Source organism: Myotis yumanensis, unplaced genomic scaffold, assembly GCF_028538775.1.
Source record: "Myotis yumanensis isolate MYYU_CA2020_CCGP unplaced genomic scaffold, mMyoYum1.0.hap1 SCAF_20, whole genome shotgun sequence".
NCBI lineage: Eukaryota > Metazoa > Chordata > Mammalia > Chiroptera > Vespertilionidae > Myotis > Myotis yumanensis.
This window is the reverse complement of record NW_027223771.1, coordinates 6342688-6840692: the sequence shown is the minus strand read 5'-3', so window position 1 is coordinate 6840692 and position 498005 is coordinate 6342688. Positions and strand designations below refer to the sequence as shown.

Here is a 498005-nt window from a genome sequence, read left to right as displayed (position 1 = left end):
GGGCTTGGGTTCCAAGTCACGGCCACAGCGTGAGGGCCCCAGTGAAGTGAGTCGCAGTCCTGTCGCTGGTGGGCCGTCTTGCCTTCAATTTGTAAAAAGACAAAACCCCACAGCATCTGTAAAATACAACAAAGCGAAGCACCATCAGACGAGGTAGGCCTTGTACCGCCGGGCCTCACTTATGTGTCTAACCCAGAAAAGCAACACAAATGAACGAACAAAATGGAGACAGTCTCATAGGTACAGTGGACACTCAGAGGGCTGCCCGGGGGGGTGAATATGGGGAAGCGGGGAAGGAGAGGTACAAACTTCCAGTTAGAAGGTCAGTCATGGGGCTGTGCCCGGTCGGTGTGGCTCAGTGGTTGAGCATCAGCCTAGGAACCAGGAGGTGAGGGTTCGATTCCCGGTCAGGGCACAGGCCTGGGTTGCAGGCTCGAACCCAGTAGGGGGCGTGCAGGAGGCAGCCGATCCATGATCCTCTCTCCTCATTGATGTTTCTCTCTCTCCCTCCCTCTCCCTTCCTCTCTGAAATCAATAAAAAATATATTTTAAAAATTATCACACGGGCCAGGCTCTTGGGCCATTCTCAAAGCCTGCCCTGGTTCCGATGCTGGGAGAGAGGGGGGGAAAGGCGTCGCCCAAGCCAGCAAAGAAAAGACGAGATCAAAAAAGATCTGTTTGAAGATGGTACATACACGAGCCCCAGGGCATTTCAAATATTGATACTTCTCTACATATTTCATCTGTATGAGGTCTTGAGACGCTGTGCACGGAATGTGATGCTAACCTATGGGGCTCCGTGCTAAGACCAGCAAAGCCATCGAAGAAACAGAGAGGCGAGGGGTGGAGGGAGCATATGGAAACGACAAAATAATCCAGCGCCTGAGGCAGCCCACGGGACTGAACTCAGAGAATGACGGGTTCGAGGGGGGCCCTGGACAGCCTGCGTCTTGGTTTCACAGAGAGAACGCTGAGACGTAGGGCTGTTCCCCGGCGTGTCCGCGTTGCCCGGAACTGCGAATCTTTGGGGCTAGAACGTTGGCGCTTTCAAGTGAGATGAGCAAACAGTGGTTTGCCAAAATGACAATATTTTCTTAATTGGTTTCAGAGAGGAAGGGAGAGGGAGAGAGAGAGAGAGAGAAACATCAATGATGAGAGAGAATCCTGGATCGGCTGCCTCCTGCACGCCCCATACTGGGGATGGAGCCCGCAACCCGGGGCATGTGCCCTTGACTGGAATTGAACCCGGGACCCTTCAGTCCGCAGGCCGATGCTCTATCCACTGAGCCAAACCAGCCAGGGCCACATCCCTTTTTTACATTTTGAAACGTGAGATGACAAATGTTTGCAATGATGCGAGAAAGGGAGTGTAACCCGCACGTCACACCCTCCACCTTTAAGGACGTGTCTGGGCTTCCTGCAGGCATCTGTCTACACAGCCAGATCCTGGGGGTACCCTCCCGCTCTCCTGTTCCCCCAGGTCCCTGGGGCGGGGAGTGGGGGAGTGTATGAGGAGCAGCTGCTACAACATCAGCCTCAAAAAAGCCAAAAGCCCTGGCCCAGCTGGTTTCTTTACGTCCTTCCACCACGTTTTTCTGATTCTGAAACGCATCTCACACACGTGTCGTTCTCATGTCTGCGGCTCCGTAACAGCTCAGGGACCGCACTGGCAATGGTGTCAGGTCACTACTGTCCACGCGTGAATGCACAGCCCCTCCCAGCGGACGGGCTCCCCGTTCAAGGGGATGAGAAACACAGCCCCTAGCAAGCACGGCTGAGCAAGCAGGGCAGGTGCCTGGGGGACACAGGTGTCAGCCTCAGGGGCCGCAGGTGTGCAAACCTCCCACCTGCAGACCTGAGACTCTGCCTCCGTTTCCAGGAAGCTGCCCTGGGGGGTCACTGCCAAGGTCGAGGCGACCAGGTGGAGGCCTTCGCACAGCCCAAGGCATGATGGGAGGATTGCATGGGGGAACTCAGCTCTGACTCTCAGAGGCAGCACCATCTGGGTAAACAAATTCTGGCCCTGGCTGGTGTGGCTCATTGGATAGAGCATCAGCCTGCGGACTGAAGGGTCCTGGGTTCGATTCCTGGTCAGGGCACATGCCCGGGTTGTGGGCTCGATCCTCAGTACAGCGCGTGCAGGAGGCAGTTGATTAATGGTTCTCATCATTGATGTTTCTCTCTCGCTCTCCTCCTCTGTGAAATCAATCCTACATCATAAAAGGCTAATATGCAAATCAACCGAATGGCAGACTGACTGGTCGCTATGAGGCGCACTGACCACCAGGGGGCAGACGCTCAATGCAGGAGCTTCCCCCGGTGGCCAGTGCTCTCACAGGGGGAGCGACGCTCAGCCAGAAGCTCTGAGCCGGGCTCCTGGCTGGCGAGCGCAGTGGCAGCGGCAGCGGCGTTGGTGGCGGGAGCCTCTCCCCGCTCCACAGCAGCACTAAGGATGTCCAACATCCCCTGAGGGCTCCCGGACTGTGAGAGAGCCAGGCTGGGCTGAGGACACCCTGCCCCCCACCTCGAGTGCATGAATTTCGTGCACCGGGCCTCTAGTAAAAATATATTTAAAAAATAATAATAAAAATAAATTCCGTCGGAGCCTGGGAGATGTTTCTGAAGCTCAGATTCAGGGGCATCCCCGGAAACAATCCTGTCAACCACGAACCCCCCTCGCTGAGCAGTTCCTCGTGGTATCTGGCATTCATCCGTCACCCTGTAATTATCCTATTAATCCAAATTAATCCTTATCTCGGGCTTCCCATCCACAGTGTGAAGGGAACAATCACTGGGGTGCTGAGAGGGAGGGCATGTGGTGAGCGCAGACATTGTGGGTTTTGGCAGCAAGAAAGAAACACCGATTTGAGACGTGTATCGGAACGAAGCTGCGTGAGTGCTGTCTGGGAGGTGTGATGAACGACAGTTCCTGCAAGTCTCAGAAGCGTGGACCAAAAAGGGGCCACGTGCCAACCCCACACGCTCAGGGGAGGCCTGCGTGGCGGTGTTGCAAACTCAGAGACCTAGAGTCACCCCAAAGGATGGTCTGGAATTAAAACTTGAACTAAAAGCAGTTTATGGCGGGTAGGCTCGTTCTAGGCCGGCGTCTTCCCTGACCAAGGCCGGTCCTGACCCGAACTGAGCCTGTATCCTCTTTGTGCATCTAGACCAGGGGTGGGCAAACTTTTTGACTCGAGGGCCACAATGGGTTCTTAAACTGGACCGGAGGCCGGAACAAAAGCATGGATGGAGTGTTTGTGTGAACTAATATAAATTCAAAGTAAACATCATTACATAAAAGGGTACGGTCTTTTTTATTTTTTATTTTTATTCATTTCAAACGGTCCGGATCCAGCCCGCGGGCCGTAGTTTGCCCACGGCTGATCTAGGATAACACACCTGTGAAATGTCCGGGTAACCTGTAACTTCCCTTTTTCCGGACCCCTCGGGGCACAACCAAATGCGCCCACACCGGGATGGAGACCACAATGCCCTCCTCGTTGTTATGGTAACTGTTGACTGTGATCGATCCGGCACCCACCCAGGTAAAAGATGTGTGTCTGTCATTTTAATTCCTATCCAATCCCAGAGCTTTCCCCGCTTTGATAGAAAGAGCCACAGAAAAATGGCAAACAGTGGTAACCCCTATTTCAGATGAGAATGAAATGAAAGCGATGCATTTACTCACGGCCATGTCAACGGGCAACGTCTTTTAAAGCTGGACGTGCTTTTAAATTATAACAATGCTCCATTTTATTTTAAAAATATATATATTTTTATTGCTTTCAGAAAAGAAGGGAAAGGGGGAGAGAGAGAGAGAGAAACACCCATGATGAGAATCATGGACCGGCTGCCTCCTGCACGCGCCCTACTGGGGATCGAGCCCACAACCCGGGCATGAGCCCTGACCGGGATTCAAACCTGTGACCTCCTGGCTCCTAGATCGACGCTCAACCCCTGAGCCACGTCGGCCGGGCTCACTTGCTCATTCACTATGGAAGCTGGCCCTGGCGACGGAAGATGCTATTTTCGAGACGTTCATTCCAGCGTCACTCAAAATAGTGGAGAAGTTTAACACAGCCTGCATGTCCAACAAGCTCCTTAAGGCCAGGAACATCCATTTACCTGCGACATCATGAAGCCGCTCGGAGCCATAATTAAGACTGCGGAGCAATAAGGACACCGGCCCGCACGGGGACAGGAGGGAGGCGGGGCATCACGTCGCGTCTACTCGCGCTCACACGTGTGAAATATTTATGGAGAGAAGACGCGGAAAATGAATAATTAAGCCGTTATGGGACGGAGAAGCGGTGGATTTTTCCCTTTTTATTTTCCTTCCATTATTGATACGGTACAGCTGTATGTGCCGCGACTACTTTAAAAGACTGGCCAGGCTTTCTCTTATTCAGAAGGAAAACGACAGCTCCCGGGCGTCAAACATGCACACAGGGTCCTGTTGTAAACCCGCTCTCACCGCCTCTGACAATTAAAGAAGAATCTAGCCCTCGCTTTTCAGCGTGCAGTACTATTAAGAAAAAAATTTTTTAAATATTTTTTTTATTGATCTCACAGAGGAAGGGAGAGGGAGCGAGAGAAACATGCATGATGAGAGAGAACCATGGACCGGCTGCCTCCTGCACGCCCCCTACTGGGGATGGAGCCCACAACCCGGGCATGAGCCCTGACTGGGAATCGAACCTCGAACTCCTGGTTCATAGGTCGACGCTCAACCCCTGAGCCACGTGGGCCGGGCCCTTAGAAACCTGAGGCCAAGCCGGGTCTTGCTCTCGGAAACCTGTGGGTGCTGAGCCTCAGGCCGCGGGCGGGCTGCAGGGCACAGATGCAGGCCTCTCGGGCGGGTACGCCCCTGTGTCCCCCGACTCTCTCTTCCCCACAAAGCCATGGACTTTCCACCGCAGATGGGGGAGCAAGTTGGCTCCTGTTTTTGGTTCTTCACAGTCCTTTGCGGATAGCCTGAGGGTTACGCCCCCCCCCCCCCCAGTCCTTTGTGGCTTAGGATTCTGAAGATAAAAAGCTTCTGTCTTCCAACTCCCAAAGCATCCCCTTTCAAAGTCCATCTTCAGACTCAAAAGCCTAGAACCGACTTTTATTTTCTGGTCTCTGCTGCCACAACCCAGCAGAGGCGCCTTTGGAGGCTGTTTTCAACCAAGAAGAGCCTGGAGCTTAAAATCAATGAGCTGGGATGAAGACACGCCTTAAAAAGGAATCACCCGCCCGGCCGGCGTGGCTCCGTGGCTGAGCGTCGACCTGTGAACCTGGAGGTCACAGTTCGGTTCCCAGTCAGGGCACAGGCCCGGGTGTGGGCTCCATCCCCAGTGGGGGGCGTGCAGGAGGCGGCCGATCAGTGATTCCCTCTCCTCATTGATGTTTCTCTCTCCCTCTCCCATCCTCCCTTCTTCTCAGGGTGTCTCCTAATCTCACTGAAGGGTGTCACTGGGGCAAAAACTCTCTCAGACCTCAAATCTATGCCTGTTTCCTCATTAAAATTTTTTTTTCTCACTTCATTTCCAAATTATATAACTATTTTTCTTGCATCCAATGCAACAGAGCAGAATGTTCTTACATTTATATATATATATATATATATATATATATATATATATATATATAGCCAATGGACACAGACACTAGGGGGGTGAGGGCATGTGCTGGGGGTGGGAGTGGCCAGGGAGAGGTCAATGGGGGAAAAGGAGACATACATAATACTTTAATCAATAAAGAATTTTTTAAAAAATTGCTCTTTAGAGAGAGGAAGAGAGGGACAAAAGTGGGAGGAGGGGGAGGGAGGGAGAGAGATAGAAACATCAATGATGAGAGAGAATCATGGATCGATCGGCTGCCTCCTGCACGCCCCCCACTGGGGATCAAGCCCACAACCCGGGCATATGGCCCTGATAGGGAATCGAACCGTGACCTCCCGGTTCATAGATCGGTGCTTAACCCCTGAGCCAACCAGGCCGAGCTAACATCTTTCTAAACGTTCCTTCTGCTTATTGCCTGCAATCCTTGATGCACGTTTTATTTTGCTGGTTCTTGCACGGGGAGCACCCAGCATCTGATCTGTGAAGGGTCTGCGCCCTCTATTTTTCTGACGCTCCTGTGCCGTTTATTTTTGTCTTCCATTGAACTCTGGTATGAATACTGTGCTTCCTGATTTATGTTTTATTTTGTGATTTTCTTGGTGCGACCGTAGTCCGTCTTTTCACTCTCCGTCCCTCTGTGTCCGTTTCCGATCTGTCTCATCTCTACCGCACGCAGTTAGGTTTTATTTTTCCACATAATCCGAGTCCCTTTCTTTTAATGGGCGAGTTTATCCCACTGACATTTGTGGCCGTAGCATTTGTGGTTTTGAGTTCTGTCACTTATGTGACTCTATTTGTTCTGTACGTACGCTTCTTCTGGTATCTGTTACTTGCTCTATATTTTACTTTGTATGTTTTTTATTTCAGTGGTTTTTTTTTAAAAAACATATTTTTATTGACTTCAGAGAGGAAGGGCGAGGGAGAGATAGAAACATCCATGATGAGAGAGGATCATGGATCGGTTGCCTCCTGCACGCCCCCCACTGGGGATCAAGCCTGCAACCCGGGCCTGTGCCCTGACCCGAATCGAACCGTGACCTCCTGGTTCATAGGTTGACGCTCAGCCACGGAGCCACGCAGGCCGGCTGGCGAGAAAGGGGACTTTTGAAGAAAGAGCGAAAGGACCAGAGACCTCATAGGAGGCCTAGCTCCGCAGGGTCTTCTAGGATCGAGACCTCCCGTAGCGGGGAGCCTGGGGGCCCCCGAAACAGCAGAGCGAGCCCGGCCACCATCCCTGGTGCCATGGTGTGTGAAGTGCCCCCCAGGGCCAGGATCCCCCAGAAGCGACATCCACAGGATACTCTAACGGCACGGCCCCCTCCAGAGTGAACGGCCTGTGCGTGTTACAGAGCGCAGAGCACCGTTCCATCTCCGCGGCGCCCGGCAGATATGTCTAAAGAGCAGGGAAACCGGCCGATTTGGAAAGGCTTACAACGGAACATTTCCACACCAGCTCCCATCGCCCCCGCCCCTCCAGGGTGCACTGTGTGAAGCCGGGGTGTGTACACGGGGTTCCGGGTGCCCCACGGGGACGGGCCCCGCCTGGGGTGAAAGGGCTGCATAAATGCTGCGGGTGAGGGGACCCCCCGGCCCCCAGTCGCTGTGCTGGAGCGCGGCCGAGGGGTCTCTGCGTGGCGGCCCCCTCAGTCGGTGCCACTTAGAGGAAGCTGACTTGGGGCAGGGCTGTCATTATTGTCAGGTTCTTCTAGTCCCGCCAGATCCTCTACTGCAAAGTGCTTTTCTTCCGGGACCGAAAAAAGCAAAATAATGAGCCTGTATTTTGATTTCCGGGGAGGCCACCCTCATTTGCATTCACTTACTGCTCAGATTCCCCGCGTCCTGTAATTTGCACAACACTCACTCCCAGCCCAGGCATATGATCAAGGCAGAGATGTGAGTCCCCAAAGCCTGGGCACTGCAGCACGCCTGGGCATGGAACAAATATGTGCACCGTAACACACCTGGGTACTGCAGCATGCCTGGGCACCGTAACATGCCTGGGCACGGAACACAAATGTGCACTGTAATACTCCTGGGTACTGCAGCATGCCTGGGCACGGGACATGTATGTGCACCGTAACACGCCTGGGTACTGCAACACGCCTGGGCACCATAACACGCCTGGGCATGGAACACACTTTTGCACTGTAACATGCCTGAGTACTGCAGCATGCCAGGGCACCGTAACATGCCTGGGCACAGAACACACATGCGCATTGTAACAATTCTGGGTGCTGCAGCATGCCAGGGCACCGTAACACGCTGCGTACTGTAACATGCCTGGGCTGTGCTTGTCAGCTCAGGGGCCTTCAGCCCCACGTGCACACAGATGTGCTGGGTCCCTGTGGGCTAAAGCCCTGAAGGGCCGTCTGCCAAGGGACGCGCTCTCTGCCGGGGGAATCCTTGGGGCCTCTGACCCGCCAGGTTTTTATTTTTCCTTTTGTGAAGGTTACTAACACTGACTTACATTTGTACACACTATTTGATGGAGAGTCTCTGTGTCCCAGACCCAATCAGAGTGTGATAAGAAGGGACTTGGCTACAAGATGATATTTCTCGTCTCTGTCTGACCCCAAGCCCCGGGTTCCCAGGCCTGCAGCCGCCCCCTCTGGGAACCGTCAGGGAAATCTCGGAGATGTTTCTCGCCTACCAGCTGCTATTGTGCCTCATGCTTTCTTTTTCTTTCCTTTTGTTTGTTAATCCTCACCTGAGGGTTTTTTTTCCATTGTTTTTTAGAGAGAGCAGAATGGAGGGAGGGAGGGGAGAAGGGAGGGAGGGAGGGAGAGAGAGAGAGAGAGAAACGTCGATGTGAGAGAGGCACAGGGACTGGCTGCCTCCCACATGCACCATCACCGGGGCCAGGGATCAAGCCTGCAACCCAGGTACATGCCCTGTTAATGGAAACAGTTACTGAATTTCCCCGGGACAAACAGAATGGAGGGAGGAGGGGAGAGGAAATAAGAACAAAGAACTGGCCCTCGCTGGCTTGGCTCAGTGCATAGAACATCAGCCTGTAGACTCAAGGGTCCCGAGTTCGATTCCCGGTCAAGGGCACATGCCCAGGTTGCAGGCTCCATCCCCAGGAGGGGGCGTGCAGGAGGCAGCCGATCTGTCTCATCACTGATGTTTCTCTCTCTCTCCTTCTCTGAAATCAATAAAAACATTTTTTAAAAAATAAATAAAACTAGCAAGAGCTGTAGTTATTTCTGCATCCACGTGACCAGGCACAGAAGATGCTCCGTGTGCACGAGGGACGCTGTATGAGCCACAGCGCTTGGGGGCTGAACTGGAAGATGCCCCCACGTCACTGCTCTCACCTGTGCAATGCCAGAGCCTTCGAGCTTCTAATACGGACACAAGGCACGTAGGAAAGCGGATGTGGTACGGGGGACAGGAGTCCTTGTTCAGCCTCTCCCCGCAACGCCCCGAGCTTGGCAGTACCACCGGGACCCTACCTCGTCTGCCTGAAACGTCCCGGAGTGAGGGCACAGGGGTATCGGGGTGCTCTCTGCACCCCACTGGCCCAGCCTCTGTCGCGGGCTCTAGAACCACATACCCGCCAACCCGAAGGCTTCCTCAGAGGCCATCGCAACGACGCGCTGGCTCTAACGCTGCAGAGAAACCGTTGACGGCCCCAGGACAGTGTCAGGCGTGTGATTTAGGCCCAATTACACCCTGTTTCTTTCCGAGGACAGCCAAGCGCTCGGGGACGGGACCGCGGTCACTCCCGCCCGCCCGCCTCCGGGAAGTCAGTCACCGAGATCCGGCCCTGCTCCTGCAGACACACCTCCTGCCTCCAAAGAGCCGGGAGGTGCCCCCCTAAATCCCGCCATGGAATGAGACGGGGGGACCGGGACGAGAAGACACGGTCTCCCTTTCCCGTGAGCACGCGATCCGGGCGCTGTGCGTGGAGATGAGCAAGACACGCTCACGCCCGCGGTCAAGCAGATTTCAAGTGAAGTGACTAAAACAAGGTTTTCTCCACAGAATCCCGGGCTAATCATGACTCCTATTGCAAGTGACGGCCGCCAGCCAGGCAGCCTGTTAAACATGATCACGAGGGAGATGGTGAGACGAGTGTCTGGTATTTATTATTGCTTATTATGGTTTGGACAGAGTGGAGGCATTTCTTATATAGACAGACAACAAACTCTATGAGATAGATTCTCTTTTTCTTTTTTAAAAAAATAAATATATATTTTTTAATTTCAGAGAGGAAGGGAGAGGGAGAGAGGAGCATCAAGGATGAGAGAGAATCATGGATCGGCTGCCTCCTGCATGCCCCCTGCTGGGGATTGAGCCCGCAACCCGGGCATGTGCCCTGACCGGGAATCGAACCACGACCTCCTGGTTCATAGGTCGACGCTCAACCACTGAGCCGCGCCGGCCGGGCTGGAAACCTTTTTAATGTGGTGAAAAGGTTCAAGCCGTCTCTAAACAGCAGCACTTCCTGATATGGTTGCAAATAAAGCAGACGAAGTGGGCAGAGAGCGCCATGCCCACCCAAGACCCAGGCCGCCAATCACACCCACGGAAAGTCCACGGGGCAGGAGCCAAGACGGAGGCAGCCGGCTCAGTCTCCTCCGGCCGCCCCCTCCTGCCGAACCTCTCAGACGACACAGCCTGCGTATTTACATCGGAAAGGCCTTTTTAAAAAATGATTATTTAATAAAATGGGGATGAAGTAAGCAAACAACTGCGGAGAAGTCACGTTCAATCTCCAAGAGTTCCCCGAGAGACGCCGTGTGGAGGGAAGCCACTGCAATTACTTGGAAATTCGTTGTCAGGAACAGTAAACTCATTCAGGCTGAGCTACCGGAGGGTCCCCGACAGGGTGGTGGAGGAGGAGGGAGTGCTGGTCAGAAAGCCAGCCCTGCAGGGACTGGGGCTGAAGACTAAACATTTCCAACCCAAGGAAAATACCCAGCCATTCCCTCCCAGGTCAGACTCTCCCAGCATCACGGTGCTGGGCTGCCCTGGCCGGTGCGGCTCAGTGGATAGAGCGTCGGCCTGCAGACCGAAGGGTCCCGGGTTCGATTCCGGTCAAGGGCACGTGGTGGGGTTGCAGGCTTGATCCCCAGTGGGGAGCATGCAGGAGGCAGCCGATCGATGATTCTCTCTCATCACGGATGTTTCTCTCTCTCTCTCTCCCTTCCTCTCTGAAATCAATAGAAATACATTATATATATAATTTAAAAAGTGCCGGGCTGGAGGGAGATGTGAGAGGCCCCCCAGGGCACGGGGCTCCCCGAAGGTCGGAATATTTCAGCCACACTGAGCCGGTGGCGGCCGACGTGTTTTGATTTCAGGCTTCACTTTCTACGTAGCTTCTCGCTCCCCATCTGGCTTGCTCCCCTGCTCCCAATGCCAACGGGGATGTTCTTTTTGTTGACCAACCACGCTGAGCATGTCAGGACGGTATGGAAAAGGGGCTCCTCCCCACTCTACCACCAACACCGCAGGGAGGACTGACAGAATAGGGCCTCAGCTCGGAGTCAGCACGCAGTCCCTAGCTTCTCTCTTTTTAAAAAAATTAAGTCTTTATTGTTTGAAAGAATTACATGTGTCCCCCTTCCTCCCCCCCCCTCATGACCTCTTCTATCCCCCCCCAGGCCCTCACCACCCTGCTGTCCACGTCCCTGGGTTATGCACAGATGCGTACAAGTTCTTTGGTTGATCTCTTCCCTCCCAAACCTTCCCTCTGAGGTTGGACTGTTCCATGCTTCTATGCCTCTGGATCTGTTTTGCTCATCAGTTTATAGAGGGAACTCATACAACTTAACAAAAGGAAGACAAACAACCCAATTAAGAAAAAATGGGCAAAGGACCTAAATAGATGCTTCTCCGAAGAGGACATACAGAAGGCCAAGAGGTTTATGAAAACACGCTCAAAGTCACTAGTCATCCGAGAGATGCAGATCAAAACGACAATGAGGTATCATCTCACACCTGTCAGAATGGCTATCATCAACAAATCAACCAAGACAAGTGCTGGCGAGGATGTGGGGAAAAGGGAACACTCATGCACTGCTGGTGGGAATGCAGACTGGGGCAGCTGCTGTGGAGAACAGGATGGAGTTTCCTCAAAAAATTAAAGATGGAACTCCAATTTGACCCCGTGATCCCACTTCTAGGAATACATCCAAGAAACCAGAAACACCAATCAGAAGGGATATATGCACCCCTATGTTCACAGCAGCACAATTCACCATAGCGAAGATCTGGAAACAGCCTAAGTGCCCATCAGTAGATGAATGGATTAGAAAACTGTGGTACATCTACACGATGGAATACTATGCAGCAATGAAAAAGAGAACTCTTATCATTTGCAACAGCATGGAGGGACCTGGAGAGCATTATGCTGAGCGAAACAAGCCAGTCGGAGAAAGACAAGTATCACGTGATCTCACTCACGTGTGGAATCTAATGGTTCCCTCGCTTGTCAATGCCCCTCCTGCCCTCCCCCCCCCCCGCCCCCCCGCCCCGTGCATCACTGGCACCCACCTCCTTCTCCCAGGTGCGGGCAAACGATTTCCTATGAGGCCAGCCACTGTCTTACTCAAGTGGTATCTCCACCCTCTAACCCACTGACCATCTACATACAGTCACCGAGGTTAAATACACACGACTATGCACTGTTCACAGGTACGGCTATTTTATCCAAATGGGAAGAAAGCACCCCAGAAAAATCGTCGATATGGAAATGAGGAAAACCAACAACTTAGCTTTATGTTACCACATTCTCACTGGATTTTTTTTTTCCTTGATTGAGCTGGATACTGATGCTGCCACAGGTACACACACACACACACACACACACACGCACAGGCAGACACTAACATGATAAAGGTCCCCTTGATTTAAAGCAGCATCCCTGAGCCCATTCTCCTCCTCGGCCTTTGTCTTCCTCAACAGAACGATCTCTATTAAAAATTAGAGAGAGTCGCCTCGGTTGGGTCTTTTATAAACCTCCACAGAAGACAATTAAGTCCGCTATTGTTTTGGGTGTGTTTCCCTTTTACTTTATTTTATTTTTTTCAGCTTCATGTTGAGATAGCGCTATGGAAAGTAAATGGAATATGTACCGGCGTGTCCTCATCTGGACGACTTGGATGACTCTTTTATAGATTTTCCTGGAAAGTAATTAAAATCCAATTAATTGGAAAAAATAGACACAATGGGTATCCCGACGACCATCTCTCCAACGGAAGCATATTTTATCGCCTGACACGAGTGGCTAAGCCCGGGTTGCAAGTTTAAATTCTGAGCTCCTACACAGCTATCTCTGAAAATACACTCTTGAGTCCGGCTGGTGTGGCTCAGTGGTTGAGCGTCGACCTATGAACCAGGAGGTCACGGTTCGATTCCCCATCAGGGCACATGCCCGGGTTGCAGGCTCGATCCCCAGTAGGGGGCGTGCAGGAGGCAGCCGGTCCATGATTCTCTCTCATCACTGCTGTTTCCATCTCTCTCTCTCCCTTCTCTCCGAAATCAATACAAATATATAGAAAAAAGAAACCTGTCATGGGCAGCTGATAACCAAATATTCTTCTCATCCCTTCCATTCTCTTCTCCGATGAAGGCAGCACAGATGTGGCTGCAGATTCCACAGACGTCGTTCAGAGCGAGACACGAAGACACTGCCGTCCACACGAGGCCGTTTAATACAGAAACACGCCTCACAGTCCAAGTAGAAGATGAGGACCGTGAGGGCCAGGGTGTGACTCAGCATCCAGGGGGAGTGATTTGCCAAGTCAGCGTTCCTGTTTGCTCCTGTGATGAGTTAAACATACACATCGAACCGTGCCGATGCTTTTTCTTCTTAAATATATTTTATTGATTGTTTACAGAGAGGAAGGGAGAGGGATAGAGAGTTAGAAACATCGATGAGAGAGAAACATCGATCAGCTGCCTCCTGCACACCCCCCACTGGGGATGTGCCCGCAACCCAGGTACATGCCCTTGACCGGAATCGAACCCGGGACCCTTCAGTCCGCAGGCTGACGCTCTATCCGCTAAGCCACACCGGTCAGGGCTGAAGCCACTTTTAAAACAAGCATCGCGGGTATCAGGGGTCTGGCTCCTCACACACGGGGTGAGTGGCTTTCTCTGTGTCATTTAATAACCGAGTGCTGGGACCCCCGGAGAAGAGGAGAAAAATCGAGCCAGTAGATCAATCATAAAATCATAGACTCCAGGCCTGGAGGAGAGAGTTGATCAACCGATCCATCCACCCCGATGGTGGGCCTGCCGTCTGAAAGCCAAAGTCCACAGTCAGGAGGGAATCCACGCTCCATCCACTGAAACGGAGAATTAATTTATCCTTCGGCGATTGTTCTACAGAAACAAATGCTGCAGCTGCCTCCTCGGGGGCAGGGGGGAGGGAAGGAGATGGGGGAGAAAGAATTAAAAACCCACAGACCGTAGGGCGCCAGGGGAGCCGGCAGTGCGATGAGACCCCATACAAGTCACGCGCGTTCGGAAGAGGCTAGTGGATCAGGGACCGGGTTCATTGAAGACGCGCAATTGAACACATAACAAATTAAAAACGGCCGGCCGAACGAAACCGGCGATGCGACGCCACCTTCCTTCCTTTCTTTTAAGGTTTGTTCTCAACGGCAGCTTCACAGAGACGGTAAATCAGGATTTCATAGAAAACCATGCTTCGTAAGGGTATTTTCTGTACTGGACATTTTTTTTGGGGGGGGGGGGGGCGTTAATCCTCACCTGAGGATAGTCTTCCATTGATTTTCAGAGAGAGCAGAAGGGAGAGGGAGAGACAGAGAGAAACATCGACGTGAGAGAGACACGCCGATGGGTTGCCTTCTGCACGCGCCCTGACCAGGGCCCGGGAACCTGCAACCCAGGCACGTGCCCTCGACCGGAATTGAACCCGCGACCCTTCAGTCCGCGGGCCGATGCTCTACCCACTGAACAACATCGGCCAGGGCGGTACTTGACTTTCTAAAGTAAAGCTGAAAGGTGAGTATACACCACAGTATTGAGAGGGAATAAAAGAAATATTCAGTGTTTACACGTTCTGGGGCTTTTTTTAAAAAAATAATATTGCCCTGGCCGGTTTGGCTCAGTGGATAGAGCGTCAGCCTGCGGACTCAAGGGTTGCGGGTTCGATTCTGGCCAAGGGCATGTACCTGGGTTGTGGGCACATCCCCAGTAGGGAGTTTGCAGGAGGCAGCTGATCGATGTTTCTCATTGATGTTTCTAACTCTCTATCCCTCTCCCTTTCTCTCTGTAAAAAATCAATAAAATATATTTTAAAAAAATAATATTACACTCAAAGTCCCCTCATTCTGGCTTATGTCAAATTCAAAAAATTCCCACGTGTGGTTAACCCTGGAGGTGTTTTTATGACCAGGGGACACGGTGTGAGTGCAATGCAAGGGCTCCTGTTGTGTGATATTTTTAGCTTGTGTATGTACCTCTTCTCTCTTCCTGGCATGGATGAAATACTTCGTAAATAAATTAAAAAAACAACAACCCAGGTTCCTTAGCCATGGCCTGGGAGAGGATAGTAGTCCCGTGTACAGCTGACAGGTATGAATACACCAACTATATTAAAAATTCCCGCCCGTCAGTGAGGAGAGAGAAGCAACCCAGTAGGCAATCGGGCGAGACGTGTGAGCGGGCAACGCCTACGGGAGGGACGGTGAACGTCAGTGTGCATCCAAAGGGGAGCCCCGCACGCTCACAGCCACGGAAATGCAAGTGAAAACCACGGCGAGGCACCGTGACCACAGCCCGAGATCCCTTATCTCATCAGAATCCCTCCTGACGGGGAAGACAAGTCTAAACCAGAACGACCAAACCGGGGAGCCACCTGCACGCGGGGCTGGAGACGGGGCGCAGTCTGCTGTGGAGACGGACCCTCAGGTGCGCTAGGCCAGCGGTCGGCAAACCGCCGCTCGAGAGCCACATGCGGCTCTTTGGCCCCTTGAGTGTGGCTCTTCCACAAAATACCACGGGCGGGCGCACACGTACAGTTCGAAGTTGACTTAAAACTTTAAAGTTTATGAAGTTAATTGTAGGGAACGTGTGGAGTGAAAGAAGATGTAGAGTCGAGGATGGAGAAAGGTATGTGGAGATGGTTTGGACATACAGAGAGGAGGAACGAAAGGAGACAGACGAAACAAGTACACAAGACGCGTGTGGACGGGAGAGTTGGAAGGGGTCGACCTCAGCGAACGTACCTCCATCAGATTGAGGACGTTTTTAGCAAAGGCCAGCTCAGGAGTGCCCTAATTAAGTTAATAACAATGTACCTACCTATAGAGTTTCAGTTTAAAAAACCTGGCTCTCAAAAGACATTTCGATCGTTGTACTGTTGATATTTGGCTCTGTTGACTAATGAGTTTGCCGACCACTGCGCTAGGCTATGTACGCGTATTCCCGTCAGCAATGTCCCCAACAGCCAAAATCGGGAAAGCGAAGGGGTAGGGAACCTTTGTTGCTGCCAACGGCCGTTTGCATGTTTATGGCATCACCCCTCAGGCCACACAAACGTACCAAGTTAGAAATCAGCCTGCTCCCTGTGGCCGAACATGTCACGGACGCACCCCGAGGCCTGGGCAGGGCCTTGACCGGGAATGGAACCGTGACCTCCTGGTTCCTAGGTCGACGCTCAACCACTGAGCCACGCCGGCCCAGAACTCAGCCTCTTTTAGCCTCACCGCCTCCCGCCATGGAGCGTACGGGCTGGATAAGACGCATGCGAACTCCCTCCTGGCTCCATCGTCCTATAATTCCACAGTTACTTTCATTTTGTCCTTCAGAATACCAAACACAACCATAACTAGGCATTTAATAAACATCGTTAGATAGCATCGCATATGATTTTTTTTTTTTACTGCTTGTATGTCTCCCCCCGAACCATTCCCGGTGTTTAAAGCGCTCGGCTAAAGATCCCGCAAATTGTACATTTCATTTCGTTTATCTATTTAGGCAACTGAGATGCCTTCGGGGTTATGGTTATAAATGATGATATTGGCTTGTTTTTTAAGAAGCAGATAATGCCGGGAAAATGTGTCCTGATGGAATTCAAAGTGTTTCCACCCAAAGTCTCCCCCCCGCCCCAGACCCCTCCCCACCACCAACCACACACACATACTTGGAAGTTTCAAAAAATGTGTAAAATAAAAAAAAACAAGTTAGCATGGAGAGACCACAACAAACATATAACATAAGAGCAAAACACTCTTCATGGGGCTGCTTTTTCTTCAATGAAAGAATGCAACACCCCCCTGCTATCTGATAATTATAAAATTAAAACAATCTCCTAAAACAGTGCCCCCCACACAACGTCCTCTTTCTGTCACTGGCCATGTCCAGCCCTCCTGCCCCCGCCCTTCTCGGGCTAACCCCTTATTCTTTTATTTTTAAATATATTTTTATTGATATCAGAGAGGAAGGAAGAGGGGGAGAGAGAGAGAGAGAAACATCAATGATGAGAGAGAATCACTGATCGGCTGCCTCCTGCACACCCCACACTGGGGATCGAGCCTGCAACCCAGGCATGTGCCCTGACCGGGAATCGAACCATGACCTCCTGGTTCGCAGGTTGACGCCCAACCACTGAGCCGCCATGGCCAGGCCACAGTAAAACCTTGTATGAGACAACTAGAGGCCCGGTGCACGAAATTTGTGCACGGGTAGAGTGCCTAGGCCTGGCTGGTGATCAGGGCTGACCTGGCTGCCCCCTGGGAGCCCTCCTTTGTTCTGTGCCGCCCCCTGGTGGTCAGCGCACGTCATAGTGAGCGCTCGAACTCCCGAGGGGACACTTTGCATATTAGCCTTTCATACAGATCTAAGAGAAGACAATGTTGACAAACAAGCGGGAATTGTTGGTGCTCAGTATGAATGGTGTGATAAGAAGCCACAGCCCAGGCAGAGAAATGACGGACACAAGTGAGGCATCAAACCCCCACTGAGGACATCACGGGCAATTAGGAGATCGTGAACGGACACGGTTCACTGCGTAATCAACGCTCGCAGGGGTCGCAGATGGGAGAACAGAGAGACGAGGCGTTACAGGAGAAGATCTGTTCAGATCTGGGGCCATCTGAACGGGGGCCCTGAAGGGAGGGATGGAGAAGGATAGGTGAGCAGGTGACACCACGCTGGATAGGCTTAGCAGATGATAAACCGGCCCCCCGTCCTAGACAGCTGGCCGTGGGGCCGGCTGTGTGGGGAGATGAGCCCTGAGAGGCGGCTGGGCTGGGCTTACTCACGGCGGCCCGTGAATGTCGAGCTCATGCATCATGTGGACAAGGAGACCGGCCCATCCATGTGCATCGCTCCCAAACCCGCATCGTCCTGCAGGTCTCGTATCCCCTGCCCCTATTCATCATGTTTGCAGAGGCTCCTGCTGTGAGAGGGAGACGGGGGGATGAGAGATGAGCGATGGCCATGTCACCTCATCACGGACTCTGGGCTCCCACGAACGCATCGCTCTGGCCACCGTCCCGCAGGCCTGATGCCATGGCTCCGCCCGGCTGTGGTACCCTGGGTGGCAATGCCTTCTCGTTCTCTGCCCTTTTTTGTGTGTGTGTTTTAAATCCTCACCCGAGGATATTTTCCCACTGTTTTTCTTTAAATGTATTTTATTTATTTTTACAGAGAGGAAGGGAGAGGGATAGAGAGTTAGAAACATTGATGAGAGAGAAACATCGATCAGCTGCCTCCTGCACACTCCCTACTGGGGATGTGACCGCAACCCAGGTACATGCTCTTGACCGGAATCGAACCTGGGACCCTTCGGTCCGCAGGCCGATGCTCTATCCACTGAGCCAAACCGGTCAGGGCCCCAGTGGTTTTTAGAGAGAGTGGAAGGGAGAAGGAGAGAGAAACATCGATGCGAGAGACACACATGGATGGGTTGGCCCCTGCACGCACCCGGACCAGGGCCGGGGAACCTGCAACCAAGGCACGTGCCCTTGACCGGAATCGAACCCGGGACCCTTCAGCCCGCAGGCCGGCGCGCTGCCCACTGACCCACACCGGCCGGGGCCATTTTCCGCAGCTTACTTTTTTCCGTGTGCAGGCCGAGCTGCCCCCGTGAAACCGACGACGACGCCTCTTTCTCGTCATCCAGCTCTTCTCCCGCAGCTCCGATAACCAGAGGATTAATATTCCTCCCAAGTCCCTCAACTCTTTCCTCTCCATTTCAGCGTCCGCCTTTGAAATCCTTCGCTCGGCTAATGGCGCTATTGAAATTTCTTCGCCGAACCCGTTTCTCACTCCGGGGGTTTCCGATGTGGGATCTCTTTATTTCGTTTTGCGTAATGAATGGAAATAGATTTAGATTTCCTACTTGACGACGGTTGATATTCCGTGTCACTTGGAGGCAGCATTCGGAGTGTTGGCGTGTAAAATGGCAACTATTTAAACGCTGTCAGTCTTTTGCCTCCTGTTGAGTGTTTCGTTTTCATGAAAACCCCTGGGTTTTGTTTCTCCTGTGATGCCTTGTGTTATCTGAACGATACTCTTTCACTGTGATTTTAATGGGTGCACGCCCAGGTTAAGTCTATTACTGCGTGTATTTAAAGGCACTCCAAAATAAAATACGAGAGTTAAAATCATGTTTATTAGCCTTTTTTTTTTTTTTTCTGGCTCATTTCTGATTCTGAACTAGCTGCCTTCCTGTGGATGTATTCTCACCTCCCACCTCAGACAAAATAAGTCCCATTTTCAGCCAAAGGAAGATAGAAAAATTAAAAGAATATGAAATTATCTCAGTTTTCCCTTTGTGAGTGAGCATTTTCGAATAAGCTCACAGGCAGTGATTACTGGTTTATGAAGTCACTTTTCTGTGCAGGCCTGAGTACTTCACAGCACAGTCATTATTATTTTTTAATCCTCGCTCTAAGATACTTTTCCATTGATTTTTAAAAAATACATTTAAATTTTTTTTTTTTTATTGATTTCAGAGAGGAAGAGAGAGGGAGAGAGAGAGAAACATCAATGATGAGAGAGAATCATGGATCGGCTGCCTCCTGCACGCCTCCTACTGGGGATCAAGCCCACAGCAACCCGGGCACGTGCCTTTGACCGGAACCGAACCTGGGACCCTTCAGTACACAGGCCAACACTCTATCCACTGAGCCAAAACGGCTCGGGCTCCACTGACTTTTTTAGAGAGAGTGGAAGGGAGGGAGGGAGTGAGAGAGAAACATTGATGTGAGAGAGACCCACGGATTAGTTGCCTCCAGCACAGGCCCTGACCAGGGCCGGGGTTCAAACCTGCAACCCCCAGTGCCAGGCGGTCAGGCTGGCCCAGCGCCCATCAAACCCACGGCCTTCTGTGCAGGGGCCAATGCTCTCGGAAATCAATAAAAACATATATTTTTAAAAAGTCATGTTGATTGAAATCCCGAGTGTGAGGAAAGAGGTCGCCGGTTTCAAGCTGAGCGACGAGGTCGATGAGGGCAGCTGGCCCGCGGCCCAGGCAGAGGCCCAGGGACAGGAGGGAGACTGTGGGAGAACTCCCCCTTTGAACAAGCAACAAAGACAAGGTGACCAGTGGGCTGGTCAGCCCTGCGCAGAGATGATGAGCCTGGGAAGGCCCCGCCCCTGCTGCCTCTCATTCGTCCTCTCCTGGCTGCACCCCACGCCCCTTTGCAAGGTCATTTTCAACCCTAGAGCCCAGCCAACCACAGCCCCTAATTGCAGATAAAATGGATAAAGGTTCTTCCTCACTGTGTACCCCAAGTTTTCTGGCTCAACTCACCCTCCCACCCCCCATGTTTGTGTCTTGCTGCTCAGGGTGCCCCTCTTTCTTATTATGTATTTCCAGCCCCGATTTCGGAAGCTTTCGTTCCGAGGGGCACTGGCACAGGACCCACTGGATCGGTCCGGGCTCTGAGAAGCTGATTGTGCAGGCCTGGCCCCCGGCCCTCGGGGGACAGAGCGCCAGTGTGAGCCGCCTCACGCCGGCCGGCCGGCCAGCCCTGGGCCTGGTGGCGTTCCTCACGGGCTGGCCAGCACGCACGGCGCCCACGGAGATCAGAAATAGCAGCAGCCTCACATTTCATCCGGCCCGGAGAAATGAAGGCCATCCACGAAGATCCCAGGACCAGAGGGACCCGTAATTGCTCGGCGGATGCCCTTCCCTGTGGACGGGAAGCGGCTCAGGGAACACACACATCATCTCCCACATGTCACGCGGGGTCCCCGGCTCCGTGGCCAGTCGTATGTTTTTCTTTCCAGGTTCCGAATTGCACTTACGCACGAGAAACACACACAAAAGCCTTGAACATCACAGAGCTCTTCTCTTGGTACCCACACACCCTTTGTTTTCTGTAAGAAATACAAGAACAGCCCTGGCCGGTGTGGCTCCGTGGATAGAGCGTCGGCCTGCGGACTGAAGGGACCCGGGTTTGATTCAGTTCAAGGGCACATGCCCGGGGTTGTGGGCTCGATCCCCAGTGTGGGGCGTGCAGGAGGCAGCCGATCCCTGATTCTTTCTAATCACTGATGTGTCTATCTCTCTGTCTCCCTTCCTCTCTGAAATAATTTCTTTTTCAAAAAGAAAGAAATATAAGATTTTTTTTTTTTGCAGAGAGTCGAGCTCAACGAGCTGGTGAGCTGGTGACTCCGCGGCCTGGCCGGTCAGCGTAGCAGAAGGGACGCGCTTCAGGGCCCAGGACAACGGTCCCTTTGACTGGGAACCGCCGAGCCAGCATCGCGAGTGTGCAAAGAACAAACAAGGCCCGAGCCCACCCCCAGTTGCGCTCCACTCTGCTGGACCCACGTCAATGCATTTCCGCTCCTCTGGGCAGCAGGGAGGGCTGCTTAATTACAGACGCCCGGGGTGCATGCTAATGGGGACGGGGCAGTCCGGGACCTGGAACCAAGGCCCTTTTCTGACCTCTACAGGCCGTTTGGAGGGAAAAAAAAGAAAAGAAAAAAAAAGAAGGCGCTTCTGGAAAATTACAGAGCAGGGGGGCACTGCCGAGCAGACGGGAGGGCTGAGGGAGAGGGATGCTTCCCGGATGCCTGCTTGCTGCTCCGAGTGTGCGGGCACGGGCGCGCCCTACTTTCCTGCCGCTCCACCATCTACGTTTAATAGGTTACTGCGGCAACGGGCGGGAGGTCATCCTCAGGAGGCTTTAGGAGCGGAAATGAAGATCTCCATCCTGCAGCACGTAGCGCATAAAACCCCACCGTGTTCTGGGCACAGGGCTGGGCCCTCAGGATACAGAGTGAACAAAAGCGTTTTGTTCTCCAAGAACGGACAGTCTGATGGTGGTGGGGGTGGGGGGTGGGGAGTGGGACAATGTCCCCAGGCAATGCCATGCAACAAAACCTAACCTCCGGCAGGGTTTTCTACAAGATGCTGTGGAGACTCGGGGTCAAATCCCGGAAGACTGCCTGGAGGAGGACGCCTTTCCTCACACAGACCATGGAAGGAGGCACCGCGGTGGAGGCGAGGGAGCACAAGAGCGGCGATGGCACCTGGCTTGCCTTGGCAACAACTCTCCGCGCGAGCCTGAGACCCGAGCGTCAGGCTCTTGGCCAATGTGCTCGCGGCTCCGAGTCTTTCAGGAGAGCCCCAGAGGAAGCCGTGGCGCAGGCTGGCATTCCTGGGCGCTGAACGCCAGGCTGGCCCAGTGCCCGTGCAGACGTGAGCCCTCGGTCCAGAGCGCCTCGATGCAGGCTGCCCCCTCGAGAAGCTCTTACACGCTCGGTCCCTCTGGCCTCAGCACTTTATGTAAACACCTGCACAGAGCAGGCAAGGACCGGGCCACCCTGCTCCCGGGAAGGCTCACCTCCCGGATGCGCTCTCACCGAAACCAATTTCCCTTCTGCACCTCCCGCCCACGGCCGGTGGGGAAGGGGGCGATTTAAGGGAACTGTGTGGGCTTGCAGTCACACCCTGGGTGCCCAGGTTGGAGCCCGGGAAGAAGACACACTTGGGAGCTCTTTGCACGTGTCAAGGTGCAGAGACAGGGAGCAAGGTAAGAGCAGGCCCGTGCACCCGAGAGCTCTGCGTTCATGGGCCGGCGGGATGGGACTGTACACACACATGGAACATGCCACAGCGGGGAGGTACCGACCGTGCAACAGGGCACGGAGGAGAGGCGAGGTGACCAGGGAGGCGACCAGGGAAGGTTTGACGGAAGAAAGGCGATATGTGAACTGGGTCTTGGTGCCCCCAGGTGACGCTATGGGAGACCCTATCGGAGACAGGAAAACATGGGAGGCTCGAAAAATCAAAGAGGCTGTTGAGGTAGCTGTGTGGCTCGGCAATGGTGTGCGTGTGTGTGCACACGTATGTGTGTGCACCGTGTATGTACACATGTATGTGCACATGTAAGTGTATGTGTGTGTGTTGCTTCATCCGATCGACGTCGATCTTTCCCATTTCAACTCCTGCCACACTCCTCTCTCCACATACAAACACATCTCTTAAACCCGCCCCACGAAACATTTTATACCAAGCTCTAACCCCACCACAGGGCCTTTGCACAAACTCTCCCTAGTTCTTAGCATGGTTTGTTCTTTTAAAATATATTTTTATTGATTTCAGAGAGGAAGGGAGAGGGAGAGAGGGAGAGAGAGACATCAATGATGAGAGAGACTCACGGATCGGCTGCCTCCTGCACGCCCGCTACTGGGAATCGAACCCGCAACCTGAGCATGTGCCCTGACTGAGAATTGAGATGTAACCTTCTGGTTCATTGGTAGGCGCTCAACCACTGAGCCACACCAGCCGGGCTTGCTTTTCTTTTTACCAGAAATCTCCTGCGTGTCCTTCAAGAATCGCCTTAACTTATCATTTCCTATTGGTCAGCTTCCCCTACCCCCCCCCCGCATTACGTTAGGTGACCCCGTATTCTCTCTCTCTGTCTAGCTCCATCATGGCAGGTGCGGCTATATTACAATAAAACGGGTTTTTTGTTTTGTTCGTCTCTCTGTCTGAACTGTGAGCGACTTGAGGACAGAGTGGGTCTCTTCTCTCTGCGACCGCAGAGCGTAGCGAAGGGCCAGGCACGTGCAGGTGCATCACATCAATGCGTTACGTCGATGAATCAGGAAACCGTCCGCGTTCCTGCTGCTCCTGGACACGCCCCCCCGGACAGCCACCCGCCCGGGTCACTTCCTCTCAGAAACACACTCGATGACGAGAAGGCGACACCACAGACGGCTGGGAGCAGAGACGCACGCTGGCGACCTCGAGTCCGCACGACGTCTCTCCCTCCCAGAGCGCACGTTTCCACCAGATTACCTTCTCGACCTCATGCACCGGTGAAACACCGGCCGTGGTGCGCTCTTCGCGCTGTGAGAGCAGAAACCCTGCAGGCGGGACAGGCGGCGGGACGCCGTCAGCGTGGCCTGGAACCGTCCCGTCACTTCCCTCACAGCTGTGTGTGTGTCGCGGAGGAAGTCGGAATGCCGTCCCACGGAGGACGGATGTGGGATTTCCGGACCAGAGCAGAGCCCTGTGGGGAAAGCGCTGGACGCAGAAGGTGCTGTCGAGAGGGGCAGCAGGCGTGACGACTGCACGCACGCCGGGCTCCTGGGTTGCGTGTCCGCGTGAGGACGGCACGTGGCTCTGTGAACTGTGCGTGGAGAAGGGCGTCATGACAAAGTACCACCGGCCTCTGCGCTTCGTGCAACGGGGCTAAATCTAGAAACGGGGCTGCGGGGCTCACAGGGGCTGGCTTTGGCTCCCCTATTGTGTGCGTGTCCGACAGCGAAGGAATCACACAGCTGCTCGTCCAGTGGTTGCAGTCACGGAGCTCGCCATGAACCTGGGGGCTATGGGCTGTCTCTTCTTCCCAGTCCCGGCCCTTCTTCCTCCTCCTCCTCCTCCTCCTCCTGCTCCTCCTCCTCCTCCTCATCTTGGTCCTGGAGGGAGGCCCACTCCCGGATCTGCTGGTCCAGCTCAGAGCAGCTCCCCTCCTGGTCGGAGCTGCTGTCGGGCCCGTAGTCGATCTCCTCCAAGCACGGGGGCTCGTCATCCAGTTCCACGGTGCTGCCGCCGCCGCCGCTGCATCTGCGCGGGTCCCCGGGCCACATGGACGAGAAAGGAAGGACGAGAAGGAAGGGAAGGAAAGGGGAAGGAGACGTACAGAGGGGAGGAGGCACAGAGACGGGGAAAGGGAGAGAGGAAGAGGAAAGAGAAGTTACCCAGAGGAAGGAACACGTAGAAAGGAGTCAGACAGAAGCAAAGAGTGGGCCTCGTCTCCTCTGGGCGGGGAACCCCGGCGTCCCCGTGCCCGGAACGGGCAGCGTTCAGAGCACCCGGGTGTCGCCCGCTCCCTGGGGACAGAGGGAGGAAACCACACAGAACCGAAGCCGCCTCCCTCCTGAGCCGGCGGACTCTGCGGTCACGAGGTTCCCAGGCTCAGGACGTGGACAAGGTCTTCAGGGTCCTCTGGGCTCGACGTGAGCGACCAGAGGTGGATGCGATGGCTCGTCCGGGATTGGCGTGTTCACTCCCAGGACACGGAGGGACTGGAACGGGGGCGGGCAGGGCTCAAAACCCGCCCACCTCACATTCCGAACGCATGAGTCGTACGGCATAGCTCCCCTTCCTCACCATGAACGGTTTATTGGGATGAGAACATGAGTCCAGGTTGAAATGCATAAACCAGAGAGCAAGTAGGGAAATAGCATCTGGACTATGTTTATGTCTCTTCCCCCCTCCCCCCACCCCATCTCTCCTGTCAGTTTATTCACAACCTAGAGGCTGGGTGCATGAAATTCACGCACGGGTAGGGTCCCTAGGCCTGGCTGGTGATCACGACCAATCGGGGCCTCCCTTCCCTGGCTGCCGGCTGGGGCCTTCCTTCATTCCTCACTGCCCCCTGGTGGTCAGCGCACGTCATAGCAAGCGATCGGTCTCCCGGTCAAACTCCCGCGGGGACAATTTGCATATTAGGCTTTTATATACATAGATGGGACACCCAGCGAGAGATCTAAGGGGGCGACAGAAACAGAAAACAAATATTGGCCGTACAACGTGGACGAAGGGAATTTCCTCCCAGGACCTGCTGTTATTTCCTTCATTTGCACGAGGCACCTCCTTTCCCGAGGACTTTCTCGTCGCTCCCTACTTAGGACTTAACCAATGAGGGTTCACCGCGTGCTGGGCTCCTACGCCGTGATGTGCAGAAGGCAAGCGCTTCATCAACCGGACAGAGCTGCTCAGCCACCTGCCGCGCCATAAACAACGTAAACGGGTAACCACGGCGTGGTCGCACATCCGCTGGGAAAGTGAACCAGGGGCCGTGTCTTCACTACCCACTGACGGGCGGGAGCTGCCTGCATGCCTCCCGGGCGCCTGGTGCCCTAAACTGTCGGTCCTGGGGGATGCTTGTGCCTGAACAGAGAGGAGGGGGACAGTGCGAAGCTCGCCTCCACGGCACCTACTTGAGCGCCGTCCTATGAACCAGGAGGTCACAGTTCGATTCCCAGTCAGGGCACATGCCCGGGTTGCAGGCTCGATCCCCAGTGTGGGGCGTGCAGGAGGCAGCCGATCCATGATTCTCTCTCATCATTGATATTTCTGTCTCTCCTTTCCTCTCTGAAATCAATAAAAATATATATTTTTTAAAATGTCTACTCTCCCCATTGCTATTTTTCAACATAGAACTGGAAGTTCTAGCCAGCATAACAAGACAGGGAGAGAATATAAAAGACATGTAGATAGGAAAGCAAAAGATAAAATGGTCTCTATTGAAGAACGCACAAGAACAACAATAAAAATTTAAAAAAAAAACCTCTAGAACTATAAGAGAGCTCAGTGAGATCACAGGTTATAAGATTAACTAGAAACATCAATTGTACCTGTAACAGTAGCATGTTAAAATCAGTAAACATTTATAATCAGTAAAAAAAAAAAAAAAAGAGAGAGAGAGATACTTAGGTGTCAATAGAACAAAACAGGTACCGCACTTATATGCTAAAAAATACATCTAAAATCTGTGGATAAGAATCAAAGAAAGTTTAAGTAAGTGGAGAAACATCACTGGCCTAGAGGAGTCAACACTGTAAAGATGTCAATTCCCCCCAAATGGCTATACACACATTTTACACAATTAAGTTCCAAAAAGATTTGTGTGGATCCAGACAAGATGACCCTACAATGCATATGGAAACGGCGGAAGAACTAAAATCACCTAAAATAGTTTTGGGAATGAGGACAGAGTGGGAGGACTCACTCTAGTCCATTTCAAGATGGATTATAACGCTACAATCAGCAAAACGGCCCGCTGCTGGCCGGGGTGTAGACAGGTAGATCGATAACAGGAAACAGAGGACCCAGGAACTGATCCACGCGAGCAAAACCAACTGGTTTTGTGACAAAAGTACAGACGCAACGCAACCGCTAGGGAAGTTGGGGGGGAAGTGAAGAGAGGGGACAAACATACTCCTCAGGGCACCAGTTATCACGTGAGCACAGTAGGACCGCAGGCTCGGTTTCCATGGCGCCAACAGCTGGTTCACATGAAATGTCTTCATGTGAAGGAGGATGGAAGAAAGCGAACACACCGAGATTCCCCAGCCTTCTATCGGCCAGCACAGCAGCGTGGAGAAGATAAATACCACATTGCCAAGCAAACAAGACTTGTTTGTTGGTATTCGGCCCATTCTCACCCATCCATTCATTCATCCATTCATTCATTATTCATTCAAATTATTTAGTTATCAACTAGTTAGTCAGCACCTAAGATCAAAGATAAAAAAATAAGAGCACATGTTTAAAGCTGAGCAAGGCGACTGAAAATTATGGGAACCATAATCACAGGTAAGCAACAAGAATTAGGACAGAATTTACTAAAAAGGGGGGGTGGGGAGAAAAGGGGACGGACATACAAAAATAATAATAATAAACTGCTGGTATCAAGTGTCTCCGGTGAGGGGTCGGGGTTGCCAAGGGTCCTGCCACCACCCAGCCCATCACCTTATTTCCTTTGAGCAAAACTGCGCGCAAGTCTAGCAAAACGCAGTCAAACGGCCCTATCGCTCCTGCCCACCCCGCCTGTCTGGACGGAAAAGTGTGCGTCCTCCTCTTTAGAATCTTCCGAGAGCAGTAGCAGGCCCCTCGCCTTTCCGTCCTTTGTTCCAGCGAGGTCCTTCGCGCTGCGTCTGACAGGTGACGTATTTTTGCCGAATAGCAATGCCCGAGGTAATAGCAATTCTATGCGTGTTGGCCTCTACTGGTTTGAAGACGGACTTACGCCCAGAGCAGTGAGGACTCTCTGACAGGCAGTCATCTTATTACCTGTTTATTCATCCCAGGGAATCCCTCCCCATCCTCATAAAGAAACGTACTCTGCCCGGTGGTGTGGCTCTGTGGTTGAGCATCGACCTATCAACCAGGAGGTCACGGTTCGATTCCCGGTCAGGGCACATGTCCAGGTTGTGGGCTCCATCCCCAGTAGGGGGCGTGCAGGAGGCAGCCTATCCATGATTCTCTCTCATCATTGATGTTTCTCTCTCTCCCTTCCTCTCCTTTCCTCTCTGAAATCAATAAAAATGTTTAAAAAAAAATAAGTAATACTATGCAGAAATCAAACTATGCTTCCATCAACAGGGTGACTCTTAATACTCAACTGTGGGAAATGCATCGGGAAAACACTGGAAATTGGTTTCGTGTCTTCCTGTTCACCTGACTGCGCTGACATCCTGCAGACACACATTCAGAGGTCACCTTCCCCGAGTTTGCTCTGTGCAATGGGCACGTTACTAGCTTTGTTCTTGAAACGATGGGAAGGAGAACTAATGTCATTGCACAGAACGTGGCCTATGAACACTCGTGAATTTTTACCCCCCTGGCCTCCCCACAGCGTTGGGAACGAGGCTTGACAACACCGTGATCCCGGCCAGTTCATCCTCCTCCTCCTCAGAGACAAACCCCTAGGCCCGGCTCTCTAACAGTCTCTCAGCAAAGCCCTCGCAGCGCCTCCGAGCCAGCCAGTACAGCGATTTGCAGCTTTATGATGTGATAAATAGAATTTCTTTGTGTTGATTTTTTTTCATTTGCATATTTATTGAGATATGACGATCTCAATTAGTTCTGCTTTTTTTGTTTTGTTTGTTTTCTTGGTTGGGGAATGACGGCGTCCCACAGAGTAAAATAATTCTGCATGCTAACGGGCTGAACAAAACCCAGCCTGTGGCATACCTGGGCGTCGGTGCCGACTGAAATGCAGCGTTAGCCCGGCCGGTGTGGCTCAGTGGTTGAACATTGACCTGTGAACCAGGAGGTCACGGTTCGATTCCCGGTCGGGGCACACGCCTGGGTTGCGGGCTCGATCCCCAGTGTGGGGCGTGCAGGAGGCAGCCGATCCATGATTCTCTCATCATTGATGTTTCTATCTCTCTCTTTACCTCTCCCTTCCTCTCTGAAATCAATACAAATGTATTTAAAAAAATAAAAGGAGTGACAGATGCAAAATCCCAGCATCAAGGGAGGGGGTGGTGTGGACAGCGAGTGGCTGAATCTTCCGGGGCGTCGGGGGCATCATGTGTGTGGTCAGTGACTGATGGACGGGAAGCTGGGGGCGGGCAGAAGCTGAGGGACCAGGGACAGGAAACCAGGCTGTGTTTTATTCCGTGTTCATCAGGAGGACGCCGGCGCGCCCTCCGTCCCATTATCATTCGGCATAATTATTTAAAATTAACTTGTTGGAGATCCGCTGTTTAATTTAGAAGAGATAATTGGAACGATGTATTGGGTAATAATATTTGACATCATTAATGGGGGTATAATTATCCGTGCTATTTAAAAAATTAGTGCAATACCAATATTTTCTCACAAAATGAAGCAAAAGTTATTAACTACAGAGCGACTTGCCTGCATCCGTTCTGGAATGTACATGCCTGGTGCTAATCCCTCCAATTGAAAAAAAATCTATTTATGATTTTTCTCATGGCCCGGCTGGGTGGCTCAGTGGATGAGCTTCAACCTATGAACCAGGAGGTCACAGTTTGATTCCTGGTCAGGGCACATGCCCGAGTTGTGGGCTCAAATCCCGTTAGGGGGCGTGCAGGAGGCAGCTGATCAATGATTCTCCCTCATCATTGATGTTTCTCTCTCTCTCTCTCCCACTCCCTTCCTCTCTGAAATCAATTTAAAATAAATAAATAAATAAATATATATATATATATATATATAAATACACATATAAATAAATAAATAAAAGGCTAATATGCAAAGTGTCCCCACAGGAGTTCGACCGGGAGACCGGGAGTTTTATCGCTTGCTATGTCGTATGCTGACCATCACGGGGTGGTGCGGAATGACGGAGGGCCCTGGCCAGCAGCTGGAAGGCCCTGATTGGCTCTGATTGCCGGCCATGCCTAGGGACCCTACTGTGCACGAATTTTGTGCACCGAGCCTCTAGTACACAAATACTATAAAGCTTTCATGATACCTCCTCCTCCCACAGCATCCCAAGAATCCCACGTGCAGCAGTAACAGGTTGGGGGGGACACAGAGGATTCCCCACCAGCAGATAACCACCCAACGTGACTAAAGGGGGTGTGGCCGCTGCCCGAGTCCCCTCACTGCACCCAGAGCTGCCTCTGACACACCCCGAAACCACACAGCCAGAGCCACAGGAACAGCAGCTTCCAGATGGTCCCTGGCTGACCGAGCAACACCCTTTCTCTGCGGCCTCCTCAGAGAAGTGCTTTCTGGAACCCAGAGCCAACGGAAATGGGTGGTTTATGGCGGGGACCGCATAGTCACCAGATCCCAGCACCCTGACTGGGAATCGAACCGTGACCTCCTGGTTCATAGGTCGACGTGTGACCTCGAAGCCACTCCGGCCGGGCCCACCTCTCAACATCCCGAGTGCAAATGCTGGCCCGAGTCAGACCATTGTTACAGGAGCCCCCAGTGTTTATGGCAGATAAAACCCCGCGACAGAGCGGCCGGGGTGTTTCAGGAGCCAAGGGGCCATGTGGCTTCTTTCTCGGCCACTCACCCGGCGGATGGTCCATATGAACTGCCTGGTGGAGGAGGAGGAGGACGAGAAGGTATCATGGATCTTGGCCTCGATCCTGCAGCCCCGGACTCCCTCACCCCCACCCCCTTCTCCAAGGCCGCCCCCTCCCCGAGTCCCATCCTAACCTCGACCTTCAATCCAGCCTCTACACACAGACACCAGGAAGTGGAAGGAAAGCCAGGGCTCAATATCCTAGGCCAGTGGTCGGCAAACTCATTAGTCAACAGAGCCAAATGTCAACAGTACGATGATTGAAATTTCTTTTGAGAGCCAAATTTTTTAAACTTACACTATATAGGTAGGTACATTGTTATTAACTTCATTAGGGTCCTCCTAAGGCTTAGGAAGAGCCACACTCAAGGGGCCAAAGAGCCGCAGTTTGTCGACCACGGTCCTAGGAGATCTTCAATTTCTTTCTCAGAGAAAACAGATCGGCGTGTCAGCGCTGTGCCAATGTTGCATCTCTAACATCGCCGGGGGAGCCCCAGGCCAGTAAGCGTCAATACAGCAAGCTCCCCGAACAGATGCAAGGCAGACGCTGAATGCTACGAGGCTCCGTGCTAATCCCAACCACAAACGCATGCCCTATTCTTCTGGCGTCTTCGATGTTAAAAAATTAAAAACCACCACCAAAGCACCAAAAAAAACCCAACAAAGATAAAAACAAAAAATCGCCAGTGAAGTTGTGGCAAAGACCAGGCTGTGTACCTGACTGAGGGAAGTTGCTACATGTACCAACCACTCTCTGGGCACAGGGATGGGGTTTGGCTCTGGGTTTGTCCCAAGTAGCAGGAACGTTTGTAAGACCTACATCTTTTTAAAAATTATTTAATGCTAGAGGCCCGGTGCACGAATTCGTGCACCAGTGGGTCCCTTGGCCTGGCTTGCGGGATCAGGCCGAAACTGGCTCTCCGACATCCCTGGAGGGGTCCCGGATTGGATGTGGGAGGTTGGCCAGCCGGGGAGGGCTCCAGGGCATGTCTGGCCCGTCTCACTCAGTCCCGATGGGCCAGACCCCGGCAGCAAGCTCACCTACCTGTTGGAGTGCCTTCCCCCTGGTGGTCAGTGTAAGTCATAGTGACTGGCCAACCAGTCGACTGTCTGCCCCCTGGTGGTCAGTGCACGTCATAGCGAGTGGTTGAGTGGCCTTAGCATATCATTAGCATATTTCACTTTGATTGGTTGAACGGTCGACCAGCCGACTGGACACTTAGCAGAATAGGCTTTTATTATATAGGATATTTGTATTGATTTCAGAGAGGAAGGAAGAGGGAGAGAGAGAGAGAAACATCAATGATGAGAGAGAAGCATCGATCGGCTGCCTCCTGCACGCCCCCCACCGAGAACCAAGCCCCCAACCCGGGCATGTGCCCTTGACCGGAATCAAACCCAGGACCCTTCAGTCTGTAGGCCAGCGCTCTATCCACTGGGCCGAACCGGCTAGGGCCATTTTACAGTTCTGATCATGCCGGAGGCAAAATAAAAAAAAATAACAGGACCCAGAGAAAGAAAAACGGGACATTTTTAAAACTATCGGAGCTTTTTCACGCATCTTTTAAAAGCCCCGGATAAAAGTAGATTCTTAAAATTTTTATTCTCCTGATGAATAGCTTCTGATGCTCCATGCTAACGAACCAGATGACTAGCTCCTTTTTAGGTTTTATGAGCATTTTGTTCAGAAATCGACTCATCTTGGCTCAGCAGGGGGAGAAGGGAGACCGGTGGGCCTCTGCTCCCCCACTGCACCCGCCCTGCGCCCGGGAGGAAGAGCCAAAGATAAGGGTTTTTCTCTGTCGTCTTCAACAGGGAAAATTAATTGCTCCTGCAAAGATGAAAAGTTGATGTTTGAATAAAAACCCGGTGCAAAATCCTGTGTGTGTTTTTTTTTCTTCTTCTTCTGTTCCCAGCTGCGGGGACCTGGGGTCTGGCAGGAAAAGGGAGCGTATGAAATAGAGTCACAGAGACAAACACCAGATCCCTTCCCAATTAGGAAGCAAGCGGGCCGTCTGGTAGACCCTGTGGCTAGAGCCAGACGGCAGGCAGAGGGGAAGCGAGCGGAGTCGGATGACGTTTGCAAGTTTGAGAACGAGCACCTCCGCATCCCTTGCGTGTGTTTGCATACAGCCAGGTCTGCCTGTTCAACGGCAAAGGGACTGCTGAAAATCCAGCTCACCAGGCGTGCTGGTCACACGGGGACGGATGTGTAACCGGCCTAGGATTCACGTCTGTGATTCCGGCCGGCGTGGCTCAGTGCGTGAGCACCGACCTGTTTTTCCTTTGATGTTGAGACAGTGGAAGGGAGAGGGAGAGAGACGGCGAGAGAGAAACATCGATGTGAGAGAGAGACACCTGGATTGGTTGCCTCCTGTACGTGCTGGGACCGGGGCCGGGGATCCAGCCTGCCACCGAGGTACGAGGTACGTGCCCTTGACCGGAATCGAACTAGACCTCCCCTTTCTCTTCCGCACGTGGAGACAACGTTGGTTTTGTTTTATCTCCCTGTAGTCAGGGGGTCATTTTAGAAGAGACCCCAGGCACCGGGAATTGCCTGTGCTGTGAGGGAGAGAGCAGATCACAGCTTCTAAACATACCTCCTCCCTCAGAAAACTCAGACAGGGAACCTTGGACCGCAGGGAGCCAGGGTCAGAAAAGGAGGGGCGGGGGGGAGGACAAGGCCCTGAGCCCGAGCTGCCTGGGGAAGGTGGTCGGCCTGCCCGAGGTCCACCCCTCTGTGGCGGTGCCAGGCCGGAAGCCCATTGGCGTTGATGAGCAAACAGACCTGGGGCCTGGAAGAGGGTCCATTTCAAGGAGCCATTGATCCATGGAGGCGGGACCTGTGTCACACCCTCCCTCGTCTTGGGCTCCTGGGTTATGGAGTCGGCCAGGAGGGACGAGTTCTATTTGCAACTAGAGGCCCGGTGCACTGGCGGGGGGCGAGGAGGGGTGTCCCTCAGGCCAGCCTGCGCCCTCTTGAAGTCTGGACCCCTTGGGGGATGCCTGACTGCCGGCTTAGGTCCACGAGGCCGGCAGTTGGACATCCCCTGCAGGGTCCTTAGCGCTGCCGCGGAGGTGGGAGAGGCTCCTGTCACCGCTGCTGCGCTCGCCAGCCATGGGCCCGGCTTCTGGCTGAGCGGTGCTTCCCCTGTGGGAGTGCACTGACCACCAGGGGGCAGCTCCTGTGTTGAGCGTCTGCTCCCTGGTGGTCACTGAATGTCATAGCAACTGGTCATTCTGCCATTCAGCCGATTTGCATATTAGCCTTTTATTATATAGGAGGATAAGTCCCCCTAGCTCATCACACCCTCCCGCCATGAGCTGCGGAGAGAGAGATGCGATGGATGGCTCTGCAGCTTCTGAGAGGGGGTCCCAGGGGAGGGAGGATGCCTGCCCTAATGGAGCACCACCTCCCCTCCCCTCGGCAGCCGGCACAGAGGAGGACACAGACTTTGCCAGCACAGGAAGACAGCGGGGCCTTGACAAGGTTAGGATTCAATCAAGGTTTTTTGCTCTAATGACACGGCACTTAAATAAATCCAGCCTGGTACGTAATTGCCGTGCAATTAAACGTGTATTTATACCAGCCCGGCCGTCCCCGTGCAGCTGTCTCTCTTCCTGCTCCTCTCCGTGGCTGGGACACGTGAATCCTCAGATCCGAGGGGTGCTGGGGAGGGGGGAGCCCCGCTTCTCTCGAGGGGGTGCCCGGTCCCAGGGGTGCGGCAGGAGTTGTGGGGACAGGAGGGACGAGACCGCCGCGGCGCCTGGCCCCCTGGTTGGGCTCAGCAAACAAGTGTCTGAAGAGCCGATCATTCAGCCGAGAAACCTGGGACGTGACACAGAGAGACACACGGTGGCTGTAATTCCAACCTGACAGTGAGAGCGTTAAATGTGAGGGGACCACGCAGCCCCAGCAAACAGCAGCGGTTGTCAGACCGGATTTAAACCCCACAACGCGGCTGTATTCTCTCCACAGGAGCCACATCGCAGACTCAGAGACAAACGAGGTGATGCTGACGAGACGGAAGGCGAGGTACCATGCAAACATTCCCACCAGGGAGCCGGAGCGACTGTATTCCCAGCAAAGGCAGCGTTTAAGAAAAGATACGTTACGAGAAACCGTGAGGGCTATTAAGTAATGAAGAAATGACCGCCCTGACCGGTTTGGCTCAGTGGATAGAGCGTCGGCCTGAGGACTGAAAGGTCCCAGGTTTGATTCTGGTCAAGGGCATGTACCTTGGTTGCGGGCACATCCCCAGTTGGGGGTGTGCAGGAGGCAGCTGCCTAGTGAGGTCATTCAGAAGAATGGAGAGGGAGTGCACCCCCTCTCGAATCAGAGATGCCGAGGGGCACTTGCACACTGGCAAAGGCCGCCCCCTGACGGAAATGCTGGCGGCACCAGCCATTATGAAACCAGGACCGAGTGTACTCAAAACATTAAATCTGGGGCTGCCACCTGACCCAGCGATCCCACTTCTAGGAATAGATCCTAAGAACCCCGAAGCACCCGTCAGAAAGAATGCGTGTGCCCCAATGTTCCCAGCAGCGCAATTTACAATAGTTAAGATCTGGACACAGCCCAGTGCCCATCAGCAGACAAGTGGATAAAAAAGCTGTGGTACGTCTACACTATGGAATACTACTCAGCAGTGAACAAGGAGAAGCTCTTACCCTTTGAGACAGCGTGGCGGGACCCAGAGAGCATCACGCTACGTGAAATAAGCCAGTAGGGGAACAAGTGTCCTATGATCTCACGCATACGTGGCACCTCAGTAACAAAATAAACTGATGAGCGGAGGGGATCCGAGGCATCTCAGAGGGAGGGCGGGGGACAAGGGTGGGTGGGAGGCAAGAGATCAACCAAGGACCTTGTATGCATATATGCATAACCCTGGACGCAGATAGTGGGGTGATGAGGGCCTGGGATGGGGGGCTAGAGAGGGCCCATGGGGGGAAAAACAGGGACATATGTAGTGCTTTCAACAATAAAGATTTAAAAATAAATAAATGCCGGCTGCACCAATCCCTAGGCCTCCCAGCAGAGGGAATTCTGTGCCGCCTGCTGGGAGAAGAAACATACGTACGTTCCCACAGGATACTTGCAGAATGGGAAGAATTAAGGAAAGAACACATGAGTGCGTTTGGACCCAGTACGGACTGGAAGGAGCCAGATCATCTGCTCACCAGCATGAAGCCCGACTCCTTAGCTACCTGCCGCCTTCGAACATTTCCCTCAAAACGCGCCTCCGCGGCCCTCCGCCAGCTGCGAGGTTGCCCGCTCCCCGAAACACCCAGTCCGGTATTCCCGCACCATCTCCGCCCGCCGGTTCCTGATTCGGAAAGATCAAGCCTCCTCGTCGCATGGAAATGCTGGCAAGGGGAAGACCAGCCCCTGGCGAGGCCGGGCTCTGCTGGCCCTGGAGCTCTGGCCGAGGTGTCTGCAATATCATGGAGCAGGTTTCAAAGGTTTGATTCGTTAGAGAGCAAGCGAGGTTTCAGGGGCAGCCGGAGTCCAGAGCGGGGTTCTGAGGCGATTCCTGCACCGCCACGTCAGTCAAAGCCTTCCACCCCCCACGAGCGGGAACACAGGGGGGCAGGTGAGTCACGCTGCCTTCACTATTGACGGCCGAGGTCCCCGGCCCGTGCTGACCAGACCCTGGTATTCCTGCACCATCGGTGAGAGCGAGCCAGCCAGCAACGCGGTGGCCTTTATAGAACAGGCAGGCTATGTTTTTTATTTTTCTTCTGATGTATCCCGTCTCAGATTCTTCCACGAACCCACCTTCTACCCAACCATCCTTCTGGTGCACGGATTCGAGCATGGGGGGAGTCCCTCAGCCCAGCCTGCACCCTCTCGCGTGAGCTCATCTGTGCCTGGCTGGTCCCCAGTCCTCTCTCCCCAGTGTTGAGTATCTGAGCCATTACAGCATGACGGCGTCATGACCATTTGCATATTAGCTCTTTATTATATGGTACTACAGGCCCAGTGCACGAATTCGTGCACCTTGAAAGGACATTAATTAGAAGAAACATTTTGATATCGCTATTCGCCCTTTCTCTCTAAAAGAAGTGTCAGAGATGAAATGAAATTAGTAAAACGTATATGAAAATAATATATAAATTGATTAATAAACAATAACAATAACAGACGAGACAGATCGAAACACACGTGGGCGATTGGCACCAGCGAATCAGCGTTTATTTTTAAATTGCCAGCCAGCGCGAATCATATGTACCAGCCAGTCGGTAGGTGGGTCGGATGGATGTACGGTTGGTCACTTTTATAGATATAGATATACAGAGATAGAGATAGAGATATATAGATATAATTGACTTCAGAGAGGAAGGGAGAGGGGGAGAGAGAGAGAGAGAGAGATCATTGATGAGAGAGAATCATGGATCGGCTGCCTCCTGCATGCCCCCTCCTGGGGATCGAGCCCGCAACCCGGGCACAGCCATCCTTCTTCTCGTCTTTACTGAGTGTCTAACAGGAGCCAGGCTCTGTCCATTGATCTGTTTTACTTTATAGACGAGAAAATGGAGTCTCTCAATAATTTAAGAACTTGTTCGAGTCCCATAGCTAGTAAGCGGTGGAGCTGGTACTTAAGCCTCATTTGTCTCCCCCTAGAGCCCAAATCCTGACACGTATGCTGAAAAATACCAAGTGTCAGAGACTGGTAGACTAAAGTAAATGTTAAAATAATAAATTAGGGAGCGTGCAGCAGGCATTCAATCCAGGATTCTCTGTCATCATTGATGTTTCTCTCTCTCTCTCTCTCCCCTCTTCCTTCCTCTCTGAAATCAATAAAAATATATATATATATTTTTTTAAAACAGCCTGCTCTATTTGGTCAAACATTTCGTTAACTCGCCCCTAATGCCGTGACAGGGCCAGGCCAAATGATTTCTCGAGCTTCGTATGGCCGATGGGCCGGACGTTCCCACCCCTGCTCTGAACGGCAGCGGGATGTCCTCTGCCAGCGATGTTATCTTCTGACCCTCAGGAGCCCTCCCTCGGCTGGATCCTACACTCACCAGCCTTCTAATCGTAGTTTAGGTTCTCATGTAGCTCCTTGTATAGGAAGAGAATGTGCTGACCCCAGAGAGAAATTCATGCTGGTCTCCTTGGCTGTTACGGCTCTCATACTGCTCTGATGAGCTGACATTCTGACTCCTTTAGGAGCTAAAACCTTGGGAATGTGGGGTCCGTCGGCCCTGTGGGAGGCAGCCCCGAACCCTGAGTTCCCACCACGGACCGCAGTGAACTCTAGGCTGATGCCGGTACCGCCACGGACATGCTTACGGGGCAAGGCCTCTTTCTTAGCCTAAAAACGGCAGCGGCGGAAAGATGAATGGGTTGAAAAGACCTAGTGTCATTCAGCTCTTTTACGTTTTTTTTTTTTTTTTTTTTTTTAAAGAAATCCATCTACAGAGAAGCTACGGAGACGAATCAGGCTTTTACCTTGCGACCTCTCTGCCGCCTTTGATGTGAGAAGTTCGTGTACGCCATACCGTGCCAGAGGTTGTGATTTGTCCTTTTATACGAAGCCCACCTTGTTCTGAGTAGGAAAGGAATGTAATGTGTTCCAGAGGGGGAAATATATGTAACGGTAAGAATTTTTCCCTTTTTTTTTAAAGTAGAACAGGGAACTTAGGGCGACGCTGGACCATCAGCAAAAAAGAAGAAAAGAAAAAAAATCCCACGGGGCAAGGTAAGATCGTATGGAAATGCCTTGAGATAAAGCCAATTCAATTAGTTTCTGCAGCATAAACTGTCAGGACCCCAAAATGAGGTGAAATAATGAACTGATTAAAACCTGTAATTGCAGCTCGACGGAGGGAACCATTCATCCTGGGGATGGCAGCGTGCCCTGCAAGGCAGACTGCAGAGGGAGGAGACGCTGGTGAAGGGAGGAGCCGGCTGATGTGACTGGGAGAACCACAGGGGTCGGTGTCTCTCTCTCTCTCTTTCAATGTTTTCACTGATTTTTAGAGAGGAAGAGAGAGAAACATCCATGAGAGAGGAGCATCATCCGTCGGCTGCCTCCTGCACGCCCCCGACCGGCGATCGAGCCTATAATCCCGGCATGTGCCCCGACCAGGAACCGAACCGTGGCCTCTTGGTTTCCGGGTCAACGCTCAGAGCCATGGAGCCGGATCTCTGACTAAGAGGATGCGAAGCCAGCCCCAAAGCAGAGCCTGGGCTCCGGCCAGGAACCTTCCGATTCCTGGCCCAGCACCGGGACGTGGGTTTCTCTCTCACGCTCGGGGCCAAGCCCACGGGGAGGCTCTGCTTCTCGTTGGATCGCTGTCACATGGCCTGGATTTCCCCCAAAGCAAACAGGAGCCGAGGCCCTCAGTCCTCCCCTGATGCTTTGCAGGTCTTGTTCTCATGCTGTTTCTATCTCTGAACACATATTGCTTTGTATCAAGAGGCAATTTTTTTTTTCCAATAAGGAACAGATAGTAAAAATCTTTCGCTTGCCCTGGCCGGCATGGCTCAATGGTTGAGCATCGACCTAGGAACCAGGAGGTCACGGTTCGATTCCCAATCAGGGCACGTGCCCGGGTTGCGGGCTCGATCCCCAGTGGGGGGCGTGTGGGAGGCAGCCGGTCCATGATTCTCTCTCCTCATTGATGTTTCTCTCTCTCTCTCCCCCTCTCCCTTCCTCTCTGGAATCAATAAAGATATATTTTTAAAAGAATGTGGGCTTTGGCGGGGTGAGGGAGGTCACATGATGTCCACTCTCTGCTGTTGTATCCCCCAAAACCGCCACAGGAAACAGAGAAGCCAATGCGAGTGCCTGTGCCCCAGTGCAGCTCTCCTTACCACCGTCGGCGCTGAATCAAACTTAGCCTCGAGCCCATTTGCTGAGTCTTGCTCTCTGTACACAGTAGGAATGACGATAACCCGTAGAGCAAGCTAGGAAATGAAATAAGTGGCCAGCGTGCCGTAACCGCCCTCATTTCTGAAGGCCCATGGGAGTTGGTTGTTTTGTTGTGCCTGTCTGTGTGTTTGTTTGTTTTTGTGCTAAATGACATTTTCTTCCGGTAGCTAAGGAAACTTTGGGAGGAGCCTACAATAAAAGCTACACCGGCCGGGCAGTCGTCTATTTCTTTTTTAAATATATTTTTATTGATTTCAGAGAAGATGGGAGAGGGAGAGAGGGAGAGGGAGAGAGAGAGAGAGAGAGAGAGAGAGAGAGAGAGAGAAAGAAACATCAATGATGAGAGAGAATCATTGATCGGCTGCCTCCTGCATGCCCCCTACTGGGGATCGAGCCCGCAATCCTGGCATGTGCCCTGACCGGGATTCGAACCTGGGACCCTTCAGTCCGCAGGCTGATGCTCTATCCACTGACCCACACCAGCCAGGGCTATTCCCTGTCCCTACTGTAGGGCCAAGAGCTGGAGTTGAAGAGTAAGGACACTCGTCTAAGACGCTTCCCCTCCTCCCCGGCTCCTCCCCGGCTTCGGTGCCGAGAGAAATGGGGACTCTTCAGGATTCTGGGGAATGGGGCTCATTAATCACAGCAGCACGGGAGGCCAGGGGGACCCTGGGTCATCTGGCCCGGCCAGGACTGTAATATTCCGCACAGCATAGTTCCCAGTGTATCATCCTGTCACTCTTTAAATTTTCTCCGTAATGAGGCCTTTCGGAGGGGCTGATGAATAGGGTTTAAGGAAAGACTGCAAGAGCAGAGCTGTATGACAGGGAGGGGAGAGAGAGAGGGAGAGAGAGGGGGAGAGAGAGAGAGAGAGAGAGAGGCAGCTCCTGCCTTGAGGCGGGAAGGTGCAGGGGTCACCCCGACAGGCTAGGGGGGCAGGCAAGAGACCCTTCAGCCGTCTTGGAGCTGAATGGCAGATGGGGAGACCCCTCCTGGCTCAACAGGAACCCCTGGAGTCCAGTGTCCAGGAGATGGTACTGCAGGTGGTGTGTGCTTCTCTCGCTCTCTCCCTCTGAAAACCTCCTTAGTCGTAAGGAAAAGACAACTGGTGGGGGGGGGGGTTGTTTGTTTGTTTTTTGCAAGGCCTTCCACTTTGGAACTCACTGGAGACACACCCAGCCAGCAGGGCTGCCAAATCTCTCGCTTCAAGAGGGAGTGAACCCAGGGCTGAATGTGTGTGGTGTGTTAATGGGCTAATGCGGTGAATGAGCTAAAAACAAGCAAACAAACAAAAAAACCAACCAAAGATACCCCCAAACCTGGAACTTAATGTTTCCATTCCAAGTCAGCACCCAGCATGAGTGCGACAAATGAGCTCGTTTCAGAATAAGGCTATTAAGAATTGGGACAGACACGAGTCACCGTTTGACAGGAGACAGGAATGCTAGTTACGGAATGGCTCAGAGAATGTGTATCGGGGAGGCGGTGGCTTGTAAAGGCCTTCACCTTTGACGTGTTGAGGACAGGACTGTTCTAGACAGAGAGAGGGAAACATTGATGAGACAGAAACATCAACCGGCTGCCTCCTGCACGGCCCCTACTGGGGATCGAGCCCACAACCCGGGCCTGTGCCCTTGGCCGGGAACCGAACCGGCCACCTCTTGGTTCATGGGTCGATGCCCAACCACTGGGCCACACCGGCCGGGCAGTAGTGTACTTCTTGGTCAAACTCTCACAGCCTCCTGTGTTGTCTAGGGAAGATCTTAGGAGCCAAACCTTCCAAGGAACCAGTCTACAAGAAACGTGAGAAGAACAACACGAATTCTTTCGCCGCACGCCCACGACACGAAGAACCATTGTGCTTCTGTGAAAAGGGTCTTACGTTGAATCGTGACTTTATCGCTTCCTAACGAGTGACCTCGGGCGAGTTAATTATTTTTCCTAATCTTTGCATGTACGAGGATGAAATGACACAATGTATGGAGCAAGCCTGTGTGTGTGTGTGTGTGTGTGTGTGTGTGTGAATTCACACATAATTTTCTTTTTGAATAGAGAGAAGGATTCATTAAAGGAACCAAAAGAGTGGCCCTTTGTTCTCCTCATTAGTATCTCACACTGAGTCTGTGTCTGGCCCAGTGGGAGGTGATCAATATTCACGGAGTAAGTTATTGAATGCATGATCCAGAGACAAAGAGAAAAACACATCTGTGATTACTGATGGTAACGGATCAAGACAAGTAGCACTGAAGTCAAGAAGGATGAAGAAAAGGAGAGACGCTAGAATTCAGATGACAGTGGAGAGATGAGAGAGAGAGAGAGAGAGAGAGAGAGAGAGAAACATCAAGGATGAGAGAGAATCATTGATCAGCTGCCTCCTACACGCCCCCCACTGGGGATGGAGCCCACAACCCAGGCACGTGCCCTGACCGAGAATCAAACTGTGACCTCCTGGTTCATAGGTTGACGCTCAACCACTGAGCCACCATGGCTGGGCCTGAAGTTGTTTTTTTAAATAACAATGAACACGAGACATGCCTAAAGCATGGTGAAGGTCAGGGCCCCAGGGCCTCTAAGGGGCATTACACGGGAAACTTCTAGATTTGGGAATTTTTTTTTGGGGGGGGGGGTCTGAAGATAATCGCGAACCAAGAAGACACATCCATTTCACACTAAATGGCCCTCCGCTGGAGAAATCTGCTTTAGAAAAGTTCCCCAGCACTAATCTTCAGTTGGCATTTCCCGTGTCTCACCCCTTAAACTATCACCTTCTATAACCCAACTCAGAATCTGCTGCTTCTGAAAAAAACGTTACTGCCTTCAATCAGATAATTCCGTTCTTTCTCTCTGGCCAGTTTCTCTCTCTCTTCTTTCCCTTACATCCATGTGTCCCTTTGTGAGTCACCTTTCTTTTACTTATTTTTTTTTTGCAATCAGCCACGTTAACTGCAGAGCAAATATTTTCAAGTGGGGTAGACGGCATGCCCAAAATATTTTCAAACAAACTTGCCAGGTGGTAGTTGCTAACATATGGCTCTGCTTAAACCTGGCACAGCTTGCCAAATTCTATTTCTAAATTATGTCTCACTTGTTTTATTTGGCTGGGTTTTTTTTTTAATCTTTATTGTTGAAAGTATTACAGATGTCCCCCTTTTCCCCCATTGACCCATTGTAGCGTCCCCCACCCCCCACCCCAGGCCTTCACCACCCTATTGTCTGTGTCCATGGGTTAAGCATATATGCATACGAGTTCTTTGGTTAATCTCTTTCCACCCACTCCTCCTCCCCAGTCTTCCTTAAGAGGGCCTAAGCCGGCAGGCAGACATCCCCTGAGGGGTCCTTAACGCTGCCAGGGAGGCAGAAGAGGCTCCCGCCTCTGCTGCTGCACTCGCCAGCCGTGAGCCGGGCTTGTGGCTGAGCCACACTCCCCCTGTGGGAGCGTACAGACCACCAGGGGGCAGCTCCTGCGTTGAGCATCTGCCCCCTGGTGGTCAGTGCACGTCATAGCGACCCACTGTTCTGCTGTTAGGTCGATTTGCATATTAGGGTTTTATTATATAGGATTAATTTTATTGTCCAAAGTCAGCAAAAAAAAAAAAAAAAAAAAGAAGTGAAGGTCAAAGTGCTTATTCCATTTCCCCATCTGCCTGGAGCCTACAGACCCTCTCTTACAAGAACCCTAGAACTTAGCTCACTTGATCAGGACATCAGAAGCCTTTAAAAAGATGGATGAGCTATTCTAAAACAACGGAGGGTATTAAAAAGCCACTGTTGGTGGAAAGAGGGGGTTTGTACGAGCTATCCCAATATAAAGAGAACAGAATGTGCCCGGCTGGCGTGGCTCAGTGATTGAGCGTCGACCTATGAAGCAGGAGGCCACGGTTCGATTCCTGGTCAGAACACATGCCCAGGTTGCAGGCTTGATCCCCTATTGGGCGGGGGCGGGGGGGGGGGGAGGGCGCAAAAGTAGCCAATCAATGATGTTTCTATCTTTCTATCCCTCTCCCTTCCTCTGTCTCTAAAAAAAATCAATGAAAACATATTTTTTCATTAAAAAAATAAAAGCTGAAGAAAACAGAAGAGAGGACCAGAGCTCTGTGTTAGAACTTGTAGGAAAGGGTGCATGTGCACCGGAATGGATTAACAAGAAGAAGGCAGCAGTGGGGACATGATGGGGGAATGGGGATACAATTAAAATAACAACTTCATTTAGTGGAAGAACTTCCTTTAAAAACGGAAAAGCACAGCACTTTGGAACGAGTGAAGCAATTTCATGGGTACGGAATCCCTGGAGATCCAGCTGTTTGCTCGGCCTTTGAACTAATTAGGCGTGTCATGGGAGAGAGAGCGAGCATCGCTCACCAGCGACAAACAAGCGCCAAGTGGCCTGTGTGTGGTTACAGTGAGCTGAAACTAATTTCCCTTCCATCAAAAGCTGACACAGAAAGTACTTAGCTTTGGGGGCTGTTAGCAAATTTAGTCAAGTTATCTCCACTGTCTTTTTTTATTTTTTTAATGTTTTATTGATTTCAGAGAGCAAGGGAAAGGGAGAGAGAGAAACATCCATGATGAGATAGAATCATGGATTGGCTGCCTCCTGCACACCCCCTAGTGGGATCGAGCCCACAACCTGGGCATGTGCCCTGACCAGGAATCGAACCGCGACCTCCTGGTTTATAGGGCGAGGCTCAACCTCTGAGTCACACCGGCCAGGCTGAAATGAGGAATTTTTAAAATTAGTGAGAGGGGTTTAAAAAGAAATAATTGGAAGGATGTTCTCTGTTCGCAGGATGGAAGATTTTACCCTGTGACGTTGCAAATTCTCCCTCCAGAATGTACTCTTTGTGTAACTTTTCAAGCGAATTCCACATTTTTATATGCAAACACTCTCTCGCAATCCAGGACCCCTCGGGGGATGATGAAGAGCCAGTTTCAGCCCAATCCCCGCAGGCCAGGCCGAGGGACCCCACCAGTGCACGAATCCATGCACCAGGCCTCTAGTATGGATATAAGATCTTTGGTTAATCTCTTCCCGCCCTCCTCCCTCCCCCTTTCCCTCTGAGATTCATCAGTCTGTTCCATGTTTCCATGCCTGTGGTTTCCGCTCCTGCATTGAGCGTCTGCCCCCTGGTCATAGCTACCGGACGGTTGGCTGGTCACTTAGGCTTTTATATATACAGATGCCGATGTCCAAGAGTCGGCAAGGTTATCTTGAAGAAGAGAAAGAGAACTGAAGGACATCCCCAACAAGACCGCAAGGCCTATTAGAAAGCTGTAATGAGAAAGAGTGATATTGATCTAATGAAAGAAAGATAGATGGGGGTGGGGGGGGGGGGGGAAGTGTCCAGAACTGGTTTTGAACATACATGGTCATCTTATCTACGACCAAGGTGACACTCCAGTGTCGTAAGGGCAAGGGCGGGCTCTTCAAGAAGTGGTACCATGTCAATTAAATACCCAAATGGGAACATGAACCTTGGCCCTATATCCGACCTTAGACAGGACATCACTAGACATCAGTCACAGACCTCGATGTGCAAGGCGAGATGATAAAGTTTTATGAAGAATACATAATAGCTTCCTGACCTTGGAGTAGCTCTAGCCATAAAGGCAAAAAAAACGACAGGTCATGTTCCGCAAGATTAAGAATAGTGAAGATTCATCAAAATATAACTGGTGAGCCCTGACTGGTTTGGCTCAGTGGATAGAGCGTCGGCCTGCAGACTGAAGGGTCCCAGGTTCGATTCCGGTCAAGGGCATGTACCTTGGTTGTGGGCACATCCCCAGTAGGGGGTGTGCAAGAGGCAGCTGATCGATGTTTCTCTCTCATCGATGTTTCTGACTCTCTATCCCTTTCCCTTCCTCTCTGTAAAAAAGTCAATAAAATATATATATATATATATATGTGTGTGTGTGTGTGTGTGTGTGTGTATATATATATATATATATATATATGTGGTGAGCAAGTGAGAAGTGGAGTGTGTGTTATTCCGCAAAGCACACTTCCCCAAATCAATCAGAAAAACACAACTAACTCAATAGAACCATAAACAAAAAGTTGAGTAGCCTCTTCATTAATGAGGACACTAAAATATCAAATGAAACATAAAAAATGGCCCTAGATGGTTTAGCTCAGTGGATACAGCATCGGCCTGCAGACTGAAAGGTCCCAGGTTCGATTCTGGTCACAGGCACATGCCCGGGTTGCGGGCTCGATCCTCAGTAGGGGGCGTGCAGGAGGCAGCTGATCCATGATTCCCTCTCATCATTGATGTTTCTATCTTTCCCTCTCCCTTCCTCTGTGAAATCAATAAAAATATGTATTTTTTTTAAATAGAAAAATGAAAAGCTTGGACCATGTTCCTGCACTGTACCTGCTCTATGTCCCAACCACCCTGTCATGACCCTCCAACGTTGCTTCCATATCCTATTGAAACCATCCCTTAGGGCTCTCCCCCTGCCGGATGAAGAGGTCAGACAGAGTTCAAGTTCGTGGGAGGAGAGTGAATCCGGTCTGGGGACCCTGTCGGGCTGTCAGAATCCATCATCTCAGGTGAGGGAAGCAGAGACACAGACGGAGCCCCGGGAGGAAGCCCATCTTCTCTGGCTACTGCGTGCACACGTGCCCTTGGTTACGGTTGCTAGGCAAAGCCTTCTGGGATGGAGCCACCTGCCCCCAGGAAGAGGCAAATATATCTGAATGTGGGTCACTGGGTCCCGCCAACACCCACATCTCCCCGAGAATAGGTTTCAGGGACTGTGTGTCCCTCCCTCTCAGACGCAAGCTATTCCTTTTCCCTGTTCAATAGGCCCCCATCTGTCAGAGGCTCTGTGGGGGAGCTGGTACATTTCATTCTGAAACCCCCATGGAGCCCGGCCGGCATGGCTCAGTGGTTGAGCACCGACCTATGAACCAAGAGGTCCCTGGTTCGATTCCCAGGCAGGGCACATATCCGGGTTGCAGGCTTGATCCCCGGTGGGAGGCGTGCAGGAGGCAGCCCATCAATGTTTCTCTCATTGATGTTTCTATCTCTCTACCCCTCTCTTTTCCCCTCTCTCTAAAATTAATTAAAAAATATATATATTTTTTAAAAAGAAACCCCCATGAAGATAAGCAGTGGAGGAGAGATTCTTTTTATTTTTTTTTAATTTTTTTTTATTGATTTCAGAGAGGAAGGAAGAGGGGGAGAGAGAGAGAGAGAAACATCCATGATGAGAGAGAATCATGGATCGGCTGCCTCCTGCACGCCCCACTCTGGGGATCAAGCCCACAACCTGAGCATGTGCCCTGACTGGGAATCGAACCGTGGCCTCCCAATACATAGGTCAATGCTCAACCACTGAGCCACACCAGCCGGACTACCCACTCACTTCTTACCCATGGAACATACCTGTCCTTGCTTCCTTTCTTTATTGACCCACCTCCTGACACGTGACAATAATCCTGGCCAACAAAGGTGAGACTTGTGTTAGGTATTCACCTCCATCAACAAAACATGGAACATCACAGGCTTAGAAGCAAAACGCGGATAGAGAACCAGGGACCACAGTCTCTAAAGCCTCTATAGACCTCCTAGAAATGGTCTGTGAATTCCAGCCTATGTTCCAATCCTCTGAATATATATATACGCTTATTGTTTTCATTAAAATGAGCATGCTTTATGTCCTTGTTATGTTTCTCATTATTGCGGCACAAATGATCAGCATCACCAACACGTTCTGCTGTTATTTATTGAGAGTCGGACATGCCCAGCCACTCTGTGAGTCGAACAGCTCTGAGGTGATGTATCCTGACAATCTGCCGGGAATCCAGAACATTATTTTCTTTTGGAAAAATATTTGGGAGGTTGCCCGAGTGAGCCACACCCTACGTGTCCGTAGACATAAAACAGACAAATCTCACGGTCAATAAATATCCGTAGTATCATCATCGCTGTTGTTACCGTCAACGAGACGCAGGCAAGGGAGGGTGATGCAAGACAGAAATGCGCCACGCCCCCGCAAATTCCCACGTGGCGGGATCCGCCGTGGCCGCCATTTCTGCTGCTCAGCCTAGCTCTTCACTTACACGCGATCATGTGGCCCTGGAATTGACGTGAATATATACTCCCCCTGTTTTTAGCACTGTGGTGGTGTTGTTTTATTAAAATATGTTTTTATTGATTTCAGAGAGGAAGGAAGTGAGAGATAGAAACATCAATGATGGGAGAATCATGGATCGGCTGCCTCCTGCACGCCCCCTACTGGGCATCGAGCCCACAAAACAGCATGTGCCCTGACCGGGAATCAAACCATGACCTCCTGGTTCGTAGGTCGACGCTCAACCCACTGAGCCACGCCATCCGGGCCAACCTTTCTTTTAAGGGCGATCAGCAGTCCATTCCGTCAACAAGCCAGTTCCCTTTCACTGAACTTGTCCTTGACTCCCCTGTGGACCCTTCAGAATCTGCACTGGTGGCTTCCCTCTCTGGGGTGGGGGTGCAAACATGGGGAGACCCAATTAATTTCCCAAAGCTGGACCTCCTCCCCTACGCACTCCACCTCTGTCCGCAGGCTCCCGGTCCATCACGTGGGTGTGATCATGAAGAAAAGGCAGCCCCGCCTTACACACTCATCACACCTAGGCGGAGTCCGGGTTATTTATTTACAGAGGGAAGGAGAGACAAGCGGCAGAGCATTTGGCCGGCGTCTGGCTGGCAGCCTCATGGATCACTTTCTTCTTTTTATAAATATATGTATTTTTATTAATTTCAGAGAGGAAGGGAGAGGGACAGAGAGACAGAAGTATCCATGATGAGAGAGAATCATGGGTCGGCTGCCTCCTGCACGCCCCCTAGTGGGGATCAAGCCCACAACCCGGGCATGTGCCCTTGATCGGAATCGAACCCGGGACCCTCCAGTCTGCAGGCCGATGCTCTATCCACTGAGCCAAACCAACTAGGGCCGTGGTCGGCAAACTGCGGCTCCCGAGCCACATGCGGCTCTTTGGCCCCTTGAGTGTGGCTCTTCCACAAAATACCACGCGCAGGCGCACGTACAGTGTGATTGGAACTTCGTGGCCCATGCGCAGAAGTCGGTTTTTGGCCTGGGCGAGTCTATTTTGAAGAAGTACTATTGATATTTGGCTCTGTTGACTAATGAGTTTGCTGACCACTGAGCTAGGGCGTTAGGTGGGTCCATTTACATTCACGAGAGCCGGGGGCTGGGGGGGAGGGGGGAGCAGCAGAACGTCCTCCCATCCTTCCCCCAGACCCGTGGTTTCTCTCTGCGTTTAGCAAGTCACCGAGAAAGACTAACGCTCCAGCGATCGGGGAATGACAGATGGGCCGGGAAGGGAGCGAGGGTGCTTGGCGAGCTCATGATTTCTGACGAGCGATGACGAGGCCCCGCTCCCCCGTCGCTCAGCACCTCCTGTTCCCCGCGGCTGATGAATGGAAGACGCACGCTCACGGGCCGTTCCCGCCAGGAGAGGCGAGTCAGCCCTGCTTCTCATGTTCTTCCAAGTCCCAGAACAAAGAAATGATAACAATGGGAAGAACCACCCGGGACCTCCTTCTCTTAAGACTCAAACGACAGACGGGCACACCACAGAGACCACTCCCCGAGGTGGAGGGGCATCGGCGGGGTGAAGCGGACGAGGGCAAAGGTCATTACTCCACGCAAGTCAAGTTCTCTCCCGTCCCAGACACAGCAGGTTCCCACCGTCCCTATAAACTGCTACTGTTCGAGTCCGTCTAAAAACAACCCGCACTGAATCTCGGAGGGAAGGCCGGGAGGGTGGGTGGGTGGGAAGGAATCAATCAAGGTCCTTGTATGCATATATGCACGGCCCATGGCCACAGACGATGGGGCGGTGGGGGCCTTGGACGGGGGGCGGGCAGTGAGAGCTGGAGGGGGTCGATGCGGGGCAAAGGGAGAGACATTGTAAAATCCAGAGCACCCACTCAAACTTTCCGCGGATGCCCACGGAGCACCCGCTCACGTGCCAGGAGATGACAACGGAGCCCCAAAGCAGGCTCGGCCTCCATCGTGAGTGAGAGAGAGAAGCAATCACACTAAATGCAGATAAGGATGACCTCTGGTCAGGTTGTGAGCTCGATCCCCAGCAGGGGGCGTGTGGGAGGCAGCCAGTCAATGTTGATGCTTCTCTCTCGTCAATGTTTCTATCCCTCTCTCCCTCTTCTTTCTTCTCTAAAAACCAATAAAAACATTTTTTTTAATAGAAACTACAGCCCTAGCCATTGGGCTCAGTGGATAGAGCGTCGGCCTGCGGACTGAAGGGTCCCGGGTTTGATTCCGGGCAAGGGCATGTACCTTGGTTACGGGCTCCCCAACCCTGGTCAGGGTGTGTGTGCAGGAGGCAACCAATCAATGTGTCTCTCTCACATGGATGTTTCTCTCTGTATCTCCCTCTCCCTTCCACTCTCTCTAAATATCATGGGAAAAATATATTCAGGTGAGGATTAATAACACACACACACACACAAAGTAGAAACTACAAGTCAGAGAAACATCATGGGTCAGATAAAAGGTCCACGGGGAGAAAAAAAAAAAAGCCTGCAGGACGAGGAGGACACAGCCAAGAAAGACAACTTTCAGGAATGGAGAAAAACAACCCCCCCCCCCCCCCCGCCCCCAAAAAATAAACGGTGTGGCGAGACAAGACCATTTGTCACTTAAACCGAACCTGTCCATTTTTCGTTTCTGTTTCCCACGAGTATCCGGACCCGGGCGAACACTGGACAAAGCACTTAGCTCCAAGGGCCTCGGTTTTCTCCGCCGTGAGGTCAGAGTTCATAAATCCCGCCCAACAGGGCCAGGGAGGCTGTCAAAAGGAACGGCGAGGAAAGCAAGTACCTGCCCGTGGAGCCGTGGCTCGGGGAAAATCGAGCCACTCTTTCAGCTCGTGGCAGGACCTCCGAGCTGATAGCCGAGGAAGTGGTCCATTTCTCAGCCTACGGCGGGATTAAAGGGCGAGAAGGTGGAGGGACGGCTGAGATTCGGCGAGGACAGCGGCATAGGCTTACAAGAGAAATATGCCCACCCGGGGGGCGATGGGGTCGGGGGACGAGCTTTCTCTCTGCAGTTGCAGAAGCCAGCATCTAAGGTCAGTCACGAATGGACTTGCCTAGGCACCCGGAAACGATGTGAATTTATAAATGCAGGGCAGCCCTAGCTGGTGCGGCTCAGTGGATAGGGCGCGGGCCTGCAGACCGAAGAATCCGGGTTCGATTCGGGTCAAGGGCACGGAACTCGGTTGCAGGCTCCTCCCCGGCCCGGGCCCTGGTCAGGACACGTGCAGGAGGCAACCAATGGATGTGCTTCTCTCACATCGATGTTTCTCTCTGTCTTTCCCTCTCTCTTCCACTCTCTCTAAAAATCAATGGAAAAATATCCTCGGGGGAGGTTTAAAAAATGAATGAATGAGTGAGTGAATGAATGAATGAACGCAGGGCAAATTTTATCCTGTTAATAGGGATCGATACATTCTCTGCCTAATGTACCATTTTGACACCCCAAGATAGGACATTCTCTGAGTGGCTGCTGTGGCATCAATAATTAAGGCAGAATGAGTGGAGGAGGGAGGGGGGGGGAAGAAGTGCTAATTGGATTCCAATTTGGTCCACTCACCCTGGACCAAACGACAGAGGCACTATTTCGTAGCTAACAATTTATACGTCTTCATCCTGTCCCCTCTCACCCAGGCCCCTCTGGCAACCATCAGTCTGTGCTCTGCGTCCGAGAGTCTGTTTCAATTCTGCTTTGTTCATTTATTTTGCTCTTTATGTTGTATATTATGTTTTAAATACTTTTTTATTGGTTTCAGAGATGAAGGGAGAGAGAGATAGCAACAGCCATGACAAGAGAGAATCATGGATTGGCTGCCTCCTGCACGCCCCCACACTGGGGATGGAGCCCGCAGCCCCAGGCATGTGCCCTGACGGGGAATCGAACCATGACCTCCTGGTTCCTAGGTCAACGCTCAACCACTGAGCCACGCTGGCCGGCCAGAGATCTGACTTTCATCTCAGATTAGTTCTGGGACTCAGAGAAAGTTGGGGGGGGGGGGGGAGGAGGATCTATTCTAACCCCTCCCCCTGTGGGGGTGACTGTCTCCCATCTTGCCTCCGTGGGAATGTTGGTCTGTAAGGAGAGGTGCCTGCGCCCTTTGCATCTGGGATTGGTGGTCTTGTTCTCCTCTGTTACTGCCCCGGCTCCCTGAACGGCCTCTTGATTTATTCCCTTTTTATCAGAAAACCGTATCTGCTCATTATCTAGGAAGGTCACGGGAAGCGAGATATGTCGTCCAGCTTCAACAGCAGATCAGTTGGCCTTTTTTCTTTCTTTCTTTTTTTCATCTCTCTCTTGGCGCAGCAGGAGCCCTGGGAGAACGGGGGAGGCCGAGGAGAACAGGACGGGCGGATTTATTCCTGAGCGGGGTGCAGAGGTCTAGGACCTGGCGGAATAGATATAACTATACAAGGCGGGCTCATCGGCAGCACCCTCCCTCGGCATCTGTTCCCACTTGTATTTCCAAAGCGAATGATTCCTGTCCATAGAGGTGCTGCCTTCACTAAGGTGTCTGGCTGGTGACCAGGACTCACCGGCAATATCGGTGGGTTTAAACCGAGGCTTGAGTTTCCCATTCTATTCATTTCCCAGCAGGGATCCAGGCTCAGCTAACATTTTTTAAAATATATTTCTATTGATTTCAGAGAGGAAGGAGAAGGAGAAGGAGAGGGAGAGGGAGAGGGAGAGGGAGAGGGAGAGAAACATCAATGATGAGAGAGAATCATGGATTGGCTGCCTCCGGCACAGCCCCTACTGGGGATCGAGCCCACAACCCGAGCATGTGCCCCAATTGGGAATCAAACCCTGACCTCCTGGTCCATAGGTCAATGCTCAACCACTGAGTCACACCAGCCAAGCTCAGGTAACATTTTCAAGAAAAAAAAAAAAATATATATATATATACACACACACACACACACACACACACACACACACACACACACACACAATAAAGCACTGCTATAAAAATTACTTTACAATAAAATTCTACGTATTTAACTTCCAAATCACGTTTCCTTACCTACACATATTTTTTTTTTCTCCTAACCCAAGGGTATTTTCCCATTTGATTTTTAGAGAGAGTGGAAGAGAGTGGGAGCTAAGGGGTGCAAGTCAAAGTTCTCCTTAACAAAATCCTTTGGGGAATCCTCAAAATGCATCCATTCAGCCCTAGCTGGTGTTGCCCAGTGGGTAGAGCATCAGCCTGTGGGACTGAAGGGTCCCAGGTTGGATTCTGATCAAGGGCACATGCCCAGGTTGTGAGCTCGATCCCCAGTAGGGGCTGTGCAGGAGGCAGCCGATCAATGATTCTCTCATCATTGACGTTTCTTTCTCTCCCTCTCCCTGCCTCTCTGAAATCAATAAAAGTATGTATTTGTAAAAAATGCATCCATTCACTCAACGAATAATGACTGAGTCCTGCTGTAGGCACCATTTAGGACGAGGCGATGCAGTTCAAAACACAACTTAAAAGTCTCTGAGGACACGGTACATGCGGTCACCCCCGCAGCACCCATGGAATATGTCCGTATAACAAGCATCGGAGAGCGCGGCTCTTGAGTCTGGCTCCCTCGTTCTGTGCGGAACAAAGCTACCTGCAGGCCCCTGACTGCTTCCGAGGCAGGATTTAATTTGGGGACTGACAGACCACAGCGGAGAGAGCAGCGGGGAGCGTTGAATCTGCATAAGGAGACCGGTATTTACCGGGATCCTATCTGTCAGAGGAACTAGGGGAGGGAGTGCAGAGAAGGGACTATTCATCGCTCAGGGCACCCAAGGCAGGGTCCTGCTCCCAATCTGGGACCATCAGGGCCAATCCCTAGGGAAGCAGAGCATGAAGCGTGACCCGCAGGGACAGGACTGGACAGGCCGGGGCCACTGGCAGGACAGGCAGGAGATGAGGGGTCAGGGCTTCCTCGCCCTTCCCTGCGCCCCATAACTGGATCTCATGACACTCCAAGCCCACAAACAACAACCCAAGAAAATTTCATTAGCCCTAGCCAGTTCTGCTCAGTAGTTAGAGTGTCGGCCTGCAGACGGCAGGGTCTCAGGTTCGATTCTGGTCAAGGGCACATACTCGGGTTGTGGGCTCGATCTCCAGTGTGGGGCGTGCAGGAGGCAGCCGATCCATGATTCTCTCTCATCATTGATGTCTCTGTCTCTCTCTCCCTCTCCCTTCCTCTCTGAAATCAATAAAAATATCTGTAATAATAAAAGGGTAATATGCTAATTAGACCAGATGTCATTCTGGGCATCCTTCCTGACGAAGCCAGGGTCCCAGGCATCTTCTGGCGGCCTGGGGGAAGCCAGCCCAGGTCCCAGGTCCCGGGTCCCAGAGGGAAGCCAGTAAGGCAGCTGGGGGAAGGAAGGCCTACTCTTGCACAAATTTTCATGCATCGGGCCTCTAGTATTTTAATAAAAACAAAAACCTAAGATGATTTTGAGCCTACTTGAATGATAGGATCCCCAATCTCATTCTGTCCATGGGATCGACAGAATCAAAGAAAGCAACCGAGTGCATGACACCAGCCACACGTTTACACACAGACCCTGCTGGGTGGGTGGGCAAGCTGTGGTGATGAGCATACTGACCAATTCAGTTTACACGGCAGAAGCTCCGATAGTCCGCTAATAAAGTTAGCTCTGAGCTCTGAGCTCTGACATCTGGAAGGTCTCGGGTCATCCAAGTATGGAAAACCAGACCGTTTTTGTCTTTATACTTCACTAGAGGCCCGGTGTACAAAATTAGTGCACAGGGGGCGGGGGTCCCCTCAGCCCAGCCTGCACCCTCTCCAATCCAGGACCAGGCCTAAATCGGCAGTCGGACATCCCTCTCACAATCCTAGACCACTGGCTCCTCATCGCTCATCTGCCTGCCGGCCTGATCGCCCATCACTGCCTCTGCGTGCCGGCCTGATCGCCCCCAACTGCTGCGCCATCCTGGTCGCCCAACGCAGCCTGCTGTTCAGCCGTTTGGTCGTCCCTCACTAACCCCCCTGCCAGCCTGGTCATAGGCAGCCATCTTGGGGCGTGAGGGTTAATTTGCATATTATCTCTTTATTAGTTAGGATAACGAAGAGGCAATACGACCCATCTTTTTTCACCATCAGACGACGGGCTAGGCCAGTGATGGCAAACCTATGACACGCGTGTCAGAGGCGACACGCGAACTCATTTTTCTTTGGTTGATTTTTCTTTGTTAAATGGCATTTAAATAGATAAAATAAATATCAACAATATAAGTCTTTGTTTTACTATGATTGCAAATATCAAAAAATTTCTCTATATGTGACACGGCACCAGAGTTAAGTTAGGGTTTTTCAACATGCTGGCGCGCCGAGCTCAAAAGGTTCGCCATCGCTGGCCTAGGCTATAGTGAAACACACCAAGGGGGCTTCTCTCTTCTAAGTGACTAAGGATCTGGCCGGGGCGCTTTTATTCTCTAAAAAAAAAAAAAATACAACAACAAGCAAACAAACAGCAAGTACCTTTTTAGAGCGAGGCTATTTTTAGAGCGATAAACCTCCCGCAGCAGCAAACAGGAGTGGATATGTGAGGCTTTAAAGGTGAAAGGGTTTATTTAAGAGTGCTATCAGAACTGGCCAGCTGCAAAGGCGGGCAGGACCAGGAACCCATAAGCCTTTTCCATCAGAGCTGGGCTCCATTATTCAACAGGGCTCCCTGCTGGGGGCGGGGGAAGGAGGGTCTTTATAAACTTAATGTCACTGAACCTTTGGAACACCCAGCCCTCTCTGACCCAGTGGGGGTAAAAAAATCCCATTATTATTTGACAAATTGTCTTTTCTTTTCTTTTTTCTTTTTTTAAATATATTTTATTGATTTTTCACAGAGAGGAAGGGAGAGGGACAGAGAGCTAGAAACATTGATGAGAGAGAAACATCGATCAGCTGCCTCCTGCACACTCCCCACTGTGCCCACAACCAAGGCACATGCCCTTGACCGGAATCAAACCTGGGACTCCTGAGTCCGCAGGCCGACGCTCTATCTACTGAGCCAAACCGGCTAGGGCCTTTTCTTTTCTTTTCTTTAAATGTATTTTAATTGATTTCAGAGAGGAAGGGAGAGGGAGAGAGAGAGAAACATCCATGATGAGAGAGAATCGTGGATCGGCTGCCTCCTGCACGCCCGCTATTGGGGATCGAGCCTGCAACCCAGGGCATGTGCCCGTGACCGGAATCGAACCCTGTCCTCCTGGTTCATAGGTCAATGCTCAACCAGTGAACCACGCCTGCCGGGCAATGCATATTATCTACATGTATATGAAGCATTTGGAATGGAGCGTAGTAGAGAATGACACAGATGTGAAAATAGCGTTGTTTCCTATCTAACTGCCCTGCCTCCCTTCCCGGCACGGCTGCTGTCTTATCTGAATGGGGGGAGAAAAAGCTGGATCATGCAACTTGGGGCATAATTTCTCCCTCACAGCCTGGCAGTCTGGCTTGCGGGTTACTGCTCCTCTATTCTCAAATGCTTACAGATATTTCTCTCGTTATATGTGTCCCATCACGTACCAACTATTGATGTTAGCTTTCCCGGCAGCTCATTCCCATTAACTTATTTCTCTCTCCCTTCTTTGGAGACCACGGGGAAACGGCCGCCTATTTCTATTATTGTTTATGGTTTCTTTCATTAGGTAGTTAGCCTGGAAGCCAACGCTTTGAAGGGTCTCAGATGCAGGGACACTCATTATATTTATTCAGAAACGCTTGGACAGTTGGGCTCTTTACTATTTTGGTGGATTTATCTTTGTTTTTTTGTTGATTCTTTCCTCCCCCCGCCCCCATCTACGCTTACTTCACTTGCTTTTCTGTTCAAAAGATGGATTGCCCGGCCGGTGTGGCTCAGTGGTTGAGCATCAACCTATGAACCAGGAGGTCGAGGTTCGATTCCTGGTCAGGGCACATGCCAGGGTTACAGGCTTGATCCGCAGTAGGGGGCGTGCAGGAGGCAGCTAATCAATGGATGTTTCTCTCTCCCTCTCCCTTCCTCTCTGAAATCAATTATGTATACCAGAGGCCTGGTGCATGAAATTCATGCACGGGTAGGATCTCTGGGACTGGCCGGCGATCAGGGCCAATCAGGGCCTTCCTTCATTCCACCCCGCCCGCTGGTGGTCAGAGCAAGCGATCGAACTTCCCGGTCGAACTCCCGAAGGGACACTTTGCCTATTAGCCATATATATATATTAAAGGTGAATTTACAGAATAGAATTTACAAAGAAAAACAGTTTTCATTTCCTGGCCTCCTGCCTCCTGTGGTCCCACGGTTCCCACCCCTTCCCTCACCATGAACCCCACCTCCCACTGTTGTTGTCCCCTCCCAGCTCTAACTAGCAAACCCTCCCTCATCTTTTCCCCTCGTCTTCGCTGGGTCCGGGTGCGGCCTGTTCTCCGGGCCGCCCTTCACGCAGCTGCACTGCTCGGCCGCCTCTGCGCGGCCCAGGCTGGGTGCCCGCTATCCGCCTGACCTGGGGGACGGGTCCGTAGCAAACAGGCCTCTGCGATCCATCTCCCTTGCTCGTTGAAACCAACAGAAACATTTTAAAACAAATAAATACAAAATAAAAGGTTCTTTCATCTCCACAACCTCCTGGCACTGTGCTGGGCACCGGGGATACCAGTGTGACGCTTATAATCCTAATAACCCATGCAGTCCAGAGTAAGAGTGGGGTTACGTTTCTCGAAAGGCGCTTCAATGCGCATCGCAGCGTAAAAACCAGCGTCACCTAGGGGTGCATATATAGGGTGTCCCAAAATTCACGCAAGAAGTAATTTTGATAGAAAACACAGGTTTATAATGAAAAATTGCAAATTTTTTATTGATTCATAAAGTATACAGTCTAGGGTTATGTATGGAATAGCACTTCGGGTAAATGGCCTCCACGGCTTTGCTGGCACAGATGCAAAGCCATGGTCTTCATTGGTCTTCATGGTCCCTGCTCCTGGGCCATCATTGGTACTTGGTCATGCTTATCAAATTGAAGGGATTGAAACCAAAGGGCAACAGATATTAGAATCTGATTCAATCAACCAAGTAAAATTAGGCTTTTATTTTTTGTTGTTGTTGTTGTTGTTAATGTCACGCAAAATTCAAATCTTGCGTGAATTTTGGGACACCCTATACTTTACAGATGAGGAGGCCCCGTGCCTAAGCGGCCGACGCAATGCTACCTAACTCACCCTTTCCTCTCCTCCCGACGGCCCCTCCCACTTGCCCCCAACATTCCTCAAGAGAAACCCTATCCATGTGCCCGCCTGAATTTTCTCCATTGTCCTTCCCCAAGCTCGTTCATAATTAATGATGCAGCTATACTTAGCCTCCCTCTCCCCTCCCTCCCTAAGAAGGAGGAAAAGGGGACATCGAAGGGCACAGAGAAGATTCTGTGGAGAAGAGAGGGAAGTGTGGGGTCTAGTCCTACACGTGTAAATAAGAGAAAAAGCCCTGCCCAGCGTGGCTCAGTGGTTAGAGCGTCCGCCTGCACACCGAAGGGTCCCCGGGTTCGATTCCGGTCAAGGGCACATACTTAGGTTGTCGGTTTGAAGGTTTGACCCCGGCCCCAGTCAGGGCACTTGTAGGAGGCAACCGATTGGGGTGTCTCTCTCACATCGATCTTTCTCTCTCTAACTCTCTCTCTTTCTCTTCCCCTGTCTGCCTCTCCCCTCTCTCTTCCCCTCTCCCCTAACCCTTCCACTCTCTCTGAAAATCAATGGAAAAAAATATCGGGTGAGCATAATAAACGAATGAATGAATGGATGGATGGATGGATGAATGAATGAATGAAAAGAATCAGGTGAGCATAATAAACGAATGAATGAATGAATGAATGGATGGATGGATGGATAGATGGATGGATGAATAAATAAATAAGAGAAAGACGCTGCATCCTCAACATGCCCAGGTTGCTGGCTTGATCCCCAATAGGGGTCGTGCAGGAGGCAGCCAATCCATGATCCTCTCTCATCATTGGTGTTTCTAGCTCTCTCTCTCCCTCTTCTTCCCTCTTCTAAGTCAATAAAAAAAATATTTTTAAAAAAGGAAGTTATTTGGGTGCCTATGATGAACTAGCAACTGTGACTGGACTAGTGACTCTCAGGGCTTGAAGCAGCCATGAACAAACTACACATAAACTTTATTCTCCTAGGACAGTGACGGCGAACCTTTGGAGCTCAGCGTGTCAGCATTTTGAAAAACCCTAACTTAACTCTGGTGCCGTGTCACATATAGAAATTTTTTGATATTTGCAACCATAGTAAGACAAAGATTTATATTTTTGATATTTATTTTATATATTTAAATGCCATTTACCAAAGAAAAATCAACCAAAAAAATGAGCTCGCGTGTCACCTCTGACATGCGTGTCATAGGTTCACCATCACTGTCCCAGACCTGCCTGGGTTCCCGGGGGAGGAGCCAGGGGGTACAGGCACGCAAGGGGAGCAAAGAAGGGCCTCGAAGCTTTGCACAGAGAACTGCTAACGAGAGAGAGAGCCGGGCGGGCACTCGAGGCTCCCCCCGCCCCCCCGACCTCCCAGGCCACTCCAGCCGAGTGCTGCCGAAGTCATTTCCTAAAAGGCTTTCATTGATCTTGTGGGAGCTTTCATCTTCAGATTTTTGCAAAGCTGTCAAGTTTCTCGAGTTTCTTGTTTTCCAAAGAACTAAGCCGGGTTTTGCTGTGATCTCTCAAACAGGTGTTTACAGAGAGGAAGAGATGAGGTACATCTGTAAGGTACCAAGGGCTGGAGGATGGACGGAGCAGAACTCGGACCTCATGCTGCGCCGAGTCTCGATGGATCTTGAAAACTGTCCCCTCCCTGATCTTTCCAGAGTCCCCTGTGATGGAGCGGAGTCAGGCTGTCACAAGGGGTTTAGAATTAGGCGGGAAATATCACATGGAAGCTGCTATATGTCAAGCCCTGAGCGGCACTCCTTAAAAACAGCCGGCGTGGCTCAGTGGTTGAGCGTCGACCTAGGAACCGGGAGGTCCCGGTTTGATTCCCAGTCAGGGCACGTGCCTCAGTTGCTAGCTCAATCCCCAGTGTGGGGCGTGCAGGAGGCAGCCGATCCATGATTCTCTCTCATCACTGATGTCTCTCTCTCTCTCTCCCTCTCCCTTCTTCTCTGAAATCAATAAAATATATATCTTAAAAAACAAACAAACACCTAATTTGCTCTTCTCAACAGCCTTGGAAGGGAAAGACGATGGTCTTTATGTTACAGATGAGAAAACAGACGTTCATAAAGGCTGTGACTGGCCTGAAAGCCGGTAATGGGCAGTGCCCATGCTCGACCCCCAAATCTGCCTGCCTCGACAGCCCCCCACTTCTGGCGTTCTGAGCTCTCCCTGCTGGTCCAAGAGCTGCTGTGTCTTTCTAGATCCTCACCCCAGCACCCCCTGTCTACGGGCCACATGACGATTTACTCACAGACCTACCTGAAACTGATCCATAGGCTTCACCCTGATAAGGAACCTGACCAGCCCCCGTCGGAATGAATTTACCCGTTTCCCCTTCTACCTAAGCCAATAGCAATTCAACTTTTAAAAGTAATCAAAGGTGTTTGACAGGAGTTGTTTTGGCAAATCTACGCCCTGTCAGGGCAATTACTCTCCACTCTTCCGGCTGTAACGCTGAGCGGAGTTTAAAGGTATCGGCTCAAATTATCCTTCCTGTCGGAAATGAAAGAACTACCCTGGACCACAGCCATCCAATTCTTTATTTCAAAATAATAACAACAACAACAACGGGATGTTATTTTCTGTTTTATGACCACTCATTATGTCTTTTGATTCACTCCTAAAAATGGTTGACCTCGGTGTTACGAAGAGAAAGGAAGGGTTCTCTAGGTGGGAGCCTCGCATCCCAATAGACATCACCCAGGTGTGTTGCCTACCTGGACCCTTTGCAAAGCTTCATCAAACGCATCCGTGGGCTTGGCTGTCTCCTATTTTCTAAGTGGAGCAAATACATTGCTTCCTGCAGGGAAGACGACTTCGATGGAAAGTGATGAGGCAACATTTCTATTCACTCACACCTTTGCTAGAGGGCATCTTCCCCAATGTTGTGGGGTTTTTTTCCCTCTTTGCCCCCATTCAAAGCCAGGCTAGGGATCTGGCTGTGTTTTAGAATAGCTGTTCATACTGCTCATCTTTTTCTTTTTTTAAAAAAAATATTTTTATTGATTTCAAAGCGGAAGAGAGGGGGAGAGAAAGAGAAAGAGAGAGAGAGAGAGAGAGAGACACACACACATCAATGAGAGAGAATCACTGATCAGCTGCCTCCTGCACACCCCACACAGGGGATCGAGCCCGCAACCCGGGCATGTATTCTGACTGGGAACCGGACTGTGACCTCCTGGCTCATAGGTCAACACTCAGCCACTGAGCCACGCCGGCCGGGCAAGACTGCTCATCTTTGACGCAGAGCGAAGTTGGGGCAGCAATAGACATAATTTATTCTATTGTGTGAAGGAAGAACAAGGGGGATACAATGAGGGGAAGTAGATGGAGGAGACACTCAAGCCCAGCTCTGTTCACAGGCCTATGGCTTTCACCCCGCCGTGCTGTCTTCCTATGCGTTAAAAGTGGACTCCATTCAGGATCCTCTATCAGCTTTAGTAGGGAGCAAAGATGAGACTGTACTGGATCTATTTCAGTTATTTTGAGCGCACAGAAGTGACACCATTATGCATTCAATACATTGATCCACCATCTGAGTGTCTTTGGAGCACGGGACCCGGCTATAGACACACTAAAGAGGAAGACTATGTTCCTACTCAATGCCAGTTCAAGCTTTACAAAGCCTAGGTCATAGTAAGTAATCAATAACTACTTCTTTTTTTTTTTTTAAGTGCACCCTTCATAGGCAGAACAACAAACCCAAAGCCCACACCCCCCAACACCTTTTTTTAAAAAAATATATATTGTATTTATTCATGAGAGGAAGGGAGAAGGAGAGAGAGAAACATCAATAATGAGAGAGAATCATTGATCGGCTGCCTCCTGCACGCCCCACACTGGGGATGGAGCCCGCCACCTGGGCAAGTGCCCTGACAGGGGATCGAACCGTGACCTCCTGGTTCATAGGTCGACGCTCAACCACTGAGCCATGCCGACCGGGTGAGTAAGTACGAATCTTAGTAGGTTTGTTTGTTGCTTGGTTAGATATTTAAACCTTGCATTAGAAACTCCTCATAAACATAGGATACTATGGAAGAATACACAACCAAATAGTAAAACAGTAACACGTATTGCAAAACACATACACACATGCACACGCACACTCACGTACAAGCTGGAAGAGTTCCAAGCAGGGAATCAATATAGATTAAGGAACTTATTTATATGCACACATGCATCACCCATGCACACAGACAATAGTGTGGGGAAGGTCTGGGGACACGGGAGTGATGTGGATGGGGTCAAGACGGGGGGAAAGGGGACATCTGTACTCCTTACAATGAAGATAAATTAGCAAAAAGAAAAGTCAAGTAATTAAGTCCATATCTCTAATGTTTCCTCACAAATTAGTGCCAAGTACCTGGGTTTCATCACGGCGCCTTGAAATGCACATTCCACGGAATCTGCTCGTTCTGCGGAACCCTCAAGGACAGGTTATGATGAAGTGTTCCAGAACATTCTGGAACAATCCGCGAGCTGGGTTGGCACGCCAGGTTGGGAGGCAGCCAGTGTGTTAACTGCCTGTGGGGACTGCATGTTAACGCTGTCAGACCCTTTACTTCGGAATAAATGATGAGCTTTAAGTAACCGTGATTAATAGTGTGTTACAGTAAGTTTTCACAGAACAAACTTAAGGCTTTCCTAAACAGCATGCTATCTAGGCGATGAGCATGGGGTGGGGAAAGGGTTATCGGTGATTATCTCAACGTTTGCTCAGTGGTTAGAGCATCTGCCAACAGACTGAAGGGTCCTGGGTTCAATTCCGGTTTTGGGCACGTACCTCAGTTGCAGGCTCACTCAGCCCTCGGCCCAGATCAGGGGGCGTGCGGGAGGCAACCAATCTATGTGTCTCTCTCACATCGATGTTTCTCTCTCTCTGTCTCTGCCCCTCCCTTCCATTCTATCTAAAAAAAAAAAATCAATGGGGAAATATATCCTCAGGTGAGTACTATAATCAAACTCAAAATGTATTTATTCACCCTAACCGGTTGGGCTCAAGGGTCCCAGGTTCGATTCTGGTCAAGGGCATGTACCTTGATTGCGGGCACATACCCAGTAAGGGGCGTGCAGGAGGCAGCTGATCAATGTTTCTCTCTCATCGATGTTTCTAACTCTCTATCCCTCTCCTTTCCTCTCTGTAAAAAATCAATAAAATATATATATATATATATATTTAAAAAATGTATTTATTCTGACTTCTCCAATCCCCCAAATTAGCAACCCAGGTCTAAGAACTTGAATGCTGCCTCTAAGATTATTGGATAAGTAGAGGGTTTTTTTCCCCAGCTATATTTTCCCTCACGAATTCATTTCATAATCCTATGCAATTTTGTAAAAATATCTCAATATTTTTTTCAAAATATTTTGCCATTTCTTTAGCATGACAATAAAAAGTGGGTTTAGGTAAAAACAGTATTTTGCGCTTGATCCGTGATGGACGCTATATAATTACATGAAATTAACTTATCAGCGCCTCCATGAATATTCATAAACCGTATAGACACAGCTTACTTCTTCCATTTATTAACTGGCATGAGTTATTTAATATTTAATTTCGGATTGAAATGAAACCATGAAATTAAACACGGCTCCTCAGATCTGGCGTGTGGGGAATTACCGCGTTTCATGCGTAGGAAACGGTGTGTTTATTTTTAAGTCTGTTTCCCAAAGACGAGGTAAGAGGGGTGGTTTCCGCGTTCCCTTTGCAAGCCCTTCTGCACACATAGCACATCTCTCGTGAGGGTGCTATTTATTCCCCCCACAAGGAAATCACATTGGATACACTCGCCCCTAAATTTTCTCTCTTTCACGCTGGTTTTCAAAGCACAAGAGACACCTCCATGTGCTATATGAGAATTCCGATCGGATGAGCGCCTCTTCACGGGCCGGTAAGAATGGGCACATCTGGGTTCCTCGTACTTCCTGTCCTTACCCTGCTCAGCGCGGGGGGTATGAGAATAAATGAAACAACCTATGACTTAGATACAACGATTTAAAGCTGTGCAATGCTTATATGCCCATAGCCACAAGCAGAGCTCAACGGAGTGGCTGGGTCATTGAATTCACACCCAGTGATAAGCATGTTTTTTTTTCTCTTTTTAAAATATGTAAAAAAATATGTATACATATATATGTGTGTGTGTGTGTATATATATATATGTGTGTGTGTATATATATATATATATATATATACACACACACACACACACACACTAGAGGCCCGATGCAAGAAATTCATGCAAGGGGCTCGGTCCTCGCAGCTGCAATTTCGTCCAGAAGGTTGTCTGGAAGGACATCCGGAAGATCGTTCGGCTGTCCGGTCTAATTAGCATATTACGCTTTTATTATTATAGACATATTTTATTTTAGAGAGAAAGGGAGAGGGAGAGAGAAACATCAAGTATGAGAGAGAATCACGGATCAGCTGCCTCCTGCACACCCCCTACTGGGGATGGAGCCCTTGAACAGACTCAAACCCGGGACCCTTCAGTCTGCAGGTCGACGCTCTATCCACTGAGCCACACCAGCCAGGGCGATAAGCATGTTTAATAGTCGTGCTGTCGACATTACGGGAAGCTTGGCAGGCACAGAACACTCTCACATGGATAATCTAGTTTGATTTCCATAATAACTCTATGAGTTTGGAACCATCTGCTATGCCCAGTCAACAAGTCAGGGAACATAAGCTTGTCGAGTACTAGCCATTGAGTGCTTACTGCTCTAAGATCTTTAAATATATCTTCTCCTTGATTCCTGAGAACCACTTTATGAAAGAGGTACTATTACTGTGCCCCTGCTATGGATGAGAAAACTGAGACTTAGCCTGGCCTGGGTGCCCCAGTGGTTGAGGGTTGACCTCTGAACCGGGAGGTCACGATTCGATTCCCGGTCATGGCACATGCCTGGGGTTGTAGGCTGGGTCCCCAGTAGGGGGCGTGCAGGAGGCAGCCGATCCATGATTCTCTCTCACTGTTGATGTTTCCATCTCTCTCTCTCTCCCTCTCGCTTCCTCTCTTGAAATCAATAAAAACATATTTACAAAAAGAAAGACAATAAAGGCAGAAGAGAGTTTAAACGTCAAGGAGGCGATGGACCACTACACCCAAGGCAGGGAGGATGTAAAAGGAGAAGATGCGTCGTTCCGCTGTTGGGTCAATTTGCATATTAGGCTTTTATTCTATAGGATAGGATCAGCTAGGACAGATAACAAAGCTAGTAGAATAAAAGAAGGAATAGGCCGCATGTCTTACACACATAAGTATCCCTCACAGTGTGTCATCTCTGTCACAAAACAGACACAGTCTCAGATGATGAGAACAAATGATGGCGGCCCGATGGGAGGGGGTGGAGGAGGGGGGAGAAAGGGGAAGAGATTAAGAAGTCCAAATTGCCAGTGATAAAAACAGCCAGGGGGATGTAAAGTACAGCACAGGGACTATAGTCAATAATATGGTAATAGCCATGGAGGGTGCCAGGTGGGCACTAGAGGGACCGGGGTGATTGCATCCTGCAGTATATAAAAGTCTAATCGCCGTGGCGTACGCAGAAAACTAATATACGATCGTATGGTGACTGTAATTGAAAAATAAATTTTAAAAATTAAAAATAAAAAAGAAAGCAGCTTCCACAGGAGGGGTGGTGGAGTGAGTTAAGGGATTTATGGTAAAGGAGGAAGCGCAGTTCACCGTCGTTTTGCAAAGGGAGGAGAGGGACATAAATGGTGCTGAAAGGTGTATGTTTGTGCATCTATCCACTGAGTATATAGTGAGCACCTGTGCCTAGACCTGTGCAAGGGACTGCGTGAACCGTACTGAACAAAGCAAAAGGGTAAACCCCGTCTCCCGAGACCTCCCTTCCAGTGGGTTTGATAAATGTAAATGCTTTTATTACTCGATGAGGGATAATTATGTGTGTAAGACATACGGCCTATTCCTCCTTTTGTCCGACTAGCTTTGTATCTGCCCTAGCTTATCCTATCCTCCTATATAATAAAAGCCTAATATGCAAATTGACCAAACAGCAGAATGACCGGTGGAACGACCGGTCGCTATGATGCGCACTGACCACCGGGGGGCAGATGCTCAACACAGGAGGAGCTCCCAGCCTGTACACATGCCCAGATTGCAGGCTTGATCCCCAGTAGGGGGCATGCAGCAGGCAGCTAATCCATGATTCTCTCTCGTCGTTGATGTTTCTCTCTCTTTCCCTCTCCCTTCCTCTCTGAAATCAATATATAAGTACATATATACACATATATACTGCATATGTATATGTGTGTGTGTGTGTGTGTGTATATATGTATATGTATATATATATATATGTATATATATATATGAAAAGAACAAAACAAACTTAGAATGTATTGATTGCTGCCCTCAAAATAAAGACCTGCTCAAAGAATGATGGGGGCATTTCAAAGGGATATGAGAGCCCGTACAAAGGAACGTCCACTGTCCAAATTCAGGACAATCTGAGCATCAGAATAAACAATGACAGTAATGTACGATAACTCACTGGAAAACACAATAGTCAATGAATCCACAGAAATGTAAGTTAAGACATTAATTAAGAAGGAACACCTCTTCCTTAGGAGGCGATGCCACTCATGACTATCAAAGGAATAATGGAATTGGGAAAACGACCATTTGGCTTCTACCATAACGAGGAATATTTCAGGCAAAAAAAAAAAAAAAAATCCTCCATGGATGCTAAACCTGACGGGTGGAAACAGAACACACGGAGTCTCAGGGCAGCTTCCCACAAGACGGGAATTAAAGAAGGGAAGGAGCCCCTTTATACTGGAGACGTGTGTCTGACGCTGCTCTGACCGAGGGATCCAAGTGCAGCATCACCCACGGTGGGACGATGACGTGTCTCGTGTGCCCCCCGATACAAAGCACAGAGAAAGACGCATCGCTTGCGTGTTGTTCTTGCCAAGAGCACACGCCCCACCGTGAATCACGAGGAGACGTCCAGCAAACCCCCGTTTGAGAAAACAGCCCCCAAAATAGCTGTCTCGCGGAGATCTTTACAACAATCGGAAGGTCACGGGCCGTAAACGCAGATCGATGAACGATTCTAGAGGAAAGGACACTCCAGGGGTTTGACAACTAAAGGAGCTTAGTATTCCGAACTGGATCCCTTACTCAATATATTTCCTGTTCCCGTTTGCTCTAACGGACGTGGCTGACACCGTTCAGCATTTTAAAATTAGATCCGTGGGTTATTTTTGCTGTGTCAGTGACCATTGATTTTTTGTAATTACGCTGTGGTTTTTTGTACAGGAACAGCCTTGTTTTTTGTGTTTTTTTTTTTTTGGAAATGGACACGGAGATATTAAGGATAAGGTTGCATTATTTCTGCAACTTATTCTCTGGTAACTCAGAAAAAAAAAATAGGGTGTGGGGGTGTGCGTGTGTGTATGAGAGGGAGAGAGGGAGAAAGCAAATGGTGTCAAAATATTAATAGTTGAGGAGTCACAATGAAAGCATATAAATATTTTTGCAGCGTTTTTGGGCCACATTCATATAATTTTTATCAGAGTATATTGTTATAACTGTTCCAAATTACTATTCGTTACTAGTACTCACTTATTAGTGTGCCAAATGTATAAATTAAACTTGGTGCCGCCCTAGCTGGTTTGGCTCAGTGGATGGAGCATCAGCCTGCGGACCAAAGGGTCTCGGGTTCGATTCCAGTCAAGGGCACCTACCTGGGTTGCAGGCTCCTCCCCAGCCTGGGCCCTGGTCAGGGCACATGCAGGAGGCAACCAATCGATGTGTTTCTCTCACATTGATGTTACTCTCTGTCTTTCCCTCTCTCTTCCACTCTCTCAAAAAATCAATGGAAAAATATCCTCGAGTGAGGATTAACAAAACAGAGAACAACAACAACAAAAAGCTTTGTGCCAAATTTACAAATTAAACTTTATCATAGTTATGTATGCGTAGGAAAAAAAACACATAGTATATATAGAATTGTGTACTATCTGTGGTTTCAGGCATCCACTAGGGGGATCTTGGAACGAAGCTCCCTTTAGATAACAGGGAACTATTGTTTTAAGGACTAGAGACCCGGTGCATGAAAATTCACGCACGGGGGGGGGGGGGGGGGGGGCAGTGTCGGGGTCCTCAGCCCAGCCTGTGCCCTCTCGCAGTCCGGGAGCCCTCAGGGGATGTCCGACTAAAGGCTTAGGCCGGCCTAAGCCGTCAGTCGGACATCCTTAGCGCTGCCGTGGAGGTGGGAGAGGCTCGCCAGCTGTGAGCCTGGCTTCTGGCCGAGCAGCGTTCTCCCGTGGGAGTGCACTGACCACCAGGGGGCAGCTCCTGCGTTGAGCATCTGCCCCTGGTGGTCAGTGCGCGTCATAGCGACTGGTCATTCCCCTGTTCGGTTGATTTGCATATTAGCTTCTTATTATACAGGAGGATGAGCAATGAAGTTCCTTAATATTTTCTGCAATCGCCTCAGACAAAAGGGAGGGCGGGGAGGAGGAGAATAGGAGCAAATGGGTTTTAATATAGTAAAAACTCTATGATGATGGCCCTGCCGGAGGGATTTCATGTCTGTGATCCAATTGGCTTTCCTAGGTTTTTTTTTTACTTCGGTAGATGGCAGACTGTCTGCAACCACCTTCCTTTGCTGCTTGCTCCTGGCACCTGCCCCTCTCCCTGGCATCAAACATCTGGGCGCATTTGACAAGGCTTTTGCCGTCATCTGCCAGACGGCGCACACGTGTGTCTTTCCAGGGTCCCATTTTCTGCAGCGAGTAATTGGCCGACACAGCGAAACAAAGTGTCATTTTATTTTACATAATGGCTCTGTGTAAAAGGACGCGCTAATTCGGCGCCGAAAAATAATAATCACGGGCTGGGGGGGCGCGGGGGGGGGGGGGGACCGCACGTGCGAGGAGGGAGCGTCCAGGGAAATCTTCGCTCGCACACCAGCTCGCTCTTGCCCCCCTGCAGCTTGCCGGGGGACACCAGCACCCCCTGTAATTAGGCTTGTTGTTCTGCTTGCAAACTTGAGCTGAAAGAGTCATTCTGCCTCGTAAGGAGCCGCCGGTACCTCCGGGAACCCACCACACAACAGCATTATTTAGAAAATGTTTTGCTCCCATATCGCACAATCTATCTCTGTTCTCCCTTTTGTCTCCACTTCTTGTTAATAGAGAGAACTGTCGCCGGGGACGGGGGGGGAGGGGGGGGCATGCTGGCTTCAACTGCATACGGATGACTGTGTACAATGTGAAATAAATGTCTACTAAAAAAAAGAAAGCTACAGCAATATGAAATGATTTTCCCTGAATAATAATACGATTTTGAACAAGAAAAAACAAACAGAAAGCCTAGGTAAATAGATTGGGCAAGATGATCCTATTGCCAGCAGTTTCATTTTATTAATGAGGTTGCTAAAAAAAAACCTCCCTACAGGAGCCTAACAATTCAGCACCCAGGCCCCTGGACAGCGCCCTCTCAGCAAGAAATCTACACAAAACCACCCAGTTGAATGGAAATTGAGGAACAAAGAATGATTTTCTGTGGTAACTCCATAAACCAAAGATTCTTTACATCCTACCACTAGCTACTTTTTTCCGGCTTGAAAAACAAAAAAAAACAAAAACAAAAACAAAAAAAAAACAAGCACAAAAAACATTTTCTTCGTTGTTCCCTAATGGTGCAAGATAGAATTTCAAACAAATCCATGCCAAATAGCCACTTTTTAACCCAACCTTCAAGCCAACCAGCTGTGGGTGACACATATCAATAAAGAATTGAAGAAAGAATTCAGGGTTTCTTCTCTTTGAAAAGGTGAATGGACTAAATCCCACCCCTAAATAAAAGAAATGAAAACGAAGGGTTTTCTTTATTATTATGATACATTTTAACTTATACCTCGGGGTTGTTATGGATCCTAAACATGCTGTCATCCAAGGAGAAATTCATATTTCTTTTTGAAAAGTGTATTTTTATTGATTTCAGAGAAGAAGGGAGAGGGAGAGAAATCATTGATAGACTGCCTCCTGCATGCCCCCTACTGGGGATCAAGCCTGCAACCCGGGCATGTGCCCTTGACCAGAATCAAACCCTGACCTCCTGGTCTATAGGTTGATGCTCAACCACTGAGCTGAACTGGCTAGGGCCCTAGTTTCATTTTTTAGTACCATCCATTCTTTCAATTTGTAAATCTAGTTTAGCATCATTATGTGTCATAGCTTCACATCATACAGAAAAAATAATAACCATTACCTAAAGCTAAGGGCTTCATTTTTTTAATGCATAAAAACTGCAGAGCAGGACAAGACTTAAGGTAAAGCCAAGAATATAAACCCCTACTCAGGTCAGGCTGGTGTGGCTCAATGGTTGAGCATTGGCCTATGAACCAGAAGGTCATGGTTCGATTCCCAATTAGGGCACATTCCCAGGTTGCAGGCTCGATCCCCAGTAGGGGGCGTGCAGGAGGCAGCAGATCAACGATTCTCAATGATGTTTCCATCTCTCTCTCCCTCTCCCTTCCTCTCTGAAATCAATAAAAAAAATTAAAAAAATAAAATTAATCCCCACTCAGGTTGGAAAAATAACCATCACTTAGCATACCTCGAATGTATTCCTTCAGCTGATCACAGTTGCATTGAATTATACTATTATTCAGCTCCTGGGTCTCCACATTTTCCCATAAACATAAAATGAAAGGGTTGGCAAAGATTTATGCGTTCATTTATTTTTTGCGTACCTCCTGTGGCAGCAAGCATTGTCCTAGGTGCTAGGAATATATATAGGTTTAAACAAGGCAGATCAAGTTCCTTCTCTCATGGATTGTACATTCTAACTGGGGATGGGGGGGGGGGGGGGAGACAGATGATACTAAATTAAAAGTGCCATAGTAGTAAGACTACGATTGCTACTTTAGGCAAGGTGGCCATAAAGTCTGCTGAACCGGTGAAATTGAAGCTGAGATTCTGACATTTAAACCGAGGCTCGAATGTCAGGAGGAGCCAGCGATGCCACAATGTGTAGGAAATGCAGACACTGCAGAAGGGATAGCGAAAAAAAAGTTAAGTCAGGACTGATGTACTTCAAGCTGTTTAAGTCAGGACTGATGCACTGTGGGCTGTTTATTTAAATTATGACTGATGCATTGTGGGCTGTTTATTCAAGTCAGGACTGATGCATTGTGGGCTGTTTATTCAAGTCAGGACTGATGCATTATGGGCTGTTTATTCAAGTCAGGACTGATGCATTGTGGGCTGTTAAGTTAGGACTGATGCATTGTGGGCTGTTTATTTAAGACAGGACTGATGCATGTTGGGCTGTTTACTTAAATTAGGACTGATGCATTTCAGGCTGTTTAAGTCAGGACTGATGCATTGTGGGCTGTTTAGTTAAGTCAGGACTGATGCATTGTGGGCTGTTTAGTTAAGTTAGGACTGATGCATTTCAGGCTGTTTATTCAAGTCAGGACTGATGCATTGTGGGCTGTTTATTCAAGTCAGGACTGATGCATTGTGGGCTGTTTATTCAAGTTAGGACTGATGCATTGTGGGCTGTTTAAGTCAGGACTGATGCATTGTGGGCTGTTCATTTAAGTTAGGACTGATGCATTTCAGGCTGTTAGAGAAACAGACTATCTACTGGAAGAACAGCTAAACAATTTCGTCTATGTTTCTTTGAACTACTGGCTAGTAACTACACACAAAATAGAATAAAATCAGATGAGAGCACGGGAAAACCTCAGAATCATTACACTGAGGGAGAAAAAGCCAGAGGGAGGGCAGAAAAGGAATGCATACTATGCGATTCCATTTATATAAATTTCTAAAAACAGAGACTAATATGTAGGGAAAGAAGGGGAATTAATGATTGCCTAGGTGAGCGATGGATCACAAAGGGATTCGAGGATATTTGAGTGGGGGGGGAATGACAGGAACCATTGCAATTTGGATTGTGGCGGCAGTTTCATGAGTGTATGAGTATACGCCGAAATCTGTCAAATTCCATATGTTAAGGATGGGCTGGTTCTTGTACATAAATCACACCTTAACAAAACTGCAAGAACATCAGATTTGTTTTTCATGGGCAATCTTCGGTGGTTTCTCCTATACATTTCCCTTGGCGATCTAACCACTGAGCAACGCTGGCCGGGCAAGGACACTGATTTATGTACTAGCAGATCACATTTCACGGCCTACGTTGCCCCCTTTGTATCGGCAACTGCTCTACAGGATCCCTATTTCTCAGGCTGATTTACAATGCACTTTTTAAGCCTGGTTTTGGATTCAGTGACCTGTATTTGAATCACAGATTAGCCATACAGCAATGACTCACGCCGCTTTTATCAAACCCGCAGCGGGCGACGTCTCCGTGGCCTCATCCTTCACACAACAATTAATAATGACTTCTCGGGGCTCGCTTTATTTAAGAGGATGTGTGTCAAATCCTCCTATACCTCCGGGCACGCGGCATTCCCATTATCATTACTCTACCTTTTCTCGTTGTTTATTCTGTCACCCAGTGGCACAGCACAGGGGAGCTCGCAAGCCACATAACACAATGACAAATACCAAAGCCATCATCAACATATTAGCGCTAATAGACTTTCCGTTCTCGCGGCACTGAAACAATATTGGCGCCCGCTAAATGATCTCGTCTCCAATCCGGGCGCCTCTCGCCAATAACAGAATCGGCACGTCGGTGACGACCGATCACATGTCCGAAGACATTTTTCTTTTCTTGCTAGGACGCACTCGAGGTCTGAGGTGGACAGACTTGTCTAAAGGAGTCTGAGGGACCAAGTATTGGTGTTTCACAGCCCCTTTCCCCTGAGGCATCCGCCTCTAGGAACACAAAACAGTACATATTGGGATTCCCAATACGGGTATTCAAGGTCCCTCTTAAAGGATCCTCTCGTACCAGACTCTGCTTCCGACGTTGGGGTAGTTGGTTTGACCTCCTTCCCGCCATGTTGTTCCCCCTGCAATCGGCAACATCCACTTCTGATCACATCCCCCTTGCTTTTCTCTGTCTGTTGTTTATATTTTTAAGTATTTTTTATTGATGTCAGAGAGGAAGGGAGAGGGAGAGAGAGATTGAAACATCAATGACGAGAGAGAATCATGGATCGGCTGCCTCCTGCACGCCCCCTACTGGGGATGGAGCCCGCACCCGGGCATGTGCCCTGACCGGAATTCGAACCATGACCTCCTGCTTCATAGGTCGATGCTCAACCACTGAGCCACGCCGGCTGGGCTCCCTCTGTTTTTCTGTTACCTGCACTGTTAGTTAAGCTTCTGTTCCCTCATTATCTACTCAGCAGGCATTGAGAAAACCTTTCATTTTCATTCAATCAAACAGGAGCTTTGTACCACTTGGCATAAGTCAACGGCCAAGCCTTTTATGTCTTGAATTCAGGGTTGCAACCTTAATCCCCACGTTGGAATGGGAGGACGTAGCCTTGAGAATAAACATGGGGTATCAGAGCTGAAAGGAATCTAAGGGTCCCTATTTTTAAAGCTAAGAAATCTGCTCAGCCAGCGTGGCTCAGTGGTTGAGCGTTGACCTAGGAACCAGGAGGTCAGGGTGTAATTCGAGGTCAGGGTGTAATTCCCGGTCAGGGCACATGCCCGGGTTTTGGACTCGATCCCCAGTAAGGGGGGCATGCAGGAGGCAGCCAATCAATGATTCTCATCATCGATGTTTCTATCTCTCTCTCCCTTTCCCTTCCTCTCTGAAATCTTTATTGTTCAATGTATTATATAAGTCGCCTTTTTTCCCTGTTGAAGAATATATTTTTCAATCAACAAAGCCTTCCTGTTAAAATGTATGCAAGTCAACAGAAAACACAGTGATAATTTTAAAGTACTTGTTGGGGGGGCAATCGCAAAATGTCAACCAGGCTTTTTTTTTTTTTTTTTTTTTTTTTTTTTACCTTTTTCAAAATGAAAGGAAAACTTATTCAGACAAACAAAACCTGAGAGATTTCATCACTAGCAGATTGAAAATCAAGAAATGTATTTTAAAAAGCTCTTCAGATGGAGGAAAAATTATATCAGATAAGAATTCAAATGTACATAAATGAATAACTGGTGTCAGAAGTTCTTTTTTAAGTTTTTTTAAAAAGAAGAATCAAGAGGGAAAAAAAGTACTCCTCTAAAAATTAATGAAAAGCCATTAATTAACTTAAAGCATGCATGCCAGGCAGACTTCTTAAATAAAACATCCTGTTTGGGAGGACTTCAAAGGTTTTTACCCGCCTTCCACTTTTAGAATTAACAACAACCCAACACCAGGGCTGCAAAAGGCTGCCATGAATCTAGACCAGGGGTGGGCAAACTTTCTGACTCGAGGGCCACAATGGGTTCTTAAACTGGACCGGAGGGCCGGAACAAAAGCATGGATGGAGTGTTTGTGTGAACTAATATAAATTCAACGTAAACATCATTATATAAAAGGGTACGGTCTTTTTTTTTTTTTTTAGTTTTATTCATTTCAAACGGGCCGGATCGGGCCCGAGAGCCGTAGTTTGCCCACGGCTGATCTAGAGAGTAGGGAGAGGACTGAATTCCTTTCCCGGGGGCTGGAGCCTATGCTATGTCCAGGTACTTATAGATTACTAGAGGCCCGGTGCATGAAATTATTGCACTCGGGGGGTCCCTCAGCCCGGCCTGTGCCCTCTCACAGTCCGGGAGCCGATGGGCCTAAGCCATCAGTCAGACATCCTTAGCGCTGCCACGGAGATGGGAGAGGCTCCCACCACCACCGCTGCGCTTGTTAGCTGTGAGCCCAGCTTCTGGCTGAGCGGCCCTCCCCCTGTGGGAGCACACTGACCACCAGGGGGCAGCTTCTGCATTGAGCGTCTGCCCCCTGGTGGTCAGTGCACGTCATAGCGACCGGTCGTTCCTCCGTTGGGTTGATTTGCATATTAGCCTTTTATTATATAGGAGGATCGACAGGAGAGCAGCCATTCAATCGGTGGCGCTGGAGGCAGAGGCAGAAGATCCCCAGTGTTGGCGGGCAATGGGTGCATCACGGAGCTCCACCCAGCAAGCCACTTCAACTCCCTGGGCTCCCGGGGAACGGCTGGTGAACTAGGAATTGCTGTCGGTTCCCTTTCAAGGTAACATTTTGGAAACAGCACGTGCAATTCGAAGAAAATGCACCTTCTGTCCTCGCTGGTTTGGCTCAGTAGATAGAGCATCGGCCTGCGGACTGAAAGGTCGCATGCCTGGGTTGCGGGCTCGATCCCCAGTCAGGGGCGTGCAGGAGGCAGACAACCCATGATTCTCTCTCATCATTGATGTTTCTCTCTCTCTCTGCCTCTCCCCTCCTCTCTGAAATCAATAATTATATATATAAAAAGAAAATTCACTTTGGCTCCTCTCCGTCGGCAACGTCTTTCATCTCGTGTGTGTGAATTCTCGTCTCTAAGGGTTCGGATACATTCACCCCGTGGTGATGTGCATGCAACCTATGATGCTATACATTGATCTTCCCTTAGCAGCATTAAAACAATCGAGGGATATTTCTGGATTTTAAAACGAATACACAAACACACTCAGACATGTCTTCACCCCGATGCCTACCTCAAGGAATTCTCCAGAGAAAGAAGCGAGTAAGATTCGTTTGGGATTATACACTGACTGGCCCCCATCTCTGCCCCTGTGACCGCATATTGCTAAAGTCCCAATCAGCATGTGTATGGCATTAATGATTCTGCTTCTGTTTTCATTCATTCACAGAAAGGCTGAATGTCATAAAAGATAAGAACCTGACCTTAGAGTTAGAATGGGGTTCAAGAGCCAGCCGTCTCCTACAAGAATCCTGACGCTTGGCAAACGTCTTGACCTCCATTAAACTTAATCCCCTTGTTTGTAAAAGGCGACGCTAAAAATAGCATCCCCTTAGCAGCATTGTTTATACGATTAAGTGAGATAACACTCATAAAATCCCTAGCACAGCATATGGTGTATGGGGAAGCTCTAAGGAATGTTTCTATTATTATAATCTTACTAGAGGCCTGGTGCATGGGTTTGTGTACCGGTGGGGTGCCTCGACCTGGCCTGCGGGGATTGGGCTGAAACCGGCTCTCCAACATCCCCCGAGGAGCCTCGGATTGCGAGAAGGTGGTTCTCGGGTGACGCACCCCGGAATCGGGCTCCCTCCTCTCTGGTTCCGGGTGCGTCCCCCGAGAACCACAGCTGCCAAGTCACCGCAGCTCGGCAGCTCCTGCGTTGAGCGTCTGCCCCCTGGTGGTCAGTGCGCCTCATAGCTACCGGCCAATCGGCCGGTCAGCTGGTCGCGTAGGCTTTTATATATATACTAGAGGCCTGGTGCACGAAATTCGTGCACAGGTAGGGTCCCTAGGCCTGGCCAGCGATCAGGGACAATCAGGGCCTTCCAGCTGCCGGCAGGGGCCTCCCTTTGTTCCGTGCTGTCCCCTGGTGGTCAGAGCACATCATAGCAAGCGATTGGTCTCCCGGTGGAACTCCCGTGGGGACAATTTGCATATTAGGCTTTTATATAGATAGACTAGAGGCCCGGTGCACAAAAATTTGTGCACTCGGGGGGGCGGGGGAGAGTCCCCCAGCCCGGCCTGTGCCCTCTCACAGTCTGGGACCCCTCGGGAGATAACGACCTGCTGGCTTAGGCCTGCTCCCGGGTGGCAGAGGGTACGCCCAATCCCTAGGTGCAGCCCCTGTTCAGGCTCAGAGCAGGGCCGACTGGGGAGTTGGGGCGCCGCCCCGTCATGCACATAGCAGGGCGGATCGGGAGGTTGCGATGCCACCTTCAGTCACGCTCAGGGTAGGGCCGATTGGGGGGTTGGGGCACCGCCCCCTGTCATACTAAAGGCAGGGTCGATGGGGAGGTTGCGGCGCCACCCCCTGTCACACACAGAGCAGGGCCGATCAGGGGGTTGGGGCGCTGCCCAGGTCACTCACAGAGCAGGGCCCATCAGGGGGGTTGGGGCTCCGTACCCTGTCACACACAGAGCAGGGTCGATCAGGGGGTTGGGGAGCTCCCCCTTGTCAGGCACAGAGCAGGGCCCATCAGGGGGTTGAGGAGCTCCCCGTCACTCACAGAGTAGGGCCGATAGGGGAGCTGGGGCACCGCCCCGTCACACACAGAGCAGGGCAGATCAGGGGGTTGGGGCGTTGCACCCTGTCACACTCAGGGCAGGGCCAATGGGGAGGTTATGGCTCTACCCTGTCACACACAGAGCAAGGCCCGTGGAGGGGGATTGGGGCGCCACCCTCTATCACCCACAGAGCAGGGCCAATTAGGGGGTTGGGGTGCCGCCACTGTCACACTCAGGGCAGGGCCGATGGAGAGGTTATGGCTCTACCCTGTCACACACAGAGCAGGGCCGATCAGGGGGTTGGTGCGCCGCACCCTGTCAAACACAGAGCCGCAGGGCAATCAGGGGATTGGGGAGCTCCCCCCTAACAGGCACAGAGCAGGGCTGATCAGGGGGTTGGGGCGCTGCCCCCTGTCACGCTGATTCCGGTGCCGGGAGGCATATTACCCTTTTACTATATAGGACAGAGGCCTGGTGCATGGGTAGGGGCTGGCTGGTTTGCCCTGAAGGGTGTCCTGGATCAGGATGGGGGTCCCCACTGGGGTGCCTGGCCAGTCTGGGTGAGGGGCTGAGGGCTGTTTTCCAGAAGCGGGTGACTGAAGCTCCCAACCGCTCCTTTTTTTCTTTTTTCTTTTTTTATTCTGGGCCAGCTTTAGCTCTGAGGCCTCGCTGCTGAAAACATGGATACAATGTTGCGGTCCGGCTTGCTGAAGCCTGACTGAATGAAAGCCAGTTTCTGGGGTTTTGTTTAGCTTCTTATTTGCAACATAGTACATAGTTGCTTAGAGTTGCAGCTGAGAGGCCGGCAGCGGCAGGCGGGGAACGTTGGAGTTCGCTGTCACTGGAGCAAGCAAGCCTCCCTGCTCACTTCAGTGCATGGCTGCCAGCCGCCATCTTGGCTGACAGTTAATTTGCATAAGGATATGCTGATTAGCCAATGGGAAGGGTAGCGGTCGTACGCCAATTACCATGTTTCTCTTTTATTAGTGTAGATAGATAGACCTGTATATGAACATGCTCTTTATTTTCATGGTTTCATGGTAGTCCAGAAAATTAATCAACAATGTTCTTTCTTTTTTATTACTGCTAGGAATTTGGGTTGTTTGAACTTATTTGGAGATACATGCCTCGTTGCTATAAATACCTACATATTAAATATTGTTTTTCTGCTCAGTTTATGTTCTTGAGGGATAGTCCAGCTGGAAGCGCAGGATGAAATAGGAGTTTTTTTATGGACCTTCTTGCAAGTTGCCAAATTCCCCTCCAGAGAAAAGTAAACCCATTTACAGAGAGCCGTGTGACATTATTAAACTCTTTCCTCACAGACACACTAGTTATGGGTTTTCATTATTTTTTACCCAGTTATTGTAGAAAAATCAGCATAAAATCAGACCCAAAACACTCAAATTTGCCTTTCTGTAATGACTACCAATTCAACTGGGTATATATAGGAAAACTCTATACCATCTTCACAATTTTTCTGAGAACTTAAAACTGCTCTAAAAAATAAAGTCCATTAAGAGGGGAAAAAAAAGTGTTTAGAAGGAAGTGACAAAGAACGCCTATAATTGTGATTAAAAGGATTGTATATACTTTTTTTTAGAGGGAGAGAGAGAGAAACACCCATGTGTGAGTGTATATCAATCGGCGGTCTCCTGCACGCCCCCCACTGGGAATCGAGCCTGCCTTCCGGGCAACCTTTTGGTACACAGTACAACACCCAACCAACTGAGCTGTACTGGCCAAGGAAAAACCATATACTTTTTTAATCGTGTATTTTTTTAAATACATATATATATATTTTTATTGATTTCAGAGAGGAAGGGAGAGGGAGAGCGCGAGATAGAAACATCAACGATGAGAGAGAATTACTGATTGGCTGCCTCCTGCACGCACCCTACTGAGGATGGAGCAGCAATCTGGGCATGTGCCCTGGTCGGGAATCGAACTGTCACCTCCTGGTTCATAGGCCGACACTCAACCACTGAGCCACACTAGCCGGGCTCATGTATCTTTTCAATTGTTGAAATTATAATTATGTTTTCTGAAGTCTAAGAAAGATGTTCATTGTCTTGTGTTGCCTTTACAGGACTAAATTCACTTATCCGGATGCTAAGGGAAGCCCTGGTTCCTCGGGGATGCCAGTGTGGGAGAAAAAGCAAGAGACTGAGCTATCGCCAAGGTTTCTCTTCCTCTTCACGGAGGGACACACGGAGATTGGGAAGCTCAGCTGAGAAGACCAAGAGGCAACGAAGGGACACAAACCCAGACGGACGAGGCTGACTCGGCGAAACCCTTCAATGACTCTGCAAAACACCTGTCTCACTGGTCACCAGGCGCCCACCTCCCGAAGAAAGCGCAGAATCCCAGCAGACCCTCTGCAGTGCTGTCAGGGGGTAAGACGGAGGGAGGAAGAGGCAAAAGAGGAACGGAAAGTAGCAACAGGTGGCCTCGGACCCATGTGTCCTGTTTCAGCTCCAGCTGACACTCCATTGCCGGTCGTGGGGGAGGGCACGCGAGACAGGGAGCCCAGGTTCTCAGGATGACCCCCACCGCAGCCACTGGGTCGGGCGCCTGACACGGAACCCGTTTGACACGAACTAGAAAAGGCGCCTCTTTGATGGATGTCCTCTTGTTCCAGTTTACAGGCAACTAATTCCCGCCGCATCGGATCCAACGGGCGGGAACGATCAATTCAGAAAAAGCGAGCGACGCTGGGGCTGCTCAATCTTCCCTCTCCGAGAGCCACCGTGGAGAGGAGAGGGGAGGGAAAGGGAAGAGAGAGAGGGGAAATGCGGGCATGCCTGCACCCACGAGAGCTCCGCAAAGCAAATTCGAGATGGACAAGTCGAAAGACACATCCTGGCAGGTGGAGGATCTCGCTGTCAGAGGGAGAGACGGACACACCAAGAGATGCTGCCAGGCTGGTATAGCTCAGTGGTTGAGCATCGACCTCTGAACCAAGAGGCCTCACCGGTTCGATTCCCGGTCAGGGCACATGCCCAGGTTGTGGGCTCGATCGCCAGTAGGGGGCGTGCAGGAGGCAGCGGATATCAATGATTCTCTCTCACTGATCTCTCTCATTGATGTTTCTATTTCTCTATCCCTCTCCCTTCCTCACTCTCTAAAAAATCAATACAAATATATTTAAAAACAACCACCACCATGAGATGCCAAACAGGCCCAAGACTCCGGGCGCTGGGGGTGTGGGAGGGACCAAGGACGGCGGGAGGAAGTGGTTGGGGTGTCAAAACCAAAGAAACCGGCCGCAGCCACTCCAGGGAGCGGGGTCTGCGTTTACTTAAGTTGCCGTGGTCTACGATCTTCAACACAACGTGACGGGCGCGTCCATGAGTGCACGTGGGTAATTAAGTGTCAGGGAAGCGAGCACCCCCAGAAGCAGTACAAATCGATGCCGCCAGACCGTGCCAGGCTCCACCGACCAGCGATGGGGTGAGAAGCAGCCGGGAATAGCATCCGAACAGCCGCAGGAGGAAAATGAGTGAAAATGAGCTGGAAATCAGACAGACGCGAAGCAGGCGGCGAGATTTTCCCATCATTCATCGGAGGCACTTCCTCCCCCAGCAACTCCACGGCTGCATCCATCATCCCCTCGCTCCGAAGGTGGCCAAGGTCTGAGCCCGGCGTTCCCGGCATCTCCTGGTCCTTTCTTTCCTCTCGTGGGCCTTTAGCATCCCCGCCTCCCCCTGGGTCTGCTTTGGTCAAGTCTGAAATATGTGTCTACCCTGAAGACCATCAGAAGGGCTTCTTTGGATAATGGCTCTCCCCGTCTTGACCCGCTCATGATCGCCACAGCCCTCAGAGACCCGCCTCTCCCAGCCACGGCTCAGCCGGGCTCCCCGGGCCAACGCGTTAATCACCTTTACATGGTCTGAGAAGCGACGTTGCTATTTAAGAAGATGAAAACATTTCTTGCCCCCAAGTGCCTAGATATTGGCAATCATATTGTCCCCCTACCATTTTTTTTTTTAAATTTCAGAGAGGAAGGGAGAGGGAGAGAGAGAGCTAGAAACATCAATGAAGAGAGAGAATCATGGATTGGCTGCTTCACGCACACCCTCTTCTGGGGATTGAGCCCATAATCCAGGCATGTGCCCTTGCCCGGAATCGAACCCGGGACCCTTCAGTCCCCAGGCCAACGCTCTATCCACTGAGCCCAACCGGCTAGGGCTCTCCATATTTTTTTTTTTGCCAAGTAATAGATGACTACAAATAATACCCATACATACATAAACATAACTGACATATCTATCTATCTATCTATCTATCTATCTATCTATATAAACCAGTGTCCATGATGACCAGGACGACCAAACGACCAGTCGCCAATGAGGTTCATTGAGCACCTCTAGGTCCCTCCCCCTCGGCCCGCAGGCTCCGATCGCAGCAAGGCGGGCGGCGGGTGGGTGGGCGGGGATGTGAGCAGCTGCGGGCTACCGCAAGATTTCACGCGCTACGCCTCTAGTATAGACATACGCCGCATCTTCTCACCGTCAGCACAATGTGTTCACAATGCACATTTACAGACACAAATAGCCAATAAAATACAAATGCGTCTGCATCGGATGTGTGCGCACACGCGGCATTCTCCCCGTGTTTTCGGCAGGAAGTGAGGACGCTGGGGTGGTGGCTGAAGTGAAGAACCCGCGTCCTTACCTTCATCTGGCGGCTCCTCCAGATTTGTTCTCTGTCAGAGACCCCTACGTCCGCTGGACTCACTTTCTGAGACCTGCCCCCGCCCCGTGGAAACACAGAGGTACCCGTCCCGCCGGGCCCCTGCGAGCATCCTACCTGTGCAGCTGCTGGTCCAGAGCCCCGTCCTGGGCGTTCAGCAGGGATGCAGCGTGGGTCAGGAGCTGCCGGCTGCAGCTGGCGGACTTGAGTTCCAACAGGAGGAGGCCCAAGCAGAACATGGCTCCCATCTCCTCCAGCTCCCGGGTCCCAAACTGCAGACCCTGCAGGGAGAGAGAGGCTGACAGTGAGCAGGCTGAGCGAGGACCCTCGGAGACGGGGAGGGAGGTCTCCTGAACGCCCGCCTGCCCGCCCGCCAGCCACGGGGATTGGGAGTGAACGGTATTTCTCGGGCACAGTTCCGTGGGTTTTGCCGTGTGCTTTGCAGACGGACGGATGAATCTCGAGCTGCGTTGCCAGGACACCCGGGGTTGCATAAAAGTACCCCAAAGGCAGAAGAGTGGGTAAGGACGCAAAAGTCATCTCCCCCCACTGAGGTCAAGGCAGTAGAGTTTAAAAACAGTTCACTGCCCAGCTGGCATGGCTCAGTGGTTAGAGCATCAACCTATGAACCAGGAGGCCATGGTTTGATTCCCAGTCAGGGCACATGCCCAGGTTGCAGGCTCAACCCCCATCCAGTAGGGGGCGAGCAGGAGGCAATCAATCGATGATTCTCATCGCTGCTGTTTCTACCTCTCTCTTCCTCTCAGAAATCAATAGAAATATATTTAAAAATAAAAAAAAAGAGGAGTTCACTGCTGCCCTGGCCAGCGTAGGTCAGTGTAGAGCATCAGCCCACGTGCCAAAGGGTCGCAGGTTTGATTCCTGGTCAAGGGCACGTACCTGGGTTGCAGGTTCGATTCTCAGTCCCCAGGTTAGGGCACATGTGGGAGGCAACCAATCAATGTATCTCTCTCATATCTGTCTCTCTCTCTCTCTCTCTTATTCTCCCTTCCTTCCTCTCTTTCTAAAAATCAATGGAAAAAATATCCTTTGGTGAGGATTAAAAGAAAAAAAAGATTTCACTGCTGAAACCAAAGTTTGTGAAGAAATACCCTTTTTTATTCTTCCAAACAGTTACCAACCAGGGGAGAAAAATGAGGGAGGATCCTTCAGTCCCAGAGCTGCCACTTAATGTCTTGCCTTGGAGGGGAAGTCATCTGACCTGTCAGCACCTCCATGTTCCCATCTGTATAATGGGAATAATAATGAAAATCATAGTAATACTCCCTATCTCATGGAACTGCTGAGGTCATTCGGGGAGCTTACAATATATAATAAATTCAGATTATACCTTGGCCCATAGCACATTATCCAAGTCTTTACCACATCATCCAAGTGGCCATTATTATCACCAATAATAGCAAATGCTTATATAAAAGCAACGGCCAAAATAATACTTGAGACACACAGTCCTTCTTACAACCACGGCCAAAACTATGGCCTGCTCTCACGACTGTCATTTGTCATTACTTGACAAGTTTCAAACAACTCAATAAGAAAAAAATGAGCCATAAATATTAGGAAAATAAATCACATGATCATTATTTGAGGGCTGATTATGGACTAAAACCAAAGAAATGAGGCGAAACAGAAACTCTATTAGATATAAGGCAAGAGCTGAGTAAGTAGACAAGTTACAAATTAAATATCCCCCAAAATCAATTTTCTTTCTATAAACCTGCAAAGTAAATTATTAAGGATAATAAAAATTCCATTCACAGGAGCAGCACAGCTATACAGTATCTAGGAATGGAATTTAATAGTAAATACCCCAAAGGCTGTATGATGAACCCCTGGAGTTTACCAACGGATAACAAGGGAAATTTAAATAAATGAAGAAATGGGTTGAATTCTGAGAAAGCAAGGCCCAGCCCCATGTAATATCTATTCTCCTTATGTTAATCTATCAAAGCACAGGAAATCAAAATGCCACTGGGCAATTTCAGAATTGGCAAAGGAATTCCACTTTAAAAGACCCCATGGCAACCATAACCAGTAATATTATCAGAATAAAGAGTAAAAAAAAAAAAAAAATGGCCCAGCCAGCATGGCTCAGTGGTTGAGCACCGACCTATGAACAAGGAGGTCATGGTTCAATTACCAGTCAGGGCACATGCCCAGGTTGTGGGCTCGATCCCAAGTGGGGGCGTGCAGGAGGCATCCAATCCATGATTCTCTTTCACCACTGATGTTTCTTTCTTTCCCTCTCTCTCCCTTCCTCTCTGAAATCTATAAAAATAAATATATATTTTTAATCCTCACCTGAGGATATGTTTCCATTGATTTTATAGAGAGAGTGGAAGAGAGAGGGAAAGACAGAGAGAAACATCGATGTGAGAGAAACACGTCAATTGTTTGCCTCCTGCATTCACCCCGATCAGGGCCCTGGCCGGGGAGGAGCCTGCAAGCGAGGTACATGCCCTTGATTGGAATCGAACCTGGGACCCTTTAGTCTGCAGGCTGATGCTCTACTCACTAAGCCAAACTGGCTGGGGCAAAAATATGTATTTTTTTAATAAAAATAAAATGTTTAAGTACTTGGAGTTCATTCAAATTCCAGAAATTAGTCTTAAGAGATTGGGAATAAATGAGGCAGGGAATTCATTTAAAAATCGTGCCTTCCTTCTGCCCTTCGACCTCCTCCCCACCCACATCTGCTTCCTGTGTGGTCGATACGGCCAAGCAGTATATGCCCCGTTTGCACAAAACCCGTCGCCGACCCTGCGTGACGCTGGGGCTACATCCCCACCCCACCTCCCCCAGATCTAGTCACTGAACAGAGCTCTCCTCTTCCTCTGGAATGAGCCTGCAGGCCGACCTCAGGACTCGCAGCTCTTCAGCCACAGAAGTTCAGACTAGAAGGAGCCTGTGATATGCAAATAGACACCTTCATCTCCATGCAAAGGCAAGGCTTCCCTTAGTCCAGGGTTGGTAGTGAACCTGCTGCCACTCGCATGAGGCGGGGGCTTTGAGAGGGAGGTGTGAAGTGGTCCCTTCTTCTGACTCCAGCGTGTCAAACTCCAAGGCCAACACGGGCCCAATAAACAAGGTTTAGGTGTATGTGGGCCGCAAGAAAACAGAAGCTTCCGTTTTCACAGGAACGTAGGTTTATGTCGATAGAGACATGCTGAATGCAAAGGGCCGAGATAAATGAGTCCAAGTTAACATAAAACAATAAAACATTTTAATAAAAATTAATCGTTTTTCTCGGAGATGAACATAGAAGACACTGAGTAACTACACAGATGAATAAGCGTCACACAAATAAACCTATTTTTCTTGTTCTCCGAAAGCGAAATATTTCCTGTTTCACACACCCAACAGGTCAATCCAAGACGAATGATGTGGCCATCGGCTGCTAAAACATTCACTGCTGGTATTCGTGGAGAGAAATGGTGCGCTTGTGTGTAAGGCATATAAGCGAAATGAATGCAGCACGATGATAGTCATCAGTCATTAGCGAACGTTATAGTTCGTTATTAATAACTAGAGGCCCGGTGCACAAAAATCTGTGCCCTTGGGTGGGTCCCTCAGCCTGGCCTGTGCCCTCTCGCAGTCTGAGACCCCTCAGGGGATGACCACCTGCTGGCTTAGGTCTGTTCCCCAGGGGATCGGGCCTAAGCTGGCAGACAGACATCCCTCTTGCAGCCCGGCAGCCCTCGGGGGATGTCCACTTGCCAGCGGGGAGCAGGCCTAAGCTGCAGTCGGATATCCTTAGCGCTGCTGAGGAGGCAGGAGAGGCTCCCACCACCACCGCTGTGCTGACAGCCGTCAGCCTGGCTTGTGGCTGAGCAGAGCTCCCCCTGTGGGAGCGCACTGACCACCAGGGGGCAGCTCCTGCATTGAGCGTCTGCCCCCTGGTGGTCAGTGTGTGTCATAGTGACCAGTCATTCCCAGTCGTTCTGCTGTTAGGGTCCATTTGCATATTACCCTTTTATTATATAGGATTATGTATAACTGGATATTGTCAAAATTAAGTCACGAAATTTTTATTAAAACGTTTCTTACATACAATTATATTGGCTGGGCCACAAACATATTCATCGTGGGCCGCATGTGGCCCATGGGCCGCGAGTTTGACATGCTTGTTCTAACTCCTATGTTGCAATGTTGAGGGCCTCCTGGGTTAGACCTAATCAAAGGTCAGGAGGAGGAGAGGCCCAGTCTCGCGGGGTGGGGGCAGTTGCCCTCCAGGGTGGGGGGAGGAGGGGTGTATAATTGTGATTCTTGAGACTCACTTCTCACTCTCTTCTGTAATGCCTGCTCACACCAGCGCTTTGTAAGGATTCTGAGAATGTTTCCAGGGACGATACCAAAGGAACAGATTTCTTGTTGCTATGTCTTTACTAGACCTTAAGGTGTCAGATGCTAACCTCAAAAGAAAAATAGAGTCCACTAGCAAGGCTCAATCAGCATCTACCTATGGACCAATGATGAGAGACAATCATCGATCGGCTGCAACCCGCCTTCTACTGGGGATCAAGCCAGCAACCCGGGCACGTGCCCTTGACCGGGAATCGAACCGTGGCCTCCTGGTTCATAGGTTGACGCTCAACCACTGAGCCACGCGGACGGGGCCAGGACAGAGCATTTATTTCTGCTAGAAACTATTCCCTACGGATCTGAAAAAGTCACCTGCATTTAGCAATGACACCAAGTCTTTCTCTGGCATTTTTATATCCTCCTCTTAGTCCCTTTCCCAGCCCATGGGCTAATGGATTTCCACTCCCAACATCACCCCTAATCGATATGTGTATACACACAGACACATACACACACAGAGCAGTGTCTGCATCTTGTAGCTTTCCACACGCCCCCAACGTCTGCCCGAGGCTGGGTATAAATAAATCGACAGCCTGGTTTCCCACTCGGGCCATGAGAGAACGCCGCTTTCGAATACTAATCAGAAGCACCAGCAAAGTGAGGACAGGCCGTGTCAGGGAGCAGTAGAAACCCCGTGCTTACTGGGGCCAGAAAACCAATTAGCCAGAAGCAATTCGGTTGGCCTTTGGGGCGTGTGCAACCAGCTGTATCCTAGCTCAGCGTCTCCTTCTCCGATACGACTGGGGGACCAGAGACAGGGGCTACTTAGGCTGCAGGAATGTAATGGAGAAAGGAGCATATTAGCCAAAGAAATGAAACCGATAGCTCAGCCGGCGTGGCTCAGTGGTTGAGCGTTGACCTATGAACCAGGAGGTCACGGTTTGATTCCCAGCCAGGGCACATGTCCGGGTTGCAGGCTCAATCCCCATCCAGTAGGGGGCGTGCAGGAGGCAGCTGATCCATGATTCTCTCATCGTGCATGTTTCTATTTCTCTAACCTACCTCTCTGAAATCAATAAAAATATGTGTTTTTTAAAAAGGAAAGGAAATGAAACTGATAAATGAGAGGGATGAGGGTGTGAGAAGCAATCCTTGGTGTGAAAGGAACCAGGTGATTGTCCAAAGAAATAGAAGTCAGAGAACCAACGTGGCTGAGGTAGGAGAAAGAACTGGGGGGACAGATTTAAACAAACAAAGACAAACAGAATGTCATAAGGAAGGGAGGGGAGAAGCCAAAAGTCTAGGACATAAAAACTATTCTTAGTTGCCCGGATGGCATGGCTCAGGGGCTGAGTGTCAACCTATGAACCAGGAGGTCTCCGTTTGATTCCCCACCAGGGCACACGCCCGGGTTGTGGGCTCCATCCCCAGTAGGGGGCGTGCGGGAGGCAGCCGATCCTTGATTCTCTCTCATCATGGATGTTTCTCTCTCCCCCTCGCCCTTCCTCTCTTAAATCAATAAAAATATATTTTAAAAAGGGAAAAAAAAAAAAAAAAAGATGTTACACTCCCACCCGAGCAAAACCAGATTGAGAAGAGATTCCATAGCGGCAACCTGTGGGTGCCTGCGGCCATCGGGAACCCCTATCTGATTTGATGGTTACAGACGTCTTCAGTCCAGGGAAGGATGTGTCTGATCTCTGTTTCCCGGTGACTGGCTGGCTGGCCGGCCTGGCAGGACCAGGTAGGTCATCAGGACAGCCTTCCCCTGAAGGGCACTGGGAGGTCAATGACCACAGCCCTCCTCCAAAAGAACGTCAGTGACCCCTAGAGGACGGGCTTGAAATAACAAGAGGTGCTGACAAGCCTTCCTGGCCCCTGCCATCTGCTATCTCTTAGGAACACAAGTTGAGTCCTAATGTAAAAGTTTTTTAAAAACCCACTGCGGTGCACTCTATACAGCTTTGCTCAGGGTCCAGGACTCATGAATATCATCTCTATTTCTTTTTTTTAAACAATTTTTTAAATATATTTTATTGATTTTTTACAGAGAAGAAGGGAGAGGGATAGAGAATCAGAAACATCGATGAGAGAGATCGACCAGCTGCCTCCTGCACGCCCCCCAGTGGGGACGTGCCCGCAACCAAGGCACATGCCCTTGACCGGAATCGAACCTGGGACCCCTGAGTCCGCAGGCCGATGCTCTATCCACTGAGCCAAACCAGTTCGGCTCTATTTCTTTTTTATTGAATTCAGAGAGGAAGGGAGAGGGAGAGACAGAAACATCAATGATGAGATTTAGAGAGAATCATGGATCGGCTGCCTCCTGCATGTCCCCTACTGGGGATGGAGCCTGCAACCCAGGCATGTGCCCTGACTGGGAATCGAACTGTAACCTCCTGATCCATAGCTCAATGCTCAACCACTGAGCCACACCGGCCGTAACTATTTCTTTACAAGATGGATGCATTGCATACAAGTCCATGGACCAAGAGCCATAGACCACTACTGGATCCAGCTGACAGAATGTTTCCATGTGTTTGTTTTTTGGGCCCATGCAGTATTTTTCTAAACGAAATGACTTACCCATGTCATAAAAGTTAGAACTGTTGGCATTCTAAATAAGTACCATAGAAATATTTTTAAATATTTGTTATTGATTTCAGAGAGGAAGAGAGAGATAAAAACATCAATGATGAGAATCATGGATCGGCTGCCTCCTGCATGCCCCCTACTGGGCATGTGTCCTGACCGGGGAATCGAACCTTGACCTCCTGGTTCATAATAGGTCGACGCTCAACCACTGAGCCACACTGGCTGGGCTCTGGCCTCCTCCACGTGTAAGACTATCTCGGGCAAAGACACTGTTCGCAGCATCGCGTGTACGGCTGAATTGGAGACCACCAGGGCCCACAAAGGTGCTTCTGTAATTTCTCAACGGTGAACCCAAAGAATCCTGGGCCTCACCACCGAACCCACCGAAATCGGAACCCCGAGGCTGAGGTCTGTCTGATGAGATGCATTTTTTTAGCACGATGATTTCACGCCCATTAAAATCTGAGACCGACATAATGGCGCTGTGTGTTGGAGGGACACAGGATATAGAGGAGACGAAATCCTGAAAACACTCGAGTGAGTAATATTCGAACCTCCTTCGCAGCAGCAAGCCAATTTGGAGATCTGAACCCAGAAGTGGTAGGGGATTTACAAATAACTGCAAGGTTGTTTGTTTGTTTTTTCTCCCTCTCAAGAATCACTGCTCTGCCAATGAACTGTGAAGCCAATAAAATCCCCGACTTAGACTTTCCGGGATTTGGCCTTGGCAGAGAGCAGCAGGGTGAGTGAGACTAGCCTTAAGCTACAGAAAATCATCCGAGACCCACATGTATATTCAGAATCCGTAGGTCTGAGCGACCAGGGTGCTCGAGCAGGAAGAATCTAGATCAGTGATGGCGAACCTTTTGAGCTCGGCGTGTCAGCATTTTGAAAAACCCTAACTTCACTCTGGTGCCGGGTCACCTATAGAAATTTTTTGATATTTGCAACCATAGCAAAACAAAGACTTATATTTTTGATATTCATTTTATGTATTTAAATGCCATTTACCAAAGAAAAATCAACCAAAAAGATGAGTTCTCGTGTCACCTCTGGCACGCATGTCACAGGTTCACCATCACTGATCTAGACAGTGTGCTGATGCCATACTGCCGGCCAATTTGTGATTCGACATTAGTTATTGGAGCGCGACAAATCTAAATCATGCCGGTATCTCACCTCAGAGTTTTTAAATTCAGGTGTTTTTTTCTGTGCCTTTTTAATTTTTAAAAAAATATATTTTTATTGATTTCAGAGAGGAAGAGACAGAGAGAGAAGCATCATTGATGAGAGAGAATCATGGATCGGCTGCCTCCTGCACGCCCCACACTGGGGATGGAGCCTGCAACCTGGGCAAGTGCCCCGACCAGGAATCGAACCCTGACCTCCTGGTTCATAGTTCGATGCCCAACCACTGAGCCACACTGGCCGGGCATAAACCCATTTTTTTTAAATTATGAATTCGTTTGCCTCTTGTATGTAAATATACGCAAGTAACTGTGACTGACTGCCACATCGGAAGCAGGGAGCAGTGTGTGGGATCGGAGGCGGAGTGAGGGAGTTGTAGAACGTGTGGTTGGTGTCGGATGATTGGTCCAAATGGGGAGAAGCCGCACACCTGGTGTCAGGAAGGGATGGATCCCATGTGTTTCCTTTCAGAAAGGCAAGGAAGGGTTTTTTGAAAATAAGACACCACAAGCCCTAACCAGTTTGGCTCAGTGGATAGAGCATCGGCCTGCACACTCAAGGGTCCTGGGTTCGATTCTGGTCAAGGGCATGTACCTTGGTTGGGGGCACATCCCCAGTAGAGAATGTGCAAGAGGCAGCTGATGGTTGTTTCTCTCTCATCAACATTTCTTTTTTTTTTTAATATATTTTATTGATTTTTTACAGAGAGGAAGGAAGAGGAATAGAGAGTTAGAAACATCGATGAGAGAGTAACATTGATCAGCTGCCTCCTGCACACCCCCTACTGGGGATGTGCCCGCAACCAAGGTACATGCCCTTGACCGGAATTGAACCTGGGACCCTTGAGTCTGCAGGCCGACGCTCTATCCACTGAGCCAAACCAGTTACAGCTCATCAACATTTCTAACTCTCTATTCCTCTCTGTAAAAAATCAATAAAATATATTCTTTAAAAAAAAAAGAAAGAAAATAAGACACCACAAGAACAGATCATAAAGGCAAAGACTGATCAACCGGCCTAGGTCCAAATAGGAACCTTGGTTTATCAATCACAGTACATCCCACGGAGAGTGAGTGAAAAGTCCAGCCACATTCTGATTTCAGATAGAAGAACGTATTGGCGCTACTTACAACGACCAAAGGAGTAGAGTAAAAATAGAAAGAGCACCGGTGGTTCCATTAGAAATTCATACTTTTTAAAAACCCAGAAAAATGAGCCAAGAATGTGAACACGTCTCAGGAAAAACACAAACAAACAGAAAAGCCACAAACACACACAGCAATAACCCCTAGCCCGGTGAAATGCACTTGACCTCAATTAGCAATTAGCAACATTGCAATGAAAATCACGCTGAGATCGATTTCACCTTGTAAGAAGTCAGAGATCCTAAGTATTGTCGAAGAAATGAAGCGAGACATTTCTCCCAATGCTGGAAGGGGGGAAGCGAGGATAACTATTTTGGGAAACAGTGTGGGGTTTATTCAGCAAAACCGAACATATTCATACCCTAGAACTCCACAACCTGAGTATAGATGCCTCCATATACACTCTTCAGAGACATTTCTGCCAATATATACCCGGAGACAGGCATGAACAAGAATAGTTAAAGCAAGCCCCCTAGCCGGTTTGGCTCAGTGGATAGAGTGTCGGCCTGCGGACTGAAGGGTCCCGGGTTCGAGCCCGGTCAAGGGCATGTGCCCCGGTAGCAGGCTCCCGGCCCTGGTCGGGGCCTATGCAGGAGGCAACCAATCGATGTGTCTCTTTCACATCACTGTTTTCTCTCTGTCTTTCCCTCTCTCTTCCACTCTTTCTAAAAATCAATGGAAAAATATCCCCAGGGAAGGATTAAAAAACAGTAATAATATTGAAAGCAATATCGTCCATAAGCGTAAAACCATAAAAACCCCAAAACAACCCAAGTAGGCACTGAGGATATAAGGCAGCGATGGTGAACCTTTTGAGCTCGGCGTGTCAGCATTTTGAAAAACCCCAACTTAACTCTGGTGCCGTGTCACATATAGAAATTTTTTGATATTTGCAACCATAGTAAAACAGAGATTTATACTTTTGATATTTATCTTATATATTTAAATGCCATTGAACAAAGAAAAATCAACCAAAAAAACGAGTTAGCGTGTCACCTCTGACACGCGTGTCATAGGTTCGCCATCACTGATATAAGGGATGGACACACGGTGGCACCGGGACCTGACATACCTGGTGGCGGGGGGGGGGGGGGGGGGGGGGGGGGGGGCGGTCTCAGCAGTTTTCTTGGCTTCTCCTCGTGGCTGCAAAGGGGCTGCCACAGCTCCAGCCATCACACCTGTTCTCCGGTCCAGGCTGGTCCCTGAATCTGGGTAAACTGGCCCTTTATAATCCGGACACGGCCTGGGGTCTCTCAGTTACATTCCCAGGGGCCTGGCTGACGTCCTGCAGACGCTCCACGCTTCCCAGCCCAACGCCGTCCAGTGAAACATTTTCTGTCCATGTCTCCCCCCCACACATTCCACGTCTTTTCCATCTTACTCCGTCCTCCTCACGCTCCGTGGCCGTAACCCTTGCAGTGTGAGGTGCCCCAGCAAAACTAGCACGAATTTCCCCCCCCAGCCGATGTGGCTCAGTGGCTAGAGCGTCGGCCTGCGGACTGGAGGGTCCAGGCCCTGCTCCGGGCACATGCAGGGCATCGATATTTCTCTCTGTCTTTCCCTCTCCCTTCCGCTCTCTTTAAAATATCAATGGAAAAATATCCTCGGGTGAAGATTAAAATACAAAGCAAAACACAAACCAGCACCAATTTCTTTCTCCTTCTTCACAATCTCACGGAGGGAAGGCTCGCTCTCCCCGGAGGTCCCGGCCACAGCGGCACACCGGGCGCTTTCGCCTTTTCATTTCCAGGCAGCACGCCCGGCGTCTCTCAGGCGTATCTGAATCGCCGGCGCCCCCGTTCTCACACTTTGGGGCCCTTATGAAGGGAAGTAAGGGCTCAGGGACGAAAACCACCGCGATACAATACCGAGATCCGTAGCCGACCAGGCATCTAAGATGGCGGCAGAGCGTCTAAGGCCTCGGGCCCGGAGGCGTGAGCAGCGTGGAGACGCCCGAGAAACGCGCAGTCACGTCTCAGCTCCCGCGAGATTTCACCCCACAGTGGGCGAGGCAGGTGATTCAACTCACGAACCCTCCGCGTCATGCGGGGCGTCCCAGAAAAATGTATACACACTTTGAATGACTCCGAAGTCGGTGTTTATGTTTATTTGTTCAGTTTTTTAAAAATATTTTTTTATTGATTCCAGAGAGGAAGGGAAAGGGAGAGAGAGAGAAACATCAGTGATGAGAGAGAATCATGGATCGGCTGCCTCCTGCACGCCCCACAGTGGGGATGGAGCCCACAACCCGGGCGTGTGCCCTGGACCGGGAATCGAACTGTGACCTCCTGGTTCCTAGGTCGATGCTCAACCACTGAGCCACACCAGCCAGGGCTAAAGTTGGTGTTTATTCACTTGCAGTTCGTTTTCAAAGTTCGGAAGGAATCTACGGAAATGAATACATTTGTTGTGTCGACACCTTTTTTTCAACCGGATGACCGTTCTGGGGTCCAGGCACTGCTAACACGAAGCAGTGGCATCACGAACCTCAAGAATAATTTCGTTAGGTATCTGAGTGCCCTCCATTCGTGGATTGTTCTGGTTTGTGTGTGTGTGTGTGTGTGTGTGTGTGTTTTCAAAAATATGTTTTTATTGATTTTTTAGAGAAAGAGGAAGGGCGAGGGATAGAGAAATAGAAACATCAATGAGAGAGAAATATCATGGATCGGCTGCCTCCTGCTCCCCCTACAGGGATCGAGCCCACAACCCCGGCATGTGCCCTGACCGGGAATTGAACTGGTGGCTTTTTAAATTGTTTTTTGTTAATCCTCACTCGAGGTTATTTTTCCATTGATTTCTAGAGAGACTGGAAGGAAGGGGGAGAGACACAGAGAAAGAAACATCGATGTGAGAGAGACATGTCGACTGGTTGCCTCCTGTACGCGCCCAACCAAAGCTGAGATGGAGCCTACCACCTCGGTACGTGCCCTTGACCGGAATCGAACCCGGGACCCTTCAGTCCGCAGGCCGATGCTATAACCACTGAGCCACGCCGGCCCAGCCAGGCCGGTTCTCTTGGTCAGTGCTTGGCCCGCAGTCTCGCCAACAGCCAGGACCGACCAGGACAGCATAACGGTGTCAATGATCCGGTTTCCTAAGGCCTGAGGCACACGCACATCCAAACAAGTCCCAGTCATGTTCCCTCTACACCAGCGGTTCTCAACCTGTGGGCCGCGACCCCTTTGGCGGTCGAACGACCCTTTCCCAGGGGTTGCCTAATACATCCTGCATATCAGATATTTACATGACAATTCATCACAGCAGCAACATTACAGTTATGAAGTAGCAACGAAAATAGTTTTATGGTTGGGGGGTCACCACAACACGAGGAACTGTATGAAAGGGTCGCGGCATTAGGAAGGTTGAGAACCACTGCTCCACACGGAGGTAGCCAGACAGACATACAGTGGGGCCTTGACTTACGAGTTTAATTCGTTCCGTGACGGAGCTCGTATGTCAAATTACTCGTATGTCAAATCAACAGTGAACGAGTGAGACACGTGGTGCTGAGCTGATGTTGTGGCGTTCACTGTGACGTTCGCTGGGCCAACTAGCGGTGGGGTATCTGAAGCTGGCTGGTAACCCGAATTTTAGCTCCTCAAAGCAAAACATCGGCCAAGAGACGGCTCGTATCTCGAAAAACTCATTAGTCCAGACACTCGTAAGTCAAGGCCCCACTGTACAGATACCTCCCGTCCCCTGGGACCCTCATCCTGACCACATTGAAGAAGAATCCATAGGAGGGGAACCTTTTGGTCTCTCCAAAGCACCAAACTGGAAAGTTAAAAGACGCCGGATGCCATTGGCAGGTGACAATAATGTGTCTGCAATTGCCAACAAGCTTTGCTTTGATTGCTACGCCCTCTCTCCCTGCCTTTATTAACGGGAGGCCGACGCATCCGCCTAATGAGAGTCACAACAGAGCGTGATGGCCAGGCGCCCCGTGCTAATGGCTCTTCTTTATCTGCTTTGTTCTCTCTCTCGTCCTTTTTTCCCCTTTTAGCAATGAATTGATTAGGGCCTGACATGAGGAAAATGCAGCATCTGTCAACTCCCTATAAATACAGACGAGGGTAATTTTTTTTTGTGTGTGTGTGTTTTTCTTCCCCTGTTTCTCTGGCATTTGTTGCAATGCCCGGTGGATGGATTCAGAAAGGAGCTGAGAAGTCAGGACGACAAAAACGAGGGAACACAAACATAAAAAATTAACCCTTTGTCCCCTGGGCGTGTCGGATGGCTACCTCGCCGCAGCCTCATCTCCGTTTTTTATTGGAGGCGAATTGTGAATGGATGCATGACTCTGAGGGAGTGGTGTGGTTGGGATGCCACAGTTAAGTGGGCACAAGCGAGGTGATGAAGCACGCTTTCGGGGGGTGGGGGGGGGGTCACACGCCATGTCCTGCTCGTACAGACAGACACACCGACGTGCGAGACTCACGCCGGCTCTGAAATCACCTGCTATCTCACAAAGTAAAGCCACTGCTCTCCTCTCTGCTACCTTCTCAAGCTCCAATCGGTCTCTGTCTTATTCAACACCTTTAAGTTCAGCAAATACGTGGTTGAGCGCCAACCTATGAACCTGGAGGTCAGGGTTCGGTTCCCGGTCAAGGGCACATGCCCGGGTTGCAGGACCAATTCTCAGTAGAGGGCGTGCAGGAGGCAGCCGATCCATGATTCCCTCTCATCACTGGTGTTTCTATCTCTCTCTCCCTCTCCCTTCCTCTCTCTGAAATCAATAAAAATATATTTTTTTAATTTTTTATTGATTTTTTTTGGGGGGAGAGAAAGAGAGAAACATCGATTTGTTGTTCCAGTTATGTATGCATTCATTGGTTGATGCTTGTATGTGCCCTGATTGAACTGGTAACCTTAGGGCAGTGGTTCTCAACCTTCCTAATGCCTCGACCCTTTAATACAGTTCCTCATGTTGTGGTGACCCCCAATTTCATTGTTACAAATTGAGCATAATTAAAGCATAGTGATTCATCACAAAAACAATACGTAATTATATATGTGTTTTCCGATGGTCTTAGGCGACCCCCAAAGGGGTAGCGACCCACAGGTTGAGAACCGCTGTCCTAGAGGGAGCCAACCCTTGATTCTGGTTGTTTCATGAACTGTGAGAGAATACGTTTCTGTGGTCTTAAGCCCACGCAGCCTGGGGTCATTTACAGCCCACTTAGCTAACACAGAACTCTTCCGTGGTAAGTGGCAGAGCAGGGAACAGAACCTGGGTCCGTTGATGAGTCATCCCACTCTCTCCCACTTGGCTTCCCCAAGTTATACAGCCGGGAGGCCGCCCTGGCTCGGCACGTGGTAACAGCACAGAACGCTGTCAGAAGCAGAGCCCCAGGACCAACCGCAATCGGCAAGCCGGGCTGTTACCTTTGGCCACAGGATCGCGCCTCCTCGTGCCCAGTGCGCCCAAGGGGACCTCACACCAAGCGGGCTCGAGGGTGACTCCAAATGGAAAGAGTTGGAAATGCCAGGGAAGAAGAAAGAAAGAAAAAGAAAAGAAAGACACACGCAGAGAAACTTGGTAGCAGCAGCAATGAGATCAAAAAATAATAAAGAGACCCGTCGCTGGAGGAGGAGAACAGCGGCTGCCTTTGAAGAGAAAGATTCTGAGCGCAGAGCAAACTTGAAAAGGAGTCGCCCTAAGAGCTGTGGGGGCAGCAAGTCGGATTTAGACCTGGTCACGCCAGACTGTGGGGGGGCTGGGGGGAGAGGGGCTGGGGGGGAGGAGGGGGCAGGGGGGAGGGGGGCGGAAAAAAAGAGCCTGTATCCCTCCGAAGGTCACTTTCAGAGGTGGGAAACACTTCTACCAGGCTCTCATGAGAAGAGAGATGATTTCCAAGCACTTCCAGCCGGAAGAGGGAAATGAATACAGGAGAGCAAGGCAGGAGACGAGGAGGAAAAGGCTAAAAGATAGGGAGGCATGTTGAGAATGGACTGATATCTGGGGACACATTCAAGCACCAAATATGTACAGCTGGCCCAAGCTGGTCTGGTTCAGTGGATAGGGCATTGGCCTGGGAACCGAAGGGTCCTGGGTTCGATTCCCGGTCAAGGGCACGTGCCCGAGTTGCGGGCTCCATCTCCAGTGGGGGGCGTGCAGGAGGCAGCTGGTCCATGATTCCCAACTGGGCAAGTTCCCTGACTGGGAATCGAACCCGTGACCTCCTGGTTCATAGGTCGATGCTCAACCACTGAGCCACACCGGCCGGACCAATACGAACTTTTAAACACATCCTGCAAAATTAAAGCCAGGCCTCAACCAGGGACTAGCAAATCTTAACGTCAATGGCAATTTGTATATTCTGACTGATGCTAGGCAGGGACCAGGGGCATGGAATGTTTGAAAAGGCAACATGATGTGAAATAGAAAGTCCGCCGGCGTCCAATCCCCAGTTTGTGCCATCAGCTCCAAAACGCTTTTCCCCAGCGTAGAAGCGAATGCTCTGTGTTTGCGCTGTGTCAAAGGATGCTTCTTAGCTGCCACAAACCCGCAGGGAAAAAAACAACACAAGATTTAATATGAAAGAGACGTAAGAAATCAAAAGGCAAATCATGCTGATTTCAGAGAAAACTTAAAGGGAAAAATCGGAGGTCCTTTTTTTGGCTCTTTCAGTGGGTCGCCAACAAGACGCAAATCCTACCGCGTGCCATTGGTCACGACGCGGACTTTCCTTTGCAAGGAGAAGCTCGCGGCTCTGAGCTTAAAGCACATCAGCTTGATTTTTTAAAAAATATATTTTATTGATGTTTTTACAGAGGGGAAGGGAGAGGGATAGAGAGTTAGAAACATCGATCAGCTGCCTCCTGCACACTCCCCACTGGGGTTGTGCCCGCAACCAAAGCACATGACCCTGACTGGAATCGAACCCGGGACCCTTGAGTCCGCAGGCCGACGCTCTATCCACTGAGCCAAACCGGTTAGGGCGTCAGCTTGCTTTCTTGCACGCAATGCTGTTCGCTGTCTTCGGCCTCCAAATCTGTTCTTCGACATAAATGTGTTATCCATTTGTTCCCAGTTTTGACTGATTGGTATACAAGGTGGGAAAGAGCCACCGTTGCAATTTATCATGGGGCTGAAACCAGCTCTCCAACATCCCCTGAGGGGTCCCGGATTGCGAGAGGGCGCAGGCCAGGCCAAGGGACCCCACTGGTGCACGATCGGGGCCAGGGAGGAACATGGGAGGTTGGCCAGCCAGGGAGGGACTGTGGGAGGGCTCCAGGGCATGTCCGGCCCATCTCCCTCAGTCCTGATCAGCTGGACCCCAGCAGCAAGCTAACCTACCAGTCGGAGCATCTGCCCCCTGGTGATCAGTCCATGTCATAGCGACTGGTTGACTGGTCAACTGTCTGCCCCCAGGTGGTCAGTGCATGTCATAGCAAGCAGTTGAGCAGCCTAAGCATATCATTAGCATATTATGCTTTGATTGGTTGAACGGATGACCAGACACTTAGCATATTAGGCTTTTATTATATAGGATAGGACGAGTGGGTCTCCATAAGTCACCTCACGATCGGATTCCTGGGAGAGAGGCTGCTGTGTTTCACATCGGCCCCTCGTTTATGAGAATGGTCAGGGCAGTGTTCCAAAGAGAGGGGGGCATGCCCGTAGAAATAAACACCGCAAAAGACGCATCCCTAGCTCGGGCAAAGGTTGCTAAGGATACAACCTGTGCCCCAGAGGGAATATACGTCACCCCTCTCGTGGATGGGAATAGTGACATATACTCACGCTGCTCTCCAGTTCTCGTGAGCGAGTCACTATGGCACCTGGGTCGTTGCTAACTCTGTTTTTGTACTTGGTTCAAACAGGCAAAGTAGAAGAGGCTGTACTTTCTGTTAAGGCTACTGAGACCTACGGGGTTGACCCCAAGCCTCTGGGATTTGTATTCTTGGCAATCGGGGTACCTGCATCCAAACATCTTATAGAAAATATTAGAGGCCCGCTGCATGAAGATTCATGCAAAAATGGGCCTTCCTTCCCCTGGCTGCTGGCACCGCCCTGGCTCCTGCTGGAGCCACCTTTCTTCTGCCTTCCCACGCTGCTCAGAGGCCCCGAGTGGCTGGGGTGGTGCGGAACACCTGCGTCATCACCATGGCAATGATGCAAGCGTTCCGCCCTGTCCCTGGCTGCTCGGTGCCTGCGTATGCAAATTAACTCACCATCTTTGTTGGGTTAATTTGCATACTCACTCCTGATTGGCTGGCGGGTGTCGCGAAGGTATGGTCAATTTGCATCTTTCTCTTTTATTAGTGTAAATATATTTTTAAAAGATTTTATTGATTTCAGAGAGAGGAAGGTAGAGAGGGAGAGAGAAAGAGAAACATCGATGCAAGAGAGAATCATGGATCTGCTGCCTCCTGCACGCCTTCTACTGGGGATGAAGCTCATAACCTGGGCATGTGCCCCAAGTGGGAATCAAACCATGACCTCCCGGTTCATGGGTTGATGCTCAACCACACCGCTGGGCTTACAGGAACAATTCATTGTTGGTTGGTCACACGGGTAATAACATTGGTCTGTGGCGGGTCATCCAGAGTTTTAAATGCCCAGCCAGTGTGGCTCAGTGGACGATGGCTGTGCCAGTATGTAAGTAAGAGCCCTAAATATTTCTTCATACACCTTGTACTTGAGCGATCTCTTTTTTCTCTCAACCAAACGCACGCAGCGCTCGCCAATTATTGGCATTAAGTTCCTCTTTTGATATTTTGCCCGGGATTACATTTTGCTAAGATCTTTTTTAGACACAAATTGGCCATGTAACATAATCACTGCTTGTCCCGGCTGCGGGCCACCTGAAAATTCCATCAACAGGAGCCCACGTGGCATAATTAAGGAGCACGGATTCAGTGCCCGGATTCTAATTAGAACACGGCTTAAAATCTAATCCCACCACAGACCGGTTATGTAGCATTTGGAATGCCCCTTACATTTTTTCCCATGTTGCTTTTTTTTTAAATTAATATATGTTTGTTGATTTCAGAGAGGAAGAGAGAGAGAGAGAAACATCAATGATGAGAGAGAATCATTCATGGGCTGCCTCCTGCACGCCCCCTCCTGGGAATCGAGCCCGCAACCCAGGCATGTGCCCTGACCGGGAATCAAACCCGTGACCTCCTGGTTCATAGGCCGATGCTCGACCACGGAGCCCATCCCGGCCTGGGCCCATCTTGCTTTTCACATCAGTAGCTGGGTATAACAGTAACTTAGGGAGATGACAGTGAAGGTGAGGAGTAAGTCGTGTTTTGTGTCAGACGCTATACTAAATGCTTTATATAGACATATGCTCAGGAAGGTACACTCATCATCCTCATCCCCTTTCTGATGACTACACTAAAGTTTAAAAATAATAAATAACTTACCCAAAACACCGTCGATAAATGACGGAACTAGCTTACAGAAATGCTAAAGGCTGCCCAGCTGGTGTGGCTCAGTGCTTGAGCATCAACCCATTCACCAGGAGGTCACAGTTTGATTCCCGGTCAGGGCACAGGCCCAGGTTGTGGGCTTGATCCCCAGTAGGGGGCGTGCAGGAGGCAGCCAATCCATGTTTCTCTCCCATCATTGATGTTTCTCTCTCTCTCCTTCTCTCTTCCTCTCTAAAATCAATAAGAAAGAAAGAATGAAGAACGAATTTGATCCAATAGATGGACTTTGCTACGTGTTTTGAGTTTTCGATATAATAGCCCCCATCCCAAACTTCAGCTTAAAACAAAGGAGAGCCGCCTAATCAACAGGTTATCTAACTAATAACATGATTATACATTTATAGGAACATATCCAATGTCGCCTCCTAACCACAGGGTTCAAAGTCTTCTGAGAAGAGTCTCTTCTAATTTACATTCAGGGAGCGTGGACATAGAGAAGGAATTGCTGCTTTGCTTTAAAAATAGAAACCTGGGCGGCTGCTCCATCGGAGTGCAGCCATGGCAGAGAATGTTAACACACCGACTGGAGCCCGGCCGGCATAGCTCAGGGGTTGAGCGTCGACCAACTTATGGACCAGGAGGTCACTGGTTCGATTCCCGATCAGGGCACATGCCCGGGTTGTGGGCTTGATCCCCAGTAGGGGGCGTGCAGGAGGCAGCCTATCCATGATTCTCATCGATGTTTCTATCTCTCTCTCCCTTCCTCTTTGAAATCAATAAAAATATATTTTTACAAAAAAACATTGGCTGGAGGAACGGAAGCATCGCCCACTCCTCACTGTCAAGGAAGGGACTGGGGCCTGTAGTGTGGGGTCCACTCCATTTCAAAGAGAGAGAACAAGCCCTGGCTGGTTTTGCTCAGTGGATAGCGCGTCAGCCTGCAGACTGAAGGGTCCCAGGTTCGATTCTGGCCAAGGGCATGTGCCTTGGTTGCGGGCACATCCCCAGTGGGGAGTGTGCAGGAGGCAGCTGATCGATGTTTCTCTCTCATCGATGTTCCTGACTCTCTATCCCTCTCCCTTCCTCTCTGTAAAAAATCAATAAAATATATTTTTAAAAAATAGAGTCATACTGATGTCAGAGAGGAAGGGAGAGGGAGGGAGAGAGAGAAACATCAGTGATGAGAGAGAGCCCTGACCGGTTTGGCTCAGTGGGTAGAGCACTGGCCTGCAGACTGAAGGGTCCCAGGTTCAATTCCGGTCAAGGGCATGTACCTGGGTTGGGAGCACATCCCCAGTAGGGAGTGTGCAGGAGGCAGCTGATCGATGTTCCTAACTCTTTATCCCTCTCCCTTCCTCTCTGTAAAAAAATCAATAAAAAATATTTTTTTAAAAAAATGATGAGAGAGAATCATGGGTCGGCTGCCTCCTGCACGCCCTCACTGGGCATGTGCCCCGACCAGGAATCGAACCGTGACCTCCCGGTTCACGGATCGATGCTCAACCACTGAACCACGCCACAGCCGGGCATGGCGTTGTCTTTTAAACAAGTAACTGGCCCCCTTCCATCAAGAGGCAGTCGGTGAGAGAGACACAAGTCTATGTCCTGAACATCTTAGAAACGTAATATTCCAGGCTGCTTTCCCCCCAATCCTGTGGGTGTTAAATACCAAGAGCGTCAACAGATCCCTGACCACGTGCCCTCCAAGGACACTCAGATCTGCCTTTGCCATGGGAACCAGCTGGAGGCACAGAGGCAAGCCGCTTGAGGCCCCGCCAGGACACTGAAGGGTGAGGTCTTTTGACACCCAGTCCCACGCCCCTCCAACGACCTCCTCCTTCTTCTCCTGCATCCCCCTGGATGTGGGTAAGGACAGACTCATTCCGTGGACCACTTCAGCCGGATAATTCATTCATCAAATAGCAAAGCCTTTCGAGCCACTGGTCAGACTCACCGGCCGTGGCACCGAAGGAATGGCTCCAGGCGGGCGGATCTGTAGCTCCGTGTCCAACACGCTCGTTGGCAGGTGCAGAGTGAGATCATGTTCCTCACCTGTCACTCCCCGGGCCCCCCCGGAAAGCTCACAGATTTCTATAAGCACGGGCGTGTGTCGGTGCCAAGGGTCTCCGGGGCTGTCCCAGGAAGGGAGTGGGAGCCGACGCCCTGAGCTTTGATGCTGGCGACTCCCAGGTCTTCTCGGGGTTGAATGGAAGTCAGCAAGGAGCCCTCTGTCCATCTGCCCAGCACGTTCCAGAAAGGTCTATCCTGCCACGACGTTCCCTTATTTATGCTCCTCTCGTGGGGCGGTGGGGAGGGCGGCAGGAACACCCTGCCTCCAGCTGCTCATGCAGCTGATAGAGCTGCAGGGAGAAGCGAAGGATACCAGCCCTTTCCCTCCACACTAGCGCCTGAGTCCCACAGCCACTCGCATCGGGGAGCCGCACGGCCGTGCCCGCACCCCCGGGTGCCCTGGTGCCGGCAAGATGACAGACGGAGCCGCTGACGGAGATAAACACGGGTGATAGAGAAACACAGCGCGTAATTTCATCGGCAACGTCTACGCAAAGACCTACGCCCTCGCCTTGAGGACGCACAGGGCGCGTGTCAGTCTACTCGACTCGTTGTAAAATGTTCCCACGCCCGTAGCAGGACGGGGCCGCGGCTCTGTAAGAGCTGGGGGTGCGTGTCCAGGGGGGCTCCCTGCCGCTGGCTGGCCAGGGCAGAGGACTGACAAGCGAGATCAGCACGGACAGCTTCCGGGATCGATGCAGGCTGTGCTGCCCACGAGAGCAGTCACACTGAGCTAGTTCTGCAAAATCAGGGAGCGGGGCCAGAGAGCCTCCCTGCCCCCCCCAGATCCCCGTTAGAGTGCACCACTGTGGGGCAGAAAGCATGGGCACCCCGCGGCCTCACCTACCTGGTAGGGACCCTGGTTGCAGCCGCAGTAGCTACTCTCCATGGTATAGCTCCTGGCCACCCCCATCTCTCTCCACACCACCACCCGGGCGGTGGAGGCGCGAGATTTCTCCACCAGGAAACTGCAGCTGCTCATGGTGAAGGCGGGGGCGAGCTGGTCCAGGATTCTGGGAAGAGTCTACAGTAAAAAAAAATATATATATATATATATTAATAATAATAAATAAATGGCGATGAGCTGCAGGTGATTGGGGGTAGGAATCGTAAAACCTGATGTCTCAACATCTTTTTCGCATCTCAATATGCCAAACACAGAATGTATGCTGCTACGAATTCTGTATCAACCCTGAGAAATGGACCTTATTTTTTTTTTAATTGATGTCAGAAAGAGAGAGAGAAACATCCATGATGAGAGAGAATCATGGATCAGCTGCCTCCTGCACACCCCCTGCGGGGAGCCCACAAGCTGGGCAGGTGCCCTTGACCGGAATTGAACCTGGGACCCTTCTGTTCGCAGGCCGATGCTCTATCCACGGAGCCACACCAGCCAGGGCTGGACACCATTTTTAAAGTCATTTTAAAGATGAGGCGATGGAGGCTTCGAGGTTCTTCCTTCTTTTCTTCATCTAACTAAAGGGGATCACGTCTGCTAACTATTTCCAGAAGCCAAACATGGGTGCATTGATTCTCTACTGTTGGTACATTTTTGTTGTATAGATTTCATTTGAACTTTTTTTTTTCTTTCTATCAAGATAGGCCACTTCAGCTCTAGCCGGTTTGGCTCAGTGGATAGAGCATCGGCCTGCAGACGGAAGGGTCCCGGGTTCGATTCCAGTCAAGAGCACATGCCGGGGTTGCGGGCTCGATCCCCAGTGTGGGGCGTGCAAGAGGCAATGAATCCATGATTCTCTCTCAACCCTGATGCTTCTAGCTCTCTCTCTCTCTCTCTCTCTCTCGCTCACTCTCGCTCTCCCTTCCTCTCTGAAATCAATAAAAATATATTTTTTAAAAAAGGAAAGACAGGCCACTTCAAACCTACCCTGTAGCTGACATCTTCCGAGACAGCGGGTGTGCCCACAGCGGACTCCGCCTGCCACAGGGTCTCCTTGATGCTGCAGCCGTAGACAAATACGTTCTTCTTCTGGGAGTGGCCGTGAAAGTCACAGAAGACCTACAACGGCCAAGCGGAGGAAGCGGTAAACCCAGGGCACGTCTACTGGTGTCTTAAACGTTTAACGTGTCAACTTTTCTCTGGTCGATACTGTTTAGGTAGCAGGACCAGGCACATTAACATCACCGGTGACATCCGTAAGGGTTGTACTGGTCACGTCCTTGGGGGAACAGTTAGATTGGAAGGGGTTTAGCATTGAAGAGGGTATGATGGAATACACTTGTGGTGGGAGAGGACACAGGGTTAAAATGAGAAGAGGGAATAGGAACAAAAGCTTTTTAAAAAAAACGATGACATCCCTGATCGGTTTGGCTCAGTGGATAGAGCGTCAGCCTGCGGACTGAAGGGTCCCAGGTTCGATTCCGGTCAAGGGCATGTACCTTGGTTGCGGGCACATCCCCGGTGGGAGGTGTGCAGGAGGCAGCTGATCAATGTTTCTCTCTCATCGATGTTTCTAACTCTCTATCCCTCTCCCTTCCTCTCTGCGAAAAATCAATAAAATATATATTTTTAAAAAATTATGAGAGCCCGGCCAGTGTGGCTCAGTGGTTGAGTGTCGACCTATGAACCAGGAGGTCACGGTTGGATTCCTGGTCAGGGCACATGCCCGGGTTGCAGGCTCCATCCCCAGTAGGGGGCGTGCAGGAGGCAGCTGATCCATGATTCTCTCTCATCACTGATGTTTCTCGCCCTCTATCTGAAATCAATAAAATAAAAAAAAAACCACACACCACACCACACACACACACACACACACACACACACACACAAATTGTTTGAGGAATAATTCTCCACCAACCTTCCTCTCTTACCCCTAAGTTCCTCTCCATGAATTGAACACCTACCATTCACAGCAAAAGTGTGCAAACAAATCAAGACTGTTTCTTAGCAACAGATTTCTCCCGGAAGCTGGAAGCTATGCCTATACGCTGACAGGTGCTCCTTTAAGGCTGAACTCAAACGGAAAAAAAGAGTTTTTTTTGTGTGTGTGTTTTTCCCCATCCTCACCGACGCTGAGAGCCGAGGTAAATGACAAATGACAGGCCTATTTGCCCGCGGGAGAGACCGCCGCTCTGCCCTGGCAGTTGTAGCCGCCTCTGGAGGGGGAAACGTTCTTCTACGCGGGGATCAGATGACAGTCTCTGAAATAAGTGCTTGTTAATTATAACAAACATGTGTTCCCCTGCATGGAAGGGGGCAATTACAAGACAAATTACCAAGTTATTTCTGGGGAGAAAGTTTTTTTTCTTTCCTACTGGAAGGTGGAACACATATTTCCTTTCTGTGAAATTCTGTGCCAGGGACACCGAACGTGAGCAGTCCAATACCCACAGGTGAACCGATGATCTTAGGTGGCTCATTCATCAACTGGTTCAACAAATATTTTTTTTAAATATACTTTTTATTGACTTCAGAGAGGAAAGGGGAGGGAGAGAGAGAGAGAGAGAGAAAGAGAGAGAGAGAAACATCAATGATGAGAGAGAATCATGGATCGGCTGCCTCCTGCATGCCCCCTACTGGGGATTGAGCCCGCAACCCGGGCACGTGCCCTGACGGAGAATCGAACGTTGACCTTCTGGTTCATAGGTCGATGCTCACTCAAGGAGCCATGCTGGCTGGGCAGTTCAACAAGTATTTATTGTATCCCTGTTTTGTGGCAGAAAAAAATTAAAATTGGAATATAACATATTTCTGCCCTTGATACTACTGGCAACAATAGTAGGTGTATCGGTTAATAATGAGGATTTTTTTCACTAGATGGAGTTACACATATGTTGATATATATGCGATTTGATATGTATGCTGTTTTGTTGTATTGACAACAAGCTTCAAAACTTCATATGTCAAATTTGCTGAAGGTGTTAACATCATAGATATTTTTACCCTTAAAAATGTCGAATCCCGTGCCAAAAAAAAGAGCATTTGCGGGAAGTTTTAATTCATTACTTTATTTTGAAGAAAAGTGCTGCTGAAAGTTATCGTATACTTCCGGAAGCTTAAGGTAAACATGCTCCATCTCAAGATACTTGTGAACGCTGGTTTAAATGCTTTAAAAGTGAGGATTTTGATGTGAAAGACAAAGAACGTCCAGGTCAACCAAAAAAGTTTGAAGACCAACAATTGCAAGCATTACTGGATGAAGATGCGAGTCAAACTCAAAAACAACTTGCAGAAAGATTAAACGTTGCTCAGCAAACAATTTCTGACCATTTACAAGCAATGGGAACGATTTTAAAGGAAGGAAAATGGGTGCCCCATCAACCGACCGAAAGACAAATAGAAAACCGAAAAGTCATCCGTAAAATGTTGCTTCAATGGCACGAGAGAAAGTCCTTTTTGCATCGAATTGTGACTGGCGATGAAACGTGGATTTATTTTGAGAATCCCAAGTGCACGAAATCATGGGTTGATCCAGGTCAACCATCAACATCAACTGCAAGGCCAAATCCCTTCGGAAAGAAGACAATGCTCTGCGTTTGGTGGGATCAGGAAGGTGTGGTGTATCATGAGCTTCCAAAAACAGGCAAAACCGTCAATACTGATCGCTACCGACAAGAAATGATCAATTTGAACCAGGCTTTGATCGTAAAACGGCCAGAATGGGCCAGAAGACACGACAAAGTAATTTTGCTTCATGATGACGCACCATCACACACTTCAGAACCAGTTAAAGACACGTTAAAAGATCCTGCCTGGGAAGTATTAAGCATAAAAATATCTGTGATGTTAACACCTTCAGCAAATTTGGCATATGAAGTTTTGAAGCTTGCTGTCAATACAACAAAACAGCATATATATCAACATATATGTAACTCTGTCTACTGGAAAAAATCCACATTAGTAACCGGTACACCTAGTACTCTATGGAAGATTGATGATACTTTCTTGACTGTGCTAAAAACTTCATATAGATGATCTCATAAAGAAGTGGGTGCTGCACGCATCCCCATTGAGTAGCTGAGAAAAACTGAATTTCAGCCCTAACCGGTTTGGCTCAGTGGATAGAGCATCAGCCTTCGGACTCAAGGGTCCCAGGTTCAATTCCAGTCAAGGGCATGTACTTTGGTTGCAGGCACATCCCCAGTAGGGAGTGTGCAGAAGGCAGCTGATCGATGTTTCTCTCTCATGGATGTTTCTAACTCTCTATCCCTCTCCCTTTCTCTCTGTAAAAAATCAATAAAATATATTTTTTTAAAAAACTGAATTTCAGCTCTAACCGGTTTGGTTCAATGGATAGAGTGTCGGCCTGTGGATTGAAGGGTCCCAGGTTCGATTCCGGTCAAGGGCATGTACCTTGGTTGCAGGCACATCCCCAGTAGCGGGTGTGCAGGAGGCAGCTGATTGATGTTTCTCTCTCATCGATGTTTCTAACTCTCTATCCCTCTCCCTTCCTCTCTGTAAAAAGTCAATAAAATATATATAAAAAATTAAAAAAACAAAACAAAACTGAATTTCAGACCAAATCAACCCCTTGCGCTGCTATTAAGGATGTACACGAATATCTGAACCCCCGTTTGCTCGCATCCGGAATCCATGTTTTCAAACGTCTGTCATTTCTCTATTGCCCTGAGCGGTGCGGCTGGGATTGGTCCCCCAAGTCGAGGAATAACGGATTTGCAGCAAGCGGAGAGTGGAGGTGGAGAAAAGCACAGGTTCTCGGGGAACAAATGAGAGCGGGTCGCCCAGGCCCAAGAGCCCCATTCACAGCGCACTCCACGTGAATGGCAGCTGGAAGGCGTGGGGTGCAGGAGGGAGTGGGGGCCCTGGCGCTCCCCAGGGGTGGCTATCCTAGCCGAGTGCTTCCGCGTGAGAGCTCTCCACGCTCCTGGAAAACGAGGCAGAGGCCGCTCTGGCTCTGAGGACCTGCAGCCCTGCAGAACAAGGCAATAAAGTGGGAGGAACACGGCCCTGGCTGGTGTGGCTCAGTGGGTAGAGCATCCGCCCACGGACTGAAGGGTCCCAGGTTTGCAGTGGTTCTCAGCCTTGGCTGCACATTAGAATCACCTGGGAATCTTTTTTTTTAAATCCTGATTTCTGGGCCCCATCCTCCGGAAATTCTGTTTCTTTGTAATGGGGTGAGGCCACAACACGAGTAACAAAGAAACAGAATTTCCGGAGGATGAGGCCCAGAAATCAGGATTTTAAAGAAAGATTCCCAGGTGATTCTAATGTGCAGCCAAGGTTGAGAACCACTGCGGGTTCGATTCCCGGTCAAGGGCACATGCCCGGGTTGCAGGCTCCACCCCCCAGTGTGGGGGGCCTGCAGGAGGCAGCCGATCGATGATGTTTCTCTCTCATCGATGTTTTGCTCTCTCTCTCTCTCTCTCCCTCTCCCTTCTTCTCTCTCTAAAAATCACTAAAAACATATTTCTTAAAAAAAAAAAAAAAAAAAAAGGATGTTTGCTGAGGGAGTAAGGAAGTTAATTCTATAAGCATCGGAGACTAAGTAGATTCAGGGGCTCCAGGTGAGGTCCAACACCGGAATTTCCGGATTAAGCGAATAAACAATATGATTGTGGTTTCCCCCCAAGGCGCGGAGCACAGGAAGCTCGGATTGAAAACCTCCGTTTCACTTCTGTTGTCCTTCAGCTGGCGAGGTGAGGTTTGGCCCCTCCTCTCCCCCGGGCCACCCTGCTTCCCCTGTGTCCGTGTCTTTCTTGGCGAACGCTTACAAAGGCGTGGATTGGACTGCCATTCTGAAATGGGGCTCTAACACATCCCCCCTCCCCCATCCTTCCCGGGGAATTCTTGTCGGAGCCAAATCCAAGGTTAATTTCATTCGTGCAAACGTGAGCTCCATCCCTTCCCGCTCAGCCCAGGCTGGGCACAGCCCTGTTGCTATGGTCTCCACATGCCTGCCCCTTTCTTCCCCACCCCCACTCCTGGGTCTCATTCCCGTTCCCCTGTGAGCTAACGGGACCCCTTGTTCAAGAGGTTCCCCCCTCCTTCCCACACACACCTCCCCTGGCTGTGCCTATCCACAGCCGCTCAACCCCACAGCTTGAAGCGGCTGCTTTCCCCACCCCTGACATCTGGGTCTAGTTCCTGCTGCTGGGCTGAAAGCATCTGCATTATTTATGCCACCGCCACAGGAAAATGAGGGCGGCCAGGCTGGAGCTGGGACGCGGCGAATTCCAGGCAGCAGCCACCAGGCCTCCAATTAAACCAAGCGAGGCTCCCCAAGGCCCTGCAGACCCCTGCAGACGCGGCCAGCGCACCCACATGCAGTCAAGGCTGAAGGCCCGGCTGGTGTGGCTCAGTGGTTGAGCGTGGACCTATGAACCAGGAGGTCAGGGTTCGATTCTAGGACAGGGCACAGGCCTGGAGTTTCGAGCTCCATCCGTCCCCAGTAAGGAGGTGTGCAGGAGGCAGCCGATCCATGATTCTCTCTCATCATTGGTGTTTCTCTCTCTCTCTCTCCCTCTTCCTCTCCCTCTCTCTTGATGGATGGATGGATGGATGGAGGGGTGGGTGGGTGGATGGTTGGATGAAAGAATATGTGACAAATGCCATATTGTTCATAAACTGAATGACTTGTCTGGCCGTTGGCAACCCCATCAGTATCAATGTCCTGCTTTCTCTCACTGTCGCACATTCCCATCGGTCCTGGGAGTTCCTGTGATATTACCCACCAAGGGGGAAACGCCTGGGTACCATCTAGACCAGGTGGAACCCCAGGTACCGGGCTTCCCAACGCTTCAGGAATATTTGCATCAGCCAGAGGCACCGTGCGTCCGCAGCCAGGCAGCCCTAGAGCCAGCTTTTTTGCTTGTTTGTTTTGTTAATCCTCACCCGAGGATATTTTTTATTATTATATATTTTTATTGATTTCAGAGAGGAAGGGAAAGGGAGAGAGGAAATAGAAACATCAATGAGGAGGAGAGAGAATCACAGATCGGCTGCCTCCTGCACGCCCCCTCCTGGGGATCCAGCAGCAACCCGGGTATGTGCCCTTGGCCTGAATCGAACCTGGGACCCTTCGGTCTGCAAGCCGGCGCTCTTTCCACTGAGCCACACCGGCCAGGGCTCAGCGTTGACGCAGTGGGAATCTTCCAGGCACTGAGTGAGCGGCGGTGTGCGGCCGGCCGTCCTGGGGAAGCAGTTAAATACAGCCTCGCAGGTAACTGGGAGGTGACGCTGAGCCCAGCGGAGAACAATGCGAGAGCAGCACCGAGCATCCGGCTGTGTCTCACCACATCTCAGATGGTCCCGGGAGGCAGCCCGCCGGCGGCCGTCATGTTGACAGTTAATTAACGTGTACTTTATGTTTATAAATGAGACTTCCGCCTGCCGCGCTTTACAGCAAACGGTCCGCTCTTCCGTGAGAGGCTGTCGGAGCAGAGAGGGCCCTGTCAGCGATGAGCGGAGTGTGTGTGTCTAACTGGATGTCAGGTGGGAGCCTCCTTCCCTGGAAACCTCTCTCCTGTCCCAGCGGCCGAGGCTGCCTACCCCCGAGCACACCTGTCCCAGGCCTCGGCCCTGGACTTGCTTCTGGAGGGGAGACAGCCTGGACCACATGTCTCCTCGGTCGGGAGGGGGAGGGCGACATGAAATATTGCACAATTTGACTAGGATGGAATGGAACAAGGGTTCTTTATATATATAATATATATAATATATATATTTTTTTACTGATTTCAGAGAGGAAGGGAGAAGGAGAGAGCTAGAGAAACATCAATGATGAGAGAGAATCATGGATCGGCTGCCACCTGCACGCCCCCTAGTGGGGATCGAGCCTGCAACCCGGGCAAGTGCCCTGACTAGGAATTGAATCGAACAGTGACCTCTTGGTTCATAGGTGGATGCTCAACCACTGAGCCATGCTGGTCAGGCTCCTATTTTTTTTAAAATCCTCACCCAAGGATATTTTTCCCATTGATTTCTAGAGAGAGTGGAATGGAGGGAGGAGGGCGGAGAGAGAGAGAGAGAGAGAGAGAGATCTATTGGCTGCCTCCTGCACATGTCCCTACCGGGTTAAGAGAACCTGCAACCAAGGTACGTGCCCTTGACCGGGAATTGAACCCACGACTCTTCGGTTCACCAGCTGACGTTCTAACCACTGAGCCCCGGCCAGGGCTGAACAAGGATTCCTAAGGGGGAAAGAGATGCCTTGCTCTCTTTGCAACACAAAACTCAACCAATGGATGCATAACGAAGTGGGACACCAAACTGATGTCTATGTCTCTCTCTCTCTCGAATTAATCAATACATGTTAAAAAAATTAAAAAGTGAGAAAAGAGAAGGAGCATTGGTACACAGACACAGGAAGCAGCAGCAATAAAGCGTTCTTTCCTGGATCCTTCAGCGAGGTCGTGGTCTGCTGACACCTTTAATTCCGGACTTCTAGCCTCTGGAAACGCCAGAGAGTATATTTCTGTTGTTCTAAGCGGTGCATTGTCCTGGCAGCCCTAGGAGATGACTTCGGCCCCTATTCCAGCTTGGCATGCACACTTCTTTGGCTTGTGTCTGGTTTTCTGGCCTTAACACAGGGAGTGGGGAACCTTTTTTTCGGCCAAGGGCCATTTATTTAAATATATGTTTCTATTGATTTCAGAGAGAGGAAGAGAGACAGAGAGAAACATCAACGATGAGAGAGAATACCTGATCGGCTGCCTCCTGCACGCCCCCTACTGGGGATCGAGCCCCTAACCAGGGCATGTGCTCTGACCAGAATGGAACCAGCGGTCTCCTGGTCCCTAGGCTGGCACTCAACCACTGAGCCACACCGGCCGGGCCATTTGGGTATTTCTAACATCATTCACAGGCCGCACACATTTATCAACTGAAACACTAGCCTGCTGTGTTTGGTCCACATTCAATTAACTGGCCCCCAGACCAAATGCTTTCTCGGGCCTTACCCGGCCCGCGGGCCGGACATCCCCCACCCCTGCCTTCACAGAAAGCAGTCGGCCTCCCGGGAGGCGGAGGACTCACCACGGGGCTGCGGCCGGTGCTGTGCAGGTAGTAGAGCAGGCCCTTGGCGTGGTAGATGGTTGGCTGGAGCTGGGCGCTGGGCGCCAGCCACTGCCGGTTCAAGTCCTCCCCCCGCAGGGAGCATCTGTGACTGCGGGGACAAATAAAGACGCATTTAGGAGAAAATCACTTGAGAAAATTACCGTCAACAAGGCCGGCAATTAAACCGAGGAAGTCAGCTTTCCTCGGGCTCCTGCCCAGTTGCTATCCATCCATTGTAGAAGTCCTTCGATTTCCGGAAGTGTCCTGATTACGCTCACGGCCCACAAAAGGCCCGGACACCCTGTTTAACTGGGTATTGGGTCATCACATTTTTAAAAAATATATTTTTATTGATGTCAGAGAGGAAGGGATGGGGAGGGGAGAGAGAGAGAAACATCCATTTTGAGAGAGAATCATAGATCGGCTGCCTCCTGCATGCCCCCTATTGGGCATCAGGCCCACAACCCGGGCATGTGCCCTGACTGGGAATCGAACCTGGACCCATCAGTCCACAGGTGACACTCTAGCCACAAAGCCAAAGCAGCTAAGGCCAAAGTATTTTGTTTATTTTTAAATATATTTTTCATTGATTGCAGAGAGGAAGGGAGAGGGAGAGAGAGACAAGTAACATCGATGATGAGAGAGAATCATGGATCGGCTGCCTCCTGCACACCCCACACTGGGGATGGAGCCTGCAACCCAGACATGTGCCCTGACTGGGAATCATGGGCTCAACCACTGAGCCATGTTGGCCGGGTTATCAAAGTTTTTTGTTGTTGTTGTTCATCCTCATCCCAGGCTACTTTTCCATTGATTTTTAGAGAGGCTGGAAGGGAGGGGGAAGAGAGAGAAAGAGAGAGAAACATTGATGTGAGAGAGACACACCAACTGGCTGCCTCCTGCACACGACCCAACCACGGCCAGGGATGGAGTTTGCAATTGAGATACGTGCCCTTGACCGGAATCGAACCCGGGACCCTTCCATCTGGGGGCCAATGCTCGATCCGCTGAGCCAAACGGGCTAGGGCGGGTTATCAAACGTTTAAAACAAAGTTCAGGACCTGCAGTTCCCCCCTCTGTACACCCACAGAGAACGCACGCATTTTGAGAATTTCTCTTGACTCTGAGAGCTTCCGTTCTACAAATACGTTGAGCTCCATCGATTCTGCTGGGCGGCTTAGAAATGATGTTTCCGGCAGGGCCCCCATCTCTGCCGGGGGGATATGACTGCACCCCCGTGGAGACACCGAAGCTTAAAAATGGCCCAAGATGGTATCGCCAGGAACTAAGCATTACACCCGACCCAGCCTGTCTGCCGCTGCAAAGCCACGAGGCCTCTTTCTCCGGTCACGTGGCTTCCTCCCCATCCTTGTAGGTGACGGAGCAAGCTTGACATCTACCGGGACAGCCACAGTCTCTCTTCCGAAGACATCGTCACGGAATATTTGCGCTGGAAATGAGCTCGAGAGCGTACCCTCCCCTCTGCTGGGAGATGGAGGTGGGCACGGTGGAAAGTGGCGAGTTTTTTTTACAAAGGCAACGCCCCTGGCTGGGGACAGCGATGACTGCAGTGCAGATGGAAGGAAACCGAGATGCTAAGCTGCAGGTAAGGACATCCTACCAGCCCATGGTCACCAGCAGGTACAGCCCACGCTCAGGGGCGGCTCCGGACAGTCCTGCTAAGTAAGGTGCCATGTGCTCAGTAGGTCGGGCGAGGAGGGTGGCCCCTACTGGAAGGGGCAGGATCCCATCTGCATCTTCTAGTCCTGCCCCGCCCCCTCCCCCCACCCCCTGCTGCTCTTGTCCTTCCACACCCCACCCCCATCCGATGGCTCACAGCTCCCTCTGAGCAGCCCTGTCTGGGGTCCTGGCATCAGGACTCCCCTCAGCTCCATGCCTTCCCGCCTGTTCAACCTTGAGGAGGTTAGCGCTGCAGAGAAACTTCCCCTGACCCCCCGGCCATGACATTCTGCTCCTCTTTGTTGCAATAGCATCCAGAGATTCCCTTCGTCGGAATTCTCATAAAATCATTTTAAATGGGTTTATCTATGTATCTACCTATCCTTTTATTATCTATCTATTCATCCATCTATCCATCCATCCATCATCCATCTGTTCATCCATCCATCTACCCACCCATCTATCCATCATCCATCTATCCATCCATCATCTATCCATTCATCCATTCATCCATCCATCCATCATTCATCCATCCATCCATCCATCCATCATCCATCTATTCATCCATCCATCCATCATCCATCCATCCATCCATCCATCCACCTATCCTTCCATCCATCTATTTATCCACCCAATTATCCACCCATCATCCATCTATTCATCCATCCATCTACCCACCCATCCATCCACCTACCCTTCCATCTACCCAACTATCCATCCATCCATCATCTATCCACCTATCTTTCCATCCACCCAACTATCCCTCCATCCACCCATCCATCCATCCATCCATCCATCCATCCATCCCAAAGATTGAAAAGCAATAACCAATACAAATTGCTGATTGGATTCTGGGCTGTTAAACAGTGCAAAGGAGAGGATGGGATCTAAGATGATCTAAGTACACTACCTTCTGCTCCTCTGGGTTGCGATAGCACCCAGAGCTTCCCTTAATCGGAGAAAACGACTTGGAGAGAAACTGGGCCATTGTGAGACCGAGGGGAGCTGCTAGTTTGGGGTAAATTTTGTTGGTTGCGCAGGGGCGGCGGCAGCCCTGTGGTACCCCGGGGTCGTGGGATTTGGGACGCTCGGGGTTCCACGCATGGCCATGGTTACGGGAGCATCTCCGTGTGAGCACATGGCGCCCGCCATTCCTCTGTCTCTGCAACGACAGACAATGACAACAGGTGCTGCGCCCACCTGGAGCGTTTCCCTGTAAAGCGAGTTTACGTGCGTCCAACCTCCAGATGCATTTGGCACGTTGTGTTAATAACGCGGAGACGCACGCCGCCAAAGGCACTGCCACGCCTCTTCCCCGGGGCTTGCTCAGGCATCTGAGGGCGAGACGCGCCCCATCTTATTATCTGCTGAAGCGACAGCTGTTCCCTCCACGTGGGGGGGGGGGGGGACCAGCAGATGGACAGCTCTGACTAGCTGGCAAGACACGCAGTGCCTCTAACTTCTGAAAAGGGAGTCATCCTTCGAATAGTTTGAAGTCCTGCTTTGCTTATAAAAAAAAAAATAATAAAGATAAGCATTGGTATTTTTTTTCCCCACTGAAAATTGCAAAGGTACATGGGGTGGGGAAGGGTTGAGGGGGGCGTGAGGGGACCACTTCCTTTTGATTTTCATAGGTGTTCTCATTGGATGTAACTAGTCATCATTAAAAATAAAATGAAAAAAGCCCGGCTAGCGTCGCTCATAGGTTGAGTGTTAACCAGTGGACCAGGAGGTCAGGGTTCGATTCCCGGCCAGGGCACATGCCTGGGTTGCGGGCTTGATCCCCAGTAGGGGGCGTGCAGGAGGCAGCCGATCCATGATTCTCTCTCATCACGGATGTTTCTATCTCTCTCTCCCACTCCCTTTCTCTCTCCCTCTAAAATCAATACAAACATATTTTTTAAAAAAACAACAACAACATACAGATGGGTAGGAAACACCGTCAACAATGAAAGAACTACACGAACCGAAAGTAATACTGTTATTGTATCATCACTCGCAGGTTCCATCTGCTCCCAGTGCCGGCGTCGAAACCCAGTCATCAATCAATTCCTGGAACAGACCTGGAGGGAAGGCTGGGCTCTCGGCGCACATCTGGTTCCAGTTGCTCGCCCACGAGTGAGAAATAGTCCTGCCACAACCGAAAGCCCTCCCGCTAATTCTGACTGTGCATCCGCCCACGTTACCAAAGCGGCCAGCGCGAGGCCACCTCTTCGCACCGTGATGGGTGCCGTCGGACGCTCACACGCAGAAGCAAGCGCCTTCAAACAGAATCCCACCGCCTTCAGAGCTCGGATCTGAGACCGGCCAACCAGATACCACAAACACGCAAAGGAGATAATAACAGGGATCCGGGAGCAATTAATTCTGAATTGGGGGTCAATTAAGAAGAGGAAAGCATCGCAGCCATTTATAATGATGAGTTAATGCGCCGCGTCTCCCTGGGATTTTTCTAATTATGAAATGGAGGACTCAATCTCCCGCTAATAGAATTTCCAATGCCCGTAAGATCTTAATGGGAAGGATTTCGGTATAAGCACCGAAGATTGAATGTCGGCGCTGCTCATCTGTGATCGCTCCAGAAACTCCCTGCAAAATGACGGCAAAGACTTTTTAAAATACTTCCAGATCTTCTATCTTCTTTTCCCTTTTTTTGTTAGTCCACACCCAGCCATATTTTTTCCATTGATTTTTAGAGCCAGTGGAAGGGAGAGGGAGAGACAGAGAGAAGCATCGATGTGAGAGAGACACATCGATGGGCTGCCACCTTCACGCGCCCCGACCAAAGCTGGGGAATCTGCAGCTGAGGTACGTGCCCTTGACTGGAATCGAACCTGGGACCCTTCAGTCCCAGGGCCAACGCTCTATCCACTGAACCAAACCGGCCAGAGCCACGTATAAATCTTCACATAGAGGAAACAGAAGAGGAGATGACAATGGACAAGGAATATCTAAATACTGAGAGATTGAAAGCAGATGGCCCAGTAGTATGGGATTTAACACATCAGCACCCTTCAAATTTATAGGCCGGAGGAAGCAAGTCAATTTACAAGAGGGAAAGACTTGAAATTGGGTGCACCAGACATCTCCGGCTATCAGGCATGCATCATTTTTCAACCAGTATTGGCTGCAAAAGGAATCAGGTTCTCAGATCCCACCCCCCAGGCTATCGGGCTGAGCAATCTTCCATCCCCGTCTCAAATGATTGACCTATGTAAGCCCCACCCACAGGGACAGTAGGCATAGCTGAACAGGAGGACATACTACAGTGGAAAAAAAAGGAATGTTTTTGAAAACTATTACACAGCCCTGGCTGGTTTGGCTCAGTGGATAGAGCGTCGGCCTGCGGACTGAAGGGTCCCGGGTTCGATTCCGGTCAAAGGCAGGCACCTTGGTTGCAGGCACATCCCCAGTGGGGGGTGTGCAGGAGGCAGCTGATGGATGTTTCTCACTCTCTATCCCTCTCCCTACCTCTCTGTGAAAAATCAATAAAATATATATTTTTTAAAAAGTTGAAGGGAGGAAACGAGGGGGTGGGCTTTGAACCATGCATTTGACGTTGCGGGCTGTGCTGGATCGGGGGTGGGGGGCTGCGTCTGTGACCCCGACAGATCGCATTCGTTCCTGGCTTCCCCTTATCAGCATGTCCTCCTCCAACGCCAACGGATGCGTCTCCCTGGCCGACTCCTCGGCGGGATGGACACGTCTGCTGCTGGGTCAGCTTCTTGCTGAGAAGTGAGCCTAATTTGCAGGCTGGAAATAGACTCCCCGCTTTTGGCAGCCGTGTTGGGGCGAGGAGAAAGGGGAGTGCTTTTTTTGGGGGGCTGGCGGGGGGCGGCGGATGCCTGATTGCTGGGTGACTCAGCACAGAACTCCTGTCTCTGGGTGCCGTCCCAGCTGCAGGCTCCTGGCTGCAATTAGGAGCCTGTGCGTCTAGTAGTCATTTCCCCATTTGTATACATTTAGGAGCGTAAGTGGCTGCCGGAGCAGGCGGCAGCTGGCGCACTGTCAGCGCCCAGCTGTTGTTTAAGCAGAGGCACCGCAGCTAAAACCGGGGGGGGGGGGGGGGGGGGGGCCAACGGGACCGGAAGCCGCGCTGCGGGCCGAATACAGAAGTTCAGGATTAGTTAACCACGTTTCGTGCTTGCGGCCAGATGCAAACTGCTCAGTTAGAAGGAAGCAGAGGAGGGGAACTTGAGGCCCATCCAGACACGCTCAGGAACCCTTGCTTTTTCGAAAGAAAAATATATTTTGCCTGAGCCGGTGTGGCTCAGTGGATAGAGCGTGGGCCTGCGGACTGCAGGGTCCCAGGTTAGATTCTGGCCCAGGGCACATGCCTGGGTTGTGGGCTCCATCCCCAGTTGGGGGCGTGCAGGAGGCAGCCGATCCATGATTCTCTCTTGTCATTGATGCTTCTATCTCTCTCTCTCCCTCTCTCTTCCTCTGTGAAGTCAATTAAATACATACACTGAGTGGCCAGATTATTATGACCACCCCATCAGTACAATGAAGTGAATTAATTATGCAAATAATAATAATAATACAACCTGGAGAGTATTTGCTTAGGAAGTTTTCAATAGTCAGTATTTTTGGAAGTGTCAATGAAGTACTGATGGGGTGGTCATAATAATAATCTGGCCACTCAGTGTATATTTATATTTTTAAAAATATATATATTTTAAAAATATATATATATATATATATTTAACAATACATTTCTTTATTGATTTTCAGAGAGGAAGGGAGAGAGAGAGAGAAACACCAATGACAAGAGAGAATCACTGACCGGCTGCCTCCTGCACACCCCACACTGGGGACCGAGCCCACAACCCGGGCATGCGCCCCAGTCTGGAATCGAACCGGGACCTCCTGGTTCATGGGTTGATGCTCAACCACTGAGCCACACTGGCCGATCAAGGCGGTTCTTCATGTGAGGTTCATGGTCCCTCCATGCTGGTTAACGGCCTGCAGGGTTGTTTGTTTTTTTGTACAAGAATGTGTGTGGATACGCATCTTTCTAGGGTAAAGTCATTGATTCCATGAGCTACTCGAAGAGATCCATGAAGCCAAAGAAATTAGGGAGCACGGGTCTGAAACCTGGCCATGTGAAAAATAACACATGTCTCTTAGCTCCACATCGTCATAGATTTTGAAAACGACACTCAGGTTGGCGAGCTGTTTACGCAGCCCTGCCTGACAAGGAACATCAATTATTAAAGAGCAAAATCTCTGACATCAGCACAGTTACTGAGGGGAGAACGTACCATTCTAATTGTTGCCCCAAGACATACTCTTAAGCTTTGATTTGACATGGAAAGTTACATTTTCCCACAAAATAGCAAATTATCAACCTTCTTTGGCAAAGCCGTGCAGGAGCGACATGTGAAGCAGACAAGTCAAAGAGCTACACAGACATGACATGAGAATAGATGATTCTGTAAAGAGTAGAGGATGGAAAACTTAACCGAGCGTAATAGAGAACAGGAAAAAAAAATACCCTGAATATTAAATTAAGACGTCAAAAATAAGATTTTTTTTTTCAGCGACTGTAGACTATGGGACTAAGAATTATTCACATTTTTTGAGTTTTAATGGTTCAAATACAGTAATAGCTACGCGTACAATAACTGAGTGCTTCGTATGTTCCTGGCACCATCGCTAGCCACTTAGACGGATGTCATTTTGTATTTTAATCCTCAAAGGAGGATATGTTTATTGATTTGAGAGAGAGGGAGGGAGAGGGAGAGAAACACTGATGTGAGAGAAACATCAAACCTCCCATATGCACCCCAACCAGGGAGACAGAACCCGTAACCTGGGTATGTGCTCCCACTGGGAATCGAACCCGCAACCTCTTCTGGTGCACGGGACTCTCCAACCAAGTGAGCCACCCGGCCAGGGCTGCATGGATTTCCTTTTTTAATTCTCACTTGGAGGAAACGGAGGTACAGATTAAAGTTTAATGCACCTGCCCAGAGCTACCCAGTTAGGAAGTAGAGTTTCTACCCAGCTTTCTGACCTCAGAGCCTGTGGTTGCTCAACCAGCGTCACATTCGTACCAGGCCTACACCAAAAACAGCAGCCTGAACCCAGGAACAACCTAAATGATACCAGACAGGAGCAGGGCGAGCATCCTCGGTAGGGGTGGGGAACGTCCGGCCCACGGGTCGAATAAGGCCTGAGAAATCATCTGGCCCAAAGCAGTAGGGGTGAGTTAATGAAATGTTTGACCAAAGAGGGCAGGCTACTTTGTTTTTAAAAAGCATTCTTTTTTAAAAAATATATATATTTATTGACTTCAGAGAGGAAGGGAGAGGGAGATAGAAACATCCATGATGAGAGAGAATCATGGATCGGCTGCCTCCTGCATGCTCCCTGCTGGGCATCGAGCCTGCCCGGGCACGTGCCCTGACCAGGAATCAAACCGTGACCTCCTGGTTCACAGGTCGGCGCTCAATGGCTGAGCTACGCCGGCCGGGCAGTTTGAGTTTCTTATACACACCGAGAGTCACCGGATGAAACAGGAGAGGGGCTGGCCGAGCAGTTCATTCAGAACAGATTATGGGAAATTATTATTTTTTTTTATCCGATGCAGAGTTAATCCGTCGGAGGGATTAGACAGTCGTTGTGCACTGGACTGGCACCTGTGGCCGGCTGCACTCTGGAGATGAAACACGGCTCGGCCCATCCATCTCGGTGAGTCTGGGCAGGAGCCGATAATAATAACAGTAATTAATAACCCTGCGTGTTCTCATGCCCCCTTTAACGGGGATCTCAGACTCTTCTTACAAACACAAATTCATTAAGCCTCAAACCACCCCTGGGCATTCCGGAAGGGCCGGAAGGTTCGCGCTGTTATTATTTTATATTCATGTTGCGTCTTTGCTCCAAGGAGCACAACAGGATTATAAATACGTTATGAACAAAGTAGGGGAGTGGGCCTAAGCCGTCAGTCGGGCATCCCCCAAGGGCTCCTGGACTGCGAGAGGGCACAGGCCGAGATGAGGGTCCCCGCCCGCCCCCCCCCCCCGCAACCACGAGTGCATAAATTTCATGCACCGGGCCTCTAGTATATACTATCTAAAGAAAAAGAAATTCCAGACAGCAGAGCCATTGTATCAACAAATTAAGGCAGGGAAGGAGCTTATGGGAAGATTTCAAGCAACAGATGCTGCAACAGTTAGGTCACTGGGAGACCACTGCCCCTCGAGCACAGAGGAGAAATAAGCAAACACAGAGAGTGAAGGAACCCAAGGGTACCCATGGGAATGTCAGCGATCAAGAGAGATGAAAATTGCCCTAACCGGTGTGGCACAGTGGATAGAGCATCGGCCTGCAGGCTCAAGGGTCCCAGGTTCGATTCCGGTCAAGGGCATGTACCTTGTTGTGGGCACATCCCCAGTGGGGGGTGTGCAGGAGGCAGCTGGTCGATGTTTCTCTCTCATCGATGTTTCTCACTCTCTATCCCTCTCCCTTCCTCTCTGTAAAAAATCAATAAAATATATTTTTAAAAAAACAAAACACACACACAAAAGCGGGAGGTCAGAGTTCCTTTTAGACAGAGGGTGCGGCAGCTGAAGGATTCGGATGATAAGAGACTGTAAACTTGAATTTGCTGTTCCCCTGAGTCATGCATTCATTGGTTGCTTCTTGTATGCGCCCTGTAGCATATTGGGATGATGTTCTAAACAACTGAGCTACTCAGCCAGGGCCTTGGATTTACTTACTTATTATTTATAGATTTCAGAGAGGAAGGGAGAGAGAGAGAGAGAAACATCAGTGATGAGAGAGAATCATGGCTCGGCTGCCTCCTGCACGCGCCGCACTGGGGAATGGAGCCTGCAACCCGGGTATGTGCTCTGACTGGGAATCGAACCGTGACCTCCTGGTTCACAGGTCAAGTCTTCACCCCTGAGCCACACCGATCAGGCTTGGGTTTATTTTGAATGGGCAGAATTCTCAGGGACAAGGCTGAAGGCATCTCCACGTGGACAGGCGCCGGGCTCTAAAGATTTCCGGATCCTTTTTCTGTGCACTTATAGGAGGACTTGGCTGAGGTTTCCCCTGTAGACGCAGAAATCGCAAAAGGCCTTTGGCACAGAGTGAAGGAAGCAAGCAAAGGGCACATGGGTGGGTGGGAGGGACCAAGGGAAAATACGGGAAAGTGAAAAGTAGCCAACTATTCTTTTTTAAAAAAATATATTTATTTTATTGATTTTTTACAGAGAGGAAGGGAGAGGGATAGAGAGTGAGAAACATCGATGAGAGAGAAACATCGACCAGCTGCCTCCTGCACACCCTCCACTGGGGATGTGCCCGCAACCAAGGTACATGCCCTTGGCCCGAATCGAACCTGGGACCCTTCAGTCCGCAGGCCGACACTCTATCCACTGAGCCAAACCGGTCAGGGCAGTAGCCAACTCTTCTAAAAAAGGCAAGTTGCACCTGTCGGCTTCCAACGTGGGTGGAAAGAGAGGCTCCAGAAAAAAAAAAAAAATTTAAATTATTTAGTTGTCTATTCACAAAAACAATACTCTGTCCGAGAAAAAGATACTAGAGCCCAGCTGGTGTGGCTCAGTGGTTGAGCATCGACCTATGAACCAGGAGGTCAGGGTTCGATTCCCCATCAGGGCACATGCCCGGGTTGCAGGCTCAATCCCCAGTAGGGGGCGTGCAGAAGGCAGCCGATCCACAATTCTCTCTCATCACTGATGTCTCTCTCTCTCTCTCACCCTCTCCCTTCCTCTCTGAAATCAATAAAAATATATTTTTTTAAAAAAAAAGGAAACCACACTAGACAAAAAACCGCGTTCTATCGTGTGACACCGGGAAGGTCTCCCTCCTGCCGTTTCGGGTTTTGCTCGGGCGCCGGGGCCCGGCTGCAGCTGCCGGGGCCTCTTCATAAACTTGCTAAGAACATAAACACGGAAATCGGTTATTTTAGGGTCAGGCGCTGGAAAAGATCCTCATAAAATAAATTGACCGGCTTCCCACAGATGAGAAAACGCGTCAACCGGACGGCGCTCAGCTGGTAATTGCGGCCGTAAATCCAGGCCATCCTGGCAACATGTCACACCGGCTGCTCTCTGGGATAAAACGCCTTCTATCAAGCTCCCCAAATATTATTAGGAGAGGTGAGGGATAGCTGGGGGGCGGGGGGGCAGGGGGGGAGCCAGTGCACAGGCCTCCTCCCCGTCCCTCTCCGTCTCCTCCGGGAGCGATGCCGGGCGCGTTGCGTGTTGTATTATTAATACCCCCCGTGCCTGCCACGGATCGGGAGGCTGCAGAACACGCATCTATATTTAATGGAGGTGTCTGTCTGCTTCTGTGAGGAGGGCGGTGTGGATGGCTACGGGGAATCGCTCCCGGTAACCAACAGTGCTGCACACGGCCGTCCTGGGTGGTCCATTCCCTCTCATGTCTTCCCTGGCCTTCGGCCCACACTCACTCGTTTCCCAAATCGGAACTGAGTGCCTAGGCTTAGGGACAGAGCAGCAGGCAAGACCAAATCCTCGCCCCACCCCACCCCCGAAAGACCCTATGGAGAGGAGAGACACGCGAGAGGCACGTCAGAAGGTGCCAGGAGTGACAGAAACAGTGAGGAAGAGGAAGGCTCCGTGGTTGGGCGTCGACCTATGAACCAGGAGGTCACGGTTCGACTCCCCATCAGGGCACATGCCCGGGTTGCAGGCTCCATCCCCAGTGGGGGGCATGCAGGAGGCAGCCGGTCCATGATTCTCTCTCCTCATTGATGTTTCTAGCGCCCTCTCCCTCCCTCTCCCTTCCTCTCTGAAATCAATCCTATATAATAAAAGGCTAATATGCAAATAGACTGAATGGCGTAACGACGGGTCGCTATGATGCGCACTGACCACCAGGGGGCGGATGCTCAATGCAGAGCTGCCCCCTGGTGGTCAGTGCACTCCCACATGGGGAACGCCGCTCAACCAGAAGTCGGGCTCACGGCTGGCGAGCGCAGGGAAGGTGGCTGGAGTCTCTCCCACTTCAGTGGCAGTTGGACGGCCCCCGAGGGCCCCTGGACCGCAAAGGGGCCCAGGCTGGGCTGAGGAACTCCCCTGAGTGCACGCATTTCGTGCACTGGGCCTCTAGTAAAACTATATATATTTTTTTAAAAAGAAATGGATGTCAGAGCTCCTGATATTCCCCTGCATGTCCTTACACAGAGCTGGGCCGGGGCAGGGACTCCACAGGCCTGCTCAGGCATCAAGGGTTCGGTTGATGGTCATTTTGGATTCTCCGCCTCTTTGGAAGGGACGCAGAGCAGGGTTTCCTAACGTCGGCCAGTCTGCGTCAGGCCGGGCCGTTTGGGTTCTGGGTGATTTAAAACCCAACTCCTTTCGGATCGAACAGCCCGGCGGATGTTCCTGACGTCCGCGGACATAAATTTCAAGTCAGTCAAGCCCCATCGAGAAGCGCAATCGATGCGTCGAGTTTCTCGCTGTCTCTCCCCCGATTCCCACGGCGTCAGCTGCATTTGCAGGTGGTCCCCCCCCGCCCCCCCACCCAGCGCTCCAGGCTTTCCCTGCCCAGAGCAAGCAAACGGGGCAAATCCAGGATGTGCGTGTCCACCTGCTGCCCTGCCCCGGAGGAAAAGGGGAATTATAGGTCTTTTATATTTTTATTGATTTCAGAGAGGAAGGGAGAGGGAGAGGGAGAGATGGAAACATCAATGATGAGAGAGAATCATGGAACAGCTGCCTCCTGCACACCCCCCACTGGGGACTGAGCCAGCAACCTGGGCATGTGCCCTTGGCTAGAATCGAAGCTGGGACCCTTCAGTCCATTGCAGCGGTTCTCAACCTGTGGGTCGTGACCCCTTTGGCGGCCGAGCGACCCTTTCACAGGGGTCGCCTAAGACCATCCTGCAGATCAGATATTTACATGACGATTCATCACAGTAGCAACATGACAGTTATGAAGTAGCAACGAAAATAATGTTATGGTTGGGAGTCACAACATGAGGAACTGTATTTAAAGGGCCAGAAGGTTGAGAACCACTGGTCCATAGGCTGACCCTCTATCCCCTGAGCCAAACCAGCTAGGGAGGTCAGAATTCCAGGTCTTATCATTCACACGCTCCCAGGGGCCTGAAGGGTGTAAGGGCCGGGCTATCTCACCTAATGCCCGCGCGGGCGGTGTGGAAATGCTGCGATGGACGGATAAAGACACAGAGAGCACCGGGGGCCCCCAGAAGGAGAACCCTGAAGTGTAAGTCGCACTCCACATGTCCACTCTACTGACGGTTAGAATCCATGGATAAACGTTTATTTTTTTAACTATATTTTTTATTGATGTCAGAGAGGAAGGGAGGGGGGAGAGAGAGAGAGAGATAGAAACATTGAGAGAGAATCATGGACCGGCTGTCTCCTGCACGCCCCACACTGGGGATCGAGCCCGCGAGCCGGACATGTGCCCTGACCGGGAATCGAACCGCGACCTCCTGGTTCCTAGGTCGATGCTCAACCACTGAGCCACGGGCCCTGCACCCCGTTACCCCCCTTAGGTTAGCAGGTCGTTCTCCTGCCTTCTCGCAGGTCCGGCTTCCTCTTCATCCCCCACCTGTCAGACCCACCAGGCCTGGGCTTCTCTCTCTCCGTCTCTCTGTCCCTTGGAGCCTAGTGTTCTGAGGAGGCGGGCGTGATGGATAACCCATACTCATTGACAGACTGTTCATTTATCACACCGCGGCCCCGATCCCGCCAACGGGGGCCCGTTCCATCTGTCACTGTCGGCCTGTGCACAGGCCCAGCGCATCGAGAACGGGTCCCCTGCAGCGGGCTGTGGTGCCCGAGTCCCGGATGGGCGGAGGGGCTGGGGGGGCAGGCTCCCTTCCTTTCCGCCTTATTGGTTTGTCTCAACTGGTAAATGAAGGAATGAACTTGTCGGGGGCCAGGCGGAGGGGGCGATGGACCAGGGAACTGTGTTCCAGGTTGGGAGACAGAGAGGAGGCGGGTCCGGCGTGGTGGCAGGAGAGGCGGGCGGCACTGTATTGTCACACTCCCTGGAGGCCAGCATCCACCACGCCCGACAGTGGGGCGGGGGCAGCGGGGAAAACCTAGAAATGTACATGGACTTGGAGCGTCCCGGGAGGGAGAGGGAGAAGCTCATTGCATCAGCCCAGGTTTCTCTGCCCAAGCCCAGCCGAGGGCGGCTCCCGCTGGGGCCGACTGACCCACAAGGGGTTTGAGGCCTTTCCTGCGAGAAGCCCTTCCTCCCAGAGGCGTGTCTAGGGCCACCCGTCACACCTGTGTCAGCGCCGAGGGCTGCGACCCGTTCACACGCGTTACGGATCTCAGTCTGTCCAGGCCCCCGTCCGTCCACTCATCAGGGGGTCAGGTCACCCAGAGCCATGGGCTTCAACTCAGGGCCACCCATGTGACGTCCTCGACCCCCACCCGCACCCCCAGGCTTTGGATTCAACCCACGCCCACTCCCGTGGGAAGCGGCGAGGTTGAGGCCCACGGGAATAACAACACTCGAGGACAGTCCCAGACTTGCTCACATCGTGGCCCGCACAGGCAAAGGAAACATGTCCTCTTCCTTTCCTCACCCCCATCCCACTGTATAAGGTATCTCTTTTTTTTTTAATAAATTATATATATATATTTTATTTCAGAGAGGAAGAGAAAGGGAGAGAGAGATAGAAACATCAACGATGAGAGAGAATCATGGATCGGCTGCCTCCTGCATGCCCCCTACTGGGGATTGAGCCCGAAACCTGGGCATGTGCCCTTGACGGGGAATCGAACCCGGGGCCCTCCCGACCGCAGGCCGACGCTCTATCCACTGATCCACACCGGCCAGGGCTGGATAAGGAATATCTTACATGTTCAATGTGGGGCATCTCAATTCCCTGGTGTAGAGGGTTGTTTAGGGGTTTAGAAGATGATGTTTACAAAGTTAGCCACTTTTCAGTAGGACCAAATCATATATATATCACGTGCTTTTTAACATCCCCCCACCCCCAACCCTGTTGGACAATTCCCTTATTTTATTTTTTAATTGATGAAATTATCTGGCGTACTGCCGGCCCCATAGTTGATGCTCAATATATGCTAGCGATATTTATTTTATTATTATTATTACTAGAGGCCCAGTGCACAAATTGTGCGCGGGTAGGGTCCCTAGTGGCTGCCAGCTGCCGACTGGGGCCTCCCTTCCCCTGGCTGCCTGCCGCCACCACCAGCCGGGCAGGGGCAGGGCGGGCTCGGGGGAGGGGCCTCGGGTGGTTGGCAGGCCGGCCCCACCCCCTGGTCGAACTCCCGGTCGAGGGGACAATTTGCATATTAGGCTATTATTATATAGGATTTTTTTGCCATTGATTTCAGAGAGAGTAGAAGAGAGAGAAAGACGGAGAGAAACATCGATGTGAGAGAAACACATCAATTGGTTGCCTCCTGCACTTGCCCTGGCCAGGGCCTGCGTCGGGGAGGAGCCTGCAACCGAGGTACATGCCCTTGGTCGGAATCGAACCCGGGACCCTCGGGCCCACAGGCCGACGCTCTATCCATCCACTGAGCCACACTGGCCAGGGCCCCTTCTTATTTTGTTTTAAATTACTCTATGCCTCCCCTTCTGAAAAGAGCATTAAATTTCCTAACCCGAAATGCCTCCAATCCCAAGGAATGGTTTTCCAAACATTATTTGTTCGTTTACAGTCATTATTATGCAGCCTGCAAAACAGTGTTTCCATCCAATAAAAATATAGTAAGGCGGCACAGAAATCACAGGCAAATGATGGCGGAAAATTAGTCAATAAAATTTTATTATGCCAGTCCTTAATGTTTTTATTAATGTTGAGGAACTAAAAATTAATTCCTTCCCAGAGCAGGATTTACTGCTGAAACGCTGCGCGCGAGAGAAAGCTGGTTAGGGCACCTGCTGGAGGCCCCTTCCCTATCTTATTGGCTGTTCTCAACTGGGCTGTGTGCATTCGCGTAAGTATCCTCCCTAAGTAAGGGGAGTATGCTCCTGTTTATACGACCACTCCACCATGCTGCGGAGAGAAGGGCTTCGCTCATGTCGTGATGCCCGCAGAAGGTATGTAGGAGGTAGAGCCATATCGTAACAGTATCAGCTTATCGCTGCCTGCTCCTGGCTTTAAAAGCTATAGATGTCTTTACTTTCCTCAGCATTGCTTTTTTTTTTTTTTACCCTGATTCATAGACCTATAGGTAAGGGTAGTGAAATCTGGCTAAACTGAAATGTATTTATTCACTTACGTATTCACCCATTCATTCATTCTTTCCACGGATAATGCGGTAGATACTAAGCCCTGAAGAATCGAAGATGATTCTCGGAGTTTACTGTCTTCTCGGAAAGAATCAAAATCTGCCATAAATGGTGGTCAATACCGAGCCATCAGAAATGGGGCCACCCACGGAGTTCGGCTCAAAAGATGCCACTCTAGTGAGGGCTCCCAGGGAAAGTGTATGAGGGGAGAACTGGAATTATATTGTGGCCAGAGTTTTCACGTTTGTGACCCATGGATAATTATTAAAATACATAATTAGTTCCAACACTTAAATATTGGTAAATTACACATACTTTATGTTTTTAATTTCCAACTACTCTTTTTAAAAAAAAATATTTGATTGAGTGATTTTAGGGAAAGAGAGCGAGAAACATGGATTTGTTGTTCCACTTACTTATGCATGCAATGGTTGCTTCTTGTGTGTGCTCTGACCGGAGGTCGAACCCGAAACCCTGGCGTATTGGAACAACACTCTAGCCAACCAAGCTAGCCGGCCAGGGCCACATACTTGATTTTTTAAATTTCCAACTATTCTTTATATATATATTATTGATTTCAGAGAGGAAGGGAGAAGTAGAGAGAGCGAGAGAAACATCCATGATGAGAGAGAATCATGGATCGGCTGCCTCCTGCACACCCCCTACTGGGGATCGAGCCCGCAACCCGGGCCTGTGTCCCGACCTTCTGGTTCTTGGGTCGATGCTCAATCACTGAGCCACACTGGCCGAGCGAATGGGACATATTTTTGAAAACTATCTGCTGTTTATCTGAAACTCACGTTTAACTAGGTGCCCCGTATTTTCACTTGCTAAATCGGGTAACCACGGATGGTTTAGGGGAGCGGCAGCAGAGGGAGGCATGAGAAGGTCATTATTGATTAGGTGAACGGTATCAAAAGGCAGAGAAAGGACACAGCACGTTCCTGAGCCGGGGAGCTTGTAATCTGCGCCACACGTGTGACGGGGGAATCTTGGGAGATGAGATGCAAGTCAGAACGTGGCTATTCGGAGCGTTTTGTACCAGATCCTTTGGAAGACGGTTCGCCTCGATTAGCTCACATTTTTTTCTCACGACTCAGCTGTTTTATAGCGTAGGTCAAAGCGCCAAGATCCTTAGCATTCCATACGTGGCCGAGATAGTCATGATCAATGTTTCTCATTTACCCTCTCGGAACGTAGGCTAATTCCCACACTCAGCGTCCTCCAATTGAGCTAATTTATAAAACAATGGGACACTGTCATCCATTCCCTTCCCCGCTCTGCAGATAGTAAGTGGGGAAAGGCTCATTTCAGAATGGTTTTTAAAAGTATATTTTTATTGATTTCAGAGAGGAAGAGAGAGAAAGATAGAAGCATCCATGATGAAAGAGAATCATGGATCGGCTGCCTCCTGCACACCCCCTACTGGGGATCCAGCCCACAACCTGGGCATGTGCCCTTGACCGGGAATCGAACCGTGACCTCCTGGTTCATAGGTCAATGCTCAACCACTGAGCCATACTGGGCGGGCTTCAGGGTGGTTTTGATAGAAAATCACTATTCAGTTTGAAGTCATTCGATGCAAAAAAAAAAAAAAAAATAGCACATACATAATAAAACAAACAAACTTGTTAAGACCCCTCTGCTATTTCAAGATTTATCAAAGCAGGTTTGCTTTCCCTTGGCAGAGTTATAAAGTTTTAGAAAAATGAGAAGTCCTAACTTCGGTGATTCTTTATTCTTTATTCCCCAGAAGCAGGAGGAACTCAGGTACTCTCTCTGGAAACTATTCATACATTCCTTCCCGGGTTGATTCATTACAAATAATTAACTTTGGCTCGGCTGGTGTGGCTCAGTGGCTGAGCATCGACCTATGAACCAGGAGGTCACAGTTCAATTCCCAGTCGATTCTCTCTCATCATGCCTGGGTTGCAGGCTGGATCCCCAGTGGGGGGCGTGCAGGAGGCCGCCGATAAATGATTCCCTCTCATTGTTGATGTTTCTCTCTCCCCATCTCCCCTCCTCTCTCTGTAAAAATCAATAAAAGAAAATAATCCTATATAATAAAAGCCTAATATGCCAAGTGTCCGGTCATTTGTTCAACCAATCAAAGCGTAATATGCTAATGATATGCTAAGGCCCCTCAACCACTCGCTATGATGTGCACTGACCACCAGGGGGCAGACAGCCGACTGGTTGACCAGTCACTATGATGTGCACTGACCACCAGGGGCAGACGCTCTGACCAGTAGGTTAGCTTGCTGCTGGGGTCCTGCCAATTGGGACTGAGCCAGGTGGGCCAGACACACCCTGGAGCCCTTCCTTGGTCCCTCCCCGGCTGGCCAACCTCCTGTGTCCCTCCCCAGGCCCGATCGTGCACTGGTGGAGTCCCTCAGGCCTGGCCTGTGCCCTCTCGAAATCCGGGCTGAGGGAGCTCACACACCCCTCCCCCCGCCAGTGACTGAATTTTGTGCACTGGGCCTCTAGTTTTTTTAAATTTACCATTGGACATATACTTTAATTTATACCCTTCAGTAATTGTCGGAGCTGTGTGAGCAAAACAAATCCAAAACAATAGGACATATAACCGCCGAAACCAGTTTGGCTCAGTGGATAGAGCGTCGGCCTGGGGACTGAGGGGTCCCGGGTTCGATTCCGGTCAAGGGCATGTACCTGGGTTTCGGGCACATCCCCAGTGGGAGATGTGCAGGAGGCAGCTGATCGATGTTTCTTTCTCATCAATGTTTCTGGCTCTCTATCTCTCTCCCTTCCTCTCTGTAGAAAATCAATAAAATATATTTTAAAAAAATAGGACATATAACCCCTGAGGTAATGGATTTCGTTCTTCTGTATCAATTATAGCTGAAGGAAGCCATGCCCACTGAATTGAGCTTTGCATCCACCTTGTAGGAGCCCAGTAACACATCGGGTATTCATTGTCGCCGCGGAAACAATATAGCTCCTTCCCCTGATCCATTCTGACTTTCTCCAGTGCCAGCGACTTTGGCAGCGGGTGGAACGGTAGTGGAGCAGGGACCTACTAATGGATCCTATTTAAGAACATTTGATGAAAATGTTGCCTGGCCCATGACCGATTTTATTCTTCGTGCTTAAATGTTAGTTAGTCGATTTGAATGTTAATGAGCCATCCTGACAAGCAGCGTCTCCTTTTACGATCCCTTTTTAAAATGTATCCAGGGGCTAATCTGCAATGGGTGCCTCCCATCGATATAATAAGTAAATAAATTAGCACCCGTTCAATTAAATCCAAAAGCAAACGGCATTGTGGGGCCTTTCCCGGGCTCCCGCTGCATTTTGGGTATTTGTCTCTCGGCATCTCCTCTCCTCACCTCATCAGTTTCTTGATCTAACCAACGTACTCTCCAGCAGAAGAGCAAGGTTGGATATTATCGAATTCGGCGTAAAGCAAGGGGACTGTTTTTCACTTGTTAGATGCGTGCCGTCAGCTCACTGGGCACTTAGAATAAAAGGTCAAAGGAAATACGACTCATAAAACCCTGCTTAGGTGAACGGCAGGTTGCCAGGTGGTGATTAACCCAGGTGATTAGTACAGTCATCAGGAAAGGTTAATTTGGTCAAGTCACTACCTCCATTCCACTCTGTTTAAATGCTGAAATGGCGAGGTAAGCTAATGATCCAAGAGTTTCACCAACAATAAAATGATGCCTTGATGAACAAAATAGATCCGGAGGCACAGAAGCATGGAGCAGGCTGGAATCCCAGAGGGGAGGCAGGGGAAGGTGGGTGGGTGAGTGGGAAGAGATCAACCAAAGACCTTGTACACGTAGGTCAGTGGTTCTCAACCTTCCTAATGCTGCGACCCTTTAATACAGTTCCTTATGTTGTGGTGACCCCCAATTTCATTGTTACAAATTGAACATAATTAAAGCATAGTGATTAATCACAAAAACAATATGTAATTGTATGTGTGTTTTCCGATGGTCTTCGGCGACCCCTGTGAAAGGGTAGTTCGACCCCCAAAGGGGTCTCGGGCCACAGGTTGAGAACCACTGGTATAGATGCATAACCCAGGGACGCAGACAATAGGGTAGTGAGGGCCTGAGGTGGGGGGCGGGGGAGGGCTGGAAAATGGGGGGAAATAGGGGACATATGTAATATTTTCAATAATAAAGATTTTTGGGTTTTTTTGTTAATCCTCACCGAAAGGTATTTTTCCATTGATTTTTAGGGAGAGTGGAAGAGAGAGGGAAAGACAGACAGAAACATCGATGTGAGAGAAACACATCGATGGGTTACCTCCTGCACATGCCCTGACCAGGGCCTGGGCCAGGGAGGAGCCTGCAACCAGGGTATGTGCCTTTGACTGGAATCAAACCCGGGACCCTTTGGTCCGCAAACCAATGCTCCATCCACTGAGCCAAACCGGCTAGGGCTCAACAATAAAGATATTTTAAAAATAAAATTAAAAAAATAAAAAGATAGTTTGAGCATGCAGGCAGGTCTTCTCTTAAAAAATATATTTTTACTGATTTCCGAGAGGAAGGGAGAGGGAGAGAGAGATAGAAACATCAATGATGAGAATCATTGATCAGCTGCCTCCAGCACGCCCTCTCCCTCTCCCTTCCTCTCTGAAATCGATAAAAAAATACATATATTTTTTAAAACCATGGATGAGCTCTCTAGGGCTGTCTCTCACAGTGGACTGTAGATTTTTTAGGACACATTCCATCTCTGCTTCACTAAGACTTAAAAAAGCATTTGGCAGAAAATATATGTATTTCTTCTATCACCGAGTCCTGCCTTGGGGTGCTGAGCAAACCCCGTGTTCAGAAAATCCTCCATCTCACAACTCAAATAATGGCTTGCATCTTGAATGTATCCTTCCCACGGACAACAGCATGGAGATGATGCTTTGCTTTGCGGTGTCTTGATGTTGGCGAGCACACGAGACTTGGTGTCCGCCCCGGCATCTTGGAAATTCAAAGACTGGAGAAGTCAAGAGGCTGAAACAGGTGGATTTCATTGTCTCCATCTCCCAGAAGAGCGGCCTCCAAGCTCGGTTATGGAAGGCCAGGGCGTGGCCAGAACGCCCGGCCACGATGGGCAAGGGTGAAGAATACGCATCCAAATTATAGGGCCCTGAGTACCCGGGACAGGAGACTATTTTTTTTTTGGCCAAAGCTAAAAGAGCATCAAACACGCCAAGCATTTGTTCATCACGAACCTACAGACCCCTCGGGACACCATCCTTGGGACTTGGCCCCAGTAATCCAAAGCTACCAATCTTGAGTATACATAACAGGAGGGGTGAGGATGGGTGGGGAGTGCCTGTTGATAACTCTGAAATGGGGAAGAGTCCTCCAAATGGAGAACTGGGTGGAGGCCAGAGGTTGGGGTGATCAACTTCTGAGTAGGGCGGGGGGGGGGGCCAGTAAAAAATCAGATAAACAAAAGAAGGGTACAGGATTTAACAGCCCTTCCCCCAAGCCTCCACCTAGGTGGGAGAGGCTTCTTTTTCCAGGGCCGGGGAAATCCCCAGAAGGACGCCTTTCTTCGTCCTATTCCTCTACCCGGTGAAAAAAGTAATGGGTGCTGGTTCTGGGAACTTGGACTCAGGATCCCCTATTCCCCATTATTAGTGCTGTGTGCTGTCACATGGATTTGTCTCCGTTTCCCTGCTGGGTGTGGGTCTGCATGTCTTGGCGTTAACACGCAGCCACGCGCCCAGGCAACACTCGGGATGTCTGATTCCACAGAACGATGTGTGTGTGCGGCGAGGAATTCATTTGCCTGACAGACGGTGACAGATAGAGACACAGTTCAAGGTGGTCGTCACCCACGACGGGGAGAACGGAGCCGGAAATTATAGGCCCCTGAGTACCCGGGACAGGAGACCTTTTCTGTCGATTCCTGGGAGATGAATTGAAGTGATGATCCCGGCAGCGTTGGCTCAACACGTGGCTGTGGTCCTAGCTGTCAGATTTACGCGGCCAGTCCGCTGGGCCAGGGCTATAATTTCCAGGGTGATAGTGCGGCTGACACTCTATTATGCTCAACGCGTTTTTAAAAAACTCTCTTTCAAAGAAAAATCACCGCTTTCTGATTCTTTCCTGTTAGTCATGCCTGTGCTGCAAAGGTGAGGTTTTATATTTTCATTTTTTTAAAAATACGTTTCTATTGATTTCAGAGAGGAAAGGAGAGGAAGAGAGAGAGAGAATCATTGACAGGCTGCCTCCTGCACACCCCACTCTGGGGATCGAGCCCCAACCTGAGCAGGTGCCCTGACCAGGAATCGAACCGTGACCTCCTGGTTCATAGGTTGATGCTTAACCACTGAGCCACACTGGCTGGGCTCAATTATTTTATTTTATTTCAGTGAGAGCTGAGAACATGAGTCTCCAAATGGGCCCAAATTAGTTCATCTCAAGGCGAGAAAGGACTTCATACAGCCCTTTGCTTTTAGAAAAGGGCCTTTGCCCCGCCAGCGTGGCTCAGCGGTTAAGCATGAACCTATGAACCAGGAAGTCAGGGTTCGGTTCAATCCCCAGTGTGGGGCGTGCAGGAGGCAGCCGATCCATGATTCCCTCTCATCACTGATGTTTCTATCTCTCTCTCCTTCTCCCTTCCTCTCTGAAATCAATAAAAAAATAAAACACAAGGTATATCTACTACAGGATCGTATCTCGGAACAGGACAGTAAGACACAGATGATTTCTAACTGCAGCGGTGAAAGAATTTTGGTGTGTACAGAAAACAGATGAGAAGGGAAACGGAGAATTTTGATTTGCTTGGCTTCCGACGTCCCCTGGAGAATTCCTCTCTCACATATTTCCCCGTATTCTGGGCACCTAACTTGCTGGGACAGACACGGCTCCCCGAGCCAAGAACTGTCGCTGGCTCCCAACAAGGCCAGGAGTCCCCTCTTTGTCCTTCTCTTCATTTATCGGCTTCCTACCCAACGCTCTCCTTGATCAACGTTCCAGGTGTCCAAGAGTTTTCCGTGGATTTGCATAAAATTCTACCTCCCCGTTGGCTCAGTCTCAGATCCCTCCCTTGCAATGAGCTTATTTAAGACCTTTGAATAAGCCATTGGTTGGCTCCAAGCAGCACACTCCCCCTGAATCCCAGTTCCGTCTTCTCCAAACCAGAACGTGGGGCTCCCTGGAGGATTTTAGGATTCCTCCTCTTTTGTGTGTTGACGTCTCTGGACAAGGTCAAGAAGAAGAGAGGAGGAGCGAGAAGGTCTTTGTCTTTAGGCCTTGCCGACTGCGATGACGGCATGTGGCACATTCGGGTCTGAGAAGAGTTTGGGAGCCTGGGTTTCGATTACGGGGGGGGGGGAAGCCACAGCTGGGAAGCAAGTCGGTCAGTTGCAGACACTGCCAACGCCAAAGTTAATGTCTAGTCCAGCGTTTCTCAACCTGTGGGTCGAGACCCCTTTGGCGGTCGAACGACCCTTTCACAGGGGTCGCCTGAGACCATCCTGCATATCAGATATTTACATGACGATTCATCACAGTAGCAACATGACAGTGATGAAGTAGCAACGAAAATAATTTTATGGTTGGGGGTCACCACAACATGAGGAACTGTATTTAAAGGGCCGGAAGGTTGAGAACCGCTGGTAATCGCTGTGACTCTGTTCATCCCATGTAGGGGGCCGCATACGGTATCACTCACACTTTTCACAACAAACGGGTCTGCTACTGAATAATGGCTCTGGGAAGCCAGGTAGAAGCTGGGATCGTACCATGGAAACTGGTAGAAATTGTCAAAATCATATAGATGGTCACTCTTGTGAAATGCTAGTAGGTGTGTTTTCAAAACCATGCATAGCCCGACCGGCGTGGCTCAGCGGTTGAGCGTGGACCTATGAACCAGGAGGTCACGGTTCGATTCCCTGTCAGGGCACATGCCTGGGTTGCGGGCTCGATCCCCAGTGTGGGTGTGCAGGAGGCAGCCGATCCATGATTCTCTCTCATCATTGATGTTTCTCTCTCTCTCCCTCTCCCTTCCTCTCTGAAATCAATATATAAATATATATATATATTTTAAAGGCCATGCACAAAATTTGCAGAGCATTTTTTAGGCATCCTTAATTCAGACAGAAAGAAATAAAACAACATAAAAAGACGCTAAATGGCGGTGTAAAGCTGGAAATGTCACTTAGGACTCTAGAGATGTCCTCACTTCGCACTCCTAGAAATATTGCCTAATTAATGACACCTGGTACGTACCAAAACATCGTATGAAAGGCACTCCTATCCATCCCCGGGCGATGTCTGTTTCTTGCTCAGGGACATTTCACAAAGGTCTAGTGCATTTGTCATCGCCCTTATAAAATGAAACCTTTTTTATCAGTTCACTCCGAGAGCTGGTCCTCTTTTTCCTCTTCCCGTGTGAAATATTCCTGCCCTGGCTGGTGTGGCTCAGTGGATAGAGCGTTGGCCTGTGGACCTAAGGGTCCTGGGTTCAATTCCTGTCAAGGGCACATACTTGGTTACAGGCTCTCCCCACCCCTGCCCAGGCATTAGGGGTGAGTTAATTAGATGTCTGAGCAAATAGAGCAGACTATACTATACGTATTTTAAGCTGATAATGTTGCATGGCCCGTGAATGATGTTATAAATATCCCATGGGCCAGCCAGCATGGCTGAATGATTGCAGGAGGTTGCAGTTCAATTCCCGATCAGGTCGCATGCCCAGGTTGCGGGCTCGATTCCCAGTGGGGCATGTGCAGGAGGCAGCCGATCAATGATTCTCTCTCATCATTGGCCTCTCTCTGTCTCTCTCTCTCTCCCTCTCTCTGCCTCTCCCTTCCTCTCTGAAATCAATAAAAATATATTTAATATATATATATATCTCCAATGGCCCTTGACAGCAAAGAGGTTCCCCACTCCCACTCTTGAAACCAAGGATGTTTCCCTTCAATGGCTAGGATGCCATCGAGAAACATGGAGCTCAGGACAGAAAGCCGGACTAAATGCTGAGTTCCCCCCAGATCCCACGGCCCCACGGCCAAGTCGCAGAAATGCATTAGCCTATAGCGCCCACGGCCTTCCTCTGCGGGCTCATCCAGGAGGGAGGAAACGTTGGTCCAAGAGAACGTGCACCCAGCAGCTGGGAGAGCCAATCACCTCTTCCCCTCCTCTCTGCTGGGAGCCGGGCAACGCCGTGGACAAGTGGCACCCACTCTCCACGCTCCTGTCTTCATCTGCGCCATGAAATACTGCCTTGAACCAAGTCACCCTGAGCACCCTCCCCCGGATACATAATCTACGTAATGCCATGCCATGCATTTCAATGATCTGCCCGCGGAAAATAGAGTTGTTTTCCAGCGGATATTTATCACGTGGCGTGCTTCAGACGCCCAGCCTGGCGGTGGCCAAATCCACTGAGTTAGAACATTCCAATAACTCAGTGTCAGGATGGCCAGATTAATGGCTTGCTGTTGAATTACATTTTCCGAAAAAGAAAAAAAAAAGAAGCCGTCCCCACATTAGATCAGATGGGTTTCAATGGCCTTGATTACAGTTGAAGAGAGTCCTGCTGTCTCCATCTCCAGAATTACAGCTACAAATGAGAGGCGTTAATGAGCTGCTGGCTCCTGGAAGGAGGCCCAGCCGCGTTAGGACGCAGGGACGTCCGAATCCTTCGCCCTGACATTGAGGAGTACAGCCCGGCCTTCGGACGGTTACATAGCACTTAGAAAAGGACCTTAGCCCTAACCGGGTTGGCTCAGTGGATAGAGCGTCAGCCTGCGGACTCAAGAGTCCCAGGTTCGATTCCGGTCAAGGGCATGTACCTTGGTTGCGGGCACGTCCCCAGTAGAGAGTGTGCAGGAGGCAGCTGATGGATGTTTCTCGCTCATCGATGTTTCTAACTCTCTATCCCTCTCCCTTCCTCTCTGTAAAAAAATCAATAAAATGTATTTTTTTAAAAAAGAAAGGACCTTAGCTTAGCCAGCATCAAATCTCCTGACATCATGTTAGGATTATCTGGGCTTATACATCAAAACAATATGACAGCGCTCCCCCCACCCGGCCAGTACAGCTCAGTAGTTGAGCGTTGACCTATGAACGAGGAGGTCACGATTCTATTCCAGGTCAAGGGCACATGACCGGGGTTGTGGGCTCAATCCCCAGAGTGGGGCATGCAGGAAGCAGCCGATTGATGAGTCTCTTTCATCACTGATGTTTCTCTCTTTCTCCCTCTCCTTTCTGCTCTGAGATCAATAAAAATATATTTTAAAAATTTAAAACATCTAAAAAAAAATTACCACATGATGGGACTAGACACAGACCACAGATGACTTAACTCAGAGAAGTGACTCGAATAGCAAAAGGACTTGGTAAGACGGCTATATGATGAGCAAAATAACAGTCATCCTATATAATAAGAGAAGAAGATGCTAATTATCCCTTACGCCGTAACGTCACGACCAATCTACAAGTGGTGGAGAGCTACGGGAGGGGGGGCAGTGGGTGGAGAGCTACATGAGCCGGGGAGAGCTGCCAGTGGAGGTAAGCAGCAGCAAGCTACTTGCGCAGGGATTCGTGAGCAGGGCTACTAGTCATTAATAAAGAAAGCCAACTGTTTCCCACTCCCATCAGAGACCCCACAAGAGCAAATGAATATAAACCAATGTCAGACAGAATCAGACGGCAAAAGGGAAAAACACTCGAACGCTAAGACTCGGTGGCTACCAGCCTGTTTTCCCAAGGACTGCGCTGTGACCTGTCTGTGGAGGCTCCCAAGTGACGGGGTAACCCCCCATCTGCTCTGTGGTTCAGGGGGAGATTATCTGCCGTCAGAGGAAAGGATACCAAGTCCTCCTTTGCAGTTTCCAAGTCTGATGATGGCATGAAGCAGCATGCTCAGTGCCGCTGTTCCCGGCATCAGGGCTGCCGACAGGGAAATTTCTCAAGGGATTCCGTGGGCCAAATTTCCCCTTTAAAAGACCCAAAGCATAAGGCAGCCTAGGGGTGGGTGTGCTCAAAGAGCTATAACAGCCCTCTCTAATTAGACACCATCTCCTCAGCGAGGCATCAACAGAGCAGCGAGGCCGCTGCCGGTAAATTAAATTTTAAAAATCCTCCTGCAATCACTCCCCTGATGTACCCCCTTCCTTAAGCTCCACTCTCGGTTATTTTTTTTATTTATTGTGATTACTTCAGTAATAAGATTTGTTTGCTTGTTGTTATAGATGTTGCTGTGCCGAGGAACAAACAAACAAAAAAATAATAATAGCCAAAAAGAGTTATGTTTCTTATTTATCTCCTTGGCCGTTATTGGGCCACGGGGAGGGGTGGGGAGCAGGGAGAAGCTGTAAATAGAAGAGAAAGTGTATCCTGCAGAGTGAAGATGTATAGGAGCAAGCAGGAAGCAGGGCAGGGAGGGAATACGGCTAATAACTCAAAAGAGCTCAATGACGCCGAGAGATAAGTAAGGAAAAGGCGGCCTGGAAGTTGGGACGGGGAAGGTGGATCCACATCCTGTTTCTAAACTCTGCCCAGCTGAGCAGGAGGGTCCAGAAATAGAGAACATAAGAGTCCCAGGCAATTCCTCAGGGCCCAGCCTGGAGGCACAGTTCCTTCTGGTTCCTGGAGGGGCGCACTTTCCAAAGAACCCTAGCTTCTGTGGGTGATGCAGGCCAGGCACACCAGGGAGGCAGTCCCTAGGCTGGGAAGACAAACTCTACCAACCACAGGAACTGCTCATTACAGACTCTCCCCTGCTTCCCCCCCACCCCAGTCCCCAAAATGCCCTTGGTGACACCCTAAAGCTGGTTATAGGCTGGCTTCTGTTCATTCCAATGGGACAACGAAATCCTTTGAAACAGTACACGTGAGTGAGGAGGGACAAAGGCATCAGCTGAACTCCTGCAGTTCCAAGTTTTCTCTCCCGCAGTATATTTTATATAATCTTTTCAATCCTATACCCACTCCATAATTTTTAAATCACAGTCCCGAGGGCAACCAAAGCTTTAGTAAGATCGGCATAGATAGAAGTACTCTCATGTGGTATGTAAGGTAAGCTGTATTTTAGTTATATGATAATACTAGAGGCCCCGTGCACGAAATTCGTGCACTCGGGGTGTGGGTATGGGGGGTCCTCAGCCCGGATTGTGAGAGGGCGCAGGCCAGGCCAAGGGACCCCACAGGTGCATGATCGGAGTCAGGGAGGGATGCGGGAGGTTGGCCAGCTGAGGAGGGACCACGGGAGGGCTCCAGGGCATGTCCAGCCCATCTCGTTCAGTCCCCATCAGCTGGACCCCAGCAGCAGGCTAACCTACCAGTCAGAGCATCTGCCCCCTGGTGGTCAGTGCACGTCATAGCGAGCGGTTGAGCAGTCTTAGCATATCATTAGCATATTACGCTTTGATTGGTTGAATGGCCAACCTGATGACCGGACACTTAGCATATTAGGCTTTTATTATATAGGATGTCGCAAATATAATGCTATATAATAAAGGAGCCTTCCTGACCTTCGAGTGTGTCCCTCCCTCTGTAGAATTTCTATACCGCTGCCACACCTTACCCTGGATTTCTTTGTGAAACTGAGAAGCAGAAGCAGGAAGGAGACAGTCAGGCCTGCGTGGCTTGCACAAAGAACCACTGAATTCCCCCAGAAAGCATTGCGAGGAACCCCTACGTTTACACTTTCTCACACTGCGGAGCAGTTTCAAAGTACAAGAGTCCTGGGTCAGGAGACTCGTCGGCAGAGGTGCAGTGGTTAGGGCTCACCAGCCCCTTCGTATGTTGCAAAAAAAAAGACAAAAACAAAACCCAGAAGTGGAGAGGGTGAGTCCCTTGTCCAAAGCCGCACAGCCGGAGAGAGGCTCATTCAGACCAAAGCTCGGATCTTCTGCTCGCCTGGCGCGAGATCCTCGGGTGGAAAACAAAAGCGTTGGGCAGAGCGGGGAACAGTGCGTCTTGAGAAAGGCAGCCAGGCCTTGTTACGGCACCGATAGCAACGGGCAGGCTCCCTCTCTGTGTCACAAACGGAGAGCCAATAACAACAACAAAAAACAAAAAGAAAATACAAAAAAACACGTCTAGAAGGACATGTAAGGGTCTATTGAAAGGAAGTGTTAGGAGTGAGGACACTGAAAAGAGAGATGTCTAGCCTGGCTGGTGTGGCTCAGTGGCTGAGCATCAACCTATGAACCAGGAGGTCACGGTTCGATTCCCGGTCAGGGCACATGCCCGGGTTGCGGGCTCCATCCCCCAGCAGGGGGCGTGTAGGAGGCAGCCGACCCATGATCCTCTCTCATCATGGAGGTTTCTCTCTCTCTCCCCTTCTCCCTTCCTCTCTGAAATCAATAAAGATATATATATATTTTTTAAAAAGAACCAACCAATGAATGCATAAATAGATGGAACAATATGCCCAGCTGGTGTGGCTCAGTGGTTGAGCATCAACCTATGAACCAGGAGGTCACGGTTCGATTCCCGGTCAGGGCACAAGCCCATGTTGTGGGCTCCATCCCCCAGCAGGGGGCGCGCAGGAGGCACCTGACTCGTAATCCTTTCTCATCATGGATATCTCTCTCTCTCCCTCTCCCTTCCTCTCTGAAATCAATAAAACTATTTTTTAAAGAGATGTCGAAGGGGAAACTGAGAAAGAATAGACACCGGTCTCCGGAAGGCATGGAGAGACCAGATACCAGACGTCTCACGGCCAATGAGAGAACAAAGCATTTAACCAAACGACAGCCATTTCCCCCGAGAGCCTCAGCCTCCACTTGATCAATGATCCTGCAACATTGAATCGGTTTTAATTTAATGCTTCTGGGAAGGATGTGTCTGTGGGGGGCAAAGGGAGAGGGGAGGGGGGGGACAAGTCCAGCCACTGCAGGCACAGTGAGTTGGCAAGAGCTAGGATTAGCGTTTGGCAGCATTCATCCTCGCCGCTGTTTATGACGGCATAAATTAGGTTTATGCTGATGGAATTAATCACCCTAAATTTAGGAATAATAAATAGCCATGTTTATGCGGAGTGGCGATGTCGGAGGGAGGCGAATGGAGCAGGCGAGCACCCGACGCTCAGTGTGTGCGGTTGTGGCAGCAACGGCCGGAGAGCAAGGAAGCCCTTGGGGTCGAGCTCCCAGAAGTCCTGGCTGAGCCCCGGACATGGTTTAACACTATGCTAACGATTTAGCAGCAAGACCTGAGGAGTTCCCAGAGCCAGTAAGTTTCCTTTAAAATATATATATATATATATATATTCTTATCGATTTCAGAGAGGAAGGGAGAGAGGGAGAGACACATCAATGATAAGAGAGAATCATGGATCGGCTGCCTCCTGCACGCCCCCCACTGGGGATCGAGCCTGCAACCCGGGCATGTGCCCTGACCGGGAATCGAACCGTGACCTCCAGGTTCATAGGTCGATGCCCAACCCCTGAGCCACGCCGGCCGGGCAGCTGAGACTTTTAAGCCCTTTAGTTGTGAGATGTTACCCACTCCTGGGAGTCTCAGACCTTCGGGCAGTGGTTCTCAGCCTTGGCTGCCCATGAGAATCACCTGGGAATCTTTTTAAAATCCTGATTTCTGGGCCGCATCCTCAGGAAATTCTGTTTCTTTGTGATGGGGTGGGGCCACAACATGAGTAACAGAGAAACAGAATTTCCGGAGGATGAGGCCCAGGAATCAGGATTTTAGAAAGATTCCCAGGTGATTCTCATGGGCAGCCAAGGTGGAGAACCACTGCCTTTGGGTGATGATGTTGCCGTTCCCTGTGCGTTCTCCTCTCTGTAACAGAACGCTAGGATTTCCAAGTCCCTCTCGGCCAAAATGGTTTGGGTGACCCGAGGGACCTGCGCGGTTCCTGGACGCTGTGTGATGAAAGATGCTCTCTACGTAAATAGGGTCATTTTAATCATAATCAACAGCGGCAGTGATGACGAACGGCCTTGTCACTGAGAAGAAGCTGGCCTGCCGTGCATGGGGGAGCCTGAGGCATGTGGCCGAGCCAGGAGGAAGTTCAGTGACTGAGGCCACATCAGTCCGGCCAGTGTGGCTCAGTGGTTGAGTGTCGCTCTAGGAACCAGGCGGTCACGGTTCGATTCCTGGTCAGGGCACATGCGGGGGTTGTGGGCTCGATCCCCAATAGGGGGCGTGCAGGAGGCAGTCAATCCATGATCCTCTCTCATCATGGATGTTTCTCTCTCTCTCTCTCTCTCTCGCTCTCCCTTCCTCTCTGAAATCGATAAAAATATATTTAAAAAAATAAAATGTGGACCCTCTTCCATCAGGCCTCAGAGGCACTGGGGTCATTGCCCCCGCCGCCCGCTCTGAAGGCAGGTGACGCCCTGACAGGAGACGCGCTACCCTCGTCCCTCCTCCAGCTGTTTCTCAGTCACTTCACTCCCAACCACTCCACAGCCATTGTTCACCACTTCAGCCACCCCGCTTAGATAAGGCGACACCCTTCCAGAGCTGCATCCAAACTGCCATCGAATGCAACTGACAATCAAGACTTCTCTGCAGTAAACCTTAAGGACGTCAAGGAAAGCATTGGCTGATCCGTGCGGAAACTACAGGTGAGTCCAGACTCTGCCACTCACCCACCATGCACCTGGGCAAGTCACTGGATTACCCTGGACTCCGGTTTTCTCCCTTTTAATAGAAAAGTGTGGAACGGAATGATGTCTAAGGACCCCTTCGGCATGAACTGCCTATGGAGCAATATACCTTTCTCTTTAAAAAAGCTCTGAGACGGCCCGGCCGGTGTGGCTCAGTGGTTGAGCATCAACCTAGGAACCAGGAGGTCTCGTTTCGATTCCCGGTCAGGGCACCTGCCTGCCCAGGTTGCAGGCTTCATCCCTCCAGCAGTAGGGGGCGTGCAGAAGGCAGCCAGTCCATGATTCTCTCTCATCATTGACGTGTCTATCTCTCTCCCTCTCTCCCTTCCTCTCTGAAATCAATAAAAATATATTTTATAATAAAAAAACTATGAGACTGCATCAGTGAAGAATAGATCGTGTTTTGTACCAAGCATCAAAAGCCCAGGAGAAGGTATGCCTGCCAGGCCTCCTCCGATCACGCCCCCCACCGGGTGAACCCACAAATGTGTTACTATGGCAACATCAACGCGAGGGCGGTGGGGCCAGCGCCCCACGTACTTGCCATTGACGACCCCATCGGGGTTGAGCATGGGGATGATCTTGAAGATGAAGTTTTCCCTCAGGAGCCGGGCCCCGGGGTCACCGCTGACCAGGAACTCCAAGGCTCCCTTCATCACCCAGCTGGCGTTGCTTTCTCCCGGGTGGACGCGGGCCGTGATCACCTGGTACGGACGCTGCCCTGTCGGAAAGAAACAGACAAAGGCAAACTAAACCTCAGTGCGCTTCCCACTTCCATCAAGACGTCCCCACCGGCCCCCTGGAGGTTACACGGGACCATCGTGACGTCCGAACCAGGTACATTGTCCCTAACGCACATCTGACCCGCATTTATCCATTTTCCGCCTGCTTCTAGGGGCGGCGAGACTCGGGAGAGGATGTAAGTCAAAGCTCAAGGCTGTTATGAAAAACGTAAATATTTTTGCCTGTCCAGCACATGGCTCAGGGGTTGAGCGTCGACCTATGAACCAGGAGGTCAGGGTTCTATTCCCTATCAGGGCACATGCCCAGGTTGTGGGCTCAGTCCCCAGTAGGGGGTGTGCAGGAGGCAGCTGATCCATGATTCTCTCTCATCATGGTGTTTCTTTCTTTTTTTAAAAAAAAAATATTTTATTGATTTTAGAGGGAGGAAGGGAGAGAGATAAAGAGTTAGAAACATCGATGAGAGAGAAACATCGATCAACTGCCTCCTGCACATCTCCTACTGGGGATGTGCCCTCAACCAAGGTACATGCCCTTGACCGGAATCGAACCTGGGACCTTTCAGTCCGCAGGCCGACGCTCTATCCACTGAGCCAAACCGGTTACGGCTCATCATGATATTTCTATCTCCCTCTCCCTCTCCCTTCCTCTCTGACATCAATAAAAATGTATTAAAAGCAAAGCAAAGCAAAACAAAGAAAGACAAAAAAATGTAAATACTTTGAGGCATGAGAAGAAGCTAAGAAACAGATTTAGAAAGACCACCAAAAAAAGAACTCTCCACGGTGGATGTCACGGATACGGGAAGGATTCTTCTCTTCGTCGCTACCAGCTGCAACACACAGAAAAATGACTTGAGTTCTCTATGTTACCTTCTGTAAAATGGGGACAATCATACTGACCTCCTGTGGTTGTTATACAAACAGAAGGATGGCCCTGGCTGGTTTTACTAGGTGGTGAGAGCGTCAGCCTGTGGACTGAAGGGTTGTGGGTTCGATTCCCGGTCAAGGGCATGTACCTCGATTGCAGGCTCGATCCCCAGTAGGTGCCCATGTGGGAGGCAACCAATTGATGTGTCTCTCTCATATCAATGTTTCTGTTTCTCTCTCTCTCTCTCTCTCTCTCTCTCTCTCTCTCTCCTCCCTTCCACTCTCTCTGAAATAAAATAAAAATCAATGGAAAAAATACTCTCAGGTGAGGATAAAAAAAAGGAAAACAGAAAGGTGTAAGTGGCATATTCTTACCATTCCCTACATGTCAGTTCCCTGCCTTGCCAATTACAAAGTCTGTGGGTGAGATGATGCTTGTCATTCTTCAGTAGAAATAAGAGTCACATGCAGAACGTGTATTGGGAATTTTTGCCTGCTGGACACAGAGCCCCGTCCTCAAGAGATTTGACAAAAGAATGAAGCACCTCAATCTTAGGCTCATAATAGTTTCTTCAATTTGCAAAGAGAATCATTGACACTTTAAAAAAAAAATACTAGAGGCCCAGTGCACAAAAATTTGTGCACTCGGGGTGGGGGAGGGGAGTCCCTCAACCTGGCCTGTGCCTTCTCGAAGTTTGGGACCCCTCGGGGGGATGTCCACCTGCTTGCTTAGGCCCACTCCTCGGGGTATCGGGACTAAGCTGGCAGTCAGACATCCCTCTGGCAGCCTGGGAGCCCTCGAGGGATGTCCACTTGCCAGCGAGGAAGGGAGAGGGATAGAGAGATAGAAACATCAATGATGAGAGAGAATCATTGATTGGCTGCCTCCTGCACACGCCCTCAACTGGGGACCAAACCTGCAACCCGGGCGTGTGCCCTTGACCGGGAATCAAACCTGGGACCCTTCGGTCAGCAGGCCGACGCTCTGTCCACTGAGCCAAACCAGCCAGGGCTCATTGACACTTTTACCTCTGTCTCCCTCTCTCTGAAATCAACTTTGAAAAACAAACAAACAAATAAACCCAGTATGATTTTTTCAATTAAAAAAAAAAGAGTCTATGATGGTTTTTCATCAGAAAAAAAACACATGCCAAAGAGCATGCTCCTGAGAAATAATCCGACATCCTTGCTCAGAACACCTTTGTTGAATCAGAGGCAGGATGGCCCCACTGCAGTAGACAACAACCTTACAGGCCACGTCTCCAGAGTTCAGGTTCCTGCCCATCATTTTCTTTCTTTTAAAAACAAACCAACAAAAATTATTGACTTCAGAGAGAAAGAGAGAGGGGGAGAGAGAGAGAGAGAGAGAAACATCAATGAGGAGAGAGAATCATGGATCGGTTGCCTCCTGCACGCCCCCCACCGGGGACTGAGCCCACAACCCGGGCCTGTGCCCTTGGTCGGGATCGAACCTGGGACCCTTCAGTCCGCATGCCAGTGCTCTATCCACTGAGCCACACCAGCCAGGGCCCTGCCCCACCACTTCCTACCCGAGATGAGCGACACACCCTTCTCAAGAAACTGAGCATTGGGTTGGGTGTTCTTCACGTAAGACTCGTGATTTGCTAACTGAACTTACTAAGTCGGCACAGCGGGGGTAGGGCCTGGGGGAGAAAGGCACAGTGGATGTTAACTGAAGGCCAGCTCCCCAAGCTCCGCCGTTTGCTCACAATCCCTTTTCCGCCTTCCGGAGCGAGCGGCATTGGCACGCCAACAAAAGGGCTGCGGAGAATAAAGAGGCCTGATGAGCCTGTGCCGATCAGTAGCCTATTTTCAGTCCTATAATTCCACAGCCCGCCTTGTGGGTTTTGAACTGGGTTCATTTACAGCCCATTGAGCGACACTGGGAAGTACTCCCCGCCCGACAAGAAGAAATATAAAAAAGAAAAAATAGCTTAAGCTGCTGTAAATTCTCAACGCTGCAGGCCACTCTCCTTTTTAGACCATTGCCCGCACCCCCCCCCCCCCCAATGCGTTAGTCAATAAGCTCAAGGCTGCCCTTACAGATCGGCGTCAACCATAACTTTCCTTTGGAGGGTCAGGCGGGTCTTCTGCTATGTTGTAAAGCGCCCCACCACCTAGCACAGCGGTTCTCAACCTGTGGGTCGCGACCCCTTTGGCGGTCGAACGACCCTTTCACAGGGGTCGCCTAAGACCATCCTGCAGATCAGATATTTACATGACGATTCATCACAGTAGCAACATGACAGTGATGAAGGAGCCACGAAAATAATGTTATGGTTGGGTCACAACAGGAGGAACTGTATTGAAAGGGCCAGAAGGTTGAGAACCGCTGGCCTGGCAGGCTGCTCTGAGCCTCCTGAAGGCGTGAATGAAGAGAGCCGTGGGTTCTCGGGAAGATATAAGCAGCATTCGAGCCACGTCTCGTCGAGTTTCCTCTCCTCCTCTGTGTGATTTAGGAGGATTTTGCGGGCATAGTGCTGAGTTAAACTTACGGGACCATTTGGCTGTAGCAGCCAACAGTACCCCAGAGAACCCCTAAGAGACAACAGCTGTAAATAGTATGCAACACACACAACATGTGTTTTATCCCGTGTAATGGCCAGTTTCGGTTTTCATAAGTCATCTCTGGTGAGGGTAGGAGAAAGGAGCGTCAGGGGTCGGCGTTATTTTTCCTCCGCCATGGGTGAAACAGGTCCCAGAGGCCACCAAGATCTATGGAGAAGTCATGGTTTCGCAATATTCTAATTCCTTTTTAAAAAAATATGTATATATTTTTATTGATTTCAGAGAGGAAGGGAGAGGGAGAGAGAGATAGAAACATCAATGATGAAAGAGAGCCTCCTGCACGCCCCCCACTGGGGATGGAGCCCACAGCCCAGGCATGTGCCCTGACCGGGAATCGAACCGCGACCTCCCGGCTTATTGGTTGATGCTCAACCACTGAGCCACACCGGTTAGGCCTATTTTTTTTTTTTTTTGAAACATTCTAATCCTTAAAGCTTCGTATTAGACGTATGTTTGTGGAAATGAGATCAGTTAAAAGCGGTTAGAAACGAGCAGAGGACGGCAGAATGCCTGGGAGAGAGGGATTCACGATCACGGCCAATGAAACAGAGTAAGAACTGAAGACACGGTGCGATCACACACCATCGTGTACCAACTATATAAACATCCATTCATTTGCTCCTTCTTTCTTTCAACAATATGTATCATTAGCTCCCACTGGCACTTGGCAAGGCCTGGGGATTCCAAGAGAAGTAATGGGCTCGCCCTGGGGGAATTAACAGCCCGCTGGTGAGAAGACAGGCACACAGACAATCATGACCCAATGAGATCAGGGACATCTGTCAGCCCGTCCTCAAAGCACAGTGGAGCGCTCATTAGGCCGTTATTGATAATGATGCCAATCGCTGGCAACGGCTTCAATGTGCGTCCCCGGGAACCTAGTTAAGGAAATGATACAGAACAGAGGATGCTATGCAGTCATTAAACATGGCACATAAGCTGGTGGTTGAGCATCGACCTATGAGCCAGGAGGTCACGGTTCGATCCCCAGTCAGGACACGTGCCCAGGTTGTGGCCTTGATCCCCAGTAGGGGGGCATGCAGGAGGCAGCCGATGAATGATTCTCTTTCGTTATAGACTAGAGGCCCGGTGCACGAATTTGTGCACCAGTGGGGTCCCTCGGCCTGGCCTGCGGGATCAGGCCCAAACCGGCTCTCTGACATCCCCCGAGGGGTCCCGGATTGCGAGAGGGTGCAGGCCAGGCTGAGGAACCTCACTGGTGCACGATCGGGGCTGGGGAGGGATGCGGATCCGATCGGCCGGACCCCAGAGGCAAGCTAACCTACCAGTCAGAGCATCTGCCCCCTGGTGGTCAGTGCATGTCATAGCAACTGGTCAACCGGTCAACTGTCTGCCCTCTGGTGGTCAGTGCATGTCATAGCGAGCTGTTGAGCAGCCTTAGCATATCATTAGCTTATTACGCTTTGATTGGTTGAACAGCGGACCGGACGACCGGACACTTAGCATAGTAGGCTTTTATTATATAGGATGTTTCCATCTCTCTCTCCCTCTTCCTTTCTCTCTCTCTAAAAAATCAATAAATACTTTTTTTTTTTTAATGGCACATAGTTCTCTTTCTGTTGACATGAGAAGATAGCTGGGACATAATGATGAGTGGAGTGGGGGAGGCAAGAGAGTTGCATGCTGGGAGGATCCCAATTTGTGTGCAGTTATAACGTTTCCTTAAAGACATGGAAACACAGAGACGCACCTGTGCCTGGAGGTTATTTAGGGCCTCCTGCTCCCCATGGAGAATGCTTGCCAATTCATAAAATAATAACCATATGTCAGTTTCCATAACGGCAAATATTTTCAAGTAGTGGTACACCGCAGAAGACAAAGAGGAAAACAGGCCCGTGGCAATATGGAATCAATACCAAAAATGACTAAGGAGATATGCTACATATTTAAGTAGTTAAGTCATCAGAAGTTTTGTATGTATTTTACACTTTCTTTTTTTAAGAAAAAAATATGTATTTTTATTGATTTTAGAGAGGAAGAGAGAAAGAGAAACATCAATGATGAGAGAGAATCATGGATCGCCTGCCTCCTGCACGCCCCCTACTGGAGATTGAGCTCACTACCCGGGCATGTGCCCTGACTAGGAATCGAACCGTGACCTCCTGGTTCCTAGGTTGACGCTCAACCACTGAGCCACACCAGTGGGACTATTTTAAACTTTCGACTTATCTCAGTTTGGAGTCATCACTTCTATCTGTTCAACAGCCTCCTGTGGTTCCTGACTAGTACACTGAACACCTTGGCCCTAGACCAGTGATGGCGAACCTATGAACTCATTTTTTTGGTTGATTTTTCTTTGTTAAATGGCATTTAAATATATAAAATAAATATCAAAAATATAGGTCTTTGTTTTACTATGGTTGCAAATATCAAAAAACTTCTACATGTGACACGGCACCAGTGTTAAGTTAGGGTTTTTCAAAATTCGGACACGCCGAGCTCAAAAGGTTCGCCATCACTGCCCTAGACTGTCTATCAACTCTCTAACTCAAACCCTTTATCACACTTCATGGTAAACGTTTATTATAATCCAATGGAATATCGTTAAGATATGGAGGAAATGAATGAAAAAAATAAGGTCACCCCCCCAAAAAAAACAAAAGAAAACAAAAAAATCCCACACCCGAAGCATTCTAACTGATTGCCTTCTTTCTCACAGAGCAATCCCATTTTGAAATATCACAAACTCCTGTTTTCTTTGCAAAGGGCAACCTCGCCTTCTTATCCCGTACGCGCCCGTCTGTCTCTCTCTCTCTCCAGTGTGAGAAAGTGGGTTTGAGTCATAGGCCCCAATGAAAAAGAAAGATCAGGAAATCTATTCCCGGGCCATCTCCAGATCACCCGGAGGAAGCGGCGCGACGGAGGCTGAGCCGACAGTTTTAGCCTCGGCCTAAATACAAACACATCCATCTGCATCTCCTCATCGGCAGCGCCCAACGGTACGGAGCTTTTCCTGGAGGTTCTGTGACGGGAAGAGACGGCGGGAGCAAAGCAGAACACATCTGGGCGGTCATGACACATAACGTCGACGGCACGGTCACGTTGTTCCTGCTTGGACTGGGGTTGAAAAACTCCCGACACCGAAGTGACAGCCACTCCGGAGACGCAGGTAATTGCGTCAGGAAAATTGCCAAGAGATGCCGTTGCTCCCTCCATGCTGTCCCCTCCCCACCCCCCACCCCCACCCCCTGGCCTAGAATCTGTCGGTGGGTCCCAGTGAGGGATGTTTGCCGCTCTGCCTGGGATCAGCTGGGTCTCTCTGGGACCCAGGGCACTGGATCCTTTGGCCCCAACTTCCTGGAAGAATTCATGCTCCCCAGAGGGAAGCCTTAGCTCATTTCCTCCAGCTCTGGGAGGTCTCAGGATGGTGCTGGCACCTGCAGACCAACCGGGGGCGGGGCCAAGCCACTTCCTGCTGCTTCTGAAAGGAAGTCTTCTCCTTTGTTCATGAGATGCCACCTGTGAGTGGGGTCATGAGATACCTGTCTTTCTCTGGCTGGCTGATTTCACGTAGCATCGGGTCCCTCCATGCTGCTGAAATGGTAGGAGAGCCTTGGGCGGCCGTACAAAGTTGTTTTGCAATGTTTGATGGAAAGACCTTAACAAAAAAAAAACGGTGTCCTGCCCTGGCTGGTTTGGCTCAGTGGATAGAGCGTCGGCCTGCGGACTGAAGGGTCCTAGGTTCGATTCCGGTCAAGGGCATGTGCCTTGGTTGCGGGCACATCCCCAGTGGGGGGTGTGCAGGAGGCAGCTGATCGATGTTTCTCTCTCATCGATGTTTCTAACTCTTTATCCCTCTCCCTTCCTCTCTGTAAAAAACCAATAAAATATTAAAAAAAATTATTCTTTAAAAAAAAAAAAAAACGGTATCCTATTCCAGGATCCATGAGTTCCTGAATCATGGTTTGTAAATAATTTGTCTAATACCAGAAGGCCAAGGAAAGTCTACGGTGACTTCACCCAATAAGATTTCTGTGCAAAAAGTCAGGTAACCCAATGACCTATATCTTGTCCGTGAAAACCAGGCTTCCAAATTTGCTTCTATGAGAAAGCTCGCCCCATTTTATTAAAATGTGTGTAATTGCAATTTTGTTTAATGTTTACTTTCTGTCGTTTGTTTTTTTTAAAAAAAATACATTTTTATTGATTTCAGAGAGGAAGGGAGAGAAAGAGAGAGAGAGAGAAACATCAATGATGAGAGAGAATTATTGATCGGCTGCCTCCGGCAAACCCCACATTGGAATTGAACCCGGGACCCTTCAGTCCACAGGCCGATGCTCTATCCACTGAGCCAAACCAGCTAGGGCTGTCTTTCCTTTCTTTAGCATTTGGGTGATTGTTTGGCAGTTTGCTCTATGGCCATTGTTGGCCTTAAACTGCACTAGTCACAAGCATGGTATTTATCTTGTATTGAAAAGAAACCAGTTTTTTGGGGTTTTTTAAAAATATATTTTATTGATTTTTCACAGAGAGAAAGGGAGAGGGACAGAGAGTTAGAAACATTGTTGAGAGAGAAACATCGATCAGCTGCCTCCTGCACACTCCCCACTGGGGATGTGCCCGCAACCAAGGTACATGCCCTTGCGGGAATCGAACCTGGGACCCTTGAGTCTGCAGGCCGACGCTCTATCCACTGAGCCAAACCGGTTAGGGCCCAAACCAGTTTTGATAATAAAAAAAATTTAATTTAATTTAAAAAAATGGTAGGAGTTCTTTCTTTTTTGATAGCTGCGTAGTATTCCCTGGTGTAAATCTACCACAGCTTTTTACTGCTCAACTTCCGATGGGCCCTTGGGCTGTTTCCAAGTCCTAGCCACGCTACGCGACTTTAAAGCGCTGTTGGCGTGGCCCAGTGGTTGAACGTCGACCTATGAACCAGGCGGTCACGGTTCAGATTCCCGGTCAGGGCACAGGCCCGGGTTGCGGGCTCCATGCCCAGTAGGGGGCGTGCGGGAGGCAGCGGATCCAGGATTCTCTCTCATCACTGATGTTTCTATCTCTCGCTCGCTCTCCCTTCCTGTCTGAAATCAGTAAAATTATTAAAAAGAAAAAAAGCAGGAAGGAGAAAATATATATTAAAAAGAAATTAAGGCTGAGCAGCTGGTTGGTAGTAAGAGAGGGAAGGCGGGAGCGAGGGAGAGAAATGAGAGGAAGAAAGAGAAAGGGGCGCTGTCCTGGTGGCTCAGCTGTTAGAGCATCGTCCCAAACACCAAGGCTGTGGGCTTCATCCTGGGTCAGGGCACTTACAAGACTCAACCAATGAATGCACAAACAAGTAGAACCACAAATCTCTCTCTCTCTCTCATAAGGAAGGAAAGAAGGAAGGAAGGAAGGAAGGAAGGAAGGAAGGAAGGAAGGAAGGAAGGAAGGAAAGAGGGAGGGAAGGAGGAAGGAAGGAAGGAAGGAAGGAAGGAAGGAAGGAAGGAAGGAAGGAAGGAAGGAAGGAAGGAAAGAAGGAAGGAAGGAAGGAAAGAGGGAGGGAAGGAGGAAGGAAGGAAGGAAGGGGAGAGAGAAGGGGATTATGATTGCGGCTGTTCCCAGAAATGATCCCTGCCGGTTTCCACTTCCCTAACCGACAAGGATACTGCGGATGCCCTGTTGCTTGGCAACAGGCCTTGTCTATGGAAGCCATTTACATGTATTCACCTTCTGAATGAGGCAGGTTCACAGATGACTGGGCAGCAAGAAAGCGGCCGGTCAGGCCGAGCGCTCCCAGGACGTGGGGATCGCAGAGAGTGGGGAGTGGGTCTGGCCGCCGGAGAGCCCAACGGAGAGCCAGAGAGCCGGAGAGCCTTGGCGGCACAGATGCCTGAAAGTGAGAAGATGAGGTCCGCACACAGAGCCTGCAGCTGCGTCCACACCAGGCTGCCACGGGGATCAAAGACTCAACATCTGCCCCTCTCGTCTCAGAGCGTCCTTCGGCCTCCTGAAACCCACCGCGGGACCTGTGACGGGAGCCGGTGCCCGTGGCCCGCACACCTGCCCGGAAGCAGGGCCCCTCACGGGCCCTCACACACAGCCGGTCTCTGCATCCCGTTAGGTCTGATCTACCGAACCGAATCGCTACCTCCTCCCCTAGGAGCGGTCCCTTGGGCCACTTCACGACCGACATTCCCTTTCGCCGACACCACCTTCCACTCGCTAAGACCATGATCCTTGCCCTCCGGACCTGTCCAGGATCCGGACGCGCCCGGAGAATTCTCTGCCCAGAAAAGGCCCGCCTGGAGTCCTTTAAAACCCCTGACTCCCCACCCCTGGGTGCTGGCGCTATTTTGGGGGCTCAGCCCATAGGCCTCCAGATGACCTAATACTAGCACATCAGTAATTATTCATCCCTTCTGGTCTCATGGGTTCCCCCTACGGTGGCCCTAACAGGTCCTGCCACTGCCCTGTGTGGCTGGAGGAGGTGGCCGGGAGTCCTTTCAGCCACCTGAGCTGGACATGGGCGGGTCTCACCAGGTCACCCCCATCCCAGGGTTACCCCACATGGGGGGTTACGGAGTCCTTTCTGCCTCCAAAATACCTTTCTGTGTGTTTTCCATTCTCTCCATCCCTACTCATTCCCTCCGCCCCCACTGCTCTTGGGATAAAATTAAGACTTATCAGGCCAGGCCAGCATGGCTCAGTGGTTGAGCGTCGACCTATGAACCAGGAGGTCACGGTTCGATTCCCAGTCAGGGCACATGCTGGGGTTGTGGGCTCCATCCCCAGTAGGGGACGTGCAGGAGGCAGCCGGTCCATGATTCTCCCGCATTGCTGATGTTTCTATCTCTCTCTTTCCCTTCCTCTCTTGAAATCAATAAAAAAATATATTTTTTAAAAAAGAAACCTGAAAGCATGTAGACAATGACTCCGAACTACGAAAAGCATCTATTAACTTGACATAAATGTATTCCAAAAAATGGACTATAATGTCAACTTCATTAATTGTTAAATCTAGTATTCATAAAAATTTTAGTACCTTTGAAAGAAATATGTAGGTTATATTTTTGTGCACTTTGCAGGAATACCCAATTACAGACAATGATGACTAAGGGGTCACAGCCAACTGTAAATGAAGGGTCACCCATAGCCAAATCATTGCAAAAGCAAACACACAATTATTTCAAATTAGGTTAAAAAAAAAAAAAACCTTAATGTGGGACTTGAGTGTATTTTATTATGATTAATACTAGAGGCCCGGTGCACGAATTCATGCACTGGTGGGGGACATGGCCTGTGGGATCAGCCCGTTGTAGGAGTGCACCAACCACCAGGGGGCAGCTCCTCCGTTGAGCATCTGCCCCCTGGTGGTCAGTGTGTGTCACAGCGACTGGTCGACCAGTAGTTCTGGTCGTATTGCCGTTCGGTCGCTGGGTTTTTATATATATAGATGATATCGGATGGGGCCTCCAACCAGGGAAGTGCCTCAGGCCTAACGTGGTTTTCAAATGGCCCCTAATATGTATATTTAATCCAATTTTGTTTCCACTGGAACCAGGGCATCTGCACAGTGACTGGTATGCACAAGCATGCATGTTCACGTGCTCAAATGCCTGTACACACACGCTTGTACACACACGCCTGTACACGCACATTTGCAACCACACACGCCTGTACACGCACGTGTGCCCGCCGTATAAAGACTATCCCGTGAGAATCCTGGGTCACCCGTTTTTCCGAGCAGCATCGAGATGGGAAGCTCCCCCCAAAGCTAGTTCATACAAGCCAAACGACACCCCGCTAGCGCCGGGTTTGAAACAGTCCTCCCAGCCGGGGCCAAGGGACTGTGTCAGAGGCGGGCCTTGCAGCCTGCATGTCAATGGGTGTTTTAAAAATCATTTTGCAAAGTATAAGGTATGCATTCATTGCTCAATACATGTAACTAAGTTGTATAATTTTTAATTAAGGAGGATTGTATTAGTCTTCAGGCCATAGTAAATTGAATGAATGGACAAATAAATTATTGGCATGGCCACATCTAGCTTGAATGAGAACCATTCAAATTTGACTTTAAAAGCTCTTATCTAGCCCAACTGGCATGGCTCAGTGGTTGAGCATCGACCTATGAACCCAGACATCATGGTTCGATTCCCGGTCAGGGCACATGCCCGGGTTGCGGGCTCCATCCCCAGTAGAAGGCGTGCAGGAGGCAGCCGATCCATGATTCTCTCTTATCATGGAGGTTTCTCTCTCTCTCTCCATCTCCCTTCCTCTCTGACATCAATAAAAATATATATATTTTTTTAAATCACCATTCTACCTCATTATGTTGTGAGAATGAAAGGAGATGACACAGGAGCTTGAGCTGAGCCGACACATAGTAAGTGCTCAGGAAATAACTCGTCAGCTTCTGCGAAGCCAGACTACCTCCCGAAGGCCCCAGTGGGAAGCTCACAGGGCTCGGAACACAGGCAAAACCCAGCACCGGGCTGCCTCGGGGTCACCACTTCCTCTGCCCTAAAGAGTCTCCAGGAGACAGAATCACCCCCCCCCCCCCCGCCCCCTCCAAAAAATGAGGCAGGAGGAGGAGGCTGATGGGAAGGGAACCCATTTTCCCTGACACAGAGATATGTGTCATGGTAATCAGCATTGACGGGAAAAGGAAATCAGGGGGATTTATGTGACAGTTTAATAGGGTTTTGTGAAATACGATATTCTTTTAAAGTTTGCCTGAGCGAGGTAGACAGCACATGGGGGGGCGGGGGGAGCGGCAGCTGTGAAAAGATGCAGATGCTGGATTTGAAACTCAGAAAGTTGTCCCTCTGTGTCTTGGCTGCACTGTGTAGAGTGTTACCTATTTTTTAAAATATATTTTGTATTGATTTCAGAGAGCAAGGGAGAGGGAGAGAGAGAGAGAGAGAAACATCCATGATGAGAGAGAATCATGGATCGGCTGCCTCCGGCACGCCCCCTACTGGGGATGGAGCCCACAACCCGGACATGTGCCCTGACCGGGAATCGAACCGTGACCTCCTGGTTCCTAGGTTGATGCTCAACCATGGAGCCACGTGGGCCAGGCCAGCGTGTGATGTATTTATACTGAACATACATATGTGCACACCGAGGTGTGAGTCCGTTTGGATGCAAAGTCTACCCTGAGGCAAAGTGAAGCATGAAGCATGAGGAATGCAATGCCTGGATAGTACATGAAAATTTGGAATCTCTATCCAGAAATAACAATCTATTTTTTTTTTTCTCACAAAGCATCCACCTGCCAGCGTATCTAAGGAGGATGTGGGCGGAAAGTTGGGCGCCAAATCACCCATCACCCACCAAATCCTGGAGTCTGGCCCCCTGGAACCAGTGAGCATGGCCACCCCTGCTGGACAGAAGCGGTACTAACCCATGCCACGGACAGCTCATCAATGCGATTAACATGCCATCAGAGAAGCCTTTGGACCCTGATAAGGAATAATGAAAATAGAAAGCGGGGAATTTGGGGCTCGTCAGCCCCGAACAGGAGAAGCTGTGCCCTCACTCCAGGGGCCCGGTGCAGTCATTGAGACCAAAACGCTGCTAGAGAGAAGGCCAGTCCATCAGGCTGTGAGAACCAGAGGCCCAGTGCACAAAAATTGTGCACTGGAGGGGTCCCTCAGCCTGGCCTGTGCCCTCTCACCGTCCAGGGGATGTCCGCCTGCTGGCTTAGGCCCTCTCACAGTCCGGGATTCCCTCACTCCTTACCACCATGAGCCCAGCTTCTGGCTGAGCGGCGCTCCGCCTGTGTGAGCACACTGACCACCAGGAGGCAGCTCCTGCATTGAGCATCTGCCCCCTGGTGGTCAGTGAGCGTCATAGCGACCAGTCGTTCTGCCGTTTGGTCGATTTTCATATTAGGGTTTTATTATATAGGATGCCCAGCTCCCTGGGCCCCGAATCTGTGCTGACACAGCCGCCTTCCGAGTTCTTTGCGGACTTTGCCCGAATTGATGGGGTGTAATCTATTCTGCTCTCCTTTCTTCTCCTATTAGTTTCAAAATTATAGATTTTTATGTCTGTGTGTTTAGTGGCGATCTTTATACTATAAATCTCCTGAACACCGTGCAACACTGTTCATGATGTATTCCTCCCTCCCAAACAGGACAGGAATTCTGGCATACGTCGAGGACCCATTAAATCCTGCTCTCCCTTCCCCTCCCTACCCCCACCTCCCCCCGTTCTGTTATGGTTGTCTAGACTTTATCTTAGAGGGCAATAAATTGTTGTTTCTAGGTGTGGGTTTACCTTTATTCCTCCTGCTTGGTATTCAGAATGCACTTTTTTTTTTTGGCCAAAGCAATATCCAGACTTAATGCAATGCACATCAAAATTCCAATGGCATATTTTTAAAGACATAGAACAAATAAACCATCAGATTTGTATGGGACCCACTTTCAAATGACTCAAGTCTTTCTTCTCTTCTGCAAAAATTCTCAGCTATTATGTCCTCAAATATTGTTTCTCCACCCCTCTTTTCATTCTCTCCTGGAAGTCCTGTTAGGAATGTTTGTCAAACACCACAGGAGTCCGGCCGGGGTGGCTCAGTGGTTGAGCATCGACCTATGGACCAGAAGGTCACGGTTCCATTCCTGGTCAGGGCACATGCCTGGGTTGCAGGCTCCATCCCCAGTAGGAGGTGTGCAGGAGGCAGCCGATCCATGATTCTCTCTCATCACTAATGTTTCTCTCTCTCTCTCTCCCTCTCCCTTCCTCTCTGAAATCAATAAAAAAAAAATTAAAAAACAACAACACCGTATGAGTGTTTGTTAAATAAGTACCGATTTATCCCACTCTAAGCCTTAACCGAGTTTGAAGGAGGTAACTGGAAAGGCCAGTTCTCAGATATAACCTCAGTCTTCTCCGATCCTCCTCAACTTATGAAATGGGCCGGATGAAAGACAGCGGGGGAGGCGTGCGCCCCTGCCATGGTCGGATACGTGTCCCACCAGAGATAAAACCTGAAAGCAACACGTTGAATCAACAGTCCGAGCCATCTGATGGCCGAGACACTCGCCTCCAGGCTCAGGGACACAAAGGGATGAAAAAGCATGAAGTGACTTCCTTTCAAACTGCGCGCGGAACCCACCCTCCGCTTTCATTCAAGCTTCTCTGGGGGAAGAAAAAAGGGTCGTCGTTATGTTTTTGAAAATCATGAAAAGGCACCGCTTTTCCGTGATCACGGGGATAAAAATATCAATGTTTGTCAGGATCCCATGAAGCACCGACGGCTCCTGATGGGGAAAATTAAATTTCTGGCCCCCACTTGATTCAATGCTTACCACTCCTTTACTCCCAGAAATGTTCTGTCACAAAACATTGAAAAATGCACTCACAACACACCAAACAAACCCAAAGGGCTCTTGGGAGGCAGAACGGACAAACAACGGGTGTGGCGGAGAGCAGAGGAAAGGACTGAGTGAGAGAACGTGATAAAGAAAAAGAGAGTCGGAGATAAGTAGAGTCTCAGGCAGTCCCACAGAGGGAAACAGGTGTGGAGCAAGCATGTCAAACTTGCGGCCCTCACAGCCCACAAGGAATATTTTGGGGGCCCAGCCAATATAACGGTATGTAAGAAACGTTTCAATAACAATTTCGTAACTTAATTTTTACAATATCACGTTATACATAATCCTCCTATATAATAAAAGGCTAATATGCAAATTGTCCCCTCAACTGAGAGCTCGACCGGGGGGCATGGCCGGCCAGCCAACTGCTCACGGCCCCTCCCACAGGCCAGCCCCGCCCCTGATCGCCCCACCTCCACCCCAGCCTGAGAGAGAATCATGGATCGGCTGCCTCCTGCATGCCCCACACTGGGAATCGAGCCTGCAACCCAAGCATGTGCCCTGTGCGCGAATCCCACCGCGATGGCTCTCACCCTGGCTTTTCACTTCCCAGAGCTGATGACAGTCACTCGGTGAGAAGAAGAAGACAGGTCAAAGGAAGGATGAAGTCTCGGGGAAAATGACTTTTTTTAAGGTTCAGTGGCACAACCATGGCAGCTGACAGAGCCACCGAACCCCTCACTGCCCTGGCAGGTGGAGAGATCGGCTCGATCTCATTTCGCAAAGCGATGCCAAGGAAATGCCCAGCAGGGGGTACGAGTCTCAAAGGCCTCGGATTCGTCGCAGGCGAGACTCGCTGATTTCAGAGCCAAAGGGTCAGTGGGAGAACTGAAATATGCAAAGATTTCTAGATGCAAGCGAGAGCAGACACAGAACCTTTTTACAGAAACTATACCTGCTCCCTCTCTAGGATGTTGTGAATTTATTTAACTCCGGGTCTAAAAAGAAGAAAAAATAGCCCTAGGCTGGTTTGGCTCAGTGGATAGAGCGCAGGCCTGCTGACCGAAGGGTCCCGGGCTCGATTCCGATCGAGGGCACGTACCTCGGTTGCAGGCTCCACTCCCAGCCCCGGATGGGGTGCGTGCGGGAGGCAACCAATCGGTGTGTCTCTCTCACATCGATGTTTCTCTCTCTGTGTCTCTCCCCCTCCCTTCCACTCTCTCTAAAAATCAATGGAAAAATATCCTCGGGTGAGGATTAACCAAAAATAAATAAACAAACAAGTACATAAATAAAAGGAAGAATAAATATCTCACTTGCCCATCCCGAACCCTCATAGCGGGAGCTTGAAGGAGTCCGTTTCTTGCCACACCGGAGAAACAGGCATAAACCGTGCTCTGTTCCCAGGAACCCGGTACAAAGCACTTGCCAGGGACTCACTCATCCCGGGAAAACACGCCCAATCACGTGGACTCGGCCCAGTGGATGGGGGTGGAAAGATAAAGCCAGCAAGGCCCTAGCCCAGTGGTTCTCAACCTTCTGGCCCTTTAAATACAGTTCCTCATGTTGTGACCCAACCATAAAATTATTTTCGTGGCTACTTCATAACTGTCATGTTGCTACTGTGATGAATCGTCATGTAAATATCTGATATGCAGGATGGTCTTAGGCGACCCCTGTGGAAGGGTCGTTCGATCGCCAAAGGGGTCACGACCCACAGGTTGAGAACCGCTGCCCTAGTCGGTTTGGCTCAATGGGTAGAGCGTCAACTCCGGTCCAGGGAATGTACCTGGGTTGCAGGCTCCATGCCGGCCCTGGTTGGGGTGCACGTGGGAGGCAACCGATCGATGTGTCTCTCACTGTCCCTCTCTCTGTCTCTCCCCCTCCCTCCCACTCTCTCCAAAAATCAATGGGAAAACCACCTTGGGTGAGAACGAACAACAGAAAGATCAATCCAGCAATGACTTCCGGGTGCCAATCCTGCAGACCCAAGGCGCCTGCCCGCGGAGGCCTCCCAGCACCCACCCGGTTCTCCTTCTAAACGTGTGGTCCCACGGGTGCTGGGGAATGGGCTCCATGAAACATTCATCCCCCAGTCAGCAGAGCGCGTCGCCGCCGGCGTTCACACAGGGCTGGTTACAAGAGCTTCAGCCGTCTGACTCTGCCCCGCCCCAGCACGTCCCTCGTTAGTGATCAATTACCAGCCAGGCCCGCCCTCCAGAGTCATTAATATAGGCCTTGTCCTGTCACACCCGTAATTGGGCACCGCATGTCCGATAACCCGTCCGCGGCTGTTATTAATAAAGCCCTCGGAGCGCCCCCAGGATCCACGCTGTGTCAGCCACACGCCGCACGGGGTCGTTTTTCACCGCCTTCCAACGAGGCCGCCAATAGATCAACACAAACCGGCCCGGGCGTGCTCGGACCCCGAGGCGCGGCGTCTGGTGGCATCATTAGCACCGATGCTCAGAGCTTCCCAAACAGCGTTGCTTGCACAAGCGTCTCCCATGGACAGGAGGAGGGGGAGGGGGGCGAGCATAACTGAAGCACCTGCCTCGATCCAGGTCCGTTGGACTCAGAGCCCTCGCTTGTGGCCACTGGACTCTACCACCTCCTATTGGACGTGGGATGGCATGACCACGGCCATCTCAGAGGATGCACAGCCCAGCTCGCGTGCTGCACACCACCAGTGGGCTTGATTCACACACACCACGACGTGTGTCCTTACGTGTGCCTCGCAGGTCCGGCCACCGGGCACCGAGCCATGAGCTTGATGCTGGCAGAGGTTCGGGACTCGCATCCCAAAGGCGGCTTTGAATAGAGGGTCCCTGGCCCGGCCGGTGTGGCTCAGGGGTTGAATGTCAACCTAGGAACCAGGAGGTCATGGTTTGATTCCTGGTCAGGGCACATGCCCAGGTTGCGGGCTCCATCCCCATTGTGGGGCGTGCAGGAGGCAGCCAGCTGATCCATGATTCTCATCATTGATGTTTCTCTCCCTTCCCTCTCCCTCTTCCCCTCTCCCTCTCCCTTCCTCTCTGAAATCAATACAAATATATTTTTAAAAAGGGTGTTCCTACCCGTCTCACCACTCTATCCCAGTGACAATAGCAGAGATGCTAGGGGCCAAGATACCATCTACTTTTGTGTCCGCAACTCCCTGGCACAGGAGCTGTGCCCCCCCTCCCACACGATGCCCATCGACACACATTAACATAGATCTCATTCGACGCCCACGGTCCTCCGGTTAATTTACACAGAGCCAAGCCGACCTTTGCCAACGGGCCCCACGGCACGGGGAGAGGGAGGGAGATTTACAGCCGGGAACCCAAACGCGGCTGCCCTGTGAAATACGGGCTTTTTCACGGCTCTGTTGGAACTTCGCATCAGCCACGGAGGAGCGGTTCCGTGATTATTCACCAGCGGGGGAAGGAAAAGGCGGTCAGGGGGCCCTCGGGGGCCGTATGTCACCGCTCGGCCACGCGTTCCCATCGTGATGGAAAGCCTCACCTCCTGGCCACTGCGAGGCCTGCCGGCCACACTCAGAAAAAGACAGGCTTCTCTGAGGGGGGAGAAGCGGGAGACCCCACGGGCGCGGAGAAGGTCCATACAGATTTCCCCAGTGGATTCCTGGGAGAAGGAAGAGCTCGCCAACGCTCCCTCCCTCTGGTCATCTTCGGTTAAATCCATCCAGACCCCGTGAACCAATGCTTTTCTGAGCTCAGATAGGACTTCGATGGGGCCTGGGTCTGTCCACCATGCAGCAGAAGCAAGATTGACTTCTGGCCCTAGCAGTGTGGCTCAGTGGATAGAGCGTCGGCCCGAGGACAGAAGGGTCCCGGGTTTGATTCCACTCAAGGCCATGTACCTTGCTGGGTTGTAGGCTCCTCCCCGGCCCCGGCCCTGGTCGGGGTGCATGCAGGAGGCAACCAATTGATGTGTTTCTCTCACATCGATGTTTCTCTCTGTCTTTCCCTCACTCTTCCACTCTCCTTAAAAATCAATGGAAAAGTATCCTTGGATAAGGATTTAAAGAAAGGATTTCTGCAGAGACCAGGGCCTGACAACGGGCAGAGTCCGGCCTGCTGTTCCTATCGTGGTACCAAACGCGGGTCGACCTCTGAACCAGGAGGTCTCGGTTCGATTCCCGGTCAGGGCACAGGCCCGGGTTGTAGGCTCGGTCCTCAGTGTGGGGCGTGCAAGAGGCAGCCGATCCATGATTCTCTCTCATCATTGATGTTTCTCTCTCTCTCTCTCCGTCTCCCGTCCTCTCTGAAATCAACAAAAATATATATTTTTTTAAAAAAGCAAAAGCGGGGGTCGGAGCTGGAGCCTGTCCAGAGAAGCCAGCCACCTCTTTCCACGCAGAAGCCGGACGTGGGGGAGTGACTGCACCGCCCGATGCCGAGGACACACACGGGCAACAGTTGTTATTCCTGACGGCCGCCTGGTGCCAGGCAGCCTACAGAGCGGCGAAGAGTGTTCATTTAGCTCCAAATGCAGTTTATTTGCTGAACTGGTTTTCAGGTTGATTCTCTCCTGTTTCACGCTCCCTAACACGGTTACGTGCTGTTCTAGTTGAATCGGCGAAACCTCAGGGGCGGCTCTCTCGACTTACAGAGAGGGATGATCAGCAACTCAGAACAGACTCTGAAAACAGGGAAACGTGCCCCGCAACCCCCACCCCCCACTGCCCCACACGGGCAGCATGTAGCTGAGGAGGGAGCAGACGGAGCAGGAGTCTCAGGTGTGAGGACCAGCGGGGCACCTGTGCTGTGTGCGAACGGCTCCTTCGCCGATTTCTGGTGGGGCCTGAGCTTCTGGACATCTGGGTGGAGCCCTGGAGAGCAGGTGCAGGCTGGTTTGTTCTTTCTTCCTTTCTTTCTTTCTTTCTTTCTTTCTTTCTTTCTTTCTTTCTTTCTTTCTTTCTTTCTTTCTTCTCTCTTTCTCTCTCTCCTTCCTTCCTTTCTTCCTTCCTTCCTTCCTTTCTCTCAATCCTCACCTAAGGATATTTTTTCCATTGCTTTTTTGTTTGTTTGTTTGTTTAGAGAGAGTGGAAGGGATAAAGGAGGAGGAGGAGAGGAAGGGAGGGGGAGAGAGAGAGAGAGAGAGAGAGAAACATCAATGTGAGAGAGACACATCGACTGGTTACCTTCCAAACACGCCCCAATCAGGGCCAAGGATCAAACCTGCAACCGAGATAAGTGCCCTTGACCGGGAATCAAACCCATGACCCTTCCATCTGTGGGCTGATGCTCCAACCATTGAGCCAAATTGGCCAGGGATAGACTTCTTTCCTTCTTTCTTTCTTTCTTTTTTAAATTGATTTGAGAGAGAGAGAAAGAGGAAGGGAGAGGGAGAGAGAGATAGAAACATCAATGATGAGAGAGAATCGTCGATTGGCTGCCTCTTGCATGCTCCCCAAACAGGGATCGAGCCTGCAACCTGGGCATGTGCCCCTGACGGGAATCGAGCCCGGGACCCTTCAGTCCGCAGGCCGACGCTCTATCCACTGAGCCACCCCGGCCAGGGCAGTGCTTCCCATCTTCACACAAGAGAGCAACTAGCCCAAACAGGCGCTCTTATCGTTGTTCTTCAACTAGCAAGTGAAGGACTGAGTGAGGCATGCTACGATTCTACTGCTGCTCGTAACACGTGAAACCTCCCCGTGTAGAAACGATGACACCATCTTCTCTGTGCACGCCACCACCCATTACCTGGGGTGCTACGAGGCACGCCGGCGCGACACGCAGGTTAATACCTAGCAAACTGCATCCCGTCCAAAAAGGCAGGACGCGGCAGACGGCACAGGGAGAGAAGAAATATCATTCAGAGAGGTCAGGACCAAATCCATTCCATTTGCAAAACACCGCGCAAAGCCGAGCCCCAATGGTCCGCGACCTCGGTCGGGGAGAAGGGAGCGTTTCGGGGGTCACACGAAAAGGCAGGCAGGGGCACTGGCTTTCTGGAGATTAATTTTACACCTGGGTGAGGAGCGCCCCTATTACACTCCGAGGCTCCGGCACGGATAGCTCAGAGTTCAGGCAGAGTGGTCCACGGGCAGTGATCTAAGTTGCAATGCCCTTCCCTCCAGCCAGGCTAGCCTCAGAACTGTTTGCCCATCAAGTGACTCCCTTTGCAGACAGTGGATGAAACTTTACCCTGTGGGGTTTTGGGTTTTTTTTAATATATATATTTTTTTATTTCAGAGAGGAAGGGAGAGGGAGAGAGAGATAGAAACATCCATGACGAGAATCATCTATCGGCTGCCTCCTGCACACCCCATGTTGGGGATCGAGCCTGCAACCCGGGCATGTGTCCTGACATGGAATCAAACCGTGATCTCCTAGTTCAGAGGTCGATGCTTAACTATTGAGACACACCAGTTGGGCCAGGAGATGAGTCTTAATCTAATTCAAGGCTCGATTCCCAATCAAGGCACATGCCCAGGTTGTGGGCTCCATCCCCAGTAGGGGGCATGCAGGAGGCAGCCGATCCATGATTCGCTCTCATCATTGATGTTTCTCTCTCTCTCTCCCTCTGCCTGAAATCAATAAAAATTGTTTTAAATAATAATAATTGGTGGGGGAGGTAGAAGAGGGTAGAGAGGAGATAAATGGTGATGGAAAGAGACTTTACTTGGGGGGGGGTGAACATACAATACAATACACAGATGGTGTATTATAGAATTATATACCTGGAACCTATATAATTGTGTTAACCAATGTCACCCCAATAAATTCAATGAAATAGATAAATTTTTAAAAAATCATTGCATTAAAAGAGAAATCGGAAAACCAAAAGACAGACACTGAACCAATAAAGGAATTGAATCAATAGGTTAAAAACTTCTCACAAGAAAGCTCCAGACGCAGAGCCATCTACAGGCAAATTTCCCCCAAGAAAGAGGTCATTGTGATGTTACACAAACTCGCACAGAGAATAGAGACAAACAAACAAAAGTAAGTATGTCCTCAACTTATTTTAAGGGACAAACAGCGCCAATACCCAAATCAAAGGCAGCAAAAGAGGGGAAAATTACAAGCTTCTCATAACCAGGTACCTATATGCAAATGTTACAGAAAGTAAAATCAAATTTAGTCAAGCACTGTATAAAAAAAGATAATAGATTATGACAAATGAGTTTACACCAGGACTGCGAGTTTAGTTTTATATTAGAAAATCAATTAATGTGATTCATCTCAATACCATACTGAAGGACGAAAAGTATCTGATAATCATAATAGATGGGGAGAGAAGCATCCAATATAACTCCACATCCATTCATATTAAAAAATGTTTAGCAAATGAGGAATAGAAAGGCACTTCCTTAACTTCAGAAATGAAACACACACACACACACACACACACACACACACGCACGCACCTTCAGGAAATGTCATTCTTAGTAGTGAAATGTTGAAAGCATTTCTTTAAGATCAACAGCAACACAAAGATGCCCAGCTGGTGTGCTCAATGGTTGAGCATCCACCCATGAACCAAGAGGTCTCCGGTTCAATTCCTGGTCAGGGCACGTGCCCATATTTTGGGCTCAATCCCCAGTGCGGGGTGTGCAGGAGGCAGCTGATGGATGTGTCTCTCTCATCATGAATGTTTCTATCTTTCTCCCTCTCCCTCCCTCTCTCCCTTCCCTGCCGGGGTTCTTGTTCTAGCATGAAGAAAGAAAGGTTCAGGAATCTGGAGAAAGGCTGTGTGTAACTTAAAGAGTCCGGAGACGAAGCATAATTTTGAAAGGCATTTGGGGGTCAGAGGAGCTTAGCTAAAAGGAACTCAGATCCCCTCATCTCAGGACCCCATGCTTTTTATTAACACAAATTGTCCTGAGGCGAGGCGGAGATATACACTTCAAAGGGTCAGGGTTTCCTATACAGAGTCCATGGTCAGATTGGGGAGAATTCGCCTACGGCTGTTCAGGTGTTTGGCCAGTAGGAGGCAATAACATGTAGATTAAGACGCCCTGAGCTGTCTGGCAGCAAACAATCATCCCTTTTCAGGTTTGGGGAAATGCCATCAGCCATTCCCAGCAGGTGACAACCTATGTGACTCAGCCCTTGTTGAGTCCCCAAGTCCCATCAGCCTTTGGATGAAACTCTTGCAATTACGACATGCTGGAACTGGCTTCTGGCACTTTCCTTCTGTAATCATTAAAAATATATGGCTGTTGTTGTTTTTTTTAAAGAAAGAAACCACCGTCAGAAAGCAAGGCTGTAAAGGGGAAACTGATCATTTAGAAACCACCACCTCCCGGCCATACCCCGACTCACAAGGAACATAAACTGTGTCCCACGGAGCCTGGCTGTACCTTGCAAATCATATAAGCTCCAAGTCCTGTAACACCAGCTTATCCAGACCCATCTATTCCAAGAAAAAAGCACGGACAAACGACCTCACACAGTCTCTGCAGGAACTCATATGCAGTCGAGATGCAATCACTGACTACACATTCCAACAGCACCGCTTAGGGTTCTGACCAAGCCCTGCCCACACTATCTCCGGCCCACTCCGGCCTCCAAGGCCTATGAATGCCCTCCCGTAACTCCCCTGTGGACATGCCCAGTGACTCTCCATTTGTGAAGTGGCTGCAAGTTCATAAATCTCACGTTGCTTGCCTATAGGTCTGGCTCTAGTGGTCTTTGGCCCCCAAGGTTTTGCCAATAGCTACATGCATCTGTGTGGATGAGTCACTCTTAAAAGACGCCCAACTCCAGTAATTCAAAAAAGGCACAGAGGCAGATAAGTTTTCTATTTTTATGAAACATATGTTTGGCTCCGTGGATAGAGCGTCAGCCTTAGTGGAAAGGTCCCAGGTTCGATTCTGGTCAAGGACGCATTCCCGGGTTGTGGGCTCGATCCCCAGTAGGGCGCGTGCAGGAGGCAGCCGATCCATGATTCTCTCTCTTCATTGATGTTTCTATCTCTCTCTCCCTCTCCCTTCCTCTCTGAAATCAATGAAAATATATTTAAACAACAACATATGTTTGTGATTAAACTAGAAAGAAAAGCAGAGAAATAATTAACACAAAATTCTAAAGGGAAGAGAAGAAATGAGCCTTGGAATAAACACTCAGGGGGTGGGGTAGGTACTGACAACGTTTCCTTTTAACGGGTGGTGGGCAAACAGGTGTTTACGGCATTCATTTATCCTCTGCTTATGCACATGATGAATTGTATTGTACATAGAATATGGCTCATGACCTTTAAAAACTAGCTTTTCCAATGAGGAGACGGGGGCTGCTGTTGGTTAAATGGTCTGCCCAAGCTAGCACAGCGAATTGGACCATAAAGCTCTGGATGACAGACTCGATCGCTGCTGTATTCCCAATACCCAGAATGGAGTAGTCTGTGAAGCAGATCCACAACAAGTGTTTCTGGAATAAATGGAGAAGCTGGGACCCACGTATGTGGTACCACCTTATTTTTCCCCCACTCAAGACACCATAATGCATGAACCGGTAAGTCCCAGGAAGAAGGCTGGGGCCAATAATGTCACCAAGGGCCTTTCCAGTTAAATGAGGTGCTTATCTACCTATATAAAAGCCTAATATGCAAACTGTCCCCTCGGGAGTTCGACCGGGGAAAGGGAGTTCGTTCGCTCGCTATGACGTGTGCTGACCACCAGGGGAGCAGGCTGAGTGAAGGAAGGCCCCAGCCGGCAGCCGGCAGCTGGGGAAGGGAGGCCCTGGCCGGCAACTACAAGGCCCCAATTGGCCCTGATCGCTGGCCAGGACTAGGGACCGTACCTGCACATGAATTTTGTTCACCGGGCCTCTAGTATTCTATAAACCTCCGTGTCGAGAATCTCTAGGGCCCAATCCGGCCCAGACTCTAATTTTTACAAATAAGGTTTTATTGAAACACAACCACGGTGGTTTGTGTGCGTGCGTTGGCCGTCGCTGTTTCTGCGTTCCAATGCCACCAGAGTTGAGTGGTTGAAGCCTCACAGGTGTCTTTTCTTGGAATAACTTCTTGGCATGAGATCAGTGGAAAGGGAAGGTTGTCCCAGCGTCCATTCATGATTGGCTAATACATTTCCTGGATGTAGGAAGTTCCAAAGAGTTGTTCCTCTCCCAGGGTCAACGTTCACATGGCCAATTTGGTTTTCCTCTGGACAAGTGACAGGGAGAGCACCCATCTCTTTCTCTCTCTCTTTTTAATATCTATATATATAAATGCCTAAGCAACCAGTTGAATGGTCGACCAGTTGCTATGACGTGCACTGACCACCAGGGGGCAGACGCTCAATGCAGGAGCTGCCCCCTGGTGGTCAGTGCGCTCCCACAGCCAACCTTCCGAGGCCCCTCCCCCAGCTGACTGGCCCCAATGTCCCTGATCGGGACTGGGTGAGACAGCCCTGATCGGCATTGATCACCGGCCAGGCTGAGGGACCCTACCCCCTATGCATGAATTCGTGCACTGGGCCTCTAGTGGATAGATATTTTTATTTATTTCAGAGAGGGAGAGATAGAAACATCAATGATGAGAAAGAATCATCTATCAGCTGCCTCCTGCACGCCCCCCACTGGGGATCGAGCCTGCAACCTGGGCATGTCCCCTGACCGGGAATCGAACCGTGACCTCCTGGTTCATAGGCTGATGCTCAACCACTGAGCCACGCAGGCCGGGCCCATCTCTTTCAAGTGAGACCCTCCTCCCTGCTGGTCAGGGCAGGTCTTGCTCAATAAGCAGAATCCACCAGCTCATGACACTAACATCACCCACCTCATCCAGTCAGGCTCAACCTGAGGCATCATACCCCCCAACTCTGCCTTTCCGTTCCCACCCCCTTTTATTTTATGTTTCAAACATGTCTATTGATTTTTAGAGGGAGAGAGGGAGGGAGAGAGAGAGAGAGAGAGAGAAACATCGAGGAGAGAAAAATCATCCATCAGCTGCCTCGTGCACGCCCCCTGCTGGGCATCCAGCCCACAACCCGGGCATGTGCCCTGACCGGGAACCGAACCTGGGACCTCCTGGTTCATGGGTCGACACTCAATCGCTGAGCCACACCGGCTGGGCCGTACCCCCTTTCATTAAACAATACAGGATTGAGAAAGCCTAGCTCATCCTGATGGGCTCTGAACTAAAGATAATCATCCTTCATTAAAAAAAAAAAAAAACATCAGTTTTATCTCTAAAGTTACTCCAAGAAGAATGCTTGAGTGCTGTGTAATTAACATGTGGCAGCAGGTGCTGGTGAACAAAGCAGGCACAAGTATAATAACTTGAAGTCAATAATTCATAAACAATTATGTATTATTAATCAATGTATTGGGGCCCGAACAGCAGCTAATGAGATTAAGCTGATTGCCACACGGAACTGCTGGATGCACATCGATTTAATCTGAGCGCTTAATTAAAGTGTGCACGTTGCCCCGAAATCATTACATCACAGCTTGCCTCAAAGGAGGACAGTTCCCCTTTGGCCTCACTTCCTCGTGAATTAGGAATGTTGTTGATTGAAAAAAATACTAAGATAAGGGTTCTGGCTCTTCATGACAATGTATGAAATGACACCAGATGGTCTGGCAACACTTCTTTCTTTTTAAAATATATTTTTATTGATTTCAGAGAGGAAGGGAGAGGGAGAGGGAGGGAGAGATCGAAACATCACTGATGAGAGAGAATCGTGGATCGGCTGCCTCCTGCACGCCCCCTACTGGGGATCAAGCCCACTACCCGGGCATGTGTCCTGACCGGGAATCGAACCGTGACCTCCTGGCTCATAGGTTGACGCTCAACCACTGAGCCACACAGGCCGGGCCTTAGTTGGATTCTTAATGCAGAAACGCCAGAATACCTCTGCACTAGAAAAGTAAGCATGTTCTTTCAGCAGCACTAGTGTCCATTGTAAACAGACAATGGCAGACACGCCGCTTCTGGTTTGTGGGCTTTCAAACCCACATCCCTGATGTTCACCCCTGATGATAAACACACACACATAGACTCTCCTCCTCCGTCCTAATGGAAAGACGCGGCGCGTGAAGTGGGGAGGTCAAGGAGCCAGAACTTCCATTTCTTAGCGGAATAACGGACTGATACTCCAAGCGTTCCTCCAAATGCGACAGCCAGCGTGCGGGAACGAACCATTTTTTCAGAAACCGTTTTGGAGGCGTCGCTGATTTGGGCTGCAGACAAGATGCCTACAACGAAGAAAGACGGAAGGTGGCTTGGGAGGTAAGCAAGCAGCAAAGCCTACTCCTCTCCCGTCTGGTCTCAGCCAAACCTTGGAGACCCTGGGCTTTGGATTTGAAGGCAGCGGGAGACGCGGGGCAGTGAGGGGTGGGCGTCCAGTAGGAGATGCCGGCATAAAGCTGAGACCCCAAAGGCCTTCACGCTCAGGGCGCAGAAAGCGAAAGCAGGAACCACGTTTTATCTCCACTCCTCCCCGAGGATGCGTGACTACAAGCGCGTTCTCACACAAGGCGGGAACTCGTTTCTGGAACTTAATTCGTCCCGGAAGTGTGTTCGAATCATTTCTTTCCCATCGGTTGGTTGGTTAGAGCATCATCCTGACACACCAAGGTTGTGGGTTCGAACTCCGGCCAGGGCACATACAAGAGCAACCAATGGCCCAGCCGGCTCAGTGGTTGAGCGTCGACCTATGAACCAGGAGGTCACCGTTCGATTCCCAGTCGGGGCACATGCCCGGGTTGCGGGCTCGATCCCCAGTAGGGGGCGTGCAGGAGGCAGCCGATCCATGATTCTCTCTCATCATGGATGTTTCTCTCCCTCTCTCTTCCTCTCAGAAATAAAAAATAAAAAAAATTTTTTTAAAAAGACTCACACAGTTTGGGGACAAATCTGAGCTCTAGTCCTCCCTAGTCTTAGAACTTCCTCAGGGCCTCAATTTTATCACCTAAAAATGGAGATGATAAACGTGCTTCTCTACTTCTTTACCTCACAGAGCGGCTGCGGGGAGCTATTAATCATTCGTAAACACTCTGTAAACAGTTAATTACCTTAGAAGATATACATTATTATATCTCATGAACACACCTATAGGGGAAAACACTCTAGAATTGATTCTGATGAGACAGCGTGCACGTTTTCTGCGACCGTGACCACACGCAGCCAACATTCAGTATCCCCGCTAATTGAGAAAGTTACTCGGGCAACGCGAAATGTGTTTCTTTCCTTCTGAAACAGATTCTCTCTTAGAGCCTACTGGATTTACCATTCTGCATAGCCCGAGCCCTTTCGTGAACTGCAAACGAACGTTTCCAAAACGGAACTCACTCTTCCTCCACAGCAGTCTTACCCTCTCACCTACCCACCCCTTTGTTGGCATTAACATGGGCGCCCATCACCCAAAGTCCAACTAGTTCAGCTCCTGGCCCGTGATCCTTGCTCCCCATCAACCACCAGGACCTCTCACTTCTAACGTAGACGGATCTCTTGAATTTGCACCCTTCCCTCCCATGACCATACCCTTGTCTTCCCAGGAACCTCATCATCCACATAGGTGACTAATAAAGGGTGTCCCAAAATTCACGCAAGAAGTAATTTTGATAGAAAATAAAGGTTTATAATTAAAAATTGTACATTTTTGATTGATTCATAAAGTATACAGTATAGGGTTATGTATGGAATAGCACAGCGGGTAAACGGCCTCCACGGCTTTGCTGGCACAGACGCAAAGACATGGTCTTCATTGGTCTTCACTGTCCCTGCTCCTGGGCCATCATTGGTACTTGGTAATGCTAATCGAATTGAAGGGGTTGAAATCAAAGGGCAACAGATATTAGAATCTGATTCAATAAACCAAGTAAAATTAGGCTTTTATTTTGTTGTTGTTGTTGTTGTTAATGCTCACGCAAAATTCAAATCTTGCATGAATTTTGGGACACCTTTTAGTTGCTATTAATTTCTTAAACACTCAGGAGGAGCCCAGCCAGCGTGGCTCAGTGGTTGAGAGTCGATCTATGACCCAGGAGGTCACGGTTCGATTCCCGGTCAGGGCACATGCCCGGGTTGCAGGCCCGGTCCCCAGCAGGGGGCGTGTGGGAGGCAGCCAATCAATGATGAAACATCTCATCATGGATGTTTCCATCTCTCTCTCCCTCTCCTTTCCTCTCTGCAATCAATACAAACATATTGAAAATAAGTAAAATTAAAAAAATCACGTGATCGGGTATAAGCAAAGCTCCTCAACGACAGGCTTCCACATCCTCCTCACCCCCTCCGACCGACCCTGGAAGGAGGAAGGATTCTAGATCTTTCTTTCCCTGGAGTGACGGGCCAAAAGGGGGAAGCGGGAAGGAGCTAGTCACCAATGTATATGTCATCGAGTTTTCAGGGTTCACGTTGAGGTGGGATGATTGGAAAACTCTACTTATGTAGGTGAAGGCTGCTCACACGAGAAAAGACGGGGAAAACCAAGTCTAAGGTGGTTTGGATGTGTCTTATCGTTTTAACATCCCCTTTTTTATGTCTTCGCAAGACAGAGTCAAGCCCGGCCGACGTGGCTCAGTGGTTGAGCATCGACCTATGAAACCGGTCAGGGCACAGGCCCGGGTTGCGGGCTCGATCCCCAGTAGGGGGTGTGCAGGAGGCGGCCGATCCATGATTCTCTCTCATCACTGATGTTTCTATCTCTCTCTCCCTCTCCCTTCCTCTCTGAAATCAATAAAAATATATTTTTTTAAAAAAGAAAGATTCAAGTCACTCTTCAAATAGTTTTTGCATTTGGGACTGAGGTTTCTTTGAGAGCAAGGTGTCACTATAGGACAGTGATGGCGAACCTTTTGAGCTCGGCGTGTCAGCATTTTGAAAAACCCTAACTTAACTCTGGTGCCGTGTCACATAAAGAAATGTTTCGATATTTGCAACCATAGTAAAACAAAGACTTATATTTGTGATATTTATTTTATATATTTAAATGCCATTTAACAAAGAAAAATCAACCAAAAAAGTGAGTTCGCGCGTCACCTCTGACACGCGTGTCATAGGTTCGCCATCACGGCTATAGGACCACAGGCCTATGGGATTGTGCAGCTCACCCGTAAGGGCCCGGGTCCCCTGATGCTACCAGGCAGGCGAACGCCGTGGTCCCTGTACTCCCATGACCTCTGTCCGCCCCACCCCCGTCCCGTTCTGTGCTGGTACAACGTGCTGAATTACAATGACCTGTTCGCATGACCTTCACACGCCCACGCCCTGCAGACTCGGAGTGTCTCCATGACAAAGGATTCGGTGTTTATTTCTATATTCCTAATACCCGCTGCGCTTCCTACCCTTGGCTACCTTGAGAGACGGAATTCCCCAGGTACAAAAAAGGGGCGCAGTTCAGTTTCTGTAATTCTAACTCCTTTTATTAAAAATCTCCACCGAGAGAAGTCTCTATGCCCTTGCAGTTCATTTCTTTTGTTCCAATATTTGTCAGAAGCAGCGCTTTACAGGGGGAAAAAAAGGGTGGGTGGGGGAGCGAGCGTAACTGAACCAGGAGACAAGAAGTATGAGGTCCAGAGGCACCTGGGTCATCTACCAGTCAGGTGACGTAGGTCGGCTCAGCAGCAACGGAGAAATCAGACCTTGATAGTTTTTATGGCTGTTTAAGCTGCATGATGCAGTGACAACCTTAGCAATACTTGGCGCCACATTCCTGGGGGGAAAGGGCAAAAACAAAACAAAAAAACCCACAGAAACGTGCCCTAGCCAGTGTGGCTCAGTGGGTAGAGTGTCAGCCCATGGACTGAAGGGTCCCGGGTTCCAGTCCAGTGAAGGGCATGTACCCCGGTTGCAGGCTCCATCCCAGGCCCTGGTCTGGGTGTGTGCAGAGGCAACCAATGGATGTGTCTCTCTCTCACATCGATGTTTCTCTCTCTGTCTCTCCCCCTTCCTTCCACTCTCTCTAAAAATCAATGGAAAAATATCCTCTGGTGAGGATTAAAAAACAAACACACACACTCACACAGCCCTGGCCGGTTTGGCTCAGTGAATAGAGCGTTGGCCTGCGGACTGAAGGGTCCCGGGTTCGAGTCCGCTCAAGGGCACATGCCTGGGTTGGTGGCTCGATCCCCCGGTGGGGGGCGTGCAGGAGGCAGCCGATCCATGATTCTCTCTCTTCATGGATGTTTCTATCTCTCTCTCCCTCTCCTTTCTTCTCTGAAATCAATAAAAATATATTTAAAAAAATAAAAATAAAAAATATTAAAAACAACAACAAAAAACACAGAAAAAAAACAGAAATTTGGATTCTTCCCGTGCGTTTGTCCTTGGGGAGCTGCTCTCAATCCCAGCTCTCTCCCATGGGATGCACTGCTCATCTCACCTGCACAGGTGTCTCCGACGGAGACCCAGACTCGAGAGGAGGCAAGATGATACTCGAAGAAGCCGAAAGGGGGGTTCTGTAACTGCTTCGTTTTCCACTCTGCGCCCCTTTAAAACCACTTCCGAGTGACAACTCCCGACCCCAGGCAGGTGCCAGCGCTGTGCACCCCCAGGGACTCCGTGTAAAATCTTTTTCTCTGAGAGCAGCTATTGTCTTCCCAGGAAAGGCTTTTAGCATAATGGCAGGCGGAACAGAGCACTGCTTTTGTGAGAATATTTTTTTAAGAAACGAAAGAAAAGGAGAAAGGGATTCTTCAACCAACCAGGAAAGGCGGCCTCAAGCTCCCCCCATCTCGGCCCCCCTGGGAAGAGCAGTGTGTGGGGCCCAGGAGACGGGAGGGGGGGAGGGAGGCAGGCGGGAGGAGGTAGGGGGAAGGTCAGCTCCCCTCCTGAGAATAGAAAGGTAATGTTCTCCTCTTTTAGGGGATGATCAACGCAGGCTGGAGGTGCCTCCCTTCCCAAAATAGGAGCTCCGCCCCCTCCCACCCACCTTGGATGTTTCTTGCCTTCTCCCCAGTGAGTCACTTAGTGACTATGGTACTTGGCGAATGAGTTCCTAATAAGAGAATGACATTCTCCCTCAGAAAAATTTCCACCTACCAGGTCCCCCTGTCAGTTTTCCCCCAGTCTTCTCTTTTGTCTCCCACACCTTTTTTTTTTTTTTTTTAATTTATTTCAGAGAGAGGAAGGGAGAAGGAGAGAGAGATAGACACATCCATGATGAGAGAGAATCATGGATCGGTTGCCTCCTGCATGCTCCCCACTGGGGATCGAGCCTGGAACCGGGGCACGTGCCCTGACCAGGAATCGAACCGTGACCTCCTGGTTCCTAGGTCGACGCTCAACCACTGAGCCACGCCGGCCGGGCTCTCAAACCCTTCTGCATTGCAAAGCACTCGTCATTCTGCTTGGTCTTTCTTGCCTATGGAAGGTGGGAAACTAACTGTACAAACCAACTTTACAAGCTGGCTGGTTCCAGGTACACCCCACTTGTACACTGTATGTGTGTGTGTGTGTGTGTGTGAGAGAGAGAGAGAGAGAGAGAGAGAGAGAGAGAGAGAGAGAGAGAAAGGCACATGTGTGCCCTTTGCTTTGGTCTTATGGTTCCTGTCCAGGGCCTCCTCCACACCCTCAGCCTCTCAGATCCAAATGCCATTCCGGTTGGTTATCCAGGGGATGAGGGGATGCCGCAGCCAGGGCTCTGGGACTCCACCCGCTTCCTCTCCTAACCTGGCTGACCTTGAGCTTAGACAGCAGTCAGCACAGTGAGGGAAGCCCCTGATCACAGGCTGGAAAATTGGTGATGGATCTATGCAGGCAAGTTCAACCCTCTTCCCACCCACCCCCCTCCCCTGCCTTCCCTCTGAGGTTCAAAAGTCCGTTCCATGCACATACTTTCAACAATAAAGATACAATCCCTCCATCAATCAATCAATCAATCAATGATAAAGGCCGGAAAACAGGATGCAGAGTCCCGATTGTGTCTTAGGACAGGAAGTGATGTCACTAGCAAACTGCTCTCCATGCCAACCAGCCATTCCAGCCCCCCACCACCCCCCCGCCTTTATTTTTTCTGCAATTTATTTTTTCTCCCTTTCACAACAGAGCGACATTAGTATTTATCCCCAAAATGTAGACACACCTTTTTCTGGCAGCTCAACGGATGTCTCTTTCGGTTCAGATTTAACCCCTTGGAATGAATAGTCATGCAAAGTGTGTCTGCTTGTTTAGGGGACACCCTGTATTTGTGGCCACTTGTCTTACGGAGCAAGCGAACCCAGTCTCCTTCGATCCAGAGCAATTCTTGGGTCGTGCCAGGAAGGGCTGGAGCTGGTATTGCTGTAGAGATGGGCCAGTCCCCAAACGTTTATGGAGCTTTGGTTCTCCAAGGGACAGATGCGTGGCTGAGACTCTGAGACCCTCACCCCGACCACCACCCCGATCTTCAAAGGAGAGGGCCCCCCTGTCACTCACGGAACTGCTCCAGGTGGGCCGGGCTGGCCGACGCGGGCATGGCCGTGACGGTCACCAGCGGGCAGGCGTTGCCTCCCAGCGTCCGACAGAGAGCCTGCTGCCGGAAGTACACCGTCTTGGGGTCGACGCTTTTTCCCAGGAGGTCCAGGTGAGTCTGGGGCGGAAACAGAACAGGAGCGTGTACGGTTCACATTTGGGGTCCATGATGCCCATCGCAGAAAACAGCAACACAGCTTACACTTGTGTGAGCCCTGATCGTCTAGACCAGGGGTCCTCAAACTGCGGGCCCACGGGCCACGTGCAAATACAAATACTGTATTTGTTCCCGTTTTGTTTTTTTACTTCAAAGTAAGATATGTGCGGTGTACATCGGAATTTGTTCATGGCTTTTTTTTAAACTATAGTCCGGCCCTCCAACGGTCTGAGGGACAGTGAACTGGCCCCCTGTTTAAAAAGTTTGGGGACCCCTGGTCTAGACGTTACTGTGGGACCCTGATGTTGGGTGTGAAGTGATTGCAGAGGGGGCTCTTCCCACTGCCCAGGAGATGGTCAATGGGGCTGAGTGTGGGGCAACATTCCCGCACAGCCCTGAGGTACCGAGTGTCTGATTTCCACGGCACAGAAGGCGAGAGGACAGGGTACACGGCATCATTGACTGCCCGCCTCCTGCACGCCCCACACTGGGGATCGAGCCCGCAACCAGGCATGTGCCCCTGACTGGGGATCAAACCGGCAACCTCTTGGTTCATAGGTCAACACTCAATCTTTGAGCCACACAAGCCAGGTGATTGAGGCTATCTTTAAGAAGTGAGTGTGTGTGTGTGTGTGTGTGTGTGTGTGTGTGTAAAGGTAAATTCATAGATGCACATCTGTGTATACACAAAAACTCATTCTTGGGTCATACGTCCTTCTGCAACGCCAGGTGCCAGAGGGAATGAAGAATTACCCAGAACTTGAAAGTAGAAGAAAGGCTCAACCTCCAGTAAACGTATAATCAGCCAAGTTTCTGCTCACAAGCAAACGGAGCATATATGCTCAGATATGCAAGAACTTATAAAATAGATCACGCCCGGCCGGCGTGGCTCAGCGGTTGAGCGTCGACAAACCAGGAGGTCCCGGTTCGATTCCCGGTCCGGGCACATGCCCAAGATGCAGGCTCAATGCGCAGTAGGGGGCATGCAGGAGGCAGTCGATCGATACTTCTCTCTCATCATTGATGTTTCTCTCTCTCTCTCCCTCTCCCTTCCTCTCTGAAATCAATAAAAATATTTTTTTAAAAAAAGAAGAAAGGGAGAGAGGGAGGGAGGGAGGAAGGAATGGAAAAAAGCAAAGAAGCATAGAAAATAGGCTAAAATCGAAATGACAGAAGTGACACCAAAATTTGCTCTAAGTCTAAATAGGTTAAACAGCCTTATTACATGACAAAATTCTTCAGATGCGATTTGATGAGTCCCGCTGTATGTTGTCTATAAGAGATGCTTTTGAAGAGAGGAGAAGAAAGAAAAACCATGACGTATATGAAAACATGCCTAAATTATCTATTTCGTTTGCCTCTCCTAAAATATTTTAAGAGAGAAATATGGAAACGCAAAGGCTAAGCAAACATAAGTGACAGCAGGCACGGCCACGGAAATATGCAGCGGAGCCATATTCAAGAACAAGTCCCATTAAATGGGACTTAAAAGTCTTATTTTGACAAAGGGCACAATCTGCAATGAACATATAAAACTCATAAATCTGAAGAATCAAATAACATCGGATTGAAATATGCAACGTGAGAATGGCAGGAGGAGAAACATTGTACCTGGAATGCGGGACGCCAAGACGGTACTTCCGTCTTCAATAAATCAAATACGCAAAAAATAATGATATAGTGCACTGGAGCAATATTATTTTTATAGATATATGTCAAGCTTTTTCTTGACAGAGAACAACCTTTTATTTTTTTCCTCAAGCATCCATGGAACTGTGACAAAATTTAACCATATCCAGGGCTATAAACATTCAATAAATTTTCTTTTATTTTAATATATTTTTATGGCCCTAACTGGTTTGGCTCAGTGGATAGAGCATCGGCCTGCAGACTGAAGTGTCCCAGGTTCAATTCCAGTCAGGGGCATGTACCTGGTTGTGGGCACATCCCCGGTGGGAGATGTGCAGGAGGCAGCTGATCGATGTTTCTCTCTCATTGATGTTTCTAACTATCCCTCTCCCTTCCTCTCTGTAAAAAATCAGTAAAATATATTTTAAAAATATATGTAAATATATATTTTTATGGATTTCAGAGAGGATGGGAGAGGGAGAGGGACAGAAACATCCATGATGAGAGAGATTCATGGATTGGCTGCCTCCTGCACGCCCCCTACTGGGGATCAAGCCTGCAACCCAGGCATGTGCCCTTGACCGGAATCAAACCCAGGACCCTTCAGTCCGCAGGCCGACACTCTATCCACTGAGCCAAACCAGCCAGGGCAAAAATTCAATAAATGTTCAACAACAAAAAAGAGCAGAAATTGTCCAAACTACGTTTTCTGATCACACAAAAATGAAGTTAGACTTCAGTGAAAATGGTCTTAAAGTCGGCGCCAATAATAGGAAAACACCCTCCTAAGAGCAGCGCACTGAGGAAATCCATGTATTAGAGAGAAAATCAATATTAAATCGGTGCAATTAAAGGGCCGATGGGAGACGCGGACATCTGGTAGGTAACACAGGACGGGCGCGGAAATGTCTCCGTCAGCATGTCCGCCACAGGTCAGGCATCTCCGCCGAGAAAAATGTGTGCACTTTAGTGAAGAGAATGAAGATCGCCCTGGAGTTTAAACGACGCTCCCTGTGACCATAAACAAGTTATTTTAACCTCTTTCAAAAAATACCTGGTGACAGCTGCTGCCAATACTATTATTAAAACTCTGCCTCGCAATTACTATCAAGATTCCAGGCCCCCAGCCTGGCCGGCGTGGCTCAGTGGTTGAGCGTTGATCTAGGTCACCGGTTCGATTCCCGGTCAGGGCACATGCCCGGGTTACAGGCTCCATCCCCAGTAGGGGGCGTGCAGGAGGCAGCTGATCCATGATTCTCTCTCATCATGGATATTTCTCTCTCTCTCTCCCTCTCCCTTCCTCTCTAAAATCAATAAAAATATATATTTTAAAAAATGGCTTTGTATTGCCCTCCTAAAAGTCATGTTTAAGTGTAGCCACCGGGCAGGCCCAAGGAGGGGTGTCTAACGGGATATTGTCGGGATCATTGACGAGGGAAGCAGGGCGCCCTAATGTGTGCGCCAACCACCAACCCAACCACCAACCATAACCACAGCCCTGCAGCAGCCACAGGGTGGGGGTCTTTTTTCTTTTTTTTTAAAATATATTTTATTGATTTTTTTACAGAAAGGAAGGGAGAGCAATAGAGAGTTAAAAACATCGATGAGAGAGAAACATCGATCAGCTGCCTCCTGCACACCCCCTACTGGGGATGTGCCCACAACCAAGGTACATGCCCTTGGCCGGAATCGAACCTGGGACCCTTCAGTCCACAGGCCGACGCTCTATCCACTGAGCCAAACCGGTCAGGGCAAGGGGTGGGGTTCTTTATAAAAACAGGAATGAGGTCAAGGCAATTATGGAATCCCCCCATCCTCCCGACACACACCCACACAGGAAAGTCCACCTCTCCAAGAAAGGAAAGATATCTGGCCGAGGACTTCGCAGCAGTCTCACGGATGCCCCTCCACAGGAGGTCCCTGGCCTCCTTCTTTATCAGCTACTCCCTGCAAACTTCCATCAAAGACTGCACTTGACCTCAGCGGGCGACCCTACCGGTAAAGTGAGAAGCAGCCCGCACTCGGAAATCGCTTCTTATTGTGATCCCAGCCATCGCTCGCCATCCCCCTCACTCGGAAGAAAGCCGCCCCTAAGGGGACGCCGGCCTATTTTATTCTGTGGACTGCCCTGTTCTCGCTGTCCCTTGAATACGCCCATCAGGGAGTCAATCCCAGAAGAGCAAACGACACCTTTCAACTAAACAAAGGCGACCAAACAGGCTGTGGGCAGGTTCTGCCTGAGGAGCATCCTCAAACTGCCCACCAGCCAACGTCGCTCCCCTAGGTCAGTGGTCGGCAAACTCATTAGTCAACAGAGCCAATATCAACAGTACGACGATTGAAATTTCTTTTGAGAACCAAATTTTTTAAACTTAAACTATATCGGTAGGTACATTGTTATTAACTTCAGTAGGGTGCTCCTAAGGCTTAGGAAGAGCCACACTCAAGGGGCCAAAGAGCCGCGTGTGGCTCGAGAGCCGCAGTTTGCCGACCACAGCCCTATGTTAACGGGACTCGCTTTCAGACTGGAGAGAAATAATTAGTCTCCGGGTCTCTACTCACAGATCCGCCGGTTAGAAAGAAACGATGATTTTCATCGGCTTTTCCCATGGAAAATAAATGAAGTTATATCGCTGATGATTGGGAAAAGAGAGTAAAGAAAAAATAATGACCATCAGCCACCCTAAGACAACCGTCACTAGCCGTTGTAGCTATTTCTTTGGGGTGCTTTCGTTGGGTTTTTTTTTTTTTTTTGCATTATTAGTTTCATTATAAATTACGGAATGGGTATCTTCCAATCAGGCCAACGTAGAAAATAATCACACGCCATCATATAAAAAGAGAATAGCCCGGCCTGCGTGGCTCAGTGATTACGCGTTGATCTGTGAACCAAGAGGTCACGGTTCGATTCCCGGTCAGGGCACATGCTGGGGTTGAGGGCTCGATCCCCAGCAGGAGGCAGCTGATCCATGATTCTCTCTCATCATTGATGTTTCTATCTCTCTCTTCCTCTCCCTTCCTCTCTCTGAAATCAATAAAAAACACATTTAAAAAAGAGAGAGAATATATGGCAGCAGTTCTCAACCTGTGGGTCGTGACCCCTTTGGGGGTCGAACGACCCTTTCACAGGGGTCGCCGAAGACCATCGGAAAACACATATATAATTACATATTGTTTTGGTGATGAATCACTATGCTTTAATGATGTTCCATTTGTAACAATGAAATTGGGGGTCACCACAACATGAGGAACTGTATTAAAGGGTCTCGGCATTAGGAAGGTTGAGAACCACTGATATATGGTCTAATGGTCACCGTCTACCCTTGGCAAACACTTTCCATGTATCAAGTTATTTCATCATTACAACAACCCACAGAGTAACTGCTTTTATAGTTCCCATTTCACAGATGAGAAAACTGAGGCACCGAGCAGTTAAACAGCTTGCCCGTGGCTGCACGGCAAAAAAAACCCCACTTTTTTCTTTGTGCTCAAGACCCTGGATTTCGGGGGCCTTTGGGGCCAATGACGTCACCCTTCACGCACCTCTGGGCCCCTTCAGAACGGCCTCTCACGCTCCCCTCCTCAGCGCCTGGACCCTGGGCTGGTGCCTGTCCTTCGTCCTGGCCCCTCCAAGGACGAGTCTCTGTCTATTGATCCCCTGACAGCACTGACTGATGACTTGCTCGTCGCCTCTTTGTTCTACGACACGGAAGTCCATTTCTCCCGTCTGACACCGTGTTGAACTCTTCATTTCACTCTGAGCCCTTTACTAGCGCGTGTGCGGATGGCATTCTGATTCCGTCTTCTCTCTCCTTTTCCCTCTCCCTCCCTCCCTCCCTCTCCTTCCCCGCGTACACTAGCGTAAGCTCAATTCATCTCTAAGGGTAATTAATGGCGGGAGCCTGGACCATGGTAGAGCTGTATGTCTGGTGAAAAAAAATGTATTCTACCCTTTCAGAGCCTGAGGCTCTTCCATCGTGTGGATCCCACTTGGGATCACTTTTCTTGTTTCTTGCCAACTCCTCTGGTTATAAGTGCTCCGTGAGATCGAGTTTTCTTAGCCTCTAAATGGCCCGTCAGAAACTTTCAGGGTCCTATCTTCTTTAAATAAACAAATATATATATATAAAGATATATATATGTATATACATACATACACACACACATATACATATATATATATAATTTCAGAGGAGAAGGGAGAGGGAGAGAGAGATAGAAACATCAATGATGAGAATCACGGATTGGCTGCCTCCTGCACGCCCCCTCCTGGGGATCGAGCCTACAACTGGCATGTGCCCTAAACAGGAATCTAACCGTAACCTCCTGGTTCCTAGGTTGACACTCAACCACTGAGCCACGCTGGCCGGGCTGTGGTCTTATTTTCAAATAATACCTCTGGCTTCCAAGGGGTAATCCATAACATAATCCAAACACTTAAACAAGTTTTGCTAACAACGCTTTAAACAATCACTGCAATTATCGACGGCTTGATATGGATGGCTACAATAGAACTCCTTTTGCTTGCTTCATAATTATAACAATATTGTATTTCTTTCTTTTCGCTTTAATACTCTAATTTGGATAATTATCCAACAGAGATCCTGGCAACCATCTGGAAGATTTCAGAGAGGAAGGGAGAGGGAGAGAGAGAGAGAGAAGCATCAATGAGGAGAGAGAATCATGGACCGGCTGCCTCCTGCACACCCCACAATGGGGATGGAGCCCGCAACCCAGGCATGTGCCCTGACCGGGAATCGAACCATGACCTCCTGGTTCATATGCCAACGCTCAACCACTGTGTCTCTCACCTCAGTGTTTCTCTCTCTCCCCTCCTCCCTCCCTTCTACTCTGTCTGAAAATCAATTGAAAAAAATATCCTCAGGTGAGGATTAAAAAAAAAATGCCAGGGTTCAGGAACTCAACCATCAGAGATTATAAAACCCTACAACTTGATGACTACATCACCTATCAAAGTGGACTGCGTGCCGAGCCTGTGTGGTTCAGTGGTTGAGCGTGACCTATGAACCAGGAGGTCACGGTTTGATTCCCGGTCAGGGCACATGCCTGGGTTGCGGGCTCCATCCCCAGTGTGGGGTGTGCAGGAGGCAGCCGATCCATGACCCTCTCTCCTCATTGATGTTTCTCTCTCTCTCTCCCTCTCCCTTCCTCTCTGAAATCGATAAAAACGTATGTGTTTTTTTAAAGTGGCTTGTACCGGTCTGGCCCCGCCCAGACGTCCTAAACTTCTCCTACATGTTAGGACACAGCGACAGACGTCAAAGACCCAGGCTGGGCCCCCTGCTCGGCCACTCGCTGGATGTGGGCTTCCTCCGCCTCCCTTTCTGCATCTATAAATGACGGGCGTGAGTGCGACAACTCCCCAGACCCCTTTGCATTCTAACATGTGATGCCAGCGGCCACTGAGAATCTCCGCAGCAGCCAAGGCAGTCTAGCCAGTGAGCAGAACGGCGTCAAAGGCAAACACGGGCACTGCAGGAGTCTCGGCCCCGGGGACACCTGGGCGCGCAGGTTCCAGGTGAGACGGGAAGAAAGGCAGGGGAGGGGGCGTGTGACGGCTGCCTCTCTCCGGGCCCGACGGGCAACAAGCATGTTTTATAACAAAGACAGCTCGTTCCAGCCTCGCTCGGGGTGTGCGTGTCTTGGATGAGCGTCTTGAGCTCCTACGGGGGATCCACAGATAATACTAGCTGTGTATCTCGCAATCTGGGAAACAGCAAAAATCTCTCTCCAGGCAGCAGGGCAGATGGGGAGAAGGGAGGGCCGGCTTCCCCGAAGCAGCGAGCCATGTGGCTCCAGCGAAGCCTTTCTCGGTGGAGAGAAAAAAAAAAAAAATCCCCATTTATACACGAGCGTCTTTGCCGGGGGAAGGCAAAGATGTTCTCGGTTACTATCTTCTCTATCTCCTTGGCGCAGACGTGGCGCGAACACACTCATCCTTCAGGCTAAGCGATACCTGCGCTCACAGATGCACATATTATTATAAATATGCTAATAACGCTTTGCATGAACACAGAGGACGAACAAGCTCTGCGGAGATGCGTTCGCTCGTTAATCCTCAGGGTGCCCGGGAGATCGCTAGGGGCGAGGGACGGGGTGCCAGCTTTCTCAGATGCCAGGCGACCGCAGGGTGTACGCAGTTTGCTCAAGTCTGTCCGACGGACCATCTGCAGGGCCTGAGAGGACGCAGGATGCTAACTAACCTCAGGTCTGGACTGGCCCACACCGCACCCCTCTCATAAACACAGCAGAGCCCGGCTGGTGTGGCTCAGTGGGTTGAGCATTGTCCCATGCACCATGGAGGTCGCTGGTTCGATCCCCAGTTGGGGCACAGGCCCCAGTTGCAGGCTCCATCCCCAGTAGGGGGTGTGCAGGAGGCGGCCGACCTATCTTTCTCTAACATCGATGTTTCTATCGTCTCTCCCTCTTTCTAAAACATCGATAAAGACATATTTATAAGACACAAACATCAGAGACCTCACTGCAGTCATCCGGCATTTTGTTCATCTCCTCGTCTTCTCCACCCTGATCCTTCTAACGCCGGCACCGCGGCCGTGGGAACCCCCAGGAAAGCTACGAGGCTGCTGTCAGAGGCTCGGGGCGTTCCCAAGCTTTATCTTCCTGCTTCCCTCCTCCCCAGAGTCCACAGGCTGCCAATCTGCATCCCAGCTCACCGCACGCTTCCACCCCATTTCAATTCCATCACCTCACTTGTCTCACCACCTCACTTTATTTTTACAAAAAAAAAATGTTTTTATTGATTTCAGAGAGGAAACAAGAGGGAGGAAAAGAGAAGCATCAATGATGAGAGAGAATAATGGATCGGCTGCCTCCTGCACGCCCCCCACTGGGGACCGAGCCCACAACCCAGGCATGTGCGCTGATGGGGAATCGAACCGAGACCTCCTGGTTCATAGGTCGACGCTCAACCACTGAGCCACGCCAGATGAGGTCAGCACCTTGTGTTTTAACATGAGGTCTTCTGAGAGCTAAGCCCTAGACAGCGGTCAGCAAACTGCGGCTCGGCAAAGCACAGTTTGCGAGCCACATGCGGCTCTTTGGCCCCTTGAGTGTGGCTCTTCCACAAAATACCGGCTCTTCCATAAAATACCGACTTCTGCGCATGGGCCACGAAGTTTCAATCGCACTGTACGTGCACGCCCACACGTGGTATTTTGTGGAAGAGCCACACTCAAGGGGCCAAAGAGCCGCATGTGGCTCTCGAGCCTCGGTTTGCCGACCACAGCCCTAGGGCACACCGCACCTCCTACACGCAACCTGACAGTGAGCAGCTCGGCATGTCACTCAGGCCGTCAGAATGTCGCTGGCCACGCCCGCAGCCTCCTGCTCTGTCCAAGAGATGGGACCCAAATACTAGTAAATCCACTAAGTCAGTGACCACAGACCCTGGCGCCCTGGGGCTCGGGGGCGCCTGAATGTTTCCGGGACCATCTCAGAGAGCCCCCTCGGTCTCGAGGGGTCATGCCGTAAAGAGGACGTTACCATGAGGGCCGTGTAGGTGTAGGGATAGTGGTAGGCCAGGTAGCAGACGTCGCCATGGTGCGGGAAGGTGACGGAGAAGGTGAGGGTGTAATAGCACTTCCTGGACGTGCCCCCGGTGACAGCCATGCTCTCGCGATAGTGATTTCTAAAAGAGAAAGGAGAAGAGAGGAAGGTGAGGGAGGCGGGAAGGAAACAGGCATTCGGGGTTCTAGGCCGCCAATATGGCCACTCGAACGCTGAGAGATGGCACGACTGAGCCATCAGCAATGTCTAGGCTGGTCCATCGGGCCGAGGTGGCTCAGTGTTTGAGCGTCGACCTGCGAACCAAGAGGTCAGAGTTTGATTCCCGGTCAGGGCGCATGCCCGGGTTGCGGGCTCGATCCCCAGTAGGGGGCATGCAGGAGGCAGATGATCCATGATTCTCTCTCATCATTGATGTTTCTCTCTCTCTCTCCCCCTCTCCCTTCCTCTCTGAAATCAATAAAAATATATTGAGGGGGGGGAAAAGTCTATGCTGGTCCGTCTGTCTCCTCATGGTGGCGTACATGTCATGGGACTTTTTCTGATGTGTCTGAAAATGAGTCTATAGAGTCCCTGAGACAAAAGACGTGAGTAATTGGGTTACTTGGGGTTCTACTGCCCACATCCACTTTTTTTTTTTTTTTTACCCAAATTTGGGGTTTCCCAACCTCTGCCTCTCCCCAGATCACCCAGAATGCAGTTGTTCTCCTCCCTCCCACCTGCCCCGGGGGGCTCATGAGCAATCACTACTCTGTATTGCAGCGGTTCTCAACCTGTGGGTCGCGACCCCTTTGGCGGTCGAACGACCCTTTCACAGGGGTCGCCTGAGACCATCCTGCATATCAGATATTTACATGACGATTCATCACAGTAGCAACATGGCAGTGATGAAGTAGCCACGAGCATAATGTTATGGTTGGGGGTCACCACATGAGGAACGGCATTTAAAGGGCCAGAAGGTTGAGAACCACTGCGAGTGTATTGAGTTCCAACTCGAAACGTAACAGGGCGTCTGATCACTGCAACAGCCCATCATGCAGATGCAGAAACAAAGGCTCGGAACAATAGATCTGCCGGAGGCCGAAAAGCCAGCCCGCGGTCCGTGCAGGACTCGAACCCAGATCTGCCTGTCTGCCAGGACTCTGTTCCCTCCTCTCCACACCACCCTCCTCCCAAAGGGACACACATCTGTCACCCCCAACGCGGCCCGGCTTCTCCTAGCTCGAGACCGCACGGTTTCTTTTGTCAAGGATGAAGAAGCTATTTGGAGACTTCAGAGAATGGCATCCAAGCCCATGGCCCCCAGAAGTGCATTTCCAAACAACAGGCTGCACCATCACGCAAAACGCGCCCAGACGCCCATGAGGAGGTGACCGTCTTCCAAGTCCTACACCAGGTAGAGTAGAGGCAGGGGTGAAGCAAACAAGCCTTCCACAGTGGATCAACCCAAGGACAATGCTGCGTAAAAAGGGAGAGATGGACTGTGCACCCCCAGGCATCCTCTGTTAGGGAGAGCTGTTCTATTTGGTGGTTGAATGGCAATACACACATGGACCCTGGGCTTCGATTGATCGCATTTCTGGGAATATGTTAACATAAGGTGGTGAATCGTTGTAAAACAAAGGACGCTATGAAGTAGCAACCTTATCCATTCATCTCCGTGGCATTCACGGCTGGGAAATGAAAAATGGATTACATTATGCATTGATGGTTTCCATGTCAGCCCTCTGTTCCTCTTTGATCACAGAACAATGGTCTTGTTAATGAGCCTAAAAGCTATTAACAGTAACGTTGGCTTTCTCGGGGCTTAGGCCAAAGTGAATTTTTTAAAAAAATATAACTATCAATGATGAGAGAGAATCATTGATTGACTGCCTCCTGCACGCCCCCCACTGGGGATCGAGCCCGAAACCCAAGCATGTGCCCTTGACCGGAATCGAACCTGGCACCCTTCAGTCCGCAGGCCGATGCTCTATCCACCGAGCCAAAACGGCCAGGGCCCAAGGTGAATTTTGGATGTGTGGCTTCTTCCCTCCCCTGTTGGCAGACTTTTTTAAAAGTATATTTTTATTGATTTCAAAGAAGAAGGGAGAGAGAAAGATAGAGAGAGAGAGAGATCAACGATGAAAGAGAATCACTGATTGGCTGCCTCCTGCATGCTCCCTACTGGGAATCAAGCCCGCAACCCAGGCATGTGCCCTGACTGGGATTCGAACCATGACCTACCAGTTCATAGGCCAGTGCTCAACCACTGAGTCACACCAGTCAAGCTGACTATAGTTTTTAAGGGGCCTCTTGTCATCCGAGAAAAAGATAAGACTTAATTTATCCAAGAAAATAAGTACTAGCCTACCATATTTATTAAAAAAAAAAAAAAAAAACACTAGCAATGAACTGATAATTATATATTTTCTACCTGTTCCAACAACTGCTATCCTTTTTTTCCATGTGAACTGGTATTTTATTTCCCCCTCCCGATGCACACATAAGCAACTGATGGGTCTGGGATTCTTTTATCAAGAGCTATGGATAATATCAGCTTCATGACAATTTAACAGGATGCATCATTGAAAGTGGTGAGTAGTCAAGGGTTGAAGATGAATTTTGAAGGCCCTTTCTCTTTTATTTAAAAATAAAATCATCTGACTCTGCATATTTGTCATATATTCACTCTCATCCACTTTGCAAAACTGAAGGACAGGATGAACAAGAATAGACCAGAAAGACAAGTATCACCGGATCTCACCCATATGTGGAATCTAAAGAACAAAACAAGCTGATGAACAGAACAGATCCAGAGGCACAGAAGCGTGGAACACGGGCTGACGAATCTCAGAGGGAAGGCGGGGGTGGGTGGGTGAGAAGAGTTCAGCCAAAGAATGTGTGTGCATATATGCATAACCCCGGGACACAGACCACAGTATGGAGAAGGCCTGAGACGGGGGGGGCGAGGGGGGGGTGGATGCCGGGGGGGTGGATGCGTGGATGCGGGCTAGAACAGGTCAAGGGGGACAAAAGGGGGACATCTGTAATTCTTTCAATAATAAAGATTTTTTTTTTTTTTTTTTTACAAAAGAATAGGCCAGAATTTCTCAGGCTTTTTTGCTCACGAAAAACCAACAGGAAAGAGGAAAAGAATGACAGCCTGATGCACTAATCACAGGTGGGGTCTGTACAACTTCAATAGCCAACCAGGTCTCCAGGTGCTAATGTGCCTGCAAACAGACAGACCACCTTCAGCAAATCAAAAGCTACTGCTTCCGATCTCCTGCGGGCACCATTTCACATGCTTCTGAAGGGCGGGTCAATTGCCACAGGGACAAGTATGGCAGACGGGCACCTATGGCCGAGGTGTGTAAGAGCAACATGGAAAAGCAGGCAATGGAGCGAGAAAGAAAGAGCGGAGAAAAGAAACTAACAAATATTCGGACTCACTTGTAATAGCAGATTTCATAGCCCGTCCGCTTCCAGGTGGGTCTCCCGAGAAGGGCCTCCTTCACAGAATACATGGTGGGCTGCATCCCTACACAGAATAGAGGCCGGGTTAGTCTCCGGCCGCAAGGGAGCTATAGTCGGCTGTCTGATGGCCCTTCAAGCATACCCAGGTCTGAATTCTGCAACCTGTGAATGTCACCTTCCATCGCAAGAGAGGCTTTGCAGACATGATTAAAGGCTCTTGAGCCCAGCAGGCGTGGCTCAGTGGTTGAGCGCTGACCTATAGACCAGGAGGTCACAGTTTGATACCCGGTCAAGGGCACATGCCCAGGTTGTGGGCTTGATCCCCAGTGTGGGGCATGCAGGAGGCAGCTGATCAATGATTCTCTCTCATCATTGACATTTCTATCTTTCTCTCCCTCTCTCTTCCTCTCTGAAATCAATAAAAATATTTTTTTAAATAAAAAAAGTTCAAGGCAGGGCAGGAGAGGCAGGAAGTAGAGGAGTACCATGGGTGGTATGAACATCCCACGGCAGACTTCGGCTTTCCCTGCCATAGGAGCGGTTTGCCATGCACTGGCCACCATCTTGCCACACCTGACAACCAAAATGTGTCAACTCAGCCCTGGCCAGTTTGGCTCAGTGGAGAGAGCATCGACCTGTGGACTGAAGGATCCTGGGTTCGATTCCGGTCAAGGGCACGTACCTCCATTGCAGGTTCCTCCCAGTCCTGGTTGGAGGCAGGCGGGAGGCCACCAATAGATGTGTCTCTCTCACATCGATGTTTCCCTCTGTCTCTCCCTCTCCCTTCCACTCTCTCCAAAAGTCAGTGGAAAAAAATATCCTCGGGTGAGGATTAAAAAATAAAAATATGTGTCAAATCAACTTCAAATGCTTCGGGAACCCAGCGGGACTCTGGTAAGGATCCAAACGCTCTCAAGATGACACCATCTCCGTGTTACCCAGAAAGCCCCCGGCCCCCACCAGCTCCTACCGTAGTTAAACTGGCTGTTGGGCTTCTCGTAGTTGATGATGTTGAAGCGGTACGGGGTGGCGGCCCTCATGCCGCGCACCCTGAAGTTGAACCACTGCTGGTACTGGGTGCAGTTGATGTCAGTGTTGATCAGCAAGTCGTACTCAAACCTGCCGAGGTGGGAGCAAGGGTGGAGGGTTAGACGTCTGTAAGGGAACCTCCCACACTCCCACACTGAGGATCGGCACCTCTCGGGTTCCCGCGGGCAGATCGAAGACCCGGGGTGAGTGGCGGGTGAGTGACACTTAGCAGCCGCATCTCACAATATCGGACGCGGGCTGTGGACATGCCCGGCCGGAGGGGCACAGGGTCTTGGTATCGGAAGCGTCTGTTACACGTCCAGTGATTAAACCGCAACCAAGTGTCTAGCGAGCTGGAAAAACGCAAGTGCGCTAAGGGCGCGGAGAAATGTCAATCCCGGCTGGTTGGAGAGCCTGTGACTATTTAAAGCGAGACATTGCCACATGGAAAATGAAAATAGTGTCCCAACTTCCAGTGCTGTTCGTAAAGATTCATTAATATGGTGCATGGCCCAGTTGAGGTGGTTCAGTGGTTAAGCACTAACCTATGAACCAATCAGGAGGTCACAGTTTGATTCCCAGTCAGGACACAGGCCCGGGTTGCAGGCTCGATCCCCAGTGGGGGGTGTGCAGGAGGCAGCCGGTCAATGATTCTCATCATTGATGTTTCTATCTCTCCCTCCCTCTCCCTTCCTCTCTGAAATCAATAAAAATATTTTTGTCAAAAAAGAACTGACTCTTGGAATTCACTTGTGGTGGTTGCCAATTTGCATGGTGTAAACACCACCACCACCACCACCACGGCTGATGGCAAGCTGCCAATCAATGAGAGGTCACTAAAAGCAGAGGGAAGAGATGGTCATACCTGCTCTCTTGAGCTGCCCGGGGCCACCCCGTTGCAGCTTTCTTTTATTTATTTTATTTTATTTTTTTTATTAATCCTCACCAGAAGATTTTTATTTTTTTCCATTGATGTTTTTAGAGAGAATGGAAGGGACGACAGAGAAGATAAAGAGAGAGAAGCATCGATGTGAAAGAGACACATCGACTGGTTGCCTCCCACACGTGTCCCGACCAGGGCAGGGGATTGAGCCTGCAACCAAGGTGCGTGCCCTTGCCTGGGAATCCAACCCAAGACCCTTCGGTCCTCTGGCCAGCGCTCTAACCACTGAGCACACCAGTCAGGGCCCGTGGCCGCTTCCTTTACTTACTCACGCACTTGGATGGCTTTGCGCAGGTTTCCCGACTCGAACTTGGAGGAGAACCACAGGCAGTTGGTAGCCGTGCCTTGCCTGTAAGGAAGGAGGCAACGTGGGCATGGGCGTTACTGCTGTGCTCAGATACGGAGTGACATGTCTGAGAGGTGAGCTCTCTCTTCTAGACTTTAAAGCCACATGCTCGCCCTGCTGAGGGTAGGAGCAGGGAGGCCTTGCGACCAGGAAGCACGCTCCTGTCTCATGGTGCTGACAGAACTCTCCATGCTGCACCCACCTCCCTCCCTTCCACGGACGGTCATGTCCACCTACCAAGGCTCGTCTAAACTGAAGACGACTTTGTCTATCACGTCGCTGGGCTGAAGGAGCCTCCGGATGTCCTCGAATATCTTGACCCTGCAAAGGAAAATTAGAAACGTTTTAAAGGTTGACCCTCACTCCTTACCCCACTCGTCCAATGATCATCCTGGGAGTCATCAGAAACATAGGAAAGTTGCCCTGCGGGTGTGGCTCCATGGTTGAGCGTTGACTCGGGAACTAGAAGGTTGCTGGTTCGATTCCCGGTCAGGGCCCATGCCCAGGTTGTGGGCTCAATCCCCAGTAGGGGGTGTGCAGGAGCAGCCAGTCGATAAAGTTCCTCTCTCATCGATGTTTCTATCTCTCTATCCCTCTCTCTTCCTCTCTCTCTCTCTCCAAAAGTCAATAAAAACAGCCCTAGCTAGTTAGGTTCAGTGGATAGAGCGTCAGCCTGCAGACTCAAGGGTCCTGGGTTTGGTTCTAGTCAAGGGCACGTGCCCAGGTTGCAGGCTCCATCCCCAGTAGGGTGTGTGCAGGAGGCAGCCGATCGATGATTCTCTCTCATCATTGATGTTTCTATCTCTCTCTCCCTCTCCCTTCCTCTCTGATATCAATAAAAATATATGTTTTAAACCAAAAAAAAGAAGAGAAAAAACACAGCTCTTGAGTCAGGACCACCCTCACCTTTGGATCCCACGCTTGCGTTCCAGCAGGGGCTCTGGGGAGTGGGATGGGCAGTGGCCCCAGAGGTCAGGGAACGCCGGTGTCTTGAAGTCAGCCACGGACTTGGTGCCTCTGGCTTTGGCCAGATAGACAAAGGGGTCGTGGAAGGGGACGTGCTGGGGGTGTGTCTGCAGAAGCTCATGGATTCCGTCCGCAGTACCCCCAGGGGGAGTGGAGCTGGGAAGGGAGGCGCCTGTCCTTGCGCAGGAGGTCATGTCCATGTCCCAAGCATCCTCTTGGAGGAGCGTCTCAAGGTCAAGGACTTCCTTTCCGGAAGGACCCACCCCAAGCCCGTTGGGCTGGGCCTGTGGGTGCGGGTTCGTTCCAGGTCCGTTTTTGGAAACGGGGTGCACGGGGGACCTCCCCCTCTTGGCCTTGCTCAGGAGGGACATCTCGGGGGCAGCTTCCCTCTCCCGTCCCCGGGAGCTCTGGTCCTCATCCAGGCAACGCTGCTTCAGGGAGGCGTCGGTTGGAATGTGGAGGTGGTTGGCGTCAGGGTGGACGTCATCTCCGGGTGTGGGCTCCAGGTCCTTCGGGGGTAAAGCAGACGAGAACGTGGCAGTGTTTCCTCCCAGGGAGACAAGACGACCCCTCCCTGTCCTCACTCTCTGGGCACAGAGCTCAGCGTAAACACTGTGGATCAAGGGGGTTTCTCCAAGGCATGCCACAGAAAGACTACGTTTCAAGAGTCAAAGACATGGCCCTGGCCCGTCTGGCTCAGTGGATAGAGCATCGGCCTGTGGGCTGAAGGGTCCCGGTTCAATTCCCCTCAAGGGCGTGTACCTCGGTTGCAGGCTCGATCCCCGGCCTTGGTTGGCGCTCTTGTAGGAGGCAGCCGATCGATGTGTCCCTCTCACATCAATGTTTCTCTCTCTGTCTCTCCCCCTCCCTCCCTTCCACTCTCTCTAAAAATCAATGGGAAAATATCCAAAAGGTGAGAATTAAAAAGAGAGAGAGAGAGAGAGAAAGATTCAAACAAATGACATAATCAAAGAAACTCTCGTTTGCAGGGGCTTTGGGTGGGGCTAGTATCATCCTAAGAAGGACAGGGATGCCTCTCCCACACCCCCAATACGTTTGTCCGTCTGGTTAAAGAACCTCACTTTTAGGGTCTTCCCGGCACCCCAAGGAAGTGCCTTTTTTTAATATATATATTTTATTGATTTTTTACAGAGAGGAAGGGAGAGGGATAGAGAGTTAGAAACACCGATAAGAGAGAAACATCGATCAGCTGCCTCCTGCACATCTCCCCACTGGGGATGTGCCCGCAACCAAGGTACATGCCCTTGACCGGAATCGAACCCGGGACCCTTGAGTCCGCAGGCTGATGCTCTATCCACTGAGCCAAACCGGTCAGGGCGCAAGGAAGCGCCTTTTGGTTAAGGATCATCCCGATGGTTTGCAGAAAGTGTAAACAATCCTTTACACGGAACTCCAATGTCCTCCCTGAAATTTCTTCCTGCGGATCCCTTCTCTGCTTTCTGGAGTGTAGTCAACGGTACGAACTCCCTCCGACACGGGACTGGCTTGTACCGTTAGATAGAGCCGAGTTCATGATTTATGGAGAGTCGTCAGCAAGTAGCCAAGATCAAAAGGCAGGCCCTGACCGGTTTGGCTCAGTGGATGGAGCGTCGGCCTGCGGACTGAAGGGTCCCAGGTTCGATTCCGGTCAAGGGCATGTACCTGGTTGCGGGCACATCCCCAGTGGGGGGTGTGCAGGAGGAAGCTGATCGATGTTTCTCTCTCATCGATGTTTCTAACTCTCTATCCCTCTCCCTTCCTCTCTGTAAAAAAATCAATAAAACATATTTAAAAAAAAAAAAAAAAAAGACCAAAAGGCAGGTCTGAACTACTGGTGGCAGCAACAGCCCCTGGATTCACATGACCAGGCGTGAGGCTCACAATTTGCTTCTACCAACAAGCAGCCCTGGCATCCGGCTGGGCCCCTTCCCTCGGAAAGCCGCCCACCCGCTCCCCGTCTGACAAGGGAACGAGGAGATCAGCCGGAATCGAACCGAGACCTCATGGTTCGTGGTCGACGCTCAGCCCCTGAGCCACACCGTTCGGGCCTTTCTCACATTCTCGTTCCACCTCCTGCTTCTCTCGCAGAAGCACATGGCCAGGGTGAGCCATGCGCCCACTCCATCTGCAGGCCCCGGTGTGGCCCCGGGTTCTGCAGAGGCCCACCGTGGAATCACGCATCCCGGCGGGGGGGCGGGGAATGGGGGGCGTGCGCAGAACCGCGACGTAAGTCCCACCTCAAAGCTGCAGGAGAGCTCAAGGCACATGGCCTCGTACTGCCTCAGCTCCTCTTCGGGCCGGTCAAGTCCAGGTTTGGAGCTCAGCTTGTTGACGTCTGTTTCCAAGTCATCGTCCTGCAGGGGGAACATTCAAGACACGTGTCACCACCGAGAAAGCCACCCGGAGACAAACCCTTCACAGCCCTGGGACACGGTGTCCTTGCCTCCGGATTACAGTGCGGGCCGACGCAAAGGACAGTTTAATGGGTTGGGTTGTTTTTTAGAAACAAAAAAAGGAGCCCGGCCAGCGTGGCTCCGTGGTTGAGCGTTGACCTATGAGCCAGGAGGTCACAGTTCAATTCCCAGTCAGGACACATGCCTGGGTTGTGAGCTCGATCCCCAGTCGGGGGCGTGCAGGAGGCAGCTGATCCATGATTCTCTCTCATCATGGATGTTTCTACCTCTCTCTCCTTTCCTCTCAGAAATCAATAAAAAAAATTTTTTTTAAATATTTATATTCTTGATCCAGGGGAGTCGGGAACAGGGGAGGAAAAAAATGCAATATTCCACCATCTCCCACAATTTTCCTCCAAACCTCAAATTAAAAGAAAAAAGACAGATCCTGTGCGGGAGACTTAGTGGTATTTTCCGATGGGTACACACCAGGCCCACACACTGCAGCCTGGTTTTGGGGCTCCCAGCTCTATCTCTCAGGCCCTGCTGGCCTCCACCATCTCTGAGGCAGCCTCAGCCGGGGCCCAGGTTGGCACCCACAGCAACACAGCCGGGCAAGCGCTGGGAAGTGGGGTCGGAGTGAAGAGAGGCTCGGGCCACAGCTGGTCCTTGCCCGTCAGATACACGAGTGGCTGCCACTCTCCATTAGACGGCCAGTCCTCCGGGAGCGGGCATGAGGGGAGGGGAAGGTGGCATTGATGGATGGCTGCGGCAGCACGGCATTATTCAAATAATGCGGCGCGGACTCCGAGTCCCGCACTGCCGAGCTACAGCAAAGAACCAATTTTCCACCGATGACTTCAGAAATGATTCTATTCATCAGCAAGACCCGGAGAACACCGGAGTGTCAATGGCAGCCTTCACCTGCGAACCTGGCTAAGAGGGGGTCCTTATAGGTCAGCTACTGTCATCAGCAAGGTGAGTGATCGCTATATAGAGAACTTGGAAAGCCTCCTTCTCTCTAAAGAGAGAGGTAGGCAGGCCAATAGGTAAGAAAAAAGAAAGGGAGCAAGGGGGGTGGATAGATGGATGGATGGATAGATGCATGGACAGATGCATAGATAGATAGATGATAGATAGATAGATAGATAGATAGATAGATAGATGATAGATGCATAGATATATGCATTAATAGATAGATAGATGCATAGATAGATAGATAGATAGATAGATGATAGACAGATAGATGCATAGATAGGTAGATAGAAGTATAGATGAATGGGATGGATGGACATATGCATAGATAGATGATAGATAGATAGATAGATAGATAGATGATAGATGCATAGATAGATAGATAGATAGATAGATAGATAGATAGATAGATAGAGGTATGGATGGATGGATGAATGGATGGATAGATAGATGCATAGATATATGGATGGATGAATGGATAGATAGATAGATAGATAGATAGACAGATAGATGATAGATAGAGGCATAGATGGATGGATAGATGAGTAGATAGGTGCATAGATAGATAGTTAGAAAGAAAGATAGATGCATCGATAGATAGATGGATGGGTAAGTAGATAGATGCATAGATAGATAGATAATTTTTAAATCCAGGTTTTATATCCAGGAATGTCTTAAAAGGTAGCATTTACTTCTCAGTCTTATTTTGAGGATGACAAAATTAAGGAACTATCCCTTGAAGGGCTTGTCCAAGTTAAAGCCTACCAACACAAACGAAGACAGAATTACAAACCTAGATAACGTTACCATTACTATAGAACGGTGGTTCTCTACTCAGGGGTGATTTTGCCCCACAAGGGACATTGGGTCCTTCCTGGTGGGGAGGGAGGGGGGAAGGGGGGGATGGGGCGGGGGGGGGGGGCAGGTGCCATCTAGTGGGTGGAGGCCAGGGATGCTGCTAAACATCAGACACTGCCTAGGAACAGCCCCCTCAACAAAGAACTGTCCAGTCACATGCCAATAGCACCACAATTTAGAGACACTTTCCTAATCTGGCCAACGTGGCTCAGTGGTTGAGCATCAACCTAGGAACCAGGAGGTCTGGGTTTGATTCCCTGTCAGGGCACATGACCCGGTTGCGGGCTCCATCCCCAGTAGGGGGCGTGCAGGAGGCAGCCGATCCATTATTCTCACTCATCATGGATGTTTCTATCTCTCTTTCCCTTTCCCTTCTTCTCTGAAATCAATAACAATATTTAAAATTTAAAAAAAAAAAAAGAACAGCAGCTGTCATTTATTAAGCAAAACAATCTGCCAGGCACCGGGCAGAAAGACAAAAGTAAGTCCTTAAAATTCACACTGGTATTAGCTGACGACCGGCAGTGATATCTTCCCTGGTCCGCCGTGAACATGGGGATCGCTAGAAGCAAGGGCTGGTGTACCTACTTCCTCTTTCGCATCTTCAGAATCGGAGTCTCTGTCCTCTTCTTCGTCACCATCATCTTCAAAGTCCTCTGGGTGGGGAAAGGGAGGGGAAGTGGGTGAGGCTCGCCCTTTGTCTCGGGTTCGGATCAGCATGTCTTCCCCTGACAGATCAGGAGCTCACGATGGGGTGCACCCTACCCCCATGCACCCCAAGGCTCACTCAAGGCCTGTGAGACCGTGAGCAGTGTCGGGTGTCTACACTGCTGTCCCACTCATTTTATTCTGCACTCATTTTTCAGAATAAAATGACACAGGCATACCATCTGGCTTCCCCCACCCAACTTAGAAGAATGTATGCAACTCCTTGCCAAAGGTTAGAGGTCACCTCCAGGCAAATTGTGCTGCAGTGTGATCGGCTCCCTAATTTTGATATGAAGGAGCTTATTTGAAACACAAGTCCACAGACACAGCCAGTGGAAAAGTATCGATTCCAGCCCGGCGGCCAGCGTGGCTCAGTGGTTGAGTGTCGACCTCTGAACCAGGAGGTCACAGTTGGATTCCTGGTCAGGGCACATGCCCGGGTTGCAGGCTCGACCCCCAGTAGGGGGCGTGCAGGAAGCAGCCGATAAATGATTCTCTCTCATCATTGATGTTCCCATCTTTTCTCTCCCTCTCCCTTCTTCGCTGAAATCGATACAAATATATTTGAAAAATAAATAAAAACTCGCTGTAAAGCTCACAAACACCCACTTACTTTACCTTCGGCGAGAACGCGTGGGGGTTCCGACGGGAGGTGGCCGGGGGCGGGGAAGGCGTAGGCACTGCTGGCCGTGACCAAGGGAAGGGGGCTCTTGGGGTAGCATTGCCTCAGGACCTGAAGCGCGACGGACGTGACGGGTTCCAGGCTCCTGTCCTCCAGGGAGCTCTGCACAAAGGGAAGATCGCGTCATTTCCTCCAGCGTCTGTGGCGTCCCTTCGCCACGACAGGACTCCAGGTCATGGGTGACAGGTAGGCGGCCCGGGCAGTAAACACCCTCAGCGCACAGGACATCTGCTGTGAACACGGCGGTGCAGAATCGTGTCTGGCACGGACTCGGCTTTGGTCTAGGCCAGTGGTTGGCAAATTGCGGCTCGAGAGCCACATGCGGCTCTTTGGCCCCTTGAGTGTGGCTCTTCCTCAAAATACCGACTTCTGAGCACGGGCCACGAAGTTTCAATCGCACTGTACGTGCGCGCCCGCACGTGGTATTTTGTGGAAGAGCCACACTCAAGGGGCCAAAGAGCCGCATGCGGCTCGAGAGCTGCGGTTTGTCGACCACGGGTCTAGTGTGCACGACCTGAAATTGCATTTCTCTTTCACGGCTCCCGTGCCGTTGGGATGAATTTAGTCTGAGTTCGGACTGAAACGCCTTTTGGGGAATACTGCCCCTTGAGAGAGACACTGTCCGGGCTGGCTGGGCAGGGGTAGGGGGGGTGTGGAGGGGGGGCGTCTCCTTCAGCCACTCAGGTGTCACTGGGAATGAGAGAGTGGGGAGCTGAGTGGATGGAAGGCCTATGCTCCTCTCTCAGCTGTTAGCCAGAGAGAAATGTATGAAGGAGAAGGGTAGGATAGAACAGGAAACAGGAGGAAAAGACTAAGTGAATCCCACGCACATAAATGAGATAACAGGCCGCCTCTCACAGCCGACAGTGTGGCCCCTTCTTGGGACCCACCCACAGCAAAGAAAAAGTGGGTTTTGCAGATGTGACATTTTAAAAAATATATATTTTTATTGATTTTTTACAGACACGAAGGGAGAGGGATAGAGAGTTAGAAACATCGATGAGAGAGAAACATCGATCAGCTGCCTCCTGCACACCCACCACTGGGGATGTCCCTGCAACCAAGGTACATGCCCTTGACCGGAATCGAACCTGGGACCCTTCAGTCCACAGGCCGACGCTCTATCCACTGAGCCACATCGGTCAGGGCCAAATGTGACCTTTTGATATGGAGGGAACATGACAAGACCCTTCTTTTCAGACACTGTGACAAACGTGAAGACAAGTTTACTAAACCGAGAGAGAGAGTTGGGAGGAGTTTGGTTATCTCTTTGGCCAAAAAGAAAAAAGAAATGGCCGTTTTCTTCAGCCTCTTAGTAAATGTTTTATCTACTAACTTGGCCCACAAAGCTGACCAGGGTGAGCCTCCCGCTGGACATTCCTAAGGGGTTTCTGAGGCCATCAGGTCGCGGGAGTAGATAGTGGAGGATGCTGAGAGCCCGCCACAGGGTGGAGTGACCGAGTAGGCCAGGGGTGGGGAACCTTTTTTCTGCCAAGGGCCATGTGGATATTTATAACATCATCTGCGGGCCACACAGAATGATCAACTTATAAATTAGCCTGCTCTGTTTGGTCCAACGTCTCATTAACTCACCCCTGATGCCTTGGCAGGGCCAGACCTAATGATTCTGCGTGCCTTACACGGCCCGCGGGCCGGACGTTCCCCGCCCCTGGTTATAGTGAGGTCGCATTACGGTATCTTCAGCCCCGCGTTACAGGTCGCTCCACATGAAAGAAGGTAATGCAAAAAACATTTAACAAAAATTAAGCCACAAATTCAAGCTACCCAAATGACTCTGAAATATGACTCTAAAAGTAAGCCAGCTCTCAAACCGGAAATGCCTTGCTGTAATCAAGACTGCTATCTCCCCTCCTGTGTGCTCAAGGGGTACCGTTCAGGTGTCCGGAACCAACAACAGGAACAGCCTCTGTGGAAAACGAATTCGTTGAGGCTCTTTCACCTCTGGGACTTGCCAGGGGATTTCAAGTGCTCAGTGGGAAGTATGAGTATTTGGAAGAAGAGAGAACTGACCAGGGAGGAGGAAGAGAGGGGAGGGAGACAGCTGATCACAAGTAACATGTTGAGCTTCCATCTTAGGCGGCAGACAGCCAATCTGCTATCACCCCTTTCTCCAAACTCATAACCATCTCAAAGCGTTTCAGGGCCTCCGCAGAAAGGCAAAGAACAATATGATAAACAAAGGCTGTGGGAAGGACTCAAAAATAGTTCTTTCTCAGTCACTCTTGTGCCCAGTGGGTTTGTGGTTACGTCACAAACACAGATAAAAACAGTTCAGGACACTGGTTTTCAAAGTGTGAGGCCCAGACCAACAGGCTCAGCATCACTTAGGAACCTGTTAGGGATGCAAATTCCCAGGCTCCGCCCCCAACCTATAGAATCGGTAACTCTGAGGAAGGGGCCCTGGCAGCCCTCCAGGGACTCTGCTGTGCGCGCACCTTGGAGAGCCGCTGGTGTAGTGGACAGAAGTGGACCTCGGGTGAGACCCCTGGTTTCAACTGCAGTGGTGAGCTATGAAGCCAGCCTAGGCCATTGTAAGTGCTCAATACAATTACAATACATTGTAAATGCTGCTGCACCATTAGCAGCAGCATCATCACCATCAGCATCATAACCACCACCATCACCACCATCATCACAACCACCATCACCATCATCACCATCAGCATCATAACCACCATCACCATCAGCATCATAACCACCACCAACATCAGCATCACCATCATCACCACCACCATCATCACCACCATCACCATCATCATCACCATCACCATCACCATCATCATCATAACTACCACCACCAGCAGCAACAGCAACATCAGCATCATAACCACCATCACCATCATCACCATCAGCATCATAACCACCATCACCATCATCACCATCAGCATCATAACCACCACCATCACCATCATCATCACCATCACCACCATCAGCATCATAACCACCATCACCATCATCATCACCATCAGCATCATAACCACCATCACCATCATCACCATCAGCATCATAACCACCACCATCACCATCATCATCACCATCACCATCAGCATCATAACCACCATCACCATCAGCATCATAACCACCATCACCATCAGCATCATAACCACCACCACCATCAGCATCATAACCACCACCACCACCATCACCATCAGCATCATAACCACCACCATCACCATCAGCATCATAACCACCACCACCACCATCACCATCAGCATCATAACCACCACCAACATCAGCATCACCATCATCACCACCATCACCATCATCATCACCATCACCATCATCATCATAACTACCACCACCAGCAGCAACAGCAACATCAGCATCATAACCACCATCACCACCATTAGCAGCAGCAGCATCATAACCACCATCACCACCATCACCATCAGCATCATAACCACCATCACCACCATCACCATCAGCATCATAACCACCACCATCAGCATCACCATCAGCATCATAACCACCATCACCATCATCATCATCACCACCACCATCATCACCCTCACCATCATAACGATCTCTGACGCAGAGGGGACTCCCGCGCTGGTTACCTGTGTGCTACTGAAGAGGATCTCCATGCCCTGCACTGCCAGGAAGGCCTCCCTGCCAGACTGGAGGGTGGCAATGTGCTTGAGGCAGAGCAGAAGTGCCCGGCGGATCGGCAGGTAGCTGTTGGCCGTGTCGTGGCTGTGCCAGTCCTGATGCAGCCGGAGCAAGCTGGCGACGTAGCCCCTGTTCACAGCCCTGCGGCTGTTAGACTCTGAAACCAACGGGAAAAGGCGATGTCAGTCATGGGCTCCCCTGGGGGCACCGGAGACACTTGTTAATGACAAAGGGAATAGTCATAACTGTCCAGCGGAGAACACTGGCCGGTGCCACCGCATCAAGCGATGAATGTGCATCACCAAGCCCTGGCCAGGTGGCTCAGTGGGTCAGAGCATCATCCTGATACACCAAGGTTATGGGTTCAATCCCCAGTCAGCGCACATACAAGGATCAGCCAATGAATGCATGAATAAGTGGAACACCTCTCTCTCTCTTTCTCTCTCTCTCCCTCTCTCTCTCTATTAAAAGAGAGAGAGACAATACATGCTTCTAGCCAAGTGTTTAGGAAAGATCCCCTGAGCTGAATCAGATAAGCATGAATTTCAGACCCTTCCCTCAGACCACATAAGTGCACAGGAGTGAAAACATAACCTGAAAATTCAGTGCTTTATCCCAGAAGGGTTTTAATAAATCTTTCTCAGTATCTCTCTCTCTCTCTCTCTCTCTCTCTCTCTCTCTCTCTCTCTCCTGTTTGTTTGTCAAATTCTAAATGGTCAGGCCTGACGAAGCCCCTCTGAGATTTTTGACCATTTCTTCAGTTGGTTTTCCTTTTTAATTTTTTTTTAACGCTTTTCGACATTTCATTCAGCCAGGACCCTGCCCTGAGAGAGATGAGCTTTATTCACTTGTCATCTGTTCGGGGAAGGTTTCAATCGCCTTCATTCCTTCCTGAATGAATTATTCTACTGCATCAGAAACCTCTCTCTCCTGGGCCCGTGCCGGCCACAATGCGCTCCGAGCTCTTTGCCGCCTACATGAGGCCCAGCCTGCCCGGTAGGTAGCTGACGTTTAAAAGAAAACGGAAGATTAAGTGGGAGGTATTAAAGCAGCGGTTCTCAACCTGTGGGTCGCGACCCCTTTGGCGGTCCAAAGACCCTTTCACAGGGGTCGCCTAAGACCATCCTGCATATCAGATATTTACATGACGATTCATCACAGTAGCAACATGACAGTTATGAAGTAGCAACGAAAATAATGTTATGGTTGGGTCACAACATGAGGAACTGTATTGAAAGGGCCAGAAGGTTGAGAACCACTGTATTAAAGGGAAGAATCGCCCGCTGAGAAGATGCCAGATTGGCTAAAACAGTGCCTGGAGGTGCCACGTGGGAGATGAAGGACTTTTGTTTTTATCTGTGTAAGGGTGCGTTCTATCCTAATGACCTTCATACTTTTTGGAGGGATGAGGGGGATAATGGGGAGGAAAAAATCTTTAAGTATCTGAGAGAGAAAAAAAAAAACCCTTATCAAATCCCAGTGACTTTATTCATGATTTCCTGTTAATCCTCAGTAAGCGGTCATGTTTACTAACATCGGAAATAGCCATCCCTCCTCCCACCTCCCCATCACCTCACATCAGTCGATCTTTCTCTGGGAATAGCTTGGGGAGTTTTGCTAAAACCCATACTTATCTAAAACCTGGCAAGAGGACCTGCATCGCACGGAGGGAGAGCGAATATAAATAGAGAAGATGCAAAGGGTGGATGAAATGAGGGTCACTGGGGTCAGCAACGTGGAGGACTCTAGAACATTTGGGAGGAACACACGGCTTCTCTGAGGGAGCCCAAAGAGCGAGGGAAATGGGAGGTTCCCGACACTGTTTGGGGTGAGCTGGAAGATTGGGGGTGGACCAGGGCAGGTCCCGAAACCCTCCTCAAAACAGACCAGGGGTACTTTGGTTTGCTTACGTAAATAGCTTCCTGCTAAAATTTTCTAAAGGGGAGGGGGAATCCTACTTCTTAATATTTTTTTAATATATTTTTTTAATTGATGACAGAGAGGAAGGCAGAGGGAGAGATAGAATCATCAATGATGAGAGAGAATCATGGATCGGCTGCCTCCTGCACGCCCCCTATTGGGGATCGAGCCTGCAGACTGGGCATGTGCCCTGACCGGGGATCGAGCCATGACCTTCTGGTTCATAGGTCGACGCTCAACCACTGAGCCACGCCGCTGGGCCACGGTCTATAATTAAACATCACGCTCCGTAGTCACCAAGGGTGCTCTAACACACATTTTCTCCCCCACTCCCCACCCTCCTGCCCGCTTCCTCCAGGAAACAGTTCATGAGGCATATTATGGAAGGGGAGGAGGATGCTTGTAGATGGTGGGAAGGCCGACGGGCGTGTCAGTGCTGCCTTTGACCTTGGCCGTGAAGGTCAGGAAGATGCAGGTTATCCCAAAGGTGCGAGGGAGCTGGGGAAAGGTAACTGCAAGACTTGGGGCTGTTTATCTGAGGCAGCCCCCCCAAAAACTGCTGCTGGAAACCTCCCCTCCCCCTCCCACTCCCCCCGCCCTCCCCAAGTCCTTTCTAATCCTGCTAACCTCCCAGGGAGCACAACCAATTCCAGAGGCCCCTCCAGCCCCTGGCTCCACACACCCGCCTCCTCCCAACTCCCTTAAATAATGGCTGAGCCAATGCCTCCGAGACCGTCATCTGCTAATTTACTTCAAGACGGGCTAGCGGCTCACGCTGGGAAGCGCAGATAGTGTGGAATGGCAAATGCGGGCAAAATTAGATTAAAATAACCTCCTGATAAACAAATGACTCGCCTCCAATAAATATTGGACTAGTGTGGCCCAGATAACTAAAAGAACAGCGCCACCACCTGGCAGCGAGAGGAACTGCAAGGCCCGTACCAGTCAGCCCACCCAGCCATGGGGTCCGACAGAGGGGGTGGGGATGGGAAGCAAGGGGGATGTGTCGTATTGTTTTAGCTCACACTTTAAAAAATATTTTATGGCCCGGCCGGCGTGGCTCAGTGGTTGAGCGTCCACCTATGAAACCAGGAGGTCACAGTTGGATTCCTGGTCAGGGCACATGCCCGGGTTGCGGGCTCCATCCCCAGTAGGGGGCGTGCAGGAGGCAGCCCATCCATGATTCTCTCTCATCACTGATGTTTCCATCTCTCTCTCCCTTCCTCTTTGAAATCAATAAAAATATATTTTAAATAGAGAGAACGAGCCCTAACCGGTTTGGCTCAGTGGATAGAGCGTCGGCCTGGGGACTGAAGGGTCCCGGGTTCGATTCTGGTCAAGGGCATGTACCTTGGTTGTGGGCACATCCCCAGTAGGGAATGTGCAGGAGGCAGCTGATCGATGTTTCTCTCTCATCGATGTTTCTAACTCTCTATCCCTTTCCCTTCCTCTCTGTAAAAAAAAAAGAGAGAGAGAGAGAGAGAGAGAACAAAAAAAACTAAATGACAGATGCTCCGGCCCCCCCAAATCCTTCTAATACTTAGAAAGTATTTATTTAGCTTCCTCTCAGCTTTGGGTCTTATCTTCTTTAAGCTAAAGAACAAACAAACAGAACCAAACCCTAACCCTCCTTCATCTCTTCCAGGTACACACAGGGCTCGGGCCCCAGGGCCTGGCGGGTAAACTCCGAGGCCCACACACTGTGTGCGCGGCCTCGGCTTCCCGAGCCTCAGTCCTCTCACCTGTAAAATGGGGTGGTCACCCAGCCTCCCTCACAGACCGGATGCCGGTGCCGTGGCTGACGCCCGAGGAGCCCAATAAACAGCAGACACGGCGCTGTCACGTCCGCCCCACCCGGTGATGGATGGAGCCTGCGATTCCGCATTTGCACAAAGTCGACCGCGTCTCGTCTGCCTGCCAAGCTTCCCATTAGCTCTCTTGCATCGCTGTCTCCCTCCGCTCTCCTGTCTCCCTTCCTCGACTAACCTACTTTCCTATTCCCAGCACTCCGCCAACCCCCGCCCCCCCCCCCCCCACACACACACACACACACACGCCCCTACTTCTGCAAACTTCCAGGCGCCTCTAAAACTGCTGTGGACGGAAAGACCCACGTGCCAACCTGGCGAGCTCGGGGGAGGCCTGGGTGGCGGCCTTTGCAAACTCACAGACCTCAAGTCACCACGGAGGACGGTCTGAACTTAAAACTGTAACTGAAAGCAGTGCATGGTGGGTAGTCATGTCCCAGGCCGGTATCTTCCCTGGCAAAGGTCCATCTTTACCTTAACGGAGCCTCTTGTCTCTTTGCCTCTACGGTGACATATCCTTGGAATGTCAAAGGGATTTTCCCTTTTTTCCGGACCCCTCAAAGCACAGGCCCTTTGAAGACCCCCAGCCTTTGCACACCCACAGGCCTTTGCAGACCCCCAGCCTTTGCACACCCACAGGCCTTTGCAAATCTCCAGCCCACTTACCTATAAACTGCCTATTTGGCATAACCCTTCTGCCGACTTCCCATGCAGTCTTTGTCCTTCTACCCACTATCAACAGCTGGCTTATGGTGGGGGGCAGAGCAGATGTTTGTGGGTGCCCTGCTGCTCCCCTACGCTGCCGGCAGGACTGGAATCAACACTCACGTAGGATTCCACCCTGACTCTGCTGAATGGGCTCAATGGGTGAGAGGCAGCCGGGACCCATGGACTGTCCGGTTACAGAAGCGCTGTGTGTTGCGTGGCTTTCTCTGGGCTCAGGGCCGACAGAGATGGATGTTTTGGGGGAGGGGGGAGGTGCTTGTATTTTTATTTATTTATAAGTTTTATTAAAGTTCACTCCTTACCCACAGGCCCTGAGCTCCCTACAGAGAAACAAATATTACAATCGCAGCAGCTGGTTTCCAAGCTGCCAAATTAAAATAGATGAAGAGGTGAGGAGGGGGAGATAAAACCGCTCCGCCAGGCGGCTTCACTCCCGAGTGCAGGGCACCGTCTATCACTCCGCACACGTGGAGCCGGCTCCCAGCACCATCAGACTCGGGCCCCCCCCGACGAGAAAAACAATCCTCAAATTATTCAGACGCCATCACGACCCCGAGCTACTCTTTGAGGTGACTCGAGTAACTAAGAAGAGACCCAACCTCTTCCTATCGATTTGTTATCGGCATCTACACTGTCCGAGCAATTCTGACCCCCCGCCCCACCTGCCCAAGAACACACACCCGGATTGGGAACCAAACACAAGAATCCTGCTTATGCCTGGCCACCGGTGTGGCTCCCTGGTTGAGCGTCGACCTATGAACCAGGAGGTCTCGGTTCGATTCCCCGTCAGGGCACATGTCCTAGTTGCGGGCTCCATCCCCAGTAGGGGGCATGCAGGAGGCAGCCGATCACGTGTTCTCTCTCATCATTGATGTTTCTCTCTCTCTCTCCCTCGCTCTTCCTCTTAGAAACCAATCCTATATAATAAAAGGCTAATATGCAAATAGACCAAACGACAGAACGACCAGTGGCTATGATGCTCACTGACCACCAGGGGGCAGATGCTCAATGCAGGAGCTGGCCCCTGGTGGTCAGTGTGCTTCCACAGGGGGGAGCACTGCTCAGCCTGAAGCCGGGATCATGGCTGGTGAGCGCAGCCGGGGTGGTGGGAGCCTCTCCTGCCTCCGCAGCAGCGCTAAGGATGTCCTAGTGACGGCTTAGGTCTATGGAGAATGGGCGCAGGCTGGGCTGAGAAAACCTCCCCTCCCTGAGTGCACAAATTTCGTGCACCGGGCCTCTAGTAAAAATATGATAATTTTTTAAAAAGAATCCTGCTTCTCCCTCACTGTCAGAACCTTTTCTTCTCCAGGACAATCCCACTGGGACTGGAGTTTGTTCCAACAATCCTCATGGGCAGCTAAGAAATCTGCAGGTCCCCACAGACAATGCTCTCCCTTTAGAACCAACCGCCTTACTGGCATTACATACAGGCACACCCCAGGGGAGGGAGGTCAGCTCTCTCCGCAGCCGTGAGCTTGCGCACCCCGAAGACCCCCAGGAATGGCCCTGTTGCCCTCTAGGGGGGAAACGAGCCACCACGCAGACAGAAGGGCACCTTGCCCTGAACTCGAAGGGGGAGAGGGAGAGCCCCCTTGCAGGGGAGGTGCTTACTGGATTTCAGCAAGGCCGCCAGAACCTCCGCGGCTGCCCTGGGGAGAGAGAGAGAAAGGGGAGACGTCAGTGCTCAGACCACAGAATCCCACAGCCCACACTCGTGGCTGCCTCCTACCGGCCTCTCGATGAACCAGGGGGCAGGCATCCTGCCGACGCTACCGCCGGCCACTGCAGAGGCCAAAACGCAGAGATGGCCCTGAGCAGCCTGTCCATCTCACAGACGGGTCGCAGGAGTCCCCTCCCCCTCTTGCCTCCCACCTTCCCCCGAGGCCCCCACACGGAGCGCCTCCTTTTCCTGCGGCTCCTTCCCCACCAGGACTCTCCATTTATCCTGGAGTCCAGGGGACTCTGAAGGATGAGGGGGGGAGGGGGCACCCCGAGGCAGAGCGAGTGCAGTGAGCACTTTTTTCTTCTAAGTATATATTTTTTATTGGTTTCAGAGAGGAAGAGAGAAAGAGAGAGAGAGAGAGAGAGAGAGAGAGAGAGAGAGAAACATCAATGATGAGAGAGAATCGTGGATCAGCTGCCTCCTGCATGCCCCACACTGGGGATGGAGCCCACAACCCGGGCATGTGCCCTGGCTGGGAATCGAACCGTGACCTCCTGGTTCCTAGCTCGACGCTCAACCACTGAGCCACACCAGCCGGGCCACTTTTTGAAACATGCCCGGCCCCGGACACACTCCACTGTTTCTGAAACTCCCACAGGTTGGGAAGCGAGGCTGGTTCCTTAGGGTGGAAGATGGTTATGGGGTGATTTTCCTTCCGAACAGTTTTCGCAGTCTCTGCAGCAACGACAGGCGTGTAGACTACAAATGCCTCTGGCCCGTGTTTCAGGGACCTTTCTGTCTGCCCACCCCCACCTCCAACCCCCGCCCCCACCCCAGATTCTGAAGATTGCAGAGCAGGTCAAAGAGGCTGGATGAGCCCGGCCAGCGTGGCTCAGTGGTTGAGCTTCGACCTATGAACCAGGAGGTCAGAGCACGTGCCTGGGGTTGTGGGCTCGATCCCCAGTAGGGGGCGTGCAGGAGGCAGCCGATCCACGATTCTCTCTCATCACTGATGTTTCTAATTCTCTCTCCCTCTCCCTTCTTCTCTTCGAAATTAATAATAGATAAATAGATAGATAGATAGATAGATAGATATGTTTTTTTATTGTTTTTTTAAATGTGAGGCAAGGACAGTCTAGGTGAGTCTCCTTTCGTAACCACCTCTCCCATGGGGAAGGAAGCCCGGCCTCTCTACTCTCAGCTTGTCTGAGGGAAGGTGGGTCAGGCTAAAAATATTTTTTTTTTAAAAAAAGAAAACATTCCTCTACTTAGAGATGCAGAGATGAAGAAGAGAGACGATTTGGAAAATGTCGTAGTATCCTCCACAGAGTCTCCCAATATCCCACGTGGTCTTTGCTGACCCATAGACAAGTCCACAGTAGTTCGAAGACACCTGTAGACTGGGCTATGCCAATGTCTTATGCCAGCCAAGTAGATCGCGATGGTAATATTAGATATGCATGTTTTAATCATGTGTAAGTATTCATACGCGAGCTGCATAATGGAGAATATACTTTAATCTACTTTTCATTATTTATCGTAGTATCACTGCACGTATTATACCATTATTACGTGCCATGCACTTTTAATATAAAAGTTTGATTAAGAAGACTACTTTTTCCCCCCCTAATTTAAAGAATCCATGATTCCGCGAGGCAACACCATATGGCAGTTAATGAGAAAATTGGTGGCTATTACTCTAGGAAAATAATATAATGGAGCTAAAATGTGCTATAAAAAAAAAAACACACCTTTAAACATCAAAGCAAGAAAATGATCTCAGCTTCCCGGGTCTGAAATGTGGGTAATTTTTAAATCACTCTTGTCAAAAAAAAATAAAAAAAAAAATACACCATCGGTGACATAAACGAGGTGCTAAAGACGAAGTGGACCTGGGAAAGATAGTCTTTTTTATAATATTTTGAAATCAAGAGAGAGAGGGAGTTCATTAAAAAAAAAAACAAGAAACTTCAGTCTCCGATCCATCCATGTAATGACACCGGCTCTCTTTCTTCTCCTTTGCTTATGCGTACCGTCGCCTAAAATAAACCCAAGCCCCGGGGAGGCTTTTAAAAATAAAGACGTGAAAAAGGAAATGGTTTGACAAGCTTCCCGAAACCCTGCGTCTGGACCTTCCGGCCACCGAGTCCACAAAGGGAGACGCACGGCATTTGCATGGGAAACGGGTTTTATGGAATAATCCCTCCGCGGGAAGCCAAGCCGGGCCCCAGGGGAGGTCATCTCTGCTCCGTGATAAACACAGCCACATCCTGGCTCTTGCCAAGAGAGCGGTTCTGCAAACTCCCAAGGATGCTGGAATCGCGAGGTTTATTTGAACACCCTCACTGACAGGATTAGATGGGTTTAAAGGTCAGAGGACTTTGCTAGGGCGGGCTTCCTACATTTAATAGAGTGTTTGTTGATAAACAAAATTAGAATCTTTTTTTTTTAGTTATATTTTTATTGATTTCAGAGAGGAAGGGAGAGGGAGAGAGAAAAAAAAAAACCATCAATGATGAGAGAGAATCATGGATCGGCTGCCTCCTGCAAGCCCTCTACTGGGGATTGAGCCTGAAACCCGGGCATGTGCCCTTGACCGGGAATGGAACCTGTGACTTCCTGGTTCATAGGTCGATGCTCAACCACTGAGCTATGCTGGCAGGGCTTAAAATTAGAATTAAAGAACACAAATGATGAGAAATAATTTTCCTGGTCAACATGAGACAAATGTTTAAGACTTTCCTAGGGAGGCGATAATCTTTTATGTAGCCAAACCTTCCGCCTCTGCATTCATTAGACAGGTGTGCTGGATTCATCACTTGGAGGAGAAAACGAAATAAGTTAGCTGTTGAGTAACGTCACAATTTCCATAACACGTATCATGCACAAAAGAACCATGAGCTTGGTCCCCTAAGCAGTGGTCGGCAAACTCATTAGTCCACAGAGCCAAATATCAACAGTACCACGATTGAAATTTCTTTTGAGAGCCAAATTTTTTAAACTTAAACTATATAGGTAGGTACATTGTTATTAACTGCATTAGGGTACTCCTAAGGCTTAGGAAGAGCCACACTCAAGGGGCCAAAGAGCCGCGTGTGGCTCTCGAGCCGCAGTTTGCCGACCATGGCCCTAAAGAATGGGAAGTTAGCCCAGCCAGTGTGGCTCAGTGGTTGAGCTTCGATCTATGAACCAGGAGGTCACGGGTTGGATTCCCAGTCAGGGCACCTGCCAGGGCAGTGGGCTGGATCTCCAGTGTGGGGCGTGCAGGAGGCAGCCTGTCAATGATTCTCTCCCATCATTGATGTTTCTATCTCTCCCTCTCCCTTCCACCCTGAAATCAATAAAAAAACACATATATATATTTTTTTTTTTTATAAAACCACCAGGACAGAAACCATATCTACTTCCAATCACCACCCAGCCCCAAAGCCGGCTCAGCACCCAGCCTCGGGTACGTAGGATGGAAGAATGAAGCCGTCAGTGAAGGCGACATTTAAAGACGCTCGTAGATCAAGCGGGGAAGTGAATCACTCATGCTTAGTGACTATAATAAAGAATAAATTTATTCCCACCGTAAAATAACGTCTACACGTGGAAGGGAATATGTCAAAGGCAGTGTATTTGTATCAGGTTCGGCAGAAAGGCCTAAGTGACAAATTACAGAAACACAGACAGCGTTCTTTATATACGTCTATTGCCTAGGGCCCTGCGGGCTTTTTTCTTTCGAGCCTTATTTTGACGGGGTGGGAACCGTGATGAAAAACAAAATCTCATCCACCCAACAACGCACTATCCGATGAACTCATTCCAGCCTTTGCCAGCAACTCTCATCAGAATGAATATTCATTAAATACTGCGTGGGCGAGCACGTATCCCCATCAAACAAAATTCAGGAAGGCAACATTTGGGTTCTCCAAACACCGGGGGGAAAAAAGAAGATAATAAACTGAATTTCCTAAAAAGCTTATTTTCTTTGTGTTCCTCTATAACTATGCAGTCATCTCATGATAACACTATACCTTAAGAGATATACCTTAATATCTTAAGAGATGGACGCCAGCCCGGCTGGTGTTGCTCAGGGGTTGAGCGTCGACCTATAAACCAGGAGGTCACGGTTTGATTCTCGGTCAGGGCACATGCCCGGGGTTCTGGGCTCCATCCCCAGTAGGGGGCGTGCAGGAGGCAGCCCATCCATGATTCTCTCTCATCACTGATGTTTCTATCTCTCTCTCTCCATCTCCCTTCCTCTCTGAAATTAGTACAAATATACTGTATATTTGTATATATGTGTGTATATATGTGTGTATATACCCGAGAGAGAGAGAGCGAGAGAGAGAGAGAGGAGAGAGAGAATAAAAAAAGAAATAGCCCTAACTGGTTTGGCTCAGTGAATAGAGCGTCGGCCTGCGGACTCAAGTGTCCCAGGTTCGATTCCGGTCAAGGGCATGTACCTTGGTTGCGGGCACACACCCAGTAGTGGGTGTGCAGGAGGCAGCTGATCGATGTTTCTCTCTCATCGATGTCTCTAACTCTCTATCCCTCTCCCTTCCTCTCTGTAAAAAAATCAATAAAATATATTTCTTTTAAAAAAGAAAAAGAAATAGATGCCAGTGTGTGGGTGAGGCCATTGGAAGCTGTCATACCCGAGGCTACCAACAGAGGGCGGTGGGCTGCCCCTGTGCTCAGGGTGAGTGGGCTGTGGCCATCTGGAACTGCCTTCTCCTTTCCCTGCCTCGCAGGCTCTTCATCTTGTTTCCGAAACACTGCTCTCCCCCACTGCTGCCGCCTGCCCGTTGCCCACACTCCCTCCTAGCCTTTACGCTTATAACTCTGCCGCTGCATTATTGCACTTCATAACGGCGCCCTGTAATTGGGGGGCCTATTGGCACCTGGGGAGGGAGTCGTCTGGCCGGGACCTGCGCCATGAAATGGGACTGTGTTAGGTGTGACGGTGATGACTGTGCTTAGGGTGAGCCATTTCCACAGACAGATCGCCCGGGCCTCGGGGAACACGGCGGCCGGGGGCTGCCTCTCTCCACTCCCGAGCCCTCCCTGGCTCGAGTAAAACCGTCCACCGCACATGTTTTATTTATTTATTCGAGTCGTTGAATCGTTGCTGCTTTTAGATATTGAGCGGAGGAAGGCCATCGTACGGCAGCGCGGTGTGGGGAACGGACTTGGACAGTCTGAGCGGGAGAACGGAATCTCACTTCAGCTCCCACCTGCTGCTTGTGCACATTTCGGGAAATCCCCCCTTTCAGACCCAAAGTCTCCATCTATCGCGTCAACGTATCGGAAGGGGTGCCTCCTACTTTCCCTTCTGCATAAAACACTTAAAGATTCTAGGGAAATTAAAGGACTACTGCGGCCCTGGCCGGTGTGGCTCCGTGGATAAGAGCATCAGCCCTCGGACTGAAGGGTCCTGGGTTTGGTTCCGGTCAAGGGCACGTACCTCGGTTGCGGGCTGGATCCCTGACCCTGGTCGGGCCACGTGCGGGAGGCAACCAATCCATGTGTCTCTCTCACATGGATGTTTCTCCCTCTCTCTCTATCTCTTCCCCATCCTTCCACCCTCTAAGAATCCATGGGGAAATAGCCTTGGATGAGGATTAACAACAACAACATAACGGCGCCCTGTAATTGGGGGGCCTTCCTGGTAACTCCGTAAGGCATCTGGGGAGGGAGTCGTCTGGCCGGAACCTAACAAAGAAAAATAAATCTCCTGCCATTCACAGAGTATAAAATTGTTTTACCCTTTCAAACGTAGTGGAGGAGTATTAAAATAGCCAAACTGGGAGACAGGAATGAGAATATCCCAGTACCACCCATCTCAAAATTTACCCTTATTAATAGCCAGCTGGGGGTCAAGCCCACAACCAGGCAATGTGCCCTGACCGGGAGCCAATCTGTGACCTCCTGGTTCATAGGTCAATGCTCAACCCACTGAGCCACGCCGGCCGGGCACTGGACTCCCTCTTCGCTGTAGATTGCATGTGGAAATCTATCGCCCATTTTATGGTCATCTTTGTTAATGGTGTGGAGTAGAAGCTGAAATTCATCTTGGGATATCCAGTTTTTCAATGGCCATATCTTGAACAGACTGTTTTTTTTCTCCATGGAATTTGCCTGTGCCAATAATCCATTGTCCCTACATGGGTGAGTTTATTTCTCACCTGTCTCTTCTCTTTTATTAATCTATTTGTCAGTCTTGACATCAGTATCACACTGTCTTGATTACTGTAGCTTTATCATAAATCTTGAAATATGGTATTGTTAGTCCTCCAATTTCCCCACCCCCAAAAAACTGCATTTGCTAGTCTAGGTCTTTTGCATTTCCATATGAATTTTAGAATCAATCTGTCGATTTCTACCAAAAAAAAAAAATCCCCACAACTTTGACTGGAAAATGCATTCAATAGATAAATCAATTTAAGGAAAACTGAAATCTTAACAATATCATGTCTTCTGAGCTATGAGCTCTATCTACTTCTCCAGGTCTTCATAAATATGTTTCAGCAATGTTTTGTAGTTTGCGGTATTTGCATATACAGATCTTTTGCATATTTTGTCAGATTTATCCCTATTTCAGAACTGTTGACGCCATTATAAATTGTATTTTGAAAAACATATTTTTGAATGGTTTGTGGCCCGATGTAGAAATAAAACTTATTTTCGTCTGTCGATTTTGCATCCTGGGACTTCGGTGAATACAATGAATACCTAGTTCTTGTAGCTTTTGTCTGTGTGTGGATTCCATCAGAATGTCTCCGTAGACAATCGTATCAGCTGCAAATAAAGTCTGGCTTTTTCCTGACCCACCGGAATGTCTCCTGCCTTCTTGCCTATTTGCCCTGACTACCGTCTCCAAGACAAGCTTGAACAGAAGTAGCAGGAGTGAGCATTCTGCCTTTCAGCATGAAATGTGATGTTACCTGATGGTTTTCACGGGGATGATCTAGGGAGGAAGTCTCTAGCCCTCATTTGTTGAATTTTATCAGGAAATGATACTGAATTTTTGTCAAAAAGCTTTTCCTGTGTCTACTGAGATAATCCATATGTTGGGGTGGGGTTTTTTTTCTTAGTTTTTTATATATATAATAAATTATATGCAATGATTTCTGCATGTTAAACTAATCGTGCGTTCCTGCGATAAGTCCCAATTGGTCTTGATATGAATTTTCTAAAATTGGGTTGAAGATATTCGCATCTCCGTAAGAGATGTTAGCTGGTAGTGTTCACTTTTTTGTTTAGTCTGTTATCAGGGTAAGAAGTTAGTATTTCCTCTTCTTTCATTTTCTGAAACACTTCGTATGGACTTGTTAATATTTATTCTTTTAAAAATATATTTTTTTTTTATTGAGTTCGGAGAGGGAGGGAGAGGGAGAGAGAGATAGAAACACCAATGATGAGAGAGAATCATGGATCGGCTGGCTCCTGCACGCCCCCTACCGGGAATCAGACCATGATCTTCTGGTTCATAGGTTGACGCTCAACCATTGAGCCATGCCAGCTGGGCAACTAATATTTATTCTTTAAATGTTTGGTCCAGATCACCACGGAAGCCATCTGAACCTGGACTTTTCTCTGTGGGGGATGATTTTCACTATGTATTCAATTAATACATGTAGGGCTATTCTGGTTATCAATTTATTCTTTTTTTAAAAAATATATATTTTATTGATTTTTTTACAGAGAGGAAGGTAGAGGGATAGAGAGTTGGAAACATCAGATGAGAGAGAAACATCGATCAGCTGCCTCCTGCATACCCCGCACTGGGGATGTGCCCGCAACCAAGGTACATGCCCTTGACTGGAATCAAACCTGGGACCTTTCAGTCCACAGGCCGACGCTCTATCCACTGAGCCAACCCGGTTAGGGCATCAGTTTATTCTTGAATGAGCTTTGGTCGTTTATGTCTGTCAAGGAATTTTTTCCCACTTCATCTAAGTTGTCAAACTTATTGGCATAAAGTTGTTTGTAATATTCTCTTATTATCCTTTTCATATCTGTGGCGCTTGTAGCAATTCTCTCTCTCATTTCTCATCCTGATCATTTGTGTCATTTTTCCTAATCAGCCTGGATAGGGATTTTATCAATTTTATTGATCTCAAAGAATCAGCTTTTGATTAAACTAATTTTTCTCCATTGTTTTTCTTTCACTGTTTCACTGATTACTGTCCTAATTTTTCTTATTTCCTTTCACTTACTTTGGTGTGTTTTTTAAGAAATATATATTTTTACTAATTTCAGAGAGGAAGGGAAAGGGAGAGCTAGAAACATTGATCATGAGAGAGAACTATTGATTGACTGCCTCCTGCACGCCCCCTCACTGGGGACAGAGCCCGCAATCTGGTCATGTGCCCTTGACCGGAATCGAACCTGGGACCCTTCAGTTCCCAAGCTGACGTTCTACTCACTGAGCCAAACTGGCTAGGGCTACTTTAGGTTTTGATCTTCTTTTTTCAAATATGAAATTCGAGAGCATTCATTAGCTATCTTCCCGCCTTCCTTCTAACATCTAGTTTACAACTATAGTTTATAAACTGCCCCCAAGTCTGTGGCACCCCAGAGGTTTTAATACACTGTGTTTCATTTTCATTCGTCCCAAAATGTTTTCTATTTTCTCTTTTGATTTCGTCCTCAGCGCATGGTTTCTTTGGAAGTGTGTTCCTTCGTTTCCAAAATGTGGGGGATCTTCACGAGATCCGTCTCTTACCGACCTCTAATTTAATTTCGTTGTAGTCAGAGAACAGACTTTATGTCACCTTAATGCTTATAAATTTACTTTAACTGGTTTCATGGCCTATGATATTGTCTGCCTCTGTGAATATTTCATGCGCACTTGAGGAGAATGTAGAGTCTGCGGCTTCTCTCTACTTATTCTATCAATTATTGAGAGGGGATTAAAATCTTCAACCCCAATCCGAAGGTATCTCCCTCTTCCCTAGGTTATATCAGCTTTACTTTATTTTGAATCTCTGTTATCAGGTACCTAACCTGGAATCCCATACTTTTTTAAAAAAATATGTTTTTATAGATTTCAGAGAGAGGAAGGGTGAGGGAGAGAGAGAAAAAAAAAACATCAATGATGAGAAAGAATCAAGGATCGGCTGCCTCCTGCACACCCCCTACTGGGGATTGAGTCCAAAACCAGGGCATGTGCCCCACCAGGGATCGAACCTGCAGCCCAGGGATGTGCCCTGACTGGGAATCGAACCCACAACCTTTGGGCATAAGGGATGACGCTCCAACCAACTGAGCCACCGGGCCAGGGCTCCTGGCTGCCGTTAAGATGTGGTTCTTCACCCCTGGTTTTGAGCAATGGGTTGATGATTTGTCTAAGAGTCACAGTCTTCATGTTTCTTGTGGTTTATTGGGCTCCTTGGATCACTGCCTTTACAATTTGCATCATATTTAGGATATTGAAGCCATTATTTCTTCGTCTCTGTTTTCTGTCCCCGCCCCTCTCTCTTCTCACCAGGAACCCTGATTACTTAAATATCATCAGGCGGCTTGAATTTTGTCCCATGATTCATTGCTGCTCTTCTCCTGTCTTTTTTTTTTTTTTTCTCTTTCTCTCTCTCTTTTTCCTTAATTTTCTTTTTTCTCTGTGCTTCATTTTGGAAACTTTCTGTTGCTGTGTCTTCGAGCTGCCCCATCTTCTCTTCTGCCACATCTAATTTGCCTTCATCCAATCCTTTGCCTTGACACCGCCGACGTCCAATTTGGGTCCTTTTTAATATCTTCCGTTTCTTAAACGTTGACCCTACGGAATAGAGTTAGGATAACTTTTTTCATATTTTTGCCTGGTCACTGTAACATCTGTTCCAGTTCTGGGTTGTTTCCGATTCAGTGATTTATCTCCTCATGCTGGGCAGCATTTTCCTGTTTCTCTGCCTGCCTGATCATTTTGTACTGGGTTCTTAGATAGCGTGACTTTCGACCTGGTTGAGTGCTCCGTAGTTTTGTCTTCCTATAAATATTCTGAAGCTCAATTCTGGGAGGCAGTTACATTTCTTGGAAACAGGTTCATCCTTCCAGGTCTTGCTTTTTTTTTTTTTTAATGTTTTTATTGATTTCAGAGAGGGAGGGAGAGGGAGAGAGAGGGAGAGAGAAACATCAACGATGAGAGAGAATCATTTATCGGCTGCCTCCTGCACGCCCTCTACAGGGGATCTAGCCTGCAACCCGGGCATGTGCCCTGACCGGGAATCAATCCGTGACCTCCTGGTTCATAAGTCGATGCTCAACCACTGAGCCACACCAGCTGAATGTTTTGTGTTATTTTTACCTGTAGCTCAAAAAATTTTTTTTTTCAGGTGGGAAGATAAATCTGACCTCCCTTCTAAGCAGAAGTGGTGTGTATATTTTTATATAGTTGAGATCACACTGAATTTTTAACCTTACTTTTTCTATTCACTATTTAATCGTAAGCTATTACCCCTGGCAAGCATCATCCCTAATCTATTTTTGTGTGTTGCGACATAATATTACTAGTATAATGTATAGATATATCACTTTTACTCTACACTCCCTGTTATCGAATTTTTCCCCAGTTATAACATTTCCAATTATAAATAAAACTACGATTGGAATATTTTTGTGCATAAATCTTCATCCACCTTTTCTCAACGATTCTTTTAGACAGATTTCAAGAAGTGGCAAAATTGGGTTAAGGAACAAGAAGTTTTTTGTGTTTTTTTTTAAATCTTGATGTACATCATCTCATTGCTTTCATGAAGGATTTATCCATCTACAATCTTAGCAGCATATGTGAGTGCACATTTTATTGAATCCTCACCAACAATAAATATCTCCATTTTTCAAAATCTTTGCAAGTCTGATTTGCGAAACTGGCGTCTTGATCTAAATTGTGTTCCTCTGACTGTGGGCAAATTGAATATTTTTATGAGTGTATCATTTTCCCTGTGTCCTATTCGGGAATCATACCTTCCTGCTCCTTTGTTGTCTGCGAAGGTAGAATGCTCCAGATCAGCTGTGGGACCTCCTGCCCTTGCTCCTCTGCCATGCACGCCAGCCATGGAGACGCCCACTACGTTTCATGCCCTCTTTGTTTTATATTTGTTTCTGCCTCTGCCTGAAAGGTCCCCCTTTATTTATTGTGTGTGTGTGTGTGTGTGTGTGTGTGTGTGCGTGTGTTGTTTTTATTGATTTGAGAGAGAGGAAGGAAGAAGGAAGGGGAGAAGTGGAGATAGAAACATCCATGATGAGAGAGAATCATGGAGCGGCTGCCTCCTGCGCGCCCCCTACTGGGGATCAAGCGCATAACCCGGGCATGTGCCCTGAACGGGAATCGAACCGTGACCTCCGGGTTCGTGGGTCGATGCTCAACCACTGAGCCACGCCGGCCGGGCTCAAACAGCGTCTGGAAATGAGGACAGGCTCTGGCGGGGTTTGACCTCTATTGGCTTCAGTGACCTCCTCTTCGGATGAAGAATCTGGACCACCCGATCCCCGCGTGAACTGCCAACTTCAGACCCTATGGCTCAAGTTATCTCGGCCTGGCCCTAATCCAGGAGAGATCGCTGGCTGCCCAGGCAGATGAAACGGACTGAAGCCAGCCAGGCCTCCTTGCCAAGGTCTAATACATGTAGGAAACTATTCATTCCACCGCTGGCCGCAAGCGTGGAGTCAGGTGGCGAACGCACTCATCACTGTCAGTAAGCTGAGCCCGTGCGGTGCACCCTCCCGACATCAGCACTTGGGAGGAGGCTGGGCCGGAATGTTTTTGTTCCTGCTCCAAGGCGTTTGCATCCAAGGGATCCGGGGCGCGAGGAATCTGAACCCCCCGGCGTGAGCCCGGGCCCCGGAGCCCACGGAGTCCCATTACACTGAACAGAGAGGAGTGGAGTCACGGCGCCGAGCACGGGGGTGAGCCGGGAACATGAACGCCCAGGGAGACATTTGGGTCGCTGCTTTGAGAAAACATGGGCGTCTTTGTCTCCGTGGCAACGCAGCTGAGTCCTTCCGTCGCCCGTGATGGCAGGGAACCCGTTCACTTTGGTTGAGGGTCTCTGTTCATCTCTCAGCGACTAGGAGCAGAGCAGGGAGCAGGGAGCAGGGAGCAGGGAGGGTGGGATGGTCGGAGCAAGCCCCGAAGGCCTCGCCTGGGGAGAGCATTGCGATTTGGAGGGGAGGGAGAGCGGGCGCAGGACATTGCTTGTGGCTCATGAACAGCTGCACGTGGGCAAAGCTCAGGCGCCAGCCTTGCCCGGCACCGGACTGTGTAAGGAGGAGGTCACCTAACACTGTTCTGAGCCGTTGGGACAGACAACAGGAGACCAAGCTGAAGAACTTGCTGATACCCGGGACCCAACCCGCCCATCTCCTCCTGCTGCCAAGGTGGTTCGACCCCGTGGGTGGAGCTCACAGACTCCAACTTCATAGCCCCATGGCAACCCAGGCCCCCGGAACCCCTGAGTCACAACAGCATAAATCCCGGCCCGAGTGCCCGGCTGGCACGGCCCCGTGGTTGAGCGTCAACCTATGAACCAGGAGGTTCAATTCCAGATCAGGGCACATGCCCAGGTTGTGGGCTCAATCCCCAGTAGGGGGCGTGCAGGAGGCAGCCGATCCATGCTTCTCTCTCATTGATGTTTCTCTCTCTCTCCCCCTCCCTTCCTCTCTGAAATCAATAAAAGTATATTGAAGAAGAAGAAGAAGGAGGAGGAAAAGTAGAAGAAGAGGAGGAGGAGGAGGAGGGGGAGGAGGAGGAGGAGGAAGTCAATAAGGATGGAATGGAGACAGGGACCCGTTCTTGATTGCCTTGAAGTCAAGGAAGGGCGGTAGTCAAAGGGGATGATCATGCGGAAGCCTGTGCCAGCCAACGCGAGTATCTGAGAGCAAGGCCACCGTGCCAGCCCGGTGGGTGTCTGGGGTGTGAGGGAGGCCTGGGCCAGCCGCCTCCCCTGGGAGCGAGCGCTGGCCCCCGGCCACCCGGGGTTCACCCAGTGACATGGCTCCGCGTGCCCCTTCTCCCTGGAAGGTGCATGTGCGCGGTGCGGGCCTCTGTCATAAATCTCGCCCTGAGTACCATGTGGACACAGGGCTTCGGCGGGGGACAGCTGCGCGGCTAATTTTAGGTCTGATTAGGGAAGTGGGGCAGGCTTAATCTCCAGGGCAGGGAGGAAACAGTGACACGCCACTGGGCATCTGTTCCCACGAAGCGTCCCAGAATAGCTCTCCCCTGGCCACCGGCGCTGGGAGGATGGGACTCAGGAGGGCTATTCGCGTCCCCTGACATGGTACTTCATCCCCTTCCCACCCACCGGTCCGGGCACCCAAGGGGAGCCCCGGAGAACTCACTGGGTGCATCTTAGTGACCCTCAGGAGATGAGTCCATGGGAGAAGGGGAGCCCCAGCCCTAACATCCCATCTCCACATTCCCCTCGGGCTCTGTTGGAAGCAGTCGGCCAAGGAGCCAACGGAATTTGTACGAATAAATGAACGGTATTTTACGCACATCAACGCTTACAACATCCTTACACCGTCTTTCTTTTTTTAAAAAAATATATATTTGTATTGATTTCAGAGAGGAAGGGAGAGGGAGGGAGAGATAGAAACATCAATAATGAGAGAGAATTATGGGTCACCTGCCTCTTGCACGCTCCCCACTGGGGATTGAGCACACAACCCGGGCCTGTGCCCTGAGCGGGAATCAAACCGTGACCTCCTGGTTCCTAGGTTGATGCTCAACCACTGAGCCACACTGGCCAGGCTTACACCTTACTGCTTAGTGCCCACAACCAACCTAGGACTTGCTAGTCATACTTTGAGGACCACCTAGCAAGAGGGCTATCATACAAATCTTCTGGTTTCAACACTTCTCGGTTCTTATCTTGGGGTGGAAAACAAGAAAATTCAAAGGCAGAGGGCAAAGAAGGAACTCTTATCCTTTGAGACACATGGAGGGACCTGGAGAGTATCATGCTGAGTGAAATAAGCCAGTCCGAGACAGACAAGTCTCACATGATCTCACTCCTATGTGGAGTCTAATGAACAAAATAAACTGATGAACAAAATACTGGTAGATCCAGGCACGCAGACCTATGGAACAGACTGAGGAATCTCAGAGGGAAGGTGGCAGTGGGTGGGTGGGTGGGTGGGTGGGTGGAAGAGGTCAACCAGAGAACCTGTATGCACATGTGCATAACCCGGGGACACAGACAATAGTGTGGTGAAGGCCTGAGGTGGGGGGAGGGAAGAGGTGGGCTCGAAGGGGTCAATGGCGGGAGGCGGGGGAAGGGGACATGTGTAATACTTACAACGATAAAGATTTTTTAAAAAAAGGCAGAGGGCACACATTGATTTACCCTCTGAGAGGAAAGAGCCATTCCATTGAGCAGAAAGACTCCCCCGTCATTAAGCACATCATTCCATGAGTACGAGCCATGTAGACGGTACCCCAAATTCAAACAAACTTAACAGCGTATGACTGTCTTCCATATGGTGGTTTAGGAATAAAACGCTGGAAACGGGCTGCGAAAGACACCCCGGCGGTGGTATAAGAGCGAAGGCTCGCGTCTCAGACAGGGTTTAAGACCCCAGCACTTTCTGCTTAAATCCCAGCGCGTTACTTAACCTCTTTCCGCTTCCGTTTCTTCATTCCCGGTGAATGTGGGGACAGCCATGGCACCTGCTGCTCTCACAGGGTGGGAACTCAAAGGAGAGGATGCCTGCCGAGAGCTCAGCACGGGGCCGGGCACAGGAGGAAGGTCACAGCCGAGCCGGCTCCAAGGTATTGGGCCGTGAGAAGTCTCCGTTCCATGGAGGTTTGGTTTTAATTTGTCATATGGCTCCTGATGGGGAACCTACCTCCGCCCCAACTGTAGGCCACCGCTGATCCGTTCTCTGTCACTGTAAACTAACTTTGCCAGCTCCGGGACCTCACATGAACAGAATCATAAAATATAGGTGCTGCCCGGTCAGCATGGCTCACTGGTTGAGCATCGATCTGAGAACCAGGAGGTCACGGTTCAATTCCCGGTCGGGGCACATGCCCAGGTGGTGGGCTCCATCCCCACTAGGGGGCGTGCAGGAGGCAGCCGGTCCATGATTCTCTCTCATCATGGATGTTTCTCTCTTTCTCTCCTTTCTCCCTTCCTCTCTCTGAAAGCAATAAAACTAAATAAATGCATAAAATCTTTAAAAACCAGACATATGCAAATCATTCGTATCCACATGGACACAGATGGAAATAAAAGTCACGGAAGTTCACCGCCGGTTGATGCTGTGACCGAGTTTGTGACTCTGAAGTTTTGTTCAATGACCATGACTTGGTGGAATTCTGTGGAAACTCACTTTGCAAGACATTTGCACTTTCGAGGGGAGGGATCTGCAGTGAGGTTCAGAGAACAATGACTCCCAACAAAAGACAGCCTCCAGACACAAGCAGTCCCCCGGCCAAACCAGCGTCAGAACGGGGCATACCACCTACCCGTCTCGGATGTTCCGAATGTGTGTGGGCGTGACGAAGGCTCTGAGAATTCTCACGGTGAAGAAACCGTCCACCCTTCGTTTCACCCAGTACTTCTCAATACAGTGGGGCCTTGACTTACCAGTGTCCCGACTAACGAGTTTTTTGAGATACCAGCTGTCTCTCGGCCGATTTTTTGCATTGAGTTGATAGAGTAATTTGAGTTAACGAGCTCCTTAACCAGCTCGGTCTCAGAACGAATTAAACTCGTAAGCCAAGGCCCCACTGTACATTTGATGAGGAATTTGTTTTTTTGGGGTGTTTTTGTTTTCTTGATAATCCTCACCCAATGATATTTTTCCATTGAATTTTAGAGAGAGGGAAAGACAGAGCCCTGGCCGGCTTGGCTCAGTGGATAGAGCGTCGGCCTGCAGACCGAAGGGTCCCAGGTTCGATTCCGGCCAAGGGCACATGCCGGGGTTGCGGGCTCGGTCCCGAGTGGGGGGCGCGCTGGAGGCAGCCGATCAATGATTCTCTCTCATCATTGATGTTTCTATCTCTCTCTCCTTCTTCCCTCCTCTCTGAAACCAATAAAGAAATATTTTTTTTTTTAAAAAAAGACAGAGAGAAACATCAATGTGAGAGAAACTCATCAATTGGTTGCTTCCTATACACACCCTGAACAGGGCCCGGGGCTGGGGAGGAGCCTGCAACCGAGGTACGTGCCCTTGACCAGAATCGAACCCGGGACCCTTTGGTCCACAGGCTGACGCTCTATCCACTGAGCCACACCGGCTAGGGCTTGGGTTTTGTGTTCTGTTCTGAGATATGACTGTATTTCACTGTAGGAAATGCCAGTGCCGAGAGCTGCCGGTGACAATGGATGATAATGGTCTCGCTGTGGTGACCCCAGGAGACAAGTATCGGGTGGGAACACGGGCCCGAGATGGATGCTGGGCTGCGGAGCGGATCGTGGCCGGGCACGGAAGGGCTGCATTGCCAAAGGACCCCATGGATCTTGGGAATTGCCTGGGCCTTTTCTAATATTCTTTCAAGGTCCTCGCTGAGTCACGGCCGTGAATGATGGAGCGTGATGGCTCCAAATATCCCTAACGCCTTCATGTCTGACCGTCTCCCTTTTTAAGCTGCTGATTCACTCCCCTCCGGCGCGCAGGGCCAGACAGAATGGCAGAGTGTCATTTTCCGATCGTAAAAAAAAAAAAAAAATCTGAAAACCAGCCCACAGCCATGATGGACGACTCGGAGGCACAGATTTCCTATCGGAAAGTTACCTGGCTGACTCCTCAGAGAGCCCCGGGAACGGCACCTTTCCCTGCCGTTTGCGGACTGTCTTTTAAGGATTATACTCACCACCGTAGAGTTGCCTGCGAGTGAAGAGAAGACCTAAAGCCCGGCTGGTGTGGCTCAGTGGTTGAGCATCAACCTAGGAATCACGGTTCGATTCCCGGTCAGGGCACATGCACGGGTTGCGGGCTCGATCCCCAGTGTGGGGCGTGCAGGAGGCAGCCGATCCATGATTCTCTCTCATCATTGATTGTTTCTATCTCTCTCTCCCTCTCCCTTCCTCTCTGAAATCAATAAAAATATATTTAAACAATAAACAAATAAATAATACAAAGAACAACGGAAGTCTTCGGGCAGAAGAAATCGGCTTTGAAGTCGGAGAGACCTGGGTACAAACCCCAACTCTGCCTTTCGCAGCGTTGAGACTGCAGCTACAGCTCTTGGCACATTTTCACTTCCTCGTGTGAAAATGAGGATCATAATATACCCACTCAGGGTTGTTGTGAGGGTTAGAGGAGATGACATATCCTGTGTGTGGGAGTGGGGGGGGGGGGGGTGGCAACTTGTGACAAAGTCAAGTCATTGTACCGTATCCACAACGGGGGAACCCCTCACTCGGCAGAGCCGGAAGCACCATGAGAAGGTACATGAGGCCATCGCTGTCCCTGCTTCTATTCCAGACAAACAAGTCCTAACCAAAGCCCTCGGTACCTGATGATCCGGGTACGCTTCCTGGTGTACAGGGGGATGACCTTGAATAGCAGTTCCATGGCTCCATTGATTCCCAGCATGGCTCCCGTGGTGACTGCAAAAGACAAAGGTGCAGTTGGTATTGAACTGTAAGAACCAAGCATTGGCCCCGCCGGCCGGCGTGGCTCCGTGGTTGAGCGTCTACCGATAAACCAGGAGGTCAGGGTTCGATTCCCCATCAGGGCACATGCCCGGGTTGCAGACTCCATCCCTAGTAGGGGGCCTGCAGGAGGCAGCCGATCAATGATTCTCTCTCATCATGGATGTTTCTATCTCTCTCTCCCCCTCCCTTCCTCTCTGAAATCAATAAAAAAGGTATTAAAAACACACACACACACACACATACAAATAAAAAAAGCAATCTCCTGGCACATAAGTCCGCAAAAGGCTAGGATTAAGTAGAGCTGAGGAGGAGAGGGTGCTGAGAGCATAAATTCTAACATGGAAGACGGGAGATTTGGGAGAGCATAACAGTAAGAAATCTTCAACCGACTTCTTCCCAACTGGAGCCTGGCCCAAGGTCAGATCTCTGACGGCTCTATAAATATCCCTCCCCCTCGTCCCCCCGCCACACACCCCGTCCAGCTCAGCGCTGCCAAAGGGCTCTCTGGCTGCCACCAGCCCTTCTGGTCCCAGCCCATTCCTTCTGCAGGGAGGAGCTGGTGAGAAAGCTGCCGGAACAAGCAACCGCGGCGAGCCATTCACCGAAGAGAGAGCAAAACATGGGCGTGTGAACTCTGCTTGCCCGCCTTCGGAGAAGGCAACACGTAGAGCCTGGTCAGATCATTTTTAAAGTGGTTTATGACGCCGTTTGTGGGTACAGGGCATGCAGTCTTAAAACAGGAGGCAAGAGGCCACCTCCCCACACCCACTAGCGAATCCCAGCAGTTTTCAGAGCTCCCTGCTGAAGGAAGTCTTATATGTAAGCATGAGATGTTTCCAACGGTCACTGGCAAGGTGCACATGGGGGTGGCACACCTTCTGGCTACTCCTCCGTGAGAGCTCTCCTCTAACCAAAGCTTCATCTCTTTGTTTCCCTTTTCCTTTATTAGAGACTAGAGGCCTCGTACACAAAATCCGTGCACAGGGTAAGGGGGAGGGAGAGGAGGAGGGGGAGGGGAGGGGGGGCTGCCTGCCAGGCCTGCACCCTCTCCAATCTGGGATCCCTCTCCCAATCCGGGTCTACTGGCTCCTAACCACTCTGCCTGCCTGATCTCCCCTAACTGCTCTCCCCTGCCAGCCTGATCGCCCCTAAGTGCTCCCCTGCTGGCCTGATCGCCCCTAACCACCTCTGCCTCGGCCCCCACCACCGTGGCTTTGTCCGGAAGAACGACCGGAAGATGTCCAGTCGACCCAGTCTAATTAGCATATTACCCTTTTATCAGTATAGATGGGTGTGCACAGTTCCTATCAGCCCTTCCCAAATAATCTCTGATTCTCTGCTCAACAAATATGAGTGTGCCCGGCTGGCCGGCATGGCTCAGGGGTTGAACCTCGACCTATGAGCCAGGAGGTCACAGTTCGATTCCCATCAAGGGCAATGGAGAGACACAGGCATTGGTTGCCTCCCGTACAAACGCCCGACCATGGCCAGGATCGAACCTGCAACCCAGGTGCGTGCCTGGGTGTCCCAGCCCAGGTCTGGAAGCTCCCCACAACTCCCCAAAATGCCACAGGGGAGTCGCTCACCGCTCGAGGCGAACACGCGCAGGGCCCAGAGACAGTGGAGGAGGTTCAGGCTGTGGGACAGGTTCTTCCTGGCGAGAAGCAACGTGACGTCAAGTGCTTCCAATTCCAGGGCCTTCTGTCCAAACTTCTTATCTGCGAACACAAGTCAACCCCTCTTAGTTGGGTTGCACATTCCTCCTGAAGGTTGCACGGTGGGTGTGAGGGCGAGGAAGGCGAAGGTGACGATGGGAAGAAGCTAACCGTAGCCGGGGAGCCTCCTCAGATCTGTGGGAAAATGCTGCTGAGTGTGTCCCCACTAGAACCAGATGGCTCAGAAAAGCAAATTCAGGGCTGCACCCAGCGTCTTGCTCCTAAATACTTTCAAGTACATTCCTTTGGGTTTTTTTGTTTGTTTGTTTTGGTAATACTCATCTGAGGATATTTTTCTATTGATTTTTATTTTTTAATATATATATTTTTATTGATTTCAGGGAGGAAGGGAGAGAGAGAGAGAGAGAGAGAGAGAGAGAGAGAGAGAGAAACATCAATGATGAGAGAGAATCATTGATCGGCTGCCTCCTGCACGCCCCCTACTGGGGATGGAGCCTGCAACCCGGGCATGTGCCCTTGACTGGAATTAAACCCGGGACCATTCAGTCCGCAGGCTGACGCTCTATCCACTGAACCAAACCAACGAGGGCTTTTCCATTGATTTTTAGAGAGAGTGGAAGAGAGAGGGAAAGACAGAGAGAAACATCGATGTGAGAGAAACACATTGATGGGTTGCCTCCTGCACACTCCCGACCAGGGCCCGGGCTGGGGAGGAGCCTGCAACTGAGGTACGTGCCCTTGACCAGAATCAAACCCGGGACCCTTTGGTCTGCAGGCCGACGCTCTATTCACTGAGCCAAACCAGCTCGGGCTCAAGTGCACTTCTTTGAAGAAAGACATTTTCCCCCATATAGTCACACCACCATGATTCCAAATCTAACCAAATCAGCAAGGAATGGATAATTTAGACCCATTTGCTTTGCTTCTTTCTTCTGACCTCTTCGATGGGGCTGATCCTGCCATCACCACCCAGGTGTCTGGGACCTCCCTCCGGGCTCCTCCCTGCACGTTCCCACGAGAGCTCCCCCAGTTCCTCTCATCACCACAGACTCGTCATCCGCAGGCCCGGGGCTGTGGGTACCTCGCAGGCCAACCTTGGCCAGCAGTCGGAGGAGGGGCAGGAGGATGCCGTAGTCCGGGGATGCGGTCCTTGCCGTGTCCACCAGGGTCTGCAGGAGGGCTTCGCTGCCCCCCTTGCTGATCATGTATCGGATCCGCCTGTCCGTGCCTACGGCGGAAGCAGAGGAGAGCTGAGCCATCGGGAAAATCACTCTTGTTTCCACAAAGCAAGCAATAGAGAAAGGACTGGTCCATTTCTCCCCAGAAACCAAAACTGTGTACTTCTTGAATCACCTTGAGTTAAAGTTATGCAATTAGGTAAGGGGCTGGGCTGGGGGAAGGGGTATGAATTGTAGAAATAATAGAAGAAATAAGTACCTAGGTGTATCACCTTTCGCAGCTGTAAAAACCTGAGCCCACCCCTAGCCAGTTTGGCTCAGTGGATAGAGCGTCGGCCTGCGGACTGAAGGGTCCCGGGTTTGATTCTGGTGAAGGGCACATGCCCGGGTTGCTGGCTCAATCCCCAGCAGGGGACGTGCAGGAGGCAGCCAATCAATGATTCTCTCTCATCATTGATATTTCTCTCTCTCTCCCTTCCTCTCTGAAATCAATAGAAATTTTTTTTTTTAATTGAGCCTAGCCCAGCTGGCATGGCTTAGTGGTTGAGTGTCAACCTATGAACCAGGAGGCCACAGTTCGATTCCCAGTCTGGGCACATGCCCAGGTATGGCGTGTGCAGGAGGCAGCTGATCTATGATTCTCTCTCATCGCTGATGTTTCTTTCTCTCTCTCTCTCTCTCTCTCTCTCTCTCTCTCTCTCTCTCTCCCTCTCCCTTCTTCTCTGAAATCAATAAAGATATCTTTAAAAACAAAAACAAAAAAACCTCCGGGTGAATGGATCTTTCCTCCAGAGACTGGAGCCTGAGTCTCTGCGGCGGGGCCGGGAGTTCATTTGGGTCTGGTCTGTGTGGTGTTGGTTTTTCTTCCTCACGCAGTGCGGCTGGCACACACAGACATGAAAACTGAGGGGATGTTGCAGCGTCCAAAAAGCTGTGTGTGCCAGGACTCGCCACGCGGAGATGAGCTGACGGAGCCATGGCCCCCGTGAACCCGGCTGATGCCAATGCAGTCAATGCCGTCATCTTATCTCTGGACATCTCGGGGCTTACCACGCCGCTAGGTCCAGCTCTGGCCTCGGATTCCCGTCCCCAGGGACCTGGGTTAGGCAGCTGCCAAGACCCGGCTCTAAAATGGGCCACATGCCCGGCCGGCGTGGCTCAGCGGTTGAGCATCGACCTGTGAACCAAGAGGTCACGGTTCGATCCCCGGGCAGGGCACATGCAAGGGTTGCGGGCTCAGTCCCCAGTAGGGAGCATGTAGGAGGCAGCCAAACCATGATTATCTCTCATCATGGATGCTTCTCTCTCTCTCTCTCTCTCCCTTCCTCTCTCAAATCAATAAAAATATTTTTTAAATAGCTGGGCTGGATGGTTCAGTGGTTGAGCATCGACCCAGGAACCAAGAGGTCAGAGGTTTGATTCCCAGTCAGGCCACATGCCCGTGGTGGGGGCTCCACCCCCAGTAGGGGGCGTGCAGGAGGCAGCCAACAGATGATGGTTCTCATCATTGATGTTCCTACCTATCCCTCTCCCTTCCGATCTCTCTAAAAATCAATAAAATGTATATATATTAAAAATAACAATAATAAATAAATAAAATGGGCCACAATGAGGGGACCAGAGGGAGGAGAGAGGTCAAACAGCTGAGGGCAGGTCTCTCTGAAGAGCTGCAGACACCCGGAGGTCCTTGGCCTCATCGATGAGCTACCCTAGCATCACCACTGGGCGTCGAAATCCTGCTAAGTTCGGGTCCCCATAGGGTGAGTGACAAGACAGAAGAGCCCATGTCCCCCCAGCCCAGGTGTCCCCAGGACCTAAGCACCTCAGTGGGGATTCTGTCTCACAGAGAAACGTGAGCTGGAGCAAAACCCCGAGCCCCTCAGATTCCCGGGCGACGCCACGGCCCCAGGGATGCCCGGCGCCCACCAGGCCAGGGATGGCCACGCGGCCCACTCACCGACGGAGAGCAGGTCCCCGAGGACCTGGAGGATGCTCAGGATGGACGCCCGGTCGGAGGAGCTCTGCAACGAGAACACAAGCGCCTTTTACTCCAAACGCAGGAGGTGGGAGGCCGTGTGGCCGGGCTGCACGTGGAGAGGGCGGGGCTGTGGGCTTCCTTCCCCTGAGAAAGACTTTCTGCCTTAAACAGTGCCCAGCCCGGCCGGCATGGCTCAGTGGCTGAGCGTCGACCTGTGAACCAGGAGGTCACTGTTTGATTCCCGGTCAGGGCACAAGCCTGGGTTGTGGGCTCATCCCAGTAGAGGGCGTGCAGGAGGCAGCCGATAAATGATTCTGTCTCATCATTGATGTTTCTCTCTCTCTCTCCCTCTCCCTCCTCTTTGAAATCAATAAAAATATATTTTGTAAAAGGCCTAAAGGGGGGCTCCCTAAATCATGACAATGAGGGGGCTCCCATGGGGCTCTGCCTCCCTATGTCCCCTTCAGAACCCCACCTGGAGGACCCGTTTTGGAGCAGTAAAATGGACAAAAGAGTAAGCACTGATGACCTAACCGGTGTGGCTCAGTGGATAGAGCGTGGGCCTGTGGACTGAAAGGTCCCAGTTTCGATTCTGGTCAAGGGCATGTACCTTGGTTGCAGGCACATCCCCAGTAGGAGGTGTGCAGGAGGCAGCTGATCGATGTTTCTCTCTCATCGATATTTCTAACTCTCTATCCCTCTCCCTTCCTCTCTGTAAAAAATCAATAAAATATATTTTTTAGAAAAAAGAGTGAGCACTGAGCCTGGCCAGTGTGGCTCAGTGGTTGAGTGTCTTCGACCTATAAACCAGGAGGTCACAGTTCAATTCCCGGTCAGGGCACATGCCCGCGTTGCAGGCTGGATCCCCAGTAGTGGGTGTGCAGGAGGCACCCGATCCATGATTCTCTCTCCTCACTGATATTTCTATCTCTCTCTCCCTTTCCCTTCCTCTCTGATATCAATACAAATATATATATTAAAAAATGGGCATCGAGCCCACAATCCGGGCATGTGCCCTGACCAGGAATCAAACCTGAGACCCTTCAGTCCACAGGCCGATGCTCTATCCACTGAGCCAAACAGCTAGGGCAGGACTTTGGCCCTTTGAAAGTGGACCCAAAGATGGTTCATAAGAGAAAAGAGAGTCCAGGGAATGGTGTCCCTAATCCACACTGATGTTTCAGGGTCCATCTCCAGCACCCCCCTACCCCCTCAAAAAAAATTGCATTTCTTCTGAGAAGAGGGAAGGGGTTAAATGATAAAAGCAAGGCTGTGCAACGTTGGGTGACATAAGATGCCAGATTCGTTAGCTAATGAGTATAATGTATTAGCTCATTATGAAATATGAGCCATAAAAGGGAAAATAGGGTAGGAAACGGACAGATGAGAGAAAGAGGAAAGGGGGAAACGACTAAAGTAGAAACTGATTAAAAAGAAGAAAAAGACCCAGATTTCATTTCCTTTCATTGAATTATTCATGCAGTCGTCTCGCAAACGTTCAGTGGAAACCATCCGTTACAGTCGTCAGGCCAGGCTGTCAAGACACAAGTTGCCTGGGAATCGGTGACCTCCTGGCTCATAGGTCAACGCTCAACCACTGAGCCACGCCGGCCGGCCAAGTGCTGGCGACATTCTTAACCAACCGATGACCAGCTCTGTGGAGCCACCAACCTGTGGACTTCCAGGTGAGTGAAATAGCACATATCCTCACGTATGAAAGCAACTTTTATTTGGATGGTTTGTTATGGAATTTCGACGTGATGGAGAAAGAAGAAAATTGCACACCTCCATGTGCCCTCTTGCCCAGCACTATGGGTGGTTGTTCTATTTTTTTTAAAATATATTTGTATTGCTTTCCGAGAGGAAGGGAGAGGGAGAGGGAGACAGACACATCCATGATGAGAGAAAATCATCTATCGGCTGCCTCCTGCACGCCCCCTTCTGGGGACTGAACCCGCAACCCGGGCAGGTGCCCTTGACCAGGAATCCAACCGTGACCTCCTGGTTCATAGGTGGATGCTCGGCCACTGAGCCACGCCAGCCGGGCACAAGCACGATGGCTTCAATAAACAGGAAAGAAATTGGTTTCAGAAACGATAGCACCAGCCCACCAAGAGAACCCTGCCCTCCCGCAGGAACTGGGAGACAATATCGTCATATAGATGCTGAGCTGAGAATGATCTCAGCTCTGAGCCAGGATGGATCAGCACAAGACTGTTTTTCTTTCCGTGGAAATCATGGCTATCCGTAGAGGGGAAAAAAAAAAAAAGGCCCCACGAACTCTCCACTGGCATTAATTTACGGGCCGCTAACTTCACTGATAAATATCTTACACCATTTAGGCGCGCCACACCGCGCCTCGATCTCACCCACAGCAATAATAAATGAGCGATTCAAGAAGGCGGATGCGACGGGTCTCGGTGTTCCTTTAACGATCCTGTTAAAGGAATCATTGAGTAAATCCCCCGATGAAGACTTTCTCATTAAAAAAAAAAAGGCTCTGCCAAGTTTACAGGGAGAGGCAGGGAGTCGGAAGAACAAACAGTGTCTTTCACAGTCTGAGGGTGGGAGGGGCGAGTTTGCACTGCGATTTGCTCCAATTCTGGTTCGAATGTGTTGCTCCCTTGCTTGGCAATGTTCGTCTGCTGTGGGCTTCCTCCTCCTGACTCATCATGTGTCAGTAAGACTCTACCCATCACTCAGCCCTTGGAGGCTCATCTCCAGCCACAGCCCACACCCCAGGGCTGCGCACAGCGGCCACCTAGGAACAGTCACCGCGGCCCACGCTCACCATGGGTACCGGTGCCTTCAAAGCTTTGCTCATGTTGCTACCATGGCAGGAGTAGGACTCCACCTCCCTTTTCCTCCCCATGAAACCGACTTCTATTTTTTTTTAAATATATATATTTTTTTCTTGATTTCAGAGAGGGAGAGAGAGATACAAACAACCATGATGAGAGAGAATCATGGGTAGGCTGCCTCCTGCACGCCCCCTACTGGGGATGGAGCCCGCAACCCGGGCATGTGCCCCGACCGGGAATAGAACCGTGACCTCCTGCTTCATAGGCCAACGCTCAACCACTGAGCCACGCCAGCTGGGCATGAAATTCTAATTCTTGGTCCCTAAAGAGTACGTCAGAATCTCTCCCAAATGCATGAGCCAAGAGCACAGGACACGGCTCATAGCCCTAGAAAACCACATTGCCAGGCGGCTTGAACACTCACTGGAGACAGTCCCTGGTTAAACAAGGGACATTATTCAATTTGAAGTTGGCAATGAATGAGGGAAGGGAGCGCCGATCAGAAAGCTCCCATCACTAAAAATGGTCCCAACGCCAAGCAGGGTGACCAGCGATTCTCCGAGTTCACCTAAGAGGGTCCAGGGAGCCCTAACCAGTTTGGCTCAGTGGATAGAGCATCGGCCTGCGGACTGAAAGGTCCCAGGTTCGATTCCGGTCAAGGGCATGTACCTTGGTTGTGGGCACATCCCCCGCATGGGGTGTGCAGGAGGCAGCTGATCAATGTTGCTCTCTCATCGATGTTTCTAACTCTATCCCTCTCCCTTCCTCTCTGCAAAAAATCAATAAAATATATATTTATATTTATATTTATATTTATATTTATATTTATATTTAAAAGGGTCTAAGGAGAAGCGGTGTCCTTACAAATTGAGTTCGGGTACAAGGAACAACTTCCTGTCAAGGTTGAAATGAGTTCAAGAGAAAGAGGTGTTTTAAGAAGTTGGAAGGAGACATCTGTCCATGAAACAACAAAATGAGATTTGTTTCCATCTGATGGGGGTTGGCGTGGAGATAGTGCGGCTTATAAAAGAAGAAGTTTGCCATCGTGGCGCCAACTGGGTGCTAGGTCCCATGGCCGTGCCTAGGAAAAGCTGAATAATCTGAAAATAGGTCTGAGCCTGGCCGGCGTGGCTCAGGGGTTGAGCATCCACTTATGAACCAGGAGGTCACGGTTCAATTCCCGGTCAGGGCTCAAGCCCAGGTTGCTGGCTCCATCCCCAGTAGAATGCGTGCAGGAGGCAGCCGATCCATGATATTCTCTCTCTCTCTCTCTTTCTCTATTCCTCTCCCTTCCTCAATAAAAAAAATTTTTTTAATAAATAAAAATTTTTTAAAAGAAGTAATACTTCTTAACTCCCAAGGTTAGGCCATAAAAAGCTATGCAGTTCCTGCCTAACTGGCTGGGATCCCGATTTGGAGACTGGAGCCACTTACAGTGGTCGGCAAACTCATTAGTCAACAGAGCCAAATATCAGCAGTACTTCTTCAAAATAGACTCCCACAGGCCGAAAAACGACTTCTGCGCATGGGCCACGAAGTTTCAATCGCACTGTACGTGCGCGCCCGCACGTGGTATTTTGTGGAAGAGCCGCACTCAAGGGGCCAAAGAGCCGCATGTGGCTCGCGAGCCACAGTTTGCCGACCACAGCACTAGGAGAATGCTGAGGCCCCAAGGCAGCCATGGACCACATGGGAAGACTCGGACGGCACTCAGCCCCACCTAAGCTCTCAACTCCATTGGGATCCCTCCGCCGCAGCCAACTTCCAGTGCAACCCCATGAGAGATGCCAAGCAAGACACATCCTGCCAAGTCCTTTCCAGGTTATGGGAAAAGTCAAACAGCTGTCGTAAGCCACTGAGACTGGGATCATTTGTTACACAGCGATGGTGACTGAGGCACAAACCAATCTCAGAAGCAGACGGATACAAAGCATCAGAACTTAAGATTCCCAAAAACTGAATGTGAAATGCATGGCGGTGAAAAACAAAAAAAAAAAAACAAAAAAACACCGAGGATCTAGACCAACAACCATTTACACGGCAAAATATCATAAAGATTGTATTGAGTTTCCCCCTTATTGATTTTTGCAGAGGGCAACATGATGCAGAGCGGACAAAACATCAGACTTGGAGGCAGTAAACCTCGTTCTAACCAAATTTCTTCATTATGACTTTCGATAAATCATTTAACCTCTCTGGCCCCTACTTGCTTTCCTCGGGCTTCCACTAGAGAAATAAACAGCAAGGATTTCTCTGGCCACTTCCAGCTTCAGAACCCCGGGCCATCTGATGATGTCAGTCTGGAGTCAACAGAAGATCCTCATGCTAAGAGTTTAACTTACTTTCTTTTTCTTTCTTTCTTTCTTTCTTTCTTTCTTTCTTTCTTTCTTTTTCTTTCTTTCTTTCTTTCTTTCTTTCTCTCTCTCTCTCTCTCTCTCTCTCTCTCTCTCTCTCTTTCTTTTAATATTTTTATTGATTTCAGAGAGGAAGGGAGAGGGAGAAACATCAATGATGAGAGGGAATGATGGATCAGCTGCCTCCTGAACACCCCCCATTGGGGAGTCAGCCCTAATCACGGGCATGGATCTTGACCGGGAATCAAACTGTGACCTCCTGGTTCGTAGGTCAATATTCTCAACTACTGACCTACACCGGCCGGGCTAAGAGGTCAACTTTCTGACGTTGGTATTGTAGGCCGGAGGCAGCTGCGTAGTGGGTCGGACTCTGAAAATGAGTGACCGGAGAGAAAGCAGAAGCATCGGTTCATCTGCTGGAAGCATGCCCGTGTGTCTCCGAGGACAGGGGTGCCCTTGGCGACCACAAGGCGGGATGAAGCTCTCCTGAAGGCAGCGGGCCCATAAGAGGGGTCAGTGGTGACTTCTGTAGGATGATTCCTGCCCTCCCCCACCACGTGCCCTCTCCTGACCTGTGGTGACTTAAGACAGCTGTTCTGCTGCCCTGGGGGGGAGCTCGGTCGGTTAGAGGGTCATCCCCATGCACCAAAGTTGGGGGTTTGATTCCCGATCAGGGCACATACAAGAAGCAAGCAGTGAATGCATAAATGAGTGGACCAACAAACCAATGTTTCTCTCTTTCTCTTTCTCTTCTCTCCCTTTCCCTCTCCCTCTCTCAAATCTAATAATAATTATAATGACAGCTGCTCTGCCATTAAAACACACACACACACACACACACACACACACACACACAACACAACTCTAGAGCATTTCCCAGGAAGGAGTAATTCTTTCCCTTTCAGTTCACAGACGTTGGCCATGGCCTCTGGGTCATGAAGCTACTATCCTATCTTCCAACTTAACAGATGTCTATTCATGTCCGTCTGCCCAGTCTCTCTCCAAAGCCCCACTCTGCTATCTTCTCAGAAGGATCTACCCGTGACCTACACAGACTCTACCATCTATTTCTGTACGTCCCGGACGCCTCTTTGGAAATGTGAACACCCCATCCTGGAGCCCTAAGGACCCACAGATGTCCCCGGAGAACTCTACCAGGGTCACTGTGCCTCCTCGAAGTACAACCCTCCTGGTTGTTGATCGTTTCACACCAGGCAGTTCGAGCTCCCAGACTCCATTTCATGAAGTAGAGGGAGCAGGGGAGAGAAGGTTCGATGAAGTTCATTTTTAACACTAAACCCATGACATTTTATCTTTTGTGTAGTTCACGCTCAAGAAACCAGAAGATTCCAGGGGAAGAAAAAATCAATGTTAGCAGGCGGGGTTATAAAACGGATGAGAGTTGAGAGGTTATATAAATGGGAAAGGTAATAGAAAAAAAGGGCTTCAGAGAGTGGAGGTGGCATTAGCAATGTGGATCAAGGCTTCGAGGGTCAGAGATTATAATGGGGACCCTGGGACGAAAAATAGCCTATTACAAGATTCGGCGACCAAGCCCTGAAGGTTTGGCAGTTTGCCAGTTAAGTCACAGTTTTAATAGTGCAGAAAAGTGTCCACAGTTGTGTCGGCTCACATACCCCATAAAGAGGACAGCGGGCAACCCTCTCCTCTGATTGCCACGGCTCACGTCCAAGAGCTAAGGCGATACTCAATACACCCTTCGTTCAATGCCCCGACTTAAGACACACAAATTTGTTTCTATTCTCCTCTTTGGGACGCATGTTAATGTTGAGTGATCAAGGCAATGTCATGGTGACGGACGTGGCTCTTGACTGGCATCCGAGAGACACAGCTGGCACACCAATACTCAGAGATCCGGTGGCACCTCCCTGCTCGGTGACGAGGGAGGAAATGGAAATTACTGGTCGAACATCAATGAGAAGGACAGTCGTGGGAGTCATGACTTCCCTTACAAGCAGCAACTTGACCGGATGTTCATTTATCTGTCCTTTTAGCCATCCATTCCATCAGTTATTGAAATTATTTATGACTCATCGATACATAAAGCCATGAATAAGGAAGACCCAAAGGATGCCACCAGTCTGGAAGTTCCTAATCCAACTGCTAAACAAGCCAAGGATAGCACAACCATCCTCGTTGGCAAGGATAAACAAGCCAACGAGAACACCAGCTGTATGTCCACGTACCAAGGACAATAATAAGAATTGTGTCGGGCTGTTATACAGTGACAGGTTATGTCAATCAAGTCCAAGCTGAATTTAATATATGAGGATGGTTAATGGGAAATCGGGGAGAGGGAAAATATAATCCTGAAAACCATCATGAAGAAAATAAAGTTCAGCCCGGTCAGTGTGGCTCAGTGGTTGAGCGTCGACCCATAAACCAGGAAGTCACCTTTCGATTCCCAGTGGGGCACGTGCCTGGGTCGCAGGCTCCAACCCCAGTAGGGGACGTGCAAGAGCCAGAAAACAGGATTCTCTCCCATCATTGATGTTTCTATCTCTCCCTCCCTCTCCCTTCCTTTCTCTGAGAACCACTGATCTACAGTCTCTTCCGTCCTGTCCGTGATCACCTGGCCCATTCCTTCGCTTGGAACAGGACTTCCTCCAGCTCTCAATCTGTCAGTGCCTCCCGCGACCGTGGCAGGAAACGGACAGTATCATGTTGCTCTGGTGACCGTCGCCTTCAGCAGCAGATCCTGGCTGCCGAGAGGTGACGTGGGAGGAGCACGGGGACAGATCCTTGGAGGGAGAGCTCCCGTTCGGACACAGCTTCGTGCGATAGCTGGGCCTGGCGGGCCGTCCTCGCCAGGACGCCTCTTGCAAAGGAGACTGCTGTTCGGGTGGACATGGTCTCTGGCTTTCTCTTCCCCCTCACGTCTGGCCTGGTGTGAAAGTCCCTCTGCCCCTTTCCGAGAAGCCCAAGTTCTCTCCTGCGTAACTAATTGAGTGCTGATCGCACCATGACTGCCTTGGGCATCCGTAGACACACGGTGGGAAGGATCATCTCATCTGTCAGCTCGGAGTGTAAGGAAGCCGAGGAGTGTTCAAAGGGGACCGGCCGGAGGCCGCCTTGAGCTCTGCCCTCGCTGGTTACGACCGGGCCAGGGAACACGGGGTCGCTTGGCTCCCCGGACGGCAGGCACTTTCAGCAACACAGGTTCCCCTGGGAACCTCGGAGAATTCGCCTAACAGATCCGAAGTTTTTCGGACTTTAGAGGTTTTCTAATCCTACTATTGTCAAATGCATTCGAGCAAGGAAGTTTCTAATACAGCGGTTCTCAACCTGTGGGTCGTGACCCCTTTGGGGGTCGAAGGACCCTTTCATAGGGGTTGCCTAAGACCATCGGAAAACACATATATAATTACATATTGTTTTTGTGATTAATCACTATGCTTTATGTTCAATTTGTAACAATGAAATTGGGGGTCAACACAATATGAGGAACTGTATTAAAGGGTCGTGGCATTAGGAAGGTTGAGAACCACTGCTAATAATTTTTTTTTTTTTTCTAAGCCATCCAGGACAGGGAACTCATCACCGCCCAAAGGGGCACACCACTGTTTGAAACTCTAATTTTAAAGTCTCCCTGGTCAGTTTGACTCAGTGGTTGGACCGTCGGCCCAAAGACTGAAGGGCCCTGGGTTCGATTCTGGTCAAGAGCACGTTCCTCCGTTGCAGGCTCAATCCCCGGCCCTGGTTGGGGCACATGTGGGAGGCAACCAATCGATGTGTCTCTCTCACATCCATGTTTCTCTCTCTCTCCATCTCCTCCCTCCCTTCTATTCTATCTTAAAAAAAAAAATCAATGGAAAAAATATCCTCAAGTGAGAATAAAAAAAGGAAGCTTGTGTTAAGGATTGGCTATTTCTTTTGTTTTTGTTTTTTTCAGAGAGGAAGGGAGAAGGAAGGAGGGAGGGAGAGAGAAACATCAATGATGAGACAGCATCATGGATCAGCTGCCTCCTGGGGATGGAGCCCGAAACCCGGGCGTGTGCTCTGATGGGGAATCGAACCTCTACACACAACCACTGAGCCGCGCCGGCTGAGCAAGGCGTGGCTATTTCTTTGTGACTTACATACTGACATATTGCCTAATCTTAAAAAAATAATCGACGCTGAGTTCATGACAGATTGAGAAGCTCATGGCGGGTGACAAGTACACAGTTGCTTTCTAGCTCCGCCCGAGTGAGGAGAGACCTGCTTCGTCCTCTGTGCCCTGTTTTCCCGCCCTGCGAACAGAATCCAAGCATCAAACTCCACGTCCACCCCCATCACCTCCCAAATGCGCAGGCCTCCAGGGAAACACTGGCATTTGACAGAAAGCCGGCCCGGGGGCTCTTGATTGTGTCGCGTGTATTTTTAACCTCTGCACCTGCTCTCCAGCCCTGATATGCGCAGGCCCCCCTGGAGCAAGCGAATAAAGGATATTTAAAATGCATCTCCTCGCTGCCTTTGTTTCGGGAGCGTAATTACAGTGTTGTCACAGGCGCCTGATTTGCTGAGGGCCAACAGAGGCGGCGGAGTTCGAGCCAAGGCAGCCTTTGTCAGCGTCAACATGGGGCAGATACGCCCTGAGAACACGTGTTTTGCTTTGTTTTGTTTTGTTTTGTTGTCTCTGAAATCCAAGCTGCGAGATGGAGCCTTTATACTTGTCTCTCATTTCCCTGCCCCCCCCCCACAACCCCCCCCCCCCCCCCCCGGCTGCCAGTCTTCAGCCCAGGGAGAAGCAAAGGGGGAAAGGCGAGGTGAACTGGGGGTCCCTAGCACCTCGAAGGAGAACTGCTCCCACAGGGCCGGATGCACCCGTGGAAGTGGGGCTGAGCCCGGGAAAAGGTGAGAACGTCTCCTGAGAGTCCCTGAGGGTGAATCTGAGAAGAAAGGTTATATGGACACACCCTAGACGGGGGTCCCGATGTCAGTGAGACAAGGAAGTCAGAGATGGCTTCTATTTTTTATTTTCTTAAATATGTTTTTATGGATTTCAGAGAGGAAGGGCAAAGGAAGAGAGGGATCGAAACATCCACGATGAGAGAGAATCGTGGATCGGCTGCCTCCTGCACGCCCCCCTACTGGGGATGGAGCCCGCAACCCGGGCATGTGCCCTGAGTGGGAATCAAACGGTGACCTCCTGGTTCATAGGTCGATGCTCAACCACTGAGCCAAACCGGCCGGGCTATGACAACTTTTTAATCTACAGATTCTCAAACCCCCTCAGATCTACTAAATCAGACGTCCCTAGGGTTGGATTTCAGACATATGATTTTTTAAAATATATTTTTATTGATTTCAGAGAGGAAGGAAGAGGTAGAGAAAGATAGAAACATCCATGATGAGAGAGAATCATGGATCGGCTGCCTCCTGCAAGTCCCCCACTGGGGATCGAGCCCACAACCCGGGCATGTGCCCTTGACCGGAATGGAACCTGGGACCTTTCAGTTCGCAGGCCGACGCTCTATCCACTGAGCCAAACCGGCTCACCCAGGCTTCTTCATCAGAGAAAGGACAAAAGGCGATGGTCAGCTTTCAGTTATCCATCGCCAGATCTGTTCTTACTCAATACAATCACCCAGGGAAAGCCTTCAGCAAGGTTGTGATGATGACAATTGATAGATAAATCATTAGGCAAATGGCCCGAGGAACACAAAAACCTCTCAGAAAGCATTCCTGAGGACAGATGAGAAAGATGACAGGCCCGGCTGGCGTGGCTCCGTGGCTGAGCATCGACCAGGAGGTCACGGCTCGATTCCAGGTCAGGGCACATGCCCGGCTTGAGGGCTCGATCCCCAGTGTGGGTCGTGCAGGAGGCAGCCGATCCATGATTCTCTCTCATCATTGATGTTTCTGGCTCTCTGGCTCTCTCTCCCTTCCTCTCTGAAATCAATTAAAATATGTTAAAAAAAAAAAAAAAAAAAAAAAAAGATGATTGGTTCCAACAAAGTTGGGAAAAATCCAAACAGACAACCCTTGGGTTTTAGCACTAGGAAGAACCAACTCAGGTTCGAATCCGGCGTTAACACTTGCTAGCTGTGTGAGCAAGATATTGTCACCGCTCTGAGCCTCATTTTTCTTGTTGATCAATTTGCTTCTTTTGTTCTGCTTTGTTTTAGCTGGAACGCACTGGAATGATGCCCACGGACACAGAGATGAGATGAAGCTTAAATTAAATAACAGAGCAAATGCAAATAACCCAGCACAACGACGCTCAATAAATTCTCTCTGCCCTGCCTACTTTAGTGGCATAGTAAATTCCATTATTGTTCCCAGTTATTTACCTCCCTTCTTGTAAGAGGATTTTAGGCCAAAAAATAAATAATAATAATAATAACGTCATGAACTGATTTAAATGTCAACCTGATTACGATACGGAGAATGGATTTTAAGAGCCGTCCAAGTAAGAGATGATTGTGGCTGAACTAGACTGTGGGGAGGAGAGAGCAGCGGGCAGACGGGGGATGTGTTCTGAATGCACAGCCTGGAGAGTTTATTGACTCGATCCGAGAAATCAAATGATCAAGGAAAAGCAACCGGTGGGTATCGACGCCATTAACTGGGAAGAAATATGAGAATTAGTTGTGTTTTTTTTTTTTAAATCAAGAGCTCACAGTAATTGGAATGCCTGTAAGATATTCAAGTGAAGATGTCAAATTTCCAGAGACGTGTCGGTTACATAACTGTGCCTTTTGAGAGAGAGATGGGGTGCTACTCGTGATGATAACCGGATAACACGTATAAGTGGGGGCTGTTCCAGAACGCTGGGGTGTCTGTTCATCTGCATGTAAGTGTCTGGAGCTTCATGGTGTGGGCGAAAAGGGGCCGCGTGCTAACCTGATGAACTCAGGGGAGGCCTTCGGGGAGGCCTTGCAAACTCAGAGACCTAAAGTTACCACCAAGGATGGTCTGAGATTAACCTTTTTTTCATTGAGAAGCAGTCCATGGTGTGTAGTCCTGTCCTAGGCCGGTGACCAACGCTGATCTTTAGCTGAGCCTATATTGTCTATGTGCATCTAAGATAACACACCTTCGGAATGTCAGGGTAACTTGTAACTTCCCTTTTTCCGGACCCCTCAGGGCACAACCAATGCACCAGAGACACAAACCCCCTCATTGTTGTCGAGCTAACGGCTGACTGTTCACTGCCCTGCACCCACCTACGTGAAAGAAGCATTTTGTGTTTTACCCAATCCCAGGCATTTCCTGCCTTTGCTTTGTCCTGCCTCCCTCGTCTGTCCCCCAGGGATTTCATGTCACCCATGTACATCTCTTCCTTGGATGGTAAGGTACAAACAAGGTGCAGAAAACGCCGTTCTCCGGGGCATTCTCTCACTACGTTGAGTTTCTGCTTCCAGACAGCTGTCGACAGTTGGGCTCAAATAAACTCACGCACACAAAAAAATTCTTTACAGGTTCGAATTCTTTACAGGTTACGTTAACAGTGGGAAGGTGGGGACTAGAGAGAGACACAGGTGGAGGCAGCCCTGACGAACGGCTGGTAGGTGACGGAGGAAGCCACGCGGGGGAGAGCGGACTGAGAACAGGGGAGAGAGAGGAAGCGAGACAGAGCCACGAGCCTGCCCGTATGGAGAAGTCAGGCAGGAAATGAGGAGAAGCCGTGGTCCTCGCCCCAGGGCACCGGATGCCGGGGGTGACGGAGTGGCATCTGGGCCTGAGAGTAAGTCACTCTGGGCATCGCTGCCTCGGGCCCTAACAGAACCGCAACCGAGGCCCTCGAGGTTCTTCGCCTCCAAGGACAGCGATCCCAACGACTCTTCTCATGTGATCTTCGAAGCCACAGACGGCAGAAGAATTCTTTTTTTTCTTTAAGGAAAAAAATGAAACTGCCAATAGAGGAAAGACCTAGCAGGAAGTGGGTATCAGTGCTCTGTCTATACTCTAGCGCGGCCTAGTGGGCGTCCCTGCTAAAATTCCATCTTTGCCATTTCAATCCACCACTGGTGGCCTTGCCGGGCTCATCTGGACCATGAGATGGGCGGTAAAATGCATATCACAGTCAATTATAATCTACACTAATAAAAGGGCAATATGCTAATCAGACCAGACGTCCTTCTGGGCGTCATTCCGGACGTCCTTCTGGACGTAGCCGGGGCCGGAGGGAAGCAGCTGGGGTCCCGGGCACCTGCCAGCGACCGGAGGAGGGAAGCCCGGGTCCCGGGTGCTGGAGGGGAGCCGGTGCTGGCAGCCGGGGGAAGGAAGGCCTACTCTTGCACGAATTTTCGTGCATTGGGCCTCTAGTTTAAAAATAACTTACTTTAAAAAGTCAAAAAGCCCGGCCAGTGTGGCTCTGTGGTTGAACCAGGAGATCACGGTTCGATTCCCGGTCAGGGCACATGCCCGGGTTGCGGGCTCGATCCCCAGTGTGGGGCGTGCAGGAGGCAGGCGATCCATGATTCTCTCTCATCGTGGATGCTTCCATCTCTCTCTCCCTCTTCCTTCCTCTCTGAAATCAATAAAAATATCTATTTTTAAAAGATATGAACTGTCGTGGGCACCACGCTCAGCAAGGTCACAGTTATCTTCCCAGGCACATCCCAGTACGGGGAGTCCCCAAGGCTGCAGGGTGAGCAGCTGCAATAAGATTCAGGTGCAAGAAGCTGACCGTGACTTCAGTGAAAAGAACAGGCTCTCCCTTGACCCCTCCACCTTCTATATTTCAGCCGTCAAGGTCACGGAACAGACATCTCATTGCGGAAGTAAGAATACGCAACACCGTGCTCAAGTCCCGGCAATGGGCTACGTTCCTATTGCTCCAGGCATCACGGGAACACCCAGAGAGCGTCCCCGCAGACTGAGCAACTCAGAGGACCGAGGCCACTCCCCACAGGGGCAGTTGTGATAGGGGCAGAAACAGAATATCGGGGACCAGCTAGAGTTGTAAGAAATATGAGTCATTTCCCTAGCCGGTTTGGCTCAGCGAAGGGTCCCAGATTCGATTCTGGTCAAGGGCACATGCCTGGGTTGCAGGCTCGGCCCAAGGTGCAGGAGGCAGCCGATCAATGATTCCCTCTCATCATTGATATCTCTCTCTCTCTCTCCTTCACCCTCCCTCTCTGAAATCAATAAAAATATATATTTTTTTTTAAAAAAGAAATATCAATCATGTCTCTGTGAACCGTGACTGTGCTGCTCTGATTAAAAAGGCACCTTCTGACCTGGCTGGGAGCTGCACACGGCCCTGGAGCTCCCCTGGAAACGCAGCCTGTCCTCCCCACTGGGAGCTGCCTGTGATCATGGAAGGATGAACAGCTTTACTGCGGAAACCAGAGCGCCAGCCCTTTGAGGACCCCCAGCCTTTGCACACCCACAGGCCTTTGCAGACCCCCAGCCTTTGCATACCCACAGGCCTTTGCAGACACCCAGCCTTTGCACACCCACAGGCCTTTGCAAACCCCCAGCCTTTGCACACCCACAGGCCTTTGAGGACCCCCAGCCTTTGCACACCCACAGGCCTTTGCAGATCCCCAGCCTCTGCACACCCACAGGCCTTTGCAGACCCCCAGCCTTTGCACACCCACAGGCCAGGCCTTTGCAGATCCCCAGCCTCTGCACACCCACAGGCCTTTGCAGACCCCCAGCCTTTGCACACCCACAGGCCTTTGCAGACCCCCAGCCTTTGCACACCCACAGGCCTTTGCAGACCCCCAGCCTTTGCATACCCACAGGCCTTGGCAAATCTCCAGCCCACTCACCTGTAAACTGCCCATTTGGCTTCACCCTTTGGCCAACTTCCCATGTAATCTTTGTCCTTCCACCCACCATCAGCAGCTGGCTTATGGTGGGGGTCAGAGCAGATGTTTGTGGGTGCCCTGCGGCTCCCCCACGGTGCTGGCAGGATTGGAATCAACGCTCATGTAGGATTCCACCCTGTCTCTGTTGAATGGTCTCAAGGAGTGACCGGCAGCCGGGACCCACTGACTGCCCATATGCCATGTCCAATATGGCACCTCTGGGCGCTAAGCCCCTGCCAAGGCAAAGTAGGAACATACCAGCCGGCTACCTCCATCTCTGCCCCACCGAGCCCCAGGCTGAAGAGACAGGACCAACTGTCAAACAGCCAGCTTCAGATTTCAAATGGAACCCCGTCACAATATCCCAAATGGAAAAACGGCATACGTGTTACATACAGAGAGCTCTTGAATAAGACTGTTCAACAAGATTGGAGACAGTATTGGATTCCCATTCCGGCCAGGTTTGTAACTAATTTCCATTTGTCAAGCCTCAGTGACGAGCGAATATAGCCCTTGAAATGTCAGCGGCTGACGCACACTTTTTTATTTCAAGTGTCGTTTAGTGACACGTGCAGAATGCCCTTAATTGATTTTGAGCGCTACGATAATTCTCAGCATTTTCGAAGAATCAATATGACAGACGGTACCTCAAGCGCAAATATTAACAGCCTTTCCTTTTTGGATATGCAGAAGGAGAAGCGATATAAAGTTGGGTCACTTTTTTAAAATTTATCTACTACTTTTCTTTACCTAGGCATTTTCTTTTTTTGAATATATTTTTTTATTGATTTCAGAGAGGAAGGGAGAGGGAGAGAGAGAGAGATAGAAACATCAATGATGAGAGAGAATTATGGATCGGCTGCCTCCTGCACGCCCCACACTGGGGATCGAGCCCGCAACCCAGGCATGTGCCCTGACCGGGAATCGAACCGTGACCTCCTGTTTCCTAGGTCGACGCTCAACCTCTGAGCCATGTGGCCTGGCATCATCTTAGCCTCTTGCTCAGCCCAGAATTTGAGCTGTCCTTTGGAGAATTTTTTTTTTCCTTTAGGACATTTAACGTATATATTCTGATATAGACCAATGCATATGAGGATGTGCAATGTATATTTTATGATTAAATGATGAAAGTCCAGGAGAAAATGGGATTTGCTCTGAGCCTCTTCCTAATTTAGCTACTGTGCATCGTTATAGGAGCGGCTTGGGTTAACGCGAGTCCTAAGGGGGGTGGGGTACAGAAGCCCACGGGGTTGAAATTTAGGGCACGGAGCTGTGCTGGGCGGTGGGAACCAGAGAAAAGAGATGTTAACACCCACTGGGGTTTTCTCTTTTGGAGGGGGAAGGGCGGGGAGAGAGAATTCATTACCGACATTTATTGGAGACGCAGCCTTCTCTCCAAATCCCTCAGGGAACGTTTCATCAGATACCCCAAGTGTGAAAACTGAGCCTGCCTTTCATCTGAAACCCGAGGCCAAGGCTGATCCCCATGGCCATCTGGCCTCCGAGCCGAGCAGAATGGCCCGCAGGCCGCAAGGAGAACCTTGTTCAAAGCCTCCATATCTGTCCTTATATTCTTTTTTTTTAAATAAATATATATATATACATGTATATATTCTTTTTAATTTCAGAAATGAAAGGAGAGGGGAAGAGAGACAGAGAGAAAAACATCCATGATGAGAGAGAATCATGGATCGGCTGCCTCCTGCACGCCCCCTACTGGGAATCAAGCCCGCAACCCCGGGCATGTGCCCTGACCGGGAATCGAACCCCAACCTCCTGGTTCATAGGTCGACGCTCAACCACTGAGCCACACCGGCCGGGCTTCCCACACTTTTCTGACTTGGGCAAGATCACTGGGCGCCCTCCTGCCTCTGGCAACCACGCCTTCCCCTGCTGACACCTGACCCACTTTCTCAGGCCTTCCCTGGACCTCCAGCCAGGAGGAATTCGGGCTTCCAAAAACCATCAAATTTTTTTTGCATGTTTACCTTGACCGTCATCACGTGCAGACTTGCTCCACAAATACTTTTCATCCTCCTCCCCTGTCACGCTAACATCGTGTTTCCATGACGCCAGGCACTGTGTGTCAATACAATCACGACTGGCCTTCAGGCACACACACGGTACTGACCTTTCCACATGCATTTTCTCTATACACGCAGAATAAGCCCGTGAACAGGTATTCTAATTCTCATTTCAAGATGAAAAACATCCCAGTAAAGAAAAGTTCAAGAGTCTGTCCTGAATCCCATACATGGTGAGGGGCTGAGTCAAAATTCAAAGAACTTGCTCATCTTTTTATGTCTTTAGACACTTTTTTAAATTGTACTGATTTCTTTTTTTAATATATATTTTAGTGATTTCAGAGAGGAAGGGAGAAAGAGAGAGAGAGAGAGAGAGAGAGAGAAACATCAATGATGAGAGACAATCATGGATTGGCTGCCTCCTGCACGCCCCCTACTGGGGATGGAGCCCGCAACCCGGGCATGTGCCCTGGACTGGAATCGAACCCAGGACGCCAACACTCTATCCACTGAGCCAAACCGGCTAGGGCTAAATTGTATTGATCTTAGAGAGAGGAAGGGGGAGGGAGAGAGAAACACTGATCAATTTCCTCACGCATGTGCCCCAACCAGGGACCGAACCCACAACCTAGGTATGTGCCCTACCGGGAATCGAACTGGTGACCCTTCACTGCACATGATGACGCTCAACCACCTGGGCCACGCCAGCTGGGCAGGCCTTGCTCTTCTGGACATACCATCCCACCCAACAGTCTTGTCCCCCCACCAGCTTTCTGATGACCTACAGCTCAATGCTACCTCCAGACAGGAAGCCACATCCCGCAGCCTCGCTCACGATCCATCACAGATGACTGAGAGAAGGCGCTCGCTCTGCTCATGTTGGCAAAGACACACACACCTGGGATTCAACTGGAGCAGCTCTAACGTCAAACCCCAGAGCACCCACACAAACCGCAAAAACGTGCCCGTATTGCAGCTCCAGGGCTGCCCACGCTGACCGACCCATTGCACACGTTTCATGCTTCAATAAGGAGCTGCACTGGTGTGCGGGGGATGCCGCTGGGGGAGGGCTCGGGGTGCGGGAGCCGGCGTGGCGCCCACGTGCTGCTACCCTGGCTGCCCCGCGTCGTCCCCCATGAGCGTGGGGCACGGGGTGGGGTGGGGGGGATGAGAACGCGACGGAACGAGAGGCCTTCCTTTTTATCCAAGCGCGTTGGCGTCCGCTCAGGATAGAAGCCGGGCGGACTGATGAAAAGCGTAGGCCAGTGTCCCCAGTCTTGCCACCGTGTCCTCGACGGGGGAAAACCAGAAAACTGCGGTCATTTGAACAGCGTGTAGAGCTCACAAGCACTTCTGTTTTGTTTGTTTGTGTTTAATACATATTTTTACTGATTTCAGAGAGGAAGGGAGAGGGAGAGACAGATGGAAACATCAATGATGAGAGAGAATCATGGGTCGGCTGCCTCTTGCACGCCCCTTAGTAAGGATCAAGCCTGCAACCCATGTGCCCTTGACTGGAGTCGAACCCAGGACCCTTCAGTCCACGGGCAGGCCCTTCTAGTTCCCAGATGACCTAAAAAAAGTCATAATTCTTTACCCCTTTCGGCCTCGTGTGTGCCTCCTTGGGCGACCCTAACACCAACCACAGTCTTCCCCAGAAGCAACACCAAGCCTTCTCTCTCCTTGATGTACAAGGAATGAGGGTCTGGCTTGAATCAGCAAGACCCTTGGGATCGCCCGTTGAAAGCAGTTCAGCTAACTTCTCAGAAACTCCAGGGCCCTCCTCGACCACGGGGGTTAGGGAAGAGCCTGAAATCCATCACGAGATACGACTGCGTGGAATATCTGCGCTGGGTCCTCTTTCTTTATGTTTTTAAGATATTCATATTGATTTCAGAGAGGAAGGGAGAGGGAGAGAGAGAGAGAAACGTCAATGATGAGAGAGAATCATGCATCGGCTGCCTCCTGCATGCCCCCTACTGGGGATGGAGCCTGCAGTGCAGGCATGTGCCCTGATCAGGAATCGAACCGTGACCTCCTGGTTCATAGGTTGACACTCAACCACTGGGCCACGCTGGCTGGGCTGGTCCTCTTTTTTTTAAAGTATAGTGGAACTGCCCTGGCTGGTTTGGCTCAGTGGATAGAGCGTCGGCCTGTGGACTGAAGGGTCTCGGGTTCGATTCTGGTCAAGGGTACGTACATCCCTGGGTTGCGGGCTCGATCCCCAGTAGGAGGTGTGCAGGAGGCAGCCGCTCAATGATTCTCTCTCATCATTGATGTTTCTATATCTCCCTCTCCTTTCCTCTCTGAAATCAATAAAAATATATTTAAAATAATAAAATATATGAAATATAATGGAACCTCAGTTCTCGAACTTAATTCGTTCCAGAAGACTGTTCGAAAACTGAATCATTTTTTCCCATTACAAATAACGTCAATGGAATTAATTCGTTCCAGACCCCCCAAATGATCCCCTCCTTTAACCTTTCTTATATACGTACGGTGCATGTCTAATGTACTACTTAATCTAGAAATGAACACTTCAAAAACAAAAGGGACCTGAAATGGAAATGAAAACTTAACCAAAAAGGGAAGGAAATGTACAATGAAAAATAAAAATGTAATAACAAATAATAAGCAACAAAAGCAAAAACAAAGAAAAATAGCAAACACACACGCAGGAAAATATTCACAGCCCAGTTTCCTGAGATGTTAACAGCGGTAAACTGATTCATACTCAGGATTCTCCCCTTTGTCGCCTGAGAGCCGCGTGAGGGATCCTACAGGTGTCGGCATGAAAGCGCTGTCGGGCGGAGGAGCGAACTGTTGGAGACGGAGACACTCGTTAGAGAACTGAGGTTGGACTGTATGTCGGAGTTCTGATTGGTTCCGCCAAGACAGAAGGGGGACTCGTGGGGACAGTTTTGGGGGCTGGCTCAAGGCTAGGCCAGGAACCCACATAATTCTACACCCGGATTCTGACCAACTCGAGCGCACAGGGAAAGCTCGGTCCCATTATTTTAATGTTCTGGTTAATTGCGGACTTAGTAGGGTATATGGAACATAATTAAATCTTCCTTTGATTGAGAATCCTGCAAGGGCCTGGAGCGATCATTGTAAATATCAATTATAAACCCCCCACTGGTGGGAATTCAGGGGGTTGTGACTTCCGAGCCAGCGGAAAATTTATTCTGAGGTTCGCTCCCACCCCCGACGCTCCCAGCCCAGACGTGTCCTTGCCTTTTATGCATCGAATAGAATGAGTCAAAGACACAACGTCAAGGGATCTTGGAATTGTTTGGTGCTGGTCCCAGTTCCCCAGTTAGGTGGTTACCTAACCTTGGGAGTGGGGGGGGGGGGGGGGGTGGTGGCTATTTTGTTTCTGAGACTCGGTTTCCTTATCTGTACACTGGAAGGTTGGATTTATTCATTCTTTAACTTTTTAGAGTTACAGCTCTCGTTAAGAATCGGAGGAGCCCAGCCAGAGTGGCTCAGTGATTGAGCATCAACCTATGAACCAGGAGGTCACAGTTTGATTCCCAGTCGGGGTACATGCCCGGGTTGCAGGCTCCATCCCCAATGGGGTGTATGCAGGAGGCAGCTGATCAGTGATTCTCTCTCATCATTGATGTTTCTCTCTCCCTCTCTCCCCCTTCCTCTCTGAAATCAATAAAAATATATTTTTTAAATAATAAAAAATAAAAACAATCAGAGGAAAACTAAGACCGTTTTTACAGCGGAAGTACACAACGTTTACAGTCCACATCAGGGAGGAGGTACCTCGGCCCATCCTCTGTGACCCCCCCACCACAGCCTTCAGATTTCCACGACCCCTGGGCCCTCCCAGCCCAGGCATTCTCTGCATCTGGTTAAGCTCACGCCTCTGCCCACGTTTGGAAAGCAGTGGATCTTGGCCTTAGCGGCACATGGAGACCACCCAGGGCGTCTTCTAACCGTCAATGGCAAAGATGCTCCCAGACCAATTAGATCTGATTTTGGAGGGGCGGGGGGAGTGGGGGCGAGTCCCCAGGTGATTCTAGGGTGCAACCAAGTTTGCTTCAGGACAAGAGTTCTCAAACCGAGGCGTGAACAGAACCTGTAGGGAGGCCGACGCCCAGACCCTGGCCCATGGAGATTCTTTTTTTGTTTTGTTTTTAATTTTTATTGATTTCAGAGAGGAAGAGAGAGGGAGAGAGAGAGACAGAAACATCCATGATGAGTGAGAATCATCGACCGGCTGCCTCCCGCACGCCCCACATTGGGGATCGAGCCCGAAACCCGGGCATGTGCCCCGACCAACCGGGAATCGAACCGTGACCTCCTGGTTCATAGTCAACGTTCAACCCGAGTCACGCCGACCGGGCCCCCGGGCGATCCTGATTCCTTGCGGCCGACCCACCTGGGCCGGTGCAGCGTTAGCAAAGCTCCCCGGGCAACTCTAAGGCAGACACTCGGTGGGAACCCAGAGCACGTTCAGCAGAAGCCCGGAGGAGTGGCTTCCCGAACCCCTGGCCTCCTGGGCCGGGCCTCCCCGCTCGCTGGGCTGAGGGGCACCATCAACACGTCCTCATGTGCCAGGCGGGCCTTTTCCCCCGCTTTCGTCTCCCCCGCAAACCCGATCTTGCCGCCTGAGCCTCTAATCCCACCAGGTTCAACGGCTTCAGCAGAGCCCTCAGCAAGTGTCCCCGTGCTAAATATTTAACCCCCAGAGCATCCCTCAGGTCCGCCTCAAGGTGAGAGCCTCGGCTGACTCCCCGGCTACGATCACCGCCGGTGAGCAAACCAACCGAGCCTGGGCACCGGAAGGGCCAGCCGGAGGGGCCCGGAGACACAGCCCGCCAGGTGGCCCGCCTGCAGCCCCTTGGCCCCTTCCTACCTGAAGCGTGTGCAGCAGCACCTGCAGCCCACTGCCCTCTGGTGCGGCCATGCCCTCCCGGGTGCGGGGCGGCGCTGCCTGCGGCCGGCCGGGTCTGGGCTGGAGAGGCAGCAGCAGCGGCCAGGCTGACCTCGCTGCCCGCCTCGTGGGACGCTGGCTGCACGGAGACTTCCACTCGCAGGCTCCTGTGTGCAACCCTAGACCTCGGCTCGGGCGCACATGCCCCCCGACTCCCACGGTGGGGATTAGGTGAGCCCCGGGCTGGGGAGGGCCGAGCATGTGGGCGCAGGGGGTGGAGAGGGCACCGGCCGGTGTGAGTCACTCTCCCACCTCCAGGCCCATGCGGGAGCCGCCCTGGATGGCTGACAGGCATTCCCAGCTGACCAGCTCAGGCTCCCTGCGGAGGCTCGGCCCTCCCCGCCTGTCCCCTTCCTTTATTTTGGTTTGTTGCCGGCTCCCGGGTAACAAGAGAACCGAGAGCGCTTGCACAACTGGGGCGGGCTGGGCACAGTGGCCCGGCCGGCCCGGGGCCCCCTGAGGTCCCAGGCTGCGGGACAGGAGCCCTGGCCGAGGAGGAAAACAACAGCCCCGGACACTATCCACCGACTGGGCCCCTTACATAAGCTTTTCACTTGCCCAGTCACCCTGGGGTCGGCGTTCGGTGATTGCCACCGCATCCCACCCCGTGTTACAATGGAGAAAACCCAGCCGCAGAGATGGGACGCCTGGCCCGGCCGGCGTGGTTGAGCCTCAACCTGTGAACGAACCAGGAGGTCTGGGTTCGATTTCCGGTCAAGGGCATGTGTACCTCGGTTTCAGGCTCCTCCCCGGCCCAGGCCCTGGTCCGGGCTCGTGCAGGAGGCGAGCAATTGATGGGTTTCTCTCACATCATTGTTTCTCTCTGTCTCTCCCTCTCTCTTCCACTTGCTCTAAAAGATCAACGGGAAAATATCCTCAGGTGAGGACTAACAACATCAAAATACAAAAATAAGTAAATGGGTGATAGTAGCTTAAGTGCCCTTTCCCATCAGTATTTGAATTTTTGCAAGAAATAAGCACAGACCTGCACAGTTAGGGGGACTCACTCCGCAGCTAGGACAAAGCCAGCACCCAGAGAGAGGTGATTAATAAATTAACACTGATGTGGATGCGATTTCCTTTTTTTAATATATTTGTATTGATTTCAGAGAGGAAGGGAGAGGGAGAGAGAGACAGAAACATCAATGATGAGAGAGAGATCATTGACTGGCTGCCTCCTGCACGCCCCCTACTGGGGATCCAGCCCGCACCCCGGGCCTGCGTCCTTGACCAGGAATCAAACCTGGGACCCTTCAGGCCGTAGGCTGATGTTTTACCCACTGAGCCACACCGGCCGGGGCTGGAGGGAGTCTTCTCACAGCCTTCAGAGAGCCCAGCCCCCTGGCTCGTTCCTGTTCAACATTTTCATCAATGACTTGGCTCAAAATAAAGGCTGCGTGCTTCTCCGATTTTTTCTGACAACGCCTGTTTGAGAAAGAGAGAGATCTGTCAGGTGACATAGGTGGGATCCAAAAAGATTTCAGCAGCCTTGAGTGACGGACCAGATCCTACAAGAGGAGAGGTCGCCGATCCAAGTGGACACGCCTTCCCCTGGGCCCTCCACACCTTCCAATATCAAAGGGGCTGTGGGGGAGCCACGGCTCACAGGTGTTGACCATGAAGAAGTCTTGGGGGTCAGGCAGAGGTGAGCGCCATATGAGTGTCAAAGTGTCTTTCAATCGGATGTCATCTCCTTTAAAAGGGCAATGTTTGCCCGGCAGGCGTGGCTCAGAGGTTGAGCGTCGAGCTATGAACCAGGAAGTCACGGTTCGATTCCCAATCAGGGCACACACCCAGGTTGCGGCCTCGATCCCCAGTAGGGGGCGTGCGGGAGGCAGCCGATCCATGGTTCTCACTCATCATGGATGTTTCTGTCTCTCTCTCCCTCTCCCTTCCTCTCTCTGGAATCAATAAAAACATATTAACAAAAATATATCACTCACCTCTTCTTCGTGACCTAGGGTGCTACTGCTCTTGCTGCTGATCCTGATCCTAACCAGGTATTAGCCATAAGCACCCACTGTGTGCCAGGTACCGCGCTTGCCCTACTGTGTGCCGGCCACTGCACTGACTTCATCTCGCAGTGAACCACGTCTGCCTTTGGAAGCCGAAGCATCACTCTGTCTGAGGGCAGGATTCCCTACTGCCTTTTCTGTGTCTCCAAATCCCACGCGTGTATAACACAGTGCTGATGATGATCGTACGTGGGAGTCAGTGGTTATGTGAGCAGCTTGACCATCAGGCTCTACGTCCTTCAAGGGCCCGAGGAGCCTGCGATGTGCCTAACACCCAGCACAGTGCCCGGCACATAGTAGTTGGCAGAAAACCCCGGGTTCCCGTGGCCTCTGTGAAAGCGGAGAGCCCACCCCCGGGCCAGCGACACGCCAGTCCTCCCAGCCCTGTCGGCAAGCGGCAGCTCAAAGGTCGCTATATCCTTGGCACCGCGCAGGACGAGGGCCAAGTCTCCGCTCAGCATCTCCATGGGGCTTTGTTGCCATGGACACCTGACAACGTTCTGAAGAGACGGCCAAGACCAGCCCCGCCCTCCCTCAGTGCCCGGTCCCATCCGCGGCCCGACCTGGAGTGCTGACAGGTGTGGGATGTCCGTCAGGCCTGCGGCTTCTGGGCCCCAACGCTGCAGTATCAGGTCACAGACAAACTGGAACGGAGGGCTGCTAAGGTCAGGCTTCCCAGGACGGGGCGGTGGAGGGGAGAAATAGAAATATCCGCCATTGAGGCAACCAGTCTGGACACTCCGCCGGCATCAATGAAGGCTGGGGACACACCGCGCCAGGACTACGAGAAGCGGGTGCCGGGCCGGACGGGGGCACGGCTTCGCTGGGGAGGGGCGCTGAGCGCGAGGCCACGCTCCAACTGGTAGCCCATTCATTCAGACCTCCGTGTTGGGAACACGGTTCATCGCGGTTCCGCGGGGTGGAGCAGGCGCCACGCCACGCACAGAAGCGACCAGCAAAGGCTCTGGACTCAGCAGCTTACACTCACCGCCACATGCTGCCCTTCTCAACAAGTTACATAAATTCTCTGGCCCCCGGTTCCCCGTCACTGCAACGCGGACGGTAACTGACACAACGGGTTGTTTTCACTGAAGTGATTCATGCGTGTCAAATGTGTAGCCTAGCCCCAGCCGCTGTGGTTCGGGGGTCGAGCACCCACCCATGAACCAGGAGGTCAGGGTTCGGTTCCCGGTCAAGGGCACACGCCCGGGTTGCGGGCTCGATCCCCAGTCGGAGGTGTGCAGGAGGCAGCCGATCGGTGATTCTGTCTCATCACTGATGTTGGGATTTTTTTAAAATATATTTTTATTGATTTCAGAGAGGAAGGAAGAGGGAGAGAGAGTCAGAAACATCAATGATCAGAACTATCAATTGGCTGCCTCCAGCACGCCCCCCACTTGGGGCCGAGCCAGCAACCCTGGGCTTGTGTCCCTGACCGGAATCGAACCCAGGACCCCTCAGTCCGCAAGCCGACGTTCCATCCACTGAGCCAAACCGGCCAGGGCATCACTGATGTTTTTATCTCTCTCTCCCTCTTCCTTCCTCTCTGAAATATATATAGATAGATAGATAGACAGATAGATAGATAGATAGATAGATATAGATAGATATATTTTTTTTTTTTAAGAAAGAAAGTGGCAAAAATTATGAGCTGTGCTTCTCTCGATTCCATGACATTAGATGGCTCCACGCTGCAGAAACTCATGGCTTAATGAGGGAAGTGGCCACGTTCGAAAAGCCACGTGACCAGGAACTGTGGGTGGCCCCCAGAGGACAGCCAGCAAGAAGCCAGCTCCCTGTGTCACACGGCCGCAGGCCTGACTCAGGCCCCAGGAGGGTGAACCTAAAGCCACCGGACAAAGCCACGGCCAGGCACAGACCACCAGCCCAGCCTGTCTCCGTCTGTCCTGGCTTCCCCTCCCCTCCCATCCAAGCCCCATGTCCTCCTTCCCTGTAGGAATCCCCGGGAAGCCCGTCACGTGACTGCACGTCATTCACCCGGGAAAATAAGGAGGCTCGGAGAAGAGAGAAATGGCACCATCGGATCTGCCCGGTGGGAACCAATCCTCATCACCAGTGGTTCTCAACCTTCTGGCCCTTTAAATACGGTTCCTCCTGTTGTGACCCAACCATAAAATTATTTTCGTGGCTACTTCCTAACTGTCATGTTGCTACTGTTATGAATCGTAATGTAAATATCTGATATGCAGGATGGTCTCAGGCGACCCCTGTGAAAGGGTCGTTGGACCGCCAAAGGGGTCGCGACCCACGGGTTGAGAACCGCTGCTCATCACAGTGATTTACGTGCACCGGAGCTCAGATTTGCATAGCGTTCCATGTTCAGGATGAACTTGCGTGCCTTCCCATTTGATGCCAGCCTTAATTCTTCACGGAGCTCGCGCCTCCGTGGTTCTCTCCCCGTGCCCCCCACCGCCCCCAGTAACAAAGCCTTAACACAAAAATTAAAAGACCCGCCACGTCCAATGGATTTCTGCAAATTCACACACTTTGGAGAAGGGGCGACAGGTGCACTTGGCATGCTCTCTGAACAGGGACACAGCTGCTGCAAAGATCCATGCTCACACAGAGGCTTCTTGGAATAGGAAATGGGATTTTAGCCCCGGCCAGTGTGGCTCAGTGGTTGAGCGTCAACCCAGGAACCAGGAGGTCACGGTCCGATTCCAGGTCAGGGCACATGCCCGGGTTGGGGGCTCGATCCCCAGTAGGGGGCGTGCAGGAGGCAGCCCATTCATGATTCTGTCTCATCGTTGATGTTTTCGTCTCTCTCTCTCTCCTCCTCCCTTCCTCTCTGAAATCATAAAAATATTGTTAAAAAAAATTTTAAAAATGCGATTTTAATGGTAAGTTCCGCAGAACCCAGGGCAAGAGTTTGCGTAACGCCTATAAGCCTGTAACCCCTGCCGGGACCTGCCAAATGGCCACTTTGGAGTCTGTCCGTTCCCAGCAGCAGAAGGGTTTTAAGATGGAAAGAAAACTTGCCAGTGGGATTAGGCCACACCTGTCCAGGAGGCGTGGAGGGCCAAGACCTGGGTGGGTATGTGCTGTCGCCTGGCCCCATCAAACCTACCAGGACGGCTTTATGTAAGGACCGAGAGTGGCACCCTGGAACGCGGTCAGGAAAAACAGGTTTTATGAGCTGGGCTAGCACACTGTGTCTCCAGGGGATGAGTCCATCGCTGAGAAACGACGTTAAGAGCCAATTAAAGGAGCTATTTTGTCTTTTGTTTTGGGTCCTGTGTGTGTGTGTGTGTGTGTGTGTGTGGTTGTTAATCCTCACCTGAGGATATTTTTCCATTGATTTTTTAGAAAGAGTGGGAGAGGGAGAAACACACAGAGAGAAATATCGATGTGAGAGAAAGACATCGATTGGTTGCCTCTTGCACGCGCCTTAACCCCAATGGTGCCTCTCTCAATCATGGTGGGAAGGGAGATGGTCTAACTTATACCCTAGCCGGTGTGGTTCAGTGGATAGAGCGTCGGCCCGTGGACTGAAGGGTCCCAGGTTCAATTCTGGTCAAAGGCATGTGCCTCAGGTGCAGGCTTGATCCCCTGCCCCGGTCAGGTGTGTGCAAGAGGCAACCAATCAATCGATGTGTCTCCCTCACATCGATGTTTCTCTCTCTATCTCTCTCTGTCTCCTCTCCCCCTCCCTTCCACTCTCTTTAAAAATCAATGAGATGTAGTCCCATTTGTTTATTTTCTCTTCAGTTTCCATTGCTCTAGGACAGTGATGGCGAACCTATGACACACGTGTCAGAGGTGACACGCGAACTCATTTTTTTGGTTGATTTTTCTTTGTTAAATGGCATTTAAATATATAAAATAAATATCAAAAATATAAATCTTTGTTTTACTATGGTTGCAAATATCAAAAAATTTTTTATAGGTGACACGGCACCAGAGTTAAGTTAGGGTTTTTCAAAATGCTGACACGCCTAGCTCAAAAGGTTCGCCATCACTGGCCTAGGAGCTGTATCGGTGAAGATATTGCTTCGGCATATGTCTGAGATTTGCTGCCTGTGGATTCCTCTAATAATTTTATGGGTTCCCGTCGTATGTTGAAGTCCTTTATCCTTATTGAGTTTATTTTTGTGTATGGTGTATGTTGGGGGTCTAGTTTCATTTTTTCGAAGGCCAAGAGACATGTGAAAACACGCTCAAAGTCACTAGTCATCCGAGGGATGCAAATCAAAACTACAATGAGGTACCACCTCACACCTGTCAGAATGGCTATCATCAACAAATCCACAAAAGACAAGTGCTAGAGAGGATGTGGGAAAAAAGGAACACTCGTGCACTGCTGGTGGGAATGCAGACTGGTGCAGCCACTATGGAAGACAGTATGGAGTTTCCTCAAAAAACTAAAAATGGAACTCCCATTTGACCCCGTGATCCCACTTCTAGGAATATAACCCAAGAAACTAGAAACACCAATCAGTAAGGACATATGCACCCCTATGTTCATAGCAGCACAATTCACCATAGCTAAGATCTGGAAACAGCCTAAGTGCCCATCAGCAGATAAGTGGATTAGAAAACTGTGGTACGTCTATACAATGGAATACTACGCTGCTGTAAAAAGAAGGAACTCTTACCATTTGCAACATCATGAATGGACCTGGAGAGCATTATGCTAAATCAGCATTTCTCAACCTGTGGGTAGCGACCCCTTTGGGGGTCGAATGACCCTTTCACAGGGGTCGCCTAAGACCATCGGAAAACACATATATAATTACATATTGTTTTTGTGATTCATCACTATGCATTAATTATGTTCAATTTCTAACAGTGAAATCGGGTGTCACTACAACATGAGAAACTGTATTAAAGGGTCGCAGCATTAGGAAGGTTGAGAACCACTGTGCTAAGTGAAATAAGCCAATCAGAGAAAGATAAATATCACATGATCTCATTTGTGGGATATAATGATCAATGTAAACTGGTGAACAAAAACAGATCCAGAGACAGAGAAGCATCGATCAGACCGTCAAACCTCAGAGGGAAGGTAGGGGAGGGCGGGGGTAAGGGGGAGAGATCAACCAAAGGACTTGTATGCGTGCATATAAGCCTAACCAATGGACGCAGACACCAGGGGGGTGAGGGCATGAGTTGGGGGTGGGGAGAGGGGGCAATGGGGGGATAAGGACACATATGTAATACCTTAGTCAATAAAGAAAAAAATAAATCAATGGGAAAATATCCTTGGGTGAGGGCTCACAACAACAACAAAAACACTCTCCTCTTGTCTCCACCCCCCACCGTCACCCCCTCCCACACCCACTCTCGGCCTGAATTACGTTGTCAAGAGACGGTCAGAGGCTCCGTGCAGCACTGGCTTCAATAAAACATCATCGCCGATTTAATTAAAACAGTTGCTCTGTGAGACGCGAAGCCTTCTGAACAGCCAGCAGAGACACGGAAGAGCCTTCATTCATTTCGTAGCTTCTGAGACAAATTGGGCTGCCCTTTTTTTTTTTTTTTTTTTTAATAGGGAGATTCTAAGTGAGGCTTTGAAATGAATCCTCGGGCCATTCAGAGGCCCAGATTCAACCCGTGAATGAGGTGCCGTTCTCATTGGCCGCCTGTCCAGGACCAAAGAGGAGGCTCTGTGAGCCCCAAGCGGACTCCAAGATGAATAATTCATGGCCCTTCTCCTGGCGCCCCTCCTGTGCATCGGCTTCCTTAGCCCTACATTTGAAAGGAAACCAGGGCTGGGCCCTGTGGCCGCACCCCAGGCTCCACGCCCTCTCTTTCTTATTTTTTAAAATATATTTTATTGATTTCAGAGAGGAAGGGAGAGGGAGAGAGAGATAGGAACATCAATGATGAGAGAGAATCATGGATCGGCTGCCTCCTGCACGCCCCACACTGGGGATCGAGCCACAACCCGGGCATGTGCCCTGACCGGGAATGGAACCATGACCTCCTTGTTCATAGGTTGATGCTCAACCACTGAGCCACACCAGCCGGGCCACGTCCTCTCTCGATCTAGTCCAAAGGACTTGCCCTAAAGGACCCGCAGCCTTTGGGGGGTGGCTAGACCCTGGCTCCCCACCATCGGGGGGTATGGGGGGAGGGTGAGCAAGACCCCTACAGGGCTGAGTTGGGAAAAGAAAATGCAATCAGGAGAGCAGACGGGCAGGTGTACTCCTTGTCACATTGAAACGGGACCTATAAGGGCACCCCTAAGGGCAAGAGAAAGCCAGGCCTCCCTCTCCTGCCCCCCTGACACCTCCTTCTGTAACCGCCAGCGCAGGTCTTGAGGGCGAACAGACACCATCCTATTAATGCAGGAGAATCATGATGCACTGCATCCTCAGAGAAGACATTAATGAGGGGATGACACATTTTTAATTAAATGCCTTATGTCAATTATGAATCCATTCCTCCTGGAAAGATGGTGCATATTCTAAACGTGAGACCAGGCGGTGTATGCGTGCATGCACACACGTGCACACACTCACATGCACACACTCATGTGCACACACTCACATGCACACACATGCACACACTCACATGGGCACACACACACTCTCCCATTCCTCAGTGCCAACTGCCTTTCCTCACAGCTGGGTGCCTGTCTCAGAGTCCACAGTGACCATGGCCTGGGTCCCGGGCCACTGGTGTTTCTCTCCCTCTCACTTCCTCTCTGAAATCAGTAAAAATATATATTAAAAAAATATATTAAAATATTTTTTATTGATTTCAGAGAGGAAGGGACAGGGAGATAGAAATATCCATGCTGAGAGAGAATCATGGATTGGCTGCCTGCTGCACGCCCCCTACTGGGTACCAAGCCCAGGACTCCGGCATGTGACCTTGACCGGGAATCGAACTGGGGACCCTTCAGTCTGCAGGCTGACGCTCTATCTATCCACTGCGCCAAATCGGCTAAGCAGTGGTCGGCAAACTGCGGCTCGCGAGCCACATGCGACTCTTTGGCCCCTTGAGTGTGGCTCTTCCACAAAATACCACGTGCGGGCGCACACGTACAGTGCAATTGAAACTTCGTGGCCCATGCGCAGAAGTTGGTATTTTGTGGAAGAGCCACACTCAAGGGGCCAAAGAGCCCCATGTGGCTCGCGAGCCGCAGTTTGCCGACCACTTGGCTAGAGCACCAGTTTTCAATGATCCACACCAGGGCGGAGAAGAGACTGGGCAGAGCTGAAGAGGAGAACAAACTCAAGATCATACATAAAAACCCATCTACAAATAACAGTCCAGGAGGATCATCTGTGTCTGGGTAATTGAGCTATGACCGTACTCGAGGCGTTCGTTCCACACACTGCGAATGTGTAAGCCCGGACTCCGGTTTATTCACTCACTGCTAGAAACGGATGCCCTGTCGTGCGGCCCGGACGTTCCCATCCATCTGACGGCACCGGCATGTGCTCCACCAGCGGCGGCCACCGGGGGACGTCAGATGACCGAAAGGCTGCTTGCTGAGCGTGGAATCTCTACCAGAGGAGCTTGCTGTTGCGTTGAAATTCAGCAGAAGAAGGTACTGAGCTTCATGTGTCAGGGATCGTGCTGTGGAAAGGGTACACGGAGCTGGGATGCCCAACTCGGAAGGGTTTGGAGCCAAATGGAGAAGTGCGGTTAGCTGCTAATTTTTTTAAAATATATTTTTATTGATTTCAGAGAGGAAGGAAGAGGGAGAGAAACATCAATGATGAGAGAGAATCCTGCAGGCCCCCTACTGGGGATCGAGCCCATAACTTGGGCATTGCCCTGACCAGGAATTGAACCGTGACCTCCTGGTTCCTAGGTCGATGCTCAACCACTGAGCCACGCCAGCCAGGCATTAGCTGCTAATTTAAAGTGATCGACGTTAGAGCAGAGATATTAGACACAAGGGCGGGTGTCAGAGGCCTGGGTAAGCTTCACCTTTCTGCTGGACCTTAAGAATTAATAAGAGTTTGCTAAGTAGGGGTGGGAGGGTGGGAGAGTGTACAGTGCGGTGAGTTTCAGGCAAAAGAAAGTGTGTGCAAAGACACAAGGGGAGCCCAGCCGGTGTGGCTCAGTGGTTGAGCGTCAATCTATGAACCAGGAGTTCACGGTTCGATTCCCGGTCAGGGCACTTGCCCAGGTTGCGGGTTTGATCCCAGTAAGGGGTGCGCACCCAAACACACTCGTGACTACCTTACTAGTGGTTTTCATAGTGTTTGCTGTTTTCTGCATTCCTATCATTGATCTGTTGGTCTACTTATTTATTATGCACCCTCTGCCACATATAAGGAAAGCTTCGTGGTGTGAGAACGAACATGTAGAATAGTGTCTGAGAAATAGAAGGAGCTGAGAAGATATGTGCTGGGGGAATGAATGAGTAAATGAATGAATGAATGAATGAATGAACAACTGGATGGATGGATGAGTGAGTGAATGAAAGAATGAGTGAACAAATGGATGGATGGATGGATGGATGGATGGATGGATGGATGAGTGAACAATTGGATGGATGGATGGATGGATGAGTGAATGAAGGAATGAGTGAACATATAGATGAATGGATGGATGGATGAGTGAGTGAGTGAGTGAATGAAGGAATGAGTGAACAAATGGATTGATGGATGGATGGATGAGTGAGTGAATGAATGAATGAACAATTGGATGGATGGATGGATGAGTGAATGAATGAATGGATGGATGGATGGATGAGTGAGTGAGTGAATGAAGGAATGAGTGAATAATTGGATGGATGAATGAATGGATGGATGGATGGATGAGTGAAGGAATGAGTGAACAAATGGATGAATAGATGGATGGATGGATGGATGGATGGATGGATGGATGGATGGATGAGTGAATGAAGAAATGAGTGAACAAATGGATGGATGAATGAATGAATGAACGAACATTTGGATGGATGGATAGATGAATGAGTGAAGGAATGATTGAACAAATGGATGGATGAATGAGTGAGTGAATGAATGGATGTAGTTAACACCCTGCCAGTGTTTACTGAACACACTGAAGCAAGCTCTACACTCCAGGCTTAGCAGCAAACCCAGGTTTAAGGAACAGCCTCTGCCATGTGTGATCGCTCATGTGACAGATGTGAAACGCTTCCACCCTGTGATCCAATTAGCGTCGCTCTGAAAGGGCATTATTCTTGGATGAGATTACGCCATCTGTCCCGAGCGCTTTCCTGATTCAGGATCAGATAAGCGCCCGCCCCCATTTGGCAGGTCTCACCAAGTGGCTGCATCCTCCCTCTCGGCCAGGCTCCGGTCATGTGTGGGCGGTACTGTGACATGTCAAGTGAAATACGAGCTTCAGTGAAAAACACATAAAGCAGAGCGACAATAGGGGCCAGGGACGAAGACTGCACTCTGAAAATTCTCAGAGCCTAACCAGGATGGGGCGTGGATATGTGAAGTCTAAAAAAAAACGTGGAGAAATGATGCCCAGTGGGAAACTGTATCAAACTAGTTTTATCTCCCCAAAGGCGTTGCTGGGGGCTCTGACACAGACAACCAGACACACCTGTGTGTTGCGGGGGCCTTCGCATAACACAGAACCAGGTCAAAAGGGTTTCAGCAGCCTGACCAGTGTGGCTCAGTGGTTGAGCATAGACCTATGAACCAGGAGGTCACAGTTCGATTCCCCATCAGGGCACACGCCCGAGTTGCAGACTCACATGATCCCCAGTAGGAGGTGTGCAAGAGGCAGCCGGTCAATGATTCTCTCTCATCACTGATGTTTCTGTCTCTCCCTCTCCCTTCCTCACTGCAATCAATCAATGTATTTTTTTAATTACCTTGGGCATTTTAGCACCTCCCTCCACCTCCAACACTACGCCTTGTGTGTAAGAAACCCGTTGAGCCCGGCCGGCGTGGCTCAGTGGTTGAGCTTCAACCTATGAACCAGGAGGTCACAGTTTGATTCCAGGTCAGGGCACATGCCCGGGTTGTAGGATCGATCCTCAGTGTGGGACATGCAGGAGGACCCTTCAGTCCACAGGCCAGTGCTCTATCCACTGAGCCAAACCGGTAAGATATATTTCCTTTTTTTATATATATATATTTTATTGATTTTTTACAGAGAGGAAGGGAGAGAGATAGAGAGTTAGAAACATCGATCAGCTGCCTCCTGCACATCCCCTACTGGGGATGTGCCTGCAACCCAGGTACATGCCCTTGACTGGAATTGAACCCGGGACCCTTCAGTCCGCAGGCCGACGCTCTATCCACTGAGCCAAACCGGTTACGGCAAGATATATTTCCTTTAAAAAAATTTTTTAAACCTTGTGAACAGAAGGCCTCCTTCTTAACCCCTCCCACTTCCTTCTTGCCTACAGTGAGGACCTGAGGCTGGGAGGGGAGGCAGCCACTTTTTGCAACCATGAGGCTAGCACGGCGCTGAGGCCTTCACACTGAAGGTGCTGAAACGGAAGAGCTAGAAAGAGCCTGGGCTCCTGGTGCCCTGGGGCCCGGGGAGCTCTGTGCTGCCCTGGACTCCCTGACCCAAGTGTCCTCATGGCACGCACTGACGAGGGCCTGTCCACTGAAGTCACCGTCGCAGGGCCTGCTGGGTTTTGGAGTTTATCACATGCCTATTTTTTAATATACATTTTAATTTATTTCAGAGAGGAAGGGAGAGGGAGAGAGCGAGAGAAACATCAATGATCAGAGAGAATCATGGATCAGCTGCCTCCTGCACACCCCCTACTGGGGATCAAGTCTGCAACCCAGGCATGTGCCCTGACCGGGAATCGAACCGTGACCTCCTGGTTCCTAGGATGACGCTCAATCACTGAGCATCCACCTCCCTATTCTGTGTCCTCCCCCAGCACTTAGCCAACTCTGTCCGCAAAGCAGGAAGTCTCTGCGTGTCTGATCTGAGGTAAGGCGTCTTCCTGTCTGGCTCCAGCTCTGAGCCAGGTCCCTATCAGGAAAGGGAGGAGCAAGCACTCGGATCCCTGTGACGGAAGGGAGCCGCCTCTTCCGGGCAATCATCATCAGAACTTCACGTCTATGTTTTCCCGGCTGCAAGTCAGTTATTTACATATTAAAGTGGTTATTAGAGGAGAGAAGTCAACGATGCGGATTTGACATTCAGATGCCAGCTTCTCCATAAATAAGGTCAGCGGTGATGAGGGCACGTGAGTCCCCGATTAGAATCGCTTCAGGTCTAAATGACGCCAACGCGAGGCATCTGCCAGCCCCATCGGCATCGTCAACAAAGACACCGATGGGCGTCGACCTCGTCCCACGGCTCTCCCGTGGCCATGTCTCAGCTCTCCACTCCCCGGACATGAGCCAGCCCTGTCCACCTGGGAAGAGCTGTGGTCAGTCGGTGGACACTACAGCCAAGTTCTGGCAACATAATCCCCCCACCTCCCTTAGCCAATAACTTCTTAGCATCCTTCTTCTTTACATGGGGCCCGTGTCCACAGAACATGCATTCTAAAAATAAAAAAAATAAAAATCCATTGTATCCAATGATTCACGAAAAAGATAATGATGGTATGTTGTACCCGATGATAATTTTAAGCATTATTTGGTAGTAAAACCAACATGAATACAAAATGCAAACTTCACATCAATGGCTTTCAAATAAACATAAAAATGTTCTGAGAAATGTCATGCTTGAAAAAAAAACAAAAAACAGCATTGGGTTCTTACCAGTGGGTGGTACCTTGATGGACAAGTCTCAGAAACACTGACTTAAGGGAAATACTTCCATGGCCAGGGCTGCCAGGGACGAATTCTATGCAAATAGGGGGAGGAGGAACTCTATGCAAATCAGGGGAAGGGGGAATTCTATGCAAATCAGGGGAGGAGGAATTCTATGCAAATTAGGGGAGGAGGAATTCTATGCAAATTAGGGAAGGAGAATTCTATGCAAATTAGGTGAGGAGGAATTCTATGCAAATCAGGGTAGGCAGAAAGACTCATTCTACATCAGTGGTTCTCAACCTTCTGGCCCTTTAAATACAGTTCTGCATGTTGTGACCCAACAATAAAATTATTTTCGCTGCTACTTCATAACTGTAATGTTGCTACTGTTATGAATCATAATGTAAATATCTGATATGCAGGATGGTCTTAGGCGACCCCTGTGAAAGGGTCTTTGGACCGCCAAAGGGGTCGCGACCCACAGGTTGAGAACCACTGTTCTAGATAATGCCAGGTTCACTCCCAATAAAGTCCTCCCCCTTCCCAGGGAATTCAGATGCCTTCCTTTTGCACAACCGGCATGGGCTCCAGAGTCAACACAATTTTACTTATTTACTTTTTAATATATCTTTATTGATTTCAGAGAGGAAAGAAGAGAGACAGAAACATCAATGATGTGAAAGAATCATGGATCGGCTGCCTCCTGCACGCCCCCTACTGGAAATAGAGCCCACAACCCGGGCATGTGCCCTGACTGGGAATCGAACAGTGACCTCCTGGTTCATGGGTCGATGCTCAACCACTGAGCCACATCCGCTGGGCAACACAATTTTTTTATTGTCCCACTAAACCCTGGAGTAATCCTGGTCTCTTCCTCATGGCAGGTCCTGATTTTAATTCTGATTAATTAAACTTTAGCTCTGTTCCATAGTGTGGACAACGAGGCCAATATTCAGGTGCCCTCTCTGAAGCATGGCCTCCCACCCTCGGAAGCCATGGGCACCGTGAGTGGGCAGCACCGTGAGTCTGTCCCGTGAGACCAGACGGGCCTGGCCGTCCCTTTGCCCTGCCCCTTCCATCAGGAGAAGGAAATTCTGCGTGACCCAGGACGACGTCTAACAGAGCAAAACAGTCTTTCCGGTCAAGATTCCTAAGATCTCTCTAAAAGACAGGCGGTGGCCCACGTGCCAAAAGGATACGACCTGGATCCACAGGCTTTATTCCTTTGCCAAAATTGCAGGTCAGCAACTCACGTTCAGACTCTTCAGCCTCACACGTGGGCCCAAGGCTCAGAGAGAAGCAGGGATGACCCCCGATTGCACATGTACCTCTCACGCCCTGCTGACGTCTGACAAATCCTCCGGGCCCTCACATCACATGGATCTTCTCTGTAGATTGTCTCTCTCCTTCTCTTTCTCTCTCTCCCTCCACCCTCATACCTTTGCTCTGAAATGCCCTCAACACCCTCACCGGTTTGGCTCAGTGGATAGAGCGTCAGCCCTCGGACAGAAGGGTCCTGGGTTCGATTCCGATCAAGGGCAGGTACTGCAGTTGCAGGCTTGATCCCCGGCCCTGGTCGGGGCCCCGTGCGGGAGGCAACCAATGGATGTGTCTCTCTCACATCGATGTTTCTCCCTCTCTCTCTCTCTCCCCCTCCCTTCCACTGTCTCTAAGAATCATGGGGTGAGGATTAACAAAATATAGCTATACTTCGTTACCAGTTTTCAAACATGGAGCAAGCCCTTCAGTACATCACTTGTGTATTTTCTACACGTAGGAGTGTATGAATATGTGATGAATTTTATAAGGCACTAGAGGTCCGGTGCACGAATTCATGCACCAGTGGGGTGCCTCGGCCTGGCCTGCGGGATCGGGCCAAAAACAGCTCTCCGACATCACCCGAGGGGCCCCGGATTACGAGAGGGCACAGGCCAGGCGGAGGGACCCCACCGGTGCATGATCGGGGCTGGGGAGGGACACGGGAGGTTGGTCAGCTGGGGAAAGACTGCAGGAGGGATCCAAGGCATGTCCGACCCGTCTCGCTCAGTCCCGATCGGCTGGACCCCAACAGCAAGTTAACCTTCCGGTAGGAGCACCTGCTCCCTGGTGGTCAGTGCACGTCATAGCGAGCAGTTGAGCGGCCTTCGCATAGCATTAGCATATTACGCTTTGATTGGTTGAACGACCAAACAGATGACCAGACACTTAGCATATCAGGCTTTTATTCTGTAGGATGTGCAAAAAAATAAAAATTTTAAAGGAAGAGGTGAGAGAGATCTAATTCCTAGTTCCACTATTTCCCCCTGCTTTCCAGTGGATGGTGTCACAAACACCGCTGTCAGGGCAGCCTGCAGGTCCCGTCCTCTGAGACTTGCTATTTCATCTTCCTTTAAAGCTGGGCCACCTCTGATAGGCCAGTAAGCTCCACGCCAGTGGCCATCGGAAGCCAGGAAGTCTTTTTTTACTTTTTTGGCCTCCTCTGTCTGATCCCATCCTTCCCTCCTCCGAGGACCCTCCCGGGCTGACCCCACCCTGGCCCTGCAGCCCCGGGAAAGATGCTTGCCGGCAGCCTCTCCCACCAAAGTCAGACCACGTCCTCCCGTTGCCATGGAGACAAGACAATCAGCGGTTGTTTTCTCCCACAGGCAACCCTGTAAACAGTAACAAAACAGCCTTGCCGGGAACGTGGCCGGTCCGTGAAGGGCACCGCCTGCCCTTCACGGACAGGTGGGAATCAGGGACCATTCGTTCCTCTCATCTCACATTAATGATGTGTGGATTCGGCTCAGTGATCCGGACGCCCTCGCAGAGCAGGCGGACTTGTTCACTGACAGTCCTGGCCTGGCCACGAGGGAATTTGAAACGGGGTAGCCTCCCACAGTTCCGGCGCCCACGTGAAAACTGCCCGCCCTGTGCCCTAGCTGGTGCGGCTCAGTGGATCGAGCGTTGGCCTGCAGACCAAGGGGTCCCGGGTTCGATTCCGGTCAAGGGCACTATCTCAGTTGCAGGCTCCTCCCCAGCCCGGACCCTGGTCAGGGCGCGTGCAGGAGGCAACCAATCCATGTGTCTCTCTCACATCGATGTTTCTCTCTCTCTCTCACTCCCGCTCCCTTCCTCTCTGAAATCAATAAAAAGAGGGGATGGTGTGCTGTCAGACAGGCGTCTCCTCCGTCGGGCCCAGGTGCGAGGCAGAGCTGGGAACACTGAGAGCAGGGCCGGCTCTCGGGGAGAGAGAATTGTGCACGCTGCCTAGGTCAGTGGTCGACAAACTCATTAGTCAACAGAGCCAAATATCAACAGTACAACGATTGAAATTGCTTTTGAGAGCCAGATTTTTTAAACTTAAACTATATAGGTAGGTACACTGTTATTCACTTAATTAGGGTCCTCCTAAGCTGGCCTTTGCTAAAAACGTCCTCAATCTGATGGAGGTACGTGCGTGCCCACACGTGGTATTTTGTGGAAGAGCCACACTCAAGGGGCCAAAGAGCCACATGTGGCTCTCGAGCCTCCGTTTGCCGACCACTGGCCTAGATGGCTATTGGTGCAGCCGCCTGAGCTGAGAATAGAAGTGAGGCTCCAGGTGGGAAAGGGGATGGGGGCGGGGGGCGGGGGGGGGGAGATAGGAGCATGAACCCCAGGCCCAGCTCACTCAGGGGCCTCCGGGGGGCAGCAGGTTCTAGGGAAGGTGGCTAAGGGTTGTGGGCAGGGGAGCAGCCAGGGCCACAGGCACATGCACCTGAGCACCTGCTGCCGAGGACAAACGCCCCTCGCAAGGCCAGAGGACAGGAAGGAAGCGGGAAGCCCACGGCCGATGAGGCACAGTGGGCTCCAGGCACCTGGGGTGTCTCGGTCCCTCTGCTTCCTGCTCCGGGACTGGCTCATTTGATAAACTCATCAAGACACACTGGGGCTGGCTGTATTTCCTGAAGCCCTCGTGGCTGCACACATAGGATGCCTCCTCTCGCATCCATTTGACACGGCAGTATTCATAGCTGTTAATTGTTTAATTTGCTCATTCTCCCCGGGAGGGGGCGGCAAGTGCATTTTAACTGGCCCTGCAGACACCCCGAGAGGAACGCGCGTCGAGGAGAAGTCCCTCCGAGGCTGTGTGACGGGATGACGGACGGAGAACGGCTGTTTGGGCTGGAGGGCTCCTCTGGACCATTCAGATCTCATGACAAAGGGAATCACCGGCGTTTCATCCCCGGTCGGCCTGCCCCACGATGAGAGCGAGGACCACTTTGAGGGAACAAAAGCCATTCGGAGCGGAGCCGGCCGGGGCCTGCTGTCGGCTCCACAAAGGGCACAGTGTGCTTGGGGTCTGTCCATCAGACACATGCCCCCGGCGCAGTGTAGCTGCCACAGGGTGTCAGGTCGGCAGAGAAACAATTGCTGGGTCCCTAGATCATCAACGCTCGACGCGAGGCATGGCGAGAGTCCCTTTCTTCCCCGGCGACGAAACTGCGAGCGCTTCTCCAGCCCCACACACAAAAGGGACGATCAACTGCCGTTCAAGGACAAAGACGCTTTCTGTTATGTTGCCACAGATGATGAAGAGGTCAGCCTGTCTCGTCCACCCTCCGAGGAAAAGCCAGTCTGGTGCCATTTACCATTCCGTGGGGCTCGCCAACTCTCCTAGTGCCTGGCTTCTTCCTTTTCTTTTTTTAAAGATATATTTTTATTGACATCAGAGAGGGGGAGGGGGAGGGGGAGGGAGAGGGAGAGGGAGAGGAACATTAATGATGAGAGAGAATCACACCCCCTACTGGGGATTGAGCCTGCAACCCAGGCGTGTGCCCAGACTGGGAATCGAACCCAGACCTCCTGGTTCATAGGTGGTCGCTCAACCCCTGAGCCAGGCCAGGCCCGGCGCGCCCGGCTCCTTTTAAGTATGCAAGGTACAGAAACCCCACGCGCCTCCCGATTGCCCTGGTGCAATTATTGTATTGATTTGATGTGGCATTCGCTCCACGTTGAAGGTGGCTGATGGCTTTTAATTTGCAATTAAATCAAACGATGCCGCTTTGCTAAGAATGCTGGCACTTGTCTGTATTCTGCAGCGAGCGACGCGACGGGAGACAACTTTTATTTAGGATCGTAACACACGCAGGGTGGGGGGAGCTTGACGTTCCAAGCAGCTCCATGTCTTGCCCAGCTCTTCAGCCTAGTCTTTAAAAGAATCAAATTCCATATTCATCCGTTGTAAAAGGGGTCCAAGTAATGATGGGTGCTTTATGGCGATGATCTAATCAAGTCAAGGAGCAAGCGGCATTAGAAGGAGGTTACGGAATGAATGTGTGCGCTCCACACGCGCCCCCCCCCCCCCGCCTCCGCCCCAATTTCTATGTTGATGCTCTAACCCCCAAGGGGATGGTATTTGGGAGGTAATCAGGATTAGATGAGGTCATGAGGGTGGGTCCTCGTGAGGGGACTAGGGTCCATACAAGAAGAGAGGAAGAGGTCTACACATACACACACACACACACACACACACACACACACACACACAGAAAAGGCCAGGGGAGCACACAGCAAGAAGGCAGCCGCCTACAAACCAGGAACAGAGTCCTCCCGAGAACTAATCTGCTAGCACCTTGATCTTGGACTTCCCAGCCTCCGAGACCGTGAGAAAACAAATGCGTGTTGTCTGAGCACGGTAGGAAGCAGGCCCCTGTGATCCATCTTCAACAAAGTCAACTTCAGTTGAAGAAAATTAACAACATGCTGCCAGTCGGTCACTGAATTTTCCCAGGGCCAACAGGATGCAGGGAGGAGGGGAAAGGGTATAAGAACAGAGAACTATGCCTGTGACCAGCATCACATATTCCAGGAAGATCCGCCCCCCACGACTAGACAAAGGGAGGTGGAGACAACTAGAAAAGGCCTCAGCCCATTTTTTTAAATAACCCAACAGGAGACAATAGAACCTAGGTGATGTGTGGGGGGGAAAACTGTTAACCCCATAGTACTCAACCAATGAGGAACCAGGGGGACGGACTCTCGCACACTAGGGGTGAATAGGCTGTGATCATTGCTCTGGGCGTGCCTGCTCAACCAGACACCCCATCTTGCAAGACCGCATTAAAGGTCTTATTTTCGCCATACGTTGTGTCTGTGAGTCCATTATTTGAATTCGGACAGGGCGTCTTTCTCACAAGCACCCAGTGCATTTGGGTTTTTTTATTGTTGTTTTGTGGTTTGTTTTTTAAATATATTTTTTATTGATTTCAGAGAGGAAGGGAGAGGGAAAGAGAGATAGAGACATCAATGATGAGAGAGAACCATGGATCGGCTGCCTCCTGCACGCCCCCTACTGGGGATCAAGCCTGCAAGTGCCCTGACCGGGAATCGAACCGTGACCTCCTGGTTCATAGGTCGACGCTCAACCACTGAGCCATGCTGTCGGCCCCCCAGTGCCTCTGTTACAGCAGCCCCCACTCTCTATGCCAGATAATAGCCGGAAGAGCAGCAAGAATGATTGGGGATTCTGTCACCTCTTTCTTTCGGGATGACCTCCACGCACTATTTCTACAAAGCTCTGGACACTTTGGGATCAGCGGGGTTTTGCTGTCTTGTCCCATGCAAACGCCAGAGTCAGAGGCCTGCAGATGCCATTTCTAGCTGTGGTGGGTGGGAGGGAAGTACTGTCCGTCACCTGGAAGCTCCTCCCTCTACTCCTCCATCAGCCAATGGCATGGCGTCCTCCACACAGCCCAGCTGGGGGATGGAAAAACAAGAGCGGCCCTGGCCGGTTTGGCTCAGTGGATAGAGCGTCAGCCTGCAGACTGAAGGGTCCCAGGGTTGATTCCTGTCCAGGGCACGTACCTGGGTGGCGGGCTCCTCCCCAGCCTGGGCCCTGGTCAGTGTGCGTACAGAAGGCAACCCATCGAGATGTGTTTCTCTCCCATCGATGCTTCTCTCTGTCTCTCCCTCTCTCTTCCACTCTCTCTAAAAAAATCAATGGAAAAATATCCTCGGGTAAGGATTTTAAAAAGAGAGAGAGAGAGAGAGAGAGAGAGAGAGAGAGAGAGAGAGAGAAGTGTGCAGGCGGAACCGAGCAGAGAGCGTTGTTACAAGCATGAGGCGGGCTGTGGGAGCAAAAGACTCCGAACCTTCAAAAATCAACCCGGCTTCCCTCGAAACGAGGCCTCGGGAGGCCTCCTGGAGAACGGTGCGTGTTGTTTTTATTTAGCGAGGGTCCTTTGCAAGCCTTCGTCTGCTGAGCCTCCTCTTGGCTGGATGGCTTCTTCTTGCAGGAACATAAAGCCACACGCAATCTCAGATGGGCTGTTTGGGGCCTCCTTCTCTGCCGCTAAGCACTTGTTTGTGTAAACCTGCGCGCCCAGAGGCACCCAGGTGTTTACGCGGGGCCGCCGATTTCCACGCTTCCACACTGTGAGCTCGTGGCGGGGGTGGGTAGGAAGGCAATGGGGGGAGAGAGGAGGGGTGGCCCCGGGAGCTCGGAGCTGGTCGGGGGAAGCGGGAGGAGGACCGTGCAATTAGAAGCAAGCTCGTTAGCCGACTCCGGGGAGGCGGTGCAGCTGCCGGCATCGCTTTGTCTCTGCCTCGTCGGTGTGATGGTCCACGGCTACGGGGACGCCGCTTACAACGCTCTGCGGGGCGTTCGTCGTCACACAGGAAATGCTGGTTTCCCACGGCCCTGCACATTCCGCACAGAAATACCAGCTGGATTTGGCTGAGCAGACTGTGGCGTGCCGAGGCTGCTGGCTCCACACACACGCGAGACGTGGGCTGTTTGGACTTCTCTGTCCCGTCTGGCTGTTCTCCAGAACCAGCACCAGGGGGAAGGCCGGGGGGAGGGGGAGGGGGCCAGTGAGGCCGGGAGCTCCTGCTGCCCACGGCCCCGCAGAGACCGGGTTCGTTTCCTGGGGCTGTGCCCCCTCCAGAGGCTCGGGGAAGACTGTTCTGTGCCTCTTCCGGCGTCTGGTGGCTCCAGGTGTGCTTGGCTTGTGGCGGCATCCCTCCAAGCGCTGCATCTCCATCTTCACGTGGCTTCCCTCCTGGTCCGTGTGCCCCTCTGTCTCTTGTAAGGACACTTGTCCCTGGAGGTAGGGCCCGCCTGGATGATCCGGGGTGACCTCATCTTGAGATCCTTAACTCAATGACATCTACCAAGACCTTTTTTTTTTTTTTTTCAAATAAGGTCACAGGCACAGGTCCCGGGCATTAAAACATGGACGTATCTTTGGGGCGAGTGACCATCTTTAGACCAGAATGGAGAGCATCCTTTCCAGCCCAGGGATCAAGAGGCAGCTGCTGGGCTCACGTGTGGTGATGTCATCGGCCCTATGATGTCATCGGTCCTGTGACGTCACTGGTCCCGTGATGTCCTTGGTCCCGAGTTGCAGCACCAACTGTTGAATCACCCACGTCAAGTAAGGAACCCTCTGCGGCCAGTTGGAAAGGGTGGCACTGTCAGCTCCTCTCTCCATCCTCCCCCTACCCAAGCCCCATCTCTCCAACCGCAGGTGCCGACGGATCAAAAAGAAGCAGTGTCCCTTTAAGTTCCCGAGGCCCCAAAATCTTGAAAAATCTCTCTTTAATTGTACGGTAGCCATTAAGGGCTTTGTCAGAGAAGGATGACAGGCGTAATCACCCGGGAGCAGGCTTCTAGGTAATTTATACGTAGTCAATGCAAACCTCATTCCTGAGTGACCTGTTCGGTGCCCACGGAGCCTGCAATAATCATGTATTTACCCTCTACCCCGAAATTAGACCGGGGCCGACTGTGTAATTACCCAGCCCCTGCACGGCAATCGCCATGTCATTAAATGCTCCGTGGCTCCCATGTTATTAAGCGGCATTGACACGATATTCGTTCCACGGAGCCTCACCCTGTTATCACGGAATTAAACTCCCCACCCAGAAATTACAGCCGTTCCCGGGAAGTTCTGCTCGTGGCTCGGACGGCCTTGGAGTCGGCAGAAACACCCGGCGCCACGTGCCTCCGAGGGAACCAGGAGGTGGTCAGACCTGGGCACCTACAGCATCCTCCTGGGTACGGGCCTCTCGCCATGATGGGGGGGCGGGGGCTGACACTCTGACAGACAGAACACCTGAATTAATCTGAAAAGCAATCGTGTTCATTTTTAATCCTGGGATACATATCCTCATGTGAACGGGGGAGTTAAATTTCTTCTATGGGGACAGAGGGTTACGTTTTTCTGAGTTTCCTTTCTTCGGCCGCTGCACCCGCACACTCCCTTTCACCTCCACCTTCTCCAAGAACACGCTCTGGAGGAGTGGTAGGACCTCCTGCTCTTTCTCTCCTGGTGTGGTACCTGCCCGGGGCACAGCATGCTGGGAGGGCTTGAAGCCCTAAGCGATTTCAGCCTGTGAGACAGTCACTGAATCATTAGTATAAGCAGAGCAGCCCCGTAAGTTCCATGAGGACAGCATCTCTCTCTGTTTACTGCCTTATCAGCAGACCATCCCTGGCACATAGTAGGTGCTCAATAACTATTAGTTGGGTTTAGCTCGGCCTAGCGTGGCTCAGTGGTTGAACATCGACCTATGAACCAGGAGGTCCCGCGTCGATTCCAGGTCAAGGACACATGCTGGGGTTGCGGGCTCGATCCCTAGCAGGGGACGTGCAGGAGGCAGCCGATGGATGACTCTCTCTCATCATTGATGTTTCTCTCTCTCTCCCTCTCCCTTCCTCTCTGAAATCAATAAAAATGTATTTTTTTAAAAAGAAACCTGACAGGAATGACTAGAGGAGCTACTGAGAGATGAGGAAGTCGGGTCAACAAGAAACGGCCTGGGCTTGAGGGTCACATGGCCCGCAGCGATGGTAGGTGGTCACAAGTACAAATCCCTGTCCCTGTCATCGGGGCGTCTCTGTCAGATTCCAGTATGAAAGGTCCTTTGTCCGGACCTTGCCCTGGGGGGACGGATAGAGGGGTGAGGCCGGCCTGCTCCTCCTCTCACTGCCCACCCCCCACACACGGTCCCGTCAAACGGACGTCTCATCAGGCCTGCCTCCGCTAAGGCCAGGGAGGCCTGATTCAAGGAGAGGAAATTGATCATGTCCAAATGACTTCTAAGGAAACCCTGCCAGGGAGGGAATGGGAGAGGCTCGTCAATACTGCGTAAGGGCTGTCACGACAGCCACACATTCTACTGACTCTCCTGCAGGAACTGTACGGGCAATATCCTAGCACTGGTGCCCAGCCAGCATGGCTCAGTGGTTAAGCGACGACCTATGAACCAGGAGGTCACGGTTCAATTCCCACTCAGGGCACATGCCCAGGTTGCCGGCTCGATCCCCAGTGTGGGGCATGCAGGAGGCAGCCGATCCATGATTCTCTGTCATCATTGATGTTTCTCTCCTTCTCCCTTCCTCGCTAAAATAAATAAAATATATATATATTTTTAAATATATCCTAGTGCTACCAAACAAGGGTGGTGATTGAGCAGTTAACTATTCGTCCCACTTTCCCACAATAGAGACACTAGACCACCCATGATAACTGGTGATGTTCACACTGACCAAACCACCTACCCACCCAGATATTTGTTTGTTCAGCGTACCTTCTCTGAGCACGCCATCTTCAGAGCGGTACATTCCACGCTGTGAGATATGCAATGAAGTACTAGTATATGGCATTTAGGCAAAATTTCTTTTTAAAAATTTTATTGGGCCTGGCTGGTGTGGCTCAGTGGGTATAGCGTCGGTCTGAGGACTGAAGGGTCCTGGGTTTGATTCCGGTCAAGGGCACATGCCCAGGTTTCAGGCTTGATCCCCCCAGTGTGGGGCGTGCAGGAGGCAGCTGTTCAATGATTCTCTCTCATCCTTGATGTTTCCATCTCTCTCTTGTTCTCCCTTCCTCTCTGAAATCAATAAAAATATATTTTAAAAAAGAAAAAATCAGGAGGCTGTTTTGGGGTTTTTTTTTCTAAACATAATCATCATCACGCTCCTAAAAATGAACAGCTGGCGACAAAACTGTCGAGGAGAATTTAGAAGCGAAACAGAAGCCACAACGTGAAAATGCACCCCGACTTACACACAGATTGTGGGTGCCAGACCAAGCCGCTGGGTGCAGCCTACACTCCCGGGAGCAGGAACCAGGCTCCCTGGGAAAATGTGTGTGTCTGGTATTTGATCCTTTTTTTTTTTCCCAGCAAGCATCCCTCTCTCTCCTACCCGTTACCACCTCTCCTATCCTTGACCCCACTCATCCTGAATGACACCCCCAAAAATCCAACAGGAAGCCTAGCTCTTCTGTAAGCTTCCGAGAACGTGCTTAACCTCTTGTTTTAGCAATGATAAGCGCTAGCAGATATAAAAATATCCCAGGAAAGGGTTCAATTAGAATCGTGTGCTTTAGCAACTCAAAGTCTTTCTCCCCAATGCCCGGTTCTCTCTCAGAGCGAGCCCTTTGAAGATTATCCTTCCATTTCTCTCAGTAATAGTATTATTTTTTGGTGACCTTCCGGCTTTTCCTGCCTCTTGCCCCTAAAACGTTCCATCTATTTTACGAGCCTGGCGATTCGTGAGGATTAAAGAGGGGAGATTTTAACAAATATGAGCGGCCTGGCCCAGATGGATGTGAAGTCCAGAATCCCGGGGAGGGTTTTCTGCGGATGACCACCAGCGATGATGCAGACAGCCACTGACCTCGGCTTTGCCCCAAATCATCTTGGTCACTTGCTGTTCAATAGGAAGAGGGGGCCTGACCGGCGTGGCTCAGCGGTGGAGCGTCGACCTATGAACCGGGAGGTCACGGTTCCATTCCCGGTGGGGGCACATGCCCGGGTTGCGGCTCGATCCCCAGTAGGGGGGCGTGCAGGAGGCAGCTGATCAATAATTCCCTTTCTTATCGTTGATGTTTCTCTCTCTCTCCCTCCCTCTTCCTTCCTCTCTGAAATCAATAAAAATATATTTTTTTAAAAAAGAATTAAGATTTCTATCCTGGGCTGGTGGTTAGAGCATCAGCCCGAGCACCTTAGAGTCACAGGTTCGATCCCAGTCAAGGGCATGTTACCTGGGTTGCAGGATGGACCCCTGGCCCTGGTCAGAGTGTGTGTAGGAGGCAACCAATCCATGTGTCTCTCTCACATTGATGCCTCTCTCTCTCTCTCTCTCTCTCTCTCTCTCTCTCTCTCTTCCCCTACCTCTCTACCTTCCATTCTCTCTTTTAAAAAAAATCTCCTTGAGTTAGGATTTACATATATAGGTGCTTTCCCTGGTGGGGACCGAGATGCAGGACACAGCAAACCGGGACCCTGGGATTCGGTGAAATGAAAGGCCGGTGCTGATTAGAAGGCGGGGAAACTACGAAGCCAGGAAGAGGACAAGAGGGCGGGGACCCTTCCCAGGTGGTACCCTATTTCCCTCTCCATTCAAACCTGCTGGGTCCGCAAGACCGCCCTCCCTCAACCGACGCTGAAGGGGACACTCAGAGGTCAAGGACAGGCCAAGGTCAGGAAAGCCCCAGAGCTGGGCTGCGCCCCAGGGAGGCCTCACTGGACAGCGACCGTGGCCTTGTCTCCCATCTGTCTGAGCTGTGACCCGCACCCCAACTTCACTCTGCCGGGATACCCTCTCACGTGTGTCTGCCTGTGATTTTTTTGCTGCAGTGGCTGCAACTACGGATGCCTCCTGAGCCGGAGAGAAAAGGGGCGGATGCTGCAGAACCACAGGGATGCAAGGTCACAGAGGGACAGGTGAGGGAGGGCAGCTTCCCCGGAGGAGAGCTCCGTCCGCCCCTCCCAACGCGAGGGCCCTGTCACCAGCTCCTGCCAATCAAACCGTGGGGATGGGGAAAAGCATCCAGCATCCTCCCGGCATGGCAAGAAGATGCTGTCTCCGGGCCGTAAATACTGCATAAGCGCTTGGCGAACGGGGCCGTTTTGTCACCACTGCCTTCCTTCTATACATCATCACCCGTTCTGACCGTGGGGAGCAAACTGCATGAGACATCGGCGCGGCCCACAGCCGGCCGTGGCCTCTCTCGCACTGTGCGTGTCTCGGAAGATTTGGCAAGTGACCATGGAGAGACCAGGGCAGATGTTTATCATCGTCTGCTCACACACATGCCAGTCCGGCCTGCCTGCCAACCTGTGCCCAAGTGCAACTGAACAGGCTTTACTTGAGGGGGAGAGAGAGAGACAGAGAGAGAGAGAGAGACAGAGAGAGAAAGAGAGAGAAATATCAACGACACGAGAGAATCATGGATCGGCTGCCTCCTGCACGCCCCCTGCTGGGGATCGAGCCTGCAACCCAGGCCTGTGCCCTGACCGGGAATGGAACTGTGACCTTCTGGTTCATAAGCTGGTCTATTTTTTTTTCTTTTTTAATCCTCACCTAAGGCTACTTTTTTGATTGATTTCTAGAGAGAGTGGGAGGGAGGGAGGGAGGAGGGGGGGTAGAGAGAGGAACAGTGAGGCGAGAGAGACACATTGACTGGTTGCCTCCCGCACGTACCCCTACTGGGGCGGGGAAACCTACAACCCAGGTATGTGCCCTTGACTGGGAATTGAACCTACAGCCCTTTGGTCCACAGGCCAACACACTAACCACTGAGCCGAATGGGCCAGAAGAACCTATTAGACCAGCGGTTCTCAACCTGTGGGTCGCGACCATCGGAAAACACATATAGCATATCAGATACTTACGTGACGATTCATAACAGTAGCAACATGACAGTGATGAAGTAGCAACGAAAATAATTTTATGGTTGGGGGGTCACCACAACATGAGGAACTGTGTTAAAGGGCCGTGGCATCAGGAAGGTTGAGAACCACTGTTTATACTAACTGGAAGGAAGAACTACAAATAAGAATGTATAATGCTGCCCTAACCGGTGTGGCTCAGTGGATAGAGCGTCGGCCTGCGGACTGAAAGGTCCCAGGTTCGATTCCGGTCAAGGGCATGTACCTTGGTTGCAGGCACATCCCCAGTAGCAGGTGTGCAGGAGGCAGCTGATCGATGTTTCTCTCTCATCGATGTTTCTAACTCTCTATCCCTCTCCGTTCCTCTCTGTAAAAAATCAATACAATTTTTTTTTTAAAGAATGTATAATGCTGTTCGGGTTTTTTGCGTGTGTTTTTCCCCCCACAAATTTATGTTTGTTTTGTCATGAAATGCATGTGTAATACTGTAACTGCATTTAAAGTGAAAGAGTAGTTACTGTTCGAGGAAGCAATAAAACAGGCTATTACGTCCAAATCACGCTCCCATGTTCATAAACATATAGGCAGCCCAAACGACGCTTCACATTAGGCTCGGGCATTAATATGAAATAGAGCCACCATTTACTGACAAACAGAAAATGCTTTATTCTTTCAGATATTATTGTTACAACCCCTCTCCCCCATTTAAAAAAAAAAAAAATACGAGTGCATTTTGAGTCCTAATGGGCTTTTCGAAGGGTCTAAGCCGGCGGTAAGATTCCCAAAGGGGGAAATGATGCTGAAAAATTGCAATTCACCTTTTCTGGTGGAGAACTGACTTTTTGCGCAGCTGGAAACTCGCCCTGCCCGGTGCCTGGGGCTCAGGCACATAAATGCTCATCTCTCTCCCTGGGAAAGGAGAGGCGCGTGAATTTACCACCCGCCCCCTGGCCCAGCGGCTAAGGAGTCATTCAATCAGCAAACGGGTGTTGCCTCGCTCCGATGTCTCAGACCCTTCCGGAAGCCTGTGGGCTTAGTCGGGGACCCAGCGGTCGCCGCCAACATGTGGAGACCAGTCTTGCAGTTTGCAAAGTTCAAAGAACACAACGCCCTTGCGGCCCAAGCTCATCTCTGAATCTCAGTGGCCTCGATGGAAAAGGACAGTATTAAAAGGGGGGGGGGAGGGGAGGGGAGGGGAGGAGAGGGGAGAAAGGAAAAGAAAAGAGAAAAGAAGAGAAAAGAAAAGAGAAGAGAAGAGCAGGACAATATTATTTTCCAGCCGAACAGTTTTTGGGGTTTGGGTTTTGTTTTGTTTTTCTTCAAAAACACTTGTAAACCCCTAGCCGGTTTGGCTCAGTGGATAGAGCATTGGCCTGCAGACCGAAGGGTCCCGGGTTCGATTCCGGTCAAGGGCACGTACCTCGGTTGCAGGCTCCTCCCTGCCCGGGGCCCTGGTCAGGGCATGTGCAGGAGGCAACCAATCGATGTGTCTCTCTCACATGGATTTCTCTCTGTCTTTCCCTCTCTCTTCCACTCTCCCTAAAAATCAAGGGAAAAATAGACTCAGGGGAGGATTAAAAATAATGATGATAACAATCCTATACAATAAAAGCCTAATGTGCAAATCGACCAAACGGCGGAACAACTAGCAGAACAACTGGTCGCTATGACACGCACTGACCACCAGGACGCAGATGCTCAATGCAGGAGCTGCCCCCAGCCCACAGGCCGACCAAGGCAGGTGCGGGGGGGGCGGGGGGGAGGGCTCCCCAATCGCCCTGCCAGTTGCCCCACAGATTGGCCCTGATCGCCGGCCAGGCCTGGGGACCCTACCGGTGCATGAATTTCGTGCACTGGGCCTCTAGTAATCACAATAATAAACAAAGACATTTCCCTAATTATTCCCAGTCTCCACCAACCCCTATTGTCTCTTACCAGGGCGGCTTATGACTGTCGGTGCCTGTATACATTTGAGTCTTCACCCATCCCCCAAGACTGTTTAAAAAAAAAAAGTACAACAAGCAAAACCACATGTGTTGGACGACCGCTCTGCACGGGGCCGTATTTCTCGCGCTGTCCCACACACTTGCTGTTATTCTCCAGTGAACCGTGACGGCGCCCAGCACCCAGCCAGGCAAGGCAGCGGCCCCTCCAACGTCTATTCTCTTCCCATTCGCTAATGTCACCGCGTCTCTCCCGAGACCGTGTCTTCGCCCACTTTCCCAGCCTGCCTCTCTGGCAGGGATTCGGTCTCTCCCCCCGCCCCCCGACCCCATTCTCCCGACAGCCCCTCTGCTTTGTCTTGAAGCCCAGTGCATCGTGGGAAGCATTCAAGGTCAACACAGCATCCTGATGGGCAGGGCACCCGCCAGCCTCAGCCCAGTCCTGCCCTGTATGACCGGGGAGGGGCGGGGGGGAGAGGGAGGGCTGGGGGCTGGAGACAGGAACAAGCAGTCATGTCTGCTGTATTGAACTAGAGTCAAACTTTTATTTTTTAATATATCTCTATTGATTTCAGAGAGGAAGGGAGAGGGAGAGAGAGATAGAAACATCCATGATGAGAGAGAGCTGTTGACCGGCTGCCTCCTGCACGCCCCCTACTTGGGATCGAGGCCGCAACCCGGGCATGTGCCCTGACCAGGAATCAAACCTGGGACCCTGCAGTCCACAGGACGATGCTCTAGCCACTAGGGCTACAGTCAAACCTTTAACCGCTTCTGATGCTGCTGAGTTCTTGGAACCACTTGAATGAGCCAGGCTTTAGGTTTCCTCATTCTTGGCCAAGAAAGCTTCCTCAGGCAGCTCCTGAGGGCGGGCGGGGGCTCTGAACGGCTGGGCGGGCGTTCCCCTTAGAATCCAGGCGCCCCACTCCTGGGCCATGAGTGACACCCACGCTTTTCTCCTGTCGCACCGGCCTCGCTCTCACTTCTGACCAAAGAACCCCATTCCTTTCCTGTGATGCGCATCCCAAAATGACATCAGTCTCTGAAGTTCAAAGAGCTGGATCAATGCACTGCAGACTTCAATCGGCTGCGTGATCCGTCGCACCTGACCACAGCTCGGCCATTCCCCCGCCCCCCCTCCGTTCCAAAGGCCGGTGGCAATTCCCCAGGCCGCTTCGCAAAACACACACAGAAGCCAGCCCGCAGGTGTGGCTCAGTGGCTGAGCGTCGACCTATGAACCAGGAGGTCACCATTCGATTCCCGGTCAAGGCACAGGCCCGGGTTGTGGGCTCCATCCCCAGTAGGGAGTGTGCAGGAGGCAGCTGATCCATGATTCTCTCTCATCATTGACGTTTCTCTCTCTCTCTCGCTCTCTCTCTCTCTCTCTCTCTCTCTCTCTGAAATCAACAAGAATATATTTTAAAAAAAGAAAGAAAAAGGAAAAATAACACACAGAAGCCTGAATCGCCACCCATACACGGCGTCCATCCTTCCTAGCAACGCTACGGGCCTTCCGTGAGCTGGAAATGAGACGGTCCTACCCTCTCTCCGCCCGGTATTTTATTCAAATACGTTGAACCTGCTCAGATGTTCTATTAAACTCCGATCTTTTCCAGAATAATCTACATTTAATTCTTCCTCCCACCCATCTACGGCAAATATCCCTCCTGGCAGCCTTTCAGGGCGGCGATATGAATTGCAAACTCTTTCAGGTTCTGTGGAAGTATTAAGGGCGTCACGCATCGCACCGTCAGCAGAGGCATCTTTTATTCCGTTCCATTTCCCCCGACGCCTTTCACAGAATGTCACAGCCACAAAAAACCAGGAGCAGTGACGGGCCTCCGCCAGCCACCTTTCCTTCAGCAGCGAAAACGCCATGAACCGTCGCAGATAAAAAAAAAAAATATCTCCATCGAACTAATTGTCTCCCTCTCTCCCAATTCGAGAGGCACGCTCAACACCATTCTTTCGGACACAATGCCGTTTATTTCACCTGAGGGGGCTGTGCTGTGTGCTCGGAAGAGATGGCGTTTAATAAAAGGGAATCAAAACCCAGGTTAGTTCATTAACGGATGCGCCAGAGGATGAGACGAGGAATCGATACGCTGCGAGATCACGGAGAGCACAGGAGAGATGCCACGCCGGCCGAGACCAGGTCGCACGGGCCAGCATTTTCTCCGCCAGTGAAACAAAAGGTGATTTCTTTGTTTGTTTCAAAAGCACGAGAGAATAAAACCTTGGTTCGCTGGAATGGTCAGGAAATGAGCTGTTTGCCAGAGAGCTGAAGGTCAGTGCTTTAAGGAGCGAAACTTCTTCTTTAGCCCTGGCCGGTGTGGCTCAGTGGCTAGAGCAGTGATGGCGAGCCTTTTGAGCTCGGCGTGTCAGCATTTTGAAAAACCTCTAACTTCACTCTGGTGCCGTGTCACATAGAGAAATTTTTTGATCTTTGCAACCCTAGTAAAACAAAGACTTATATTTTTTATATTTATTTTATATATGTAAATGCCATTTAACAAAGAAAAATCAACCAAAAAAATGAGTTCGCGTGTCACTTCTGACACTCATGTCAAAGGTTCGCCATCACTGGGCTAGAGCGTTGGCCTGCGGACTAAAGGGTCCCAGGTTCAATTCCGGCCAAGGGCACATGCCCTGGTTGCAGGCTCCATCCCCCGCCAGTGCAGGAGGCAGCCAATCAATGATTCTCTCTCATCATGGATGTTTCTATCTCTCTCTCCCTTTCCCTTCCTCTCTGAAATCTATAAAAATGTATAAGAACTTTTTTTGTAAACCTCACCTGAGGATATTTTCCCATTGATTTTTAGAGAAAGTGAAAGGAAGAGGGACACAGAGAGAAACATCGACGTGAGAGAGACACATCCATTGGTTGCCTTCGAGTCTGCAACCGAGGTACATGCCCTTGACTGGAATCGAACCCGGGACCCTTCAGTCCACGGGCCGATGCTCTTTGCACTGATCCAAACCGGCTAGGGCTAAAAACATATTTTTTTTAATTACCCCAGATTGTGCTGGATATGCCTGAGGGTGACCCCTGCCCTACGTTCTCCATGACTCCCAGGCGGGCTCTGGAAGACTGAGTCCCAGGCAGTAACAGGATGCTGGAGGGCTTCCCACGGTGCCATTTCCAATGATGGAGTGTTCACCTTCCCCGCCTCTCTCACCCTCAGTGAGAACTGCCTAAGGCGTTCACCGCGTGGAACTTATCCAATCGCAGGGCTCCGACCACGTTCTGCTCTTGCAGAAAGAGACCAACGCCAAGGTCACCTCATTCACAGTCAAGGTCACTTCCGGATGGAATGGGGACGTCCCGTGTGAACTGATCCGATCTGGGGATGCTGACAGAACCTTATCTATTGGAGATACCGGGGCATTCACAAGTGAATTACCTGATGTTTGGAATAGCCTTTCTAGCACTTCAGCCAAAAAAGGGTGTGTGTGTGTGTGTGTGTGTGTGTGTGTGTGTAAGGGGAATAAATAAAAATACCAGAATATGAATAAGTGCTGACGCTGGGGAAGGAGACCTAGGGGTTTCCTATATTATTCTCTTTACATTTTTTTTTTTTTTCGTTTGTTTGAATATATTGTTACTGATTTCAGAGAGTAAGGGAGAGGGAGAGAGAGAGAGAGAGAGAAACATCAGTGATGAGAGAGAAGCATCAATCAGCTGCCTCCTGCACGCCCCACACTAGGGATTGAACCTGCAACCCAGGCAGGTGCCCTGACCGGGAATCGAACTGTGACCTCCTGGTTCCTAGGTCGACGCTCAACCACTGAACCCGCCGGCCGGCCAGCCCTCTTTACCTTTTGTAAGTTTGAAATTTTTCCAAAGGAGGTTGCTACGTGTTTGTGTTTAGAATGCCACGAAAGCACCATGCTGCCTGGGGAGTAAGTCTCACTAAAACTCCGTCGAGCCAGCCGCCTCCTGCACTTCCTGAGCGCCTACTGTGCGCCCAGCCAGGCAGCGGCGAGGCCGAGCCTTCCTAACGGGTAGCCTTTGCCACCTAAATGCGTGAAAGTCCCTCGAACCGATTTCACAAAAGCAGGGCGATAATGAGTCTCCTCTGGAGCCTGCACAACGGCCGAGACAATTCAACGTGTCGTCTTGACCTTTGATCAAATCCCCAGAATTTTTAATTAATGGATAGAAACATATTAAGGCAGCTTCAGCTATGATTAATGGAGATTTATACAATGGAACCGCTCACGCAACTCAATCTGCTTTGGCCTCTCCGTTCCTTTGGTCTTTGAAATGTGTTAAGGACAGCTAAGGCTATTTTCAGAACCCGAGTTACTTTCGAATGAAAAGTGTCCGTTCTTGAATACTGTGAATCTCGCCAAAAAAAAAAAAAAAAAAGGCACGTCACTGAGAATGAGGAGATAGGAGCTCATACCCCAGACTCCAGGGATGAAACGCGTGACTCAGGACAGTCCCTTATCGGCTGAGTCCTGGGCTCTGCGCGGGAGGGAATAATACGGCTAATTGTAACGCTCACACATTTTATACGGGTGACACAAAATTACGCCTACCCCCATATGACAGGGACTCTGCAAAAATACACAAGATGTGTGGGAAGCCATGTTTTGTTTTTGCTTTTTATGTTATTCTAGTTGTTCACGTGACTCCCGGGCAGAAGTCACTCCCTGGAGGATGCATAGCTCCATTCCCTCTGTCCTCACACCTTGACCGCTTTCAGAAGGCTCTGCCCAGACCCACGGGACGAGGCCCCGAGATGCTGTTTGCCCCCCGAGGGGCTCGGCCTCCCCTAGAGGCAGCACGGGAAGAAATGGGTCCCCAGGAAGAGCATCCTGTTTTCCAGGAAAAGGGTGGCTTTAGGGCTGGGAATGGGATCGCGTCCAAGGAGAGATTTCTGTCCATGAGGAAACTGGAAATACTCAAACAGGAGGAGTCGGAGAAGGCACCTGGAGCGGCCACTGTGGAGAACAGTACGGCGTTTCCTCAGAAAAACAATTAAAACTGGAACTTCCATTTGACCCAGTCGTCCCGCTTCTAGGAATATATCCCAAGAAACCAGAGACACCACTCAGAAAGGATGTATGTACCCAGTCAGGGAAACGTAACTATCGCATGATCCCACTCATTTGTGGGATCTAATGAACAACATAAACCGATGAACAAACATAGAACCAGAGTCATAGAAGCATCGAACAGACTGCCCAACCTATGAGGGAAGGCAGGGGTGGGGGGGTAAGAGATCAACCAGAGGACTTGTATGCACGCATATGAGCATGACCCATGGACACAGACAGTAGGGGGGTGAGGGCATGTGCTGGGGGGTGGGGGCGGCCGGGGAGAGGTGAAGGGGGAAAAAGGAGACTCCTGTAATCCTTTAAACCAGTGGTCGGCAAACTCATTAGACAACAGAGCCAAACATCAACAGTACAACGATCGAAATGTCTTTTGAGAGCCAATTTTTTTAAACTGAAACTATATAGGTAGCTACATTGTTATTAACTTAATTAGGGTGCTCCTGAGCTGGCCTTTGCTAAAAACGTCCTCAGTCTGATGGAGGTACGTTCGCTGAGGTCGACCCCTTCCAACTCTCCCATCCACACTCGTCTTGTGTACTTGTTTCGTCTATCTCCTTTCCGAAAACCGACTTCTGCGCATGGGCCACGAAGTTTCAATAGCACTGTACGTGCGCGCCCGCATGTGGTATTTTGTGGAAGAGCCACACTCAAGGGGCCAAAGAGCCGCATGTGGCTCTCGAGCCGCGGTTTGCCAACCACTGCTGTAAACAATAAAGAATTTAAGAAGAAGAAGAAGGAGAAGGAAGAAGAGGAGGAGGAGGAGGAGGAGGAGGAGGAGGAGGAGGAGGGGGAGGAGGAGGAGGGGGAGGAGGAGGAGGGGAGGAAGGCGGCGGCGCTGCCATCATGAATATTATTTTGTGGATAAGAGCAACCTGGGCTAAACCTATTAAAAATTCACAAGCTCCATTGATGCAATGACCATATCATCCCAATGAAACCGACCACCGAATATTCTTCGGGAAGCAAGAAGACAGAATATCTGGATTCAGGGAGGTCTGGGGAGGCAAGGGGAGCTGGACATGGCTGAGCACATGACCCTAACCTTCCATAGAGGGCAATTTCCAGGCATAAGCATTCCTGGTCCTTTCCCCCGGCCCTCGAAGGAACACATCAGATCCCACCTCTCACCGTCTGCAGAGGAGGAAGCCACGTGTACTTACCCCCGGAATCATGTGACTTGGAGCTCGAAAACGGTCTTGCCTCCTTCTCCTTTATTCATTTTCCTGCCAAAGCAGATTTTCCGGACGCTCTGGAACTTGAGTCTGAATCACGGAGTCTGAGACGCCGCCCGGTGATGAGAGGGAGAGTCACACGCCGATTGGAAAGCTCCGGGGATGGTCCCACCCCATCGGCAATAGACCGTGTCCGCGTTAAAAGACGACGACCGCTTGGCTGGCCTCAGGGACAGCTGAGATAAACAGGAAAACACTTTTTAATGCGGGAGGAGGTGTCTCTTACAAAACGCCTCCTAAATCCCTACAACTTAAGGTGTGCACTTAATATATATATCCTATATAATAAAAGCCTAATGTGCAATCAACCGAACAGCAGAACAACCGGCAGAACGACCGGTCGCTATGATGTGCACTGACCACCAGGGGGCAGATGCTCAACGCAGGAGCTGCCCACAGCCCACAGGCCCCAGGCCAGCCAAGGCGGGTGCCAGCGGGGGGGCCCCCCCAATTGTCCCACCGGTCACCCCACAGAGGCAGGCAACCGGCATCGATGGCAGGGCCGGCAAGCGGGCAGTGCCAGGCCGGCCAAGGCGGGTGGCAGTGGGGACCCCCTGATCGCTCCGCCAGTCACCCCACATATCGGCCCTGATCGCCAGCCAGGCCTAGGGACCCTACCCGGGCATGAATTTCATGCACCGGGCCTCTAGTATATATATATTGATTGATTGATTTCAGGCAAGAAGGAAGAGGGAGAGAGAAACAGAAACATCAATGATGACAGAGAATCATTGATCGGCTGCCTCCTGCATGCCCCACACTGGGGATCAAGCCCGCAACCCAGGCATGTGCCCTGACAGGGAATCAAACCATGACCTCCTGGTTCATAAGTCAATGCTCAAACACTGAGCCACACTGGCTGGACTGATGTCCTTTTCATTCCAATCCTACAAATAATCTCAGATGAGGCATAAGTTAATTCCCGTTCCTCCTTCCTTCTTCCCAGCATTTCTACCTTTTCAGCTCCTCCTTACTTATTATTATTTATTATTTTTTGTTAATTCCCACTTGAGGATATTTTTCCATTGATCTTTAGAGTGGAAGGGAGGGAGAGAGAGAGCAGAGAGAAAGAGAAACATCGATGTGAGAGAGACGCATCAATTGGTTGCCTCCCACACACGCCCCAACCAGGGCCGGGGAGTGAGCCTGCAACTGGGGTATGTGCCCTTGACCGGAATCGAACCCGGGGCCCTTCAGTCCGAGGACCGAAGCTCTATCCACTGAGCCACACCAGCTGGGAAGCTCCTTGTTTTCTTATTATTTTTAAATATATTTTTATTGATGTCAGAGAGGAAGGAAGAGGGAGGGAGGGATAGAAACATCCATGATGAGAGAGAATCATGGATCAACTGCCTCCTGCACGCCCCCTATTGGGAATCGAGCCTGCAACCCGGGCATGTGCCCTTGACCAGAATCGAACCCGGGACCCTTCAGGCTGCAGGCCGACGCTCTATCCACTGAGCCACGCCGGCCAGGGCAGCACCTGCTACTTTCAACCACCTCCCGGATCCCCACGCCCCTCGCCAGAGCGGCTGCGGGTCCCGTTGGGGAGGATGGGAACCGGGAGGGCATGAGCAGGGCCGGTTCAAGGGCAAAGGAGCAGCTGGCACTCCCTGCTGCCCCCCCCCACCTCTCCCCACCAGCCTGGGGAGGGCAGCGCGGGCCCTGGGGAAGGAGGGGGCTGGCAGGCTAGCCACAGCTCCGCAGCCGCCGCCAGAGTTGAGCCTGACAAGGCTTAACTGTCCCGAGCACGGTGATGGGGAGGAACAGGTGTCCCCACAGCTGAACGGGCAGCTCCGCTCCCACCGGAGGGCGCAGGGTGGGGCCGACTGAACAGGGAATGGCCAGGACTGAGGCACAGCCAGGCCCTTGCAGAGCAGCTGGGAGCAACAGCCTGGGGTGGGAGGTTCCTGTTCCTAAGGGAATAGACAGACCTGACCCTCAGCCAATCGGAGGCCAATGGCAATGCTACTCCCAGGCGGTCCTTACATGACCAGCCTCAGCATCAGCACAGTCCCGGGCCCCACCCACACCTGCATCAGAACCTGCATTTTTAAAAATACATTCTTATTGCTTTCAGAGAGGAAGGGAGAGGGAGAGGGAGAGAGAAACATCAGTGATGAGAGAGAGTCATGGATCGGCTGCCTCCTGCACGCCCCCTCCTGGGGATCCAGCCCGCAATCCGGGCATGTGCCCTGATGGGGAAGCGAACCGTGACCTCCTGGTTCCTAGGTCGACGTTCAACCACTGAGCCACACCGGCTGGGCCAGAACCTGCGTTTAACGAGATTTCCAGATGACCCCGTGCACGTTCAAGTTTGAGAAGCGGGGGCCGAGGACAGCAGTTCTCGAAGTGTGGTGTCCAGACCAGCAGCAGCTGAGAATTTGTTAGAAATGCCCATTGTCAGGCCTTATTCACAGGCCTTGGGGATGGGGCTCAGCTAACCATTATCAAGCCATCCATGTAGAACCGATGCACATTAAAGTTTGAGCAGCATTGCCTGGCCAGAGTGGCTCAGTGGTTAAGTGTCAACCCATGAACCAGGAGGTCACAGTTTGATTCCCAGTCAGGGCACATGCCCAGGTTTCGGGCTCCATCCCCAGTAGGGGGCGTGCAGGAGGCAGCCCATCAAGGATTCTCTTTCATCATGGATGTCTCTCTCTCTCTCTCTCTCTCTCTCTCCCTTCCTTCCTCTCTGAAATCAATAAAAACATATTTTAAGAAAAGAAGAACTATCCAACCAAGCCCCAGCCTACTCAACTTACATCAACCAAGCCCCAGACAATATGAACAATAATAAATGATTGAGGCTATTTTAAGCTCCGGAGTTTGGGGGTGGTTTGTTACGCAGCATTATTGCAGCACTCGCTAGCCAATACACTTATATGTACACACACACACACACGCACACACAGACACACGCATAAAGCATCTTCCAGAGGCCTGAGTATATAGTAGATACTCTACAAATAGTAATGCCATTCCCTCTCTCTCCTACATTCCAAGTATGTGCTGGGACTACAGAGGCAAATAAACCTCAGATCCTCCAAAATCCTCTCGGTTGTGGAATAAGAACAAGATCAGTTCCAGTCCTAGGTCTGTCACAGAAAATTCACGAAAGGGATGGGAAGGGAAAGCAATGAAGAGTCTCCCCCCAGAATATGATCAACTAGAGATTCTCCCAACACAGAGATTTCCACTACTTTCTTTTATTTATTTTTTACTTTTTAATCAAATGATAGTTGACACACAACATTATATTTCGGGTCTATAACAAAGTGATTTTTTTAAAATATATTTTTATTGATTTCAGAGAGAAAGGAAGAGAGAGAGAGAGAGAGAGAGAGAGAGAGAGAAACATCAATGATGAGAGAGAATCATTGATTGGCTGCCTCCTGCACACCCCCCACCGGGGCATGTGCCCTTGACCAGAATCGAACCCTGGGACCCTTCAGTCCACAGGCCGACACTCTATCCACTGAGCAACACTGGCTAGGTCTACAAAGTGATTTTTATACCTCAGAATCATTAAAAAAAACGACTACCATACAAACCATCCATTCCACTACTTCCTGAGACCTCACCCCTCAGATACTTTCACCCATCGAGAAAGAAGGATGGGGAGAGGTGAGGAGGGGCTTTCAGAGCTGGGCCTGCGCTCGGCCTGACACGAAATTTCTGTTCAACCCGCCCGGTTTGGGTGGCGAAGTGAGAGGAAGTTGCGGATCCTGCTACCGTGAGCTCGGGGCAGAAAGGGCCCTTCAAGAGAGATGAAAGCTCTCGTTCCCTTTATCAGGGTTGAAGGAAGTCGTCCAAAAGTGGACCTACTTTTCCGCAGACAAGTGTGCTCTCCGCAGCTGCCGGCAGATGAAAGGGAGCGTTCTCGAGAGGGACTCTGTCTACACGGGAGAATGAAACCCACCAGCAGGCACAGCACGCAGATGTGAGGGATTTTTTAAAATATATATATATATATTATTTTACTGATTTCAGAGAGGAAGGGAAAGGGGGAGAGAGAGATAAAAACATCAACGATGAGAGAGAATCATGGATCGGCTGCCTCCTGCACGCCTCACACTAAAAATTGAGCCTGAAACCCAGGCACGTGCCCTGACCGGGAATCGAACCGTGACCTCCTGGTTCCTAGGACGACGCTCAACCACTGAGCCACACTGGTCGGGCCAGACTTCCTCCTGGCTCAGACTGAGACGGCCAGGGACCAGCGGCTGAGCCACGCCGGCCGGGCGGATGTTGAGGGTTTTATCACCGGGTGTGTAGTGCCTGTCACTGGCATGTCCGCCCGCTATGGGGACGGCCCAATGAACTCCACGTCCCTAAATCTCTGCTGTCAGGGGAGCCGCAGATAAGGTTCTATTCTGTGCCCCTTTCAAATGACCATTCGAGGTGAGCGGCCTGGGCCTCCGGGGGAATGATCGGTTTTTTGCTTGTCAGCTCAGAGGAAGCGTCTGTGTGATGCCACTTGGCAGCCGAGGCGGCTGGCGGACAGGGAGGCTCCGAGCTGTGAAGCTTGGAGATTTGAATTTTGCGTGAGCATTAACAACAACAACGAAAATAAATAAAAGCCTAATTTTACTTGGTTGATTGAATCAGATTCTAATAACTGTTGCCCTTTGATTTCAATCCCTTCAATTTGATAAGCATGACCAAGTACCAGTGATGGCCCAGGAGCAGGGACAATGAAGACCAATGAAGACCACGGCTTTGCGTCTGTGCCAGCAAAGCCGTGGAGGCCATTTACCCGATGTGCTATTCCATCCATAACCCTATGCTGTATACTTTATGAATCAATAAAAAATTTACAATTTTTAATTATAAACCTGTGTTTTCTAACAAAATTACTTCTTGCGTGAATTTGGGGACACCCTATACTAGGAACGGCAAAGCACTCACCTAGGTGAGCTCACCTAAACCTTATAGCTCATGTCACCTGAGTGCATGAGAGCAGCAGAAACAGCAGCGGTTCGATTGCTTTTGATCTACAAAAACTGCAAGTTCGAGAAACGTGTTGGTATTTTTGGTCAGGCACAGTGAAATTCAAGCTTCTTTAAAAAATATGTTTTTACTGATTTCAGAGAGGAAGGGAGAGGGAGAGAGAGAGAGAAACATCAATGATGAGAGGGAATCATGGATCAGCTGCCTCTTGCACGCCCCCTACTGGGGATGGAGCCTGCAAACCGGGCATATGCCCTTGACCGGAAATCAGACTGTGACCTCCTGGTTCATAGGTGGACGCTCAACCACTGAGCCACACCAGCTGGGCAGCAGTCTGTTGTCATCGCCGGCATTGTCACACGAGGGGGTGGGAGTGGCTCACCTTGCTAACAGGTATGGAGTGGTACCTGACTGTGGTTTTAATTTACTTACATTTTCCTCATAACTGCTAATACTGAGCATCTTTTCATATGCTTTACTTTCAATCCATGGATCTTCCTTGGTAAAGTGTCTGCTCTGGTATTTTGCCCCATTTTTTTTTTTTCAAACTGAGTTATTTGCCTTCTTATTGAATTACTAGAAGCCCAGTGCACAAATTCGTGCATGGGTGGGGTCTGGCCGGCCCCTGATCGAACTCCTGGTCGAATTCCCAGTTGAGGGGACAATTTGCATATTAGCCTTTTATTATATAGGATGGTTAACATCTGGACACCAGTCCTTCATCAGGTAGGTATGCACTTTGTAAATATTTTTTTCCATGACCATCTTGTCTCTTCATTTGCTTAAGCAGCGTCTCTTGAAGAGCTTTTGAAGGCTTTTAACTTTTGATAAAGTTCAATGTATCTTTTTTTTCTTTTTCGGAGTTCCTGCTCTTTGTGTCCTCTATGACACATCTTTGCCTAACCCAAGGTCACAAAGGTTTTCTCCTGTGTTACTTTGGCGAAGTTTTACAGTGTTCGCTTTTACATGTATGACTATGATGGGTTAATGTTTGCAGAGGGTTCAGGTCTGGCTCCAGGTTTATTTTAGTTTATGTTATGTTATATTTTATATTTCTTTTATTATGTTATTTCACTTTGCATAGAGATGTCCAATGTTCCAGCACCGTGTGTGGGAAAGACCAGCCTTTCTCTATTGAACGGCCTTGACATCTTTGTCGAAACCAATTGACCATGTGCGTGTGGCGTGCTTCTGGCCTCTGTTCTATCCCATCGATCTTGTGGCTGCTCTTTTTCCAATATCGCATGGGCCTTCATTACGTGGCTTTGTGTTTGTTTCCTTTCAAAATTGCTTCTGGCTATTCCAGTCCCTTTGCTTTTTTTCATATACATTTTATTTTTTAAAAGATTATTCTTTTATTGATTGCAGAGAGGAAGGGAGAGGAACAGAGAGATAGAAACATCAATGACGAAGAGAGAATCAGGGATCGGCACGCCCCCTACTGGGGATCGAGTCCACAACCGGGGCAAGTGTCCCGATGGGGAATGGAACCGTGACCTCCTGGCTCATAGGTGGACACTCCATCACGGAGCCACGCCAGCCGGGCAGATTCCAGCTTCAATAACAACATGCCGTGTCCTGCTGACAAGTCTGCTCAAGCTTCTGCTGTGGCTTCCAGATTAGCACCCCCAATTCCCCCTGGGAAGGAAGCCCAGCTCAGAGCCCTCTTAGCTGGGGCTCCTCACCCCGCGGTACCCGCTCCTGACCTCGCCATCGCTTCCCTGGTGCCTGCGCCCACCTGCTGGGCTGATCCTCTATCTCTACCCGCTTCACAAACCCAGCCCAGCTCCCTCTCCCCCACGGGGGAGCCCCGGACCCGGCAGCTGGGAGACAGACGAGGATTTGGAACCAGACAGAACTCTGCTTGCAACCCAGGACCTGCATTCCGGGCCAAGCCGGTCCATTTCCCGAGTCTCGTGTTCCTGGTTCATAGAATGCCCGGCAGCGCTGCCAGGAAACCTCCAGGGAAATAAGGCATCATGAGCACCCTGTGTCCTCTAACCTCGCCCCCTACACTCGCCTGCTCCCATTCCCCTCCCCAGCCCACACCACCTGTAAGGCATCCAGACCCCAGCTGAACCCATGTGTGTGTGTGTCTGTGTGTGTGTGTGTGTGTCCCAGCCAGCTGTGTGGAAAGGACCTTAGCGACACTCAGCCACAGAAAATGCAGAACCCCGCCCCCCCATGGCGAGAGCCCTCCCCGCCAGCCCCCTGAGCTCACGTGATTGAAGAGAAAGGGGCGTTTACTTTCCATGACCCAGAACACAAGCCCCTTTGCACGTAGAGAAGGGACCTCAAGCTTGATATCTGACTCTACAGGACCGTCCTCCTCACTTTTCACGGTGAGAGAGAGCCTGTCTCCGACATGGACAGTTCTGGAGGGACAGGGGGCGGGACTCCACTTTGCAGATTTTTTTTTTTTCTAATTAGGAAATTCACAAGCCGCAGGGACAGTGCGTGTGTGGTGCCTTAGTGGCTGCTGCCACCTAGTGGATCTCCGAGTCACAGCAGGCGCCGGAGCTGACATTCAGGGTCACCGTATGCAAATGAGCTGCCCTCCTCCACCTGCCGCTAAGGTGGGGCTGTGAAAGGTCTAAGCCAGCGGTTCTCAACCTGTGGGTCGCGACCCCTTTGGGGGTCGAACGGCCCTTTCACAGGGGTCGCCTAAGACCATCGGAAAACACATATATAATTACATATTGGGTTTTTTTGTGTTTTTTTAAAAATACATTTTTAACAGAGAGGAAGGGAGGGGGACAGAGAGTCAGAAACATCGATGAGAGAGAAACATCGATCAGCTGCCTCCTGCACGCCCCTACTGGGGATGTGCCCGCAACCAAGGTACATGCCCTTGACCAGAATCGTATCCGGGACCCTTCAGTCCCCAGGCCGACGCTCTATCCACTAAGCCAAACTGATCAGGGCTAATTACATATTGTTTTTGTGATTAATCACTATGCTTTAATTATGCTCACTTTGTAACCATGAAAATACATCCTGCATATCAGATATTTACATGACGATTCATAACAGTAGCAAAATGACAGTGATGAAGTAGCAACGAAAATAATTTTATGGTTGGGGGTCACCACAACATGAGGAACTGTATTAAAGGGTCGCGGCATTAGGAAGGTTGAGAACCACTGGTTTAAGTGCTTAAGCGCTTTTTAAAAATATTTTTTTTCCATGTTGATTTCAGAGAGGAAGAGAGAGGGATACAGATAGAAATATCAATGATGAGAGAGAATCATGGATCAGCTGCCTCCTGCACGCCCCACCCTGCGGGGAAAGATGTGAGCCTGTCTCACCCTTGGGGTTCAGACATGTACAGATCCTTTGCTGGGCTAGGGGTCCCCCGAGGTAAGGCCTGACCTCGGGCTCCAGGAAAAAGTCAGCCCAAAAGCACAGGAGACCTGGCTGAGAGCCAGGCAGCTGGAGTGGGCAGCCCGGGTGCAAGGAGTCATACTGTCCCACTGCACCCTTGTGACTCAGTCTCGGGAGAGGACTCGGTTCCCAGGAAAACCCGGGCTCCCTCTCCACCTGCCAGTGCACACGTTGGCAGGAAGGAGGGCTGGACAGCAGCCCGGGGAGGGGGGTGGCCCAGAGGTCCCCACAGTCCCCCAGGGGCTCTGTGTGCTGAAGCCCGGGACATGCCCATCACATGTGTGTTCGCTCCTGTACCCTGATGGGGGGAAGGACTGTCACCTTCACCCGCACCGATGAGAAAACCTGATCATCAGGAAGACGGCCCGTTTCCCCGGGCCACTAATTTAATTATGTTTTTTAATATATATTATTATTGATTACAGAGAGGAAGGGAGAGGGAGAGAGAGAAAAACATCCATGATGAGAGAGGATCATGGATTGGCTGCCTCCTGCACGCCCCCTACTGGGGATTGAGCCCGCAACCCGGGCATGTGCCCTGACCGGGAATCGAACCCGGGACCGTTCAGTCCGCAGGCCGATGCTCTATCCACTGAGCAACACCAGCTAGGGCCCAGAGGCACTAATTTAATTAGTGGCAAAGCCCAGGTCCACGCCTGTGGCTCCATTTCTCCCCAGAACTAGCATTTAGGGGTGGATACTAACCCAGAAAATAACTCACACCATTAGAATCCTAATCAGGCCCAGCCTGTGTGGCTCAGTGGTTGAGCGCCAACCCATGAACCAGGAGGTGGCCAGTTCGATTCCCAGTCAGCACACATGCCCGGGTTCCCGGCTCCATGCCCACTAGGAGGCGTGCGGGGGGCAGCCGATCCATGATTCCCTCCCATCATTGATGTTTCTGTCTCTCTAGCCCTCTCCCTTCCTCTCGCTGAAAAAAATAAAAATTTAAAAAGTTTTAGGGTCAGCTCGAATATGCAAACTTTCCAAGGATGTGGAAGGAAGTGTCAAATGCCCACTTATAAATATTTCATTTTTTCACTTAAGCGCCGAATGTTCCGCATGCTCCACAGTGACATGCCTCGAATTTTTTTTTTTTTTTGCATCATGTATTATTAATATAAGTCTGAAACGGGAGCCATCGCTCCGTCGTGGCCCCGAATCCACCTGCCAATCACAGTGGCCTGTGCAGCCACTTGCACTTGGGTGTCTTTCTTAGGTCCCGGCTTTCTCACCGAGGGCAGAGGTCTACGTGCAAAAAATGCCAAACACTTAGATTCGTCGAATCAGCCAATTTTTTCTGAATTTCATTTTTTTTTTAAATCTTACAGAATCAGGAATGTGGAAGAAAATTATGCATCAACATTACATATTATTAGAGCTGCCATGACAGCGTTGGGGCATTTTAAAATTTCAACAGTCTTGTGTCTTGAGAACTGCTCTTCTTTTTAATCACCCCGTTATTTGGAAAGAATAAAATTCAGGATTTGTGATCCCTCGTGACTGTGGGGAAGGTTTGTTTTTCCTCTCGGGTGTTGCATTTTTTTGGTGGCAGCACAGACGTACCTGCCTACACTCTAGGCCAGAGAAGTCTGTGTGTTCTAATATGTTGCCAAACAAGCTCAAGTAAACTGAGCTGTAGTGAGAACACCGTGGAATAAATACTGCTTAGCAGTAACCAAGGGACAAGCTATTGGTACAGGCAGCATAAACCTCCAGGGAGTTACGCTGCGGGAACAAAGTCAACCCACAAGGTGACATACTGGCCCTGATGTTTCCATTTCTCTCTCCCTCTCCCTTCCTCTCTGAAATCTACAAAAATATTTTTTAAAAAGGTGACATACTGTGTGATTCCATTTATAGAAAATTTTTAAAAAATATATTTTATTGATTTTTTTACAGAGAGGAAGGGAGAGGGATAGAGAGTTAGAAACATCGATGAGAGAGAAACATCGATCAGCTGCCTCCTGCACACCCCCTATTGGGGATGTTCCCGCAACCAAGGCACATGCCCTTGACAGGAATCGAACCCGGGACCCTCCAGTCAGCAGGCTGACACTCTATCCACTGAGCCAAACCGGTTAGGGCCATAGAAGATTTTTGAAATGACAAAATTGTAGGGATAGAGAACAGATTTGTGGTTGACGTGGGGTGGGTTCAGGAACAGGTGGGGAGGGAAGGGCAGGTGTGGCTATACAAGGGACCACGGGAAGGACCTTGTGATGGAAATGTCCGTGTCTTTACAGCATCAAGGCCCATGTCCTGGCTGTGATATTGTACTTGAGAGATGTTAACAACCGGGGAAGATGGGTAAAGAGGACATGAGCTCGCTCTCTGTTATCTGTTATGTCTTTCTAGAAACCCAGTGCACAGATTCGTGTACCAGTGGAGTCCCTCAGCCTAGCCTGTACCCTCTCACAATCCGGGACCCCTCAGGGGATGTCAGAGAGCCGGTTTTGCCCCAATCCAGACAGGAGGGAGCCCAATCCCCTCAGGCCCCATCCAGACAAGAGCGTCTGTCCCCTGGTGGTCAGTGCACGTCATAGCGACCGGTCGACAGGTCATTCGGTTGCTTAGACTTTTACATATATAGATAACTGCATGTGAACCTACAACAACCTCAAAATAAAACTTTAAGAAACAGCCCATGACAAATGTCGGAAACGTTGTGGGGAAAAGGGGAACCCTTGTTCACTGCTGGTGGGAATGTAGAGCAGTACAACCACAATGGAAAGCAGTCTGGTGATTTCTCAAAAAAATTAAAAATGGACCCAGCAATTGATCTCCTGGGCATATACCCGAAAAACTCGGGTTGTGGGCTCAATCCCTAGTGTGGGCCGTGCAGGAGGCAGCCAATCAATGATTCTCTCTCATCATTGATGTTTCTCTCTCTCTCCCTCTCCCTTCCTCTCTAAAAGCAATAAAAATATATTTTTAAAAAAAGAAAGAAAAGAAACAGTTGTGGAGACCTTGTGGATGCTTACAATTGTTGAACAAGCTGAGGTCATGAACAGTCTTTTTTTTTTTTTTTAATCCTCACCTGAGGATATTTTCCCACTGATTTTTAGAGAGCGTGGAAGAGAGGGAAGACAGAGAGAAATCTCCATGTGAGAGAAACACATCCATCAGTTGCCTCCAGGGCGCCCCAATGAGGGTCGGGGCCGGGGGAGGAGCCTGCAACCGATGTACCTGCCCTTGACCGGAATCGAACCAGGACCCTTCAGCCGGCGCTCTAACCACTGAGCAACACCAGCCAGAGCAAAATGGAAAATATTTTGAAATAGCCCTGGCAGGGTTTAAAGCCCAACGGAGGCGGTGGCCTCGGCGGGGCCGGATCTGCCTCCTGCTTCCACAGTGTTTGGAGGGAACAGGCCGGGGGGGGCCCCCCTCTTCCAGCCTCGCCCGCCCTCCACCGTCTTTTCCAGTCGCCACCTTCCGGAGCCCCCTCAGCCGTCCTCGGCCTCCGAGACCAGCCAGCGCCGTCTTTGGCCTTTTTTCTTTTTCTACCTTAACTCCTTATTGCCGAACGACCACGAGCTCCCAAACGCGTCAGAATTATTCCCGGAGGTGGCGGCCCCGTCACCGCCTGGTGGCCTGTCCCTGCGGCCTCGCACACCTACCTCTGTCGGGGCTTCTGTTTCCATGGCGACCAGGTGCCCAGTGACAACGTGGCCCTGAAGGACGAGGCCACCTCTCCCTGGAAGCGGCCGTGGAGAACCCCGAGGCCCGAGCGTCTCCTAAAGTTGCAAACCCCGTGCGGTGGCCGCAGTCTTTCCAGGACGAGCTGCCGCCTCCCCAGGGGAGGGGGGGGACACTGGGGACCCCATGGGGCCCCCTGGCCTTGGCGAGGACCCTGACCCGGGCCCTGGTGGAGCGGCAGACCCTGGTGCCGCCCGCAGACCCGCGTCCCTGTGACTTCCGGCAGAACCACTTCCGGGTCAGGGGTGAGCCTCATCCGGACGATGGGCAGCACCTGGCTCGCCCCAGGCGGGGCCGGCGACTGGTCCTAGCCCAGTGGTTCTCAACCTTCTGGCCCTTTAAATACAGTTCCTTATGTGGTGACCCCACCATAAAATTATTTTCGTTGATGCTTCATAACTGTAATGTTGCTACTGTGATGAATCGTCATGTAAATATCTGATATGCAGGATGGTCTCAGGCGACCCCTGTGAAAGGGTCGTTCGACCGCCAAAGGGGTCGCGACCCACAGGTTGAGAACCGCTGCCCTAGCCATTCTTTTAACCTCCCTGGAGCCCACTCCCATGCATTGGCCCAAAGAGTAAAGCTTTAGGCAGAAAAAAATTAATGAAAAAATATCCTCACGTGAGGATAAAAAAAGAAAAATACTAGGAAATGTCCAGAAGAGCTCTTCAGGTAAAATGCCAAAGATTAACATATTCTTGTAAAAATATTGCTCAGGTCCTTCTCATTCTTTTCTCTTGCCTCTCTCTCTCCATGAAAATGAAGAATGATTTGCCCAAAAATGGGAGATATCTGCAATACTAACAATAAATAAATATATATATATATATTTTAAAATATTGTATTGATTTTTTACAGAGAGGAAGGGAGAGAAACATCGGATAAGAGAGAAACATGGATCAGCTGCCTCCTGCACGCTCCCTACTGGGGATCGAGCCCACAACCCGGGCATGTGCCCTTGACCGGAATCGAACCCGGGACCCTTCCGTCCGCAGGCCGACGCTCTAGCCATTGAGCCACACCGGCCAGGGCTGCAAACGCATTTATACAGAGAGCCTGGGACACCCACGTCCAAGAGGGAGCGATGGTAGCAGGTGTGTGGACGTACAGTACCACGGAGAACTGCGTGTCTGGGCCTGTGTGACATTTTCCACCGTCACACCCGGGGAACACCCCCTGGGGCTGAGCTCTTGCACAAATGCAAAGGCAACCTCAGCTCACCCCAGGCTCCCAGCATGCCTCGCTTCCCAGCCGCAGGCCTTAGAGGGCGTTTGGGGTCCAAGCGCCAGGCGAAGGGAGTGGGGTTACAGGGATTTCTCCGCCTTCGCGCCCCTTACCGCCTCGCGCAGTGGGAGAGTGGTTCCTGGATCCTCTCACCTCGTTGACAGCCGCGCCTCCACAGTTCCTGCTGCAGCGCTGACTTTTCTGAACATTCAGAAACTCACACAGACACACATGCAAGCCTCCCATCCATTTGTAAACTTGTTACCATGGAGACGGGCCCTGGGTCCGACAAATGTGGATCCACAGTGCCACCTAGTGGGGGGCCGAGTTGTACAGGAGGCTAAGGCCGGGGTGGGCAACCCCTGGCACGCGTGCCAAACATGGCACACCAGTAACTTTTGCTGGCACGCGAAACCCTCTCTTATAATCTTCCCTTTACAATTGTGAATCTTTGTTCTCAGGGATGAATTTTGTTAAGTCTCGTAATAGGAGTAGCCTGACGGATGAAAGTCGTAGCGAGTGCATATCTCTGAAGGTCACGAAATATAAACCTGATGTAAAATCTCTGTCATCAGCGATGCAGCAGCAAAAGTCCCACTGATAATATCAAACGGAGCCATAAAGTTTTCTGTCACTATCAGTGTACATGTGTACATTAAAAAATAAATGTATTTTTCATCATCGTCTACTGTGTTTTTGTCGCTCGGATGAATTTTATTATTTCTTCAAGGTTCTTCACATACGTACACCTTAAGAGATATCAAGTAGGCGTAACCTGTTCTCAAAAGATGAGGGTTGGCACGCAGAGGAATTTTGAGTCAGAGATTTTGCTGGTTTTGGCACGCACCCACAAAAAGGTTGCCCACCCCTGTGCTAAGGCAATTTGGAGAGCCGGGAGGTGGGCAAGCAGAGGGGGCTGTTTCTGGATTATGTCTATTCTCCGGGGCTGCAGACATCAGCCCCAGCTCCTCTGAACTCTGCTTCCTGCAAATGGTGGGAAGGAAAGCCAGGTGACTGGATCGGAGTTGGCCAGTGTAGGGTTTTCTCTCCGTGTTTGAAGACCCTGTAGGGGTGAGACCATATACAGTATATATTCAATGCACTGGAAATGTGCAGTGGTTCTTCATGGAAGTGATCCGAGCGAGGAAAAGAAAGCAGGGTGATATGAAGGAGGTAGGTCAGTCCCTGAAACTCCCTCCCCACCACCCCAACCCGGGAGGAGTCTTGGGCTGCAGCCTATTTTACTACCTGGAGCTCACAGCAAAGCCTAGGCCAGGGGTGGGCAACCTTTTTGTGGGTGCATGCCAAAACCAGCAAAATCTCTGACTCAGAATTCCTCTGCGTGCCAACCCTCATCTTTTGAGAACATGTTACGCCTACTTGATATCTCTTAAGGTGTACGTATGTGAAGAACCTTGAAGAAATAATAAAGTTCATTCGAGCGACAAAAACACAGTAGACGATGATGAAAAATACATTCACTTTTTAATGTATACATGTACACTGAGAGTCCGACAGAAAACTTTATGACTCCGTTTGATATTATCAGTGGGACTTTTGCTGCTGCATCGCTGATGACAGAGATTTTACATCAGGTTTATATTTGGTGACCTTCAGAGATATGCACGCGCTACGACTTTCATCCGTCAGGCTACTCCTATTATGAGACTTAACAAAATTCATCCCTGAGAACAAAGATTCACAATTGTAAATGGGAGATTATAAGAGAGGGTTTCCCGTGCCAGCAAAAGTTACTGGTGTTCCATGTTTGGCACGCGTGCCAGGGGTTGCCCACCCCTGGCCTGCCCTGGCCTAGGCCACCAATTCAGCAAGACCACCCTAAACACTGACCTCGTGCTCAATCCAGAGTGAAAATAACGAATACCATTCTGGCTCGGCCATCAAGGCAGGATTTGGGCCAGAGAGGGATACGCCAGCAGCCTAGGCTGACAAGCGGGTCAGCTGTGGTGACCAGGTGGTGACAGGGCGCCAGGCAGGTATCCAGCCTTGCAGTAAAGCCCCTGAGGCTTGAGAATATGCGACCTGTGGCCACCAGAGGGCGCGCCTGCGCCTTCCTGAGCTCAAAGGGGTTCCCCGTTCCTCCCACCGCACCCCCTCCCTGGACGGGGTCCTGGGACCCACAGCCTCTGCCATTACCTGCAGACAAGACAATTACCTGCAGACAAGACGACCAGGGAGTCAGCGCCTACTGTCTGGCCCGGCCAAGATTGAGATGAAGAATAGGAGGGGGGAGGCAGGGAGGGAGGGAGGACCAGGCTTGGCTAAATGCTTTCCCATCACTCATGTCACGTTTTACTTATGATTCAGTCCGCAAATAGAACAGGAGGTGAAGCACAGAGGATATTCGTTTCATTCCTGGCAGAGACTGTCCAGTTGGGACCACCCTTTCGTTCCCTCTGCGGAAAGGGGGTGGGTCCCATGCCCCACCCCCATCCCCACCCTTACCCAACCCCACAGTCCGGGCGCATTTCTGCACGTGGACTCTCCACCTAGGGGAGCACCTTAGGGTCCTGCCCCACCCCCACCCCTGAGTGCATTCAGAGAGGAAGGGAGAGGGAGAGAGAGATAGGAGCATCGGTGATGAGAGAGAATCATGGATCGGCTGCCTCCTGCACACCCCACACTGGGGATCAAGCCCGCAACCCGGGCATGTGCCCTGACCAGAAATCGAACCGTGACCTCCTGGTTTATAGGTGGATGCTCAACCACGGAGCCACGCTGGCCAGGCAGGGTTCATTTTCTGATCGCCCTGACAGTGTCGTCACTGTAGCACATGCATTTACAAGTGTACCCTCTGATGCCCGCCCCCCATCACACACACACACACACACACACCACCCCCCCGCCTTTGAGCCTCAGGGGTAGCACACTATGCCCACTCCTCTGCATCTTCCACAGACGGCCATTAACCGTTACTGCACATCGTGTCTTCCTCCTGGTTTCTGGGAAAAAAGGGAGTGGGACGGGTCCCCGGCCAACTTTTCTAAAAGAAGGCATTTGTTCTGTGACGTTCTCTTATCTGTCTTCCTGCAGCTCGTTCCCACCCCCTCAGCCGCCTCCTCCACAGCTGGCACTGCCCCTGTGTCTGCATGTGCCCGGCTCCATGGGCCCAGGCAGCCGGACCCCAGCCCTTCCCACGCCACTGCGTGCACGGTACGGGGCAGCTGCACGAATATGCTTTCTATGTCAAATAACGGGCTAGCCCCATGAGTGTGGCTTAATGGTTGAGTGATGGCCCGTGAACCAGGAGGTCACGGTTCGATTCCCGGTCAGGGCACATGGCTGGGTTGCGGGCTCGGTCACTCATCATTGATGTTTCTACCTCTCTCTCCCTCTCCCTTCTTCTCTGAAATCAATAAAAGTAATTTTTTTTTAATCCTCACCCGAGGATATTTTTCCATTGATTTTTAGAGAGAGTGGAAGAGACAAAGAGAAATATTGATGTGAGGGAAACATATCGGTTGGTTGCCTCCTGCACGTGCCCAGATCTGGTCCCGGACCTGGGGAGGAGCCTGCAATTGAGGTACGTGCCCTTGACAGGAATTGAACCCGGGACCCTTCGGTCCCTAGGCCACCGCTCTATCCACTGAGCCAAACCAGCTAGGGCAATAAAAATACATTTTTTTAAAAATAAAATAAAGGGCTAGTATATTTTACGTGGTTGCGGACAGGGTTTTCGTGGGCACCGCTAGAATGGAGACTGCTGAGTGGCTAAGCTGAGTGGGGTAGGAGCAACAAGGTCAGAGGGTTCCTGCCTCACACGGTGCCCACACTGCCACCAGGTGCAGGCAGGACACCCTCTCGCCTCCTGTAGACTCTGTCCCTGCCAGCCCAGCCCTGCCCTGCTCCTCTGTGCACCCAGGGCTGACTCAGTGACTCACCACTGACCTTGATCCCCAGCTGCACCCCCAGGATGGCAACCACCACCGGGCCCAGCCCCATGGGCACTGCAGCTGACGAAACCATAGAGATCTGCCACAGCCCTGCCCTGGCAGCCCCACCTGACCAGGGGTGCTATCTTTTAGACGCTTAATAAAAAGTGGAAGACCAGCCCGGCCAGTGTGGCCCAGGCATTGAGCCCCACCGGCCAGGCTGCGAGTAGCCTGTTTAAACAAAGCTCATGCAGTTGGGAGGGATACACCTGCTCTCCTACTCGTAGTCCTTCCTCCTGTCTGAAAAGTGGATGTGAGAGTCGCTGCGCCAGCAGCCATCTTGGGCCATGAGGCCACCTTGCAAATGGAAACCAAGCATTAAGGATGGCAGAATGGAAATAGAGGAGCTCGTGTTCTTGAGAATTCTAGAGTTGCCAGCCAGTCATGGGTTACTTTTTTAATATGTTTTATTGATTTTTTACAGAGAGGAAGGGAGAGGGATAGAGTTAGAAACATCGATGAGAGAGAAACATCCATCAGCTGCCTCCCGCACACTCCCCACTGGGGATGTGCCTGCAACCAAGGCACATGCCCTTGACCGGAATCGAACCTGGGACCCTTGAGTCTGCAGGCCGACGCTCTATCCACTGAGCCAAACCGGTTAGGGCGGGGTTACTTAATTTTAAATGCATTTTGTATGAGCAAGAAATAAACTGCTATCTCACACACACACACACACACACTAGAGGCCTGATGAACGAAATTCATGCAAGGGGCTCAGCCCCCCACCGCCGCACCATCGTCCAGAAAATTGTCCAGAAGCACGCCTGGTCTAATTAGCATATTACGCTTTTATTATTATAGATATTTCAGAGAGGAAGGGAGAGGGAAAGAGAGATAAAAACATCAATGATGAGAGGGAATCATGGGTCAGCTGCCTCCTGCACGCCCCCTCCTGGGAATTGAGCCCTCAACCCCGGGCATGTGCCCTGACCAGGAATCGAACCATGACCTGGTTCATAGGTAGATGCTCAAGCCCTGAGCTACACGGGCCAGGCTGTGTTATTTCTTTAATGGACCAATTATTTTGATACTGCCTTTTCCCCACTGAGGGCACCTTAAGAGCACCCCTTGGCCAGCTCTTACCTCTGGCCAAGACGGCTCTGAAATATCAGAACTCTCGCGTTTTAAAAGTCTCCAGTTCTGGGCCAAAGGGAGACAAATCTATACGGAGCGCTTCCGAGGTGCCAGGCGCATCACATAAGTTCTCTTATCTAATCTTTACAATAAGCCTGTCGAGACAGGTTCTAGAATTCTCCCTTTACCGGTAAGAATCGGACACGCAAAAACCAGAGCAATCCTCCCGTTTTACTCAGCATGTGCGGGTTCAAACCCAAATCTCAGGCTGCTTGCCTCTACACCAGTGGCTCTCAACCTTCCTAACGCCGCGACCCTTTCATACAGTTCCTCATGTTGTGGTGACCCCCAATTTCATTGTTACAAATTGAACATAATGAAAGCATAGTGATTAATCACAAAAACAATATGTAATTATATATGTGTTTTCGGATGATCTTAGGTGACCCCTGTGAAAGGATCGTTCGACCCCCAAAGGGGTCGCGACCCACAGGTTGAGAACCGCTGCTAAAGGCTCTGACTCCCCATGGGGTGGGGGTGCTGGCGCCATTTTGGGGCTCAGCCCACTGGGCTCGAGGACCTAATAAATCCATAACCACGTGTGTTCCTCCCTCGGCGGCCCTAACGCTTGTCCATTCACAGCAGGAGGGAGGAAAGAGAGGACAGTCACTGTGCACTTACTTGCGGCAGGAGTTTGTCTCCATTAATCCTGAAAATAAGCCCAGGAGGACTTTTCCTCTGCCCGCCACCCAGGTGGGCGCGTGCCCTGACCCGGAATCAAACCGGGATGGGACGGGAAACGGAAACCGTGACTTCCTGGTTCATAGGTCAACGCTCAACCACCGAGCCACATGCTAACGGCCGGTCATTGGTGCCAAGTCAATGCCAACAGGCACCCCCAATTGGGGTGCACAGGAAGGCATTTTATGTATTTTTTAAAATATATTTTATTGATTTTTTTTTACAGAGTGGAAGGGAGAGGGATAGAGCTAGAAACATCAATCAGCTGCCTCCTGCACACCCCCTACAGGGGACGTGCCTGCAAGTCAGCTACCTGCCCTTGACCGGAATCGAACCTGGGACCCTTCAGTCCCCAGGCCGATGCTCTATCCACTGAGCCACACCGGTTAGGGCAGGAAAACATTTTATTCAGGGCCTACAGCTCCATTGTGACACAGCACCTGTGAAGAAGCATGGCCGGGAGTCGGTCCTGGTGCAAGGTGGGAATCTTGCAGGGCAAGGAAGCCCTCAGGTCAGGCAGTGCAGCTGGGGGGCGGCCCTCTCCTCACGGCACCCCGAGTAGGCAGCGGGCAGCGGGCAGTGGCTGGGCTTTGCCAAGCTGGCTCTCTCCAGCTCTGGCCCAGCAGAGAAGCATTAGCCTTTAGCAGATTGGGAAAGTGAACTATGTCAACCTCAGGGAGCTGACTTATATACCCAGAAGTCTCCGCCCCCGATCCCTCATTGGTCCGTCGTCATGCAAATGCGGACTCCTAAGACCCACAGTTTGGCCCAAAAAGTACTGTCCGGATTGGTCTGAATGGAGCTGCTCTGATTGGTTGGGGCAGAGGCTAGTGGGCGGGGGAATCCGGCTGTGCAGGTCTCATTGGATGGGGACGTTGTCAGTCATACTGGTTGAAACAGGATTTCAGGAATTCCTTCATCAGGGATGGTTCAGGCATTGGAAACACAGAGCAGGTAGGCAGTTGTTCAATGCAGTGAGCAGGCAGCTTGCATGGGCGGCCCTTGCTTAGGACAGGCAGCTAAACTGTTTTAATAATTCTTTATTGTTGAAAGTATTACATATGTCCCTTTTTTGTCCCCATTGACCCCCCCCCCCCCAGCCCGCCTCCCCTCCCTGCCTCCCCCCTAGGCCCTCACCACCCTATTGTCTGTGGCCCTGGGCCATGTATATATGCCCTTTAAATACAGTTCCTCATGTTGTGACCCAACCATAAAATTATTTTCGTGGCTACTTCATAACTGTCATGTTGCTACTGTGATGAATCCTCATGTAAATATCTGATATGCAGGATGGACTTAGGCGACCCCTGTGAAAGGGTCGTTCGACCGCCAAAGGGGTCGCGACCCACAGGTTGAGAACCGCTGATATATGCAAACAAGGTTCTTGGTTGATTACTTCCCACCCACCCTCCCTCCCTCACCTTTTATTATTATTATTTTTATTTTATTTAATTTTTTTTCTCCCTCCCCCCGCCTTTTAAATTTGGACCCAGTTAGCCACTAGGACCCCTTCTTGGTGTAGGTATCTTCTTTCTCCGGGTCAACACGTCTTACAGATGTGTCTACAGGACACCCAGCCACCTGACGCGGTGGAATGAGAGTCGAACCCCCGAAGGTAAGGAGAAATGACAGACCAGTCCATGCCACCAAGACTAGCACCTCTCGCAGGCGTCCCATAAATGTGTGTGGAATGAATTAATGAATAGATGAATGAATGAATGAATATTTAAAGAAAGGTCTACTGATAGAAGGAACTTAAACATGAAACAGGTAGTGTCAGGGGCAGAAATAGCATAGTGGGGACTAGCTTTTAGTTATAAGAAATATGAATCGTGCTCTGTTAACCCTGATTTCTTTGTTCTGATGAAAGAAAGCATTTTCTAACCTGGGAGTTGTATGCCCCAGGGACCTGGGAGTCACCCTTGGAATGTGGTCCTATTATCGTGGAAAGATGAACAACATTGTTGCCCCAAACCATGCAGGCCCAGCCCCCAGCCCACACTGCTTGTAAGCTGTAACTGTTATACCAATTTTTATTCCTTTTGCCTACTTTCCCATGCCTGTAATACCCATTTTGCATAACCATTCTTTTCTTTTTTTAACCTACTTCTCCATGTAATCTTTGTTCTATCCAATATAAGCAGATGTATTGGGGTGGGGGCGGGGGGAGGAGCAGATGTTGGTGGATGACCTGCTGCTCTCCCATGCCGCCTGCATTATTGGAATAAACGCTCATATAGGATTCAGTCCTACCCTTGCTTAATTGGCTCAAGTAGCGACAGGCAGCCCGGACCCATAGGTTGTCCAGTTTCAGTAGGAGCACTTCAGTACCCTGAGAAACACTTATTCCAAATACAGGCAGAGTTTAGTTTAGCGGCTGCAGAAAAACCCCAAACACTAAAAACAAGCCCAGAGTAAAATAAAAAAAATAAAAATGTTTCCTCAACGCTTTCAAAGAACTGAAAGTGGGGCTCCCATAGACCCCATAGACCCGGTGCAGGAGGGGCATCTGCAAGCCATAAAGCTCCCTCCTTCTGAACCGCCCCCCTCCCCCCAACAGCACCACTGGGTTTTGTTCCCAAACTTCCTCCGCGCCTATCCCTTTAAGAATCTGGTCGAAGTCCTTTTCCTCTCCCTGCCCCGCCCCCTCACGGTACCGGTTAGGAGCGCCCACCCCCTTACCCTCCTAGGGACCAAATGATAGGTTCGGCCGCCGTCCGTCACAGAGGCGCCTCCTCTGATTGGCTGCTGCGCTGCGGGCCGGGAGGCGGGGCGGGAAGGCCGGAGAAACTAGTTTGTTGGCGGCGCCAGGGCTGCACCGGAGCGGCGGAGGCTCGGGCGCGGAGCGAGCCGGGGGAGGGGAGCCGAGCGGCGGCGGGGGCGGCTCGGAAGCGCGGGGTCTCTGATCGCGGCGACGGGCCGGGGCGGAGCGGGCGGCGGCGGCGGCGGCGCCCCGAGCGGTGAGTACCTGAGCGGGCTGCGGGCCGGGGGAGCCGTGACCCGGCGCCGGCGTTGGCACTGGTCCCCACCCCGCCCCCGCCGGGTCCTGCGCGGCCCTCGGGAGAGGTCCGGGTGGGTGAGTGCGCCTCCGCGGGACCGGGTTCCGGAGGCGCACGGGGCAGCACCGCGGGGTCCGGAGGGGAGTCGGGGACAATGGCGGGGGAGGGGACGGGCCTGCCGCCGGGTCCCCGAAGCCGCCCCTCCCTCCCTCTCGCCTGCGGTGCCTGGGGACCCGGCGGGCGCGGGGCTGTCTTTGCCGAGAGCTCTGCGCCGGCGAATGAATTGCTTTGCAAATGGATGTGGCGACGCCTTCCCCCGGGGAGTGGTTGATTCATTGAGTCCGCGGACTCTCTTTTGGAAACATTGCTGTCGATCCTGGAAAGAGGAGGCTGCGAGCGGCCGGGCCGGGCCCCCCGCACTCCGGACCCCGAGGGCCGGGGGGCTGCCTGCGTGGGCCCGAGCGGGGCAGAGAGAGGGTCTAAGCAGCGCAGTGCCCGCCGCCCCAGGCACCCCCTTGTCTCTGTTTGCGGAGTCCTGGAGCTGCAGAGGCACCCCCTTGCTCCCCGGGTGGCATTCCCCCCCCCCCCGCAGGCCTCCTCCTCCAGCCGACTGTCTCCCCGTGCGCCCCTCTCTCCCGCATCCCCCATCTTACCCTGACCGCAGGACCCCTCGCCTTGGGCACGGTCCCCCCCTCTTCCCTGTGAACCCATAGTTACTGGAGTAGCTTTTCCTTTGGGAGACTCGGCCCCAGGGGCACCAGGCCCTTCTGTGCTGCTGCTGCTGCTGCAGATCCTCCAAATTTCATTTCCATTCTCTCTGAGCAAAGAAAAACCTTATTGGGGGAAGTGATCAAAGTGTCCGGCCAGGTGGGAGCGGACCCGGGCTGAAGGTCTAGTCTGGGTGTTCTGGGGTGCCGCTGGGTTGCCCTGAGGCAGGGTGGGTGGAAGGCCCCCTGAGTGTCGGCCTCCCTGGTGAGTCTGGACAGAAGGCAGGGGTCTGGGGCTTTTAGGGTTCACTCTGGGACAGGATGGGAAGTTGTCAGTGGCCCTGGGGGGAGGGGCAGGGAACCCCCTTTTCTTATTATGGGCGAGACTCCGGTGACTGACTTGGCTCAGGTCCTCGGGGACCGCGAGCGTCAGTCCCCCATTCTTAGGTGGGACTGATGCTCAATGGGCCCAGGTGTGCTTTTAGGTGTCCTTAGGGCAGCGGTTCTCAACCTGTGGGCCGCGACCCCTTTGGCGGTCGAACGACCCTTTCACAGGGGTCGCCTGAGACCATCCTGCATATCAGATATTTACATGACGATTCATTAACAGTAGCAACATGACAGTGATGAAGTAGCCACGAAAATAATTTTATGGTTGGGTCACAACATGAGGAACTGTATTTAAAGGGCCAGAAGGTTGAGAACCACTGCCTTAGGGGATGTTGGGGAAGGCCAGCATTTGGGGACTGGGAAGGGGGAGGACACAAGGTCCCTTCAATCGGGGGCAGGTTTGGTGCCCTAAGTGAGACCAGGCAGGCGTCCTGGGTCCCCAAGCTGTGCCTGTGGGGGTCCGAGGAGTCAGCCTTCTCTCAGGCCGGGCAGCTCCGTCTGGAGTAATTCCGTGCGTTGGGAAGTGACTCCAGGGAGGCCGTGGGTAGGAAGGTGGAGAGAAATGGTAGAAACCTGCCCCCCGGGGGTGTGGGCTGCAGCCGGATCTGTGTGTAGTGCAGAGAGAGGGGCTGCGGGCGCCGTGCACACTCCACGCGCCCCTTAATAGCGCCCGGAACCTGTGGGAACCGGGTGTGGGGAGAGGAGAGCAGGAAGAACGGGAGACGGCCTGGGCCTGGGGGTGTGTGGTCTGCAGTGAGAGGCTGGGTTTTTTTCCCATTTGTCACTGTGATGCTTGAGGGAGCATTGCCTCGTGGGTGGTTTGTTCATTCCTTTATATGAGTTGATTGTGTGAAGGGTCTTTGTTGGGACCCTGCCCTCGGGGAGCTGCTAGGAGAGGCTGTGCTGGCCGTGGACTCTCGTTCCTGGGAGTCCCCAGGGAGATGGCTTCTGGAGGCAGCCCTTCTGCTCAGGGGGCCCTAGGAGAACCCACTCCAGCAGCCCCTGAGACCAGCGCACTGCCTGAGCCCTTAGCCCAGTGGTTCTCAACCTTCCCAATGCTGCGACCCTTTCATACAGTTCCTCATGTTGTGGTGACCCCCAACCATAAAATTATTTTCGTGGCTACTTCATAACTGTCATTTTGCTACTGTTATAAATCGTCATGTAAATATCTGATATGCAGGATGTATTTTCATGGTTACAAATTGAACATAATTAAAGCATAGTGATTAATCACAAAAACAATATGCAATTATATATGTGTTTTTCCGATGGTCTTAGGCGACCCCTGTGAAAGGGTCATTCGACCCCCAAAGGGGTCCCGCGACCCACAGGTTGAGAACCGCTGCCTTAGTCCCTCTGGACCAACCTGCAGGGTGGGTGTGGCCTGGCCAGGGACTGGGCAGGCTGTGGCCAGACACAAGCGATTCCATTGGCTGACTGAGATGCTGGTTTTCATCCAGGTGGGAAATTTCATAATCGAGGTGCCTCAGCCAGGGCTGCTGAAGCATTTTCCCAGCCAGAAGACACTGGGCCGGGGCAGGGGGGCAGGGGGAAGGTGCGCACCCCCAGCTTTCACTCCCAGCATCTCAGCAGGACTCTCCCCTTATGAATCTGGGTCTGTCAGCCCAGGGTCCACAGCAGGTTCCAGCCCTTTCCTGGACCCCAGGCCCCTGAGCAGCACTGCCCCGTCCTCATCCAAAGGTAGCTAAAGCCAGTACCTGTCCTTTCAGGCGCTCACTTGGCCAGACCGACTCCAGGTCCTGCAGCGGTTAGGAGCTGGGAGCCGGTGCTGTGGGGATGGGGGGGTGGAGGAGGGCTCAGGGATGGAAGGGCTCTGTCCAGTCTCCTCTGCGCAAGGTCAGGGGGAAGGGCTTAGGCCGGGGAGCTGGGCGTGGGTTCCGACGTGCCTGTGCGTCTCCTGGGGCCTCAGCCACCTCCACCCACGGCCACGCTGGTGCCAACAGACGGTCCTTTCTCACTGAGAAACCTTTCCTTCCCGCCTGTCAGCGCCTTTCTGATGAAAAGGGGTGGGCGTTTGTGGCTCACTGACCTGTTCGTAAAGGTGCCCGCTCTGGTCTCAGAAACCCAGTCCAGTTGGAAAATGTCACCGTCTTTCCTGCAGACACATAAAAACCTTCCAGCCAGCCGTCCCCTCCTCCCCACAACGGTGTCCTGCACCCCTGGGTGTGGTTCAATGTCACAGGCCCAGGGCCAGCACCGTGAGCCCACAGTTGGAACCCTCACGCCTGGGACCTGTGGGCAGAAAGAGCACTTCAGTGGGGGAGGGGGAGAGGAGGGGGGTTCTGGGAGTCCTTCTCTGCCCCTACCCGGCTGTATGACTTCACGTAGGTCCCCTTACCTTTGGAAGCCTCGATTTGCCCTTCTGTAGAATGGGTGGATGCTCTTCTGTACAGTGCGTCTCTTGACAGCAAATGTATCGCGGTAAAATCTCAAAAGTCTTTGCAACCTCTGGTGTTTCCGAGTTTATGAGGCTTGAATTATTGGCTTAACCCTTGTGGGCAGGAAAAGCTTGAGAAACAGCTGACCGAGTGCAGAGGAGCTGACTTAGAAGTCAGGAGTCCGCAGTTCTAGTTCCAGGGCTGCCTCTGGTGTGCTGTGGGGCTTTGGGCTAGTCGGCGTCCCTCTTTGGGCCCTATTTTTCCTCCCCTGTGGAACGAGAAGCCTGCAGCGGGCTAAGCTCCCAGTTTCTTTTCCTTTCTCGGTGAGTAAATCGCTTCTGCCAGATACACGTGAAGGGCCGCAGGCGGTGGGTGTGCCCGTGGGCGCGGGGCTGGTGAAGCCAGAGGACTGGGCCAAGGCAGCGCCAAGCTGGGCGCAAAGGCAGGTGGCTTGTGGGTGACGCGTTTCCCAAGGTCGCTGGGGCTGATCCTGTGTCGGGAGCTGGGCAGCGATGTGGGAGCGCTTAGGGGAGCCCCCTCCCGCCCCCCAGGACAGATGGGACCTGGCCTGTATGGCTTCTCCGGGGCATGGAGCCCAGGGCCACCTCTGAGAAGAGAGATGGACAAAGAGCTCCCGAGAGCAGGAGGGATGAAGGGAGCCCCAGATACAGATGTCCCTGCAAGACCAGTTGGATGGCTCCTCCCACGAGGAGGGGGGCTGAGCAGGTTCTGGGAGAATGTCTGCTGCCGCATGAGCTGAAGCACCTGGCCATGGTGTCTCCCCACCCACCCCCGCCCCAGGAAGACACCGTGATCGGCAGAGCAAGGTGCTGGCCTAGGATGGGAACCCACAGCCTGTCACCCTCCACCTGCTCCTGGGGGTCCCCACGGGGAAGCGGACCACCGATCAGTCCAGGCTGCATGGAATTCCTTTCCTCGTTACGATGGAAGCTTTGCTCCTCTTAGGCCCAGCTGCTGCCTGGTTTGCAGCGGGCCAGGCCGGATGTGTCTGGGCAGGCGCGAGGGCCAAAGGCTGTCTTTCCAGCAAGTCTCGGGGCTTGTGAGACGCTGGTCCGAAGGCCACCCCTGCCCCAGCGGTGATGTTGGGCTTGCACAGTGCAGCGGTGGGAGCAGGTTGCTCCCGTCTCCTGGTCCAGGATCCCCGCCTGGAAAGTGCAGATGGTCATCGGCCCGGAGGCGGTGGCGGGGTGAGCGGAGCAGACACAGAACAGTGCCCGTCCACAGGGAGCGCTCGGTAACGACAGGCTGCTTCAGTGGTACTGTCACCACCACTCACCCTGGGCCTTATTTTCCCTTGTTTGCAAAGGACAGAAACGGGCCATGTGCTCGGGTTGTACTGCTGGTCCTCTTGGGGCTGGGTGAAGTCATGTGACTGGTGTTGGCCAATTAGATGGGAGCAGGAGCCCCGTGTGTCCTTCCAGGCCTCGCACTGAATTGTCTGTGCCACCCACACTTTCCACGTTGCGCTCTCTCTCTTCTCTTTGGCCTGGTGGCTGCTCTGTCACCTGGGTCCCCGGGACTGACAGTGATGAGACAGGTGCCCCCCCACACACACACACCCCCACTGGAACTACGATGCGTGTAGTATGAGCAAGAAATCAATCTCTGTCCTCTAAAGCCACCGAGATTTGGGGGTGTTTGTTGCTGCAGCAGAACCTAACCCACCCTGATTAAAACGGTCAGAACCCCCTCAGGCTCGGTTGGGCGGATTGACGGATTGAATCTTCCACGTGAGAAGCCCTGCGCACTGTAGGTCCACGCTGGTCACGTTCTGATTTGGCTCCCTTCCCGACCGCAATTCCTTAACCGATTCTTTGCAAGTGTTGCTACATCCTTCACTGGGCGTTCACAGACGTTGGCCCCTTACCTCCTGCCCGCGCCTTCTCTGGGGGAGCCCAGCACCGGGCGACCTTCCTCCGGGAGCGGTGCGTCCGCAGCATCTATCCACTTGCAGCGCCAGCTCCGGCTCCCCAGCCCCCGGAGGCTGCCACCAGCCCGGGACTGGCGATCAATCATGGAAGCTCAAGTGGCTGCCCTTGGTCAAGTGTGCTTAACGTGCAGGTGCATTAAGTGAAAAGGCTGGAGCACGAGGACGGCGCGGAAGCAGTCGCCCGCCCCTCTGGGTCTGCTGGGACCGCCTGTCCCCTCCCAGGCAGATGGGTGGGCTGCGTCTAGGGCAGTGATGGCGAACCTATGACACGCGTGTCAGAGGCGACACGCGAACTCATTTTTTTGGTTGATTTTTCTTGGTTAAATGGCATTTAAATCTATAAAATAAATATCAAAAATATAAGTCTTGGTTTTACTATGGTTGCAAAGTTCAAAACATTTCTATATGTGACACGGCACCAGAGTTCAGTTAGGGTTTTTCAAAATGCTGACACGCCGAGCTCCAAAGGTTCACCATCACTGGTGTAGGGTAAGGTCAGGGCTCCCTGCCCGCCGGGGACTCGGGGTGTGTGTGGCACATTTGAGAGGGCAGCTGGGAACCAGGTTGTCTCGCTGTAAGCTCAGGGTGTGGAGGTAGGGATTCTGCCCTGGGGGTGAGCTCAGAGGCAGGCTGGCCGCCCACCCCTTCTCCCCTTCCTGGGGAGCTGATACGGGGACATCCTGGGACCGCCTGAGGAGGAAGGGCAGTGATTGCCAAGCGGCGTATGAAGCAACATCCTCACCCTGCCTGAGCCTGGCTGTGCTCTGGGCCGGCCGCCACAGCCAGCCCGTCCCCTGCGGGAGAGATGGGGCTGGGGTGAGGCAAGGATGCAAGGGAGGGGTGAGGCCCAAGGCTGGGGCGGGGCCGGGTGGCCACCAGCAGACTAACCGTGAAAGCGTGCGTTATATAATTCTCGGGACAGTCCTGCAGCCTTGAAACCTTTCACACACACACAAAGAAAAGCTGGAAAACAAAATCAAAATAAATCCACAACAAACATACGAACAGTTCTAATCCATTGCATTTTAAATGCAAACCAGGGCACGTACATTTTTGACTATATATACCTTTTTTTTTTTCGTAAAGAGGGGGGCCGGTGGAAGGCAGGAACAGCTAGAGAAAGGGCCCATTGTCTGGTAGCTGCCTCATATCTGGAATGATCTGTGGCCCTGATTCAGTTACAGTGGTCATACCAATTTTCCTTTCAATTAACGATTAGATTGGTGTGCTTAATAGGCTGCTTCATTTGTTTTCCACTTGGAAATGGGATGGATGGCTACGCCTGCACCCCGAGGGCTCCCTGAGGTCCGCGCAGACACGGGGGCGGGGCGGGCATCTGAGCCAGCGCGGCGCTTGTGGTGTGTCTGCCCACAGTCCCAGCCTGGGGTGGCTGTTGCCCCGGGCAGCCTTGCATGTGTGTGAGATGTGACTAGTGCCTAAGTCCTTGTCATTACAGTGCCAGGAGTGACCCAGATCCAGCCGGCTGGACAAAAAAAACCCCCAAAAAACCTCTAGTGCAGCGGTTCTCAACCTGGGGGTCGCGACCCCTTTGGGGGTCGAATGACCCTTTCACAGGGGTCGCCTAAGACCATCGGAAAACACATATATAATTACATATTGTTTTGTGATTAATCACTATGCTTTAATTATGTTCAATTTGTAACAATGAAAATACATCCTGCATATCAGATATTTACGTGACGATTCATAACAGTAGCAAAATGACAGTTACGAAGTAGCCAGGAAAATAATTTTATGGTTGGGGGTCACCACAACACGAGGAACTGTATTAAAGGGTCGCGGCATTAGGAAGGTTGAGAATCACTGCTCTAGTGTTTTTTTTTCCTGATTATTAAAATACTATCCAGTCACGAACAGATCAAACCGCTTAAAAATGGCCAGTGAAAATCCGCCTTATTCCAAATGGAGGTTAGGGCTGGGGCAGGGGTCGGGAATGTCTGCTGGGCTCCTCAGCGACATTGGTAATGACAGCAACACGACTAACGCAGCTGGTGGGGTAGGCATGCTAGGCCCCGGCCGCTCTGAATGCTCACCGCTTCCTGTCTCGTTTAATTCTCACAACAACCCTGTCTTCATAGGATTGTCGTCATCATCCCTTTATGGTTGGAAAAGATAAAGAACAGACCAGGGAGGCACGTTAACTTTCCCAAGGTCTCACAGTAATGGCTGAGCTGTCCTCAGGGGACCTGAGCCTAACCACTGGCTTTGACGAACTTCGACCTTTCCTCCTGGCGGCTTTGGCGCAGTCCTGTCAGTGCTGCTGGGGCAGGGTACAGCCTCCAGATGCTGGCTGCCTCCCCCTCCTGGCCTCTCGCCCGTCTTGTTTGCGTGCTTACATTTGTGTTGTGCATGCGTGTTGCACAGCCCACAGTTGAGAGCATGCATGCCATGTTGGCTTTTTTTTAAAATATATTTTATTGATTTTTTACAGAGAGGAAGGGAGAGAGATAGAGAGTTAGAAGCATCGATGAGAGAGAAACATCGATCAGCTGCCTCCTGCACATCCCCCACTGGGGATGTGCCCGCAACCCAGGTACATGCCCTTGACCGGAATCGAACCTGGGACCTTTCAGTCCGCAGGCCGACGCTCTATCCACTGAGCCAAACCGGTTTCGGCTGCCATGTTGGCTTTTGCCTTCTTAGCCCTCAGCATAGCCTGCCGGTGCTCAATCAGGACTCGTCTCGGTTTTTGGATGGGTGGCCTGTGACCCTGGTAGTCTCTGGGGTCGTGTGCCTGGAGGACCCCAGTTCTGACTGCTGGCTAGGGGTCTGTCTGCGGTGGCCGGAACGTCCAAGGTGAATTCCTCACTCCGACGTCTGGAACATCCACAGGGCGACTTGCGCCTCCTCACAGTATGGCTGCCGGCTTCCTCCGCTTTGAGGGCTGGCTTCCCCTGAGGAGCATTGGGAGAGGAATGGAAGCTGCCAATCTCTGAAGGCCTGGGCCCACAAACAACCTCGGTCACCACGCAGCCCAGAACCTGCTCGGGGACACGGGGCTGTCACAGGATTTGTCCATCCTCAGTCCACCCACCGGCCTGTGATGGTGCCCTGCCTGTGCCCCGTCTCCCTGGCCTTTCTCTTCCCTGAAGGGCCACCCTCGTTCCCACCCAGCCTTTGCACTTGCTGGCGCTCCATCTGGAACCTTCCTTACACCCTTCACATCCTGGCTCGTTTCAGTTCACACGTCCCCTCTTCCGAGGGGCCTGCCCGAGCCCACTGGCTTCTTGCCGCGCTCCGTGGCTCGCTGCTGTTGAATTTTCCTCAAACTTCCAGGAAGTGGAAATGTCCTGTCCACTGGTTGTTGCCTCATGTGCCGGCCACCCCGAGCCCGGCCCCATGGAGGCAGGAACCTGGCTCTGTCCATCCCTGCGCCCATGCACCTGGCACCTGGGAGTTGTTTGGGAAACTGAGGTTGAGTGAGTGACTAGGAACCTCCTTACCTGCAACTTACCAGGGGGCCTGGGCCTTTCGCACTGCCTCTGGCCTCTGGTGAAGAGCCATGAGCTGACACCCTCATTATGAGGCCCGCGGACTCCTGGCTGGCCGAGGGGGCGGGGAGGGCCAGCGCTGCAGCCGGACGGGGGGCAGGCGACCCCGGAAGCTGCCGTGCCCGCCCTGTGTGCACTTTTCTCTCAGAATCCGGGCCTTTACTTTTGGGGAGTTTTTTCTGCAGGTCTTGCCCCTCAGCTACTGTGTTTCCTTGTGCACGCAGTTAACCTCAAGGATGGTGAGCAGTGAGCTGGAGACATTGTTACTTGGTGGCCCGGCGCCTCCCTGCAGGGGAGGGTGGCGGTGGGAGGAGGTGCTCCCTGAGGTCCTGCATTCAGGGCCTCTAAACAGGCTGACAGTTGCCATCTGGGGCCCGCAGCGTCGTGCAGTTACATGCTGTGCCTTAACCCATGGAAGCCAGGACGACGCTCATGTCCACTGGGAGTGTCCCCCAAAGTGCCCCCAGCCTGACGCACGGGCCAGAGGCCCCTCGTGACGGGGTGGATGGAGTCACTGGGGGAAAGGCCACATTTTGCAAAGTGTGTGACGACTGAGTGACAGAAGCCAGAGGATTTAGCAATCACAGCACGATTCGGGAAAAGGTGTTGCAGGGTCCGGAATTCAGATTGGGCAATGCAGCCCGGGGGGTGGGGAGCATCCTGCGGGTCAGGCCGGGCCAGGGCAGCCTCTGGGTTCCATGACACCGGTCCCAGGGCCAGGCTCGGAGGTCGTGCCCTGTAAGTAATTGCCAGTGAGTCCTGGCCGGTGTGGCTCAGTGGTTGAGCATCAACCTATGAACCAAGGAGGTCACAGTTCACTTCCGGGTCAGGGCACATGCCCAGGTTGTAGGCTCAGTCCCCATTGTGGGGCGTGCAGGAGGCAGCCAGTCCATGATTCTCATTATTGATGTTTCTCTCTCTCCCACTCACGTCCTCTCTCTGAAATGAGTAAAAATGTATATTTGAGAAAAAAAAATCTTGTTCGTAGCCACTCGCCGTGGGCTGCGCCTGTGAGGAGAGTTTGGGGTTTGTGGCTCTGGGAGGGAGCTGAAGGGACAGCCGCTGGGGCCCTGGAGCTGAGTCCCTTTCCCACCTCTGGACTCCCTCTTGCGCCACCGGGGTTGCTTGCACCGTTCCGACGAGTCAGCGATCTGGGCCAGGGTTTAGAGGTCTGAGTGGTGAGGTTTTGGGGTGGGGGCCTTCCCCTCACTTTTCTGTGAACCTGACTGGCCCCCTCCCCGTCATGGGAGACCCGCTAGCACCACCTTCTGGGCTCCCAGCGGCCCCGCCCGCCCCACTCCTGGCGACTCCGCCCTGCTGAGGTCTGGGCAGAATCCAGGGCAGACTGGGTTGTGTGGCTCTGGGCGGTGGCTGCTCGTCCTGCCTTCCCCAAGCCTGGCTGGCACCTCGCCTTCTCGGGATCCACGAGCCCCGTCCTCCCGGCTCCCGCAGCCCCACCCGGCTGAGCTCGGGCTCCTTGGGCAGAGCTGGGACACCGCGTTGGCGTTGCGTGGCTCTAGGACAGGGGCACACAGCCAAATTGTGTTCTGTTGGTCTGTCTGGGGCTGATAAACTCCGCTGACCTCACCCTGACAGCCCCACCCCACCACAGAGTTGTTGGGGCACCCAGAGGGTGGCAGCTGGACTTGGTTTACCAGGGACGTTTGCCGAGTGGCCTCAGACCCAGCGCCGGTGCCGAGTTTGAACCTGGATCCGTCGGGTGAACGCCTACTTGCTCCTACCTGGTGACTGAGAGCCGGTCTCATGTGACCTGAGCAGTGCCAGAGAGTGACTGAGCCTCACAGTGGAGGCAGGCAGAGGCGGATCTCGGGGGGCCTTGGGACTCGTGTTGGCCTGCCCCTGGCCCCCGGGGCCGGGCTTCCAGCCTGCAGCCAAGGTAGATGCCCTTGACGGGGAATTGAATCCGGGACCCTTCAGTCCTCGCGCTGACGCTCTATCCACTGAGCCAAACCGGCCAGGGCTATTTGCTTGTTTTTTGTAGCCACGGGAGGCACAGCTTGGACCCGCCCGGGGATGGCTCGTAATCAGGGCAAAGACCTTTGGTTCCAGAGTGGATCCAAACTCAGGGGAGCAAAACCAGTTTTCTAAGGGCGGGTGAAGCCAGCTGTGCCACCGTGTGGCCCTCGAGATGTAGTCAGTTGACATGAGGGACAGAGCTGAGCAGAGAGGAGGTGTGGGGGCAGGCCAGGCCACAGGAGAGTCAAGGTCTGTGCTTCCACCCGCAAGACACTGCATCAAGAATGGCCCCTCTTGCCCTAGCTGGTGTGGCTCAGTGGATAGAGCATCTGCCTGCGGCCTGAAGGGTCCCGGGTTCGATTCCGGTCAAGGGCACATGCCTGGGTTGCAGGCTCGATCCCCAATATGGGGGTAGTGCAGGAGGCAGCCGATCAGTGATTCTCTCTCATCACTGATGCTTCTATCTCTCTCTCTCTCTCTCTCCCGTCCGCTCTGAAATCAGTAATAAAAGAAAAAGAACGGCCGCCCTCACCTTGTCCCTGTCCCCGCAGGTTGGCTCAGCATGTCGGTCAGCGTCCACGAGACCCGCAAGTCGCGGAGCAGCACGGGCTCCATGAACATCACGCTCTTCCACAAGGCGTCGCACCCCGACTGCGTGCTGGCCCACCTCAACACGCTGCGCAAGCACTGCATGTTCACCGATGTCACGCTCTGGGCCGGCGACCGCGCCTTCCCCTGCCACCGCGCCGTGCTGGCCGCCTCCAGCCGCTACTTCGAGGCCATGTTCAGCCACGGGCTGCGGGAGAGCCGGGACGACACGGTCAACTTCCAGGACAACCTGCACCCCGAGGTGCTGGAGCTGCTGCTGGACTTCGCCTACTCGTCGCGCATCGTCCTCAACGAGGAGAACGCCGAGTCGCTGCTGGAGGCGGGCGACATGCTGCAGTTCCACGACGTGCGCGACGCGGCCGCCGAGTTCCTGGAGAAGAACCTGTTCCCCTCCAACTGCCTGGGCATGATGCTGCTGTCGGACGCCCACCAGTGCCGCCGGCTGCACGAGCTGGCCTGGCGCATGTGCCTGGCGCACTTCGAGACGGTGCGGCAGAGCGAGGACTTCAACAGCCTCTCCAAGGACAAGCTGCTGGACCTCATCTCCAGCGACGAGCTGGAGGCGGAGGACGAGCGGGCGGTGCTCGAGGCCGTCCTGCAGTGGGTGCGGCACGACCTCGAGGGGCGCAGCGCCCACCTGCCCGAGCTGCTCCGGGGCGTGCGGCTGGCCCTGCTGCCCTCCGACTGCCTGAAGGAGGCCGTGGCCCGCGAGGCCCCGCTCCTGGCGGGCGAGCACACGCAGGGCATGTTCGACGAGGCGCTGCGCTGCAAGGCCCGGATCCTGCAGAACGACGGGGTGGTGACCAGCCCCTGCGCCCGGCCGCGCAAGGCGGGCCACACGCTGCTCATCCTGGGCGGCCAGACCTTCATGTGCGACAAGGTCTACCAGGTGGACCACAAGGCCAAGGAGATCATCCCCAAGGCCGACCTGCCCAGCCCCCGGAAGGAGTTCAGCGCCTCGGCCATCGGCTGCAAGGTCTACGTGACGGGGGGCAGGGGCTCCGAGAACGGGGTGTCCAAGGACGTGTGGGTGTACGACACGGTCCACGAAGAGTGGTCCAAGGCGGCCCCCATGCTGATCGCCCGCTTCGGCCACGGCTCGGCCGAGCTGGAGAACTGCCTGTACGTGGTGGGCGGACACACGTCCCTGGCGGGCGTCTTCCCCGCCTCCCCGTCCGTGTCCCTGAAGCAGGTGGAGAAGTACGACCCCGGGGCTAACAAGTGGAGCATGGTGTCCCCGCTGCGGGACGGCGTGAGCAACGCGGCGGTGGTGAGCGCCAAGCTGAAGCTCTTCGTGTTCGGGGGGACCAGCATCCACCGGGACATGGTGTCCAAAGTCCAGTGCTACGACCCCGCGGAGAACCGGTGGACCATCAAGGCGGAGTGCCCCCAGCCCTGGCGGTACACGGCCGCCGCCGTGCTGGGCAGCCAGATCTTCATCATGGGCGGCGACACGGAGTTCACGGCCGCCTCCGCCTACCGCTTCGACTGCGAGACCAACCAGTGGACGCGGATCGGGGACATGACCGCCAAGCGCATGTCCTGCCACGCCCTGGCCTCGGGCAACAAGCTGTACGTGGTGGGCGGCTACTTCGGGACGCAGCGGTGTAAGACCCTGGACTGCTACGACCCCACGGCGGACACGTGGAGCTGCATCACCACCGTGCCCTACTCGCTCATCCCCACGGCCTTCGTCAGCACCTGGAAGCACCTGCCTGCCTGAGGGGCCCCTGCGAGCCAGGTGAGCCCCGGCTCGGGCCTGTCCGGCTCTGGGACGGGCAGCAGGTGACGGGGGGTGGAGGGGGGGTTCTGGGACCCTTTTTCAGAGCCAGCGCCTCCCTTGCAGCTGACCTCGAGCAAAGCAGGTGACCTCTCTGCCAGATGGGGTACAGCCTTAGGCGGGGGGGTTCCCAGACATGGCTGCCTATCCGAACCGCCAGGCTCTGCTGACAGTTCTGCACGGAGTCTAGGCCACTCTGCCAAGTCCGAGGGCACACTCTCTGAGCGACAGCGTCCTCGCTTCTGACTCCAGCTGCGGTCTAGGGGCTTCCCAGAAGGCACTGAGGCTGTCTGTTCACGGTTATGTCTTATTACAGGGAAAGGGTATAGATTAAGATCAGCCACGGCCACAGGTGCACAGGGGCGGGGCGGTCAGAGCGCACAGCATCCATGAAGCATCGCGTCCTCTCCCTGTGGAGTCAGGACTGTGCCTGTCCTGGCCTCAGAGAGACGATGCGCAGAGCACACCGCCAGCCGGGCCCTCCCTCACGCCCAGCCCTTAGGCAGGATCACTGGATCGCCGCGTGGTTCCAAGGTCCCAGGTCAGCTGGTGCAGCAGGACCAGAGCCCCAGCCTAAGTCACATGATGGCCCCACTCCCGCCCTCGGCCAACACATGCTCTCAGGGGTGACACAGGTCACCTCCCAGACCCAGGGCAAAGGCCAGGCCTCTGTTTGGACAAGGCCACGTGCTGGGCCGCACAGAAGGCCACACCCCAGGGCCTCTCCATCCCGGGTCCCGTGAGAAAGAGCGGGGAGATGCGGGGGTTGGAGCGGGTTTGCCGGGAACCAGCCTGCCGTGCGCAGGGCTCACCTCCCTCTTCCCCGTCGGAGTTGGTGTGAGGCTTCCTCGGGCGGGTGTCCACGTGGGCGCCATTCCCACGCCTCGTCTCTGTTGCTCCGCAGGCTCTGCGTGTCTCCCCACCTCACGGCTGCAGCCCCGTCGCAGGGGCCCGTCTGCCTGCCACAGGGGAAGCTCAGCCGCCCCGGCCAGCGCTCCGAGCGGCCGCCCACCGGCTCTGGGAGCTGCTCTAAGTTTTAGACGAGAGAAGACGCCGTCTCCAGTGCCGGGGTGTCGGCCTGAGGCTTTTCCCGCTTTGCAGGGGTTTTGGGGGAGAGGGTCCCCCAGAGGGGCGTGCGCACACCAGGGCTCCCTCCGCCTCCGGGGGGAGGAGGCATTTGCAGGACTTGGAGGTCACCTGTTTCCGCAAGTCCTGGGCGGGCCCAGGGGCCAGGCATGAAGAGCCCTGGATGGGGCAGCACCGCCTGCAGCCTGTGACTCACGTCCCTGTCCCTGCTGTGATGTCACCCACAGGGGACGTCCCAGGTCTCGGGGGACGGCCAGCAGGACTGAGGGCAGGAGCTACCTAGGAGAGAACCGAGGACACGTTGTATAAGGGGCAGAAGCCTGTGGGGTGACCTCAGTGGCATCCAGGAGGCTTGAGTGGTGGACGACCCCGGGCAGCTGGGTTCATGACGAAATCTCATGGCCCCTCCCCAGAGCGGGGCTTGCCCTCGTGACCTTGCCACCTCCCGGTCAGGATGGCCATGGCCCATCACACGGCAGCACCCAGGACCTTGGGTACCACATGCCGCTGGACAGGGGGTGCCTCCCTCCTCAGAGCACATCACAAGCACCAGCAATGCCCCCGGCTCCTGATGGGGACCCCGGGGGACTCCAGGGACCACCCCACCCCACCCCCGGACATCCCCCGGCGCTGGACGCATCTCAGTGCGGAGGTCAGCCACGAGGTCACTGCTCCCGACCCCGCTGGCCCCTGGCATCCTGGCCTTCCAGCTGGTAACTGGGTCTGACCCCTCTGCCCCCGGGCTCACAAAGCAAGCTCCGTCCCGAGAGAACTGCCAGACATCTGTTCGTGGTTTTTCACCTTCCAAGTGGCTGGTCCCTCCTCAGTGTATCCCAGCCCAGCCCGCCCCTCCCGCCCTCCATGCAGGCACTAACGTTTGGACCTTGAAGTGGGGTTCACTCACTGATGCACCCCAGCTGCCACTCGGGAACGTCTGAGAGCAGAAGGTGCACCTCCAGTTCAGATGCTGCTGCTCCCTCTCGGCCCCCCTGCAGCCATGGGGCCCCACCCCAGGAGATGGCTCTGCTGGGAACCTGGGGAGCCCTGGCCAGGGGGGGTCTGGGTGGGAAGCAGCCTGCCGGGTCTGCAGGCCCTGCCCTGTCGGCTGCTGGGCTGAGCTAAGCACACGTCTCACAGCACAAAGTACCTCCGGTGCCCTCCCTGGCGGGACCCTCTCCGTTTCTAAGTTAATAAATAAATTGAGAACATTCTTGTTTGTTTGGGCTCTCGGGCCCGTCTTGGGGGACACAGTCATGGGCTGACGTCGTTGGTCACCCCACCAGGCAGGGCTCGGGGGCTGCCCCTCCTGTTAATGGGGGGCTCAGTCCATGCAGGCACCCAGATATCAGGGCTCCCCTTGATGTAGGTTGTTGGGCAGTTGTTTCCATTGGTTCCGACACTGTTCCCCGTTCTCCTGAGAGTCACCGTCTCCTGGAAAAGCCCTGTCGCGAGCGCTCACTTGAGAAATTCCATTCGTCTCCACGCTCCTGCGTATGCTCCTGCGTATGCGCTCGGGGCTCCCAGTGGACACTCATTTGTGTGAAAATAACAAGCGCATTAAGGCGGGCGCGTTACTCCCAGTCGTTACCGCGCAGGCCCGCGCCCTGTCTGAGCTGTGCCCTGGGGTCCAGTGGAGGCCTCTGCAGCCGTGTGTGGTCCCGTCAGCTGAGCTCCAGGGGCGCAGTGCAGGGTGGGGACCCATGGGCGACAGGCCGGCTGGGCTCCGGCCCCAGCTTTCCTTGTACAGGGCTGGCTTCCCTTTGCAAGGTCCCTCTTCTCAGGTACTTAGAGGTTCCCAGACTCCCTTCAACAATGTCCATTTCCTTTGCCCTTTCATATTGCAAGCTTCCAACTAATTTGTGTGTTAGGTTCTAGCCCGGCTGGCGTGGCTCAGTGGTTGAGCGTCGACCTATGAACCAGGAGGTCAGGGTTCAATTCCCATTCAGGGCACAGGCCAGGCTTGTGGGCTCGATCCCCATTGGGGGGCGTGCAGGAGGCAGCCGATAGATGTCTCTCATCACTGATGTTTCCTATCTCTCCCTCTCCCTTTTTCTGAAGTCAGTAAGAAAATACTTTAATTTTTTTTTTTTTTTTTTACAAAAGGAAGATTCTAGAAAGAAAAGGCCTTCCAAATTTTTGTGGGGAGTCGAAGGAAACCCCATTAGAATGTTTCCCTTTTAGCCCCGGCCGCCGGGAGACTCAGAGCGGCCGAGTTTCAGCGCAGAAGCTGTGCTTTTCCCTCTTGGCACCGTGCCGCCTCCTCCCATGCCTGGGCTGTCACGCCCCGAGCCACCTGGGGGCCTGGTTTACTGCCATCAGAGGACCCAGCCTCTGTCCACAGTCTGAGCAGCACCCCCTGGGCCCACCCCCAAGCTCCTCGCCGCAGCCGGGCCCCTGTGGGTGCCGGGAGCGTGTGTCAGGTGGCTGGCCCTGGGCCCCTCCTGTGGACACACACGAGGCCAGGCTGGGGAGAACGACTTTGTTCAGGCAACTGCCCGGCTCCAACTCTGAAGCTGGGGGTGGGGTGGGAAGCTCGGGGACCCTCAGAGGGAAGGGGCAGCTAGGGAGGTCTCAGCTGCTCTGTTCCCAGGAGCCAGTTCCAGTCACTCCCCTCCCCCCAGTCAGCGCTCCCCTCCTGGGACCCTCTCCCCAGGCCCCTCCAGATACGGTTTCCCAGGGAGAAGGCAAGGTCCACAAAGGCGCCAGGAGGGAGGCACAGCCCTCAGTTCTGTGGGGACTGTCCAGCAGAGCAGAGCACCATTAGCATATGAAAGGAGGCTTGGGGACTGGCCAGGCTGTGACTAGGATACCAGACCGGGCTGGAGACTTGTAGGGGTGGGGGTGGGGGTGGGGGTGGGAAGGGCCCAGCCCACATTTCCTGAACTGGGTGCAGAGCAGCTCCTGCCCAGCCCAGCCCCCTCTCCCACTGCGCCTCCTCACAGGACACCCCGGGGGGGGGGGGTGGGGGGGAGACAGTGCCCACGGGGCTGGCCTCACCATCCTTAAGTGACCCTGACCCGCAAGCTCCCAAGAACAGGAACTGTGGGGAGGGAGGCCTCTGGGAGGGACTTCTCCCTGACCAGGCGACATCCAGGCTACTAGGGGGTGAGGGGCCAGGTCCCCCTGACATTTCCCTGTCTTATTTCTGAGGCCCTGCAGCTCAGCCGACCTCGATTCTGCTTCCGAGGAAAAGACAAGACCTGCGCACTGCGTTTCCCCCGTCCCCTGCAAGCTCTTTTCTGGCCTCTTGGCTTCCTTTCATTTCTGACTCAGATTCCCGTCCTGGGCATTCGTTACCAACTTCCTGTCCGGGCACAGCCGTTGCTGCAACCCAATCTGAGGCGGTTTGTACACCTCGGACGCTCCCTCGGGCACGGGACCCGCGGACAGAAAAACGCCACGTCTGTGTCAGCAGCTCGGCAGCCAGCTCTGCGCTGTGGCCCCGGCTCCGGGCCCAGCAGGGTCCCTGGCGAATGGCGGTCAGGATTCTTGCAGCCCTGAGCGCGCTGTGCGTCTGTTCGGGAAGGAAGGATGGGACCTCCGGATGCTTCTTGCCTCCCGGACAGAGCCCGTCCCCGGCTCAAACCCAAGGACCACGGGAGGCCTGTCCCCCTCAGGAGGGTAGGGGGAGAGGGAAAGAGAAACATCAGTGATGAGAATCATTGATCAGCTGCCTCCTGCACGCCCCCTACTGGGGATGGAGCCTGCAACCCAGGCTTGTGGGAATTGAGCTGTGACCTCCTGGTCATAGGTCGACGACGCTCAAGCACTGAGCCACGCGGGCTGGGCATAGAGGACTCTTAAGACATGGGTGCCCTTGCACGTTCACTGGGAAAGGGAAGGTGCTTGGCACTCTGGCAGGAGTGTCTTCTTCCCATTGTTGCGAGAGGAGCTTGTAAGTGGCAAAGCCGAGATCCCAGGCGGCTTTGCACGGCACCACAAGGCACAGTGCCCAGGGTCCAGGGGGCTCGGGGGCCTTTTGCAGGAACGGCAGCCCGGCTCCCACCGGCGGCTCAGCACAGCCCCTCCGCTGTGGTGGGTGGCAGCGGCTTCTCCGTGGAGCCCGCCTTCTGTGATCAAGTCCAGCCAATCCCTGTGGGGCTCGAGGCAAGTAAGATTTTTCTTCCTGAATCAGGTTTTGACAGTTGCCCTGTTTGGAGAGTGGGATGGGGTACAGAAAACTTGCAAAGAAAGGGTTAGCATCTTTTTACATAGGAGTCTATGGCAAAGGGCATTTTCCACTGCACTGATTTAACTGGACAGAGTTCTGGCACTTGGCACCCCGGGGTTCGGGGTCCCGGCTATAGCAAGAGTGGGAGTCCCCAAGAAGCCACCAGTGCTCCAGGCTCTCCTGGTTCCTGTCCCCAAATTCGGAAATAGGTTCCGCTGGGAGGAAGGCTCTCCTTGGAGTTGGGGAGGGGGTCCCCCTTTACCAGGAACCCAGAGTTATCTCCAGCAAGCCCAGACCCGGACGGACAGCCACACACCAGCCGCAGTCGAGATGTAAAGAACATTTATTTTTTTGGAAGGGTTGAGGGGGACTTTACAGAAATCTGAAGCCAATAACTAGACAGGAAGATAAATAAAATACAAAGCCAGTATGTTGTGGCAAAATTCCAGAAAACACACTGAAAAAAAATCTTTACAGTTTAAAACTGTTTACTTTATACATAATTACAAATGCATATACAGCACGTGGGTTTCACCCCTTACTTAGTGGGATTCAGCACAGAAATGTTCACACAGGGGAAACACGCATGAGCAGACGCAGGTGTGCGCCGTCACCTCCTGCCTGTCCCGGCGGCCCCCGCGCCCCCACGGGGTGCGTGACACACAGGAAGCCACAGGCTGAGCCGTGACCACAGGGCGGGGCCCTGTCGGTGCTCTCGCTGCCCTTCCTGTCGGGCGGCTGCAAAAGGCAGAGGTGACAAGGGGGGTGCACGGGGGCCGATCCTCCGTTGGCCGCAGGAGGCCCGGCACAGGCCGGCTCCGGCTGGGTGTCGGCAGCGGCTCAGCAGGGTCTGCGGCAGGAGAGCCTGGCCCACTTGCGTTTGCCCATCTTTGAACCGCACGAGATGGAGAGGTCATTCGAGGCCTGTCTTCTTTGCATAAATTCAGTTAGAGGAGGACATGGGAAGCAGCAGCCTGTGTGTGTTTTTCCTATTATGGCCGCATTACAATACTTGACATCCTAACACCTGGCCGGCAGGTGGTCCCTCCCAAGGCTCTGGTTAAGGAGGAATGTCACGCTGCGTTGGAAGAAAGGAAGCAGCAAGGCCAAGCATGCTGTGCCCCTCCCCCGTCTCTTCAGGCCAACGAGCGCCAGGGCCCAGCTGGGACCCGGCCAGTCAGGACCACAGCCGTGTTGTCCAACTGTCCCGCTGCAGGGGCAAGGCACACCCACCCTGCCAACCACCGTCCCTGCAGGCTCCCCATTCCAAGCGCACCCCAGCGTGTGGAGGGGGTCCATGCCCTGTGGCAGTGTCCCCTCCAAACCACCCTCTTTGTGGCCCTGGAGCCCCCTCCCAGGACTCGGCTGTCCACTGGCACAACTGCCACCATCGACACGAGAGTAAATGCGGCTCCAAGGTCCACACTCAACCCCTCGGGAGAAAGACCCGCTGGGGAGAAAGAACTCAGAGACGGAGGATGAAGGAGGAGCGACTTCTGTGAGGAGCAACTTCTGGACCACGGTCTGGCCTCTAAGGTTATGTACGGTCCCAGCTTTTAAGGCAGAGCCCATTCTGTTAAACCCTATGCGCTCTATTCCCGCCCCAAAAAGGCCCCACAAAGCCCCAGGGCCTCACACTATGCTCACTGCTGCTAATGCCGGGCTTGGGAAGGTAACAGATAAGGGAGCAAGTGAGCGAAGGGACAGGTTCCAGTGGTATTGCCCTGAGACTTAAGAGGAAAAAAGGTAAGATTCGTACCTTTTCCAAAAAAATCTTGACACAGATTTCTTGCCCACATACAGCTTAGGGGGTAGGATGGAACGTTGGCAAAGGTTGAACTGTGGCCATTTGCGTGTTTTTAACCTTCTGCGTTTTCCACGAAGGAAACAGTTGACATAGTTGTCACAAAAGCGAAGCCAGCTGGCGACAGCATGGAAAGTGCACAGGTCACCCAGGTAGGATGACAATTACCGAGATGATAGCATGGAGAGAAGGTACCCCTCCTTCCAGGAAACTCATTAGATTCTAGAGACCTGGGGACTCTGGAAGGTGTCTCCCTCGTCCCCCCAAAACTTAAACACAATGTTGGGTACCTGATCTCGAGGCTGATAGAGAAGCTGGGGGCCCCGAGGACTTGAACCTGAGTCACCCGAGAAGTCAACCCCTTCTCCCAGGAAAGAAACCCAGGCGGGGCTTAGACTCAGCGACTGAGCCGTCCTCAAGGTCATAAGCACAAACACAGCAGCAAAAATCCCCAAGTTCAACCTCAGAGGGAGGGGGCGGGACGGGGGAGTGAGTCTCAAACCGAAGCCAAGCTGTGCAGCCACACACACTCCCTGTCCACCGGCCTCTGAGCGCAGCCTGATAGCCAATCACATCATCCCGGGCACAGGCGGCCGGGCGCACACGGACCCAGTGCTTCCTTCCAGCAGAGCGACACGAAGCCCCGGGGGGAACCCCAGCAGGCGACAAGGACAGACAGCTGAGCTCCGGGAGGGCCAGGCGGGCACGGCTGTGACGCGGAGCTGGGGGGACGGGCTGCTTGCTGTTTAGGGTCTTCGGTGGTGGGCGGAGGGGTGGGTGGGTACATGGTTACAAGAGAAAAGGAGAAATCGGTTGGTTTTATTCCTCAAGTCTATTGCTGGAGGGTAAGAAACTCAATGACAGAACCAGGCAAGGGTCCCTCCTCGGCGGCAAGAAGACACCCCTTCCTTGGTCAAAGGATGCGCTGGGGCTGGGGTGGGGCAGGGAAGGGACCCTTCCCCACCCTGATGTCTTGCGGGCCTTCAAGGCACTTGCAGACACTGAGGAGTGAGCAGCCAGCGCCGTTCCCCCTCCACAGTGATCAGAGTTGAATAACCGTTGGGACAGTATGTTCGCCCTTCACACACACAGACACGGACACACACACACAATAAATAAAACAAAACTAGCTAACAATTTTAAACCAGACCTCTTTCAAATAAACTGAAAGATAAATATCTCCATCTGCAAGGCCAGCTTGCAATTCATCAAGCACCAAGTTACAGATTTTTTGTTTTTTAAAAAGGATGGTCACGGCTCCCGAGGGGCAGAAGGCAGGAGTGGGAGCCGCGTTAGAGCACGGTCCCCGGGGTCCCTCCCGGCAGCCACAGCAGGGCAGGTGCGGCCTCGCAGGGGAGCCACGCCCATGAACCCCAGCACCGCCCAGCTGGTGACAAGCTGAAAGCAAATACAGACCCAACGCAGAAGGCAAAAAGGAGAGAAGACAGAGGACAGGAAACAGGCCGCCTCTGAGGCATCTTCAAGGGGCAGAGTGCAATAACCAACAGGCCTTTAGGTTTTTAGAAAACTTTTTAAGAAGTTAAGTTTTGCCAAGCCTCCAGACAGAGTGAGAGCCCTGCCGAGCCACGGCCGTCTCTCCTGTGCTGGTGGAGACAGACCACTGTTTCACACCTTCACTGAGCTACTTCCCAGCTGGAGGTCCTAGCCTGGGGCGGGGACAAGCTCCTGCAGGAGAAGCGGGTCCCTATTGGTGGAGCTGAGGGGCCGCTGTCTCCCACGTGAGCGCCAGGCAGGACCAGCTTCCCCGGGAGCCATCGTGGCCCTCAGGAACATTGCCAGGAGGCTGTGGCCACTTCTGAGTGGTCAGTGACAACCAAAAAGTGTCACCCTGCAGGGGTCGTGGTGAGGAGACCCCTCTGCTTCATCACGCCCAGAACATGTGGGCAAACACCTTGGAAAGCCAGGGTGGAATTTCTTCCGAATTGATCAATGAAATCGGACCCTTGTTTTGGTGGCTGGAACACCAGAATCGAGGAGGTGCCGATCGGATGCTTTTGAAACACACCAGGTCTTTTCTCACTGGTTTCCACACGTGTCCGTCATCCCTTCTACAGTGAAATGAGATACATGCAAACAGGAGTGCGGAGTGGGGGGTGGGAAACCGCCTTGGGGCCCAGCGGCGAGAGCCAAGCCTGCACGCGCCTGCGCAGTGCTCACAGACAGACTGCGTGATCCTGCCCGCCCCACGCGCATACGCAGACGGTCACTGGGTATGCACGCACAGCAAGTCCACTCTACCTGCTGTTGCAGTTTCAGAGGCGGTCCCCCAAATAAAAGGCAGCCAGCATTTCACACCTCATCTGGAACATTCTTTCAGCTTTTAGGAATTCCTGACATGGCCCAAACCACCGCCTGGACTTCTGGGGACACTACTTTCAGTGTAACACCCTCACCCGGGCCGGCCCCCACCCCGTCGCCAGGGCGGGAAGTCCGGGCCTCCTCACCCACCAACGCATGGGACCCTGTCCCTCAGGTCCCGGCCCCGCAGTGCGGAGGAGCGATGCTTGAAGAGTGTGGTGTCCACGCAGGAGAGCGGGCACGCAGGGACAGCAGGCGGCGGGCTGGTGCCACGGCCAGCGGGGGAGGGGGGTCAGCAGAAGATCTCCTCACTCTCTGCGGGCACTTCTGATGCAGGGCCGTCTGGAAAAGGGGACACAGAAGGAAAAAGAAATTCAGAAAAAATCGAACTCCCCCTTTTCCTCCCCAAACACAAGGCTCCTAAGCTGCAGGCAGATGAGGGGCTGGGGGGCTCACTCCTGCTCGCCGCCCTCACTCCTGCCAGGAGCCGACGTGATACTGAAGTGCACACTGAGTAGAGATACTATTATCAGTCCCTGGATGAGGCCAGGGAAGGCGGGAGGCTAGAGTGCTCCCGGTAGGTGGGCTCATTCCTGAGCTAGATGGACACCTGAGGTACGCCTGCCCTCTGCACGCATGTGCCGCCTCCTGCAGGCATGTGCCGCCCTCTGCAGGCATTGCCGCCTCCTGCAGGCATGTGCCGCCCTCTGCACGCATGTGCCGCCTCCTGCAGGCATGTGCCGCCCTCTGCAGGCATGTGCCGCCCTCTGCAGGTATGTGCCGCCCTCTGCAGGCATTGCCGCCTCCTGCAGGCATGTGCCGCCCTCTGCACGCATGTGCCGCCCTCTGCACGCATGTGCCGCCCTCTGCAGGCATGTGCTGCCCTCTGCACGCATGTGCCGCCTCCTGCAGGCATGTGCTGCCCCCTGCAGGCATGTGCCGCCCCCTGCAGGCATGTGCCGCCCTCTGCACACATGTGCCGCCTCCTGCAGGCACTTGCCGCACCGAGCGCCCCAGGAGGCTCCCTGAACTGGTGTCTCCGCTCGTTGCGGGCGGCGCAAGGGGGTTTGGTGAGAAGTAGAACAGTTTGGCTTTTACACACCCCACGGTCCCTCTCACTAACCTGTCCCGCTACTAACATCTCCCCCTCCTCGGGCTCCAAGATAACCCGGCCACGGGGAGACAGTGTGCGACTCACCCCCAGACGGAGAGCGGCCTTTGTTCTTCTTCTTTTTCTCCTTCTTGTCCTTTGGCTTTGCCAATCCAAACAGGCGGGTGGAGGAGGAGGTGGGCGCCGGGGTCTGGCTGGGGCCCTCCGGCGCTCTGCTGGGCTGGCTGGCAGAACTCAGTATGTGAAAAGGCCCCTTGTCTTTGTGTGTCCGAGCAATGCTGTTCCGTTTTGGGGACACGGAGAGTTCTGAGTCCAAGGACCCTGACTTGGCTATCGAAGGCGCGGGCGGCAGGGGGGACTCCTCGGGGTTGGGGAGGAAGGAGGGGATCCTCAGCAGCTTGGTGTGTGGATGGGAGACCTGCACACGTGTGAGAGAAGGGGTGTGCTCAGAGGCTGCGGCACCCGGGGCCACTCGGGAGGCTGGCCAGGCTGCGACCCCTGCCCCGGACTCCACAGCCCTCAACATGAAAAGGCTCAGGACTCCTTTACGGCAGGATCTAAGCAAGTGCTGAAAATGTCACCTTTGACACCATTACTATTTTTACTACATGCACTTAACGCCTGCATCATAAAGAATTAATAGGACCTTGGGCGAGGTCCCTCCCACTCCCTGAAGAAAGAGGGGAGCTGCAACCCTGAAGGCTGATGTACACAGGGATGTGGGGGTTACTTGGGGCTAAGAGATTCTAGAAGCCTGTTCAAGGTATAAGTAGAGCAGCTGGAGAGTGGTGTTTACACCAGGAGTCTATTCTGGTCAAAGGCCAAACCGACATAAAGCGAGATGAGGGCCGTCAGCCCCACCCGCGCTCTCTGTGCCCATGGAGCCCGAGGACTGGAAGGAACCCTCCTGCATCACAAACATACACACATACACACAGGATGACGACTCTGCAGGGAGCAGAACCGCCCCTTCTAGAAGCTTTCAGCTGAATTCTCTTTCATGGTCCAAGGTCAATCGATCCATCAAATGGCAACAGGACTGTATCTACCAGGCGATCTGTGCCCGCCCAGGCTTCCGCCTGCCCCAGCGTCTGTGCTCCAGGATCGCATGGGGCCCTGCAGGAGCTCAGTGCTGCGGAGGGAAAGCCTGCTTCCCCGAGTAGCAGCTACAGCCCAAGAGGGCCTCTACCAGCACCTCAGCACCAACACCCTCTCCGCACAGAGCAGCTGCTTCCCACCCAGGGGTGGGCTCTCCCTGTGACTGACACCCCTGAACCCACCTCCCCGTCCTTTCAGGGCCATTGACTGCCACCTGGTGCTCACAGGCAGGGCAGGTCCCTGAGCCTTGGCACGTTTCCCCACAAGGGCTACCGGTTCCTTTGGGGGGGGCCGTTCTGATCTCTTTCTTGTTGTTAATCCTCACCTGAGGACATGTTTCCCATTGATTTTCAGAGAGTGGAAGGAAGGAGGTAGAGGAGAGAGAGAAGGAGAGGGAGAGAGGGAGAGAGAGAAAGAACAACATTGATGTGCGAGAGATGGAATCCGCAACCCAGGTAGGTGCCTCTGACCGGGAATTGAACCTGAGACCCTTCAATCCACAGGCTGGTGCTCTGACCACTGATCCACACCGGCCAGGGCCATTCTGATTTCTTACACGGGACAGAGCAGAGGGGCTGCTCCAGAGTCCCAGCTGGCTGGCCACCACCATCTCAGGCTCGCTGAGGAAGTGACCGTTACCTTCCTGATCAAGTCCCCAGCATTGCCATTCCCCACATCAACCTCTCGGGGATGGAAACAGGAGAGAAGACTCCCTTCTCCCTCCCCCTTCCTCTGAAAAGAGAGTCTACAGAATCGGCCTTTCTCTCTCGCGTCCCTTCTCCTGGTGCTGAGCACAGAGGTTCCACTGACCGCAACCCCTTCTGCTGCGGCCCCCATACCTGACAGACGGCCCCATACCTGACAGACGGCCCCATACCTGACAGACGGCCCCCATACCTGACAGACGGCCCCCATACCTGACAGACGGCCCCCATACCTGACAGACGGCCCCATACCTGACAGACGGCCCCCATACCTGACAGACGGCCCCATACCTGACAGACGTCGCGCTCCAGCTGCCTCTGGCTGAGCCGCTCCGTGTCCCGCTTCAGCTGCTCCTGCTCCCGCTCGAGCTGCTTCTGGGCCGTGCGCAGCCGCTCCAGGTCGTACTGGTAGGCGCCCCTCTTCTGCAGCAGCGCCTCCCGGTCCCGCTCCAGGTCCTGCTGGCCCCGCTGCACCTCCTCCTCGCGCTGGGCCAGCCGGGCCTCCCGCTCCTGCAGCGCCCGCTCCCGGGCCTCCCACTCGCGCTCCCGCCGCCGCCGCTCCTCCAGGTGCTGCGCCTGCTGCCTCTGCAGGTCGGCCAGGTCCTGGCGCTGCCGCTCCAGGCTGCGCTGCTTCTCCTGCTCCACCAGGGAGCTGGGCCGGGACGAGCTGCGGGCGAGCGCCCTCTCGCTCAGCAGCAGCTTCTGGTCCTCGATGTAGCTGTCCTGCTGCAGCACCACCCCCTGCGGGGCACCAGGAGGGACCGGTGAGCCTCTGGCTGGGACCGCGCTTCCTGCCCCTCCTGTCCTGGGCCCAGGGGCACCAGGCACTAGACTGAGGGCCCCGTTTACCCATAAGTAACCTCCGAACTACAACACCCAGGCCACCAACACCCCCTCCGCACTGTTCTTCTGGAGAGAAACGCGGGAAGGGGCGGGAGAGGAGGCTCATACCTGCAAGGTGCTAAGGAGCTGGTGGAGGTGGACGATGCTCTGGACGACCTGCTGCACAGGGGACACAACGGAGACCTCCCGTCAGGACGGAGCCCAGGCCCCGCCCCCGCCGGCCATCTGACCGACAAGCTCCCTGCGCGCACAGGCACTTGCCTTCCAACCAAAGGCTTTCAAACTGAAAGCACCGAAGAGAATAAGCGGGTACAAGCAGTCAAGAAAAACATGACACAAAGAACGGTGGTAGGCGGGACCTCAGAACACAGTAAAATGTATTATAAAGCGCCGGGTATTTAAAACGAGTGCCACCCAAACGACACACCTACCAGTCTCACAGGACAGAAAGCACAAAGCCAATTGTAAGAATTTAGCAGATGGTACAAGGAGCATTTATGGGGAAGAAATCACAATGAATTATTCTGAGAAAATTAGCTAGATCTTTGGAAAAAATTAAGTTTGAACCCTGGCTCACACAAAAAACATTCTAATAGATTAAAACAGGGGTCCTCAAACTTTTTAAACAGGGGGCCAGTTCACTGTCCCTCAGACATCCCACACATGCGCACTGCGGGCCCCGGACGAGTCGGCTGCTAAGCAGCACAGGCAGCGGCGGCAAAAACACCCGGCGGGCCGGATAAATGTTTTTGGCGGGCCGCATGTGGCCCTCGGGCCGTAGTTTGAGGACGCCTGGATTAAAATGTCAAGTGTGAAAGAGCCATAACAGAGCTCTAAGAAAGCAGGCAACACTTCGGCACAAAGCCGCGTGACGCCGGTGGCCAGCATGACAGCCCGCTGCGTAGTGTGCAGAGCACAGCCCGGAGCCAGCCTGTTCACACAGGAAAACAAGCGGGAGTGTTCCTAATGGAGCAGTTACCAGCAAGTCACCCTCTCCAACAGCTCGCCACGTCCTTACCTCGTTGTTTCTTTTCAGCATAAACGCCAGGTTGGTATTTCCACCCTAGGAAACAAAAACCACAGTTTCAAAGCATGAAGCTCCCGGGGCAGGAAGCACACCCAGTGTGCATCTGGGTCACACTGCGCGCCCCTCTGTTCTGTTCTACCTCCGCCTCTCATGCGGGGAAATGAAGGTTCCCCGCTGAGCTGCTACTCGAGCCTTGTCAAGAGTTCATGTTGGTTTGGGCCTTTTACACAAACCTCTTGACAAAACTGGTCCTGCAGGGCCAGGCCGAGCTCTGAATGTAAACACGAAGCTCTAAGCCGAGAGGCCACGCGGCCCGTGAGATGGGGACTCCTAATAGTACCGTGTGCTTAAACATGCGCTTTCCTCTTCAGATCAAGTGGGAAACAAAAACAGTAAGTCAGGAATCCAAAACGAGATCAAAGTGGACGAATTCCAAAGCCTATGAAATCAGAGCGCAGTGCCCAGGAGGTCAAGGTGCATTTTGGGAAAACATGCCTTTTTCAGACCGCTGTCCGATTCCGTGCGCCGCAGATCCTGGCCATCGTCTCCCTCCTCCTTGTCTCCTCCTAAACACACAAACAGGCGTGTCCTTTCAGCTGTGCAACAGATTAGCCAGGAAAGAATACAACACACACGGCTTAGGGATGCGGTATTTCTGAGCCCCACTAAGGACAAAGACTGGGAGGCCACCTGGAGGCAGCCAAGCGATTCCTAATCGTTCTACTGATGCCGAAGAACCAGAAGCAAATGGAAGGACGAGTGTTGTTCTGCCTCTGGCTGCAGCTTAGCTGAGACCCGGAACCCCTTTGTTATGCGACATGAACCTGACCCTGAGACAGCTCCCTGAGTGTATGGCAGCAGGTCCTTAGGAGACTCGCGCTGAACCATTACGGATGACTGAGACAGACGACCATTTCTAGTTCTGTGTTAGTCCAAGATGGCCTCTGAAAGCACCAGCTCACTCACTCACCTTTGGAAGCGTTCATCTGATGGCTGTCGAATCCCCCGAAGGTCTCTGCTCTCCGGGGCAAGGAGACGGGGCCAACTGTGCCTTCCTGGCCCACAGGGCTGCTCACCGCCGGCCCGAGGGGGCCTCCCAGGCTTCCACTCACCAAACCCTGAAGGATCTCCACTGAGAAAAGGAAACATGCAAACCCTACGTTAAAAAGCTCAGATTTTTCCAAAATAAATTGTGTGGAAAAGGATGGTGGGAGGGGCTGGAAATTAAATTTTACACATAAAAAACAGGAGCAAGACTAAACAGTGGGGTCTACACAGAGGACTTGCCATAGAACCATAAAGAAATGGAAGTGGTCACTGTGAGTCCCAGCACCTGCTCTTTCTGGAGGGCGGGAGCCAGCTTTGATGGGGACGGGACACATGGGAGGGCTCCTAGGGTGTCTGGCCACAGTTTACTTCTTGGCCTGGGGAGTGGCTACAAGATGCTCACCTGGCCCTGGCCGTGTGGCTCAGTGGGTTGGAGCACTGTCCCATACGCCAAGGGGTTGTGGGTTCGATTCCCAGTCAGGGCACACAGCCAGGTTGCAGGTTCAATTCCAGGTTGGGAAGCATACGGGAGGCAACTGATCGATGTTGCCCTCCCTCCCTCTCTCTTTCTCTCTCTCCCTCCCTCCTTTCCCCTGTCTCTAAAATCAAATTTTTTAAAAAAGGTGTTCACCTGGTAACTCACTAAAGTGAAATGTTTGTTTGGGGTTGTTTTCTGTATTTGCGCTGTTTAACAATAAAAAGTAACAGTGTATACACCACACTGGGGAAAGAAGGGGCAGCACTGAACGGAGATTACCCTCATTTATTGCACTTTTCATTAAAGGTCCTCCCTTGAGCGCCTCCTCTGTGTTGGAGCGGAAGAGGATTCGAGGGCTGAGGGTTGGGGAGTATTCCTCCGACAAGGGGGTGCTGCACTCCATCATGTCCCGGAAGATCACCTCCTTCTCTTCCAGTAGGAGCAGGATCTGCTGGTCCTTTTGCTGAAGTTGTTCTGAGGTGGATGGAGAAAAGGACTGGTGGTTTGATCCCTTGGTATGATGCGGTGACTAAGACACTAGCGCCACCTTGTGGCATCTTATGGGACAGCAGAGAACAGAGCTTTCCCCCTTTAATTTTCTTCCTGGAGACTGTGTCAGGTTTTCCTTCTGTAATTTCTATCTAGTAACCTCCCCTCGTCCTTCTAGGCAAACACTGGGATTTCTGACATCACAAGCCAGCGCTCTTTTCTGGCTTTTGCCCATCACTACATCGACTCGCTCCAGGGTCATAAGGAGGTCTTCTATGTCATCCTTTCCAGCACGGAGATCCCGCCCTCCTGTGAGGCCCTCACTGGTTCTCTTCCTAAAATCCTCCCTCAGGTACAGACCTGTCACCTGCAGTGGAATATCTGGGGTCACCTTGGCTCCATCCTGGGCTGCTGTCTAGCCTTACACACCTCCCTCCTGGGGTCTTCTTCACTCCCATGCCTTCAATTACTGCTGGTGCTAATACCCCAGCACCGCCAAAGGGGGATGAGCACTCAGCTCCGCTGTCAGGAGACAGGGAGCAAAATCCTGGCCCTGCCGTGAACGGTACGTGGGCCCTGGTTGGCACAGCCTTTGGCGCCTCAGCTTTCTCATCTGCATAATGGGCACGAGATTCCAAGTCTCACAGGGATATTGACAAGACCACACAAAACAGTAGGGACTTCGTAGTGGTCAAGCATAATCAACAGGCACCTTTCTCCCCAAACCATCTCAGAACTAACTGGTGAACGTACGGCACAGCAGCCAGAATAACATAAAACCAGACTGACTGGAAAGTTCTCTTCCTCAAGTTCCTTTCCCTCTTGTTTTAATCTTAGATGTGACCTTGATTTTTGCAAAATCCTCTGTGGCAAAGGGTCCCCGAAGACGGATACTGAGACAAGAGAATCAAGATCCCTAGGATGGAGGGTGGGACACAGTCTTACATCTGCTTTGTACCAGGACTGTGACAGCTCAGACTTGGTTTCTCTTTTGTGAAAAGCTCTTGATCCCCCCGTTTTGGAGTGTCTGCAGGGCAGCTCTGGAACCCAGACCCTGGGAGGACACCACAGACAGGGTCTCAGGCCACTTCCCACAGCTTTACCTTTTAATTCCCGGGCTTTGGTGTCCAACATTTTCTTTTCTTCCTCATTCTCACTAGGAATTCCTTCATCTTCATCTCTGTTCCTAACACAACCAAAATAAAACGGAAGGAAAGATCCCTGAGACATGGATTACCCTGGGACTGCCGGGCGATTAGGAAAGCGCGAGGCGGGGGGCCCGGTGGGCGTGCCGGCTTACAGGGTGTTGATTGTGTCCTGGATGATCTGGATCCAGCTGTTGCGCTCCTCTTTGGAGCTGGCGTGGACTTCCACCATCTCCGGGTCCTTCATGCCCATGCTGATGAGGAATAACCCCTTCTCCTCGTGCGCCACCTCCCTCACAATCAGCTTCTTCAAGGAGATCACTGTGGATTTCTGGTCCTAGAAGAAGGGGGGGAGGGGCAGATGTAAGAAATGTGACAATAGTCTAACAATAAGGGACAACTTCAATCTCAGGTGAGACCGGATGCCTTTTTATTTGTTGGTTGTTGTTTTTTAATTCATTTTTATTGATTTCAGAGAGGAAAGGGTGGGGGGAGAGAGAGAAACATCCATCATGAGAGAGAATCAATGATCAGCTGCCTCCTGCACACTCCCCACTGGGGATGGAGCCAACAACCCGGGCATGTGCCCTGACCTGGAACGAACCATGACCTCCTGGTTCGTAGGTTGATGCTCAACCACTGAGCCACACCAGCCAGGCAAGATGCCTTTTTAAAGCACATGGTTAGCCCTGACCAGTTTGGCTCAGTGACTAGAGCGTCGGCCTGTGGACTGAAGAGTCCCAGGTTCGATTCCGGTCAAGGGCATGTACCTTGGTTGCGGGCACATCCCCAGTAGGGGGTGTGCAGGAGGCAGCTGATCGATGTTTCTCTCTCATTGATGTTTCTAACTCTCTATCCCTCTCCCTTCCTCTCTGTAAAAAAAACAAAAAAATATATTTAAAAAATAAATAAATAAAGCACATTGTTAAACAATGGTATATGTAGGATAAAGAGAAATATCTCATTATTTCACTTACATTTTATCAAACAGAAAAAAGTTCCACAAAGGAAATGACAATTTATGGCTATGAAGGTTTGAGTCATGTTTTCTACATGATGAATCCTCACAGAATCTGGCTAGCAATATTATAAATTAGCATGATTTATGGGGCACAATGGGTGAGAAATACTCTAGTGATCAAATGTCCAAGGCTCTCAAAAAGGATTGTAAAGAAACAGAAAAAAAAAAAATTTGGGGGGGGGGGGGGGGATAGGGGAATCTGGGAGAGGGACAGAAAATTGTTATATAAGAAATTATCCAGACAAATTTGTCCTGAGCTGACTGATTTTGAGAGCAGGGAGACCAACAACACAATGTTTCATTTATGCTCAATTTACCCTTAACTGTCCTGAACACTGTTATTAATTACAAACAGAAGAGACGAACAATTGGGCTTACCAATGACGCAAAGACGTACTTCTGGTCTTTTTCTTGAAGGAAAACTAAAATGTCAGTCAGCAGAACTGCTTGGACCTCTGCAGGGTGTGGGGAGAGAAGAGAACAATGGCTGTTGAACAGGGTAGCTCTGCACAGCATTTTCATGAGTAATTCGCAGCACACCCAGAGCCAGGCAGGGCCAGGCTGCACGGCCTCCCATTGCGCCATGACCCGGATCTGGTCACTAGACTTTCAGGGGCATTTCAAAATGGGGTTTTTATCACCAGTGCCCCGTCTCGGAAAAGTTTAAGTATTTAGTTCTGAAAAGATCCATCTCATGAGGAAAGATCTGAAGAATAAAATACTCGAGGAATATAATTGGAGAGTAGGACTTGGACAGATGTTAGACAGCAACATATTCCACAAAATACTCCCGGTCGCAGGACTTCCCACCTTCCGATTAGAGCGATGGGAAAGGCGTGGGATAGCAGGCAGGAACGCTGCCAGAAGGTGACGTGGAAAACTCTCTAAGTGTAAGAACAGAAGGCTACACACCGCCCTCTGATTCCACAGGCAGGTGTGAGCACGTGGCGTTGTGTCAAGTCTACCTCAGCCTCTCCATGCCACGAAACAGCCTTCTCTGCTTCTCAACGCACATGAACATCTCTAGTTGGATCTAGGAATCAGAAGGCCACAGCCTGGCCGGCGTGGCTCAGTGGCTGAGCATCAACCAATGAACCAGGAGGTCGAGGTTCGATTCCCGGTCAGGGCACATGCCCAGGTTGCAGGCTCCATCCCCAGTAGGGGGCGTGCAGGAGGCAGCCGATCAATTGTTCTCTCATCATTCATGTTTCTATCTTTCTCTCCCTCTTCCTTCCTCTCTGGAATATAGATATATTTAAAAGGCCACAAACTCTCGATGTAATCCTGTAGGAGCACAGATGACACCTTGCATCGCTGCCTGAAGGATAAAGTTGGACATCTCTGCAGTGAGCCTCCTGCGGCATCCTCTCTGGAAAGGGGGACCACGACTCCGTGGGAAGAACGGCACTGACACGTGCAGCCCTCCTGCCGCTTCTGCCACAGCGAGACCCCCCTCCGGGTCACCACTGCAAAGCCAGGAAGAAAACAAGCGAGGATGTCTCCCTTCCAGGGAGGGCGAGTTTTCAGGCTGGATGACAGTCATTTTCCATGCACTGCCTTTTTTTGTTTTTAAGTTTACTTTTAAGTAATTCAGGTGCCTGCCAAAAAAAAAGCTCTAAAACACAAGTTTCACCCTCAGTGGATCCTGAGGTTTACACGCTCGGTGTCAGGGGCCCGGAGAAACCCCCCTCTTCAAAGGGCACCCACACAGGACTGGCTGTTCCTGGCACGAGTTCACTTGGGGTGAGAATGACTCAACACCCACTTCTATCTGCGCTGGCGGCCTTTCAGGTCAGAAAACCTATTGCTCCGCCGCGGGCTGGACCACAACTTCATTCCAACATCTGGGACCTGTTAGTTTTTGTTAGGGGAGTGGATAAACGGCTTTGTAAAGGAAAGAATACGGAGCCAGTTCCAGGCAGCGGCAGCTCTGGAAAAGTCAGGCCTCACAGAGGAGGGAGGGGAGGTGTTTCTGACCAGCCAGCAGCTCAGAGACAGCGGGAGAGAGCAGTGCGGACGGCCCTGAGCCAGGCCTGTGGCCTGTTGCCCTTCTCCTGTAGGGACATACACCGTCCTTAACACCTGCGTGTTAATCTGACCCCTTGCTTTGGTCCGCAGGCTGATGCTCTATCCTCTGAACCAAGGGCTACATTTGGTGTGTTTACATGATTTTAGAAGCTCTCCCAAACCAGACCTTTTGGACGCAAGATTAAGAACAATTACATGATGGTTGTTCCTGCAGGATGTTTGGATATGGGCTCCCTCGGAAAAACCTGGTGGTGAGTTTCTAACGAAAATACTTGGATTCTGCCCGCTGTCCTCTGGCACCTGCTCAGAGCGAGAGAGAAAACGCGACCCGCACCTTTCAACCTGCCCGCAGCGTTCTTCAGAAACACACTCCCGTCCCGCACCAGCTTCTTCCGCTTCAAGTCCTCCTTGGCAAACATCTGACCGCTCTTCATCCTCATGATCGACTTGCTGTCTGTCTTCGTGTAAATCTCATTCAGACGTACTTTCTTCTCGTAACTCGCCACTTTGCTGTCCACGGCGCCAATCACCTCCTTCACGAGGCTCAGGGACTGAGCCAGGTCTTGCTGCTCCACCTCGTTGTCTGAGAAGGAAAGGAGAATGGTTTCCCATGGAGCCTTGCAGACAAGGGCAGGAGGGGGGGCCCTGCCCTCCTCCCCCAGCCTTCTCCTGTGGGCACGCTGTCGGAGCAATGCCAGTCTGTCTACGGTCATGTGCTTATCCCGCTCTTGGGGACAAGTTTAAATCTAAGTAAAGCTAGACATTTGCAATAATATAGGAAACATACAATTATATGCTACGTTCGCAAGTAGAAGGAGGCAAACCTTTTTAGGGAGGAAGAGGAGCAACAAGTTTCTTATTGTCTGTTTCACCTCATCTTTCATGTAATGGCGTATGAGCAGGATTAGCCATGAGTGCGTGAGATGGAGCGGCCATCCCAGCGCTGACGGGAGGAATCGGGGGGAACTATCGCCCGTCCAGTGTCAGGGAGAAGTTATTCAGATCATTGGACTCTTTCCCTCAAACTATGAAAGTTTACTTAGGAAGTCACGGAGGTAGAAGTGAGCCGCAGAAGACACGGGCTCAAGGAAACAAGTTACAGAGGCAACAGAAGGGCGCTTGGAACTTGGGGGTGAGGGTCCAGGGGGAGGGATATGAGCCTTGGGAGGAGAAAGAGGAAGGAAAGGTGCCCGCATGCTCCAGAGAGAGACACAGACAGACAGACAGACGGACAGACAGACGGAGGAAAGGGAGGGAGGATGCGCCCCGGTCACTGAACGCCTGATGGAATCATTTCTCACTATGATCCACTCTCAGTCTGCTGACATCATGTTCAAGTGTTTGCTTGTTAACCCTCACCTGAGAATATTTTCCCACTGAATTTTAGGGAGTGGAAGGGAGGGGGAGAGACAGAGAGAGAAACATCGATGTGAGAGAGACACACTGATTGGTTGCCTCCACATGCATCCTACCAGGGTCAGGGATTGAGCCTGCAACTGAGGTACATGCCCTTGACCAGAATCGAACCTGGGACGCTTCAGTCCATGGGCCAACCCTCTAGCCCCGGAGCCACACTGGCCAGGGCGAATGTTTCACGTTTTTACTAAAACACCGCGGTTTTGAAGATGAAAACCCAGGATCCCTTTAGGCCCGTAAAGCAGGAGCGCTCACCCTTGGTGCACTGCAGGATCCTCTGGAACAGCACCGGGTACTTGGTGATGCGCTGCGTGACCAGCAATATGCACTCGGGGATGCCCAGCCGCCTCACCACCGCGCTGCTCATCTTCTTCTGCAAGGGAACGAGAGCGTGAGGACCCGCCCAGCGGAGGCGCTGCTCACCCTGTGCGAGAGGGCGCTCGGGACCACGATGGGTGCTCCTGCTGCACGGCACTACCTTCACGAAGGCCTGGAAACGCTTGTCCTTGGTGTACAGGTCTTTGAAGTAGTTCACCGACTGGTTGTGCTGCCCACAGAACTTGCCGTACGTCTTCTTCAGGCGCTCAGCGTTCTCCCCGGAAAACTGCACAGGAGAGAGCGGAAGTCAGGCCATAACTCAGGCGCTAAATCTGTAGCAACATTTTGTACACAGCTTTGTGTTTGTAGAACCCAAGATACTTCCTCATAAACTGCCCCGAAGGATTAAAATGGTGCAGCAGCTTTGGCAAACAGTCTGGCAGTTCCTCCAAAAGTTCAATAACCCAGCAAGCTCACTCCTGGACATAAACCATGTGCCCAGCCCGGCTGGTGTGGCTCCTGAGCACTGCCCCAGGCACCAAGAGGTCCCCGGGCTCGACTGCCGGTCAGGGCACAGGCCCGGATGGCGGGCCTGATCCCCAGGAGGAGGCATGCAGGAGGCAGCTGAGAGATGTGTTTCTCTCATCCATGTGTCTATCTCTTCCTCTCCCTTCCTCTCTATCTAAAAATCAATAAAAACATGTATTTAAAAAATGTGTCCACACAAAAACTTACATACCTATGTTCATCATTCATTATTCAAATAGCCTCAAAGCGGAAATAACCCATCAAAGGATAAATGTATACATAAATTGTGATATACATGAGTATTACTCAGCCACAAACGGAAAAGAAATACTGACTTCATACATGCTACAATACTGATGAACCTTGAAAGCATTATTCTAAATGAAAAGAGCCAATCATAGTCTAGTTGGCGTGGCTCAGTGGTTGAGTATTGACCTATGGACCAGGAGGTCATGGTTCAATTCTGTCAGGGCACAAGCCCTGGTTGTGGGCTCCATGCCTGGTAGGGGGCGTGCAGGAGGCAGCCAATCCATGATTCTCTCTCATCACTGATGTTTCTACCTCTCTCTCCCTCTCCCTGCCTCTCTCTGAAACCAATGAAAAAAATTTTTTTTGAGAGAACAGAATTAGAAGAGAAAAGCTACTGTCCTGGTTTACAGAAAAGGAAACTGAGGCTCGGAGAGAGAAGCAATTTGCCTGAGCACACAAAGGTAACGGACGCTACAGCCGAGATGCGAGTGCCCGGCTGCTGAGCCCCAAGCCTCCCTCCCCCTCACCTGATTCACAAGCACATCGCCCATCCTCCTGATGAGGAAGTTCCTCTCGCTCTTATCCACCAGGGACTCCTTCTTCCGCTCCAGGATCCTCTGGAAGAACTGGCTGTGGATGCTGATCAGCTCGTCCAGACAGGGGAACAGCTTCTCCACCATCTGCTGCTCGAAGAGCAGCTCGGTCATCATGCCCCGGCTGTACACGTCGCTCATGATCTTGAGCGTGCGGATGTGGTGCAGCTCCGTCTGCATCAGCTCTGCCGGGACAACGCTCAGTGGTCAGGGCCGCTGCAGGGCCCTCCTCCCAGCGCCCCCGCTGCTGCCAGCAGCCCACGGAGTCTCGGGCTACTCAGAGCCACTTTAAGTGTTAAACCTGGGTCAGCAGCTGCCTTCCCTACAGCGTTTTCCTCCTCTTCCTCCCGCTCCCCTGGGCCCCGCCGCAGGTGCTGGGGCCTCATCACCCTGGCGGTTTCCCAATCAGTCTTCACTGGAATTGAAACCTTTCATAATGTACCGTGTTCCTATTTCCTAGAAACAGGAAATAGTGACTCGTCCCTAGTGCGGTGGAGGCAGTAAACTGCCACAGAGACTTCTTGTTCGGCCTGTGGCATAAATAAGCACTCACAGTAAATAAAATGGCCAATACAATTAGAGAAAGCAATTGTAAAGACGAAAAGGGATAGAAAGAAGTAAGATCATGTCTCTATACCTCAAAGTTGTAAAGGAAAATCTTTGAGATGCTACACAGATGAACACTGACTCTCCACAGCCCGGGGAATGGCCCACAGCACCCTCTGGACCCCACGCACATGCAGGGCCAGCAGAGCAAGGGCAGGGTCTCACCATAGATCACCTCCTGCCGCTTCACCGCATCCTTCTTCTGCTGCTTCAGAAACTTGCTGTCCACCACGCGGCTCCAGGACTCCGCCTCCAGCTGCTTGGACTCACTCTCGAAGTCGCCCATCAGCTGTCCTTCATTCATGTCTGTACCTACTCCTCAAAACAGCAACGAGCCAGCATCACAACCCTGTCTGGGACCCTGTCTCTCGGAAGCCCGCGTGGACTTCCCTGGGTGTGACCACTTCCTAGGACTCGGACACTCCGCACGAATCCGGGGGTGTTCACAGAACCACCTTCCAGTAGAGAAGGGACTCACTGCCGGTTGGGGAGCGACATGCTCTCGCCAAGGCTTTGCTAGAGTGGTGAGCACCACACACATCAAATGCCATGAAGACACAATTCCTACAAGTAGGAATTGGATGGGACCTGGGAACTCTGCTTGTTTAAGACAGTAGGCTTACACTGAGCCAAGAGAGCTAGAACTTAAAGTCTGGGGGCGGGGCGGAGAGAAAGTGTTTGTATAGAATATGACTGTATTAAAAGCAAGGACATCTTTCAATGGACAACTGTCTAACAAGTGGGCAGGTGTGATTACCAATTAATCACAAAGCACTGGATGTTTAGACAACTATAGACAACTTAGACCAGGGGTCCTCAAACTACGGCCCACGGGCCACATGCAAATACAAATATTGTATTTGTTCCCGTTTTGGTTTTTTACTTTAAAATAAGATATGTGCAGTGTGCATAGCAATTTGTTCATCTTTTTTTTTTTTAACTATAGCCCAGCCCTCCAACAGTCTGAGGGACAGTGAACTGGCCCCCTGTTTAAAAAGTTTGAGGACCTCTGACTTAGACAATCTTCACAGGAGTAAGAAGAGGCAGGCACAGATTCCACCCACGCCTCTATTCTGGGTGAGGCAGCGGCACGGTCGCTACAGAAAACGAAGTGTAGGCTACAACTTCCTCTTACCCTCGTCAGTAAGGGATTCTGTGGACTCGTTGACCTTGACGATTTTATTCAGCGAGTCTGTGGAGTGCGACAGGAACTTCCAGGTGTTCGATATGTTCTCGTCGTTGCCAACTCTGGGGACAAAGAGCAGCGCGTCACACACGGGGATGAGCCACGGTTTGCGTTGTCCACTGAGGACCTGGACGATCAGCGACAGCTGCCCACGGACCACATGGCCCAGACACAGGCTTATGCTGGGAACCCAGGAGCAAGAACTACTCGTCGAAGTTAAAGCACTTAGCGTCACTGCAAACCTGAACTATGAGCCTTGGGTTTTATTAAAATGATAGATAAGGAGAATGCTCTGCCCCCAAACTGTACACGCATTATAGAAGGAACTTCTCTGTCTGACACCGTCTAACCACTGCATTTCCCTCCTGTCCCCCAATTACAGGCTGAGCACTTATAATAAACTGGATTCTTTATAAATTTTTAAATATTCTTTATTAAATTTATTGGGTGACATTGGTTATTCTTGTGCTCTCTTGACCCCAACTCACCAGCCAGCACAGTAGGCACCCAATAAATGTTTGTGATATGTATGACAAGGGATTGGCACTGACAATTCAGAATGAAATCACCCTTTTTCCTATTCCTACTTCCTATTTTGATTAGAAACCACCCTTTCAGAACTCAGGGTTTTAGGAGCGGGGTAATGATATACAAAAGCATAGGACAACCTGGCCCGATGAGGGTGTTTAAAGGGGATCCTTGTGACAAATTGTAGCCACAGCAGGGAGTGATCAAATGTAATCCTCATTCTCATCGGAGTCACTCCGTGTACTCCAAACCCAACATCGAGATCTTTTTGTCAAATGATATGACTATGCCAATGTCACTGTGCTATCCTTGAACCCCCACTCACCCAGCGATGTTCTGTATGGAGACACTTTTGGACAGCGACATGCTCTGCTGGGACCGTCTATTGGGGAACAGGGGGGCGGCAGTGGTTTCATCAGCCAGGAGGACTGCGGACCGAGGGCGCTCCTTGGGCTGCGAGGCTGTGAAGGGAGAGAAGACACCAGCTGAGCGTCACCGCTCCACGCCCACCAGGACTGGCTCATCTGACAAAGGCCACAGAAGCGCACTGCTCTACAGCCGACTTGCCCTGGGAGTGTGAACGGGTGGAAAACTCCAGGGAGGACAATTTGGCAATTTCTATTAAAACTGTATATGCCTATACACTTTGATCTAGTAATTCTATTCCAGGATATGTTTATTCCATAAGATATACTTGTTTGTGTTTGAAATGACACATATCCAAAGTTATTCAATGCAACATTATTGATAAAACAAAAGAAAAGACCAATTAATACATTATGGCCTGGCTGGTGTGGCTCAGGGGTTGAGCATCAACTCAGGAACAAGGAGGTCGTTGGTTGGATTCCCGGTCAGGGCTCGCCTGGGTTGTGGGCTTGATCTCCAGTGGGGGCTGTGCAGGAGGCAGCCGGTCGATGATTTTCTCTCATCACTAATGTCTCTCTCTCTCTCTCTCTCTCTCTCTCTCTCTCTCTCTTCCTCTCTGAAATCAATAAATATATGTTTATTTTTTTTTAAAAAACACACAGATCACTGGGCTAATCCTCTGGAATTTCTGACTCAGGAGGTCTGGGTAGGGTCCAAGAATCTGCACTTCTAATTAATCCAGAAACTACACTTGAAAAACCCTGCCTGAGGGGTAAGTCGCACACAGGCTCCCATTAGGATGGCATTCATTACTATGTTATTTTTATGGGTGTAGTTGGAAACAACTCAGATACATGTCTTGGGGGGAACTGGTAACTAAAACGGCGTGCATGTTTATAAGAGAGCACCGTGCAGCAGTCTTAACAACAGCTTACATGTTATCTCAGAAGGGTAGCGAGTGGGGGGAAAGCAGAATGGATATTTTCAGAGATCTCCATATGTCTAAAGACATGACGGATTAGAAGACGCACATTGGACACACTACAGTCGGCACCCAGGAAGGTGAGGAACGAGAAAGGAGATGAAGAATGAAAATGGGAACTGTAATACTACTGTATGTCAACTGTAATTGAAAAGTAAAAAATTATTAATAAAAAAGGGAACTATATTAAGTAAAACCGAAGTGAAGCCTTGTGCAGACTGGTGAACACACAGTCTGATGTGAACGGAGAGTAGGATTTCCGTTGTTCTGTGGGCCACTTGAAGCCTTTGAAAAAGAAAGAGCGCTTCCCAGTTTATCAAGATGTTTAATAAGCAAGATCGCTTCTGACTCATGCAATTGTGAGGCACTAAACGCAAATATAACTGTCAACTCACTGAACAGGAATTGCAAGGTGCACAGGAGTCACTGGCTTAAACAGCCAGGATCTCGGTGCCGCCTTTTCAAAATCCTCATCCAAGGATATGTTTTTGATTTTTTGGACAGAGAGGAAGGGAGATAAATATCGATGTGAGAAAGAAACATCGACCAGCTGCCTCCCGCACGCACCCCGACCAGGGATTGAACTCGCAACCTTCTGGTGTACGGGATGATGCTCCAACCAACCGAGCCACCGGCCGGGGCATGGTGCTGCCTTTGAAGCTACTACACTAACTAGAAACCTTCTAAGAGAGACTGATAACATGTTAAGCTTTTGGTCAATAAACCTGCAGCCTTCTCTAACTTAACACAAAATAGATACTCACATCTTCATCGGTAGCCAATGAGCAGACATAAGCATGTTTAGGTCTTGAACGAGAGTCAGGAAGAACCGTGAGAGGCGGGCTGGGCTACTTACGCTTGTTCCTCATGATGACTGTGGGCAGGGATGACGTGTCGTGCGCCTGCAGGCTCCCTTTCGGCTGCTGAAAAGAGAGAAAGTCACACGTGGAGGTGGCATTTACTCTTCACCTTCTGTCACGTGTCAAGAAGCCAAAGTAGAAAGACGGCTAGTATCTCCCCCTTCCCCGCTGTGTCCTTGGCGATGTCCTCAGCACCCTAGTCCCAGCCAGTCCCCTGCTGGCTTCCCCCAAGCCCGCCACTCGCTCTGATTCCACAAAGGCTGCTCCTTTCTGCCTGGAAAGAGCCGCCTTCCCAGGATGGCATTCTTCTACCTCACGGCCACCTGAGAATCCCCTCTGTGGCGAATGACCCATCAGCGCTTTCCTCTCACCCACAGCAGCCATGGGCACCCCCTCGGGATCCCGCTACGTGAGATCCGGGGTACAAATCTGAAATCTTCACACGGGCTCACTGCTTCCGCAGGTGCGGTCCTCAGACCAGCAGCATCAGCTAGGGACTCACTAGAAACGCACCTCCCCGGCCCAACCCGGAATCTGAATCTCTGAAGGTGGGCCCAGTCGACTGACTTCTAACAAGCCCCCGAGGCGAGTCTGCTGTACGTTCGAGTCTGGGGCCAGGGCGCTGGATAAACGTGCCTGGTTATCGATGAATCACACGGCACCCCGAGCAAGTGTGCAGACGTAGCTGGAGAGGCTGTGGGTGACTACACACAGCGGGCACCTAAAGGCTATGCCCCCAAACCACGCTCTTCTCCTCCGGGCCGCCTGAGAAGCAGTGCACATCACCACACGCTGTGACCAGCACGCATGCTCAGGCGGGGACCGTCCCCATGCCCCGTGAGAAAGGGGCTGCCAGACACGCATCTAACCCTAACACCCCCGCCCGAGCACGGCAGAGCCCCCGACCCCCGCCTGCTGCCTCAGGGTCCTGCCTGAGGAAGCCGTAAGTGAACAGCAGAGTAGGTCTGCAGACGTAGCTAAGAAGAACATCACTCCAAAAGCGACACAAGAGAACCTCAGAGAAATGCGTATCTAACGTGAACAAGTTCTGAAAACACTGCATTTTCCAAAAGCCACAAATTGCCAAGTATGTTCACTGGAAAGAGAATAAATTACTTAAGAGGAAAAAATTTATTTGGGGGGTTATTTTGGTCTCGAAGTTGGGACCAAATGACGAAAAGAAAGAAAACCCACAACACCTCAACTCTCCCAGCTCTGAGACTGGGCTGGTTCAGGCAGAAGTGTCTTACCTTCATTTTGACCTTCGCACAGGAGGCCAGACTTTCTCGACAGCCTTTGTGGACGAAAGCACTGCAATCTGAAAAGGAAGCAAGAAAACCCGCAAGGTGACATTCACACAGGAGCCGATCCCAGGTTCTGACTTGGGCCCAGCAGCCCGGAGCGCCCGTGTGCAGCGCTCACACGGGGGACGGAGTGGCGGAGCGCAGACTGCGGGCCTTCTCCCAGGCGGGCGTGTGATGTCACCCGGAGGAGGAGAGAAGCAAGAGCAGATGTGGTTTCTGATTAACAAAGACTCCAAGTCTGGGATCTCAGGCAGGAAGCTGAAAGGCTCCCAGCACTAAAACGAAGAGTGCCTGCCTCAATATGTCACCGAGTCACGAGGAAATGCATAAATAAAGCCCCCGTCAGAGGGGCTGGGAACGTGCGTGACTATGTCAGAGGCAGCGTGCGAAGCTGAAAACCCGCGTCTGTCCTTTTACCTGGAACCCACCCTGAGTCAAGAGCCACAGAAGACGGGTGAGGAAAGCCCCGAAGCCCTGACTCAGGAAGAAGAGGGGCCTCCCTGACCGATGGAGCAGGCACCAGTTTGCCAAGGACACAATTTCATTTCCACTCTTTTGCTTGTTTGTTTGCTTTTTAATCCTCAGTGGAGGATACTCTGTCCACTGATTTGAGAGTGGAAGGGAGGGGGAGGGGGGGAAGAGAGGAGAGAAACATGGATGTGAGAGAGCCACATCAATCAGCTGCCTGCCGGGCTGGGCAACCCGCAACCCAGGTTCGTGCCCTTGACCGGAGTCAAACCTGGAACTCTTCGGACCAGGGCCGGTGCTCTAACCACTGAACCGCCGGCCAGGGCATCTCAATTCTTACTTGTCACTCTCTTGGCCTAACAGGGCCACTGACATAAAATCCCAGCCCTCTGTGCCTCAGAGGGGTCATCAGTGCTCACTGCTGCCATGACGTCAGAGACCAGAACTGTGCCAGAGGCCAGAGGTGAAGTCAAAACAAATAAAACATCCCTCTGTGGGGACAACTGCCTCTCCAGGGAACAGGCTCCCTGAGAATAGGAACCAGATGTCATCCACTAAGCAACGCTTCACACAGATTCAGGAACTACACAGCTCCTACCCATCTCAACTCCCTAACTACGGGCCGAGATGTTCTCTTAGCTGGTACATATGGATGGGACGGGGGTGGGGTGGGGGGAGGGGGTGTGGCTGATGATGGGGAGGGGATGATACTAGGACGGGGACTGCCAGAATCCCAGACCCAAAGGCCTTCTCGCATTCCTTCCTCTACAGTGGCTCCTCGCGCCTACTTGGCCCACGTTTCTCTGTCATCGCTTCATGGATGTTTCCATCTCTGTATCCCTCTCCCTTCCTCTCTCTCTAAAAACAAATGAAGGGGGGGAATTAAACAAACAAAAACTGACCAACTAGCACACTGTGAGCAGGCCTTGCAGCCCAGCTGCATGTGTCCTTCCTCCCGATGAGGCCCATCGTCCTGCGGAGAATGACGTCACCTGCTGAGGGCGTGGTGCTAACACTTACACAGACTTCAGCAACACTCATGTTTGAGATTTAAAAAGACAACTTCAGCTGGTGAATCATAAGAGCAGAAATAATGTTTACAATGTGCTTCCAGTAAACAACTTTTCACACAGAGTCCCTTTTCGGGACCTGTCCCCACACCCACACCCAGATGGAACGCTAATAGGCTCTATGGTCTGGTCACGTCTTAATGATAAACACTCCGCATGGACATCTGCTTCACACACTCAAGTGCCGACTGGACAGCCGCTCGGCTTGTTTCCACGCTGGGCTGGGCTCCGCACAGCGCGGGGTCAGGGGTGTGCGTGGGTGACTTAGGAACCTCGGCCCCACTCGCATCAGCCAAAGTCATGAGCTAAAACCTTATTCTCTGTTTTGGAAAACAGACATTTACCGAGAACACAGGAATCAGAGACAAATCGATCACCTTTTCAAGCTCTGTGCCACCAACTATACCACGCTGCTAGGGAAGGCAAAGGATGATCTGGCCTCTTACGTATTGTTAAAGGCGATTTCCTAACAGCAGTAAGCAATACGCCTTCATTGTTCAAAATTCTTGCAAGAGGTCTTGGCACAGAGGCTGATGGGAACAGAGCCCACCTCTAATTAGACGCCTCTCAAGTTAAAAGCGCAAACAACCCCGACTTCCATTTCTGTGCCGCACGAAGGGAATCGGCATCAAACGCAAGAAAAGGAAAGCCCACTGGGAGCGGCCATCGTATCTGCTGCTGCTGCTTTTCCTCTTTAACCGCTGCCATCAACCAACTCCAGTCTTCGGTGCACATTATACACGGTATATGCCTTCTCTTTCAGCAGACAAAGAAAACAACCCATTAGTGAGAGCATCTTGAGAAGATCAGCTTTAGGACGATGAAGAGGAGGGACCAGGCCAAACGGAACTGGAGTTCCAGAACCCATGAACATTCCAGGACTGCCCCTGAGGGAGGGTTCGCCCTCTCCACTTCCACGCAGTCAGAGCTCTGAAGGAAGGGGCTTCTCAGGCTTCAGGCCACTGGTCATCAGGACACATGCTAAAAAGTCCTGATTATTCTGGGGAAAACTCTGATGCTTCCTAAGGTCACAGGTTAAGTAAGGAGTTGTTTGTCCGGCCGGTTTGGCTCAATGGTTCATGATCGATCCATGAACCCCCTGCGGAGGTCACGGTTCGATTCCTGGTCAGGGCACGGGCCTGGTTGAGGGCTCAATCGCCAGTAGGAGGCGTGCAGGAGGCGGCTGATTGATAATGATTCTCTCTCATCATTGATGTTTCTAGCTCTTTCTCTCTCTCCCTCTCTGAAGTCAAAAACATTTATTTTTTTAAAGAAGATTTAGTTTACTTAAGGACAGAAAGGTGCAACTTATTCCTATTACTTCAAACCTAACCACCAAGCAAACTAAAGCAATGCAAACAACACAAACCACTTAAATATGAGCGACTGAGAAATACGTGCTCCACAGTCCTTTCTGCTCCGTCTTGTGAACCACCTGTGGGGCGTGGGAGACGCTGCCCGGCCTGGATGGACAAAGCTCAGATACAAAAAGGCCTGTGAGACGTTCTCGGTAGCTGGTGTAATAACCACAGGGCTGAGGTACCGAACAAGAGGAAAGCCACAAAAAAAGAGCCAAATCATCCTAGCCGAAGGCCTCCTGTCACAGCAGTTTTCATAAGAACACGAAGACAAGAATCAAACAGATGCCAGCGAGATGAAGGAGATGGCCTGAAATATGCAGAAACATTTTTTTTTCTGGCTTATTGTGGCTACGGATCATCAAGTTCAGATATCTAAGACTTCAATCTGTATTCTTACATTGGTATTGTTATTTTGTTGTTGATCCTTACCTAAGGGTATTTTTTCCATTGATTTTTAGAGCGAGTGGAAGGGAAGGGGAGAGACAGAGAGAGAGAAATATCGATTTGAGAGAGACACACTGATCAGTTGCCTCCCACACACACCCCAACCAGGGCCGGGGACTGAACCTGCAACCAAGGTACAAGCCCTTGACCGGAATTGAACCTGAGCCCCTTCAGTCGGTAGCTGATGCACTAACCACTGAGCAACCAGCCATGGCTTATATTGGTATTTTTAAGAGACAATAAATAACATTCAGTTAAGTAGAAGAAAAACAAAATGAAAATGCTCCCTCTCTGATCAATAATTGACTCTATTAGGCTCTGCTTTCAAATCTTCCTTTTCCCTAAACAATGAACTTCTTTAATCAATTATACGTATTTTACTCTACATGTTAGAAAACGCCTGTGTAGAGACCTGTCTTTCAAACCCAAAGTGAAACCCAACCATCACACGTCCTAAACTCTTATATTTCCTACTTAGATTGCAGCTGGTCTACTTGTTTATTTTTTTAATCAAGAGCAACAGCCTACCACAAAAGTACTCAGAAGCTGCTAACACAACAGAAAATGAATCAACAATCATCTCAATATCATTTTACATCTGTTTAAAGCAAACAAAAACAGAACCGCTGGCCAAATCCAAAAACCCAAACATAACAGATTCCTCTGCAGGGCTCCACCAAGCACTCCAACCACGTCACTTGTGGCCGCTGGGGAGGGCGCTGGCTGCTCAAAGGCTCGACACAACTGGAGAAACGAGACTCTCCCTCCTTCCCCGTCAAGGTGACCTGACCCTAAATCGCGAGCTGAATTTTGATTTAGGATCAAAAACTAAGTCAAAATAAAAAATAAAAAAACTGCAACAATGAAACACGAACAGAAATGCCAGGTTTCTCCTAAATTAAATCGCTTTGAGGCCCTGACAAGGGGCTCGGTTGGCGCTTCCGCTGCTGCCCCCGCCCCAGAGTTGGCCCCGGAAGGCCTATGCGGGAGGCTCTGCCCCTGGCTGTTCCTGTGTCTGTGACCATGACCATTTCCACCCAAGTCCACTTACGGGACTCAGCTTCTGATCCAGTGGAGTCAAGAGATGTTGACTTGCTTGGAAACATTCTATCCACTTGAACCTATTAGCATCTGCATGCGAGAGGGTATCTTTATTTAAAACATATTTTTATTGATTTCAGAGAGGAAGGGAGAAGTAGAGAGAGAAACATCAAGGAAGAGAGAGAATCATGGATCGGCTGCCTCCTGCATGCCCCCCACTGAGGATCGAGCCCACAACCTGGACATGTGCCCGGACGAGAAATCGAACCCTGAAAGTGACTCAAGACATTTGGAAGAAGGTGCCAATCAATACCGGCCATCACAACACCATTGTGATGCGCTATGTGGCCGAGCTTCTAAACCACAAGTCAGTACTGGCTGAGCCGCTGCTCGAAGTCTGAGGCTCAGGGTCCGAAAAGAGAGTTCTGCTAAAGCAAAGGAAGCTCAGGGCGCAAGGGCGGCAAGTGACCGACTGGAAGCTACAGCTCCTGAGACGCCTGGGAAGATCCTGAACACGAGGGGATGGAGCGAAGGAAAAAAGACTGAGTCCCCGAGTTACTCAGATTTTCCACTTCCTGCCCAGATAAGAGATGGCGCTTCCGACACACACTGCTCCCTGCAGGCTGTTCCTCGGGAAGCTGGGAGAACCCGCCAGGACTTTATCACTTTTGTTCTTTGGGAACATGACTACTCAGTGCACCTTTCCTCTCAAGCCTCGATTCTCCCCTCATCCTTTTGTAAGGGACAGGCTGAGCACACTGTCATACAGAAACCTTACTGCCACCACCAACTACCCCTGGAAATGAGCGCTAAGCTACAGTGAGGCCAGGAGTGCCTCAGTTGGGGGGTGGGGGGGTATGCAAATTTAAAATGTATTTTTGAACCTTAGGTGCACACCGGCCCTACCAAACTGTTCCTTTCTGCTGTCTGGTTCTTTTCATTTCATACAGCCAACCAAGAAATCGGGTCTCGCCCGGCCAGTGTGGCTCAGTGGTTGAGCGTCGACCCAGGAACCAAGAGGTCACCAGTCTGATTCCTGGTCAGGGCACATGTCCAGGTTGTGGGCTTGATCCCCAGTTGGGGGCGGGGAGAGGCATGCAGGAAGCAGCCGACTGATGTTTCTCATCAATGTTTCTATCTCTCTTTCACTTTCTCTTCCTCTCTCTCTAAAAAAAATCAATTAAAATAATTTTTTAAAAAAATAAATAAATTGCACAGTAAGACAAATAGGGCTGCAGACAACATTTGGGGTATAATATATCCACAGAAGTAATGTTACAAGAATGTGAGGGATAGAGCCAGCCTTAAAAAGTCACAACCTCTGTAGCACAGATAAGCTAAGCTGTGGGCTGTGTGTTAACTGTTCTGTTCAGGAAAAAAGAGATGGGAATTATTATCGCAGTAACTTTGAATCTGCTCAAATGAACTTTACGAAAGTTCCCATTTCAATAAGGCAACTATTTTCAGTAACAAATCACTTGGGACACAAATGACCCAAAACAGGAGAATGTCATGACGTCACAGCCTGAGAAGTGCTTTTGGGAGTCTGACAGTCACTCTTCAGTCTGAACTGTTTACAGGGATGACATGATGCTGATCGCCCCAGCCCTCCGGGTGACAGGCTGGGCTCGGGGCAGCTGGGTCTCCAGAGTGGTCCCCTCTGACCACAGCAGCCTCCTTGATTCACCTGGGTGTGTGCTACCAACATTACTTTCTGTCTGGGAAATATTTTTAGACGCAGTGCCTTGGAGCAGGGTCCGAGAATGACTACATGTAGGTGAAAGCTGGCCCATGACCTACTTTCGTGTGTCCGTGAGCTACCGAGGGTTTTCATATTTTTAAATGGTTGAAAAAATAAAAAAGATGAATATGTCCTGACACATGAAAATTACATAAAATTCAACTGCACTGTCCATAAATGAAGTTTACTGGAACCCAGTCATGCTCATTGGTTTAGGCATTGTCCACGGCTGATAATGCATTAAAACCACACAGTGCAGTAGGGGTTGCCAACAAGTCTAAGATATTTGCTATCTGGTCCTTCACAGAAGCAGTCAGCCAATCTCCATCTCAGAGCAGCATCTATCAAAAGCAGGAACCACCCAGTCGGCGTGGCACAGTGGTTGAGCGACGACCTATGAACCAGGAGGTCACAGTTTGATTCCTGGTCAGGGCACATGCCCAGGTTGTGGGCTCCATCCCCAGTCGGGGGCGTGCAGGGCGGAGCCGGTCAATATTTCTCATCATTGATATTTCTATCTCTCTCTCCCTCTCCCTTCCTCTCTGAAACCAATAAAAATATGCTTAAAAAAAAAAAAAAAGAAGAAAAGAAAAGCAGGAACCAGCTCAGGGAACAGACTGGGGTTCCAGGTGGTTTTCAGCAGGGGCGACAGGTCACAGGGAGCACCCCCGCACAGAGCCAGTCTCCCTTGGCCGTCTGCACACCGTGATGCTGGCAGGCTGCTGATGCGCACAGCAGGCACCAGAAGGAAAGGGAGCACGCTGACCTGACCGGGGACGACTGGTGGCTTCTAGGCTGGTGCCCGTGCGACTGTGCTGGGGCTTGGGGACAACAGGACAGAAAGTCTGAAACTGGAGCTCTCTGGAAAAACAGACAGGCTCTATGTTCTACACCCAGAACGTACTTCTTCATGGTGTTTAAAGAAGGGTATACAAAGGGCTACTTCTCCATACAGAGGAGGAAGAGATAGGGGAAGCGTGGCCAGGAAACGAGAAAGGAGGTCCGTGAGCGAGGACAGGAGGAAGCGCGTCTCGTACTTGCACAAGTGTAGGCGTCCTTGCTGGTGAAGGCCTTCGCACACTGGCTGCAGCTGATGGGCCCCACGACGGGAATGGCACTGAACGCGTGGCCGTTGAGGAGCTTTTTGTCCTTCTCCTTCTCTTTAGAATCCTTCTCCTTCTCCTTGACTTTATCTTTCTCTTTCTCCTTTTCCTGCCGAAGAAAAGAATCAATGGTTCACTGAACACTGGAAGGCCTTCCCTTCCCCTGAGCCACCAGGATGCCATGTGGTCAGCAGTGGTGGGCGAATGCTTGGAACAAAAGTCAGGCACACTGTCCTGGACAACTTATGTTTTACTTTATTTTTACATTTTGTTAATCCTCACCTGAGGATATTTTCCCCATGGCTTCTTCAGGAAGAATAGATGGGAGGGAGGGAGTAAGGGAGAGAGGGAGAGAGGGAGAGAGGGAGAGAGGGAGAGAGGGAGGGAGGGAGGGAGGGAGGGAGGGAGGGAGGGAGAGAGGGAGGGAGGGAGGGAGGGAGGGAGGGAGGGATGGAGGGAGGGAGGGAAGAACATCAATTGTGAGAGAGACACATGGATTGGCCACCTCCCACACGCACCCCGACTGGGGGGCAGGGAGCTAAACTGCAACCAGGTATCTGCCAGAAACCCAGGTATGGGCCTTGACCGGGAACTGAACCTGTGACCCTTCGGTGTGCAGGCTCACGCTCTAACCATTGACCAAAACCGGCCAGGGCAACCATTTTTTAAAAATTAACTTGTAAAATAACACAGGAAGTCTGGTCAGGCTAAGCAGCTCTGTCGCTGGCTCACTCAGTGCTTGTTTGCACCGACAAACACCATGCCCAAGGCCCAGCACCGGAAAGAGGCCTCCAGCTCTAGGGAAGGTGTGAGGCGTCTGGAGTGGCCCAGAACCCTCCTCAGGACACCAAAGCACAGCAGCGAGCAATGTGGGGCAGAGGACGGCGGGAATTCGGGAGCAGCCTGAGGGAAAGGACGATGATGGAGGGGCACAAACGTTACCGAGGTGCCTCTCCGACTTCCTACACCGATCACAACCACAAGTGAGGGCACGTCTCTGAGCTGCCTCCCTCACTCCAGCCAGAAGTATCACACCCACATCTACACGGTCTGTTTTTACTCATTGGAATTCCACGGTTCACAGATGTTCACGTGGGCCCAATTTTCAAACTGGGGGAGGAGGAACTTAATGTTGACAACGTAAAGGTTGTTTAGGAGCACGGTCAGCGCATTCAGCTGGCTCATCAATAGCAACGGAGAAGTTTCCTTTCAAACCCACTGGACCGTGAACTACGAGCCGCACAGTAGGAAGAACGCACTTCGTGGTTCTCACAATCACTACCTGTGGGGCACCCATTTTCCAGGGAATGCAATTCTGTTGCTGCAATCTAAAAAAATTCCTGGGAAATGAGCACCCAAAGCCAGTGATAATGACCACCACCGAATGCCTCACCTTCTGAATCAACGCCTTCCACACACGCTATCTCATCTGATGCAGCAGCTCTGAAGTAGGCAGGGTGGGCACTGTGCTTCCCATTTTACTACTGAGAAGATCAAGATCAGTAACAGCTACATTTCTGAATAGCTCCCATGTGCCATGCACTGTCAAAAGCAATTTACATGCATTTTCTCACAACCACCCAAGGAGTCAGTAAAGACTAGTTACCACAGAGAGACGGTGAATGCCGCACTTGAGGCCACACTAGTAACTGCCCAGCTGGGATTACGATGCAGACCTGGCCGACCCTACAGCTCAGCTCCCTTCATGTCATTCCCCTGCCAGGAGCCGGAGAGGTTTGTTGACGCACAAAAGGTCACACGGCAAACGATGAGCAGAACCCAGGCCTCCCGGCCTCCTGCTCAGAACCGAGATGGTGACTGTCTGCTAAGTCTTCGGTGCAGGCAAAGTCCTTTTTAGCAGAACACACAATAGAAACCTAAGCACTGAATTGCTACACTTTAAACTATAAAAAATAACAAGAGAGGAAGGGAGAGAAACTACTGTACTTCACTTTACAAAACAGGAAACTGTTATGAGGGGAAATTAGTAACCGCTAAAGTACATAAAGCTCTAATAAAAGTCAATAGCAAAAATTAAGTTTATCAAGTAATTTCTTTCTTTGAACTTAATTTTGTTGAAGGCTTTTCCATACACACACACACACACACACAATGTTCATCTGAAAAGCACCTGACTTTATGCTCCAGAAAGCTATGCATGCTCCAAGAGTAAAACAAATCTATGGCAACTTATTCCCGCAAACCTTGCAATGACTTTCAAGTCTGAATATATAACAAATAACATCCCCATCCTTACAACAACCCAAAGCCGTCCTTCCAAGGATAAAACAAAACAAAACAAAACAACACACTCCACTGTCTCTGTGTTTATTAAAGTCAGTGCTTCAGAGAAGCCAGGCTCTTACCTCCCCATGTTTTGATCCTATGAACCTCACTGTTATCTGGGGTACTTCATAAAACCGACCCCATTTTACCGACATGACTGACCCCCATGCCAGGAAAGATGCTCTCACAGAAGGAGGGGCTCATGCCAGCAGGGTCGAGCCCAGCAGCTTCGCGCTGCCATTAGAGAAACCTTCAGAGGAAGCCAAGACTGGTTGAGAAAGGGAGGGTGGGAGGGAGGGTGGGAGGAGGGAGGGTGAGGCAGTGGCTTCCTTAACACAAGCTTAACTATTTGAATGCTGCCCGTAAGCCAACTACCCTAGTGATGAAGGACACAGGAAATGAACAAAACTAATTCCCCAAAATGCAGTGTGTGTGGATGGTGCTGAAGCTGCAGGATGAGAACTCTGACAAGGATTGAGCCAACGTTTTAACACTAGAAGCTAAGCATGCCTTGCCCTGGCCAGTGGTTACAGCGTCAGCCGTGGCCTGAAGGGTCCTGGGTTTGATTTCGGTCAAGGGCACGTATCTTGGTTGCAGAGTAGATCCCCGCCCTGGTCGGGGCATGTGGGGGAGGCAACCAATGGATGTGTCTCTCTCACATCAATGTTTCTCTCTCTCTGTCTCTCTGTCTCCCCCTCTCCCTTCCACTCTCTCTAAAAATCAATGGAAAAATATCCTCAGGGAAGGATTAACAACAAAAAAATTAGAAACAAATGCCTCATTTTATAAAAAGCATTAGACAAACAATTGAATTTTTTAAAAAAATCAGAGAACACTCTGGACAACTGTGAAACAGGCTGGGATTATGCAACCTGTCGCGTTGCAGATCTCAAAGAAGGTATCGGCGAGATTAGGAATCTGTGTGAAACACTGCTGACCGTGTCCTAGTTGTCTGCAGAGGACAGCTGTGCGGCAGGCAGGTCTGAAGAGGGCCACCCTCTCTCCTGTGAAGGGGAACATGATGCGGGTATGCACACTGGTGTCTGAACGCTCTGTAGCAAGCAACTCACTTAGGAGGAAACAGTCCTCTCTGTCAAAGGCACTAGGAGACAAAAGCAGAAACTGCCAGTCTTCCTGTTGTGCTTCCTGTTTAGGCTCCCCGCCTTTCAAAAACACAACCAATACATTTATCTATACCTCATGCCACCTACTGATAGCTCTTAAAGGGACATGTGAAGATCAGTCTCAATTTCTCAAATCCTACATGTATGTAGCTACAGGCAAACTGTATTATCCAGAAGAGGAACCGTCAGCCACTCAGTGGCTGGCTTTGGGCTCCTCTGAATATTATATAACAACTGTTTATTACCATATATTTAAAATTAACATAATGACTGTAATATATTTCAGTTAATAACTTCAAATTACTTTTGTATGTCTATATATGGTCCTTAATTATAAGGAAAGTAGAAATTTCCAAATCATTTCCAGAGACTTTATGAAGAATTAGAGGTGGTGATTTGATATAACCCTCAGAAAATGCTAAAATTTTCCCTTTAAAAGTAGGAATGCCTATATTGTACATCAATACAAACAGATGAGATGAGCTCTAATAATATCTCTTTAAAAAATAATTTAAAAGTAAAAATGTGTCATTTTCATAAAAATAGCATTTCTAGTGTTTTAGCATTATGGAAAAGTCACATTATTCAATAACTACGAAAAGCAGTAGAGTTCGTGTCATCACACTAAGAAATTATTCACTTATTTTTGTGTTATCATTTAGAGCAGCAATGTTCAACCTTTTCCATCTCATGGCAAACATAAACTAATCACTAAAATTCGGTGGCACTCCACTCACACTGGACGCCTATTGTTGTGTTGGCTGTTGTCACATTTTTAATTGACAATCTAAGGGAAAAGAGGTCAGAGCCTCTGCCTAAATACTCAGGAATTGCTTGTTTTAACACTGTCACACACTGGTTTAGAGAATAAATACTTCTGCATAATAACGCTCTACTGTTAGTGCAATGACATATAAAAACAGGGTATTAATGTAACTTAAAAATGTTGCTCTGGTCTGTGTGGCTCAGTGGCTGAGTACTGACCTATGAACCAGAAGATCACGGTTCAATTCCTGCTCAGGGCACATGCACGGATTGTGGGCTGAGGATCCCCAATAGGGGCCAGGCAGGAGGCAGCCGATCAATGATTCTCATCATTGATGTTTCTATCTCTCTCCAAATCCCTTCCTCTCTGAAATCAATAAAAAATATATTTTAAAGTTGTATTGCTTCAGTATTTCTTACTATCACTTGGTACATTGACAAAAGCTAAAATGTTCTACTGGAGGTTCTAAAACAATCCTATTTAAAGTCAGCTAGTAACAATTACAAAAGGTGACTCTTAAACCTCTTAATATATTTGGCCACCGGGGGTACTCTAAACATCTGAGACTATGAAATAGATTGCAATCAAGGTTACAGACTTGCAATTTTTCGAGGTTTCCATGGCTAGAGATGCACTAGCCCCCAGAGATCCAATCTTGGAGCCGAGAGAGAAAGAGGAACCATCTCATTGCAAAAGAGTGTTGTCATTTTGACAAGAGGTCAGCAGATACGATTTCTGCCAGTGATGACAGACTTCCCTCTCACACCAATTACCTCCTTTCCCCCTGCCCTTCTCTTCATCCTCCCACCAGTAAACTCTAGTCCTCTGAGATTATTAAGAGAGTTAAAAAAAAAAAAAAAAAAAAAAAAAGACACAGTTCAGTGACAGATTTTGTTTAAGGGTGAGCCTGAAACCTAGAGGACTACTTGCTGGAAGTCGACCACACAAGGTTCTGCCTTAATATCATCTGGTTCTTTGTGCTTCATTCTGTGAAATAGGGAGGCTGGGGCTTTTTTTAAAGGTCAGGTTCCAGTTTCTTAGTTGTCTTTTTAAAAAAAAAGTATTTTTATTGGTTTCAGCGAGGAAGGGAGAAGGCAAGAGAGGTAGAAACATTGAAGATGAGAGAGAATCATTGATCGCTGCCTCTCGCACCCCCCTCACCGGGGATGGAACCCACGACCCGGGCATGTGCTCTAACCGGAAATAGAACTGGTGACCCCCTGGTTCATGGGTCAAGGCTCAGCCACAGACCCACGCTGGCTGGACCAATGGCACTTACTTTGCTCTTCTTACTGCTGGACATTTTATTCTTGATGTAGCTGAAAGTGCGGCTGACTTTTGTCCCACTCTTCACTTCGAAGTCTTTCTTGGAGGGGCTCTGCGGTAGGAAACTGTAGTTCTCTTCTGTTATACTAAATAAAAACAAAAAGATTGATTTTGAAAAAAAAACAAAAAAACGACAGAAGTTATTTTTTTTTAATTAAAACAGCTTCTCCATCCTTCTTCATGAGCATTCTGGTCAGGTGTTCGTGTAGCTACGCGTCAGTTGCCTTATATACTCACATGGAGATGGGAGGCAGAGTAAGAGGCAGACGGGGCTGCTGAGCATTTGATACAATAAGGTCGGAGGACAGCCTCCACAATGCCCATGTTCTGTTGCCAAAGGCACTGTATCATCTCACATTATCACAAGAAGGGGGAGTCCAGGACAGAAAGAGACTTTGAGAAAGACCACATTCATACAACTTTTATTACAATATATTGTTATAACTATACTATTTTTATTATTGTTCTCATCTCTTACTGTGCCTAATTTATTAACTAAACTTTATCATTCGTATGTATATATAGAAAAAAATACAGTATACATAGTGTTTGGTACTATCGCTGTTTCAGGCAGCCACTGGGGGATTTTGGAATGTAGCCTCTAAGGAAAAAGGGGACAGACTACTGTACACACACACACACACGCCCCAAAATGGTGTTAGATTTATGAAGTAAAAATCCCCGTAAGTGAAGAGCACACAAGTTCATCAAGTCAAACAGAAGTGTTTCTCATGTGAATAAATGCAAGCCCTTTGTCATTAGAATAGTGTAAAGAATAAAAGTGGGAAAAGTACTGAAGAGCCCTAACCGGTTTGTCTCAGCGTCAGCCTGAGGACTCAAGGGTCCCAGGTTCGATTCCGGTCAAGGGCGTGTACCTTGGTTGTGGGCACATCCCCAGTAGGAGGTGTACAGGAGGCAGCTGATTGATGTTTCTAACTCTCTATCCCTCTCCCTTCCTCTCTGTAAGAAATCAATAAAATATGTTTTTTTAAAAAAGTACTGAAGACATTATTTAAAAAGGATACAGTCTTCATTACAAACCACTTCTAACCACCGTTCCAAATTTCTCTCTCAAAAAAGTAAGAACCCAATGAACTCAATTAACTTAATTAAATGCCACAACATTTTGGATTCTCTGCGTTTCCCCTTGGGAAAAGGAGTAACAAATAAATGGAAAGTACCTCTCCGTCAGATTAGCGCTGGTGTTGTGGAAAGACCGGGAACCTAGAACACAAAAACGGCAGAGAAATAGTGAGAACCAAAGGCTTGTACCCAAAAGAGAGAAAATGTCTAAAATGTTTACAATGACACAGATGAAGCAGAGACAGCATCTGAAAGCCAGTGTGTGGTGCCTTCTCCTCCTAAGGGTTTGGTAGAAAGAAAATGAAACTTGAAACCCTCAAATTAGAACTATGATAGGGAGTGAATTTCCCAGGACAAATGTTTAATCCAGGATTCAAGTAATAGAACAAATCCCAAATTAAGAATGTTTTTCTAATGTTCAAACATACATAAAACATGTTTAATTCTTGTTCTTATCAAATTCAGTTCCTATTGGCTGGCCATCATTCATAGATGATGTCACAGGAAGAATACAAAATAGGAAATTAAATGTCATATTCAATGTGCTGTTTACTTTGCATTCAGACACTTCTATACTAAAAACCTAGCTAATGTGTGTGATATTTTCCTGCGCGTTCCTGGGAATGGGTGAGCGAGCAGGAAGCGGCATCCGAGCTGGCGTAGGAGGCCTTGGCCGTGCGTGTCTCTAACTTGGGCTGAGATCTCAGGATTTCGTTTCCTCGTCTGGGGAAGGAGGGGATGACACAGATGTTGAGGTCCTCTCCAGGCTGGTGCTTGATAAACTGAGTAGTGCAGGCCCATCCTCCTCCTTCCACAACGCCCGGACCAGACACTGAAGGGTCATTAAGACGAAGGCTGAGCCAGGCCGGGGCTCCCCTGCTGCTGCTTTTATCCTGGGCCCTCCCCCGTTTCCCTGTCCCCAGCTTTAATAAACGCCCTCTCAAAACAAAGAAAACAAAAAAAACTAAGGCTGCATTAGACAGCAGGGCAGTAAGTAGAACAAACAGAGGGCACACCGTTATTATTAACCCCAAAACTCCCAAACTGTCCTAGATTCTGAACAGAAATGCAAAATTGTAGTTATTACTAAGTACATAGCCAACAGGCGGGAACACTGCATAAGAAACTTAAACTCCGCATCTTCTAATGTGTGCCTTCTAGTTTTCCGTTTACCTCAGGGGTCCTCAAACTATGGCCCGCGGGCCACATGCAAATACAAATATTGTATTTGTTCCCGTTTTGTTTTTTTACTTCAAAATAAGATATGTGCAGTGTGCATAGGAATTTATTCATATTTTTTTTTTAAACTATAGTCCGGCCCTCCAACGGTCTGAGGGACAGTGAACTGGCCCCCTGTTTAAAAAGTTTGAGGACCTCTGGTTTACCTGTTTGGCGATCTTCTATTTCACTTAGGATGCATGGTTACCAAGAAACCCATAAGAGTGAGATCTGGGGCCTGCCCCTCAGTTCTGCCTGGTCTAGGTGTGAAATCAGCAGCATTTTAACCTTAGGCCTTAATACACTTACACAAAACAAACACCCCTCCCTGCAAAGGTTGGCTGACATCAGTGGCGTTAGAACTTTCTCCACCCACAGGAGCCCTGAAGGCTATATGCAGCATTAACTCTCTTGTGCACTTAAGCAACTACCTAGTAAGTCACCACACGAGTCATTTTAACAAACTGAAAAGAAAAGCCATAAAAATACCAGCCAGCACAGAGACTAGCCAGAAATAGGCTCCCAGCAGATTTCTGTCGAATAAATTAAAAAACTGTACCAATAGTATGTAATTGAACACTGGGAGGCTCTGACTCCTGTAAGAGCTTTCAACCTTCCCAATGCTGAAAACTTTTTTCACTCATTTACTATGATCTTTTAGAGCTGGTTCTAAAAACAGACCTTGATCTCAATGGCTCTGAGTATGAAATAACCAACGTTATTTCCATCAGATAATTAATGACAAAAGCAAAGCAATCTCTATTAAATTAATTTGTTAGTAAGTTTGTGAACACAGCATATTCACTGTCTGCCTTGGGAAATTCACAGTGTACCTTACAGCATCTGAAACCTGCTTAAACCAGTTTCTTCCATTTATCTGGCCATGAAACAACCCTTCCGTGCCTCCCCGCCCCCAATGCTCACTGGTGTTTCTGAGTTTAAGGAATACGTTTGGAGGAATGCTGTATTCTTGACTCAAAGGTTTCTTCAAGCTCCTACACCTTTATGAGCCCATCATCGCTTTCACCATCACAATTTTCTACTAGTGGCAGAAGAAACCCTACTGGGGCCTGTTTTATCCGCCATGCTGACCTACTTCCCACACTATTATGAATACATTGAGATGAAACAGCCTTGTCAGGTTTTTAAACTGGGTAACGTCAAATAAGAACATATTGATCTGAAACCTACAGTGTAGGAAAAGGACTGGGGGGGGGGGGGGGGGGGGGCGGGGGGGGAGTTCCAAGGAAAGAAAATAGGAGGAAAAGGCAAGAAGAAAAAAGTTCAACAGGAGCTCTTAGATACCCCGAGTGGACATGTAGATATGTGTCCCGTGAGACAAAATCAGTGAAACAAGGAAAAAGGACAAGTGCGTGATCGAGCGGAAAGTTCTGTGAGGTCAGCACCACAGAAGGTACGAGGCGGGATGGGAATTCCCGCCTGTGCCTCTGGAGGCACCTGTGTCCTGGGCCGGTATCTCATGCCCCGGAACCGGGCCACTGGATTAGTCAGTGTAGGGCGTGTACAGAGGACAAGATGGTTTTATCCGAATTAATGTCAAAGCAAAGCGTGAAGACAAATGTTTAGGAAAGGCGGCATGCAGGGGGGGAAAGCCCCCGCCAGCTTCTTAGGACAGAGCCCCGAGCATTCCCAGTGCTGGTCAGAGCCTGGAGAGCAGCCGCCGGACAGCAAAGTGGCTACTTACTCTGCAGCTCCTCCTCCTCATCACTGGAATGGGAAGAGCCGAGAGAAAAGAGAGTTTTAGACTTAAGGAGGAGCGGAGAGATGCTGACGGAGAAGGAGATCCGCCGTGCGGGCTGCGGCTGCGGCTGCGCTGAGAAGTGGTTAACGGGAGACGTTAGAACAGGCCTCGGTGACAGCAGGACGAGGGAACAGGCACCTCCAACCCACGCGGAACAGAATAACGTCACTGGCCTGTATGGCTCCTGTCTAGGTAAGCGATGCAACTTATTCCCATGTGCATCTATTTCTGAATACGCAGAACTCAAAGGCAGCTTAAAAAAATCCCTAAAACAAGTATGTACTCATTAGATTATGAAAACAAGAAGTAAACTGTTTTGAATGGTCATAACTTATGGCTGGAGTTTCTCTTCCATTCAAAGAAAAGCATCAGGACTCCGATGCTCTGCCCGCCTCTTCACCAACACGCTCTTCAGTGAGGTCTCTATGAAGCATTTCATTCAATGAACTAATCAATTTAATCAACCTAAGTCACTGCACTGCCCTCAGATAAGAAGCCCAAATCCCTCAGCCCTGCTTCCCACATACTAATTCACTTAGCAAATTCCTACTTTTGTTGTGGTCTGAACTTTGATATTGCTAAACGCAAATTAAAGAGTGTATGTATGTATGTAATATAAAATATATAATACATACATGCACTTAACTATGCATATATTCCACACTTGTTATTGAACTGAAAGACCAATAGAAAAAACTCTATTTGCCTGACTAAACGTTTGCCTGACATATCTATACCTGTTATCTTTTCCTTACAGTGTTCTAAGAAAGTAAATGCAAAACCATCAATTCTCATCCCACTGTACACAGTCAGAAAAAGAGAAAGTGAGCAGAGGAAGTACAGGTAAAAACCCTTATCAGCCCTGACTGGTTTGGCTCAGTGGAAAGAGCATTGGCCTGCGGACTCAAGGGTCCCAGGTTCAATTCCGGCCAAGGGCATGTACCTTGGTTGCGGGCACATACCCAGTAGGGGGTGTGCAGGAGGCAGCTGATCGATGTTTCTAACTCTCTATCCCTCTCCCTTCCTCTCTGTAAAAAATCAATAAAACATATTTTTTTAAAAAAACCCTCATCAGTCTAACTTTCTGGAGATGCACCCTGACCTCTAGCCACCTCATTGGTGATCTCGTTAGATCTGGTGCCTATTACGTATGCAAGCGGCACAGTTCAGCTCTTAGGGCTGACTTCGCTTTCATAGTCTAATGCAAACTGTTCAATTACAAGCCCGTGTTCCCATCAAGGGACATATCAGCACTCAGCCAGCTCCCACACGTGGAGTGAAGAAGGCACACGGATGACGTGAAGGACGAGCACAACCGGTCTGTTCTCTGTGATAACCATGCAAAACGCAGGGGGAATGAAACCCCATCAGAGAAGCCTGTGAAGTGAAAACATCTCGGGGGACACCTCTCCTTTCAACATTCCCGCCACGAATGCGCTCAGTTCTTCCAGGGATACAACCGATCAAGCAGTTCCTCTACCCTTTGCCGGCATCTGCTGGATGCGAGCCATGAAAAGCTTAAAAACCGGCCTGGCCGGTGTGGTTGGGCGTCAACCTATGAACCAGGAGGTCAAAGTTCGATTCCTGGTCAGGGCACATGCCCAGGTTGCAGGCTCGATCCCCAACCAGTAGGGGGTGTGCAGGAGGCAGCTGATCAACGATTCTATCTCATCATTGATGTTTCTATCTATCCCTCTCCCTTCCTTTATGAAATCAATAAAATTTTTAAAAAACAAATACAGAATTATTCTGTACAGCAAAAATGAAGTTAATTCTTAAGTTCTATCCGGAAACTATGTAAGTCTCCACCCAGTCCTGATGCAAGCAGGAGAAATGCTACACACATTTCCTGGAGCGGGTTCGCTGAGGGCCGCCCTGCCGGCACTTTCCCACACCACACAGGCAGGGCCAGGGCTTCTCTGACCCTCTGGAAGGAGTCGGCAAGTCATCACGTTCATCCATCAACGCGGCGAGTCGAGGACCTGAGTTAGGAAGCTTTCCCACCCAGTGTTCCCGAGTGAGCTGCCGCCCGTCTAGTTTTCCGCCCAGAAAATGAGACAGAAATACTTTAGTCACCGCCTTTACTCAGTACTTTCCTCTACATCACTGGATTTTTGCAACGGATCCCGGCTTAGAAGTAAGGCTGAGTCTGTCTGTTTTTCTAACCTAACAAATGATACATGACATTTCAGATGGCAGCTCCGGGAATGTGCACTTTCAGAAATGCCCAAATGTCCAAGACCGGTAGAAGCAGCCAATTTCTTTGAAGGAAGAAGACAGAGCAAAGGTAAAAGCTGGAAAGTAGTGACAGAGGCTGATTGTAGGAAGTATTTTGCTCCCAGACAAGGGTGTTCATTAGACGAAGCCATTTAAAGAACGCGAGGGACAGTGTCCTAGTTTCTTTAACATTCTCAAAACTCTGGTCCGAGAAAGATGGACCAGGCTGCTAAGAACTTTAAACCTACAATTAAGCCTTATCACATTATATCTGAAAATATGTGGAAAAAAACTTTAAGGTCTCACACTGACTATTCGTAACACCGAAAAGTGAGTTTCTCAAAGAACAAGGTGCCTTTCTGTGGCCAATCCCTGGATCCCATGCAAATATGTCTTTGAGCATCTTCCCATGGCAAACGCCCTGTGCAGCATCTCTGCTAACTTTTGGGGACTCTCAGTGAAGAATTCTTTGTACTGTTTTTTCAACTCATTTTAGAGCCTACAATTATTTCAAAACAGTTTTTAAAAAGCGTGTCTGGTTTAGGCCCCCAAATATAATAAATTTACAGTATTCAGGAGATATTTAGGTAGTAAGAGGAAGAAGATCACAAAACTGAAATCTACCTTTTCTGTTTAAATCAGTGGTTCTCAACCTTCCTAATGCCGCGACCCTTTCATACAGTTCCTCATGTGGTGGTGACCCCCAACCATAAAATTATTTTCGTTGCTACTTCATCACTGTCATGTTGCTACTGTTATGAATCGTCATGTAAATATCTGATATGCAGGATGTATTTTCATTGTTCGCGACCCACAGGTTGAGAACCGCTGGTTTAAATGATGAGCCATTCATGCAGAGGAAGAGGCAAGCAAATTTTGGAAGGTAATGTTAGAGGGAGTAAAAGTGAAAAAAAAAAAAAAAAAAAAAAAGACAGAAAAAGGGTTAAATATAGTTAATTTTTTTTTTTAAGGAGCATACTCACTGTCGAACCCAGGGTGGCTGATGGTCATTAAGGAGACGGACTTTGTCAAAGTGGAAGAAACGGCTGACGTGCAGTAGTTGAACCCCTGTTGTTTAGATCGGTGACAGGCCTGCAAACAGAAAGTGGAGAGCGGTTCTAAGTGCTGCTCTCATGTTCCAGATGAGCACAGACTTCACCTCCCAGCCCGAGCCAGGGAAGGCAGGCAGCACCAGGCAGCAGCGCGGGCTCTGCAGTCAGACCCCACTCAGCAACTGCTCAACTGCACACAAGTGACTCATCTTTTCTGAGCCTTCCTTTCTTATCTGTAACCTGGGGGCAATCAGAGTATCCATCCCTTACAGTGGCAATAATACCATAGTAACGTTTCAAACTGAGTGAGGGTTTGGTTTAATTGACACCTGCTGAATGCATAATCAGGTAAAAAAATTTCACTAGAAATATCAAACAAGCTGTAGTTCTTATTCTTTGAAAACCTAAATGTCTCTTACAGAAGTACAGTAATAATATTCTGATCTTAAAGAGTTGGAAACAATTTTTAAAAAAAAGAGTTGGCAACAGCTGGACGCTGTGGCTTAGTGGTTGAGCATTGACCTATGAACCAGGAGGTCACGATCAGATTCCTTGTCAGGGCACATGCCCGCCCAGGTTGCAGGCTCGATCCCCAGTAGGAGGGGCATGTGGGAGGCAGCCGGTCAATGATTCTCTCTCATCACTGATGTTTCTCTCTCTCCCTCTCTGAAATCAATAAAAATGGTTTTTAAAGTATATATCTTTTTAGAAGAGTTGGAAACAGAGATGCAAGAAAAAGAGTTTCAAGATCACAAGCAAAGCAACCCTGTATCTGGCAAGAAGCCTAAATCTCCTCACTTCCTCTTCGCAGCTCAGACTGCTTCTCTACGTGAGGGTGACTGAAATGGGATCACTGAACTCCCTCAGCAAACTCATTGCGGCTTCAAGGCCATTTGATCCCACCAACTGCAGAGGTTCCTGCAGCAGCAGCTCTGAAACAGCATGCGTCAGTGTCCCCAGCACACTTCTGTTGTTTGGGGAGCTCGTTCTATCGGGTAATAAACCCTTCCCTTCACAGCAGGCTGAAAGCCGCCTCCTTCTGACTTGCGAGTTGAAGGGAAGCAATGAAACCCCGTTACTAGCGTTCACTCCACTGGAGGACACTGAGGACTTCTGATTATTTAGAGCTGTTTCCTGTGTAACCATGGAGTCAGAGGCACCGTTGCTATGTTTCCAATACAACTGTGAGGTCTGAAACATGACCTCAGGGAAAGGCAGAGACTTTTAACAGGAAGTGGCTGCAGACAACTTGTCCACATGAGATACAAGAGCTTGAATACCAGCTCCGAAGTTGCACACAAGATAAAAACTGTAAGTTATAGCAGAGGTGCAGGAAGGCGAGGCGACAACCCTTGAGGCCTTCAATTTGCTTTTCATTAGGCCTGAATTCCCTCAGGCCTGCACGTGACCACAGGGACACACTGATTACTAAGGTAACCCCCCTGGTGCAGGATTTATTGGGCCACATCATTGCTATGTAGTAGGAAGCAATAAAAATTAAATTTCTATACAAAACCTCAGTTGCCTATTCACGGTACAGGCTGTTTAACATTTTTGTTTGCTTGTTTAATTAGAAATGTTTCGGGGGTGGGGGAGGTAGAAGAGGGTATTGGGAGGATAAACAGTGATGGAGGGAGGATTGACATGGGGTGGTGAACACACATACAATATACAAAAGATGTATTGTAGAATTACACACCTGAAACCTATATAATTTTATTAATTGTCACCCCAATAAATACAATAAAAAAGAAATGTTTCACTAGGTTTCACTTAAACCTCCATTCGCCTATCCAAAGCCAGGTGTGTAGCTTTTTTGTTTGCTTCTTTAGAAATGTTTTCACTTGGGTGTGTGTCCTGGAGGCTGCTCAGAAATCAATTCAAAGTCTCCTCTGCCCAAGAGGCTGGGAGAGCGCTGGGAGCAGCACAGGTGACAGCAAAGCACATAATTCACATTCTCAACCCCAAACCGCCCCCTCCCCGAGGGGTTGTCAGAAATGGTGCGGATAAGGAAGGGCTTAAGGTGAGCACTTAGAAAAGGACACTTGATTTGGAAGACAAGGAAATCATGATCTTCAAGACAAGGATGTTCAAGAGAGTCACCCTGAGAGACAGTAAGAGCTGATCAGGGCTGAGACTAAGAAGGCAGGCGGGTAGATGGTCTCTCAAGAACGTTGGCAGCGACAGGGAGGAGAGCGAGAACAGTCCTTTCTTAGACAATGTGATGAGATAAGACATTTCTTCCAGGAAGGAGCTGCTTGTGATATGCTTTTGAGAACTGGGAGATTCGTTAATGCTGTGTAACACCTTCTGAGACTCATTTTACTCCTGGCGTGGTAAAATAAGTTCTCGGAAAAGAAGGGAAATCTCAGCTTAATATCCTGGGTAGGCTCCTAATTTTTTAAAAAGTTGCTTTGCCCTAGCCGGTTTGGCTCAGTGGATAGAGCGTCAGCCCTGGGACCAAAGGGGCCTGAGTTCGATTCTGATCAAGGGCATGTGCCTTGGTTGAGGGCAACAACCCTGTCCCTGAGCGCCCCGGTCGGGGCACGTGCAAAAGGCAACCAATTGATGTGTCTCTCTCACACAGATGTTTCTCTCTCTGTCTCTCCCCCTCCCTTCCACACTCTCTAAAAAAATCAATGGGAAAATATCCTCAGGTGAGGATTCATGGGGGAAAAAAAAAGTTGCTTTGATGGTGTATTTAAATCTATGCAGATTAATGATACTCTTTAATTAGTATTAAGTGCTAAAATCTGGCTTTGAACTAGATTCAGGGTAAGTCATCATAGCTGCTAGCCTCACATTAACATGGCTATTGCCTTCTTTGTTCCTAATGTGAAGATATAGTTAGGAAAATAAAATGAAGGTTTTCCAAATTAGCAACATGTCCGGGTGTCAGCCTTACCTGATGACCAAACATCCGATGTTCTCTCTGGCCCGATTCCAGATCCTCTTCTGAAAGGGACACCAGAGAGTCACCCCGTTCCTCACCCCCGAACGGGTGCCTGAGCTCTTTGGCGTTTGCAGAATTTCCTTCCAGAGATGAGGATGGCGTGTTTCCGACCCCAGCGCCTCCTGCCAAGCCTTCTAGGCTGAAACTGAACAGAGCACAGGAGTTCATTCCCCCATTTCCAAGTCTCAGAAAGAAAGGGGGTCCAAAGCCCCGTGAGCGGTATCTCTCTCGTATGTTATTTCCATGCCACATGTCAAGGCTGCTACCAGGGCACAGCACAGATGCGCACCGCCTCCCTTTCCCTCACAGGCCATGGGATGCTGAGAGAGAACACTGCACACAGACTTTCTTACCTCATTCAACTGTTCAAATATTGGACCATCTAGGGCAGTGATGGCGAACCTTTTGAGCTCGGTGTGTCAGCATTTTGAAAAACCCTAACTTAACTCTGGTGCCGTGTCACATATAGAAATTTTTTGGTATTTGCATACATAGTAAAACAAAGACTTATATTTTTGATATTTATTTTATACATTTAAATGCCATTTAACGAAGAAAAATCAACCAAAAAAATGAGTTCGCGTGTCACCTCTGACACACGTGTCATAGGTTCGCCATCACTGATCTAGGGTCATTTTCTCAGATTTTTTTTCAATAGATCATATTGACAGACTATACTGATGTTTTATTTATGTGTTTTCCCTTGATCTTTGCCGAACTCTAACGCTGCTAATGCCAAATAATCGGATGGCACACAGAATATGAGCGAAAGGAACTGTAGAAGGCACACGGGAGACTCAGATGTGCCCCCGAGTCCACTAAGGAGACCTTCGTAACTGTACATTCAACTCGTCTGGCTGAGCTTCATAGCTTCACAGGTAGGCATCCACCCCCAGGAAACCCAAGTGCCACTTATAAGCGTTCTCATCTGTGAGCGCCTGGTCGCACAAATGCTCCACAGGTCCCTGCCACTGTTAGTTGTAGACAGGCACACAGGGCACCTTAAGGAACAAAAGCTGAAAGCCACTGAGTCTGAGAGTCCTAATTTTTTGTCCTGATAATGACTGGGGCGGGGGGCGGGGGGTGAGGGGTATCTCTGCGTTAAAGAAGTTTGTGGTTTGCAGGGTAAGAAGCACTTCCTATGAGCAGGTGGCTGCAGAGAGAGGTCCTTGGGTTTCTAGCCAGAGCGGCTCACATCTGTTACAGCTACAGAGGAAGCTGCTTTCCAATAAGTAGCTGAATTGTATTGGAAGGGAGACTGGAGCTATTTAGTTCTTTCTGCTCAGGCTGTACAGTTAATTGCTACAAATAATTCACAAATGCCAGTCCAGAAAGGCTTACATTTGCTTTTTTGTTTCACAAGTTACTTACTATGAATTGAAACCATATGCCTCTATTTTCTCTAGTGGGTAAATTAAACAATGAGTTTTGTTTTCCTGATTTCAATCTGACAATAGAAATCATGACTAATGCCGAGTACGAGTCATGTCTCTCGTAAAAGCCATTTTTTAATACCAGGAATAAGAAGACAGGCTAATGAAGAAGAAATTTAGTTTTCTATTGTGAGTGACTTGTAAAGCCTGAGAAAACCAGATCTATGCTTCCCACAAAACTCAACCCTGAAAATGTTTTAGAAATTAAATCTGGCTACTCAGTGAAGAGAACATGAACCTCGGAGTCTGAATTTGGGATCTAAAGCGATGGGTGGGACTTGGTGTCAGAAGGGGGAAGGCCTAGGGTCTGGGAATGAGGGAAGACCAAAACACAGAGAGACGTGGGCGAGCACACCATGGAGCCAAGTCTACAGAAAACACCAAATCACAGCCTCTGGGCACAAACGGGATGCGCAGGGCACACCAGCCGACTTCTGTGCTGCACCCCTCAACCGGATTAGCGATGCCGAGAGCCAGGCCAGGGGACGGTGCGCGCACAGACAAAGCAGGCCGCATGTGCGATCCAGCCAGGGAAGCCAGTCCAAGCCAAGCCCACGCGCCACACTGTCCCCCGTGACGCTGCACACGCAACGATACCATACCTTCGGTAATTAAAGTCGGCACTCAGGGCAGCAGAGCACTGCACACCAGAGGGACACCAGCTCATACTGGGGATGACATCAGAGACAGAGATGGAAACGGAGGGAGAAAAGAGGACACAGGAATGGGGTGATGGGTTTAAAAAGAAAGGACAGTTAGAGACAGATGGATTTATCTGAACGTCAAAAAATTAGAAGTGCAACATTGTTTTAGAAAAAGGCTAGAACAAAACCCACGGAATCTAAACACTGTTCTATTGATGTCCCTCTACATGATGTCTTGGGAGTGACTATGTGACGCTTTACAGGATGACAAATCCAACCGGAAACGCAATTACTTCTGGGGAAGCCTGAACACACAGCCCACCCTACTGGCCTCCTGCCATGGAGGGGTTTCAGCCTCCATTACTGGGGACGGTCTCTCGGATACCCCCACACTCCCTCACCGCGGCATCTCCAGGCCTTGAGTAAAAGGAACAGTGACAGACTACACTGTGGTGGCAGCTCACTGAGTCATCAGTTTTTTTCATGTGTTTCCAGTAAGGATCCATTTAAACCAGACAATTCATAAATCTTGCATAATAAGGACACCCAGTCAAGACTCACATCCATCTTCAAACCCTACTCTAGGGGCTCTTTATGCTAAAGATGAAGTGTGTAACAATGGTCACATTTCCTCGAATTTTAATGATAATAAAGGGATTCTTTTTTTTTAAAATATATTTTTATTGATTTCAGAGAGGAAGGGAGAGGGAGGGAGAGATAGAAACATTAATGATGAGAGAGAATTACTGATCGGCTGCCTCCTGCACGTCCCACACTAGGGACCAAGCCTGCAAGCCGGGCATGTGCCTTGACTGGGAATCAAACCGGTGACCTCTTGGTTCCTGGGTTGATGCTCAACTGCTGAGCCATACCCAGCTGGGCATGAAGGTATTCTTTTAAAGGGGTTATATCAGACTCAGGAATTTGTCTTCTGAATTTTCATACAAAAATTTAAAAATCCATTTGTTCATCTACTTCCTTGATTATCTCAGCACTGATGTTTATTCTCAAGCAGCAGGGACAGAAAATCTGGGGCTGAAAAGGCTAAATATAACCAGCTAGAAAATAATCAATTCAAAATATCAGTTACTCTGTAAAGGGAACTGCATCAACAGGTCAGGATCTTTTATTAACAAAAGCTGTCATTTAAAAATAAACTGCTATCGCCCTGCCAGTGTGGCTCAGTGGCTGAGCGTGGACCCATGAACCAGGAGGTCACGGAGCCATTCCCGGTCAGGGCACATGTCCAGGCTGTGGGCTCCATCCCCAGTAGGGGGCGTGCAGGAGGCACTGCTAATCAGTGATTCTCATTTTTGAGGTTTCTATCTCTCTCCCTTTCCTCTCTGAAATCAATAAAAAAATATTAAATAAAAATAAACTGCTATCATTTGGGCTTAAAGTTCTCTGTGACATGCCTTTGTTTTCACAAGAGGGACAGCAGTAAAACTACTCAGCTCCCTCCTGAACCTTGGAAATGGGAAGACCCACAGACACCAAAAGCCCCTCATATCTTGATAGAGCAGACCCTTCTCAGTGGTTTTGTTCTCTACGGTTTCAGTGACCAGGGTCTAAAAATATTAAATGGAAAATTCCAGAAATAAACAAATAATGAGCTTTAAAGCACGTGTCTGTCTGAGCAGGGTGACGAAATGTCTCCCCACCCCACTCTGCCCACCCGGAGCTGCAGCATCCCTTGTGCAGCTTCCCCGCTGTTCTCGTTCCCCGCTGCTTAGTCAACTCAACAGCCGCCTCGGCTAGCAGCCTGACTGTCTAGGTATCTCAGCGCTGTGTCCAAGTTACCCCGACTTACTAATAATGGCCTCAAAGCCAGTCACATCACTTCTATGACAAGACATTGCTATAACTGTTCTCTGTTATTAGTTGTTCATCTCTTACTAAAGTTATAAATTAAACTTTATCATAGGTACATATAGAAAAAACAGTATATCTATAGGGCTCGGTACTATCCACTGGGGTCTTGGTGCATATCCCCGGTGGATAAGGGAGCACCTACTAACTTTCTTTGGTTGACAAATGGGGGTTTTTGAGAGAGGAGAGGAGAGGAGAGGAGGAAAATATAAGAGCTACCCCTATGGCCCTTGTAAAGTAAAAATCTTTAATATTACTATAATTTTTAAATACTTTCCATTGTAAAACACTCTAAATCAGATTATATTAACAGTATAAAGGTCGAGGTGCGGAAGCGGAAAGTAGACATACACAGCTGAGGCACAGCTCCAGCCTGGAGAGCAAGATCAGACTGACTGATAACTCACTGGTGTGAGGAGAAGGGAGCCTCCACGCAGTGTTCAAGCAAACACGAGACTCAGATTCTTTACAATTGTTAACTGTAAATCTCCAAACTGTTCATAAAGAGGCATCTTACATCTAAATATCCAACTTATTAATGACACAATGTGGTTAACCAGTAACTGAGCATACATTCCCAAATTATCAATTACATGTATAATTTTATTGCATAGAAATAACCTTCTTCTACAGACTTAAACATTCCTTTCCTCTCAGAAATGGTACGTGAGAGACTGGGATGAAATGTAAGATGAAGAGGACGGAGAGCCACAGGCAGACAGACAGCAGGACATGCTTTCCCAAGAGCCCAGAAGCTGCAGATGGTCCTACGGCAGCAGGAACACAGCCCTTCCCGCAGCAGCAAACACCTTCCACAAAGAAGGGTATTTCTGAGAGCATCTAATGTCCCCGATTCCTCGGGGGGGGGGGGGGGGGGGTACATTTACTGGTTCTTGGGCTTTGTTTTCAAATTAGAAAGTCCTAGATTAAAAATAATCCCCATTCTTCTCCCCCATCTTCTTTTAAAATATATTTTTTTATTGTTGATATTATAGATATCTCTTTTAATACTTGTTGGAATGTTCCACTTTTACTAGTTAAGGTTTAATACAAAACTTACAAGTATGCCTCGGCCTCTTCCTACAGAATATGACTGAGGGTGAAGCTGTCACCCAGTGGCCGGAACGGCTGGAACTATTTGCTAACTTGGACGGCACCCAGCTACTTGCCATCTTCCCGGGTCTTCAAGTGCATGGTTTCAATGAGTTCCGATTAAAGGACTCCCATGGGGAGCCTGACGTGACTTATGACCCGTTCCTCTGAAGAAAACCTTCACCAGAGTCATGGTTATCTGAGATTCATGAGAATATTTGTATTTGAGCTCAATTTTGCACTTAACTCTGGAGTTAGAGGGAGCAGCCACTTGAAAGACACAGTGGGAAAGAGCACTATTTGCCTGCTTCCCCACAAACACCGTCAGCTAGTGTTAACAATCCCTCTTTATGCCCGGCTGGCAGGGCGCAGTGGTTGAGTGTTGACCCATGAAGCAGGAAAAGTCACAGAGCGATTCCCGGTCAGGGCATATGCCTGGGTTGTGTGCTCAATTCCCAATCGGGGGCATGTAGGAAGCAGCCAATCAATGATTCTCTCTCATCATTGATGTTTCTCTCTCTCTCCCTTCCCTCTCTGAAATAAATAAAAATTTTTAAAAAATGTGTTGAAAATATTCTAGGGCCTTAATTTAATTCTTTTAAACTTTGTATTAAGCAGGTATTTCTGGTTCTCCCCCCGCCCCGTTTTTTGGAAAGAGAAAAACTCCTCCCTCTGGTCCATTGGAGAGGCACCGCGTCAACATGTCTTCAAACTGTTCTGGAGAAAGTTGGGGAGAACCTATTATCACAACTTCAGATTCAAGAAGCTATTTCATAGGGAATGGGCATCAGCAATCAAGTTCCTGTATCTTATCTGCCTGAAGCAGATGTGACACTATTGGAAAACAGCTGCTGAATCTTGGAATAAGCAGAATAACGAGAGGCTGGTTAGTAAATGCTGAGGCAACATGGTTAGTCCAACGAGTGAATGAACTCTGTACCTTCTCCTATGAATGGGAGGTCTCCTGACAACATCGCCAAGAACGCGCATTGAACTGGAAATGAATGGTGGGAGAGGTCAGTGTGAGGTGGAACAAAATGGATACAGACACATGGAACACACAGACATCACACCAGGAGAGATACAACCCCAGAGAGAAACAGCAGGGAGTCGGGGGTGAAGGGATGTGGAATGAGACAAATATCAGACCCCAAGGGGCCAGGCCACTTCCGTGGAGGCCTAGCTTGGCTCCCTCCTTGCTCCAAGGAATTAATCAGATGACAGGGAATGAGGTTTACTCAATTATAAAAGTAAAAGGATCGGGACGAACAAAGGCCATTCAAAACTTACAAAGGGTTTTCTTAACACTTAAAATTTCAGGCTTCACTGTATGCAGGAATACTATGAGCATTAGTCCAACTAATTAAAAGTGAAACCCCATCCCATTATCTCCAGAGGTCCTGGGACAGTGATGCTGGGTAGTCCTTAATGCAAAGCTCAAATAGGAGATTCTTATTAAAGGCTGAAAATACAAATAATTTAGGTGATAGGTTCTTCTCTTAGTTCAACCAAAGGATCACTATGTAATCCTGGGCAAATCATTGAATCTGAGCTTCAATTTCCTCACCGGAGCTAAATGATCCATACAGTCCCATCCAGCTCAAACCAAGGCCATGGCAAAGGGATCCACAGGGGTTATAAAGAAAAATGATTTCTATATAAAGCAAACACTCATTTCTTGACACTTATCATCTAAGACGAGGACATGTGGCTGTAAGAATCTTTCCCTACACCCTTAAGTTTTCTATTGGTGTAAATGCTTTAAAGAAAAGAAAAAAGGTACAGCATGAATACAGCTGAAAAGAAAAGCTTTTAGAAAATGCTTTTTATGTAATTTAGGTGCTCAATCTCTCACCAACGATAACCCCAAAGCAGAAACTCCTCAAAAACAAGCACACAGAGACTACCAGGCAGCCGGCACCTCACCTCCGGTGGCTCATTTCTCCATCGCTGGCCGCATTCTTGCCAGGACCCCAGCTGTGCCTCCGGAAAGGGGACAGAGAGCGCAGGGAGCTCCTCAGCACAGAGCAGTTGGCAGGCACTTCGGTGATGCTGTCCATCTCCTCCTCCTCCATCTCACCTGAGCCGGCAGGCTCGCTCTCACTCTCTCGCCCCTCCGCGCCCACCCCGGGGCTGTAGAAGCCGTCGAGGGACTGCTGCTCTCTGGACCGGTGCAGAGCTGGCATCTGGGGGAGGGACACATCGCTGCCATGCGAAGAGTGTCGGTCCAGGGAGGCAGTGTCGTCGGTGGAGGAACTGGATCCGGTGATGTCACAGACCGACTGCTCTTCCTCGGGCTGGAACGGGGAGGAAGCGAATGTGGTTGAAGAGCAGAACCAAGAAGACGGCCTATTATCCCTATCGAGCCAGTGGCATCATGGTGGGCTGGATGGGCAAGATCGCATGGGCTCCAAGAGAGGTTTCTTTTTTAAAGCGTGATCACAGCTGGATTAAATAGCCTCCAGTAAAGGTAGGGTCCAGGGCCTATGCTCTTTCTGCCCTCTAGGGGTGCTAGACTAGAAGCCCATCAATTGTCCCTTTCTAACACAGGTCAGTTCCTTCAGTCAATACCCCCAACTGAAATGAAGGGAGCCCTATGTCTCTGGGGTTCTGCTGAATCAAACGCTAAATTGATATCCTATTAGGTTCAATTCTCACAAGCCTTACCTAAAAACAAGGTTGTGTGCTTGGCTACAGGGATGATGTGCTGAGGTTAACATTCCAAAAGCAACCCTGTGATTGTTTTTAGTGGCCTTTTGAAAAAATGTCAGGTTATGAGCCCACCTAAAACCTTCCATAAGTGCCCAAATTCTGGCCACAAATTCTTAAATATAAGAGATCTATGCCCGGTCGGCGTGGCTCAGCAGTTAAGCATTGATCTAGGAGCCAGGAGGTCACTGGGTTCGATTGCCGGTCAGGGCACGTGCCTGGGTTGCAGACTCGATCCCCAATAGGGGGTGTGCAGGAGGCAGCTGTTTCTCTTTTGTTGATGTTTCTATCTCTCTCTCCCACTCCCTTCCTCTCTAAAAATCAAATAAGATACAGGAACTTGATTGCTGATGCCCAAAATCAATATATATATATATATATATATATTTTTTTTTTTAAAGAAATAAATTTATTCTTTTTTCTCACTTCACTGAGAATTGGCTGAGTATTATCAGGCCGAAGTGTACATAAAATAATCCATAAAGTGATGGGGCGGGGGCCGGGGTGGGAGAATAAACATGAAGCTCATAACACTCACCAAAAAGTCATAATATTTCGCAGGAGGCAGACTGAATGGGATTATTAAGTTTGTGACAAACACGGAAGGCTGTTAAAGGGACCTCTGTGAGACCAGAGGCCCACTGATGGCTGCAGGAAGTGACCTAATGCACACTCATGGTTCGCATTAAAGATGTTGCAATGGCTCCCCCACAGATTGTATTTCAGAGGAAGGACATGAAGAGGGCTGGGGCCGGGAAGGAACTCGGGGCGGCCTGCTGTTGCGCAGCACACATTCGATGGCCACCGAGAAAGACTTTTAAGTAGCGGATGGGCCGTCTGCCACTGCTGTGCGTCTATGTGAATCAGTGGCTATTAAAGCAGGTGTTGGGAGATTGAAAGCAAAATCACAGAAAATAAATAAATTTTAGAGTCAGGTCTAGGAACACGTCTCAATTCTGTTGCCAGCAGAGTAATTCTGAGTAAACTTTACCCACCAGAGCCTCTATTTCCTGAGGACTCTGAGGATAAAACCACCCACCATACAGCATTGCTGGGATCATGAAATGAGATCACACATTTAAAAAAATTCAGTGTCGAGCGAATAGTAAGTACTCTGTAAATATTAGCCCGCCTCTCTCCTTCTGTCCATATGTAAAGCCTTGGTCTTAATAATGCCAGAGAAAACATTACAAAACCTCTCTTGGCCCTGACCAGTTTGGCTCAGTGGATAGAGCGTCAGCCTGCGGACTGAAAGGTCCCAGGTTCGATTCCGGTCAAGGGCATGTACCTTGGTTGCGGGCACATCCCCAGTAGGAGATGTGCGGGAGGCAGCTGATTGATGTTTCTCTCCCATCGATGTTTCTAACTCTCTATCCCTCTCCCTTCCTCTCTGAAAAAAATCAGTAAAATATATTTCAAAAAAAATATTAAAAAAAACAACAAACAACAAACAAAAAACCTCTCTTGGGCACATCCTGGGAGAGGAACCACTAAGAGGAAGAGGCCACTGGACATCCTGGAGCGGGCAGGGCCAGGTGGAAAGAGCACCGGCCTCCTGCTTTCCTGAGGGCTCGGGTGTGAAACCAGGGAAGACCATTCGGGGAGTAAAAATTGTATCGCAGGGTCTGCGTGGCTCAGTGGTTGAGCGTCAACCTAGGAACCAGGAGGTCACAGATGAATTCCCGGTCAAGGCGCGTGCCTGGGCTGTGGGCTTCATCCCCAGTGTGGAGCCTGTAGGAGGCAGCTGATCAATGACTCTCTCTCATCATTGTTATTTCTAGTTCCCCCTCTCCCTTCCTCTCCGATATCAATAAAAAAATATGTATTTTTAAAAACTGTACCTATCTGGTCACCCTGAAAAAAAACAATTGCTAAATCTAGCACTGGTATGAAACACTGGTATGAACAATCTTATAAATGCTTCTGGCAGTTTGAAAAGCAGGTAAAACATACAAAATGCTAATTCTGCGTAGCTAGGAAAATCACTCAGTTTAGGGAGCAGAAATAACTACCATTCTGTAGAGATGGTTACATCCAGGGAAGGTGTCATGCACTAGGAGGCCGCAAGCATTTCTAAGTGAAGACTTTCCCATTTTTATCAGGTTTTTTACTACACACAGAAACGTTTAACAAAACACGTGCGTATCCATGACACCATTCAGGGATTATCGATGATTCAAACTTAAAGCTGGAACGCAGAGATATTATCTAATCTATTTATCTCAGACAAAAGCAATTTATTTTCAAAGATCAGCATCTCTAGAATGGCATTCAGCAGAGTGTGTGTGTGTGTGTGAGTGTGTGTGTGTGTGTGTGAGTGTGTGTGTGTGTATGTGTGTGTGTATGTGTGTGTGTGTGAGTGTGTGTGTGTGTGAGTGTGTGTGTGAGTGTGTGTGTGTGTGAGTGTGTGTGTGTGTGTGTGTGTGTGTGAGTGTGTGTGTGTTGGGGGGTAGGGGGCTGCGGCAGGAGATTGGTGGTACAGGTGGAGGAGACTTTTGAAGTCCTTATAATGAAAACCTCAAAATTACAGTGAAAATTACCCAAATTCTGGTGGGGTTTTTTTTGTTTGTTTGTTTGTTTTTAAATGCTATTGGTTTCCCTCTTCCTAAATAACTCCAGAAAAGGACAGACCTTCCCAAGAATGTGGAATTTTTACTTGACACTCTCTTGAGCCAACCAGTCCACTCTGAGCAACCACGACAGGAATCCTGAAGCTCCACAAATCTTCGCAAGCCCCTGGAGGAGATGCGGCGTGCGAGGGAAAGGAGCTAGGAGGAGAGGTCAGGGAAGGCCAAAGGGACACACAGGGCCGCTTGGACAGCATGAGAGTGTCTGAAGATCATTCATGAGGTTTGAATACGTTGTGGGCCAGAACCCCAGAACGTTAAAGCCTCCATTCTTTTTCTTTTTTTTAAATTTCAGAGAGGAAGAGAGAGAAACATCAATGATGAGAGAGAATCGTGGCTGGCCGCCTCCTGCGCGCCCCCTACTGGGGGATCGAGCCCACAACACAGGCATTTGCCCTGACCGGAATGGAACTGTGACCTCCTGGTTCATAGGTTGACGCTCCAGCACTGAGCCATGCTGGCCGGGCAAGTCTCCATGCTTGTACCCTAACTTTGCAGCAGCACCGTCACGCAGGCCTGGAGAATGTATCTACCCACTGACGCAACTGCTCCCTTCACTGCCCCAAAGTCACCATGAACCTTCACACAGGGGCCTTCACAGCGGCCTCGCCTGCCCCTCACCCCCTCGCTACTGAGACAACCTCCTGTGGGGCACACAGCTGGGTGCCAGTGCTGACCCTGCTGCGGGAAAGGCCTCTAGTTTTCTTAGGAAACAAAGCAGAACTCAATGCAACCAGGTGCAAAAAAAAAAAAAAAAAGGAAACCACCTCCACCCTCTTAGAGGGCCTCAAATTATAAGAAAAACGCGAGGTGATTCATGTGGCTGGGTTGGGCTTTTCAGAGAGAAAACTTGGGCTCCCTAGCAGAGATCTAGAAAGTTCCAATTAAGCCACTTGACATCACCCAGCTCCACAGTGAGCTTCAGGCCTAAGCACATTAATGAGAAATGACTCTGTGGTTAGTTTATACACATGACATCATGCAGTCTGAGCCCGGTCCTTCCTCCCACCGACAAGTGCTCATTGTCATCTGATTTCGTTCACTTCCAGTTCCTGCCATGATGCTGAAGAAAATAAAGGGGCCAAGGCCTTGTTCGAAGCCCCTGGGGACCTGGAGCTCCCTGCTCTGAGGGACCCCGACACTGCTCCAGCAGAGAACCCACTCAGCGAGCCACAGGCGGTACCTTGGAGAAGACAATGCTGTCCACGTCTTCACTGGGCGAGTGGAAGAGGTCGGAGTCACTCCCGGATTCTCTTTTAAGTTCACCTTCTGTGGGGGCACACTCCCGGCCCAGCCCGACACCCAGGAAGTTCTCACATTCTGAAAAAGAGACTATATTCAATCAATACATTAAAAAAGTTCGTTTCTCTTCATTCCAGCAGTCAGACCGGGGGAGCAGGGCTTCGCTGTAACGGGGCTGCCAGGCAATGGGCTGAGCCTCATACAGTAACAAGAGTATCGTTTCACCCAGCCAGTGTGGCCCAGTGGTTCAGCATCAACTATGAACCAGGTCACAGTTCAATTCCTGGTCAGGGTACATGCGTGGGTTGCAGGCTCGATCCCCAGTAGGGGTTGTGCAAGAGGCAGCCGATCAAGGATTCTCTCTCATCACTGATGTTTCTCTCTCTCCCTCTCCCTTTGTCTTTGAAATCAATAAAAAAACAAAAATCACGGGTCTCCTGGAGTGCTCCGCCACACACACACACACACACACACACACACACACACAGCTCAGAGAGTATGATACTTTGGGTGGAGCTGGTGGGTGTGAGCTTTCCACTCCTTCCCCTTTCCACACGTGGAAAAATCAGAAACCCCGTCCCGTGGCTGAGGGAAAATGGGGGGCTGGCCAGGAAGAGAAAGGGCTGTCCCAGCCACTGTGCTGAGCCCAGCAGTCCAGCTGGCAGCCTCACAGAGCGCGTCCCCGCTCCGGGCTGGAAAACACCAGCCCCAGACATTCTCATGGAAAAGCCACAGGAGGACCCAGGGCAGTCCTCGCAGCAAGTCCTCCCCCAGGAGAGCCCGCACCACGGGGACCACTGACCCAGACGGAGGAGGTCGCTGTGGGAGATGCTGGTGCCTGCTGAGCCAGGGAGGGGGGCAGAACAGGGGAACCAGGAGAAAGGATAGGAAAGGGCTTGAAGCCGTTATGAAACCCCACATTTGGGGGGAGGAGGGTTAAAGGCAAGCTAACCCACACCCCAGCTCACGTGTGTTGGTAAGTTTTCAAAATGAATAAAATCTTTCCTTTCTTCCTACGTGTCCCCTTCCTAATGAATAAGATAGAGCAGCGCATGAAGTTGGAAGAAAAATGGGCACTAGCCTTAGAGTTAGACTGACGTGGCTTCAATCTCGGTCTGATCCCAGGCATAAGTCACTTAACCCCCTCAGTCTCCATTTCCACAGCAGTGAAATGGGAAGATGGGGAGCTCCCTGAAGTAGCTGTAGCGACAGTTAGAAATGATTTATACACACAGCCATCGGAGCTCTGCCCCTCGCACACAACAGGCGTGTGATCAGCTCGCTAATGAAGTCAGGGCTTTATTGACCTGTAACGTGTGGCTCAAGGAGCATTCAGTCAGGAGGCCTTGAGGCGGGCCAGACCGTTTTATAACCCTTACACAAATGTCAACAACTTCTGTGTCCTGAGCCATTAGCTTTTTCACAGCGAGCAAAACGTGTACTCTTAACGATGCTATCTAGTCATCTGGGTATAAAATTATATGTATGCAAACAAATTATAGTCGGGGTAGGGTAGCGTAGGAACATACCAGCAGCACTCACTGGGCTCAGCATAGTGCTTTCCTGCATTTATTTACCCAGAATTTTAAAATATACAAAGTAGTTTTAAAGGATACTCTCATTTGGTTTAACCCTACTGCTGCCCTGACCTGTGTTCATAAAGCCAAAGAAGGAAACCTGCCTAGAATTCACCAAAAAAACTATGCCTGAAAGCAAAAAGCCTCACGTCTTAAGTTCAGAAGCATAAACCAGATGTTGGATTTTGTTAAACTGAAGTTTAAAAACACCAAAGGGGGATGTTTGGGGTTGGAGGGGGGCAGGGAGGGGTCAACAAAATTCAAGATCATTTCTTTAAACAAGTAAATGAAACTACCGCACATGGAGAAATTCCTATGAATATTCAAACTGTGAGGCAACCTCATTCACCTTCACAGGACAGACAGTTCATTGCTTGGATGGTTGGGAATAATTACACTTTTAGAAAAAGCCCCAGACAGCTTATGGGAAAAAGTAAGGGGAAACTTTTTTAAAAAAAATATATTTTATTGATTTTTTACAGAGAGGAAGGGAGAGGGATAGAGAGTTAGAAACATCGATGGGAGAGAAACATCGACCAGCTGCCTCCTGCACACTCCCTACTGGGGATGTGCCCACAACCAAGGTACATGCCCTTGACCGGAATCGAACCCAGGACCCTTGAGTCCGCAGGCCGACGCTCTATCCACTGAGCCAAACCGGTCAGGGCGCCTGTTAATATCCTTTAAGCGCTTTTTCCGCGTGGGACAAAAGTAGAGAAAAACACTCTGCATGTCTGTTTCCAACTCTTCCTTTGGAGTGAAGTGAGTTGAGAATCAGTAGGAAAACCCTCTGGAAATAAAGGATTTAAAGTTTGTCTTTAAAAGTTGTTTTTGTGTGTGTTTTTAAATACATTTTTATGGACTTCAGAGAGAGGAAGAGAGGGACAGAAAAGAAACATCAATGATGACAGAGAATCACTGGTTGGCTGCCTCCTGCACTCCCCACACTGGGGATCGAGCCCACAATCCCGGCATGTGCCCTTAATCGGAATCGAACCGTGACCTCCTGGTTCATGGGTTGAGGCTCAACCACTGAGCCATGCAGGCCGGGCTGAAGTTCGCCTTTAAATGTAAGACTACTGCAGTACAACCACAGCCAAATGGTTTCCAGAAAGGCCTTAAATGATGCCTCGGTAGTTTTTAAAGCAGGTTATTAAAATCTGGAAATGTAAACAGAAGTTCTGGGGGGGGATGTAGACTTAAGAGGCCAGAATGTAATTAGCCAGGGTTCATGGCAGCTGCAGGGACAGGCAATGGCTACAGCTGCCCACCATGGCATTCGGGAGACACCCAGTAAGAAAAGCTGGTGATGCTCGGGAGGTCAGAGACAATGGCGCACAGAGACATGCGGGAACACGCCTTCGTCCCCGTGAATTACTGGCTAAACCTGGGTAAACAGTCGGGACTCCTCACTAACCACAGCCACGTGCTGTTATTACCAAGCAAGGTCTTAGGAGCATGACACCCTCACCTGTTGTTACTGAGACCTCCCGACCACTTAGGGAAAGACTCAGTTCCTGACAGTACATACTTCCAAAGTCTATGGTTCTTAATGGTCGGCTGCACAGGGGAGCAATCAAAGGAGCGCTGAAAGAGTTTGATGGCCAGGCCACACCCCCCAGAGCAAGTAAATCAGAATCTCTGGGGGTAGGACCCAGCCATCCGTGTATCTTAACGCTCCCAAGATACTTTTTTTTTCTTTCATTCTGGAATGTGAAGCTGTTTTTAATTACAGTTGACATAAAATATTATATTCGTTCCACGTGTTCAACACAGTGATCTGATATTTATATTCCTGACAAAGTGATCACACCATGAGAACTCTAGCAACCACCTGTCGCGGTACAAAGTTATTGTGGTGCCACTGACCGTATTCCCTATGCTGTCCATTACATCCCATGACGTACTTACGTTACAACTGTAAGGCTGCACCTCTTGATCTCCTTCACCTTTTTGCCCAGGCCCCCATCGCTCAACCCTGCCAAGATACTTTCAATGTGTAGCTAAGATTGAGAGCCACAGATTTAGTCCTTCACAATACAGATTTATAGTTTTACTGGATTAAGGAATTGTATTATGTTATTGGGTAGCATGCTAAAGAAGAACAGATCTCCAAATCGAACGACCTGGTGTTGGAGTGAAACCGTGGCTCTAGAACATGTGCATTTTGGACAGTGGTGTTCAAGAGAGTTGGAAGGGGAACCCCTGCTTACCTGGGCTCTGCGGGGGAGCCAGGAGGGAGGCTGCATCAGCGCACGGCTCAATCGTGCACCAGCTTTCCCGGTTTATCTGGAGGAGAGAAGAGAGACTGAGTTTCAGACAGTGAAGCCATGGGGGATGCTCTTCCAGCAGCTGCAAGTGCACATACTGCTCCATCACTCCCATCTTTTTCTTTGAAACTTTACTGCAAAGTGGGTAAAATTATTTTAAGAAAAGATACCTTTTCACAATACACACAAGGCAATCAGTAATTAATGTTCTGGAGAGATTTTTGATAAAACTTAGGCATATAAGAGTCATTTCTATTAAATTGAACATAATCTTTAAATGACCATTAGAGATTTTAACACACCTCTCTCCGTAATTGCTAAAACAAGTAGACAAAATCCGTAAGGATACAGAAAACTTGAAAGACATTATCAACCAATTTGATCTAACAAACATAGAGAGCACTTCCTGCAACAATAACAGGACACATTCTTTTGGAGTGTGCATGGGAGATAGACCGTATTTCGCAGAAATCAATGCGGTAGAAGAGAGAGAAACAATAAAATAAATAAAAATCAAAAGGTGATTTCCTTGAAAAGATCAATGATACTGCTAAAACGCTAGCTAGGACGAGCAAGAACAGGGATTACAAATTATCAATATCAGAAATTAAAGGGGGACATTATCACAGAACCTCTAGACATTGAAAAGATAACAAAGAAATACTATGGACGACTTTACTGCGTATCATTGTAACCCAGATTAGAGATCTTGTCCTTAGATGTGTTTGAGGCGCATAAAAAGCCCAAAGGTGTAGAAACAGGAACGAGGAATGGCTCTGAGTACATATATGTAGCACATCTGCTGTCATGTTAGTCTCCTTTCCAAACGGTGACCTCTGAGACGGGGTTTGTACATGAACAGATAAGCCAGCTCCTTGTACTGTCAACACCCGTCTCAGCCGGCTCGAGACGAGGCTTGGCAAAAGGTTCTGACGGCCAAATCAGGACTAGGAGACACGAGAGAAAGAAACCATAGTGCTGAGACTACTAATAACCTGAGTTTTAAGAGAAAAACAAAGATGATGATGATGATGCCCTCTATCCAGATTTGCCCTGATGGAATCTGTCTGCCATGAGGCAAATACAGGACTGAATGGCAACAGACTGAATGGGCCGAGGAAGGAACAGTTCGAGATTATTCCCAAATGTTTGAGCAAGTAGCTCGAAATGAGGAAAACAGAAACTTGGCCATTAGATATCCGTATCTTCTGGAGGGTAAGTTACCAAAAACAGAGTTTCTGGCTCTGACCATGTTCATGACTCTTTAAATAAAAAAAAGTCTTTTGTTCATATCGTCTCCGTGACAGAAAGATCATGGCCACTGCAGGTATTCACATCCACAGTTCTGGTAAGTTCTTGCGCATGTGCCCAGGGGTAAGAGAAGGTACTTCAGAAGAAAGGCCAGCCCCTCACCGGACCCGCCCACACGCTGTTTTTCATGCCCTGGGACCCCTTGCGATTCCATAAATCACACCCACGTTGCGTTCCCATCAGGCTGAAAATAGAGCTGTACATATTTCCAGCGCAGAGGGAGCTGGCTTTTGTTTTTGGCAGCGTGTCTGCTACTGTTTATATCCGAACATCCTAATAATACAGCCCACGGTTACACCCAGCCTTCCCAGCCGCTGCCCGTATTTACTTCCTCTGCATCTGTCTCAGGAGATCCAGCCAGAGTTCCAACTCTGAACAAAAGGAAGCAGAACCCACCATCCGGACACGGGAGCCAACCCTTGAGTCAGTCTTTTCAGGCAATCAGACTGTCACTGAGCAGATGCTGTGGCCATCTTTAAGCCTCAGCCTCCGTACCTTTCATTGAAGGCAATGAGGAAATCTCTTAAAGCAAGCCAACTTTTCAAGCATGTATATTTCTCTGGAAAGTAACACTGTCCTTAAAGACAAACTACTCCTTTGGCTTTAGCTCTGAGGTGGAGTGGCCTGCCCAAACATCATGAATAGGGCGGAGGGGGTCCTCTGGAAACACTTCCATTCAGTGCACACACAACATGGTTGCGCATCTTTTAACCAGCCATCTGAAACTCTGAATTACCGCCTACAAAGTATTCATGACCAGCTACAAAGTATGCTCATCAAACACACGAGAAACCAGGAACCTAAAATTATAGTAAAACAGAAATGGCCCCCGGACTACCTCAGGATAGATCGCCAGTGAATCCTAGAGTCTGACCCTCTTCTGTCCTGGCAGATGGTAGTTCTGCCCAGTTTCTGATCCTTGCTACCCTCTTGTTTAAGAACGGCCTCAGGAATGCTTACCATGTCAGCTATGGAACGGTGTTGGGCGAAAGCTCCTGTCATTCACCAACTTGGGGGGTCAACGCTAGCTTACTAAAGAAAGTGGAGGAAAATAGGCATGTAGATACCAAGAGGATTCTGTTAACAATGAAAATTATTACATATCCCAGTTTGAGCATGTGACTTAGCATTGCCAACCATTTATCCTAAGGGCCAAAAGTCACAGGCATTAGGAGAGAGTAACCAAGGGATGGTCACATAGTGAGGAAGAGGAACGTGTATGTGGACTTGGATGGGGGGCCGTGGAGGGTGGTGACAAGGAATACTATCAACTTATGTGTTATTATTTAGTGGGGGGGGGGGGGGGGGGGAGGGACTCAGAAAGGAAGTAAGATTTGGGATGCTGGGGTTGATGGTGAGAACAAGAGCTATCTGAAGATAAAGACCAATGTACGTAGCCTCAGGGGAATCTAAGGCCTGATGCAGAAGAACTACCCTGAAACTATACAGACCTGACAAAGGGAAGAGAGACCAGGGTGCAGAATAAGCCAATATGCAGGGGACGTAAGACAGGATGGGAATTCTGAAGGTAATCTACAGTGACTGTTAGGATGCCTATGGGAGGGACTGGAGCTGTAAATGTGTAACACCAAAATGATGGGTTCAAAATCTCAATTTTATGATTACTGTCATACTTCATCTCTGTGATGGTTACCTTATCAGTACACTGAATACCGTTTATAGAAAATGATGCTTATGAATCCACACTTACAAGTCTTAAAAGATTAACTCACTCAATTAGCAAATACCTAGTATTTTTATTGTTGTTGTTAATCCTCCCCGAAGGGTATTTTCCCCATTGCTTTTCAGAGAGAGTGAAAGGAGGGAGGGAGGGGAGAGAGACACATCGATTGGTTGTCTCCTGCATACGCCCCACTTGGGAGTGAGGGTGGGGATGGAACCTGCAACCCAGGTGCATGCCCTTGACCAGGAATGAAACTCTTTCATGTGAGGGCCGACGCTCTAACCACTGAACCACGCCAGCCAGGGCCTTACCAAGTATTTAATCCGAACCAGGGACACTGCTCTGAGTGCTTAGAAATGTCTAGTGAACATATGAAAAAACTTCCAGCTCCTTAGTATGAAAAGCAACTTCCACAGATAAAAGTAGATTGGAAACATACACATGATCACTTGAGGTCTGAAGTATACCCAATACCATTATCTTTTTTAAAAATATATTGTTATGGATTTCAATGAGGAAGGGAGAGGGAGAGAGAGAGAGAAACATCAATGATGAGAGAGGATCGTGGATCGGCTGCCTCCTGCACTCCCCACACTGTGGATTGAGCCCGAAACCCAGGCATGTGCCCTTGACTGGGAATTGAACCTGGGACCTTTCAGTCCGCAGGCCGATGCTCTATCCACTCAGCCAAGCCAGCTAGGGCCCCAATACCATTATTTAAAACAAACAAACACTGATTAAAGATACTGAAATTCAAAACGGAAAGCACTTCTGAATATTTTAAAAGAATTATAGGGAAAATCTGCTACAACTTGTGTGACAAACTGCAAGTATAAGAGATGGTGCACCTGCCCAAAGTGTTTACAGAAGGCAATGGCCTGGGAAAGAAGTGATGGTTTAGCTTCTAGGACTTCTCCCAACATGAAAGGTCTCGGACAGAAAAAACATGCATTTTTACATATAAATAACAACTGATATATACATAGTCATGTGATAAAAGAACTGGTCGCCTCAAAGAAAAGGTCTAGGATAGCAAGAACATGGACTTTGAAAGCAATCGGATCTGGGGCTGCATCCTACCAGCTATTGTGTATGAGCCATGAGACCTTCAGAAAATGACTGACTATCGGAATCTGTTTTTCCGTACGTAAAATGAGACTAGGAATGTGAAAAGTAAATGCCCGTATCTCCCATCCACCCCCTTCTTCCCACTGTGACCACGAAAGCATTTTATCGGGCCTGGACTCCCACAATGGCGGCCTCGCTGATGCCCACAGTCAGAATGACCCTGTGTAAACATACGCTGAGAAGTGCTATAGCCAAACAAAGCAAATTCCTCACCAGGGCGGTCAAGACCTCGCTTTTCCAGGTCCCCACTGCGCCTCCAGCTGCCCTGTGCTCCCCACTTACCCAGGTGCTCCTGTCACATGGCCCAGCCATTCCCTCCCACTTTGGGGACTGGACTTGCTGTTTGCTCTTTCTAAAACCCCTTCCCCTTGGTGTAACAGGCATGTTCTTATCCTGGAGGGATTCGTTTTTGTTTTGTTTGTCTTTTTAATGACATCACCTGAGAAGGATCTTTATCTAAAATAGGGCTTGCCCGGCTGGCATGGCTCAATGGTTGAGCATCGACCTATGAACAAGGAGGTCATGGTTCGATTCCCGGTCAGGGCACATGCTTGGGGTGTGGGCTCGATCCCCAGTGTGGGGCGTGCAGGAGGCAGCCAATACATGATTCTCATCATTGATGTTTCTATCTCTCTCGCCTTCTCCCTTCCTCTCTGAAATCAATGCAAACATTTAAAAAAATAAAGCTGTAAAATCGCATCTATGAGGCCAGTAAGCCTGTGATTTTGCTCCACATAAAGGTTTTCATGCCCAGTTCAAGCACAGAGCTCCTCACATTTTAGCCTTTTTTAAATGCATGGCATTCCGATGAGACTGAGATCTTCTCTCTCCCCTTCCTCTTGTCCTTTTCCCTCCCCCCTCCGACTCCACATGTAAAATCATGGAGAGTCAAGCATATAAAGGTCCTAAACACTAGGCTCTCCCCAGTGTCTGAGGACAAAAGTTTTAAAGCACGAGTATGATTTCGTAAAGGAAATCACATTTCAGAGAAACTAAAATGAATATTATCTTGGAGCAACTTCAAAATGCCCAGTGACCAACTGCTCCCAGGCTAGGCCTGGCAGGTCAAACCACCGCCTGGGAGCGATGACAGAGGGACAATGACACCATCGCACGCCTGTCCCAGCCCCTTGTCCAATGTGGTATTTCACTGGCTCCCGTGTCCATTCTTCTGGGCCCATTATTGGCCTCAATGGACCAATGAAAAGAATGAGGGTGCCTCAATCAATAAACTGAATTGATAAATCGATAACATAGCTCCACGATTTCCTTGACCAGGGCAATGCGTTACACTTTGCCTGGCTGCCCAGCTCCGTACTCACTCAAGGTTAGGAACTGAGGTTCCTTTCGGCATCTCTGAACCACTTGGGAGGCTTCCAATTTCCCCTGCTTTTGTCAGAAAACTGCTAAACTTCCAATAAGCACGCCATCAGTCATCCAATATTCCCAGACTCCCAACTTCTGACTGGAGGAGTCCTTACTAATTTTAGATCCCAGGATGCCTTCTGTGAGCAATTAGCCCTGCAGAGGCTCCGCCCCCATCCTGCTTAGACACCTCACACTGAGCAAACAAACACGGCTATCAACAGTCTGGGGCCGGACCGAAAAGCAGTCAAGCCAAGCCAACAGGACCACGTCGCCACTTAGTAAATACGTTGATTGGAGAACCTTCCAGAGTGGTGAGCGAAGAGATGGCAGAAACAACAGAAAAGGCTCCAACAAAAGACAGAGCGACTCAGAGACAGAGGCAGACGGAGAAAGATGCCCAGGAGGATGGGGGCGGGGTGGGCGGTGAGGGGGCAGGGATGACAGGGACGGAGGGACAGACAGACATTGCAGGAAAGAGCAACTCTAAAGAGGAATCTCTCCCTTGGACATTTTCAAGAATAGGAGGTTCTCCTATTTAAACAGTAAGTGGCTCACAGCTGATTCTCAAGCCCCACTGGTTTTGTTCAGATAGTCCTTTATTTTACTCATCCTCGCCCAAGGACATTTTTCCCATCGATTTTTTTTTATTTTTAGAAAGAGTGGAAGGGAGGGGGAGAGACACACACAGAGAAACATTGACGTGAAAGAGACGACACATCGATTGGTTATCTCCTACACTCACTGGGGGCTTACCCTGCAACTGAGGTACACGCCTTTGACCGGAATTAAACCTGGGACCCTTCAAGTCCGCAGGCCGACGTAAACCAGCTCATCTGGGACCAGATATTCCTTTAAGAACCCTAAAATCGCCAACCCGATCCCCCCAGCCGCAATGCTCACACATACTCCTCAGCCCTTCTCCCTGCAGGTGGCCAGGGGCGCAGCTATGGGATTCCAGGGGAAAGAGCCTGAGAGGTGGCCTTACCTTCAGCAACACCACGTCCACAGTCCTGTCTACCTTGGAGATGTCACACAGGCTGTAGCGCCGCTTGTGCCGCTCGTACATTCTGACCGAGTGCAGGAGGGAGGAACAATGCCGATGTGCCGGGGTCACTGGGGGGACCAGCGCACCTCGCCAGTCCCGAGTTCCAAACTCCTCCCGGTGAGCTGCAGGGGACCGGGCCTCCCAGAAGCGCTCTACGCAAAACCCTCCACGGGCCAAAAAGGAATCAAAAAGAACCCAGCGGAATCCACTTCCCTGAACTGACCCGGAACTTTCTGACAACTTCGGAGCGCCGGGATAATGAGTTTATAATTCATAATAAAAACAATGCATGCCGCCTGGTGCTATACTTTATGCAGATCTTGGCTGCGAGAGAAGCACACGCTGTTTCCATCACTGGTGATAACTCCAGTAGAAAAATTAAGAATGAACTGGCTGAGCATAATGGCCGGCGCACGTGGGGGAGAAACCAGAGCAGGCAATACAAATCCAGTACGTACTCGGTCAGGAAAAGAGAAAAAAAGGGAAGACAACGCTATTGCAAAGGGATGGCATAAAACAAATTCCCATTCAACTGTTCTTGCTTAACAAAAAAAAAAGAGAAGGAAAATCAAATTTTCTTTATGGAAGAAAAAAGCACAAGCCTGGAGATCCGTCTGAAGCAAAAGCCTTTCAGGTCCGCGTCTGCTCCCAGGCAGCAGGGCTGGGTTCTGATTTAAGTTGAAAATATGTAATGACAGCAGCAGAGAAAAGGCCCCTCCCCCTGCCCCCTCCCTCTCTTTAGGGCGCTGGCCCTGCCCGAGCCCAGCCGGTCCTCCCTTCTCCTCACTCACAGGGACGTCAAGACTTGCCCTTTCAGCTCCGCACCAACAGCCTCGGAGGCTTGAAAACCTAATTGCAGTGGTGGGAGCATGATTCACCCGTGAAAGAAGGAGAGAAAAACAAGGCTTCCTTTTCCAGCGCCTCCTCCTCCTCCTCCAACTGTCCCTGTGAGCAAGCTCTGTGGGTCCAGATGCTTCGATGTCAGGCAGGAGTAATGGAGGGAGGGGTGTGTCACCCTGAACACCACCAGCATATGCAACGCGCTTCTCTCTCCCTCCAAGTACAGAGAATTGAAGCGACCCAAGGCACACACTGTAGCTCCTTGCCAAACGCAAACCAGTGATTTAACGTGAGAAAAATGTGAGCCAAATATTTCAGGGTTGTTTCTCGAGGATCCAGAAGTGGCCACAAAGGTGTCCGACAAGGTTTAAACATCATCAAGAGCTCAGCTTTTTACTTTTTTATTTTGAGGGGGTTGGTGAATGGGAGGGGCTTTAAAGAGAATACAGAGGAAGGCAGGAAAATGAATGGGGACGTGTGTCAACGCTTTTTGTGACTAAGGAAGTCACCTGGCTGGGACTGCTCTGCCTTCGAAGCGTCCATTCACATGCAGGGAGTCCTGTGCCGGCAGCCCTGTGCACGGCTGCTACCCATTTGCCTGTTTTTTACTATCTGAGACCTCGTGAGCCCCACCCTTTGGAACATTCTCCGGGGCCAGACCTCCTCCAGAATTCGCTCTCTCACTCCAGACATTCCCTCACTGAGGTTGAAAATGATTTGGGAGAGAAAGGAGGAAGGGAGGAGGCACTGGGGGAAGTAAAGGGAGAAAGACTGAAGAAAGAAAGAAGAAATAGGAAGATTTGTCTCCCGGGGCATTAGCCTGATTTTCCTCAACTGGCCAGGTATCCTAGCTGGACCTGGAGGGTGTGAATGAGGGGGTTCAAGTGCCACAGCAGCAAGGAAGGAAAGAGACTTAATACCATGGGGATGGCAAACAGAGCTGGAGAGGGGTTTTTCAGGAACTGTATGTACAAGGGGAAGAGACGTCTGATGAGTCACCATTTCCCCAGGCCAGGCATTCACTTGTTAACTAGCTCAAAGGATAGGAGGCAGCCAGTCGGGCTATAATGCCAGCATTCTCCATCTATATGCTAACTCACAGCTGCAGCTATAACCACTCAGAGCCCCGACTCCCCAGCCCTCACTGCTCCGGGAGGGATCCCCCAGCCTCACTGCCAGCCCTCACGGCTTCGACCCTCCAGCCCTCACTGCTCCGGGAGAGCAGACAGCCTCCCTCCCCACGTGCCCCAGGGGGCCTTGGCTCCGTGACATTCCCAACATGTACAGTGAGACGGGGGCGCTGCTCATCACAGTGATGATGGGGACCAGCAGAAACAAGATGATTAGGGAAAGATTAAAAGTTGTAAGTAAAAGTCTTGCTCAGGCTTATTACCGAAAGGGCGGGGACCTGGTCAGCAATTTACAAATACTTTGAAACCATGTGATCTAAGGCACCAACGGAAAGATCCTTTAGGCTTCAGTGTATGAAAAATTGAATAATGTATTACCTTTTCGGTACGAGCTTTCACCAAGCTGTAATTTAGCACTCTTTCCCTTCCCCATATGCACACAGAGCTGCCTCCCCTCTGTCCTCAATATGGTTTATTCCTCTCTGCCGCTCCCTCTTCTGTTTTAATTAGATTCAAATGTTTCCTGCTTCCAAGGTTCCCAGGCATCTCTCTAGGGACCAGATGCTTTAATCACAATAAAGCCTTTCTACGCCCAGCCTCCCCTATTGACATAAATGTACATAATCTATACTGATTTAACAGCTATTTTGTGCCGTGCAGTGAAGGCAAACAAAATAAATAACAAGGTTTGTCCTCAAGAAGTTTATATAATTAGAGAGGAATCTGCTTCAAAATAATATAATTATCTGAAATGGCCCAGATTACTGTTTTGAGACATATAGATGAACCTTTTCAATTTCTGACTGTCTGCTGGCTTTGTGCTACCCGCTGCGAATGGAGATTTCTTACTTTTTCTGGACACATAAATGTATTTCAACGATTTGGAATCGTCTTTACGTATTCTGTTCCTTCTTGGAGCAGAAATGCCCTGGGTGGGGAAGAGTCTGTTTTTCTCTCCCCTCTGGATCGGATCAGCACTCCCCAACAGGAGACAGACTCCGTAGTCCTGTGCTTTTGCTGCTGATGTGACAATTCCAAGTTTTTATCAAAAACATCTGGACCCACTGAACAGTTATTCTGTTAGAATTTTGAAACGCCGCAACCAATCAGTTCAAATCCAAACTAGAGCTGAGAGTTACAAATTTTCATTTTGAGAATGTCCCCTCTTTCCTTTAATTTTGGGAACTTGTAATTATGTAATAATGTATGTATTATTTACAATAGTAGTTATTTACAAGATTAATGATACCTCCTTCTCTCTGTGTCCTTCTATCCGCACCAAGGGTTTCCAAATTCCTCAACAGAAGAACCAGTGCTTTTAGTCTGTTCAGACCACAGGCCCGACATGTGGTCTTAAAATTCCAGAAAATGAAGAATAACAGTATTTTATGCATTATAATTTATAGCATTTCTGTTCAAGAATTAATTTTTCTCCTGGTTTGTTCAATGACAAGATCTAACCCCCTACTCGAATTATTTAACCTTCTTACAGGGCACCTCTATTTGGCTCCTTTTGTTCCAGTTGGGACAGAGCCCTGCCCGGGTCCCACAGTCGGTTCTGCGTTAGGGCGCCACCTAGTGGGTGTGCTGAGAATCCAAACAGAACGCTCAAGGCGAGTAAAAGGAACAGCAGCATATGACTGGGCCCTGGTTAAGTGACTCACCAGTGACTCATTTAGTCTGCAGGAACACCAGGTAGGAGGGTGGAAACCAAGGGTTCTTTCCATTCTGGGGTGTGCCATTATCTCCCAGAGCGACCTGGGACAATTACGCTGACTCTCTGGGCTTAGGTTTTCAAAACTGAACACTGAGAGCGTATGGACACTGTAGCATACCTGACATTCCTTCTTGATCTGATACCATCAGTCTGAGACTAAAAAGTATTTATCACCTGACATATAGCTAGCTCATAGGAACGGAGAAATCTGCTCAAAACCTGTTGTAGAAAACATGCAGTATATTCTTGCACAATTACATCTGCCACCTCCACTTTTCACATGAAATGGGAAGGAAGGAGAGGTCTACCACAGTTGACAATTTTCATCCATCTATGATTTCATTAACTTAAACATGTGAGTCATTCAGAGTTGCACATCTGTTGGCCAAATTGACTAGAATACAGGTGAAACATTAGCCTCCACTTGAGCAACTCCAGGCTGCTTAGAATAACAGTCTGCGTAAAATATGATGTTTGGAACTTGACAGGAGAAAGGGGAACATTATTTACAATGACTGCAAAGGCACCGTTTCCATCTCGGGTTTCCTTTTTAATCTCAGGGTAGAGGTTCAAGCACTACTGGTCCTGGCATTTCTTTGACCAGGTTTGGAGGCCCAAGGTTAAGAAAGTGAAAGGAGAAGAGGAAGGCCTTTACGGTGAGCAACCAGCCACTCTTTTCAAATCAGTCTAGACAGCAGCAAGCCACTCCACTGCTTTAACCCTCTAGGGCAGTGGTTCTCAACCTTCCTAATGCCGCGACCCTTTAATACAGTTCCTCATGTTGTGGTGACCCCCAACCATAAAATTATTTTCGTTGCTACTTCATAACTGTAATGTTGCTACTGTTAAGAATCGTAATGTAAATATCTGATATACAGGATGTATTTAGGCGACCCTTGTGAAAGGGTTGTTCGACCCCCAAAGGGGTCATGACCCACAGGTTGAGAACCGCTGCTCTAGGGCTTTGCAAGAAGAAACCTTAAGACAATTTAGCTGGGAGCTAACAATGGCAAAAAGAAATTAAGATGGGAGAATATAAGAAAAGACAAAGCTTTAAAAAGGTCTCTTTGCAAACTTGTGCTCCTTACAGGAGATGTTACTGTCTACAGACAGGAGAAGTCACACTCAGTCTAAGTCAGCTGTACCAGGGCACACAGCTCATAAAACGAGTTTGCATTAAATTGAGTTCTGTAAATCTTTCTTTCCACCAAATGTCTTTTTAAAAAATACATTTTTATTGATTTCAGAGAGGAAGGGAGAGGGAGAGAGAATTACTGATCGGCTGCCTCCTGCACGCCCCCTACTGGAGATCGAACCCGCAACCCAGACATGTGCCCTGACTGGGAATTGAACTGTGACCTCCTGGTTCATAGGTCGAAGCTCAACCACTGAGCCACGCCGGCTGGGCATGGAGCAGTAGTTCTTTAAAAAGGTCAACATGGACCAGGAACGCAGATGGAAGAGTCAGTCTTGGGAAAAGAAGAAAAAAGCCTCTTCATTTGAGGCAAAGGGAAAGAAGTAATAAAAGACAGATATTTATAGATTTTTTTCCTGGCCAATCCCCAAGTGCCTAATTTGGACGGAACTTCTAGTGTCCTGAACAATCCCCACCAGAGGCTGAAATGCCAGTGACCATTGGGATAAAGAGCACTGAGCTGAACTCTGGGAGAAAAGCCCAGCAGCATGACAGCCTCTGTGGCCTTTTCTCACCTCTCCCTGGACCTCCTCTCCTGCAGCTGCACAAGTCAGATGGCTGTGCTCAGACTGGATCCCTCACCTGGCTGCCTCCATGCCCGGGCCCCAGCCCCGAGCACTCCTGTCACACGTGAAGCATCCACTGGTCATCACAGTTAGCTGGGTATCTGTCATACAAGGCTCTTGAGCAAGATAGCTCCTATTTCTTTGGATTTCCTTCAGGTTCTTGGCTTTCGCATTCAACAAATGGTTCCTGTTTGAATGAATAAACAGCCATCGCTGTCTGAAAAGACGACATTCTCAGGACTAGGTCTAACTAGTGCCGGCAATCTAGGTTCAGAGCTCCTTCATCCGTCAATTTCAATAACCCTGGGGTTCTTGGATACAGAGGTACTCACTGGAGGAAAGGGGCATCTCTACTCCGCTCACCACAAACAAGTGACGTGAGCACTTTGGGCCTTATCAATAAATGGGACGTGTCAGCCCTGGCCAGTTTACTCAGTGGATAGAGCACCAGCCCGCAGGCTAAAGGGTCGCAGGTTTGATTCTGGTCTACAGCACGTTCCTCAGTTGTGGGAGGCAACCAATCGATGTGTCTCATCATCGGTGTTTCTCTCTCTCTCTCTCTCTCTCTCTCTCTCTGTCTGTCTTCCCCCTCCCTTCCATTCTCTCTAAAAATCAATGGAAAAATATCCTTGGGTGAGGATTAACAACAACAAAAAACAACAACACAGACACACACACATACACATACATATACATACTCTGCACAAAATGGTGCATTACTAGAGACCAAGTTTCATGGGAGCATTTTGGTAATTTATTCAGATGTGTGTGTGCTGGGTCAGGTGACTGGCAGCACTGACTGGTGGTGAGCTATGTAAGGACAGGGCAATGGACAAATCAGGTAACCCAAGGAGACAGTTTAAGGAACAGATAAGATCATCAAGTATTATCAGGGCCAACCCTTGAGCTTCCAACACTGAGCAGGACACACGTGTCCCTCCGACTTGCCCGCTACAAGACAAGCAGTAACATCTCTCCTCCGCTTCCCCTAGGAGGATGCTATAAGAATAAGCATCAGTTATTTAATACTGCCTATTGCTACCACCTTTGTTTCATACAAGTATAGTTTTCTGGGTCTGAATTCAAGAGAGAACATCACTGATGAGAAAGAATCATTGATCAGCTGCCTCCTGCATGCCCCACATTGGGGATTGAGCCTGCAACTCAGGCTAGTGCCCTGACTGGGAATTGAACCTTGACCTCCTGGGCTGATATGAGTGATTCTTTAATGCAAGTTACTGTACTACTAGTAGGATTAGTGTCCACTGATGCACACCTTCATGAAGTAACAGTCAGTGCTAGCCATAATGACATTTCTGAGACATCAAGAGAAGGCAAAATGTTGTTTAGTGTTTAATAAGCCAGCCAAGTGCATAGATATTTCAGAAATATCTACAGTACAGATATCCAAATCAAAGCTCCAGCTCCAGCTACCTGAAACCCTGCCACTTCAAAAGATTCACTTGTTCAAGGTTCCATGGAGAGGAAATGCTCTACTCTAATTATATGACGGTCTTCCTCCTGGGGCAGGTAATGTGGGGACTCACAAGCCACAATCCTCAGGAATGGAAGTTAAAAACACCTTATGGAGGACTCCACACACATTTCCTCTCCCTGGCAAAGTCGAGTTCTCTCTCAGCTCAGCTACTCCTGTGATCATCAGAATACATATGCTTTGCAGTGGTAGGGAATAATGCATCCCTTTTAAAGGGTTGCCTTGTTAAACTGTAAAAATCAATGGCATGCATTTGTGAAATATTTTAATTACTATCTATCTATATATATATATAAAAGGCTAATATTCTAAGTGTCTGTCCGTCTGGGTAATGATGTCACGTACCTAACACCCGACTTCCTCTCCCTAGCGACTAGCCTCCTTGCAGTTTCTTCAGCCCAGGAACACGACTTGCTTTATAGCCAGGTGGGAACATTTTACATTGTAACCAAATAAATGTCTGTGAAGCGTTTTCCCGTGCCTCATCTCATTTGATCCTCGCAGAAGTCCTGGAGTAGATAGACAGGAGACTCGATGGAATCCTATTTTCTTCTCATTAGCCGGAAAACAGAGATTTAGAAAGCTTAGAAACTTGACCCAACTGAAAAGAAGAAATGGTGGACCTTGAAAATGACTTCAGGTTTTCTCACTGCGCAGAATATAGTCAAACAAAGCTGCAGTTATATATTTTACTCTTTGTTCTCCCTGTGTGATCTATAATAATAATCTGCTTTGTGTTGATATTTACTGCTCTGATGCTGACAATGACCTGAAAGAGAAGTTGGGGTGCTTCACTGGGCTGGAAAAAGTTTAGCTAAATCAGAAAGCAGGTCTAATTAAGCAAGTTTATCTATATATATAAAGCTCTCGCTGCCGCCAATCGCACGTGTGTGTTTCGATCTGTCATTGTCAATCATGGATTTGGTTGACACCTCTATTACAGAGAAAGGACGAAGAGCGATATTAAAATATTTTCTAATTAAACTCCTTGCAATGTGCATGAATTCGTGCACCAGGCCACTAGTTTGCTTAGAAAATGACCTTCCTAAAGGTATATTCATTTTGTGAAAATAAATGCCAATATTTAAAGTCCTGTCTTTTACATTAAAAATGGCCCAGCAGTGCCTCCACTTAGCAGCAACTGTTTAAATTTCCTGAATAGTTATGTATACCTAAAAGCAAGAGGTTTGCTTGTAAAAACATTCGACAACTTCCACTTTTTAACTTACATACAGATTTGTGTAATCATCTTCCTCCATTACACTAAATTAGTTAGTTATATGATCAAATCCTTTTCAGAGGAACAGAACCAACTAGCCCTTTCTTCTTTTATTAGAATTAAAAGCTCATTTCATATCCCCTCTTCCTTTCTCTATGCTCGGCAATGGATGACAAATTAGAGAAACAACTGCCAGAAGAATTAGACAGCGTGGCTCGACCACAGCTGCTGCTGCCGTGCTTTCACAGCTCGGTCAGGTCCCTTGCAGGCGCTGTGAAGAGACTTACGTTTAGTGACCCTTCTGCCTTCTCCCCCTGCACCCCCCCGACCACCACCACATTAAAGCTCTCCATCTTCCCTTTCCTTGGTGGTACCTCCCTCCTTCCTGCTCCCAGCTCTCACTACCTAGAGCTTTAAGGAGGGAGGATCGAGGCCACTTTTCACATCAGTCAAGTTCAGGGCACCTTCATGTTTATCCACTAACATAATAAACTGGTATTAGATAACCCCTAGAGGGAGTCTAAGCTTTAAAAAAACAACACGATTTGTTCAGAGATCATATTCTTAAAAGGGCAGGCAATACTTTGTTTTCTGTTTAACCCCCACCTCCTTCCTGGAGAGCCGTGCCAAGAAACAGACACATGGCAGTACAGACACTGCTCGGTCAGGAATAAAACAGAGACAAGGAAACTCGGCATTATTAAGCATGGAGGAGCTTACCACCCCCTTCCTCTCTTCCAGGGACAGTGAGCGGCTACAGACACTCTACCTATGACCCTACGCAGATGCCCATCACCTGAATTCACCATGGACAGGCATCTCCTAAGAACCTCCACTGCAGTGGGGTGGCCAATGACAAACTGTTTCTCCAAGTCTATAGGACAGTCTATTGACTTAAACAGCAGACCTAAGAGCACTGCCCACATTATAGTTGATACCAGTGGTTCTCAACCTTCTGGCCCTTTAAATACAGTTCCTCATGTTGTGACCCAACCATACAATTATTTTCGTTGCTACTTCATAACTGTCATGTTGCTACTGTTATGAATCGTCACATAAATATCTGATATGCAGGATGGTCTTAGTCAGGGGCGGGCAAACTTTTTGACTCGAGGGCCACAATGGGTTCTTAAACTGGACCGGAGGCCGGAACAAAAGCATGGATGGAGTGTTTGTGTGAACTAATATAAATTCAAAGTAAACATCATTACATAAAAGGGTACGGTCTTTTTTTTTTTTTTAGTTTTATTCATTTCAAACGGGCCGTAGTTTGCCCACGGCTGATCTTAGGCGACCCCTGTGAAAGGGTCGTTCGACCGCCAAAGTGGTCACGACCCACAGGTTGAGAACCGCTGGTCTATACCAATCTTCAAACAGTATTTCTTCTCACAGCTTTAGGAACTCCTTTGAATAGATTTAGGTGCAATAGCAATTGCATTAGAGTAACAGGTCAAGAAAGCCAGGATTTAAGTCCTTTTCCTGAGACAAGAAGGAACAAACAGTCTCAGACAAGGAGAAAAACAATCCGCCGAGAGCCTGACGTGAAGCAGACCAGCACCAGGCTCAGCGCTAACGAGGGAGGAGGGCACGGCTGTTTTCCTCCTTCAGATCATCCCATTAGGGACACCTAATAGCTCCTGGGAAGGAACACAGCCCATTGTGTTGGGAGTGCGATGGTGACAGGAACAGGAGGTGCTCCATGGCAACACAATCATGACACATGCATCACTTTCTGGAACTGGAATAAAAAGACCGACTTCCTATTTCAAGGCCAGCAATGCTATCAACAGGGAAAAATCCCTTGAGTGAAACATTTAGTATTCCACTTAATGCCTCATGGTACAATGCCACCACAAGCAAACAGCAGAAAGAACACTGGTGTGGGCAGGCCTAACCCACAGATAACGCCTCTCCGGGTCCCATGACCCGGTGTCACTCCCGGTTCACTACTTGCTCTCTCTCAACAGGTCTCCTTTAGGGGTACATCTTACTCGTTTGACCCTTCATGGCATTCCCAATTTCTATTACAATGTTCAACACACAAACCGGTGTGTGTGTGAAAAGTAAAGGCTCAATTTACTTTTGGAAATGCACAATAGTAACTCCCGTAAGAAGGGAATCCATTTTAACAGCACAATTTATTTAGGAATCTTTGTTGTAAGTGTTTAAAGTAAGGAACTCATGCATGAATATATGTGTGCCATCTGCCCTGCTGACAAGTCAGTCTATAGCTCCCACAATCTCTGGCCTCACAGGGTAGATTAAGAGAAAAATTCCGAGCCTCTTAGAATGAATGTCCTGATGCCCACAAAGTGGAGGTTACACATTTATGGAGTCTGCGATTCTTGTCATGCACCCTCCTCCAGACAACCCAGGCCCTGAACCAATCTCAAGAGGCCTGTGGCTGAGGCACCCTCAGAGTAAACATAAATTAACATGGTAACATACATGAGTAGCACTATGGCCTGATAGGATTGGTAAACTCACTTTTGCCACACTCTGCATAGAGAGACACACACCCAGAAATATTATTCAGCCACAAAAAAAGGATGAAATCTTGCCACTTGCAACAACATGGATGGGCCTCAATGACATTATGCTAAGTGAAATAAGTCAGACAGAGAAGGACAAATACTGCATGACCTCTCATGTGTGGAATGAATCTACCTACCTACCTAACTCACAGATACAGAGAACAGATTGGTGGTTGCAAGAGGTGGAGCTGGGAGGGGAGATGATGGGTGAACTGTTTCTGTTTTGTTTAAATAAAAGGAATTTTTTAAAAATGAATAGTGCAAAAATATGGATGAAAAAAGTGGTAAGAGGAACCAAGAAATGACCAGTTTTGGGGGAACCAAGATGGAGGCAAAGATATACATCAGTACTCACATTATGAGGGTGCCAGAAGAAGAACCTATTTGAAGAAATAATGACAAAACTTCCCTTACCTGATGAAAGGAATAGATTTACAAGTCTAGGAAGCACAGAGAGTCCCAAACAAGAGGAACCCAAAGAGGCCCGCACCAAGACACATCATAATTAAAATGCCAAGGATTAAAGACAGAGAGAATCTTAAAAGCAGCAAGAGAAAAGCAGTTAGTTACTTACAAGGGAGCACCCAAATAGCAAAGACCTACAACCAAGATTTCTCTACCCAGCAAAGCTCTCATTTGGACTTGGAAGTCAAATAAAGAAGCTTCACAGACAAGAATACGCTAAAGGAGTTCATCACCACTAAACCAGTATTACATGAAATGTTAAAGGGTATTCTTTAAGAAGAGGAAGAAGAAGAAGAAAGATAAAAAATAGGAACCATAAAATGGCAATAAAAACATGTTTATCAACAACTGAATCTAAAAATAGAATCAGAGGCATGGAAACATAGGGAAGGGGGTGTGAAGAGATTAAGATCTGATATGCATACTAGAGGCCCGATGCAGGAAATTCGTGCAAGGGGGTCAGCCCTCGAAGCCCCAGCTTCGTCCAGAAGGTTGTCCAGAAGGACGTCCAGGAGGTCATTTGGCTGTCTGGTCTAATTAGCATATTATGCTTTTATTATTATAAATATGCATTATCTATGGACATAGATAATAGTGTGGTAAAGGCCTGGGTGGGGCAGGAACTGGGTGGAGAAGGACAATGAGGGGGGAAAAAGGGAGACATATGTAATACTCTCAACAATAAAGATTTAAATAATAAAAAAAAAAGGAGTGGTGAGCATTAAATGTGGTTCTTTTGTCCCAAAAGGAGGAAAAAAGGTACATATACGCCTCCAAAAATGGACCTATGACCTGAAATTAAGCAGTTCTATGAAAGAAAAAAGGAGATTTATTTTTAAACTCCAGGAGGAGGGAAAAACCTCCTTGGAAAATGTTCCCTAAAAAGTGCTTAGTTAAGAATTTGGCTGTTAAAGAAAGGATGATTTGAAAAGTCCCACATGACTGTCCATTTGGTCCAACACATGAGCTATACACCCCAATATTTATTAATTTATTGCAATCATTCCACACCGATCAAGATTTAAGATCTGCAAGGAACTTTAGAGAGCACCTAACCACTATCAAAAGAGAAAATAGAGACGGGAGAAATGAAATAGCTCAAGGTCACTTAAAAATATATAGCCAGGTCAGTACATTTCACCCTCACATTTATTACCTACAGATATATTTACACTGAGGTTACAGTTTTTCCACTTGTGGCTTTACGATCTGGGGTTCCTCTCTATAGCACTTGTTTTGCAACTATCTACTGTAGGAGAGTATGTGCAGAAATTTCCTGGAAACTCCATTTCAGAGGAGACATTAAAAAAAGAGTAGCTCCAAAAACTGTATGAAAAAGCTGAGGAGTAAGTTTCCCTGTGGTTGAAACTAACTCTAGCTTTGGACCCAAAAGGGCTAATTAGGGGCCGTCTACTGGCAACGGCTAGAGGCCAATTTGTCTTTTCCTAGGTGACACATCCACCACAAAACTACACATACAAATACGATAGCAGGGACAGCTTTTAAGGGGCTTTTTAAAAATTGGAAATTGTTAAGTAAGGGTAGGATATGTGAGCCATTTTGAGCAGCAGCGTTGGGGCTGTCAGGTTCCCTACCAACCGCCTGAGAGCTGCCATGCTGTCCTCTGGCTGTGCATTGAGGGCTGCGAGGAGCCACACAAAACAAAGCTTTTATCCAGACTCTTGGACGAGGGATGGAAATGCAAGCTCGCCCCCTTGAGACAAGAGGAAGAAAGCATGGTGTTCCATTGAAAATAACAGAAGCGTAGAGAGAACTAAGGAGAAGACATTAACCAGAATCTGTCCAACCATACACTCATCACAGCCTTGAAGAGACAAATATTAATGCTGTTGTAACAATAATTACGAGTGAAAATCCAGTTACTTTGATGTTTGGCTGTGAAGCTGTAAAAAAGGGGGAGCAGGGTTCTGATTTAAAATGCTGTCTTGATTGAAGAGCAGGCTTTCTTAAATGAAGAGTAGACTTTCCCAGGAACCCAATACTCACTCAACATATGGGATTTTAGAGTTGTGCTTGAACACATTTGCTCCTGAGTACTTGGCTGCTGGGACCACGGGCATCCTGACAAGATCCACTGGCTACTGAACTAACTGCTCCAAATGGCTAATAAGCTTATGCGATGAGCATTTGGAAAAGGAATTATTACAGAGATACCTCAATGAACTCATACCCCAGGGAGGCAAGCTCCTTCTGATGAACTTGGCCACATACTGCAGAGAGATTCACAGGAGACGTGGAGCATGCCGGTCTGCAGCAGGGGGAGTTGGGGGGGCCGGGGGGGAGCAGGAGTCAGAATTCTTTTCCGGCCACCATGGAGCACATCTCAAGGTGAGTGACCCACGAAGGCTTCTATTCTGGACGCAAGGATTCAATGTCATCTCTATACCTAGTCATCTCATTCTTTTGAAAATAAAAGGCAGATCTGGAAAATCTTAATTTCTGCACCAAAAACAAACTCTTTGGACAAACACCATCTTGGCGGTATTTTGCTGAAGCTGAACAGATTATAGTAAGAACATGAGACTTGTTTAAGAATGAGTCAGCTTTGGTCCCGAAATGGCGAATGGAATTTCTCCAACTCTCACTGAAAGCATGGGAGGCTAATGGAATGGGACCGTGGTCGGCAAACCGCGGCTCGTGAGCCACATGCGACTCTTTGGCCCCTTGAGTGTGGGTCTTCCACAAAATACCGCCACACTCAAGGGGCCAAAGAGCCGCATGTGTCTCGCAAGCTGCGGTTTGCCGAGCCGCAAGTTTGCCAACCACTGCCCTAGACCTTGGTGCGGGTAAGCCTCAGTCAGGGGGCACTTGTTGAAAATGCTGAAACCCACCCACGTGAACTGGAGTCCCCAGAAGTGGCCCCTCAGGATGGCTCTCCGTGAAACCACGGTACGTCTAGTGGGAACAGCACTCACACAGCAGTGAGTCTAGTCTACAGAGGTAACTAGAGAAATGAGGCGGGCCACTTAACCATGCCGAATCCATGGAACTTCAGATAATCGTTCAGGTTCATTAACATTCTAAATGTCTCAGAGGTCAAGCAAGCTCCCAGCCTCCCACCTTAAATTAGGGTCTGATGCTTTTCTTGCAGCTTTTATAAGAATGTTCAAGAAGCAGACACTGAGTCTCGATGGTTCTAGGAACCACCATACGCCACTGGCCACTGAAATGAGTGAAAAGAACACTGGAACCTGCAGTTATGACACTGGCTGATGCTAAGCTGTGCTCACTGGTGCCAGGCTCTCAGCGCCTGATATACATGAACTCACTGAGGGGAAACGGAACAGAACACAGGCAATCTGAGAATCTTGAGACCAGTGAAGTGTGTAAGAGGGGATCATGTTGAATATTCAATTGTAACTTAATATTACAGCGTTGGCAATGCTTAATAACAAGCCACAACCCTATTGTGTGTGACTCAACAACCTGGCCTCCTCAACTGCGGGCTCCACGTCCGAACAACTTCCAACCCAGTGAAGAAACATCTGTTAGGATCATCTATAGTCTATGGGGAAACCTGTAGCAGTAAACACATAAATGTGTTTTCTCTGAGAAAATAAGCAAGCACTCATCCTGCTATTGCCTAATTCCTTCATGAATCATGATTTTCAGCATTATTAACCTCTAAATTAAGAGCTCATTTATAGCACAACATGCAAGTAGGTTAAGGAATGGAAAAGTCGCTCCTCAGGTTGTATGACAGGTATCAGACGACTGAACTAAAGCAAACAGGAACCCAACTGGACTTCTCTGTAAATCCTTGGTAGTGCCACACTCAACAGAGGTTCCTGTCCACTGACAAGAAATATGTCTAGAGAAGGTTACCAAACAGGAAGACTTCTAAAAGAATTTAAAATAGAGTCTTTATTGACGTATGCTAGAAAATGGCCATCAATGCACCAGCAGAGCGTAAGGTACACAAATTCTTCCTGTTTTACCTTGAGAAGAGGATGATTCAGTGAAACAATGATTCGATGAAGCAATGACTGGCCTATTCCCAAGGCCAACACAGGGACTGGGCATGTGTCAGAAAGATCGGATTAAATAATATTAAACAAACGCCACTCCACCCTCAACTACAGTAACCCTTTCAGACCTCGAACAGATTCCAGAGGTTAAAGCAGTGATTCCCTAAGTGGGCGCTACCGCCCCCTGGGGGCGCTGCAGGGATCCAGGGGGGGCGGTGATGGCCACAGGTGCTTTTGTTTTAACTTTTTTTGTATTACCTTTCTATTCTGAGTTCAATAAATAGTTTCATAATTTCAAACTTCAATGTTTCTAATTGACACCTTTCTTTACTATATTTTACGAAAAAGGTAGAAACATTAATACATATATCTTTGTTTAATTGCTATTAAAATTTTAAAAAAATTAATTTCCAGGGGGCGCTGAGTAATATTTTTTCTGGAAAGGGGGCGGTAGGCCAAATAAGTTTGGGAACCACTGGGTTAAAGCAAGAGGAGAAACAGATGAGGACACCGAGCTGCGGAGAAGCTAAGGCACACACCAGTTCGAGAGGCACGGACGGGACTCTGCCTTCCTGCTGGCTGATAGCAACTAGAGCGCTGACCACGAAACCAATGAAACAACAGAGAAAACAAGCCTAGTGGCTTTCTTTTCATCCACTGATGCGCAACATTCTCTAGGCCAGGGGCCCACTGCCTGCTTTTGGTACGGCCTATGACAAAACCTAAAAGTGGATTTTACATTGTTACATGACTCAAAAATATTATCCAAAAAAGAGGATTTTGTAACACATGAACATTACATGAAATTCAACTTTTAGTGTCTATAAAGTTTTTTCTGTTTTTTTGTAACCCTCACTCGAGGATATTTTTCCATTGATTTTTAGAGAGAGTGGAAGGGAGGGGAAGAGACAGAAAGAAATATAAATATGAGAAAGACATACGGATTAGTTGCCCTCACATGCTCCCCCTACCAGGGCCAGGGATTGAGCCTGCAACTGAGGGATGTGGCCTTGACCAGAACTGAACCTGAGCCCTCCAGTCTGCGGGCCAATGTTCTATCCACTGAGCCAAACTGGCTAGTGCTAAATAAAGTTTTAGTGGAACACACACTCCTGTTCACAAAGTTGACTAGTTGTAAGAGACACGATGTCCCAAAAAGCCTAAAATATCTACTGTCTGTCCTTTTCAAAGAGTTTTACAGACTTCTGTTTCCTAGTAAAAACACACACAGTGACTATGGCACATGAGGAGTTACCTGGGGAAAAGAGAACATGGAACACAGGGGAACACTAAAGCGTGTGTCCACGCTGCAGCCTTTCAATTCACAGCAAAGAGGCAAGTGTGACAGAGTGCCAGGGAGGAGAGGCAAGTGACCAGGCTTCACATCATTGCAATGCTGTGCACACAAAAAATCTCCACTCTTTAGACCTGACGATCTTCAAGAACTAAGAAGATGCTTAACATGTTTTCTCCAACTACATAAAGTGCCAACATACACAAAGCATGAGGCAGAGGTCTCCCCCATCAACAAATTACATGGTTCTTACCTACGGCTGCTCCTTAGAATATACCCACGGGGGAAGAGTCAAGAGGATACGTGTGCAGTGTTGTGTGAATCCTAGATTATAAATCAAACTCCACGCTCTCATTCTAGCTCAGACTGATCTTGAGCTAGCCATGTGACTCTGAACCTCTAATTCTTTTATCTATGAAACTAGAGGCCCGATGCACGAAATTCATACATGGGTAGGGTCCCTAGGCCTGGCCGGCAATCAGGGCCAATTTGTGGGGCAACCGGCAGGGTGAATGGGGGGCCTCCCCCGCTGGCACCTGCCTTGGCCGGCCGGCCCCGCCCACTCGCCGGCCAGCCCCACCCCCCACCGCCTCCCTCTGCGGGAGAGGGATGTGGGGGGTGGTAGGGGGGGACCCCCTGCTGACACCCGCCTTGGCTGGCCTGGGGCCTGTGGGCAGCTCCTGCGTTGAGCATCTGCCCCCTGGTGGTCAGTGCACATCATAGTGACCGGTCGTTTTGCCATTTGGTTGATCTGCATATTAGGCTTTTATTATATAGGATGAGGCACACTGAGCAACCAGAGGAATATTATCTCTCTCAACGCCTAAAACTAGAAGAAAAAGAAAACAGGAAAGAGATGAGGGAGTTTTCTATTTTTAAAAATGTTTTGTCTTCTTTATAATGGACAAGATACCACCACAATGGAGATAGCTCTCATGGGAAAGCAGGCATCGGGCTGTGCTCAGTGACACTAACCACTGCCCTGTTAAGGTGGAGGACTGAGAAACAGGCATTTGAATTCGAGGATATGAGTTTGTTCCTTCTCTTTTTGTAGGGGCTTCTGGAAACAAAGACACATGTGCCCGACCCATGCAGGGTGTGTTCTCTTTTCTTTCCCCAGAGGCAAAAGCAACACTGAGCCACCCAGGCATTAGTCATGAGTATTATCTGCACTAAGGAGGGGTCAGAACGGTCAGCACCTCCCTCCCAATGCGCTCCAATAAAACCAGGCTTGTTTATCACCCTTCAGACACTTGGAACAGTTTGGGAGGGTACAGTGCTGTTTATACCAGTGGAACTTTAAGAAGATATACCACTTAGCCCTCTGAAGAACCAAACCAGTGCACAATCTGGTCTAGACAAGGAGGACTGATGTCCTGAGAGGCAATATAACTGAGTGCGGTAACTTGATTTTCAGCTTCCGAAAGGTTTTTGCTTTTCTTAAACCAGCGTGGAATTTCAAATTGAAAGCAATGTTTCTCTCTACAAGTTAAAGTTCCTTGTTTTTAAAATTCATAGCTTTAAAGAAGAAGAAAAGTCATTTCAAGAACCTGAAGGAAAGCATTTTAAAACTTACTGAATATTAAATACAGAACTGCCATATAATCCAGGAAATTCACTAATAGGTATATGAAAACGTATGTCCACACAAACTTGTCTGCAAGGATGCATAGCAGTATTACTCACAATGGCCAAAAAAACAATCCAAATGTACAACAAAATGCGGCATATCTACAGAATGGACTATTACCAATAAAAAGAAATGAAATATTGATTGATGTTACATGGATGAACCCTGAAACACCATGCTCAGTGAAAGACCCACATACTGTATAATTCCATGTATATGCAATTCCAGAATGGACAAATCCATAGACAGAGAGAGGATCAGTGACCACCAGGAGATGGGGAAGAATGGGTGGACTGCTAATAAAAGTGGGGTTTAAAAAAAAAGTGGGGTTTCTTCTGTGGGTTAACCATACTGTCCTAAAATTAGATAGTGGTGACAGTTGCAAGACTCTGTAAAGCTATTAAAAACTACTAAACTGTGCATTTTACTTGAATGAGTATGATTTCATACTATGAGAACTACATCGCAATAAAGCTGTTATGAAAAAAGATAACATCTCGCCCTAGTTATTTTGGCTCCGTGGTTAGAGAGTCAGCCCAAGGACTGAAGGTGTTCGATTCCGGTTAAGGGCATGCACCTCGGTTGCAGGCTCGATCCCCAGCCCAGAGTTGGTGCATGCGTGGGGGGCAACCAATCGATGTGTCTCTCTCACATCAATGTTTCTCTCTTTCTCCCCCTCCCTCCTTCCCTTCCACTCTCTATAAAAAGAAAATCAATTGAAAAAATATCCTCGGTGAGGATTAACAAAAAGAAATAACATCTCAATAGAGCTATTATGAAAAAAAACCTACTAACCATTTTTTTCATCACTAAAAATGACATACTTCATATTGCAGACAGATAATATTGAGCTCTAAGTAAAAATCTCATTTTTGCTGCTATCAGTTTCTACATAAAGAAAAGGAGCCATAGCCGGTTTGGCTCAGTGGATGGAGCGTCGGCCTGCAGACTCAAGGGTCCCAGGTTTGATTCCGGTCAAGGGCATGTACCTGGGTTGCGGGCACATCCCCAGTGGGAGGTGTGCAGGAGGCAGCTGATCGATGTTTCTCTCTCATCAATGTTTCTGACTCTCTATCCCTCTCCCTTCCTCTCTGTAAAAATCAATAAAATATTAAAAAAAAAAAAAAAGGAAAGAGTCAGGTTTAAAAGGGCTAGCATCCCTTCGGTAATTCTCATTTGGTGACCCATTAAAGTTGACGACAAACTGAAAGGTCTTGGGCTCACAGGGAAAATAAAATCTTTTCCATTCCCATCTCCAAGGGATCCACTCGGAAAGGCCCATTACACAACTCTGCCCTGTGGCCATTTAGGAAAGCTTAACTGCACAGCCACGGTTACATGTCATGGAACGAGAGAAAGGAAAAAACACTCCCCAAAACAAAAAAACAAGGCTGTAAATCAGACCCGCCAGGCCACGCTAGACACAGTTTGTGCTGGTGAAGATCGAGGCCACTCACCGTCTGCGTCTTCAGGCCTTGTCTCGTCCCCGAAGGCGCAGCCGTGTCACCTCCAGACGCCTCTTCAGGAACGGAACTCTGCCTGGGATTCCTCAGAAAATCCACCTCATCGTCAGCCTTGGTGTCTGGCATTTCTGAAGAGAACACGAGGGTTACAAAGTGCATTTGGAACATTGATTCCTGCGCCTTACTATTGACACAACATGCTCCGGGTTTCATGTGTTTTTGTGTGTTTTTGTGTTTTTGCTTTGGGGCTACATGGAAAAGTATTCTTTTACTTTCAGGAGTTGGTGTCATTTCTGACCCTATGCTGAGCTATTCCTTTATTACATGGCTGCATGGTTTTCTCTGGCTTTCGTATGGGTTTGTAGGTAAGGGAAGGTCCAATTCAATGTTTATTGAACTTCCAGTTTCACCACTGACTTTTCATGACAAACCTGAGTGTGGTGCTGACTTACATATGCTCCAAGGTACCAGATTAACAGCTGAAGCTAGGCGGTCCATCTCCACCATCATCCAAGAGGCAAGAGATGCTTGCATATGTACAGGACAAAAAAGAAAGCACGGAGGTAAAGCCTTTGAGAAGAGTCTTTCTTTTAAAAATACTACATACAGCCTGACCAGAATGGCTCAGTGGTTGAGTGTCGACCTATGAATCAGGAGGTCATGGTTTGATTCCCGGTCAGGGCACATGCCCAGGTTGCAGGCTCGATCCCCAGTGTGGGGGCATGCAGGAGGCAGCCGATGCATGATTCTCTCTCATCTACTTATCTCTCCCTTCCCCTTCCTCTCTGAAATCAATAAAAATATATTTTAAAAATAAAAAACACTACATTCACTCATTTACCCAGAACTGCAAATGGTAACACTAACTGTTCTAGTAAGTTATTGTTTTTACTTTGTTTCTTCCCAAACCAAGACATAATCACAAACTAGCAATTCCTTTTTTAAGAAAAAGTTTTCCTTTTTTCAGAAAAAGTCTTCTCTAGAATTATGCTCAACGCAGACCAAACAACAGTGGTTACCTGGTCACCCTACGGGTAAGCAAACACAGGAAGGACGTGCTAAGATGTCTGAAGCAAATTTAGGCTTTGGCACTTCTTTGAAGGGGACTGATGACCGAACAGTCCAAATTCACCTTGATAATCCAAACACAAATGCAACGGTCATCTCAATTTCACCTGGAAAACTTCCTGCGGTTGTTATTAATCTAGTCATGCCACTGCTCTGGCACAGAGAACTGCTCCCTACACCAAAGGGCAGAGAGGCTTCTTTCACCGAAGAACAGACTATATTAAATCCAGTGGCCTGGTGCACGGATCCATGCACATTGAAAGGAGATTAATTAGAAGAAATATTTTAATATTGCTATTCGCCCTTTCTAATACACGTGTCAGAGATGAAAGAAAATTAGTAAAATGTATATGAAAATAATATATAAATTGATCAATAAACAATAACATGATATAACAACAAAGACATGATATAAAAGCAACAAAAACATCATATAAAAACAATGACTGATAAAATGATTGAACTCATTCTATTATCTCCCTGTACACCACATTAAGAGTAAAAACACTTTCAGAGCGCTTGACTAATTTCCCTTGTGTAACTTTAACGTCACACGCTCTTTGAACTCGAGAGAAAGCAACATATAACTGACCATGTCAGAAAACGGGTTCAGGTAGGAATATTTCTACTCTGTCTAGAGTTTGTCCTTGTGACTTATCAATAGTCATCGCAAATGCTGGCATCACAGGAAACTGTCTTCAAATTAATTTAAATGAGAGGCCAGTGTCAGACGGGGATAAATCAATTCTTGGAATCAGAACAACCTCTCCTTCCACAGATCCTGTTAATATTTCAGCTTCAATTATGTTAGGTCGGTATCTTTTGATAATAAATCTAGTACCATTACAAAGACCCCATTTACTATTAAGATTCTCATTAGCAGGATGATTGCACCTTTCAATTTCAATTTATGGCACAGCATTCCCAAAGGAGTAATACCATTAAGAAATTCGATGGGAGCTTTATATGTATTGCGAATGTGCGAGTCAATGTTTATTTTTAAATTGCCAGTGTGCGTCATGTACCGGATGGTCGGACGGTCGGACAGACATACAGTTGGTCACTTAGCCTTTTATATATATAGATTTTGTCCTAAAAGGACACTGTGACATGCACAAGGATCTACTTTAGATTTAGGAAAGTTACATTTCTATAAACAAACCTTTATAAATCTCTTCTTTCTTTGCCCCTATAATTACATAATCTTACTAGCAATTTAAAAACAGGCAAGGAAATCCAAAGAACCAAACTCAGTCCTATATTTCAAAAATGTGATTAAATTAAAAAATCTAACTAAGCCATGCCCTTAGAAGAATTTCAAGGTGAACCAGAGTAGATTTTTTACTGTTGTTGAGTTTTATTTTATTTATTTGGGGGGATGTGATTTTTGGCATGACCTTGCTATCCTATGCCCATCAACTGATAATACGGATTTTTGGCAAGCATTGGCCAGTCGCAACGGTAAACAGTGATTACTGACACTTGACTGGCCTGGCTTACTCGTGTACAACCAGGTTCCCACAGCCCTGAGACCAATGCTCTTGGGGGAAGGGCTCACCCTCTCTTTCTACCCAGAAGCTGTGTGTTTTCCCCATTTCAATTTCTATTTGGCTTCATCCACAGCAGCAAATAACAAAACAGAAGCCAGGGCCCTGGGGCTCCTCCCAAATCAGCAGGTAAACTCATGTCCCTGCACTCATGAAACAGGCTGGTTATGCTCATGAATGGAACATGAACTTCCTAGAAAAAAAACCCTTTGCTCTGAGATCACACTCGGGGCTTTTTTTCCAGGGCAATGTGACCAGGGGCTTTCCCCAATCCGGGCTATTTTTCTGAAGAAAGCACAGATTTTTATCACTGGCCACTTCTCTCTGTAATTTGAGACCATGAGCACCGAGCACATATGACTCCTCTTGGTAACTGAACAAGTAACTCGCCCACACAGATCAACCAACAACCCCAAACCCAGAGATACCGTTGAACTGGCATTCATCGCATTTTCCTTCCTAAAACTTGAAGATCTTTTCTATATTCAGGTGCTGATAAATATCAAGGTCTGAAATTCTCCCTGGTTTCTACCTTTCTGAGGGCACTGCAGACACAAAGCTCCTATAGTTCACGGTGCCTTGTGTTAAGTATCTCTGAGCCAGAAAGAGGAATCATTCCAGCGCATGTGGCCCAAGGCGCTGCACCCAAGGGAAAGGAACCCGGCCAGGCGTCAGCTTACAGCCGCTCCCCTTCTTCCCAAATGTCAACCTGCCGCGCCCCCAAAATAGACTTGTTTTTGTGCCTTATTTTAAAGAGTAGAGACCTCCTCACTGAAATTCTGAGAGAGCAGCCAACAAGTTTCTCCCACTAACGTTACAAAACATCAATAAAACTAACATCCTAAAGTCACCAAAAAATACTACTGAACGTTTCTTAAATACCTCAGCTGAATTTAAAAAAAAAAAAAGGTTATAAATGATTAACAATGCTTCTTCGGGGAAATGACAATTGTGTTTGCACTGCTCTATTTCCTAAGCAACGCCTTTTCGTGTTCTGTTTGTTCATTTCTCTACACACCCCACCCCCACACGCTTAACTCGTACTGCACTTAAAGGGATTTTCAAAAATGAAGAAAAAACATCAAAAACACAGTCAGACAACAAAAACAAAACAGGCTAGGTCTTACCTACAACAGCCTGGGGCCAAACATGGAGACAGGTCCTCTGTCTATACCTGCTGACAGGTGGTGGTATCAAAGCGAATCGAACTGACCTTGACAGGTTTCGGGAGTTTCAGCTCCGGCCAACTCCCAGGGAGAAGTTTTATTCAGAGAGCTGGTCTGCCCTGCGCAGTGGGGGTGCTCTGCTCTGTGGACATGGAGCAGGCGGCTGTGTGAGCAATCAGCTCGCTGCAGCTGCTTCACCAAGATAAGCAGACACCACGTCTGCCCTATGACAGCAGCTCAGCAGACTGGGCTGGGGCGGAAATCCTGCATCCTATGCCTGCACCGTGCAGCGGCCTGCATTCCCAGACTGCTGCCCAAAAGCCACAGGCCATGGGACGGGAGGTCTGGTCCTAGAGCAGGAAGAGGAGGGGGTGCGCCCCCGCCCCCCACGGATGACCTAATACCACCATGTGGGATGTGAGGCCATCGGCTTAGGCCGACACTTACAGCTAGTTATTCATGAAACCACTCTGACTCTCAATTTGTTCAGAACACAGACGAGGATGGGGGAAGGAGTTTCAGGCATGTAAATGAAACACTCTATTTCAGCACCATCTTGGATGGCTCTAGAGAAAAGGCCTAAGCCATGTGAATACACGCACCTGCTAAATTCCTTTATCATTTCAGAGCAGCGGGGACCTAGCAGACATGGAGTTCCAGGTTAATAGGACCATACCGCCCACCCGACCCCAGTGTGACAGACAGAGCACCTACAGACTCAGGCAATCGAGCCAGGGGTCTACAATACAGGAAGCAAAGTCTGTTCGGCACTGGGGGCGAGGGGGGGCGGCGGGCGGGCGCGGGCAGGGGCGTGCCTCTGCTGGGGGTGGTGACTATTCCCTTAGCAGCCTGCCCAATGAATGCAAGACCTCTAACCAGCAAGGACACCTATATTCCTACCTGCACATCACACAGACGCTCAGGGAGCTTGTCTCTCAAGTTAACTTCACATCTGCTTTGCTCACCTGTTGCTGGCTCAGGTCCTGGAACCGGTGGAATGATCTTCTCCGGCTCCTCCCTTCCAGCAGAGCATCCGGCAGGGCTCCGGGGTGTTTCTTCACAAGTACTGCCCGCTGCTGGGGTCTCCCCAGGCAGGAGGGCGTGCACTTTCCCGGCAGAAGCGCTCCCCAGCTGGCCAGCCCCTGGTCCTGCCTCCGCAGGACTGGATGGTGGCAGGTGACTGATGTCGCCCTCTGTGAGCAGGGCTCCTGAGGCCCTGACATGCTCGATGACGGCATCCACTATACGACTCGCAGCCTCCTCGATGGAGTCTGCAGTCTCAGGCAGGTGCCCGGCCTCGGCAGACACAGCGTGAGGGTCAGGGGGAGCACCCTTGTCCCTGCCGGGGGCCTTGTCATCACTGGCGGAGAGCCCTGCCTCTGCGGGGAGCTCCTTGGCAGTGGGCTGCAGGGGGGCGGAGCGTGTGTCATTCATCTGTGCCCCCTCGGAGGCATCCCTGCGACAGCTGAGGTGGGCTCCCTCCGGCTCCCCTTTCTCCGAAACAGCAGGCACCGTCTCTGGGGCTGCAGCAGCCTGGAGGTCAGTCCCACCTTTGTCTGGTAAGGCTCCTGGCAAAACCTGGATCCCGTTCTCCTGGCGCAGCAAGACTTCCGGAACGGGCGGGTCCTGGGCACTGTGTGACAACGCCGTTCCCCTGGCTTCCGCAGTTCCTTGTAGCGCGTTACCCACTGCCACATCCAATGCCATGTTTCCACTCGCCTCGCAAGCAGCGGTCTCTCCCTGGGCTTGAGCGTCTGTCACTCCATCCACAGCAAAAGGTCCATTGCAATTAGGAGCCCGAGATGCATCTGGGGACAGACCCGGCAGCAGAGGTGAGCTGCTCTGCTCCGCACCCACGGCTTCCTGGCCCGCGTCTGTGGCCAGACCTGCTCCCGGTGGCACCGGGCTCTGGGCGGCCCCACCTTCAGTCAGCAGTGAGGCTGGTGGGGCCACTTCCTGGTTGTGTTTAGTTTCTGCATTCAGACAGGCCGAGGGTGTGCCCCGGGAACCACCGTGTTCAAGTGCTTTGTCCCGGGCACAGGCAGCTGTGCCAGGTTCTCCCTGGACCCCAGGTGACTCCTGTCGCGGAGGGTCTGTTCCCTGCTCTTCCCGCAGCGCCCCTGAAGGAGGCGTGTCCTCCTTAGTGGAGGAGCAAATCACTGCTTTAAATCTGTCACCTTGTCCCTGAGCCGCAGAGTTTTCTGGAACCACCGGGCTGTTTCCTTCTTCAGTCAAACTGGAATCAGAGGCCAAGGGGGCCTCAGCCACATGTAGCCGGGAAGAGTCGGTGCCCTCCTCCATGGTCCTAACTTCAGGGGCTGCTGGGAGGCAGGGGTCCTCCTGCTCCCCCCCAAATCCTCCAGGACTGGCGTTCCCCATGCTGGGCTGAGGATCCAGGGCAGTGGGGGGTGTGGGCAGGCCTGCTGCACAGTCTTCTAGTGGCTGCTTATCTGGATCACTCCAATCTCCGCCATCTCTACAGTCTGTAGCGGTATGTGGCTGGGGAGTTGCTGTTCCCTTTTCGTTCTGGGAGGGGACAAGAGAAAGTGCGTCATCTTTCGTTACTGATTCACTGCCTGGACTGCCTGCCGGAGAGAAAGTCCTGCCTGATGTCACCGCCTGGTCTGGCACTGGCTCTCGCTCTGCTTTGGGGAAAACAGCGTGTGGAGGCAGCTCCACTCCAAGCGCGTTTGTGAGAGGTGTTTGTGAGTTCACACCTCCTGTTTGGCCCTCTTTATCCAAAACTTCAAGGGGACAAAAACCCACATCTTCCTGGGTGTCTCCTACAGGGACAGGGGTGACGGGCTCAGCCTGTGGGCCTTCCGGGCAGACGGCAGTGGGCGGAGGCTGTGCGTGGGGCGGGCCTGTGGCGGGGCCTCCAGGCTGGGTGACTGTGTCATCACGATGCTCTGCACCCAGCGCACCACTAGACGTCACTGTGCTCTGTCCACCGGCAGGGGCAGCTCGAGGTTGGTCATCTCCAGGTGGAGAGCAGATGGGTGGCTTGTCGTTCTGGCTCTGAAGATGAGGTGAATTCGTTTCTGCTTTCTCCTTTGGCAAAGCATCTTTCTGTGGCCGGGGGAAGGGTAGATCAGCGGACAACACCGCCCCACCCGTGTGTGCTAAGGGAGCGTCCATCTTGCCATTTGCAGCAGCTGGAACGCTGGCAGGGCTCTGATCACCAGCACTCGCGTCACAACGTCTGGAAGTTTCTGTTTCGGCAGTTTTCTCAATAGGGGCTCCTCCATTACTCAGTACAAGTACCGACTCAGCAGGCGTCTCACCGTCCAGGGAGCTGGTGGCAGACACGCAGTTTGGAACCATGGCTTTATCCACAGGCTGCCTTGTGTCTTTGACGTGAGAGGCTCCAGCTGCACCGACATGAGAGTTCTCCAGTCTTTCCTTTGTTCTTTCCCCGGCTTCGAGCTCCTTCTTCTGGGTGGTGGCATCTGGGTTCCTGAGACCACGTTCCGCTCCCTCTGCGGTCTCTGGGACACCAGCATCTCCTGTTGACCTGCCTTCCTGTTCACCTGCAGGGAAATGCGGGGCTGGGCCTGACTCCATGAGTGTGACTCCCGGCAGGGCAGCACCCCCACTGCTCAGAGACCCCTGGGCTGTGGCGGCTGTGGCCGATTTTACTTGAGTTTCTTCACTTCCGGTTTCACAGGGTGGAAGGCCTTCTGTCCCCTTCTCCCCACAATCAGACATGCTCTGAAGGCAGCTTTGGGGATTAGACCGAGTCTCAGAGTCCACGGTAGGCTCCGCCTCTTCCTCTTTTCTCTCCACGTCTTTATTTTTCTTCCTACAGGAACAATCTGTGTTCTCTTCCTTGCCCGCGCTGGAGAAATCAGAGGGACGTGCCACCTGCGCGGCCGGGATCCCGGGGCCGCGTGGAGAGCTCTCCGCACCGGCAGGAGGAGAGGAAGGCTGCGGGCTGTCCGTGGACCCTGATGCGCAGGGAAGGAACGAGCCATCTGCATCTTGGGCAGTGAGCAGACCTGAAGGATCCTGGGCTGTCACCATTAAGGGCATAAGATTGTCCATCTGCTTGAGGTTTGTTTTCTAAAAGGAAATGAAAGAAATTTTTTAAAAACTGTTCATGGGAAAAGATGTCACTGACACCCATCAACAAAAACCCAGTTGGAGAAAACTGACTACCATTCCAGCTCTTCTGAGGCTACACAATGAGCTGATCTAAATAAAGACAGAGAAGTTTCTCCTGTTCCTGGTATCACTTTTCTCCCTTATAGCTCCATAGCCGCTGGAGTGATAAAAATAAACAATAATATAAAAGGTGAGCCCAGGCAGTGTGACTCAGTGGTTGAGCATCCACCTATGAACCAGGAGGTCCTGGTTCAATTCCCAGTCAGGGCACTTTCCTGGGTTTCAGGCTCGATTCCCAGTGGGGGGCCTGCAGGAGGCAGCCGATCAATGATTCTCTCTTATCACGGATGATATCCCAGTGATTCAGGATTTCACTAATTGTTCCATCCCCCTCAGGAGAGGCCACAAATGGGTTAAATAAAACTACAGGATTGCTCCCTAAGGATGTCATTTTGATCAAGATAAAAAGAAAGCTGGTTTCTCTCTCTCCCTTCCTCTCTGAAATCAATAAAAATAAAATAAATACGTAAACAAAGGCTTCTGTGCTATGCTCCTTAGCATAATCTAAATTAACTTGCTTCCAGTTCCTGTTGAAAGCATAACAGTTTCCTAAAAATTAAGAACGCAGTTCATTAAATAACAGACAAACATTACAGAACAGAGACTGGCAGAAACAAGTGGCATTTCTTGAAAAAACATTAGATGCTCCTAACACATGCATCCTCGGACAGTTTCTGTGTCTCATGTTCTTTATCAAGGATTCCCATACCTTGAGGTAGCTTTAACACCTGCAAACTGACAGTTTCAGCTGGACTCTGATTCACCCAGAAAGAAAAGCCCGCAGGAAAGCCTGACTTCCTGCCAGTCATTCACAGGAAAATAATATGATACCTGTTCATATTGGGAAAGGCAGAGGCAAGCTCCACATCCAACTCTCCAATGCAGTGCGTCGGCCTGCTGGCCTCAGAAGTAATGCCTGCTCCCCAAGAAGCTTCTGGCACTGAGCTGACCCTAGATGACCTTAAATGAAATTATTGCCAAGCTTTTTCCAAATCAAATCATCTCTGAAATAAACTGGGTGGAAAAATGATCTAAACTTAGCCTTTCAGATGTTATGGCCGGAGAGCGGTACCCACATGACGTTCGTATTATCCATAATCAAAGCTATCAGGGAGTCTGTAATGTTTTTATGTCTGGCAACAACTTCATCTTGGAGGCCTTGAGTGGATTATAAAATCTTTTATTTTTTTTTTAGTGATCTTTGTACCATACAACTATCGATTCAAATACAGCAGCACTATCATCCCTCATTTAAAAAGTTGTGAAAAGGCTTTTTTCTGAGAAAATCTGGTTCTTGTTCTTTAGCAACAATAGCAGAAGCTACTTTGCCCATTTAGTTTTATAAAGTTAAACCAACAAATTTATAAAGACAAACAGACAAATTTCCTTTCATGCCAGGAAAATTTAGTTCTGGTTGTTACATATTTCTATATCTGCAATGTGTCTGCGTATCTTTCATTACTACAAAATCCAATAAAAAATTCTCTCAGCCTCCTACTGCTACAAACCCAATGCTAGTTCACATCTATAAGCAGAAACACTGAATATTGCTAAAACACTGAATATTGCTTTATTTACAGGTTTCGCAATCTTTAAGGGAAGCGTTTTTGTTTTAAATATAGCCAAGGTTCACTGGGGGAAGGAGTGAGGGCACAGAGGCCTTAGAATGGAAATTTCTGCCTTACCATTAGCTGCTGTTGGATGTTCATAAGTTTAAAAATGTGCCCAGTGCAACTGTCTGCAGGAAGTGGGGGTTCATGGTGTGCCTGGGACTCTGAGGTTAGTGTGTAGACATCCAGCTCCCGGTGATGCCTCACAGAACAGTCTCCACAGGGTATTTCATAGGACAAACTGCTCCAGGAGTCCGGTTCTCCAGCATTCTCCCTGTAAGCAAGCAACCTATGGTTAATGCAGCTCCGTCCCGCCTCCCGGGCACAGGTTGGACCCTAAATCTCACACAGTATTGCCACTCTGACTGCTTTTTTAAAAAATTGATTTCTGAGAGGAAGAAGGGGGGGGGGGGGGGTGGGAGAAACATCAATGATGAGAGAGAATCATCGATTGGCTGCCTCCTGCACGCCCCACATTGGGGATCGAGCCCGCAACCCGGGCATGTGCCCTGACCGGGAATTGAACTGTGACCTTCTGGTTCATAGGTCAACACTCAACTACTGAGCCACGCTGGCCGAGCCCTGACTGCTCTTTGAGGCTCTGCAGGAGAAATCTGGTTTGGACAGTTCCCCAGTGATTCGGGATATCACTAATTGTTCCATCCTCCTCATGAGGCCACAAATGGGTTAAATAAAAACTACAGGATTCCTCCCTAAGGATGTCATTTTGATCAAAATAAAAAGAAATCTGGGTTCTTAAAATAGTTAATGTTATGCTAACAACCCAATAATGAGGAAATGTAAGGAGGATGACTCTAGCCTGGTTTTCAACAGAAGCCAGGCTTGTTAAACATTTCTCTTAAAACTGGCTACACCATAGACGGTTATACTGGGTATGGAAGAGCCTATCACCCCACCCATGCAATGCAAGGGCACTCCAACTGTTGTTAACGGTAGGAGGAGGAAGCACATTCAAAATTCTTAAGTAGTCCACATAGAGAAAACTACTACAATGCCGTATCATGTTCTCCTTGTCAATACTGTGATCAAATCCTATTTTGAATGAAACCTTGGTTATACGAATTTCGAGTTCAAGCTTTTTTTATTAAAAGACAGAGCTTTGCTCAACTCATATGATTACAAATATACCTACCTCCTGTACAAATAAAGCCGACAAAGGTACAGGGATGTGGAAAAGCATTTCTCAGCTAGACCTCAAAGCACGAAACATCATCGATCAGCTGCCTCCTACACCTCCCCTAGTGGGGATCAAGCCAGCAATCTGGGCATGTTCCGTGACCAAAGAATCAAACTGATGACCTCTTGGTTCCTGGGTCGACACTCAACCACTGAGCCACCACTGAGGCTGGGCTGTAAATTTAACTTTGAAGTTTGATTTTATAATGTCACTAACTCTGTTTAATTGTCTGACAGACATTACTGGCATATCTGCTTACTGAGATTAGCGCATAGAGACATCTATAGATATAAAAGCCTAAGTGACCAAACAACCGGTTGCTATGATGCGCACTGACCACCAGGGGGCAGACACTCAACGCAGGAGCTGCCCCCTGGTGCTCAATATACTCCCACAGCAAACCTCCTACGGCCGGCCAACCTCCCATGGTCCCTCCCCCCAGCTGGCTGGCCCCGATCGCAGGCCAGGTGGAGGGACCCCACCTGTGCACGAATTTGTGCACTGGGCCACTGGGCCTCTAGTTCTCCAATAAGAAAAAAGGCTTTGATAGCATAACTTGCTCCACTTACCATCACTCAGGAGGCTCTTTGTTAAGGCAGAAACAAAAAGTGATAGAGTCCCTTCCCAGCAAAATTAGTTCCCTACTAACCCTGCCACTAATACGTAAACCTTGGGAAATTCCCTTCTGCAACAATCACCTATTGACCATCTACCTCTCCCATGATCTCCTGCCAGAGGAATGTGCTTCTGTTGCTATAATTACTTCCAAGAGCTGACCCTCCAGGCTCCCAGTTCACTGTCCCTGTGGCCCTTTCTTGCTTCCTAGCACGTCTAGAGACCAAAGACTATCCATTGCAATTCTTCTCCCACTGCAATTCTTCCATGAACTCAGACACTCCTCCAACCGATCTTGTCGGCAGGTCTGGGTAGACCCCCGCATTCAGCAAGTACTCACATGCCAGGCACTATTCTAGGTGCTGGTCATATAAACCAAAACCCGTGTCCTGCGGGAGCTTATGCCCGTAGCAAGTGGGACAAGAGCATTCAGATAAATAAAACCCCTAGGACTCTGGAAGACAGCAAGAGCCAAGTGAAAAATAAAGCAGGTCTGAGGGTTGCGATTTTAAATATGGCGGGTCAGGGAAGTCCTTGCTGAGGTAACACTGAGGCCAGTACATTTTCTGCTGTGTTCAGTACTGTGTACACCTTTCCTGGGCCCACTAATACAATCTGGCAGAGCTCTATGTATAAGAATATTCACTGCAACTTTAAGTGTAATAGTCCTGAAAGTTAGAAGCAACCTAGCCAAGTCAGTAATGAGAGGGCAGTTTGTTAAATGAAAGAACAGATCTACAGACTATTACGTAGCCATTAAAACATAAAGCCAGTGCATGAAAGGCCAGACTTTCCACTTCCACAGTGATACCTAGACTATAGTAGTTTCAAACTTGACCACATTCAAATAATATAAACTGCAAGTCTGACATAATATGTATGAGAAGCTCATCAGGTATGTGAGTTAGGTTTTGTTATCATAAATTTTACAGGATCCAGAGCAAGTTTTCAACTGTAGAAAACCACAATAAAGAGGCCATTCCACAGACACTGGGGTTACAGCATCCAAACTGAGTATCCACATCTGGTTCCGAAAGAGAAGATTTATGTAAGTGGTACAATAACATCCAATAAGCCCAGAGTGAACGCCAGCCAACTTCCCAGTGTCCTGACTGCTGTGCAACAATCAACAGCCAACCAGCCTCTGCTTCTTACCTTGTCCAGCATGGTGTACCTCACAAGAAAGTTCAAATTTGATGTTAACATACTGTAAAACCCTGTCAAACCAACTGCAGAAAAAAACCAAAACATGTTTTCTAGTACTAACAGCATTAGTCATTCAGGGGAGAAGTTCAAAGATACATCTGTTGAGGTACAACAACAAAGTCAGATCGAATGTCAGAGAATAGACGACGCAGATCAACAAGGTGTCAGTCTGTACTCACTTGTGGCTGCCCACACACCACGAGTATCGCAAGCCCATTCTACTTGGGTCCGTGCCGCATACTGCAGCTTTAAGGGTGGAGAGCCGCGGCCAGGTCGGCCCTGCCCAAAGGCGTGTTTTGCTGTCTCCCTCTGACAGGAAGTGCAGCACCTAGTTCCTTATTTGCGGGCCACTGCAGTATCTTTCACGAAACCACATCACCATCACAGTGCCAAACCTCAAGGAGTGCTACCAACTCCACCACCACGCCACTGAAATGGAGCAGGAGAAGCTAAATTGTGAGGGGGGTTGGAGAGGAGGGAATCAGTGACACCCCAAAATGAACAGGCGGCTACTCACGATCTTAGGTGTTTGTGGGGAACTCACTGCTAGGCTAGTTGTGGATTCATGCACATGCAAATTCACTAGAAATTTTAGCACTGATGGTTTCTCTCTTCCCCCTTTTTTGGGGGGGAAGGGGGATGGGGCAGTTACTTCCATTTCTCTGAAGCTCAATGCCCTCATCTGTAAAGTGAGAATACCAAGTTTATTGTGAGATCAGATGCATGTAAAGGGTTGGCCTAGTGCATGGCCCTCCCAAAGTGCTCAACAAACTGTGACTACGTGGTATTGGCTGCTGTAGTTCTAATGAACAGAAAAGAAAGAAGTTTCTGAGTATGAAACATTAAAAATTTAAAAAGCACAGGAGTCTGGGAGGCAGCTCTCAGGCAACTACACAGGTGTCATCCTAAACTATTTACTCCCGAAAATCTGAGGGGAAAATGGGGCTTTCATTCCCTAGTGTTTCAAGGGATAGCATTATAGCTGTGGGGTGGCACTGACCTGGGAAAAGTATGTCAGAAACTGATGGTGGCGCAGCCATGCCACATTCATTTATGGCTGGGGGTCACCTTATTGCCAATGAATATTCCTTCCTGGGTCTCCAAATAAAGGGACATGCTACGTTCCTAAGAACTTTACAAGCACACTCCCCTTTAATCTTCTGTTGTTGTTAATCCTCACCCAAGGATATTTTTCCCATTGACTTTTCTTATTTTTAAAAAGATTAATTTTGGGGGTGGGGGCAGCCAGGGAGTGGTCAATGGGGGGAAAAGGAGACTTATGTAATACTTGAAACAATGAAGAATTTAAATTTTTTTAAAAAAGAGTAATTTTTACTCCTCTTAATTAAAAATGCAGGTAAAATTTTCAAGTCACTATGACTTCAAGGAAACTTCAAAATTGAACAACCACCACCACCACCAATGTGTGATGGTTCCTAAAGGTTTGTGCTTTTCAGAGGATGGAAGGTGCCAACTGATCCTTCATTTGCTCACAGGCAAATGTCAAGTCCTATCACAGGTTCATGTTTCCTTCCACTAAGGTCTATCGCGAAGTCAGAAATATTTTCAAAACCACATGCTGTTGCCATGGAGAACGTGTTCTCATTGGCTAAGATGTGTAACCTCACAGCTCTTTGAAGAAAACCTCTGAGGCCGAAACATTCATAGGCTGGGCCATTTGCCTGCGTACAGCAGGGAGGGAAGGGAAGTGGACCGAAGGAAAACAAGGCTATGGAACGGCTTTGTTGCTAAAGCCTACTTCCCACACCAACCCATGTTCTCAGAAAGTCCAGACAGTGTGACAAAGTCCATGGGGAGTTACAGCCTCGTTCCAATTCCTGCTCCATTACTCGCCAGCTACGGCGGTCATCTGGTGAAGTGCGGATAAAATGCCACCCCCTAGGGCAGTGATGGCGAACCTATGACAAGGGTGTCAGAGGTGCCACGCGAACTCTTTTTTTTTTGGTTGATTTTTCTTTGTTAAGTGGCATTTAAATATATAAAATAAATATCAAAAATATAAGTCTTTGTTTTACTATGGTTGCAAATATCAAAAAATTTTTCTATGTGACACGGCACCAGAGTTAAGTTAGGGTTTTTCAAAATGCTGACACACTGAGCTCAGAAGGTTCGCCATCACTACCCTAGGGGTTGGGGAGAGGATAAAATATATGAGAATTTATGCAAAATGCCGAGCAGATGGCAACTGGTGCTCCTGTTACATAAATACAAGCGTTATCCTCAGAAAGTGCCTTTTGTCATTTCCCAGCATGCTGCCAGATAGAAAAAACCTGAAATTATTATTTGAATGGCTTTGGAAAAACACACACACACACATACACACACACACACCAAAAGAAACTATGAAATGTCAAAACTCTTAAAAGGCTTCAGTGGAAAATTTACCAAAAAAGTCATTGAAAACCAGATCTATGAATCAGCGGCATCAGTTTGGTTAAAAGACTGACAATGTCACCCAACACGACTGCTCATAAAGTTCTATCAATAAAGCTTAAAAAGAACAGGCTTGTGAATCATGGCAACTGTTGCCTACGTAGCCTTGGGCAAGGTATGTGGCCTCTCTGGGTCTCTCTCCTCATCTGTGGAGCACAGCACTGACTGTACTAATCTGACCACACTTTCGACGTCTGCTGAGAAATTTTAATGAGAATACTTGGAAAGCACCAATGTAGCAGATACTCACTATTTAATAAATGTCACTGCCCTTCCCCCACTTTCTAGTTTCCACCCAGTTCCAGCACCATATCTTTACCAAGAGACAGAGACCCGATCATATGGTGAGAAAGGAGGGCAGGAAGATGGATGGATGAATACAACGAATGGACAGATGGGTGTGAGTCAGGCTAGATGAATGTAAAGCATATTGTAAAAACCCTGGCTATTATGTGGAAGGTACATTTGTACATTTACTTCATTCTTTCCTCCCCTAAGGAAAAGCAAAGGCTCCAAACTGGTCATGCACCCGATGGACTACGAAGGACCCACTTGTCGAGTCCTTGCAGGGACCATAAGGAGGCAAGCCCTATGTTAACAGAACATCTTGCTCAACTGCACTCGGCTCCATTGTGAAATATGTACACTTGAGTAGCTGCTCTACCCTCTGACCTGAACCCAGGTTTCAAGTGCAAATGTGTCCAAAGAAGGACCTGAGAAACGAGAGACACTAACTCTCTGAGAGGGGCCAGCATTGCCCCCCACAGGAGACCATGACTCACGGCCTAGGGTCTGCCAGGCTGGGTCTGCGCTCTGTGCACACGTGTCATCCCAAACTGGGCAGACCACTGGCCTTTGATCCTGGGCCTGGTTCTGTTACTTGTAGCCTTAGGAGTTTGGGAACTCACTTCATCTCTCTGGCCTCAGTTTCCTCAATTACAAAACAGGGGTAACACCTACTCTACTCACTCATTCAATTGTCACAGGAATGAAATACAAAAAGACTGGCTAAATGTAACCAACAATACGTTGAAACCCATCTGATGGGTAACAGAAACGTCAAACTATGGTACTGAGACCCCTGTTCCCCTCAGGCAAGGAGAGGCTAGGACTGAATGGAGAACGTAGAGCCTTTTCCTCATCACGTGCCAGCCATACTCTATCCCTGGGGCCTCTTCCTGCATCTGTCATATTTCTGTAGAGGGAATGATACGGGCCTCAGAACTCCACAGATGTGCATGTAACAGCAGCTTGACCACTTTTCTATGAAGCATTGAGCTCATCACTTTAGTTCTCTGAGCCTTCATATTTCATCAGTAAAATACATATAATGCCTACATAAGAAAGGGTGTCATAAGGGTGAAAGGAAATATTAGCTATAACATATCAACAATGCACTGCAGGCATTCAATAAATAAAGAGTTGTTGAACTGATACTGAAAATGAGACGGTTATGAGGACAAACATTTTGGCACTCGCTCTTTGGACAAATGAAATATCTCGCCATTTTTATGTCAATACTCCACAGTTAAAATCCTTACGAGAAATATTCCTTTTGGAATGGTGGCCGCATTGTAAATGATTCCTTAACGACCTAGAGTTCCCTGTGCCATCAACCCAGAGTCATCGAGACATCACAGCCTGTGTCAGAGAGCCAAACTAATTCTTTTAAAGTGATATCTATTACACCTGGGAATAATTTCAAACTCTTATCAAGTAGGGACATCCAAATGCTGCCTGGAAATATTTCAAGATTTTGGAAAATTTTCCTTAATGGATGAAAAACTGATACAGACCTAGAGGAAAAGGAGGAAAATTAAGAAAAGGGCAATAAGGGAGAATATTTTTGTCAGTCACTCTGCTATGCACTCTCCATGCATTCTTTTGTTGCTGTTAATCCTCACTCGAGGATATTTTTCCATTGATTTTTAGAGAGAGTGGAAAGGAGGGGGAGAGACAGAGAAACGTTGATGTGAGAGAGACACATCAATTGGTTGCCTCCCGCACGCACCCTGACCAGGGCCAGGAACTGAGCCTGCAACTGAGGTACGTACCCTTGACCGGAATCGAACCTGGGACCCCTTAGTCTGTGGGCCAACACTCTATCCACTGAGCCAAACCGGCTAGGGCTCTCCAAGCATTCTTTCATTTATTTCTCAAAGCAACCCACTCTTCCTTGAAATTCTAGCAGAGTCTACTAATACCACAGTAAGACTGGGGGATTGAGTAAAAATCACCCCACAAGCTTTTTAAATGGCTAATTATGACCCTGCACTTTTTCTAGGTGACAGAACCGACGCCTAGAGGAAGAGCCAGCAGAATCCCAGGTCGGGCTGGACCTGCAGCAGCGCTCACGCTCTCCTCATGCGGGCCTCTGTGCAGGTTTCCGAATCTGGCTTCCCCTTTCTTTCCCTTTCTTATTGTGGGATGAGTGGTCTTCACACAGTAACAGGGGAGGCACCATGAAGGAAGCCAAACCTCTTCTCCAAGAACACACTCTAGTTTCCTTTAAGCTGTGCTGCAACAGGTCTTGTGACACCCTCACCAGCATATAATGCAGCTGTTGTAATCGCTTCATTTCCCCATTTGGATGGCAATCCTTAACCAACCCTGCTTCCCAGCAAAAACTCCGGGCCCTGAGATCACAGTTAGGGGAACTGCACTGGAATCGCCTAACAGTTATAGTAAGTCACTGGTTTCAACTACTGGAACGAGGCCTGTCTTCTGGAGGCCGTGAGGCAAGAGCACAGGGAATCCAATCACTGGCCAGATGGGAAGTACGGGGGAATGGAGCCTATCGCTTCTGGAATACTGTCGTAGGGGAGCTCAAGTAGCCACCGCTCATTTGAGATGAAGGGCGCCCCTCCTACCGTCACTGTATCTGCGGCACCCATTACAAAGCTTCCTGCAAAGAACCTTCTGTCTGGCTGGACTGGGAAAGCTATAAGCGTAGCACCTGAAGCAGAAACAAGCAAAAGAGCTATTGATATGACAGTAAGTAGCATTACATTCAGAGATCTCTTCTGGGCCATTGTACACTGTCCCACACTCACAGCTAAAAATAGTCGACTATGAACTGCAACTGAATGAAGTGTGCCGTGAGCAAAACATCTGAGAATTAGGGAATACTGACTTAATTTACAAGGAGCCCTCAATTGCTAAAGACCATAGATCCAAGGTTCATTCTTCAGTTACGGAGCAGAAAGATGATAATGATCATAACACAATAAAAATATATTCAATAAAAACTGTACTTGAGATTTCTGCGTTTTATAAATATTCCAATGGAAACATGTTGCCTGCTATAATGCATTTATTTTCGAGTATTTTAACTAATAGCTTTTCTTCAGAAAACTATCTGAAGAGTCGGACTGTATGACAACCGAATCCACACACACACACGCTATTCTACAGCGATTTCCAAGACAACTCGGTTGCTTTTTACTGCCATTCATACGAATAGACGATTGCTCTGATTTTATTCACAGAAATTACATTCAAACCTAACCTCCATGGTTCAGTACATTTCCCGCATGCAGTTATATTAAAGTATTCACTTCTAATGAACTCTTACAAATGTTGAAGATATACCACAAAAAAGGTATGGCACAGGGAAACTTCTTCCTCCTGAAGTAAACAGGGATCGACTAGACACCTGGCAATAGAATGCTACCCCCACAGACAAGACTTATAACAAAAGGCGAGAGCAGTGCAGGCAGGAGGCAAAGGGGAGAGAAATGGTGGTGTGACTTACGTGTGTCACTCACAGTGAGGCAGGAGCAGGCTGACAAAGCCTCCAGCAGAAGGCAAGGCACGGAGCAAACACACCGAGATGCCAAGTGGGTGGTACAATCATGAGCCAGGGGTGGGGTTGGTGGGGAGGGGAGGGGAGGGGAGAGAGAGGGAGAACGAGCACTTACTCAGTCAGGAGCTTGTGCAACTTGTGATAACCCCGCTGCAAGGCCAAGCTGGCAGGTGTCGCTCCTTCCTGGTTGTGGATGCTGAGCGCTCCTCGGCCACCTGGCTTCTGCAACAGGAACCACGTCAGCCGCAGCAGGCCCAGCCGCACGGCAAAATGCATCAATGTCTCCCGGGGGCCGCCATCTGCAGAGGGGGGAAGATGTGAAGAAGCGAGGGGAGAAGGTGAAAAACAAAAAAGCAAACCAACAAAAAGGCAAGGTGGGTGAACACCACGACCTCCAAGTACCTAAGGTCCTAAAGTTAAGGCCACAACGTACAACATGAACAATTCTGTAGTGGCCGAGGAAAAACAGCTCTCAAGGGAAAACAAAATAAAGTTAGAAAAGAACAGTGAGGAGCAAAATCTCCAATAGGAGACAGTTCCATAAGAGGATCAAGCCTTCTCTACATTCCAATTTAATACACCTGTTCTATGAACTGATATATGAGCTAATTTATAAAGGTGGCTCCACACACATTCTTTTCCTTACCAAAAAAAAAAGTGGGTGGCCCAGCAGGTGTGGCTCAGTGGTTGAGAGTCCACATATGAAGCAGGAAGTCATGGTTCAATTCCTGGTCAGGGTACGTGCCCGGGTTGTGGGCTCGGATCCCCAGTAGGGGCGTGCAGGAGGCAGCCGATCCATGATTCTCTGTCATCATTGATATTTTTTTTCTCTCCCCCCCTCTCCCTTCCTCTCTGAAATCAATAAAAATATACATATTCTTTAAAAAGTGGGTGTTGGTCACAACATGGGATCCAGCAGGAAGAGTTAGTGATTTTGTTCCTTTTGCATCCGTTTAAACGCCAGTTTAAACCTACAATTTAGGATTAATCTCTGTTCTTTCCTCTCTGTACCTATATATTTTTCCTCTGATGTTCCTTTGTATTTTTCCTCTCTTCTGAGAGTTACTCAACTGTGTTTTCAGACCACTAACTGCATTTCCTCTGATGTCAATGGGGTCCTTTGTCCCCGTCTGAATTGAATTATGCCATGGGATGCTGGATGTCCTCGCATCATGTCAGCCAACTCCCTGTCCGTCTTTGCCCTCATTGTGATGGCTTTTCTGCAGATGTAATTAAAGCCCCTAATCAGTTCATTTAATAAGGAAGATATCCTGGAGAAGTCGGGCGGGCCTGAGGCAGTTGGAAGGCTTCGAAGGCAGGGCTGAATTTCTCCAGGAGAGAGAACCCGCCTGTGGGAGCCGATGTCTGGGAGCTGGCGGTGCCTAAGCTCCAGAGCTCCCTCCTGCTCCATCTCCCCTTCCCACTGTCTGAGGACCACACTCTGGCTCACACTGGTGACTCTGAGCTTGCCTGCCCATGACCTTCTATTCTTGCTCGACAAATCTGGGACGTGCTTAGCGAGTCCCCACAATCACGCAAGCTATTCCCGATAATAAATTTTTTTAAAATATATTTTTATCTCAGAGAGGAAGGAAGAGGGACAGACAATCATGGATCAGCTGCCTCCTGCATGCCCCCTACTGGGGATCGAGCCCACAACCCCGGCATGTGCCCTGACCGGGAATCTAACCATGACCTCCTGGTTCATAGGTCGATGCTCAACCTCTGAGACATACCGGCTGGGCTCCCAGTAATAAATCTTAATACATACTTGTTCCCCCAATGGTTCTGATTCTCTGGCTGAAACCTGACTGACATACTCATTAAACCTATTTTTCTCCTTGCTGCTTCCTTCTCTAATTTCATTATAAGCCTGCCTTCTTCGATCTTTTAAAGGACAAATGGAAAATCTCTTCTAAATTTCTCTTTCATTTCTTAAAGAAAATTACACTCAGAGAGCCTTCCATCTGAACACTCGTGATATGTTCCCATTTCCTTTATGCTGTAATGTTCTTTTGTAGGCCATATGTTGGCTGGTTGGTTTTCCTGGTTAACCATCAATTGGAAAAATCCCTATGTTGCCCCAGCTCTGGCCCACAGAGCAGGTATAGGAAATGCCTAGGTCCCCCTTGCTATCTACTCATATGCTGGAAGCACCTCCCATACATACGTGCCCAGATGTGCAGAGAAAGCTGATGTGCCCGGAGAGCAATTCAGCTATGAAATGCTAGGTGGCTGCATCTTCTTCAAATTGCAGATTTTCTAACTAAGCAAAGCGCTGCAGGTTCTGTGAACAATATAGCAACCAAAGCCTATGTGTACTTTTCTTACCCCATCGATCCACCCAGAGGCCCGGCTACAGTAACTTCCGAATCTCTATCTATGAGACGCCAATACCCACATTCTTTCTACTATTCTGAACTGCCTCTCAAATACACCTGAAGCTCGTATGACGCAGGAAATCTACACCCCGTGGGGAAGGAGAACAAAAGGCCGGTGTGAGATGTGGGCTCTTGGAAAAATGACACTTGTAATCTGGCGACAGAATCAAGGTTTGACAGGCAACAACGCCTGGTGGAGCTGAGGTCCTGCCATTACTAGAAACTGCTTGTCTTGGGAGTCAAGACAGCAGTAATCCTCTGTGAAGAGAAAAATCCCTCAGCCGTCTTTTCATATTTCATTATTTTCTTTTGTAGTAGCTGTGACAGCTGAAAAATACATAAATACTAGCGAGTGCAGCTAAGGAGAAATTTCCATGAAAACCTATGGAACAAGTTTGAAACAGGCAGCAAATGATTATGGTTGAGGTTCTATTAACCAACATCAGACACACAGAACTGAGAACGCACAGGCTGTTTTCAGCAAAATCTTTCTTCAGCCTGTCTCCTCCTCCTCTCCACCCAAATTTCTCTCTGTGGGAGGATGCCCACCTCCCGCGACGGTTAGCTTTCCTTTTCACCTAGTCCCAGAATACCAGGACTGATTAAGAATGGGATGTCCCCGGCATGTTCTCCTCCTTACTCTTCAATAGGCCCACCCTCCGACCTGAGAGGTATGCTGATTGCTACTGTACCAGGTTCTTTCAGGGGGAAAAAAAGCATCTTAATTCATCATTTTCACTCACCACCAAGGTGTTAAAAAGCTAAAACAACTAGCCCAGTCGGTGTGGCTCAGCAGTTGAGCATTGACCCAGGAACCAACAGGTCACTGGTTCAATTCTTGGTTAGGGTAGATGCCCGGGTTGTGGCCTCCATCCCCAGTAGGGGGCGTGCAGGAGGCAACAAATCAATGATTCTCTCTCATCATTTGTTTTTATTTCTCTCCCTCTCTTCCCTTCTGAAATCAATAAAAACATACTCTAAAAAGAGAAAAGAAAAGCCCTAGCGGATTTAGCTCAGTGGATAGAGCATCTGCCTGAGACGGAAGGGTCCTGGGTTCAATTCCAATCAAGGGCATGTACCTGGGTTGCAGGCTCCATCCCCACCAATCGCGGGGCTCATGCCAACCAATCGCTGTCTCTCTCTCACATTGATGTTTCTCTTTTTGTCTCTTCCCTTCCCTTTCACTCTCTCTAAGAATCAATAGAAAATATCCTTGGGTGAGATTAACTAACTAAATACATACATACATACATATATGCAATTTAAAAAAAAAGCTAAAACAACTGATACTTGGTAACTCACAGGGAAGGTACCCTTACCCCATTATCCACCCTCCCCCCAGATGAATGCTTACTGGCATTTAAGGGAGAACTAAGGCTAAAAGAACAGTGTAGAGGCTGCTTTAGGCAACTAGAGATTAAAGAACACTTAGAAGAATTCAAATGGACAAACCCCCTCTTGCTCATGTTTAAAGTGAGGATTAACTTTAGAAATAAGTTAAAGCAAAACAGAAACAGTCTCATTATGCTGTTCTTTCCTTTTATAAGACATGTTCCTTTCCCTCATCAGAGCTCAAAGTTTGTCTCTAAGAGGCTACTGCATATTGGCCCTGGTGTGTTCAAAATGCACAGCTCTGCTCACTAGCACACATGATCCAAATTATTTTCCTCCACTTTATACGTGAAGAAATTGAGAAACAGATTAGCATTCTGCACAAACCCCTGCAGTGAAGCCAGGAGATGATAAACAAACTGACTCCACTGCCTATGTTCTTTCCCGTTTACAATATGAAAGCTAAACCAGAAGTTCTTAATTTCACGTTCATTCCTGCGGTTCAAGGCAGCAATGAATCCCTGAAATTATATGTAAATTTCTGCAGGCCTCTATGTATTTTTTTCCGTAGGAGAAATCTGAGCTATTTTAAAAGGAGTCACTGACCTGAAAAAAAAAAAAGTAAAAGCTCTGCATCCGAATAATTAGTATGAGGATTAAGCACAAATCTTACATGATTCCTTTGTACAAGCATTAAGCTGGAATACCAGTAAATACCCTCACCTTTAATAGCAAGTAGCCCTGTTATGTAACAAGTGCCCTCTTTCCTGTTTCATTATGCCAGGCACCAAACTCACTTGGTACCTTCTTTCTTTAAACAACTTTTTAAAAGTATTAGAGGTACAACTCGACGTGAACAGAATGTTCCTCTACATTCATCCCGGGACAGCAAGCAAGCCCCTCTCAACTGAAGCTACTCTGCCCTTAAAATACTCAGTCTTTGTAGATTCTAATCCACAACTCATTGGACAGTTAAAACTGCAGAATTCAAATCTAGCCCTTGAAACCAGATTCCTGCTCCCAGTTGTTGACTCAAAGGCAGGAATATATCAAGACCTTTCCATGCATTTCACCTTGCAAAGTATACCCCTAACTTGTTCATTTTCATTTGTTCTTTAATTATTTTTAATGTATGTAAAAATTCACTTTTGTGCAGTCTCATGATTTGGAACACATGCATGGATTCTTATAACCACCACTGCCAAAATGCAGAACCATTCCAACACCCATAGAATTCCCTCAGATACCCCTCTGCTGTCAGACGCTCTCCCCTCCTAGACTTGGCAACCACCAATCGAGTTTCTGTGCCTATAATTTTGCCTTTTCCAGAATCTCTCATAAATGAAATCAGACAGTAAACACCCTTTGGACACTGACTTTCTTACTTAGCACAATGCATTTCAAATGCATCCAAGTTGTTGCAAATGGCAATAGTTCTTATTGCTGAGTAATATTCAACTGTGGATGTACCACGGCTTGTTTATATATTCGCCGAGTGAGAGAGATCTGGGTTACTTCCAGTTTTTGGTGATTATAAATAACTTGCCATAGGCATATCTGTGTGAAGATTTTTTGAGTGAATGGAAGATTTCTGTTCTCTAGGAAGAATAGGCAGAAGTGGAATTGCTGGGTCATACAGTAAATGCACATGTGACATTATAAGAAACTGCCAAACCATCTCCTAGAGCGGTGATAGCACTCTGCACTCCCACAGAGTGGAAGGGAAGATGAGGACAGAGCGAGAGAAACACTGACATGAGAGAGCAAGCACATCAATTAGTCGCCTCCCGCATGTACCCCTAACCAGGGCCAGGGATCGAGCCTGCAACCGAGATACATGCCCTTGACCTGAATCGAACATGGACCCCTCAGTCCGCAGGCCTATGCTCTATCCACTGAGCGAAACCGGCTAGGGCTGCCACTTGGTATGTTTAACCTTAGCTTTCCTCATAGGTGTGTAATGGTACCTTACTGTGATTTTAATGCGTTTTCCTAAGTGTTCACATTTGCTTTAACCTGTGCTAGCACTACTTGAGCAATTATACAACAGAAGCTTAAGAAGTACACGGAAAGTCCACAAAAATATTAAAGCTGGTCAGTTCCCGATTAAAGACAAGGAAGCTAAGGCTCAGAGAGGGGAACTGAGACGCCTAAAGCTTCAGAGCTGTGTTTTTTCTAGTACAGCTGACCTTTGAACAACAAGGGGGTCGGGGCACCGCGTATGGAGTCAAAAATCAGCATATAACTAAGCCAGCCTTCTGCGCAGGTGGATTCCCACCCGTAGACTGAAAACACGCATATAAGAGCGTCTGCGCAGCTGAACCCATGTTGCTCAGGGTGAAATGGATTTCTCGTTAATATGGTAACATGAACAAACTATCCAACTCCCATGCCTTCTTTAAAGAAACAAAGAAACAAAACCATAAAGACACCATAAGCTCCACAAGTAACTACTGCACCCCATCTTGACAGAGACTCATGAATGGCAACCCGAATAAGCAGTCCCAGGCCAGCGCAGACACAGTGGGGCTGTGGGCGTTTGGCCCCAACATTAGGTGTCTGGCAAGGCGCTCATGCCCTGCCCAAGGGCAAACACTCTGATCTCCAGGTCTTGGCATTGCAGAGGGTTCTTGGACACGGTATAAGCAAGGAAAAGGCAGGAAAGGTGATTTCTTCCTGATTTGATTGTAGAGTCTACACTTGCCTTTGTGTTCTACCTGGACTGCCTTGTCATGTCCACAGTAAGCCCCTGAGGGTAGGGGGCGGCATTTCTGCGGCTGATCACAGGCTTAACTGTTAAATTCAGTGAATACGAGAGAGGCAAAGCTGGCAAGTACCCCTCACCAATCGGCGTGTATTTGATGGGTCTGCGGGAGCAGGAACTGAGCATGCCCCTGGCTCAGCCTCCTCTGGGCAGCCCTCCTCAGGATCTGCTACCTGCAGAGGGGGTGACTTCGGGTCTGCTCTCCCTAAACAACACGGTCACCAAAGCTGGGTGGACACTGAAGGGCAGTCCTGTGACTGTCCAGCTCTGAGAGATAAAGTAGAAAGGACAGCAAATCCTTCGGGCAGGAGGTCTGATGTCAGTCTTCCAGTCCAGCTTTATCAGTAACAGAAAAACATTTCCACCTCTCGCTGTGTACCTGCTAACTCTTTCAACTGGATTTGAACGTGGGAGGGAAAGAGGAGGTTATTTATTGGAGCCCAGGTTTAGGCTGTTTCATTGAAATTTATATATAAAACCATGGCATGTAGTAGATGGCATCGGCCACAAGAACAACTATGTGGGAAAACCCCTATCTGACTAAGAGGAACATCAGTGTGGGGGTTTCTTTATTGTTGTTTTGTGCGTCTGCCCATGGACTGAAGGATCTCAGGTTCGATTCCTTACGATTGCAGGTTCCCCAGCCCTGGTGGGGGCAGTGCAGGAGGCAACCAATCGACGTGTCTCTCTCATTGATGTTTCTCTCTCTCTCCCCCTCCTCCCTCCCTTTCACTCTCTCTGGAAATCAATGGGAAAAATATCCTCCGGTGAGAATTAAAACAAAACAAACAAACAAACCAAAAGACCCTGTAAGTATTCCAAACTCAGCGTCTTTGTGGGTCATTTAAGTTCTTACCACGCAAAGTCTGATTGGTCCCCAACACATTCCACTCCGCCGGCAGCTTCAGGTGTCGGAAAGCGAGGGCCACCTTCTCATCAAGGGAATTCACGTCTGTAGACGGGGGTCCTGACCGATCAAGAAAGCGGGTGAAGTTCAGCGCCTGCTGGTTCCCAGCGCTGGTGGCCAGGAACTGGGCTGCATCATACGCCTCGTCCTGGACGAACTCAAAGTCTTCTTCCGCCACCACAAACACGGGGAGGCCCTCTTTGGAAGCACATAGCAGCACCTTCACTGTCTCACAGCAGTCGTGACCTTGAGAAAATACACGGAACAGGAAGACAGTACAGTGTTAGCCGCCTCCTGCTGAAAGGACACGCATGGCCTCACTGCCCTTCTCCCATGATATACAGGTTCCCTGCCTAGAAGCCCCTCCTTCCCCTGAACCCTGACAGCAATCTTCCAAACTTCTTAAAACTCCATTTCCAGCTCTATTGTTTGCAAGTATGAAGTAGTCCCTTACCAAACAGCAGACAACTGTATCTCAGCTGTCACCATACGTACAGCATAGTGTCTGAGTATTTCAATATATACCGAACTGCGGCTGTTCAATTTGAACAAACTTAAAAAAAGAAAAAAAATGAAAGCTCGCCCAACTGGCATGACTCCGTGGTTGAGCATCAACCTATGAAACAGGAGGTCATGGTTTAATTCCCAGTAAGGGCACATGCCTGGGGTGTGGGCTCGATCCCCAGTAGGGGGTGTGCCAGAGGCAGCTGATCAAAGATTCATCATTGATGTTTCTATCTCTCTCTCTCCCTTCCTCTATGAAATCAATCTATATATATATAAGGCTAATATGCAAAGTGTCCCCTCGGGAGTTTGATCGGGAGAGACCGGGAATTCAATTGCTCACTATGATGTGCACTGACCACCAGGGGGTGGCACGGAACGAGGGAAGGCCTTGGCTGGCTGCCAGCAGCCAGGGAAGGAAGGCCTCGGCCAGAAGCCAGAAAACCCCAATCGGCCCTGATCGCTGGGCAGGCCTAGGGACCCTACCCGTGCACAAATTTTGTGCACTGGGCCTCTAATAAAAAATAGATTTTTTAAAAATATATCTTTCTGATCAGAACAAAATAAAGGAGAGGGAACTGACATTGTTGCTTTGCCTGATTAACCTAAGTACATCCATGGCTCCCCTGAGTCCACTCCCACGCAGGGACTGCTTTTCCACGGGGCGGGAGGCCCAGTGAAACCCTCTATGTGGCCCATGACCCTGGCTTTCCATGCCATGGGCACAGGCGAACAGAGGTTTCAGACCTGGACAGAACAAACTAAGCTTTCGGTTGTCTTTGCAAGAGAAAACAGCAATTTTTTTCCCACGTTTCCAGTGAGAATAAGAAAAGTGATTTTCCACATACTTTTCCCCCAGGGACCTCCTTAAGCCCTTTACCCTGTAACAAAAGAAGTCTCTCACTGCTGTGTGATTTCAGAATGGTAATCAGTATTTACTAACCAAGCACCTACTACATACCAGGCATTTTCTCTACACAGCGAATTCAGGAGCTATGTATTTATCAGGTGTTGTCCTCATCTTATGGATGAGAGAACTGAGACCTCAAGGTTACACACATTAAGAAGCAGAACCCATTATTCAAATTCAAGTCTGACGCCAAAGGACATGGCCTAATATACATGATGATGCGAGAGTTCTGTACCACATTGTTTATAACCAGAGGAGGAAGAATGATAGCTTTGCCCCTGCCTGAAAGGCGCCCAATACTTGGAATGAGAAGCCAGTGTAACTATTAGGCCAAAATAACAGGTTCATGAACCTCTAAGATCAGTCTCCCTACAGACACACAACTCTACCAGACACTCCCACTGCCTTCGGAGTTGAATTCTTCCTATGAAGGTTTTAAGAAACTAAGGGACCTCTGTGTGTGTGCATGTGTGGACACCCATGTATGCATTTCAGCTCAATATGTACTTTGAACTTATGCAATAAAATGAGGGGGAAAACACCTGAATCTTTCTTTGAAGGGCAGCCAACCTAATTACATATGACAACCATGTCAGCAGAAACAAGTCGACTGAGTCAGGGAGTAGGCTTGGTGTTTTCCTGGCAGAAAGTGAGTATATCTTTTCAACTGTTGTAACATCTAACAATAGCTGGACAGCCACCAAGCCCCAGGAACTGTGATTAGAAGGTAAAGATGAGTAAGAAGGTAAGTCTCAGCCCTTCAGAGGTTTCCGGTCTACAAACAGGAATCAAACAAGCTGCAGATAACTGCGAAGTCACAATGGAATGGGTTCTGTAAGAAACATACAAGCTCGGCAGGCGTGGCTCAGCGGGTGAGCCACAGTTCGATTCCAGGTCAGGACACATGGCCAGGCTGTGAGCTCCATCCCCAGTGGGGGGCCTGCAGGAGGCAGCAAATCGATGATTCTCATCATTGATGTCTCTATCTCTCCCCCTCCCTTCCTTTCTGAAATCAATAAAAATATAGTTAAAAAATAAAATGAACAGTCCTGATTCTTTCTTACCAGTCTCCTTCCCCACACTTGTGCAAAGGTGAGAAACCTGAAACCTTGAACCAGAAAGGGAGTCGCAATGCCACCAAAATTAATAGCATTTACGGCACTGCAATGTCACCTTCTGGATATACCCAGAGTTCAGACCATATTCCAGTTCTTCAACTTCTTCTCTCTCTCTCTCTCTCTCTCTCTCTCTCTCTCTCTCTCTCTCTCTCTCTCTCTCACACACACACACACACACACACACACACACACAGCAATGGCAATGGGGAAGCAATGCCACCTGACTCCTGACTAGAGAGTACAGAAGCAGCGTATCTGCGCAGAAATCTAGCTGGAATTGCTAAAATGACTGTTTACGTTGCTAGGATGGGTGGGGACAAACGAGGGGAGAGAAACAGAAGAAGGTGAGGGTATGAGGTATGTGTGCAAGCCAAGTGCTCAGCAGTGTAGGCAATAATGTCTCTTTTGCTGCTTTAGCAGAAGAATTTGTTTACAAAGTGGCTGGGTGAACTACTGGCAGCTCTCTTTGCAGAAAGTGAAAATAAAACTGTATATTAGAGGGAGAATGTCAGGAAAGGCCATGAGAGGGATATGTAAGAGAAGCCATCTGATTGTCAGCCCAGTATTTCCCCTTCAGACATGAACTCACAATCTAGAGGAGAAACTATGAATCATCTTAGGCGAACAGTGCCATAAATCTGGAATTTGTTTGATATGATTATAGGCCTGCTTCTTTTTCAAAAGAAAAACTGAGGATTCAAAGAGGACTGGAGAACGGACGGTTTCCTGGATTAGTCTTCGCTAAACGGAGTAAATTGGAAGAGTTACTACTGATGAAGAGTAAACTGCCTCACCCTGCCGTCTGAATCCAACCACACGAGGCTGGCCGGGCGCCTCTCTCACATTAATGTTTCCTATTAGGCTCAAGTGCTTCTTAAGATTATTTTTTAATCCTTCTACCCTCTCAGATGAAGCATCCAGAGAAAAAAATCAACACTTTCAAAACAAGGTGATATGGGTCTATAATACAATAAACGAAAATCACTGCATATGCACACAGAAGACCTCTGGCTGCCATAAATTAGCTCTGGAGCCATGACTTCTGCATGGGCCATTCATGTCCTGAGGGCCTTCGTGCACACAGAAGTGCAAGGTGTCTACATCTGCACTGCATAGCCAATTCAATGAGATATCCAATTCCAAAATAGCCAATCCAATGCGATCATCGCCATTTAACTTCTTTTTATGTGAAACAGAAGCTGCAATGGAGAGAAGAGTAGCAAGGTTCCAGCCAATTCCGTGGTGTTTTCCTTCCACTCAATTCTCTAGTCACGAAGGAAACTAAAAATCACGGGTCTTTTTAAAAAGGGAAGTTCTGAGAAACTGGCTGTTCGCCCAGGGGATTCGGAGGGAAAGAAGAGAGCTAAGCTGTTAAAGAAACATGACCTACATGGCCTTCTGAAGTTATCCCACAGGCAGGTCCCGCTCATTTACAATAGAATATAGTCAATTATGGGGCAGGAGAGGGCTGTTCCTAACTGGATGAAATAAACGGAAGGGGTCCTAAAGCAGCAGCTGTAGAGTCAGAAAATATTAGCTTTGAATCTCGCCCTCCATGGCAGACAGTCTGGGTTTTCCTGAAAAAGTCATTCAACCATGAAGCCCGTTTGCTTGTGCACAAAGGTATGCTATCACCAGACATAACACAGGTACCTACAACTGTTATTATTCGTTACTAAATGCTCCTGCTCCAGAAAACAGCCCTAAGAGTCTGCAAAGAGCTCTGGAAATGGCCCGTGAAGCTTCTGAGCTGAATGTTGCCTTTGGCAGAAGTGAAAAAATTAAGGGAAGGGGAAGAATGCAGAATAAACAAAAACACGAGAAACAAAATTTAACTGCTGACGGTCCTCTGCAAAGCATCTAACCTAAACCTTTTTTTAGCCTGCAGGTCAGGAGGTGTGTGCTCCTGAGGGTGGAAGAGCTTTTCCATGGTCTCTTATCACTCCATGAAGCAGCCGTCGCCATGGAAACGAAATATTGCCACAGATAAACAAACAGCTGCAGCGTGGCCCAAGAATGACTTCATTTCCTGTTCAGCTAAAAGCGGCACACATCCCATCCGGGCCTTCTCTGCTGGAGATGGAACAATTGGGACTTTGTTTGACCGGCTGGCTCTCCAGAAAGGAAGCCTGAAAGTGCCTGCTGGTTCAGTCAAGCCCAGACCCACTCTGCACACCTCCACACAGAAAGGCTGCATTATTAGTCAATGGTGGAAAACAGAAAAATAGTGTCTTTTTCTTCCCTTTGAAGTGGCTAAACAGGGTTAAAGGAAATTTTTAGTCTTCAGACCCAGACTCTACCAGATGAGATGATATGCACAAGTATGCACCCCTGCAAGTTTTTGGTAGCCTAATGACGGATGCCCAAATTTGGTGTGTAAACCGTGTTTGTATGTACATGAGTATTTTTTAAAATACATTTTAATTGATTTCTAAGAGGCAAGTAGAGGGAGAGAGAGATAGAAACATCAATGATGACAGAGAATCATGGATTGGCTGCCTCCTGCACGCCCCCTACTGGGGATCAAGCCCACAACCCAGGCATGTGGCCTGACTGGGAATCAAACCATGACCTCCTGGTTCATAGTCGACACTCAACCACTGAGCCACACTGGCCGAGCACCACAGTCTTTCAACTGTAGGTAAGTCAAGAAAAGATTACTTTTGCTCAGCTGGTATGACTCAGTAGGGGGTGTGCAGGAGGCAGCCAATCAATAATTCTCTCTTATCACTGATGTTTCTCTCTCCCTCTTCCTTTCTCTCTGAAATCAACAAAAATATACTTAAAAAAAGAAATGATTACTTTTAAAATCCTTTACAACTTCTTTATAAACAAACACAAACTTCTCACCAGGAAACAAGGAAAACAGTGAGAAGATAGAAGAAATAATCTCAATATCCTAAGTCAAAGAGGTGTGTGTGTGTGTGTGTGTGTGTGTGTTTTAAATATATTTTTATTGATTTCAGAAAGGGAGGGCGAGGGAGAGAGAGACAGAAACATCAATGATGAGAGGGAATCATTGATTGGCTGCCTCCTGGACATTCGACCGAGCCTGCAACCCTTGACTGGAATTCAACCTGGGACCCTTTGGTGCGCAGGCCGACGCTCTATCCACTAAGCCAAACCAGCCAGGGCGAGGTGTGTGTGTGTGTTGTTGTTTTTAAGGAGACAATTTAGAAATGTCTTGTTCCCCTCCAAATAAAAGATTAGAGACTAACATCAGGAAGTTGCTGCCTTTGGAAGGTCAATCAATCATCTCGTTAGTAAAAACAAAAATATTACAAAACATGGACAGCAAAACACACAGCAAACTCGAAACACACACCAGAGCCAGCAGTCTGTATGAAACATGACATGAACAGCAAGAACAAGGCACAAAGCTCTTTTTCTTCCCATAGTCAGCAAACTGACCAGGACTGCAGAGCTAGTCCCACACGTGAGCAGAGAGCACGCGGAGAGCATGCAGGGACACCCGCACGGCTGCAGACCGACTGCACATCTGTCCAGGAACTGGGATGCACAGAGCAAGCACAGACTTTCCATGAAGCATCTTGACTAATCTGACACCGCCCTCAGCAGACAGGAAATCTGAGGCTATCAGTGCGGCTCACTGACGCACAGAAATGATCAAAGGTAGCTCTGGAAAGAGGGCACAGGCCCCTGCCCGAGCCAAGAACTCAATTCAAGAAAGAAGAGACTCCTTTGCATTTTTCAAAAGAAAGAGTGCATGTGTGTGTGCCCACGAGTGTGTGCGCGTCTGTGTGCCTGCACAAGTGCACAGCTTTCTAGTAGAGTGACTTCTAAGAACCAGAATGAATTGGGACACAGTAAAAACACTGTGCCATCGTGTGGCAGGGATTCCTAACACAAGCCTTTCTTAGCATACACCAGTGACCAACACTGACAAAAATCACATGCCTGCTCAGCTGGCATGGCTCAGTGGGTGAGCATCGACCTATGAACCAGGAGGTCACGGTTCCATTCCCGGTCAGGGCATGTGCCCGGGTTGCGGGCTCCATCCCCACTGTGGGGGGTGCAGGAGGCAGCCAATCCATGATTCTCTCTCATCACTGATGTTTCTCTCTCTCCCTCCCTCTCCCTTTCTCTCTGAAATAAAAAGTAAAAAAAATTTAAAAATCACATACCAGTGAAGGTGAAGGACCTGTGGGGCATATCCACCTCCAACCAAGAGGCCAGACTCTGCTGGTACTCGTGACTGAGGATCTCAGCTAGGGTCCAAGACTACACCCATTACATTTGTCCTTTCTCTTACAGCTACTTGCATTCGCCTTGTGGGTGATGCTTGCTTCCTCTCTCTCTCTCTCTCTCTCTCTCTCTCTCTCTCTCTCTGCCCCCAAGCTTTTACTCCTAAAGTGTGTATACTTCAGGAAGGAATAATTTTATAAAAATTGCCTCCGTGCCTTTCTCAATCAGATACTCCCCACTGAGGAGCTGCTCCCCGTCACCCCGCATACTAAAATGCCAGCCGGTGGTGACACTACAGGAACCTGCTGGTGCGCAGCCCTCCACCTCCAGATCAGCCTTTCGGACATGATACACATCACAGAAAACAAGAGGAGTGCCACTTCAAATTACAGAGGAGGATACTTAATACTCTTTAGAAAGAAATCAGTATCTATCCTGAAGTCCGTGTTAAATTTCCTCTCCCTAAAATTTGGGGGGGGGAATATTCACACAATTGCCCAGAATCTTTAAATCCTATATTTTAAAAAATGGTTTTTGCCGAGTAGAAGGATAAATACAGATTTCAACTGTCATTATCCCAGTTCTTGAATGTGGTATAATTTCCAGGATTTGGTAAGTATCAGATATCAAGTTAACTTATATAAAATGGCCCAGCAACAAAAAACTGGCAATCTGATTCAATACTGGCAAGACCAGATACTGGATAATTTTTTACAGCATTTATTTTAATAAAGTGGAATATATAAAAACAGGGTTATATAAAAACACTAGTAAAAAGAAATGTTTCCATTACAATTAAATCTATTTTATTCTCTAAAGAAAAATAGTTCAATTGTCAACACTTTGTAGAGATTCTCCCCAATGTGTTTGCTTTTGTGTTCTGATAAATTGGCCAATTATTAACACTGAAGCGAGGTCAATCAAGGCAAGCAGCTCATCCCCAAACACAAACCAATGCACCTTCGGGTGTTAGGATAGGTCAAGAGGTGGCCATTATTTTATCAGCCATTCCCATGGATACAGCAATGACTTTGTAAAAAAATAAAAATAAAATTAGTAAGTAAACATTTTTCTTTTAACTGTTAAAATGATAAATGTAACAGCAAAAAAGTAGTCATTCTACCATAACTATAATTTGTTAATTTGGGGCAAGTCCGGCTCTTACGGAGCTTTTTCAAGCCTTCCCCCCACGGACACTGAGGAATGTGCTGCTGCTGTTTTGACCTCTGTGACAGAACCAGGTGTGCAGTCTCACAGTGACCACGTGAGAGCGTCCACCTTCGCGTGAGCTTTCGTTTCCCCAAACCTCAGCATTCCAATAAATTAATATTTTTCCTGGTTTTTATCTTTTCATTTTATTTCATTTATTTTTAGTTAGGCTCCAATTTTTGTGGAACAAGCAAGGTATGATCGAAATAGTTAATTTAAAAATTTATTTAAAAATAAAGATGTGACCATAGTTCTATCACCCTGACTCACTCCTCCCATCACACCATACTAGTGAACACAGAATAAAAGCGTTCGAGAACTAGTAAAGGCTAGTGAAGATTCCACGCAAATACTCACCAGGAGTAATGGTCTCCAGCGTATCAGAGCTGACCTTCCGGGTACTTGTACAGTGATGGAGGGTAGAACCCAGAAACACCAAGTAAAACACTACATCATCCTCAACTTTGTCCTCTTCGGCGAGCAACACAGTAACAACACAGTCGCCCTAGGAAAGGGAAAGATGAGCAGGGAGGCATTAGGAGGGATCCCCTTGGGAGTCCATCTGTACAAAACACCACGATTAAGGCAAAATCACACGAATCATCTCAACTGTGCCCCGTTCGAGGAGGTTTCCACAAACACAGACACTGACTGCGCACTGGCATCCAGTCAATTTCCAGGCACTGAGAATACAAGGTGACCTAAAAATAAGACTTCTGGCCCTTTTAGGCTTACATTTTATTGCAGCTAATTAGACAAATAAGTAAACTAACAAGATAACAGATGGTATATTTAAATCTTGATGAATTGGAATGGGGGAGGGGGAGAGAAATCAAGACAAATCCAAAAATAAGGCAGAGAGGATGGAGGAGGCCAATGATGAACTACCCTTAACCTCTGTGTTCCAGTTGCAGGAGTAATTCTCTAAATCCTAGCCCCCAGAAATCATTATCGTCTTCACTGCTCCGCCGCTTGGAGCCTATGTATGCAAATTAACCGCCATCTTTGTTGGGTTAATTTGCATACTCTCCTGATTGGCTGGTTAGTGTAGCGAAGGTACAGTCAATTTACATGTTTGTCTATTATTAGGTAAGATTGTACGAACAACTGTAAACCTACTTTTGCCCCACCATTTAAAAAAAACTATTGGAACACCTCAGCTTTATGATAATATTCTTAATTTATAAGGATGGGGAGGGTTGTTTTTCTTACGAGTTGTGTTTGCTGACCGTCTGGAATCCCTACTCTGCTTTATACACCCCATTACTAAACTCTTGGAGTCAGACAAAAATCTTGGGCCAATAACTCTGCTCACGACTCTGCAACTATTTAGAGATATTCTTTTATTAGTTTTACATGTTAATTTTTTAAATTGAGGTCAGTGGCTAAATTAAACATATTCTTTGAAATACAGCCCTAACTACCATTCTCCCAATCATCAACATTATATAATTCATGTTGTAACCATAAACAAGAAATTTTAAAGCACTGAGGTTTAAAGCACTGCAGTTCAGTATTATGTAAATCTTAATAACGACAGCGGGAAAACCAATTCAGAGGAAGCCATGCCAGGTTAAGTAGGGGACAGAATTCTCCTTACTTACAGTATGTTTTAAGCCTTTCCATTTTAGCAACAAGAGAGCCGCGCCCACAGGAGAACCACGCCACCCTGTGGCCACAACTAAGCAAGCCCAGCAGCAGAACAGAGCAGCAAGGTAGTGTTTTACCAAACAATGAACACAAAACTCGTAAAGTCAAACCTAGGATCAGGCTGGTAACAGAAATGCTGCAATAGGTTGATTGTGGAAACACAGTTCAGAACACTCCCCAAAGCGCTGTGCCAGGTAGGCGCTCAGATCTGTAGAATGCAGCAGTACGAAGCCAGAACGAACGACACATATCATTGATGTCTCTAACTCTCCCTCTCCCTTCCTTTCTGAAATCAATAAAAATATATTTTAAAAAATAAAAAAATAAAGTTTTATTGAAGCACAACCACACCCATTTGCTTACATACTGTCTATGGCTACGTGTGCACTAGAAGGGCAGGCCACAGCAGTGCTGAGTGGTTGCTACAGACTCCCCGGTCCTCAAACCTAAATTATTTATAATGTGGACTTTTGCAGAAAAGAAGTTTTTCTCACTTAGATATCTAACCTGAATTCTAAGAACATGGCTTCCTTTTCTAGATCAAGGATTTTCTCTCCAGGTTCTCCCTTCTTTTAACTGGGGACAGGAGAATCGGTTAATAGGTAGCTGAAATCCTTTTAACGGAGCTCGCAATAGCAACCTTTTTTCATTCCCAAGGCACAAGTAAGTTAGTTTCAAATTGCTTTCATAGCTGTATTTAATAGTTTCTTCTTCTTTTTTTTTTACATTAAGTCAAACTACCCCAAATATGAAGTAGAATGGAACACAGAAGGCTCAGTCACTTTAAAGCCACTTGAAATGGATTCCAAGGGGGCCTGGATTTAAAGTCCCTGCTTCCCCTGCATTCTGATAAAATCACTGACAGTAAATAACAAAAATTCTTACTCTGAGTTTCCACCACGTGACTCCCATTTTACTGCTTAAGTACCAGGCACCTACTATTACATCAGATGGCCTTGAAAGATTAAGCAAGTGGAGTGGTGATTAAAATATAAAAACGAAAACCAGATCCTAAGTAAGAATTTTTGCTGAGGGGGTTGCTTTAATTATACTCTCCTTGAGGGATACCCTTGGCAAATGATTTTGCTGCCTAAGGAAGGCCAGCCCCCGTGGAATAGATAGATAAATCAATCTGGCTGCCCAGTTTACAAGTCTGTCACGTTTCTAACTACAACAGATACGCTTATTAACAAGGGCAACTTTCAAGACGTTCTTGATTAACATATTAGCTGGACCCAACCCCAGAAGAGAATGCATCTACGCCTCTACTTCTCCAATAATCTCAACTCAAGAAACAGAGTGCTATTCTTACAATAGATGCAATGTACAGCATGATGCCCGTAGTTTTAACTAGTTAAGAACACTGCATTATATATTTGAAAGTTCCAAGGAGAGAGATCTTAAAAGTTATAACAAAAAAAATGCTGCAGCCCTAGCCGGTTTGGCTCAGTGGATAGAGCCTCGGCCTGCGGACTGACAGGTCCTGGGTTCGATTTCGGTCAAGGGCACATGCCCAGATGGTGGTCTTGATCCTCAAGTGTGTGGCATGCAGGAGGCAGGCAATCAATGATTCTCTCTCATCATTGATATATCTCTCTCTCTCTCCACCTTTCCCTTTCCCTTCCTCTCCGGAATCAATAAAGATATTTATTTTTTAAATGCTGCAACTGTATGTGGTAATGGATGTATTCACTACATTTATTGTGGGGACCATTTCAAATTACATACACACACCAAAATCATTATGCTGTATACCTAAAGCAATGTTATATGTCAGCTACATCTCAATAAATAAATATTATTTATCAGAATTAAGCCCCATGTGAGCATGTTTTATTCACTGAACTGTCCCTTTTGTCTAGAATACGTAGCAAATGCTCAAAACACACACTTGGAAAAAAGAAAAAGGAGACACCAAAATTTTAATAGCCGTTATTCCTAAACAGTGATTGCGGCCAACTTTAATATACTCCAGGCTTTCCTATGTTTTCCAATTTTTTAAAATAAAGAACGATTCGTACTTTAACCTAAATGGACAAGAAAAAAACACAGCTTTGTGTGGTATGTGCCGGGAGGAAATTGGGGGAAGCGGGGTAGAAAATGCCATGTTATCAGCAGCAAATGTTCTAGAAAGGTTTATCCCACAGCAGTATCGTAGCAAGGAAAATGAGAATAGACAAGGAAACCACTTAGAGAAAATATTAGCTTTTGGCATAAACTAAATTCATTCCAGATACACAGACCGGTTGATTTCAATGTTAGAATATATTTGACATGTAAAGTTACCTTTTATTTCCATCAGGCTAAGCCTTTGCCAGAAAAAAACATGGGTGGGTGAAATCCCTAGAACCTGCCTTCTTCATTTGTACAGCACTACCTTTCCTAACGCTACACAAAGCAATTATTTAAAATATTACTATTAACAATCATCAGAATTCACCTTGACTTCCAGCTTCATGATTTTGTAACACTAAGATACATGCAAATTCTTAAAGATTTCCAAGCACTGCCTCTTTGCCCATTAAAATAAAACCAGCAGGTGGCGCTCAATCAATCTGTTGCGTTCTCTGTGTGGTTTTACAGACCATCCTCCCTAATGGGGAAGAATCTTGAAACTTCAGCTGGAAAAGGAATCAAATTACAAAAAGTTTGGAAATCACTTAATGTAGGGTTTCTTTAATGGAAGGTTCCTTAAAAAGAAAAGAGTTTTTTAAAAGGCCTCAGAGTCGAAGTCTTTTATTTCAATGTACAACCCTGCTTCTCAGTCTACCTACTCCTGTTTGAGCAAAGCTAAACTGGTCGGAGGGTGTTGCCTGGTGTCAAAAAAACCCAGCCTCTCCCTCCCACAAATGTTTCACAACTCCCTGGAACTGCTAGAATAATTAGGTCAACACTTAAAGAGACAGACAGCCTTCCCTTTCCTATCGGGACCAGATATTTGGTTAAAATGCAGAGAAGATAGGATTTTTATTAATTCTTGGTAGAAATTTAATGAAAGAATTGGCAGTGGTTACATAAATCACCCTCTCCCCCCTGAAATGGGGACAATCTCTAAAATCTATCAGCCTGACTTCTGTTCTCACCCATGTCACTCACTCACTCACCAAGCTTCCTTGGTCTGTTCCCTTGGCTTTCCTCTAAAAATCACCCATGAAATCGGTCTCCAGGCTTCTGGGTTAGCCCTACACCAGGAAGCAACAGAAGTCTCCAAAATACAACGTGACCAAGTTACTCCCCTGAAACTCTGGAACGGCCAACAGGACAACATCCTGACTCTTGAGCATGTCCCTTCAATTCACGGCAAACAAGTCCCTCCTCAACCTAGCCCCTGCTTACCCCCTCCAGCCTCCTCTCCCTCAGAGCCTCCAACACTCACTCACTGCTCGCTCTGACATACCACAGCACTGCCGGCTCAAGAACACACCAAGAGTGTTCAAGCCTCACTCTTTTGTTTGTTTGTTTGCTAACCTTTACGGGAGGGTATTTTTTCCACTGAATTTTTTTTAGAGAGAGTGGAAGGGAGAAGGAGAGAGCAACATCAATGCAAGAAGCAGGAATGGTTGCCTCCCGCATGTGCCCTGATCAGGGCCAGGGATCGAGCCTGCAACCGAGGTATGTGCCCTTGACTAGAATGGAACCCAAGATCATGAGTCTGCAGGCTGATGCACTAACCACTGAGGGAGCCAGTTAGGGCGAAGCCTCACTCTCACTACTTGTCTCACTGCCTGGCCATGCTGCTCCCTTTACCTGTCACACCCTCCTCTCCCCTGATGGCTACAGCAAGAGAGGAAAGCATGAAACAAGACAATGCCTTCCCTGCCTGAGTAGACAGCGGTCCCGTCCTCAGGTGAAAGGGCCCCCTTGCCTGCTCTAACTCTGTGCCTCCCCCACCGCATGCGCACCAAGGTCTCCTTTGATTCCTTGAGCCCGTCCAGTTGGGGCAAGTGTATGGTCAACGCCTCAGGCGGGGAACCCAACAGGTCAAGTTGAATCACACCTGCTCAGATCTCATTCCCAGCTCCGGGTACAGCAAGCTGTGAGGCCACAGAAAGGCATTCAAAGCTGGCAAGCAGGACACTGTCAACCACACAAGATTAAGAAGGGCCGCTGCAAATGCAGGGCCACGGGCTTTGAAAGCTGGGGAGCGCCAGCTGCACTGTTACCAGCTCCGGGATTGTTTTGGGAACAATCCCTCATGTTTTTGGGGTACGGCTAGATTGTAGACTCTATTATACTCACATATCTGAAGTGCATGGAACAATAATACTGGCTCTCTCATCAAGTGCTAACTCTACATCCTGTTTTCAGTGTCCTACACAGATTAGAATACCACTGAATCCCTCAACAACCATAAAAGTAAGTACTGGTATTTTAACAAGCACCCAGCAAACAATAATTGGCACAAAGTAGATGTTCCCACCCATTCCCAGGTAAATAAAAATATCCCCCATTTCAGAATTCCTATGTCTTTGCTTTCCGTACAATCTCAAGTAACACATGTTATTTCTCAAAGCCAAATAAAGTAACAAAGTTTACTATTTGGGGGATTTATTTGATTATGGGTAACGAATTTTCACTAGATGGCAAAACTGGCTTTATATTATAAAACTCTGAAAAGCGGTCATCGGGAGTGCAGAAAGAGTAAAAAAATATTAGTTTTATAGGCAAATTACAAAGCTTTCTGAAAGCTGACTTATCTTTCTAATTGATAACAAATAACTATTTTGGCATTAAACAATCCAAAGTACTTAAAAACCCTAAGAATAGTAAGAAGAACTATTCTATCATTTCAGATAATAGTAACATTTTTCCTATTCAGTATTACTGATAAAACCATTTCCCATAAATATTCCAGCTTTGGTAAGTTTTCTTTCAAAGTGTAAATTTTTTAAAAAGACGTAAACTAGCTTTATGAAAACCTTTCTAAGGTGCATTACACATTCCCTGGCTTCTTAAATACAGACAGGAAGGGCAGGGGCACTGACTGAACAGCTACCATGTGCTAGGACCTTTATTTTTATTGTTTTTTTAAAAAATATATTGATTTCAGAGAGGAAGGGAGAGAGACAGAAACCTCAATTATGAGAGACAATCACTGATTGATTACCTCCTATACGCGCCCCCTACTGGGGATGGAGCCCACAACCTGGGCATGTGTCCTGACCTGGAATTGAACCATGACCTACTGGTTCATAGATAAGTGCTCAACCACTGAGCCACACCGGCCAGGTGCCAGGACTTTTATATGTAGGGACAATATTTAAGTGCTGAAGAGTGAATGATATATGAGAAGCATTTCTCAAAGTACCTGGTACTTAATAAATGCTAGATATTATTGTCATTTTAATATATTTAATCCTCACAAAAACCTTGTATTATAAGTATTACTCTGCTGAATTCTACAGATGGAGAATCTAGGCTCCCACAGCTGGTGAGCACTAGCGCAGGAATTTAGACCCACATCCACGTGACTCCCAAGCCCCTGAGCTTCACATAGGTTCTCCCAGTGTTGTCCCGGATCAGTAGCATCACGCCCCACCCCTGGGGAACTTACTAGAAATGCAGCCCATTTCTGGCTCATGGTGAAGGAAAAGATCCACTTTTAATTCTGACACTTAGCAAAATATGGACAACATATAATCATACGCATTATCCTGGGTCAAGGATAAAATAACCCATTTCAGAGAGATCTAGAAAAATGGGCATTTGTGGAGGAAAGTTATTGGCTAAGAGAAACACCACAGCAATAGCTTCTTAATATTACACTGCCGGGATCCCTTAACCACACAAGATAGGACGAACGAGAATGTCAGCAAAACCTAATGAACTTGACTTAAAGGAGAATTTAAGGGTGTGGGAAGTGACCGGTAAGAAATTCATATTCGTGAGAGTAAGGTAAGATCACCCCTGGCCAGTAACTAGTGCAAGAAGATGACAGCAATGGTAGGAAAGGAGCCCACAATCAGATTGGTGGGTCTCATGGACCTAAAAAGGAATGTAACATTGCCTGAGTGGACAGATAAAACTCACATTTCCTTGTGTGGACATAACAAAGGGAGACAGCTGAGAATTCCACCCGAGCTGCCAGATGCTCGTGTATCTGATGGGGCCAGCAGTTAATCCAAACAGAGCTTTGTGAAGGGCTCCGAGGATGCACAAGAGCCCATAGCTCTTTCTTAGTTTAAAAGGGAGTAAACAAACAAAGCTCTTGAGAGTACAGATGACATTCTCTGTACTAAGAACAGGGACCTCACAATCCCCGCATAAAAGGAGACAACTGGAATCGCTGGAGGAGAAATGTGTGCGAAGGAGCAAAGTTACTAAAGGTGTGCATTACCGGCCCATTCATTAATCAACCAATCGGTGTGCCCAGCACATGGCCGGCCTTGAACAGGTACTGCATGTGCCGTCATTTCACTCCTCCTGCATCTGAGCCCCTGTGGAAGCATCGAGTCCTTAAGACCAGATCCTCCATTCGCCTCCCCGATGTTTCACAAATACTGAATGAATGCATTAAAGGCACAGAGCATTATACTTGGTCTTCCTTGGATAGCAAGACTTCTCTTCGCTAGAACCAAATGAAAATTTTAACTCCAACCCCCTCCCCACAGTTGCTGTGATGCTTGAGGAACACCACACTATTGTAACAGCATCCTCTAGACAGGCCTCGAAGCCACTGCTCTATGGATCTTCATCTGCTCGGAAAACTAGAGAATGCTACCTGCAAATCCAAAGCAACTTCCCAACGAGTTACTGGAGACTGATTAAAAACAGGAGGAGACTGAGGTTCTGTGAAACCATCAAAAGCTACTTTGAGGCCCTTGCTGGTTTGGCTCAGTAGTGAAGAGTGTCAGTCTGCAAAATGAAGGATTTGGAGTTTGATTCCCTGTCAAGGGCACATACCTCAGTTGCAGGTTAGATCCTCTCTGGTCAGGCACATGCAGAAAGTAACCAATGTGTCTGTCTCACATTCTCTCTCGTTCTCTCTCTCTCTCTCTCTCCCCTCTCTCCCTCCCTCTAGAAATTAATGGAAAAATATATCCTCGGGTGAGGATTTAAAAAAAAAAGCTAGATTGAGGAACACTTGACTTCCTTATTTCTTTTGGCACTGGTGATAAAGTGTCCTTATTTAAACACAGTCCTCAGATCTGGCTGGAAAGGGCTACCAGTCTATGAAATCTTGGAGCTGACCCACCAGACATGTATTGTTAAGGCAAAGGCAGGTAATTCATTTACGAGATCGGAAGGCTGATAAAGCTCTCTTTGTGCAAGCAGTATATAACCCAGCAGCCAAACCAGAGGCACCGCCAGGTTATTTCGACTCTGGCTATGGAAACACATTACCCAGGAAGAATAAAATGCTACTGTTACTGCCGGCCGGTGTGGCTCAGTGGTTGAGCATCGGAGGTCAGGGTTCAATTCCTGGTCAGGGCACAGGCCCAGGTTGTGGGCTCCATCCTCAGTAAGGGACGTGCAGGAGGCAGTCAATCAGTGATCCTCATTGAAGTTTCTATCTCTCCCTCTCCCTTCGTCTCTGAAATCGCTAAAACTATACTAGTGTATTTTAAATGCTACCATTACCAAATAGGTCATCTTCCCTACAATGAGCACAGTAAGCGGAGGTAGCCTAAATTCTGTGGCCCTTCCTAATTTTGATTATGTATACAAACACCACTTATTCAAGAACAAGTTTTTTTAATTGATAGAAATTTAAAACCTCTTCTTTCTGAGCCCATCCCCACTCGCATCTTCTGGTATGTTCGGGCTCTGAGGTCTGTTCTGAGGATTAGCATACACAACACACATTAATCCACCACCCCCACCCCACCCCCACGTCCCCCCCGAGGCTGGAAATGGGCCTAGAGTCAACATGAACCCAATGTGGTGGCAGGAAATGGGTCTAAGCTTTGCTCAAGGTCTACGTGCGAGGCAAGTGGATATGCTCCTCTGATTTCCCTGCATGCAACGGGCCCTAACATCACGCACAGGACGGGACCCCCAGCGGTTCACCAGAGCTGTGCACCTTAGACAAGTTGGGGCTCCTTTGCATTCTCACTTCCCTGGCTATCCCGTGAAGATATTTACCACATCTTGTATGAATGTTGTGAAGTTTAAATCAGGGAAATGTGTACTAACTGCCCACCTTGCCAGAGTAGGGTCCGAACCAATACCAGTCCTCTCACCTACTTTCCCATCCTTGGGAAAACAGAGAATATCACCGTCAGAAATGGTCCCTATTCTAATAGAAACCATTGTAACCATTAGATATTGCGTTGTTTTGTACATTTTCAATAAAGATATTCTTTCTTATGATATTCCTCTATCACCAGGATATTTTTGCTTCCTCTCAGAAGCAGATACAAGCAAAAACATTCAGTACTGGAAAAGGAAGGATATAATAAACCAGATGTGTTGGGGTTCTGGAAATTGGTTTTGTAATTGGAATGGCTCTTCTCCTTGAAAATCTAATAAATGTGGGTTTTATCCCAAACATATGGCAGGTTATGATAATTATCCCGTATGACCTTGGAGCATAATTTACATCTTACTCTCTGGTTTTTAAAAGTATTTAAAATTTGTAAGGGAAAATGCCTTTTGGCTTTCCAGAGGGAGACCTAGGGATGTGTTCAATAGAGCTCGGGGACACACAAAAACAAGTTTATAACTGAAGAATCTGAGAAACGCACCCCAAGTTTTCCCTCTTTAAATCTATTCGGTGTTCATTTTAGTTAGCGAGTCATCAGCAATATAAACTTTCTCGGTCAGTGTCAGCCATGGCCACCACCCACGCTGAAGAATCATTAGCCCCATGCCCACAAGAACACTTTAAAACCGTACAGAACATTATTCTAATACATAAAAGCATCCAAGAGCTGCAGGAACTGCAATTAACAAGAAAAATAATTTTACTGTTACAACCTTTGGACAAACATCAATCATTGTAGAAATAGGTAGATATAAAAATTGATACAGGTGTGTGGTCCTTCTACACACACACACACACACACACACACAGTATATATATAACATATTGTGTCAGTTACCAATTGCTTAACGTAACAAACTGCCCCAAAACTTAGTGGCTTAAACCTAGCAAATCCACTTTTGGGAATATATCCAAAGAAACCAGAAACACGAATTCGAAAAAACATATGCACCCCTATATTCACGGCAGCATTACTTACAATAGCAAAGATTTGAAGCAGCCCAAGGGCCCATGAGTAGATGAGTGGATAAAACAATTATGGTACATTTACACAATGAAATACTACTCAGCTGTAAAAAGGAAGAAAATTTTACCCTTTGCGACAGCATGGATGGACCTGGAGAGCATTATGCTAAGAGAAATAAGCCAGTCAGAGAAAGACAGTACCATATGATTTTACTTATATGTGGAATCTAATAAACAAATCTATAATAATAAAAGCGTTATATGCTAATTAGACCAGACAGCCAAACGACCTTCCAGACTAAGCCGCAGCAGCGGGGGCCGAGGCAGAGGCAGTTAGGGGTGATTAGGCAGGCAGGCAAGCAGTTAGGGGCGATCAGGCAGGCGAGCGGTTAGGAGCCAGTGGTCCTGGATTTCGAGAGGGATGTCCAACTGCCCATCAGTCGGACATCCCCCAAGGGGTCCCGGATTGTGAGAGGGTGCAAGCCAGGCTGAGGGAGACACACACACACACACCATGCACAAATTTCGTGCACCAGGACTCTAGTTAATACAGAGAACAGACTGACAGCTGTGAGAGGGAACAGGGATGGGGGCTGGGTGGAAAAGGTGAAGGAATTAAGTAAAGAAAAAAAGTAAAAGCTCATAGACACACACACACACAAAACAATATTTTTTATTTTTACTCCTTTTTCCACTTAAGAGGGATTCCAAGTAATAGCTGTTAATTATTCTCCAATGTCTACAGCCCATAAAGACATTTCCTGTTAACTCCTCTGAAAAAGGAGATCAATGCTATCTTTTCAAATATTCCTCTCTTCTTCCAATCTTCTCTTTGCTACTATTTTTCCTGTTACTGAGCACATTTATTGAGTCTTGTACTATAACTTCTCTATGCATGTACTTGAACTCTTAAATTCAAGCCAACTGACAAGTTGCTGCCTCCTGTAACACTGCCTACGCTAATTACTTGCTGATTCTGATACCTGACCAGTTCTATCACAACCCCCATGAAACTTTAGGTTAATCCCTCAATCTCTCTGGAGCTCAGTTTCTTCACTCTTCCAGAAGACTGGGTTCGACAACACCGAAAATAACAATGATTCCTATGACTCATCAAATTCTTCTCCAGTCTTCACCTCGCCCACAAAGTTCATTCCCACACGTGGACCTGGCTGTGGGACACTCACGTGGCTGCATCACCACATTGTACTCTTTTTCTCCAAAGGAGTATAAAATGATGACAAGGGAAAGTGACTTCCTCTGGTATGTGAAGTGTGGGATTAATCCAGGTCTCTATTTTTGACACATGCTGCACCTTGGAGAGATTCAGGCCTGGCCTCCACAGATCTCTTCTAGAATAAGCCTGGGGCCTAAGATAAGAGGCATCTGAAGACCCTTTCCTCCTCCTACTCCCTCGGAAGTTTAAAAATCTTGCTTCCTTTTCAGCTGTTAGTCTGGGGGAGGATTTGTTTACTGTTGCTAGTGTCCAGTTGTTAGGTTGCTAGGTCAGTGGGGCTTACTGTGTGGGTGGTGATAGGGCCTATTTTATTTGTTTTAAAAATAAATACCAACATTTGTTTCACGTGCCTTTTTCTTTTTCCATCTGACAGCATCTCTTATCCCCTACCCATCCTGGGGAAAGTGAGAAGGGCTATGGAGCCAAAGCGCCCATGTACTGTGTTCATAGAAACATATTAGCAGTCACGTGGTTTGCTGTGTGTAGTTTACTGTAAACAAGTGACTCAGATCGTAAGTCCCATTAGGACTAGAAATAGTAATTCAGAAACAACATTAAAGGGGGAAAGTGAACAATTACACCATCTTCTTTAAATGCCCAATTCCTCTGGAACAGATAAATCAAATTATGCAAACTCAACACCAAAACAACCAAGAGATCAAAGTTTGCATCTCCAATAATTGGACAAGAATATAGTATGTGTTCTCCTAATATGATACACCAATCAGGGCATCATTTATGTCGTATTCCTGTCCCAATCAGGAGAAAACATCATATAAACCAAAACTGCTACAAACTAACGGGACTGTAATTTTCCAAAATGTCAATATGATGAAAGACAGAGAAGCAGAGGAACCATTCAGAGACTAAACAGACATAAGCACAACGTGTAATCCTGGATTAAATCCTGGACTGGGGAGGGGCTAGGAGGAGGATGCTATAAAAGACATTATTGGGATAATCACAGAAATTTGGATATGGACTTATATTATGTAAGAGTATTACATCGATGTTACGATTCCTGTTTTTGTTAATTGTACGGTGGTTATGAAAGAGAATGTCCTAGTTCTTAGGAAATATATGCTGAAATATTTAGGGAAATGGGGTGTGATGTTTGCAACTTTCAAACAACTAAAAAATATGTAATACAGAGACAGATAAGCTAGTGTGACTAAATGCTCATAAGAGATGAACAGAGGTGAGTTGTATTCCTGCAACTTTTCTGTAAATCTGAACTTATTTCAAGTAAAGCATTAAAAAAATTTAAAACATGAAACGGAAGATTGAACTTGGATTGCTTACTTTTAAAAAGGCCTTTAATTGTGCAAGTCTCCACCATTAAGTGCTGTGAGATTTGTGTGTCTTTATATTTCTCAGGATCCAGCCTTTTTCCTTATTTACTAATAGTTTCCTCTCTTCTGTTGACATCCACCCCTGCAGATCCTAAATATAAACTGAGAGAAAAACCTCCACATACGCGTTTTGTCCTCTTGTGTATTATTTCTTCCTCTCAGAGCAGAGAATTGACGCCCTCTCCAATGTGACAGTTACTTTTCTTCACCAAAATAGCCTAAGTCCCTGTGACCTAGTTCATGGAGAATGAAGTACACTCACTCTCCTTGTAAAAAACGGAAAACAAACTGCCCCATTGAGTGGACTGCTGATAGATACACTTGAAACCTGAAGTTTAAAAATTCTCAATAGAGCCCAACTACCCACACAATCATACTTATACAGAAAACTATTAACCCTAGAGTCATATACCTAAATACAAGGGCTAAAACTAGGAAACTGCTGTAAGAAAACATAGGAGTAAATCTTTGTGACCCTGAGTTAGGCAAAACCTTCTTAGATGATACCAAAAGTGCAAGCAATAAAAGAAATAATAGGTAAACTGCACATTTTCAAATTAAAAACTTCTGTGCTTCAAAGGGCACCATCAAGAAAGTGAAATGTTGCCCTAGCTGGTTTGGCTCAGTGGATAGAGTGTTGGCCTGCGGATTGAAGGGTCCCAGGTTCGAATCCAGTCAAGGGCACATGCCTGGGTTGCAGGCTCCATCCCCACGAGGGGTCGTGCAGGAGGCAGCCCATCCATGATTCTCTCGCATCATAGATTGATGTTTCTATCTCTCTCTCCCTCTCCCTTCCTCTCTGAAATCAATATAAATACTTTTTTAAAAAAAGTGAAGTGCTAACCCATAGAATAGGAAAAAAAACTGTGCAAATCATATATTTGATAAGGGACTTGTATGCAGAATATATAAAGAACACTTACAATTAAAAGCTATTGCCAAAAATATATAAAAGACACATAACCCCATTTCAAAATGGGCAAGGGATCTGAGCAGACATTTCTCCAAAGATACGTAAGCGGCCAATAAGCACACATAAAGATGCCTGAAATCATCAGCCATTGGGGAAATGCAAATCAACACCACAACCAATTACTATTTCACACCCACTGGGATGGCTACAATGAAAGTCAGGTAACAGAGAGTGGTGGCATGAATATAGAAACACTGAAACTGCAACATTACCGGTGGAAATGTAAAATGGTGCAGTTGCTGTAGAAAACTGGCCATTCCTCAAATGTTGAAGTTATCATGTAGCAAAGCAATTATATGCTTAAGGATATACCAAGGAATGAAAACATATGCCTACACCTAAAAAATGACTGTTCAAAGCATCATTATTCATACTAGCCCCAAACAGAAAATCACCTAAATGCCAATCCATCAACTGATGAGTGGACAAAATATGGTATATCCATACAATAGAATATTACTTGCCAATAAAAAGGAACAAATATGGATACATGCTCCAACACGAACTTTCCAACATTATGCTAAGTGAAAGAAAGTCAGTCACAAACGGCCACATATTGCGTGAATCCATTTATGTGAACTCTCCAGACCATAACAACCCCAAATCCACTGGCCCCTCACAGCTCTAACAATCCATCCCTCTTAGTTGGTGCCTCACCAAACATGCACTTTTCACCACCCCGATTCAGATAATTCAGTCTCATGAAAATTTAAAAAAAAAACAAAAAACCACCTAAAAATGTCTCTCTCCAGCCCTGATTCATTCATTTATCCATGTCATCTTACAATTCCCACCCTCCAGGGAGATGGTACCTCAGCTTTTCATTCAGACTCCTAGAGCAAGCAGCTCCCTCGCCAATGGCAGAGTGCCACCTAGTTGCAACACTGGGTAACTCACACTGGCAGCAGAAAGAGCACTCCACCCTAACGGAAATGCACTTCAGTGAAAGTAAGAAGCCACAAAATCATTTTGCAGAGCAATGCAATTGTTTTATATGTGCAGCTTATCACCCTAACTAGTTTAGCTCACAGTCTTACATGCATGTATTAGTCATTTCGAATTTACTAAATCAAATTTCATTTCCCAAATTGTGTTAAGCCTATATAAATTCATGTGTAGATGGTTAAAAATAATATGACAATGTCTTTGGGTTTATTATAAGTAAGTAAATAGGATAGATAAGTATAAAATGAAAAGAAATTTCATAATTTACTCACATATAATGGAGCTTGCTGTGGATTAAGTTTCATGACCCAGGACACTGAAAAAGAGAAGGGAGAAGAAATAAGTGAGAATAAAATTAAAAGCTATTGCCAAAAATATAAAAACCACCTGAAGTCTTAGATGCCGGGCGTGGCTATCTGAGCACAATCGGAAGTCCAAAACTGTGGACTTCAGAAGGGGAGGTCCTTTGCCAAATACCCTAAATTTGAGAATAAACTGACCCCATCTTCATAAGTCAGAGAAGCAGACCAAAGTAATTTCATTATAATGTGGCCTAAGTCTTACCTGTCCATAATAGGAAACTGAATTAAAGCACATACTAACCAGCAATATAAACAACAGTACAGAAATGTCATTCATACATGAAAACATAGATAAAATCTCACGCTTTGTGTTCTATCAGATCACAGAATCTCATTATGAATAAACTGAAATCCCAACAGAATAAATAGGAGGTTATCAATGACCAAATGTTTAGAATAAAGAACAATGCCTTAAGTGACAGCGCATAATTTAAAGAACAAAATCCAGTTTGGTCAGGAAGTGTATGTCTGAGATTAAGGCTCACCTAAAGAACAGCTACACACTTGGGGGGGGGGGGGTGGGGGGCGCGCGGATATAACCAGACTCTTAAACCCACTCATCTCCAACCAGAGGCAGGTGCAGGCTTCAGTAAGTGCTGCTGGACAAAGGCAGGACGATGCTGACAGCCAGGTGGCTGACCACCTTCATGCCCACCCTAGTTCATTCTCTGGTCCACCCCACACACTCGGGGCCATCTTTCCTTCCTGCCTGCCTTCATTTAACATTTCTGTGCCCTTAGGTGCTAACATCACCTGCAGAAATCCACAACGAACGCCAAGCTTGAGAAATGTAGCAAGAACCAACTCTTGTAGTAGAAAAATAAAGATTTCCAGCCCATCAGATTCAAACAGCAAGCATGGATTAAAAAGGGAGATTGAAGCGCTTGAGTACTTTCTCAGTGCATTAAATATCCATTTAATTTAAAATTAAGAGATCCTCATCAGTTCCTAACCAGAACTCCGACCAGAACTTTGGCTGGAGATCCTGGCTAGAGGTCCTGACTAGGCTGCTGATCAACTGAAGACTGTCTTCGTGTCATTCCTTCTTCGCCGACTCCGTCCACACCTTTGGGGACCCCTGGACCTGCTGGGATTGGACCCCAGCATGTGCGTCTCCAGGAGAGTTTGGTTCCGGGAGCAGCTGGAGGTCCAAGTGCTCTCCTCTGCACCGGCTTCAGCTGCGTGACCTGCAGGTTGGGTCTGTGGTCTCTGCAAGGCAACTTAGTACCTCATTACTCGGGACAGGACCGTGCCAGCTGCTGCTGCAGTTACGGTATTTGCTTTCACACTAGTTTTCCTGCTGCCCCTTTCTCTACTGTGGGTTTTAAAATGGCTTCATTATTCTTTATGTTGATTTTCGTACTTTACAGCCATTTAAAGAAAATAATTGGTATAATTCCCTTGGTATTTTTCAAAAAGTGCTTTTATTTTTCTAGTTATATTTTGCCTTTTAGTAATCTGAGGTTTAGTTTCTCTATCCTATATAATAAAAGCCTCTTATGCAAATCAAAAAAAAAAATAAATAAAAAATAAAAAAAAAAAATAAAATAAAATTAAGCTCACTGTGCTCACTGCACTTTTAATCAGCTTTCTAGGTCCTGTTCAGACTTGCCTGGAACAAAGGATCCAAAGAACCTATAAACTTATGAACCAATTTGCCTGCACTTAAGTGTTCCTGCTGTCACAGGCAGAAGAAATACCAGTGGAAACTAAAACATGAATTAAAACTTTGGTAATCTGCCCAGGCAGTGTAGCTCGGTGTTTGAGCATCGACCTATGAACCAGGAGGTCACAGTTTGATTCCTGGTCTGGGCACATGCCGAGTTGAGGACTCGATTTCCAGTGTGGGGCATACAGGAAGCTGCTGATCAATGATGAGTCTCTCTCATCATTCATGTTTCTATTTCTCTCTCTCTCTCTCTCTCTCTCTCTCTCCCCCCCCCCTCCTCTCTGAAATCAATAAAAGTGTGTGTGTGTGTGTGTGTGTGTGTGTGTATATAGAGAGAGAGAGTGAGAGAGAGAGAGCGAGAGAGCGAGAGAGAGCGCTTAAGGTTTGCAGTATAATTACCTGATACAGTGTTGGGAACCTATGATTCTGACAAACCTGGAAATTTCATTAATTGTGGAGTTTCTGTTAAAAGCTTCTCTAGTAAAATGTGTCTGAACAAATGAAAGCAAAACCTTAGAAGCCTAAATAAAAATCGGTATCCACAGCAGCAGTCAGCAAACATTTTCTGCAAAGAGCCAGAAGGCAATTATTTCAGGCTTTGCAGGTCAGACGGTCTGTTGCACTATGTAAATGAATGAGTGTGGCATGTTCCAATAAAACTTTATTTCCAAAAAGGAGCAGCAGGCTAGATTCAGCCGCTGGGCCATCGAATGCCAACATCAGGTCAAAAACTCACAAGCTACCCTATATCATAAAAGGCTAATATGCAAACTGTCCCCTTGGGAGTTTGACCGACCAGGAGTTTGACCACTCACTACGACGTGCGCTGACCACCAGGGGGCGGCACGGAACGAACGAAGGCCCCGATCGGCCCTGATTGCCGGCCAGGCCTAGGGACCCTACCTGTGCACAAATTTCGTGCACCAGGCCTCTAGTTTCTTCATAAGTCAAAGAAGCAATGTGTCCGAACTTGAATGCTTTAGACATCTCAATATTATCCACTAAAAAAAAACAAAACAATTCTCAATACAGGAAAGGCATAACGTGCTACACAATATTCTCTACACAAGAAATCTAACTAAATGGGTAGGCATCCCAAGTTCTTTACTGATGAACTTTGAGCAAGTCACTTAACTTGCCTAACTCTGTCTCCTTAAGTTGTTTCTATACATAAGGCACAGTAACCCCTGCCTATACTGTAGAGTTGTTGACAAAATTATAAGAGACTAAAGGCCCAATGTGCGAAGTTGCGCGAGACTCAGACCCCGCAGTGCCGCCGCAGGACCTCCAGCCCCCAGGCCCACCGCGCCGTGAGACCCATCAATGCGCCTCCTGGGGACCGGTCGTTAGGTCGTTACAGCGTTATGGCCACTGGCCTTTTATAATATAGATAATCGAAGTGAAAGGCTTAATTAAGCACACTGCCAGGCACAGAGCAGAAGCCGCAGTTTCTTCTTCCTCACAGTTTCTGGGTCTCACTGGAGACGACCAAGTAAAATACATTGGAAACCATAATGGTTAAATGAAAGGCTGCAGGTACATCAGAGAGGTATTTGTGTCTTAAAACATACTGGTGGGTAAATTACAATTCAAACATACAACCAAATAATCAGAGGAAAGAATCTGGAGGAACAAATACCAAAATGTTTAGTATGCATATTTCTGGGAATTACAGGGAATTTTCATTCCTAAATTATCGGTTTCTAGATCACAACTATTCAAACAATGAACAGACACTATTTTTTTGTAATCGGGAAGAAAGCATTATACACAGCACATCTCTTTTAAGTCCCCCGTCATTAAATGTATCACAACTGGACTGAAAGTGAGTAAAAAGACATTTTTTTCCTACATGGGCAAACTGAAGAAATCTACAATTAACAGTCCCTCAAGCTAATTTAAAAAGGCAATTAAAACAAAAATGGCCGAACCGGTTTGGCTCAGTGGATAGAGCGTCGGCCTGCGGACTCAAGGGTCCCGGGTTCGATTCCGGTCAAGGGCATGTACCCTGGTTGCGGGCACATCCCCAGTGGGGGGCGTGCAGGAGGCAGCTGATCGATGTTTCTCTCTCATCGATGTTTCTAACTCTCTGTCTCTCTCCCTTCTTCTCTGTAAAAAATCAATAAAATATATTTAAAAAAAAAAAAATGCCTGTCCCGTATGTAGTAACATAAACCAAACTCACTATTGTTCAGCCGTGCCCACACATTGTACTAGAGAAGCCTTTCACAGGAGCTCCGCAATTAATGAAATTAATTCAAGTCCGGGGTTGTGGGAATCATAGGCCCCCAACACTGTACCAGGTAATTACACTGCAGACTGTAAACTCTCTGGAACCTGTTAGCTTGGTGATCTCGGCTCATTTCCTAGAACGAGCTGCTCCAGGTTTGACAAACCAATCACTTCAGTGGACATGGTTTTTGTCATTCACAACAGAGACGTTTCCAAATGCACCAAAAAAAAAAAGTGCAAACCATCGCCCACAGCCACCCCCAGTCTCTATCTGAGCAGTGCAGCTGTTTGGGATCCAGCCAAGTATAAATAGACATGTTTTACCTACAGGGTACCTGCATAGCAGAATATGCTTCAAACGAATTTCCATGGCCAGGGCTCCTGCAAAGACTGGGCTACAGTAAATCCTTCAAAACCCACAAACATTTGGGATGAGGGTGAACATGAAAATGACGATGCACACTCTGAATTTTTGTTTAACAATGTTTAGCAGTTTCTCAGTCAGAACTCTTCCCATAATAATTTCTTCAATACTTAAAAAAAAAAAAAAATTACTTCGATTTAAAAATCAGAACTCTGACTTTCTTACACTCATCTTAGCACGTACTTTGAAATGGGAGAGTACCCCATAACCTTTTCGGTGCTTAGGTTCTCCTTTTCTTTATATATGTGCGTAATATCTGCCTGGCACACTAGCTCATCTCATATTTCTGAGCCCCAAGAATGTTACATGTATATAGCTAGTTGCTGAGCTTTAGGGATAAATACTACATGGCAACTGCCGACTTAATAAGGGACACACATGTAAACAGTAATGATATTATAGTGTGATAAAAGTAATAATAAAAATTTTACAGGGATCAGGAAGGAGCAATAAACTCTCTAGAAGGTGGAGGCCCAGACAGCTGCCTGGAGAAGGCCAACCCTTGCCAAGTTTCACCACGTGGGCACAGGAGAAGCACAGTGACAAAGGAACGCAGCACTGTGAGTTAAGACCTACACGAAAGAGTAAGAGTGTCAGCAGGAGGTGATGGGAGAGGAGTCAGGAGAGAGCCCTGTGAAGCCACATACCTCAAAAGCTGCTTGGCCTTAGAAGCCAAAGAAGGGAGAGAGAAGAAAATACACAAACCTCTGGCACAGATCTACCCTACAGAAATGACAGCCACACCCGGCCGGCATGGCTCTGTGGTTGAGCATTGAACCAGGAGGTCATGGTTCGATTCCCGGTCAGAGCACATGCCCGGGTTGCAGGCTCCATCCCCAGTAGTGGGCATGCAGGAGGCAGCTAGCTGATGGATGATTCTCTCTCATCATTGATGTTTCTCTCTCTCTCTCCCTCTCCCTTCCTCTCTGACATCAATAAAAATATTTTTTAAAGAAATTAAAGCCACACAACTGCTATGCACCAACAAATCTCTGCTTGGCTTTGCTTTTCCTTTACATTTTTTTTTTAAGCCCAGCTCAAATGTTTGTTCAGTCACAACTGCAGATTCAAAGCTTCACAAGCGGTAGCACTGGAGGAAGTTGGTAATCATGTAGGTTAAACTCAAACCCAGACACAGCAAGAAGCTGTTGTGTGACAACCAGTAAGGCCAGGCCGGACGCCTCTGTGATTTCCCTGAGGTATGGCCAGTGGCTCCCAGCCAATTCCCCCAGGCCCTGGGGTCCTCATCCTAATCCTAGCCATAGCCTGTCAGATACAGCACTTTATCAGCAGAAGGGGTCTCAGAAGCAGCCCGCACCCCCTGCCGCCCCACGCAGGAGTCACTGGTCTGTCTACCTGCCCCTGCTTGCAGACCTGAGTGCCAAGGCCTTATCACCTTGAGAAAATCTCTCCTGCTCCATCTGCACCTCTGACTCAGCCTCCCACAGGCCATTTAGTTCTGTAGCTCCCCGCTGCCAACACAGGAGGAAGCAACCTTTGAGAAAGGTGCTTCTGGGGTACCCACCTCTTTTCTTTAGAAAGTTCCAGGAGAGAGCTTTAAAATGTGGCATGGCCGGTGTGGCTCAGTGGCTGAGCATGCAGGAGGCAGCCGATCAATGATTCTCGCTCATCATTGATATTTCTTTTTTTTTAAAATATATTTAATTGATTTTTTACAGAGAGGAAGGGAGAGGGATAGAGAGCTAGAAACATCAATGAGAGAGAAGCATCAATCAGCTGCCTCTTGCACACCTCCCACTGGGGATGTGCCCGCAACCAAAGTACATGCCACCCTTGGTTGGAATCGAACCCGGGACCTTTCAGTCCGCAGGCTGACGCTCTATCCACTGAGCCAAACCGGTTAGGGCTCATCATTGATATTTCTATTCTCCTCTCCCTTCCTCTCTGAAATCAATAAAAACATACTTAATGCAGTCTAGTCCCAGAAGTATAATCTAAGAGCTCATTAAAGGTAGCATGGATCCTACCAGGTGTTAAGAAATCTAGCCTGATCGATGTGCTTCATGGGCCAGAGAGCTGTTACAGGGACCAGCGTAGGGGACTGCGCAGCATGTACCTGGACCATCTCACAGCAGAGGCAGAGGAGCTGCTGAACGCTATACTTAGCTCCCACAGGAAGGTGGTGCCTCTGGGAAGAGGAACTCATGCACATGTTATTTCAATTCTCTTTTGGTGTTGAACACACAGGCTTGTGGTTTCCTGCAAAAATGGCCTGTGCTGCTTTGCAGGGACCTATATGGAGAAGAAAGCTCCAAATGGCTGGCCATTCCACAGGTGAGAGCTCTGCCCCCAGCTGTATCCTGTTATCCAAAGGAAACGGAACTGTCAGCTGCCAGAAGGTCCAGACACAGGAGAGCAAGACCATAATTTGAGTAAGTGCTGACACTCTTATCCCTATGGCTGTAAGAATACGAGACCTTAAATTTAGAAAAATCTGCACACAGCTGGGCTTTATGTAAATGAACTTCAGAGGGGGTTAAAATAGATATCCGGTAAAGAGACTGCCAAGTTCAAGCCTTTATACTTCCTTCATCCTCCCCAACCTTTATGGCCCCAAAAGCAAGCAGCCCAATGTATTAACCCAATTACTTAGAAATCATTGGAAAAACTACAGTACAGGCAAGTAGGCCCTCACCCAATGCGACATGACTGAGCTGGCTAACCTTACCTGGACAAATGCCAGGGCCTGGAGAGGCCACTCTGTTGGGAATTATTCAGTGACACACAGCCCACCTTCTTGGACACATTACATAGCAAAAGCACTATCAGATTATTGCCCTAAGTGGCAGGCAAGAGAGGTCTTAGAAATGGACAACAGAAAGGTTTCAATGTTTTAAATTGTGAAAACAGTTATTCTGTCTCGGGGATTTTGAGACATTGTCTTCAATGAAGTGGAAATGTTTCTCAGCCTCTCACACGGGCAAAGGGATCCCTCCCTAATCTCTCAGAGTAACACCCAGGCTGGGGCTCCAGGAACGAACCTGCACTCCCTACAGCCACAGTGGAGGAGGTAAGGTTCTTAAGCATTTTGAAAACGCTCATTTACAAAAAGTTGGGGCTTATTCTGTTGGCTATTAATCAAGATAATTCCCTTTCAATTCAGACATACTGCTTCAGAAAACAAATATAACAAGTGTTTGACCATACTAAGATAATGGGTAAGATTAGATCTCGACTGAGTTTAAAACCTACTACCAGGTTAAAACACATCTTAATGCATTGATCAATGCATTGAAAATGGTTTAAAAAGAATGATTTAAAAGGCAGCTTTTCATCCAATTAAAAAGTTACTGCTAGTCTAAGTTTGGGTGGTATTACATTTGTTCTGTAATTAGAAATAACAGATACACATGAAACTTTAGAGATTATTCCCTGAATTTCCAATGTTCTGAATTCCTCTTAACAGGAAACTCTTAGAGGGCCACATATGTTCAGAACTTATCAAACACCGAACAGATGGAAAATCAATTTCCCCAGTTGAACTAAGTTAAAAAATAAAGTTGTCTTAAGAAATACAACCTGATGCTTTAAAGCATTTTAGGATTTCTAGCTAAATGTGAGGAGCTAAATGGCACATAACAGAAAGGCATAATGATTCTCATTTTTTGTAAATGCAGAAACAGGCCAAATTACTAGGCACGTGAGACTCTAAATACTTAACATAATTAAAGGAGAAGTCAGGCATCTACCACACAATACCCTTGCCTTTAAATTACACTTCAAAATTCAAAGAATACATAGTATAGATGTTTCATGATATCAGCGTTATAATAGAATGACTCAATTGTTAATAATGTGGTCCTATGATCAATTCAATCGGCTACTTTTCCTGAGTATCTTTACAATAAAAACAAATTAATCTAGGGGGGGAAAGAATAAAGATTACCAGGCATACTGTCCTAAAAGTAAAACTTGCTTTGCAGGTTTTGTTAGCTGGGAGCAAGTATAGAAGGGAGAAGCAGCCACCTGTGTCCTCAGAGAGCCCAGGCATCCAGAAAGCAATTCAGCGTGGATGGGATGAGGAGGGGTGTAGAGCAAGCATGTCAAACTCACTGCCCACAAGCCGCATGTCTCGTTTATTTGGCCCATGTTAGCCTTTGAGATGACATGCTTGATGTAAAGCAGGGGTCCTCAAACTTTTTAAACAGGGGGCCAGTTCACTGTCCCTCAGACCGTTGGAGGGCCGGACTATAGTTTAAAAAAAAAACTATGAACAAATTCCTATGCACACTGCACATATCTTATTTTGAAGTAAAAAAACAAAACGGGAACAAATACAATATTTGTATTTGCATGTGGCCCGCGGGCCATAGTGTGAGGACCCCTGATGTAAAGCATGCAAACAAAAGATACATAAAGGCAACAATGGGGACTCATTCAATTCAACAAACAGGTGAACGTGTGCTCTAGACAGAGACTATGGATGGAACAACAAACTATAAATAGTCCAAACAAACTCTCCAGAGCTCTGAGATCTTGGCTTTCTGACTCCCCACTTACATTAAATGGGCCCCACAGCAGCGCCTACACACACACACACACACACACACACACACACACACACACAACAGCAAACAGGCTCAGCGCTAGAACAGTCATGGTTAGAAAACGGCCAAAATTCAGACTGATCTGAAAGACAGAAGAGCTAAGGTTGCTCCAAAAATCGGAGCTGGTCCTGGCTGGTTTGGCTCAGTGGATAGAGCATTGGCCTGCGGACTGAAGGGTCCCGGGTTCGATTCCGGTCAAGGGCATGTACCTTGGTTGCAGGCACATCCCCAGTGGGGTGTGCAGGAGGCAGCTGATCGATGTTTCTCTCTCATTGATGTTTCTAGCTCTCTATCCCTCTCCCTTCTTCTCTGTAAAGAATCAATAAAATATATTTTTTTAAAAAATCAGAGCTGGCCACAGCAAAGAATCACACCTCGACCATCCAGCCTCAACTGAGAAAGATGGACTTCTGTGGCCACCGCAGGTAGGCGATGTGGGAGGAGGGAGCTGTGGTCCAACCCCTTGCTCGCTCGCTATAGGGCCTTTGTCCTCTGTCTGAAACACAGTCAAATCATCACTCGCCTCGGAGAACTGCTGTAGGTCACACAAGCCTGTGCAGCACTAACATGGTGCGTGGTGACACTGAAGATGCTCTGTAAGCGTCCTTTCCCTGACAGCAGCCTAGCAAACAGGCACACCTGGCGTAGGACACCCCACAAGAGAAAAAGTCATGCAAGATGGAAAACTAGGAAGCAAAATCCTTACTGCTTACTTGCAGAGCCCTTGAAAAATAGACCCCACTCGCCCTAGCCGGTTTGGCTCAGTGGATAGAGCATCAGCCCACAGACTTCAAGGTCCTGGGTTCGATCCCAGTCAAGGGCAAGTACCTTGGTTACAGCTCTATCCCCCACCCTGGTGAGGGTGCAATCAATTATCTCTCTCACAATGATGTTTCTCTCTCTCTCTCTCTCTCTCCCTCCCCCACCTCACTCTCTCTAAAAATCAATGGAAAAATATTCTAAGGGGAAGGATTAACAAAAAGAAAACAAAAAAGTAGATCCCACTCAAATTCCCACCACTTTGGCAGTTTAAAGTTAAAACCTCAGTAATACCAGTTCTCCCTCTAAGATGAAAAAGGGGTTTTGACTATCAAACTTGGGCTCAAAACAGTTGTCTTTGTGGCTGGCTCTCCACCAGCAGGAAGCAGAGGGTAAAAACCACATGCCAACCGAGCTTCAGTCCCTGCCCCATGAGGTAAAAGCTCTTCGGTCAACTTTTCTCATAGTTTTAAAAATATACTCCTGATTCCTCTTTCTTTCCCCCTGTTCCCCTTCGCAAACGCTGGTACAACCAAACCAAAGATCACATTCTAAATCAGCTCCAGGACCATGTAAATCAGTGGTTCTCAACCTCTGGCTCTTTAAATACAATTCCTCATGTTGTGACCCAACCATAACATTATTTCCGTTGCTACTTCATAACTGTAATGTTGCTAATGTTATGAATCGTCATGTAAATATCTGATATGCAGGATGGTCTTAGGCGACCCCTGTGAAAGGGTCGTTCGACCGCCAAAGGGGTCGCGACCCACAGGTTGAGAACCGCTTATTTAAATGGAACCCAACTGCCCCAGCACCTCCTCCAGGAAAAAGCTAAGCAAAGATGAAGGCAAGGAGTGACTGCTGGCTCTACCCCACATCCTCCCCAGCCTGGCACATGACACTTGTATGGAGAGACCTGTCATTTCCTATCTCATCTGTTTGCACAGAAATAGGGACCCTGGTAAATGTTCAGAGAACAGAGTGAGAGGATTGGCAACGAGCGCCAGTTATACCAACTGATCTCATCCCCTTGTTACAAGCTGCTTCCTGGCATCTAAAATCCATTTCTGAAACTCAAGGGCATTTTTAAAAGTCATCCCCACCCTCACTCTTTCTCAAGCACACACTGGAAACACACAAACTCGCTGGGTTTCGGAAATCATATCTTCCAAAAACCACACAATATACAGGTAACTCACTGACAGGGAAGTTGCAGCCTCTTGTACTCAATGTGTGTTCTTCTCATTAGTTCATCCAGAAGGTGAACACCCTAATTCTACAGTTCTGACACCTTACAGCTTCTCAACTACAGAGACGTGACTACCAACATCAACTTCGCTGGCACTGGCTGTTCCAGTTCCCTCCCGAATCCTCACACAAATGAAGAGATTCATGGTTAAAGTTACCTGTATACGGTCACACAGCTTGTAAGCAGGGAGAGCCAAAATTTGAACCCAGATCCGGCTAAAAAATCCATGCTCTTAACCTCTACTCCCCTGCTGCCTCGTCTCATCTGCAGCAAGACTCCCGACTCCACTTTTTATGTTGTGAATGAAGGAGCTGGATTAGGTAATCGTGAAAGTTGTGCAAGTTCCTCCCATCTCCAGTATGGCACAATTCCACAAACAGAAATGCTGGCTCCCTTAGGTATACACACAAATGAGGCAGGGTGATTTCCTGGGGTGGGGACTAAACACAGTGGGATGAGAAGGAAGAGAAGTCCTTCTCATTCATTTAAATGGAAAACAGTTTGTGGAGGAGGCAGCATTTCACGGATTAAACGACTGAAGGGAGAAAAGAAGGCAGAGGCATCGGTTTGTGTCAAGTTGCTCTGCAGACTATTCATCGGCTTCACCTCCCTCATGGGCCCGATTCTGTTTTCCCAGTAGCAGAGAATGGCCTACAGAAAAAGTCAGCTGCGGAGTTACCCAACAAGTAAAGCAACTCAACAGACCAACATGTTCCTACCCACATCCAATGGAAATATTTACGAGCTTGGGAACCAGCTGGAATGGACTCCCTTCTGCACAAAGGCAGGCGAACATCCCCGGCTGAAATCTGCTGCCCCAGTAACTTAGTTAGAGAAGCAACAGGAACTTCTGAGAATGTTTTCTCCCTGAAGTCTACAAAAATCTGTAATAATCAGGCTTCAACACCAATACCCAAGCTTACAGAGCGTGAACAGGGAAATTTTCACACTCAAAATTGCAGTGTTTTTATCGATACCTTATTGAAATTCAAGCTGTAATAAGGAGTAGACGGCCTATCACTTCATGGCACATATTGAAAAGGACTCTTGACTTTTCTTACAGGAAATTAGCAGTCTTGAAGTTTGCTATAAAGCTGAACAGAAAATCATAAAACAAAGCAGTGACAAAGCAAGGTGGACAGACTAAAGACACACATACCACAACCTTCTATTATAGACCCTGATCACTACCCCAGATCAGAGCAAGGAGCAAATAAAGAATGCAGATGAGAGATAAAGAATGCCAGAGTTGGGGAATCTGAAATCTCAGCTATGAAGTCTCCAAGGAGACACTCCTTAGTTAGCATTCAGGTATGGGCACACCAACATCTCACCGCTCACGGGATGCACAGTCTTGGCAACCCTACTGGACCTGTGGACTTCGGTCTCCTCTCTAAAGAGACAAGAGGAAGAAACTACCAGTGTTCAACTCCCTCTGAAACTCATTCCTTAAAACGGAATGGCACACAAAATGTACAAAATGATGAATTACCTAGAATAACTGGTTATGATGAAACCAAAAGAAAAGCAAAGGAATAAATAATCACGTGAAGGCCGTTATTACCATATACCAGTGGTTCTCAACCTTCCTAATGCCACGACCCTTTCATACAGTTCCTCATGTGGTGGTGACCCCCAACCATAAAATTATTTTCATTGCTACCTCATAACTGTAATGTTGCTACTGTTATGAATCGTCATGTAAATATCTGATATGCAGGATGTATTTAGGCGACCCCTGTCAAAGGGTCGTTCGACCCCCAAAGGGGTCGCGACCCACAGGTTGAGAACCGCTGCCATATACAGATCCTTTTGAAGCTTCCAAAACTCCTGAGAAGTGGATAGTATCCCTATCCTACAAGAAAATGGAGTTGGGGGTTCAAAGAACTTGTTTGTGTAAGGACACCCCAGCTCAAGAGTGGTAAACTCTGCAGTGAGATTCCAAAGCTCTTCCTGTATTAATCCTAGGCTGTACGACCTCCCAAACCCGGGAACTGGATTCCGAACACCTATGCAGGGCACACACTGGGGACACACAGGGCACAGAAACTAAAGAACAGGCAAGAGAGATGTCTGAATCTGTACAACCAGGGAACTCACTGGTCTGATAAAGCCTAATAGACAGAGGCACCCACCCCTCATGCCAGACTTGAACCCTTTGGGTTGTTGGATCACAGAATCTGTGTGGGGGTTTTTTATTTCAGAAAGGGGGGGTGGGGTGTTATTTCAGAAAGGAAGGGAAATGGAGAGAGAGAAAAAAACATCAATAATGAGAGAGAATCATTGATCGGCTGCCTTCTGCACGTCCCACACTGGGGATCGAACTGCGACCTCTTGGTTCATAGGTTGACGCTCAACCACTGAGCCTCACCAGCCGGGCTTCGGGTAGGTCTAAGCAAGGAAGAGGGAACAGGGGCTTAGGGCAGTATTTCAAACGTTACCAATCAGTATAGCCTCATCAGTGCATGCTAGCTGTGTGTGAGCATGCAAGCATGCTTTTCTGAAAGGTTAAGGTCAGAATCAGAGGACTCTGGCATCCACGTTTCATCCCAGGCACATTAACCGCAACTCATTGCCAAGGGGCTCCCAGCACTGCCACCAACATCACCACCCAGGAGAGAAAAGCAAAGGCCCAACAGAAGCCTCCCCAGAGGCTGCTCTGCCAAAGCCGACGGGTATCAGCAGAACTCACTGCCTCCGAGGTGGCCAGTCCAGCTCAAATGCACCGGTCTCCTTTTTGCCCTTTCTCAGAAACAAGAAGGTAGCAGGAAAGGAAAGCAGAGAAGAGAGGCAAAGGGGGAAAGCAGCACACACAAAAAGAGCCAGTGTTCGCTGCACACCTCCAACAGAAGCCAGCCCTGGCACGTTTCAAAAAGCCAGCATATTCTACCATTTTGTGCAGTTTCATCTTGGCTGCAACTTAATCTCCCCATCTCGTAACAGTGCGATCTGCAAGATCCGGAAAGAAACACGCAGGGATGGAGATCAGTCAGGCTGGTTAAGACCGGACGTTGGGGGGAAAGCAGGACAGTCAAGCCTCCATTCTTCCTAGGCGCGTGTTCATCCTTTTCCTCCTCCTTATAAACAGTGTCAAACAGTAATGATTTCTGTTGAATCCTTCAATTAAATTTAGGAAATGTTTATCCCTATTCCTTCAAAGATTTTTTTTCTATCCCATTCACCCTCTCTTCTTTCTAAAACCTCAATTACATGCATATCATAATCTTTTTTTTTTTCATTGTCCCACAGATCTCTGGGGTTCTGCTCATTGTTGTTCCAATCTCTTCTCTGTTCTACAGATTAAGTAACTGTTATTGATCTAAAAGTTCAGTGATTTTTTGGGGTCATCTCTGTTATAAGCATTCTATAAAATTTTTATTTCAGATCACGTTTCTTGTTTCACGTTTTTATTTCTGTGCCGAGACGTTGTAGCTTTTCATTACAAGTAGTTCTTCCTGCGTACAGTAACACTAGCTGCTTTTAAATCCTTATCCGCTTAATCCAACACTTGGGTCATCTGGGGAGCAATCTCCATTAACTAGATTTCTCTTCGGAATGGGTCACATTCTCCTGTTACTTCATATTTTGCTTAATTTTAGATTGATTCCTAGATATTGTGGTGGCTCTGGATTGTTCCATTCCTCCAAAGAATCTCTGTTTGAGCAGTCAGTTAACTAAACTCACATCAACGTTTGGCTCTTAGATGGCAGCTCCAATCTCCAATCAGTTTCAGCCACAGGTTGGCTGCCCCGTTCGTGTACAGATCACGCCAATGTCCAGTGATTATTCCTGGGAGGTTAGGGGTCATTTTAACTCTTCTACTACTTCAAGTTCTAAATCTCCATAAGTTAAGTTACACACATTTCCATACTGAGCACATATAGAAAGTCAGGATGAAGAGGGTACTTACTATTAGGGATACTTAAAAGTGAGTGGGGCAGAAGCCTCACCCCTTGAAGAGACCTACTTCTATCTGGCAAACATTCAAATCTCTTTTCATGACACGCTTAGAAAGGTCAAATATGGCCAAATATGGCCTGGCCATATGTCAGTGGTTAAGTGACAACCAGGAGATCACGGCTCAATTCCCTGTCAGGGCACATGCCTGTGTTGTGGGCTCGATCCCCAGTGTGAGGCGAGCAGGAGGCAGCCGATCTGTGATTCTCTCTCATCATTGATGTTTCTCTCTCTCTCTCCCCCTCTCCCTTCCTCTCTGAAATCAACCGTCATCTCTGAAATTAATAAAAATATACTAAAAAAAAAAAAGGCCAAATACAGCATTCACCACAAGTAAGCAATGTAGTCACAACTCAAAGTCATCCTTCACCCAGCGCTACAGTTCTGTATGTGCAGACAGACACAGTTCATGGAAAAGCCTAATATAAAAGCAAACATTTTGTCCGTTACCACGCAGCAGATGTCTGCAATGGACAGGCCTGAGGACACAGCTGTGCCCAAGGAGAGTGACCTACGGATCACGGCAACGAGTCAAGGATGACAACCAGACACCACGGAACTGCGACACCATCTCCACCTACTTCTATGGCTCCAACTGCACCTACTTCTATGGCTCCAACTGCACAGAGGAACAGATTCAACCCACTACTTCCCAAAAGCATGGTAGGTCCTCTTTTAAGAAACTCCTAATGGCGCTCCCTTTTTTTTTTTTAGGCCTTTAAAAGCCAAGAATGTATTTTCTTCAACTTCATATTCTCTAAAGCACCTGGCACAGTACCACCCCACAGTGAGCCCTCAATAGCAAGGGGGGGGGGGGGGGGGGAAACGACACGGACGATGACTCACTTTCGAGGTGAAATAGACCTGGATTAGAATTCTAGGTGTGCCTCTTACTATTTTAGCTAAGTTACTTTTAAAGATTGATAAAAATGCTGGTAGAGATTATTTCTATGAGGTCTGGAGCATTTCATTTGACTTCTCTAACCTTCAGTCAAATAGAGCAGATCATATTTTCTTACAACACTCTTGGGAGGATTAAGCAGAAAATGTAAGTAGGATGCTTAGCTACAGTCAGTGCCTGGCACACCGTAGATAATAAATTAGTGGTTGTTGTATGTATTGAATGGACTCAGAAAATACCTCCCCAGAGCTTAACCTCTCGGAACTTTCAGGGGAGGCTCATGAGTTCAGGAAAAGCCAGTCACTTGACATGAGGTGACGGCTCACGGTGGGAGCAGAGAGCTGCTAACTGGAGCCGTAAGAAAAGAGCAAGTGAGGGCAGCGAGTTTCCTACAGACGCTGAGGCAGTGTGTGCCTTATTATTTGGCTTCTGATTAAGAAGAAGTGGTCAGGATTAGTTTTCATCTCTAACACCTTATTTAACAGCCATTTCCAACCAAAGCAGAAAGGCCTGTTTAACTAAAACGGTCAGTGTGTGCATCTGAGTGACTAACAATTAAACACTTCTGAATTTGCTTATAACAAGGAGAACTTATCACCGTTTAGAGAGAAAGGACAGAAGGGTATGATTCTTTACTCCAAAGATGAAAGCTTAGGAACATGCTGTGGACTATAAAAGGACTTTTCTATTTTTCCATGTGTGAGGCAAGACAAATAAGGAAGAGTACAAAAGGAAGTATGTCAAAGAATTCCTTATCTATTTTATTTCCTTCTGTCCTACCAATGAGAATGAACTTCAGACTATATGAAATATATTAAATAACAGCAAAGAAAAAATTAACAGCCCAAGACATGGAGAAAGTTTCAATGTCTGATTTAAAGGAGTTTGTCCCAGGCCAGAGAGATACTTCCTGAGCCCTAAAAGATGATTTAAGAATAAAAGAGATGGAGTCCAAAACAAGGTTTCCATCAAAGGCCAATGCAACTCTCCCCCACCCGACCTCTGACCAATTCTGATGAACACTTTGCAAATGATTATATATACAGACTATCTGAGATTCATTAAAAAGTACTAATATATTGAAAGTCAGACTGAAGATCCAAAATCCCTGAATGGCTAAAAGCATATACATGAGAGGCTAAATGTATCAAGATGAAATTTAATATGGATACAAATGAATCCAACATTTCTACATCAAAACACCCAAGTGAATGGAGAGAAGACAGAAGAAACCTGTCATATTGGCATATGCAGAAAGACCTGTGGCTTTTGGTAGCCAACCTTCTCTCCTCTGTCAACAAGATAAATTAAGTTTATGGGTAAAGAAGGGGATAATCTAGCTCAATTTTTTGATGGCTGTTAGGAGTCCAAATGAAAAAATGAGTGAACGAGCTTCATTCAGATAGCTTAGGTGAGTTAATTCAAGATAAAACAGTTATTAAATGCTTGGTCAAGATGATGCTGGGGGGGTGGGGGGGAGACAGAGGTGATGATAATGTTGTAAAATTAATGTGGGGACTGTAAAGAACTCTGAATATACTAAAAGCCATTGAACTGTATGCTTTAAATAGGTGAATTACATGGTATATGAATTATATCGCAACAAAGCTGTTTTAAGAGACTTAAGAATGAAACCCAGGTCCACACCTTTTTCATTTTGTTGAAGAGCTCTTATTATTTTAAAAAGCAAAGCAGGGCTTGTCATTTTCTGACTACACACCCTTGTTTTGGCTTACCCCTTTCCCCATTTTTTCCTTACAGTTCAGAAAGCAGGATCAGGAACATAAAGTCCCGTCAAGTAAGTAGCACACCAAAACCCAGTGAAGTCACGGAAACCATGGCTCAAGCCTTCCCACACGTTGTTTGATTTGGCACTGACTTTGCTCCAAAACAAAAAAGGAATCTCATTTACCTGACTTCCATTTCCAAGAGTATGACCAACAGGCATAGTCTACAATAACATTATCCGACACACAAGGTTCAATGTCATCTGTCTACACTATTCCACAACTCCATTTCTCTGCCTTTAGTACAGAATTATGATTATTTTCATCTGGGCCACACAATTTTACATATTAGAATGGTACTTCTATGACCTCTAGTTACCAAAGTTCACACATTCATTTAACATATCATCACAGAGTTCCTATCACGTGCAAGGAGACATACCAGACACAGTGGAGACAATGCTGAGTCCAGTGTTTCCCAGCGGTCAGAGCGTTGGCCGTGAACCAAAGGGTCACGGGTTCAATTCCCAGTCAAGGGCACGTACCTCTAGGGTTGAGGTTTGCTACCTGCCCCGAGTCAGGGCGAGGACAGGAGGCAACCAGTCGATGTGTCTCTCACATCGATGTCTGTCTGTCTCCCTCCTTCCCATCCTCACACTCTCTCTGAAAAGCAATGGAAAAAATATGCTGAGGTGAGAATTAACAAAAAATAAACTTTAAAAAGTAGGGGTCATGATTAGATTTTTATTTTTAAAAAATCACGTTTGGCCCTGACCGGTTTGGCTCAGTGGATAGAGCGTCAGCCTGCGGACTCAAGGGTCCCAGGTTCGATTCAGGTCAAGGGCATGTACCTTGGTTGTGGGCACATCCCCAGTAGGGAGTGTGCAGGAGGCAGCTGATCGATGTTTCTAACTCTCTATCCCTCTCCCTTCCTCTCTGTAAAAAATCAGTAAAATATATATTTTTTAAAAAATCATGTTTGTATAATGAACAACACATGAACTAATAAACAGATTAGTAGTATACAGTGATGAAAGCTCTACTTAAATGACTTCCCCCTTGAGCCAATTTTCTGAAAAATTCTAGCTGAGCAAGAGAAAAAAGTTTTCATGAAAACTACTCTAAAACTTCGCTAAAGGTGAGTGACTATCACACACTCCAGTTTTTTGGCAGACCTCAAAAAACCCACATGCTAAATTACCAGGAATAGTCCCCCCAAAACTAGAATGGGTTACATACTGGATTTCTGCTTCCAGCACCATATCCTTTCCCAAAACCATCTTCTTTCTTGTACTAAATAAGTAAGCTAGTATGACATTCTCTAATACCGTAAAAATGTTAAAACACCAATTATCTTACTTTAATCTTTAAAGGTCCTTCTTTGTTTTCTACACTTATTGCTAGGATACACTATCTCTCGAGTCCTGTTTCTAGGAATGACAGTATCAAAGCTAAAAGGAAATGTTACTGATAGAGTTCCAGTCCCCTTTATCTCACAGAAAAGGACAATGAGGCCCTAAGAAGGAACTTGCTCGCTGGTGGAACTGAACAGGACTCAAACCCTGACTATCCAATCCCCCACCACTACCAAGGCAGGGTTTTCCAATATAAAGTATTACTTTTACTTCTTTGACCCTTTCTGAAAATTTCTAATGATTAACCGATGTGATGGATTTTAAATTAAATTCTCTTCATCAGAGCCCAAAGCTTTAGGAAGGGCTGAGCAAAGTGGGAACCAAGAAAAGGCATGTTTACGCCCCACTGGCGTGGCTCAGTGGTTGAGCGTTGGTCTATGAACCATGAGGTCACAGTTTGATTCCCAGTCAGGGCACATGCCTAGCTTGTAAGTCCAGTGGGAGGCGTGCGGGAGGCAGTCAACCAATGACTCTCTCTCATCTTTGATGTTTCTCTCCCTCTCCCTTGCTCTCTGAAATCAATTAATACACACACACACACACACACACACACACACACACACACTAGTGGCCCGGTGCACAAAAATGTGTGCACTTGGGGGGGGGGGGTCCCTCAGCCTGGTCTGTGCCCTCTCGCAGTCTGGGACCCCTTGGGGGATGTCCACCTGCTGGCCAGCACAAACGGGGACATAGCATCAAGTCCCCCTGCACCAGAAGACCCAGAGTCAAGTCCCCAACCACTTGCGTGTGCCCCCTGGACGCAGCATTCAGCCTCATGGAGGGGCTGACAGGACCGGACGCTGCAGCGGCAACAGTGGCAGAGCGGGCGGGTCGTGCCTCGTTGCTCGTCCCCGTGGCCCCCGGCCGGGTCCACAGGCCTGGACACTGCAGCGGCGGGGCTGAGGGGACTGGGCGCCGCCATCTTTGTGACACAGTGACAGTTAATTTGCATATTACTCTTTTATTAGATAGGATTTTTTTTGTAAAAGAAAAAGGAAAGCCATATTCACCTAGCCAGGCAACCTAGGCAACTTATCTCCAGATAGCCCTCACACCCAACAACCATTTTTTCATTCCATTCCCTCAGTTTCAACTATCATTTATATGCAGGTTGCTCCTGACATGTTCTGCACCCACCGCATCTTCTACCCTCTCATTCTGTCCTTCATCCTCATTAATGGTCTCCCTTCACGCTCTCATGCAACTATTTCCTTCTCCTTAACCTCCTACTTGTACCTCAACAAACCCTGTTTATTTTACCTCTACAGTGTCTCCTGATCTTCCCTACTGCCCAAGCCCTCACCTCCCTTAGACTGTAGCTTCCCTACTGTCCTCCCAGCCTCGGAGCACAATCTGTCCTCCACATTATCACAAGGTTCAACTCGCCCCGATGTGGATGTGATTTGTGTGTCAATTCTCTGATCAAACCCTTCCAAGGACCCCTTGCTTTTCCACAATAAGGCCAAACTCCCCAGCCCCCAATTACTGCCTGCTCCCATCACAACTCAAACAGCAGGAGGCTGCTCACCAGTCACGGCACTTGCACAACTAAGTCAAAATACTCAACAGGAAAAACATCATGGGCAGTGCCATTCCAATGAGACAAACACAAATAACTTCTGGATTAATCTCAGTAATAGATTGAATTTTGTTAATGATCTCTTTCTCCACAAGTCAGGCCACAGGTAAGGATTATCATAAAGGTAAATAACCGCCTATGGGAGCCCAAAGGAAGATGCAAGTCAATGAATCCTCATCACAGCACACTGCTACATACGCTTCCATATGACAAGCAGGTAGGAAGAGAATTAAATGATATTTCAGAATATCCTAAACAACAATCGTCTTCCTTCAATGATCCATAGAAATCCTACGATATATCAGTTTATATTTCTGATTTCAAAGCTAGAACATACCAGTCGGTGTTCTCTGGGCTGACTCCCAGGGGTGCCTTCTTGGCCTGCAACTCTCACTGTGCGCTCTCTCGGTGTAGAGTGGCGAGTCGATCACATGTTCCTGGTATCCGAGGGGTCTCAAAAGCAAGGCCGATACGCTGTGCTAACTAAATATTCCTTAAATTATCTCCCACCTTTTCAAACATGTAAATAACCCCAAGGAGGTTCATTCCAAAGAACTGTTTGATCAGATAATGCCCCAGTACTTTCCGAGATCGGAGGATAAGGGCTCTTTGAGTCAGCCTATAGAGGATGAGGGAAAAGAGTCACGTGAAGTCTTACATATTTTAGGAGGGGAAATAAGTCATATTTTAGGAGAAGACATTAAATGGAAAAACAATATACATGACCTTGAGCAAATTCTCCCTACCTTAATTTCCTCAGCTGTAAAAGCAGTTTTCAAACCAGCTGTGATGACTGTACCATACAAGGAGTTAGTGTCTGTGGTAAAAGAAGAGAAAGGCTCCAGGCAGTAAGAGATCCAACAAGGGAAGTAGAAGGCCAAGAAACAAAATCCACGCACAGGGAGTGTTGCTGGAATCCTGGTGTGAGTCTCACTGAGCATTTCATTTTTTATGTTTTTATTTATTTCAGAGAAGAAGGGAGAGGAAGAGAGAGACAGAATCATCGATAATGAGAATCATTGCCTCCTACTAGGGATCAAGCCCACAACCCCGGCATGAGCCCTGACCCGGAAGTGAAACATGACCTCCTGGTTCATAGCTCGACGCTTGACCACCAAACCACACCAGTCGGGCAGCCTCACTGAGTTTTAAGTGAATTGTCATCTATGTGGCCATGTCTCCTGAAAAAGATTAAGATGGATTCTGTAGTCCCTCCTAGACACCCGAAAAGGATTATGTTTTGTCTGTTACTATTTCCCTCAACCACGAACAGCTCTTCTTTCCAATTTTTCTGAACAAGTGAAAGCAAAAATAACAATCAATGCAAAGTAAAGATTTTACTTTATAAACAACTTCTTACTCCCGTGTTGAATTCTTCTGCAACCAAGTCTAAGGTTCATCGGCACTATTAGAGTGAGAGGGATGAAAATAACTCACTTGTCATTTCTTTTAGGGTTTCTTTTCCACACGTCCTAAACCGCCTTGTAGCATCCCGCATGCTGATTAACTGGCCCAAACCTGTGACTTTTGGTTTTCTGTTTTAATGCGCTGGTGTAGCAGCAAGAAGCTCCACTCTAGCCTGAGTTCTAATGTTCAGCAAACAAAACATTCATCAGGAATAAATGCAATTTATATAACAAGGAGTTGGCTTCAGTGGAAAGTCCTGAATCACTGAACAAAACAGGTTAGTGATTAACAGAGAGGTTAGGTTAATATAAAGAACTCTTCTTTTTAACTGTCCCGAGTCCAAACATTCCACCTCCCTTTGCACTCATGATACCCCCAAGCCTTAACCTGAATCAGTAAGAACAAAATTTCTGCTGGCAAATGTCAACGAGGGAGGGGAAAAAAAATCTGGATTCCTGTACAAACATATCATCCACCTTTCTGTTTCCAGACAGGATGCTATGGCAACAGCATAAGCAACAGATTAGACTAAGCCACGCTATTGGATAAAGTGAGGGCTGTCAATGGGAAGTTCTGGCTGTCAAGAAGGCAGTCACTGTCAACACAACTCCTAAAGGGAGGAGGAAGAAAAACTAGACACCAAGATCACAAATATCCTACACACACACACACACACCCTCTGTTTACATAAAAAGAAGACTGCACTATAATGGATGCTTCTTACCTAGTCACTCAAATGCAAATAGTTTGGTGATTTAAGGGTACTCAGAGGAAGAGAGAGGTTGTTAAATACTGTCCCCCATGGCAGATACTTCTGACCATAACAACACAGTTCCACTAACGAAAGAAGTTAGGGATGCTGGTAAACCACGGAAAGGTCTTTGTGGAGTGCCAGTTCATTCAGCAATGAAGAAACTGAGCGGTTTGGCTAGTCATCCACAACTAGTTATTAGTTGGTGCTCAATAAATTAAAACTGATGATGAAATCAATCCAACTGAAGGACTTTTCATTGTTAAAAAGTCTCTTCTTTATTTTCTATTCGGCTAACAAGCACCAAAGTTAAAAACTAAGGCTGTCAAAGTGGAAAGCACAGCACAGAAAGGAGAAGAGAAACAAGCCTTAATGTGAGCAAGACCTGAGGGGGTCTTGGAACTTCCAGTTTTGATAGAGAATAAAAGAGAGGCCACATGAGCCAGAAAAGAAAGAAAAAGAGAACTACTTGATCCTTTCTTTTTTAAAGCCTTTCAAACCGTGAAAGAAAACACAGGGTAATGATTTTAACCAAAAGATGCTTAAGTTTTCCCTCCGATTTTCAGATTATCACTGACTAGCTGAATGACAGTATGCAATTTATTTAACTCAAGCCTATAAAAGAGAAAGGGGGAGGTAGGGAGGATGGAGAAAGGGAAATGTTTTAAATGGGATTTTAATATAATTGTAAAGCTCATTCATGCAGCTTTGTAAAGTATAAGGCCTGGCTTACAATAGATGCTATCAAATATTTGCACCTAACCTTTCTCTTCATGCAAGAAAACAGGCCTGAATCCATCAGTAAATCCAAATATTGTTCCAGGGAACTATGCTGTCCGGAGTCCATATACCAATCACACAAAATTAAAAACACTCCTGTGACAAAATCAGGATGGCAGTGATGGGGCAAGAAAAGGTTTCCTTTATACTTTGGTAATTTCAAAAAGGTTTTGTAATAAACAGTTTACTTTTATGGTTAGAAATAACTGTTTGGAAGAAGAAAAGAAAATGTTTTAAGAAGGGTTTTATCATCTTGTGTTAGAACTATTTTTAACAAATGTTCAAGTTAGCTTACACTGTTCCAGACTTATCTGACCAAAACTATGTGTTAAAATAAGGTTTTATAATCACCCTCAGAAGGGTAAGATAACAGAGCAATGTCCTAACTAAAGACAAACTGGCCAGTGTGGCTCAGTGGTTGAGAACCAACCTATGAGCCAGGAGGTCACAGTTCGATGGCCAGTGGGGCACATGCCAGGTTGTAGGCTCGATCCCCAGAGGGGGCGTGCAGAAGGCAGCTGATCATTGATTCTCTCTCATTATTGATGTTTCTATCTCTCTCTGTCTCTCCCTTCCTCTCTGTAATCAATAAAAATGTACTTAAAAAAAAAGAAGATAAGCTAGCTAAAACTCTACTCACTGTTTACAAAGACTCTGGATGTCTTAATAGAGTCAGAACCAAGCAAAGCAAACGATGGTACAATCAGGCTAAGACCCAAGACAAACCTTTTCTGCTCTCCCAACTCAGAGAAGGACGGCTTCTGCTCATTAGCATATCCAAGCCTGAGCGGTAGTAATAATGGAGCTTAAAGGAACAGAACTTCTAAGAGTCTTTTCAACAAATGACAGAACAAGTGGATACCCACATGTTAAATAAAAAAATAAGTAATTTTTTTAAAAACACACACAGAACTCTTGGGTCGCACCACACATCAAAATTAACCCAAAAGTGAATCAGAGACATAAACGGAAGAGCTAAAACTAAAGACACTATAAAGAAAAGGAAAAGACAAGCCAGAGACTAGGAGAAAATATTTGCAAGTCAAGTATCTGATAAAAGATTTGCACCCAGAACATATAAAGAATACACAGAGAGGAGCTGGCATGTGACAACACAGGCAGAGACTGGAGTGATGCATCTGTAAGCCAATGACACCAAGGATCCCGCAAACGCAAGAAGCCAGGAGGAGGCAGGGAAGGCTCTGCCCCTACAAGTTTAAGAGGAAGAAATAGCCCCACGGACCCCCTCGCTATGGACTTCTCATCTCCGGAACCATGAGACAACACATTATTATTGCTCTAAACCACCCAGTTTTGTGGTATTTCGCTACAGCCACCTTAGGAACCTGATAAAAAATTATGATACAAATTAGCGAAAGAAAATAAAGGATAATCCCATGTAAAAAAAAAATTATGATACATGTAATCTGGATTTTTGAAAATTTGGACAAAATGTGTGATACATTTCACATGAGAGTTTTTCATTAAAGAGACTCAAAAAATAAAAAGAATATACTGCTCAAAAAAATAAAAAGAATATCCACTTGCACTATTTAAACCATTCTACGTTTGTGGTGTGTGTTTTTTTTAATTTTTCAATTTAAAAATTTTTAAATTAAGCCACCCCAAGATTTACTCCTTGCCTTTGGAATTGCCATGATCACTCTGTTAGAAGCTAGGAAAAGAGACAAGCAAACTTCTTCAAATTGCACATGTGGCAAAATTAAATGGCTCTGAGAAAGGAGATTTGATGCATCACCCTGATGACACCTTTGTGACTGCTTAGCATCTCCCCTCCCTTTCTGGTACCTCACTGGCCTCAAGGTAAGTGAAAGCTGGTAAAAGAAAAGACTAGCTTATGCAGTAGCAGAACAACTTCTCCCTGTGAATCAGAAGAAACCTCTTTTATTTGGATGACAACTGCTGCTTAAGACTTGGCATCGGCCCTCTCTTCAGTATCAAAGTCAGGGCCTTCCTGGGTAGGATCCATGAGTTTACAATGTGGTCGGTCACCATAACAGCAGCATTTAGAGCACATACATAAATTCCAGAAAAAGAGAAATTTACATTAAGAAAATATTTCACCTACAACACAGAAATATGCCCAATGAATATGAAGCTAAAGTTGTATAAGACCAGTCTGTAACCTATAAACCAGCTGGGCATCTGCTCGTCAGGGTCAAAAGGAAAGGCCGCAGGGAGGAGATGAGAGGTGTTGGCTGTGATGAAGGGAAGGTTAGAGAGCTCTGGGCTGGTTCTTCTGGAGGCGCAAACTGGTCCAGCCACAGTAACTGCTGAATATATAAAGGATGAGCACAGAGCACCATGAACACAGTCGGCTTTGTTGGGTGTTCTTTCTCCTTCACAGGGAATTTCCAAATGCTTAACAATTCAGTGAGAACCTGGTTTTAAAGCGACCACTACCTGGTCTAACAAAACATTCCTGTGTTTAGGAAGCTTAGCTAATAATATCAAGGGATGATCAAGAAGCCCCCAGAATTCGTTTCAGACCAAAACAAAGGCCAAGGAGCTCATGAACTGACTAGGTAGCTAGCCATAACAATCCTAAGACAGGTATAATCTCATTGTATTCTTCCACCTATAAATGAAGAAAGGGAAGGAAAACAAAAGTGCCCACTGCTGCCCAGCTGGTGTGGCTCAGTGGCTGAGCGTCAAACTATAAACCAGGAGGTCACGGTTCGATTCCTGGTCAGGGCACATATCTAGGTTCGAGGCCCACTTGGGGTGTGTGCAAGAGGCAACCCATCAATGTTTCTCTCTCACATCCATGTTTCTTTCTCTCTCACTCTTCCTTCCTCTCTCTCTTAAATCAATAAAAAAAGGAAACAAAACTGTCAGAAATCTGCCCAGAGCCTCTCTCTCAATAGTTTTCTGCTCTTTTAGAGTAACATGATTCTAAGTGACAGAGATCAGTCTGTGGCAACACTGGCAGGATCATAGATCCTTTTTTTTTTGCCTTCTAATAGCTTAATAAAGTCCAATTTTACAAAGCAAAGTAAATGAAAATCGAGTCATATAATGAGGCTTACATTCACCTAGGTCTTTTACAGATAACAAAGTTTTTCCTCATTTCTATTCTGAAGTAAACTCTTAACTGCTCCTTCTGAACCTACAACTTTCCCAGAACAGTAAAGACATCAACAGTAATCTGTTATCACCAGTAAGCTGCTACTGAATGATGCCTTGACAGAGAATTCAGTAGACATCTCCCACATTTCACAAACCACTCCTACATAAGTGCTTCAGTTATCCTCAAACTCAACCAACTTTTTTTTTTTTAAAGACTGGCAGAGGCTTGAACAGAGCTCAAGGGGTTAGGAAAATAATGGGGGGGGGGAGGATAATCCAAAATAAGTATGAGTTAGCTTGCATTTTTCCCCCTCACCAAAAGAAAAATACATTTTTATAAAGATAAAAAGTGGGCAGTATTTTGCAGCCAAAATAAACTAAGAAGTTAGGCAAAGCTAGGAATGAGGTTAGAATGAGTTGAGACAGCTAAAAAAGAAAGCTGTTTTTTATCGTTCTTAGGATACAGTACATATTCCATTGAAAAGGAAGAAATGAGAACTAATCTGGTATGAAGCATACTCACCAATACAGGATCCCAGAAAGAGTTGGGAAGAGTCCTCATCTAAACGGCCTCCCAATGACATTTGGAAGTCATTAGTAAAAAAAGAAGCATTTCTATCCATTGAAGAGCTTTTGACATTTTTTCTCACATCCTCAGCTATTATTTCAGTCATTATTACTATCAGATGGTGACAAGGAATCATAAAATCTTTGACTTGGAAAAATTCTTAGAAATCATCTGCTCCAGTCCATCCGCTGGCCTACATGCAACCAAAGAATGACATTTCTGCTGTAGCTGTAAATATGCAACCCAAATTATGCCAACCCATTTTTCTGATGAATAACTGCCACTTGACATCTCCTTTGCCTGCATCCATACAACCAAACACAAACACTCAAGCACACACAACTCCACCTCATATTTCTCAAGTTACAACTATTGTGGTAATTAACTTTCTTACCACCTACTTCACTTCTGTATTACCTATAAGCAAGAATATTTTGAAACATACACCACTTTTAAATATTTAGAAATATTTCGGAATTTAGAATTTTTATATTCCTAAAGCATATGTGTAATACCTGAAGGCTGGACATAGACTTAGCACCTCCGACACAAGTCTGCTAACACTAAGGGGCAACGTAACCAGCAGCTCCATCACTGACTATCCCCGCCCTGGAGCATCTATAGAGGCAATAAATTTAATAAAACTATGACTTTCCTATCGGATCACAATAGCAAGGCATCATTAGAAGCTTACTATGTACAAAATACTCTGCTAAGTCCTTCACAGTCTTATGTCATCCTCACAGTCTCTCTCTGAGGAAGTTCTGGTACTACCCTTGTTCACAGGTGAGGAAACTGAGGATTGGGAAGGTCATTTCCCTGGAGCCACAGAGCTAAGGTATGAATGTAAACACCTCCTGGCCTCTGCTCTTAATCACTATCTTGGCAAAACCAGAAGTGTCTTACGTTTTTCTGATACACCTGGTTCCTAAATTTATAACAAATGTCCTTCTAAACGTTATTGCCCTAAGCTGCGCATTAGCCTACACCATCAGTGTGAACGAATGTCTGGGAAGTAGTACTTCATGGTTATTCCATTCCCCAGAATCAAAGTCCCCAGTGATTATAAAAAACGGTGACTGACCACTAGTCACTGACTATGACCTTTACTTCTCAGTGTCACCAGAGATGCCACTCGAAGAAGTAGAGGTACTTAGTAATTTGATCTGATGAAATCCAGCCTGGTCCTGGCACAGCCAAGTTCAAGTATGGGCTCTGAAGGCAGACATGGATTTGTATGGGGCTCTTTAATTTGTTAGCTTTAAGACTTAAGCCAAGTATTTAAACCCTCAAAACTTCCATTTTCTCATATGCAAAACATGGTGACAAAAGTACCACTCACATAGGTCTTAGTATTAAGCTAAGAAGTGTAAAGCCATCAAGCATTGATGCCTGGTATATAGTAAGTATTCAAATGCTATTTGCTATATGAAATGATTAGAATAGAAGTAAAGACAGCCAGGTAAATAGTGACTAACATTAAAACAGGATGAAATGCAGAAACACTACAGGGACTCACAGCATCACTCCAAGCACACGAGTAAGAATGACTAAGACTAACCGGTTTGGCTCAGTGGATAGAGCGTTGATCTGCGGACTCAAAGGTCCCAGGTTCGATTCCAGTCGAGGGCATGTACCTGGGTTGCGGGCACATCCCCAGTAGGGAATGTGCAGGAGGTAGCTGATCGATGTTTCTCTCTCATCAATGCTTCTAACTCTCTATCCCTCTCCCTTCCTCTCTGTAAAAAATCAATAAAATATAATAAAAATTAAAAAAAGAATGACCAAGAACTTCAAGACAACAAAACGGTACAGCTGGAAATCAGACAGTCTAGTTCAATGAAATACAACCACTGAAAGTTTTCAAACAAATCCACCAACAACGCCAACATACATGTCATGCATCTCCCCTGATGGAAGGATTCTGAGTCATACAGACAACATCTCCCTCTATAAATGAAAGTGTCAGAATATTCTATACAGAGAATAGAGTTTAAAACTTCAATTAATTTCAAACTGCTTGGGAGAGATAATTAAGTAACAAACGTTAATGAACTAAAGAAAATTTTACTATTTTAATGTAGATAAGTTGAAACTAGGAACCAATAAAACATTGCCAAGAAGAGATTCTCAGTGACCTTCTACAATGATTAAAACATGTAATTAGCACATACAAAAGTGCCCTAATTAAGGATAAGCTTTATCCCAGTCTGCCTCCAAAATACAAATTTAACAGTTAAAATTAATGCTTCCCTATTAAATACACAAATCTACACCCAAAGAAGTCCTAGAAAGACGATTTACTTCCACATTGGAAATTATGCTTAAGGCAATCATAGATTATATTCACTGACCTAACTAGACAAAAGGCACCCAAGTTCAACTATTCCCACTTCACAGTAAAGTACAGGAGAAAGTCTAAGAAAAATGTACAGGTTTATTCAGAGGATAAAAACAAACCTGTGAAAACTAAGAAAATAAAAGATTCTCCTTGAGGGCATCCATCATGGTGCGTATCAGAATCCCAGATTCCTGCTCCGCCCTACACCCCGTGAATTAAAATCCCCCCAGGACATTCTGAGTCTGAGCCAGGACTGAGGACCACAGTCTCCCTGCAGTAACTATAGACATTTTTTGCTCCCTCCCTCCTCCTCAACAGAGAGTGGTTTGTCTGGTTTGGGTTGGTTGGCTGGCTGGCTGGCTGGCTGGTTGGTTAGAAAATCGATGGCCTTGTGGCACTTATCACAAAGCCAAGTGTGCATACTTGAACTCCCAAACTAAATCCTAAATGTCCTGAGGGCCAGAAGGAAGGTTCCTATTTTCCTGGGCACCTACACAAATCATGTCGGCAAGAGCACTCTAATAGATGGTCCACCAGTAAAGTAAATGAGTCCAGTGAAAACAAAATATTAAGAAACAGCTTAGGGAATTACCTCCCATGCTGTCCTCTTCCCTGACCTGGAAAACAACTTTCAGATGGACCATTCGTCCTGTGAGGGAGTGCGGAAGGAAGATGATCATCTGGGGAAACTCTAGAAGTAGCACATGAT

At 49.3% G+C, this 498005-nt stretch overlaps 3 protein-coding genes and 1 non-coding gene across 15 annotated transcripts; 1 reads left to right on the top strand and 3 right to left on the bottom strand.

The window, feature by feature from the left end:
* Positions 1–24380: 24380 nt before the first annotated feature.
* Positions 24381–288813, bottom strand: AGBL1 (AGBL carboxypeptidase 1). The gene is made up of 23 exons (XM_070400703.1): positions 288731–288813; positions 231338–231401; positions 229284–229430; positions 228113–228244; positions 226385–226478; positions 208881–208918; positions 202764–202972; positions 199122–199287; positions 198384–198451; positions 195807–195923; positions 193510–194078; positions 192841–192924; positions 192526–192606; positions 191256–191404; positions 190262–190349; positions 186806–186950; positions 177460–177613; positions 144216–144396; positions 112151–112280; positions 104084–104215; positions 103046–103222; positions 81611–81774; positions 24381–24618 (listed from the first exon to the last, which is right to left on the bottom strand). The coding sequence occupies exons 1-23, from the start codon at positions 288740–288742 to the stop codon at positions 24381–24383; spliced, it is 3339 nt and encodes a 1112-aa protein (XP_070256804.1). The 5' UTR covers positions 288743–288813.
* LOC138998711 (small Cajal body-specific RNA 21) lies at positions 210048–210161 on the bottom strand. Its single transcript, XR_011469217.1, has one exon. It is a non-coding gene; the product is annotated as a small Cajal body-specific RNA 21 (non-coding RNA).
* Positions 288814–310723: 21910 nt separating the features above from the next.
* On the top strand, positions 310724–326457 carry KLHL25 (kelch like family member 25). Of its 2 annotated transcripts, none has more exons than XM_070400509.1 (3): positions 310724–310796; positions 322326–324124; positions 325068–326457. In XM_070400509.1, exon 2 carries the CDS (start codon positions 322337–322339, stop codon positions 324104–324106), a length of 1770 nt encoding a protein of 589 aa, XP_070256610.1. In that variant the 5' UTR covers positions 310724–310796; positions 322326–322336; the 3' UTR covers positions 324107–324124; positions 325068–326457. The 2 variants fall into 2 exon arrangements, with proteins under 2 accessions (XP_070256610.1, XP_070256609.1); XM_070400508.1 differs by lacking the exon at positions 310724–310796 and adding an exon at positions 321387–321694.
* A 3288-nt stretch (positions 326458–329745) lies between these two features.
* Positions 329746–489950, bottom strand: AKAP13 (A-kinase anchoring protein 13). Of its 11 annotated transcripts, none has more exons than XM_070400388.1 (38): positions 489797–489950; positions 467787–467830; positions 452543–452690; positions 444188–444484; positions 436970–437153; positions 427652–427850; positions 422768–425864; positions 418016–418149; positions 391892–391967; positions 388043–388191; positions 383450–383820; positions 382464–382517; positions 378521–378586; positions 376438–376630; positions 373464–373572; positions 367382–367424; positions 366154–366286; positions 360633–360807; positions 353417–353484; positions 352163–352229; positions 350284–350419; positions 349380–349492; positions 348410–348562; positions 347573–347823; positions 346429–346554; positions 346206–346323; positions 344869–345117; positions 342885–342961; positions 341641–341822; positions 341444–341526; positions 340131–340325; positions 339297–339458; positions 338822–338892; positions 338318–338362; positions 337408–337458; positions 336748–337197; positions 334742–335072; positions 329746–333885 (listed from the first exon to the last, which is right to left on the bottom strand). In XM_070400388.1, the coding sequence occupies exons 1-38, from the start codon at positions 489855–489857 to the stop codon at positions 333836–333838; spliced, it is 8511 nt and encodes a 2836-aa protein (XP_070256489.1). In that variant the 5' UTR covers positions 489858–489950; the 3' UTR covers positions 329746–333835. The 11 variants fall into 11 exon arrangements, with proteins under 11 accessions (XP_070256489.1, XP_070256490.1, XP_070256492.1 ...); XM_070400389.1 differs by having other exon boundaries at positions 348410–348559; XM_070400391.1 differs by having other exon boundaries at positions 348410–348556.
* Positions 489951–498005: the final 8055 nt, after the last annotated feature.

What these genes read in the sequence shown, in the direction of transcription:
- AKAP13 (XM_070400388.1), bottom strand. Translation starts at nt 489,857, where the DNA reads ATGCGGGATGCTACAAGGCGGTTTAGGACGTGTGGAAAAGAAACCCTA. An exon ending in CGCTGCGGGCAGGTTGAAAG is followed by an intron (nt 342,962 to 344,868) that starts GTGCGGGTCGCG and finishes CACACCCTGCAG; the next exon opens with AGGTCCAAGCAGTTCTGCTG. An exon ending in CAAAGCCCGGGAATTAAAAG is followed by an intron (nt 340,326 to 341,443) that starts GTAAAGCTGTGG and finishes CATCCACCTCAG; the next exon opens with AACAACTTCAGCAAAAGGAC.
- KLHL25 (XM_070400509.1), top strand. Translation starts at nt 322,337, where the DNA reads ATGTCGGTCAGCGTCCACGAGACCCGCAAGTCGCGGAGCAGCACGGGC.
- AGBL1 (XM_070400703.1), bottom strand. An exon ending in TATGAAATCTGCTATTACAA is followed by an intron (nt 186,951 to 190,261) that starts GTGAGTCCGAAT and finishes TTTCTCTTTTAG; the next exon opens with AAATCACTATCGCGAGAGCA. An exon ending in CTGGACCAGCAGCTGCACAG is followed by an intron (nt 24,619 to 81,610) that starts GTAGGATGCTCG and finishes GGACCCGCGCAG; the next exon opens with ATGCAGCGGCGGCGGCGGCA.